Below are 573,879 nucleotides of genomic sequence, written 5' to 3'. Positions count from 1 at the left end.
TGAGTTCAATCCCTGGTACCAAAAAGAAAAAGGAAAAGAAAAATATTTTTAGCATGCACTGGTAAAGCACCTACTACATGCCAGGCAGCCTTGTTAAGTGCTTTAAACACTAACTCATTCAATCTTCCTATCTTCCTAGGACCCCCTGAAACAGGCACTCTGCCGCAGTCCGGCTGGCTGGGCAAAATAACTGGGGGGTGAGGAGCAACTTGTGTACATTGATACAGCAGGAATGGGAGCCATTTATTGCAGGACAGGAGCAGTATTTATACATTCCACACAGCTTATCTAATTATACAGCAGTCAACCAATCAGGAATCTCCACACTTAATGGCTCGCTTTTGTTACTTCTCAAACCACTCCCTCTGGCATTTTGCCAGGCACCATCCAGACTTGTTTACCAACTCTAACATTCCCCTGGCTAAATGCCAGGTGTTATTTTGACTTGTTTACAGACTCTAACAGCACTCCCCACTTATACAGATGAGGAAAGTGAGAATAGGGTCATTTGAACAAGGTTAACTGGAACCAGGATCCAAGCCTAGGCTAACTGGCTCCCAAGTCCATGCTCTCACCTATACTCCAACCTCCATTTTTTTTTTTTTTTTTTTTTTGCATTTTAGGTATTTGTTGACCCCAAAGGGTGGAAAAAAAGATTTTCAGAGATAAAGAAAAGGCCCTTTAGGAACTTCAAAAATCAAAACGTGAACTGGAGCTGGGGCTCAATGGTAAAGTGCTTACCTAGCATGTATGAGGCATTGGGTTCTATTCTCAGCATCACATATAAACAAATAAATAAAATAAAGGTCCATCAACAACTAAAAAATATATATATTTTAAAAAATCAAGGGGCTGGGGTTGTGGCTCAGCAGTAGAGCACTCACCTAGCACATGCAAGACCCTGGGTTTGATCCTCGGAACCACATAAAAATAAATAAATAAAATAAAGGTATTGTGTCCATGTACAACTAAAATTTAAAAAATAAATTAAAAATAAATAAATAAAAACGCATATGACAGGTTGTAGATAAATTATTATAATACCTACTGTTTGTAGAAGTTTAACATGTTGTGTTTATTATCTCAACCCTCCAACAATTCATATCATGTAGCTACTTATACAATTGTGTTCCACAGATGAGGAAACAGAGAGAAAGACTATGCACACAATCACAGCAGGAAGTGGAGGAGACACCAGGACTCAAACCCAGGCAGTTCAACGCCTAGTCTGCACACTAACCACAGCACCCCATTGCCTCCCTCTTCTGCAGCTGGGAAAATATGGAATTCAGTGTCAGAGAGGTGACTGGAAGGAGAGCAGCTCCAAAAGTTGCACCCAGAAACTCATGGGACTCCAGGGCTGCACAGCTGGAACTGCCCTCCCAGCAGGATGCCTGATAGGGGATGACTAGCCTGCAGGAAAAAGAGCAAGCAAGATAACTAGAATTATTTGGCAGGAGGCCAAGGGCATCTGTGCCACCAGCCCTGGGAAAAAACTAAGGAATATGCTTTATTTCCTTCACCAATCCCCTCTGCCTCCAGAAGGAATCTCTCATCTCCTTGAAACTATGATGAACTCTGGAAATTCTGTGCCTCACAGAGTATTTACCTTGGATTAAATTATCTCAGAGTTGTGTTTTTTGTGTTTTGTTTTGTTCTGCAGTACTGAGTATTGAAACTGGGCTACACACATGCTAGGCAATTCAATTACTCCACCACTGAACTACATCTCAGCCCTTATTATTTTGAGACAAGTTGCTGCTAAATTCCAGGCTGACCTGGAACTCATGATCCTCCTGCCTCTGCCTCCTGAGTACCTGGGATTACAGGTGTACCACCATGTTTGACTACCTCACTATTTTTCATGAACCTTGCAAATTCCTTGAGGATAAGTACATCTTTACATATTTCATACACCCACACACATGCAGGTAGCAATATGCTTTGCCCTTTGTAGTGTCCCTGAATGTCCTTGAGTATCAGAGCTGGGTGAGGCCTCAATAGTCCTCCACTGCAAGTGCCCATCTCCTGCCACTCCAGTTCACATTGGAAAGATGAGGAAAGTGAGGGGAACCATTCAAAAGAGCAGGAGATGAGCAAGAGACCAGATTTATCAGTAACAAGTCAGAGGCAATCCATGGGGAAGGGCCTCAAGGTTGGGACTTGCTATGTGAGAAGAGAGAGGCAGGTGCACAGAGATCCAGAGAGATAGTAGATGGGAGGCCATGCCTGCCCATAGGACCCTGAAGGCTGTGCAGACAGAAACAGAATTCCTGGGCAATTATGGGACCCTAGTCAGTGTCTATCACAGCATCTCAAATCTAAGAAGTTTAAAGCTTATCAAACCAAGATTTCTTAAATGTTGGTAAAAGGTAGGAATAAATCAGTGTATGTCACCCTCCACTGTTTTTTTTTTTTTTTCCGTTTTTAATCTTATCTCTTTTGAACACAAGACACAGACATGGGTCAGGACTGACTCCTGAGCTGAGGATTCTTAACAGTTTTCCAACCACAAGGGTATGGGTTAGGACAACTCAGAGAAGGATAACCAGAAGTCACAGCCATTACCCTCCACTGTCCCTCCAGAACAGAAATGCTTCCCTGAGCTTTCCTTCCCCATTTATTTTCCCCACTGAAAAATAACTTCCTTATCAAGTACTGAACATTCAGTGAAGGCCCAGATTTAGAATGAGTGGGGCGAGCCTCGTCTCCAAGGGATGGAAGAGGGGTGGTTGCTGTTCAGCCCTGGGACTCCCTGTGAAGACACCACATGTCTTTACTTGCAGAACCATCTTGCAAACTCATCACCAGATGTTCAGCTCTCCGCCTCTGAGGAGAGGATTTATGAGAGAGAGAGAGAGACAGAGAGAGACAGAGAAGCCAAACTGATGACTGGCTTCTAGGAAAAGGAGCTGTCCTTTCTGTCGGGTTGAAATGCCATCGAAAAGGAACAGAGTCAGAGCCTGTGCTGCCACAAAACCAAGAGGAGAGTTCTGGACAGAGCAGTGGCTTTCTCTAGGATGCCCCCGACAACACCCCCTCCCCCAACCTCAAAACCATTCATCATCAGGCTGGAGTGTTCTGCTCAGCTTTGGTACAAGCCCTTCTCTCTAAATTATGGAGATTGTTTGGTCTTTGAGAAAAGCTACAGGGTTTGCACCATAACCATCCGCCATGACCCTGTGTGCAAAGCCAAGAAGATGACCATGCTCAAAGCGTGGCAGTGTACAAACCTTCTTGTTCCTTCTACCTTCATGCACATTCAACTGTTTCCTTACTCTATATTTTCTTAGATTAAATTCTGAGTACAAAACAAGTACTTTGTTATTTGCACTAAATGTGTCTGGAGTTTAGTGACTGGCTAGCAGTTGGTAGTGTGTTAGTCCATGATCTCTGAGAAGCAGTTGCCAAGATAGGACTCGGAGGAAGGGTGTCAGGAGAATTGCCTGTGACAGGAAATGGGGAGGGGGAGCGCAGTGGCACTCTGAGTGAAAGAAGGTTGGGTGGGCGGAAGCATCTTAGACTGCAAGTGTTTTCTGAGGAAATTTCAGCAGTCTGTTGGGGAGTCCTTTTTTTTTTTTTTTTTAAACCAGAAATGTAGAGTTTTTTGTTTTTTTTTTAGAGAGAGAGAGAATTTTTAATATTTATTTTCTAGTTTTCGGCAGACACAACATCTTTGGTTTTTTTGTATGTGGTGCTGAGGATCGAACCCGGGCTGCACACGTGCCAGGTGAGCGCCCTACCGCTTGAGCCACATCCCGAGCCCCTGTTGGGGAGTCCTTGAGTCAAAGTCACCCTGTCTCCTTGGATCAGGACTGCCTGGGTATCCTGTTGTGGGGATGTTAAGTCATGGGCGAAGGCAGCCCATGGGCAGTGCAGTCTCTGGGGGGATTTCAGAGTGAAGTAGGTGGGGCCCTGGTCAACCAGCTTCTTGCTATATCAGATCAGAAGGCTGTATTCTCCTGGCCACCACAGTACACTTTATGTTTCTCATAAGAGTCTTTAGGTTAGCACTCAGTGAATACTGACTGACTAAGGAAAGCCATTGTAGGTAGATGTCAGATGATGGCAAGGTAACCAGATTTCCATAGGCCTATGAAAGATTTTGCCAGGGTGCAGCAGGAAAACTGATGGCCTTTATATTTCTGACTGCAGTGGAAGAAAATGGCCTATCTGAGCTGGCACTAGGAACAGGTTCAGGGTTGTTCAGCCTCAGAAATGTGGACAAGAAAGAACAACAAACAGAAATCCACGTGAGTTCCTTAAATTGTTAAATGAGTCCACAGGACTTAGCAAGTCCACTCTTAGCTATACACTCAAGATAAATTAAAACATGTCCACCCAAAAACTTATACATAAATGCACATGAATGTTTATGACAGTTTATTCACAACAGCTGGAAGATGGAAACAACCCAAATGTCCATTAACAGGTGAATTGACAAAATATAGGACATGTACACAGTGGAATGCTATTTGGTCATAAAAAGAAATGAAGTAGTGACATAGAGTACAGCATGACTTAGCCTCGAAAACATGCTGAGTGAAAGAAGCCAGGCACAGGGACCTCAATTTATATGACTACACTTATGTGAAATATTCAGAACAGGCAAATCTATAGCGACAGAAGGAAGATTAGCTTCTGGGGCTGGGAGGAGTGAGGTTATAAATAAGGTGCACACGATTTCTTTTTGAGGTCATAAAAATGTTCTCAAATTGACTGTGGTTAAGTTGTACACATCTGTGAAGATACTAAAAACAAATTGTACACTTTCAGTGAGTAAAGAGGCCTATAATCCAACTCTGGAAACTGACGCAGGAGGATCACAAGTTGCAACCAATCTCAGCAATTTAGTGAGACCCTGACTCACAGTAAAAATAAAAATAACTGGGACTATAGCTCAGTGGTAGAGAGTCCTGGCGTTCAATCTCCAGTTCCAAAAGCAAAGAGGAAAAAAAATGTGTATGATACATGGATTATATTTCAACAAACTTGGTTTCTTTAAATATTTATTTTTTAGTTGTAGTTGGACATAATACCTTTATTTATTTATTTTTACGTGGTGCTGAGAATTGAACCCAGGGCCTCGCACATGCTAGGTGAGCACTCCACTGCTGAGCCACAACCCCAGCCCCATCAACAAAGCTGTTTTCAAGAAGTTGTAAGTAATTATTAAGAAACAAAATCCACAAAATCCCTTGCTCCATGGGAGGAAGTGGGCAGGTGGCTCTGGGGAACCTAAAACGGTGGCCCTGCTGTGGGAAGACGGCAGTCAGGGTTCTCTGGTGCAGCTCAGGGATATTCTCAGGAGTGTGACTGGGCAAGAGCAGGAGGTTCTCACCTGAGTGTGGGGACACATAATAAAAATTTGAAAGGGCCAGGATGTAGCTCAGTTGTAGAGCATTTGCCTACATGTGTGAAGCCTGTGTCCAATCCCCAGATCCACACACAAAAAAAGTAAAAAATAAAAATAAAATAAACAGAAGACAACACAGGTTTCTGCTCACTGGGAGACATAAGGAGAGATAAAGGAAAGGCCTCAGAGAAGAAGGGGCAAAATGTGGCCATGAGGTCTGGCCAGGGGAGCCACACTACCCACAGATGCCTCACATCTCCCTTACAGGACAAGGGACTGGGAATCAGTCTTCGGAGTTCCATTTCTGATTTGATGTTCCTCTTCCCAGCCGCTAATTTCCCTGTGCTGGGAACTCCCTGGCCCCAGGAGGTTAGAGAGGTAACAAATGCAACCTCAGGGGCACACCCTGGGCCAGGCCAAAATTTTATAGCAGCCAGTCCAAAAACCTTCCTTCCATGAGCAAAGGATCCTTTGTTAAAGCAAAATAACTCCCAGAAGAGGGAATGTTTTGAGCTACCAGTTACCTGGCAGGGGGACAATTCCTACCAACAGAAAGACTGTTCTGTTGCCATGACAAGAAGTCACCTCCATGACCAGTTTTAAATAATTTAATGAGGACAACTTGTCTCCATGTGGCCCAACAAGGACAACTTGTCTCTGTGAACATGGTCTGAAAGCCAGCCCACTGGCCACAGTCACCCTGCTGTTGACCAGCCAGCCCCACCTCTCTTTCCTCCCAGGGCACCCCCCACTGAGTCTCGCACTTTCCACACCTTCTATGAGGTCACTTCTGTCGTGCACTCCTAAAGATGGGACCTGACTTGCACAGCTCCGCCTTCCTCAAGCAAGAAATACATTCACACCTTCAGCTCTTTTTTTTTGGTGGGGGGCAGGGGTAGGGTTGGTACTGGGAATTGAACTCAAGGGCACTCAGCCACTGAGCCTCATCCCCAGCTCTATTTTATATATTTTTTTAGAGACAGGGTCTCACTGAGTTGCTTAGTGTCTCACTTTTCCTGAGGCTGGCTTTGAACTCACAATCCTCCTGCCTCAGCCTCTTGAGCCACTGGGATTATAGGCATGTACCACTGTACCTGGCCGTCACCTTCAGCTTTTTATTTAAGGACTGCTGGCCTCCTGCAGCAATGGTGTGCCAGGCATTTTACGTGCATCACTTCATTTGAGCCTCATAACAGCAACCTATTTTCAGATGCAATGCTGTGGCACAGAAAGTTCAGCTGCCCACCCCAGCTCATACAGCCGGAATGTGGCTCCAAACCCAGGCTAAGTCCAAAGCCTGGACTTTAATATCACAAGCAGCTGCAACTGTGCTATGTGCGGCCTAATGTGCTGCTGGGGATGACAAAGGCCCTCTCCCTTTCCCAGAGCTTGAGCCCTAAGTTAAACACCCAGGCCATCTGCTGCTTCTTTGTCTTGGGCAACAGGCTGACCCTCAATTTCCCTTCTTCCTGCCCAGTTTTGTAACAGATTACAACCCCAATGACCTAAAAATAACCTTCCTGCCCCTCCAGGCCTCAGTGCTTTGGGTGTGGCAGCTTTGTTCCTTCCAAATGAACCTTGCAAACAGGTTTTAGAGCAGTTGCTATGGGGGGAGTTCCTGGCAAAAATTTGGATCAGTTAACTCCTGCCCCATCAGTCAACTCTGTGCCTTTGGAGGTGTTACTGAACCCCCCTGGAGCCATGTTTCTCCTGTGTGAAATGAGGACACCTCCCAAGTCCTCCTCAGATCATAGGTGAGAAGGTATTTTGCAATCCCTAAGAGTTTGGGGGGTAACATGAGTACATTACATTTATTACCTGCTCATTGCACACCAGGCAGTGTGCCCAGCACCTAACATACATTAGCTTATTTAGTTCTCACAAACCCTATGGGTAGGTGTTCTTATCATCTCCATTTTATATGTGGAAAACAGATTCAGAGAGTTAGGTGTCCCGCTGAAGGTCACACAGCCAGTGGTTACTTGAGTCCCAACCCAGAGGGACTAAATGCAGTATCTATCTTATGGCTAAGAATGGTATTTCCTAGGGGCTGGGGTTGTGGCTCAGCGGTAGAACGCTCACCTAGCACATGCAAAGCCCTGGGTTCAATCCTCAGCACCACATAAAAATAAATAAGTAAAATAAAGGTATTGTGTCCAACTACAACTAAAAAATAAAAAAATATTAAAAAAAAAGAATGGTATTTCCTAGCATTATGTAGCCCACGGACAGGGCTAATATTCCTAGGTTGAAGTCATCACTGGAATTCAGAGGTGGGAGTTTGTCCTTCACCATGGACATGAGCCCTGTGGTGGACATGAGCCCTGTGGGGTATTGGGAGAAAATATGCTCAGGATATCTGGATGCTTCTTGTCCCCCCTCTTCTGGTGCCATATGGTTCCTGGAGGAGGCTCTAAGCAGATACTTTCAAGACAGAGTCCCAGTAAGTGGCCTGTGGCTGGCCCCTCAAAGCCTACTCTATGCTGGTGATTCATCCAGACACTATATATAGATATCATGAAGGCTCATTTTGGAGGTAAGCAGATTTCCGTTGACCAGGAAAAGTGTGGGAAGGCTGAGCCTCAGAATCTCCCCATCGGATTTTGTAAAATCCCAATCTTCTCAACAGCGTTGCTTTCTTTCTATAGGGGTTTAGTCAAACAGGTTGTTTGAAGAGCTCCCTCTGATGGACAAGGTGCACCACTGCATCTTTTGCAAGGTCTCACTAGTAACTGTTCATATTTTGACATAGACACGTTTTCAAATTGAACCTTCACAGTAGCCCAGTGGATTTAGTATTATTATAACAGCTTAAAGAGCAAAAAATAGACGCTTACAGAGTTTAAGATGAACCCAACACTTTCTCTGCTTTTTCTTAGCAATTGTCCCCAAGGCTCTGGTGGCTAGCACTATCTTGCTTGCAATAGTTTCCACACTATGTGTCCCCTTCCTCCCTAAACCACCAGTTCCCTTTTATCAGTCCTACCACCCAGGTCTCAGCAGGGTCCCAGGAGTGGGGCCCGTGGTGGGGGTGGAGCTGTTTCCTGGGGCCAGAGGGACTGGGGCCCAAAGCTGGTGCTGACTTCTGTCTTCTCTGTACTGATGCTTTCTTACATTAACAGTGTTTAAGCTCCTTCTTCTCTGTGTGCACAAAATCCTTTCTATTTTCAGTCTGCCTAGATAGTGTAAGATTTATACAGACAAGAATACAAATTATAAGCTCACAGCTCAATGAATTATTTCTCAGTGAACATATCCACATAAACTCCAAAAGATGATGAAATAACCACACCTTTTATACCAACTCTGTTATTACCACCTCCTGATAATCTGTTGTTCTGACTCCTAATGAGATTAGTTATGTTTTTGAACTTTATCTAATGGAATCATGCAACATGCATTCTTTTGTGTCTGGAGCCTTTCATTCAAGCTAGACAATAGGTGCGGTTGCACATAGTAGTAGTTTGTTCTTTCTCATTGCATTTACTATGTAGAAGTTGATGTGTATGGTTGAATGCTATAGCAATTAATTATATATCGATAAACTATTAACAGTAAAATGGATAAAAATTTATTTTATTATTTCCAGTACTGGATTATTATGAATATCCTCTTCTTTCTCTAAGTAAGCATCTCTATTGGTGTATATACAGGAATTAATTGCTGGATTGTAGAGTAGGATTATGTTCAGTTTTAGTAGACACTACCACATAGTTTAACAAAGTGAGTGTATCAATTTTATACTCCCACTATATAGATAGCCAGTTGCTCCATATCCTTACCAACATTAGTATCACTAATCATTTTTTTTAAATTTTTATATTTATTTTTTTAGTTTTCGGCAGACACAACATCTTTGTTTGTATGTGGTGTTGAGGATCGAACCCGGGCCACACGCATGCCAGAGGAGCGCGCTACCGCTTGAGCCACATCCCCAGCCCTCACTAATCATTTTTTAATTCTTTTTTTTGGGGGGGAGTACTGGGGATTTTTTTTTAACTTTAAAAAAATTTTTTTGAGTTGTAGATAGACACAATACCTTTATTTTATTTACTTATTTTTTATATGGTGCTGAGGATCAAACCCAGAGCCTCACACATGCTAGGCAAGTGTTCTATCACTGAGCTACAGACCTAGCACTGGGTACTGGGGATTTAACCCAGAGGCACTCTACTACTGAGCCACATCCCCAGCCTTTTTAAAAAAAATATTTTGAGACAGGAAAAAAAAAAAAAAACAAAACCTAAGTTTCTTAGGGCCATGCTAAGTTGCTGAGGCTGGCTTTAGTTTATTGTGATCCTCCTGCCTGAGCCTCCCAAGTCTCTGGGCTTACAGGCATGCACCACTGCACCAGACTACAATCAATAATCAATTTAATTTTAGTCGTTCTGGTGGGTACGTAGTGTCATTTCATTGTAGTTTTAATTTTTAATTTGCAAAGCAAATCTAGAACACAACTGGCTGCTTTTTTTCCCTCTGCAGGCCAAACTCATGTTCACACTTTCAGGTTTGGACAGGTCTCAACTCTTTCGAAATCAGATTTTTTCTAAAGTAATGGAAATGTAGATTTTTTTTTTTTTTTTTTTTTTTTACCTTCAAAGGAATTCCAGTTTTATAAGGCTCCCTCCTAGGGCCAGGAGTCTCTTGGCGTGGCCCTGGAGTAAGAGACCAGAGAATTCCTAGCAACAGAACTTCTTTTCTAGCAACACCTCTACTCCGGGAGTTCCCCAGGCTCTGAAGGAAAGCGCAAACGTAAAACCGGATGTTGACTGTTTTGCCGTAGTAACGCATGCAATTCCGGAAGTAATGCCAGAGGAAGAGGAAGTGAGGCGCACCGAGCACCCACGTGGATTCTCTGCGTGTTTCTGCGTCTCTGAAACCCGGTTCCCTGGGCTTGCTGGGAACCACGGTTTAGTCAACATGGGTCGCTCGGGGAAGTTGCCCTCAGGTGTGTCAGCTAAGTTGAAACGCTGGAAGAAAGGCCACAGCAGTGACAGCAATCCCGCCATCTGTCGCCACCGCCAGGCTGCCCGCAGCCGCTTCTTCAGCCGCCCCTCAGGTAACCGGTCCCTGAGACCCGAGCAGGGCCGCCTCCTTGTTTTGAACTGGCCTGAATCTGGGCGGGTCCGGGTCCTCTCGAGGTCCGGGGCCCAGGTATTGGGACTTTCACGTCTTAGGTTGTCTGATCTGAAACTCACTGTGAAGGCAGCCCTTCCGTTTCACAGATGCGGAAACTGTCCACAGTGGAGAAATGACTTGCCCAGGGTACAGGACTGTAACTTAAACTTGGGGGCTGGGGCTGGGGCTCAGTGGTGGAGCGCTTGCCTCGTATGTGTGAGGCACTGGGTTCGATCCTCAGCACCACGTAAAAAAATAAGCAAAATATAAAGTTATTGTGTGCATCTACAGCTAAGTTTTTTTTTTTTTTTTTAAACTGGGGATCGAACCTAGGGCTTTGTGCATGCAAGGCACAACTAAGGATATTTTTAAAAAGTAAACTTAGATGGCTCTCTGTCCAGAGAGGCTTTCATCTTTATGTGTTCTCCGGGCCTCTGAATTTAACTCCCGGACGACTCCCATGGACGCTTATGCCATCAGTACAAGGGAACTGTCGGGGAGGGTTCCCTTTCGCATTGGCTTTCTAAGTTTTAGGCACACAGTGGGCCGACAAGGCAGATCGTGTTCAGAATTCAGCCTCGCCGGGTAGGGGATGGGGGACCGGACCTAGGCTGCTTTGTTTCACAGGGTTGTCTGTTTTGTCGCCAAAAGGAGGTTTGGGTAGAAGTGCGGGGCCTTACCTTGTGCCTCTGGTTCTCAGGCAAGAGCGACCTGACAGTTGATGCTGTGAAGCTGCATAATGAGCTGCAGTCAGGATCCCTGCGCTTGGGCAAAGGTGAAGCCCCCGAGACAGCCATGGACGAAGATGAGGAGCTGGCTCTTACCCAGAAGTCCTCCGGCACCTTTCTCAGTGGCCTCTCTGACTGCACAAATGTCACCTTCAGCAAAGTACAGCGCTTTTGGGAGTCCAACTCAGCGGCCCACAAGGAGGTAGGGAGGCTGAGAAGGGTGTGGGAGACGGAGGAGAGGCCAGGTTCATGCGTTTTATTTTCCTCCAGTCTTGGTGACAGCAGCTGGTTTCTGAATGATGTGTCATCTCTCCTACCCTTTGTGTCCTCTACATATTAATTCCTCCTAGGGCAGGTTTCACTTTCCACTTTTTGTAAGAGCATTTTCCCTGCTGAGGTATAAAATTCTGAGGAATATTTTCCAGACATTTATCTCCACACTATACCTAACCCAGGACATTGTACATAGAATATTTTCAAGAAACATTGAAAATATGTCAATTGTTGAATTAATTAATGCTGAGTAAGAGTGATTATAAAATGTCTTATTTAGCAAAATTAAATTTTATTTACCTTGATAATTCTATTTATACTTTAAAGTTATGTGTATCTGTAGTTTTCATTGTTTAAATGAAAAAATGTTGAAATTTAAGGTGATGTCAATAGAATAAAATGTGATAGTTATTCTCCCAATTTGACTCTTCCCCTGTGGCTACTGTATATGGGTAATAAATAAATGACCTAGCCAGGCATGGTGGCCCGTGCCTGTAATCCCAGTAGCTGGAGAGGCTGGGACAGGAGGGTCATGAGTTCAAAGCAAGTCTCAGCAAAAGCAAGTGCTAAGTAACTCAGTGAGATTCTGTCTCAAAATACAAAATAGGGCTGAGAATGTGGCTTAGTGGTTGAGTGGCCCTGACTTCAGTCCCCAGGACCAGTAAATAAATAGACAGCCCAGTGATGTAAAGGGAGCCACTTGTATAATTGAAAATTTTCTAGTTAGCTACATTAAAAAAAGAAACAGGTGGGCTGGGGATGTGGCTTAAGCGGTAGCGCGCCCGCCTGGCATGCGCGCGGCCCGGGTTCGATCCTCAGCACCACATACAAAAAAACAAACAAAAAAAGATGTTGTGTTGGCCGAAAACTAAAAAATAAATATTAAATATTCTCTCTCTGTCTCTCTTTAAAAAAAAAAAAAGAAAGAAACAGGTGAAATTAATCTGTTTTTTTTCCCCCTCAATTTTCAGTGAGTATTGAACTCAGGGATATTCCACCCCTGAGCTATATTCCTAGACCTTTTGTTTGTTTTTTATTTTGAGGCAGGATTTAAGTTGCCCAGGATGGCAATCCTCTTGCCTCAGTCTCCCAAGCAGCTGAGATAACAGATATGTACCACCATGCCTGGCAAATTTTAATATATTTTATTTAAATATATTTTATTTAGTTTATTATTATTATTTTAATATACAACCAATATTTTTTAAAATGAGCTTTTTCCACACAACCCCCCCCCCCCCCAAGAGAGGGTCTTGCTGTGTGGTCCAGGCTGTCCTGAAACTTCTAGGCTTAAGCAGTCCTTCTGCCTCACCTTCTGAGTAGCCAGGACTATGAGCATATGCCAATATACCCGCTTCAAAAAAAATGAAAGGTACATTATTTTTATGATATTAAAAGTGTGGGGCTGGAGATACAGCTCAGTTGATAAAGGGCTTGCCTCACATGCACAAGGCCCTGGGTTTCATCCCCTGTACCATACACACACACACATACATACACACACACAGTGTGTAACCAGGCATGGTGATACATGCCTGTAATCCCAGTTGTTTGGGAGACTGGGGCAGGAGAATCTAAATTCAAGACCAGCCTGGGCAACTTAGCAAGACCTTGTCTCAAATGTAAAATGAAAAATAGAAAGGGCAGTGGATATAGCTTAGTGGCAGAGCACTCCTGGATTCAATCTCAAAACAAACCAAAAACAAGTGTATAATTTACCTTTACTCCTGTATTTTCACATTTGCATATTAAATTTTTATTGGAGCTGGGCCTGGTGGCACATGTCTGTAATCCCAGTGGCTTGGGAGACTGAGGCAGGAGGACAACAAATTCAAAGCCAGCCTCAGCACCTTAGTGAGGCCCTTAGCAATTTAACAAGACCCTATCTCAAAATAAAAGATAAAAAGAGCTGGGGATGTAACTCAGTAGTAAAGCACCTTGGATTCAGTCCCCAGTACCAAAATAAAAAAAAAAAGGAGGGCAGTTTATTGGAAATACTTGATTTCTATTTAGAATTTAACATTTACAGTTGCAAAAGTAGAGTTACATACCAGATTGTTCTAAGTATGTGTTTCCCAATAACTGGATCAAGTGTTTGTTGTTTTTGCTGGTTTGATGTTGAGGATTAAATGCAGGACTTCACACATGCATGCCTGACAACTGAACTACATCCCTAGCCCAAGTATTAGTTTTTAAATTTAATTAGAATTAAAAAAATATTCTATTCTTGGGGCTGGAGTTTTAGCTCAGTGGTAGAGCTCTTGCCTCGCATGCATGAGGCCCTGGGTTTGGTTCTCAGCACCACATAAAACTAAATAAATTAAAATAAAGATATTGTGTCCATCTGCAACTAAAAAAAATCAAAAATAAAAAAAGGAAAAAGAAATATTCAGTTCTTTCGTCCCAGCAGCTACATTTCAAGTATTCAGTTCTTCTTGTCAACATTACTGTTCTAGGAGTTTTTTTGTGTATTTTTTACCATATTAGGTTATTTGGATTTACCAAAATATAATTGTTTTATGTCCATTGTTCTCCAACTTTTCCCCATTGAACAGTATAGAAAGTACACTGAAAGTACATATTTGTAACTCATTCTTTTCAATGACTGTACAGCATTTAAATTCGTCATTATCAAATAATAATAGTACATTATTAATTCACTGTTGATGACTGCTTGGGTGTTCCAGTTTGTTGTAGTGAACATACTTGTGCAAAAATCTTTACACCTTTATGTAGGTATTTCTATAAGAAATGGATTCTTTTTTTGAAAAAAATTCTAATTATACATGATAGTAGAATTTATTTTGACATATATACATGGAGTATAACTTCTCATTCTTCTGGTTGTACATGATGTAGAATTACATTGGTCGTATAATCATATATGTACATAAGATAGTAATGTCTGTTTCATTCTACTGTCTTTCCTATTCTCATTCCCTCTCCCTTTTCTTCATTAGAAATGGATTCTTTGAAGTGAAATTTTAGCATTCATGTTCTGAGTTTTTCAGTTTGCTAGACCTATGGGGTGTACCCCAGCTCTGAGTGCTTGTCCGTCTCTAGGCTTTAGGATTTTAGTTTGTGAAGAAAGGGAAGCCAACCCAGATCGGAGTAGCTTCCAGATATATCACAGGTGCCTTCTTCCTCTTGCAGATCTGTGCAGTTCTGGCTGCTGTCACCGAGGTGATTCGCTCCCAGGGAGGGAAGGAGACGGAAACTGAGTACTTTGCTGCTCTGGTGAGTGGGTGCACCTGGGGGTTCAATAGGTTAGTCAGACTACAGAGAGCAGACAGGTGTCCCTGGCCTATAGGGACAGAAAAGGATAACTTTGAACAGGTGAAAGTGCTTCCATTGTGCTCAGGCGACTTGGTAAGGCTGTAGGTATTTTTTCTTGTAACACAAAAGTCCACTCTTCTTCCCCCTGCTCTCTTTCCTCCCCCCCACCCACTAAGGATTGAATTCAGAGGTGCTTTAGCACTGAGTACATTCTCAGCCCTTTCTGTTTTTTATTTTGAAAGAGGACCTTACTAAATTGCAGAGGGTTTCACTGAGTCACTGAACTAGTCTCAAATTTTCCAACCTCCTGCCACAGCTTCCTGAGTCATTGGGATTACAGGCATGCACCACCATGCCTGGCTACTACTTTCTTCTTTCTTTACTGGTTCTATGGATTGAACCTGGGAGTGCTCTACCACTGAATTGCATCCCTACCCCCATCTCCTTTTTTTTTTTTTTTTTTTTTTTTAGGCAAGGTCTCATTAAGTTGCCTATGCTGGTCTCGAATTTGCAATCCTCCTGTCTTAGTCTCCTAAGTAGCTGGGCTTGTAGGTGTGTGCCACTTTGTCCAGTTGATTTTTACATTTTATAAATGATTATTAAGCATATACAAAAAAGAATATGCAACAAAGATCATATGTTAGCCTCTAATGTATAAAATATTTATTATTTGGAAATAACTTTTTTTGAGAGGGGGGAGTGCCAATCCCTTTTCCAGAAAAATGAAGTAAATAAGATGGCAGTATAGGGTTTATCATGTGCCAGGTAATATTCTTAGTGCTTTACATATGTTAATTCAATTGAACCTCACAACTTATAAGGCTTTGTAGCATTGTCATGTGTCACTTAACAACAAGGATACCTTCTGAAAACTGTTGCTGGTCAATTTCCTCATGTATGAACATCATAGAGTGTACTTACATAAACTAAGACAGCTCTAGTATCATTAGGTGATATGATCTTTTGGGACCGTTGTCCTATATGTGGTCTATCATTGACTGAAATGTCGTTTTGCAATTGATACTATTCTCATCTCTATTTTCCAAATGAATAACTGAGTCACAAATAGGTTAGAGTACTTGGCCAAAGTTATATAATGGCAGAGCTGGTATTTGAACTTCTGAAACCGTGGTTCTGGTTCATAACTATTTGGGGGGGGGGCATGTGGCTACTCCCTTTTGCTTTCCTGTTGAGAAGTGTGACACTTTATCCATTCACTCCCTCAATCTGGCTTTCAGATGACAACAATGGAAGCAGTGGAGTCCCCAGAGTCGCTGGCTGCTGTTGCTTACCTACTGAACCTTGTCCTGAAGCGGTGAGTCCCAATTCCTGCTTGAATGCTAGGTCTCTTTATGGAGGGGGTTGGGAATGAGGACAGGGGGAACAGAATTAGGGAATTATTCTTTAAATAAGGTACTTGATTTTCAAGATGAAAGTGTTTTGGAGATTGGTTGCACAATAATGAAAATGTACTTAAAACTACTAAACTGTATGCTCCAAAGTGTTTAAGATAAATTCTGTGTATGTGTATGTTAGCACAATTAGAAATTTAAAAATAAAATCAGAATTTAAAGAATATCTGGTAGCATTCTACAACATTGGGTTCTGGACTTGACTTGGGCTATCACACATTGGAATGAATGTTGGTGCCTGGGGAGGGGGTAACCCTGGAGCAATGAGCAGGGCAGGAGAAATGGACTGGAACGTTGGCATCAGGCTCTGTGGAGATGTGCAGCCAGAGAGGGGCTGAGAGGACTCAAGTGAGCTTATAGCGACCCATCTTGTGGGGGCTGGGGAAGGTGAGGGAACTGGGAACTCAGGTATTGTCGAAAGTGTGCCAAACTCAGGGTAAGGAAGTATGACTCTAGTCAACTCACTGAGTGGCTGGGCCAGCTGTGCCCTTTCCTGGGTCCAGCTTCCTCCTTTGTACCACCATAGCCTGCACCAGCTGTTCTTCAGATGCCTCTCTGGGGTGACCTTCTCTGTTGTTCCTACAGCGTGCCCAGCCCTGTACTCATTAAGAAGTTCTCTGATACCTCCAAGGCCTTCATGGACATCATGTCTGCCCAGGCCAGCAGCAGCTCCACCTCTGCCCTCCGATGGGTCAGTGTCTGTGTGTTCTAGAGCCCATTTGGTTTGGTTAAAGTGTAGCTGTCCCCTGGGAGGTGTTTAGACACTCTGTGGATCCTTAGACAGATCCCTTGGGCATTTTCTTTAGTTGGTGAGAATCCGGCCTCTTTTCCCTCCTGGATGAGGCTGGTGGAGCTGAGAAACTCTGACTTTCTTCTTCAAGGTCCTTTCCTGCCTGGCCACCCTTTTGCGGAAGCAAGACTTGGAAGCCTGGGGCTACCCTGTGACCCTTCAGGTGTACCATGGGCTGCTGAGCTTCACTGTGCATGCCAAGCCCAAGGTGAGACTGCTAGGTCCCCAGAGAATGGGGAGGGAAGCTAGCCTCTCTGAAGGGATTGGGGAGGAGCCCCTGAGGAACTTTTGTTCAAGGCTATATTTCTTGCCTCCAAGTCAACCGCATGAATCTGGAAGATGAGGGACAGCCTCTTCTCCAGCAGCAAGTTCACTGTCAGGCCCTTCCGAGTCTCTCTGGTACCTCTTCAGGCAGTGATGAGACTGAGTGACCTGTTGACACATCGGTCTCCCAACATGTTTCTTTACCTTGGCAGGGAGGATAGCACTGTAGAGGTTCTGGAGTCACCGCTGTGGTGTCACCTTGGACAAGTTAAATTAAAGTCTTTAAACCATGGCTTCATAATTATAAAATAGGGATAAGAATCCCAACCTTGCTGCAGGTTCATGGGCACTCTCCAGTGTTCATAGGCCTGGTGCTATTCCTGGCTTATAAGCAGGTATTTAGAAAGTGGTGATTCCTCTCTCTGTTTCCTCCAGAAATTTAAGGCAGGAGGTATATAATAATAATTATTGCCAGCATTCCCTACTGTGCTAAGCACTGTGAGCCCAGAGTCTCATGCCTCCTTACATATGTGTTCACATCTTTCCCTCACCAGATTTAGGTCTCTGAAATATCACTTCACTGGTTGATACTTTCCTGACCACCCTATAAAAAGTAGCAACCCTAGGGGCCGGGGTTGTGGCTCAGTGGTAGAGCGCTTGCCTAGCAAGTGTGAGGCACTAGGTTCGATCCCCGCCACCACATAAAAATAAATAAAATAAAGGTATTGTGTCCATCTACAACTAAAAACAACAACAACAAAGTAAGCAACCCTATTTTATTATCTTCAGACTACTTCTTCTGATGTATATTTGTTTTTTTTTTTCTTTTTTGCTTCTGTTGGTACAGTATAGTTGAACGTAATAATTGAGTTCATTTTAATATAATCATACATGCATGGAATTTAATTTCCTCTGTTTCAGTCCCTGGTGACCCCCCCTTTCTCTCTCCTCTCTCCTATTCCCCCTTTTTTTACTCACTGTCTCCCTTCCACTCAATTATATATTTTTAATTGGTGATTTATAGATACACATAATGGTGGAATTCACTGTGGTATATTTATACATGTGCATAGTGTAATGTTTTGTCTTTGTTGTGTTTTGTTTTGTGGTACCGGGAATGGAACCCAGGTCTTCATGTATTCTAGGTAATGGCTCTCCCACTGAACCATATCCCCAGCTGCTTTTGCTTTTTCTGTCTCAAGTAGAATGTGATTTGTCTGCCCTATTCACTGCTGGTTTGCTCACACCTAGAGCAGTGCCTGGCTGGGTGACACTCAGCATTTGCTGGATGATTGAATGAATAAATCTCTGTCTAAAAGGTGAAGACACACTCAGAGATGAAATAGTAGAGAGTTTAGTAGAGAGCTCAGGAGTCAACCACAAGAAAGCCCTAATTTAGCACTGGGTCCATAGTACATAGTCAAAGCTTGGTGTTGAGCCAGGCACAGTGGCACATACCTATAATTTCAGCTACTTGGGAAGCTGAGGCAGTAGGATCATAATTTGAGCCTAGCCCAGATAGCTTAGCAAGATCCTATCTCAAAGCAAATAGAGCTGGGGGTGTAGCTCAGTGTTGGAGTGCTTGCTTAACATGTACAGGGCCCTGGGTTCCATCCCCCATACTGCAAACAAAACAAAGCTTGGTTGTGATTTTGCCAACCACCCAAGATGTTGGCATAATGCCGATTGGCCTTGTCCCCCTTTTTCCTTGCTCCTCAGATCCGGAAGGCTGCCCAGCATGGAGTGTGCTCAATTCTTAAGGGCAGTGAATTCATGTTTGGTGAAAAAGCCCCTGCTCACCATCCTGCTGCCGTCTCCACTGCCAAGTTCTGCATCCAGGAGATTGAGAAGTCTGGAGGTGGGAAGCCAGCCTGAGGGCAGGTGGTTGGGAAGTGGAGGAGGATCAATAATAAAAATCCCCCTTGGTCTGCCAGGCTCCAAGGAGGCCACCACTACTCTGCACATGCTGACACTGCTGAAGGATGTGCTGCCTTGCTTCCCGGAAGGCCTAGTGAAGAACTGTAGTGAGACTCTCCTGCAGGTCATGACCTTGAGTCATGTGGTGAGCTCAGGCCACAGGAAGGAAGGGGGGCCCATGGTGGTAGTATTTGGGGAGCTCACTGATCGGGCAAAAAATGGATGTGATGGCATGTGCCTGTAGCCCAGCTACTAAGAAGATTGAGGCAGGAGGATCAACTGATCCTAGGAGTTTGAAGCTATCCTGGGCATACTGAGACCTTGTCCCCACAAAAAAGCAGGACCTGGGATCTCCTTGCCCTGACTCTACTACTCTTATGCTAAAACAAAGACACCTTATCAACCACAATGTTAGGACCCGCTGAGCCATCTGAGCCCTGGTACAGTTGAAAGCTCCTCTTAGAGATTGGGTCAGAATGAGGTTGGATTGGTGGTGGGACTTGTAAAGCATCAACTCCCCTCAAGCTCTTCTTCAGCCAGAGTCATAGTTATATCTGCTTTAGACCTTTTTTTGATTCTTGCTTATTTACTAGCGTGTCAGTATAGCAGCTTTAGACTTAGAAACAATCCCATTTCACCAGCCTGGCAGAGTTGTGTTGAAATTTGTATATTCTCTTGTAGTGTTCATATATGCATTTAAAAACTTTTTTAAAACAAATATTTATTTATTTATGTATCTTTAGTTTTAGGTAGTACATTAGTTTGTTTTTATGTGGTGCTGAGGATTGAACCCAATGCCTTATGCATGCTAGGCGAGCACTCTACCACTGAGCCACCACCCCAGCCCCTTAAAACTTTTTATTAATGACACGATCATTGTTTAGAGAGGAAAAAAATTACTTGAAATTATGTGGAGTAAAAAGTAAGCCTAGTATAGTGTGTACATCTATGATCCCAGCAACTTAGGAGGCTGAGGCAAGAGGATCACAAATTCTAAGCCAGCCTCAGCAATTTAGAAAGATCTTGTCTCAAAGTAAAATAATAATAAAGGCTGAGGATATAACTCAGTGGTAAAGTGCCCCAGGGTTCAATCCCCAAAACCTAAAAAAACAAATTATTTTTTTCTGGTATCAGGAATTGAACCCAGGGGCACTTAACTACTGAGCCACATCCCCTTGCTGAGGCCAGTTTTGAACTTGTGATCCTCCTGCCTCAGCCTCCTGAGTAGCCAGGATTACAGGTGTGCTTCACTGTGCCTTATCAAAAAAAAAAAAAAATATATATATATATATATATGATATATTTGGATATGTTCTCTTTGGTTAAACATATATTAGAAAATATTTAAATATAGTTATAATTATGGTATACCATTTGTAGTCTGCTTTAGTGTGTGTGTGTGTGTGTGTGTGTGTGTATGGTGCTGAATTCCAACCCAGGGCCTCACGCATGTTAGGCAAGTGCTGTGTCACTGAGCTATGCCCCAACCTGGCTTTTTTGGTTTTAATTGAAAACATTTGTCATTGTTTAAATTTTTTCAAGATTTGAATTGGTTTGGTTTTATTTTGTGTGGCATTGGGATCCACATGCAGGACCTTCTGCATGCTAGGTACCAGTGAGCTTCATCCCCAGTCCCTAAACTGTTTAAAATCTTTTCTAGTGGCTGCCACCCTGTCTTTCTAAAATGACAGAGCATCTGGGTATGGGGCCATGTTCAGGGTTTCAAGGGGCCTATGGCTTCCTCCTTAGCCCACTGGGTAGAATGGGAGGTCAAGGGATCTAGGACAGCCTTTGCAGTTTCCTCTAAGCCTGTGTGTCTCCTCCAGCTGGTGACAGCCTGTGCCATGCAGGCCTTCCACAGCCTGTTCCATGCCAAGCCCAGCCTGGGCACCCTGTCTGCAGAGCTCAATGCGCAAGTCATCACGGTGAGGCCTAAATGGAGATGGGGGTGATTGCTGGGTGAGCCCCTTAAGAGGCTGTGCTGAGGGTGCTGGCCCTGCTGCTTGCTTACAGAATGAGGGTGAAATGATCTGGGCTGCTCCAGTGGAGGAAGTCGGGAGACAGGCCTTTAGTCAGGAGTCTGGCCACCGAAGTTAGCATCAATATCCACAGGAATTGGGGCCCTGGCTCTTTCTTGTCTTTTTCTCTCTTTTTTTTGGAGGTGCTAGGGATCCAACCCAGGGCCTGTGCACACTAGGCAAGCACTCTACCTCTGAGTCACATCCCCAGCCCCTCCTGACTTTATTGACCTAATTAACCTCATGAACTCTAATCTGACCTGTTCACAGTTATCTGGAGCAGTGCTGGTAACTTGAGATCTGTGGGTGGGTTTGGGAAGGGGGCATAAATCCCTCAAAATTGTTGGCAAAATGTGTGTGTACTCATATGTGTTTCACCAGAGAAGGGCTCTGGTTTTTGTCAGACTCAAAGGGTGTGTGAGGCACCAAACTCCTGCTCCTAGAGGCTCTGCTTCCAGAGCATTGGAACCAGCAGGACTTGATGGAGCAGGAAAAGCCAAGGGGGCTTGAGTTCTGGCCAAGACATTCCTGGTGCCCTGAGGGTAGTAAGGGGTCATCATCACTGGGTCTGCTGACTGTTCTTGCTCAGTTTCTGGTTATTCTGTCTCCCCTTTCAGGCCTTGTATGACTACGTCCCAAGTGAGAATGACTTACAACCCCTGTTGGCCTGGCTTAAGGTCATGGAGAAAGCCCATATCAACCTGGTCAGGTAGGGATGAGGTGGAGGAGGTCTTGGGGCCTTCCTCCAGGCTGTCCGCTCTGTGACACAGCTGTTAGGGATGTGAACTAGAAGCTGGAGGGGCCACTCCGCTTCCTTCCTGGGGTCTGCTGGTTTTTCCTTGTCAAGTGTGCTGGAGACAAGTGCTTATTTTTTTTGAAGCACATGGTAGGGCAGCACACTGATAGCAGAGTTTGGTTCCTCTCCTGCAGTGGAGAGCACTGTGTTTAGGCTGAGATCCGTCCTGGTCCTTGTTGCTCCCTGGTTGTGCCATTCTGTGTGCTCAGTTTCTTTGTCAGGACCCTTTTCTGTGGTACCCCGCCCAGGTTAATATTTTCCTTCTCTGGGTTTTTTAGTCCTGCAAACCCAGTTTCTAGGTTCTGCTTTCTGTTTCTGCATTCATTCATGACCACTTGATAGTAATTCCATTTTTCTGGAATAAGGTTGGAAGAAAATGATGGCCTACATTGCTTTGCCTGGAGCGAGGGTCTTGTAAGTCCTATAGCTACACCATGCTGGTTCTGTCTTTCCCTCACATGAAGGATTCCCATACCTGCTCTGGCCCAGGCACATACTGAGTGCTTCACATCCTTTGGTTTTTTTTGTTTTTGTTTTTAATATTTATTTATTTTTTTTATTTTTTGGCGGACACAACATCTTTGTTTGTATGTGGTGCTGAGGATCGAACCCGGGCCGCACGCATGCCAGGCGAGCGTGCTACCGCTTGAGCCACATCCCCAGCCCCACATCCTTTGTTTTACCTCACTGATCAACCTTCCCTATGAGGCAGGTTTTAGCCCTGATTTTTAAACCAGAAGCTAAAGCCATGCGAGATAACTCCTCACACAGCTGCTAAGGAGCCTGGGAGGTCTCCAGCCCAGGTCAGCTAGGCCCAGGTTCTTTTTCCTACTCCAGACCACCTTTCATGTGGAAGGGCTGGAAATGGCAAAATCATCCCATTTGTTGCTTCTCAGGATTCTGCTGGAGCATGCCCACAGTGGTGTCCAGGATATGTCTCAGGATGTTTGTTGTAGTATTAGGTGTTGGCAAAAAAGCTAGTACTTAATGTCTCATAGGGGAGAGGTTAAATACAGACCTTGAAAACTATTCTGACATTAGAAATGTGCGTCTAATGAAAAAACTCTAAAATACATTGAGAAAGAGCAAGATGCAGAACAGTAAACATGGTCTGATTATTTGTATTTATATGTTCTGGACCCAGGTTGACGAGATATGAATCCTGACCTCATTACACCAACCTGTGTGGTCTTATGCAAGTTATTTGACTTAATGTTTCTCTGTGTCTCAGTTTCTTCGTCTGTAAAATGGGAATTATAACAGGACTAATTTCAGTAGTTTTTGCAAGGTTGAAGTGAATGAGTGTATGTTGTTATTTCAGTGGTTGGTAAATATTATGTACAGGTTAGCAATTGTTGTTTTGTGTGTTGCTATATGTGTGAAGACTTCTGGAAGAGTGTTTAATAAATTTAACTTTGATTTTCCCCTGGGAAGTGCTTTTGAGGGTCAGCCCAGAAGGGTATAAAGGAAGGCATGCCCTTCATTCTATACCCTGACAACCTCTTTGAGTTTTTTTTACCACATGTAATTATTACTTCAATGAGAGTACTTTTTTTAAATGGCCCATCAGAAGGGCCCTACAGAGTCCTGCATTCGGTGGTTCGTTTTGGATCTGGGCTGTGAGGGTTGAGTCTTGGTTGCTTAGTCTCTGAGGCTGAGGACCAGGCCCAATAAAAAAAAACTTTTGTCTTGCCAGGTTGCAGCGGGACCTGGGACTGGGCCACCTCCCTCGTTTTTTTGGAACTGCGATGACCTGTCTTCTTTCCCCTCACTCACAGGTGGTGACAGCTGCCACCCAGACTCTCAAGGTACTGCAGCATCCCCAACCCCAGCTGTAGCTAAGGAATCGGAGAGCAGAAGTGGTTCTGCCACCTCACCTCAGACCACCAGTTTAGTCTTGGTGGCGTTCTAACAGTGGAAGATAGGTTTCTCAGAACCTTCCAGAAGTAATCATCTAGCAGGGATGAGTGCTCCTGGGGCTGCCTGGGACTTAGACAGCCAGCTTGTGGTCTTTTTTTTTTTTTTTTTCCCCAGGAGCTACTAAAGGAATGTGTGGCTCCACACATGGCTAACATCGGTTCTGTGACCGTCTCAGCCTCAGGTCCTGCCCAGTATATTGCCAAGATGTTTAGGTGAGCATGTGGTGTCCATGTTAAGATTGCATGAGGAGCTGGACCTGGTTCCACACACCTGTGATCTCAGCTACTTTGGAGGCTGAGGCATGAGGATCACAAGTTCAATGCCAGCCTCAGCAAATAGCAAGAAATTGTCTCAAAATTAGAAAGAGCTGCAAATGTAGCTCAATGATAGAGTGTACCTGGGTTCTATCCCTAGTAACCTTCTCCCCTCCAAATAAAAAGAAGGCATGAGGGGTGCTGTAGTAGAATGTTCTGCATAGTGCTTCATTTACCACTTACTGTGAGCTTGGTGCCTGGCATCAGGCAGTCTGGGATTTCAGGGTACCTGTCTAACCTTTGCCAAAACAACTCCTGTTGTTGGAGCACTGCTTGTGTCAGAGTGCCTACACTGGGAGAGGCACCATAATATGAGGCATAAGAGTATGGATTCTGGATCCCTGCCCCTGGAGCTCCTACCATGAAGCTGGGATTGATTCGGTTCTTAACTGCGTAACTCTCTAAATCTCAGGGTCTTCGTCAGCCAAAGGGGAGTAGCAAGAAGGTGAAGACTGAATGAGGTAGCTCTAGGAAAGCTCTCAGAACAGTACCTGGCACATGGTTAAGCTTTCAGTAGCTGTAACTAGTAGTGATCCACGTGATGCTAGGAGATCTCTAATACCCCCATCTTATAGACAGGAAGTAGAGGTTAGCCAGCCAGTGGTAGGCTGACCTCAGAGACCTCTCTTTTGTCCATGTGTTGCACTGTTCTCCACGCTGTGAGAGGAGCCATTCACAGACACAGCCACCAGCCACCTTTGATTCCCAGCAGGACAGTGTGGAAGCTGAGTGCCAAGCCCCCTTGAGCAATTCCAATTAAGAGGCTAGGGGCCTGGGTGTTTCTTTTGGTTCTATTTAGTTTCATGATCTGGTGCTATGGTGACTCTTCCATGGTGGACAGAGGCCTGTTTCTTGTCCATCTGGGATAGGGTTTCAGGAAATTTCAAGAACTTCAACTACCCCACAGCCACATCCCTTTTCACACTGTCAGTTCTTCATGCTGAAACCTCCAGTGCATGGACATCATGGGGACATGGTGCAGATGAAGGTGTGCACAGCCTGGAAAGGGCTAGCGGCTTTCCCCTCTGCCCAGGCCACCTGTTCCTACCATACATTCTGCCTTAGGTCAGAGAAGGTATGGGATAATGACAGACAAGAGGCTGGGAAAGCCCAGTGTGGTAGGCCCAGTGTGCCTGTGAATGGCTCCTCTCACAGTGTGGAGGGCAGTGCACTGACAGAGTGACCCCTGGGCCTCAGATTTTTGATCTGAAAATGGAACAGATTACTTCCTCACAGATTTTTCTTGAAGCACTAAGAGTGTGTAAATTCAACTCAACACAGGGAACATTGTGGACGTTTTCCAAATATTAGTTGTCCCCTTTGCCTTTGCTGGGGCCAGCCAAAGGTTTGTAGCCATTGACTTTTCTTGGTTGGTGCATGGGTGAATGTGACCATGGCCCTAACTCTGCTTGTTCCCTGGCAGGGCGGTGGAAGAGGGCTTGACGTACAAATTCCATGCATCCTGGAGCTCCGTGTTGCAGCTGCTAAGTGTCTTCTTTGAGGCATGTGGGAGGCAGGCTCATCCTGTGATGAAGAAGGTGAGCTAGAGAGCTGCTGGGCCCCTTGAACTAAGTAAGGCTCCTAGAAGGGGAACGGGAATTTGCTCTCTGCATACCACTCCCCACTCCCACCCTGATAGTGCCCATGCAGGTACTGTGTCCCCAAGAAGGTAATTGGACCAGTCAGGGAGGAGCAGGAAGAGAGCTAAGAGGTACCTCGCCACACAAATGTCTGCTCACCCGTCTTTGCTGGAGTTGATGGTTTTGCAACTTAGGGAATCTCTATGATTCTTCCTTTCCTGCCCTTGCCTTTGATTTTTCAGTTCTCTAATTTTTGTTTAATGAGGGAGTATGGTGTTGGTTTTTTAAACAGCCTTAGGCTCTAGGGAGATTACTCAAGTCTAGAATAAATCATTTAATGATCCTGGATCACCCAGGGATCCTGAGCAGATCCCAGCTCCAGGAGCAGGTGGGAGCCCAGACTCCTGGTCAGTAGGTGGAATAGCTGCTGACCTCAGGGGCCTTCTTCACTGACTCCCCACACTGTTGGTTGACACAAGGTGTCACCCTGAGAAGGAGGGTCTTGAACAAATGGCTAACCTAATTGAGGTTAGCAAACTTGGCTTCCTCCACAAGACCAGCAAGGTCCATGAGAAGCCACACTGGGGAACTGGGAGCCAGATGGCATAGCTCTCTGTCTCCTCAGTGCCTGTTAATTCTCTGTGTTGCATGTGAGACTGCCTTTGCCAGACCTACCATTTTTCAAGGTAAATTGGAAATTTACATTTGCATGTGAAACCTCCTAGTTTTAACTGTTAATTGAAATGAATTTTAAAAAATTCTGGGCCTTGGGGGAGAGATCAGACACATCAGTAGATGTTATCACTGTGTGTGAGGCATTTACCCTGGGCCCAGAATCCCAAGCCCCATTCTTTTGGAGACTGTCTGGTCTGGGTCTCTGCTCACCACATTGATCTACAGTAAGGTCAGGTAAAAGAAAAAGGGAAATTTTTGCTGATTTAGTTATAGTCACCTTGTGAGCATTAAAAAACACCTGTACTTTATTATTTTTGGATTTTTTTGTAGTGTTAGGGATTGAACCCTGGGCATTGTCATGCTAAGCAAGTGCTCTACCATTGAGCTACACCCCCAGTTCAACACCCATTTATTTTGTGCATGTGTGCACACACTTGCACTTACTGACAATGGAGCCCAGGACTTCTCACGTGCTAGGTAGATAACCTACCACTGACCCATGCTCCAGCTTTGTGTGCACGTGTCACTGTGTAACCTCTCATCTTTTTGTTTCAGTGCCTCCAGTCCTTATGTGACCTGCGCCTCTCCCCTCACTTCCCCCACACAGCAGCCCTAGATCAGGCAGTGGGGACTGCAGTGACCAGCATGGGACCTGAGGTGGTGTTACAGTCTGTGCCTCTGGAAATTGATGGCTCTGAGTAAGTGTGGTCTTGTTTGGCTTTGTAGAAATGCCAGGAGTTGACATCTTGTTCTTCCCAGGGAAAGAATTCTGCCAGTCTGTGTAGAGAGGCCCTCAAGCAGTCGCCTCCTCACTGTGTCCTTCCCTCCCTTCCAGAGAGACTCTGGATTTCCCACGGAGCTGGCTGCTGCCCGTCATTCGGGACCATGTCCGGGAAACACGACTTGGTTTCTTCACTACCTATTTCTTGCCCCTGGCCAACACCCTGAAGAGCAAAGGTTTGGAACCCTTTCCTGTGTAAAGCCTGAGGTCTCATTATCCAGGAGCTCTAGTTGAAGGGGCCAGAAAAGGCTCTGAGTCCAGCATACCAGCTTTTGGAATGTTTGGCAGCATCTCTGTGCCAACACCTGGCCAGCCAGAACTTGAGTGCCCTCCCCAGCAGGGCTTATCCTCCTCTCCACTCTGAGGCATGTCCAGGCCTCTGTCCCTGGGACAGAACTTTGCTCTCTGCAGGCAGACATTGGCTTCCTTCCAGCTGAGCTGCCACCATTTAGGTCTTATTCTTCCCTTGTGGATCACAAGAAACAGTCTTGTCCTTTCTTCCTTGTGATAGCCCTTGAGATGAACTTTTCAAAATGTATACTATATTTGTTTATACATATACAGTTGGCCTTCTGTATTCCTTGCATTCTGCATCTGCAGATCCAACCAACCACAGATGAGAAATACTCAGGGAAAGAATTATGTCTCTACTGAACATGTACTAACTTCTTTTTCTTGTCATTATTTCCTAAACAATACAGTGTCACAACCCTACGTGCTATTATATTAGGTATTAAGTAATCTAGAGATAAAATTTTAAAGTATAAGGGAAGGATATGTGCAGGTTGTATGCAAATATTCTGCCACTTTATATAATGTAGAGACTTGTGCATCTGCCCATTGTAGTATCCACAGGGGTCCTAGAACCAATCCTTTGTGGATGCTGAAGGACAACTATTTGTACTTCTGTATACCAAGAGATGCACTTGCATATGTATTTTAAGTATTTGAAAATGATCATTACTTCCAGGGAGTGTCCTTCTGGCTGCATGTCCTCAGACTCTCTCCCTCTCTCTCTGGTACCAGGGATTGAACTCAGGAGCACTCAAGCACTGAGCCACATCCCCATCCCTATTTTATTTAGATACAGGGTCTCACTGAGTTGCTTAGTGCCTTGCTTATCTGAGGCTGGCTTTGAACTCACAATCTTCCTACCTCAGCCTCCCAAACTGCTGGGTCTCTCCCTTTCTTTTGGGACATGGTTTCTCGTCCCATCATTTTCTTGTTCTCTCTCTGTATACTACTCGTGTCCTATGGTACATAGACCCAGACCTATATGAGGGATAAGACTAGCACTAGATCACATTTCTTCACATTTCTTGACCTAGTGATGGCTGCAGGAGCTTTTGTTTTCATTGGATTTTGAGGGTCTATGGCAGCATTGGTAAACTATCCTGCCTGCTGCCCATTTTGTTAATAAAGTTTTATGAGAACACAGCTATGCCTGTTCTATTAAGGCTTTTTTGTGTGTGTTACTGGGGATTGAACCCAGGACCTTATGCAAATGAGGCAAGCACTCTACCAACTGAGCTATATCCCCAGCCCTCATACTGCTTTTTAATGGCAGACAAAGTCAAATAGTTGTAAGAGAAATGATAGGACCTACAAAGCTTAAAATGTGGGCCCTTTACGGAAAGTTTGCTGCCCTGGTCTGCGACAGTGGTTCTCAACAGCAGGATGGTTTTGCTGCCCACAGATCATTTGGCAATGCCTGGAGACATTTTTCATTGTCACAACTGGGAGAAAGGTCCGTTGGCATCTAGTGGGCATAGGACAAGGATACTGCTAACCATCCTAAAATGCACAGGACAGCCCCACAACACAGAATTATGTAGCCAAAAATGTCCATGGTGTCAAGGTTGAGAAACTCTTTTTTCTGATTTCAAACATTGTTTGAATATACAGAAAACATTTAAAGAGGAACATAAAAAAGCACTCAATTCCCCCAACCAGAAAGAATTAAAGAATTACTACTAAAAAATTAATGTATTAAAGAATTATTACTGTGGCTGGGGCTGGGGCTCAGTGGTAGAACGCCTGCCTTTCATGTGCGAGGAACTGGGTTCCATCCTCAACACCACATAAAAATAAATAAAATAAAGATATTGTATCTATCTACAACTAAAAAAATTACTAAAACATTAATGTATTTTTTCTTTCAAATTTTTCTTTTTTTCATATATGTAAAATATAAGGGACTATAGACACTGGCAGCAAGATTTTTTTGTGTGTGTATGCTGGGGGTTGAGCACATGCTCCATTACTAAGCTCCATCTGCATCTCCGGCCCTGACAGTGTTCTTTGTGTCTATATAAACTGGTGTGTAGCTATCTATTTCCTATCTATACTCCCTTTTATGTACATGCAAAGATGTTTCTAGCAGTGTGGTTTCTGTTAGCAAAGAATCTGACATAATCTGCATGTCCTTCAGTGGGTTCCACTTAAGTCAGCTCTGGTAAAGTCTTGCTTTGGAATGAAGGAGGGCTGGGGATGTGGCTCAGTAGTAGAGCACTGGTTGAGCATGTGTGAGGCCCTGACTTCAGTCCCCAGTACCACAAAAATAAAGCAGAACATACAAAGAAAGACAAACCAGTAGGTAGGGATAGATGGCCTAGAAGATTGTGGTTAAATAAACTAGATTTAAATTTCAACTTGGCTAAAGCACTGTGACTTTGGACAAGGTTATTTAGTTTATTTAGTTTGCCAGGGTCTGCACCTCATCTGTAAAATGGGCAGGATAATTACATTGTGAGGATTAAATGAAATAACCATATAAAATGTATAGTACAGTCCGGTTTGTGTCTTATGTTTAAAGAAGTATAAGAAAAGTCACAAGGAACAGAAGCCATCCCTGGGGGAGTAAGATTATAGAGAGACATTATTCTCCATGTTGTTGTTTATAATTACTCTGTATTATTGTTTTCCATGGGTCTAATATTTTAGAATGAATAAGTATTATGATATAATTTATGGAGAAGGGAGAATCACCCATATTCTTGTCTCCCTGAACCTTTGGTTTTGGTAAAATGAGGCCATGATGGTGCCCAGGTTCACACTGTGTCTTTTTCATATATTCCAGCAATGGAGCTGGCCCAGGCAGGCAGCACCGTGGAGTCCAGGATCTATGACACACTCCAGTGGCAGGTAAGGGTCAGTGAGGGGAGGCATGGGGAGGAGAGCACAGGGGCATGGGTTGTTAGTGTTATTCTCTCCTTTATTATCTCCTCCTCAGATCTGGACCCTATTGCCTGGGTTTTGCACAAGGCCCACGGACGTGGCTGCCTCCTTCAAAGGTTTGGCAAGAACACTAGGTACAGCCATCAGTGAGCGCCCGGACTTAAGAGTCACTGTGTGCCAGGCCCTGCGTACCCTCATCACTAAGGGCTGTGAGGCAGGTATGTGTGGGCTCCAGAGGTAGGGTGGGCACTGGTGAGAGGGTGGCAGGTGTCCCTGGCCCCATCTCCTGGCCTGCAGTGGCTCATTTGACAGACATAACTGCAGAAACTAACATTTTGTGCTAACTTCTGTGTTGCTGCTTTTGCTGCTGCTCTTGAGACGCACAGAGTTAGTAGGAGGCCCTTGCTCATTCACCTCTGCTCCCAGGGTGTGACACCTGCTGCAGAATCATGGTCAGCGTCACAGGCCCCTGTGTAGGAGCTACACAGGAACCCAGACCATTTCGGCACCTGCTCTCTTTGTCCTGGCCTTAGCCTATCCTGGCACAGAAAACTTCAAACCCACTGCTTCCAAATCCTGCCATAAGATCCCCTGAACAGATACCTCTGGGCTGCAACCCCAGTGGCCACTGAAGTAGGGTCAGCTCATGTTCCTTCACTGCAAACCTTGGTCCTTCTGCCAGAGGCTGACCGTGCTGAAGTGAGCCGCTTTGCCAAGAACTTTCTGCCAATCCTCTTTAACCTATATGGGCAGCCTACTGCAGCTGAGGACACTCCAGCCCCTCGCCGGGCCGTGCTGGAAACCATCAAAACCTACCTCACCATAACTGAGTCTCAGGTGTGCTGGTGGGGGAGTGGGAGAAATGCTCTCAGGTGAGCATCATTGGGTTGGACAAGTTGGGAAAGATGAGTCCCCACCTACCAGGGTCACATGGGTCTCTGCCATCTGGAAGATGGAACCACATACAGCTTTTATGTCTTGGGCTGTGACTGAGGCTCCTAAATGGTGGAGAAGTAGCTCTGGGACCTGCTGCTACTGCTCCTTTCTTTTTCTCTGGATCTGCTAGTTGGTGAATGGTTTCCTGGAGAAAGCCAGCGAGAAGGTGCTTGACCCTGCTAGCTCTGACTTCACCAGGTAATGTGTTCAGGTTTCCCCACTTGAACTGGGCAGCCCAGGGAGCTGGAGCGGCATATGGCAGAAACCTTATGGATTCACTGTGAAATTCTTTGGGGAAATCTTATGATGTTGAATGCCCCAGCTATACTGAGAGGTTGGACAGTTCCTTTTTCCTGAGAGGCCCTTTTGCTTGCAAGGGAGAAACAAGGACCCTGGAAACAACACTGCCTGCGTTCAATTCCCAGTTCTACCACTTAACGGGTTGTGTGGACTTGACAGATGATTTACCCACTCTTTGTTTCTGAGTTCTGATCTGTAATGTGGGCATGATAATAGTATCTGCTCTTGAATACTTTTTGAGGTTTCAAGGAGTTGGCATTTATAAAGCACCAGAGCTATAACTGGTATATTGTGAGTGCTTGATTAGGTGCTAGTGATGATTATTGCTCACAAGTTCCTTAAAGACCCCTGTCCTCACCCTGACTTCTCCCACGTTCTTGTAACAGTAGACATAAGAACACTGATAGCTTATCTCTTCTCCAGCTTCACTTAAATTATTTTTTTGTCTCCTATTTTGAGCAGATTGTCTGTTCTGGACCTGGTTGTGGCCTTGGCTCCTCATGCTGATGAAGCTGCCATCAGCAAGCTATACTCTACCATCCGGCCCTACCTAGAGGTAAGCCCCACACAAGCTCATCTGTGGGGAGATGGGGCTTCAGAAGGTGTTTCTGTCTTTATTCTTCAGCCTTTGCTCCTTGCCCAGATCAGTCTAGTCTGCTGTTTTCTACAGTGGCTTCGCCTTGTACTCTGTCCTGCCCATCTATCAGTTTAGGTGCCAAGGCAACTGAATTGCAACGTCTTCTGCTAAGGTGTCTCTTGTAGAACAGGCCGTGCTCCTTTGCCTGCTCACTCACTAGGCCCATCCTGGCCTGGGCTGACCTTTATCCCTTCCAGTTCTCCACACCCTCATCCCACTGCAGCCTCATGTGGCTGCTTTAAGAGTCCCAAATAGAGCAGGTGCCACATGCACCTTTGCATATGCTGGTTCCTTCACCCTATGACTGACAGCCATTCAGAACTCAGATCAACGGTGCTATTCTGAAAGCTGTCCCCATGCTGAAGTTTAATAGCAGTTAGGATGAAAAGTGTCTTGGGATGGAACATGAAGGTGGGCATAAAGATCCATGTCAGGGTTGCTCCCTGGTATCTCAGGAACAGTGGGAGTCAGTGGGACAAAGGAGAGCAGTGCTGCTCTAGCTATAAAAAGTAGCAGGCCACAGGCTGTGCTGCTAGAATGTGCGTCATTTAGAGGTGGTGAGTGGAATAACTTTGCCATCCACTGTCCCCATGCCCAGCATAGGAATTAGCCACTGGTGGAATATGGAACATGTCCATATTTCACCAGAGCTCTTGTCAGACTTCATGAGCTCCAGACTAGATGGGCAGGACTAGCTTCTTCTCTGAGTTCCCTCAAGTGCGAGCCACAGTGGACACTCTGGGAATGTCACTGTAAGGAGGGGTGGATACAAGTCTCCTTCCTCATCTGTCCCTGTCCTCCATGCACTGACTGCAGAGCAAGGCCCATGGGGTTCAGAAGAAGGCCTACCGTGTGCTGGAGGAGGTCTGTGCTAGCCCCCAGGGACCCGGGGCCCGTTTTGTGCAGACGCATCTGGATGAGCTGAAGAAGACCCTGTTGGACTCACTGCGGAGCACGTCCTCTCCTGCCAAGAGGGTGAGGGTGCCGGTCTGCCGGCTCTGCCAAGGGAGGACGGGTTATTTCCTGGGAGGACACTGGGAGAGGAGCCACTGGAGAGGTTTGCAGGCTGTGGGCTGGCACAGAGGGTCTCCTGACTGTTGTTCCATGCCCACAGCCTCGTTTGAAGTGCCTCATACATATTGTGAAGAAATTGTCATCTGAGCACGAGGAGTTCATCACCGCCCTTGTCCCAGAGGTGAGGTGTGGGAGGGGTGGGTATATGTGCATTTGGTGGGTTTCCTAAAGGATGGTCCCCAGTAGCCTGTCATAATATGGGCAGGGCAGTGAGTGTGGGCTCAGTTTGCCACCTGGGCACATGGGTGCCTTTATTTGCCCCTATACTCTGGGCAACCCACCCTAGGGTGGCTGACTCAGAGGATACGTGCTAATGGGACTGTCGTGACCAGGTGATTCTATGCACCAAGGAGGTGTCGGTGGGTGCTCGGAAGAATGCTTTCGCCCTACTGGTGGAGATGGGCCATGCTTTCCTGCGGTTCGGCTCTAACCAGGAAGGTGAGGCTTGGGTGATGCTAACCAAGGGGATTCTTTGCTTGTAGTAGGATGGGTAAGTTTCCCTCAGAACCGCTGTCAAAGGGAACTCGCGGAGTGAGCTCCCTGCCCTGCCCTGTCCCAGGCAGGCTGCTCCTCTCTTTGGGGGCCCTGTCCTCATGTGACTTATTCTAGTTTTTGCCCCCAGAGGCTCTACAGCGCTACCTCATCCTGATCTACCCTGGCCTGGTGGGCCCAGTGACTATGGTTAGCTGCAGCATCCTGGCCCTGACCCACCTTCTATTCGAGTTTAAAGGTAAATATTTACTTCCTTGAAGGCTTGGGAAGCCCTTAAGGTAGGAAGGTGTTCTGGGACAGGGTGGCTACGAGAATGGGGAAACATTCCAGAGAGCAGTAAGGAGGTACCTCCTGCCTCCCTGTCTCCTTTCTCACATAGCTCTGCTTTCTCTCCTGGTGGGTATGCTGAGGCTGCTTCCTCACACCTGCCCCAGCATGAAGCAGTGTGGCTCTGCTACTCTGCGTCCCCTGTCAGTTGTGAGTAGGGTAGAGTAGGCAAACTTCCAGTTTTTAGTTCTGCTCCTGGCTCCTGCCAGCCATGTAAAGTGTTGAAAAACTTTACTAACCTATTGGAACCTCCATCTTTTTTAAAAAAATAAATTTTTAGTTGTAGATGGACACAATACCTTTTATTTTATTTATTTATTTTTATGTGGTGCTGAGGATCAAGCCCAGGGTCTCACATGTGCTAGGTGAGCACTTTTTTACTGAGCTATGACCCCAGCCCTAGAATCTCCATTTTTTATCTTGAGTCACCCACCATGGGGTGACTAAAGGGTACAAGGGCACTCCATAGAATGTGATTAGAACTACCAGGCACACAAAAATCTCCAAATGTTTGCTTCTACTAAGTTTTGACCTGGCAAGGGCAGGTAGAGCTGTCCTTGGGCAGTCTTAGGTCCAGGTGGGGTCCTGGTATCTCATGACAGTGGTCCCTTCATCTCAGGGATGATGGGGACTAGCACAGTAGAGCAGCTGCTGGAGAATGTGTGCCTACTGCTGGCCTCCCGTACTCGTGATGTGGTCAAGTCTGCACTGGGCTTCATCAAGGTGGCCGTGGTGGTCATGGATGTGGTGCACCTGGCCAAGCATGTGCAGCTGGTGGTAAGGATCCCTTTCCCACAGAGGGTGGCAATGTCCTTCAGGGAGTCATGCTAGCCTTAAGGCTATCAAGTTAAAAACTTTCTCTTTAGCCCTAGCTTTGTGCAGAAGCAGGTAGTAAGCAGCCCTGGAAGGGACTTGGTATGGAAGTGCCAACTTGGTAAAGGCAAGGGAGGGGCACAATGCCCAGTTTGCCTTTTACCTTGTGTCCTCCATGGAAGCTACTGCTCTGCAGAGCAAAGACCAATGGGTAGAGCCAACCCCTCCTCAACAGATGAGGAAACAGGCCAGAGATTTCCAGGTTCACAATCTCAGGACTTTTTCCCAGCTCTTTTTATTTTTTGAGATAGGATCTTGCTAAGTTTCCAGTCTGGCCTCAAACTTGCAATCCTTTTGAAGATCCTCCCAAGTATTTGGGATTATAGGTGTGGGCCATCATGCCCAGCTCGATTCCCAGTTTGGAAAGGTTCCTTAGCACAACCCTGCTGGGGCACCTGCTAGGTTGCAGAAAGGTCCGAAGGACCCTTTGTTAGTGGGTAATTGACCTGTCCTGCCCAGAGGGAGCCTACCCAGGCTTGCAGCAAGCTGGGACAGAGCTCTAACCCATTGCACCCACTGCCCAGTTTCTCCCATCCAGCTGAGTCATTAGACTGCCAGGTCCCTCTTAGCTGTGTTTGGGTCTGGTTATGATGTTAGGCAAAGTGGGCTCCATGGGCTCTACGAGTAAGACTCCTGCCCCTGTGGCCACTCAGCAGCCATGTAACACTGTTCTTTGGTTTCCTCATCTATAAATTGGGAGTTATAACATCTGTCCCATTGTGTTGTAAAGAGTCAGAGAATGTATGTAGAGTGTAAGCACTGCTCAGAAAGGCTAGAGCCAGCCAGGCGTGGTGGTGCACACCTGTAATCAGGTGCTGAGAGACCGAGGCAGGAGGATTGTGAGTTTGAGGTCAGCCTGGGCAACTTAGTGAGACCCTTTTTCAAAAAAAGGACTTAAGCTGTCATCTTAGGAAGGGTGGTCAGGGATTGTGTTGTGAAGGGGGATTTATGGGAAAGATGGGGCTGCTCAGAGTTCTTGGAAGCACAATTGAACCAAGGGGTAATCCAGGAGAGCTACTTAAACCTTCCGCTTTTAGCTGGACCTGGTTGCTTTGTCTCTGGTGTGGACATCACTGAGAGGTGGGTGGGATGGAAGGCATAGCACCCTCCTGACACGCTGGTGCTCTGCCTGGTAGATGGAAGCCATTGGGAAACTTTCAGATGACATGCGCCGGCATTTCCGCATGAAGCTTCGGAACCTATTCACCAAGTTCATCCGCAAGTTTGGGTGTGTGCACTTGAATGGGGGTGGGGGTGGAGCAAGCCCGGAGTTGAGGATTTCTAGTCCCCCCAGGGACTGAACGGAAGAAGAGTCCATGATCCCTGAATACCTCTTACCTCTGAGGAGTGCTCTCTGGCCAGTGCCTCTCTTCAGCCCTTCTTTGCCATTCTCAGGTTTGAGTTGGTGAAGGGGCTACTGCCTGAGGAGTACCACAAAGTCCTGGTAAATATCCGGAAAGCTGAGACCCGTGCCAAGAGGCACCGTGCCTTGAGCCAGGCTGCTGAGGAGGAGGAAGAAGAGAAGGAGGAGCCTGCCCAGAGTAAAGGTGACAGGTAAGATCACGGTGGGGTCCTAGGGACCTGGTTTCCTCCAGCCCAGAGTGTCCAGGCATTGCCCAGTTGACCTCTGCATCTCCAGGGAGTGCTCTGACTTGGGGCTTCTCTATCCTTAGCATTGAGGAGATTTTGGCTGACTCAGAAGATGAGGAGGACAATGAGGAGGAAGAAAGAGGCCGGGGCAAGGAGCAGCGGAAGCTGGCACGACAGAGGAGCCGGGCATGGCTGAAGGAGGGAGGAGGGGATGAGCCTCTCAATTTCCTGGATCCCAAGGTGGCCCAGCGAGTCCTTGGTAAGAAAGAAGTGGCTGGCCCATGAGCTTAGTGGGCCCGTGCTGGGTTTGCCCTAGTGCTGCGTTCCTGGTGGGTGGGCAGGGGCTAGCTTCTGTGATAGGCTAGTGGATAGAAGCTGAGAGGCTTCCAGTTGGGAGCATAGACCTGGCGTGTTGGTTCTAAGGAGGGTGCCAGTGGGTTAGGACTGGGCTTCCTCCTCCTCATGCCAAATTCTGCCATACCAGCTACACAGCCTGGGCCTGGCCGGAGCAAGAAGAAGGACCATGGCTTCAAGGTGAGCGCTGATGGCCGGCTGATCATACGGGAGGAGGAAGGCGATGACAAGGTAGAAGAAGAGGACACCACTAAAGGTGGGGCCACATGCCCATCCTGGGAATACAGCTGCTTCTGGCCCAGGCCAGGGCTGCTCTTGTTAATTCGTTCAATCACTTGATGTTCATCTACCTTTCCATGCAGTGATCATTTGTTAAGGAAGCATTGGTAAACACAGGAGAGCCAGGCGTAGTGGTGCATGCCTGTTATCCCATCACCTTGGGAGACTGAGACTGAAGGATTTTAAGTTCAAGGCCAGCCTTGGTGACTTAGCAAGACCCTGTCCCCAAGAATAAAAAATAAAAATGGCTGGGCATGTAGCTCAATGGTAGAGCTCTTGTCAAGTGTGTGTGAGACCCAGGGTTTTATCCCCAGCACTGAAAAAATAAATTCTATCTTTGAGATGCTTTGGTTCCCATGGCTGAGCTGCAGGCTCTTGACTCACTTGCCCTACTAATTGGCACTCGCAGGGCTTCCCCTGCACCTCACTTGCCAGCTCTGTGTCTATAGACACTTATTTAACATCTCATCTTGTATGTCCTTACTCCAAATTGGCATGATGCCAATATCTACTTGACAGGGTTGTTGGGAAGATGAAGTTATAGAATATATACAGTGCGTGCGTGTTTCCGTAGCTGGTCTTCTGCTCCCCTCTCATTCCTTTACTCTCCTGTCCTCTTGGTCCCTGGCTATTTCTGATGCTAAGGAAGTCCCTTTCTGCCTTTCTACTTTTTCAAAGCCTCCCCACTCTTTAGGATTCAGCTCAGGTCCTCGCCCTGTCTTTAGCATCTAGTCACACGGTGTGTTTATTTTTTTGGTTATTTCTTGACTTTGCCTGAATCTCTTTCACCTCCAAATGGTTGGCTTCATACTTCTTTATGTGCCCACAGTGGAAAGAAAAGATTTTCAAGCTGGGAACAGTGGAGTATGCAGCTACCGGACAGGCTGACTGAAGGAGATTTTAAGTGGGAAACTAGTCTGGGCAACTTAGCAAGATCCTGTCTGAAAATTAAAAATAAAAAGGGGTAGGGGTATAACTCAGGAGTAGAGTGCCCCTGGGTTCAGTCCCCAGTACTAAAAAAAAAAAAAACAAAACAAAAAAACAGGCTCTCAGGTAGGAAAATGAAGCAGTCCTGTCAAAGTGGAGCATGTGTGGGTCTGGGCAGTCTCTCCAGGAAACCTAGGACTTTTCAGGAGCCATCATCCCTGTAGCCTAGGATGGGAAAAAGGGGGCAGTGTTCAGAGGTCTTATCTCCCTTAAAAGGACAGGTCTGGGGAAGGCAGTTTTCTGGGGTTGGAGTTGGTACCCCTCATCCTGGTGAGCCAGGAAGAAAGGGTGAGTTGGGAGTGCCCTGAGTGTTCACAGGGCTGTCTTCTTTTGATGCCAGGTGAGGATGAAGAGATGGCTGACCTGATGGAGGACGCGAACGTCAGAAGTGTGAGTAGTTGCTGTTGTCAGAGGGCCTCAGACCTCAGCTTGGGCCCCACAGCTTCACACCTGTCCCCTGGGGATATTGTGCCTGCTCTGCTCCTCAAATACTTAGTGGGTCCTCAAGGGTTGGATGCCTTGAAGCACCCCCATGTGACCTTCAGCATTGGCTAGTTGTCCTGTTGAAGAAAAAATGGCTCTGCATCTGTGAATGGCATGTGCTCTGCAGGCTGCAAGGGGAGTGGTGGCCTAAGCTCCAAGGGCAGACACCATTTCTGGAAACATGCTGGAGAGGTGTCTTCGTCTTTGTCCTTCCAGAGTATGTCCAGCTCATCCAGCCCCCCCTGGGCATCATTTTAGGCTGTAGCTGCCTAGTTGGGGGTGCAATAGTACTGGCGCTAAAGAGGAAGGCTCTGGGGTCACATCTTGGCCTCAGGCTAACCTTTCCAAGCCCCAGTTCCTGGCCTGTAAAATGGGATTCTAAGTAGACCACCTCATAGAATTACTGAGACATTGTGATCAAATTGAGCATGTAAAGTACATTTTTGACCTGTGGTAAACTTCCCCAGTTTCCCACATACTTTCCCAGTGCCCTCTGCCTGCCTCTTCCCAAGGAGCTACTAAGTGTTGAAACAGTGCAGATTGCTGTTTGGAAAACTGGGTGAAAACCAAGCAAAGAGACTCTGGTGTCAGAGAGTGACTAAGGATCTTAGAAGACTCTGATGTAAGAGGGCTTGATGACCTGTGATCCCGGGTACTCAGGAGACATAGGCAGGAGAATTACAAGTTTGAGGTCAACTTGGGCAACTTAGAACCTATTTCAAAATAAAAAGGGCTGGGGATATAGCTCAGTGGTAGACCCTTGCCTAGCATGTTCAATTCCCAGTGCTGGAAGGGGAAAAAAAGAAGAGAAAAAACGAAGGCCCCTCATGCAGGAAGCCCCTCTGGGTGCTCTGGAGCAGTAGTATATTGCTTCTGCTTAAAAACTCTCCCTGCCTCCTCCTGAGCCTGTTTCAGTGTGGCATATCTCCCTCACCTGGGAGTTCTTCCCTTCCCTGGTCCAAGATCTGGCCTTCCATGGCACCTTCAGCCACCATCTGGTTTTATTTTCCAGGCAGCAGTAGTAGCCTGCAAATGAGTATGTCCCTGACCCCAGACTGCCTGGGCTCAAATCCAGGTTTCTCTGTGATGTGCTTGGCATATGGTGAAGTTAAGTCAGTCACAGCTCTTCTTTATAATCATTACTCATTTTTCTTGGAAATCTTGATCTGTCAAGGCTTCCCTGATTCCTTCAGCATGTCCTGTAGTCCCTCAGCAGCCTACTCGTTCCTCGCCAAGGGAATGAGGATGGCCCATGAGCAGGGCAGGATTGGGGCATCTTGTCTTGAGATGACAAGATGACAGCTCCTGCACTGACAACCCAGTGGTTTTCTTATGCCATTGCTGAGTTCTCCTCCCTCCAAAGTTGTGGGAGCCTGATGTGCTGGGGTGCCAGTAGTGGCCTCAGTGGAAGGCCAGTAGGATGGGCTGGCTGGCCTTGTCTTTGTGTCAGCTGAACCACAAACCATTTCAGGCATCATCCTCCCCAGAGAAGCCTGAGTCACGCTTCCTTGGAACACTTTCCTTTCTCCACTAGGTATCCGCTGTGCTGGGCTACAGCCAGTGCAACTGGTGCCCTGTGCTCAGACACAGCCTGTGTGCTCCAACCTGTTCCTTCTGGTCCCTCTACCTGGCACCCCTGGCCTTGGAGCTTACATGCCTTTGGAGTCTGCAGTTTTGTCAGGCTTCCAGTGCGCAGCATAGCCCCAGACTGGCCTTCCTCCCTGCGCAGCCCTAATGCAGCCCTGGGCGGGTGTTCATCGCCTGCTATAGAGTATAATTGGATGGCTCCATGTGTCGTTGTTATTGGCTCATAACTGCTAGGACTCTAATGTTGAGGGACTGTAGCGACTAGCTTGGGCAGGGGTCTCCCACTGGAACTGGGTCCTGTTCCCCATGTCCCCGGGCCTGGCACTGAGTGAAGGATCAGTGCACTAGTAACCAGTGAGAAAGTTTGAGTGGAGTTTGTGAGAATTGAAGACCTGGTGAAGGCCTTCCCTCCAGAGAGGTCTAGGACCTAATTTCCCTGTTAGGAAATAAGGGGCTGGGCTGGCTTTAGGGTGCCAGATGGGTACCCGTGTTCCTAGGGTGGAGTTTAATGTGGAGAGGCAGGCCTGCGGTCAGGACAAGGACTAGAGCCTCACTGTGTAACCTGCCTTAGGGCCTTTGTTTCCTTATCTGTAAGTAGAGGATGGAGGGACACTCATGTTCAACGTAGGTTGCTGTTGCCAGTACTGATGTCATTAGTGAACATGTTATGTCCCTTTTTACTGACTTCCTGCTTGTTACCTTTTTTTTTTTTTTTTTTTTTTTAATAGAGGAAGAGGCGTAAGCAGCAGAAAGAGTCTGAGGAGGAGGAGCTGGAGATGCCCCCTCAGTACCAAGGTAAGGTTTCCACTTCTTTCTCTTGGGGCACTGATTCCTGTCATCTACACCAGGCAGAGGAGTGGCAGGGAGGGATGCAGAGCCCTGATTTTGTATAGCCAGTTTGTTACTCAGTTGGCACCAGCATACATTAGCTGACAGGACTGGGATGGGCAGGAATAGGGAGTCAAGGATGAGAAGGCTGTGCACGTGACCCCCACTCTTCCTGAGGCCAGTGCTGCCCACCCACCCAGGCCTTCCTTGACCAGCCCTGACTCAGGCCAGGTCCAGGTTGACAGGACTTGGGTAGATTAGTGTTGGGCCTGGCCCTTCCTGGGTTCCCTTCTATGTTTGTCTCTGAGGCCCAGGTTAACCCCCAGAGAAGCTACTAGAAATGCCAAGGTGATTTCTCAGCTTTCTTCCTTCCAAGGTGCCCCTGCAGGGCCCTGCCCCAAAGCCCTTGCACCAGAGCCCTTGCTGTACATGTAAAGGCCAGGGGCTCTTTGGGAAGACTTTTATTCTGAGAGTGGTCCCATAGCATCTGACCCTGGTGGAGAATCTTTTGACTCCTCTTCTATCCCCACAAGCTGAGGCGCAGCTTACCTATTGTGCACTGAGATGACGTGGTGGGGAGAGGAAGCAGTACCAGTCATTGGGGCAGGAGGATTCAGGTCAGCTGCTGCTTAGCTGTGTGACCTTGGTCCAGTCACACTACCTTTCTGTCTCATCTGTAAAAAAAGGATTCATGTTAATCTTCTCAGAGAGTCCTCTGGAGTTGGCATTGTAGAATTCCATCTCTGATTAAAGTCTAAGCTGAAAATGAGCTGACCTGAGACAAGACCTTGATTTCAAATCTCTGTTCAATGGGATTAATAGCTGCCTTTGTATCTCAGAGTACAGGTGTGAGCCCAAATGAGAAAAGAGTGGGGAATCTTTGTGGGGTTTTTTTTTTTGGGGGGGGGTGGTACTGGGAAGGGTACCAGTGATTGATCTCAGGGGCACTCGATCACTGAGCCACATCCCAGCCCTATTTTGTATTTTATTTAGAGATGGGGTCTCACTGAGTTGCTTAGGACCTCGCATTTGCTGAGGCTGGCTTTGAATTCACAATCCTGTCTTAGCCTCCCAAACCCCTGGAATTATAGGCATGCACCACTGCACCCAGCAAAAAGTGGGGAATCTTAAAATGAGCTGGGTGGCAGAGCTGAGGGTTGAACCTTGGTGCACTGACCACAAACCCCGTGTTCAGGAGGATGACTCTAATGAGGATGTAGCTCTGCAGTCAAGCACTCGCCTAGCATCCTAAAGCCCTGTGTTCAGTCCCCAATAGCACAAAAATAAATAAATAAATATCAAATTATTCTAAAATAATTGGAGCAGGTATAACTTTGGAGAATGTGGATCATTTTATGTTGGTTGGGAATACCAGAAATCATTAGTAGGCCTCTCGGGATTCTGGGTCAGTCTGAAGAGCCTAGTGGTCTGTCAAGTCTCTATGCAGATGCTCCCTTAAGGGAGGACTTCTCCCTTGCTTGGTAAAGATAGAGTTGAGTTCCTCACCTATGCTCATCTACTCTCCAGCAGCCCTCTGGAGAAGGGGTCCCTTGTCCCCCAGAAGGGTGCTACCCTTGCTGTGCCTGACTTGTAGTCTTTATTCTCCCCACAGCCGGAGGCTCTGGCATTCATCGCCCCGTGGGCAAGAAAGCCATTCCTGGGGCTGAATACAAGTCCAAGGTAATGGCTGCAGGTGGGGTCTCCTGGTAATGAATGGGTGCCAGGGAGGGCGAGAAGGAGCTATGCCCATCACTGTCCTCAAAAGGCACTTTCGTGGAACCAGACAGGCCAAGGAAGAAGGGGCACACCCATGTCTTGTTGGCCTCTGAACTTGGGGGCCTTGGTAAATGGCTTCCAGGGCCACAGGAGCTCTTTGGTGCCATCCAAAGCAGAGAATGAAGGAAAGGGAGGTCATAGGCCTATGAAGTCAGTATGGGGAACAATGGGAACCCCACACTCCCAGCTGACTCTGTTTCTCTGGATAAGCAGAAGGCAAAGGGTGATGTGAAGAAGAAGGGTCGGCTGGATCCCTATGCCTACATCCCCCTCAACAGAACCAAGCTCAACCGCAGGTATGGTGGTGTGGGGCAGGGCAGGGCATTCCATGTTCAGAGCGCGCTCTCTTCTCACTGAATTATCAACTCAGTTGTTCAGTTCTTCCAGAATTTTTTTTAGCATATACCTGCAAGTAGTTGGTACCTTCTTGTATGTGGCTTTTTTAAACATGATTTTGCAATTCAGAAATTTTCTTGTATATATGTACTTTATATGCTTGTCATTTCTGTAATAGCTCTGGGTAATTGCTTTTCTAATCCCCTTGTTGGGAAATGAGAATCATTTCCACTTTGGGTGTTAAATAGGGTTCTTTGAGTTAAGTGTGAGAGCCATACAAGATGCCATGTAGGAATACTTGGCAAATGCATGTTACTCGTAAACAGGGTTCTAAACTTCAGTATGCTGGCTTAAAGTCAACCTTTAGAAAGAAGGATGGGTGGATAGAGTGAACTTTGTCCTTTTCTGTCCATTTGAGGAACAGTGAGGGGAGGACTGTTCCAGGTGGGATTGTGCCAGAGTGGAACAGCCTGGGCAGGACACATGCCATGTAGAAACTGGGGTTGCACAGGGTTGCCCCAGTTTATGTGCTGCCCACCCTGACAGCCCCCTTCTTCCTGTCTCTGCTGGTGCTCGGGGTGGTCATCATTTGACATTAAGAGGAGATGAATCCACCTGTTAAGACCCTTCTCTTCCTTGTCCCTACAGGAAGAAGGTGAAGCTACAGGGACAATTTAAAGGTCTGGTGAAAGCTGCCCAGAGGGGGTCCCAGTTGGGACACAAACTCCGCAGAAAGGATCGCAGGCCCTGAAGCTCCAGAGCCCCTAGGCTGCTCTGTGGTCCATCCTGAGGCCCCTTTTCAGTTCCCACACTGCTTGACATCAGCTCCAAGTGCTCAGGATTGGCACAACCTGGACTCAGAATGACTTTTTGGAACCAGGGCTTGGCTCCCAGAAACACCCAGGATTTTGGAAGTTCCAAATGGAAACTGTTCTTTAGGGACATCCCCATTTCCTGAAGATGAGACTGTGACCTCAATACCTCTGAGTAGGCCCCACAAAGCAGTGCTTCCTGCCATAGTGACCATGAGCAGCTGAGCAGTGATCTTTTCCTCCAGTGGCTCATAGCCACATGACAGCCTCAGCCTGGCCATGATCTGCCTTTGTGAGATCTGCTGTGATTAGGCGCAGAATAAATGTGCATCACCGTGTTTTAGCCCTGACACTGTTGTATAACCTTCCCTACTCCAGGGGTAAGGACATATCTGGTTACTGGCTGCAGTGACTTGATCCCTTTCCTATGCAACTCCCAACATGTAGTCCAGGGCATAACTTTGCTCTGTCCATAGGTCAGGCCTTGCAACTTGTCCAGGAGTACCAGTGGCCAGAGGACTCCCTAGTTGCACTTTACAATCCCCATCAAAAAGTGATGTTTAGTGGGTAGGAGGGGAAGTGCATTCTTGTGGCTGGACCCTAGAACTGTGGTCGGGTACAAGGGATTGGAACAGAAGGGAGGTAGTAGTTGAGAGCTTTGGCTGCATCTGGGCACAAGGCTCTGCCAGCATTTTTGTCCATTGATTCAAGTGTTTTGTGCCCCTCCATGTGCCCAAAGCAGCTTGGTTTATCCATCTCCCTGTTCCCACACATCTGTTTTCCCAGATCCTGTTGTGGTGCTGTGTGATTCCCACTAGTCCAGCTTTTGTTGGTCTGATGCAGACCTTCTGTGCTTGAGGTCACTTATCGCATAGGCCCAGGGTCCTCATTTTTTTTTTGTTTGGGGATTGAAACCAGAAGTGCTTTACCACTGAGCTACATCCCCAATTCTTTCTATTTTTTTATTTTGGGCATTTTATCACTGAGTTACTGAGGGCCTCACTAAATTTCTGAGGCTGGCTTTGAATTTGTAATCCTTTTGCTTCAGCCTCACAAATTGCTGGGATTATAGGTGTGTGTCACTGTGCCTGGCAGCCCAGGGTCCCCTTGGGTATGCTTCGCAACATCAACCAGAAGTAAAGTACTATCGGGCTATTCCTACGCTCCAATAAGGAATATGCTTTGTCCCCTGACACATGATCTGTGAGTTTTTCTGGCTTTTTCTCCTTGTGAGATGAGACCATACACACATTCCTTGATAGTTTCCATTCTGATTTAATGCCTTTGGTTCCAGTAATGCTTCCAAGAGGTGCTAGGTATCTCTTAGTAGCATGTCCCTTGATGTATTTTATTCATTTTCCAAGATGTGAGTCTTAACTGGACCCAGTACCCCCAAAGACCTCCCAATGGTATTGGGCTGAAAATCAGAGGGATCGGGCTGGGGATGTGGCTCAAGCAGTAGCGCGCTTGCCTGGCATGCATGCGGCCCGGGCTCGATCCTCAGCACCACATACAAACAAAGATGTTGTGTCTGCCAAAAACTAAAAAATAAATATTAAAATTCTCTCTCTAAAAAAAGAAAGAAAAGAAAAGAAAATCAGAGGAATCACACTTCGCCCAGAGATGGCACTGTTCGCATGCTTTTATCATAGAATTCTGAGATTGGAGAGTAAGTAGGAAAAATGGTCAAAAGAGGTGAACATTGTGGGGCATGGTGGCACACACCTCTAATCTTGACTCAGGAGGCTGAGGCAGGAGGATTATGAGTTCATGGCCAGCCTCAAAGCAATTTAGTGAGTCCCTAAGTGGCTTAGTGAGACCCTGTCTCAAAAAATAAGCTGGGGACGTGGTCAGCAGTTTAGTGCCCCTGGGTTCAATCCCCTCTACCAAAAAGAAGTGACCACTAAGGATTTGCAAAGGTGATCTAACTATGACCGCTGTTAGTGTACCCTTATTCATAAGGTGTGTCAAATTAAGCCAGCCCCAGTTTTTTCCTATTCATGTCCTTTCTCAGGTAATGAAGCATACACTAGGAAGCCTCATGAAGTGGGGACAGATATGAGCCAATTGTCCAGTATTGACGTCATTAAGAAAGGAAGTTTGAAGCTGGCCTGCTTATTATAACATATTTCCCAAGAAGCATTGTTGTCTTTCAAAGGTGGGAGGGGCAGGTGACCTAGAAAGGTTGGTATTAGTGATGTGCCTGACTCCATATTCTTCTGGAAGTAGACTTTAAATATAAATTATTTTGCTGCAGAGGCAAAAATTAATCTGCCCCAGAAACTTCAAGTGCTCAAAACGTGTTGCAAAAGTCAATGCTGCTTTGGGGTCACCAGTAGGAGTGAAGGGGGATCTTAGGAGTGTTCATCAACACAAGAGTCATTTAGTTTCAGGGCAAAAAGAAAACTTGAGAGCTTCACTAAGATCCAGATTTACTGTTTTATGTTTTTTGTGATGTCAGACTGTTGAGGCTTTTCTGGGTCCTACCTATCCTTTGTTCATTCTCTGATAACAGGTTACATCTTGCCTGGTTACCAAAAAGGCCAAGGTGGTCAGGCACTAGGGATTGGCAAAGGCAGACTGAGTGTGCCCCTGTCATGACACTTCTGAACATGGGCAAGTCAGGTTAGGCCAGTCCTCACCATTCCCTGTTCCCTTGTGGTTGTGGCAGAGGTTTGGTGGTGGCTGTCCTGGAGGTTCACTATTACCAGTGGCCATCTTACTAGGTCCTCAGTCTTCTTGCAGTCCGATCAGCCAAGGGAGGATTTTTTTTTTTTTAAAGAGAGAATTTTTTAATATTTATTTTTTAGTTTTCGGTGGACACAACATCTTTATTTTATTTTTATGTGGTGCTGAGGATCGAACCCAGCACCCAGGTGAGCGCATTACCGCTTGAGCCACATTCCCAGCCCAGGGTGTTTTTTTCTGTATTATTTACAACACATGAGAAAATTATTTATGATGTTTCAATAGCCTTTGAAAACAGAGGCTATTGAAACATCCTCAGGGTCCTTTCCCAAAAGCTTCCCTTTTGGTTGCTTATGTTTCTTCAAAAGATAATCTAAAAAATTAAATGTCTTCTAATTTTGCTATAAAAGCAATAAATATTCACAGAATATTTAGAAAAGTCAGAAAAGTAAAAGGGGGCCTAGAATCTGTCCACCTTTTTTTTTTCTATATAGGGCCTATTTTTGAATACAAAAATATAGTTTTTAAAGTTTATTTTCTAAATTTGCACTTGACTATAACAGTTTTTACCCTACCTATGTAAACAGTTCATAAATATAATTTTCAATGGCCCAGTTTAAAGTGTCTGCCCAAGGGACATAGCTCAGTTTATTTATAAAAGATTCAAAAGTATGTCGCTCCTTGCTTACGCAGGAATTTAAAGCCATCACTAGATGCTAGATCATGGGCAAGCAATATTTAGAAAATGACATGATGAATACTCCTTGTTCTATTTTTGATATACATTATGATAAATAGAAAAATGACTGTACTCCAGAAAATAACCCTGATTTGGGACAACCTAAGTTGGTTTGCCATTTCCTGAAATCATGCTTAATGTAACTGCTTCCATTAGAAACAGTTACCATGTTGTTAAGAGAACAGCCGAGTCATCCAAGGCCAGGGCCACAGTGGCAGGTTTCCTCTTCCCATCCCAGGTTCCACTGACTGATCATAGAAACACTAGAACAGGATTTTGAGGCTGTGGCCAATCAGCAAATATGAAGATGTAGGCAGAGGGTTCAGTGGCTTGCCACCACATACTTACTGCAGAGCCCTGTGAGTCTAAAACCAGGATCAGGTTCAGAGGCAAATCCAGACCAAGGGGCCTACTCAAAATTGCAGTTTATTAATTTTTTTTTTAAGAGAGAATTTTTTTTTTATTTCTTAGTTTTCAGTGGACACAACATCTTTGTATGTGGTGCTGAGGATCGAACACTCGATGCCAGGCGAGCACGCTACTGCTTGAGCCACATCCCCAGCCCCCAGTTTATTAATTTGTAATGAGAAATATAACTGCCCAAGATACTCGGCGACTGTTCAGGAAATATTTTACCTTGCGTTGGAAATCAAAAACTATTGTAGTATAAAATGGGACAAAGGGAGTCCTACAAGTGATATATTAATAATGTCATTGAGAAGGGACAGTTTTATCTCCCTGGGGATTTCCTAGACATTGGGCCCATTCTCACCGCAGCCTATTGGGGCTACCCTCTGGTGGTTTGTGCTCCAGAGCAGGCAGATCCTTCCTCTCTGGTGTTTCATAGACTCTTTGCAGCCACTTTCCTGCTGCAGAGAAGCTTTTCTGAGATTTAATTAGGCCCCTGCTTCCTTCACATGCAGGCATGCCTGGATTGAATTTCCAAGCACAGCTCTTCCGGCTCTCACCAGGGAGACAGCATGTTCCCTCTGGAGCCTTGTACAGATAACTAATCCTGTCCATCATGTGTGCACTTGAAGGGTTTAACTTCCAGAGGGCAACATGATTTCCAAATTCCAGGGATGTCACCCTGAAGACCCATATGTACTAATTACAGAGCTGATCATTTAAAGTCACAATTTCAGAGAGGATCTGAAGCCCGGCTGGTGGGCAGATGGTTTTGTGAATGGTGCCAGGAATAGGCTATGCAGGCCTCGTGACTCCTCTGCAAGTTCTGCCAGCTCTTGAAGTCTTGCTTTTAACCAGAACTGTGTTTACAACATAGATATTGGACTTGAGGCCACAGAGCCTGAGTTATATACACAGTAGATAACCTGAGACCAACCCTTAGTTGTAAATATGCTCATAAAAATGACAAGGCACAGTGTAGCCCAAGCAGATTTTACACAGCATGTGTATCAATTGGATCATTGCCCCGTAATTCTTATCTAAAAACGTTTTCTTAATCATTCCAGCAGCAAGTCCAACTTGCTTACAGTAAGCAGGCAGACTACTAAGGCAAACAGTCATTCATAAAGTAGCAAAGGTGATATCCAGTATTTTAAAGATAGTTCTTCCCCACCCACATGAGGATTGTCAGATGGTCACATGCGTCCTCTTCCTCAGAACCTTGCACAGGGGCCTGGTGTCTGCTGTGATCGTGGGCAGTCACGCCTGATCTCACTGCCAGATCCCAGTCTCATGTGCAGATACAGTGGCAATTGCAGCCTAAGCTCCCACAGAGCTCTTTAGTTTGCCCAAGGCATTTGCACCCACTTTCTCTTTCAATATGACAGTAATATCTGATTGTGGTTATCATTAGGATTCCCAGGCAAAGACAGAGGATGAGTGGTTTGGGCAGAGTCATACAGGTGGCATAAAGTGGCACCCACGCCCCCAAAGTTCAAGTTTCCACTGTGCAATGCCCTGGGGAAAGCACAGTGTGATTAGGCATCACTGTGAATTTCCATATGCTGCATGAGGTTGGGACACCAGTGTCTGCTCTCCTTCCTGCTCATTACCTTGCAGGTGCTTTGCTCTGAAATCCCTACATCTCTGGGATGAAATCCAATTATACAGTTCTCTTTGTACAAGGTGAGAGGAGTGAGGAGTTGTGCCAGGGTTGACTTTTTGTTGTTGTTGATAAAACTTTATTTTCATTTATTTATACATGGTGCTAAGAATCGAACCCAGTGTCACACATGCTAGGCAAGCGCTCTACCACCGAGCCACAACCCCAGCCCCCAGGGTTGACTTTTGACATGAAGGGTGGGGCAGAGCTGTGCTGGGCTGTGAGTTCCTCTTCTGCCTTCAAGGAAGGGATACAGTTGGCCTGTAAGTTTCCTTTCTTTCCATCATTTTCTTCATCCACATTCCTTATTTTCTCTCCCTCTTTCATACACACACACATACATTTTTATTGTGAATTTATTCTGAGCAAAGGACTTCCAAAAAACATTTTGTGAGACATGGGAGATACTGTAATGAGCAATACAGAGAGGACACTTGCCTTGACAATATCTATAGCGGAGACACTCAAACAGTAAAACCTAACTAGAACAGTGCTACGAAAGTTTAGCACAGATGCCACTGGAGGACCTGAGCTGGACAAAGGGGCCGTGGAAGGAGGGCCTCCTGGCAAAGACCTGAAGGATGAGTAGGCTTTAGGGAGCCAAATAACCAAGGGTCCAAACTTCCCAAGTACTGGAGCCTAAAGGTAACTGGTTGGAAGATGGGCTTAGGTTGGGCCTATCTCAAGCCTCCATTGCACACCAGGCTCACTATTTTCCTTAAATTGTACAGTCATGTGTGTGTGGTTGCTGGTAGAGGGCTCCTCCACTTTGGAGCTTTGCTGTTGTAGGCAAATAAGGGGAGAAAGAATGTCTCAGACTAAAAAAGAATATGTATAAAGGCCCTGCAGCAGAAAACCACTAGCTTCTTCAAGTAAATACCGGGAGGCCAGGGTTGCCCAAACAGAGTAGCAAGGAAGAAAATGAAGTGGCCAGGGCTGGTTTTAGTTCTCACACTGTTTTGGATTATCCCAACTCAAATTGGAGGACGGGCTGGGTAAGAGACTGACCTAATTCAATTTGGGCATTTTTGTTTATTTTCTTTTAAATTTTTATTTATTTTTTTTTGGGGGGGGGTTGGGGGAGTACTGGGGATTGAACATGATACTCATATCTACAGATATTTTATTTTTTTTTAAATTTTGAGATAGCGTCTCAGTATGTTGCCCAGACTGGCCTTCAATTTGTAATAATCCTCCTGAGGTTGCTGAGATTACAGGTCTGCACCCCAAAACCTACCTTGCCTTGGGTTTTTAAAGAATGATTGAAGTCTGTGCAGAAAATAGGCTGTAGAAGGTCCAGGGCAGCAACAGTGAGACTAGTTAGAATTTTTTTTTTTTTTAGTTGTAGATGGACACAGTACTTTTATTTATTTTTATGTGGTACCAAAAATAAATAAAAGTTCAAACCCAGTGACACACATGGTAGGCAAGCACTCTACCACTGAGCCACAATCCCAGCCCCACTAGTTAGAATATTAATGTGTTATTCAAGCAAAAGATGATGGTAACTTGGACCAGGGGCTTTGTAGTAAGGTGCTGGGCAGCAGTTGGATTCTGGGTATGTCTTAAAGGGAAATTGGATGTGGGATGTGAAAGGAAAGAAAGGAATCGGGATGACGCTTGGCCTGAGTAATGGGAATCATGCAGAGAGCGTTCACCGACAGAGCTGGGGGAGACTTCAGGCAAGTCAAGCAAATAGAGTGGGATATCAACAGGTGGGTGATGTAGACAAAGAGAACAACTCTAAGGCCCAAGCCTGGGACACTCCAAGAATAAAGGCCAATAAAGGAGGAATAGCTACTAGGGTAGAAGAAATAAAATAAAACCAGGAGAATGTGGTACCCTGGAAGCTAGGTGAAAGCGACGTGTTAAGGAAAAGGGGTCATGAAATTCATGGAACCTGATGAGCAGTCAAGTAAGAAGTCAAGTATTGGTCTTAGGGACAAGGGAGTTTCGTGAACTTGGCAGTTCAGTCCAAACTTCTCTCTGAAGTTCATTTAAAGGGAAGTGGGATTATATATATTTAAAAAGACAGTGTTGGGGCATAGCTGTGCGGTAGAGGGCTTGCCTAGCATATGCAAGGCCCTGGGTGAAATCCCCAGCACTAAAAAATGAATAAATAAATAAAAGACAACACTTAAAAGCAACAAAGAGCTAATAGAAGGCAGGTAATGCACAGCTATTGGGGAGGCTGAGGCATGAGAGTTCAGCGCCAGCCTGGACAAATTAACAAGATCCTATCTCAAAATAAAAAGGTCTGGGTATGAAGCTCAGTAATAAATGGCTTGCAGAGCAAATGTGAGACCTTGAGTTCAATCCCTAGTAACCATAAAACAATAACAAACCTAGCAAAACAGTGAGGTATTGCCCAACTGAGACTAGAAAGGAGAGATGAGGCCCACAAGAGAGGGGCAGGCTTGATGGTATAGATCTGAAATCCTGGCTACTCAGGTGGCTGAGGCAGAAGAATTGCAAGTTCGAGGCCACTCTGGGCAATTTAGTGAGACCATGTCCTAAAGTTTAACACATAAAGGGTGGGGGTATATTGCTGAGTGGTAGAGCACTGGCCTGGCATGCCCAAGGCCCTGGGTTCAGTCCCCAGCGCCACCACTACTGCCACCACAACAGAGGAACTTTTGTCTAAGTGGTGGTGGTACAAATAATTTAGAGTCAGTTGTAAGACTGAAATGCACTTTTGGTGGCCTCAAGTGGCTAAGGGAATGAATGTTGAAGTTTGGGAACTACCAGGAGTGGAGACCCAAACATTTTAAACATACACACACCCTCCTTAGGTCAGGGCCCTCCCTAGTGTTCTACAATCTAGAAGTTAGGAGTAAGATGAGTGTTTTAGACTGTCTTGAGAACCATGATCATGTCATCTGGGGTGACCCAGGGAATCTTGAGGCTAGAACTCAGACAAAGTTGGTTCTGAACTGCTAGTATTCCCATGTGCCTAGCAGAGACAGACAGATCCTCTATGGAGGATGGCAACACCATTCTGGGTCCCTCATTATTTCTACAAATATGATATCTTGTCATCAAAGATAACTGGCCAGAGCCAGGCACAGTGACGCACACCTGTAATCCCAGGGACTTGAGAGGGTGAGTAGGAGGATCCCAAGTTCAAGGTCAGCCTCAGCAATTTAGCAAGACTCTTGCCTCATAATAAAAAATAAAAAGGACTGGAGATATAGCTCAGGGGTAAAGCCCCCCTGGGTTAATTTCCTAGTACTAAACAAATAAATAAACAGGCCTATTAAGGACAGTAAAACATGAGCAAGAAAAAACAAAAAAACCAAAGAACAGGCTCACACTATGTTATTGTTCATATCCCTTTTTCTTTTTGTGGTACTGGGGATTGAACCAGGGGTGCTCTGCCACTGAGCTATAACCCCAGCTCTTTATTTTTAAATTTTGAGACAGGGTCTCTGTAAGTGGCCCAGTCTGGCCTTGAAGTTGCCTAGGTTTGCTTGGAACTGGGGATCCTCCTGACTCAGCCTTGTGAGATGCTGGCATCACAGGCCAGTGCGTCTCCTTTTCAACAGTGATCATTTCTTGGCTGCTTCCCCAGCATCCATTCTGTACTTTTCCCTTCCCAGCACTCTCCACGCGGGGTGTAATGCAGCACTGGTGAGGCTGACCCTGCACTGGCTCTCGGAGGACTGCATGTGAGCTATCTATGGAGTCTAATGGCAAATCACAGCCCTTTTGAAAAAGATGCTGATACAGAGACTGCATGCTTTGAATTAGGAAGCGTGTTCCCAACGAACTGCTGCGTTGAGGTTAACTAGCTACAGGATAAAACCAACGCCGTGAAGAACTGAAAAGAACCCAGGTCTTTGGGGACATTTTTTGTTTTGGTAGTGGGAATTGAATCCAGGAGTGCTTTACCACTGAGCTACATCTCCAGGTCTTTATTTTATTTTTAAATTTTGAGACAGGGTCTTGCTAAGCTGCTGAGGGTCTCACTAAATTGCTGAGGCTGACCTCAAACTTATGATCCTCCTGCCTCAGCCTCCCAGGTTGCTGGGATTACAGGCATGCACCACTGCACCATACTTGATATTTCCTTTTCTTATTGGTCATTTTAAAATAATGGCTTTATTGAGATAGAACTCACACTCCTGCACACTAGCCAAGTGTTTTACCGCTGAGCTACACCCTCTAGTCCAAAACTCACTCTTTTAAGTGAACAATTTATTATTAATATATTCACAACGGTGCACAACAATCATCACTATCTGATCCAAGAACACTTCTATCACACATATGTATCCATTAGCCAGTAATTCCTCATCCTTTACTCTCCCTTCCCTCCAGCTCCTGGCAATTAGTTTCTGTTTCTATAGCTTTGTCCACTGTGGACTTTTCACATAAATAAAATCATACACGTGGTCTTTTGTACCTGGCTTTGTTCACTTAGCATAATATTTCAAGTTTGACACAAGCATAATCACTAATTCATCCCTTTTTACAGCTGAATAATATTCCATTTTATTACATACTCTTTTTTGTGAATCAATTCATCTGTAGATAGACCACTGAGTTGTTTCCACTTTTTGGCTATGGTGAGTAATGCTGCTATGAACACAGATGTACAATATGTTTTAAAATGGTTTTATTTGCAAAGAAACAAGAAAGGCCCTGGTAAGGATGCAGGCTTACAGGAGCGGAACCCACCTGCAGCGGGTGGGAGGGTGCTCCTTGCCCATTCACTTCTTTGGCCTCCTTTGCTCTTCCTATGCTGTGGGCTCTCCAGGCAGAGGGCTTACCAGCAGGCTTAGCAGCCACTGAAGCACTGGTCGGAGTCAGAAAAGTGGGTTCTGTCCTTCACCCTCCTGCTCCCAAGTCAACTCCCTTCCTCCAGAGAGCCAGGAAGTGCTTTGGAGAAGTAGATAATGCTTTCTCAATGCTATGCTTTTAATGTGTCTCCCCAAATTTCACGTATTGGAAATTTGCCCCCCAGTACACCAGTGTTAAGAGATGGGCTTTTGGGAGGTGACTGGGTCATGAGTGCTCTGATCAAGAGAGTGGCTTGCTCTGTCTGGCCATGGGATGGCCTCTGCCATGTTATGATGCAGCAGGAAGCCCCCCTCACCAGATGCTGAGCAGTTGCCAGAGCCATGCACTTGGACTTCCCAGCCTCCAGAATCAGGAGCTAAATTTATAAGTTATTGTTTATAAGTTACCTGTCTCGAGTGTTTTGTTTATAACACCAGAAAATGGACTCAGAAGTTGGGTGTGGTGGTGCACGCCTGTAATCCCAGCAGCTCGGGAGGCTGAGGCAGGAGGATGGTGAGTTCAAAGCCAGCCTCAGCAAAAGTGAGGCACTAAGCAACTCAGTGAGACCCTGTCTCAAATAAAATACAAAATAGGGCCGGGATGTGGCTCAGTGGTGGAGTGCTCCTGAGTTCAATCCAGGTATCAAACAAACAAACAAAAAACCTGTGGTGGGAACTAGGGGTATGTCTCTGTAGTTCAGGGAGTGAGTGTGTAGCAGGCACAAAGAAGCCCTATGTCTCCCTCCCCCAGCACTGCAAAATGACCAAACCAAAAAACTCAGTAGAAGAGAGAAGAGAATGAGCCCCAAATCGAGGTGGACAGGTTTTGAGAAGTGTGCCTCCAGAAGGCTTAGGCCATGGTTTCCTAGGGGCTGGGAGCCCACAGGCTCTTCCCCGCCTCAGAAGACCTCTGAGTTGAGTGTTTTTAACACACCCATTCAACAGAGGAGGAAACAGGGAGCACAGGGAAATGGCCCAGTTCTCCTGTCAGTTTTGAGGGGCTAGCTGTCCAAGGACCATGAGGAAGGGCTAGAAAGGATGGGCCTGGACTCCACAGCTGCCTCACCAACCCAGCATCCTAGAGCCAGAGAACCTTCAGGTATGAGTCTGAATTCGTTGCTGGGTGAACTCGCAAGAAACCCTGGGGCCCAGAGGGAAGCTGCTGCTCAACACCAGGTGCTGGAGAAATCAGGGCTAGAACCCAGGTTGCTGACTCAACCTGATGCTCACTTCCAAAGCTGGTCAGGATGACGCAGGAGAGGGCCACAGACAGCTCACCAGGCCTCGGGGCACAAAACGAACTTGATGCCTGTAAGGCTGAATTGCCAGATGGCCAGGTAGTTCTGGTGTGTGTGTGTGTGTGTGTGTGTGTGTATGTGTGTGTGTCCCCACACCCGCACACAGGGCACCTGCATGTGCCGGGTAGCGGGAGGAGTGTCATGTTTTCCCAGGTGAGGTTCTATGAGGTCTGTGGACGAGATTGCTGCTGTCTCCAAGGAGATCCCTGGGATCACCCACAAGAATCTGAAGTGGGAAAGAGAGGGCCTGAGTGTGATTGCGCGGTGGAGTCTGCAGATGGAATTGCCTGCCCCTTCTCCTTCCCTGTCCACCAGAAACGGGAAGCAAAGCCTCAAGGGGGCACCCTTAGGTGGCCTAATTGAAGCTACCCGCCTTCTTTAGGAGACACACCCTAAGATCCTGTGAAATGGAAGGCCTGTGGGACCTGGGAAACAGAAAGGGGAGACTGTCCCAAATGAAGCCAACATAACTCAACTGGGCTGGGGCTTGTCAGAACTGCAGGTGATCAGAGGCCACTGCCTTACCATCAGTCCCACCCTGACATCTGGCTTCCGTGTTCACTTCTTGGAGGTTAGTTTCCTCCTCCCCTGGAACTTCTGGGGGTACTGCTCTTTTAAAAATGCAAATAAGGTCTCCTTGGCCACCTACACCCCACCTGGCCCTGTGTGCGCCAGCCATATTGAATTTTTCCAAGGTGCTCGGGTGCGCTGCTCTCTTTCCACTCCTCTTTTCCCTGTTAACCTTCACTCTTCTGTATCAGTTGGGGTTATGCTAGAAGTTGTAGCAAACCTGCAAACTTCAGCACTTAACAAAATAAAGTTGTTTTCAAATTCTTGTAACAATCTCCAGTTGGCCTGCCACCACATCATGGGTTCTGTATTCTCAGATTCAACCAAGCTCAAATCAAAAACATTGGAAAAAAAAAACAATTGGGTTTTCACCAAGCAGATATTTTTTCTTGTTGTCATTATTGTTCCCCAAACCATAGGTATAGCAAAAAACAAATTTCTTTTTGGTACCAGGGATTGAACCCAGGGGCACTTAACCACTGAGCTATAATCCCCAGCCCATTTTTTATTTTTTATTTAGAGACAGGGTCTTGCTAAATTGCTTAGGACTTTGCTAATTTCTGAGACCGGCTTTGAACTTTCGATCCTCCTGCCTCGGTCTCCTGAGGCACTGTGATTACAGGCGTGTGCCATTGCACCTGGCAAGGATGATTTAAAGCATACGGGAGGATGTTCTTTCATAGGTTATAAGCAAATACTATGCCATTACATGTAAGAGACTTAAGCATCCATGAATTTTAGTATCCCTGGAAGGTCTTGAACTAGTCTCCATAGATGCGGAGGGACAACCATATATAGATTTTTCTAGTTGCTGTGTGGTGGCATTGCTATCTTCCACAAGTGGCTTCCAAGATTGCCCTCAGTATTGATATCCTGTTGGCACAATAGGAAAGAACGCTTCATGATCATGCAAAGGAAGTTCTTATGGTCAGTCCACCTCACCTTCTACTCACATTTCACTGGCTAGACCTTAAGTCACTTGGCCATTTTATCTGCAAAGGAGATGGGCAGCATGTTCTAACTGTGCTCCTGGAGAAGAGAAATAAGGGGTTTCGTGGATACTCTGCCACACTGCCCTTGAGGTGCCAGATGGGTCACTTTCTTTTTTTATTTTTGGATACCAGGGATTGAACTCAGGGCACTCAACTGCTGAGCCACATCCCCAGCCCTATTTTGTATTTCATTTAGAAACACGGTCTCACTGAGTTCTTAGTGCTTCATTTTTGCTGAGGCAGGCTTTGAACTCATGATCCTCCTGCCTCAGCCTCCTCAGCAACTGGGATTACAGGTGTGCACCATCGTGCCTGGCAGCTGGGTCACTTTCTCCAGAACTATTTCCTAACTCATTATGCATGGCATTTTATCCGCTTTTCCAGCCTGCATCTTTAGCACAAGGGAGAGAGGCGGGTGACCCAAAGAAAGCTTTGGGATGAGAAGGATTACTTAAGATCATCATCAGACCCACTGTGGTTCCCTGGCTGCCTCTGGACTGCCATTCACTTCTTTTTTTTTTTTTAATGTTTTATTGTTGGTCCATTCACTTCTTTGCTGAGGAAAAATGATGCCCCAGTTCACCTTGGTCAGGAAAAAAAAAAAAAAAAAAGAGTAACTGGAGACCAGAGTGAGAGAATCAGGCAGTGGAAACTTTTTTTTTTTTTTCAATTCTGGGGATTGAATTGAGGGGCACTTTATTACTGAGCTACATTCCCAGTCCTTTTTATATTATTTTGAGCAGGGTCTCGCTAAGTTGCTGAAGCTGGCCTTGATCTTGGATCGTATTACCTCAGCTTCCCTGGTTGCTGGGATTTCAGGTTTTGTACCAAAATGCCTGATTAATGTGTTATTTTTAATGTGACCTCAAAGTTGAAAAAGATCAGCCCTGCATTGGAAACATGGTGAAAATGTGATTATTTCATATCAGCAAATAAACTGTGGTTCTAATCACAAAGAATGGATCAAATAACAAATATGAGGGCTGGGGATATAGCTCAGTTGGTAGAGTGCTTGCCTTGCATGCACAAGACCCGGGATTCAATCCCTAGCACAAGAAAAAAAGAAAGAAAAAAAAAAAGGAAAAAAAATCATATAATTTTTTTCATTGAGGTAAAAGTTACATAATCTAAAACTAACCATGTTGGAGATGTAGTTTAGTGGTAGGTCACTTGTCTAGCATATGTGAGGCCCTGGGTTTGATCCCTATCTCTGGGGAAAAAAAATTAACCATTTTAAAAATGTTCAACTCAATGACATTTAGTGCACCACCAGCTCCATCAAGTTCCGAAAACTTTTCATCACCCCAAAAGCAAACCCCTCACCCAATTAGCAGTCACTCCCCTGCCTCAATACCTCCCCTGGCCCAGCCCTAAAAAACATCTGCTTTTTATCTTATTTATCTCAAGATATTTTGTGTAACTGGAATCCTACAATGTGACCTTTCATGTCTCTTTTCTTTCACTTAGCATAATGTTTTGGAGGAGAATGTTGTAATATGTGTCAGTACTTCTTCTTCTTCTTCTTCTTTTTTTTTTAGGTTAAATAAAATCCAACTGTATAACTATAACCACAATTTGTTTATCTACTCATCCACTAATGGACTAGAGCATAGAATTTGCCCCTTCTGAATTTAAACATGCCAAAAATTGTTTCTGTTCCCAAGAGTCTAACTCAACTCCAGCACCACCCACAAGGTCCACATGGTAAGTCTTCCAGAACACAGTATCTCCCATTTTACAGATTAGGAACCAGAGGAAAAGAAGGATGAAGTGACCACATTTAGACGGGATTTCAAGCCTACTGTCCATCCCATGTTACCCTTGCTGGTGTCTCAGATAATTTAAAACAAGGTCCTCATGGCAAACAACTCTCTGGGGGGGATTTCAGAGCAGTCTGCCTGAATGCAGGAACCCCTTGAATCCTGTGTTCTTCCCCAGTGTTTCTGAATGCTCTCAGTGTCTCTTTCCAGGCAGTCAGCCAGTGGGCCAGGCACACAAGCTCTCATTGCTTCCCCTTTGATACCTTCTCATTACTTTTAATTGCATTGGAGACTTTGGCATCTTATATTTTGCTTCTTAATCCAGGGCATTTCTTCACCTCCCACTGGTCCAGCATAGCACTTCCCTCTCAGAGCTCTCCAGAGGAGTGCCTCCAGAAAATGGAGCGGCCTCCTGTAATGCATTCATCTCTATAATGAACAGTGTAATATCCATATCTAGGCATATTTACATAGCAATCTGCACACAAAAGCAACATTACAAAGGGAAGGGTTTTTTTTTTTTAAGGAATGCCATTTCAAAGCTCCATTTCCTATAGTAGTAAGAACACTATTGGAATTATCCTGACAGGAAGACAAAACAACTTCCAGGGATGCTGGGTTAGAGACAATAGCTTCGCTAGACCCATTAATGTTTAAAGTCAATGGAGCATAAAACTGCTTTTCTCTACTTACAGTCAGGCATCACCTTACTGAGAGGAGGGGGAAAAATTGCCATTTTAACTCTGCTGAAATCCATAAGCCCTCCCCTAATTTCCATTCCCCTTGAAATTCTCCAATGAGTACCATCAGAATGAAAATGAAACGCTCTCTCTCTCTCTGGGGCAAATGACTTCCCACCCTCATCAGTAAAGTGTGTGAAGAACTCCAACAGAAGCGGAGGTGGGAGCTGCCTGCTGGGAAAGGTTTCATCACTGAAACCTGTAGAACTAGTTGTGGTGACACACCTTGGGAGCCCCTGGACTGCCTTCAGGAAGGCCCTAGACAATTCCAGCTCAGGGTAGACTGAGGCAGAATTTAAGGGACCCCACCAGTTCAAGGAAGAATGCCTCCAGGGTATACTTTACTTAGTGGACTGCTGGGGGGAATCTCATCATTAATATATTAGCTGTTTCCTTGGGGAAATCGCTGGAATGGAGCCAGGCCTCTGTTAGTAAACCACTGGACCTAATCCCTCAGTACATTTGTGTAATGCCTGACAAAGCCTGTTCCCATTATCTCATTTGATCCTGAAAACAATCCTCAGAGGGAGGCAGGGCAGGGATTATTTTTTCCATTTTACAAGTGAAAACACTTGTAAACTGATTTGCCAAGAGTCCCACACCCAGGATGTAGCAGGAATGAGACTTGATTCTAGGTCTTTGTGTAACCTGTTCTGGGTTCTTTTGACTCCACACAAGAGACTGGTCAACATATTCCCATCCCCACCCAGTCCTCACAACCACCAGTTTAACCAGCAACTGGGAACTAAAGGACAGGAGTGGCTGTGTACACTGTCCACACACCTCTGCCCTGGTTGGCAGGCTCTCTGGGAGGAAAAAAATTAATTTCATGTCATCTCTCTGCACTAAAGACCAAAATTAATCCCAGATGGATTTGGGGGAAAAAATCCAGGCATTAGAAAAATCTAAAGAAAATAGAACTGAATATTTAATAACTTTCTGAAGGCAAGGAGACTCTAAATTTAGCATCATGTTAGAAGTCTCAAAGGAAAGAATTTTATAGATCTGACTACATTAAAATGTTCTGTTTAACTGGTAAAAACAAATTGTAGAGAGTCAACAACAGCAACAACAAAAAAGCCCTGAAGAAATATTTGTAGTAAAAAGTGAAAGCAAAGGGTTAACCTCTGGTACACAGACATAGGAAAACTCTAGGAAAAACTTATTAGGAACGATTTACATTTTTTTTTTTTTAGAGGAGAGAGAAAATTTTAATATTTATTTTTTAGTTATCGGCGGATACAACATCTTTGTTTTGTATGTGGTGCTGAGGATCGAAACCCGGCCACACGCATGCCAGGCGAGCGCGCTACCGCTTGAGCCACATCCCCAGCCACAGGAACGATTTACAAAAAGGAAGTACAGTTGGTTAACAAACATTTAGAAAACTGCTCTAACTAAAATAAAAAATTGTAAACTGACAGAAGATACCAATTCCATCTATGAAATCAGCAAAAAAAAATTTCAGTAACAATTAAATGTTGGTGAAGGTACAATAAATAAAGTACACTAGCACAATGATAGGGGAGGACATTTACCCAAATCTCAGAAAGTTATTTCATGTATTTATCAAAACATTAAAATAATATCCATATCCTTTGACCTAAAATTCTACTGGAACACGCTACGCTCTAAGGAAAGAAATATAAATATGGAAAAGTTTGATGGACAAAAATGTTAAGTCACACTCATTTACAACAGGGAAATTAGGGAAACAGCAAACGTTAAAGGAATTTAAACAATGACATATATTTAGTGGAAATTTCCGTAATCACTAAAATGTTTTCAAAGTGCATGAATAACATGAAAAAAGGCTTCTGGTTGCAATACAAAGTTTAAAAAAAAGTATATAACATTGTACGCATGGTTGTTTGTAAAATATATCTTTATAGAAAAAAATCCTGAAGAAAAAAGAAACCTAAGGGAAAAAATTGTTCAACCATGATTTGAGTCCTATAATTGAGAAAATGTCCACAGTCCCTATATTTCTATTTGAATTGTTGTAGGGACAAACGAGGCAAGGCACTGAAGATAGCAGGAAACAGTCTTACTTGGCTGCAGCCAGGTTCAGAGGGCACAGCTTTTGCTGTAATCAATCAATCCCCTGAACCTGGAGTTCAGGGAATTTTATACCCAGCATGTAAGGGGAGGGGCTCAGAAGTTCACATAAAAGCAGCTTTTTCTTTCACTGTTCTGGGCAAGTTAACCCTTCAAGGACAGCACCTGAGAAGGGGAGAGCTTCTTCTCCCCTTTCTTTCCTCCCCCTGCCAGCTGTTACCATGGAGCCCAATTGGTACCTTCTCTTATCTTAGAAATGTAGACATCTCTGTGAAGCCCAGCTCAAGGCCAGAGGCCTGGTTTACACATTTCTACAAACTACTGTACTGGATACATGTTTGTGAGAAACTAGTAAGGGGGTGTCCAGCACCTGAAGTGCTGGTTTCTTCCTAGCCAGTGGCCAAGTAAAACAGGGCAACATGAAAATTGGAAGCTTATCTACATTGAACTCTTGTAGAGACTCTTTTGCTAACAGTCCTAAAATCAGCCATGGTGAAGATTTCTGGAGAAGCCCAGTTATGACTTTTCTGTGGAGAAAGGGGGTGCCATTTCAGAACCTTAAAAACAAAACAAAACAAAAAACACAAGCAACTCTCCAGGCAAGCAAGCGGTAGTCATTCCTTGTCTCGCTTTGTGCCTGGGAGGTTTCAATGATTGGGGATGGGGAAGTATCTGTGACCCCCACTTCCGACCTGAAAGCAGATCCATCACACTGGAAATAGAGGTTCAACCATGAGATTTATTGGAAGCAAGGAAATGGCTGCCCACCTGCTCGAGTGGGGACAGCAGCCGCACACCCATCAGCACTGGGTGAGGTAGGTCCGTTAGAGAACGGGCACAAGCTGATCAGGCCTGAGAATTCAAAGGGGCAACGCTTTTGGTGGGTGGAAGGCGGGGAGGGTGACATACTGTGTTGTCAATGGCCTGGTTGTCACTAGGCGGGAATGGGTGGTAGAGCGTGAAGGGGCAAGGCTTCTGCTGCGAAATGGAAACTCCCTCGTACCTAACATTCCTCCCTATTTTGCTTTAAATTGGGGATGGGGGCGCTGACTTAGTCTGGCTACTTCCTGCTGAGGTGGTAAGATGTGGGAAAAGAAGGGGAGGGATGTCTGAAAATGGACAGAGAAGAAGCATCATCGTGAAGACCCAGGCATCGAAGCCATAAATTTCCTCTGGGCTGAAATCCATGAAAGTTCCCTGAAGCCACAGATCATGGAGAGTCTCCATCCAATCCTCGTCACTGCAAATGGGGGAATCAGCCAGCTGTCCTGTCGGAGGGTCTCCACGAACTCCACAAACCAGGTGAGCCACATGATGAGCCTAAAGACATCGAAGACACCCGAAGGCAACGAGAAGGAGAAGAATGAGGAGACACAACATTAGCTTCTGGCAGGAGGTCCAGCAGAGGGATTGGCTGAGAAAAGGCCAGCGGTCAGGAGGAGGCACCCGAGGGCGAATGGGCCTAGAAATCCTGGGTGACAGGCTAATGAAGTTCCTCCAGTCGTGTTTCCATTTTGTAGCTCCATATTCAAAGTGATAAAGTTCCGTCAGCAGTTGGTGAGGCCTTCACATGAGGAATAGGTGTCTTCTGAGGCAGCAAGTAGCTGGTAATCCTGGAGAAGCTGGTTAAAGGTCTGATTAGATATTCTGCCTATTTGATTTTGTAGGAATTTTATGATACAGGATAGAAAGGCACAAAACAAACAAACAAAAAATCCCAATTAGAGGGCCAAGTAATGGGAGGACCCAACCGATAACAGAACCTGGAGACATATTCCATAGAGAGGACTGGGCCATCTGTTGTTTCCTTTTCTCTAATTGCTCTTGTAGTTTTTGATCTTATTTTTTACCACTCCTGACTGATTAACATAAAACAGCATTCTTCCTGAAATGATATAGGCAAAGTCCTCCCTTCTCCGCTGTAAGCAAGTCTAAGCTGCGGTGGTTTTGTAAGAACTTAGCTGACTTTGGAGAGTTAAGATAGATTTGGCTAGACAGCTGGTGGTAGTAGGTAAGGGACGTTGTTATCCCTGCTGTGCCTGTAGCCAGTCCTGCTGTTATTTCCAGAATAGCCAGTAAGGGGTTTATGTGAGCCATGAGGGGGATGGGAATATCCTTGTCTCCTGAGACAACATCTATGGATGGGAATAAAAGGGTTAGTGTGCATGTGCTGCTCCATCTTGGGGGCAAGCATGGTACACAGGTGTCCCGCATAAGAAGGATGCCTCAGGGGTCGGTGGACAAGAGGGCTTGGAAGATACTTTATGGGTAATTATTTGAGCACACTGTTCATCTTGTAAGTTCCTGACAGACGTGTTCCTGGAAGAGTTGAGACATGTGTCGGCAACCTGATAAAGGGGAACCCCTGAAAGTTTTTGGGAGATGTCAACTGTTGTGGAAGTAGTTTCATTGAGGATCAGTGAGCCGTTGACCAATGAGGAGTTTAGTTGTATTGGGCTGGCAACTAGTGAAAGAATCCTGCCTTGAGGCACAGCCAGCATCCCTGAGCCAATGTGGGGTTAGTCAGTGGGGTAACCAGTGCCTCAGATGATGAGTGGTGTTAATGATCTGGATTAGAAGGGTGTCCTTCGGTAAGGACTCCCATCTGACAGATTTAAGAGCTTTCTGGTGGGATGCAACATGGTGGCGGACCTTATCCTGAACCCCTCCCCCATCTGACACTCCAAATCATAGGTGGCTGCCACAGCTATGAGACAGGGAGGTCCATCCCCGGACGGTAGGGTCCAGTTGTTTGGATAGATAGGCTACTAGAGCAAATGTTGGTCCCTGCTGTTGGCCTAGCACCCCTAGGACATATAGAACAAAGAATCTATGCATGTCAGGTAAGTGAGCGTGGGGGCCTCGAGGAGGACCTACCAAAGTTTATGGAATGGAGCTGGGATGGCATTAGGAGTGGTCGCCAATGATTTTCCCCTTGCTGTATTGTACAGTGGGGCAGCTAAAAGGGAAAAATTGAGGATTCCAGGCTTGGAAGTATCCCGCCAGCCCCAGGAAAGAGAGAATATCTTCTTTGGTGAGTGGGATGGACAAATTTGGAATCAACTGTTTCTGGTCCAGGGTGATGGCCTTTTTTCCCTGAGACACCTGGACTCCTAAGTAGGTAATTGCTGATAGTGAGAGCTGGACCTTTTCAGGAGAGACCCCAGTAGCCCTTCTTGGAGAGGAATTTTTTTTAAGTTGTTGATGGACCTTTATTTTATTTATTTGTATATGATGCTGAGAATCGAACCCAGTGCCTCGTGCATGCTAGGCAAGCGTGTTACCACTGAGCCACAATCCCAGCCCCTGGTGAGGAAATTAATGAGGGAGACAGTGTCAATCTTGGAGATAGGTCGGAAAGGACTACAGAGAGTGAATCATCCACATACTGCAAAAGGGTGGAACGGGGAAGAGTAAGACCCCGAAGGTCTTGTGCCAGGGCTTGGCCAAAGATATGTGGACTATCTCTGGAGGTTTGAGGGAGGACCATCCAGGTAAGCTGCTGGGAATGATGTGTCTTAGGGTCGGTCCAGATGAAGGCAAAGATGTCCTGAGAATCCTGAACAAGGGGAACGGTGAAGAAAGCATCCTTCAGGTCAACTACTGAGAAATGGAAAGAGAAGCAAGGAATGGAAGAGAAGATAGTGTAGAGATTTGGCACCAGAGGGTAAATGAGTCTGACCTCCTCATTAATGATTCGCAGGTCTTGTACAAGGTGGTACCATCCATTAGGTTTCTTTACAGCCAAAATAGGAGTGTTGAAAGGGGAGTGGGTTGGTCTTATTAAGCCCTTGCGCCATAGGTCCTTAATAATGGGCTGTAGGCCCTGAAAACTGCTAGTTGGAAGAGGGTATTGAGGTTGACAAGAGAAATGCTGAGAGTCCTTAAGACGAATTCTGACAGGGACACATTGAGCCAGAGAGGGGGTGGAAGTGTCCTAAATTTGAGGGTTTAATCTCAGGAGAGGGAGAAGGAGGGGAGCCTGTGGACGTGTGGGTTGCTTCTGCAAGGGTGAGTACAAAGAAAAGCTGAGATGGAGTGTGAGGGAGGCATGGAATTTGGCTAAGATGTCCCTTCTCAATAGGGGAATGGGGCATTGGGGCATTACCAAAAATTGGTGAAAGAAAGGATGGTGGAACCTACAAGACAGTGTGGGGGTTTTGTGGGAAAGGATGGTTTGTTCACTTACCCCGACAATGGGGGAACAGCATGGAAGAGTGGGTCCCCACTCTGAATAAGTGGCCCCTGTGTCTAAAAGGAAGTTAACTGGGCATCCATCCACCTTAATAGTGACCCTGGGCTCCTGAGAGGTGATAGTGGTCATCGGGGAGGGAGTCCCAAGGCCCATTCAGTCATCTGTGGCCAGTCCTAAAAGATCCAGGCCTGGGCTTGAGGCAAACACAGCTCCCCTTTGGGGGCTGGCGCAGTCCATGGCCCAGTGACCCCCTAATTGGCATTTAGGGCATAGACACCTAAGACACCTGGGATTAGGGCACTCTCATGCCCAGTGTCCTTTTGTCCCGCACTTAAAGCAGGGCCCAAGAAGCATCTTTGGTGGTGGGCATTTGGCCAGAAACGAAGGGGTCCGTGGGGGTAGGTCCCCATAGAGCCTGTGCCAGCACCTGGGTTTTTGTTTCCTGGCCTTCTCATCCCAGTTATGGTATACCTTAAAGGCTGTGGCCAGGACTTCAGTCTGAGGGGTCAAGGAGTCTGATGGGTCCCCATTCCAGTTTTTTAAGTTTTGCCCTAATGTTGGGGTAACTCTGAGAGAAGAAGTAGGTCATTAGAAGCTGTCTCTCACAAAGGGTTTCAGGGTCTAAATTAGTATATTGCTGGAGAGCCTTACTCGGTCTATCTAGGAAGGTGGAAGGGTTCTCGTTTTTATCCTAAATGATTTCTTGAGTTTTTCAAAGTTTACCGCCTTTTGAGCTGCCTGTCTTGAGTCCTGTTGGTGGAAAATTGGTCCCTCAGGGCCAATCCTGCAGTGGTATTGTAGTCCCAATTAGGATCCTGGTCAGGAACTGCCTGGGCACCTAGCAGGTGGACCGAGGTGATTTGATGGATCTCATCAGCATTGTTATGGGCTTGTTCCCAGACCTGTCTGCATTCTTCTGGGAGAAGGATATTGGCCAGGATCATGTAAATGTCATGAAAAGTAGGCTTGATGTAAGTACTGAAACTCCTTTATGTATGAGGCAGAGTTGGAGGTGTAGGAACCCAAGTGTTTTTCAATCTGTGAAAGGTCTGCTATGGAGAAAGGGACGTGGACCCTAAGGATCCCTTTGGCCCCAGCAACCTCTCTAAAAGGAGCTATGGTTGAAGTAGGGTGTGACTGGACAGACTGTGCACGGGAATGGGGAGTGGAAGGACTGAAGGAGGAAGTGAGACAGGGCCCAGAGAAGAACGTGAAGGAGCCAAAGGGGCGGGGATGGTGTGAGCAAGGGAAGAGAAGGGGGATTTGGGTGCCGATATGGTGGTGGCTCATTGGCTGGATGGAAATCAGTTGGTGAGGAGGCAGAAAGAGGGGGGGGCGGCGGTTATAAGCCAAAAATACATGCTTTGGGTTGCAAGAGGTACAGAGAGATGGAGTCAAGTGAAGGAGAGAGAAAGCTTGAATACATGAAATCTCTACCCTTTTTCTCGATTGCTCCCAATAGTTGTAGAGATTCTACAAAATGGCAGGGGTCTAAGGACCCATAAGGGGGCCAATTGGCTTGGTTATCTAAGGGATAATTGGGCCAGTCCTGAGTTGAAAATTTTATCAAATTTTTGGGCTTGATATCTCAGGTCAGGCTGAGGGTGTCCAAATTGTTGAGAGGCATTTGAGAGGGGAGTCTGCCGGCAGGAAGGAGGCACCCCCCATGGTGCAATGAGGAGGGGTATGAAATGTTGACTGGAGAGGTGTCCCACTTGAGCCAAATATTAAAACAGGACCTCAGGCCAAGGATTCGGGAGTTATCGGTATCTGCCAGTGAGAGAACCCAGAGGGCGGTGGGAGCTATGGGTCACCTGGAGCCAGGCTTTTTGAAACTAGAGAAGGGAAGGAGGAGACCCAAGTTCGAGGAGGGGAGGGGGTTTACCAGTTCTCAAGGTGGCCGAGGCTGGTAAGGAAGGGGCATGACTCCAAGAGGACCACTGCAACTGTGAAGGTCTGGGTGGGGTGTATTCCTCCCCACAAAACAACACAAGGACTGCCTGACAATCTCCGGCCAGTTCCCTGTTACCGAGCCTCGCGGGTTTTAGGAGTCCGAAGAGGGAGACTCACCCATTTGTAGGCCGATTGTGGATGTGAAGAAGGTGCTCTCCGCTCAGGTGGTGACCTCCGGCGGGATGGGGGTCCCGCTTAAAGGCAGGGCAGCCCCATCTGAGTCAAGGCACAATGAAAGCAGATCCATCACACTGGAAACTGAGGTTCAACCAAGAGATTTATTGGAGATGGCTGCCGGCCCGCTCAAATGGGGACAGCAGCCATGCAACCATAGGTTCGTTCGAGGACTGGCACGAACTGATCAGGCCTCAGAATTCAAAGGGGCAACGCTCCCTTCGTGGGATCCTGCTATTGGCGGGAGTAAGGCGGGCAGGTTGACGTATTGCATTGTCAATGGCCTGGTTGTCGCTAGGCGGGAATGGGTGGTGAAGTGGAAAGGGGCAAGGCTTCTGCCAAGAAATGGAACTTAGATTAGTCAGAGGAAATGGAAACTCCCTCATACCAGATAGGACCCATTCCACCTTCCTTAAAAGTGTGCCTTCTTCACTCGCGATTTCCTCCTCCCTTCCCTGCCCCCACTTCCATATTGCAGGCTGGCCGGTGTGGCCTGACGTCCTCAGCGCAGGGGTGGGTGACTGCAGAGTGCTGGGCAGAACACAGGGCGGGCCCAAGCGGTGCTGACACGTGGGGAGGGAGCAGGCGCGGCGGAGGAGGGGTTGGGTGTGTGAGTGGGTGTGTCTGTGAGTGGGAGAAACCAACTGTGGCCGCCCGGAGTGCGTATCTTTTCATAGTGCTGGGGGGAGCCGCTCAGGACGAAAGTGGCTACCACGCCCAGGAGCCCCTCACAGACAGATAGCCATCACACACCTGAGAAGGCTCTGGCTGCGGCCCTGCCCTTCCCCGGAGTCCCGCGCTCTGGCGTCTCCTCGCGCATCACCCCCGGCTAGGCACAATGGTAGGGTCCGCATACGTCATCCATTGTTTACAAATCAACCCCAGCCGGCAGGATTCCGGCTCCCCGGCTGCTTGCGCAAGGCGCTACAACCCCGCCGACCCGGCTTCCGCATCCCCCCGTCCCCGGCATCAGCTTCAGCCTCCGCCCGGCGCCCCGCGCCTGCCGGTGCCGCGGCCCGCCAAACCCGCGGGCAGCCGAGCCACCGCGACGCCCGCAGAGCTTCGGGTGCCCGGGAGGGGGCCATGCCGTGCCGGAGGGAGGAGGAAGAGGAAGCCGGCGAGGAAGCGGAGGGGGAGGAGGAGGACGACGACAGCTTCCTCCTGCTGGAGCAGTCGGTGACTCTGGGCGGCTCGGGCGAGGTGGACCGACTGGTGGCCCAGATCGGCCAGACGCTGCAGCTGGACGCGACTCAAGACAGTCCGGCCTCCCCGTGCGTGTCCTCAGGGCCGCCGTTACAGCCCCCGGCGGCGCTGCCGGCGGATAAGGCCCGGTCCCCGGCCGTTCCTCTGCTGCTGCGGCCCGCGTCGGCCGAAGCTGGGGGGCCCGCGCCCCCGGGAGCCCTACGCTGTGCCCTCGGGGACCGCGGTCGCTTGCGGGGTCGCGCTGCGCCCTATTGCGTGGCGGAGCTCGCCTCAGGCCCCAGCGCACTACCCGGGCCGTGCAGGCGAGGATGGCTCCGTGGCGCCGGCGCCTCCCGGCGCATTCAACAGCGACGGTGGACCCAGGCCGGAGCACGCGCGGGCGATGACGACCCCCACCGCCTCCTGCAACAGCTCGTGCTGTCGGGAAACCTCATTAAAGAAGCAGTGAGGAGGCTCCAGCGAGCCGTCGCCGCGGTTGCGGCCACCAGCCCCACGGGTGCCTCTGGGCCCGGTGGCGGACGCAGCGGACCGGACCCTGTCGCCCTGCAGACCTCGAGCGCCTTGCTCTGACCCTGGCCCCCTGGAGAAGGAAGAGGACGCCGCTGCGTACTACTCTGCGTCCTGCTCCCATCAACCCTGATCTGAAGCCTCGGCCTCTACTCCTGGGAGCGACAGCTTAGGCTGCACTCAGGCGCTTGGAAAGATCTTAAACCCAGAAGTGGAACCAGCCCGGGCAGTACTGTCCGAGAACTTAAAGTATGGTGAAATGCACGGACCAAGGCACGTCCGTGTCGCGTGAGAATTTCCCCGGTCACCCTGGGCCAAGGACCTGGGATAAACTGGGGGACCTATGGCAGCTACTTGCATCCACTTGTACCTGACCTAGCCCTTGTGGGCATCGTGTGCTTGGATTGTTTTAAAGATAGGGCTGGAAAGGGGCGGGAATCGCGAGAGCTTTCTAACAATACTTGAAAACTAGTGATACGGATACATTTTCTCGTTATTTTCCGGTGGAGGAGCTTACTGAAAATGGTGCTATAATTGCTGTGCAGAGAAATTCTGGGTTGAAGAATATAAAATCTTGGCATTGGGTGGGTTGGCATCGCCTCCTTTCTTAAGCCACTTAATCCGTGGCTGGAGGAGGTGGGAGACTCCACTTATGGAATGGGAGGGAGGGGCATAATTTCGAAGTTGGGAGAGTTAAATTTGATTGTGGACTTTTAAATGACTTGACCTTGCCACCCGTGGTTGAAGGTCACGTTTATGCTCTAAGTGAGAGGCAGTGGGGTTCCTACAAGAGCTAACTCACCCTTGGTGTCTTTTTCTCTCCAAGAAGAGCTCTGTCTTGTGCTTTGCCACCGCTTGGAGTCTCCCGAGGACACACAGGCAGGGAGGGACGTGTGAGAAGAGTTAGTTGCTTTTTCTGTGCTTTCCTCTTTCCAGAACTCCTCCTCTTGCAAGGCTACTCTTGGCCATGTCATTAGCTTTCTCAGAAACTGTCATAAACAATCTCATGTCCTCCCAGCCGACCTTTCTTACTCTGCCCTTTCTGTGGGGTTGGATGAAGGCCCTGGACGCCTTTCTGCTCTGTTCTGGCCCTCTGGAGTGGTGGGCCTGAGCCTCTGTGGTTCCTCATGCACAGTTATTTTCCTCCTGCCTGCCAGCTCTTCTTTGTGAGTGACTGAAACTTTTAAAAATGTGACTCTCCTCTAGGAGAAACTGCTGGCTTTACCCTTGTGAAACTTGATGGCGCTTTAGTAAGGTGCCACCCCCAAACTTTAAGGTAGCTAAACCAGTTTTTTAAAGATTCAATGGCTTGTTCATCCTCCAGATGTAGCTATTGACTGTACACTTCGCAACGGAGTGTCTGAACTTGTGGTGGTCCTGATTTATAGGATTTCTTAATTAAAATGTCTGCTGAATAAATTTGATTTTTGTTTTGGAGCATGGTTTGGCTTTTTGTTGGAAGATGGGGGAGGGAAATAAAAGCCTATAGGGCATACCCTTATTAATGAAGAATGCACTTAGAGTAATTAGGGGGACCTAGGTAAGTGGCTGGGGCTCACCATTGTATCCTTGTAGAGTTGCAGCCCTTGAGTGCTCCTGGGTTAATGTTCTGCACAATCAGAAAATTGAGTCCAGGTTTTTAGGAGCTGCCAGGTAGGCTCTTACTCCTTTTGTGGAAAACATATTCCAGAAACATTTTCTGGACCGGAGGGCAAAGAAATACTTGGTCTAGAGGGAGATGGGTTTTCATTTTTTCTTTTTTGATGCTAGGGATTGAATCCAGGGGTGCTTTACCACTGAGATACATTCCCATCCCTTTTTATTTTCACTAGATTCTCACTAAGTTGTTTAGGGCTTCCCTAAATTGCTGGCTTTGAGCTTAGAATCTTCCCACCTCAGCCTCCTGAGTCACTGGGATTACAGACATGTACTGTGTGTGCCACACCACTGTGCCCAGCAGAAGATAGGTTTTCCTCAATTTTTTTGGGTGAAGAATAGCAAAGCCTGCCTATTTTCTCCTTTTAAGACTAACTCCTTGGAGCTGTAGCCTGGGGGAAGAAAAACAGTTTTAGCTGGACACAGTTGCTCACCTGAAATCCCAAAGACTTGGGAGGCTGAAGCTGGAGAATAGCAAGTTTGAGGCCAGCCTTAGCAAGTTAGCAAGACTCTGTCTTAGAAAATAAAGAAGGCTGGGGATGTAACTCAGTAGGAAAGCACCCCTGGGTTCAGTCCCCAGTGCCAAAAAAAAAAAAAAAGTTGGGGGGGCTGTATAGTGATTTATTTAGTAGTTGTAAAGATGGCTTGGTTTGAGCTGGCAAGGATTATATTTGACCTCATGAGGTGGTCCCCTCCTCCGCCCCTCAGCCCCGACTTCCCTGGGGCAAATAGCCTTTGCTGAGCCCCTTCCTACTTCCTGTCTGCCTTTCCAAGGAAAGCTTGGGGGCAGCCCCCGCTCTGCCTGTCAATCCCTTGCAGGACCTTTCCTGCCCTGCAACTCTTCCACACTGTGCCCTGCACACAGCTGGTTAGTGCTTAGTGACTGGGGCATGATTCAGTCCTGCTGCTTACCAGCTGTGTTTGATGAGCAAGTCACTGCCCTGAGCTTCCCTCTTTTCTCATTTATAAAATGGTAATGCTTAGTAAGGTAGTTGGGAGGGTTAAATGAGGACCTGAGGTGTCTGGGAGACTTAAGTGTTCAAAACATAACTGCTAGTTCTTTTTTTTTTTTTTTTTAATCTCTTTTTTAAATATTTATTTTTTAGTTTTAGGTGGACACAATATCTTTATTTTACATTTATGAGGATCAAACCCAGTGCCTCATGCATGCTAGGCGAGCGCTCTACCACTGAGCCACAACCCCAGCCCCCATAACTGTTGATTCTTGGCACTACCACATGGCTTTATGTGCCTTGAGATAAGCCCCAAATTTCCATTTTATAGATGACACTGAGACTTAGGAAATTAAGGGATTTGCTTGAAGTTACCACCTCTTAAGTGAGGAAGCTAGAATTTGAACTTGGATAATCTGACTGTAGCTTCTCCTGCTTTCCTCAGTTAGGTCTTTGGGTCTTATTGTACCACTTACAGGAAACTCTTTTTTTTTTCTTCCCAGGGGTTTTACCCCTGAGATACATCCCCAGTCCTTTTTTTTTTTTTTTTTGTGTGTGTGTGTGTGTGTATGGTGCTGGGGATTGAACCCAGGGCCTTGTGCATGCTAGGCAAGCACTCTACCAACTGAGCTTTATCTAGAGCCTCTAAAAGACTTTTGGACACCACTCTCACCCATGTTGGATTTCTTGGAGTTCTTTGGAACATCCCACAAACTTTGACCCACCAATACTTCAGCACAATAGCAAACTTTTCTTGTGCATCAGCCACATATCTGCACAGTATAGGCATCTGGAATGAGGCAGGGTTGAAACATCCTGATAGAACTCACAGCAGATTTAGACACACAGACCTTCATATGAGGAAATAGGCATTGCATAAGAGCGGCCCAGATAACAAACACCATATGGCTGTTTCCTTCAGAACTGAATCACAAGTCCTCTGTAAGATGAGGATTGGGCCAAGAGAGATCTCACTCAGGGCAGATACCCTGGAGGTTTGCAACCTGACTGGAACAGCACTCAGGAATATAATAGGAATGGGGACTGCAACTAAGGAGAAAAGATCTATAGAATCTGAGCAGCTAAGAGGAGAAGGGAACTGAGTAGGGAGGAGAAAACACTCTGGTGCACATCTTTATATGACTCTAGGACTTGGTGATAGGGCAGGAGTTGAACTCAGGCTCAGATTGAACCTCATTGACTCTCTTACCTCCTGTCTGAGCCTACTCATGTTTCTTTGCGGGGGGTGGCAAGGATGAAACATTTATTTATTTTTTAGTTGTAGATGGGCACAATATCTTTTATTTTATTCATTTTTTTTAATGAGGTGCTGAGGATAGAACCCAGTGCCTCACACATGCAAGGCAAGCGCTCAGCCACTGAGCTACAACCCCAGCCCAAGGATGAAACATTTTAATCTGATGGTAGCACAGGACACTGTACAGGAGCCCTCAAAGCTCAAAGATTTGCCCTCCAGATTCTAAGAAAGTTCTGGAAATAACTAGATTTGCTAGTCTGTCCTCCACCAGTGGCAGGTGGCAAAGTGAATGGGGAAAACATTGTGGTCTGCCCTCATGTCATTTATAGATCCAGTCCTAAGCACAGTTCTTCTAATTCACCAGTTCTTCAGGCTGAAAACAAGCCAGTCTTCTCTGTACTCTGCAGAATCACTGCCATGAATAATGTTCCTGTCAACTTGGATGTAAAAGCTGTCTTGGATGGTTCCAGGCTTGGAGTCTGTAGGGACTATGTCCCTGAACATCACTTAGCCAGTCTTCTCAACATCTAGCCTTTCCCAGACCATGGCAAACACTGGCACTGAACATGTATTTCACCAGGCCAAAGAAGAATGGATGGTACTTCAGGTCAGTGTAGTGTTCCTTAAGAAGGCCTTCAGAAGCCTACATGGATTTCAGACTAAGAAGGTGGAATCCCTTCTCAAAATGCTTGATGACCTCTCCCACAAGATCCTGCTGGACCCTGATGGCCTTGATGGTAATGAAAATGTGCTCATCGTTGGCCTTGGTCCTGTCCAGCTGTTTGGGCTTCAATCCACATTCCTTTTCTCACACCCCCTAATCCTTGCTACTGATCCAGCCGTTTGCAAAGGCTATAGAGTGACTAGCCCCAGTCCTAGGCCTGAAGAAGTGTGTCTGTCTAGGAGGGAAAGGCACTTCCCAGGTGTTGCATCAAGTGATAGCCCATTCCTAGTACTCATGACTTTGGCTTAGATATCCCTAGCTGGACATAGCTGAGAGGACTCCATCTTCTGACAGGGTCTGTTGCCTAAGTTCCCCTAATAACATTGCAAGTGTTAAGCCCAGAAGGATTGAAGCAATAGGGAAGTGGCAAGAAACTGGGTATGTGTGTGTAGGTAGGGAGGGCTGGTTCCGAGGTTCATGTGGGAAGTTACAAGGGCAGCAACCTGGTGTCTCATAAATAGTAGTTGGAGGGAGATCAGGGTGACAAAAATTTGGCAGTTAAAACTAAAAAGTGGATACAGGCTGGGAGATGCTGGCAGGTGGGCAGTGCTAGCTAATGTGCTTAGCACTTACCCTGCACCAGGCTCTGTCCTGAGCACTTTACCACTTTACCAGCTCATCAAGTCTCTATGTGAGGAAGAAAAGAATACCCAGAAGGAGCAGACAGAAAGTAAGAGTAGAACCAACGGAAGCTGTAGGCTGAACTGTGGGGGTTGGGGAGGTATGTCTACAGGTGTGCATGTGTGTCTACACACAGGTCCATCTATGTCATCACCATTTATATTCCCTGTGGTCAGGCTACAGGAGTCCAGGGCATGGTCCATCAGATCCTGCTCAGTGACTTACTTTCATTGTCTGTTTTTGAACACTGGAGTTAATTCAGCTTCCTTTTTAAAAAAAATCAACCCATTAAGTAGTGTATTTTGAACATCTGCATTAGTTCCTCCTGTCTTCAACCCAGCTGAAGAGAAGTACTATTTGGCATGCATCTGGAGAAAGGGCCTCTTTTTTTTTTTGGTATCCAGGATTGAACCCCAGGCACTTCACCACTGAGCCACATCCTCAGCCCGTGTTTATATTTTATTTAGAAACAGGGTATCGCTGAGTTTCTTAGGGCCTCCCTAAGTTGCTGAGGCTGATTTTTAAATTGCCATCCCCCTGCCTCGGCCTCCTGAGCCATTGAGATTACAGGTGTATGCCACCATGCCCAGCTGAAGAAACTGTCTTATGACACCAGTGGGGAAGATTTCACCAATATTGAGCTGTGGAATCTAATTTAGACAGGTAAGACACAAGCAGGCCAAAGGCAGGGCAAAGGTAACAAGATGATAACCAACTTGTGGTTTATTTTAACCCACCCAAATCAATAAGTCAAATAAACTGCCTGAACAGCCTACCAGTGGGGGGTTGTGAATTTTACCTCCTATGAGTCAGTTAACAATTGACAAAAGGAAGCAGTTAAACTCTGTGGTATCAGTTTTAGTTTTCATTCTATTGCTGTGTAGCCACAGAGGATTCATTCACACAAAACTCACAGAAACATGCAGCTGTCACAGGCATGAAAGGTTGCACAAAGTTGCTTCAACAGCCAATCTGTCAGGTCTGGGCCTTGCTGGGGTAGGAGAGTTTGTGACATAGGGTACTATCCTATGGGACATCCATACCTTCAGCCCCTCCCCTGAGCCCTGCTCTTTAAACATTCTCAGAGTGAGGACCCCTCTTCCAGATGGTTCTTTGGAGCATCTTTAATTTCTCCCTGTCTTCCGCTGCACTGGGTCAAGCACTGTGTCTCCTGTTAAGCAAATCCCTCCTTTGGCCCTGTTCCCCTTCTTTGTTTGTTTATTTTGCAGTGCTGGAGATAAAACCTAGGGCTTCTCTTAAAGTAGGCAAGTGCTCTACCACTGAGCTACCTCCCCACCTTCTGTTTTCCCTTTTGGGCATCTTCTTCAGACTTCTAGGCACCTCAGCTCATCATCTCTGTCCTGAGCACCCCACTCCCTTAGCCTCCAGCACTCTGTTGCAATTGCCCCATTTGTTTGCTCTGCAAATATTTATCAAATGCCAATATCCAGGCGTAGTTACTAAATGCAGCTATGTTTCAGGCAGTGGCCAAAGCATTTGTACTAGCATTACCTCAATTAATCCTCACAACAACCCAAGGAGGCAGGGACTTTTATTATTCCCAGCCTTATTAGGAGGACCTTGATGTTAGAAAGGTGAGGAGATCTGCCCAAGGTCACAGGAAGGAGCTTTAAAGAAAGGAGGCAGGAAGTCTGGTTCCAAAACCCATATTTTTATGGCTACCCGGTACTGGACTGAGGCCTTTGGGTTTTCTTTTCTTCTTCTTCTTTTTTTAATATAGTAGTATTCCTGCTCCGCCTGCCCCCCACACTGTGGGTTTTCTTTTCAAAATATCTCTCTTGTCTTTTCCTCCCCCTTCCCACCCAGACCTTTATCGCCTGGTGCCTGGATGTTGTAACAGCCAGTCACAAATCTGCCTGACCATAAAGGTTCCCCCTCAGCCCCAGTCCATTCTCCACACCATGTGGCCTGCCAATCTCCCTAAAACATCCTCTTCATCTTGTCATTCCTCTGCCATCAAAGAACATATAATCTCTTTGAGAAGAAGGCATGCACATATGAGCCCCTGAGATAACTCTATAATGGCTGTAAATAACAAGAACAGGGAGAACAAAAGGAACTCGAAGGTCACTTTCTGTGAATAAACTGCACAATTATAGACAGGAGTGGACAGGGCAGAAAACCTGAACTTCAGCTGAGCATTGAGCAGGACATGGAATTAGAACGGGAAAGTTTTCTAATAGAAAATGGGGGTCTTACAAGCTGGTCCCAGGCTGTCCTCTCTGCACATCCTACCCCCCTTTTTTAAAATGTATTTTTTTAGTTGTAGATGGACACAATACCTTTATTTTATTTATTTTTATGTGGTACTGAGGACCGAAACCAGTGCCTCACATGTGCTAGGCAAGCGCTCTACCACTGAGCTATGACCCCAGCCCACACCCTATCCTTTGAGATATTCCTACTACTCCTACTCCACAAGTTCCAATCCTAAACCAGGTATGGCTCTAAAGTGACCTCTGCCCTGTTCCCATTGAATCTCTTCTGGACTGAGTATTTTTCCCACTAGGCTTTCTTTAATGCTTACTTATGCAATTGGGGTGTGTGATCACGACCCTAATTTGACCTTCAGAAGAAAGAGATTTGTGCTTTTTCAGAAGCAGGTTAGCATCGTGGTTGGTAGTATACACCTACTCAGGAGGCTGAGGCAGGAGAATCCCAAGTTCAAGGCCAATCTTGGCAATTAGTGAGATACCATTTCAAAAATAAAAAGGGCTGGGGCTGGGGCTGGGGCTCACTTGCCTGGCATGTGTGAGGCACTGGGTTTAATTCTGAGCACCACATAAAAATAAATAAAGGTCTATCACCAACTAAAAATAAATAAATAACAAGGGCTGAGGATGCAGCTCAATGGTAGAGCACCTTGTACAGAATCCCCATTAGCGAAAATACAAAAACAAACCAGGTTAGGGTTTAGGGTGTAGTTTAGTGGAAGAGTTTTTGCTTAGCATTTGGGAGATCCTGGGTTTAATCTCCAGCACCAAAAACATAAAAAGAAAAGAAAAAGACCCCAACAACGACATCAACAAGGACAACAAGAAGAAAAACAGTGAGAGTCATTAAGAGGCAGGATTTGTGGGTAGTGGTGGTGCACACCTATAATTACAGTGACTCAAGAGTCTGAGGCAGGAGAATCAAGTTCAAGGCCTGTCTTAGCAACTGTTAGAGACCCTCAGCAATTTAAAGCAATCCTGTCTCAAAATAAAAAATAAAAAGGGCTAGGCACATAGCTCAGTGGTAAAGTGCCCTGGAGTTCAATCCTCAGAAAAACAAAAGAGGGGGAGGTTCTTATTTTCTTCTTTATTTTTCAGTACTGGAGATTTTACTCAGAGCTTCGCATATGCTAGGCAAGTGCTCTGCCACTGAGCAATATTCCCAACAAGAGGTACAGTTTTTCCACAAGACTTAAAGACTTCAAGTAATGGCCTTAATTCAATACCTTCTAGGATTGATGTTTTATTATTTGCTCTTTGTTTCCAATACAATATATAATTAAATCTTCACACAATTCTAAGGTTCTATGCTTTGTCCCATTTTGCAGATGAGTTTACTTATATTGAGTTTATGAATAAACTGAATCGCACAGCTAGTAATAGAGGGCTGCTTGTAGAACCCAGGCTCATCTATATCTTTTGGGAAATATTGTTATGGGCAGGTCATTTGCTCTCCCTCCAGTTATGGATGAAAACAACGCATGGGAGAGTTTTTCTCCTTTGCCTGCACCAGCTTGTACAGTGTTCAAATGGAGTGCACCTTCAAGTGGAAACCTCTCTGGGCTTCCATCTCTAAATGAGGCAGTAGCACCAGACTGCCAAACCCTGAGCTCTCCCGGGGCTGACGTTCTGTGATTACTGAGCATTGGTGAAAGAGGGGGGAGCTAATTGAGTGAGTTAGTAATTTGGTTGCCAAGGTAACTCTTTTCTGATTGGAAGGAAGGGATCACAGGGTTCAACGCAGACTTTGCTGGATAGGAAAGTGGTGTCTGATCTTCACTCCATGTTTCAGCTTCTGAGCTGGAAAAAGAAAGGGAAAGAGGAAAATAAAAAAGGATAAAAATTGAATCCAAATATAGTAGCATTTATTCCTAATTTAGAATGAAATCTTAGGATGGCAGACTTTGGAATCCTCTATAATTATAAGGTGTGGCTTTTTTCCCCCCTAAATTACTTGTTGTTTGTCAATTGACCCACATCAGCTTATTTTAAAAATGTTTTTCATTCGGTTTGTAGCTTTGGTCTTTCATCTCACCTTAGCCATTTTCTGTAGTTAGCTGTCTTCACAGGATACTGAATATTTTGTAAGAAAATGGATATGGAACACTTGGCATTTCCTAGCTCAGTCTAGGCACCTGGGGAAGAGTTTTCCAGGGTTCCAATGGAACTACCAATTTGGGCAACTGTAAGGGTGTCATTAATATTATACTGTATGTGCAGAATTGTGCAGTGAACAACGATGCTGAATCCTGTAAGATGGTGTCAAGTTATTGGAAAGAGGCTCAACTGTGAGCCCATAGACCTGAATTCCAGACTCAATTTGATCTCTGATTTCATAAATGACTTTAGTGAGTCACTCTGCCCCTCTGCCCTGCCCAATTCCCCAGACTAATTTTGCATCTATAAAATGGTCTAATATGACTGGGGCTATATCTCAATGGTGGAGCACCTGCTTAGATTCCTTGAGACCCTGAATCTAATCCCCAGCTTGTGTGTGTGCCTGTGCATGTGGCGCATGTATAAACATGCATGCACATACGCGCACACACACAAGCCTAATAGCTTTGAAAGATTATTTGTAAAAGTCCTGATTTTTATTCCAAAAAGGACTTTGGGGTGAATAGTAAAACTTGGCAGGAAGTTTTAGAGCTGAACAGTTACAGGATTCAGGATGTCAAGTGACTTATACAAAGTAGGTATTGGTTTTCTCCAGTTTTTCTTTTTCAAGGATAGGACTGTACTGTGTAAACCTTAGGTTAAGTTTGGCTTTAACATTCTAAAAGCCAGCATAGTTAGTGCAGTGACATGGAATCATGTACAGTTGGGGAGGGAAAGCAAGCCCTGGGACCTCTGAGATCCTTCTACAGCTAAGAATCTGAGCTAACTCAGGACCTCATGCTAGGGGTCCTGACTACTTTCTCTGCATGCTCAGTGCCCAGAGGTAGAAACCCACTGTATTGCTGGCAGCTCCTTTCTCAGTTTCTTTTAGAGCTTCCATAATCACTCTTCCCTTGTTGGGTAACATGAGACTGAGCACACCACAGCCCTTTCTGGGCATATAGTGGAAAATAGCTGTCTAGGTGTATTCTGGAGGTAGGTGTTCCTCAGAGACCATCAGCCCCACGTATTTGAGAATGGGACAAATAAAAATGAGTCAAAAAGGGAGATAGAAGCCAACCATTATAGTACTTGCCTGTAATCCCAGCTTGGTAGGCTGAGGGAGGAGGATCACAAGTTCAAGACCAGCCTCAGCAACTTAGTAAGACCCTAAGTCACTTAGTGAGATCCTGTCTCAAAAAAAAAAAAAAAAAAAGGGCAGGTGTGTGTGTGTGTGTTTGTTTGTAATAGACAATAAGAACACAACTCATAGAGTACTCTCTCTCTAGAAAACAGTTTTGGCATCTTGGCTTATACTGTTTTATGAATAACTGAGGATCCAGTTAGTTGGCCACAGAGGCTGAGCAACTTGCCCAAGATTCCCTCTCTGCTTAATAAGTGGACTGTAACACCAGGTACCCTGTCACTCAACCTAGCTCCTTCCTTGTATTAAAGCAACAGAAGGAGAGCGGTAGAAAGGGTTGCTGTGTCACTGAAGGGCCAGAATGGTAGTAAATGTGCCAAGACCAAAGAGGGAGGAGCCCTTTAATAAGCTCTCAGCCAGTTTTCCCACCACCAGTATTGCATCTTGAGCAGCCTCCTGACCAACAGTCCACTTAAATGACCACAGTCGAAGGAAAAAAGAAGTGATAAGCTGCTCCAGCTGCAGTGACTGGTGGATCTAACATCCTTTGCCAGCAAGCAGAAGCAGCTTCATAACACATTTGCCATCCCTAACTATTAATCCAAAAGCTGTGAGGTTTTGGTGAATGGGATTGGTCCAAAACCTGACCTCACTTTCATTTAATTTCATGCCAGCATTGATACACACCCAGCTGAGCAGACCTCAGTCTAACTAGTGAGCTGCTCAGACACAAAGGCGCTCTAATTACCATCCCCACGCCAAGCTGACAGGGATTTCAAGTGTTTTCATGTTTATGGAGATCGGAGAAGTGTGTTCTGTACAGCTTTCCCCACTGGTGGCAAGTACAAAATTAAACCAAACAAAAAAAACAACACATTTATTCAAAACAGGTCTTTCAGTTAAGTTAAAATCCTATAATCAGGATAGCCACGATTCCAGACACTCCGGTGCGAAGTGTAGATATGTCAACAACCACATCTGGATGCTGAACAAGCCAATGACTCTTTATAAAACTAAAACAACAAAACGGTCTCAGCGCCCTCAGAGGGAGTGAACAGTATGTTCCATGCACTTCACCATGATCACAATGGCAAAGCCTGCAGCTTCTCTATTTGGAGGGTCACATTTTCTACTCGGTTTCTTTCACTTACAAAGGCGAGCACGGCTGGGGGAGGGGCAGGGGGAGGAAATCAACTCTGTCTACCCAGGGAATTGCAGCTGTTATTGCAAATGGCCCTGGAGAGCCCATTATAAGATGCTGTGTGAGGCTGTGTCCCTTGAGTGCCTGTCACGTGGTGCATTGCTAGGCCCTCGACCTGGCCCCCAGAATAGCCTGCGCCACCCGCTTGAATAGGGGAACAGAGCCGAGGGGCTGAGGAGGGACCCTGGACCACATCTCAGGACATTTTCCGTGAAAGCACGGAGCCCGAGCAGGGGCGGTGGCCACCCACAGGAAGCACAGGCTCCCGGCACCTCTCTACTTCCCCACTCATGGTGGCGCGGCGCGCGTGTCCTCAGGAGACTCAAGCACTTGCAAAACACAGCGCTCTTCTCCGAGCACAGGCAGACCCGGTTACCCTCCCTGCAGGAGTCCCGCAACACAGTGCGTGCCCAGGAAAACAGTGACCTTGAACTCTAGGAAGGGCAGGCCGGGCAGCGAAAACACACATAAGAGAAGACGGGGTTCATTCCACGCCTCGCCTTACCCTTCCACCACCCAACACGCCCGCCGCCGCCTACCATACCCATCTGTGGCTACAGTCCTCACCCAGCACCCTGAAAACTGCAGTCAGTTGCAAAGAGAGAGCTGAGGAAAAAAAGGTTACTCCTATTCAACCCCAAGAGAGTGTTTTCGTAGTACCACATTTTCTATATTAAAACCAATACCCCCCAAAGTCACGAGATGATATTTTAAGTGTCGTAAAATTTCGAATCCGGTTGATTGGGGTAGATTCCTGAAATTATCGTCTACTCTTGTCCCCTTCTCTCGAAGTGGATCAGGAACCAGCCCTGAAAAGGTAAAGCAAGTAACTGGGACCATGCTCCCGTCGTTGTGAAGCTTGGCGATCCTGAGAAGTGTGGCCCGTGGCCACGTGGTCACCCGGCTGGCCCCAGAGGCTGCGCGGAACCGCACACTGCGCAATCGGGTCACGGGTCACGCCAAACAAGGAGTCCTACTGAGTGTGAGCTTGGGGTGCGCTCTGTAATATCTGCCTTAAATAGGGCTAATGAAATCCTGGATTGGGGCCCTCGACCTCAGTTCCCCAAGAAGACATTGGCGATTTTTTGGTTCCCAGTCTTCATTAACTTATTTTTTTTCTACTTCTGAAAGCGAGAGTTCTCCACTAGTCTGAACAGGGTCGCAGCCCTCGAGGGAATCCCTTGTCCCATAGTCAGAGGCTGGCGCTGTGACCACCTTGGCTGTTAGCTTCCAGGGACAAGAACGCCGTCTGTGGCTCTGAGTTGCGCCCTCCTCCCGGACGCACCAGGATCACTGCAGGCCGCTCTAGGGCTTCGGGGTGAAGGGGGCTCGTGCACTGGAGCCGACAGAGGACCCAGGAGCGGGTGTTGGGGAAGCTTTGCGTGTAACTGCAGACGTCGCGAATGAAGCCTCCTGACTGCCTCCTTGATGAGGTTTCCCGAGAGCACGAGCTGCTGCAGGAGTCGGTGCGGATCCTCGTCGCCAGTGCAGGTGTCGGGTTGGGACCCGCGTCGCTGCTGCAGTCGGCGGGACGCGGCAGCACTCCGTAGCCATCCTCGCCGGCACGGGCCGGACAGAGGCTGCGGGATGCCCTGTTTGCCAGCTCCGGGAGGCCCATCAAGGCCGGGCTGAGAGGACAGTGGGGACAGCGCGCTTGGGCCTGAGGAGAGCTCCGCCACGCAATAGGGCGCAGCGCGACCTCGCACGCGACCGCGGTCCCCGAGGGCGCAGCGTAGGGCTCCTGGGGGCGCTAGCCCCCCAGCCTCGGCGGACATGGGCCGCAACAGCAGCGGAACGGCCGGGGACAGGGCCTTGTCTGCCGACAGCGCCACCGGGGGCTGCAGCGGCGGCCCCGGGGGCACGCACCGGGAAGCCGGACTGTCGTGCGCCGCGTCCAGCTGCAGCGTTTGGCCGATCTGGGCCACCAGTCGGTCCACCTCGCCCGAGCCTTCCAGCGTCACCGACTGCTTCAGCAAGAGGAAGCTGTCGTCCTCCTCCTCCTCCTCCCCCTCCGCTTCCTCGCCGGCTTCCTCTTCCTCCTCCCTCCGGCACGGCATGGTCCCCTCCTGGGCACCCAAAGCTCTGCGGGCGTAGCTGGGGGCTCCTCTACCGGCGCGTTTGGCGGGCCGCGGCACAGGTGGGCCCGGGCCGAGGTTGAAGTCGGGGCCGGGGCCGGGGCCGGGGTCGGGGTGACGCGAAAGCCGGGACCGGCCAGGCTGTCGCGCCGCGCGCCTGCAGCCGGGGAGCCGGAATCCTGCCGGCTCGGGTTGATTTGTAAACAATGGATGACGTCCGCGGGCCCTACCACAGCGCCGAGCCGGGGGGCGGTGCGGTGCCCTTCGTGGGTAGGGTTCCTTTAGGGCTGGGGTCAAGAGTGAAGCCTTGCTGCCTCTGCGCGCTACAACTCTGCCTCTGTTTGTGCGCGTGCAATGGAGTGCTGATCGTGGCTCCCTCAGCTGGACGTGATTGGCATTCCAGAAGATAGACACCCTGGCGGACGCCGTTGGTTTCTTCCACACACAGGCACATACACTTCCACACACTTCCCTACACTCCTCCTCTCCGTACGTCAATTCGTCTGGTTTTAGCATTTGCGCTTTTGAGGTCAGGTTGCCGGCGTCAGGCGAGGGTGGCAAGGAGAGGGAGTCAGACTAGGAATCTGTGTGCCAATTATGGAAACGAGGCTGACAGACACGAAAGGAGGAAGGGGACCGTGTCCTGCGATGGGGGTGGTGGAGTTGGAAATGGCAAAGAAAGGCCACAGATGAATGTTTCTTGACTGGGAGCTTGGGAGTGTGGGGGCCTGGACTGGGATTGGCATTGCTGGAGAGGAGGAGATTGCCAGTCTTTGGAGGAACTGTGAGCTGTAAAGTTTTTAGAAGAACGCATTAATCCAGTGGGGAATCCCTGAGGGGTTAGCAAGAGAGGAAAATGAGGTGTTTGGATGAAAATGAAGCCACAGGCCATCTTAACCCTTCAAGATACAGTGGTTGATTTAATGGTTAACCGAGACTTCATTTCTTTTTCCTTTTCTTTTTCTTTTGTTCTGGTGATTGAATCCAGAGGTGTTTTACAAGTTAGTTACATTCTCAGTCCTTTTTATTTTTTATTTTTGAGACAGAGTGTAAATAAGTTGCTTAGGGTCTCGCCAAGCTGCTGAGGCTGGCCTGGAACTTGCAATCCTCCTGCCTCAACCTCCCGAATCTCTGGGTTTATAAACGTGCACCACAGTGTCTAAGATTTCCTTTTTTTTTTTTTTTAATGATAATTTTTAATTTATTGATTTTCAGTTCTAGAACAGAATCCAGGGCCTCAAGTATGGTATGAAAGTGCTAAGTGTTTTACCAGTGAGCCATACCCCTAGCCCAAGACTTCATGCTTCAAAAGGAAAAAGGACAGAAAATAATCCTTTAATGTCATGTTGTGTTGAAATCTTTAGACCTTTATTAAAAATCCCAAATTCCCCAGGCATACCTTTCAAACACTATGCTTTTAAGTAGACTTGGTGGGCCAGTGTAAGTAGGGGCCTAGCCAGTGAGTGTCATTATTATTACTGGACTTGCAACTACTCAGGGTACTGAACATTTAATAGCCAGCAGGCATTATAGCAAGATCCTGTATCTAAATAAATAAATAAATAAAAGTCAGCCAGGGGAGAGAAATTTATCAGGGTGATGAAAATATTCTTTTTTTAAAATTTGCCTGGTGCTGGGGATCAAACCCAGGGCTTCATGCATGCAAGGCAATTGCTGTACTAGTGAACTATAGCCCTACCCCAGAAATATTATAAATTTCCCATTTACCAAAAAAATTGAGTGAATAATTAAAATTAAAGAATTGTGTGTGTGTGTGTGTGTGTATATATATATATATGTAAATTGTACATCAATAAAGTTGTTTTAGCTGGTGTGGTGGTGTACCCCTGTGGTTCCAGTAACCTGGGAGGCTGAGGGAGGAGGATTGCAAGTTTAAGACCAGCCTGGACAATTTAGTGAAATCCTACTTCAAAATGATAAAAAGGGCTTGGGATTGCTGGGTATGGTGGCCCACACCTGTAATCCCAGTTGCTCTGGAGGCTGAGGGTGGAAGATCTCAAGTTCAAACCCAGTCTTAGCAATTTAGCAAGGTACTTATCAACTCAGGGAGACCCTATCTCCAAATAAAATATAAAAAAGGGCTGGGGATGTGGCTCAGTGGTTAAGCACCTCCCAGGTTCAATTTCCAGTACCCCCCCCCCCAAAAAAAAAAGGTTTGGGATGTAATTCATTGGCAAAATGCCCCCTCAGTTCAATCTCCAGTACTAAAGAAAAAAAAAATTAGCCCTAAGGCAGTCATACAGAGAAGCCAACTAGGAAAGTGTGGGCTATGTACAAGTTGTAAGGAGCTCTTTAAAATTTAAAGGGGCTCCTTTAAAAAAAGAGGAGAGTAACATGACATAGAAAAGGAAGTGTAATAGGGGATACAGGTAAGTCGAAAACAAACATCTTGGTGGACAGTTCAAGGATGAGAAGTACAGGAGCAAACTTTAGGAAGGGGTGAGATGGAGGAAAGTGGGGGGCTGGTTCAAAAAGAGCTGGTTTATTTTTGTCAAGAGGGAGGGAACAGGGCTGGGGTTGAGGCTCATTGGTAGAGCACTCATCTAGCACATGCAAGGCCCTGGGTTCGATCCTCAGCACCACATAAAAATAAATAAGTGAAAGAAAGGTATTGTGTCTAACTACAACTAAAAAATAAATGTTAAAAAAAAGTGTGGAGGGAAGAATGTGAAAACAGAGGAAAAGGGTTTTGAAGAAAGTCATTGAATTTCTTTTTTTTCTTTTTCTTTTTTTTTTTTTTGTGGTGCTGGGGATTGAACCCAGGGCCTTGTGCATGGGAGGCAAGCACTCTACCAACTGAGCTATATCCCCAGCCCAAAAATCATTGAATTTCTAAATCTAGGATATCTGGATTTTTTTGGGTTTTCATAAAAACCATCATCTCGTTTTAGTGGATTCCTTAAGATTTTCTATATAAGAGATCACATGGCATTCACAGATAGAAATAGTTTTGCTTCCTTTCTAGTCTGGATGCCTTTTATTTTTCTTAACTAATTGTCCTGGCTATAACCTCTAATAAAATTTGAATAGAAGTGGTAAGAGCAGACATCCTCATCTTGTTCCTGATCTTAGGGGACAGCATTGTCTTTCATATTAGGTATGTCGTTAGCTGAGGATTTTCCATAGATAGATGACCTTGAATCAGGTTGAGGACACTTACTTCCATTCCCAGTTTGCATTTCTTTTTCTCTTTTTGTCATGAAAAATTCATCGCTTCATCTTATTTATGAATTTGTTTATTTTTCCCCATCCTGACATGTTGTTCAAGAGTATGGTCAAGCAGCTGTTTACTGATTATGATATTCAGAACCTTCAGAACTTAATTATGTAAACTTTTGAAACGGGATGGGGAGGTGAAAAAAAAATAAAATTTTAAGATGAAAATAATTATTTATACCATTTGTGTTTTTATTCTCTGACTCAAAATTTGTCTCTTACATCATTATAGGCATGAAAAATGAAAAATAGCATAAACATTTGGAAAAAATATACAACTAAACATGAACCTACCCTGAACCATGATTCTACTCCTAAATATTTATCCATATTTGTACATGGGGTCTACATCAAGGCTTGTAGGCACGTGATCACAGCAACTTTATTGATAAAAGCCAAAAAACTGGAAACAAGTGTTCACCAATAGATAAGCAACCTAAGGAACATTCATACCTTGATGATGACAGAATACAATTTAGCAACAAAGAGTCCTGAATATTGCTATACTTAGAAATGTGGATGAAGCTCAAACCAGAATGCCGAGCAAAAGAAGCCAGAGGAAAAAAGAGCACATACCATATGATTCTGCTTATATGAAGTTCTAGAACAGGCAAAGTGATTTATAATGGGAAGAAAAGCAGAAGACTGTTTACATTTGGAGAGGGTAAGGCGGGTGAGATGGAAGAAGCATGAGGGAAATTAGGGGAGCTGATGGTGATATTCTATATCCAACTCTCTTGATTTGGATATAACACAGAGCCCTGTGTTAAAACTCATCACATGGTACATTTCAATACATTACAGATTTTACATGCAAAGTAAAAACTGCAAACAAATATTGAATTCTAGTTAATAGATATGCTGATGAGCTTAGAAATGAGATGATGCTTGCAATTTAGTCTGAAGTACATGAAAATGTGAAATAGATTAATACATGGATAGAAGGATGGTTAACAGGTAGTTTGGTGATAAAGCATGTATAGCAGATTATTAATATTGCAAAATGATCCATCAATTCCACTCCTAGGGATATCCCTAAAAGAACTGAAATCACACATTTACACAAAAATGTGTACACAAACATTGATAGCAGCGTCATTCATAATGGCCAAAAAGTGGTAACAACCCAAATGTTCATCAGTTGATGAATGGATGAATAGAATGTCATATATTCATAGAGTGGATTATTAGTGAGCACAAAAAGGCAGAGAGTGTTAATCCATGGCCCAACATGGATGAACGTGCTGAATAATAGAAGCCAGGCACAAAAGCCAACATATGATCTCATTTATATGAAATGTTCAGAATAGACAAATCCATAGAGACAGAAAGTAGATTAGTGGTTGCCAGGGGATGGGAGGAGAAGGGAATTAGGACTAACTGTTAATGGGTATGGGTTTTCTTTTTGCAGTGATGAAAATATTCTGGAATTAGTGAGGATGTTTGTATCACATAATGAATCTACTAAAAATCACTGAAGTGTGTACCTTAAAATGGTGAATTTTACGTTATGTGAGGTAAATCTCAACTTTTTACAAAATGTTAATGGTAGAATCTAGGTGCTCGTGGTGGGCAAGAGGGTGCTCACTGTCAAATTCTTTTAGTTTTGTTGACCATTAAGATTTTTGTAATCAAATGTTAGGATCAGCAAGCCTCAGAAGAGGGATTAATTGTGTGACACTCTTTAGGGGCATTGATACTGGCTGTTGGGAAGGGAAGAAGGAAGGAAGGGGGAGTGTCCACCTACTTCAAGGTTGGCAGATGCACACAGGGGACTTATGTAGGCTCACACTCCATGGGGGAGAGGATGTTGGTGTCTGCTATGGTTGACTAAATTCTGTGCTATGAAGGATTTCAATTTGTATTGGGAGGATAAGACACAAATGTTGGCAAAGCCAGCAGCAGCCCTGAGTCTAGGAAGGAGCACAGCAGGTGCAGGGTGCTTCTTGGCAAGGACCCTTTTGCCTATTAGTTACCTAGACCTGGAAGCTCTGGAGCCTGGCTGGCTGGGGAGCAGGGATTTATATGGAGAATTTAAGAGATTAGGGAATTCAAACTGAGATGCTAAGAGGTGTCAATGAGGTTTTAAACACCTCTCAGTAGAGCAGCCCAGGGAGCTGTGGAAGGCAGAAATTGAAATGTCCTGAAGCTGCTCACTGGGCAGGGAAGATAAGCAGCCACTGACTAAATAGGGTGCTAGAGCAGTTGGATCTAGAACCCAGTGGTTAAAATGTTGTGACTCCAATGCTGTAGTGTGGAGTATTTTGCCATATATGAAAGGAAAACGGACTCAAGTTTGGAGAGGTGGCTGGAGCATTGCAGCCCAGAGGTGGGAGACTTGTGCAGTGTTCTGTTGAATAATGTCCCCCAGGTTCCCATTACTCGAGAATCTGCAAATGTGACTTTTTTAGGAAAGAGGGTCTTTGCAGAGGTAATAAAATGAAGTTGAGGTCATATTGGGTAAGAGTGGGCCCTAATGCCTGAGTTGGCATGCTCATAATATGAGAACTATTTGGATATAGTGACACACCAGAAGAACACCATGTGGTGACAGAGGAAAAGATTGGATTTCTGTTGCCACCAACCAAGAACACCAAGGAAAAAGAAGCAAGGGATTATGTTTATTGTTGCAACTCAGACTGGCAGCTCCAGGACTGATAGTCTCTGTAATGGGTGTTAGGTCATGTGAGGCCCAGATCTACCCAGAGAACAGGAATCATCAGTGAAGAGATGGAAAGACAAGAGCTCAACAAATCCCTCAGGATACATGGATCATAGGGGGGAAAGGACCACATCACTACCACGTGAGGATGACCCACATAGGCTGAAGCAGTGAGTGCTCCCATTTCTGAGACTACGTTGCTTTTGCCAAATGGGTGCTGGTGGGACTGAAAAAACAGATGCTCAAATTCAAAGTGTGATTGGTTGTAGGTGTCAAGGAGAGATGGTCTGGAATCTGCAGACTTCATGACCATCTGGATGGCCTGTCACAGCTGTGCTATGGGCAAAGTTGTAAGCTAGGAAACACTCCTGGGTAACCTAATTCACTACATATTTTTTAATTCTGGCTTTACTTATTTGAATAGGAAATACAACTACATGGTTCAAAATCCAAAAGGCAAATAGAGCATCATCTGTTGTGTGTTCTTCTTGAGGTTATTTTATGCACTTTATTTATTTATTTTCTGCCTCCTCTTGTTAAATAAGTAGAAGCTATATGGGGGCTGCTGTTTGTCTCCCAATTACCATTCTTTCCCTTAATAATCCCAAGTTGTAGCTGCACCAGAGCCACAAGACATTTATCAACTTTTTTTTGCAAACAGATGTGGTCATGTGATTAAGTTCTGGCTAGTGAGAGAGATACAAGTAAAAATATTGTGTGATACTTTTGGAAAATCTCCCTATGAGGAGAGGGCAAGCCTCTCTCTCTTCTCTCTCTCTTTCTCTCTCTCTCTCTCTCTCTCTCTGGCACTGGAGATTGAACCTATGGGTGCTTTATCACTTACATCGCTAGCCCTTTTTTATTTTGAGACAGGATCTAACTAAATTGCTTAGAGTCTGGCTAGATTGCTAAGACTAGACTTAAACTTGCCACCCCCTTGCCTCAGCTTCCCAAGCTGCTGGATTATAAGCATGCATTACTGCACCTGATGCCTTTCTCTTTTGTATTCACCTTGTTGCCTGAATGTGGATGTGATAGAGTTCTAGTAACAATATCAGTCCATGAAGATCAGGGATGAAAGGTCAGTGAATATAAAGGGGTCTCAAAGATACAAATACAATCCTAGACTTCCTACCTTTGAATATCTTTTATGTTGGAAAGCAATAATCTTCTATATTGTTTAGGCCAACCACAACTTTTTTTGGTGGGGGAGGGATACTAGGGATTGAACTCAGGGGCACTCGGTCCCTGAACCACATCGCAGCCCTATTTCAGGGTCTCACTGAGTTGCTTAGTGCCTTGCCTTTGCTGAGACTGGCTTTGAACTTGTAATCCTCCTGCCTCAGCCTCCAGATTAACAGGCATGTGCCACTGTACCTGGCACAACCACAACCTTTTTAACGATAATACTAACATAATCAGAAAATCTGCAAAGACAGTTTGGTGAGTACTGCTAATCAGGCTTGTGAGCAGGGCTCCAAGCAAAATAGATAATAACAGTAACTACCAAATATTGATGATTATTATGTTTTTCTTATGGTACTGGGGATTGAATGCAGTGGTGCTCTATCACTGAAGTATGTCTTAAGCCCTTTTTTAAATTTTAAATTTTGAGACAGGGTCTCACTAACTTGCAAGACCATTCTGATTTTGTGATCCTCCAGCCTCAGCCTTCTGAGTTGCTGGGATTTCAAGCCACCATGCCAGGCAAATGTCAATTATCTTTAAAAGTTTAGTTGAAAAAAAGTTTTGATTAAGATATAATTGACTGGGCTGGGGCTGTAGCTCAGTGGCAGAGCGCTTGCCTAGTATGTGTGAGGCACTGGGGTTTGATCCTCAGTACCACATAAAAATAAACAAAATACAGCTACAAAATTTTTTTAAAAAATGATATAATGGACATATCATAAAATTCACCCATCTAAAGTGTACAGTTCAATAACTTTTAGATATTTGCAGAGTTGTGCAACCATTACCGTAATCTAATTTTAGAACTTTTGTATCACCCCAAAAAGGAAACTTTATACCCACTAGCTATATATTAGGTGTTTATTCTATTCCTAGAAACCTGAAGAGTGCTTTACAGAGATTATTTACTTCAGTCTTCCAGTAACCTCTGAGTTTGGTTTTATCCCCTTTTCATAAATAAGAAAAACCCTAAAGTAAACCTGCCCAAGATGACACAAACTCCTAGTGCCAGAGCCAGGATTCAACTCAGCTTTGTTTTGTTTTTTAAGAGACTGGATCTCACTACGTTGCCCAGGCTGGCCTGAACTCCTGCCTCAGGCTCCAAGTACCTGGGACTACAGGTGTGTACCACCTGGCCATACTAAACCCAGTTTTTATTGATGTCAAAGCCTGTCCTTCTCTAAGGACTCCCAGATTTCCTAGGCTTTGGAAGCTGGTCTTTTAAGCTCTGCCTTGTTCTTACTCCCCAAGGCCTGTGGATTATTTCTGTTAGTGTGTCGGGCAGCATCTGTGGTCCAATTGCTGATGCCCTTCCCTTTTCCTTGTCCAACCTCTGGGAGCCTGTGTCTGGGCCTCTGCCTCTTTCCTTTAGTCCACTCTCCTGACAGATACTTCATGGTGCCTAGCTGTGCTCAGGTTACCCCTACCCCTACTCGTAATAGGTCCACACTGCCTCCTGAGCGAAGTCCTCAGCTCCTCAGCTCCTCAACACAACATCCAGACGCTCAGAGGCCCTGCCCTGCTCCACTTATGCAACTTCATTTTGTCCTCTACCCTTGCCCAAGCCCACTGCTCCTGACACAACGGACCCTTGCCAGCTTCCAGGTGTATCTTCCATGTTCCTGATCTTCATGTAGAGAATCCCCTGCACCAGACTCCACCTGTCTAAATCTTACCCACTCCAGCTACAAATGACCTCCAATGACGCTGTCTCTGCTTTTGCCAACAGGCAGTGCTTCCTCCTCTCAGTCTCTGCATCCCACTCCATTTAGTTCCCCAAGCTGGGCTCTGACACATTCTTGCTTTCTGTAATAACTTGGGCTGGGCTGGACTGCAGGGCCCTTGATTGGAGATGCAGTTGCAATCAAGGTTGTCTGAGTGGCTGGGCCTGAGTGGCTTGCCCACCCTGTAGCCAATGTTGGGTCAGATCCACACAAAACACAGGCTAAGGGCAGGGAAACAGAGAGGCCCTAAAGAGATGCTGTTTGCATCAAGACAAAAACATGTCCAGGGGTTGTGGCTCAGAGGTAGAACACTTGCCTAGCATGTGTGAGGCACTGGGTTCGATCCTCAGCACCACACAACAATAAAATATGTGTCCTGGCTGGGTCGGATGTGGTGGTGCATACCTATAACTCCAGTGACTTGGGAGGCTGAGGCAGGAGGATCACAAGTTTGAGGACTGTCTCAGCAACTTAAACCCTGTATCAAAAACAAATAAATAAACAAACAAATAAGTAATAAATACATAGGTCTGGGGATACAGCTCAATAGTAAATCACCCCGGGTTTAAACCCTAATATCCCCTGCCCCCCAAAAGTAAACTGGGACACAAAGATAGAGCCCCCAGAAGGTTTCTATGTTTCCTAATCCAAACTATTGTGTGAAATTATGTTAACTAGGTGACAGGCTTTTATTTCACGACAAAAAATGGTCCTTTAAATTCAGATGTTCCAGAAGAGGTACTCTTGCACTTAATTCACACTAAAGTGTAAATGCAGGAGCAAGGCAGCTTTTATTTTTATTTTTGTAGTTGTAGATGGATAGCATGCCTTTATTTTGTTTATTTTTATGTGGTGCTGAGGATTGAACCCAGTGCCTCACATGTGCAAGGCAAGCACTCTACCACTGAGCTACAGCCCCAGCCCTTCTCAGTACTTTTTAATTTTTTATTTTCAGATGGTCTCACTGAGTTGCTATAAATGGCCTCAAACTTGTGATCCTCCTGCCTCAGCCTCCCCAGTCACTGGGATTACAGGTATATGCCACTGTGGCTTATTTATTTGATTTTTTTTGTGGTACTGGTTTGAAAACAGAGACTTTTTTTTTTTAATTAGAGCTTTATACTTATACATGATAGTTGGGTTCATCCTGACAAAATCATAAATGCATAGAATTTGATTTTAGTTTGTGGCTTCCCCCTTTTCTTTTCCATTCTCCTTCCCTCCCTTGTTCTCCTTCCTCTACTCTGCTAGTCTTCCTTTTGCTCATCATTTATTTATATTTGATTGCTGAAACCAGAGACTCTTGGTCACTAAGCTATATCCCCAACCATTTTAAAAAATATTTTTAAATTTGTTTTTGCTTTTGTGCTATGCTGGAGCAGTCCTGGAGGTCGGATCTAGGTCCTTGCACATAAGAGGCGAGTGCTCCACCCATGAGCTACACCCCTAGCCCAGATGTCTTTTATTTTGAGACAGGGTCTCACTAACTTGCTCAGGCTGGCCTTTTCTTGCCATCCTCCTGCCTTGGTCTCACTGAATCACTGGGATTGCAGGCATGTGCCACCATGCCCAGCTGAATCCGTCATTTTTAACTGTACAGAATTGGGTAACTTCCCTTTGCTCCCCTGAGTTCCCGTCCTCAATCAGTTCCTGTGGCCAGTCTTGGAGAGGATTTCACAGCGAGGCAGGAGACAGAGTTTTCTTTTCTTTTTTCTGCACATGGAATAATGTAGATATTAGCATCTCAAGTGTGCCTGAAAAAGAAGACCAGAATGAACAGGTGCCTGTGGATATCAAATGAGACCAAGTATCATAGGTTGGATCTGGAATGTTCCCCAAAGGCTCATGTGTTGAACGCTTGGTCCACAAGGCAGCAATGTTCAGAGGTGGGGATTTGGGGAAGTGATTGGATCCTGAGGGCTCTGACCTCATCAATGAGCTAATCAATCAATGGGTTTGTGGTTGAACGGACTCTTGGGAATGTAGTGGAAGCTGTAGGAGGTGGGGACTGGCTGGAGGAAGAGGGTCAATGGGGTGTGCCCTGGGGAGGTAGATCTTGTTTTAGACTCCTTCCTCTCCCTCTCTCTCTGCTTCCTGGTCACCATGAAGAGAGCAGCGTTGCTTTATCACACCCTTCCTGCCATGGTGTTCTGCCTCACCCCAAACCCACATCAATGGGGCCAAGGGACCGTGGACTGAAACCACTGAAGCTGTGAGCCCGAATCAATCTTTCCTCCTCCAAGTTGATTTTCACAGTGATGGCCTCAAACTTGTGATCCTCCTGCCTCAGCCTCCCCAGTCACTGGGATTACAGGCATGTGCCGCTGGGAAGGCATGTACACCTGGGAAGCAAAAGATTGGGAATGATTTACATCCTTCCAACAAATCTAGCTCCTGATTTTGTTAGGCAAAGCTAGTTTCCAGTGCTTGCAATCCTGACTGACAGAAACCTAAATGTTCAACCAAAGGGGATGATTTCAATAAAGGGGATACCCGTAACGTGAAACACTGTGCAGAAGTCAAAAGAATGTCAGATCCGTGCATACTGACCTGGAAAGGTCTTTGACAAATGCATGAGGACAGTGGTACAGTGCATTATCTTTATCTAAAACTTAAAACAAAATTATATAATTCTGGATGTCTGTGTGTGTTACCATAAGAATGAAATGCCATAGGAGAAGGACTTAGCCTTGCTCTTGATATATCTGCAGGTCTTGAACAATGCCTGGCACATAATAGACACTCACTAATATTTGTAGAGTGAATGTATTGTATAGAAAAAGCTCTGAAAGATACATTTCAAATAGAAAACAGTCATTTCTTAAAGGAGAGACCAGAATGCAGGAGTGGTAGATGAGAGAATTTTATTTCTATTATTTGAATTTTTTTTCTTAAGGAAAATATCTTACAATGTTATTTGTATTACTTGTATAGTTAAACAATATAAAAAGAGCTAAATATTGAGAGGTGATGGGAAAACTCCTAGAATGACATTTCAAAGACTGTATCATGATAAATACCAATTAAATGGCAAAGAAAGGGCAGGGGAATGGGTATTCCAGGTGGGTAAGTAATATTTTGGTTGGACTGCTGGCTATTTTGATTTTTTTAAAAATATATCTTAAAAATATCTTTGTTTTATTTATTTTTTATGTGGTGCTGAGGATTGAACCCAGTGCCTTACACATGAGAGGCAAGAGCTCTACCACTGAGCCACCACCCCAGCCCTGGCTACTTTGATTTTTGAGATAGAGTCTGACTTTGTTGCCCTGACCGGCCTCAAAGCCTGGGCTCAGGCCATCCTCCTGCTTCAACCTACTAAGTAACTGGCACTACAGGCATATACCATTGTATCTAGCTATTGTTGGCTATTTTTTTTTTTTTTTGGTACTGGGGATTAAACTCAGGGGCACACAACCATTGAGTCACATCCCAGACTATTTTGTATTTTATTTAGAGACAGGGTCTCACTGAGTTGCTTAGTGCCTTTCTTTTGCTGAGGCTGGCTTTGAACTTGTGATCCTCCTGCCTTAGCCTCTGGAGCTGTTGGGATTATAAGCATCTGGCTATTGTTGGCTATTTTGATAAAAGAACAACATCATAGTTTTTTTTTGGGGGGGTGGTACCAGGTATTGAACTCAGGCACCTGGCCACTGAACCACATCCCCAGCTCTATTTCGTATTTTATTTAGAGACAGGGTCTCACTGAATTGCTTAGTTTCTCTCTTTTGTTGAGGCTGGCTTTGAACTTGTGATCCTCCCGCCTCAGCCTCCTGAGCTGCTGGGATTATAGACGTGTGCCACCATGCCCAGCAGCATCACATTTTTAGTTTTTTTTTTTTTTTTTGTACTAGGGATTGAATCCAGAGGTGTTTTACCACTGAGATACAGCCCCAGCACACCCACCCCCCCTTTTTTTCTTTTTTCTTTTAAGACAGGTTCTCGCTAAGTTGTTGAGGCTGGCCTTGAAACTGGTAACCTCCTGCCTCAGTCTCCTGAGTTGCTAGGATTATAAGGCATGTGCCATAGACTTTTGGTTTTAAAAAATGCTTGTAGGGCTGTGCACGGTGGCGCACGCCTGTAATCCCAGAGTCTGGGGAGGCTGAGACAGGAGGATCGAAAGTTTAAAGCCAGCCTCAGCAAAAGTGAGACTCTAAGCAACTCAGTGAGACCCTATGTCTAAATAAAATACAAAATAGGGCTGGGGCTATGGCTCAGTGGTTGAGTGCCTCTGAGTTCAACCAGTACAAAAAAACAAAATTGTAGGGCTAGGGATATCGTTCAGTTGGTAGAGTACTTACCTCCCTTGCACAAGACCCTGGGTTCAATCCTCAGCACCACACAAACACACATACACACACACACAAAAAAAAAAAAGGAAAGAAATCATCCTACTACTCATCAGACTCAATACTGACACAAAGTTCAGAAACACACTTGATGCTTTTATATTGTGATAAGGGCATCAAAATGTCCTGCTTTAATTTAAGAGGGAACAAGAACAAAAATGGAGGTTGGAAGGATGCCTCCCAAGACTGAAGTCCTCTGCCTTGATTGAGGATGAAGTTAGAGCCTGGGTTCACAGGTTGAGCCCCTTGTCTTTCTTTCTTTCCATCTTGTTCCTTTTTTATAAAAACTTCCTTCCACGTTCCTCCTTTATTACCCTCAGCTGTCTTCCATTTCATGAGTTCATTTTGTCTCCCTGAGACTATTATAACTCCTTGAGGGCTGGGATCACTTCTCTGTGACCTTTTGTTCAGCTGGGCTGCCGGATGCCTTTACTGACTGTCTCGAATTCTGCTGGATTGCCACCTTATCACCAGGCTGACAATCGGTACCTGGATAGAGTAAAGATGACTCAGGGGAGTCTTGACACCTTCCGGAAACAAGGTGTGCAGGCGTGTCAGCTGAGCGCATATTTCCGCTGCACTCAGCAATAATATTTGCTTTGAATCAGAAGTCACAGTGCAACAGTTGGTTTTGAGGAGAAACACACCCCTCACAAAAGTAACTGATTAAACTGTAACTACCGTGTAATCTATGCTCCTTATCACACAGCAGGGGGAGAGGTGTGTTCTCCAGGAGGCTGTGTGGCATCAATATTCTCCATGTTATCTTGCACGTTTATCTAGTCTCACTACGTGCCAAGAAGCTGTGCTACTATGTGGCTTTTCAGAGATTTTCCCATTTAATTTTCAGAACTATCCTGTGAGAATTATTATTATCCTATTTTACAGAAGAGGAAATGCGATCAGAATATTGAGTAACCTGTCGGAGCTCATACAGCTACAGGTGATGGACCTGGGATTTGAACTTGGGCTCCTAACTCCAGAGTCCACCTTTAAATCATTTCCCCCCATATTGTACAAAACTGAGATTTTTCATCAAAGGAGATGAACCAGAAATATAGTCCCATGGTTTTCTTTCTAGTTGTGGTGGTAACACTTTAAAATTTTCAATGTTTCTTCTTTTGTGGAAATCATCCATTTAATCCAATCAATCATGTTCTGGGTCCTGGAACAAAACTTAAGATTTTTTGGGGAAGGGCAGAATTTGAAGTGTGTGTGTGTGTGTGTGTGTGTGTTACAGAGGACTGAATCCAGGAGCATTCTGCTTCTGAGTTACATCCCCGGTCCTTTTTATTTTATTTTGAAATAAGGTTTCACTAAGCTGCTGAAGCTGATCTTAACCTTGGAGTCTCCTACCTCAGCCTCCTGAGTTGCTGGGATTACAGGCATGTGCTGGACCTGGTTTAGGTTTGTTTATATCAGCCTTGACACACAGGCTGGATTTTCCAACACTGTCTGGGGTTTAATGAAAAGTTTTACCAACAGTGGTGTGCACCTGTAATCCCAGCCACCCGTGAGGTTGAGGCAGGAGGATTGAAAGTTTGAGGTCAGCCTGGGCAGCATAGAAGACTCCCAACTGAAAAACAAAAACAAAAACACCTCCCAAAAAGAAAAAAAAAAACAAAACAACAAAAAACAAAAGAAAAGAAAGAACAAAGTTCACCAAAGGCCAAATGACTGGTGGTATAGCTCAGTGGTGGAGGGCTTGCCCCTGGGTTTGAGTCCCAGCACCACCAAAAAAGGAGAGGGAGAAGGAGGAGAAGAAGAAAATGTCCTGGATGTATGTTGTATGTCTGTTGAATTTTATATATTTTTTAATGTTTTTTTTCTTTCTTTCTTTTTTTTTTTTTTTGGTAGTTGTAGATGGACATCATGCCTTAATTTTATTTGTTTATTTTTATGTAGTGCTAAGGATCAAACTCAGGGCCTCACATGTGCTAGGCAAGCCTTTGCCACTGAGCTACAAACTCAACCGCTTATGTTTCTTTTCATGTATTTACTCAATAAAGATGATTTGTTAATAGTAATACTAAATGTATTTTATTTGGATACATTTATCAAACTTTTTTTTTGTGTGTGTGGTACTGAGGATTGAATGCAAGGCCTTGTGTGTGCCAAGCGCTCTACCACTGAACTACACTCCAAGCCTTTTTTATTTTATTTTTAAAATTTTATTTATTTATTTATTTATTTGACATCAGGGAGCAGGGCTTTATTCTGCAATATGGAGCAAACATGCTTTGTCCACCTGCCCCAGACATGAATCGTTGCCACTCAGGAACTGGCCAGCAATGCCCCTTGTGGACCCCTTGCAGGGTTTTAAAGACAAATCAGAGCCTGAAAATTCTTTCTTCCCTTAAACACACCATATCATTATTTCTAAGCCTTTTTAAAATTTTATTTTAAAACAATCTCAATAAGTTGTTCAGGCTGGCCTTGAACTTGTGATCCTCCTGCCTTAGCCTTCTAGCTCTAAGATTACAGGTGTGCACCACTGTGCCCAGCTTCAAATTTTAATATAAAGTCATCAATGAAAAAATCTATTAGGACATGTGATTCAATTTTTTAATTTGGTTAATATAGTCTGATGATTTGTTTATATTTAGTTGGTAAGTACCTACCGAACAGCCGCCGTGTACCAGACACCATGGAAAGAAAACTAGATGTAGTTTCTGCCTAGTTGAGGCAGGAAGTCTGGCTGGGAAAGCTCACATGAAATTAATAATCACACAAACAAATACGTAAGTTGTGATAAGAGCTGTGAAGAAAGAAGAATTTATGAAAATTGAGAGTGGAAACTGATTTCCATATTGGGGCTATAGAAAGCCTCTGAACCAGTGACATTTACTCAGAGACCTGAAAGATGGTAAAGCGAAAAATGGGACAGTCAGATAAAAACAACACATGAAAAGGCCCTGAGGCAAGGTAGAATTTGTTGAAAAATTAAAAACTATTGGGGGTTGGGGCTGTAGCTCAGTGTTAGAGCACTTACCTAGCATGTGTGAGGCCCTGGGTTGGATCCTCCTCACCACATAAAAAATAAATAAATAAAATAAAGGTATTGTGTCCATCTACAACTAAAAAAACAAAAAAAAATTCTTAAAAAAAAATAAAACTAAGCCAGGTGTGGTGGCTTAGACCTGTAATCCCAGCAGCTCCGGAGGCTGAGGCAGGAGGATCACAAGTTCAAAGTCAATCTCAGCAATGGCAAGGCACTATGCAACTCAAGGACAACCGTCTCTAAATAAAATACAAAATAGGGTTGGGGATGTGGCTCAGTGGTAGAGTGCCCCAGAGTTCAACCCCTGTACCAAACCCAACAAACTAAACAAACAAAAATCCCTAAAATGTGTGGTGTCACCATGGGCAAAAGATGCGACTTATGCAGTTGAGGGGAAGAAATAAAGAATATCCATATGCTTCTGCCCTTTTCAATGCTTTATTCACCCAAATCACTCAATATAATTTTACCCTATAGGTTCTTAATCAAGAAAATGACAATCCTTAATGCTAGGCACTGCAATAGACATAATCAATTCACAGCAAACAATTCTAGATTAATTCTAAGCACTGCAAACACACTTAATCATGACAGGCTCATGACAGACATTCCCTCTGCATGCTAAGTTCAAGTGTCAGATCAAAAGTCTCAAGCCTTAGGCTCTAAGTCCAGCAGATGGACATTCACTCAGAACGCAGGCTTGGTCAGGAACCAAGGCAGGCTTCTCCTGGGGTGGAGCTGACAGCCAGTTGAGGTGGTAGGGAGTAGTCATGGCTCTCACCAGGGTCAAGATGTGGCTGTAGAGTTTGAGAGCGGTGAGGAAGATGTGAGGATCAGGCAAACGATGAGAAGAGTAGGGATGTGCATCCAGATCCTCCATCAGGCTCTCCAGCCTGAGGGCATCAGTGTTGGCTAGCCGAATGTCAATTAATTTGCTCCATCATTTATACTAAATTTTGGGGCTTCTGACCACCCTTTCAATCCCTATCAGCTGCAACTGGGTTTCTCAGTGATGTCATTTGCCCTGAGGTTAAAGCATCTGGTCTGTTTGGGTGGGGAGGAATGATTTGTTTGTGCCTGAGGGCCATGCTGGAAGGCTCCATAGGTGTGCCTGGGGAGACTGAAGGTTTCCAAACTGGTGTTTTAAAGTGGAGTTGCTTAGGCTAAGGCCTAAGGTCATCCTTGCATGTGGGTAGAGCTTTGTGGAAGAGAGAGAGGGTGCTGGGAGACTCTCATATGGAAGAACATCAGAAGAAACAATAGGGAGGGGAAATCTCTTAAAAGTCCATCATAGAAAACAAAATAGGAAAAAAAATGTTTTAAATTTACAGTGTTCTCACATCTGTTGCCTCGTTAATCCTTAACAGAAGCCAGTGACCCCACAGGTAAGCAAAATTAGGGTTGTATCTACCACTGAGCATTAAGGCTCAATTCAGGACAGTCAGGCAGCTCTTGGTTCCACAGTTCACACCAGGAAGGCAAACTCTGGGAAGTACAAGTGACCTACTGTTGTGCTGTGTAGGACAAAAGAGGGAAGGCTTTGGATCACATTGAAGAGTAAGAACAGTGGTCCCTGGGTATCCATGGGTTATTTTGGTCTCAGGATCCCAAACCATACCAAAACCCAAAGATGCTCAAAGCCCTTAGGTAGAACAGTATAGTATTTGCTTATAACCCAGTCAGATCCTATCTACTTTAAATCATCTCTGGATTACTTAAAATATCTAATGCTCCATAAGTAGTTGTTATACTGTAATGTTTAGGGAATGATGACAAGAAAAAAAGTCTGTATGCGTTCTGGTACAGACCCGGCCCTGGAAATATTTTTTGGATCTGCTGTTAGCTCTGGAAGGGAACTGGCAGATAAGAGACAGACTATACTTGGTTGCCATTACTGTGCCTCCTCTCTTCTAGGTAGCTCTCTCTCTGTATCAAGGTAGAAAACAATTCTTGCTCTTTAGAGAGTGGCTTTTTCCCCTGGGTACTGAGCCCAGGAATGCTACATCCCCAGCTCCCAGACCCCCTTCTTTTTTTTTTTTTCTGTACCAGGGATTGAACGCAGGGGTGGGGGGATGCTGGGGATTGAACCCAGGGCCTTGTGCATGCTAGCCAAGCACTCTACCAACTGAGCTATATCCCCAGCGACCCCAGCCCTTTTTAATATTTTATTAGAGACAGGGTCTTGCTGAGTTGCTAAATGCCTCGCTAAGTTGCTGAGGCTGGCTTTGAACTCGTGATCCTCCTGCCTCAGCCTCCCAAGCTGCTGGGGTTACAGATGTGCACCACGCGCCGGTTTAGGGTGACACTTAAGTGACTATCAAATTCAACAGTTCTGTAGTTCTACTTACATAGCAAGAAAAAAAAAATACGCATATGCTGGGGATTCCTGACAGGAACCTCAGAGTTCCTGAAATCCTTCGAGTTCATTAAAACCAGAGCTTTCCCGGGGCCTCCGGGCTGGGTCTCTCCCGCCCCGCGGTTCCGCCAGGGTGGGGGCCACCAATGACCGTTAGGTATTTGAATGGACCAATAATATGTAGCTAGTCCAACTGCGGAGGGGCGGACGAGTCATCCAATCGCACGCGAGATGGGGAAACACCTTAGCCAATCCAAAGCTCGGGGCGGGTCCTGAGACGGGGGGCGGTGGAAGTGATTGCTGACGAAGATGGCGACTGAGGCGCGGAGTGAAGGGGAGGTGCCAGCCCAGGACTCTGGCCGGAGGTGAGCCAAGTTCTTGGTCAAGCTGCCTAGGAAACGAGGCCCTGAGCTGGTCATACTGCCGCCCTTGCCTTGGGTCACAGTGACCCACGGGGCCGGACTTTCTTCCTTTCTCGCACGGCGTTTTACAGAGTCGCGCCTGCGAGGGCTGACCGCTCCTGCAGCTGCCCGCTGGAGGTCCGCGCGCGGCGTTGGGCAAACCGACCCGTAGTTGGTGGCAGCGCTGCCCTCCGGGACGCTGAGTTTTGCATGGCTAGCAAGCTGAAGCCTAGAGCTGTTTAGCGAATTCCCCAGCGTCACACAGCGTTCCCAATCTCCGAGAGTTCATGCGTTTGAGTCAGAGCAAGGATTTGAGTGTTAATTAGAAGTGGATTAGCTTTTAAACCTCCAGTTTCTTCATCTGTCCACGAACGTAATGATGTCTATTTCAGAAAACGTCAGGAATGGATAAAACAACTTAAAGCCCCCAGTTACTGAGCTTGGCAAATAACAATCACTAGATTCGTGGTAGATTTCCTTTTTCCCACTAGAAAAGCTGAAGAAAAGATCGGTCCGGGATATCATGACTTTATTTCTACAGCGCCTTCGTCTATCTCTGTCTGCCCATCTATTTCTCTATCTTATCTAGATAGAATTCAATAGAAAGAGCTTCTTTACGTTGCTTCAATGTACATCAGTAACATACTTTGGTTTGGCTTCTTTTGCACCCATTTGAAGGGTCCAGGAGTCTTGGTTGCTTCTGAGCCAGGATGAGTTCGGTTGGATGTATTATTCCATAACATTTTTTTTTTTTTACAAGAGAAAAGTTTTCTGCTCTGAGCTGCCCATAAGTGGTTGATCATTTTTGTTTGAAATCTATCTAGGGGATGAATAAATTGGATTAGGTCATCCCTCATCCAACTCGAAATCCTGAACTGAGATGAAAATCTGGGAACAAATAAAATACTCTTCTATAGCAAGAGTGGTTTAAATTCTTTTATAAGATATTGCCGGGGCTGGGGTTGTGGCTCAGAGGTAGAGTGCTGGCCTACCATGCATGAGGCACCGGGTCTGATCCTCAGCACCACATAAAAATAAAATAAAGATAAAGATAAATAAAATAAAATAAAATAAAGATATTGTGTCCACCTATAACTAAAAAATAAATATTAAAAAAAAGATAACACCAACGAAGTTTAAATTTTGAGAATGTTAGTTACATGGTCAGTAGGTTCTTAACCTGAAACTGTTTAATCAATATAATCAATTCCATAATTTAAAAGAGAAGTTCGGTTTTTAAATTTTTTTTCTTTTTTCTTTTTGCAGTACTGCAGTACTACAGCATTGAACCTGCATGTTAGGCAGGCACTCTACCACTGTGCTACATTCCCAGCCTTTTTTAGATTTTATTTTGAGACAAGGTTTTACTAAGTTGCCCATGCTGGCCTGGAACTCATGATCCTCCTGTCTCAGCCTCTGGAGTAGCTGGGTTTACAGGTGTAGGCCACACACCTGGCAGCTTGGTGTTTCTTTTTTCTTTTTTTTAAATTTTAATATTTATTTTTTAGTTTTTTCGGCGGACACAACATCTTTGTTTGTATGTGGTGCTGAGGATGGAACCCAGGCCTCACGCATGCCAGGCGAGTGCGCTACCGCTTGAGCCACATCCCCAGCCCAGCTTGGTGTTTCTATAAGGCTTTAAGATAACATGTTTTTATCTCAAATTCCCAGTCCTTAGCTTTGTACAGGTGATCAGTAATGCATTAGTAATAGTTTTTGCCATTTCTTTTTCTTTTTTTCTTAAATTTTTTTTTCAGTTGTAGTTGGACACAGTGCCTTTACTTATTTATTTTTATGTGGTGCTGAGGATCGAACCCAGTGCCTCACACGTGCTATACGTGTGCTCTACCGCTGAGCCACAACCTCAGCCCGTTTTTGCCATTTCTAAGACACAGATATTATCTTGTGATGAGATATCCCATACCAATTCTCTTTTGCCCTGCAGATACTAATCTAATATTCTCTTGGTTGTGGGGCCCCTTATGTTTCATGAAGAAAAGAGTTGTGATTTGCACAGATTAAGACATTTGAGGGGCTGGGGTTGTGGCTCCATGGTAGAGCACTTGCCTAGCATGCATAAGGCACTGGGTTCGATTCTCAGCACCACATACAAATAAATAAAATAAAGGTTCATCAACAACTGAAAGATATTTTTTAAAAAAGACATTTGAATTTTGAATGGAGAATCATCTATTTAGAAGTCTTGTTTTCTATTCCTTCATTAATATCTTCAACCTGCTCCTAATAATTAGGAGTGAGAGTTGGTGCAGTGTTGTACACTGTAATCCCAGATGACTTGGGAGGCTGAGGCAGGGGGAGCACAAGTTTGAGGCCAGCCTCAGCACCTTAGCAAGACCCTGTCTCAAAAAAAACAAACAGGGACTGGGGCTATAGCTCAGTGGCAGAGCTCCTGCCTAGCACATGTGAGCTCCTGCCTAGCACATGTGAGCTGGGTTCGAGCCTCAGCCCTACATAAAAATAAATAAAAACGAAGGTATTGGGTCCATCTACAACTAAAAAAAAATTAACAAAAAAGAACTGGGGGTGTAGCCCAGTGGTAAAGTACCCCTGAATTCAGTTCCCAATATCATTTTTTAAAAAAAGGTATGCCTTAATATTTAATTTTTCTAATTTTTTGAGACTTTTCATTATATTGCTCAGGCTAGCCTGAGCAATATTAAAAATGAAATTGGTTAAAAAATATTTAAAAAAATCTATGTTTGTAACCCCAATGTGTTCTATAAGAGAGTGCTTGTTTCTAACTTCCTGTTAGACATGTTCAAGTTATTTCAAATCCTGCTTTAGAAATCATTATGTAGTGGCACAGGATTGTCACTTTCTCTTTTATGACCTAATATAAGTCTCTAGATTTATTTCTTTTTCGATAGTGGAAAGAAAAGATTTTAATTGGAATCAGATGGCCCCTTCTGAATCTTCTTATATGAATGCATTACAATTCATATTACACATATAGAGCACAATTTTTCATATCTCTGATTGTAAACAAAGTAGAGTCACACCATCGTGTCTTCATACATGTACTTAGGGTAATGATGTCCATCTCATTCCACTGTCTTTCCTGTCCCCATGCCCTATCTAGAGATCATCTAATCCTCCCATGCCCTCCACCCACCAACATTATGAATTAGCATCCTTAAATCAGAGAAAACATTTAGCATTTAGTTTTTGGGGATTTTCTAATTTCATTTAGCATTATATTCTCCAGCTCCATCCATTTACCTGCAAATGCCATGATTTTATTCTCTTTTAATGCTGAGTAGTATTCCATTGTGTGTGTGTGTGTATATATATATATATATATATATATATATATATATATATATATTATATATCTCACATTTTCTTTATCCATTCATCTACTGAAGGGCATCTAGTTTGGTTCCACAGTTTAGCTGTTGTGAATTGTGCTGCTATAAACATTGACGTGGCTGTGTCCCTGTAGTATGCTGCTTTCCCTTCTGATGAACATTTAATATTTTTTTATCTAAAAATGTGACCTCTTCAAGATTTGACTTCCATCTTGTTTTCTCTATTTCTCCCTGTAAATGCACCATTGTGCTTAGTATGTGGGAGGTCCTGGATTCCATCCCCAGCACCAAAGCAAAACAATATAAAACAAAATAAAACTAAGAAACTTTAGAAAATTGGTATGGAAGGGTTAGGGTTAAGAAACATAGGAAATAAAGGAGCATTTTAAAAGGAAAATATAGAGAGGCTGACTTTCTAATGGGCGCTACCAAAGGCAGACCTTGTGGGACAGTTGTTGATAGTGAGCCCTTCAAGAAGTGATCCCGGAGAATAGAGGCTATCCTCAGATCAGGTAAGGAGGTAGGATTCCCAGAGTGGCAACTTTGTCTTGTGAAGGTGAAAATACAGAAGAGAGGGCTCAGTTACATATTATTGGCAAGTGGATTCCACATTTATATTTGTTAGTATTCTTTCAGTTATATGTGCCAGACACTTAAACTAGCTTAAATAAAATGAGACATTATTAACCAGCTCAAGAAATGGAAAAACTTGGGGTTAGGTCAAGTAAGGCTTAATCTGTACCAAAAATCTCAAATCTCAATATTTTTAGGTATCTGCCTCTTGCTTACTTATATTTGGTTTCCTCTGGTATTTGCTTCATAAGAAAGCAGGTTCTTCATAAAAGGTGGCGATAATGGACCACTAAAACATCTGTCTTACATCCCATCAGGTTAGCAGTTTTAGCATTTAGCAAGAATCTTGAAGGTGAGTCTTTTCCCAATTTGGCTTTGTGGGTCTTTGAATCAGTGAGGGGAATAGAGTGTTTCTGTTTAAGCTTGGATTATGTGCCCCTACCTAGTGCCTGCTGAATCATATGGATTGAAAGATGGGGAGAAATTATTGCCCAAAGGAAAATGGGGGTGCTGTTACCAGAGGAAGGGGGAAATAGTGGGCAAAACCAACAGAGGTTCATTATGCTGTCTTTGTACTGCTCCTGCATATATTCTTCACACATGCTAGGCATTATTTTTTTTATATGTGTATTTTAGTTATAGTTATATGCTTAAGGTTATGTTTTGAAAAGGCTTACCATTTAATGTGTGGAGAAAAACATTCATATTTCTTTGTTTAAAAAAGAATTTTTTTTAGTTGTAGATGGACACAATACTTTATTTTTTATGTGGTGCTGAGGATCAAACCCAGTGCCTTCCACATGCGAGGCGAGCACTGTACCACTGGGCTACAACCTCAGCCCTCATATTTCTTAAACAGCTAAAACTCAAAGAAATGCCTCTTATTTAAATGCTAGTTACCCCTCATCCATCCAAATCCTACTCATCTTTATGATCTGGCTCAAATGTGGATTCTTGTATAAGAACATTTTCTTCTGAATTCCTAGAGTCTTTCTTATCCATGGATTGGGCAGCTAATGATCTTGTATCTTTTTTTTTTTTTTTTTTTGGTGGTACTAGGAATTGAATTAGGAGTACTTTAGTGCACTGAGCCACATCCCCAATCCTTTTTATTTTTATTTTGAGATAGGTTCTTTCTAAGTTGTCAAGGCTGACCTTGAATTTATGATCTTCCTGTCTCAGTCTCCAGAGCAGCTGGGGTTATAGGTGTGTATCACTACACTCAGATTGTATCATCTTTTTGTGTTGTGGTCTTTAGCTACTATTTAAAATTTTATAATGCTTAGTGAAATTTAAGCTCTTTGGAGTTTAAAGACTTTTTTTCTTATCCCTATACCTTCCTATATCTTTTTTTTTTTTGGTGGAGGGAGGTGCAGGTTAGGGATGGAACTGACATCCTCACACATGCTAGGCAAGCACTGTACCACTGAGTCACATCCCAGCCCACTTTACAATATCTTAAAATTGTTGGATTGATTTTAAATGATCATATGAGTGATTTTTTTTTGTTGTTGTTGTTCAGTTTCTTTGTCTCAGAGAACCATTTACTTTTTTATGTTAGTTGATAAAGACTGGTGGTTAGTTATGTAGTATATGAGTCTCTCTGGCAGGCTAAAAGTATAGACAAAATCTTAAGAATTTTTAGTATGTGAATTTGTGTAGATAGGAACAAGTCATGTGCCTGAGCAAAAAGCATTAGCTGTCCACTGGGGAGAATGTATCTTTTGGGACTTTGGAACAAATGAATATAGAAATAGTCTTGTAGAACTGAATCTTATCATACATAGAAGTATTTCTAGTTTTAATTGCCTGAGACTCATGGTGTTTAAAGTATGTAGGGAAAAGAAGCTCACCAAGCTGTGACTCTATTTTTTTGAGGATAAACAGCTTTTAGATAAATGATAAGAGGGAAACTATACTGTCAGTGAAGTGACCTAGGAATTTTCTTCAATTAATCAGGGAACTTTGATGCTACTTTTCAAATACAGTTAACCTCTTTCCTATTGTATACCAACTTGGGAGAGAAGAATTAGGTGTCTTGTAACACCCAAAAGGATAAAAGTTACCAAGCAAATAAGTCAATAAATTGGCTTTTTAAAAAAATCTTTTATTTAGTTTTTTTAAATTATAGTTGGACACAATACCTTAAAAAAAAAAAAAAAAATATATATATATATATATATATATATATATATAATTTTAGTTATAGGTGGACATGATGTCTTTATTTTACCTTATGTGGTGCTGACGATCAAACCCAGTGCCTCATACATGCTAGGCAAACGTTCTACCTCTGAGACGCAACCCCAACCCCTTTAAAATTTATTTTTAAAATTTGAAATGAAGTCTCCGCATGTTGCCCAGGTTAGTCTCAAACTCCTTGGATTCAAGGAATCCTGTTTCAGCCTTGCAAGTAACTGGGACTCTATGTGTGCGTCATAGTGCCCAGCAATAAACAGCATTATTGATACTCTGAAAAGTATAATTAACCATCTTCACTGAGAACAAAACATTGTCATTCCACAGAACAAAGTCTTAGGTGTCCAAAAATGTTTAAGAAGGTAAGCAATCAAGAATTTTTTTTTTTTATTTCTAGATAGTTTGTCGGTTTAGTTTAGGTCAGGTTGCTCTAGTAGCTTGAAATTAATTTAAGTTGAATAGTATTGGGAGTCTAAATTAGAGATAGCAAGTTCACATTACAAAAGCTTGGACAGTGCCTCTTAAAGGCAGACCTGAGTGTGTAAATGTTTTAAAATTTTATCTAAGATATTAGATACTGTTTCCTGAAATCTTGTAGTACTTACTTATCAACCTTGAATTATTTCTGGTATTAACAAAAACCTGCCAGCTTGGGCACATGGGGCCTGTTTTGTCTTCTGTATATTCAACTTTCATGATACCTACTTAAATTTGATATTCAGAAAGCTATGCAGTCTTTTCATTGATACTTGTATGCATATTTTCCTCCCCAATAAAGTGGCATATTTAAAATCATGTTTCAGAGCCTGCTAGAATTGAAGAAGCAGTAAGAGAGTACATACTTCTCTCAGAGTGGTAAGTTGGGCTTAGACAACTTTAAATATAGCTCATATTTTGGTAGATGCTGCCAAGGTTGTGGTTCTTGGAGAACAAATCAAGTTAAGCAATTCACTGGGGAGGAAATATTTAGTTTTGTGGGTATGCAGTTTTGGTTGTAGTCAGCCAGAAAATACATTTGCAGAATGTAGGATTTTTTTTCACTGCCTTGAATTTTGCAAATTCATAGGTTCAACATGCCTAAAAAGCACTTGCATTTCATTTTTCTGTAATTGATTTTTCAGCTGTGGATTCTGTTTCCAGTCCTTTTATGAAGCATATCACCTTACATGCAGAGTACCATCTAGTGGTAGAAGCAGAAATTGTAGATTATAAGTAGGTTATCAAAATTTCTCTTTTTGTGGGGTCTTACCTCTATGATTCTTTAGGATATCTGGCTGGAGCCCTTGTTATCTCTGTATGCCTACAAACCTAGCTACAAATTCTCGTGGTTCTGACCATATCTATGCAAAACCTTTTTATAGGGGTGCCAGAAGTCAAAACACAGGGTTCTGCTGTGCCAGGTTAAGTGCTTTACCTTTGAGCCACATCCTCAGCCCTGCAAAAACTTCTATAATAAGGAAATTCACTTTTAATATATGCTTTGGTTTTCTATGATTTTTTAATTTTTACTTTTTTGGTGCTGGGGATCGAAGCCAGGGTCTTTCACATGGTAACACACGTTTTGTGAACTACACTGTACTTAGCACCTCTATGATATTTATATCAAGTTGTATGGAGATGTAGGCAAAAACTTCTTGATTTCTTTAAGAAAAATTATCATGAAATGTTGATCATACATACAAATATATAGAATAATATAACCAATACTCTTTTCCATCACCCAACTTCAGTAATATTTTTTTTTCTGGTACCAGGAATTGAACCCAGGCTGCTTAACCACTGAGCAGCATCCCCGACCCTTTTCACTTTTTATTTTGAGGCAGGGTCTTGCTCTATAAGGCCAACCTCGGCAACTTAGTGGGGCCCTAAGCAACTTAGCAAGACCCTGCCTCAGCCTCCCAAATTGCTGGGATTATAGATGTGTGTCATCATTCCCAGCACAATGGACATTCTTGTTTGTAGTTTTTGGTGGCACGTGTTAGGTATGGAATAGAATTGTTGGATCATAGATATACGCTTTGTTTAACTTTAGTAGAGAAGACCAGTTTTTCAAAACAACCACATCAATATGTAGCACTAGTATCAATATAAGACAGTTCCTGGACTGGAGTTGTAGCTCAGGGGTAGAGTGCTTGCCTAGCACATGTGAGGCACTCACTTTGATCCTCAGCACCACGTATAAATAAATAAATAAAATAAAGGTATTGTGTGTGTTTTTACACACACACACTTCTATATGTATGAGTTCTCATTGCTTTCTCCTAAACCTTGGTAGGGTCAACCTCTAATTGTGTGTGTGTGTGTGTGTTAGTAGGGATTGAACATGCTAGGCAGGTGCTACATCCACTGTGCTACATCCCCAGTCTTTATATTTTATTTTAGCTGGGATCTCACTAACTTGCTGAGGCTGGCCATGAACTTGGTGATCCTTCTACCTTAGCCTCTCAAGTAGCTGGGATGACAGATAAGTGTTACCACATCTGGCACAATCTCTTTAATTTTTGCCATTCTAGTGGGTAATAGTATATCATTGTTCTAATTTGCATTTTCCTGATGTCTAATATGATTGAGCTTTTTTCAAAGTTAACCATTTGGCTATCTTAAAAATCCTATCATCAGGTAGGATAATCCTTACCGTTCCTCCTTCTAGAGGGCAGATGGAACATGATGATTGGAGTTCATGGGATATTTGATTAGTGTTTCTGCATAATCACGACTTGCAACACCCTGATTAATTCTACCTATCTGATTCTTAAAAAAATAAATAAAAAAATAGATAAATAAAACCCCATGCGGGGGCTGGGATTGTGGCTCAGGAGTAGAGCACTCGCCTAGCACAGGCAGGACCCGGGTTTGATCCTCATCACCACATAAAAATAAAGGCATTGTGTTGTGTTCATCTACACCAAAAAATAAATATTTAAAAAGAAATCCCATGCCCATTTTTAAATTGGATTATTTATAAAAATTCTTATCAATCTGTGGAGATTCCTTTTTTTTTTTTGGGTAGTAGAGATTGAACCCAGGGGGTACATCCCAAGCCCTTTTAATTTCTTAATTTGAGACAGGGTCTTTCTAATTTGTTCAGGCTAACCTTGGATTTGCAATCCTCCTGCCTCAGCCTCCTGAATAGCTGGAGTTATAGGTTTGTGCCACTTTGCCTGGAGCCAATTCTTTTTTGTACTAAGGATTTTACCCAGGAGTGCTTTACCACTGAGCCACATCTCCAGCCCTTTTAATGTTTTATTTTGAGACAGGGTCTCACTAAATTTCTTAGGTCCTGCTAAATTTTGAGGCTGGCCTTAACCTTGGTGATCCTCCTGCCTCAGCCTTCTGAGTCGCTGGGATTACATGTATGGTCCACTGCACCTGGTTGCAAATTCTTTTTTTTTTTTCTTTAAATATTTATTCTTAAGTTTTTTTTTAGGTGGACACAGTATCTTTATTTTACATTTATGTGGTGCTGAGGATCGAACCCAGTGCCTCGCCTCGTGCATGCTAAGTGAGCACTGTACCACTGAGCCACAACCCCAGCCCTGCAAATTCTTGATATATTCAGGATTTGAGTTCCTTTTTGATTATTTATATTGCATATATATTTTCCCATCCTGTGTTTATTCGTGTCTTTTGATAAACACACTCTTATTTTAATGAAGTCAAGTATATTAATATTTTTCTTTTTAACTATTTTTTTAGGTCTTATTTAAAAATTATTTCCTCACTTTGAGTTTAAGTATATGTTCCTTTGAAGCAAATGTATGATATGTCAAGATCATTGTATTGTCTTGAACAACTAATAGAAAAAAGAAAAGAAAAAAAAAATTATGTAAAACTATGTATTTGCCAAAGTTTGAGTTTCTTATTTTCTTTCATAGTGAATTTCTCTATTATTTATAAAGATAATTATGCTTATAAAAAAAGAATATGTTCCTTTTTAAAAATATTTTTTAAGTTATACATGGACAGAATTTCTTTATTTTGTTGTTTGTTTATTTTTATGTGGTGCTAAGGCGAATGCTCTGCCACAGAGCCACAACCCCAGCCCAAGAGTATGTTTTTCTGTTTTCTTGTAAGATGCTATTGTTTTGTTGTTAGATCTACAGTTCACCTGGAACTGATTTTTGTGTATAGTGTGAGGTAGGAATTGATTTTCATTTTTTTCCCCTGTAGATATCCAAGCGTCCCAGTGAAAATGTCATACATTTCCAGTGATTTTCAGTGTCACCTTTGTCCTGAATTAAATAAAACAGAAGAAAGTAATAAAGAGCAGAAGCTAATGAAATGAACAAACAAATAGTAGAGAGGTTCTATAAAACCAAAAGTTGGAATCTTGACAAAGCTAATGAAATTGATGACCATTAATAATCATAACTTTAATAAAGAGAGAACACACATATTACCAGTATTAGGAATAAAGATTTGGAATTTATTGCTCTGGAACCTATATTCCTTAAAATGAAGAGGATACTATAAATAAGTTTATGCCAATAAAGTTTAAAATGTTATATGAAATAAGTTTTAAATTTTACTGTAGATAAATTTATCACCCTTTTTTTGTGGATTGTGCTTTTTACATCCTCTTTAAGAAACTCTTGGCTGGTGCTGTGGCACACACCTATAATCTCAGTGACTTGGGAAGCTAAAACAGGGAAATTGCCAAGTTCAAGGCCAGCCTCAGCAACTTAGCAAAACACTGTCTTAAAAAAAAAAAAAAAAAAAGGCTGGGTTGAGTGCTTCTGGGTTCAATTCCCAGTACAGCAAAAGACTGAAAAACAACACAACAACAAAGCTCTTCCTTTGCCTCATTAATTTTAGGGATAAGATCTTCTTAAATTGTACAGGCTGTGAAACATGAAATCCTCCTGAAGCTTCCTGAGTTGCTGGAATTGTAAGCATGTGCCATTGCACCTGGCTAATTTATTGTTAAATACTGTCTTTAGGGCTGGAGAGGTAGCTTAGTGGTAGAGCACTTGTCTAGCACTTCTGAGGCCCTGGATTTGAGCCTCAGCACTGCAAAAGAGCAAATAAATTACTGATCTAGAGTTTTAAAAGTTTGGCTTTTCATAGTTACATATTTATTCTGTTTGAAATTTATTTTTTGTGTATGATGTGAGGTATGGATCAACCCTCCCCATATATTGTAAAACTGTTCCTTCTGTGCTCTTACATTATGTAATTGTTTCATGTAATACAACTTTGAGTGGTGATGGGAGTCTCCTGTTAAGCTTTATGTGTGTGTTGGCAAATACAGTTAACTGGTCCAGTTTTTTATTCCTGTTTTGTTCCTACTTGCAAAAGAGTGCTCAGAGTCCTAATAAGTACTGCCTTTCAGGCCCCATAATGTGTCCTTGTGTTGTCTAGCATGTCTGGAATTTGTGTAGGCTGTACTGGGGCAGGGAAAGGAGAGTTCCTTTGTCACACAAACAAGGAGGAAGCTTTTTTCCTGTCTCTTCGATTTACCAATGCCTCATCAGAAGCTTTCAGCACTTATGTAAGAAATTTATTTTATTTTTCTTGAATTTGGAGCAAACTTGGAGTTTGTTTTAAAATATTTTAGAATAAGGAGTTGTTTTTGCTTAAATTTGCTTAAATATTGTATTTTCTGTAGTCATAGAAATCTCTGAAGTTCTTGAATGTGTTCCTTTATATTCTTGGCTTTTTGTGGCATTGCATATTGTTTGGAAAGGTATTAGTGGGCTTTGTCATATAGGTTAACTTTTTAAAAATAACCTCCATCTCTTATCTTCCTTTTTCCTTCTTTTAAAATTATTTCCATGTCTTAGGTACTGTCTTATACTACAATGAAAAAAATGAGAAAGAGGTAAAACAAACAAAAAACTAGCTTAATGAAAAATTTAAGTGTATCTGTAACAAATAGCAAGAGTAATAAACTTGGGAGGGCAGAAGGGAAAAGAAAGGAGATTGTTTATTTGTTCTTTATGTGTTAGGACTTCCAATGTGTCTTTTTCTTGTATTTCTTGCAGATAGCTAGGGGCAGCCTGGACTCTCTTTCTACCTGTTCAGGTTGTTCAGGAGGGAGTCTCGGGGTTGATGGCCAGGAGGAAGGACTCTGTTGAGAAACTATATAGCTACGGGCTTTGTGCCTCTAGCTCCTTTCTTTCTTGAGTACTTGATCCAATTTAGTGCTGGAAGAGTCAGCTCTGATAAAAGTTTTAAAGTCTTAACAGATCATGCTCTGGACATTAATAAAATTAATACAATTCTGTAGTTTTTATGTGTATATGTGCTTTTACTTCACGAATATAATGGATATTGTTCATAAATGGTTATATGTTAGAACTAATTTGATTTGAAATTAGTTATTCAGAATTAAAAGGTATTTTAATTCCTTTAAAATTTCATAAATGATTAGTTTAGGCTCTATAAATTATGTTTCTCTTTGGTACTTACACATTTCATGATTTTTTTGACTTCTCAGTAAGTGCTGATTTCTCATTGGCAGTGATTATAAATAATAGTTCTATATTGACTCTTGTTTCTTGCCTGAAATACTGACATTTAAAAAAAAAAAAAAAAGAAAGAAAGAAAGGCTCTTGTGCCAGGTGTGGTGGCACAACCTATAACCCCAGCAGTTTGGTTGGCTGAAGCATGAGGATCCTATGTTCAAAGCCAGCCTCAGAAACTTAAGAGAGGCCCTAAGCAACTTCTTAGTGAGACCCTGTCTCAAAATAAGAAAAATAAAAAGAGCTGGGAATGTAGCTTAAGTGGTTAAGTGCCTCTGGTTCAATCTCCAGTATATATATATATATATATATATATATATATATATATATATATATCACAAAAAAAGCAGCCTCCCCCTTCGCACTTTTATTGGCCAGGTGCTGAAGCACTCACCTGTAATCCCAGTAATCCCAGCTACTTGGGAGGCCAAGGCAAGAGAATCTCAAATTTGTGATTAGCTGTAGCAATTTAGTGAGAATCTGTCTTAAAAAATGGTTCCCTACTGCTAAATTTGACTAGCTTAAAATGCCTGTGGTAGAGCACTCCTGGGTTCAATCCCCAGTATCCACAAGACACACACACACACACACACACAAAGTCTCTAGTCAAAGGTTTAGGGTGGAAGTGCTTCTGATTCTGATTGGCTTATATTATATCATTGGCATCTTTAAGTTTATTTAGGAAAAATAACCTATGTTAGTGTGTAAAATGGTTGAAGGGATAAGCTTTCCAAATTCCTCTCTGAGTGACTTTTTGGCTTTGGAACACACATTCGTATTTCTACTTTTTTTTTTTTTGGGCCAGGGGCCCTTTACCACTGAACTACATCCCTATCCCTTTTTATTTTGAGACAGGGTTTTGCTAAATTGCCCTGTCTCAAAGGCTGGCCTGGCATTTGCAATCCTTCTGCCTTAGCCTAGTCATGAGTTGCTGGGATTATAGTGGGATGCTACCACACCTTGCCATTAAATTTTCATTCGATTTCTCAGGATACATTATAATTATAGAGCAAAGAAAGAATCTACTAGCCACCAACTGAAAATTTGGTCTGTTGATTAAAATGCTTTAAAACTGTTGGATGTGGTGGCTTATGCCTGTAACGCCAGCAGCTGGGAGGCTGAGGCAGGAGGATCATGAGTTCAAAGCCAGCTACAGCAAAAGTGAGGCACTAAGCAACTCAGTGAGACCCTGTCTCTAAATAAAAAACAAAATAGGGTTGGGGCTATGGCTCAGTGGTTGAGTGCCCCTGGGTTTAATCCCCAGTACCAAAAAAAAAAAAAAAAAAAAGTTTAATACTCTCAAGTAAGTAGAGGTGAACTTTGAAATTTACTCATGCCTTGGGCTGGGGATGTGGCTCAAGTGGTAACGTGCTCGCCTGGCATGCGCGGGGCACTGGGTTTGATCCTCAGCACCACATAAAATAAAATAATAAAGATGTGTCCACCGAAAAAACTGAAAAATAAATATTAAAAATTCTCTCTCTCTTTTGCTTTCTCTTTAAAAAAAAAAGAAATTTACTCATGCCTTGTTTTCATTATACTGTTATTAAAATTATCTGTGTAGTGTTGCTAAAGTGTATTATTGATTAGTTAAATTAATATTTAGTTAAATTAATATTTAGAGGTGTCATTTTTTTCTGTACCTATTTTTTAGTACCTATGATGTAGTGAACAACTTTTAAATTGTGATTGTTTTTATTGTGAAATGTTTATATGAGTCAGGTGAATTTAACTTTGCCTGAATGAGATGTGATAACTTGTTCTTTCTGGCTTGTGTTTTATCTATTCATTGGTTATATAATAGATGACTGTATAATGTATAATAAGGATTAGAACAAGCCATTAGAGTCAATTAATGATGGGAATAAACAATATTTCTGCTAATAGAGATGGAATAATAGAGTTCTTTTTTTCTTTTAGTGGTATTAGGGATTTAATTTTATCCCCAGTTCTTTTTAAGTTTGAAATTTTTAAAGTTTTTTTTTTATACTGAGAATTGAACTCACGGGTGCTTTACTACTGAGTTATATCCCCAGTCCTTTTAAATTTTTTATCTTGGGACAGGGTCTCACTAAATTGCCTTGGATGGCCTTGAACTTGTGGTCTTCTTGCCTCTGCTTCTTGATAGTTGGGATTATAAGAATGCATCACCACATCAGGTTAATAATACAGTTCTTAAATGCAACATATTAGAAGTAAAAAAGGATTCAATAGTTAGGCATTGGGAAACAAAGAACAGAGAAGAAAATATTTTTGAGAGTCAAAGGAGCTATGCCAGGAGTAGAGTCAAATGTGACGTGGGAGTAGAAAACCAGTATAGGGACCCTAGGGAGAAGAAACTTTCTGTGCAAAGGTAAGACTTAGGTGATGGATACGTCAAAGGCATCCAGAACCGAACAATTTTAAAATAAAACTGGGCTAAAGTTACAGCTGTGGTAGAGTGTATATCTAGCATGCTGAGGCCCTCGGTTCAATCCCCAGTGCTGCTAAATACATACATATGTGTGTAAGTTAAAAAAAAAAACACCTAATTTTGGATCTGAACAAAACTGAGTATCTATTTCATCTACCTGTAATTATGAAATTTATTTTTTTCTGACCTCTGAATTTATTTGTACAAACAGCACAGGAGAAAACCAGTCCCCTACAAACAGGGGCCCAGAGGCACACCAGTCCTTCTGTCCTCACATTTGAGGACAGAAGCTTTTACTATGGAGCCTTTGCAGGGGCCTGGGCATCCTTGGAGTCTGCAGATAACTCCCACCTTTGGGAGCAGGAGCAGGAGCTGGAGCAGGAGCAAATACTAGAGCTGGAGTTGCAGCCCTGGGTCTTAGTTTGGGCTTAGGTTTTGGCCTTTGGCTGGCAGATCCTGCAACCCTGAGCCCTGAGGGCATGATGAACATACTTCCTGAGCTTGGGGTGGGCAAAGAAGGCAAGGCAATCAGGCTCGTAGCTGGCACCCTTTCACATCTTGGGCTTAACCTCCTCAGGCTTCACAAGGACTTTGATAGCCTTGGCATGTGTGTTCATGGCCTTGTTTGCCTACATTGTTTTCAGGCCCTTGTTGTTGTGCTTCTTGGCAAACCACATATTTTTCAGGAACTTGGGGTCTACCCTTTTAAGAGAGTTATATCTTGGGAGTTCTTGATGCCATTTCTGTGCCATTTTAGGGACTGGTTGTGCATGATGTGGTTCTTGGACTTGGCCATGTCAGCACCATCAGCTGCTGCTCCTGGAGCAGTTATGACTGGAAGAGGGAGGACTATGAAAACTTGTTGTGAGGAACTGACTACAAGAGCAGTTGGCTCAATTAGAGAGGGCAGTTGGGAAACCTCAGCCTGTGTGTGGACTCAGGAACCAAATAGCCCCTCAGGTGGGGCATATAAAAAACATACAAAAATGATCTCCCCAAAAAGATTCCTCATTTTTTTCTTTTTTCAGTGATGCCATCTGTAATTTTATCATCTGCAATGATTCTTCCCTTCGAGGTCAGCCCATTATCTTCAATCCTGACTTTTTTGTGGAGAAACTGCGACATGAGAAACCTGAGGTGTTTACGGAGTTGGTGGTCAGCAATATCACAAGGCTTATTGATTTACCTGGAACGGAGTTGGCTCAGCTGATGGGGGAAGTGGACCTTAAGTTGCCTGGTGGGGCCGGCCCAGCATCAGGATTTTTCCGGTCTCTAATGTCTCTCAAGCGGAAGGGTAGGAGATGTGTCTGTGAAGGGTGGGCAGTTCTCATTGGCTCCTCAGGCTTTTCGCTTTTTTTTTTTTTTCCTTTGAGACAAGGTCTGTCTGTGTTGCCCAGGCACAACTTGAACTTCTGGAGTGATCCTCCTGAGTGCTGGGACTATAGGGTGTGCCCCACCATGCCCAGTCTTCTCTTGGCTTCACTTCTAACATCTGAATATTCACTGAGAAGTTGTAACTAACCCAAAAAATTGGTCATTTTTTCTCATTTTCATAAGTAGAGAATGTTAAGTACTAGTAATAAAAATGACAAAAACTAGGTAAAGAAATAATTAAAGAAAATATATTCAACCCTGTGAGATGACATGATTAGTTTAGGTAGTTATCAGGGTCATCTTAATTTTTAGGCTACGTTAATAGTGTACTAAAGTAATATTTAATTTTCCAGATTTTAAAAAAATTTTTGAAATGATATCTTGGCTGGCATCAAACTCCTGGGCTCAAGTAATCCTCCTGGTGTGCATAACTCCAGGGGTATAATTATTATATTAATAATTTTAGGTCTGGGGTTGTGGCTCAGCGGTAGAGTGCTTGCCTAGCGTGTGCGAGGCCCTGTGTTCCATCCTCAGCACACATAAAAATAAATTAAAGGTATTGTGCCCAACTACAACTAAAAAAATAAATATTAAAAACATTAAAATAATATTTTAAAAAACAACTAAAAACTTACATAGCTAAAGAGTAAAGAAAGCCTGTACATTTTTTTTAAATGTATATATTTTTAGTTGTAAGTGGACATAATACCTTTATTTATTTTTATGTGGTGCTGAGGATTAAACCCAGTGCCTCATGCATGGCAGGCGAGTGCTCTACCACTGGGCCACAACTCTAGCCTCAGCCTGGGCATTTTTTATTGCAGTATTTCTCAAATGTTTTCATTCTATGGAATGCTTTTATAAAGCAGGTACCTATAAATTACCCAAAAAGAGCCTTTCCCATAAATAAATAAATAAATAATAGAACATTTTTGTTTTTTAGTTGGACATAATACCTTTTTTTATTTATTTGTATGTGATGCTGAGGATTGAACCCAGTGCCTCACATGTGCTAGGCAAGTGCTCTGCCACTGAGCTACAACCCCAGCACAGCTTTTGATAACACATGAAAGAGGTGGCATTTTATTAAATAAAAGGAATCATTAAAGTAGAAAAATGCTTAAGCATTAATATATCCAATCCTGTAGCAACTCCAGTGGATAATCAATCATAGTTTAAGTTCTTTTTGGTTTGTTTTTAAATTAAATAGTAACGTGCTAGGTATTGTTATTTAAATATGAAAATAGTCTTTGCCTTCAAGGAACCTACAGTCTAATACTGAACTTGAGAGAAGTGGTTGAAAATTGATCTGATTGTGTTTTCTGGTACACGCACTTCCATTGCTAAACTTTTTTTTTTTGTTGACCCTTTGAAAACATTTGCTGAACTGTGAAATGTGCTGCTAGAGTAGTTTTAAGTATGATGGTTTTATACTATTTATGTGAAATATAGCCCTATCCTGCATACGGTTTTACAGAAAAAGGAGTGGTATTTGGATCCCCACTGACAGAGGAAGGCATTGCCCAGATATACCAACTGATTGAATATCTGCACAAAAGTAAGAGTACTTCAAGTTTTATTGTTCTTTGTTAAATGAGGACTTGTAAGTTTTTCATTGAGATCTAACTGCCTTGAGCTTTGTAGATGCCAGTTAACTCAAAAAAAAAAAAATCAGTAATAATTAATTTCAGGTGGCAGATTTTTAAGTATATTTCCTTTTAAACTTCATCTTATGTATTGATTTGCCATATATTCTCAGAGATGTATATTAATTGCATAGTGCCTATGAAATTACATTTCCCCTTTTACTCAGATATTTCTTTTTTAAAGAATTCATTGTCTCTAAAGAATCATTACATTTATTTAAGGGAGAATGGTATTTTTTCATCTTTCATTTTCAGAATTCCATGATTAATATTCTTCACTTAATTTCCCCTCTCCTCACTCCATTCCTTCCTTCCCTTCTTTCTTTGCAGTACTGGGGCTTGAACCCAGGGCCTCATGCTTGCTATGCAAGCACTCTACCACTAGGCTACATTCCCAGCCCTACATTTCATTTTTTAGGAGTCATACTGTTGATGTCATTGCTCTAAGTGCTTGGTACAGCTGAGAATGTGTGAAATATATGGCATTATATGATGTCTTGATAAATTCAACATGTCTTCTTAATCAACCCAAATGCTTATTTATAACTTATTCTGTGGTGGGACATTGTGCTAGGAGTTAGAACACAGGTTACAAACTAGCAGCTTGAGTTTAAGTCATCTATATTTACGTTTTACTTGTTGGCAAAGGATTAGATTAAAAATAAAATTAGTTATTGGTGTTTTAAAGTGGGGAGAATCCAGGTTTTCAATTTCTTTGGGTGGTAGGAACATATAGCATCCTTGGGCCCCATTGCCACGTGGACACAATCAGATGGAGCACAGAGATGTTCTCCAGTTTGTTATGGTCCTGTTTGGTCCTTTATCATTACCTCCCTGGCCCTGAAGTCATGTGAACTCCTGAATAAGGAGGTTATGTAAAAGTGAAAACGTGGACATCCTTCTTCCAGATCAAGCCAAAACTATATGTCTTCCCCCTACCCTTTTAATATCTCCTTAGATAAGCATAGAACCTAGTTAGAAGGGAAGAATAGTTTAGTTGAGATGACCCTAAGCTTCCGGGAATCTCCTAGACTGAAAGGTGATCTAATGTGTTAAGAGTTCTGGTTCCTGGACCAACCCAGAGTCTCTAAGTTTATTCTGGACTGGAGAAATCAGTTTAAGCAGCAACAAACCTCTACCGAGGAACTTAACCCCTCCAGAGTATGGGAAGAACCAGAGCGAAGGAGTTCTCAGGGAGATTTGGTTTTTCTTTCTTTTTATTTTCCAAGCTCATTCTGATCATTGACTTGGTTAAATCCGGAGTCTCTATAAAGTACTGTAGAAGGGTGAGTGGTTCTTAACAGGAACATTCAGTTTAGGTGATCTCCAGGTGCTCAGGGACATCCATATATGTCTCCTCAGAGGGGCCAGTGGGTTCCAAACGTCTCTAGAAAAAAAAAAAAAGGCAAAATCTCTTTTTTAAGAGCTTTATAAAGGGTCTTTTAAATGAAAAAAATTACTTAGGTTATATGAATTAATCAAAAATTCTCTTTTTGCTTTCTTTTTACCTGTTTGCTTCCATGCTAAACAGACTTGCGAGTAGAGGGATTGTTTAGAGTACCAGGCAATAGTGTCCGACAGCAGATTTTAAGGGATGCTCTCAATAATGGAACTGATATTGACTTGGAATCAGGGGAATTTCATTCAAATGATGTTGCCACTTTGCTGAAGATGTTTCTAGGAGAGTTACCAGAGCCCCTGTTGACCCATAAACATTTCCATGCACACCTCAAAATTGCTGGTGAGTATAGAAAATGAGAAGGAGATGTAAATACATTTCTTTGAATTTAGTAAAATTCTTTGGGGTTTTGTGACTTGTAACTCACTGTAGTATTTCTGCTGATATTGGTTAAAATTTTGTTATATCACTGGACTTCTTGGGGGGTACTCTTAAGTATTGACCAGTTAAGTTTGATTTAGTTAATTTTTTTCTTGATAATTAAGCTTCTGATTAAGATAAGACACTGACAATAAGGTAAGGTCTGGAAGCCTAGCATAGTGCTTTGAATGTTTTAGTTGCTCAAAAAATAAATGCTTTTCATTGTATTGTATTATATTGCATGAATTCATGGGGTTCACACAACTCATTTAGTTATAGATTTGGTATGTTTGCCTTGTTTTGGCTAATATGTCTATTCCTCAGTTGAGATTGTCTACACTTACAATTTGTGGTTTTTTTTTTTTTAATTTTTTTTTTAGTTGTAGATAGACACAATATCTTTATTTATTTATTTTTATGTGGTGCTGAAGATTGAACCCAGTGCCTCATATGTGGGAGGTGAGCACTCTACCACTAAGCTACAGCCCCAGCCCCACAAATTTGCTTTTTAAAAATAATTTCATTTGTTTTCTGAATAGGCAATATATTCACATAGTTCAAAATTTAAAATATTCAAAAAAATAAACAATTAAAAGCCTCTTTCCCACTCTTGTTCCCTAGCACCCAGTTCTTCCCAGAGACAACCAGTGCTGTTGATTTTTAATGTAGTCTTCCAGAGATATTTTGTACACTTACATACATTCCTCCCTTTTTATGGAATGGTAGGGTATTACACACATGGTTCAGTGGTTTGCTTTTTTTCACTTAATGTATCTTGGAGAATGTTCTATTTTTACCTCACAAATGGTTGCCTCATTCTTTATGATTTTGTGGTAGGGAATTCATTCTTTAATTGCACAGCTATTATGTTGCCATAGGCTCTGAGTATACATAGTATCAAAATCCATGGAGCATTTACTTAGTTTTCTGCCCTTGAGCATTTCTTTCTCTTCTTTTTTTTTGGTACTGGGATTGAAATCAGGGGTGCTTTACCACTGAGCTACATCCCCAGCCCTTTTTTATATTTTATTTAAAGACAGGTCTTGCTGAGTTGCTTAAGGCTCATTAAGTTGCTGAGGCTGGCTTTGAACTTGCAGTCTTCCTGTCTCAGTTTCCTGAGCTGCCGGGATTATAGACAGCTGCCACTGCACCCAGCTCAGGTTAGATCTTTTTAAAAGCACTTTTACTAGCAATCTAGATGATCGAGTGAGTAATTCTGCTAGAATGTTATGTGATTTTACCCTTAATATGGGGGGAAATAAACTTGTTAGAGCTTTGGAAAAGATTTAGAAGATACTAATAAATTCTTTTTTGTGTGTTAACATAAGGATGCTTATTTTCATTTGCTTTCCTGTTGAGTTCATTCATTTAGTGCAGTTTTTGAAATCCTTCACTTCACTGACCCATGATTCACTGTTCCTAGAAAATATTTTAAGGTGTGGCCCTGTTGCAGCATTTGATATGCCTTGCTGATACCTGGAAGAATTTTCGTTTTCAATTTCATATTAACTGGATGTATTTTCTATAAATATTGTCTGCCTTTCCTGAAATTATTATTTAGTTTAAACAATTTAACACACTGAAATAATTTTCTGGTCCATATAAGTTATACCTAATTGGTTGTTAGTATTCTTTGAAATTCTGATTATGCAGGGGATTGTTTTTATTGATAACCTATGTTGCAGCCAGGCTCAGTGATGCATCCTTGTAATCCCAGCGGCTAAGGCAGGAGGATTGCAAGTTTGAGCTACTTAGTGAGACCCTGTCTCAAAATAAAAAATTAAAAGGACTAGGGATGTAGCTTAGTGTAAAGCACCCCTAGGTTCTATCCCCAGTACCAAAAATAAGATAACCTGTGTAGCCTGTTAGAGAAGACACAATGGTTTTGACCCCATGAGGAGCTGCTTGGATCATCCTGTTATTCACTCTGATTTTTATTTTAACCATAAAATATTTGAGGAGGAAAAGGGGAGGAGTAGCATTATAAAGGCATGTGTGGACATGTTTTCATTTTTCCTTGGTATGTACCTAGGAATGGAATTGCTGGGATATATGATAGCTCTAGCTTTTTAAGGTACTGCCAAGATGTTTTCAAGAGTGGTTATACCATTTTACATTCTTACCAGCAATGTAGGAGGGTTTAATTTTCTCTTTGCCAACATTTGTTAATGTCAGTCTTTTTGATTATAGTCATTCTAGTGGATGTTGAGTGGTATCTCATTATGGTTTTGATTTATATTTATTGACTGTTAATGATACTGATCATGCAAATGCATGTATATTGTATATTATCATTATTTTGATGGAAATAATGATAATATACATTATCTCACACATTAGTGTTTTACTAATAAGGGGTCTCACACATTAGTGTTTTACCAATAAGATGTATCCCTAGCCCATTAATACATTAATATGTCCATGGTTGCACTGGAAGTACCTGGCAAAATCTATCCTCCCCCTCCCTCCAGGGCGGGAGTCAAGCCCAAGGCTTTGTACATACTAGGGTGCTATAATTTTAAAATTTTGTTTGTGCTTGATTCTTTTTTCTCCTTTGGGAATTGAAGGGAGGATAATAGTAATAGTATTGGTTTTTCTTGCTTTTATTTTCTCCCTCCTTTTTAATATTTACTTTTATTTTTAAGATTTGATGCAGTTTGATAATAAAGGAAACAAGACCAATATACCAGATAAAGAGCGGCAGATTGAGGCTCTTCAGTTGCTCTTCCTCATTCTTCCCCCACCCAATCGTAACTTACTGAAGTTATTGCTTGATCTCCTGTACCAGACAGCGAAGAAGCAAGACAAGAATAAGATGTCTGCCTATAACCTTGCCCTTATGTTTGCACCCCATGTCCTATGGCCAAAAAATGTGAGTTTTAAGGGGAAGAGTAAAGATTGCTTGGTGTTCTTGGGCTGGGCTTCATCCTGTGGCTGTACCTTGATGAGGCTGTCAAAGGTCCAAGGTCCAATCTTCAGCTTTATGAGGTTAGGAGCTTTATCATTTCACCCAAGAGTTATCAAACTTGTGGGGGGGGGGCAGTTCCTGTAGCTTATAAATCAATTTCTGATAAACCTGTGTGGGAACTTACTAGTGAAAATTCTGGAAAATTCTAGTTAATAAACTAGAATACTCAGAAAACTTCCTTGGGAAACCAGATTAATTTCTGTAAATTTAGAATAGAGCTGTGTGATCTTACTGGATAATGTCACCAAGCTTTATATAAAATGACACATAGAGCAATCATCTTGCCTTGTCCTTCTGTTTCCCACAGATATAGTATCCTTGGATACAGTTGAATGTGCTTCTTCTTACTGAGACCACAATATTCTCAGTGACTTAAATAAGAACTAAATTATCTGAAATCTTTTAAACAAATATTTCATCTGAAGGCACATAATTATATTTCTGCCCATTTGTAATATATGGTTTTTTTGTATGATGGGATTGTGGACCAGGATACCTCACTTGGAAGCTATAAACAACTAATGTTACCTGTATCATTTTCTATACTTAGGCCCCTTCTTTGTAAACAGGGCATGATAGTAGTTTTTCCACTTACCTTACAATGTTGCTGGGAAGACAACAGAAATAGATGTGTTATAACAAGTTATAAAAGATGTTTGAGATTATAGGAAATGATAAAAATAAAAGTAAGGGAAAGAGGTTGTTTTACCTGACAAGTAGCTAGTAACAAAATAAGAGAAAGTTTTGGGCCAGAAAGAACTTCTGGGTGGGTTGGGGAAGACAGGACATACCAACTCTTGTCCATATTAAAAGAGTTAGCCTCATAGTGAAGAATATTAGAACCAGGTAACCAAGACTGTGGGAAAGGAGAGAGTAAACTGTGGTTATCAAAATAAGTATGTAAGGGGTCCTGGGAAGAGCAAACAGATAAAATAACAAAGGTACATGTTGAGGATGAGGGATTTGGTATAGAAGAGGTGCTTTAGTACTTTAAAAAAAAAAAAAAAAAAGAGGAAGCAGAGACAGAATGGAAATCAATGACAATTTGACTATGTTTTTAAGGAAAAGATGTCATCTTTGGTATCTGTTAGTAATGAGAGTTCGCCTTTGTTTTTATTTTATTTTTTAATTTTTTTTATTATTAGTTGTTCAAAACATTACAGAGCTCTTGACATATCATATTTCATACATTTGATTCAAGCAGATTATGAACTCCCATTTTTACCCCGTATACATATTGCAGATTCACATCGGTTACACATCTACTTTTTACATACTGCCATACTAGTGTCTGTTGTATTCTGCTGCCTTTCCTATCCTCTACTATCCCTCCTCCCTTCCCCTTCCCTCCCCTCCCATTTTCGCCTTTGTTTTTAGAGAAACTCCAGTTTCTCTGAAGAGGCAGTGTCCTTGATGGTTGTTGTGGGTTGTGTTCTTCCTATCCATTTTGAATCCTAGGCTGGATTTTCTTTAATTTTGCTTACATGTCTAATTAGGAAATGAATATTGATTCTCATGAATTTACTGGTCACTGTAGGAAATATGATTGTTCTAGATTATATCCAGTGGAAAGCTACTGAACTAATAGAATTAAACATTGTATTTAGAGTTACTTTTATTAGGGATAGAAATGATCACACACATAAGTATGTAAGGGGTCCTTCTGCCTTAGCTTCCCAGATAAAATAACAAAGGTACATGTTAAGGATGTTATTGGGAAATGGTACTTCCCAGCTGTTAATACCCTTTGTTCTCTTTTCCTCTGAACAGGTCACTGCAAATGACCTTCAGGAAAATATCACGAAGTTAAACAATGGGATGGCTTTTATGATCAAACACTCCCAGAAACTTTTTAAGGTAGGTAAGGGATGGCATTTGGTTGGTAATAGGATAAGGAAGATGGAGCAAAGTTGAATCTTAGATAAAAAAGAAAAAGTGGGCTCCTGGAAGAGAAGAGTCCTGACTGGCACTGTAAGCCAGAGTGGACAATGGAAAACCCTCCCAGGTGGGAGGAATGGGAGGCCCAGAGGTTCCAGTCCTGGGGTAATTGGCTCCACCCTTGGAATCATCCTGCTTTTTTTTCCTGAAAGGCAGCACATGCTGGCAGCTGTGCAGTTTTATCCTGCCTGCTTCCTGCCAGTGGGATTTTGAGGGTCTGACAGCCCCCTTTCATTTTGTACTCTTTGTCCCTTTCAGTCCAAACAGGCAGTGTTTCTGCCAACATAATTTTCTCAAGAACTTTGTGGGTCTTCTGTGGATTGCAATGGGGTTCATTCTGTTAGACAAAAGCCACATATACAAATCTTTTGAAGATAAATCCTCTACCTTGGTCTCCTGCTGCTAAGGCCGAGGGACAATCCCTTTAAGCTTCCTAAAGGCCCTCTGGTTCATTGAGAGGGTCTGGGAGGCACACTCTTCCTCTCTTGAAAGAGCCCTTTGTGTGACTGAATACCCTGACCTTTTCATGTTTCTAAGGTTTTAGCAAAAGATTGCATAGTCACATGCTTGGTCTTTAGAATATACCTACTCGATAGTGAATCTCTTAATTTTTTGTATCTTTTGCCATCTGGAGAAGCCAAGAATTTCTAAGATCATCCGGTTCTGATTCCTTTTTTCTTATGGTAAAATACTTATCATCTTAACATTCTTCTTTTTATTATTATTTTTTGGTACTGGGGATTTAACTCAGGGGCATTTACCACTGAGCTACACATTTCCCAGTCCTTTTTATTTTTTGAGACAGGGTCTCACTAAGTTGCTTAGGGCCTTGCTAAGTTGCTGAGGCTGGCCTCAAACTTGTGATCCTTCTGCCTTAGCTTCCCAAATTTCTGGGATTACAGGAATGCACCAACATTTATTTATTTATTTTTGAGGTGGAGTCTCACTGTGTTGCTCAGGCTGGTCTTCTGTGTTGAAGCGTACTCCTGAGTAGCTAAGACTTTAGGCCTAGGCCACCACATCCAGCTCATTTTAACTGTTGTTAAGTGTACAGTTCTTTGGCATTACGTATATTCACATTGTTGTGCAACCATCATTTTGGAGAATATGTTTCCTCCTTTTTAAATGAATATCATTAGAGATTCAGCACTCTTTATCTTGCAAAATTGGAACTCAATACTCATTAAACAATAACTCCTCATTCTCCCTCCCCTTAGCCCTGTCAACCACCATTCTACTTTATCTCTGAATTTGACTTTTTAAAGTACTTTATGTAAGTGGAATCATACAATATTTGTCTGTGATTGTTTTATTTCAAGTAGCATAATGTTTTCAAAGTTTATTATGTTATAGCATGTGTCAGAATTTGCTTCTTATTGTTCTTGTTCTTTCTTCTTTTTCTTCTCTTCTTTTACAGAGCTATACCCCCAACCCTTTTTATACTTTATTTTAAGGCAGGGACAAGTTAAGCCTCTAACTTGGGCTTCTTCTGCCTCAGCCTGCTGAGGAGCTTGGATTATAGCTGTGTGCCACCACACTCAGCTTCTTTTTGTGTTTAATGCTAATTTTTAAAAATTGTGGTAAAATATATGTTGAGTATCCTTCATGTGAAATGCTTGGGACTAGAAGGGTTTTGGATTTTGGAATATTTGCAAATACAGAATGAGATATGTTGGAGATGGGACTAAAATTTAAATATGAAATTCATTTATATTTCATATATACCTTATACATATAATCTGGAGGTAATTTTATGCAATGTCTTTAAAGCACCTGTGTTTTGATTGAAATATAACACAAGGCCAAGTATAGAATTTCCCTTGTATTATCATGTCATTACTCAAAAAGTTTCAGATTTTTGTAGCATTTTGGATTTTGACTTTTCAGATTAAGATGCTCAACCTCTATACAAAACATAAAATTGATCGTCTTAAGGGTTTTTTTTTCTTTTAACTTTTTAAAAAAATATTTTTTAGTTGTAGTTGGCTACAATATTGTTAATTAATTAATTAATTTTTATGTGGTGCTGAGGATCGAATCCAGGGCCTTGCCCATGCTAGGTGAGCACTCTACTGCTGAGTCACAACCCCAATCCGTTCTTTTAACTTTTTTTTAAAAAATATTTTTAGTTGTAGCTGGACATGGTATTTTTATTTAATTTATTTATTTTTATTGATGGACCTTTATTTATTTATTTGTTTATATGTGGTGCTGAGAATCGAACCCAGTGCCTCACACATGCTAGGCAAGCGCTCTACCACTGAGCCACAGCCCCAGCTCTTTAATTAATTCATTTTTATGTGGTGCTGAGGATTAAACCCAGTGCCTCAGTCTGTGCTAGGTAAGTGCTCTAACACTGAGCTACAACCCTAGTCCTTAACTATTTTTGTCTTTTGCTTTTGGTACCAAGGATTGAACTCATGGGCACTTAACTACTGAGCCACATCTCCAGCATTTTTTTTTTTTTTTTTTAAATATTAGAGACAGGGTCTCACTGAGTTGCTTAGAGCCTCGTTTAGTTGCTGAGGCTGGCTTTGAATTTGTGATCCTCCTGCCTTAGCCTTACATTCTAACTTTGTCTTATTTTCTCAAAGTCACTTAACTTCTTCCTCTATTTTCAAATGTTTCCTATAAACTATAAGTTAGATCTAGAATCTTGATTAGATTCAAGTTGTAGGTGGTGTTTATATATATCATATTGCAGTACATTAGGAGACACATGATGTTAGATTGTCTCACTGTGATAATTTTGTTATCGGCCAGATCTCTTCATTATAAAGGGACATTTTCTCCTTCCCAAATAGTGAATAACTTATAAGGTAAATCTCTAATATATATTGGTTTTAGCATTTGTTGATAATCCTGCCTAGGATCTGTGATTACGTTAGGTATTACAAAAGATTGATTTTCTAATTCTGTTATTTAACCCATAATATATGACTTTATTTTTTGGAGAAGATGTTTTCTCCTTTTTAAATAACTGTCATTAGAGACTCATGGATTTTTATGTATTCATGGTGTTGGTCAGTTTCATTTATTCATTTTGATAATTTTCTTCCAAATTTGGGCATTGATGGCCTTTATAAGCAACCCAGTGCTTCACATATATGAGGCAAGCACTCTACTGCTGAGCTACAACCCCAGCCCCTCCTTATAGATTTAATTTCACTTTTTGAACCTGTAGTATATTTACATGGTTCAAAAGTCACAACTACCAAAAAAAACCCAAAAAGCAAAAAACAAAAAACGAGAAATTGCAGTCCTTTCTCTAACCATCTTCATTATTTTCTGGTTTATTTTCCTACTATTTTTGTTTTTTTTGTGGTACCAGCGATTGAACTCAGGGACACTCGACCGCTGAGACACATCCCCCAGTCCTATTTGTATTTTATTTAGAGACAGGGTCTCACTGAGTTACTGAGGGCCTTTATGTTGCTAAGGCTGGCTTTGAACTGGTGATCCCCCTACCTCAGCCTCCCTGGGATTTCAGGTGTGCACCATTGCACCCAGCCTTACTGTTTCTTTTTTTAAAAACAAAGTAAATGTACATACATGTTTATGTTCTTATTTCCCCTTCTTTCTTACACATATACTGTTCTGTGCCTTTTCTCATTCAGTAGATCCTGGAAATTCCTCCATATGCTTCATAAAGCCATTCAGCTTGTCTCCCTCCCTTTTTTCTCTTCCTTTTCTTTTCATTCTTCTCTCTCTTTTTCTATTTTCTCTGTCTCTTTTCTTATTTAATGACTGCATAGTAGCACATTATATGGATTTATGAAAGTTCACCAACTATTAATGAACATTTAGGTTGTATCTAATCTTTCTGTTGTTGTTGTTTCAGTTTTGGGGATTAAACTCAGGTCCTCACATATGCTAGGCAAGCAGCTACCAGTGAATGCATTCCTACCCTTTTTATTTTTTTTATTTTGAGACAGGGTCTCTCCTAAGTTGCTGAGGCTGGCCTGGAACTTTTGATCCTCCTGACTCAGCCACTACAATCTATGGGAGTCCAGGGGTGTGCTGCCAGACCCTACGTGTGTCCAATCATTCAGTTAGTCTTTTATTTTAATGTTTTATTTTTTAGTTGTATTTGGACACAATACTTTTATAATATTTATTTTTATGTGGTGCTTAGGATCGAACTCACAGCCTTGCACATGCTGGGCGAATGCTCTACCCCTGAGCCATGACCCCATTTCCCATTTGATTAATCTTTATGTTTCTGGAGTTACATCTTCAGGATAGATTCTCAGAAGTGAGATTCTGGGACAATGGGTAAATGCAAATGTAATTTTATTAGATATTGTAGTATTCTTCTCTATAGTGATTATATTAGTTTACATTTAATAAAATAGTGGTTGTAATAAAACACTTCTACCTGGAGTGTAAACAGGGTATTTGTTACAGAATTCTATTCTATAGTAATCCTGAATGGTATTTTCTATACATGATTCCAAAATGTGATCCAGAGACCACTTGCAATTTGTCAGGATTTGGGAGATTTTTTTTTTTTTTTGGTCAAATATAAGCATTTTTTATAAATGTTTATATGTTTGTTTCTGGCTCACTTGAGTGTATTCTTGCCATATTTGATTTTTAAAACAGCAACAACTACATCAGTGTCTTTTCATAGTTTCCCCATCAATTTTACTGAGGGGTCTCTTCAGTTGCAAGAGAAAGGAAGCTGCGGAATAAGGCATTTTGTGCCATCTTTGGCCTTTCCAAAGTCATCTAACAGATAATTTTGAGAACCATTGTCTTTTTGTGGACTTGAAAGAATTTTAGGTCCTACTAACCTCTTGGTCCTGGTATTCTTTTGTCTTCTTCCCAGGCTCCTGCTTACATTCGGGAATGTGCAAGATTACACTATTTGGGCTCCAGAACCCATGCATCAAAGGTAAGATAGGAAACTGCTCTTTAGAGTTAAGATTAGTGGAGTTGTTTTTTTTTTTTTTTTAAAGCATGAAATTAAAGTAAAGCTATGCAAAATAAAAATATTATTTTAATGTCATAGCTTAAAGTTATTTAGTCATTGGGCTGGGGATGTGGCTCAAGCGGTAGCGTGCTCGCCTGGCATGCGTGCGGCCCAGGTTCGATCCTCAGCACCACATACAAACAAGGATGTTGTGTCCGTCGAGAACTAAAAAATAAATATTAAAATTCTCTCTCTCTCTATCCCTCTCTCTCTCTCTCTCTTTAAAAAAAAAAAAGTTATTTAGTCATTTCATCACAAGGAGAATGATTGAGTGGAAAGTTACAAATTGAAATAGAAATGTCCCTATGGGCAGTGTTCTTGCCTGCTATCAGATGTCCTCCACTGGTGGATGAAAAGGTATCCTCTAAACAAGGGTGATGATGTAGACTGTATGTTTAAAGTTTTTTCATAAAACCAATATGCATTTTTATAGCACATGACATAAACAATCTGTAAATAACAAATGTATTAAATACTTTTTAGTAGCAATAGCACAGTTTTATGTAATTTGTTCTTTTATTTTTAAAATTTTTTTTTAGTTTTAAGTGGACACAATATCTTAATTTTATTTTTATGTTGTGCTGAGGATTGAACCCAGTGCCTCATGCATGCTAGGCGAGCACTCCACCACTGAGCCACAACCCCAGCCCTGTAATTTGTTCTTATTCAGGATCAATGGCATGATAAAACTCTATTCTATCAAATGGCTAAAAGACTTGATAGCACATGAATTTAGGGAAATGTGTGGTGCTTATTGATAGAAGATCACATATGATTATTTAGCTCTAATAGTGGAAAGTTAAAAAAAAAACTTCATAATCACTTTTTTTGAGTGTATATGTGTATGGTACTGGGAATTGAACCCAGGGGTGCTCTGCTACTGAGCTATATCCCCAGCCCTTTTTATTTTTTATTTTGAGAGAGAGTCTTGCTAAGTTATTGAGGCTGGTCTTGAACTTGTGATCCTCCTGCCTCAGTCTCCTGAGTTGCTGGGATTATAGATATGTGCCACTCTGGCCACAAGCACTTTTTAATGAATTTTAATTGGTCTTTCTTGGTTAAAAACTTAAAGATGTCATCATATGCTATTATTTTCTGCACTTGATTGTCCTATTCATCGAGCAAATATTGGCGTGACCAGGAAAACAGTATTTGATTTCAAGTAGTGTAATTGGTGTGTAGTTTTTCTTAAAGAGTTGTTTTCATTCCTTTACTGATGCCACACAGTTGTCACATTAAATTGTCACGTTTGGGAAAGAGCACCAGCCATGAAAGAATGCCCTTATGCTCCAGGGTGGGACTGTCACTTTAGTATCTGGATAACTTCACACTTATAGCTTAATCTATTTTTTCTAGTGAGAATGATGGTACTCTGCCTGCTTGCCTTATATGATAGCAGTAAGGATGACTTGAAATGAAAATATGCTTTGAAAATTGAACTTTTGATGGGCTTGGTGGCTTACATCTGTAATCCAAGTGGCTCTGGAGGCTCAGGCAGGAGGATCGAAAGATTGTGGCCAGCCTCAGCAACTAAGCAAGGCCCTAAGCAATTTACTGAGACAATATCTCAAAATAAAAAATAGAAAGAGCTTGAGATGTGAATCAGTGGTAATGTGCCTCTGGGTTCAATACCAAAACAGAAAAAAGAAAAAGAATAGGAAAAAAAATTGATAATTCTTGGTGGTAATATTCTAAATATATTAGGTTCTCTGACAGGTTATAGGAGGATGATTAATATAACCTTTATTAATAGGTCCCTTATCTGATAATTGTGTTAAGATTTTTCTTGTTCCCGAGTATAAAAATAGATGATATTTCCACTCTCCCTTTATTATGTTCTAGGTTTTTGTGGGAATCCAACAACAAAGCTGGAAGGATATATTAATTCACTTACCTTTTGAATTTCCTTTAGGATGACCTTGATCTGACAGCTTCATGCCATGCTAAGTCCTTTCAGCTGGCAAAATCTCAGAAACGGAACCGGGTAGATTGCAGCTCTCATCAGGAGGAGACCCAGCAGCGAACAGAAGAGGCGCTGAGAGAGCTCTTCCAGCACGTTCACAGTATGCCAGAATCTGCAAAGAAGAAACAGCTTATTAGACAGGTGCCCAAGGACAGGGGAATAGTGAGGGGTTTTAGGAACATGATCACATTTGTGGAATCACTAGGCAATATTGTTAAAGAATCTCATTTAAGTTTTGACTCTTTTTGAGACAAGCTTTGGCCCTACTAGAGAAAGAAATAAAGGCCCTTGGATTTCTGCAGTTAAATAGGAGGATTCAGAGTGTCTCTACTTTTGGTCATGTGCCAAGTTTTCTTAGAGCCAGCAATTAAAATATAATATTCCAAAGTTTAAACTCTTAACAAATTTTTCTGGCAAATTATTTGACTTTCTGAATCTTAGTTTTTTTTTGTTGTTGTTGTTTGTTTGTTTGTTTGCAAAATGGTAATAGTAATGTCCTTGTTTCATGGTTGTAAAGATTAGAGATAATGTACATAGAATGGCACAGTATAAATGGTAACTCTCAACAATAGAATTGTTTGTAGTTAGAAAAACACTATAAACCAAGGTCCTAGGCTGATTCTAGAAGGTAGGAATCTAGTGTTATCTTTGTTTATTTTGGAGCTATGGGAGCAAAATTAGGTCTTCCATTTGCTACTTTCAGCACTCAAAGCATAGTTTGAGTAAATCCTGACTACTTGGCTACTTTCTTTCTGAGGAAATGTGTTTGTCTCAGTCTCTCTTGAATTTTAACTGAACAGTTGGGGTCAGTTTGTTAGTTTGCTGTAATGTAGCAAATTCCTGACATATCAACTGACAGTTTTGGAGGTTTCAGCCTGTAACTAGTGGCCCTGTTGCTTTTGGGTCAGTGGTGAGGCAGGACATCATGGCAGGGCACATGTGGCAAAACTGTTTGCCCATGGAGGGGAAGCTAAATAAAGAGAAGGGGTCGTGGCTCCACAATTCCCTTGGAGGTCACACCCCCAGTGATCTAAGACTCCTACTAGGCCCTAACTCTTAAAGGTTTTACCACCTCCCAGTAGCACAACTGGCTGGGGACCAAGGCTTTAACACATGGACCTTTGGGGGATATTTCAAATCCAAGCTACAGGAGTCAGCCTCTTAACTTCTAGGACCTTGGAGGAAGAGTCAGTTTTTATATATTTATTTTATTCCTGATCTCAAGTATAGAGCCAGGTATAAACAAGTATTTAGAAAATGTTGAATGGAGCTATTATTAACAATTGATAAAGATCTTTTTGTTTTTTGGCACTGAGGCTTGAACCTAGGGGTGCTTACTAAGCCACATCTCCCTCCTTTTTTTTATATATTTATTTAGAGAAAGGGTCTTGATGAATTGCTAAATGCCTCGCTAAGTTGCTGAGACTTGCTTTGAACTCGCCATCCTCCTGCCTCGGCCTCCTGAGCTGCTGGGTTTACAGGCATGCACCACTTTGCCCAGCTTGATAAAGATATTTAAGTTTTTGGTCACTCTTTTTGAGATTTAGTAAATTGTCTATGACTGGATTTTTCAGGGTATTGGATGAGTATTGTTGCAGATTCAATGCCATCTAGTGACTTAATTTTCCATAGAAATTAAAATAGTAGTAGTTTCATATAGATGTAATAGATTCTCTCAAGAGTACTGACAGTTAAAGACAGTACATAGGAAAAGACATTATTTTTGCTGTTCTTAGAAAAATAGGAAGTTATAGAGAAGGGTAAAAAAAAAATCACTCATTCCACCAGTGTTTATATTTTGAACACTTCTTTTAGACTTTTTCCTATGGTATATTTTTATATAGTTATGATCATGTGATAAACTTTTTTTTTAATCTCTCTTTTTTTTCACCAAACTGAGCATAAGCACATTTTCATAGATGCTTGCAAACTCCTTCCATTCATTTTAGATACTCCCATACCTTTTTGAAAAAAAAATCATTTTACTATATATTTTTTCTTTATGATTATTAAAAATAATATGCTCACTGTAGAAACATCAAAACCTCTATAAGAATATAAAGGAAAAAATAAAAGGAACCTATCATATCCAGAGATAACCATTTTGGAGTATTTCTTTCTAGAGTTTTTCTTCCTGAATATATATTTTACATTTCTTTGTTACTTAATATATATTTAGTTTTATATTCTACCCTTTTCCTTTAACTTTATATCACAGACATTTTCTATGTCCATTGAAAGGTTATGAACATTTGAAGTTTTTGCATAATACATCGTATGTAACCTAATTTATGGACAGTTTGCCTACTATTGGACATATTGGGGAAATTAGATTGTTTTTTTAGTTTATAAATTTTTTTTTCATAAGTATTTCATTGTGTATCATTTCCTTGAAAAAGTATGACCAAAGGATGTGCAGCATTATTAGTTTTGACTGATATATGTCCCTTCCCTCTTTTTTCCCCCTGAAAAAAAATGTCAGTATTTGTTTGAATAAACTTTTAAATCTGAAATAATTTTAGATTTAGAGAAAAGTTACAAAGTTAATAGAGTGTCCACATACTTTTCACCCAGTTCCATATTATCAAACTAGGAAACTAACATTTAATGTACCACATTTTTGTTAACACTGTAGTCTTTTTTCAGATTTTATCAGTCTTTTTATTAATGCCCTTTTTCTGTTGTAAGGATCTAATCTAGGGTACCCCTTTGCATTAATACATGTTTACACATGCATACACATTCTCCATTTCTCTTTATTTGAATTTCATTTGTGGAAGAAACCAAATTGTTTATTCCCCAGAGTCTGGATTTTACTGATTGCATCCCTATGGTATTATATAATATATCCAACAGTCCTCTATATTTACTATAAAGTGGTAGTTAGATTTATTTCTGGGGGTTTGATCTGATTCCAATCCAGTTCTTTTCTGATAAGAACACCTTGTAAGTAGTACATACTTCATAATATGCATTTTTAAAAAATATTTATTTTTAATTGTAGTTGGACACAATACTTGTATTTTATTTATTTATTTATTTTTATGTGGTGCTGAGGATCGAACCCAGGGCCTTGCACATGATAGGCAAGCGTTCTACTGCTGAGCCACAACCCCAGCCCATAATATGCATGTTTTAAGAAATATGTATATTTTTTTAGTTGTAGATGTATCTTTATTTATTTATTTTTATATGGTGCTGAGGATTGAACCCAGTGCCTCACACTTGCAAGGCAAGTGTTCTACCACTGAGCTATAGCCCCAGACCCCATAATATGCATTTTTAAAAGGATCTGAATACTCCTTGCTAAAGAGCTTCCCAGAACATTTTATCAATTAATGCTTTTCACTGGTTGTACAATAATGATAACCATTTTATTGTACCTTTGCCAACATTTATCAGAAATGATGGGTTTTCATGGGTTCCAGTATTTTCAGGAAGAATCCTTACTAGATAACTAGAGGTAACTAAATTTTTGTTTTCTGAGATAATTAATTTTGAAAACTTCTTAGTACCCATATATAAAACAGTCACTTTTTAAACCTCCAGAATCTGAACTGATAAAAACATACAAGTTTACAATTGAGAATTGTAAAAAGTTTAGTTAGAAAGGGCAGAAGAGTAAATTCTTCAGTTAGGCACTATATTAAAACATTAAGACTATACAGTGTCTCATGTCTTCCCCTTTTCCACCTTAGATTCCTCCATACAAAGAACTCATGTTCATAGAATTGGAAGTTTGTGTTGTGATCTGTTATTCTTTGATGTTTAATAACTTAAAAAATTCAGTATGCAATTTATGTTAAATTGAGGACTGCTTTAGGTTGTGCCAATAACTATGTTAAAATGTTTTATGCAAAAAAAAAAATTGTTATTTATTAGCAGGAGCTCTTGGGAGAATTCCGTAAGCTCTCCAAGTCTCAATGTCCTTATCTGTAAAATAGGGGTAATAGGGGCTGGAGTTGTGGTAGAGCGCTTGCCTGGCATGTGTGAGGCCCTGGATTCGATCCTCAGCACCACATATGAATAAATAAAATAAAAGATCCATTGACAACTAAAAAAATATTTTAAAAAATATAGGGATTATAATTCCACATTCAAGGAATAGGAAAAATAGTACTACTCAGAGTAACTTAATATATTTTCATTTCTTTTTTTTTTAATATATTTTTTTTTTTAGGTGTAGATGGACATAATACAATGCCTTTATTTTTATGTGGTGCTGAGGATAGAACCCAGGTCCCGCCCATGCTAGGCGAGTGCTCTACCGCTGAGTCATAATCCCAGCCCTATATTTTTACTTCTTTTTGGAAATATTATTTCTGCTTTTGTTTTTTGTGTGCTGGGGATGGAACCCAGGGCCGTTCACATCTAGGGCCTTACCCATTCTATTTCTATTAATGCGCTGCATTCCGGGCCACCGTTTCTGCCTTTGTAATTTGCTGATGTATACATGCAGACTCATTTATTCCTGGAGTTTTGGGGTATTTACACTAGGAGAATATTAATAAAATGTTCTCTGTATTTTCTTTTAGTTTCAAAAGCAGTCTTTGACTCAGACACCAGGGCGAGAACCTTCCACTCCCCGGGTACAGAAGAGAGCCCGTTCCCGCTCCTTCAGTGGGCTTATTAAGGTAGGTATGCTGTGCTGTCTTTTTCAGTAATGATTGTGAGGAACTATAACAGTCTGACTTTTTCTTACGCATAAATAGGTTTCTTTAGTCCTTGGACTCCTTTAATGGATTAATTTATAAGGGGTAAAGGTAGGATTTGGAAAGGCTTTTATTTTTCAAAACATTTTGCTGTGTTTTAAATCAGAGATGGGGTTCTCTGGTGCAAAAGAAATAAAGGTTCTTCCTTCTCTTCTGGGGCTGAGGACAGAGTTCTCATTCCTGAGCAATGTGGATGGTCTCTTTTGCTTTCTGACCTGCTTTATAGTACACTTCTTTATTCAATTTGATAAACCCATGGAGACAGTGAGGAAGTTGAGAGATTGGGGACATTGTTAGAAAAAATGGATTTCTATTAGGCTAGTGAATTTTTATTACCTCAAATTTTGGTAAACTTATTTTTTTTTTTTTTTACTGTTGTTGTATTCTCTTTCCTTGTATCAAATTTACTAAAAATCTTACTTTTAGAATGAATGTAAAATATATTTCTGTGCTTTTGCTGCCATGACCTTATTTGCAGATTCAGTTGACAAGTCTTCACAGATGATCTGGACTTGTAGTTGAAAAATATTGCCATAAGGTGGCAGTAGATAACTTGGATATGGGGTTCAAATTTCCATGCATAAACTAAGGCAAGGTTCAGGTTAACTTGAGAGGTATTTTGTGTTCTGTCTTCTTTACTTCCTCCTTTCCAGGGGCTATCATCCCCAGTTCTTTTTGTTTTTTAACTTTTGAGACAGGATCTTTCTAAGTTGCTGAGGGTCTTGCCAAATTGCCCAGGCTGGCCTCAAACTTGAGATCTTCATCTCCTAAATCACTGGGATTATAGGTATGTGCCACCACACCAAGCCCTTTTTATATTTTTCATTTTGAGACAGGGTTGCTGAGGAGGGCCTCCAACTTGGAATCATCCAGCCTCAGCCTCCTGAGCCATTGGAATCATATCAGCGTGCCATCACTCCCAGCCTATTTTTCTTTTAAAAATTGTTTTAACATTATTAAGATATAAAAAATTCAGTAACATTAAGGAACCCTTTGATTATAACTTCAAGTTTATGTTTTAAAAAATGCATACCTTGGGGTCTGGGGATGTGGCTAAAGCGGTAATGTGCTCACCTGGCATGCACGGGGCGCTGGGTTCGATCCTCAGCACCACATAAAAAAATAAAATAAAGATGTTGTTCTACTGAAAACTGAAAAATAAATATTAAAAAAAATTCTCTCTCTTTAAAAAAAAAATGCATACTTCGGGCTCGGGTTGTGGCTCAGGGGTAGAGCATTTGCCTCAGATGTGTGAGGCAGTGGGCTCAATTCTCAGCACCACATATAAATAAATGAATAAAATAAAAGTCCATCAACAATTAAAAAATATATATTTTAAAAAATCCCTGTGGTGGGCATGATGGTGCATGCCTGTAATCTCAGCTACTTAGGCTGAGGCAAGAGGATTGAAAGTTCAAGGCCAGCCTGGGCAACTAAGGGAGATACTGTCTCAAGACAAAAAAATTTAAAAAAGGGCAGGGGATGTTTCCTGGTGGTAAACACCCCTGGGTTCAATCCTTAGTAACATCAAAAAACAACAAAACTTGTAATTTTTTCCCCCTTTAAGCTGCAGTGATTAGCAGTTACAGACTGATTTAACCCTAGTTTTTTGTTGTTGGGGGCAGTAGGGAGAGTGGTACTGGGGATTAAACTCAGGAGCACTCGACCACTGAGCCACATCCCCAGTCCTATTTTGTATTTTATTTGGAGACAGGATCTCACTGATTTGCTTAGTGCATCACCATTGCCAGGTCTGGTTTTGAACTCATGATCCTCCTGCTTCAGCCTCCAAAGCTGCTGGGATTGTAGGCATGTGCTACTGTGCCGGTTTTAACCCTAATTTTGATTCTTGTTACAATTTGTAAAAGTATAGAATTCACTTTTAATGCTGATCTGCTGGGGCCAGCAGCTTCTGGTATATTGGGCCTTCTTGATGTCAAAGTTTGCTTTCAGTAGAGTGTAAAGTTAACCCATGGAATGGGAGACAATATTTGCAAATTATATACCTGGTTAGGAGTTAATATCCCAAATATATAACAAACATCTATAACTCAACAGCAAAAACCAGCTTCATAGCCAGGTGCAATGATGAGTGCTTGTAATCCCAGCAGCTTGGAAGTCTGAGGCAGGAGGATCAAGAGTTTAAAGTCAGCCTTAGCAAAAGCAAGGTGCTAAGCAACTGAGTGAGACCCTGTCTCTAAATAAAATACATAATAGGGCTGGGGATGAGGGAATGTGTGTAGTCATTAATGATATAGAATTTCTGTTCAAGAGGATGAAAAAGTTGTGAATGGTGGGTTAATGGTTGGACAACACTGAATGTACTTCATACCACCATGTTTCTTTGACTGAAGTTAGATGCTATAGTTTTCTATCTTTGTGAGTTAGCTTTAGGTGCATTGCTAATTGTTGCTGGAAATGTAAATATAGTATTCTCTTAGCAGCTGCCCACTTCTTTACTATAATAGAATTTAGAACTTTATAAAGAGCTTATAATTCTATCAGGATAAAACATTTAAAACATAGTGTTAACAAATTTTTATAAATTAGAGAGCCAGAGTGTTTGTTATAAATGAAGAAATTTTTTTTTTTTTTCATATCCAGGATTTAACCCAGGGATTTTACCACTGAGCCACATCCCTTTTTAAAGTATTTTTATAGGGCACTGGGTTTGATCTTCAGCACCACATAAAAATAAAATAAAGATATTGTGTCCACCTAAAACTAAAAGATAAATTTTTTTAAAAAGTATTTTTATTTAGAGGCAGGGTCTCATTGAGTTGCTTAGGGCCTCACTAAGTTGCTGAGGCTGGTTTTGAACTAGAGATCCTCCTGCTTCAGCCTCTCCAGCTGCTGGGATTATAAGCATGTGCCACTGTTCCTGGATGTAGCTCAGTGCTATAGCACACCTGGGTTCAATTCCCAGTACACAAAAATAAGTTCCCAAAGACCTAGGTTCTTTTCAGTTCTTCACTTGGTTTTCCATGGCATTGGTTTTGTCCTGTAGGTAACTAATCTCAGTGCAGCAGTGTTTAGAGGACATGCTTCCTCATTCAAAGCATATAGTCTGTGTACCAGCATCTTTTTCAAAAGGGCTGCAGTTTGACTGGCTCTATCCTGTTTTCTTTAAAATTAAAAAATAAATTTAAACATTTCTCATCAGCTTAAGGTATAACTGACCCCTGCCGCCCCCCCAAAAAAAATCCTGCTCTGATCTTTCTTTTTGTAGAGGGTTTTTTTTTTGTTGTTGTTTGTTTGTTTGTTTTTGTGGTGCTAGGGATTGAACCCAGGCCTAGTGCACACAAGACAAGCACTCTACCAACTGAGCTATATCCCCAGCCCTGATCTTTCTTTTTGGCTAGGATATTTTTCCTCCAGAATGCCTCATGTAAATAATTTAAATAAATTATTACATCAGACTGTTTTGAATATTGCTGCTGATATTTATAATGTAAAATTTGATGTTTTAGTTTTGATGTATTCTTTTTTTTTTTAATGCAGATTTATTATCCAATGGGAAAAAAGAGGAAAGTTTTATCCAAAGATCATAGTATTGTCACCATTAGCTGTTACAGTAGGTTACATGAACTTCCAAGCTGTTCAGAGATGAAAGGGCTTTTAGCTGTGCTTTGAATATCAGTATAGTCATGTGATCTTCTTAAGAAGTACTGTACTCTCTTGTGGCTTTATTAGGAACTCTTAATAGAATTCCTCCAAAATTTCCAGTCCTGTGTGAGGAGATGACAAGGAAGCAAAATCCTATAGACCAGTCTCCATATCCTATTATGGGGAGGGGAGGGGACTCTTGACAGCTGCTAGAGATAACACATCTTTGGGGAGAAAACTATACTGGTATGTAACAGGCATTTCTTTTATGGTTTTAGAGGCACACTGCAGTTTGCTTGTGGTCTGTGATTTAAGTGAACTATAAAGTTTCTTCTAATGTCAGCCCTTTTAAATGTGGAGGAAAAGTGTTCACTTAAAGAAGAGCAATGATTTCAGGTGTTTTGATATGTTTTGGTTTCCCTTTTATGAGAGAGCCTGGGAGAATCTTTGAAGAAGTTAACAGAATAATGAGTTTTTTTTTTTTTTTAAATGATAGGAAATGTAGTTTAAAGGCCAAGATAGTACAATAAATGTTTGTAAATTAATTATTTTCTTTTCCTAAATCAGCGCAAAGTCCTGGGAAATCAGATGATGTCAGAAAAAAAAAACAAGTACTCTTCGCGAGAATCTGTGGCTGTGGATGAATTGAAGAGAGACAGCAAAGAGAACCTAAACTTAGTAAGATGCTATTTTGTGTACTTTCTCTCTGTATGTGCACATTTGTAGAGAGCTTGTGTTTTTTTTTTTTTTTTCTTCTTTTTCTTTGGTTGTTTGGATCTCACTATGTTGTTGAGGCTGGCCTTGAACTCATAATTGTTCTATTTCAGCCTCCTCAATAACTAGGGTTATAGGCACACACCAACCATGACAAACTTATGTTTGGAAAAAAATTGATATACAGTCATTTGTTTTACTGTGCTACTCTGGGCCATTCAGTTATGCTTTTTTTCAATTAATTCTTTCATATGCTGATATTGTCTTTCTATAGTTTTTAAGATCATTCAGCAAACATATTTTTTTAAAAATATTTTTTAGTTGTCAATGGATCTTTACTTTATTTACTTATTTTTTTGTGTGGTACTGAGGATTGAACCCAGTGCCTCACACATGCTAGACAAATACTCTACCACTGAGCTACAACCCCAGCTCTCAGTAAGCATATTTTAAGTTCAAGAAGACTATAACTATTCACAAGCAATAAGTGACCAATATGGTGCAGCAGTTCCGTAATCAAGTGTTGAGAGATTCCACAGGGCAGGTAACATTTGAGCCAGGCCTCCTTGGCTGTGCATTACCTGTGGGGTAGTCCTTCAGGGTGTCTCCAACCTGGCTGCTTCATTAAGCTACCAGTAAATCAGTTAAGATTAATGAGATGCAAATCATCAGTCTCAGTAAAACTCTTCACATTGAAATTGAATGTAAATAATTCCTCTGTTAGCTGGGAATGATGGCACATGCCTGTAATTCTAGTCACTCAGGAGGCTGAGGTAGGGGGCTTGCAAGTTCAAAGCCAGCCTCAGCAGCTCAGCAAGGCCCACACAACTTAATGAGACATATCTCAAAATAAAAAAAGGGCTGGGGCTGTGGCTCAGTGATAAATCCCCAGAACTGGGGGAAAAAATATTCTGTTAGTAAAGTATATCTGTAAGCACTGACACTAGAACATTCAAACCTTCATAAAATTTTCTTGTTTCAGGTATTTTCTGGCTCTCCAGCTATTATGATGACTCCAACAAAATTGAAATGGTCTGAGGGAAAGAACGAGGGGAAAAAAGGTACTAATTGTACTTATTGTCTGTTCTTGCTGAATGTACCTATTTAGTCAAATGGCAGTTTTTGAATTCCCAGGGGTGGTATATTTGGAGATGGTGAAATGTAAAAATGACAAGGCCAGGTCCTTGTGTTGAATTCTTTCATGAGATGGGTATGCTACTCAGTACTGCCCCAGATGCCAAGAGGTAGAGCTTCAAACAGATCTACCTCGTCCCTGCCTGCTTGGACTGACAGGACATATGTATAAGTTACCTTAAGAATATTTGTTAAGCAACTTTAAAAAAAAGTGTGAGTGATTCATGAGACCAACAACAAGTGCTTGGTGCATGCTGATGGAATGGTTATGTCCCTTTTCTGTGTAGTTGTCAGCCTTGATCAGCAAAACTTGTCCGATGTTATAGGACTCTGAAAATTGTATACCACATGTTTTTTGAGGCTGTTTAGTCCTGAAAGGATTGTTTAATGGTGAGACTGCTGATTGTTCTAGGTTCTTCTGGCAACTGCTGTGCTTTTCTCTGAAAGAGTTGGTAGTTCACTGGAAAGACTGTGATTTGTGTTGGTCCTTATTTGAGTCCTCATTCCTCTGACCAAGGAAAACCACTCATTCTCTCTGAACTACAATTTTCTCCTCTGAAAATGAGGATAATACAGGTGTAGCATCCTTAATTTAAATTTAGAAAGCTGAAGTCAGCCTTCAAAATCTGAAATTATCCCCAAGCAGTTTTTAAAATTTTTTTTTAGTTGTTGATGGATCTTTATTTTATTTATATGCGGTGCTGAGACTCAAAACCAGTTAGTTTTTCACACATGCTTACCCCTGAGCCATAACCCCAGCATTTTGACTTTTATTTTTATTTTGGTCCTGGAGCACACTGAAGCACATCCCCAGCCATTTTTTGTATTTTAGAGACAGGGTCTCACTGAGTTACTTAGGGCCTTGCTGAATTGCTGAGGCTGGCTTTGAACTTGCAATCCTCCTGCCTCAGCCTCCCAAGCTACTGGGATTACAGATGTGTGCCACCATGCCCAGTGTGCATTCTGACTTTTAGAGTTTTGGATTAGGGATATTCAACTGATAAAATCTGAAAATCCCCCAAGTCTGAAACTTCTGGTTCCAAGAATTTTGGATAAGGGATATTTATCCTATAGTTAGACCTACTTGACAGATTTATCATGAGACTCAATTGAAATAATATTTTTAGAAGTACATTATAATTATTAAGGCCTTATTATTACTAAGTTGTAATAGTTGTTACTGAGGAAAACCAGATGAGAGCTGGCTTGGTTATATATAGATGATCTCTAGCTTAACATGCTTGTTTTACTACTGAGACATGAGCATAGTTACTGTTTGAGACATCAGAAGTAGGAAGAGAACAAAAGCCCAATCCTTGTGGATTAATCTTCATTCTTATCTAGAAAATTAGATTTCACTATAGTCTTCTTATCTTTGAATGAATTATCTGAGCTCATGTTTCTTTCCTTCTTGCTTCTGACTTTGGGGCAAGGGCTGTCTGACTGAGGCAAGAACAGCGTTTGAGTTATTTATGTCTAAATATTTCTATCTGTATGTCCATGAGTCAAAACCAAGTATAAGTTATTTTTGAAGGATATGTTGTTTTGTATCTGTTACAACTTTAGTTGCTATCATTTTTGAAGATAAGCAGGAAATAATAAGTCTTTCTATCTTGAGAACTCTATTTTGGAAAGAAAGAAATGAATTTAACAAATCAGCCAGTTTACTATTTTCTTGAGGAGTTTTAGAGCAGGGGTTTTTGACCTGTTGTCTGTGGCCTTCCTAAGGGGTCTAATAAAGTCCCTGGCATTATTGTTGCACTCTTTTATGTGAGTTAATGTGTGCATTTTTCTTGGGGAGAGAACCTATAGTTTTTGTTAGATTCTCAAAAATGATAGTGGTTCAGAAAGATATAGATGCACAGAAAATGAATGACCTTCAGGCCAGGCATTATCACTCTGTCCTGTCTCTGGTCACTTCCTCTGTCCTTTCTTGCTATTATGGTGCTAGCTATTCTTGTTTTCCTCTTTGTTTCTTTAATTTTCTTTTGTCTGTAGTAGCTTACTGTCATCTTCCTAGCCCTCGTCTTCTTCTCTTGTTGTTTTAAAAAATCTGTCTTCTCTGCTCTTCTCTCCTCTTGTTTTTTTTTTCCTCCTCTTAGTAGCTTGGTTTGCTTCTCCAGCCCAGTTCTGTGCTCTGTTGACTATGCTCAAACCAGCATCTCCAGGTCTAAACTTTGTTTTAGTCTCCAAGTCTGCAGATCCAAGAGCTTGCAGTGTGTTTCTTTAACATAACAATGAACACAGTCCTAAGTTTGTTTGTTTTGGTACTGATGTTTATAAAAATAACAAATGTTCTTTGAAGAAGATAATGCAGTTTTATTAGCACCATCAATAACATAATCCCCAAAGACTTCTATTTAGCAAAGGGTTTCTCAGCCTTGGTACTATTGTCATTTTGGGTCACTTAATTTTTTGTTGTGGGGCTTCCCTGTGCATTGTATGATGTTCAACAGCATCTCTGGCTTCTATCCACTAGATACTAGTTATGACAACCAAAATGCCTTCAGACATTACTAAATGTCTCTTGAGGGGGAAAAGTCACCCCCAAATGGGAACAACTGATTTAGCCTGTATTTATTAATGGAATTAAAAAATAATGTTATTTTTCAGTAGTCACAATCTTACCTGTTATTTAAGGTTCAGCTTGAAACCCCAGATCCTCTTTGAAACCTTCTCTGTCTAACCCAGCCAGATAGAATTACTTTTTTCCTTTGAACTCTGATGCTACTAAACTGGAAACTGTGTGATTTGTGGTTATTCACTTTACATGTGTTGTCTTATTTCTATCTGGTTTCTTTTCTGGGAGACAAGGGTCAGACTTAAGTATTTGTGGCCTCTGTCTTCTGTTATTCTCTGTTTCGCAATGATGACAGTGCCTTGTTCTATTAAGTGTTCAGCACACACTCACTAATAAGAGGGGCAGAGGTGTGAGAGCTTGAGCTCTGTATTCATTTAATGCTTGGGTCCAGTCCCCTGCTTTGCTCCTTAATAGCTGTATGTCCTAGGTCAAATCACTGGTGTAGGTTGAAGATCTTTCATCTGTAAAATGGCAGGATCACTGTTTCATGTGCAGTTAGTTTTGAGGAGAAATGAGAAAAATGCACATAAAGAACTTAGAGCAGCACCCAGCACTAAATATGTACCTACTAAGTGGTACATGTGAGTGCCATTAAGATGACTTAATGAACTAGGATTAGGTCAAACAGACAGGTGATGTTTACTTGGTAGAGAATCAAGTTTTCAATTAAATTCTTTAACTTTCAGTTTGTATAACATGTTTAGTATAGATTCCCATAGCTTTTGGGTGGGATGTTTGTAAAATGAAATATTTATACATGTGTCTAATGCTGTTGTTTTCCTTCAACCTAGGATTCCTCTGAAGAATCTCCAGTCATCCACCCAGAATTTTCTCTTTAGTGGGCCAGTTTCTTTTTTGTTTTTTAATGCACACAATGAAGCTGGACTTGCAGCTAGCTTGCTGCATTTTGAATTGAGAAAGCCAACTAACACTGTGACCTGACTGACACTCTAATCCTACTCACTGGATGATGCTGGCAAGCTGTGCCTCCTGAGGGAGCAAGCTGTTCTCCCTTGCTTTCTCTTTTTAATATTATGGGGAAACCACTAACCAGCCACCTGGCTTATACAGTGTAGCAAATGAACAGAACCAGGTGGTGTGTTTAGGCAGGTTCTGTTTTAAAAAACCTGAAATTTGTGCTCGACTATCAGTGATTTTTTTTTTTTAATTCTAGAGGATTGATGTTATTTTAACTGGGGTTTTACTCTGTTTGACAGTGTTGGGGGATAGTTGTTTGTTATTTACTTATTTGTTGTTTGTTTATTTCTTTGCCTTAAAAGCCATTTTTTTTTTTTTTTGAGGGGAGGGGCATTTGTTACCTAAAAGGGCTCTTGATAACCTAAAAGCCTTTCGGTCTTTTTCAGCTTGAGCTTTGGGATAGCTCTTTAACTCAGGATGCTGTATTCCTCAGTATCTTATTTGTGTTCAAGGAATGTATAGCTTTTTTGGAAACTTCTTATTATTCTTGGGTCTAAGATTATAGGATGTTTGACCTGCAGTATTGTAAGCAGAATTCAGAACAACACTGTATTTTAACAGATTTCAATTTTAAACTGTTTTCCCTCCCCCACTCCCTCCCTTCTCTCTCTTTCCTTTCCTTCCCATGTCTTCAGTGATGCAAAAATAATTGTGTAGTTGCTGAGGTTGTCCCCTTCATTCAGCATCCTCTCACCTAAAACATCTCTGATGCCAATGGAATACTTCTGAACCAAATTCTTGTGACTCAAGAATAGTCACTGACAGCTTCCTAGAGGTGTGCTGAATCATTGTATGCAGTGGGAAGCTCTAGAGTGCGCCTAGGAGGGGCTGGCTGGCTGCAGGTGGAGTCCTGTTGACCTTCCCAGGGACCAGGTGTGCAGCTAGATTTTCCTGAGAGCAAGTTGGAATCAGAAGAAAGGAGTGAGCAGCAGTCTCTGTAGAGCCTATAGGATTTAAAGAAGAGACTGTTCTTATTTGGAAGCAGTTGTAGCTTTTCCCCAGTCCTCAAGAGCAGATGCTGCACTTCTCCTCTCCTTATCAAAGGGGCCATGGGGAGAAATTTGGAGATGGGGCTGGAACTTTTGCCTTTTGGGTTGTGTATGTTCACATATGTTTGAGGTGAGCAATGACATGACTTTAGTCTTGTATGAAATATTAACTGTGTGGCAAACAGCATGTGGCAGGTGAGAATGTTCAGGTGTGTGCCTGACTGTGTTAAGCTACATAACCATCCCCACCCTGTGTGCTGGACCCATGTCAGGCCACTGTAGGGAAGCAGATGCCCAGCAAAATATGGTTTGCTGACCTACTTTTACATGATTGAAAATGCTGCATTATTGCCGAAACAAAAGATGATTCTAGGCAGCAGAGTTTGGCTTTGTGTCTGACTCTTGGTCCTCTCTTCCATACTAAACTGTTTCTTTTGCTGTTGTAACAGCAATAGTGAAGAAAGTGTAAAATTCGGCCTTTAGGACTAATAGACTTAAGGACAGTAGATGCGTGGGAGTGTTAACCCCTTAAAAGCCCCTTTCTCTGGAGCAGTTTTAGGTCATTGTTAAAAATATTAGCAAATTCAACTGTATAGGTTTCTATTTGAATTCTTTTCTTAAAAGTTGCATTTATCTAAAATATTATTATCTGGTTACTTTACTTCTTTCTCTTATTAAGAAAAAACAGTTTCTTACCCCAGATACTCAGAGACTCCTTTTGGTATCACTAAATCAAAGTAGTGTTCTTTGTTAATTCTGTACTACCTTTCTTTATTCCTTTAAGTGTATTTCATCCTGGAGTAGGGTGGCAGTCTTAAACATAAGTCTGGCATCAGGTAGAGCAGAGCAGTGACCAGATACCTCCTTGTCACCTGTTAGTTCTGTGCTCAGTTTAAGAGAGGTGGTTGACTCTTAAGAGATGCTATTTGGATAAATGGAATCAGTAACCCAGGGTAGTGTTCTGGCGTGAGGATGGTGAGAGATGTTTACCACATGCACATGCTTTTATATAGCTAGTTCCCTGGAACAGTTTATGTGTATTTGGGTCTGTTTTTTGTTTATTTATTGATTATACTTTCACTTACTTTAAAGGTATTATAGCCATTTTTTTTAATAGAAGCTGTGATCCAGTTGGAAACCACATTTGAGGAGTAAGCAGTATAACCTTTTACCTTATAATATGTAACTATTCTGATCCTATGGAATCTTATAGAAAACAGAAAAAAACCCTTCCTCATTGCCATGGAAGGTTGCAATCTCCCTTCTGATGTGGTGGGCAGATATTTTTGAGCCAGTATTAGTTAATTTTTTAACCTATAAGATGTTTTTTAAATCGGTTTTGTTTGTGTTTATTTTTCCATGTTGGAACAGTCTCTTTGGATGTGTCTCTTCTTGTGGCTTTTAAAGTTTCTTTCTGTGGTCAGCTGCCATGGGTTTTACGTGATGTCAGTATGGGGTGGTGTATATGTGCCAAGGGTGTGCAAGCATGAAAACACAGACCGCTTCCTTGATTCAGTTCTGTGCTGGAGGAGCTCCACTGGCTGAATTAGCGGGAGCCACAGGCACTGAGTTTCCAGCCTTTTACAGTAATGGACTTTTGTACTGGGAATAGTGATTTGGTTTGAAAAACTCCACTGCAGCAGTTGAAGGAGAATCAGACCTCTTTCAGCTTGAGTGTCAACAAGAGGAGCAGGTAATGAATCATAAGTGAACCAGTTGACCTTCCACAAAGGAGAGCTCTTTACCTGAAATGGCCACCAAGAGATAAGAATGACCAGGGGACCCCTATGGGAAATGAGGCAGTACAGGGCTGTGAACTGTGGGGACCACTGGATGCTTCATAGGTGACTGTTTTGTTGACCTCCAGGGAGGCCAGTTGATCCTAGAGTCAGAACAGAGCCATTCTTCCCACCTGAGCAGGAGTTTTGGTCAGCTTCCCTCACAGGAGTCTGCGGTAGCACACGGTTTAAAATCCTGCTTTCTTGGGAAACTTGTGGTCATCGGGGCTGTGCCCCACAGTCTGGCCACGGGACCATGCCACATGGGAGGCATCTTTGGGATCCATGGTCTCTAGACTCTATCTGCTTCCTTGCTCCTTCCAGGGCCCCACACAGAGGGTGGAAACTGATGGCCCCCTTTCAGAGTTCTCACCTGCATAGAACTTCTTTCCCCAGCAGAGATCGTCCCTTTCCTCCTCTGCCCTGAAACTTTTGTACTGAAGGAGAGGACCTAGATCGAAAATTGGACACCAGCAGGACATTGCAAACTTTGGGGGCAGATTTGGGTTCCTATGGTGTACAAACTCTTGAACCAGTGGTAATTAGTCCCATGGCAAACTCAACTGTAGAAAGCTGGCCTTCCAGACAGCTAATGCTGAGATCTTGATGGAGGAGGGCTAGTGAGAAGGTGGAACACAAATAGCCCCAGTGCTTGGGTTACCATGGAAACCGGAGTGTGTGAGGCCACAGCCTGAGCCGAAGAGCCATTGAACATGCCCCTTACATATTTAGGGACCAGCAGAACCTGCTGGGAAAAACATTCCCTCACCCCAGGGTCCTGTCTTCCTAGCAAGGGTTGTCTATGCACTAAGAACCTGCTCAACAACCGAAGCAAGGTTTCTTAAGAGAGAAAGTTTCACCATTTTTTATTCATTCTTATTTACTATATATATATGTATGTGTAATTATAAAGAAACAATCATATGCATTGTCTTTTCTATTTATGTAATATTCTGAAATTAAATTTCTTTTGTTTCATATCCATAGACTTTGACTGGTCTCTTAGTTCACATCATTGGGTTATTTTGAAAAGAGAGGTTGCCTCTGAATCTATGGAACAGATTTAAGAAAGGCTCTTCTTGGGCTGAGGTTGTGGCTCAGTGGTAGAGCCCTGGGTTCAATCCTTAGCACCACTTTAAAAAAAAAAAATAATAAAGGTCCCATGTATAATGTGTCCAACTATAACTAAAAAATAAATATTAAAAAAAAAAGACTCCTCTGACCATTGTGGTGGCACATAGCCTACAATCCCAGTGACTCAGGAGACTGAGGCAGGAGGACTATAAATTTAGGGCAGCCTCAGCAACTTAGCGAGGCCCTAACTCAAAAAAAAAAAAAAAGTCCTGGGAGTGTAGCTCAGTGGTAGAACATCTTGGATCAATCCTCAGTGCTGATAGATAAATAAATAAATATATATTTCTTTTTGGCTTGTTTTTCAGCTGGGTGGGTAGATCAGGGGTAGTTGAACTTGGGAGCAGATAAGAAATGCAAGACACTGGGCTGCTGAACCTCCTGATGTCCTGTGACTGAGTGCTTTGCACAGATCACAGTTCCTCACATAGTATCTATTTCCTCGCTTAAAAATAAGGACTGAGAGTTACAGTAATAGTAAAAAACTAGATATTTAGACAAATCTTGTTGAATTGTTTCCGTCACATGAATTTTGGGGGAAACACAGATATGGTAACAATACCATAAACTGGGTTGCTTATGAATAACCCAAATTGCCAGGTATGGTGGCCTTTCTGGAGTTCCAGTTCCTTGGGAGGCTGAGGAAAGAGGCTTGCTTGAGCCCAGGAGTTTCAGACCAGCCTATGCAACATAGACCTTGCCTAAAAACAAAATCAAAACCCCAAAGGGGAAAAACAAAAACAAACAAAAAAACAAGCACAAATGTATTTCTCACATTCTGGAGGCTGGGAAGTCCAAGATCAGGATGCTGGTAGATCTGGTTCTGTTGAGCCCCTGCTTCCTGGTTCATAGCTGCCATCTTTTCCCTGTAACTCGCATGGCAGAAGGGACAAGGTTTTCTTTGGGGCTTTTATAAGAGCCTTGTCCCTATTCTTGAGGGCTTTACCCTCATTACCTAATCATATCTCAAACACCCCACCTCCAAATACCCTCACATTGGGGATTAGATTTCAACATGAATTTTTTGGGAAACACAGATATTCCGTTTATTGTAGCTATTGCTCATTGTGTGATTTCAGGTATGTTCCTGAACCCGCTGTCACCTCATCTGTGAGGTGGAGATCGTAGTATCCATGTCAACAGTACTACCATGCTTGTGAACAGATGGAAGGCTAGGGCTTTAATTTGGGATCTCTGGCTGGGCTTCAGGAGAGCATTTGCCCCTGTGATTGTATGTAAAATTTTGTCTATTTGCATTTTTCCAGGGGAGAGATTTCATAGCTTTCACAAGAGTCTCAGAGGAATCCTTGACCACTAAAATACTGAGAACTACTAGCCTTTAACAATGCTGGCAGATGGCAAGTATTCATTAAATGTTAATTCTCTCTCTGCCAAGGATTAATTTTATAATCAGCAGGATATTGGTGCTGATGTAGTTATTTTGATAACAAAGGAGCTACTTAAATTCCGAATAGAAATAAAATCTCTGCAGTTGTCTTGACTCTGTGAACTACCCATGTGTTCCTCTGTTGTCAGCTTAGATGCTGCTAAGAACTACCTGTCTTCTCCATCTCCCAAGACCCATGCGTATTATTTACAGAAAAGAAAGGAGTCAGGTCTGCTCCCTGAAGGTGAAGCAGGGAGAGGCTTAAATAAAACTGGTAATGCCAAAGAAAAGGAAATGGTCTGGAGAGGACAAGGGGTATTTTGAAAAATAGAAGGACGATCAAAATGCCTGAGAATGCTGAGCATATAGCAATCGATCATTGAGTCACGGAAAAAAATGAAGAGGTAAACATGCATTAAACAGTGGAAAGGGAAGAGAGGAAAACAGGAAATTGGGAAGAGTCATGCTGTGGTCTCCTCCTCTTCCTGGGCTATTTCATTTTCCTTCGCCTGCTGTGGTACATGGCCCACTTTTGCTTTACCAGTGTTCCTGAATCAGAGGCCTGCAGGGGACTGGAAAGTTGAAGGCTGAACCCCAGGCTAGTGGTTAAGGTATGGAGGACGTCATTTAGATGCTTCTCGGAGGCTAGCCTCTTGAACAAAAAATTGGATTGAGCAGTGGCTAAGCCTTGGTTCAGGTTGAATGTTAATATCTGAATCCCTTATCAGCGGCATCCAATGCCGAGATCCTGAGAGTCTTCTACTTGAAATCAGGATTAAGGTGAGTGGGAGGGCCCATCAGTGTCATTGCTACCTTCTCTTTATATTCCCAGAAATAAGTCGTTTTTGTTGTCAAGGCCTTGGTACAGAGGAATGCTTAATTCATTTGAACCGTATCAATGGGCAGAAGAAAAAGGAAAGACTCACAGTTTAGAAACTGAGCCTGAGGGCCAGAGAAGCCCAGGAGGTGGAGCCAGTGGGCTAGAAAAGAGTCAATCAAACTTAGGAGGTAAGTAAGCATCTTTTGGGGACTCTTGTACCAACCTGGGTCGGGGGATGTCAATTTTCCACATGGACATCACAGCTGGGTCTCTCTCCACTCAAGGCTGAGGCAAGTACAAATTTAAGATTGTGCTTAAGATTGCTGCATTTATCATATTTTCATGATCTGTGTCCACTGGCAATGACTCAGAAGGGAAAATAATAGCCCTCAGAGGAAAAATATTGATGTGATATACAGTCATGTGTTGCCTAATGATGAGGGTACGTTCTGAGAAATGCACCATTAGATGATTTTGCTGTTGTGTGAACATTGTAGAGTGGCACACGAACCTGCATGGTCTGGGTCAGTCTCTCCCCATGGCCTCTGGGATGTGGCCTCTGGAGACTTGGTAAACATGAGATGTGTGAAGCTGCTGCCAGGGCAGCGTGGCGTACCGCTTTACAGTGAGCTTCAGAGTGAAGGAGTTCCACATAAAATCCAGCATCTTGCACATGCTAGGCAAGCGCTCTACCACTGAACCCAGTACCTCTAAAACAACAATAAAAAAAGTATAGTAAATACACCAGCAACAGAAGTGTATCGTCTTATCAAGTATCAGGTAGTGTACATAATTGTTATACTTTTATATGATTGGAAGCAAAGGTTTGTACTAGCGTCACCACAAACGAATGTGTAAAGCATGCATTGCTGTATGTATGACAGTTACAATATCACCAGGTAATAACCTCATGGGATCACTGTTGTATATGCAGTCTGGAGCATCACTGTATAGCACATCAACGTATGTGGATATATTATAAATCATATGTCTAGCTTTAAAGAATGAATCATGCACGCCTGTAATCTCAATAACTTGCTGAGGTGAGAGGATTGCAAGTTTGAGGCCAGGCTCAACAATTAGTGAGACCCTCCTCAAAATAAAAAAATAAAAAGGACTGGGAATGTAGTTCAGTGGAAGAACACCCTGGTTCAAATACCAAAAAAAAAAAAAAAAAAAAAAAAAGAATTAGACGATTGATCTATAATTTGAACTTGATCACAAGTTCAAATGTCTTAAAATACTAAGTACTATATGTGTTTAAGGGTTAACCCTCAAGTGGGGAGCTTCTGCCCTATCAGATTGCATTGACAGCCAGAGCAGCAAGTCAGCATACTGTAAGCATGAGAAAAGCAGAGGCTCTTCCTTTGATGAAGATTCAATATTCTGTTCGCTTCTACAGCTGTGATTGTGTTATAGAAGATTCTATTTGTGGGACTGAAACTCCCTGGAACACACTGTCTTCTTTAGAAAGTAGTGTTCTTCTTTTTTATACTTTTATTTATTTATTTTGTGTGGTACTGATGATCGAACCCAGAACCTCGCACATGCTAGGCAAGCGCTCTACCACTGAGCCACAAACCCAGCCCCCTAGAAAGTAGCATTCTTTAGATGATGTTCCAACTTGATTGTCCCATCAGACCTGCACTGTGTTTGAGGAGCTGTCCAGCAATCACTGTGATAAGAATTTCAACCTGAAGGCAAATGACACAGTTTTGCAGAGTGTCATTGTGTTCTGTTTGCCCACAGCTCAATTTAAAAAGCTGTCCATGATGGGCTGGGGATGTGGCTCAAGCAGTAGTGTGCTCGCCTGGCATGCGTACCGCCCGGGTTCGATCCTCAGCACCACATACATACAAAAAAGATGTTGTGTCTGCCGAAAACTAAAAAATAAATATTAAAAAATTCTCTCTTTCTCCTCTCTCTCTCTCTCTCTCTCTTAAAAAAAAAGCTGTCCATGAATTCTTCACTGGTCTTTCTCTCTGTGATCATATTTCTTACTCTTAGACTAGAAGTTCCTAGAGATAAGAGCTTGTGGCCTCATTCAACCAAGTCCCATTGTTTATCTTGAAAAGCTGAACATGATAATTTAGACCCATCTGACATTCCCAGATGGTGGTGAAAATGGGTTTGATGGTTTGTTTCAGATGAAGGAAACCACACCAAGAAGCCATGGGTATTAGCTTCAGTTACTTTGTCTGAGTCTGTATGACTAGCTGAATTACTGAATCACACCAAGTCTCAGTTTACTTGTGTATGAAATACAGATAATCATCACTACTCTACTTCTCCATCTTGTGCTTTTGTGAAGTCCAGAAGAAATCATGAAGTGAAAAGAGCCTCAAAAAACTGTTAATCCCTGTGGAACAGGTACCTGTGGCCAATACCCCAAGCTCACCTCTTTACCCCATGTGGAGTAACTTGTTAATATCCCAGAGTTCACATCATCTCCAGCATGAATGAAAAGAATGTGCTTCATGTCATAAACCATAGAAAAATATGACTTGTATGTTATGTCTGATTTTTTAGCTTCTTTAGGACCAGAATAAAGTGTCTGTATTAGTGTCAAATTTCAAAATGTTGAGTAAGAAACAAAAGTGGCCTGAGCTGGGTGTGGTGACACATGCCTGCAATTCTAGCTACTTGGGAGGCTAAGGCAAAAAGATCACAAGTTTGAGGCCAATGGGACAACTTGGGGAGACCCTGCCTCAAAATAAAATATCAAAAGGGCTGGAGATATAGCTCAGTGTAAAGCACCCCTGGATTTAATTCCCAGTACCAACCCCAAAAACAAATGTGGTCAGCATATGTGACAGTATCATTGGAGGTTTGCTAGTGACATTTGGTGAGATAGAAACAGGCACAGGGGCACAGGGCACAGGGGAGATGGGAGTGTGGCTTTAGCCACAGGAGAGTCTCTCTACAATGGGATGGAGAGGGGTGAAAGGGAAGGAGGATCAGCACAGGAAGCTGGGAGCTGTGGAGTTGGCCAGGTGTAGGATTTTGTGGTAGTGGTTCCCAAACTTAAACATATTGGAACCCCCTGGAAGATTTTGTGAAACACTGCTGAGATGCACCTCTGAAGTTTCTGGTCCAGTAAGTCTGAGAAGAGAACAGCTATATTTCTAATGAGTTCCCAGATGATGCTGAAGATTCTGGTTCATGGACCACACTGAGAACTGCATATGTGGTGTGGCAGTGGGTGAGCATTTTGTGCCAGTCTTGGGCACAGAATAAAGAAGGCCCGTAGGGGCAGAGGTCTCCTCACTGTGGCATGTGGGGAGCTGGTGTGTGGACAGGCCAGAAAGGCAGGCCAAACTATGAGCTGGTATCTAGTTCTGTGCACATAGTTGGTGCTGATTGAGGGTCCCCAAGAGGGTTGCAATTAGGGAGACTGATTCCTTAGGGCACAACACCTACCACTTCAAGTTAAAGGGAGCAAAGGGAATGAAATCAGAACTCTGACAGGGTCTACTCTAATTTTACTGCCATTCAGATCAACTATGAGGGGAAAGATATCAACTTTTCCTGTGTCTCAGGGATTTTACATGCCTTACCACATTTGGTTCTCGAATCCCAAGCTGTTGGTACCACTGATCCATTTTAAGGATGAGGGAACTAACCTGAGAAGTGAAGGAATTTTCTCACTGTTATCTAGGTGGACCTAGGATGCAACCAACCCTGGGTTGACCTGTCTAATTAAATCTCCCCACTGCTTCCCCTACTGCCAATTTTTTTTATACTTTATTTATTTTTATGTGGTGCTGAGAATTGAACTTAGTTCCTCCCACATGCCAGGTGAGTGCTCCATCACTGAGCCACAACCCCAGCCCGCTTTCTGCCAATTTTATGATTAAAATGTAATCTAAAAAAATCAATATGTAATTAGTATATTCAGTAATTGCTAAGAAATGTTTTAAATATTTTTCAAAGTCTTTGAGATTCAATATGTATTTTACACCTACAGCATATCTTAATTCAGACAAATCACATTTCATATCAAGTGCTTAATAGATACATGTCACTACCCCATTGGACAGAGCTGTCTTCAGGGATAACACTCAGCCACGTGTGCCTGTAATCACCATTTCTGCCACTAGATGGCAAAGATGCTCTTTCTCACCTGAGTATTAGGGTTAAGAGATGGGTGGGGACTTCTCTTAAATATTCTTGTCTTTGATTTATTTGTTTAAATTTTAGCCAGAAGTGAGTCTGAAAGATTCCAAACCATTAAAAACTTACTTAGAAATAAACACATATAGCTGGGTCTTTGTGTGTTTGGGGCCAACCTGGGAATCCTACAAGTTAACACCCATGTAGAATAGACTTTATTAAAAGATAAATAATAAGCCGGGCGCAGTGACGCATGCCTGTGATCCCAATAGCTCAGGAGGCTGAGGCAGGAGGGTCGTGAGTTCAAAGCCAGCCTCTGCAACAGCGAGGCCCTCAGTAACTCAGTGAGACCCTGTCTCTAAATAAAATACAAAATAGACCTGGAATGTGGCTCAGTGATCGAGTGTTCCTAAATTCAATACCCAGTACCCCCCCCCCCAAAAAAAAGATAAATAATAAGAATGTGCAAATTTAAAGCTTATACATACATTATTAAAACTTAATAGTAAGTTAGGCATGATGGCATATGGGACAGGAGGATCACGAGTTTGAGGCCAGACTGGACAACTTAGTGAGACCCTGTCTCAAAATTTAAAAAAAAGAAAAAGTGCTGGAGATACAGCTCAGTGGTAGAGTGCTTGCCTAACATATGGAAGGCCCTGAGTTCAACCCCCAGTTCTGGGGAAAAAAAAAAAAAAAACCAAAAACCAAAAAAAACCAGAACAAAACAAACAAAAAAAACTCCAGTATCTGTAGCAATTGTTTAGAAATTAAGTAAACAAAAAGATTTTTTCTGGTGAGTATTTTCTTATATTGTTTAGAATTGAAGGTATATGGTGCCTATAAGAAGACCAACTATTAACTGATTATTTAAACAATTCTCTCTTGTTGACTGCACCTGAGGGGAAAGGAGCCCACCCCCTCCCCTTGGTCTACCTCTTGGTGCTGACACCCTGGAGTTTCCAGTCCATTTCAAGAATGGGGAAACAGCCTCAAGAGGCAAAAAGCCCCTTTCCTGTCACAGGGGTGCTATGCCATACCTGGAACTAGGATTCAGGTGTCCCAGACTGTCCAGTGCTGGACACTGGGTCATTGTTTGAGGAGTGGCAGTTGTTGCTGCCATCTCATAATTTTTCATGCCTCTGTAGAGACAGTGTCCTGGCCCGAGAGCCCAGTCCCTGCTGTGCCATTTATGGGGCTGAAGACTTATTTATCCAGAAGAGGCCCTCAGAAAATTAGAGAGCTAATGAGGAAAGGAAGGCAGGGAAATAACCTGCAGGCATTTTAGGAGTTTACCGTTCCTGGAGGTGGGGCTGTCAGCCAGCCATCTGGTGGCAGATTGATTACACTGGATCTCTTCCATCATGGAGAGGCCATTGGTTTTGTCTTCATTGGAACAGACACTTATTCTGGATATGGATTTGCCATCCCTTCTTGAAATATTTCTGCCAGCCCAACCCTCTGTGTGTTCGCGGAATAGTGGAGTACCTCAGTCATGGTCATGTACTCTGTGTGACATTGCTTCTTTCCAGAGAGCTCAGTTCAGAGCAAATGAAGTTCAGCAATGGATCTGCCCTCATGAAAAATCACTAGTTTAACCAATGCCCTGTAATCCAGAAGCTTCTGGCCTGATGGCTCTGTGGTATGGTCAGCTGAAGACTTGGTTATGGCCATTTGGCCTGGAAAGTTGGGGTTCTGTTTTGCAGGATGCAGAAATAGGCTTGGAATCTGAGATTGTTTTTTCCATCAAAATCAAGTGGCAGGGATGGGAGGGGGGTCCGCTCACTATTGGGGCATTCTTTCCTCCTGCTCCTGCAACTCTGAGCCCTGCTAGCTCCACAGCCTTCTTTCTGATGGAGGATGGTTGCTTCAGCCCATGTGACAAAGATTCTGTTGAATGGAGCCTGCTCTGGGCTGTATTGGGCTCCTCATGCCTCTGAACCAAAGAGAAATAGGGTTGCTGCTACAAATAGGGGGAGAAGAAATATGTCTCCAACTTTGAGGGCACCTCTTGGTATTTCCATGCTCATGCTAGAAGTTAGTGGAAAACTACAGCAACCAGCCAAAGGCGGGGCCACTAAGGATTCAGACCTTGCAGCAGTGAAGTTTGGGGTTACCCTGCAGGTAGAGAACCTGAGAAGCTCAAGTCTTGGTGGAGGATAGAGGGAGCCTAAGACACATGAAGGAAGAAGCAGACTATGAATATCAACTGTGGAGCTGTGGCCATTGACTGGGGACTCTGGCAGCTCTGCATGTTTGTCCCTTTTGCTCTGTGTGTGTGTGTGTGTGTGTGTGTGTGTGTTAGTGTATTAGTGAATTTCTGTTTTATTCTTGTTTTTATAATTATTGTTAGGTCAACATTACAAATTTATTTGGGTGAGTCTATGACTAAATTTGAGGAATAATTAAAACCTTTCAGAGATAGATGCTATGTACATTTTCTGAGGTTGGACATAATTAATCTTGGGGCTTTGTATGTTGCCTTCTGGTGGGAAAGCAAGAGCGATCATGTGCAAAAGTTGTGCCTTGGGTTGTGCTGTGTTGAATGGAAGCTTAATGATGGACATGATAATGTGTATGACACATAGGGTAGCATAGACAGCTGAGGTGGGCTGTGTTTCTATGTCTGATTTTGAAGAGTTAGTACAAAAAAGAATGTTAAATATCTCATTTATATTTTTGTTTGGATTACATGTAGAAATGATAAAATTTCAGATATATAATTTTTGTAAAAAATAAATTTTACCTGTTTCTTTTTACTTTTTTGTGGTTATCAGAAAAATTTAAATCACTTATGAAATTTTATTATGTACTTTATACATATGACATTAGATTTAAAAGGCTAAAAAGGATGTTTAGACCCACAAAATGAAAGAAAATATTGCAAATAATTTATCTGATAAGGGACTGGTAGAGATCACTCTTATAACTCAACAATTTTAAAAAATTAAAAATGGGCAAAGTAGCTGGGTAAGTTGTACACACCTGTAATCTCAGTAACTTGGGAGGCTGAGGCAGGAGGATCTCAAGTTTGAGGCCAGCCTTAGCAACTTAGTGAGGGCCTAAGGAGCTTAGTGAGAACTGTTTTAAAATAAAAATAAAGAGGGCTGGTAAGGGGCTGTGGCTGTGGCCCAGAGGTAGCGCACTTGTCTGGCATGTGTGAGGCACTGGGTTCAATTCTCAGCACCTCATATAAATATATAAAATAAAGGTCTATCTCCAACTAAAAAAATATTTTTTAAAAAAAGCTGGTAGAGTAGCTCAGTGGTTGTATTAGTCAGGGTTCCCTAGGGGAACAGAGTCAACAGGAAGTATAATTATAAAAAAGGGACTTATATTAGATTGGCTTACGCGACCAGAAGCTAGATAGTCCACAATGGCCATCTGCAGGCTGGAGAGCTGGGAGCACCAATAGCTGCACAGTCCAAGAGACTGAAGGGATCAATGGTGCTGTCTTAGTCTGAGACCTAAGCCTTCCGGGGAATCACTGTCAGAATCCACTTTGGAAGAGTGAAGAAGCCAGAGTCTGATGTCCTCAGATGATCGCAGCAGTAATCAAGAACCCGGTGAAGAAGAATCGAGTTTGCATCCACTGCTCCTTCTTTATTCTTCCAACTTTTATTCTATACAAGCCACCATCCTATTGGTCTGTGCTGTGCATGTTTCTGGGGAGGGTGTCTCCATTTCAGTTGGCCATCCCGCATGCAACCATTCCTAGACACATCCTCAATGACACACCTATAACCCTCTTAATCCTTGATATCTCTTAATCCAATCAAGTTGACAATTCAAATTGACCATTCCAGTGGTAAAGTGCCCCTGGGTCAATCCCTGTTACAAAGATAAATACATAAATAAAATTAAAAGGTGCAAAGGATCTGAATAAACATCACTTCAAAGAAGAACTGCTAATGGCCAATAAGCATATGAGAAGATGTTTTACAGCTTGAATCCAAAGAACTCTAATTCAAGTCTGACCCAGGAGATAAATTCAGAGTCATTCAAGACCTAGTTCAGGGTTGGGGATGTGACTCTGGCAAAGCACCTTGTCTATAATGCAGGAGGTCCTGGGACCAGTTCCCAGCACGGAAAACAAACAACAAAACAAAACGCACCACAAAAGAAACCTCTTCTAAGAAGGTTTCTCCCTCCCAGGCAGAGCCCTGACTCCACCTGCTGAACTCCCACCCCAGCTTGATACACCTCTCCTGGAGGACTGACCACATTGCACCACATCTGCAGGACCAACCTGTCCAGATGGGGAGCTCCTTCAGGGAAGGGACTGCATCTAATTCATCTTGGCATCTCCCAGGCAAAGCACAGTGCCTGGACCAGCAAGGCCTCAGCATGAGGATGGATAGCTTGGAAGGAGAGCTGCCTGTCTTTGGGTTGAGGGTAGGAAGCAGAACTAGGAAGTCAAAACCGACTAGAGAAACTAGGGTTCAGAGAGGACAGGGAGATGGGGCAGAGAGTTCTAGAGCTGGGGGTGTTTGCAGCTTACTACATAAAGTGAAATTGCTTTCTGAACCTGGAAATCCATCTATTTAGTTTATGTATTTTTAACATCTACTGCTACCTGTGCAGCATCCACAAAGGATTATCTAGTAGGGACAATGGGAGATGAAGGAAAACACAGAAAGAAAGAAGACACAGAGATATTTTAATGAAAAGTTGGGGCCAGGTGGGACACTGCACTCTGATGGAGGAACAGTGACCCAGAACTATGGGGTCTCATAATCAGAAAGTTAAACTATAGGGCATTGAAAATTGTTCAAGGCTTTTAAGTTGAGAGAGGCTTCTTTGTGCACTCTTATGGTTTAGATGTGAGGTGTCCCCTAAAAGCTCACATATGAGACAATGCAAGAAGGTTTGGAGGAGAAATGATTGGGTTACAGCTTTAACCTAATCAGTGAATAAATCCTTGATGGGATTTACTAGAGGGGTGGGGTGCGACTGGAGGAAGTGGTTCATTAGGGGTGTGGCTATGGGGTATATATTTTCTATCTGGATCATAGAGTTCCTCTCCCTCTGTTTCCTGATAACCGTGTGATTTGCTTGCCTCGGCCACACTCTTCCACCATGATGTTCAGCCTCATCTTGAGCCCTGAGGAATGGACCTGGCTGTCTATGGATGGAGACCTCTGAAACCATAAGCTTCCAAATAAACTTTTCCTCCTCTACAATTGTTCTGGTCAGATATTTTCATCACAGCAGCGAAAAAGCTGACTAAGGGGCTGGGATTGTGGCTCAGCGGTAGAGCGCTCGCCTATCATGTGCGAAGCCCTGGGTTCGATCCTGGGCACCACATAAAAATAAAGGCATTGTGTTGTGTCCATCTACACCTTTTTAAATTTTAATAAATAAATGTTAAAATTAAAAAATAAAATAAAGATATTGTGCCCAACAACAACTAAAAAATAATAATTTTTTTAAAAAAGAAAAAGCTGACTAAAACATGCACTGAAAAGTCACAGAACTAGAAACAGCTTTTACAGCTATCCTCCTGTTGCAGCGCTAAGAACATTCTGCAATTATCCTGCTGTACCCAGGACACCATTTTCCTGGGATGTCTGATAACTGTTAGTACCAGAGCTGAGAGTCAGGGCTGATAACATCCTCGCCTTTGGAAAGGGATGTTTCCCAGGCTTGGCTTTTTGATACACCAGGATCAACTGATGACCCGGGGTTGGGGGTCTCATCTGCGTCTCCACAAAATCCTGCTCTCCACAAAATGCCCAACTGAATGTGGGGCCAATGAGTCACTGTGGGAGGGGAATAGGCCTCAGGAGAGGCAAGACAGTGAGTCCCTAGGTTTCAGCTCAAATAGGGGAATCACAGGGGATGCTGCAGGGTGAGGCTACATGGGGGAGGCTGCATAGAGATGTTACATGGGAGATACGGGTGGGGGAGGCTGCAGGGAAGGCTGCATGGGGGATATGTTGGCAGGCAAACTTGATTGTGAGATCAAGTTTGGAAGGATCAGGAAGCACCTGATCCTTCTCTCTGTTTCTGTCAAGATTGTTTCTTGAATCTTCAGGTCCCAAGGAAGCCCTTTCTCACTTGCCTCACTGACCGAAGGCCACAGGGGCACAGGATGTGCTGGGGCTCCTGTGCTCCCTGGGCCCACACTGCACCTGCTGTAAGCCAGCAAGGGTTTGGGGGGCTCACCACATTTCTAGGTCCTTCCATTGCTGGCCATGGGGGCCCAACACATGAACCTGAGATCCGCTACGCATATGCTGTCCCAGCACAGGTGTCACACTTCCTGGTCCCCAAGGAGGCCTGTATTAAAGTTTCTGCAGAATGTGTTCTAACGTCTGCCTCCTTTCACCAAGTGAACCTGGAATTTAAGGTTCATCTCTTGGTGTTTAGGTTGAGCCACTTGTAGAAATCCATTTCCCAGTGCTGGCAAGGGCACAGGGAGCTGGGAACTTATATCAGCTCTTTTGAATGGTAGTTTGGTAATAAGTATCAAGCCTTTAAATTCCCTTTGCGTTGTCACTGTGTGTTTTTTTTTTTTTTCTTCTTCTTTTGGTTCTTTTTTTTTGGTATTGGGGATTAAACTCAGAGGCCCCTGACCACTGAGACACATCTCCAGCCCTTTTTTTGTATTTTATTTAGAGACAGGGGCTCACTGAGTTGCTAAGTGCCTCACTTTTGCTGAGGCTGGGTTTGAATACACAATCAGCCTCCCAAGCCACTGGGATTACTAGCGTATGCCACCACGCCTAGGTTTGTCATTGGTTTTTAAAGTTGGAATAATGTGATTATATTTTTAAAAGAGCCCTTATGTTCTAGAGATGTATATTAACATGATTATGGATGAAATATTGGGCATCAGAGATTTGCTTCAGAACAAAGTATTTGGGGTGAAGAGCATGACTGGGCATCGCTGGAACAAGCTTGGCTTTGAGCTGATCCTTGTTGGAGCTATGGGATTAGGGGTTCTGGGAGGTTTATTGTACTGTTCTCTCACAATTCATATATATATATATATATATAAATTGTGGCCCACCAAGAGAACTGTCCTGGGCCTGCAGCTTGTCCACTGTATATAAATGTATATATATAATGACAAGGGGGATTTGAACTGATGTCACCATGGTAGAAATCCCAGGTCAAAGTCATCTTTATTATTTAACTTCTGACTATGGAAAAGTTATATATATATATATATATATTCCCCCTTGTCATTTAACTGGGTTTCTCTGATTTCAGTCTTGTCCTTCTCAGTCCAGAGGGATCACACCCCATTTGTGTCCCTGCTCACAGTTTCAGGGTTCCCTGGGGCCTCAGACCTGGCTGAGAACACATGGTTGGAAACGGAAGACAGGGACAGATCACAAGGGGCCTATTGGCAATGTCAGGGCCTGGTTGGATGGTCCAGACCCCGGGAGCTTGAAGTGGGGAGGCAGCCCCTGTGGGAAGGCCTGGAGACCAGTGGGTCATGATTAGGGTCCTGAGGGCTTGAGAGGAGGGGAGGGGAGGTGGCAGTGCTGGGGACACAGAACAGAGAGAGTGCTGTGGCAGTGGTCCAACAGAAGCTCCTTGGCTCTTCTTCCCTGAAGAAGAGCACAGAGAGCCCCAGAGGGCCAGGTAGGGACCAAGTGTGTTCCACAGACACTCCTTGGATCAATAAGAGTTTTGCAAATGGTGCCTCCAGAGGCGGTCACCAGGAAGCTAAGATACAGTGTGGCCGCTTGGGATGGGGCAAGGCCCTGCTCCCTGTGGCTGGGGATCTGTGACTGATGATAACAGTCTGGCAAAGGTGACAGAAAGTCGCTTGTGAGGCAGTGAATCTCTCCCCTGCACTCCTTCATTGAGGGCTTGACTTGGAGCCAGGGAAGGGGCTGGAGGGACGCTGGAGCCTCAGCTGGTGTGTGTGGCCCACCAGGAGAACTGTCCTGGGCCTGCAGCTTGTCCACTGTCCCCACACATGTGTCACGCTTTCTCCCTACCCCTAGGAGACTCGCAGTTGGTTTCCAGGATGGAAGGGAGTGGGAAGTCGCTGTGGGGAGGCCAGATGGCTGGGAAGAGGCAGGAACCTGCAGGATGGCTGTCAGCAGCTAATGCTAACTCTGCACCACGCTTAGTGTTGGGCTCTTTAAATGTCACTCATTCACTCTGAGTGAGGTCTCCTTTCTCCCTTTCCAGAGCTCTGTGCTTATCCTTTGGCATGCTAATCATGGCTGCAAATGACTCTATGAAACAAACCTACGTCTATTTGTGTCACGTCTGTCTCCCTTGCTGGACCTCAGCTAGAAACTCTGTGAGGGCGGACTCTCTTTGTCCTCTGCTGTGGCTTGGATACCCGCCATGCTGCCTGGCACACAGCTGGTGTGCAATAAGTATGTGCTGAATAAACGAACCATCCCCAGGGCGGCCCAGCGAAGCAGGTGCTGTCAGTATCCTCGTGGAGCTGAGCAAACCGAGTGGTAGAGAGGTCAGATAACCCAGGCACTGAGGTCAGGGAGTGGAGGCCAGGATTAGCTCACGAGGTCAGTCAAGGAGAGGAATGTAACCCAAGCTCTGTCCATAAACCCAAGTGGTGGAAAGGGACATACCTGTCCTTTTGGGCTGTTGGCTATTGGGATCTGAGACCAGGGCTACTTACTGGTGGCCATGGTTCTATTGCCTCCATCAATAAACAGTTCTGAAGCCTTGCTGTTTGCCCCTCCCCACAGCCCTTTCCCTCCCCATCAGAACCAACTCCCACCCTGACTCTGAAGGGAATCACTTCCTCACATTTCTTTATAATTATCTCACCCAAGGGTACCTTTTTAAATTCTACAATTTAGTCTTGCACATTTACATATTTTAAAAGATAATTTCATTTTATAGTTGTCGTAAAAAAAACCCCATATAATATAAAATTCACTATTTTAACCATTTTAAGTGTATAGTTTTATAGTGTTAAGTATATTCACATTATTGTGTATCAGATCGTCAAACTTCTCACCTTGCAAATCTGGAGCTTCATACCCATTAAACAACCGCTTCCCCCGCCTGCTGCCCGTGGCCTTTGTAACCACCTGTCTACTTTCTGTATGTATGACATTTTTTTCTCCCCTATGATATTAGGAATTGAACCCAGGGGGACTTAACCACTGAGCCACCTCCCCAGCCTTAATTTATTTATTTTACTATTAAATTTTTTTGTGGTACTGGGGATTGAACCTATGGCCTTGTGCATGCGAGGCAAGCACTCTACCAACCGAGCTATATCCCCAGCCTTTATTTTTTACTTTGAAACGGGGTCTTGCTCATTTGCCGAGGGTCTTGCTAATTGCCCAAGCTGGTCTGGAACCTGCAATCCTCTGCCTCAGCCTCCTGAGTAGCTGGAATTATAGGCCTGTGCCACTGCAGCCAGCTATATCTATGAATTAGACTTTTTTTTTTTTTTTTTTTTTTAGACTTTTTTTTAAATAAAGAAGTCTATTTCTTCCATATAAATGGAAGCACTTGTGGCTGGCTAATGTCACTTGATGTAATGTCCTTAAGTTTCATTCATGTGATAGCATGTGTCAGAATGTCCTTCCTTTTTACAGCTGAATGATATTGCATTGTATGTCTACACCACATTTTGTTTATCCATTTATTTGTTGATGGGCACTTGGGGCCACTGTCCCCACATTCTTGGCTATTGTAAATAACAGCGCTATGAATAACAGTGGGTATATAATTACCCACTTTTTAGTTTGATATGTCTTTTAAGTCTCTTTTAATCCAGAGACTCTCCCTCTATTCTTTTCCCCAACTTCTATGTTAAAGAACCCAGGGCATTCTACTTGTAGAATTTTATGGATGGTATGGTTCATCATGCCTTTTCTCTGTCTTCCCAGCAAATTGGACAGTGGATCAAGAGGCTTGATCAAATTCACTTTTCTTTTTTTGCAACAATTGATGGTGGTGTATTCTTTCATCAAAAGGTATACATGATGCGTTATCATGATGTACATGTGGCTGGGGGCGGGTGATGTTAACAGCTGCTGATACTCAATACCTGCAACGCTAATTAATCGGTGGGTTCAAAGTGGTGTTGTTCTAATTTGATGATTCCTTTTTCATTCATTAGCAGCAAAAACTTTCTTAATACTTAGCTAGTGAAAAGAAACAATGTAACAACCCGTGTGAAGTGTGACATGGCTTTTGTGTGTTTTAGATATTTGTCTTTTCCGTGAGATAATTACTTGAAGAAGGGCTCTCTGCTGATAGAAATATATAAAATAGCAGAGATCTTCTGGATGATAATTGTTGATTGAATTCATCTCCTTTTACTCTTTCAAAGTCTTACGAAATTGACAGAAAAAAGACTTTTTTTAAAAAGGCAAGAGACCTGCAAGGATGGAAAAACAGAAGAGGGCAACCGAGCACAATTTTGGGTAAATTGCAAAGTATTTGTCATCCTCTCAGAACTTCTTGAGAGAGGCACTTGAGAAGCCAACACTTTGAGATCTTTAATATCTGAGAGTGTCTATTTCACCTTCACATTTGATTGACAGGTTGGTTGGATGTAGAATCTAAGTTGAAGAAGGGGCACAGGCATGTGTCAGATGTCCTGACAGGGTATGACAGCCTGGGTTTGATTCCTGAGTCCCTCACTTCATTAGGAGGGTGTTTGTAAGTCACACGACATCTCTGCCTGAGTTTTTAAATTTTAAAATGGGGAGGAGACCTGTCCTGGCCCAGCTCCCATGGATGTGGGACCCTGCCTGTGCCCCATCTTGAAGGGGCTGTGAAGAAATACTACCAGACCAGACTCTCAGAGCTGGTGACTGGTGAAGTGCCACTGCATTTGGGGCTGCTAGAGGCCCTGGGCATGTGGAGGGTTCCCTACTGTCCAGCATTTACTTCTCTTTCCCCTCCCCTCCCAGCTAGTGGAGAAAACCTGGCTTGTGTGTTAGTGGGAAATGGGTGAGTCAAACCCTCATCTCTCCAGCTGGGCCTCCTTCACTGGGCTGAGTTGACCCCCAGGCTCTTCAGGGGACTTCCTCCCAGTCAGTGTGGCTCACGCTGTCTTCCTGCTGCTTCCAGATCTGCTCTTCAAGAAGTCATTTCCTCCTGAGAATGGAACCTGGGCTTCAGGGAAGCTGCCCCCAGCTGCGTAGTGGGTTCCAGTCTTCCTCGGAGCCTGGCAAAGCCATGGAAGATAAAGGGGCACCTCGTCTCCGACAAAGAGATGAAGGTTGCTTGTTCTGAGAATGGTGTCAATCAGCGATTTTCTGTAGTTAGAAATGATAGTGTGTTCTCACACACACTGGAATGGCTTTGGGGCCACCAGGCGATGTAATCTTGCAGAACCATGTGATATAAACTATGACACCAATGCTGCCCACACTGTCCATCTCAAACAGGGTTTTACGTGGCACAGGTTCCTGTATGTATAGGAGGGAAAGCTAGGAGTTTTGTCTCAATGCTCAACTGGCTGGAGCGTGAGGTTAAGGTGGTTACGAAGCTGAGCTCAGAGAAAGGAGCATGTGATGAATTACTGCTGCCACAGGCAAGGACAAGTGGTAGCCTCGACCTTGGGGACATGAGAGAAATGATGCCTTCCTGCTTTTATTGAGGTATAAGCTCCATAAAGTGCACTCTTCTTAAGTGTACAATTTGATGTATATTTACACATATATAGTGTCGGTATATATATGTGCATACACATGCATATACACATCTACATATACACCAGCTGATTCACACACATACTACCACCACCTAGAACAAAATATAGACTATTTCCAGAAACACAAAATGCTCTCTTCTGACCCTACCAGTAACTAGTGTCTCAAAGACAAATATTATTTTGACTTCTATCACCACAGGTTGGTTTTGCTTGTGTTTAACTTCATTTAAATGGAATTAAGTACTCTGTACTTTCATTTCTGGCTTCTCTATTCAGTATAATGCCTGTGCAATTCATTCATATTGTCGAGTAGTTTGTTTTTGCTCACAAATCCATTATATGTTTGTGTTATGATTTGTTTATCCATTCTCCTGTTCATCAACATTTTATGTCATTTCCAAGCTTGAACTATTATGAATGAGGATGCTTTAAATATTCTTTTACCTATCTTTTGGTGGACATAACTATATATTCATGTTACCAAGCAGTTCATTGTCTAAATTTTTGCTATTTTCATGTTTCCCATTTTCTCCCTTCCCTTCCTCCCTCCCTCCCTCTCTCCTACCTTTCTTCCTCTCTCTCTGTACTGAGTTTTTAAACCCAGGGCCCAGGAAATGCCAGGCAAGTGCTCTACCACTGAGCTATACCCCCAGTTCCAGAACTTACTAATTTCAATTACTTAATTGGACTTTGGTTTCCTGTAGGCTTGAATAAATCTGTAATTCCCTCTAATTCTTTTTTGACTTTGCGGGTGTTTATCTAGACCTGTCTTGCCAGATGTTAAATCGTCTTCTGCTTTCTGTAGTTCTAGGATGGATCTAGTCTACACTGGCTAGGATAGGTTTGGGACACCTCCCTTGCCCACTGATCAGTTCTTCAAACCTGGAAATTGGTTTCTTCCAGCCTGAAGGGAATAGTTTCTACAAAACTGACTATTTTAGCCTGGACTTTTTACTTTTTTGAAATAGCTACTATGTGTGCACTGTGTTTTGAATACTTACATCTGCTCTCTAAGTACTTCTGGCTGTGGGAGACTCCAGACTTATACACTTGTTTCTGATTTTGACAAGGTTCACACTTCTTATTTCTGCAATGCAGGGCCTTATTCATGGTTGATGCACAGTAAATATTTATGAATAAACTTAACAAAAATCACTGAAGAAAATGTTACACAGACTGTAACCAGAGGCCAGGGAAAGTTCCTTCTAGCCTTTAGACTTTAAGGCAAAAAACTCACCCTGGCCTTAGGGAAGGACTGAGGTGGAGATAGGAGTGTTTAACTCTTATTTTCCGTGCAGAACGGAGCGAGGGCCCTGGGCAGACTTCCACCTGCTCTGCTCTCAATAATTGTTAATATTGATGATTTCTCTAGTCTGTCTTTCCTCAAAGTTCAAGGACCTGTGCTTTTCTGCTCCCATCCCTGTGCATTTCAATTTACAAACATTTTTTGAGCAAATGGTACTGGGATATGAACAGCACAAAAGCTGATATACAGGTGCCACATAGAGGTGAAAATTCAATATGCAAAGCATGGCAGGGAGAGGGTATTCTGCTCAGCCCAATTCCCTCTGTGGCCTCGGGTCAGTTACTTACCCTCTGTGGGCTCGATTTCCTTACCTGTGCAATGGGAATGGGGAGTTGTAGTGTTTCTCTCTGCTGGGCTATGAAAGGGATACAGCTGTCTGTGCCCAGGTACTGTATGCCTGTCCTCCCCAAGGAAAGCTGAGGAGGGTGGCTGGACAGCTGGGCTGTCCAGGGAAGAGCTGTGCTTCCCTGGGTGCAAGTCTGCACTTAGCCCCTCACAGATGGTGCTTGAACCTCCTCAGAAGGCCTGCGGGGGCATTTGTGCAGAGGCCTTGTTCTGATTGATCCAACCCAGGCACATTCCTGTCTGCCCTGAGCCCCTTTAGCAAACCCCCCCCCACCCCCGCGCAAGTTCCAGATGGTCCCACCTGCCTTCCAGCACCCTCCCTGCCCTGCCCCTGCTCTTCCTCCTCAGCAGCCGCCCCTTCATGTCCCAGCACTGCAGCTCTGGGGGAGTAGTGTCCTCCGACCCACCCAGGATCCTGGGTTCTGGCTGCTGCCCTGGGCCAGTAAATGTTCCCCGAAGAGGATGAGCCCCTCTAGGGACCCAGATGGACTTGGCAGAAGCCCAAAGCAGCCAAACAATCGATTTTAAAATTGTCCCTGCCTTTGGAAATCCTAATAAGCTTTCTGTCCCCTCCCCGGTTCCCTGACCCAGCTTGAATACTGTTGCGGTTATTTCAAACCTGCGGTCCGTCCTTTATCTTGTCTGGCTTTGCAGGCACCAGGCCTGGGTTGAAACATGGAGCTTTGCCACTGACCAGCTGCATCACTGACTGGCAGGCAGATGACACCCCCAAGTCTCAGATTTCTCCTCTGCAAACAGGGGTAATGGCACCTTCTTTGAAGTTACCTGCAGATTCTCATGTCACATATGATGTCTACAGCAGGCAATTTTGTCACTGGGGCGTGCAGTAAAGTGGTTCACTGCATGACATCTGGATTAAAATCCCCTGTCCCCATCATGGGGGAGGATGAACAAGTTATTTAACTCTCTGGGCAACCACGGCTTAATGCCCGTTTTTACTGCTGTTTACACCATTTATTGGGCCCATCCTGGGCAGTTCCTCCTCTTCACACGTGGGTTATGAATCTGTGAAGTGCTTCCAAGTGGGAACTGTTCTTCCCCACACATCACAGGAGGGGAAGGGACTGAGGCAGAGGACAAGTGAGAGGAAAGGGATCATATCTTACTCCTCGGATTAAACCCCCAATGGCTTCCGGTTCCTCTCAGGATTCAGCCTTTCAGGTTCATCTCCCCAGAATGCCATTGAAAAAGTGTGCACTCAGCATTCTCCCCTCACTCCACGAACTAGATAGGAGGGGACAAGATAGATGAGCACCTGTCCCCGTGGGGCTCTGGTCTAGAGGGAGGAGAGGCATCAGATAAACAGGTGATTACAAATGGCCTCGCCAAGTGCTCTGAATGGGAGGCCCCTGGAACCAGGAGATGACAGAACAGCTGGGGGGAGGGGGACTGACTCAATCCAGCACCGGGCAGGCTCCTCCCAGAATATGCTGCTTAAGCCCAGCCAGGCTGAGCGTGATGGCTAGGGTGCCTGGGCGCCAGCATTTGCAAAGCGCATGAGGTACTTCTTAAACCTAGGGAAGCCCCGCTCAGCTGAGGGTCCTTCCCCTCCGCCAGCTTCAAGTTGTCAGAGTCATGTAATTGTCCATTTGATTGTCTCTTTTCAGCACACACCAGCATTCTTCAGAGGACATAGAGTGTTATTAAAAATCTCTTACCAGCAGGGTGCAATGGCACATGCCTGTAATCCCAGCAACTCGGGAGGCTGAAGCAGGACTGCGGGTTAGAGGCCAGCCATAGCAACTTAGCAAGGCCCTGTTACAAAATAAATATAAAATAAAAAGGGCTGGGGATGTAGATCAGTGCTACATAAGGTGCCCCTGGGTTCAAACCTCTGTACGATTAAAAAAAAAATTCGTAGAAACTTCTGTTTCTGGTCAAGATGGTGTAATGGGCCAAGTTTACTCCTCCGCCTTAAACAACTAAAAAGCCAAGAAAAAAGTATAAAAGGACTATTTTCAGAGCTGAGAACGGATCAGTGCTTGCATGCATGTTATCTAAAGCTGGGTAAAGTCTCTCCCTCAAGGAGCAGGCAGAACGTCCTTGGAGCTCCTATAGAGTCAGGAATATTTGGTGTCCCCACTAGTCACAGCAGGAGGCTTCAGAAGGGTATTGCTTCAGGAATGGAGAAATCAGCCTTAGACCCAAGGTGACTCTGGTCCTGCCCATCAAAGCTTAAAAGCAAGCTGCAAAAGGATCAACTGCTTCTAAGTAGCTTGAGTCTGTTCTAGAGCAAAGATCAAGAATATTTTTTAAACTCTTTTTAAAAATAATGTTTTAGTTGTTGATGGACCTTTGTTTTATTTATTTATATGTGGTACTGAGAATTGAACCCAGTGCCTCACTAGGCAAGCACTTTATCACTGAGCTACAACTCCAGCCCCTCAAGAATATTTTTTAGGCTTATTCTTACAAATCAGTGGGTGTGTTGGTATGCACCCGTAATTCCAGCTACTCAGGAGGCTGAGATGGGAGGATCATTTGAGCTCAGAGATTAGAGATAAGCCTGGACAATATAGAGAGATCCTGTCTCAAATCAAACTAAAAATCTCTAGCACCCAACAAGGTAATCCACAATGTCTGGCATCTAATATACAATCACCAGGATTCAAGGTAGTAAGAAAATGTGGCTCATGATGAAGCAAAAAAGCAACCAATCAAAAATGGTTCAGGAATAATAGAATTAGTAGATTTTAACTCTTTTCCATATGTACAAGAAGGTGATGGGAAATGTAAACTTGGTAAGAAGAGACATAGAAGATACAAAAAAGACCCAAATAGATCTAGAGATGAAAACTACAATGTTCGAGATAAAAATTGTCCTAGATGGAATTAATAACAGAATATACACTGCAGAAGAAAAGATGGCATGAAACACAGCAGCAGCAACTCACCGAAAATAAAACAGGGAGAAACGACACAAGAAATAGTTAACATAGCATCCATGAGCGATGATCCCACTTGGAGTGGCCTAAATCTTGTGTGAGTGTGTAAGGAGGGGGAATAGAGATGGGGACAGAAAAAAAATGTGAAGAAACGATGGTTGAAAACTTTAAAAATTCTATAAAAGCTATGAACAAGGTCCAAGAAGCCTGGTGAACCCCAAGGAGAAATCTCTTGTCTTGTCTGCGCCTGGCTCATGGTTGGCACACTGTCCCTGTCTGATAAGTGAAGGGACTCATGGCTGCCTGCATGAGCCCTGCTCTCTTTCCCTTTCTTCTTCTCTTCTTTCTTCCCCTCACCTCTCTGCTTTTCTCTTGCTGTCAGTGCTTCTCATTTACCAGAGTTGTCCGGGACACACATGGTGGCATCTGGGCTGTACATTTGATCTTAAGTCCTGGAATCTGTCTCTGCTCCAGGTTTTGCCGCTGAGAGCCTCAAGCGGTCCAGCCTCTTCCGGGTCTGAGTATACCCAGGGTTTTTGAGATTTAAGCTAAAATATCCTGAGTCCTGCTGGCACAGATTTCCCCGGGGACTCCTGGTTTCTTAGTCTTTCTGCGGGAGGCAGGGTCAGGAGGTGTGCCCAGGATGGACTGGACACTGTGTTCCCAGGTACGTGGCCCAACAGAGCAAGGTTCAGACCCATCATGGCCCACCTCTGCAACTCCTTGCCATGAGAAGCTGGTCCCTTCCTCTCTCTGGGCCACTGTTGTATTTGGATTTGATGAATTCTTAATCCCCTCCAGCTCTGACCTCCTGTCTCCACCCCACTCCCCTTTGACTCTCTTTCTCTTTGATGTGCCTCATCCTTGCTAAATGGGTGTGTGGAGCTTGGAGAGGAAAAGGCAGGAGGCCTCGGACCCTTTGTCCCTGCCAGGCCCCTTTCTTCAGGGATCCCCTGGAGTTTTCAGGTCCAAGTTCAAACTCATTAACTCAGCACAAGGCCTCAATTCTTAGAGCACGGTCTCTGGAATCCTCCCCATTAGAATTGCACCCCCTCCCCCCTCCCCAGCTTGTAATAGTGAAGATTCCCATTAGGAAGGCCTGGGGTGGGTTCCTGGAATCAGCATGTATTCTAAGAACCCTGAGGGATTGACATCAGTGTATTGGTGGTGATGGGGAGTTAGGTCACACTACACAGGGCAATAACCCCAAACAGTAGAAAGGAAGCTGTGTTGAAACTGATCCCCGCCACCACCCAGGTCCCCTCCCTGGAAGCAGATTCCAGAGATACATAAACAAGCACATACATACACAGGCATGTGTTTGAGCACAGGGACAGGTCATGTAATTCTGAGAGCCAAGTAAAGCCAGAGAACAGCTGCACCAGGGTCTCTGGGATGTACTCCCATCACCCCTGTAGCCCTCACCCCCTGCTTGCCCTGCTCCCCACATGGACCCCTGCCATTGAAGGGCTGCTCCTGGCCTGTGCCCTTCCCTCCTGCAGTCCTGCTTGCTGAGAAACGCCCATCCTCCAGTTTTGCTGCCTGTCTCTCAAGATTCAAATGGCTCTTCCTGCAGAGAGCCTTCCAACCCCGTTCTGTGCCCTCACCTCGGGGTTCTCTGGGTTTCTGCATTCCCTGTCACCATACTTATCATGTCGACATGAAGAGACTGCTCACTGAAGGCTCCCTTCTCCATGTGATGAGCTCCTGAGTCACAGTGTGTGTGGCATGTGGATATTCAATAAGAAATGACCGTGTATATCTGGGGAGCAGGCATTTTGTCTGTTTTGCCCTCTGCAGTTTGGAAATCCACATCACGGTGCCCTCAGCCTCCCCAGCCTCTCTCCTTCCTGGTGCTCTGGCAGGGGCTGGTACAAAAAGCTGCAGGTGAGAGGGGGTCTCTCCTGGAGGAGCAGGTAGCCCTCAGCTGCAGAGTCCACAGACTGAGGGATCTCCAGCGGGGGCTTGCACCACTGAGAGGGGAAGAACCCAAGTTTTCCTCTGGGGCTTGCCCTGCTGGTGGCCAGTGGACAGAGCTGGTTTGGTGGAGCATTCCTGCCAGAAGCAATGTGCCAGGCCTGTTCCTCCCCACCCGTGCAGAGGGAGCAGGTGGCCTGGGCTGCAGGGAGGGGGTAGAGAGACCCCACAGAGGGAGGGGCATGGGAGAGGAAATTGAAAAAGCAAAGGGGGTGGAGTGGGGTGTGCGGCTGGCCGGGCAGTTGTTTAACGAGTAAATGTGCTGGGAACGCTAATGAGCTGTGTTCATTCATGGCGGGCTGCCTCCCGAATTGGGGAGCTGGCCAGGTTCTGGGGTGGAGGAACCATGGATGGGAGCCAAGTTGGGGAGCTGCCCGGCCGCTGGGGCAGGGACTCCCGTAATGGGTTGGCGGAGAAGTCTTTGTCCTGGGTCTGAGGGGGCCCTCCTTCCTTCCCTCCCTTCAAAGGAAAGGCCAGCCTTTGCCAGGCTGTGACAACTTGGCTGAGGGCCTGCTTGGGATTCACCGTCCAGACTAATCTGGAAGCTTCTAGGACAGAGGCTGGCTCTCAGGAGCCATAGTCAAGGCCGATTTGCACCCTCCCGCTGACTCTCACACCCCTTAACCCCGGCACTCTGAAGACCCCAGGGCATGTCTCCTGGCTAATCAACACTCTCCCCTTCCCCACATGGGTCCTGGCTTCTAGGGGCCCTCCGAGGTCATGGGGCCGGGGAGGCACTGCTGGAGCAGAAGGTGGGAGACCAGACATCTTCAACAGTGAGAGTGCGGCCTGTGACTGGCCTACTAAGTGCCAGGTACTGGGGTAAGCGCCAGTGAGGAAGTGAGGGGGTGGGGAGAGGTGGGGCCCCACCCTGCAGGGGTGTCATGGAAGGACAGCAAGTGCAAACAGAGCTCCAGCTAGGGTAGGGTCAACAAAGCAGCAGGCACTGGGAATGAGGACTTCAGAGTGCTGCCAGGGGCTGGGCAGGCCTGAGGAGAGCAGTTGTAGTTTGCTAGATGAGGGCAGAGGCAGGTGGGTCCTTAGGTCTAGCCAGACCTACCCCGAGTTACTGAATTGATGCTCCAGAGCCCAAATAACCCAAGATGGAGGCCATGCTCAGGGGAGTGCAAATACTTTCAAAAGAATGCTCAAAAGCCTGAAAAATCAGCCACGTTAGTTGTGACAGACTGGCCACAGTTCTACCTCTGCTATGACAGTAGATACTACAAAAAATTTCATGCAGGTGGAAAAGAAGAACCCTGTGTCTTGGGGTTCATCTTGGGCTCATCTTGTGGAGCCCACAAGTCTCTCACCACCTGGCAGATTGCATCCGTGCCTGACATCTGTGGGACCAGCCCTTTCTTTCTGGGAGACTCCACAGCAGCCCCGGTGGGGGGCAGGAACTTCACGAGTAGCTCCGACACTCCCTCTTGGGAGGCAGGCCATGTGCAGCCTCACACCAGGCCCCACCTGACAGACTGATGGACAGGGTTGGTCCTCCAGAGCCCCAGCAAGGCCCCCTACTGTCCTTGGTTTGGGGAGGTGTTTTGTCTTTTCTCTGGTTGCAGAGAATTCTCCCCACATGGATTTCCCATTCACATCCTTGCCCACATGTTTTAGTCAGCTCTGCACCTCCTCTCCCAGCCGCTGTGACTAAAAGACACAACCAGAACAACTGTCAGGGAGGAGAGGTTTATTTAGGGACTGGTGTTTCCGAGGTCTCAATCCAGAGACAGCTGGCTTTATTTCTCAGGTCTCCAGGTGAGGCAGAACAACACGGTGGAAGAGTATGTGGCAGAGGGAAGGGCTCTCACCCGGATCAGAAAGCAGAGAGGAGATTCCACTCTCCAGAAACAAAATACGTACCCGTAGCCATACCCCCAGTGAACCACTTCCCCCAGCTACACCCCACCTGCCTCCAGTTACCACTCAGTAAATCCCATCAGGGATTTATATTCACTGACTAGGTTAAGACTATAACCCAATCATTTCTCCTCCAAACCTTCCTGCATTGTCTCACACATGAGGTTTTGGGGGACACCTCACATCCAAACCATAACACTACACCTACCTTGGAGTAAGAAACATCCCTGCTCACCGGGGTATAAGGCTTGGGGTCCTGTATAGGTAGCCTGAGTTTCTCTCCCAAGCACAGCTGCGGGGACCTTTTCCAGCCCTCTCTGCTGCCCTTTGATGACAGACTAGGATATTCATTTCCATCTGTTTCCACCTGTCAGAAATGGAGGAGCACTGATATGAGTGGAGGAAGGTGTATGCTGGATTCCCAAGTCCCACTGACACTGTGCTCCCCAATAGGGAAGCCATCAAGCTGGCCTGGGTAGAGAAACAACCCCTGTGCAAATGCCCAGTGCAGGGCTATTCTCTTCCTGCTGTGCTGGCCTCAATTTCCCTGGAGAAGTGGGGTGCTGCCATCTTGGGAAGAAGGTGTATTGGAGAAAAGGAGACTGTATTTGGTCTAGGGCTTTTGTGTGAAGCACCCCCCCATCCCCCACCTCCCACCCGCCCTTTGCCGCCCTGCAGGGCTCAGTCTTCAAGATCTCAAGCTAAGTAAGGCAGGTGGCTTGGGGAAGCCACCTGGGGCCAGGGACTTCCTTTCACCAATAATTGACAAAGTCAGTCTGTGGAGGCCCGGGCCCCTTTAGCCTTGGGGAAAGCAAGTCTGTGGCCTTGGTGTTCAGGAACTAAAAAAGAACCCATTCCTCCTGTGGATCACCATCTGCGGCTAGGGATGCTTGGGTGTCTGCGTCTAAATGTGTGCATCCTTGCTGTGCGTGTGTGTGTGTGTGTGTGTGTGTGTGTGTGAGAGAGAGAGAGAGAGAGAGAGAGAGAGAGAGAGAGAGAGAGAGATGCGCGTGTTCGTGTGCGTAGAGCCCATCGGGCAGGTCGCCCTTGCCCCTCCTCCCGCAGCCCCCTGCCCACTGGCGGCGCCTCGGAGGTTCCACCTTTGAAACTGGACGCTGCCGCAGCCGCTGCCTGAGCGCTGGGGAGGAGGGGGCGGTGGTCGAGGCCGGGGGAGGGCGGGGAGGAGTCTGGCCCTGGTGTGTGCTTTTCGATTGATGGATGACTGCTGGGTGGGAGCGAGCGTGCGGGTGTGAGTGTGTGTGTGTGCGTGTGTGAGTGTGTGTGTGTGCGCGGGGTGCGTGCGCGCGCGGGGCCTGCCCATTTTCTTCCTTCGCAGCAGTCAGTTGGGAGCTGGAGGGAGGGAGAGGGAGACGCAGCGGCGAGAAACCCGAGCGGAGCCGAGCGCCCTCCGCCCCAGGCGCCCTCCCTCGGTCCGCGCCCAGGCGCCGTCGCTGGGAGTAGCGAGGTGCCTCCCAGCCCGCAAGGGCGCAGCGCACCAGCCCGCGGGCTCTTCTGGGCTTTGCGGGGCGCTGCACCTGGAGGCGGCCCCGGACGGGGATGCTCAGCGGCTGCCGCCGTCCGGCAGGCAAGCGGGACGCGCGGTGAGGGCACCATGGCGCTGACGCCCGGGCTGGGGTCCTCGGCGGGGCTGGTCCGGCCCGAGCTCTGGCTGCTGCTGTGGGCTGCCGCGTGGCGCCTGGGTACCACGGCTTGCCCCGCCCTCTGCACCTGCACCGGCACCACGGTGGACTGCCACGGCACGGGGCTGCAGGCCATTCCCAAGAACATCCCACGAAACACCGAGCGCCTGTGAGTATGGCCCCCACCCGCGGTCCGCAGGGAGCCCCGGGGTTGCCCTCCCATCCAGACGCCCCCGAGGGCTGCGGTGGGGGCAGGACTGTGGGCCCGAGCTCCGCAACCAACAGACGGGTCAGTGCCCGCCAGGGTCATTCCCCAGCCAGGAGCCAGGAGCACCGCTGTTTCCCTTTCCCCGGATTCAAAGGGCCCTCGGCGGGGCTGTCAGCCCATCCTCACACCTGCACCCTGTGCTCTGCACAGGCAGGCCCTTCCCACTGCGCCAGCACTTTATTCCTCCAGGGTGCCAGCGATTTGGTGCCAGCAAGCTTTCCTGGCACTCAAGAGGGAAGCTTCCCACACTCGCCAGGCACAATGTCTCCTTCTGGACACCTGGGTTTGGGGCTGTGTTCTGAGCAGTTGTGTGGGTTTGGGTGCTTTGGGCTTCCCGCCTGGTGATGGGCAGTCCGGTGTGGTGGACTTGGAAGTTTCTGATCTCCGGCTTCCTCTCCATTGTTTGCCCCAGAGCCTAGAGAATTCTTCCCGTGCAGGTGTCAGCTCTCCCGCCCCAAGCCATCCCCAACCCAGGCAGACAATGGGACCTGAGGGCTGTGGGTTTGGGGCTTGGTACACGTTAAGATCAACATCCAAAGAAGGGTAGGTGTGTCCCAGACTGGGAGCCCAATGAATAAGATCTAGAGAGCAGGAGCTTGGGGCAGATACACAAGGTTAATGATGTTGACCATGACAAGTCATAAAAAAGGTCATTTTGCTTCCACTTCTGAATTCTTGAGGAAATTGAACCCTTTCTAGACCCGCTGAGCCTTGTAGGGTGTTTTTGCTGTTCTCCTGCAGCATGTGTGTTCCTAGTGTCTGTGAGCACCTCAGTAGTGTAAGGCCATGAGATTCCATGTGCATGGCTGTGTGTGTAGGTTTTTGGTCATAGCCAGGGCCTTTGTACTGCTCGCAGGGGTGACTGCACGGGGAGGTTTTTGATTGAGACTTTGGAGAAGGCTGCTAGCTCCTTTGAAACCTGACAGGTCCTTTCCACACTCCAGGGCGACTGCTGAGGCTCTAAGGAAAGGTGTACATATTTTGATAACTTTTGAGCACATTTTCATGGCTCCCAGGTGCAGACAGCTGACCCTGGGGAGAATTGTCGCCTGGATCAAACTCTACCTAGGCCAGCAATTAATGATCACATTTGCCCCAGACTCTTCTTGCCTGAGTCTGAAACATTCCCGTGGAGGTTTCAGAGAAGTTGCAATCTACATGCAATCTAGATAGGAATCGATGCGTGTGCATGAGTGTGTGTTAGCACGTGTGTTGTGGGGCTGGGGAGAAATGGTGGGGTGGAGAGAAGTGGGACCAAACCCGGTTTTCTTGGGGCAGCCTGTGCATTATCCTGTGTGGACCTGGAGAGGAAATGAGCATCAGACATTATCCAGAGGATCCCTGAAGTCACCTGGTCACTCTCCATGTCTGTTCCCTCTGGACCTACTCCCAGTTCCTCTTGCCTTGTCTCCTGTACCTGTTACCCAGGTAGCAGCCTTGATCTGAGACACATGACCCCCCTCTGTGTGGTAGGATCTTGAATCTTGAAGTCCTCTCCACCTGAAGACTTCTTGAAGTTTTCTTAACACCTTTAGTGTTTAAGATAGAGTGTGTCTTGACTTTCATGAACTCTCTAGTTTTTTTTTCCAATCAGTGAGATGGAACGAAGTGCAATATCCTAGCAAAGAGCAAAGAGTTGGGGCTCTGGGAGTGTCAGTCCCTGGGTTGGAGCCTAACTCTGACAAATATTAGCTGTGTGACCTTGAGCAAGTTACTAAACTTCTCTGACCCTTAGTTGCTTTCTATCAGGAAAATGGGGCCAGATACATGTTGGTCTTTGGTTCTAGTAAGGATGGAAGGTAATGCATGGAAGAGCCTGTATGTTATAACACTCCCTTAAGTGAGATCTGATTATGATAGGACTAGCCTATTATGATAAAATAGGGCAAGAAGCCTCATTATTTTAATTCAGCAAATTTTCACTAAGCCAAAAATTGCCCTGGGTGCTGAGGCTGCAAAAGGAACGAGCCACCTTCCAGAGGCATGTGGTTGAGGATCAAGCAGGGAATTCCTAACTACAGGTGCGTGGGAGAGGGCCAAGCCAGCAGTCTAATGGGGGTACTAAGAACACTGGGGTGAGAAGCCCTTTTTGGGGTACAGGGGCTTCTCAAGGAATGGGCTGTTCCATTAGCCATTGGATTTTGGATTTTGCCAAGCAGAGAGGACATGCAATGGTGGCAGAAGGAACAGCATGAATCAAATCCTCAGGCGTGAGTGTGCCAGGCCTGCTAAGGACAAATGGACCAGCTTGTCCCAGGGGCCGAATCTTGCTGTGTCTAGTGGATGCCAGGGGACTGGAGGCTGGAGAGAGTTTGGGAAAGGGCAGGAAGGCCTTTCTCTATCTGGACTTTTCCTTTGGAGACTTCTAGGTGGAAATCCGGGGGCGAGTTATCTTGAGGGAGGGGGAGAGGTCTGATCTCTGCTCTGCACGCAGAGCCCCTGGGGTTGGAAAGGACATAGAAAGCCGAAGGAGCCTCCTGTTCATCAGGCAGGCCTCGGAAGAGCCATTTGAAGAGGCAGGGAGCATCCTGAACGAGGCCTTGGTGAGGGCCCAGGCGGACTCAGGATAACTAGCAAATGCTCTCTGTGATCAATATGGGCACAGCGCAGCACTGGAGCCCGCCAGAGCGTCTTCCTCTGAGGCTGTGAAATTTTTATGGACTGCAGCTGTGCATTTGCCTTTTGTCCTTTGGGCCGCTTCTGTGGCAGCCTGGGAGATCTGGCAACTTTATGATCCCGTATTCCATAACTTCTCCCCCAGTGAGAAGAAGTTGTCATTGGTTTGCTGCAGGGACTTCTGGGGAGAGGGTGAGCAGGCCCTAGAGCTGCTGAGGAAACCAGTTCAGCCAGGGGGGCTGAGGGCCGAGGGATGGTGGGCAGGGAAAGAACACTAAATACTTCACTGTAGTGGAGCAATCGAAATACAGAGCCGGTGGGAGAGGCGCTGGAGGGGGCCTGGAGGTGTCATCTCTTTGTAGAACCCAGGCTCAGAGGGACCCAGCAGAGCCACTGGTAACTTTTTTTCTTCCATTCAAGGACCTTGGTTTTTCAATTGGATTTAAAAAACAAAAGCAATGATACTAAAATAATAAATCCAAAGGGTACAGACTGGAGCATCCAGGACTGTGACAAGAGAAGGCAGTATGTGTGGACATTGCGTTGACCCTTCACCCGGGCACTTGTATTTTGGACGTGTGGACATTGCGTTGACCCTTCACCCGGGCACTTGTATTTTGGACGTGCCACAGATTCCCTTGTGGCTGCAGGGAAGGGAGAGGCATCTGTCTGGTCCTCCGGCAGATCATCTGAGGATGGAGAGGTGGGACAGGGCCCCTGGGAAGGTCGCCTGCTGGCTTCTGTTTGCCTCAGGCCCCGCACATTCTGCTGCTTGTCAGATCCTGGGGCCTGCTCCTTTCACCAGTCCGTTTGTCCACCTTGTCCTAGCTCCGTGCATGCTGCAGAGGTCTGTGCCTCCTCAGAGCTCAGCCTGGGATGTCCAATTCAGCAGGGCTGGGTAGTCACATCCAAGGAGGACAGCCCAGAGCACCCTGAGGCTGAGGGTCTGGGGGACGATTTTGGAATTCTAGATAAAGATTGGATGGGACTGTGGTGAGTGAGGTCAGGGTCCACGGAAGCACACTAGGGCCTGAGCAGCCCACGGTGGCCCCCTGCTGTAGAGACTGCTCTGTGCAGGGGAATTGCCTCCTGGTGGGGTGAGAGGCTCCTGCACCTCTAGGCTTTGGTATGGGTGGCTGTGCGCTGAGCTTATTGCTGCGCTCTTGAGGACTGAGCCCTAGGGCTACCCCTCCACCTGCTCTGAGACTCCATTTTCCCTGCATGTAAACGGGGACAGTGACAGCCTTGCAGGTTGATGGGAAGGAATGCGTGTAGAGGGCCTGGTGGGTGTTTAACCTTCCTTTGGCCTCTGGGGATGACTCCTACTAACTACTGTGTTTGTGAAAATGCTTTGTGATTCAAACATTAGGTGGCAAAATTGTTATTGTTTGAGAAGCCCAAGCTAAAGGCTTCTGAAGGTTCGAGTGGGCAGAAGGGAGCCTGGGAGGGATGGCGTGAGCGTGGGCTGTGCTGCAGGCTGCTCTGTAGACGCTGTCTGCTTGGAGTGTGTGGTCACTGGACCTGGGCATCTTTGCCCCTGTCCTCTGGAATTTAGAGACCAGGAACAGGGACTCTCTGCAAGGTGGATGGACATGATGGCATGGTTCTGGAGTTGACCTGCTGGGGTTTCAGCCTCATTCTGGTTCTCAGCAGCTGGGGCACTCTGGGCCAGCCACGGGGTTTAATTTACTCATTCAACAGATAGCCGCTGTCTACTGAAATCCGAATTGTGGCGATGAATAGGGCCACGCAGGAGGAAAAGCTGTCCTTCTGTCCCGGAGTTTGAATTCAGCAGGGGAGGTAGAGATGAACGACACAATCTGAGAATAAACACATAATTGCAAGCTGGGATAAGTGCTTGGGAGGACAGTGTGCTTCCCAGAACACCATTTTCTTGCCCATAAAGTGGGGATGATGATAGGAGCCACTCCAAAGGGTGGCTTGAGGATGAAATGTGGTGTCGTCCTGAGGACCATTGCACCGGGCCTGACAGACAGCAAATACCCAATAAATGGCCTCACTGTGATTGTTATTAAGGAGACACAGACTGCAGGGACAAGAAGGGAGCTTGGGTGCAACTCAGGCTGGATCCCAGCATGGCTGTCCTGTGTCCTTAGCAGGCAGCCACTGGGGACCCCGCAGCACACGGGGCAGGCTGCCCTTCCTTGATGCCTCTTCTCCAGGCTGTGCGCTGGCTGTCAGTGGCCCAGGCCACCGAGGCTGTCAGCAGGGGCGGCCATGCTCTTTTGGGGCCCAAACAGGGGCGGTGGGGACAGGCAGCTCCTGCATTATTGGGAGCAGACGGGGCGTTTGGCGGAGTTGCCGCCTCCAGTTCTGTGCCGGCATTAGCAGCTCGGCAGGGCTCTGGCTTAATGGGATTTTCTTCCCAAATGCTGTAATTATCGCCATACAAATACTTATTACCCAGAGCAGATGACGGCCGGGCCTTGGGCAGTAGCCAGGGAGCTGGGCTGTGCTAGGAGTGGAGAATTGGCTTCTTTTTTTGAGGGAGCTCATGACCCCCTCCTCTCCTTTCTGGAACCCAGCCTGTGGCGGACAAACAGCTGTTGGGCACCTGCCCTGTGCATAGCATCCAGAGAGTCCGGGGTGGACCCGCTCCTCTGGGAGCTTGCTGCCGGGCGGGGGAGAAAGACAAACATGTACGGACATCTGTAGGGACATGCAGCACAGTAGCTACCAGCACAGGCTTTGGTGTCAGAATGGACCAGTTTGAATCCCCGCTCCATTAGCTACCACCTAGGAGATCTTGGGCAGCTCACTAGTGACTCAGTTTCCTCGTCTGTGCAATAGGGCCACTGATAGCACTGACCTTGTTAGGTTGTGACATTCCAGTGAGCTCATCCATGTAAGGTGCATGTTGTCAGTGGCCCATGGGTGCAGAGATTAGGGTGATAAGCTCACCAGGTGGGAGTGACAGCTTGGAGGCAGGTTGGATTGCTGTAGTTTCTAGGGTTGGGGTAGGGTGGGGCTTCCTTCCTTCCCTCTCTCTTTCTTCTTTCTTTTGAGATGGGGTCTCGCTGTGTTGTCCAGGCTGGCCTCGAACTTGAGATCATCCTATCTCAACGTCCTGAGTAGCTGGGATTACGGGTGTGCGTCCCTGTGCCTGGCCCTGGAGATGGGATTTGAACATTGAAGGTTCACAAATAGAGAGATGAAAGGAGGCTAAGAGGATTTGGGGCACGCGGTGTGTGCCACATATTTGGGAAGGAGAGTGAGAAGCAGACTCACGGAGAAGTCAAAACTTGTGTGGGTGAGTTCTACAAGAAGCAATTAAAGCAAGGGGTGGGCATCAGGCCAGGAGGCTGGGAAACGTGGAGCTGCTAGAATACGGGCACGAGCACGCGCCTGTGTATGTGTGAGTGTATGTGTGTGTGTAGAACTTTTTATTAATTTTTGAAATCAATTCAGTGATTTTTAAAAATAAATTAACAGAATTGTGCAAACATGGCCACGACCCAATTTTAGAGTATTTTCATCACCCCAAAAGATCTCTTGTGCTCACTGTAACTTTGATTTTGTTATAATTTCACACTTAGAGACAAGTTGCAAAAGTTTGTGTCTTTCATTCAGATTCAGCCGTTTGTATTTTACTCCATTTGCTTTAACATATGTTACACACACAATCACATGTAATTTTTTGCTAAACCACTTAAGAATAGATTGGAGAACTGTAACATTTTCCTTAAAGCACTTTTGTATCTTTTAATTTATTTTTTGGTACTGGAGATTGAACCCAGGGGTGATTTACCACTGAGCCACATTATCAGCCCCCTTTTTTATTTTTTATTTTGAGACAGTCTCTCTAAGTTGTTGAAGGCCTTGCTAAGTTGACAAGGCTGCCCTTGAACTTGTGATCCTCCTGTCTCTGCCTCCCAAGTTACTGGGATCACAGATGTTCGTCACTGCATCTGGCTCTTGTGTATTTTATAAGAACAATAGGCTATCAAAATTAGAACATTCAACTTTGATACAATAATGACTTATTCATAGTTCATATTTAGATTTCATAAGTTGTCTCAATAATGTCTTTTGTGACTATTTTCTTCCAGAATCCTGTCCCCAGTCACACAGGACATTTAGTGGCCATGACTCTTTAGTCTCTTAATTTGGAATATTTTCTCTGCCTTTGTTTTTCTTGACCTTGACATTACTGAAGAGTACAGACCAGTTATTTTGTAGTCTGTCCCCCATTGGCTTCATCTGATCCTTCCTTGTGGCCGGTCCCATTCCAGTTATGCGTTTTTGTCAGGAAGTTAAACAAATATACACAAATGCACATGTGTGCCATGTCAGAAGGCACATGGTGTTGATTTTTCCAAATATTGGTGCTTTTAACTTTGGTCCCTTGCTAAGTTGGTATGTGCCTGACCTCTCTGCTGAGAAGTCCCTTTTTTTCTTCTATGCTATTACGAGGAATTTCTTTTTTTTTTTTAAAGGTTTTTTAAGTTGTTGATAGACCTTTATTTATTTATTTATTTTTATGTGGTGCTGAGATTCGAACCCAGTGCCTCACATCTGCCAGGCAAATGTGCTACCACTGAACCCCAGCCCCAGCCCCTGTTAGGAGGAATTTGTGGAGATATTTTGCAGCCATCTTCATACCTGTCCCTCATTTAACTTGTGTCACTAGTGACAGCCTCCATTGATGATTTCCTAACGTCCTCATTTCCTATCAGTTGGCAATCTGCTGCCAGAAAGAGCGTCCCTCCACTCCCTCTCATATGTCTGTTTATAACAGTGAAGATTATTATTTTATTCACTGGTTTATAATCTGCTGTCATCGTTTCTTTGATATTCCGGGGATCCTGGGTTTGGCCTTCAAGACCACCCTATGTCCTTTGGATGAGACCTTTTGAGTACCTGGCCCCAGGGATTTCAAGCAGAGAGTGACAGGTACTTAAGGAAATTCTGTTGCCTGGCTTTTGTGTAGAAAAGAAATAGGGTGGTGTGGGGGCCCAGCCGGGAGTGGGAAGCCCTGTTAATTGTGGTGAGTGTGATTTTTGGCTTTTCTGTGACAAGTTTTGCTGTCATTGCTGTATTTTTATTCTTAAAAAGTTGATTTCAAAATAATTTTAAGATATAGACTAGTCGCCAGAATCATCTAGAGAATTCCCACGTACACTTCCACCAGCTTCCCCCAACATTAGCATTGTGCGTAATTATAGTACAATTACCAAGCTGAGAAATTAGCGTGATTGCAGTTCTATTAACCAAGACCTTATTCTGCCTCTGCGAGGTTATTTATTTTTTATTTTTTGACAAATGTCCCTTTTCTGTTCCCGTATTCCGTCTAGGCTTCTGCTGTGCATTACCCTCCAGCTCTATCTAAGCTTCAGTCTCTGGGAGCTCCTCGGCCTCTCCTGGCTCTCCATCACCTTGACCCTTCTTGAAAGTGTTATTTTGTGGAATGTTTTTCAGTTTGGGTTTGTCTAGTGTGTTTTCAGGATTTCATTGAAACTAGACATTTTTGGAAGGAATGTCACAGAGATATTGTGCCCTTCTCAGTCCATCTATTTGGAGTAGATGTCAGCCATGTATCTTGTTGCTGGTGATGTTAACCTCCATATCCTGGTCAGGAGGGTGACTGCCAACGTCTCCATCCTAAGTGATAGATCTCTTCTTTTCTAAGTCATAAGCATTTGGGGGCAGATAATTTGAGACTATGTGATATCCTGTTTGTCCTCAAGTTCACACTTACTAGCTGGGTGGGGTGGTGCTGTTCTGTAATCCCAGCTTCTTGGGAGGCTGAGGCAGGAGAACTTCAGGTTCAAGGCCAGCCTCAGCAACTTAGTGAGATCCTGTTTCAAAAAATAAAACGGGCTCAGTGGTAGAGCACTCCTGGGTCAATCCCCAATATTACTCACACACAAAATTCTCACCTACTAATTTTAGCATCCCTTAATAAATCTTGCCTGTAATAATTATTGTCTAATTGAGGCTGGGGATAGAGCTCAGTTGGTGGAGTGCTTGCCTCACATGCACAAGGCCCTGGGTTCATTCCCCAGCACACACACACACACACAAAAAAAAAAGGTATAATTATTATCTAATTGAGATTTTCTTGGTCCCTGATTCTTTCTTTTATTAATTGGAATTCTGTAAGGAGAGAAGTTTACTCCTTTTTAATAAGGTGGTTTTCTGATGGGTACCTACGATTTTGACTTTCCTGAGGATAGGGACTGTATCTTGTGTATCTTTATATCCCTGTTGGTTTGTGCATAATTGGTGCTTAACATATATATATATATATATATATATATATATATATATGTTGAAGCTGGGCACAGTGGCATGTACTGTAGTCTCAATTACTCTCAAGACTTGAGCCCAGGCATTTGAGACCAGCAGCCTGGGCAACATAACATAGTAAGACCCCACCTCAAAAAAAAAAAAATCCAGCTGCAGTGATACATGCCTGTGCAGCCATTACAGCTCCTCAGGAGGCTGAGGCAGGAGGATCTCAAGTTTGAGGTCGGTCTTAGTATCTTAGTAAAACCTTCAATAATTTAGTGAGACCTTGTCTTAAAAATAAAAAGGACTGGGGATGTAGCTCAGTGGTATAGCACTCGTGGGTTCAGTCCCCAGCACCCGACCCCTAGGTGTTCAATGAGTTTTTTTAACTTTTGGTGAGGCATTTCATGGGTTCTGATCTTTGCTTTAGTAAATACGGCTCCGTGCCGGGGTCCCCGTGAAGACAGTACATCCTTCCAGGCTGCAGGAAGGACTCCCTTAGCCCCAGGAAGAGCTCAGGCACCAGGCAAGGTGGCAGAGAGGAGCTGGCTGTGGTGGCAGAGCTGCGGCCTGTCCTGTGCACGGGAGCATGGGCTGAATGTCTGCCCACGGAACCAGCAGTTACTGTGGCAGTCAGAGGCCTGTGGAGTGGGGAGGAGGATGAACCGTGCGGAGCAGACAGTCTGTCTGAGGAGGAGAGCTGCAGGGACAGGGGACCGGGTCACTGCACAGCTGGGCGGAGCAGTTTCCTGGGAGAAGTCGGAGGCGGGAGGCAGATGGTGGGGGGTGGGTGGTGGGGACATTTGCAGACAGGAGGACAAGCTTGGAGCTGGCAAGTTGCTTGCTTGGAGGGACAAGTGGGCAGTGGGCAGGTGGGAAAGAGGAAGGGGGAGGGATGAGACAGGTCAGAGAAGGATGGAGGCAGAGAGAAGTGAGAGGGCGTCCGTGTGTCTTTGGTCACCATTTAGAGGCCCTGCCTTGAGCAGGCTCAGTGAGGTGCTTCATCTGTGCCCTCAAAAGACTTGGGGGGAAGGTGGACTTAGCCCTGCCCTGCAGATGAAGAGAAGGTTCAGAGAGTGGGGCCACGTGCCTAGGGTCAAACAGCCAACTGCTAGGTCATTCATTCCCCGAGAGGCCGAGGCTTGAGGCTCTGAAATGTGTTTTCGTCACTCTCTGCCCGAGGAGAAGGCCCCGTTCCTTTCATTCATTTGCTTGTCTCTTACAAAGCACCTGTGAGTGCTTAGCACAGGGCCTAGAGGCAAATTTGCCACAACTGATTTCTGCATGAACATGTTTGGGGTGAGCCCGGGTTGCAGGCTGGCACAGGGAGTGTTGGGGTTCTGATGCAGAGGTGGAGGGCAGCGAGCCGAGTCGGGGAGATGTGGGGAGGTGGGGTTGCCAGTGGTCAGCATCAGGGACCTGGTGGGCGGGCAGCCTCTCCAGGGCTGGTTGGGCAGTGAGTGGGTGGCTGGGGGCTATGGTGGCTGTCTGTGGGGCCCTGACTGCAGGGTGGTGGTTTTGGGGTGAGGTCCAGACCAAGGAAGGGGATCGGCAAGAGCAACCTGGCCTCAGTAGTGAAGTGACTAGGGCACAGCTTGGCCCTCAGAACAGAATGCACCATGGAACTGGGGTTAAGAGTTGGCCCCTGATCACGTCACACCTGCTAGGATGGCCACTACCAGGAAAGAAGAAGAAAAATCCCCCAATAGAAAATAACAAACAGGATGAGCATGGGAAGAAGTCAGAACTCTGGCACTGACGCGGGAAGGCGAAAGGATGTCATTGCTGGGGAAATGAATGGCAAAAATTTAGGAGTAAAATTACCACCTACACCTAGCAATTCCATTTGGGGTTATATACTCCACAGAAATGAAAGCAGGGTCTCCAAGAGGTATTTGTACATATGTTCAACATATGTACCTGTGTTCAGAGCAGTGCTGTTCACAGTGGCTGAAAGGTAGAAGCAGCACCGTGTCCGTTGGTGGATGAATGGATAGGCAAAATGCACCAAATATAGACAGTGGAATATTTTTCAGCCTTGAAAAGGAAGAAAATGTGGACTTGTGCTACCACATGGGTGAAGCTAGAGGACATTGTGCTGAGGGAAATCAGCCAGTTGTAGAAGTACAAAGAGGGCATGATTCTGCTTGCATGGGGTACCAGGAGTCAAATGCATAGAGACAAGGCATAGTGGTTGCCAGTGGGGGATGAGAGCTGGTTGTAGGGACTCTAGGACAATAGAAAGTTTGGATTTGCAAGATGAAAAAGTTCTGGAGATCTGTTGCACAACAAGGTGAATATACTTAACAATGATGAACTGTACACTTAAAAATACTTCAGATGTTTTTATGTTATGTGTATTTTACCATAATTTCTTTTTTTCAGTACTGGGGATTGAACCCAGGGCCTTGCCCATGCTTGGCAAGTGCTATGTCAATGAGCTACCTCCCCAGCCCTTTTAAATTTTTATTTTAAGACAGAATCTCATTAAATTGCCCAAGCTGGCCTTGAACTTGAACTCCTCCTGCCTCCATCTCCCAGGTTGCTGGGATTGCAGGTGTGTGTACCACTGCACTTAGCTTTTTTTTTTTTTCATTTTAGCTCACACACACACACACACACGCATGCACACGCACACGCGCACACACACAGGGGGAAAAAAAAGCTTGGCCCTGGAGCCTGACATGCCATCAGCTGGGTAACCTTGAACTTGAATTCTGGAATCCTTTATGCTCCTTCATCTGTTGGTCAAGACTGATAAGGAACCTCAGAGCCAGGTACTAGTATGAGGCTTCGTAAACCAGCTGGCTTGGTCAGTGGAGCTACGATAACTAGGACTACTGCGGAAGCCAGAGAGATGAGATGGGTCTCCAGGAGCCTGGGGCACTGGAGCGGCAGGATTGGCAGCAAGTGTCGCTGGCAAGGGGCTCTGACTAGTCACCCCTGGGCTTCTCCACTCATCGCCTGGTGGGGAGTCCCAGCACTCGGGTTGATGTCAGGCCATGGACTCAGCTGAGTTGGGGGACTGTGAGATTGGGAGCAGGATTGTCACCCGCTGAGGCCCTTGGATCGTAGGGAAGGCCTAGCCCGCAGGTGGGAGTTCGTGCCTGGGCTTGGCCATGATGAGCCAGCAGCAGTGGGGGGACTGGCCTGTTTAGTGAACACCTACTATGTACCAGACACCCTTGTAGGTGCTGGGGATCTGGCAGTGGGAAGCTAGATGTGGCCTCTGCTTTTCCAAGCCTATGGGGGGGGGGCGGTGGCCTTTCTCCAAGGACCTCGTGTTGAACCCAGCTCTGAATGTCCTCTCAGATCTCCTGGAGCTAGGTGGACACCTACAAGGAGGCAGCTCGAGAGGAAGGGCTGTTTACACGGAGGCCTGCAGATGGCAGATGTGATCAGGTGCCTGTGTTGGTGGGCAGAGCGGGGAGGGAGGGCTGCTCCAGGCTGAGGGGGCAGCCTGGTCAGTTGAAGGGGGTGGAGGAGCCTAGTATTTTCCAAGGAAAGGGGCTGAGGAAAAGTCAGCCTTCCACTCCGAGGGCGAAGGCAGGCTGGTCAGTGGCCTCTGTTTTTTGGGAGGCACAACCGCTGCTTCCTGGGGGCAGTCTCTGGCTCACAGCCTTGTGGGCTCAGGTCTCCTGACTCCAGAGTCCCTTGACACCTGGCCAAGGCTCACAGCTGTGCCAGGGCTGCCCCCTCCTCCACCAGCCCTCACCCCTCTGAAATCCATGGCTGTGCCCTCTGGGCCCTTAGGACCCCCTGCCCCATCCACTGCTCCGAGATCCCCCTGTCTGCCCTCACCAAGCACCAGCCGGGCACTTTCATGGTACATAACATTGTTGTCCCCATTTTGTAGATGGTTAAGTGAGGCTGAGAGATTGAAGCATGTTTTAGCCCACTTTCTGTTGTGAACAGCACATTACCAGATGTATTGACATAACAAAGAAAAGAGATTCATTCTGGCTCATGGTTCTGGTCTAATGTCAAGGGGGCCACTTCTGGTGATAGCCTCCTTGCTAGCAGAATCCCAAGGTGACACAGGGCTTCATATGATAAGAAACCTGGTCTAACTGGCTTTATAGTAGACACGACTCTTTTTGTTTTTTGTACCTAGGATTGAACCCAGGGTACTTAACCACTGAACCACATGGGTCTCACTGAGTTGCTTAGGGCCTCACTAAGTTGCTGAGACTGACTTTGAATTTGAGATCTTCCTGCCTCAGCCTCCCTGGCTGCTGGGATTATAGGCATGTGCCACCACGCCTCGATCAGACCCACTTTTGAGATAATTCGTTAATTGTACGAATGGATTAGGCCATTCCTGAGTGCATAGTCCTAGTTACTTCTTAAAGGTCCCACCTCTTCCTTTCTCATAATGGGGATTAGGTTTCACCATGAGTTTTGGAGGGGACAAACCATGTCAGGTCATAGAAGAGTATTTTCTCAAGGTTATAGAATATCTAGGGTGGAGCTGGGCTCAAGTGCAGGCCTGAGACGCCACGGCCTGAGCTCTGCAGCTGAAGCACCGAGCTATCTCGGTTGGCTCCCCAGCACTGCTGCTTAAGGATAGCCTCGGTTTCTTCGTCTGTCGGGTGGCGTCAGTGACCCACCTCTGAGGCTGATGTGAGAATGACATGGAGCTAGTGATTCTGAGGCCGCCAGGACAGTGCCCGCCCCTGGAAGATGCTGGCCCACTCCACCTGTTCCCTGCTTCTCCTGAAGCCTGAGGAAGCCTCCGAGTGGGAGAAAGAGCCCCTTCCTTCCTCCTTGTCTGCTGAGGGGTCCTGAATGGCCTGGCTTTCTTGCTTGGCAGCTGGACTTAAGGGCACTGTTCTCTTGCACATATTGGGCTCACTTAGGAGGATGGAAGGACCTGGAAGCGAGGAGGGTATGGGTAGGAGGGCAGAATCTTCTGTCTATGAGGGTTTTTTTTTGTGTGTGTGTGGGGGAGAGCATTTAATAATTCATGTTTTTCTTTTTTTCTTTTTTCTTGGAGTCGGGGAACACGGAAACATGGAAGACCTACTCAATCCAATGTATTTGCAATATGTCAATTTAATGTAAATCCATTCCTGCCTTTATGAAATTCTTGACACATCTGTTGTGAGCTTGTGCTGTGTTAGGCCCCGAGGAGACAGTGAGAAAAAGCCAACACAGCCGTGTCCTCACGGAGTCTGATCTCTGCAGGGGCTGAGACATCAGACAAGAACTCCTCCAAACTCCTAAAAAACCACCAGCAATCTGTGCTCCTGAGCAGAGGAGTCGGGTGCTCCATCTACCGAGAGGATGGGAAGTTGGAGTGGCTTAGCCAAGGGAAGCAGGGGGCATTCCAGGCAGAGAAATGGCAGGCTCAAAGGCCCTGCCACAGGGGGTGGTCTCAGGAGGAAGGGTGGGGCCAGCTTGGGCCGGCTGGGTGGGCATAGGGCAGGCCACATGGAACTTGTAGCTCATGGTAAGGAGATTTGTCTTGATTCCAAGAGCAATGGGGATGCATTGAAGGGCTTAAGAGGGGAGGGAATGATCAGATTTGCAGCTTGTAAAGACCATTCCGGCTGTGGCTTGGAGAGCAGATTGGAGGGGAGCCAGGGCAAACATGGGGAGCCCATTTGGCGGCTCTGCAGGGCTGCTGGCGCAGGGTGGAGGTGTGGAGTGGGTGTCAGCGAGCTGGCTGGGCTTGCTTGCGGATGGGGTGCTGGGCCCTGTGGGCCCCAGGACTGCAGTCTGGGCAGAGCCTGGAGGGGAAATTCTGCCTCCCCTGAGCTCTCCTGCCTGACTGTGCAGACACTCAGCTCGTGGAGTTGGCCAGGGTCAGATTTCAAAGGAAAGAGCCGAGGTGTGCAGTTTCTCAGCCCAGGAGGCCTGTCTCATTCACAGAGCAGAGTGTTTGGTTTTGGTGACCTGGCAGGAGGAGTATAGTTTTCTCAGGGGGCTTGGGCCACGGTGGGAACGTTCTGGTCCTTGAGGGAACCAGCGAGGCAGGAGCTCCAGGGTGAGAAATGCTTGTGAAGAAAGCTCAGGCAGCTCCCAGGTCACCCTCGAGGGAAGGGCCTGAGGTGTTTGTTCCTGAGGAAATCCGAGAGTCCAATTGGTTTGTCACAAACACCCAGATGCTGGCCACCAAATTTTTGTTTCCTGAGAGGAGTTGAGAAATCCTCGTGAGCCTTTGTTTTTTTCCTTGGTAATTTGCTTCAGAGGATTTTTCTCCAAAATCTTTTGTCACTGAGGTTTTTCCTTTGAGGCCAGGGCCCCACTGGGACTGGTGGAGATCAGGGCCATTGGCCACCAGGGTGTATTTCCTCCTCGGGGAGAAGGGTGCCGTGGACTCGCCACGGGAAAAAGCCATTTTAGGGCGTCTGTCCTGGTCTTCAGCATCCTAGGGCCCGAGAAACTGATTCCTCCTGCTCAGCCAGTTTGTCACTAGCCTGCTGGACGTGGGGACAGCACCTCCTGGGGGACCTGTGGGTCCTTGAGGAAAATAACAACGATGGCAGTAGTCATAAAGTAATCACAGGTAATCCTGAAAGAGAGCGCTATTGGTGCGCCAGGCGTGGTGCTTGGTGTCTTAGAAATAGGGAGGCGTTTAAACCTTCCCACACCTCTGAGAGGCGGATGCTGTCATCACCCTCATTTTATAAACGGGGAAACTGAGGCACAGAGAGAAGTTAAGCTACGTGCCCAAGGCCACACAGGTAGTGGGAGGGGGGAGCAGAAGTTGCTCCAGAGCTCAAGATCTTAGCCACTAAGAACACACTTAGCTTGGCCCCACTGGGGACTTCCCTGGTATGCACAGGAAGGTCAGTGGCCTTGGGGCTCCAGAGCAAGTGCTTCACAACCAAAGCAGCCGCATGACTTCTCAGCTCCGTCCAAGGTACGGGGTGAGGGCACAGGGGGACGACTGGAGGAGAGTCCAGCCACAGGAGGGGTCATGGTGGAGGGAAAGCACCTGGAATCACGCTGGCCGCCTTCGACCCTGGCCTCACGGTTTATCCGACGCGTGGTGCTGGGTTAGTTTTTCACCAGTCTGTGCCACAGTTTCCTCATCAGCATGTCGGAGGGGACGGGACTCATCTCCTAGTGGCTGTGAGGATGCGGGAGATGAAGCGTGTTTGGAGCCAGGCTGGGCGCTCCTTCCTGGTGGCCACCCTGCTGGGGGTGGGGAGGACCCCGCAGAGGCCATGTTCTCAGCCTCAGTGGAAAAACGCTTCGGTATGCAGCAGCCCTCAGGCCCGGGGGCTTCGTGAGCTCTGCCTCTGTCCTGCCGCTGACTGCTGGGTAGGGGCAGTCCCCTGAGAGGGGACGCTTAGCTCTGGCATAGAGAGCAGGGCTGGTGTGGGGCAGGCGGGTGGGCCTTGGCCTCGGCAGACAGTCTTGTCTGGAACCACAGCAGGGCCTCTGGGGAGAGAGGCTGTGTTTGCTCTGCTGTCTGCCTCATTGTCCCCTCTCCCTGCCTGTCCAGTTCTTCCCTAGAGTGGGGCTGGAGTGACAGGTAAGGAATGGGAAGGAGGGCTTGGTCTTGGGCTAAGGAATGTGTCCCAGTGTCTGCACAGGGGCAGTGGCACAAAAGGGTGAGAAGAGAAGCTGGCAGGTGCCAGATGGCATTGGAAGTCCCCGTGAACCTATCCACCCCCACCTGCCCTAATGGGAATTCCATCCTCAGTGATGCCCCGTTTCATGTCTGACAGGTTGTCAGTCGTGTCTTGGCATTTGTCGTTGCCCCATTTTGCCATCTGTGAAATGGAAATATTATCATGGTCAACTGCCTTGTAAGCCAAGGTTGTCTTGAGAAGGAAGGAATGAATGAGTGGTTATAAAATTGGTCAGAGTCTCTGTGACCACTGACGGAGGGATTCCTTTCCTATGAGCGTTTTCCTCTGAAAGGCCCACTCAGCTTTATATGGTAATTTTTTTTGGTACCAGGGATTGAAGTCAAGGGCACTCAACCATTGAGCCACATCCCCAGCCCTATTTTGTATTTTATTTAGAGACAGGGTCTCACTGAGTTGCTTAGTGTCTCACTGTTGCTGAGGCTGGCCTTGAACTCACAATTCTCCTGTCTCAGCCTTCCAAGCCACTAGGATTATAGGCACGTGTCACCACGCCTGGCTTGCAGTATTGTTTTTAAGTGAAAAACATCAAAACAAAGTATCAAAACAATGGTCCAAGAGCTTGGGTCATCTTGTGGCTGGTCAGAACCTTAAGAGGACAAACAGGGAGTCAGCTGTGGAAGTGGGTGATACTTGTGTCCCATTTGTCCTCTCTAGAACCTTGCAGTAGATCTTCAGTAAATACTTGTTGAATTATCTCAACTCTATAAAGACTATATCCAAAGAAATCAGACTTGAGAGGGAAAGGTGCCAGAATGTTAATGGGAATTATTCTTAGAGATGGGCTCATGCAGGATTTTCTTTTTTTTCCCCTTTATTCAGAAAGTTGAAAAAATTTCAAGAATGTGCATATGTTACTCTTATTTTTAAATGCAATGATTTGGTTATTTCATTGGCGTATACAACATAGATCTTTGAAAAAAAATCGCAATGTGGAAAAGTATAAAAAGAAAGTCAAGCCACCTCGAGTCTCACCACACTTAGCAGTTAGCCATTAATCGATAGCACACAGGTCCCAGTTCACCTGTGCACTCACCTGTCTGTACAGGTGTGTGTGTGTGTGTGTGTGTGTGTAGGAGTTTGCATAAGGGGCTGTTAGTACACAGGTTGTCCTGTAACCCGTTTCTACATCTCGGGTTGGGGATGGCTTTCCTTGTCACTAGGGGCAGACCTGGGCCATTTCTGATGGCTGAGCTGCTTCTGCATACTTGGTGTCATGGAGGTGCTGAGCTCAACTAAGCGGTGGGTGTTCTGTTGATGTCCATTTAAGTTGTTTAGCAGGTTTGCCCTTCCAATCTACTGTCAACAGACTTTTATAATCAGGAGAATGAGACAATCAAAAGTGCCACGGTTTTGGGCTTGGGGGTGATGTTTCAGCAGGATCGCCCAAGGGAAGCCAGCTCGGTTGGGACGGGAGCCAGTTTTAAAGAGCTTATGATGATGTTCCCAAAGTCTGGGGAACATTGCAGAAGGAGCAGATTGGTGACGGTTCCGGGGAAGAATATTGAGTTCAATGTGAAAAGACCTTCCTGTTGGAAAGAGCTTGCATCACATGGAGAAAGTGTCCTTACAGAAGTTAGGGACAGGATGTGATTGGCTCGGGGAAGGCTGTGCGAATATGGAGGGCACGAAGCCCATCTCAGATCCCGGTAGACATAGATGAGGTTTCTCGGCTGTTCCTTGGGGTCAGGTCTTCAGTAAATACTTGTTGAATTATCTCAACTCTGTAAAAGTTATAGCCAAAGAAATCAGACTTGAGAAGGAGAAGGGCAGAGAGAGTGACAGATTGAAGGAATTATTGGCTTGTCTACTTGAACCGAAAGCCTGGGCCCTACGGTCAGAGGCTGTGGCTGTGGGTTCTGTCATCTACCAGCTGGGGACCTCAGGAAGGCACCTAGCTTCTTCATCTGTAAGATGGGCACGATGGCTACTTTCCAGTCCCGTGTAAGGATGTGTGTATCTGGAGCCCGTGGAAGTGAGTCAAGTGTGTCACCATCCTTGGTAGACCCTCTCCTCTACAGGCCACACCTCAGCACATGCGGGACAGGGAGCTTGCTATTTTCCTAGTAGCTTGGACTGGGGTTGAGATGGTGGCCGTACATGGAAATTTAAGCCAAAGTTTGTTGTGAGAAGATTGAGCTGTAGTGAACATGGTATATGTGTGTGTGTGTGTGTGTGTGTGTTGGGGTGTGGGTTCTTAGGTTGATGCAAAGCATGCAGGTGACTGTGACAGTGGTGAGAAAGGAGACAGAGTGGCTATGAGTGGGAGCAGCTGGGTGGGGGACAGCTTAGATGCTGAAGGGGACAGTTAGGGATGCAGCCAGGTCTGAGCATGTGTTGTGTGTGGCTCAGAGGAGGAGGTTTCTGGGACGTGCAGCCCCTCCCTGCTGCTGCGGCCTGCCTTGCTGAGGCCGAGCAGGCTTTGGGGGAAGAGGAGTGACCCCACAGAGGCCAAGGGAGCTGCTCTGCGAGGCCAGGTGGGAGGTGGGGCGGAGATGGCCTGAGTAAGGTCCATGTCCAAAGTGCCCAGGGGATGATCCAGGGGTCAAGGGAGGAGCAGATGTGTCCTTGGAAGGGAGGAAGGACCAGATGGCCAAGGGGCCCTCTGCAGTGGACACAGTTGTCATTCCTGTTTATAGGTGAGGGCACAGATGACTAGCGAGGATGTCGTCAGAATAGCCTGTCATGGGCTGGCCTCTGAATTCTTTCCTGCCTGAGTGTCCTGTCCCTCCATCCAGCCTGGGCTCCTTGGGGCGGGGACTGTGGTTTGGTTTCTGTAGCACTCTCAGCAATGTGCCCTGGCCTCGTCCTTCCTGCTGGTGGGACATCTGTTGAAAAGAGGCCCCAGCTTGTTGGGCCTGGGCACAGAGTTGGGGTCTGAGGCTGAGCCGGAAGCCCCCAGCCCCGTTGGCGAGGTGGTTGGTGGAGCCGGGAGCCCACCCTGGGCATCTTACCATTTCCTTTTCCCGTTTCTCCACCAGGGAACTCAACGGCAACAACATCACCCGGATCCACAAGAATGACTTTGCGGGGCTCAAGCAGCTTCGGGTGTTGTGAGTACAGGATGCCCCTCCCCCATGGCCTCCCTCCCACTCCCACCCTGGCAGTGGTCTTGGGGCCCCGGGCAGAGCCCTGGAGAGCGGTTGAAGTGCTGTCCACCAGCTTGGCTGTCCACTGTGGAGTCAATCTTGGGACCTCTGGGAGCAGGATGGGGTGAGGTTGAGTCTCAGCCCAGAGCGCCTATCACTCACCTCATGGCTGAAAAAACGGGGCACGGCGAAGGGCTTGTCCATTGGCTCCTCCCGAGTGGGGACCAGGGAAAGCCTGGCGGCCACGAAGACTTTTAGGTCTCTGTTAGTCAGCTTCAGCTCGTGGGGGCCTATGCAGGCTGCCTCACAGTTCTGGAGGCTGTGAGTCCCAGATCAAGGTGCTGGAGGGTGGGCATCTCTTCCCAGCTTGGAGATGGCCACGGGCTCACTGGGTCCTCACGTGGCTTTCTCTGTGTGAGAAGGTCTGTGGTGCCTCTTCCTTTTCTTGTAAGGTCACCAGTCCTCTGGTAAGGCCCATCCTTTGACCCCATTCACCTCACCCGCCTTCCTAGAGGCCCTATCTCCCATGGCTGCGCTGGGCTTTAGCACGTGGAGTGGTGTGGGTGGGTTGGGGCACAGTTCAGCCGGGAACAGTCTCCAGAGTTCTTATGAACCTGGGCATCAGACAATTACAAGGTCCCTCACCCCTGACTCCCAGGATAGTGCAAGGGTCCTAGGGTCTCGGTTCTTTTAGAACTGCTGGTTCTGCAGTTCTGAGGGTCTTTGAAGGAGCTGGGAACCTTATGGCCAATCCTCTCTGAGGTCAAAGGTGACAAGTTGTTAGGCAGGGGTGTCTGTTTCTACAGAACCCACTGACCTTGACCCCTTCCCTCTTCTGGGTCTGGGGGAGGTCCCCCTCTCTCCTGATATTTGTACCACCCCCACCTTGCCCCAAACCCTGTCCGCGGCCCATGCTAGGACACATAGTCACCTGAGAGAGGAAAGGGGAAAACACAGGAGAAAAACAAACTTTATTCCCTCAAAAATGATCACACAACAATCCCTATGTTGGTGGAAATTCTGCCTCACCAGCTGGACACCCTGGTCTCTGAGCCTGTTGGTGGTGACACCACGCAGAGTCCCACGGAGCCAGGTGGTTCAGTGGCTTGGGCACCCACTCTTTTCTTCAGCAGATGGGGCCAGGCGGGGTGGGGATGGGGGTGCCAGCGCTGCGGGGGGTTTGCTGCATACTGGGCTCTGCCCAGGGCACAGCTCCCCTCCCTCTACTGGGCAACACCCCCTGCTCCCTGCTCTCCCTCTCGGACATGTGCCCTCTGTGCTAAATAAGGGCACCTGCACCAGCAGCTCAGAGCCTCCCTGGGGCACATCTTGGGACCACTGAGGCAGGAGGCTTCAGAGAGGTCAGCCTGGGGCTCAGGCAGGATGCGCAGCTTGCTATCAGCCTGGGTGTGCTGAGGAGCCTGTGTTGGGGACTTGGCAAGGTTGTGTCCATCCAGGCTGGGACGTGGGTCTGTGTGAGGCCTGGGCACGGCTCCTGTTTTGCCCCTGTGCCAACGTCGCCTGGCAGAGTTCGCCTCAGCTCCTCCCTGGTGCCAGCTGTTTCCGGGAGTCCTGGTCTGACGCTGCAGCTGTCCTGTCTCTTTGTCTCCCCAGGCAGCTGATGGAGAACCAGGTTGTGGCGGTGGAACGAGGGGCTTTCGATGACATGAAGGAACTGGAGCGGCTGTGAGTACTGGCAGGGCGCAGGCTTGGGGGTGGGGGACACTGGGGAGGGTACAAAGTGGATCAGCAGTCAAGCTGCAGTTGCAACCAACGAGGGAGCCCCTGGGGGGCGGACCCCAGCCCCCAGCCAGCCTGCCTGTGCCTCACAGTGGAGCCTGCAGCGGGCGGAGCTGCAGCCAGGGGAGAGGTCGCAGGGCGTGGGGAGCTGGTGGCAGAGGAACCTGGCAGTGCACTTCCACCATCCCTAGTGCCACTCTCTATTGTCTGTCCCTGAAGATATGTGATGGCAAAACCTCCCCACAAGTCCCTCCTGCCATCTCGTCCCCAGGCATATGCCCTGTCCATTGATTTGTGTGGTTTTTGTTTTTTGGTGTGAGGGATCAAACCCAGGCCCCAGCGCTCTACCACCCAGCTGCACCCCCAGGCGGGTTTGTGTGTTCTTAGCAGAAGCCATTCATGTGCTGAGGGGACCGTCAGGATGGCTTAGGTACTCAGAGCAACAGCGGGGACATGGGAAGGTGGCAGCATGTTCTGATTTGCGTGGTTTGTTTCAGGTTTGGGTCTTGATCAGTTTTTGTATATTAGTGACAAGGGGAAAGAAAAGGCTTTTTGCGTGGGTGAGGTAGGCACTCAGTCATGGGGCCACCTGTCTGTCCCTCCTGCAAAGTAGTTTGGTTATAGGTGTCAAGAGTCCTCGAGTTCATGCTCTCTGAATCAGATAGTCTGTTTTATTTTAAGGAAACAATCAGAGAATCAGAGACATGGTTGAAAAATTTATACATAAGGATTTTCATTGTAATATTATTGAAATACAAAAAAAATTTTAAAAACAACCATTTTGATGGAGTAAGATATAGAATCACATTTTTTTTGAAGAACAGTTGAGACCATGGAAATGTGCCTATGTATATTAAGCGGGGAAGGTAGGAAGTGACATTTTTGTAAATAAAACCGCTTACTATGTGAGCAGATTATAAGAGAAAGAAAGCAATTATACTGAGTGGTGGGATAGCAGCGGGCACTTTTCATTTTATTCTCTGTGCTTTTCTCATGGATTTTCTTACAATGAGTTTTTAATAGCAATTATAGCTGCCACCGGGTGCCTTATTCTGTGCCAGGAACCAAGGTGAGCTCTTTGACCTGCACTCTCATTTAATCTCAAAAACAACACTGCTGCGAGTGTTATTTTACAGACGGGGAACAGAGGTGCACCGAGGTTAAGTCGCTTGCCCACAGTGGTGCCGACGAGGAGATTAGAACCTGGATCACTTCCCCTTCAGAGTCTGAGCTCCCAATGACTAGCACCTAATACTCCACCTTTCACTCTAATATCAAAGAGAGGAAGGCATTAAACACAGGGGGAAGAATGTGATCGTCTCGCTGCCTTCTTGCAGCCTGGAAGAAAATCAAGGCAATCTTCTTTTGTGTTCCTCCTCCAGGCCTGAAACTGAGCGATAAGGAGCTCACAGCTAGACCAGATGTGTAGTCCCGGGTCTGCCTCCTTTACAAGGCTTAGAACAAAATACATATTAATGACCTGGCAGTGAGGGGCTGGTTTGGACCTAGCCCCTTCTGGCTCCAGCTCTGTGCTGCTCCGCCCTGGAGGAGGATGAGAGGTGGGGGAAGGGTCTCCATGCAACCAGGGTGGTCCCCGACCTGCCTGCTGCTACCACCCCAGGCTGGCCAGGGTCTTCTTCTTGGAGTGGTGACTTGTCACTGTAGACTAAGTCCTTCTGTCCTTTTTCAGTTCCTTTCTTCCGGGTGGGTCACCAGCAGGACAGTTGTTCTGTCCCTGGAGGTGCCCATGACTTTTTGTGAATGGCCAGTTAGTGGCCACCCTGTCTGACCTATTGGATACCAGAGGGGATCAGTTTATCTTGGGAGCTGGTTGAAGTGGGGAGCGATGAGAAGCCACGTAGATTGTAAACATTTCATTTTCAGTTAAAACATGTCAATGTGCATTTATCGGCCCCTTTCCCCAGATTTATTTATTTACTTATTTATTGATAAGACTTTCTTTTTAGCATGAGACACTCGGATCCTATATTGCTTTCTTCTCCTAAACCACACTTACATACCTTGTTTAAGATTTTTGTTTGTTTGTTTGCTTTGCTTTCTTCAAGGTGAAGTAAGATTTTTTAAAAGCCCTTGGAAGCAATCTTGGTGGAGAATTAAGTCTTCTATTTAATTTAATAGCTCTTTAATTAGCAGCTTTCTGTTTTATTGAATCTTTTGAAAGCATTTAGCTTGGTTTTCATAGTGATGGTGCTTTCTTTTTCCACTTAGTTCATTTGTGAATGAAATTAATTGAATTCCATAAAGTACCTGTGTGATAAACGAGTTTGAGGACAGACATAGCTGGTTCCTGTTAAGTGTAGACATGGAAGTGTGTGGCTTTGCTGGCCGGGGAGGATGGTCTACACCTGCTGGCCTGCAGCTGGGAGGACACAGAGCATGCTCAGCTCCCCATGAGCTGGCTGAGTGGGGCTCAGCCGGGATGGGGAGCTACCCACAGGCAGGCTTCCGAATCCCACATCTACACCACTCAGCGTGACTTGGGCAACTCGCTCACCTCTTGGCATCACGATTCCCTCATCTTTCAAAGAGGGACATTCAGCAAGGCCAACAGACACCCTGGGCAGCTGTTAAGAGCCGAGCCCATGGCACTGCGATGGTGGTAGTGAGACCTTCCCCATGGGGTCGTTTTGAGGAGGAGGGTGTGGGCATGACCGGGAGGTGCTGTTGTCTTATCCAGGAGAGAGAAGTCCACCTTCTTACTCTGCTTTCCCTCCACTGATGGAGTAATGCCTATCGAACACCTCTCCCAGAGCCTGGCGCACAGCCAAGGCTGGAATGACAGTGGCACTGCTGCCTTTATTATTCGGAGTGTCCTATGGGTCCCTCGCCATGCCGGCTCCCTTCTTTGGTACCCTTTGATTTTCTAAATTTAAACTAGGTGTTGAATTCCTTTTTCCCCCTAAATGTTTTACAAAAATTGAAGTCAGAAAAATGAGAAAGGCTTGGGGAAAAAACAAAACAAACTCCAGCAATTTTCAGGCCATGGAAACACAGGATTAATTGATCGGACCAGCATTAAGGAACTTGGAGCCACCTGATGTCTCCTCGGGTGGCTGTGAGGATTATAGTGGTGGTCTCTTTCTTTCTCGAGGCAATGGTGTGTTTCCCTAGGAGGCTGCCCTTTAAAGTCAATTTCTTCCAGCTGGTCTCCTAAAGCTGCACATCTAATTGTCTGTACCGTGCTGGAAACATGACAGTCCCCGATGTGGTGACAGTGACAGTTCTCACCTATCAGATGAAAGATGACCTTCTAGGAGGTAACCACAGATGAGTTACTGCTGGCTGCGTAAAATGGAGTTTCTTTTTCTCTCCCTCTAGAAGAATATTTTTGCTGAGTTGGTTTATCATAGTGGTTCTGTCAAAGTGATAGTGTGTGTAACCCGGGCTGTGCTGTGGCCTTACTGGCAGGGGCTGTAACACACATCAGTGCTTCTGCAGCCTTCATGTGCGCACGAATCACAGGGGATCTTGTTGAAGTGCAGGCACTGATTAAGTAGGCCTTGGGGTAGTGCCAGAGGTGGTGCAGCTCCAGGCACCTCCCAGCTGGTACCCAGCAGGCTGTCCGTGGACCAGGGCTGTATATGTTATGAGTCTCAGGCCCCTTGCTGGGCTGAGGTTCTGTAGAGGCTAAACAATAATTATTAACTTTTAATATTGTCTATTATAGTTTTCCAAGATTTAGATTGTATCCTTTGCTATATCCTAGATTCTGGTATCAAAGAATTAGTTGCTTAAGGTGAGAGAGATAAGTTTGGTTAAATGCAGGACAAGTCTGGGTCCTTTCTGCATGATGTCTTCCCATCAGGCTGTATTCCAGAACCAGACTTCCTGCTCCTGCCTCTGTTTGTACTGCTGAAAACATCTCTGTCCAGCCTCCAGGGAATTAAAGTTATGGACATACTGTTCAGTCACAAAGGAGGACTGGGGGTGAAGCTCAGTGTGGAGCGCTTGCCTAGCATGCATGAAGGCTGGGTTAGATTCTCAGCACTGAGAGAAAGAAAAAAAAAAAAAAGGAAGTTTCTATTGTTTGGCCTGGAAAGCCACGCACAAACTGTTAAGTGAGAAAAATGCTTGTGGTTGAGCACTTTTCTCTTATGATTTTGGATTTTAAAAGCATGCCTTTTCATGAATAATTAAAAAGATCAAGTTATTTTTATTTTGAAAAAAGACCAAAGCAAACAATAGAAAACATTAAATCATTGCCTCGCCACAAGCAATTAGGAATGGGGGCTGCTTGGCCATCTTCCCCATGAGGGCGAATCTCACGTTTCTTGGCCAGTCAGTCCTTCCCTGTCACAGAGGTTCTTGCAGATGTGCAGGGTGATGGTGAAGGGCAGGGAGCAAAGCTGACTTGGTGAGTGGCTTTCTTGGAGGTCACTCTTGCCCTCCAAGTGCTGGATGGTGGGGTTCCCACTTCATAGATAGAACTGGCTCTGAAGACGATTCCCCTGGGCTCACACCCTGACCCTGCTAGGTCTTGAATCCGGACCCTTGTGTCTCAAGGGAATTCTAGAGCAGTCCTTTGGATTTCCTGGACACTTAGGTGACTTCCAACTCCTCTGTTCTCTTTTTTTCAGACGACTGAACCGGAACCAGCTGCACACGTTGCCAGAACTGCTGTTCCAGAATAACCAGGCCCTGTCCCGACTGTGAGTGATGCTTAGTGCCAGAATATTCTCCCCACCTGTGGTCAGTGGGGCCTGGACTTTCTCATGACCTCTCCTGCTGCTCCTCACCTGGCAGGAAGGGTTTGGGCCATCAAAGGCCAGGCCAGGTGCTGTGTGGGACGCTTCTCCATGACAAGCGCTTGGAAGAACCCCAGTTCATCCACCCCGTGCGCTGCCCCCAGCAGTGCAGGGGCAGGGGAGCTGGGGTGGCGCGCGGTGACTGACCTCCGCCAGCCCTTGCAGGGGTCCTTCTTATGCTCTGGATCTCGAGTGTTGGGTTGAATATTGATTCTTTCAGCTATAAGCCCTTCTCAGACTAATTTGTTTTCTGCTCCTTCCACCTTTAGTAGGCTTACCAACCAGGGTGGAAAGCCGTATTTTTATTTGTGGTCAATGTGCTGCTTTTGGGTTTAAAGGACGGTTGCTAATTCTGATCTGTGATTTCCCAGAGGTGTCTGGAATTGTTCTACCACACATTTCATTTTGTGGACTCTTGGGTTGGACAGGACCCTGAAGATTTACTAAGGAACCTCCTCTACAGCTCCTTAGCATATCGCCCGCAGCTTTTGCTTGGCTACCTTTAGAGATGGGGTGCTCACCACCTCCCTAGGCAATTAATTCCCTTATTGGAAAGATCTGCATATCAGAAAATTCCTTTTGGGCTGGGATAGAGCTCAGTGGTGGAGTGCTTGCCTAGTGTGTGTGAGGCTGTGGTTTTGATAATCACTGAAAAAAAAAAAAAAGAGTAACTCTTAACTTTGAGCCCTAAACCTGCTTTCTAATGACATGTTTTTCTTAACTTTGCTCTCTGTAATGACTTAGAACAGCCATATAAGCTTATGAATTTTTTCAGAGGACTGTTAAGTTTTTGAATTTTGAGTTAGGAGAGTTGGAGCCCCCTTTATTGTTGTCACTAGCAACCTTTGGAACCATTGTCTGGGGCCTTCTGCTTGCCCAACAGGGCACTGGGTGAGAGATGGGGGCTGCTGCTTCCTCCCTGAAGGAGCTCTGGGAGAGCACCCAGGTGGAGGAGAAGGCACCAGGTCATGCAGGTAAGCCTGATGCAGGTGGGGCTAGGTGGCAGGTGGCAGCCTGGGCCATCTGAGTGCTGGGGGCCTGACTGTGGATGTCTCTCATGTCCCTGATAACTGGAGTGAGTGAGTAGCCCTGTGGGGGATCGTGCTCCTGTGCACAGCCTGACGTGTGACCATGACGCAGGCAGTGTCTCCTGCTGCTGGGACAAGGTTGGAAAGGTATTGTGACTTCCTCAGAGTCCCTCTGAAGCCCCCTTTGGATTCCTAGCCCTATGCTCTTCATGGTTTCATGTCTCAAGGGAATTCTAGAGCAAAGGACTTCTATGCTTTAGCAACTGTTAAATAATCAGATTCTATAACCAAGGGCTGGCACAAGGAAATCTATTCGAGGGTTGAATGGCTTGAGGAGCCTTTGAAGAGGACAGGAGTCTGCGTGACACCTGCTGTTGGCGTTCTCCTGGGCTGGGAGCCAGATGGACCCGTGGCCTTTAGAGACGCTGGATGTTCTCACCTGGGCCCTTTGGGAATATGTGCAGGCTCTAGAGCCAGAACTTTCTCTCAGCACTTACTGCTTCTCCCTCCACACTGAACTCTTGGCAGGAGATCCTTCGAATGCAGGCATAGCTGGCCCAGGGCCACAGACTATTTAGCTCTCCTCTGTTTCTCTTTCTCTTTTTGGTGCTGGGGATTGAACCTAGGGGCTTCACACATGCTGAGCACACACTCTGCCCTGCCGAGCTACACCCCCAGCCCCTAGACATTTCCTGATCTCTGTAAGGGAGGTGTGCAAGCCAGGAGGACTCTGGGGAGGATTCCCTGCACCACACCCCGAGTGTCACCCAGGACTGGAGTTCATGCCTTTTATTAATCTGGTTCCGTGTTCCTGGCGTGTGGGCTCCTGAGATCTTCACCTTGGAGGTGGTCATAGGGGAGGGCAGAGGATCTAGTTTACCTCACCTCTACCCCTGTTCTCTGGACCTGAGCGTCTAACTTCTCTGCTAGGTTCCCACATTGGTCTGGCCAAGAAGCACTTGGGCTGGCTTGGTTCCAGAAACAGAAGCCCTGGCCGGCTGGTGTGGAAGCTGTGGGAGCACCGTGTAAGGGGGGCGCAGCGAGCAGGCAGGAATGGAGGTTCAGCTGGCCCTCGTGGCGCCTGAGATGTGAGGATGCTTCTAGTTTTTCAGAACATCCACCTTATTATTCCACTCTTCCCTGCAAAGCAGTGCCCTGGGTTTATTGGAGCATCTTAGTTCCTGCCACTTGGGTCGGCCACATTGCGGACTCCCCTCCTGCTTCCTGTGGCTGAGGCTTTTTGATCCCTGAAGTGTTTGGGATTTCAACTCTTGATTTCTGGAAGAATCTGATTGTTCCATCTTAGGTCAGGTGTTCTCCTGGCCAGTGAGCTGTACTGGGGCTAGTGGGACCTCTGAATCCCAGGCCTCCTTGGGAACTGGGGGTGAGAGGGATTCCTGAGAAGGCAGGGTAGGTCGGGAGGCAGTGCCTAGCGTTTCTGGTCTCTCACCTGTTGACCTTCTCTTTGCTTTGGAGGGGTCTGTTACTAATCCTTTGCATCTGGAGCAAATCAGGAACTTTCATGCCGAGGCTTTGCCAAATCAGCATGAAAATGGGCTGGAGCAAGACCACATGTGCTGAGAGGGACTCTTGGCCACAGAGTGCAAGGGTGGTGCAGTCCGCGGGTTCATTGCTTGGTCTGTGCGGGGCTGCTGTGAGGTTTGAAGGATGGTGCAGCCCTCTTTCAGGTGTGCATGCTGTGGCCTGTGGGAGGAGCTAGGAACATGTTAGGGAGCCCACCCTGGAATTGCTTGTGAGGGTGGCCAACCCAGCCCCCAGCCTGCAAGTGACCCCACACTTGAGCATTAATCCAGCGTCAGTGCAGGTGTCCCCCATCCCTGTGGAGATCAGCTTTCACCAGCATCTCACCCCCTAACTCAGAATCATCCCTCGCTTTGTGGGGACCTTCCCCCGGGGGGCTTTGGCTTCTTTTCATGGGAGGTGAAGGGCGCCCTGCAGAAGTACCCAGAGGAGGCCATGGAAGGAGGCTGGTCTGCCACCACGAGAAGGGCTCCATAGGCCATGGGCTAGAATTCAGTGTGGGACAGTCATTGTTGGCAAAGGGAATCTGCTTTTGTACTAGTTTGCTGAGTAGTGAAAGGAGAGGAGACATGGAACCAGGAGGTGATGTTGCCCCTGGGAACGTTTCTTGGTGCCCTGAAGTGACAGGTGAAGTCTGTGCTGCCTGAGGATGCTCCCATTGTGGGGGGCCACCCCCCTTTAGAAGAGGGCACCCACCTCCTCCTCGTCTAGAGTTGGCCACTGCAGAAGCGAGCCTGCCCATGACATCTTTTGTTGCCTCTATGTCCCAGGGTGGACAGGAAAAGTCTCAGGAACTGCAGTCCTTATAGTAATGACCAGGATGAGCGGAAGGTCATCCTGCGCCAGGCTCATCCTGAAAGACCTGGAAACAGGATCTGGATCTGTCAGCAGCATCTCTGTGAGAGCAGCATTTCCTCCATCTTATAGAGGAAATAAATGCAACTCAGAGGGTTTGTGACACGGCCAAGGGACGGAGCCAGATTTGAGTCTTGTCTGCTGTTGCTGAAGGTCATCCTTACATATCACCCACCTACTCCCCCCATGCATCCAACAACCCACCACCCAGGCACCTCCTACCCCGCCCACCCACCTACCCATCTCTCCACCCCTCCACTTAACTATTTATCTACTGACCACCTGGCCTCCCAACAGGCAACTCTGTCATCTGATTCCCTGCTACTTACCCATCCCTCATCCTCCATAACCTCCCACTCACCTGGGTTTGGGGTCTGCTCCGTCACCTTGCCAGCCAACAACCCCCAGAGGATGTGATGATGTTTCCACGGACCTGCACAGGGGTTAGGCTGGGGTTAGAGGGCCATGTTCGAGACCTGGCCGCTTCCTGAGAGCAGCAAACCCCAGTTTTCACTGAACCCTAGGTTCAGGGGGGGCACAGGTGAGCAGCTCTCTGTCCTTCCAGGTCCGGCTGCTCTGGCTGGTTGTGTCCCCCCCTGTCTTGTCCAGAAGCTGCATCTGGAAACAGTTCCCTTGGGCCGCCTTTTAGCCTTGAAACCAATATGAGTCCCGACAAGATCGACCTTTTTCGTCTCTGCTGGGCCTAGGGGAAGGAGGCGGGTGGGTGATTAAGGGCAGCCCAGGGCATTTATTTCCCCTTATTTATATCCCTGCTGTAAGGACCACGATAACTCATTAACAGGGCCCTGGTGGTTGGAGCTGCAGGGCTGTGAGATTCTGCCGAAGCCCTGTTGAAGAATGCCTGACCCCAGCGACCCTGTCTCAAGCTGGGTTTAATTAAACTGTCAGCACTGGTCAGAAGAACAAAGCTTCTCTTCCCGTCTGGCCCCCAGCCCCCATCGGAGGCAGGAGGGCATTTCTGCTGAAATGAAGAGCTGTTAAAAATGGATCCGTCTTGCCTCCAAGGAAAATTACCCGAAGCAGGAAGGTGACCTCGCTATTGTGACACGTCTAGGCCAGGCAGCAGGGCGGTGGAACGGAACCAGCCACTCTGACGATGGAGAGACAGTGGGTGAGGAATGGGGCCTCCGCTGGGCCAGGGCCTCCCTCCTGCCGGAACTGCCTCTGGACTCCTTAGGATGCCATCCATCACTCTTTAGGCTTCCCTTTTCTCAGAAAGCAATGTCATGAGCTTTGCCCGGTGAGATAGTAAATCTGGAGTCGTTCCTGTCAATTATGATAGAAGCTTCCTTGCTTAGACTGACAGGGGAAGTGCTGGGACAACAGGTCCTTCCTGGGGGACTTTTCACCTTTTGGTCATACTTGCATGCACAGTAAAGTCCCAGGGCTGATGCAGAGTGTTCCAACTCTCAACCTTCTCTGACTGGGAAACTTGACAAATTTACTTTTTCAGTGAACACCTTTGGGCCTAGTGTTAAGTGACTTGCCGAGGTCTTGATAAGAACACAGAGTTGAGATTTGAACCCAGGTCTGACCACCCCAAACCGACACACTTCCTTCAGACCCATCCATACCCAAAGTAGAGGGAAAGAGTTGTCTCAGGGGAGTTTATAAAAATGCAGATTCCCAGGGTCAAGGACATCAGAGATCCTCGGTCAGTGTGGGAGGATCCAAGAGTTGCAGGATCATCAAGCCCCTCTTTCTCTGGCTCATCTTTGGGAAGCCTTGCTCCCCAGCGTGCACAGTGAGCCTCTGCTTGCCCCTGGCCTGGTTCCTATGTGAGAGCCACACCAAGGAAGCAAGAAGCCGAGAGCAGACTCTTCACCTCCCGCAGCCACCCGGAGAACAATCTGGGGGATTATGAGTTGGCAATTATGGAGCACTCTGGACTCTCCAAGTGCTTCCCAATCATTAAATCCTTGCCTGCTGTCAAGGCTGGAGCAAAAAAGGCGAGTGTCCCACTGGGCGGCACGGGAGTTTCCTGGAAGGGGTCGGCCAGCCTGAGATTGACATCCCGTATGCCAGAGCGCCAGAGTGGCTGATGAGCCCAGCATGGATGAATGTCCTGCATGTAGCCCTGGCAATGTGCTGCAGCCTTTGAATCTACCTCTGTCTCTGGCTGGCGCAGAACCACACAGGCCTTCACAAATGTGGACAGTTAAGGGAGCCCAGGAGCCCTGGGGCCGGTGATCAGTCCATGGCCATGCTGGGAGAATGCCCACGCTGGCATGGTTACACAGGGCTCAAGACCCAACAGGCTACCCCACCCCTCCTGCAACCTCGCACGTGTTCCTATGAGGTTCCTATGGGATCATAATCACAGAGAGGAGTCCGGCGAGAGGCACACATGCAGGAGGGGCCTGGTGTGCATAACTTGGGGGAGGTGAGGATTTTTTAAAAGCTGTTTCCAAAACTATACAAACAATTTTGCTAAGATATTGATTGGAAAATAGAGAAAAGAAGAAGATGAGAGATTAAGGGGGTTTTGTTTTTCAAAAAAGGCATTTAAATAATGCTTGAGCTAACATACAAATATGTACTTTTAAAATATATTTTTTAGTTGTAAAAAATATATGTGACGTGAAATATGTCACAACCATCTCCACTATCTTTGCCCAAAATGTTGTCATCATCCCAAGAAAACCTTTGCTCCCATTAAATGACTTCTCCCCCAGCCACCATCCTGTGACCCCTGTTCTGTGTGCTGTCCCTAGGGCTTTGCCTACTCCTGGTACCTCGTTTGAATGGACCCACAGGGTATCCCGTCTGTGACTGGCATATTTCTGTGGTTCTGAGGTCTGCCCATGGTGTAGCATCTGTCACATGTCCTTCCTTTTCCTGGAGCAATACTACTGTCCTGCCGGGACATGCCACATTTTCTTTATCCATTCAGCTGGTGGTAGGCATTGGTCACCTCCATCCTCTGAGCCCTTTTAGCACTTGGAGGAAAGAGCCTCTGTGGTGTTCCTTATAACCCTTTGTCCCCACCTCCCCTACCAGGCTGAACTGGGACTCGGGGAACAGGACCTGCCCTTGTCCCTCCAGCCCAAGTGAGCTCAGCAGACAGGTGGGCTGTGCCTGGTGGGAGGGGATGTGTCGGACTCACCTGCTATTTCCTCTGGGTCCTGGGCTTGGGCTTCATGGTCTGCCTTGGCCCTTGGCTTCATGGATTTGACCGAATCCGTGCTTTCCAGCTGTCCCCTATTCTGCCTGACCTGGCTTTGACTTGTGGCCCAGAAACATGAAGCCAATTGTTCAGGGCTCAGTGCTGGCTTGTAGGCTAAAGATAACCAATGGTGACAGGTTAAATGGAGTGTCTGGAGAGGCGGCCAGGGCACCCCTCTGTGAGGGCAGTCATGGAGAGCCCAGAAAGTGCCTCCTGCTTCAGAAGGCTTGAGGCACTTGAGGTGGGGGTGGGGGAGGATCAGATCAAAGAGGGAGTGTGGACCCCTCGGTAGGGGGAGGTGGAGATGAGTTTCCTGAGGCTGACCTGGGGCTGTGCTGGTGGTGACTTATGCACGGTGGGCTCTGATTGGTTCAGTTTGGGGTTTTTTTTGGTACTGGAGATTGAACCAGGGGCACTTAACCACTGAGCCACATCCCCAGCCCTTTTTTGTATTTTATCTAGAGACAGGGTCTCACTGAGTCACTTAAGGCCTCACTAAGTTGCTGAGGCTGGCTTTGAACTAGCGGTCCTCCTGCCTCAGCCACCAGAGCCTCTAGGATTATAGGCATGCACCAGACAAGGTCTTGCTGAGTTGCTTAGGGCCTGACTAAATTGCTGAGGCTGGCTTTGAACTCATGATCCTCCTGCCTCAGCCTCTCAAGCTGCTGGGATGATAGGATGCACCACCGTGCCTGCCTGAGTTCAGTTTTTGGTGGGGATGGGCCAGGGCCTGGCATGTCCTGGGCGGGCCCTCCTTTAGCTGAGGTGCCAGGCAGTGTGTTTCCTGCTTGGGATCCCTGGCCAAGCACCAAGGGATTTGGAGGCTTGAAGAAGACAGGACGGAGGTTCCTCAGGCTCTTTGCAGTGTGTGTCATCAGGCTGATATGCTGTCCTCAAGTGTTGGCGGGACCCTGTAGTTTGGAATCAGTGGAGCAATGCTAGCTCTCTGACACTAGTGAGAAACCCTGCTGGCACTTGATAAATTGGCTCTTAATTAACAAAAATATGGGACGATACATTATTAACAAAGATATTTTAACAGCTCCAATCTTTCAAATGTTGCCCTGGGGGAGGCATCAAAAGGTTTCTTTCTGTGACATGGCTGGCCACTGTTGTCTTGTGTTTTAGACCTGTTCCTCTCCCCACCTGCTCCATCCCTGTGTCCAGAAGCTCCTGGGCTGCCCACCTCTGTGGTCAGTCTGGCCCCAGTGTTAATGAGGAACCTCTTGGCAGAAGCCTCATCTTTGTCCCAGGGAAACTTGGAGTGTCTTCAAGGCAGGGAGCCTTGGAGCAGAGGAGGGGTAAAGAGCTGATAAATGATAAACACGTCCCCACGTCTCTACCAAGTCTCTGCCTCTTCCCCCATGTTTCCTTCTGGTCCTCCTGCAAGCTGACCTTCCCTAAGGAGATGCAGCCCTCCATCTTGCCGGTTTGGGAGAAGCCCGAGGCTGGCATGAGTGGACCCTCGTGTGGATCCTGGGTGCACGAGTGGACTCTGGCCGGGCAGGGAGGGTTGGGCTCCTCAAATCTGAATTGGGCTTGACCGAACCTGTTGAGGTGGGCACTAGCTCGGGAGGAAGTGCTTGCTTCTAGGAAAAATGGGCAGCGGAAAAATAACACCGTGTGTCCTTAAACCACTGGACACTTTGGGAAAGCTTCTTGGCAAAACTCTCTGGGTCTAGTAGGAGGCATAGTTTTCCATCTTAGTGAGCAGCTTGTGGTCGGCTCATGTTCACCAGTTCACTGGAGCTGACCGTGAGCACGGAGCCCGTCTCTCCCTGGCGCCTTGTGCATGGCTCAGTGGACCTGGGGCCCTTTTTGCCTTCAAGGGTTTGACTCACTGAGTGTTCCTCCACCCACCTGGGATCCTGGGCCTTGGCTGTGGTCAGAGCTCCCGGCAGGGTTGCCTGAACTTGTCCCTGGCTGCCATGGCAAATACTGTAGATGACTGGAGCCTGGAAGTCCAAGATCAGGGTCCCAGAATGGGAAGGTTCTGATGAGGGCCCTCTTCCTGGCCTCCATTGAGCCAGCCACCCTCTTGCTGAGTCCTCCGTGTTGGTGGTGGTAGGGGGGACACATACACCTCGGGAGGCTGAGCTCTCTGTGTCTCTCCCATTGATCCCACCACGAAGACCCTACCCTCAACCTAACTACTTCCAAAGGCCCATCTCCAAATGCACTGGGGGTTGAGGCTTCACCATGTGAATCTGGCAGTGGGCATAGTTAAGTCCGTGGCTGCTGCCCTGGCCATCTGTATTGCTTCCTACAATACAAATGACCACCAGCTTGGTGGCTTAACATGACACAGATTTCTTACCTCATAGCTCTAGAGGTTCGAAGTCCAAATCGTGGAGCTAGAATTGGGGTGCTGGAAGGCTTGCCTTCCTCCTGGAGGCTCTCAGGGGAATCCTTTGCTCCCCCAGCTCCTAGAGGCCACCCTCATTCCTTGGCCTGCAACTGCATTGCTCTGACTTCGGCTCCACATCTTCTCCAACTCTGACTCTTCTGCCTGCTTCCTTCCCTGGGATCACACTGGACACGCCTGGGTAATCCAAGCTCACCTCTCCGTATCAGGATTCTTGCCTACGTCACGTCTGCAAAGTCCCAGTAAGGTCACATACCTCTGGGCTCCAGGGATTAGGCTGTGGGCATCTTTGGGGACGGCTTTGTTCTGTCTACCACACCGTCTTTTCCCTTTGGGGCATGAGGACCCTCAGTGGCTGGGAGTATGCCAGGCCCCTGTCCGCCTGGTACTATGCTGTTAAGTGTACACCATCCTAATTCCAGGTGCCCACCAAAGACAAGGGCCTCTGGACAGCTGTCCCTGCTCTTCCAGGTTGTAACCAGGCTCCTGGCATTGAATCCTCTCTTTACCTCTAGTGATCATGGGGCCGGGGCCAGTGACTTAACCTCTGTCCATTGGAGGGCTTGGACGGGAGTAGGGGTGGTGTCTGTGGAGCACCTGATACAGGTGCTATGATTATAATCAGTCCCCAATCCGTGGGAAGTGCTGGAGTGTTGTGGGAGGACAGGTTCCATCCAGTGTGTTACTTGGATGTAGAGTTTTCTGTCCTGGACGCCTTTGGCTGTTGGGCTTTTCAGCTCCCCTCTCATCACAGCCTCAGTGGGAAGTGACAGGTGGGCCGGGAGCTCCCTGCCTGCAGTTCCCTGTCTTTGCTGTGGGGGACAGAACCTATCTCTCCCCGAGCATCTTGCCTCTGCTCTGTGTCTGGCAGGTGGCTCTTTCTGCTCCCTGGGAGTTTCACTCATGCAGATTCTACGGCTTTGCTTTCATAGGCTGAAAAGGAGGTGGTGACGTCGTATGTATAAATGGAAGGTGAATTTCTGCAGCCTCTTTCCGTGAACGCATTCCCCAGGAACTGACTTCAACACAGAGCTCCTTGTTAGATGAACTTGACATGAATATTGGCACGAATTATAACTCACAACACTTCCATTCGTGATCCACGATAGTGGGAAGGTTGAAGGAAGTCAAGGCCAGGGTACACCTGGCACCTTACCTTTTTTATGAATTCTCAGCTGGTATCCATCTCTGCCTCACCTAATCTTCACTTTACCATTGAGCATGTTGGCATCAAAAGTCCTTCCGAGAGCGTGGACGTGGTTCTACTTAGAGACTTCAGGCCCTCCTGGCGTTGAAGTCTGTAGGGGAGCAGAGTTGTCACTGTAAACAGAGGGTCAGTTTGGATGTTTGGCCTCCACTGCTGTTGGTTCTGCTCTTGAAACCCAAGTCCTCACCTCTCCTTCCTTCCTGGTTCTAGGCTGTCTTGTTTCTCCTCAGCGGTGGCTTATTTGTTATTGTGATTAATACACATAATGTTGAGTTTAACAACTGTTTTTAAGGATGGGGTTCAATAGTGTTATGTATGTTCACCTGGTTGTGAAATTGATCTCCAGAACCGTTTCATCGTATGAGACTGAAACTCTCTGGGCATTCAACAGCTCCCATTCCACCCCTGCTGCAGCCCGGCAACCACCACTCTACTCTCTGTCTCTGTGAGTTTGACTCCTCTAGGGATTTCACATGAGTGGAATCTAACATTATTATTATTATTATTATTATTATTATTATTATTATCCCTTTGTGGTTGACCTGTTTCGTTTAGCATAATGTCCTCCAGGTTGGTCAATGTCAGAATTTCCTTCCTCTCTATGGCTGAATAATATTCTCTTGTCTGTATCTACCACATTGTGTTTATCTTTTTGTCCAGTGATGATGATTGAGTGGCTTTTGCCTTTTGGAAATTATAAATAATGCAGCTACAGACATGGCTGTATGAATATCTCTTCCAAAACTTGCTTTCAGTTATTTGGATATATATACTCAGAAATGGAATCACTGGATCATATGGTAATTCCGTTTTGAGTTCTTTTGAGAGATTCCCCATACGGTTTCCCACAGTGGCCGCCTAATTTCACAGTCCTACCAGCAGTGCACGAGAGTCTGCTTTCTCCCCACCTTCACTCACACTTATTTTTTTCCTCTCTCTCTGTCTTTATTGTGGCTGTCCTAATGGGTGTGAGGCCATATGTCAGTGGGGTTTTGACTTGCACTCTCTGGTGACTAGTGTCATTGGCCATCCAATCATATGCTTGTTGGCCATTTATATATCATCTTTGGAGAAATGTCTCTTCAGGTCCTTTATCCATTATTTGATTATTTTGTCATTGGGTTCTAGGAGTTCCTTATGTACTCTGGATATTAATACCTTACCATAGAGATGATTTGCAAATATTTTCTCCCATTCTATAGATTTTCTTTTTAATGCTGTTTTGTGATTTTGATTCCCCGTCCTCTTTTTTTTTTTTTTTTTCGTGCTTGGGATTAAGCCCAGGGGCGCTTTACCACTAAGTCTCACCCGTAATCCTTTCAATTTTTTTTTTTTTAATTTTGAGACAGAGTCTCACTAAGTTGCTGATGTTCTCATTAAATTGCTGAGGCTGACCCTGAATTTGCAATCTTCCTGCCACAGCCTCCTGAGTTGCTGGAATTACAGGTGTGCACTACCATGCTCGGCTTGTGTTTCTCATTTTTATTAAAGGACGACTGGATGAGCATATAGAAAGGATACACAGCAGATTTGCAGGTGGTGCAGAGCTGAAAAGGGATGTACTACGGATGAAAGAAGTAAGGTTAAAAAATGACTTCCATGATCTGGACTAGAATCAATGAAATGAAACCTAGATAGTGATAAATATGAAGTTGCCTGTAGAGGCCCTGGCGGGGGCAGAGCTTGGTTTTACTTATTGTAAAAGGGGCTTATGACTTCAAGCTAAGGATGAAGCAAGGGACAGTAAGTTGCCTGAAAGAACCAATGTACTCTTAAGCTGAATTAATAGAGGCAAGGTGTCCTCTCCAGGGGAGGGGATAGTCCTGTTCCAGTCTGGGCTGCTCCAGGCACATCCAGAGAACAATGTTCAGTCAGAATCTGCATTTTGTGGCGTGTGTTGTGGGGAGGCCACTGAACATTCTGGAAGGGGGGTGATGAATGTCAGGAGCTATCTGGAAACCATTTCATGTGAGATACAGTGAAGGGGCCTGGGGCAAAGAACATGTGGAGGAACCCTGAGAGTCATTTTCGAATCTATGTCATGAGGATGGAGATGTGATTTGTTCCAGAAGCTGAGCACCCGGGGCAGATGGTTTGGGGGAAGTGGTGTGTTCTCCGTGGGGCAGGCTTCCCGAGCACAAGGGTGGGCTGCTCTGCTCACCGCCTCCCCACTGGGGCTCAAGGAGCAGCTAACCCTGCTTGTGCCAGGCAGAGGGCAGTGGAGGTGCCACAGGGTTCCATAGCTTGGGCTCCCCAGCCTGAGTTCCATAGCCTGGGCCCCCCAGTCTAGGCTCCCCAGCCTGGGCTCCATGGCTTTGGGTGGCTCTTAGGTACAGAGCAAGGGGGCTGTTTGTGGGGGGGCGAGGCCCACCCCACAGTGTTTGGGATGGTTCATGCAGACACAGGAAACTGGCAGTCTGGAAGTCCCTTCGCCCAAGCCTGCGTGAACTGTGTAACAAAATATTTACGAGGCCCTGGATTCTGGCCCACGTTTTGAAGTCCAATTTGAAACAATAAAAATCAGCAAATTGCTTTGGGAATGGGGTCTGATTGGTGAAAAGACACAGACGGTCTGTCCTCGGGCGAACCACTCCTGGGACAGTCTGGTTGGAGGTACCCAGAGGAGCCCCCTCCCCACAGTGCCCCCCCAGCCCTCGCCAGTTGAGCAATGACTCATTTCCCGCTTTGAAGTCGATGCGCTTGTCCTCGGAGCCCTGGTGTTTGGACCCCTCTGCTCCTGCCACAAAGGCCCTTCTGTGGGCAGATCGCGGAGGCCAAGCAGGGAAGGGTTAGGAGAGGGAGGTATCGGCTGAATACCAATCAGGAGCGAAGCGTGTGTGTGGAGGGTGAGGGGCTCTGGGCTGCTGGGGGGGGGGCACTCGTGCTGTGCAAACAGAGCCAAGAATTCCCTTTGGCGGGTTTGTTTTACCAAAGAGTCGGGGGGGCCCCCCCGGGAACAGGGGAGAAGGAGGAAATATTTCACAATGCGAAGTTTAAGTTGCGCTGCTTGTTGGGGAGGGGCCGGCCTGAGAGCTGCAGGCTAACAAAGAGGCAGTGTGGGCTGGTGACAGTTAGGGGAAAACACAGGGCAGCTGATGGGGCCGTGATGGGTGGGGAGGTAACCTGGGAAAAGCTGGTACAAGGAGAGCGGGCACATAAATTCTGGTGGCGTGACATCCCCCTTGGCAGGGAGACAGGGACCACGCTCACCCTCCCACAGCCAAAGCCAGAGATGCTCCCGCTCCCAGGGATGTGGCCAGGGTGAGGACCGACTGAGAGGGAGACACCCTGCTGGGGTTCCCTGCCCTGCAGCACCCCTCCCCAAGCGGGGTGGGGGGGGGTGGGGGGAGAGGAGGGCCTCGGGAGAAACCCCAGAAACTAGCACGAAGAAGAGGGCCTCACCTTGGAGAAGCTTTGCTGATTTGGGGAGACCCCAGCTGGTCCGACAGGCAGGAGCAGAGGGCCCAGTGTCCTGCATGCACATGGAGATCCCAGGGCCCCTTGCAGGACTCAGAGACACCCGGCTGGCCTGGGCACTGAGCAACTGAAGCTCTGCATACTATTTCTAGGAGGGTCCATGACAGCACCCAGGGAACAGTATTTATTACCTGGGGCTTTCGGAGGAAGTCATTTAGCAGTTTGTATTTGGACTTTTATGGCTTCCGGGGGGGGGGTCTCCCGACAACCCAGGACATTCCTGAGCCCGAGTGCTGTGCTTGTGGGTGGATGTTTTGGTTCTCTGTCACATACCAGCCAGTTTTTTTTTTTTTTTTGGAGGTGGGTACCGGGGATTAAACTCTCAGATACTCAACCACTGAGCTACATCCCCAGCCCTGTTTTGTATTTTATTAGAGACAGGGTCTCACTGAGTTGCTTAGCATCTCGCTTTTGCTGAGGCTGGCTTTGAACTCGTGATCCTCCTGCCTCAGCCTCCCAAGCTGCTGGGATTACAGGTTTGCGCCACTGTGCCTGGTACCAACCAGTTTTGATCAAATTAATAATACTCATTTTCTTAGAAAACAAAATTTCCCTCCCATCCCCCCAAAACCACCTCAAAACAGGGAAGCCACATTTGATTTATTATTTGTGTGTGTGTGTGTGTGTGTGTGTGTGTGTGAACTGCTCTCCTCTTCAGAGCCTTTAGAAAACATTTAGGAAAGAAAACGGGGGCACCTTACCTGATGGGAACACATTGGGAGCTTCTCTAGGCTGTGAGCTGTGGGCTTGAATCTCTAATGTGGTATGATCCCTGGTTGATGTTTGCAAAGTAGCAGCTGGCCTTAGACTGCTGGACCTCCGGCTGCCTCTAGCTTGGCCAGGGGGTCCCAAGGCCTCACTCTTCTCTGGATGGGTGGATGAGTAGATGGATAGATAGATGGATTCGTTCACCCAACCAACTTATTACAAACCTGCCGCATGCAGCCATTTGTCTAGCGCAGGGGATATCATGATGAATTAGATATGGTCTTGAGTTTAGGCAGAGTGTTGATTGGCGGGGGTCGCCTGTTGTTGCTCATTTCTCAAATGGGTGGCGTTAAGCTGTGAGAATTTGATGGCAGGTTGCTTTTTCCTTCCCAGTGCCCGTGAAAGGAAAAAAAAATGGAATGTGAAAGAAAATGAATAGAAGTGGCAATCATATTTCACAGGGACAGACGCACATACATCAATTACGCAGCTGTCCCACTGTGACCCACAACCCCATTTATCTTTTTCTGTCTCAGACATATTGAATTTGGTCGCTACACCTGGGGATCTGAATGTCTTACTCCTCTAAAAGCAACTGGGGAAAACAAAGCCGTTTCCTACAAGTCACAGCTCCATTTATAAGAAACAAAGGACAATAAATCATTTTGGGCAGGTTCTTACAGTAAACTGTGTAAGCAAGAGCCGGAACTCACGTATCGATGATTCTTAATAGTGTCTTTCACAGTCAGCTAGACATGGCCTGTGACCTCAGTTGTCCCAAGGGGAAGGCTGTGGATAACTGGTCACTTGAACATTGACCAAAGAACACAGTGACTGTCCCCTGGGCTCCCACAGGAGGGCGTCCCTTGCTCATTAACGCCATCTGTTGATGGTGGAGGTGACTGCAGGGGTCAACTGGGCATTTCTAAAGGCACCTGTAATCTAAGGGTTTATGTGGGGAAGCCACTGTGCAGCTTCCGTTTGGTATTTGTGTGCGCTGATGCTGAGGAAACAACCTTCATTAGGAGTCAGGCAAAATGGGGACTTTCAAGGTTTGGACTCTGGAATCCAATAGCTCTGCTACTTCACTGGCTGGTGGCCTGGGATGAGTTGCTTGTTCTTGCCCAGACTCAGGCTTCTCATCTGGAAAAAAGGGCATAATAAGGACTAAGCTCAGATTAGCGATACAGATTATATGAGACCATAACAGCGATGGGACCACCAAGGGACGTCACGGCTTCTGTTTTTCTTGATAGTTAAATCGTTGAGTCCCTCTAACTAGGGAATGCAGAGAACTAAAGAAAATAATTACATGACCATTACCCATTAAAACAGCATCTTAGTCCTCATCCTACCCTTGAAAATGTTAGGGAAAAATTTTCCAAGAGTAGCTGTATATAATGATATATTATATCTTTATTTTGTTTATTTATTTTCATGTGGTGCTGAGGATCCAACGCAGTGCGTCACATGTGCGAGGCAAGTGCTCTGCCACTGAGCCACACCCACATCCCCAAGAGTAGTTTTTGATAATTTTTATTTTCTTAAACAAAGAGAATCAGGCAACCATATGTGGCCGAGATTCTGGAAATTTGGTCTGGCATTCAAACATGGTGGGGTTCTTTCCAGCAAGAGAGAAATGAGCCACAAAGACAATGTTCTTCTCCAGGTTGTTTCACTTAATACCTAATGTTTTTTGATTGTGGAGATTCTAGAAAGATTTTTCTTCAGGAGGAGGAGAGCATTTTTTTAAAATGTATTTAACTGACAGTCAACATTTTCAGGAGATAATACATAGGATGAACAGCGTGGTCAGCCTGGTCCCATGTCGCCATAGTTTGTTAGTTGTGTGTGTGTGTGTGTGTGTGTGTGTGTGTGTGCGTGTGCGCGTGCACGCTAGGGTTAGAACCCAGGCCCTGAGCATAGGAGGCAAGCTCTCTACCACTGAACTGCATCCCCAGCAGGAAAACATTTTTAAAGAAATAACCTGCATGAGTTTTTTCTGCTGACAGGGGGAATGGAGCTAACCCAGCAACGTTCCCTTTCTCTCTCACTGACCTTACTGCAGATCCACTGGCGGGAAGTCTGGGTTGGAAAGATGCTGGCGCCCAGTTCATTTGCCCCTGAGACCATTCATGTTTGTTGAGGGCGAGGCCTTGGCAGTTACCCATTTGACTCTAACAGGAGGACTTGTCCCTGTTCAATCTGTTTCAATTCCCCATCCCCATTGTTAATATCAGCTCACACCCTGAAGGGCCTGAGGTTGAGAAGCGTCCCTCAAGACTTAGCCACTGTCCCAGGCTTAGCTCATTGTGCCTTCAGGACATGATTTTTTTTTTCTGTTTTGGTACTGGGAATTGAACCCGGAGTGCTTTACCACTGAGCCCCATGCCAAGCCTTTTTTGTGTTTTATTTTGAGACAGGGTCTTGCTCAGTTGCTGAGGACCTTGCCAACTTGCTGAGGCTGGCCTTGAATTTGCTATCCTCCTGGCTCAGCCTCCTGAGCCGCAGGGATTACAGATGTGTGTCACTGCACCTGGCTGGTATCGCCTCTTATACAGCAAGGATTGCTTCCAAATCTTGCCAGCTCTGAAATTAGCTCTGGGAAGATCACTCATTTCTGCTCATTTCTCAGCTTTCACAGCTCTTCAGGGTGGGCCTGTCATACCCATCAGTACTCTGTATGATGCTTAGCAGAGATGGTTTGTGTTTTATTTTATTTAAGAAGGAGAGGAGGGTTTGTTTGGGGAGAGAGCCTGAAGCTTTTTGTTTTGTTTTACTTTTTGTTTGTTTGTTTTTCTTGTTTTCAATAGAGCGATTTCTAAAAGAAAGGGGAAAATATTATATGGCAAAAATTACAAAATTATAACACTGTAAGGGTTAACATTACACTGTGACATGTCACCCTGGAGAAGAGGCTGGTGCTTGAAATATGCACTTCCTTAACTTCACAGTAAATCCACTTTAAAAAAAAACGAACTTCATTTTTTAGAGCAATTTTAGATTCAAAGCAAAATCTAGTTAAAGGTACAGAGAATCCCCATTACCCTGATCATCCCCACCTGCCTCCATTAGAGTGACTCACTTCTCGGAATACATGAGCCTATACTGCCTTGTCACTGTCACCCAAAGTCATGGTTTACATGAGGGCTCGCTCTGGGTGTTGTACATGCCATGGGTTTGGATGCATTCATAGGGCTGTGTGACTTCCTGAGATGGTTTTGTTAGTGTGTCCCCATCTTTGTCACCAGTGCCAAATGCAGATGCTGACACCTCTGGCCAGCCCTAGACCCCTTCTCATCATTACCCCAGGGACCCCAGAGATTTGGGAGCCCACCAGGGGGTCTGGAGTACCTGAGCAGCTACCACCCTTCTTTGTTACCCTCCCCGCCCAGGTCATAGAGTTTTTCTTTCAGGCAGGGAAAATAGGATTTTCACTTCCCATGCCTAGGGGAGGGGCTTCCCCCCATCCTGCATGTGGCCTCAGCCATTGCTTTCAGGAGGCAGGACGCAGGTGTAGCTCCTTCTTCACTTGGCCCTGCAGCCTCTGGGGGAGAATCCAGGGCACAGTGTCCAGTGGGAGGTCCAGAGGACTGCGGGAGCTACTCAGCTTTGGGTGCTTACGCAGCTCACTCAGAGTCCCCTCTGCACAGGGCTCAGGTTTGGGGACTTCGATTTCCCAGGGCGTCACTGCTGCCTGGCGAGCAACTGTGCCACCCAATTGTCCTTGCTGTGGCTCAGCCTCCCGTTCCTGGGGCACCGATCTCACAGCCCCTCGCCCTGCCGATTCGAGTTTCTTGTGGGTGTTCTGCTTTGCCCTCTCCCTCCCGAGGAAAGCTGCATTTCGGCTCTGTGCTTTGGGGCTGTGTGTCCCGGCTCTGCTGTTTCTAGCCACCTGACTCCGGACCAAAAATGTCACCGCCAGTCTATTTCCTAACTAGTAAAATGGGGATGATCCACCCAAAGTGGGTAGCAGTTTCATGCTGGGCCTGGGTCTGCATCTGTGTCAGCTCTGCTACCTGCAGTGGCTCTAGTCCTGGGCCTGGCTCTGCAGGGGAGCTGTCAGCGTGAAGGTGCTTCCCTTCTCAGATGGAGAATGGACGTGTGGGCCCTTCCATCCTCTCAGGAGGAAGCCACTGGGGCACACTGTGAGTGAACCTTGGGCCTCAGTGTTCCAGAACCGTGTGTTCATGGCTGGCCTGTTACCACTGGGGACGGGAATCCCGGGCAGGTTACTTGGGCAGCGGCTCTGCTGGCGTGGAGGCTGCTTGCCAGGTGCAAGGCGCCATTCATGAGGTTCCTGCCGTGGAGCCTGCAGGCACAGGGATCTGCCTCAGGCTCTCCCTGGGTCAGATCTTTAATCTTTCATTTGTAACACACTCAGCAGATAGTTCTGTTTCTGCCTCATTTCAGTCTCTGGGGGGACCGCAGTGAGAAAAAAGGCCGAGGTCTCTGCTTTCCAGAGCTGATAGATAGGTGCTGTCAGGGACAGATGTCAACAAGAGCCCGAGAAGGGTTTCATTCAAAACTTCAGATGGCCAGTGGTGCAGGACTGTACTGAAATATCAAGGACAGAGACTGAAAGTGGCCACTCCCTGGATGATCCGTGAGAAGGCGGAGATGAGCACGGGGCAGGGTTGTGGGTGTCTGGAAGTGGGCAGCAGAAGCGCTGGAGCAGGAGGGCAGGGCGGGAGGGACCCGAGAGTCACTCAATGTTCTTCCACCCCCTGGTGTGTTCTGTCGCTGTGCCGGCCTGTCCAGCATTGCAAAGTCTGACCTGCAATGGCTGCTGTCTCGGACCCTCCTTCACCAGCACCTTGGACAGTCCAGAGCCCTCATGTCTTGCTGTCTTGCTGGCCTTGGCTTCTTCTGGCTGTGGTCTTTTTGCTGTTGATCTTCCCCTGTGTCAATGACTTTGAGTCATTTTTGGACCAGGTGCCCTCTGTCCCCTCTAACCCATGCTCCAGGCTCCTGACTACTTCAGGCACCCTCTGCAGCCAGGATGGGAGAACTGTGTATGCACGGCTGCCCCCTGGTCCCTCTGTAACCTTGACCTTGAGACTCCTCTGCACCAACGTTCCATCTGTGAAATAGAAGCCACATCCCTTCCTCCCTTCCTGTCCTGTTGGTGATGGGAAGTGACACAGAGTCCCAGGCTAGAGAAGAGAACATTACTCAGAAATTCAGTGAGTGAGTGAGTGAGTGTGGTAGAAATTGCCTTGTGAGTTTCAGTCAGAAGGAACTCTTAGGATGATCAAGACTTGGCTGAATAAAAATAAAGACAAGCCAGGCGTGGTAACATACTCCTGTAATCCCAGCAGCTCAGGAGGCTGAGGCAGGAAGATTGCAAGTCCAAAGCCAGCCTCAGGAACTTAGTGAGGCCCTGTTTCAAAATAGAAAATTAAAAGGCTGGGGATATAGCTCTGTAGTAAAACACTTGTGGATTCAGTCGCCAGTATGAAAAAAAATCCAGAAGGTAAGGAGGCCAGAGTGATTCCACCCACAGCGACTCTCTGACACTAGAATTCATTAGAGATTTTCTGGTTCTGAGGGGAAGTTTCGGAGAGCCTCCTCAGAGAGCCTTGGCACCTGGGGGGACCCTGGGGGCTGTGACTCTGCACCCATGAAGTTCAGCCTCCTGGAATCTGCCGTTTGGGGGGTGTGTGGTGAAGGGCACAGAAGCCTGGGGACTCCTTGGTCTCATCAAGTCAATGAGGTTCCCCACTTCTGCTGGGAGGGAGGTGTCACTTCAGATGCAGAGTGGTGTTGACAGCTTCTTGTTCCAGGTGCCCACTGTGCACATGGCTCCTGTCAATCCTCCCTGTACCCCCGGGGGGGTGGTTATCTCTGGGTGGTAAATGAGGGAGCTGTTTGGTGACTTGCTCAGCTGGGCACAGACAGTGGGTGAGTTTTCCAAAGCCTTCCTCTCTCTTCTTCCCCAGGACTGTTTCATCAGCTTCATCAAATTGGGAACCTGGCCCAGAAAATTAAGGGGGAAAGAGGATGTCACTTCTTTTACTTTTTTTTTTTTGGTACCGGGGACTGAACCCAGGATGATTTATCATCAAGCTGCATGACCAGCTCTTTTTATTTTTTATTTGGAGATAGGGTCTCACTAAGTTACTTAGGATCTCACTAAGTTGCACAGGTGGGCCTCAAACTTGTGATCCTCCTGCCTCAGCCTCCTGAGATGCTGTGATTACAGGTGTGCACCACCACCCTTGACAGAGAATGTCACTTCTGCGGGTAAAAGATGATGACAGAGTCCACCAGAAACACCTTTAATCATCTTCTTGGGGAGGAAATACAAATGGGGGACTGGGTGGGAGTTGCTGCCAGGGAGGAGAGGAGAAGGGAGTCAGGGGCTTTTGACCCATGAAGAGGCAGCTAAGGATGCCCCAGGTGGGAGGGTGGGGTTCCTGCAGCCTGGTTGGGGGCAGTGCCCTCAGCGGCCTGCATTCCCCTACAGACTCTGCCTGCAGAGGTAGAGCGCTCCCATCCTGCCCAGGGGCACGGAGAGAAAAGGCTGCCCTTTCCCAAACTGTGTGTGCTTTTCCCAGGGGCCATTGTTCGCCGTTGCCAGGAGACCGGGGCCTTCAGGTGTCACCCTGGAGACTGGGGCCTGGGTATTTGGGTTTAGGTCAGGCACAATAATGCCTGCAGAATGAGATGGTGTCCCCAGGACCTCCTCAGTCATTTGTCACACAACTGTGGTTCCCAACAACTATGGGGACACAGGGCCTCTGGGAGAAGGTGGGCGGGGGCAGAGTGGGCTGAAGGACATGAGATGGGGCAGGCTAATGATCGTCCCCCTAGAGCGGAGCAAACATACCTCTTTGGGGACAGGAAATGAGGCCGCCTCAGCTTCTCTGGGTGTCAGAAGGCCTGTAAGGGATCTGACCAAGCTCAGAGGCCCCCTGGGAGCTGGGGTTCACCCAGCTGCAGGCTCCAGGGTGCTCCAGGGAGCACTCAGCACCTTCATGGGATGGTCCAAGGGCACAGGTATGGCAAAGCGACTGTCCTAACGAAATATAGCAAGAACGATGTCAAATCAGTGACCAGGGACATCAAGCAGGGGGTGCAGGAAGCCTGGGACTGTGCTGGGGTCACTTCTTAGCAGACCCAGGACACATGCAGATAGATCCTTCCCCTGAACAGTCCAGCACGGCATTTCAGACATGTGATTCAGAGCTAGTAGAAGAAGGCAGGCAGATGTCTATAATCTGTTGGCAAAGTAGCCCTGTCCCCACTTCATTGTTTTTTAGAATCTTTAATCATGAAAAAATACACATAAAATTTGTCACCTTAACCATTTTGAAGCATCAGCCCTGCACCGTGCAGTACGTTCGCATTGCTGTGCAACTATATCCGGAACCTTTTCCTCTGAGAAAACCTAAACATGGCTCCTCCCCTGAGCCCCTACAACCTCCACTGGGACCCCAGGTGAGTGGGACCCTGCAGCCTTTGTCCTGTGGCTGGCCTAGCCCACTTCCCATGGTGCCTCCAGGTTTGTCCATGTTGTAATGTGTCAGCGTTTCCTTCCCCTCGAGTCTGAATAATACTCTGTTGTGTATATACACCAACCCCATTCATCAGTGGGTGGGCGCCTGGGTGGCTTCTGCCCTTTGACCCTTGGGACTGATGCAGCTCTGAGCACGCCAGCCTCACTCTCCAGGCTCGCTCTGACTGACTCTGTGACCCGGGACAGGAGCTGCAATGGCTTTCCTCCCTTCTCATCAGAACACTCTAGGGCCCCGCCCTGGGGGGAGACTGCCTGTAACTTGTTTCATGCCCACTAACAATGCTCATTCCTGCCCCTTCCTCCTGCATGACAGCTGGCTGCTGTCTTCCTGGTGAAGAAGGTCTTAATTGAGGCTGGGAAGTGGGTGGGCGAGGAGCCCGGGCACACTGGCTCAGCTGACGCTGGAGATTTGGGTGGGTGGATAGGAGCAGCATCCCAGAGGCACAGGAGTCTCCAGCACATTCTGGCAGATGGTGCTGGTGAGCCTAGTGGTCACTGGGCCTCCAGGAAGTGCAGGAATGCACCATGGGGCTGGGTGACCCTAGGTAATACAGCTAGGATGGCATTTGGCATTTTAGATTTTGTTGGGTCAAAATTCTGAGTTTAGATAGAGATGGTGAGACTGGGCTGGGTGGTGACTGGGTAAAGGCCAAAGTGGAGCTCAGCTCGACAATTTGGGTGCAAGGTCATGGTCATGGGACTGTGGCATAGACACTTGTAAGTGGTAGCTTCGGAGGCTGCCTGAGGCTCAGGGAACCAAGAGGACTCTCAGGGGAGGAGGGGGTCTGATACCGCTGGAGACCCTCAAGTCAGCTTTGTCTGGGAACTGGGATTACCTGAGTCTGCAGTGGCCAGGGGAGGGGGACGTGGCAGAGGAGCACAGTGACTAGAGCCTGAACTTCAAGGGCAGCATCGTGCAAGACTTTAGATACCCCAGGTCAGGATGGAGAGCCAGGTGAGCATGCAACACAGGGCTAACTAGGGCAATTGTCCTGGAGCCTCTTTGCCAGTTAAACAGGGTGGGGGCAGGGGGACGGACAGATGAGTGATTAAAAGCAAATTTTTTGAATATTTATTTTTTAGTTGTAGTTGGACACCATACCTTTATTTTATTTATTTATATGTGGTGCTGAGGATCAAACCCAGGGCCTCGCACATGCCCGGCGAGTGCTCTACCACTGAGCCACAATCCCAATCCCAGATTAAAAGCAATTTTACATGTTACATTTGTGTAGCAGTCAAAGGAGCGCGCTTGGGGTCTGGGCTGTGTTCCCATCCCAGCTCCTCCACTTGCAAAATGTTCAACCTTGGATACGTTGCCTGACCTCTCTTTGTCTTAGTGTTCTCATCTGCAGCTTGAGGATGCTAGTAGTCCCTGGGCTTGTTGGGAGAGGGGAGAGAGTTGGATTGTAAGGCAAGTGCAAGGAAGAGAGCCTAAAACAAGGCCCATTCTCAATGGATTTTAGTGGTTCTGATCCTGACTATTGGTAAAATAAAATCAAAACCAAATCAACAAACAAACAAACAAAAATGATGTGGTAAGGAGTAGAATGCAAGGTTGGTAGAATGTGTGAGTCCTCCAAGAAGTTCCGTTTTTTAAGGGACTTGGGTGAAGTCTCCAGGAGAGGACCCTCATCAGCTGCTCCCAGCGCCCGTCTCCTGCAGGACAGTGAAGGTGGTGACTGTGGCCTTAGCCACGCCCAGCCTGGCTGGCAGAGGTGTGGGCCCATGTGCTATGGTGCCCCTGGTCCAGCGCTGGGTGGGTGTAGCCTGAAGGAAGGTCTCATTTGCATTTTAATGTCCGCCAGAGGCAGGCAGTGCCCAGGAGGAATTTGTTTGCATTAGCTGCTTCAATGGGCCTGTGTGGGATGAGAGCGTGTGGGGAGATGTTGGCAGGGTTTGAAAGGGGCATTGGGAGGCGCCTCACAGCCCTGGAGGGACGGCTGTGCAGGAAGCAACAGTGCTCCTGGCCTGAGCAGCCCTTGGGGCAGGAGGACTGCCCTCCTTGGTGCTGGCCAACCAGTAAGAGAGGGTTACAATGCCCACTTTGCCCTCCTTTGGCCTCTTCATACCATCATCCATACCTGTCAGGGTGTCCTTGGGCCCCACAGGCTCCCTGCTGTGCCTCAGCCACCGGCATTTTGAAGCCCAAGACCGTGTGTCCCTGTGGCTGAGGTTGAACTCACTCAGGGGACTCTTGGGCTCCTTGGGGCTCAGATCACAGACCAAGTCCAGGTAAGAAGGAAAAGCCAGAAATATTTTAGACATTCAGATCCTAGTTCCTTGAACCTCATGATCTTCTAAATATCTGACATATTGGTGAGATGAATCTTCCCAATAACCCTACACTGTAGGGCAGCTTCTTATTTAACTTGTGGGGAAACCGAGGCACAGATAAGTTAAGCAGCTTGCCCGCTGTCACACAGCTGGAAGGGAGGTGGGTCTTGAACTCAGGCAGTATGGCTCTTTGCCACTGTCTTACGCCTCCTCTCGCCGTCTCGTTCGTCTTCTTAAACATCTGTCCAGTGGAGATCATCGCCTCCACCCTTCTAATGCCAGCTAAGCTGATCTCTGGGGCTGCTCAGCTGGGCGGGGGTGAACCAGCACGGGCTCTTTCTGCCCGACGTTCCGAGGCCCATCCTCACAGATCCCCGCCCACACCTGTAGCTGGTGCCCACAGTCCACAGCACCTGGGTCCCCTCTGCCTCCTTGTCTTCCTCAATAGAGGACAAGAATGCGTATTTCCGGACCCCAGCTCCTCTGGGGGACATGGGACTTAGGGGTTGGGCACTCTGGGAGCTTTATTGGTGATGTTTTCTGGAAGTTGTTGATCACTCAGCTTCTGGGATTTTCTGTGCTGCTCCCAACATCCTGGTACGTCCGCCTTTCCAAGGAGGGTGCTCTGTTTCCGTTCAGTGTGCAGCTAATGTGATGACGTTGAAAGAAAACCTTTGCTAGACTTTGTAGGTGTGTGTGTTAAAACCTACATAAAATTCACCATTCTAACTACTTTTAAATGTACAATTCAGTGGCTTTAAGTAAATTATTATATGGCCATACAGAAATTCTGTACCTAGTAATTCCTAGTAATTTCTCCCCAGCCCCTCCCCAGCAATGCCCACTCTATTTTCTGTTTCTGTGAATTTGACTCGGAACCTAATATACGTGAAATCATGCTATCTTGTTCTTTTGGGGGACTGGTTTATTTCTCTTTGCCTCGTATCCTCCAGTGTCATCCATGCTGTATCATGTATCGTCTTTTCCTTCATTTTTAAGGCTGAATAATATTCCAGTCTGCGTCTATTCCATGTTTTATTTACCCAGTCATACATGGATGGACACTGGGTTGTTTCCGTATTGGGGCTAGTGTGAATACTGCTGCTATGGGCGTGGGCATAGATATCTTTTTGAGTTTCTTCTTTCCTCTCCTTTGGGTCTATCCCCAGAAGTGGAATTTCTGATCATATGGCAATTCTATGTTTAATTTTTGAGGAGCTGCCAGACTGTGCCAGACATTTTTTTTCCTTCTTGTGCCAGACTTTTTATACAAATAAATCCACGCCTCAGAGCAGGTGCCTGATTTAGAAGTTTTCTCCGTCGGCCACTCAGGGCGCTGTCCAAAACACCTCCCTTTCCCCCAGTTCCTCCTTTTTCTGAGCCTGGCTCCTTTTCCTGGCTGCTGAGCGATGGCCCCGCCAGGGGAGCCTGTTTCCTTCTGTCTTCCCTCTTCTCTTTGCTTCATCTCCTTTAGGATCTAGGAGCCATGCCAGGGCCTGGAGAGCCAGGAGAGGAGGAGAACAGAGGCCGCCCTAGTCCTGGCAGAGGCTGTGGCTGGGGACAGCAGGGCTGGGTCTGCATCAGCTTTATGACTTCGTCAGTTATAAGCTGGGCTGGGAAGCAGGGCTTTGCCCATGTTGTTCTTGTCCCCTGCCCAGCGCCTGGTGTGATGCTGGTTGGTGGAGGGGCCCAGGACCTGTGTGCTGGGTGACGGAGGGAAGACAGCAGGCTCATGGCTGTGGCCACAGAGGCCCGGGGCCACTTTCCTGGGAGGTTGGTGAGAGGGAGAGCAGAGGAGATGTGCGGGTGGTGTGCGGAAGAGAGTCTCTTCCCTCACCCAGTTTGGTTCAGTCACAGAACAACTGGTTCAGAAAATGTTCATCTCAGATCCTTGACCCATGGATAAAGAGCTCACTAGAGAGCCCAGCCCCGGCCAGCAGTGCCTATCCAGTAAAAGTGGACTTTGGTGGGTCCTGGCAGAACTGGGCACTGTGCTAATTAAGTATCGTGCGTGGGTGGCTCCTTGATCCTCACATACCCTACGAGGAACCTATGTTAGCTCCTCTTACTTAAGTGCAAACTGAGGCACGCTTACCCCAAGGACCCAGCAGCCCAGAGGCCTGTACTGGATGGAGCTGGGCCGAGATCACACTTTGAACTTGAATTTGCTTCTCCACAGCAGTGCAGCTTGCAGAATAGAATGGCTAACTTTGCTCCTCTCTAGAATTTTTTAATTTTCAGGGCATATATTTAAGGAATAGGAAAGGAATGGGGCTTATAGCTCTTTCTGCTGCTAGAAGGCTGGAGAGACAGAGCTTCTCTGGGTAGAATCCCAAGGGAGATCTTTTCTCCCTCCGGCAGGATCTGGTTGAGGCCGAAATTCATCACAGCAAACACGTCCCCCCCCCTTTCCTCTTCATCTTGCTCTTGCACAAACAAGAAACCTCAGTCACGATCCAGCTGGGCATCCTCTGTCTCTTAGCAACCGCTGCCAGCCGCGGGCTCTGGACTCGGCTCCGGGCGCGTCTTTCTTTGCTGCGATACTTTCTGTGGATCCTGCACACAATGCAGGTTGTGGGGCTGAGGGAGGAGGGGTGGCAGCTCTGGGAGCTAGTGAGGTGAGTAGTGGGAGCTCCCCTGGCAGACACTTCCTCACAGCTCTTTGCTGAAGAAGAGTGGGATGGGGGTGCGGGGAGAGAGAGAGAGAGTGTGTGTGTGTGTGTGTGTGTGTGTGTGTGTGCCTGGGGCAGCATGCCAGGTGAGAGAGAGAGAGATGAACACTCCTGCTTACCCTGCTGGGCCCATCTTTATGATCACACACATTTGCTCAAAAGGTTTGTTTCTCAAATGCGATGAAGAGCCCCCTGGGACTCTCTGGCTCAGGCTTTGTGAGGGAGGGAGGGATGGGGCTCTGAGCCTGGGGAGGGGGCCGCAGGGACTGAGGATTGAGAAGGAGGGCCAGGCTGAGGCCCGCTTTACTTGTGAAAGCCGGGAAGAGCTCTCCTGAGTGAAGGGTGGGAAGGTGTCCCCTGGGGAGGTTGTGAGCCCGCGGTCCTCAGCAAAGGATCCTCCCCGACGCCGCTTAGTGGGTTCCGAGGGGCTTCTATATTGGCCTGTTCAGGAGGCCGGTATGGGAGCCGGGTCTGTCCTGAGCTTGTTTTGTCAATTCATCTTCCATTTCTACATCTTGCCCTGGAGGAGCAAAAGGTTTTATTTAGTGTCATATAAATTGGAAAGATCCTGAGAGAGGTTCTAACCCATGCCCTAACTTTGTAGGTAGGGACACTGAGGCCCACAGAGGTGGTGTGAGCTCTCTGTGGTCACTAGCTTGGGGGAACAGGGCTTAGAACCACATCTAGGCTGCTGACCTCTACCACTGTGCTCACTCACTGTGCTGGGGTCCTCCCTGCCCACTGATTGGCACTGGTAATGACCACGCACGCACACACACATGATCTACACAGTTCCAGCGTGTGGTCATGGGCTCTGTAAAGTGGACCTTGCACACGTTGAAGTAGCTGACCGAACCTGTTGGTCTCATCTCTGTATCCCGAGGACATGGTTTCTGATGAGGCTGCTTCTGCACATCCAAGATGTGACTTGGTTCAGAACAGACCTTGAGTCCACTTCCTAAGGAGACAGTGAGCTCTATGTCCCGGGCATCTTGTGAGTTGCCCTAATTTATGAAGAGCAGGTGATGGGAAGAGCCCTTTCCTTTCCTCCTCGTCTTCCTCCTGCCCTCTTCCTCCTCTGCCTTTTTTTTCTTTTTAACTCTAAGGCTGGGTTGATGGGTCTGGTTGATCTGGATGTTTACAAACACATCAGCTTGGAGACTGACGTAAGTAAGCTTAATGCCTGAGGAGGGTTTGACGGGCAGGGTGTTGGGCAGGAGGTTGGATCTGCAGCACCGTGGCTCCCGTATGTGCTCAGAGCGGAGAGCAGGCCAGGAAGCGCTAGGTGAAGGTCACAGGTCCTGGGTGTGAGTCTTGACTCTGTCCCTTCTTGTCATGAGCTATGAGCAGGTCACCCATATGCAGGTGGCCGAGGGGCTCCCTCTGGAGGTCCTTCCAGTCTGACCGTCTGTGAGCTCTTGGGTAGGTTGACCATTAGCTGCCACTCATTCACAAATGGGTCCACAAAGGGTGGAGGGGCAGATCATGTGTGTCAGGCTCCCAGCAAGGTGTCAGGGAAACAGGGGACAGACACCTGCACCAGCTGAAAGGTGGAGCTCATGGCAGGGTGTTGGCATCTGTCAATCACTAAGACAAAGCCCTCCCTCATCCCTTAGCTCTGCTCTTTGACAGCCAGTCTCTGACCTTGAACGGAGTTCATCAGGTGAAATGTATCTATGACAGTGTTCTTCCTGGGAAACAGATGGGTGGCTGCTCTTAAAGATTTCCCCACCCTGTCCTCCTTCTGAACCTCTCTGGTAAAAGTCCATTTGGACCCTGCCTTTTCAGTGACTCAAATGTGACACAAATAGTACTGTGCCTGTGCGTGGTCCTTTGCACTTACATCAATGGTGTCCAATTTTCATGCAGCTAGAATGCTTCCAGTGCAAATGAAACAAAACCCTATGCTGGAGAGGTATTGAACAGATATTCTTCCCTCCCCAGTCTCCCTCCTCCATCCCAAAGGCAAAAAGAGGCAAGACAGGAGGGAACGGCCTCTCCTGGCAGGGCCATCTCTCATTTTTTAATTGTTAATTTTTTAGCAAATTAAATGGGATAGAATCATAAAAAAAAGAGCAGAGTGTCTGGCCTACTCTGAATCTTGGGGTCCCCTTTTTGAGATAGGTACTGAAACGCTTCAAGTGGGGACTTCCAGAAGTGTTCGCCGCACATGAAAACCTATTCTCTCCCTCTCTGTGTCCCTCTTCAAAATGAGACTCCGTCTGTCCTTACCACCGTGGTGGAGTGGAGTGACCCTGCACCCCGACACCTCAGGGCTGTCTGTGCCTTTCTCAGCGCCACGGCTGTGATTGTGTGGCTTTCATGGGGGGAACTTGGGTTGCTCTTAGTCTTTCTGCTCTTCTGAACATCGCTCCAGAGACTGTGTGCTGTGGGGACAGAGCTCTCGGACCCCCTCCCGGAATGGAGTGCTAAGGGAAGGGGAGGGGCATCTTGTATTCTGGGGGCTGTTGCTGGTTTGCCACTCAGAAAGTCTGCACCAGATCCATGGCATCCGCGAAGCGGTTTCCCTGCCTTTATTCTAGCAATCTGAGCATTATTAGCGTTGTTCACTTTTGCCAACTTAATGGGCTAAAAGGAGATCTTCTTTTAACTTGTATTTCTTTAATTGTGCGTGTGGTTGGTTGGGTGTCCCTTTCTAGTTCTTCTGCCTGTTTGAATCTTTTACTCATGTTTCCCTATCCCATCTCCATTTATAGAGGAGTAGGTGGAAACTCAGGGAGGTTGGGCCAGCAGGTTGCGCAGCGGATGAGCAGCCCAGCGGGGATGTCTGGTGGGCGTCCTCCTTGTGTGCACCCTGCCTCCCTGTGTGCAGGCTGACTGGGCACATCCAGACTCCTGGCAGGGGAGGGGATCTTGTGCTGGGCATTCCTGGGAATACTAGAGGCCATGATGGAATGTGGGGTGCTTTCCAGACAGAGCTCAGCCCTCTCTGGCTGGAACTGGACTCTTAGGTGTTTCTAGGTCTTTTCTCTCCCTGGGAGGCTGGATGGGCACAGGAAAGAATGCTTACGCCTTGATGGTTAGAGATCCAGCCTCCTCCAAGGTACTCCGCCTGAGGATATCCAGCTGGCATTATTGTTTGTACCCGTGAATTATTGATAAGGCACGAAAGGGCCTCAGCCTCAAGGGCCTCAGCCTTAGAATCGCAGGGCCCAAGGGAGGGCAGCCATCAGCACAGCAGGAGCATGGGTGGAAAGCCCCCCACCCTGGGGCCCAACTTCCCAAGGCCAACAAGCCCTTTTGAATGTCAGAGCCTTCCGAGACCCCCTCTGCCCTGCCCTGCCAGCTCGTAATTGGACTTTGAACATGTATCATTTAAGGAAATCAGCAGGGACTAAAGCTACCATGAGTTTCACACGGTTTTTGTTTAGATTGCTTAAAAATTTATAAGGGTATATGTATTCATTATAAAAATTCAAATATCCCAGAACTGTAGTGTGTAGAAAGCAAGTCCCACGAGGTCCCCTTGCCCACTGCATACATGTGGCAGTCGCTACTGATTCAGGCGACATTGATGGGGGATCTGAGGGCTCCTTGGGGTGCGTCCTGTACTGAGGCAGGGTGAGGGCTGGGGACCCTCTGGTTGGGAACCAAGGCTCTGGTGTTGGTTTGACCCTTGACTCTTCCTGTGCTTCAGTTGCTAGCTGACAGCTCCTTGTGAATGGGCGCCCCCGCGCTAGATGTCTTCTCTGTCTCCAAATGTGCCTGATGAAGACTTGGTGCACAGTAGGTGCTTGTTCTGAATCGTCTAGGCGCAGCCCAGATACGCCTGAGAGGTCTACTTGTCAGTCCCCCAAGGTCCCACTCTTTGCCCCATGTAGGGAGGGTGTCCCTTTCCCTTTTGCTAGATGGCTCAGAGTTCTACATTCCCTGGAACTTTTGAAGGCATTTTTTTGAAGCATGGCGTGGTATGGACAGGCACTCTGCAGCTTCTTCATCCGTAAAATGGGAACAATAACAGCACTGGCTGTTGGTTGGGTTCCGTGAAGGGGTTTCAAGGCCCCTGAGCTGGGCTGGCCTCAGTGAGGAGGAGCCCATCCCCTCCCAGGATTAAATGGCTGCTGCATCTGTTGGCCAAGAACCAGGAGATGCAGGGGGGCGGGGGTTGACTCTTGAGGAAGAGGCGGGTGAAAGAGGACGAAGGGCTATCTGTGGGCGGGGCTGGCCCAGAAACCCTGAGGAACCAAAAACAAGGCAGTCCTAGGACTGGCTGCCAATAAACCAGGTGTGCAGGGACCACACAGACCACGCAGCCACCAGTCCACGGAATCCTGAGGTTAATGCTTAGTGAACCAGCAAACAGGTGACCCTGCAGCTGTCCAGGTGGCACCAGCTTCTCCAGGTTCCTCCAGGTTCCATCCTCCTGCCCGGCTCTGGGCTGTTCTGTCCTGGACACATGCCTGTGAGTGTGCAACACACACATGCACACACTGCTCGCCTGTGCTCTGGGTGGTTTCTGTCATGCTCTCTGGGCCTCAGCAAGCTGCGGTTTTCCCGTCCCTGAGTGGGTTGATCATGGAGACCTCACAGAGCTAGCAGAGGCTTAAATAAGGGGTGGTCTCAGTAGCTCCTGTCCATGACCTGGCACACAGTTGCTCAGTGACTGCTGGGGACCCAGCCTGCGCTCATGGGACTGCAGCTCCTCGGCCAGGGTGGACAGGCCTGCGCATCCTGGTGGGGCATCTTCCAAGTCTGGAGGGAGGCGGGGCTTGCCGAGTGCCTGCAGCCTGGCTTCACAGGGTGACACCACTTATGGTGTAATTATGGAACAGCGCGCAGGGAAGTGAAAATACGGGTCCAGATGGCGGGCCTTCCGTGCTGTCGAGAGGCAGAGCTAATGAACTTAACAAATCACTGATAATTAATTTTCAGAAGCCAAAGGAAACCAGGAGCAGTGACTGGGTCCACAGAAGGAGGGACAGCAAAGGAGCACCAACTGTCAGCAGGGAGGGCGGGCGGTGCTGGGCTCCCAGGCCTGCAGATGATCTGGGTGTGGAGGCCATGGGAGGCCCAGCCCCAGGTGTGTCGGTGCTGACCAGGCTCAGGAGAGCCCTGCCACGTGCCAGGAGCTGAGTTAAGCCATTTATTTGGGTCAGCGCTCATTTTACACAGACAGCCTCTCCTTTGGGGGTGGCGGGGACAGGCGTGTCTGGGGGCTGATGGGAGCCTTTATCTTAGTCTCACGGAACACTGGGGCAGAACAGTGGTAAGAATGTCCATTGACTGAGCACCCGCTCTGGGCCCAGGGCAGGGGACACTTCCAGAGGTGGTGTCCACTCACATCACAAGCACCCAGAGGAGCAAGAGTGGGGGCAACGGGGCCTGGGACCAGTGCCTGCCGGGAAAGACGGCTCCCGTCCATAGCTGACTGCCAGACGCAGTGTGAAACATGGAGGGTGAGGGACAGGGAACCTGGGTTTCAGCTCCAGGCTCCTGGGACACATGCTTCCCCACCTGGGTTTCATTTCTGTAACTATGAGATGTAACTCTGACTAAGGAGGAGTTGAGTCAGGAGGGCACGCAACAGGACTGTTTGTTCAAAAGAAGCCTCAGAGGGGAGGCTCAGACTGGAAAGCAGATATGGAGTGGGAGGGGCCCTCTCTGCTCACCCCCGGCCCCTGCCCCCAGGCCTGCCTCCTTTTCACTCCTGAACCATGTGCAACACACTCAGGTGGCCCACGGTGATCTCTAGGGCTTCCTCATCAGAGATGCTGAGACCCCACTCCTTCCCCACAGTCATGTTGAAGTAGTCCTAGGAAGGGGAAGAGGTGAGGTGTCATGGAGAGCCACAGGCATGCAATGGGGGTCCTGGCACATCATCCTCCGCCCAATCCTGAGTGGAATCTGGCTCTGCGCTTACCTGCTGTGCTATCCCCACCAACTGACTCAACCTGTCTGAGCCTAGTTGTGCTCCACTGTAAAACAGAGGAAACTGTCTTGGGTTGGCATAAGGAATGTGCGCACAGCCCTTAGCTCCAGGCTTGGTGCCTCGAAGGGCACAACCAAAAGGTGAGTGACTGACACATGTTTGGCTAAGGACTTGGAATATACGTCTAGGGATTACTTTGAAGGTATACATGTATTTTTTCCCCCAAACTTTCAAGACCAATTTGAAGCCATAGGAAGACAGTAACAGGCCAGCCTCCAGCCGGGTGAAACGCAAAGACAGGTCCTGCTGAAGGGGTTGGGATGTTCACGTCCCTTGTGTCCTTCACTGGCTGCCTCGGGGAGGATGAGCGAGACCAAGGCGCTAGTGCCCGGGGACACTCCCAGTGACCTCGTGCTTGCCTCCGCATGCCGCCTGCGCCCTGCCCACCAGCCAGCTTTCTCCCTGACTGCGCTGGGATCCGGCCATTGTCAATTCATGTTTCCAGATTAATTAGCGAGGCCCCATGTCAGATGCTAACTGAGACCCAGATGTCGGCTCGGCTCCCTCATCAAATCATTTTGTCCCTGTAATTGGAGAACACGGAGGCAGCAGCTAGGCCAGCCATGACGAGGAGGGCAGACGCGGGAAGGGCGTTTGCCAGCCATCCAGCCAGGCAGGTAACCCAGATGAGCCGACCTTGACCTCAGACCTTGACCTCAGACCCTGATCACAGCCCGGACCTCCAGGGAAGAGGTTCCTGGGAGGTGTCTCCCCTGGAAGGGGCCCTGGAGGTGCTCTTCTCTGGTTTTGACTTCAGCAGGACAGACAGCCTTTTCCCTGTCTAGAAGGCCTCCCCTCCAGAAGAATGCCTGTGAGCCTAGGGAAGTGCCCGAGGATGCTGGTCCTTGTAACATGGCTCCGGCTGGGTGGAACCTTCCTAGCTCTGGGCACGTGTTTGGGTGAGTTGGACAGGGCAGGGCAGGGATTCGTTTCCATTTCTCTTTAAACCATATGTTGTGAATGTGTTTGCAGACCTTTTTTTAAGCTTCCATTAATTGAGCGCTTATTGCATTCCAGTGATCTTTACGCATATTATCTGATTTAATCTTGACAGTGAGCAAGGACTTTTTTTTTTTTTTAAAAAGATGGACACAATATCTTTATTTATTTAATTTATTTTTATGTGGTGCTGAGGATCAAACTCAGTGCCTCACATGTGTGAGGCAAGTGCTCTACCACTGAGCTCTGACCCCAGCCCCAAGCAAGGACATTTTTTTAAAAAAATATTTTTTAGTTATAGATGGACACAATACCTTTATTTTATTTGTTTATTTTGTATGTGGTGTTGGGGATCGAACCCAGTGCCTCATGCATGCTAGGCAGGTGCTCTACCACTGAGCCACAACCCTGGCTCAAGGAAGAACATTTTTAATCCCCATTTTTCTGATGAGGAAACTGTGTGTAGCTCAGAGATGTTAAGTAACTTGCCCAAGGTCACTTTTTTTTTTAAGTTGTAGATAGACACAATACCTTTACTTATTTTTATGTGGTACTGAGGATCGAACCCAGTGCCTCACATGTGCTAGGCAAGTGCTCTACCACTGAGCTACAACCCCAGCCCTCAATGAACTTTAAAAATTTTTTTTTATTTTTGTTTTTTATGGATATATATATGCATATGTGTATGTATATATTATTTTTTTATTTGTAAAATAAAAAGTGTTAAAAAATAATAAAATAAAGCCCTTGCTGTGTACCTTAATTGAACTTTAATTGTGAAACATGTTCATAGAACTTCCATGAGTCGAGCTGGTAGTGACCTCAGAGGTCTTCTAGGCCTCTCCCTCATCACACAGAGAAAGAAACAAGGCATAATTTGCAACTCAGAAAAAGTGGCCCTCAAGGATGTCTTGAAATGCATCTTAGTTCACTGACTTTTCACAATAATTTGCTTGTAACAGGGATGACCTGCACGTGGGTCAACACCTCATGACCCTTTGTGGATTTGTCAACTGAGGAAATTTATTTTCATACATCTCAATTTTTATCCCTTCAATTCAGGTACACTGTCACCAGGTGGCAGCAGTGTGTTATAGAGTCTTCGGGGTGTTCCTGGAAATCTATAATCTTGAATAGATAAATCTTCTTTTCTTAATATGAATATAATCACCTTTATTAAGCTAGGTAAATAAAAACATCAAACAAATATTGAGTAGAAAGCATATTAAGGACAAAAATGTGAGCAAATAAATTATTAGCAACAAAAAGCTATTTTTCCTTGTTTATTTATTTATTTTTTTGTACCAGGGATTGATCTCAGGGGCGCTTATCCACTGAGCCACATCCCTAATCCTTTATATTTTTTTTTATTTTGAGAGAGGGTCTCACTAAGTTGCTTAGAGCTTCATGAACTTGCTGCGGCTGTCCTTGAACCTGAGATCTTCCTGCCTCAGCCTCCTGATTCGCTGTCCTTGAGATTTTTAGTAGATGGCTGTTGCTTGCCTGTCATCTCTGTGTTTGGTTCCTCTCCTCGCCTGATTTTCCCATCATGTGCTCTGCTCTCTGGTCTTTGCGGCAGGCTCCTCCCTTTCCTTTAGCTTCTTCTGTGCCACGGGCTTTTCTGTCTCTCGGGAAGCACAGAGATAAACTTGCTCTTCGTGTGTGTGTTTCTGATTCTGTCTTCTTTCTGTGATGCAAGGCGTCAGAGCATTCCTGCTTCCCACTCTAGGGACCGGGAGGTGGAGAGAGAAAACCAGCACGTCACTGGGTCCTGACTGGGATCACGTTCCAGGCCATGTGCTAGCATGTGACCTTGACCCAGGGCACGGCAGAGCATGTTGTCATTTACAGACAGGTAATAAGTGAGCAGAACCAGGCTGACTCCTAGAGTTTCCCATCCTGTCCCCACCACGGGCCCATCCTGGAGGGGATGTGGGCTGCAGTGCTCCCTCACCCTGCAGAGGAGCTCCGACACCCTAGGGCCAGGCCTGGTGGTAGGCCCCCACCCCCCCAGCCTGCACCAGAGGAGGAGAAACACCTGGGCCCCCTCCCCGGGGAGCCGCCTGCCAAGGCAGCTGCTGTGCTGGCACCCTCGAGAGTGTTAATTGGGCAGGGCGTCCAGCCCCCCATACTACCATCTCCAGAAAGGAGCCAGGCCAGGGACAGACACCTCCTTGCCCACCAGACTTCCTAAGAGGCCAGGCTCCTGGTCAGCGGCACTGGGGAGAGGGTCCCGGGGGGCAGGACAGACCCTGGGTCCTTTGGGGCGCTGGGGACAGGTGTTGACTCCAGGGCCTCAGGATGGTTGTGAGGGAGGAGGAGGCAACTGGGCCCTTCCAGCAGCTCAGGATGGCCGTCCTCCAGCTGGGGCAGGGGATGGGTGGGGGTGAATTGGTATTTCTCCTCCTCTTCCTCCTTCTCTTCTATCTTCTTCCTCCTCTTCACAACCCAGGCCGGTGAACGACTGTATACATGATCTCGTTGTAATCCCCTTGAGATGTGTTTTATATCAAAGCTCTGAGAGGCCAGGCAACTCATCCAAGGCACACAGCAAATGACTTGGCACATCTGAGACTAGCACAGGTTTGTTTCCAGAGCCCTTCTCTGTCCACTTGGCCCTGGGCATCCTGCGCTCTCCCTGCCAAGCCTCCCCTTACCCTAGTCCTCATGGGAGGAACATGTTTCCTTCATTTTCAAAATGTCCCTTGGAATCTGACCCAGGCTTCCTCTCTGAGCCTTGGAAGAGACAGGAGTGTTGCTCCATGAGGAGGTTGGGACGCTTCACAGGTGTGGACAGGGTGTCTAGAGAGGGACCCAGGGTGCCCAGGTGCCCAGTGATGGGCCCAGCTCCTCGGCCCCCTCAGGAACGACCTGAGTGATTTCCAGAAGACCCCCACGGTTGCAGAGGTAGCAGGTACTGGACTGGGCACTGGTGCCCTGGAGGGCCAGTGGGGAGCCTTGCCTGGATGCACTGCCCAGCTCCGCGTTCCTTGCTCCCAGAGAACATTTGCCAGACCCAAAATCCACCCCCGGACCTGGGAGGGGCCACACAGGACCTGGAGAGGTTTCAGCCCAGTGAGGGAGGCAGGGTGTCCCAGGGCTGCGGAGAGCGCAGAAGGGCTGTAGGTCCGCTGTCCTGGTGCCTTGGGGAACTGTGGGGCGGGCAGGCCAAGGCAGGCCACCCAGGTAGTGAGCTTGGACCCTGCAGGTCAGGCCCCTGGGAGGTCAGGAGTGCTGTGGATGGCGGCTGCAGACTCAGCCACGCACACTCCCTGGCCCTGGCCAGTGAGTGCCCCAAGGGTCGGAAGCTCTGAACTCCGGCCGCTGCTTCTTGCTGATCACTCCCTCTGTGCACAAGTGGCTGACAGCGTACAAGATAGACATGATGTCAGTCTTCATGTCCCCTGTCCCACATGGAACAGCAAGAGCCACCCAGCACAGGACCTGCGGCTCAGCTGTGCCTGTGAGCAGAGGACCAGACCTGCATGGTCCTACTTAATCCTCTCAGCAGCCTTGTGAGGTTACGATTGCTGTTAACTCCATGTTTCAGAGTGGCCAAGGATTTGCCTAACATCACACAGCGAGAGAAGTCTCAGATTTTTTCTTTGAGGCTGGGAAAATGAGCCGTCACAGGAGGTAGCAGGACATGGCACCCTTTCTTGGGCTAAGCTCAACTCAGGGACCCAGGTATTTTACTCCAGAGCCAGTTTCATCCTTCTGCTCTTATTGGAGGGATTTAAGCATGTGCACAGTAAGTCCCCTGATGTTTGCACCCCCTCAGGCTGGTGGGCCTCTCTTGGGCGGGCACAGCCCCTGTATTGGCCCTGAGGACCAGGTGAATGATTCTTCTCCCTTTGGTCCTTTGGCTTATAATGTTGCCACCATGGATGGAGAAGTGACCAGAAACCTGCAGGCGCTGCTCTTTGCTGGGTCCCTCATCTTCACCTGCTGCTTTTCAAGGGCAATCAATGTGGGTGGGTGGGTGAGTGTCTCCCTTCATGACCTTGCCTAGGGGTGTGGTGAGACTTCTTGTGGCCATGGGCACTCCTCTGGTACCAGGTCCAGTCACCCTTGGGACATCATAACATAAAGCCGACCTTAAAGTCCTAAAAGGAAAAATTTCAGAATTGCTTACTTTGATGGAAATTCCTTGGATATTACAAGGCTGTACAAGATCTAAGGTGGTGTCATGAATGCTTACATACTTTGAAAAAAAAAATGATCAGGGACTCAAAAATGACCACTAAAAGTTGGTGTAGCCTCCCAAGATGATTTTCAGGTCTAAAGTCCTTTGGTTTCCAGAATCTGATAGCATTTGATTATTTATTCAAAAAAGTAGTAACAACTAGGCACAAGTGTACATGCCTGTAATCCCAGGGACTCTGGAGGCTGAGGCAGGAGGATTGCAAGTTCAAAGCCAGCCTCAGCAACTTAGCAAGACCCTGTTTCAAAATAAAAAGGGTTGGAGATGGGGCTCAGTGATTAAGCACCCCTGGATTCAATCCCTGGTACAAAAAAGAAAAACAAACCCACAAACAATAACAACAACAAAACAGAAAGGTAATAATAGATCATGGGCCCTGAGTCCAACAGGCTTGGGTTACTGGCTGATTTTTGTTCCTGACACTGGATTTCCCTAAATCTTGGTTTCCTCATCTGTGAAATGGGATAGCAGCGCCTCACCGAGTGGTTTTGAGGATAAAACCAGATAACACTGTCCAGGTTTAGCACAGGCCTAGGGCCTGCCATTGGGTGTGGATCATCTGACCCAACCCAACATTGTTTATGTGACCCTGAGGCAGGAGCTCAGGGGACACCTGCATTCATGTATAGCAAGCTCTGAATTTATATCTTCTGAACTGGGGAACCAGAAGGAGGGTCCAGGGTCTGTGGGAGGGTAGAGAAGAAAAAGGAAGGATCCGTAAGAAGTACCCCGGGGCGTGGGGAGAGAGAGAGAGCTTGTTGTGAGTCTTGGCAAAGGTGCCCTGGCAGAGGCAGCATCACCGTGGGTTCTGGGGATCCAGCAGGCATCAACCAGACCAGGAGAGGTGGAGATGGGAAGGGCAGAGGGAGCAGCCTGCACACAGCCGGGTGGCAGGAGCCCTCGCCACGTTGGAGAATCTGCAAATAGCGGGGTGCGAGCCACGAGAGGGAAGGGGCAGGCTTAGGGATGCGACTCCTGCCCAGGGCTTTGGATTTAATTCTGAAGGCGATGGGGAGCCTCTGGCAGACTTTAGGCAGCAGAGGGGCACAAATTCCCTCACAAACAGCATCCTGTGGTCCCTGAGCGTCCTGGTCTTATTTTCACAATGTGTTCAATTGATGCCGATGGGCCATGGGGTGGGGGGCCATCTGGGCAGGGATGTGGGCGCAGACAGAAGTGTGTGTTCATGGAAATCAGCAAACGGTCCCAGGTGAGCCCCGCCTGCTTCCCGTGGAAAAAGCCCTGTTTGTCTGACGCCAGGCACTTCAGAGAATAGGCTTTATCAAAGCAAAACATTTGGTTATAAATATTTATAAATATGTGTTGGATTGAATTGCGCTTTGGTTCATTCACCATTTATGTCTATAAATATTTGAGAGGCTGCTTGGCTGCTCTGCAGGCGTGGACAGACGGGGTGTGATTGGTTTCTTGCTCAGCGGTAGGATCAGCTTGGTGACCCTGGCCTTGTCACTTCACCTCTCAGAGCTGCAGTTTCCATGGCGATGATGACCCTCATCTCGCTCGGTGGTTGTGAGAATTAGAATAATCTGTGTGAGGAGTCTGGCACGTGCCGATGGCGTGATGGGCACTCAGTAAATGCAGCTGTTGTTATTGTTCATTTGTCTCCGTGGCTTTTTAATAATCCAGACTCTCAGCTGGCTGGGCAGTTTGGTTTCAGCAGGCCTCAGAGTGCCAGCCCCATTTCAGATGCCCCCCCCCCCAGATGGTTGTCAGCCCTAAGAGAATTTGAAATGGGTCATGATGCACATGTTCGTGGCAAAGCAGGAACTCCAATGAGTATCAGTGGATTCACCACCAAAACTGCACAAAGAGCATGGCGATGTCACAGGAAGGCCACACTCCCTCTGTCACCAAGCCCTGGTCACAGCTCCAGAGGCTGCTATTTCTGGGCTTATAATTTGCTTCATTTTCTATGGAATATTCCTACATATATTAGTAGATGTGAGCTTTAGTTTAAGTTGTGCTTATTCTCTAACTTTTTAATAAAAGGAACCAAACTAGGTACGTTTCTCAAACACCCTTTTATGTATTTACTTTTTTTTCAAACTCGACACTGTGCTTCCAAGATTCACCCACCCTGATGTGGGCAGCGATGGTTCCTGCATGGTCACCATGCCATGGAGCTGCCATGGTCTGTGTGTTGTACTTGGATAGTTTCTAGGTTTTCGGGTGGCAAATGACACTGCTAGAATGTTCTTGCATGTGCTTCCTAGGTTGCAGTCAGCAGAGTTCCTAGGTGGACGCCTGATCGTGGAATGGCCGGGTCACGGTCAAGTGTGTCTTCAACTTCAGTGCATCTTCACAAATTGTTTTATAGGATCTCAAGGCTCTGAGGAGTGTCTGTTATGGTCACTGTTTCACCCGGGTACTGGCTGGTACCCTTGCATGTCATGGAATTGTCTCTGTGCTTCCCCCAACCTCCTGAGTGATTCCCTGACAGGCAGAGAATGAGCCAGTAACCTAACAGTAAAATCTAATTTCAGCGACCGTTGGACAGACAGTGGATCAGTGAATGAATGATTGGTACTGCTCTGTATTGTGTTGGGGGTGTCCGAGAAAGCAAAGGTGGTGCCATCCTGATTACTGTTTGTGTGGGGTGTGCTAGGAAACTGAACTGCCCTGTCCTGTCCCCCTGGGAGATTTGCAGGAGAGGAGGAGGCTAAAGCTCCCTCTGTCCCTGGGTGAGCAGGGGGGGACGGGCCTGTGCCTGCCCGGGGGCTCGGCTTGCAGGCGGTAACAGCTTGGCTGGGACAGGGAGGTTTGTCAGGGATGTTTCTTTTTTAATGTGCCGCTGGAGGAAAATGAGAGCGGACTGATCGGGCACAATAGCTGTGGGGATCGCACACACGCCGGCCCTGGGCTCCGCACATGCCAGTCGGGAGGCTCGCTGCGCTCTTCCAATATTTACTTTGAAATGTTAATTTCCCAACTCCATCCTTTCATCACTTCCCGTCTGTTTGACAAGCTAACGGGGAGAGGAGGGAAGAGGCAGAGTTACGGTAGGAGATGAAGAGAGCAGGGAGCCCGCAGCGACCAGCTTCTCGCTGGGCAGGCTTCCTGCCAGCATGTTTCCTTTCCAGAACCTTCTTCTGATGGGGCCTGAGTGGGAAGGCACCTCTCCTCCCCGAGCATCTCAGAGGCAGCCCCCTTTGTTCTTCCTTTAAGTGCTCCTTGAAGGAGTATGCACGACCACCGATGGCCTCTGCTCCCTGCGTCACTGCAGGTGACACCAGCGTCGTCATTGATACACACTGAGAGATACCAGGTTCTGGGCAGAGCTTTTTAGAAACAGCTTCTCCTTTATTCCTCACAGTACCCCTGAGAGGTCTTCATTTTTATCTCAGGTTTACGGATGAGGAAACCGAGGGTCAGAGAAGTAAAGCACCTGATCTGGGCTCCCGCTGGAGTTCAGGACCTCTGAGCTCAGGCGCGGTGCCTCGGCCCCTCCTGTGTGCCTGAGCCGTTTACATCCCTTATGATGACCCCATGTGGTGGTTCCTTCATTTTTGCCACCGGGGAGGTAGTTTTGTCCTGAGCTTGGGACATGCCTGGGATGACCCAGAGCCTGGTTCCTGGAGGAGCCTCGATTTGGTGGAGGAAAAGGACGAAAACAGGAAAACTCATGTTTATTGCACAGTCAGGCCCTGGGCCAGGCGGGTCCTGTGACTACTCAATGTAACCCTTTGTGCAATCAGCCTCCCCATTTTACAGATGAGAAAACTGAGGCGTGGGGGAGGCTTGGTTCAAGTGGCAGAGGAAGTGGCAGAGGCAGGAGAAAACGCAGGGGGCCCGCCCTCTTGCTTCACCTCCTGAACTCCTTACCTTCTGGAAAGTGTGTCGGGCAGGCGCCTACGGCATGTGGATGAAGCCCAGAAGGGCAGAGGGCAGGTCCACTCTGACTGTGCAGGGGTGGGAGGTGGGTGGGGACTTCCCTGGGGGGCATCCGGGGCAGTACAGGGAAAGGTCTGGGGCAGATGCCCTGAGGTGGGAAAGAGGCCCCCCAGCCAGAGCCTCACCCTGAGTCTCTTCACACGACCTGCCCCCCTGTTGGTGGCACCCAGAGGTCTCTCCCCTTCCAAGGGCTGAACGCTGGCTCCTGCTTGACTCCCGGGCCTGGAGAGTGAGATCCCTGAGAACAGGGCCTGGTCTGTGACCAGGTGGGTGCCAGCACTGAGGAGAACCGGCAGCCGTTTTGGGCTTGTTTGGTGCAGTTAGGATGAGAGGTGAGACCCAGGGGAGGGGGACATCCCCACCCGACCTGGAGAGAGACTGGGGTCCTCTGTTAAAGAAGGAGGCTGAGTCTTTACTGAGGGTAGAGTTCAAATAATGCCACCACCTCACCTTCTGCAGCCAGCCACTGTTGACAGCAGGGAGCTAAGTGCATCTGCAGGGGCCTCTGCAGCCACCATGGGGTGCGTTCCTTGTCTTTTGTTCCCCGCCCCCCACCTTCCTGATGGTGTCAGCATTTGGTGCTTTTGCACTTTGGGCCCCTGTCCTCTCTCAGGCCCTTTCTTGCATTTTAGCTGATGGCTCACAGTCGCTGCTGTGCAAAAAGTTTAGGTTTCTGACGTTCGCGTGCGGGTTTCCCGGGATGACTGTGTGCTGACATTTATCAGCGGCTCCGAGATGGTCCTGGAGCACATCCCAGCAGACATGGCATTTCCCTCCCAAAGAGCACCATGCCCATCAGCCCCCGGAGCGGATGTTCCTTCCGGGGTTCAGTTATCAAAGTGTGAACTCTGCTGGCCCTGCGGCCCTCTCCAGAGCGCTGGTGTATTCTCCTGGAGGGCAGAGTGGCATAGCACCGCTTGGCACAAGATCACAGCTTTGGGGGTGACCCTGGTTTCTAAATTGTGCCTCCACCCTGTCTACCTAGACCTGGGATCTGCCTGACCTGGGCAAGCTGACAAACCTCCGGAACCAGTTTTCTCATTTGCAAATGAAGATAAGGGGAAGTGGCCTTCCTCATGGGGTCACCGCAGGGAACACAGGCAGGTATGTTTGCCCAGAATGAACACTCAAGGCATGTTAGCCACCTTCCTTGAGAGCCAGTCAGACCTGAGTTTGAGTCACATGAGGACTGAGTAGGCCTCAAATGATACCAGGGCCCGGATTCATTCATTCACTCGTGCATTCATTCATTCATTCTTAATGTATCATCTTCTGAATGTAAGTCCCTCTGTTCCCTAGTCCCCTTCACTGACTTCTCCATTCATGTTCCAAGATGGCTGTAGCAGCTCTAGCCCGGATCTGGCCCGAGCTTCGAGGCCATCAGGAATGGCTGAGAGCCTCTGTTTTGAAATCCTCGGGGTATTCTCTTGGCTTTAGAGAGAGCCTGTGCCCATCTGGAGCCAGCAACTCTGGGTAAGGAAATGATAGGCCAGCCCTGGAGCTGGGAGGGGGTCCTCTCCACCAGACCACCAGACCAGAGCCGGGGTGGGTGATCCCCAAACAGAAATCAGGGTTATCACTAGGAAGTGGGGTGACAATACCACACCGAACCCAAACAAGAACCCGTGGATGTCTGCGACGGGTGCCACAAGGTTCTATTCTGTATCCTGATTTCTGCTCGCCCTTCCCCCGGCATCCTGTGGATGGGCTGGGATCTTGGCTTCGGGCAGCCACTGCCCTGGGTCTGTCCTGACCCAATGCTTGATGGGGGAGCCAGAGCCCGTAAGAGGCCTCAGGAGCTAGTTTGTGTGTCGGGCCCTGTTTTCACCTGAGCTGGTTAATGAAGACCCTCCCGAGATGCTCTGTGGCCTTGTGACTTGTGGGCCTCGGGTTGGGCAGTCATCTGGAAGATTCCGACCTGTTTGGTCTGCGTCTCTTCTGCGGGTTTCCGATGTTGTCTGTGGAGATGGGGGTGTTGATTTCCGCTCTCACCTTCACACACCTTCATGGCTGGAGGCCCCTGTGACGTGGCTCAAGTGCTCACTAGCATGGCCCCTGCAGAGGGGGTCCTTTCCATCTCCCCTTCCCCACAGCCAAGAGTGGGACCTGGCAGGTGGCCGTCCTGGGCCTCTTTTTGTGGCGTTAGGCCAGGGTTTGAATCTCCTCTGTATCGTGGCTCTTTTTATCTTGTCAAGAACTCCCCTGCCTTTGTGTTCAGATGGAGCTGAAGCCTTTGGGCTGCGCCGCTGGTGAGCAGAGGACTGAGCGACTCTGAGATTTATCTTTGTCCTTTGGAGTTCGGTGTGTTAAGGAAGGGACCGTCCCCACCCTGTCCACTTCGATCACACTGGTCCCCTGTGGAGCCTGGGGGCCAGCTCTGGCCCCTCAGGACTCTGTCCAGTGGATAGGGACAAACACCTGGGTGCTTACTTGGTTATTCAGCCATGTTTAATGGTGGCTGAGTCTGTGTCAAGGCCAAGCCCTGCTGGTGTGCCAGGGGGTCGCCATCTCATGGGTGGTGATGGGGACGGGAGGTGGGATCTGGAGGGGCTTGGCTACTAGTGGGGGGTGACTTTCCTGATGAGGGCAGCATTCATGGGTGAGGTGGCCTTTGGATGGGTGGCATTGGGTGGGGCTTAGGAGGTGCTAGAGAGAGCAAAGGAGAGGGAAATGCATAGGTTTAGGGAGGGCAGGCTGTCTTACAGTGGCGGGGGCAGAGGAGGTTGTTACAGAGGAGTTTGGATCCAAGACTGGAGGGTCTGGGAGACCTCAGTAGGGAGAGGGGCATTACTGAAGGGTTTCGGGAGGGAGTGTACATTCATGTGTGTGGTGTGACCAGATGGGGATGTATAACCCTTGCCGATGTTAATCAAACACTTACTATGTGCAAGGCACTGTTCCTAGGGCCTCAATGCACCGTTTTCCTTCTGTTCAGAACCCTCTGACTGCTTCCTGTTTCCTTCAAAGTGATATCCAAAGCTGTCTCCTTGACTGTTCCCCCTTTCTCTCTCCAGCCACCCAGGACTCCTTACTTTTTTGTGAATACAACGTCTACTCTTGCCTCAGGCCCTTTGCACTGGCTGTTTCCTCTGCCTAGACTACTTGCAGATACTTGCAGTGGGGCTCCCTTCCTTCCTGCAGGTACTCTTTGCTTAAAGGCCTTCCCTGACCGCCTAGAAAGAGCAATTCGCACTCTGCTCATCCCATTTTATTCTACTTTGCGATACTTCCAACCACACCCCCACTCCACAATCATGTAGCCGAGCTCTGCCTCCCCCACTAGAATGCAGGTGCCATTGGATTCCTTGCTGTGTCTCACCACCAAGGACAGAGCCTGGCACACAGTGAGTGCTCGGCAGGTGTTTGCTGAATGAACATCTGTACTCTGTTCTCCCCTTCAGAGTTGCCTGTTAGCATCATCATTTTGCAGATAATGAAACTAAGCTGAAGGTCAAGACATGGGGCAAGGTCACCAGCTACCCTCCCTGAGCTGTGTGACCAGTCCCCGCCCCATTGTGGTGTGACTGCGTGACACTTGCGGGCTGCGTGAGGTGTCTTCTGGCTGTGTTTTTAATGCATCTTTGTTAGAAGGAACTTTGTTCCCAGGGGGTTCGTTAATGGAGAGCGTTGCGCTTTGTGAAGAAATCGCTGTCGAACTTGGCTTGGAAATCACACCATGATTCAGATGTGCTAAAGTGAACGTTTAGAGTAGGAAAAAAAAAAAAAGAGTCTGATTGTTGTAAAAATTAGGCAGTTTGGAGAGTGAGCTGGAAGGCTGTGAACAGCATCACCCAGGGGCCTGGGAGGTGGTTACTAAGGAGACCGTGGCCGGTTCTCTCTGGTTACTGATGGCAGTCATTGGGAGTTGCTGGAAGCTGCTGCTGGGGACCCCAGGGGGTTGTGGCCTCCACTCTAGCCAGCATTCTCCTTACCTGTTCTGCCCATCCATCTTGGAGGAGGCTGTGCCCATACTTTGGAGCAACAGAATGAGGACAGAGCCGGCTCCCCGCCTACGGCGCAGCCCAGCTCCCTGACATAGCACTGAATGCTCACCTTCAGCTGCCCACGAGGCAGCGTCTCTCTCCTGGACAGCTTGAGCTGCTCGCTGGGGCATGCACGCTCTGGTCACCTGGCCCAGGTCTAGGACGTCTGGAGGAGCAGTCAGCACCTGTCCCCTAGGAGCACAGTCATGGCTGCTGTTCCTCTGAGCACCTATCAGGAGCTGGGTAGTGCTAGCTTCTTATATCCAGGCTCTCCTGGTGTCCTCATGTCACAGTGGAGATTGGAAATGTGTCCTTGAGACCAGAACAGACAAGGAGGTTCAGAGCTGGCAGTGAGGAGCGGGCGTGAGAGCCCCTTACCAGGCCCCTCAGGAGGTAGGCTTCCTAACTTGGTGGCTGCAGTGGCATCCCATGTGGAGCAAGCACAGAGCTGGCTGTCCTCTCCTGAGTTGTGGCGAGCTGGGCCAGGGCCCCTGCCTACTTCCCGCCTGCCTGGTCCCTGCACAGTGACTTGTGAAGGGGCACATTTGTGTCAAGCGTGTTTCTGATCAGGGTGTCTGTTCTGCTTCAACCCAGAGCCAGGAGGAAGGATCCCCGGTGCTGGAACACTTCCTGATTCCAACTGTGTGACATGATGTCACTTATTGTCAGTGGGGGAGATGCCTGGATTCAAATATTGTGTCTTTTAGGGTGATGGCAGTGAGGAAATTGGTTCTTTGGCCACACGCTAAGTGTATATTGTCAGAGGATTTTAAATACAGATAAGACATTTAATTATTAAATGGCTTTCCAACGTGAGGCTCAAATGGAGCTTTCTAATTAGCTGTCAGTGCTGTCAGAGGCCTGGCTGGGATGCCCCGGGCTGGCGTCTCCTGATTTTCATGTATAAATTCCACTTTGTGGCAACCAGATGCTGCAGGGCACCACGGGGTCTCCTGTTTCCCCCAGGCAAGAGGTTGCCAGAGCCTCACTCTCCTTCAGGGACCGTCCCTAGCCGGGGTCAGGGTAGTCACCCGAGGGCTATCAAAGTAGATTTGCTTCCAAAGGAAAAGTGAAGGAAAGAACAGGGAGCACCCTTCCCTGCTATCCCTAGCATGCGACACGCGCACGCACACACATACACATACACACACACGCACTCGCACACGCACGTGCAGAGAAAGAGGGCCACCTGGGCCACAGGCAAAGAAGAGATCAGGATGGGCCAGCAGCATCCAGAGATGGACAGACCCCCTCAGATGTGTAAGAGATCCAGGAACTTCTCCTGGCCGCTGCCTGGCCTCTGCCCACCGGAGAGGCTTATTTTGACTCAGCTGCTCAGTGGTGGCCCAGGCAGGGCAGCAGCCTGGTTGGGGACGTCTGAGACCCCTCCCCGAGGTCTCAGGCCCTCCCACCAATCAAGATCACAGAATGCTCACACCTCTGTTGATGGAGGTTTAGTCCCAGCGTCCCCCCAAACCAGACAGCTCTTGGAGCCCTATTCAGCCTCCTGTTTGTGTCATGATAGTTAGGGCAGTTAGTGATGGCCGAGGGACACGAGAGCCAGCTCTGGGCTGTCAGCTTGTCAGTGCGTGCAGACCCCACCTGGGGGAGTGAGCGTCACGCTGCTTCACTGCTAAGGGCACAGGGGAGTGTCTTGTTCAGGGTCACCCCACAAGGCCAGCTCCACAGCTCCTGCAGAGAGCCTCTTTGGTCCTCTCCTCCCAGTGTCCCCAGTCAACCGTGCTTTGGGACTGTTGTGGCTCCTCGGCGCCCCACCGCCCTTCCCCTCTTCCAGACGTCCTTACACTATCTTCCTGAGCCAGGTGTCCTCTTCCCAGCACATTGCCCCCATCTGTCCACACCACTTCTTAAAGACTCCTCCGTGGTCCGGTGGCTGTTGCTCAAGTCCCCTGGTGTGTGCTGGGGTTGGCACCCTGGGCACCGGCCGCCTGTCCCCTTCTGGCTTGTTTTGCTGCATACACCCTCTGGGCCCCGGCTCTGCCAGCTTCTGCCAGGACGCTCCGCCAGGCCTCTCCAGCCTGGGCTTTCTTCCCGCCAACTTCCACCAGCCCTCAGTTCACCTGAGGCTGTCCGTGTCCCTCGCCCACGGTTGGAGGTGGTGGGACCGAGGCACAGGGAGACGTGAACTCGGGAGTCAGCTTGTGAGTTGAAAAGCAAGCCCCTGCCTCCCTCCTGGCACAGTGGCTCTGTCAGAGCCACCCCTCTCTGCCCCTGCCCCGGCTCCCAGCTGGGAAGAGCAGCACAGGGCCTTTGTGAGGAGCTGTGACGTGGGTGGCACGCAGAGTCCAGGACTTGTGCTGTCAGGGCTGCCCCGTCTGTGTTCCGGGGGTTGCACTGTGAGCGCGTGAGCACAGGGCCGTGCCTGTGTCTGTTTGCTCCCCTGGCACCACCTGGCACCGTCTTCGATGTGGAGTGTGCTCGGGGAGTTGCTGGTCCAGCTGGGATGGTTCAAGGTGACCGGTTTTGCCAGCTGGTGGTGTGATCAGAGTTTGCAAATCTGACTATAAACTGGGCTCCTCCCTGCACTTGCGATGGCACTGTGGAAATGGTGACGTGAACCAAGTCATCCGGCTGGCGGTGGCAGCTGTGTGTGGAAGCTGAAGGCAGTGCTTTGAATAAGCCACACAGCTGTCACCCTTCTTCATGGGGAGTGGCGGAGAAGGACGAGAAGGACGGGGCCCGATGGCTGCCATGGGCTGTGCATGCCTGGGAAGGCTTTCCTCAAATGCTGGGGAGCGGGAGGAATTTCGCGTGTTGCGGGGGGTGCAGTGGGTTGCAGATCAGACCCTATGGCAAAGTGCTGCAGGATGTGGAGCCAAGGGACGGTCACTGTCGGGTGAATCAGGGATGGCTTTCTGGAGGGAGCTCCGTGAGGTAGCTGAGACTTTCTAAAAACATAAAAATAAAAAAAATAACCACCATAGAAAATTTTAGATTGCTTGCATTGGTGTTAGTGTCTGTTTAAGAAAGGTGAGATGTCTTTGGGGAGCAGAGGAAAAAGAAATCTAAACTGTGGGTGTCTTGTTTGTGCTTCTAGCGACAAATGCCTCCTCCCAACAGAAACATCTCTCTCACCCCTAAACCCACCCCCATCTTAATGATCTAACATGTTAGTGCATCAGGTTGGAAATGCTTTCTCTGTAAAAAATCATTGCTTCCGTGACCTGGAAGTAAATTATTTAGTGGTCTCTGAGACCTTCTCCAACTAGAGTTTCAAAATGAGCCAGATGCATTCCCATGACCTCTGACCTTGCTGAGCAGACATAAAACACGACCATGAATTTCTTTGGAGACAGCAAAGCATCAAGGGCTCCTTGCTGTCAAATCTCCTGGTTCTTAGGCCCAGCGGCTGGGTGTGGCCTGCAGGGAGAGGACCAGCCTGGGCTAGGCACGTGCTGGTGGGAGCCTGTCCGGGTCATGGGAGGCATAGGTCCACGCCCTGCCGAGTGCCAGGCACTGCACATTCTCATCTCGCCTCCCAGGATCCCTGGGAAAACTGGGGAAAATACTCGAAGATCCCTGGGAGCTTTGCATATTACCGAACTTCAGCCAGGAGCAGGCAGGCGGAGCGCAGCAGATGGGTGGTTGGGTGGTGAAAATTTGTCTAAAGGAGGATAAGCCCCCGCCCCCGGAGGGGCTAGTTGGTGGCTCTCATTCAATACAAAACTAAATGGGATTTAATTTTTCTGCCTGTATGAGTCTGTTCACATCCACGCATCTCCGAATCACACCACGCGCCCTGATTCTTGGGAGAGTAATGAGGTCGTTGCAAGGGAGCAAACGGTTGGCCCCCCGGGACCATGGCTAGGGGACCCCAGGCCCCCCGCATTGAAGGGTGGTGGCTGAGCTGAGTGTGGGCTTCTTGGAGAGGTGGCCATGCAGAGCCCCGACTCCTCATTTCCGCCCCTCCTGCTCCGGGCTCTGCTCTCAGAGCTTCTTTAGCTTGGCTGCTGGAAGCTTGGAGCTGATAATGACGAGGGAGTGGAAATGTCAGCGGGATCCCAGCTTCAATCAGAGCTGTAAAAATAAGTCTGGCAAGGCAGCTCGCAGAGGTGAGCGCAGAGAGCAGGAGGAGGGCAGGAGGAGTTGGGGACACTGCCGGTGACTGCGGGGGCTGGAGGAGGCGGCAGGAGGACGGCAAGGCTGGTTTCTGGCCAGGTGTGGAGGCGGGGAAGAGAGGTGGATGCGAAGGAAATATTTGTTTTTTTTTTCTCATTTTTCCACCTGTGATTCTCAAGTTTTGTTTGGAAAGGCGGAAGGCAGCTGGCCGGGTCCCTGAGCTCTGGCCACAGCTAGCTGTTTTGTCTGCTGGGCTGAAACTCTAATAGGAGCCTCCAACCATGGTGGCCAGCGTGCCAGGGCGGAGGCAGGGCGCGTGACCACCAGCCTTCCTCTTGGCGAGGAGTCTTTCCCTGCTTGGCCACTGGGTATGAGGCAAAGCACCAGGTGAGGTCAGGAGGGAGCTCAAAGGGCACTGTGTGGCCGGCAGCACCCCGGGGAACTGATCAGATAAAGCAGACCCTGGCCCCAGACCTGCCGCCGGGCAGAACTGGGGGTGAACAAGACCCCGAGGGGGAAATTGTGTCCCCCTTGTTGTTGGAGCAGCGCCTCTTTAGAGAGGAGAGTCGGGACCTCATTTTTGCAGATGGGGACACTGAGGCCCAGAGTGGCATTGGGACTCTCCCGAGGTCACAAAACCAGTGCAGGAAACAAGGGCCACTGAGTCAGGGTCTGGAATATTCTTCCCCATCAGCATGACATCCACCCGATGTAGGCTCAGAGTGTGATTGACACTTCTCTTTCTGCCATGGTTGGCGGCTCACGTGGCCCCAGAACTGGTGTCAGGAACCCCTGGGTGCTGGTGGGTGAACTTAGAGCTCCTCATTAAGGACCCACTGGCACCTGGTTTGGCCTTGCCTCTGTCTTCATGTGGGACCTGCTGCTGTCTCCTGTCCTGTTGCAGAGTTAGCATCTGAAGGTACAAGATGAAACAGGGGCCCGAAAAACAGGGGCCCGGGAGCCCCAGGAAGCCCCGCGAGAGGCACCTTCCACAGGAAATCATGGTCACTCCATAGGAACAGCATCAGCCACGTGGGGGCAGCGCTGGGCTCTAGCTGGAGAGAGGGCACGCTTCAGTTGGGGTCCTTTCTTGCTTTCCTTCTTGGCAGCTGGGGCTGGGGCAGGGAATTCTGGTTGGAATAATTTATTTATTGAGATGTGCTCATCTGCACTAATTTATTAAAAATAATGCCATAAATTGTAAAAGTTTTCCCTTCCCTCCAAGGAAAAGAGATAAACCAAGAAAATGACATGAACTAGCTTTAATTAATTGTAATAAAATTCAAAGATATTCATGTCCCCTTTCATTTAGTCATAGATTAATGCGTATCACAAATTCTGATTAGACTCTGATTTTTCCCTCGGCACTCCACGTGGTGCTTATCCCACCAGGCAATTTCCAGTTCTAATGCTGCTGTCACCTGCTCACACAGCTGCATTTGCCTTAAAAAATGCCATTTAACCCAGGTGCCCAATCTTGACATTGTATCCTTTTTGAGGGTGGAAATCCCTCCTGCTTTCTAATCAGGACTCACCTGGCCTCACATAAGGCCGGGGCAACCTCAGGAGCAGAGAATTCAGCCGGTTTGGGAGCTATGCCATGGATGCAGAGGTGGTATGTGGAACCGTGTAGCTCTGCAGGGTCACTGTGTACCGTGGTACAGGCTGTGCACTGCCCAAGGGTGTCACCTGTCAGGAACACCATTCATCCTGTAGATGTGGGTTTGCGTGTTTATTTTGAAATTTTCCAAATATCAGAAACAGAAGGATCTTGAGGAAGGGTTGCCTTTTTCTGGTCCCCACAAATGTCCCCTATGGGCTGGCACTTCTGGAGGTTTTGGTCCAACACTTGCCCCCGGGACTTGCTGCTTTGAACCATTCCCTCAGGCCAACGTGCTTTGGGGGCCATGGGCATTCTCCTAGCTGGGCTGGAGAGGTCCTCTGGCGGTGCTACTCTACTGCAGAGTGAAGGACTCTCTCCACGCTGGTGCAGCCTCACCCAGGAGGTTTCTGTCGCCCTCTGAAAAATCCCTGTGTTTGTGGTTGCCAGTGTCTTAGGCGTCCAGTGCATTTTAGCACCGCTTCTTGTTTGTGAGCGCCTGCCTGTCTTCGTCTCCTGCCCTAAGAGAGAGTCTGGGGTGCTATGGAGGCCTGACTCCCCATTTGCTTCTCTTCATGGGCTTGAGATGGCAACAAGACAGAAGAGCGTCCCCGCGTCCAGGAGTCACGGCCTTCTGTGGGAGAGTCCAGGCCGGGTGAGCTCCTCCGCCTCTGGCTCCTCTGCCGTTACCAGAAGCAGCACCTGCCTGGGTCACTGAGTCTGAGCCCAGCCCTCCCCCATGTACTCGGGGAGTTTTGAGCCCTTCTCGTGTCTGGCCAATGAGCTGCCTAGAGGCTGACTTTGTATTGCGCTGTCCCCACAGCCACATGCACTGCAGCCTCATCTGGGCGGGCATTGGGAGGAGAGCGTGGCTCATCGGCTTCTCCACCAGGGGCCTCTACAGATAGTTTCTCAAAGCAGGGTACCTCGCTGTTTTGGAGTACGATCCTTTTGAGACTCAGATGTGCCATGCACATAGGCAAAATTTTCATACCATACCTTGGGTGGCCCATTCTTGGGCCTCGGGGACCAGGAACTCTGGCCCAGAGCTTCACATGGTGCTCTCAGCAGTGATGTGGACCACAGACCCCTCAGTGGTCAGCAGGCTGGTAAAGGCACGCCTTTGCTTCGTGGGTTTCGGCTGGGCAGCTGCTCTTTCCTGCTGCCTGTGGGTGGCCTGGAGGGAGCCAGGACCAGAGATCAATGTGAACAGAGAAACGTGTCCTCCCCGGTGGGCGGTGGAGGGCCAGACGGCTCACCGCTCTTGGTCTTAGAGCTAATTCCCTCCCGTAAACTGCAGGCGTTTGCTCAGATCATTTCTAAGGCCGCTTTCAACCTGGGAACGCCTGCCAGTCTGACCTTGGCTTTGGCTTTGGACAGAGCAGGGTCCAAGTGCTGCCTGGATACCTGCCACTTCTGCTCCGTCCCCAGCTCCTCTGAGCCCCTGTGTCTCTTCTGCAGAATGAAGGCCCAAGTGCTGTCAAAGGGTAACTGTGAAGGTTAGAATTGTGGTTCTCAAACAAATATAAAGTGACTTTGTGCTAAAAGTTTATTTAGCTCATCATTGAGGGAGGGAACAGCTGGGGGGCAAAGGAGAATTGGAGGAGAATTGGAGAGCTTATCCTCAGGGAAAGGCAGAGAACATGGAAATGGTTTCACAGAGTTCTCCACAGTCTTTTCCTCCCTGGCTTCCGGAGCACCCCGCCTCCCCATCATGAACGACACAGGAACTATCTGAACCAGCAAGTTCATGACCAGCCGGCTACTTCAGAGGAAACGAACTGCCATTGATGTCCTTCACCCTGGGAAAGTGACAGTACCTAGGACAGAAACTCAGGAAAAATTAGCCCAAATGTACAAGACCCTACCAGATGTCATCTTTGGTCTGGATTCAGAACCCAGCTGGCTAGTGTTGGGCAGGGCATTTAGGAGGCTAGATGAACGTCAGTGGTAAGGATGGTGGTAATGAGCCAGTCGGGGACAGATCTGAATGCTTTATACATACAACAGCTAGATACTCTTATTCTTAATTATTCCCATGTCATGGAAGAAGAAAGTGAGGGACAGAGAGGTTAAATGACAAGTGCAAAATCACCCAGCTACAAAGAAGCAGAGCCGGGGTTCCAACCAAGACAGTCTGGCTCCAGAGTTTCTGCTCCTAACTTACATGCGAAACATTGGCTGGGTTTGTGGTGTGCAGGAGAGAACATGAACTAGACTCCCCAGTGTCCCCACCCCTACATCAGGACTGTCCCTATGGCCCTTGATCCTCTCAACTAGAGCCCCCCAAGCTGTCAGTTCCTCTCCAGCCTTGAGTGAGGACAGGACTCCCCCATCTCTTCATGGGGATTTGATTCTGGGAGGGCGCTGCAGAGGCCCCAACTCCATTCCCACCTCTGCCCAGAGAAGAGTCACAAAGAATGCAGGCAGGTCACCTGTGACTTCACACTCATCACCAGAGTCTGACACCTCTGGCCACAGGCCAATTATCTCCCTCTGCCCAGCAGGCCCAGAGCCCGGCCTGGGGCCAGCCAACCCTCACAGCCACACGCTGTGCTGTGTTCTTTTCATTTGCACCTTAGCTGGCTGTCAGTGCGCTGGGGACTCACTGGTCCGCTGCAGCAAAAGGCCAGGTGCTTGGGTCTCCTGCCTCACCCCAGCCTTGGAGGACTTGGCCTCTCCCTGTCTTTTGTCGGTTCTCTCTCTCTCTGTCTCTCTCTGCTTCTCTTCATTCTCTTCCTGCCTGTTTCTGTTCATGGGTCTCTTGGCTCAGCCTCTGTCCCCCTCTCTGTCCCCAGTTCCCTTGCTTTCTTACCAGATGGCTTTGCCACATGGTAGCCCCTGCACCTGCGAGTTGGCTGCTGCTCCCCACAGCTGCAGCCGGTGCCTTCCTGCAGTTCTTGCCCCCAGGGTGCAGCTGAGGGTGCCCCGGCAGGCTGCGGGGTGTGGCCTGGGGTTCCGGTTCAGTTCCTGGCTCCTCTGCTCATCGGGTGGACGTGGCCCCGGCCTTTCCATGTCTGTTGGAGCACCACAGTGGGAGGCCATGGGGTTGGGGAGAGCGTAACTGTGTGGAGACACTGATGATACCTGAATCACCACGAAGGCTTGGCAGATGGGGTGCTTCATTTCTTTCTCGGATGTGGTCACTTTGGGGTCCTGCCACCTACACAGTGGGGCAGCAAGTTTGAGAACTACTGCTTTATCTGCTTCTGCACAACCTGATTATGCACAGCAGACCCCTTACTAATGCAGGTTCTGACTCCGCAGGCCCGAGGCCAGCCCGGGACTCTGCATTTCTGTCAAGGCCTGCCTCGTACCTCTTCGTCCACTCCACACCGAGGAGCGAGGTTCCACTCTACCCTGCTGGCTCTGCAGCCTGGCTTTCTTCTCAAATTGTGACAGATGAAAAGAGGGAAATACCGGCTGGGCCCATTGACACACAGTCCCCCAGGGGATGAGCTTCGGCAGGGACCTTGGGGTCCCACGTCAGATCTGGGGATGGGCAGCCTCCTGGCTAGATGCATGGACAGGGACCTGGCAGCAGCAGCCACCAATCCCCAGAGGCGACGGGGGGCCTCCTGGCCTGTGCCCACTTGTAGGTGTGACTCAGAGACGGCCTGTCCATGCACCATAGTGTGCTTCCTCGGGGAGGAAGGCGGAGGCAGGTGCACCCTCCTGCACAGCTGTGCTGTCCTTATTATCACCAGGAGGCGAGAGACTCTCAGACATGTGAGGTGACAGGGGTAGCGAGACAGCTGTGGATATTGAGCGACCACAGAGGAGGGGTGAGGGGAGGCAGTGAGGTGGAACAGAAGTGGGGGGAGGCCCCAGGGAAGGCCAGCTTTTATCCAGGGGCTGTGGCCCTTCCTACCACGACTGTGTCACAGGGCAGTCTGGGCCCAGTTTATAGACATTTTCCACTTGCTGTAGAGCAAGGCCCTTGACCGACAGCTGTGAGGCTGCAGGGGGCCTGACGCCCCATCCAGTCCAGTCAGTCCCCCCCGGAGACCCATGGCTGCTTTTCTCTTGTTTGTTTAATAGCCTTAATTTTATTTTTTTTACAGCAATATTAGGTCCCCAGCAAAATTGACTGGAAGGTACAAAGTCCCTATTTACCCCGTCACCACCCACACATAGCCTCCCCATCCGTGATCTATGTCCTCCTCCAGAGTGGGCCATCTGCTGCAATCGATGAGTCTGGGTCGACATGCCATTGTCACCTTTGCTCTTGGTGTCGTCCAGTCTGCAAGTTTGGACAAATGTATAGTGACATGGCTCCAGCATCCCAGTGTCACACAGAAGAGTTTTGCTGCCCTAAAACCCTCTGGGCTCCACCTGCCCATCCGGGCTTTCTCCAGTCACCCTCTGGCAACCACTGATCTTTTCACCATCTCCACAATTTTGCCTTTTCCAGAATGCATACAGTTGGCATTATGAAGTGTGTTGCCATTCAGATGGGCTTTGTCCTCCGGGTAGTATGCATTTCTTTACTTCTATGTCTTTTTTTTTCCCCCTTGGGACCAGGGATTGAACCCAGGGATGCTTAACCACTGAGCTATATCCACAGCCCCCACTTTTTTATTTTGAGACAGGGCCTCACTAAGTTGCTAAGGCTGGTTTTGAATTTGCAATCCTCCTGCCTCAGCCCCCACCTCTGTGTCTTCTCATGACTCGACAGTGAATTTTAGCACTGAATCCATTGTTTGGCAGTGCCGCAGTTTATTTGTCCAGTCACCCACTGGAGGGCATCTTGATTGCTTCCAAGTAAGGGCAATTGTGAGTTAAGCTGCCGCCAACGTCCAGGCTTCTGTGTGGATAAGCATTCATAGCTCCTTCCAGTTAATACCAAGGAGCATGCCAGTTTTTTAAGGGACCACCAGATAGTCTTCCAGAGTGGCTGTACAGGAAAGTTCCTGTTGTTCCGTCTTCTCATCAGCATTTTGTATTGTCAGTCATCTATCTCAGTATATGAGTAATGGGAGACCTGTATTTTGTTGGTTTTTAATTTTTCTCTATGTTTCTAGGGAGCAAACCCAGGCCTCAAGCATGCTAGGCAAGTGCTGTACCACTGAACTACATCCCCAGACGATTTTAGTTTTTTGTTTTGCTTTATTTATTTTTTTTTTTGAAGCAGAGTCCTGCTAAGTTTCCCAGGTTGGCCTTGAACTTGTGATCCTCCTGCCTCAGGCTCCTGAGTGGCCGGGGGTACGTACAGGTGTGCACCACCGTGCCTGGCCTGGAGAGACCAGTTGTTTTTTCTTTTTGATACCGGGGATTGAACCCAGGATCACTCAACCACTGAGCCACACCCCCAGCCCTATTTTGTATTTTACTTAGAGACAGGGTCTCACTGAGTTGCTTAGCACCTCACCATGGTTGAGGTTGGCTTTGAACTCATGGTCCTCCTGTCTCAGCCTCCCTAACCACACAGGATTATAGGCATGCGCCACACACCAGGCCTGTTTTTTTTTTTTTTTAATGACAAAAATGTCACAGATCCCCTCCCAAATGCTACTTTTGACTTTCTGAGTAGCCAAATATAATCATCAAACGTTAGTTGATTTTCACCCTTTGCCAGTTGTGGCCCTTGCTGTCCTGGAGTATATATGATCTAATCCAGGCGATGAACATTAATTGAATAATTTCATGAATAATTGATTGATTAAAACTATGGTTAGTGCCAGGAAGGAAAGCGTGGGTGCAGTTGGTAAGTGACAGAGGAAATACTGCTTTTGAAGAAGATCTTCAGAACCCAGCGGGGCTCTTAATTGAGGATCTGTTTAGCTCACAGAGCACCTGAATCACGTGGGCCCTGAAAGGAGAAGAGCAACAGCAATAGCCGTCATTGATTGGACCCCAAGTTGCCAATCCACATATCCAGTCCTTACGACACCTCTCTGAGATAATGACTCTTACTGTCCCCATATTGCAGATATGAAAAGTCAGGCTCAGAGAGGTGAACTCGGGGTCATCCGTCCACACACAATACCAGGGGTGCATGAGGCACCCAGATATTACAACGACTGTATGGCCCTCTGCAGCCTCAGGTGGGGTCCCTGGGCTAGGGAGCGGAGAATAAGGTGGGACAACAGTGTGACTGGCAGCACTGGCCATTCCCAGGGGAGGGTCAGTCTGTTGGAGTGGCCTCTGGATATTGGAGAGTGTTTCTGTCCCTTCTAGGAAATCCAGAATGAGCCAACTTGGAGGCTAAGCTGAAGGCCCTGAGCCCTGGCAATTTCTGGTGTTCTCGTAGGTGGTCGGAGCGCCCACCCTCTGCCTGTCTCTCCCAGAAGCAGCCGCACCGGGAGGCTGGTGCTGTCTGTGCTCAGTTTTGCAGTTAGCCAGCGTGTCCCCAGCTAGGTGGGTGGAGCCTGGGACGGGAGTCCTTCCTGGTGTCACTCATTTCTGCTGGAGGCTCTTAGGTGGAGGCCCGGAGGGTGTGCCAGAGACTGTGAGAAGTCAGTGGCTGATGGCCTTGGACCCTCCCTGTATTGCTGTCACCGTGACTTCATTCTCAGTGGCCAAGGGACAGTGTGCCTGTAACTGACTTTGATTAAGGCCCTCGCTGCAAGACTCCAACGCTTACCTCTTTGTCTTCCAAGCCTACAGGGATTTGGAAGGAGTGACAGTTCCTGAGATACTCATAGGAACCAGGGTGACAAGAAGTCCCCAGATAAGGCTCATCCCAGTCAGAGACTAGCTTTTCCCATACCTCGGCTGTCAAGGAAATCATGTGAACCTTATATCACTTTTGATACGATTATGCCGAAAATTTATTATGTAATTACCCGAGTTCTAAAACAGAGAGTCCTGAACAGAATTTCACCTTTTCTTGGTGACTGGGTGTCAACATTATGATTGTTCATTATCATGCTTTTTAGGGTTTCACCTCCTCCTTCTAAGTTCATCTATCAAGTGTCACCATGACATGTGTGTGCTCCTAGGAACCTCCCCACCCACCTGCCCATCACTGTGCTGATTCTGATTTGCTGAGCCAGCGTAGCAGAGTGTGTAAGCTCTCTGAGTGGCTCAGCTGTCAGACAGCCTGGGACTGTTCCCATGCTTCAATTACATAATCTGGAAAATGGGCATAGTGAGAAAATATCTATTTTAGACTTTAGGGCCAGATGTAGTGACACATGCTTGCAATCCCAGCTACTCAAGAGACTCAGCCTGAGCAACTTAGTGAGATTCTGCCTTAGATTACAATAGAAAGGTCTGGGGATGTAGCTCAGTGGAAGTGAGTTTGCCCCAAGTTCAATCCCCATCACTACAAAGAAAAAAATCTAAGTAAAAATTTTTAAAATGGACTATTTTTAGAGTGGTTTAATGTTCTCAGCAGAATCAAGAGGCAAGTACAGTGTTCCCATGTACTCCCTGTCTGTCACTATTCCTTAGACTTGAGAGAGGATTTATCTTATAAGGAGTTTTAAGGATTAAATAAGATAATATGTATAAACATATAAAATATCTAGCACAGGGGCTGGGGTTGTGGCTCAGTGGTAGAGCACTTGTCTGTCATGTGAGGCACTGAGTTTGATCCTCAGCACCACAGAAAAATAAATAAATAAATAAATAAAGGTACTGTGTCCATCTACAACTAAACAAAATATCTTAAAAATATCTAGCACAGTGTCAGGCACATAAAAAATGCCCTATATATGTAGTTATCATTATCATCATCCCCACCACTAAAACAGTTGTGTTTTACACAAGAGTTGGTGACAGTCACTAAAGTCCTCAGGATTAAAATGAGCAGCTTTTGTGCAAAGATCTGGAGCGGTCCCCTGTGGCACGCCTAGGGGCCTTCTTGGCATCTCCCGGCTGGCATCTGTGGGCAGGTCTGGCTTCTGGAGAGGTGGTCCAGCATCAGGCCGCATCCCCTCGTAGAAGCAGCTCACGCGGGTGCTCCGCGCGTGCCTCTCCTCACGGAGTGCTCCCCTGGAATCCCTGTGGGCTCCAGGAAGAGAGAAGAGCTGCTGGTAGACAGGGGCTGCTGTGTGGGCAGATGAACATGAAGGTGGCTGGGCTCCAAGAGCATCTAACCCTGAGCAGAGGAAGAGCCGCCAGAGGAGGTTCAGGACCACGGACAGCTCCCAGGCAGCTGCTCCTCCAGACTCTGATGCTTCTAGTGATTCCTCAGGCTTCTGTTGTCCTGGCCTCTCGCAGATCACCCTCAACCACCTGGAAGCCTTACTTGTCTCTGCAGCGGACAGGGCTCTGTATTTCGGCTCTGGGAGGTAGCTGGGGTCTTGTTCCCTCCAGGCGTCCCGTGTGTCGGGGGAGAGGATGGGAGGGGCGCCATGTCCCAGCCAGACTGACCTCTTGCCATTCCAGTCCTTCAAGCTCCCCTTCACTCTGAGATCCCCCAAAGCTGGGACTCTGAAAGGCCATGGATTGCTTTACGGAATAAGGGCACGATGGGGCATGGTCTTTGGTAAAAGAAATGGGCCCCTTGTTTTCTTGGGGTGGCCAGGAAAGAGGGGAACAGAAATGCCCCCAGGGACTCAGTGATATTCTGCTACTTACCTTGGGGGGCTGGTCCTTCCACAAAATTCAAGGCAAGTGTCTGTCCTGGCATCATCTCTCCTGCGGCGTGGGCTAGGGCTCCAGCTCCTCTCTGGGGAAGCTCAGACGAGAAACCACCACAATTTGGTCACTTGCCCTGAGTGAAGCCCTGCCCCCAGCACAGCCTGGGTTCTCTGGGCCAAGCCCTGCTGCTCCTCTCCTTGGTTCTCTTTCTTCCCAAAGCACATTAAATCCTGCTCCCCCTCCCAAATCTGCCCTTATCAGGGAGAGCCCAAAGAACCCGCCCCTCAGAGTCTAGATGGGCTTAGCCTGGGACGAAGCCTGGCCTGCCTGCTGGGCCAGGTGTGCATTCTCCAGAATATTCTAAACTCTGCCCTGGCTGAAGCCAGCGCTGCAGAGAGCAGTGCTCGAGGTGGAGGGGGGTGGACCATCTGCAGAGTGACTTCTGCACTCCTGTGCCAGCCCTGAGCCCAGACAGGGAGTGTGGAAGTAATTGCCCTGTGAAAGCATCGCTGTGTCAGAAGCAGACCAATCCACCAAATGTCATTTTGCTAAAAGCCAATTTGCCAAAATGCAATTCACTGAATGGCCAATTTGTCAAATGACCGATTCATCAAATTGACTCTTCTTTTAACTATTTGGTGTGAGTCGACTGGTTTGCATTTTGTCTTTATTACAGCATTTTAAGGACTGTTCCATTTGTCTCTTCCCCTGGCCCCTGGTGTTTGGACTGCAGTGAACCTGCCCCCAGCCTCTCTCTGCAGCCGCAGGAAGCCAGGGCAGGGCAAGGCAGCTGTCCTTAAAAGACTCATGAAGATAAATGGGAAACCGCCCAGTTAAAACCAAATTGCTAAACAAAACAAAGAAATTCAGCAAATCGCTCCTTTTGAATTGGCTGATCTGCAACTTGCCTTCAGGGAGGTGACCCAGAAGGGGTGACCCACATCCTGGGGCCCCCTCAGTGGATGCTGGTGAAGGTGTCACTTTCCCTTCTCAGGCCACTTCTATATGGAGCGTGGGGAGAGGCCCCCTGGTTTTAAAACCAGGCAAGACAATGAGTTCTAGTTAGCTTTTTCTGCTGGGACCTAAAGATCTGACAAGAATGATTTTAGAGGAGGAAAAGTTTATTTGGTTCATGGTTGCAGAGGTCTCGGTCCATAGATGGCCAACTCCATTGCTCTATGCCTGAGGTGAGGCAGAACATCATGAAAGGGTATGGAGGAGGAAGGCAGCCCAGGACATGATCACCAGGAAGCAGACAGAGACACTGCAGACCAGGGACAAAATATATCCAAAGACACACCCCAATGACCTACCTCCTCCAGCCACACCCTACTTGCCTACAGAACTGCCCAGTTAATCCCTATCAGTGGATTAATGCACTGATCAGGTTAAGATGCTCATAACCCACTCATTTCCCCTCTAAACCCTCTTGAATTGTGTGACACACGAGATTTTAGACATATCTCTAAACCATAACACTGTGCATCTTCCAAGCTTTTTTTAGTCTACAGACTTGGTAAGCTCTACATTTTCTCTCAAGGTGGTGAGAAGACCAGGACACATTCATAGCAGAAGCAAAGGTTTCTGTAAGATGTGTTCCTCTCTCATCTGATATTTCTCCCAATGCCGGCTTCAGTCTTTTACTCTTCTTCTGAGTCCTGTTTTTTTTTTATTTTTTATTTTTTAGTTGTAGATGGAGACAATACCTTTATCTTATTCATTCATTTCATGTGGTGCTGAGGATCGAACCCAGTGCCTCACCATATGAGGCAAGCGCTCTGCCACTGAGCCCCAGCCTCAGCCCTGAGTCCCATTATCTCTTCTGTAATGGATCCTTGGAGTGTTATTTTATTGATTCCTGAAACAAAGCTGAAAAGACCTTCAGACCTACTCTGCAGGCTGTTTCATCTACCCTGTCGAGATCCTCACTCTCCAGTGCCAGTGTCTCTGCCCACCCAGCTTGACTTGGAGGTCTCGCCCCTCCTGGAGCTGGGTATGGGGCATGCGACCCACTCTTCAGGAAGACTTGGAATGCAAACATGCACTCAGGGTATCCAAGATCCTGGGAAGAACAGGTCTTCACCTGGAAGAGCCAAATGCTGCAGGGCACCGCATCCCACCTCTGCCTCTGTGTCTGGGGGAAGTTGGTCCACGTCCCTCATAGCTATAGGGTGGGGATTATTTCTTCCACACTGTCCTGGGCAACTGCCCCTCAGCCTGGGAATCTGCCCATGCCTTAAGATCCTGAGCTTGTCATCTTTGGGTGTATTTCTCTTTGGAAGATTTTTGTTGCATTTTCTCCTCCAGCCAGGATCCAGCGGGGTGGGGGGGAGGCACTGGCATTAACGAGTGAAACATCATAAGCACCCAGAAGCCCCCTCAAGCCTCCTTCCAGACTAACCCTCCCAGGTAACCCTGCTCCTGACTTCCAGCAGCATGGACCAGCTTTGCCTACTTTGGTCATTATATAAGTGGCACGTGTGGCAGTTAATCCTCACAACCCAGCAAGGAAGAGTGATTGACCTTTCCTTACACAGGAGGTACCAGACTCAGGGAGGTCAAGTAACTTGCCCAGGTCACACAGGCAGCAATGTTGGAGCTTGGAGTCCAACCCAGGGTTGTATGGCCAAAGCTCATGTTCTTTCCTCTGTGTCTCGATTCTTTCTCCTGCACCCCCTCCTCCACCCCCATCACGTGTGTCAGGGCTGGGAGCCTCTGAAGTCACTGGTCCTAAGCACTTGCAGATGTCTGGGACAGGAGCTTTGTCTCCCCCACGGCATCCCTGACCAGGACTCAGCAGAACCCCGGGGCTTCCTGGGGCTCGGCACGCGGGGCCTGGTGGGTGGGAGCAGGCAGGCCTTGCTCTAGTCCTCAGGTGAAGAGGGGCCTGCATCTACCCTGCTGTCCTCACCCATCCCTATTGCCCAGTACCGGGTTCCTACCATGGTGGCTGGGACCCCGTGCCTGTCACTTACTGTCAGCAGAATTAAAGGAGAGGGCAGTTCAGTTTCCTGTGTGTCCCCAAGCCACTCACGGCTGAGTGGGATCCCAGCATCTGGGCTACTTTTCCTTGGCAGGTCCAAACACTAGCATCCAAAGGAGGGCTGCCGGTGGAGGGGGCGCGCCTCCGATATCTCCATGGTGGGAATTGATGCTCGAAGCTGTGTGGCAGACAGCTCAGCTCAAGGAAATGTCACCCAGGGTGGTTTTATGGTGCGGCCATCCAGGACTGCTTAATGTCTCTTCCTAATGAGGTTTCTGCAACATTAACTTTGGCAGGCTGGGGGAGGAGAGCGTGTGGCTCCATGGCGGCCAGGAAGGGAGGCTTCTCTGCAGCTCACTGGGCTGGACATGCACTAGGTATTCAGGAGACAGAAGGGGGAGGAACAAGGGGCAGAGCTCAAACCTGCCACCACCCACGGTTTCACCTCCACAGCCACCTGCAGGAGTTTGGCTAGCAGGAGTTCCCTGGGACCATGTGCATTCTTCAACTGGTGTTTTAATCCCAAGACCTTACAGAGCTTGCTTGAGCTTTAATCTCTGTGAGTCTTGTAGCCTGGAAGAGGTGGCAAGGAGCAAGGACACCTCGGTGACAGAGCTGGACTGTTCAGCAACTGTCAGTGGTGGGTCAAAGCCTTCCCAACAATACAGTTGCCCCTACCATGTGCCTGTGTCCTCATCAGCTGATGTTACAGATGAGGAAACTGAGACCCAGGGAGGCAGCCAACTGGGGCTGATCTTGATTTTGGACATTGGTTGCCTGCCCCCCTCAGAGACCAGATCCTGCCCTCCCAGAGGAAGGGAGACCCCAGATATTTACTCCAGATGGGCTGACTGCTGGTCATCGGGGAGCAGAGGTCAGGAGGGCATGCAGGCTGGCCATGGGGGGCAGTGAGGATGGCAGCCAGGCCTGGGGAGGAGGACGTGAGCCTCAGGCATCTGTGTTCTGCCAAGCTGGGGCAAGGTCAAAGGAAACTGGGCTTGTGGTGGGTGGGACCAATTCTGCCTTCAGTCCATCAGCCTGTTCCTGTGTCACTACACCCTGGCCTCATTTGCACCTTTGCCGTTGCCCTTGCCCAAACTTGCCTTCTGGAGACGATGCAATAAACCCCTTCACACCGGGGGTCTGCAGCCGGTCTGCTCTTGGTCTGCCTCTCATGGGAGCACCTGAGATTTAGGAGTGGCAAAGCCCTGGTCACCGCACTGAGGTCAGAGCCCAGGCAGCGAGGCTTCAGGTCCATATCATGGAATGCTCTCAAGACCCCACCTTGGAGGTGAGTTAGACCCAGGCCCTGACCGGGAGGCAGGTACCCTGGTGCAGTATGCCGCCCCACAAGATAGATCTTAGCCACTTGAACACTGTCCCATGGGCTGGGAGAGCAGGCAGGAGAGGCCGTTGCAGAATTAATTCCCCTCATAGGTGGGAGGTGTAGGATCCAAGGGGAGGCCTGATGGACAGGCAGAGGCAAGGGGGGGATGGCCCAGCAGATCCTGGAGCATTTCACAGGAGGGACTGCGTCTCAGCATCCCACCTGTAGGCACTGCTCACCTCGCTCCAGAGAGGGTGTCCTGCTGTGCTACCTGGGGACAGACTATCCACTGGGGCTCTGTCTCCTGTTGCTGGTACCATAAAGTTGTGACTCCTAACCTTGCTCAGGCTGGGGAAGCTGAATCTCCCTCATGCTGTGAGTGCAGGCGCTGATTCCTCAGTGAGCACCAGAGCCTGCATCTCACAAATGCCCCCAGGTGACCTCTGCACTGAGCAGTGTCCCCTCCACGCCCAACCCCAGCAGGAATGCAAGGAGGACCTGGTCACTGGTCACTGCCTTGCCCCCCATGAGCATCTCCTCTGTTCCCCGTGAAGGTGCAGTGACATGCCCCAAATGAAAGGCCAGTAGCTGGTCTTCTCTCTCATCCCCTAGGGGTGACCGTGTCCAAGTCCCCTCCAAACAGCAGGCGTTGGCACCTCAGCCTGTTACTTTGAAGTGCTGGCCAGGTCCAAGAGCTACAAGTGGGTTTGCTCTAGCTCTTGCTGAGAACATTAAACATTTTTAATATTTCCTTCTGCCAGATGCAGCACTTAAATTTTAATATGCACATGGATCATCTGGGACCTTGCTAAATTGAGGTTCTGATTGAGTAGACAGGTCTGGAAAAATCATCATGCCCGACAAACTCCCAGGCAGTGCTGATGCTGCCAGCCCAGGTGCCGGGGGATTGCTTGCTGAATCATCTGTTCTGGATGTCACGAGAAACAGGGGTGACGGCTGCCCCAGGCAGGGCACGGCCACTCTGAGGCAGGCCGGGTGTGTGCTGTACCCCCCGGGAGGGCAGGGTTGCTGCAGGCTCTGGGAGCCCAGTGCACATCTTGCAGCAGGTTAGTGCAGAGCCCACCTGGAGCCGCCTCCTGATTCCCAGGTCCTGGCCCTCCTGCTCCTCCCACAGCCTGTGGGACAGGGATGAACACCTGAGCAAGCACAGCGGAGAGTACTGTGCAGCCTCCACTAAGCCGCATGAAAGTTCCTTCCACTTCACAAAGAGAAGGTTGAGACAGAGGGGTCAGAAAACTTGCGGGGGGGGCACTCACTGGGTATATGTGGCTGGCTTTGTCTGCTCCCGGGCCTGAGCCTCCATCCACCAGCCTCCTGACAAGGAAGCCTGAGATAAGGTGTCCTGGAGCCCTGGGGCTGGCCTGGCTCCTGCTGAGCCCTGTCCTGGGCAGGCTCGAGGCGCCCAATCAGGCTGCAGGGGGCGAGGGGGTGCCAGGCTTCCCAGAGCCCCTGGGTGGGCTTGAAGGGCCGATGGAGCAGCCCCATGCTCTGCAGCAGGGTGGCCAAGCAGGTGGCAGGAACCCAGAGTCTGGCCTTGGCTGGTGCCCAGCTGCCTGTAGCTGAGCCCCCTGATAATCCCCTTAGAGACTGGTCTGCCAGCAGTGGCCAATCAGGTTAGAGCGTGAAGGGGGATTAGCAGGGGGAACATGGGGTCCTGACCTCAGCTTCCCCAGCCCTGGCAGAGTGTGCAGGAGGCGGGGCAGCTAGAACAGGGCTCCGGGAGATGGTGCCCAAGTCAGGCAGTGGGCCTGGCTGTCCCTTCCCTTCTGGGAAGGAGGCTGGCTGGGGTCACTGGGATGCTCCCAGACCCGTGGGGGCTGCTGCTTGCCTGCTCAGAGCCTGGGCCTTGGGGGAGGAGCACAGGCCAGATGGGGGGATCCTTGTCTGCAGGACCCTTACCTCCAGCCCTCCAGAGTGGACTCCCAGGAGCTGCAGCCTTTCTCTTTCTTGGAGGGCCCAGGACAGCAGCTCACCTCCCTCAGTGGCCTCCAGCTCCCCATCCCCAGGCTGCTGGTGTCACCTTGGAACCATCCACGGAGGGTGTTATATTCTGTCAGGATGTGGGAAGGCAAGAGGGAGCGCCAGTGTAACAGGGCAACGCCGCTATTGAGCGCTGATCCGAGCTTCTCTCCCCGTCCACGACCCTTGTCCTGCCAGGTCTTCAGCTGGGTCAGGCAGAGCAGGTACAAGGAGTTCTCGTGCTCAGGAGGACATTGTCATCCACGATGCAGAGCCAGCCTCTGTGCCCCAAGCCCCTGCCTTTTCCTCTCAGCTGCATGACTAGTCCTAGCTCCTTGCTTTGGTCAGGAAAATGCAGAGGGATTGGAGCAGGAGAGGGTCCCTTTTAGTTTGGTTCAACTAAACATACTGAGGCCCTGCAATGCACCAGGACTGGGATACAATGGGAACAAAAGAGAGTCTGCCCTTAGGAGATTATGGCCTGCAAAGGGGTAGATGTCAGTAAACTACCAGCATCTCATTACATTCAGTATGCCTGTCCTGAATCGGACAGTGCTGAAAAGGAAAGGCAGGCCTGGTGCAGTGCACACACCTGTAATCCTAGCAGCTAGGGAGGCTGAGGCAGGAGGATTGCAAGTTCAAAGCCAGCTTCAGCAACAGCGAGGTGCTAAGCAAACTCAGTGAGACCCTGTCTCTAAGTAAAATACACAACAGGGCTGGGGATGTGACTCAGTGGATGAGTGCCCCTGAGTTCAATCCCTGGTACCCACCCCCCTCAAAAAAAAAAAAAAAAAAAAAAGCAGGTGGGTAGGAAGGAAGCAGTTAAGGGAGGTATCTCTAGACTGAGATGTGAAGGATGGAGGGGAATTTGCTGGGTGAAGTCAGGAAAGGATAGTGCAGGCAGAGGCAACAGCAGGTGCCCAGGAGCTTGGAGACAAGCAACTTTATTTCATTGGCTTGGGAAGGAGTAGGTGAGAGTTGACCAAGCAGGAAGTCAACTGGGGCAAAAAGCAAGACTAGCCTTGGGGTGTGCCAGGGGTTGCAGAGTCCCAGTCCAGGCATGGCCTCTGGCTCCCCCTAGTGGTGATTGTTGAAATAACCGTGACATCTTAGGAAAGGGACAAAACTAGTGTTTTGTATCTTGCTAAAGAAAGGTGCCAAGGATAGGTTAAACACATGAATGCACATCCTCTTCCAAAACTATGTCTCCGTGTGATCGGAATTTCTGTGCCCACTTTACGTATAGGGCACCCGGAGGTCTCAGGGTTCCCTGCACCCTTGGCTGGTGGATGGCAGGAGTTTCTGCATGTTTCTGGCTGCAACCTCGGGCTCTTTCCACCACCCTCTTTGCTACCAGCATTGCACCTATTCCTGTGTCTTGCAAGACTTGGCTGTCGTCCTCTGGTCTGGAGTGGCTGGCTCTCCTGAGGTCGTGCCTGGAGTCACACAGTGAGAGCTGCCTGCTGGTCTGGGCTGGCAGGGCTGGCCTGCACTCCTGGGTGGCTTCAGCCAGGACCTCCACTCACAGAATGGCTGTTGGTGTTCCATCCTGCCTGCTGCCTGCAGATTGCGTCTTTCCTCTGTGAGCTTCTGGGCCCCAGAGCAATGTCCCCAAGGCCACCAGGCTACAGCCCTCTCTGTGGTCTAGCCCTGCATGGTCCACATTCCCTGGACACCCTGGGCTCCGTCAGGCCTGCGTGACCTGCACAGATATCCTGAGCCTCCATCTGCCCCTGCCTTCCTTCCCTTCCCCACCTGGCTCCTGGTGTGTCCTTACAGAATGGCTCCCCTGGATTGTACTCTGATGCAGTGCTATTATAAGGAACAGACATTGGAAGCCCATTTATTATAAGGATCTCGTGTTATCGATCAGGACACACTCATTTTTCACAGGGACCCCTGGGAAAATTCTTGTCTCATGGGAGTGCCCAGCGGCTGTACCCTGGAGAAGCCGATCCTCTTCACTGTACATGCGTTGGGGACACTTGATGGACCGGTTCCCCTTTCACATTGGCTCTCAGAAAGTTCAGCGCCCCCGCTCTTCCCCAGCTGGCAGGCGCGTGGTCACGTGGTGCCTGGGCTCTGAGTGCCCGCCATTGATTTTTCTCCTCTCCCCCATTTTTCACTCCCACTCTCGCTGTTCTGTAAATCCCTACCAGCCGTCCGCAGAGCCCTTCTGGAACAAGGTTTGGTCTCGATCTATAAACCAATCAATACACAATAAAAACCCTTCCTCGTGGAGTTGTGGGGTGGATTAAATGGAATAATGGACATGAGTGCCGGCCTGGCTTGGCCCAAGGGGGCTGAGACGAGGGTCCCGCTGGAGGCCCTGCCTCCCCGGTACCCCACCCTCCTGACACTGGAGAGGCCTCCTGGGCACTGTCCCCACTTGCCCTCACCAGGCCCTCCCATGTCTCTGCGGGTAAAAGGTGCTGGCGGCTCTGTCCCTCTCCTTCCTCCCAGACCCCTAGACGCTGGCTGTCAGCAACCTTCCTCACCCCCTCCCTGAATTTCCGGCACCTCACTGGATGTGTGTCTTAGTCTGTTCAAGCTGCTGTAACAAAATACCAGACAGTGGCTGAGAAACATCAGGAATTTATCTCTGACAGTTGTGGGTGTGGAAGTCCATCATCAAAGTGCAAGAAGGTTCCGGGTGTGGTGGGGGCCTGCTGTGTGATTCTCAGATGTCGTCTTCCCACTGTGTCCTCCCAGAGTGACGGGGCAGGGCAGCGCTCAGGCTTCTTTTTAGAAGGACACTGATCCCAGTGCGGAGGCTCTGCTGTCCTGGCCTCAACCCCTCCCCAAGGCCCCGCCTCCTGACTCCAGCGCTGCAGGCCCAGGCTCCAACCTGGAACCTAGGGAGGACACAACATGGGACCCCAGCAGCGTGTCTTGCTGGGTAGTTGGCATGGGCGGGCCCGCGGGGCGGGGAAGGCTCAGAGCCTGTGTGGTCCGGCCTGTGCATTTGGCCAAGGTAGAGACCGAGACCCCAAAGAAGGAGTGACACAGCAGACCCCGTGCTGCTTCGGCTCACAGACACCCTGTCTCCGCACGCCCCTGCCTCCTCCAGGCTCTTGATGTCACTGCCCACAGTCATCCCCTGGGGACCCCGGACTGGTCATCAATTGCTGGGTATCAGTCACCTCAAAACGCAATGGCTTACAAGAACGGTCACTGTCTCCTCTGTTGGTGGCTGGGGTGCTGGCTTGGGGTTTTCATGAACTCCCAGGCAGGAGGCCGTGGGAGTGACCGTCTGGGCCCTCGAGTGAGGCAGGAGATGTGCTCCCAGGGTCACTCATGTGACTGACAAGCTGGTGTCCGCTACAGTGAGGAGGCCTTGACTCTTGTCCATGTGGCCTCTGCACAGGGTGGCCAGAGTGCCCTTGGAGTGTCCTGGAAGCTGGCCTCTCCTAGGAAGGGTGGCCCAAGACAGAGTGAGGGGCGGCCCTGGCTGCTGTGACCTGGTCTTGGCATTTTCCACTATTTGATTCTTCAGCAATGAGTTACTAACCCCTTCCCTCACTCAAGAGGAGAGGAATTAAGCTCCATCTTTTGGAAGGAAGAATGTCAACGAATTGTGAACATGTTTGAAAACCACCACAGCCTCCAATATGCACACATCAGCCACACCACACTGCGCGAGGGCCCCCGTCTGCCTATTCCTTCCTGCCTCCTGCCTTTGCACATGCTGTTCCCACTGCTTCGGGTGCTGTTCCCTCATTTCCAACTTATGTCTGCAAACTTCAACTTTCCAGGATCTGCTTCAGTGGAGTCACTTGCTCACATCTCTGGAAAAACTGCTCTTCCAGAGATTGTTGCAAGCAGCCGGGAAGCCTCCAGGAAAGCAGGTTTCAGGGAAGCCTCCAGGAAAGCAGGTTTCAGGGAAGCCTCCAGGAAAGCAGGTTTCAGGGGTGTCCCCAGAGGTCACCAGCTCTTGATACACATTTGCCTAGTGAAGGTACAGACCCGTCTCTGCCCTCTCCTGGGTGTGAGGGCTCAGGGCCCAGGATACCTCTGCGCCTGCAGGCCCAGCACTCTCACTGGTGCCATAGGTGGGCACCGTGCCAGGGTGGGTCTGTCCCGCGTCTGCCTTGGACCCCAGGAACGGAGGAACTCTCGCGGCCCCGAGACACCCACCCCGCATGCAGGCAGGGTCTTTGGCACCTTTGTGGCCTGCACTCCCTTGCTCCAAATCTAGCAATTTACCTGCCATGTCACTGGGCCCGGGCCAGCGTCTTTGAAGAAGATGGAAAGAACAGGTCACGGGCCGAGAGCCGAGAGCCACCTGGTGCCGACCAGCAGAAGGGCTGGGTGCGGCCAGGGCACTCTTTCTAGGAAAGGGAGGAATAGGTGACAAGAAGGAACAGGCGGGGACAGAGGGCCTGGTGGATTCCTGAGAATTCACCTTCACTGGGGGCTGCCCAACCTCGTGGAGTTCGGAGATCGTCTCCTCGACAGATGGCACAGGGGACCCAAGACACATGCAGAGGGCCAAGACAGAGCACCAGGTATGGGCTGTGGTGTCAGGAGAAGGACAGGACGGTGGAGACAGTCCTGGGGAGACAGGCTGGGAGACAGCGGCTGCTGAGTGAAGGGTCACACAGTCCCGGCTCAGGGCTGCGAGACTGTCCAGAAGTGGTGGCACAGTTTTAGGGAGAGACAGGCGTGTCCTCAAGGAGAGAGGGGACAGGACCCGGGTGCCGAAGGTGGTAAGATCTCACATGGCCAGGCCATTTTCTGAAGGCTCAGCTCTGGGGAGGAGATGGCCGGGCAACTGAGGGAGGGAGGGACAGGTGATGGTGCCGTCATCATGTGTGAGGTTGGGGTGGCCGTCACTTGCAGGGCTCTTACTTCCCCCTCGTGTATACAAGGAGGCTGGGGCTTGGGCAGAGGCGCAGCGGCTTGCAGATTCCTAGCAGACAGCTGGAGGGCCAACCAGAGGTCTGTCCTGCTGCCTCAGGACCCGGGAGGTCCCATAGCTCAGGGGGCAGCTTCTGGGATGGGGGCTGGAGGGGTGTTCTCACCTTCAGTGACCAGAAGGAAGGACTGGTCAAAGCCCAGGGTTAGATGTGCAGAATGACCAGCATTGGGTCCCACATCAGGACTCCAGCCTTTGGTCATCCACCTTAAGGACCAGGACGGTGTATCTGGGACAGTGGCCAACCTTGGGCAGGTTACTGATTGTCCTGGAACTCAGTTCCCTCCTCTGCCAAATGGGTGGGACAACAGTCCCTGCTCCCAGAGCAGCTGTGCAAGCCAAGCTCTGGGGCCTGAATGCCCGAGTTCAAATGCTGGGACCACCGCCTGCCAGCTGGGTTGCCTTGAAAAAACTGCTTAACTTCTCTGAGCATCCCTTTCCTCCTTTATAAAATGGGAATGGGGATTGTTTGTTCACACAGTTGGAGGGTCTGGTGAGGTGGCTCCTCTTGAGTGTGGAGGGGCACACTCGCTGGAAGGAAGGGCTGGCCTGGACTAGCCCGTTGTAAACGTCTGTGGGTGCCAGTGGACTGTGGGGAGAGGCGTGGAGAGGCGGGGGCTGGTGCCAGAGGCGGGGTCCTGCTAGGAAAGCTGGGGGAAGCCTCTGGAAGCTGCTCTGCAGCTCTAGGAGCGCTGTCCCCCCTCGCACAAGGACGCTGACAGGTGGGGAGTGAGGGCATCCTCAGCGAGCCCTGCTCTCCGACCTGGGGACAGCCCCTGGGCCAGTGGGAAGTGGGCAGTGGGACCTTAAGGCCATGTCCCTGTGTGTCCCTGTCCCCACTGGGCCCAGGCTCCCTTGGTACCCTGCTGCCTGCAGTCCCCAAGAGCGGGGGCTTTGGGGTTTGAGCCGGGGCGGGGCAGCACTGGTGGGCTACCCGTCTCCCTGGCTTCAGTTTCCTCCCAGTACAGCAAGCATAAGCCAGGGGGGTGCCCAGGGCGGGTCAGGTAATTAAAGGCTGTGTCCCTCCAGGGACAGGGGGCCTGGTGGAGTGCCACGGAGAAACCCCCTTTCTGGATCCTTTCCAGCCCTGGACCATGGGGTCTGACAGGGCCGATCACAGCTGCCCCGGGCTCCTCCATCTGCCCAGAGAAGGGAGGTAGCTGGGGACAGAGCTCCCTTCAGGACAGGGTGCCTCTCTCTGGCTCCATCATCCATTCAAAAAGTCCTTGCTGAGTGGCCACTGTGTGCCAGGCCCCGTCCCAGCCGGGTGTCTGGCCCCCGGCCTCCCTGGCTCACGGCGATGTTCTAGAAGACTCTCTTCCTGACCAGTGTTTTTCCCGCCTTGCTTCGTCCCCAGGGACCTGAGCGAGAACGCCCTCCAGGCCATCCCCAGGAAGGCTTTCCGCGGAGCTACAGACCTCAAGAATCTGTGAGTACAGACCTGGAGGGAGAAGGGCGCAGGGGCTGGGGCCACCCCACCCCCGGCAGTGTCCTGTGGTGATAGCCCTGGGCCCTGAGGTCCAGGGTATCGAGGAGCCAACCTGGGCTCTGAGATGGCTGGTGCCAGCATGGTCTTCTAGAACAGTCTGGGTTTGGTGGAAACAAGCAGCACCTGCCCCTCCCTCGGGTGATTCTCTGTGACAGCCAAGGGCACGTACAGAGGGGGACGTTGAGTGTTGCAGAGTCACGAACACTGGGTTACGAGGCCATGTTCTTGGTCTGGGCCCTCCAGTGTCCTCCTCATCCTCCGACTGGGAGAACTGGGCTGGAATCTCCAGTCACACGGCGTTTACTGCAGTCCTGTTAACTGCATGAGCCGCTGTATATTGTTCTGGAAATAAATGGGGATAATAAGCCTGACTCACAGGCATGTTCTGAGATTTAGATGAGATACAGAGATGCATACACTTTGTCAAGTGCTACTTAAATGTAACTGTTTATCATGCTCTTTAGTATTTTTGCAGTGCTGGAGGAGGACTCCAGGGGTGCTCTACCACTGAGCCACATCCATGGCCCTTTTTATTTTTTATTTTGAGACAGGGTCTTGCTAAGTCACTGAGGGTCTCACTAAGGATCTAGTCTAGCCTGGAACTCGTGAGCCTCCTGCCTCAGCCTCTTGAGTAGCTGGGATTACAGGCTTATTATTCAAATTATTCTGGTCCAGGCTAACCTCCTCCCCAAGGTGCTTGTCATGCTTGTCACAAGCACCCCTCCCATGCCTGTGGCAGACATTAATAATTGATCACTGCACTCATTCCCGCAGGGCTCAAAGTACTGCTCTGAAAGCAGCTCCCCAGGTAGCCACGGCTACTCAGTGTCCTTGGCTCCCGTGGAAATCTGCTGCCAGCTCTGGCTGCCCCCTGCTTCTGTGTTACTCTCTCTCATTTTTCAGCTGTCAGCACCCTCTAAGTGGTTTCCAAAATTTGAGGAAGGGCTGCAAGGTTGAGGAGAGGGATATAACTTTGATTTCTACTTGTTGTCCTAAGTGAAAATAAAAAGAAATCCAGCTTTTATTAATGTTTACAATTTGGATTGACATGTCTGTCAAATGTTGGGGTCCTGCCTCTTGGAGTGCTGGGTCGAAAGGTTGGGACACCCCTGTTCTAGGCCGTGTGCCCCCCCCCACAACCCTCCTTTGCTTCACAGACAGCTGGACAAGAACCACATCAGCTGCATCGAGGAAGGGGCCTTCCGGGCCCTGCGGGGGCTGGAGGTGCTGTAAGTACACCTGGGTGTGGAGCTGGGGGTGCAGGAGGCAGGAGACCCTCTCTCCTGGAACCCCCTGGCCCCAGGGTGGGAGGACACAGCCCCTGGGGCAAAGACCTGTAACTGCGGTGTCTCTGGAGTGTCCGCCAGGGACCTGGAATGCCTGCCCCTTTTCCCTCTGGGTCTCAACCTTGGCCCTTGCTTCCAACCAACCCCGTCTGGGACACATGAGTTCCAGACCCCCCCCCCCATCTGTCTCCCTGTCCTCCCAGAGCTGGACTGCATGGTGCATCCCCCAGTCACTGTCCCAGCTCAGGGGGTTCCCCCTGGAGGGTCCATGTCTTGTGCTCTCTGGTATAACCCTCTGGCCAGCCCAGTGCTGGTCCTCCATGAAGGTGGACCATGGGACCTGATGGGAGAGCCTCCCATTCATTAGCAGAAAGGCCCTGCCCCAGGTAATGGGCAGATGCCGAGTGACTCTGGTTTGTCTCTTTAGGACCCTGAACAACAACAACATCACCACCATTCCCGTGTCCAGCTTCAATCACATGCCCAAGCTGCGGACCTTGTGAGTTAGCCGGGGGCAGCCGGGTGTGCAGGGTCCCCGTGTGGGCCGACGTGCGGGGCAGGCTGTGGGGAGGAGGCCAGGGTGGCCCCAGCGGGTGGGCTGTTCTCTGCACCGAGGCCAGCCCAGGAGCTGCTCACGGGGGTCTCAGCAGGAGGAGGGGGTCTGAAGTTGCAGCTCCCAGCGTCATTTACAGTTGAGTTTTCCGGGAAAGTCAGTGACTAGTTATGTGTTGGAAAATGAGCTGGGTGATTGGGAGGCGGATCCCTGGGAGCTCAGGGACGTGAATCAGATTCGCTGGGCACACTCCAGCTTCAGGTGTGTCCAGAGCAGTTGGAGGGAAGGCGCGGGAGCCACCATGGACTTCCTGTGGCTGTGGGTGAGCTACAGGCTGGAGCTGAGCTGCCCGCGGGTGGAGACTGAGCAGCAAGGCCCAGCCGCCAGCGGGCTCAGCCTCCAGCAGGGCCCAGCCTCCTGCCTGGGGTCGGAGTTCCCACTGTTCCGTGGCGTTGGAGGTTGTGAGCCACCCTGTCCTCCCGCAGCCGCCTGCACTCCAACCACCTGTTCTGTGACTGCCACCTGGCCTGGCTCTCGCAGTGGCTGAGGCAGCGGCCGACCATCGGGCTCTTCACCCAGTGCTCGGGCCCCGCCAGCCTGCGTGGCCTCAACGTGGCCGAGGTCCAGAAGAGTGAGTTCAGCTGCTCAGGTGGGTGCGGGCCCTGCCCAGGCCCTCAGCTGCCCGTCACCTCCTGCCCCACCCACTGCCTCCTCCTGCAGCCACCTCAGTTCCCTCCCATTTATTAGCACCGGCCACCACGGCCTGCGGGCCTCAGTCACCACTGCTTGTCCCTGACGCTGCTTCCCCCGACCCACCTCCATTTTCTCCTGTGACCACCTGTGACCGTGCGTTGACGCTGCCCGTCCTCCACCCCTCACCCTCTGGACCACGCGTCCCCTGGGCCCCATCTCTTCCCTCCTGTCATCTCTCTTGTCTTCCCTCCTCCCTTCCTTCCCCGCCTTCCTCCTCCCCTCACTCCTCCCCTGTCCCAACCCTTACTTCCTGAGTCCACTCGCTGCTGTACCTCATCCCCTCCTGTCCCTCACCCACGCCCCTGCCCCCTACCCCCTCCTCCCCCACCTCCCCCTGCTGCCCTGGCAGGTCTTAAAATTCGCCCTGAGCCTTGGTGCCAGGCGAGGTGATCCCATGCCTGTGCCCCTCCTCTTCCTCTTGCCCCTCCCTCCCTGGCCACTTGGACTCCATGCTGCAGAAGGCCTGGAAGAGCCCGCAGCCTGGGCGGTCCCTGCTGTGTGTACTCATGGCCCTCCAGAGCTGCCCTCAGCCCGCAAGGCCCTGGTGGGGTCAGCCTCCCCTCCCTGGCCTCAGGCCCCCACTCACTGCCCCCAGCCCTGTGTCCGCCTCTCCCTTCTGCTGGGGCCTCCCGCCCCTGCCTTCTCGAGCTTCTCCCCTGTCGGCTGCACCCTTCCCTCCTGTGGCCTGCGGCCCCTCCTCACCCCACAGAGCCTGGGGAGCCTTCTCTGACCCCGGATGAGGTCCCCAGATAGATGGCAAACTCCGTGAGCTCGTGGAACAAACAGGGTGACGTGTTTCTGCCCGTGTCCTCACACTGGGAATGGAGTGAGGGGACTGTTTCTCCCACACCTGGGGGCTCTGGGCCGGCCCGCCTCCCGAGTGCTGAGGGAAAGCATCTGCTGGGCCTGGGGGAGCCTCAGGTGACACCTCCTCTGAGCACTGGAGACACCTAGGACCAGACTGTAACACTGCCGTGAGTGTGAGTGTGTGTGTGCAAGGGAGAGAGTGTGTGTAAAAGGAAGGGTATGTGTGCACAGGAGAGTGTGGGTGGGAGTGTGGGAGAGTGGGTGTGTGCTTGTGAGTGTGCACACAGGTGTGTGCTGGGTGAGAGGAGCCAGGCCGGAGACGCACCTCTGAGCAGCTGCCGTACTTTTGGCGACTGGGACTAGATAACGTGGGCAGCTTTATCTTGGAATGCAGCCTCTCTCTGTGTTGGAACACCTTGGCTCCTGCATTTCTTTGGACATGTTTCCTCCCCTGGAATCCGTGCACCCTGGCAGCCACGTTCCTGAGGAGAATACTGTCATAATTTGCCCTGGCTCCTTATAGCCTTGTCCCATTTGGTCCTGTGCCCACCCTGTGGGTTAGCCAGGAAAAGTATGAGGTGCTAAAAGGTTGCTCAGCCACCTGGCAGAACTGTGTAGCAGAATCCGTGAAAGTTCCACATGTGTCTACCCCACGGCCCTGCTACTCCACTGCTAGGGTTGTGCACTTGTTCTGCACAAAACACCAGAGAATATTCATGACAGCTTATTTTTGCAACAGCCCAAAGCTGAAGACAATGTAAATTTCCACCAACAGGACACTGCCTGGCTTAGCCTCCAGAAGACAGTGGGTTCACTAATTATGATATGCCCATATAACGGAGTACTACTCGGCAACAAAAAAGAATTATTGACACTCAACAACATTAAATCTCAAAGATTTTATGTTGGGTGAAAAAGCCATACACAAAAAAGAATCCACAGTAATATTTCATTGATGTGAAATTCACAGACAAGCAGAACAAAACCTGTGGTGACAGGCATCAGAATAGGAGTTGCTGTGGGGAAAGGGCAGGAGGGACCCTCCTGGGCGATGGACATGTTCCATGTCTGGGCGGTAGTTCTACCAGGTGCATGCTGAAGGTGGTGCACTTTATGTTAGTAATGACTGCACTTTTTTGAAGTGTGGGCTCTTTACATCAGACACTGGGCTTGGTCCTGGCTTCACTATCTATTAGTTCAGTTGAGTAAATGTCAACTAGTTGATGAATGCTGAGGACTCGGTTTCCTCACCTGTACAATGGCAACAACACGCTCCTCGCTCCTCGCAGGGCCGAGCAGGGCTGTGCAGGAAGGCTGTGTGGCCGCACTCACTGTAGCACACGGTGCAGCGTGAACGCTTGGTGCACGTGGTTGTCCCGCTCCTGTGTGGGCCGTGGGAACTCAGAGGTGTTAAGTGGTACAGATTAGAAACTGAAGCTTCAGCTGTCTGCGCCCAGATCTCCCAGGGGACGAGTCACACTCTGTGCAGCTCATTTTGGTTGAATTCAGCAAACATCTGACCAGTACCTGCTGGGTGACCAGCGCCCAGAGTCACATCCAAGTTGGGGATCTCTTACCTCCTGCGCCCTTGGCAACCTCTCCTGGTCCATCCTCATCCACAGAAACTGCCACTGCACACCCCTGTCCTACCCGCTGGTCTGGGTCTGGGGAGGGGACGCTGATGCAGGCCACCTGAGGTCACAGCCCCCTGTTTCTGCAGGCCAGGGGGAGGCGGGGCGCGTGCCCTCCTGCACCCTCTCCTCCGGCTCCTGCCCCGCCATGTGCGCCTGCAGCAATGGCATCGTGGACTGTCGTGGCAAAGGCCTCACGGCCATCCCCGCCAACCTGCCGGAGACCATGACCGAGATGTGAGTAAGGGACACCAGCAGGGGCCGGCCCAGGGCTTGCCCTGAGGCGCTGGAGTGGCAGATGGGGAGACACAGTGTGCCTCCGCAGGACTGAGCTCTCTGCCCAAGGCTGGGGGCCTCCAGAGGGTTGGGGAGGGGTGGTCCATCTGTCCAGCATCGCTGGCCGGTCTGCCAGAATGCGTTTAGTATTAGCATCACTGTGAGCCCCTTTCTGCCAGGGAAGCCTGGGGAGATGGACCACGGAAGGGTGCAGGGGGCTGAGGCAGAGGCTGGTGTGGCTGGGTGAGCCCAGCAGAGGGCAGCTGAGGCCCGGCGACCTGGGCCTCACCTTCCCTGTGCTCTTGCGTTCTCTGCAGCCGTCTGGAGCTCAATGGCATCAAGTCCATCCCCCCGGGAGCCTTCTCTCCCTACAGAAAGCTGCGCAGGATGTGAGTCCCCCGACCAGGGCAGGGCAAGAGTCTGTGGTCTGAGACACGGAGATGGCATGGCCCTCCTGCCTGGCAGGGTTGTCTGAGGCCTGAGTGGGTCGTCCCCCCATTTCAGCGTGGGCCCCGACAGGAGCAGTTAGGGATGAGACCTGGCCAGGACGTCGATGGCGTCGGTGGCTTCCCGGGAGGCAGTGCCCCCCTCGGGCGCAACACTCAGACTGCACAGAACAAGAGTGTCCCGGGGTTCGATGGGGGGGGGGGGGGATTGCCCTCCCAGGGAATCTGGGAGGCTGGTGGCGCGCAGGGGTCAGCTGCCCTCTCCGCTCGCCTTGCAGAGACCTGAGCAACAACCAGATCGCAGAGATCGCGCCCGACGCCTTCCAGGGCCTCCGCTCCTTGAACTCGCTGTGAGTAGCCCCAGAGGCGCCCTGGGTGGTCCAGCGTGTGGCCAGGGCCCCTCCTGTGCGCGCTGGGAGGAGCAGGGCCACGTGTCCCTCCCACAGCCCCGCCCACCCTGGCCCCAGCGGGGCTCCCTCTGGCTGCAAAGTCCAGGTTTGTAGAGCGGGAGGACCCTCCGCTGCGCAGGAGGAAGAGGCCACCCAGAGCTGAGGGCGTGGAAAGCCAGGGAGGCCGTTGCCCCTGACGACCGACCGGGATGCTCTGCCCGTTGGGGTGGATATCTCCCCAGATTTCTTTGTGGCAGTGAACTTGGTCCCTCCTCCCCTTAGAAGGCTGCTGAGCCTTCCCGTGTCCCTCACAGGAACAGTGACCACCAGGTCCAGTAGAGACACCTGCCACCCCTGGCTGTCTTTCATCCCAAAGGTCCTTGACCCCAAGATGTGGGTGAGGCCCCTCTAGGGCAAGTCAATCTACAAACGTCCTCCATCACTGACTTCCCAGGGAGGCTTGTTCCCACCCCGAGGGTCACCAGGTCCCTGACTCTCTGAGGCCCAAGGCACTTTGTCCATAGAGAGATCACACTACAGCCAGGGGAGCTCCCCATGGGGAGGAGCCATTTGTCACTTTTAGGACTGGGTGTTTCCACCTGCGCTCTGGACACATGGTGGCATAGATTAGAGGTCTGGTGAGTACAGCAGAATGGAGGCCCCCTGCCCCTTGGACAGTACAAAGAGGCTGCCAGCTCTTGGTCTGCTGTGCATGCCGCCCTCTTCCCTTGGAGCAGAGTCCAGGGTGTAGAGAGGCCAATTGTGAATGATGCCTCTGAGGTTGTGCAGTGTGTAACCTACACAGCTGGGCATGACAACCTGATGATAGATCACTGTCACGAAGATCAGATCCTGGAGGTGGCCTGCCACCACGTGGAGCTTTTCCTCTGAGAAATGAATACAATTCTCTTACATCAGATCATACAGTCTGAAAGGATAAAAGGTGACAGTAACCCACTTCAGTGGGTTTTGGTTGCTCATGGGTACCTGGCCACAGCTGCTTCCCTGCCATATGGGAGCTTGCGTGCTGAGATCATGCAGACAGATCCTATACTCATCTGTGCCACCTTGGCCAGGCCTGACCTTGTCACCTGCTTTCCCTCCACTCCACTCTCCACACAACAGCTCGAGGGATGTGTCTGAAATGAGAATCTGATCATGTCTCAGAGATTTTCCTGGTGCTGGCTGGGTGAAGTCCACGCTGCTGCCCATTTGTTTCCCCCCACTCAAGCCACACCGGCCTTTTCAGCTCTATGTGATCCATCCTGGATCCCACCACAGGGCCTTTGCTCCTGCTGTGCCCTCCCCCAGGAAGAGTCTTGAAGCCACATTCGAAGAGATAGCAAATAGTTTTTACTCTGAATGTGTAAAAACAGGGTGGCTTGTGGGGGTGACCAGGACATTGGGAATAAAACACCCCCAAAGTCCTTTGATGTTTTTTCCCTTGTCTTTCTCACTGTCTGCCAGAACATATCTTTGCCTACATTTTTTTTTAACGTTTGCTTTTGCCCGCCCTGATTATACATGGAATTCATTCATGCTCAGTTCAGAAAACTTTGCAAATACCAATACACACACACACACACACACACACACACTTGCAGTGCCCACCAGCTGGGTTTTGCACTGCATGTGCTGTCTGCATTCTATTTTTTCTCTCTGTAGTTCTCTGAAAATATGCTAATCAGTCCTGCCTGTGGGGCTTCCTCTTGTCCTACAGTCTCCTTTTGAATCCTGGACCAGGTTAATTTCCCACGAGTTTCCCCGGAAGGGCCCCTTTTGAAGGCTTCTGTGGGGCCCTGTATATGGGGGCAGGGGGACAGGGCTGCCCCTGGGGATCACAGCCCCTTCCAGCCCAGAGGGTACCTTTGAGCAAACTGGAAACAGGTGACGCTTTTGGAAGACACTTTACTGCCATCTGCTGGCAAGTTCCCATAGCAAATGTGCACTCTAGGCTGTGGGCACTGTGCCTGGTGAAGGTGGGCCCTGGGAGGCCTGCAGAGCTATGCCCTCTGCTCTAACCCTCCCTCTCTGCTGCCTCTCTCCAGGGTCCTCTATGGAAACAAGATCACAGACCTGCCCCGCGGCGTGTTTGGAGGCCTGTACACCCTACAGCTCCTGTAAGGACTTGGGTGGGGCCCAGGGAAAGCCCATGTTGCTCCGGCCCCCCAGACTGCTCTTTTTAGTCTCTTTGGGGCACTTGAAACAGGAGCTCAACTGACAGGTGGCCCAGGAGGGCTGAAAGGCTACAGGGCTCGGCAGAGGCCAGACAGGGATGGGACTTAGAGGCCTGTTCAGAACTGCTCACAGGACATCAGAGCCAGAGGCCTACAATCCTGGGGCACGCAGTGGCTGGGGACAGGGCTGTGTGCCCCCAAATGCCTTCGGGTTGGAGCCTTGTCCTGTGGTCTCCTGGAATCTCTCGAGGCACCTCTAGCAGGTCCTTGAACGGGAGAAGAGCCAAGGATGGCAGGGTCCCGGGTGTAAGAATGCAGTCAGACTTGTCGGCTCCCGGGCAGCAGGGGCCACTCCCCCAGATCACGCATGCCCAGGGCCAAGGAAGGTGCCAGGACGGTCCATCTCGGCCTCTCACTCACCCAGGCTCTGACTCTGCCTTCAGGCTCCTGAACGCCAACAAGATCAACTGCATCCGGCCGGACGCCTTCCAGGACCTGCAGAACCTCTCGCTGCTCTCCCTGTACGACAACAAGATCCAGAGCCTGGCCAAGGGCACCTTCACCTCCCTGCGGGCCATCCAGACACTGTGAGCACCCTCCCGCCCTCCTCCTTGTCTCCCTCCCTGCAGGCCTCTCAGCAAGAAGGCCCCAGCCCGGAGACGTGTGGGGGTTACAGCTTCCAGGTACAGATAGCTTCCTCCCCACCTGGGGTGGCCTCCAACAGAGGAAGGACCCAGGCTCCTGGTTAGACAGCTGCAGGTCCTAATCCCAGCTATTCCTCAGTGTGGCCCTGGGCAAGTGAATTAGCTTCTCTGTGCCTCAATTTTATTTCCCCATAAAATGAGGACATCAACTTCATAGAGTTGTTGTGAGATTCAAGATGTTTATAGGGAGCTCATGGTGAATGTTTGCTAAATGCCAGCTACAGTTAAATAACGATCAGGATAGTAATGTAGCCCCACGGATTCTAAGACCTGTTTCCACATTAATAGCTCTGGAGGTGGGTGCCTGTTACAGTGGATAGCATAGCATTTAATGGGCAGAATTTTGTTCTTTTTCGATAGTTCACAAAATAATAGTGCAGCTTACAATCGGAAATGTCAAACCAGATGAAATATAGTAAAAAACAGTGATGATTATGGATTAAAAATTAGAGAGCAACAAATCGAGCCGTTTGTTGTGATTCTTCGTTGTGGAAAATGACGAGCATATTAAAAGTAGCAGAGTGTTTTAGTTGGCTATTTCTCTGCTGTGACTAAAAGATCCTACCAGCACATTGGTAGAGAAAGAAAAGCTTATTTGAGGGCTCATGGTTTCAGAGCTCTTAGTCCATGGAAGGCCGGCTCCATTCCTCGAGGCTCTGGGTGAGGCTGAATATCATGGTGGAAGAGCGTGGCCGAGGGAAGCAGCTCATAGGAAACCAGGAAGCAGAGGGAGACTCCACTTGCCAGATACAAACATAGACCCCAAAGACATGTCCCAACGCCCACCTCCTCCAGCCACAACCCACCACTCAGGTACCACTCAGTTAATCCCTGTCCCAGGACTAATTCACTGATGGGGTTAAGACCCTCACAGCCCATTCATTTCTCCTCTGAACCTTCTTGCATTGTCTCGCACGTGAGCTTTCGTGGGACACCTCCCATCCAAACCCTAACACAGAGTGAACCCTCAGTGTTCATCACCCAGCTGTAATTCCTGGCCGGTCTTGTTTTAGCGGTGCCTCCCCACTTCCATGACACCCAAACTATTTTGAAGCAAATCCTACGTAAAGTTACTCTTTGAAGACTTCATCCCTATCACTGAAAGAGAGGGTTCTTCAAAAGTAACCCCAGGCCTGGGGCTGTCACTCAGCGGCAGAGTCCTTGCCTAGCATGCACCGGCCCCTGGTTCCCTCCCCAGCATCACACACACAGAATCAAAACAAAGCAAAGCAAAAGCCCAATATTAGTATCACATCGAAAAGCAATTTCTTAATATCATCAAATATCTAATTAGTGTTTGGACTTCCTGGGTCTCATTTATATTATACAACTTTTGGTAGTTCAATGGAATCCAGATTTAAATAAGACCTGTGCAACACAATCTGCTGTTACTGGTGGACATGTCCTTTAGGTCATTTTTTTTTTTGTCAATAGATATCCTCTTCATATCCCTCCCTCTCTCTCCCTCTCCGCCCCGCCCCCCTCAGAGGGTTCCTAGGGATTGAACCTCAGGGTGTTTAACTACTGAGCCACATCCATCCCTTTTTATGTTTTATTTAGAGAGGGAGTCTCCCTACGTTACTTACAGCTTCGCTAAGTTGCTGAGGCTGGATTTGAACTTGTCATCCTCCTGCCTCAGTCTCCTGAGCCACTGGGATTACAGGAGTGTGAACAGGCTGGGCTCATTCTCCTTTTTTCCTTGCAGTTTATTTGTTGAAGATACTGTGTGCTGGGTTCTGTCGAGTTCCCCAGTCTGGACTTGGCTGACCATATTGAGACAGAGTGGCCTATGTTCTGCCAGATGGAAGACCTATGTTTAGTCAAGTTCAGGTTTAGTCGATCAGTGATTGGTTTTCTGGCAAGAGGATTTCCTAGGAGGGATTGTGCACTCTGATCAGGAGGCACGAGATGCCTGTTGCTGAATCCAGTCTTAAAAATTAGGATCAGGTCCTCGTTCCCCCTGTGTTGAAGATTAACACCCAAGAAACACCGGGATAGAAGAGAGAGAGAGAGAGAGAGAGAGAGAGAGAGAGAGAGAGAGAGAGAGAGAGATTCCTCCAGCAAGGAGGGGGTCCAGAGCTGGTGCCTGAGGGAGTGGGGGTATCCTTCCCCTGTTATAGATTTTAGGTTTCTTCTCATGCCCCCCCTCCCATCTAAGTCCTTTTGAACTGGCCCCCATTTTCCCAACCTTGTCTGCCTCTCCTTTGTTCTTATCTCATGCTTCTTTCTGTAATATAAAAACAGTCATTGATCTCAATGCCCAATAATTCACCAGGGACCCTGAGAATGGCGTGATTGGATCCTCACGTTCCTTCTCCGTTTGGTGATGCTGTGTGGTTAGGCTTCAAGAAAGAGCCCTACACTTTTAGCTGGAATACTTCTGCATGGGGCAGCTTCTCGTCTGCTGCATGGTTAACCCAATACTTAAGGGTTCTCCTTCCTGCTGCCCCTTTGGTCCTGAGCCTCTGGCTGGCAGGGTGTGCTGAGCCTGAGCCACGTTGTGTGAGCATTTTGTGGGCACTGATTCTTAATGTCACCACGGCCTTCACTGTTGTCATCCCTGCTGGGTGGTGCACCCCATCAAATAACATCTGCATGGGCGCCGGGAGAGGTTCCAGATTGATTGAGGAGAGGGCACAGAGCCTCTTCCTGGGGACTCTGGACATCAATGGGATGTCAGCCACAGGGACAAACTCATGATAGCCCTCACACTCACCTGTAGCCTGAGTCCTGCTAATTCAGTTATAGCCAGAGAGAGGAATCTGGGGCCTCATGGGAGACCTTACCAGGTATGTGAAATTAAAGGTCACAGGGGGACACCAGCAAGGAGGGTTGTTTTGAGCAGATGGTGGAATGTCTGAGAGAAATGTGCTAAGGAGATTTAAAGACCACGAACCCACACACAGGAAAACTGCAGAGATAAGGGATGGGACAGAGGGACTCAAACAGGCAACTATAGCTCTTTGCATGTTATTTAGTTCAACACTTAAAACGACCCTTGTGAAGTAGGGTCTATTGCCCTTGATTTTACTTGTAAGAAAACTGAGGCAGGGAGAGATTATGTCAGTCACTAAGGTCCCAGAATAGCTCACAGAGATTTGGTCTCCAGCACCTCTTCATCATCACTCAGAAATCAGCCAGCTCCCTCGGTCACCCTTCCTCTGCAGCAACAGACCTCGTTGTTTAAGGCTGTGAAGCAAAACTGAACCTCATGAGGCCCTTTTATAAATTATCAACCGAAGTACAATTTGGAACAAGAATACAAGAAATACTAATCCAAGGAACAGACAGACATTCTCCTCAACCTTGGACTGCCCCCCAACTCCTTGACTTGAGTCTTGTTTTATCACACCTGAGCCTTAAATTCATCAAATCCTGCTAGATTTGTCCACAGCTCCAAGGTTTGTGACCAAGTACTTTGTGTCATGATATTGATATTAATTTTGCTACAGTTTTACTTGTCCCAAGAGATTTGTCAGCTTTTTAAAATATCCGCTGGGCGTCCCAGTGCACACCTGTAGTCCCAGCTACGGGGGAGGCTGAGGCGGATGGGTCTCTGGAGCCCAGGAGTCCCAGGCCAGCCTAGGCAGCTCAGTGAGACCCGCTTCTCAAACTCAAAACAAGACAAAACCAAACAACCCAGCCTTATTTATATGTAGCTTACACATAGAAAGCCCACCTGTTCTAGATGCACAGTTCAGCGACCTTTATAGTCAACCCCCAGAGTTATCCAATTTTAGAACATTTCCACGGCTCCTCCCTCAGTCCCTTGTACGCATTTGCAATTGATCCCCACTTCTAGCCCCGGCCCCAGGAGACCCCTCTTCTATGCTCCACTCTGTAGATTGCCCTTTCTGGCTGGTTCATCAAATAGAATCATGCACCCACCGTCGTCTGTGACTGGCATCTTTCCCTTGGTGTCGTGTTTCTGAGGTTCACCGATGTGTAGCGTGTCTCGTTACTGTGTCCTTTTTAATTGCCCCAATTTTTTTCCATTATATCTGATAGTCCACATTTTGTTTATCTACTCCAGCTGATAAACCCTTGGATCTTTTCTGCTTTGGGGCCAGGATGAATAATGCTTCTGTGAATATCTGCTTATAGATCTCTGGGTGGACAAGTGTTCTGGTTTCTTTGGGAGTTGCTGGCTCACAGGGTAAATTTATGTCTGACAAGGAAAGTTCAGGCGTTCCCACAGTGACTGCAGCATTTAACACCAGCGGTGTATCCCAAGGGACCGGGGTCTTCACGATTTCACCAGCATTATGTTGCTTGCCTTTAACAAAACAAAACAAAACAAAAAAGTCTCTTTTATTATAACCATCCCAATCTGTGGTATCTCATTGAGGTTCTTAATTTGCATTTTTTCAATGATTAATGATATACAGCATTTGCACCCAAAGATTTCTAGCTGTAGCTCCCTAAAGCCTATTCCAAGAAAGTCAGAGAACCTCTTCCCTTCCTTCCACCGTCAGAAATGTTCCCACAGTGGTGGCCACCTGGGTGGCAGATTTGGGGTTATCCTGTGCCAAGATTGTTCTTCTTCCTCCTGGGCCTTTGCTCTTCCCACCCTCTCTACTTGGTTGCTATTCAAATTTCTAATTTGTATCAAATGCTTAGGTTTATACAGCAGCCACTTGTCCCTGTGGGTGTGTGTGTTGGGGGGGTGAGTTTTATAGCTTGCTTTTGACCCAAATGCTCTTAAAAGGATGCGTCCTGTACCACACCCCTGGGCCGTTTGAATGTATGTGGAAACAACAGGATTGACTTGGTTTTCTGCCATTATTGTGACAAAGGGGAGCAGTTAGCTCAGCAGAGACTGGAGCGCTAAGCACAAACAGATGTGGTCGGGCAGCTGGGGAGGGTCCTAAGCTGTCCCCAAATGCTGGTACTAGCTACATACTCTACCCCGGAAGTCAGCAAACTCATCTTCTCTGCAAATTGGCAATTTCAAATAAGGAATAAAAGTTGAGCTGGATGCAGAAAAGATGGGAAGGCCCTGGCTCACCTGGTGGAACTGAGAGGAGCCAGATTTGGACAGGAAAATGAGAGAAGCCGGGGCTGGGGGAGGCCAACTTCCAAAGCAGGGGCCAGAAGGCAGAGCCTGGGAGGAGAGGGTCAGACAAGAGAGTGGCCAGCTTCTGAGCTGGGCTGGACACAGATGCTGGACCAGAGTTCTCCTTAACTTGGAGAGTTCTGCAGCAGCTGGCGGGGGCTGGGCTGAGGCCAACACGTGAGATGACCTGAAGGGTGCTCTGAGATGAAGGAGAAGTGGCCACAGCATGGCGAGTGCCTCAGAGCTGGCCCTGCCCTGTCACTCATGACCTCTCAGGTATGGTAGCCAGGACTGGTTTCCCTGTCTCCACTGGGACAGCCATGAGCAGGGTATGCCCGTGTGGTGGTGGCCCAGATGCAGGTGGGCAGAGCTGCTGCTGCACTGGTTCAGGTGTGGCTGGCCTGAGCCTGCTGGGGGCAATCAGGGCCCACAAATGGGAACACCATGTTGGTCACAGCCCATCATCTGTCAGCTGTTCCCCACATCACCATCTGCACCTGCTGGTAACACAGGCAGCCAGGCAAGGTGGCCCCAGAGATCCCCCAGAAAGCAGCTACTCGGTAATGTTTTCTGAGTTTTCCTTGTGTGGAGAAATAGCCTGTAAGCTTTCCAAGGAGAGGCCTTGACCCTGTGGCCTGGTTGGGGATAGTGACTCTGGGTGCAGCATGCGGGCTCCAGCAGGCCCAGCCTTGCCATCTCAGTCACGGCCCCCTCTTGGAGAATGGCTATGGAAGACGGACTGCTGCTGCCCAAGTCTGTAGGAGAAGGAACGGCCAGGGCCCGTGGCTGCTGGGGAGGTCCGAAGGCCATGGCCTGAGGTGGCATCGATGTTCCTGAGTTCCGTCACCTTTTCTAGGCCTCGTTTGTGAATGAACAAGGGTGTTCTGTCCAGTCTCTGAGTCCCTCCTCCCTCCACTCATGCTTGTGAAGTGTCCCAGGGCAGAGAGAGGGAAGGGTGGGCTGGAAGAGGAGGAACAGAGTGAGGCGTGGAGGGACGCAGGAAGCTCAGCAGCCCCTTCCTTCCTGTGATGCACCCAGAGGCCTTATCCATGGGTGGCAGGGTGCACCCTGGGGTCAACCCACTCTCACATACTCCAGGACCGGCCCTGGTCTTCTGGCCATGAGCAGCCACCTTGGCCCCAGCAGGCAGCCAGGCCCCATGCAGGTAGAGGTGGGCACAGGTTTGCAGTTCTGGTCTCTGATGGCCAATCTGATCCGCTTTGGACAGGCATCTGGCCCAGAACCCCTTCATCTGTGACTGTAACCTCAAGTGGCTGGCGGACTTCCTGCGCACGAATCCCATCGAGACGAGCGGAGCCCGTTGCGCCAGCCCCCGGCGCCTAGCCAACAAGCGCATTGGGCAGATCAAGAGCAAGAAGTTCCGGTGCTCAGGTAACTGCCTGCTGGTCTGTCTTCAGACTGCTCAGGGACCCCATGATGATTCCTGAGTGGCTCCAAAGAGGGTGTCCTTGGGCACTTTGGAGTCAGGCTAGAGGGCGCAGGCCCCACCCTGTGTCCTAGGTTCAATGTTGGTTCATCCCCTCTTCATTGTACTGAGCCCTAGGAGAAGTGGGGCTGGCAGAAGGCCCAGAGGGAGGCCCAGTCCCTCTACTCCCAGGCCAGCTCTTCTTCACACTGCACTCGATCCTTGAAAGATAGTCAGGAGGCCCGGGAGGTTTTGCAGTGAGCTAAGAGCCTCCTCAGACTTTGGGGCAGCTACAGCAAGGTCGGCGCAGTCCCCACTATTCATTGCAAGTGAGAGGTCTCATTGGATGTGCTCCTCAGCACTGACCTAGGCAAGGAACACGAGGGCTCTGGAGTAAGGCTTCTGCATCAGGGGCTGGGCAGGTGGACTCAGGCCCCCATACCAGGTACCAGCTGCATTCCTGGGGTACCTTCAGCCAGGTGGGACATGGGGCCAGGCCTGGCTGCTCCTCCATCATGACATTTCTCTGCTTCTCTCCCCAGCCAAAGAACAGTACTTCATTCCAGGTAGGAGTGGGGGCCAGCCTGGAGGGGCAGTGGCTGTGAGTGGGCCAAATGGGGGACTTGGAAGGCCCTGGGTTGGCCATGCTGCTTGGAGCCTGCCCTCTGCCCAGCTCTCCTTCTCGCCATAGGCACGGAGGATTACCAGCTGAACAGCGAGTGCAGCAGTGATGTCGCCTGTCCCCACAAGTGCCGCTGCGAGGCCAGTGTGGTGGAGTGCTCCAGCTTGAAGCTCTCCAAGATCCCAGAGCGCATCCCCCAGTCCACGGCTGAGCTGTGAGGGCCCCACCCTGCACCCCTCCCCCACCTGAGCGCCCGTTGACCCCCAGGCCCACTCCAGGCTTTCCCCTGTCCAGCTGTGTTTGGGGGACCACAGGAGACATGAACCACAGCCTTCACCCCAATTGCCCACTGCTTCTGCCTCACAACCCCCTCGAAGCAGTCTCTGACACCAGGGAGGGCCACCATCCTGAACTAGGGGTGGCTTTCTTCAGTGATGCTTTTGTCTACCTTCAGGGACATGATTCTGTGAGTTGAAGTCGGGGCTTAACATCCTTTATTATTTTTCTCTATCTAAAAACATGAATTTGTGTAGATAAGTATCACGTGCTTGGACGCCTGCGTGTCTCTGTCCTTTGTGTATGCAAATTTTCATGACATTTTTAATGTTAAAAATATGCCCGTTCACCTCTCCCCCAGTACCAGGCCCAGCCTTCCTTTGAGATGAGAACCATTGGCCTTGGCAGATACATTCATCAGGGAGTCCCCTTGGTCTGCGTCCCAGGGCAGAAGGTGCCTTAATACCCACCATTTATTTATTGGCATGTACCTGCCTCTTGCAGACGATTGAACAACAATGAGATTTCCATCCTGGAGGCCACTGGGATGTTTAAAAAACTTACTCATCTGAAGAAAATGTGAGTCGCTTGTTGGTGGGAAGGTGCCCATTAGGATGCTGGCCTGGGATGGGGAGGGAGAAGGCTGGGGAGGGGGGAGCTTCTCAGGGGGACATGGGGTGTTGAGTGCAGGAAGGGAGGGGCTCCTGGGTGCTGGTAATTTGAAATTCTCCTCTCATCCCCCGCCTCCTCTCCCAGCAACCTGAGCAACAACAAGGTGTCCGAAATTGAAGATGGGGCCTTCGAGGGCGCAGCCTCCGTGAGCGAGCTGCACCTAACCGCCAACCAGCTGGAGTCCATCCGCAGCGGCATGTTCCGGGGTCTGGATGGCTTGCGGACGCTGTGAGTGTGCACAGCAGGGCCACAAAGCCCAACCACGGGGTGGGCATGCACTAAAGGGAAAGCCCGAGAAGGCGGGAGATGGCCTTCCCCAGGCCCCGCTGCAGGACAGCTGAGGACCCTGCATGAGGGCAGGCAATCCCACTTGGGTGACTCGGTGGACAGGCCCATTCTCTTGATCCCTGGGGCAAGTGTGATGCCTGGTGAAGGGATGGAAAGAAGGGGCCCTCCTGAGGTCCCCCTGCATTGCTCTGGGGTCAGGCTACAGGAATACAGCACAACTACAGGCCAGAGGGACTGGACAGCTGTGAGGGGACCTTGCCAGGTGACTTGGTGGAGCTAGAAGGACAGGGTGGTGCACCGTCCCTGGGATTCTCAGAGCCAGCCAGAGCCCAGGAGCTCAGTGGCTCCAGGGTCATGAGCACTCTGTGAAGCTGCAGGGAGCCCCTTTCCAGCCAGTGACCGTGCTCTTCAGGTGACCCTGTGGATGTTTAGTGTCCAGCAGACAGGTTGCCTGCCCTGCCGGCCTTTCCACAGTGATGGGACTGTTCTGTGTCTACACTGTCCACTCTCCACATGGCTGTGGAGCCCTTATTTAATTTCAATTCATTTAAACTGAAATGACTACGTGTGCCTCGTGACCACAGTATTGGAAAACGCGGCTCTGGCAAGCCACCCGCTCGGGCTGAAATCCCAGCTCTGCAGCAGGGTGTGGATTTGTCTTCTGAGCGTGTATCATTGCACTGGTGGAAGGTAAATGAACGTGCGGCAGGACTCCCTGTGGATCTTCATTTGTTTGTTTTACAAAAAGGGGATTTGATTAGGCACTGTGTTTTGCAGCTTGATTCTTTCATTTGAGCGTACAGCCTGGCCATCTTTCCGGGCTGTTCCCGTCTGGCTGCCTCCTCCCTTCTTATATTTACCTACTGTTTTTTGAAAGAGGGTGCCCACAGCCAGGACCGAGGCTATAAAAATCACACGAGGGACAGTGCAGACATAGCAAAGAAGTGCCCATGACCTCACCACTGACCCTAAATGACTGCTGTTAATCATTGGTATTAACAACTATCCTTCTGGTCTTTTACGTGCCTGCACCCACATTCATATGCACATACGTACATACGTGGAAATATAGCTCATCTGTGGAACCATCTCCACAGTCTATGTCATAAACATATCAGTTCTCACCAAAAGTTTACCTCCACCATCTTCATCATTATTATCACTAGTATGATAAGAACACCTGAGATAAGATCTGCCCTCTTAGCCAATTTCCAAGTATATCTTGCAATATCATTTGCTATGGGCACATGCTGTTCTGTAATGATGAATTACATTTTGTGTAATTGAAATACACTTTTAAGGAAACCCTACAATAAATTTTATCTAATAATCTTTTCCTTTAACATAATGTGGGCACCTTTACCTATCATTAAATTTTCTTTTTCTTTTTTTTTTTTGAATTACTTATTTTTTTATTTTTATTTTTTTTCTTCATACATGTACTTGGGTTTTTTTTGCATTATAATTCTTATTACACATATATACCACAATTTTTCATGTCTCTGTTTGTATATAAAGTAGGTTGACACCCAATTCGTGTCTTCATACATGTACTTTGGATAATGATGTCCATCATATTCCACCATCCTTGCTAATCCCCTGCCTCCTCCCTTTCCCTCCCTCCCCTCTTCCCTATATAGAATTCATCTATTCATCCTATGTTCCCCCTGCTTACCCCAGTATGAGTCAGCCTCCTTATATCAGAGAAAACATTTGGCATTTGATTTTTTGGGATTGGCTAACTTCACTTAGCACTATTTTCTCCAACGCCATCCATTTACCTGTAAATGTCATGATTTTATTCTCTTCTATTGCTGAGTAATATTCCATTGTGTATATGTGCCACATTTATTTTTTATCCATTCATCCACTGAAGGTCACTTAGGTTGGCTCCACAGTTTAGCTATTGTGAATTGTGCTGCTATAAACGTTGATGTGGCTGTGTCCCTGTAGATGCTGTTTTTAAGTCCTTTGGGTATAGTCTGAGGAGAGGGATAGCTGGGTCAAATGGTGGTTCCAACCCAGATTTCCAAGATATCTCCATACAGCTTTCCATATTGGCTGCACCAATTTGCAGTCCCACAGCAATGTATGAGTGTGCCTTTTTCCCTACATCCTCACCAACACTTATTGTTATTTGTCTTCATAATAGCTGCCATTCTGACTGGAGTGAGATGAAATCTTAGAGTAGTTTTAATTTGCATTTCTCTGATTGCTAGAGATGATGAGCATTTTTTCATATATTTGTTGATTGATTGTATATCCTCGTCTGAGAAGTGTCTGTTCAGGTCCTTGGCCCATTTATTGATTGGATTATTGTTATTATTATTTTTTGGTGCTTAGCTTTTTGAGTTCTTTATATATCCTAGAGATTAGTGCTCTATCTGATGTGTGAGGGGTAAAGATTTGCTCCCAGGATGTAGTCTCTCTGTTCACCTCACAGATTGTTCCTTTTGCTGAGAAAAAAACTTTTTAGTTTGATTTCATCCATTTATTGATTCTTGGTTTTAATTCTTGCACTATAGGAGTCTTATTAAGGAAGTTGGGGCCTAATCCCACATGATGGAGATTAGGGCCTACTTTTTCTTCTATTAGACGCAGATAAATTTTCTTTTACAACATCAATTTGGATGACTATATATTGTATCATCGCTGGTGATTTAGGCTGTTTCTGACGTCTTTATTTCGAGCAAGGCTGTGATCAATGTCTTCAGCACACTGTCTGTGCCCACCGTGGTATTGAGGATTCCCTTTGGTGGAGTCCTCAGAGTGGACCAGCCAGTGGCAGGGGAGAGAGGCCTGTTGGAGACCTGTGCACTCACCACACATACCGGGGAGGTCCCCGGCCATTGTGTGCCGCTGTGTGTGATAGTGGCCTCTCACCCACACTCCCAGCAACTCTGGCATCATTATTATTATTATTACTGTGTTTTTGATAATTTTTCAATTTGGCAGGCAGAAATGGAATGTTTCTTAGGTGTTCTTGCTTACTCATAAGGTGAGCCTACTCCATGAGCATTACCCAGGCTGTTTTGGTTTCTCTCCTGACTGGCCTAGTCTGTTAAGGCTTGTTTTCGGCTGTTTTTATCTGGGCTGGGTTTCAGAGGGTGAACCTAGGCCATTCCCGATGCAGATGAGGAGGAAGGGCGTCCAGAAAGCCCTCCCGGTGGGGGTAGGCGTGGCCGTGCAATGGTCCACCATGCGACCAGCGCACTGGTTTCATTAATGAGGTTCTTGGCATAAAAGTTAGCTAGCGAGATCGAAATAAAACACACAGACTCAGTTACCTTTTTCTATGACCAGGTCCTAGACGGCTCCCCTCTCTGGTTCCCACCTCTAACCGCCCAGTAGGGCAGCAAGGATTACTCAGGGCTAGCAGGAGAGAGAGAGAGAGCACGCCAGGGAGTAGCCTTTTATTGGGGAACAAGAAATTCAGGGGAGAATTCCATCCAATGAAGGTTGAGGGGGGCCGCACTCCAAGGTCAGGGTCAGTGATTGGCCCCCAGGGTCAGTGGTCAGTCATACCCCCACACGGACGGGCTCTCTCATCAGGAGAGGGCCGGGAAAGCCCCGACACAGTTAGCCAGAACGCCTCAGACCCAAACCGGGAGTTGCCCAGTCACGTGTGAGAATGGCTTCCCACACAATGGAGCCATGTGAGGGGCCCTTGACCACCGTGGGGGCGAGCTACACCTGACCGCTGAGAAGATGGCCTGGGGCTGGGTGGACATAGTCTCCCAGATCACAGCAGAGTTTAAACTGTGGGCAATCTGAAGATCCCTAAGGAGTGTTAAACTGGAGAGGGACAAGATGCTGGCCACTGGGTGGAGCATGGCCTGGAGATGGGGAGGAGCACTGGCCATCCAGGGAGTGAGTGACCGTGGGCTGCAGGGGCCTCTATGATAGGGTAGACAGGCGCACAGTCCAGGCACCCTTGAGGCAAGGTGGTCTGGAGGTGGGCACAGTCGTGCAGAGCTCTCCCTCGCGTGGCCATGGCCATGGCCCCCGTTCCTGCTCTGCGGCTCAGAGCCTCTGGAGGAGCCTTGGGAACCACCTGGTGGTGGCCACCGCCGTGTGACCCAGGGGGACTGTGGCGGGCCACAGCCCAGGGCTCTTCCCTCCTCCGCAGGATGCTGAGGAACAACCGCATCAGCTGCATCCACAACGACAGCTTCACGGGCCTGCGCAACGTCCGGCTGCTCTCGCTCTATGACAACCAGATCACCACCATCTCCCCCGGAGCCTTCGACACCCTCCAGGCCCTTTCCACGCTGTGAGTCCCGGCCTCAGGGGACAGGCAGGATGGTGGCTCTGGGAGCAGCCATCCCTGGGGGCGATCTTGGGTGGGACCTCCTGGCTTGTTGGAACATGGCTTCCACCACTTTGGAATTCTGTCTCTCTCCCCCAAACTGACCCTCTGGGTAATGGTTGGTTGTGTGGGAAAGAGCCCTGGGTGCGCGGGGCCAGTAAGCGGCAAGTCCTACAGCAGTGGACGGAAAGGGGCCTTGCTAAGTCAAATGAAACTGGCGGGGTGTCTTGATGGCCCCATGTCCTGCCCCTTCCAGAAACCTCCTGGCCAACCCCTTCAACTGCAACTGCCAGCTGGCCTGGCTGGGCGACTGGCTGCGCAAGAGGAAGATCGTGACAGGGAACCCGCGATGCCAGAACCCAGACTTCCTTCGGCAGATCCCCCTGCAGGACGTGGCCTTCCCCGACTTCAGGTGTGAGGAAGGTAATACCCGGGCCCCGTGGGCAGGCGAGGGGGTGAGCGGAGCCAGCTAACTGGCAGGCTGGGTCAGGAAGATAGGGAGTGGCAGGCAGTGCTGTCACAGGCCCCAAGGGAGGAACACAGTGGGGAGGGGAGGCTGGCTGATGGGGAGGAACACGGAAATTCCCCCACTTGGAGGTGTCTTTGTGTGGTTAGAGGAGGAGTAATTGCTTATAGCAGAAAAATGGGAAAGTACAGTAGAAATAGATAAACATTACCTATGATCCCATCACTCAGAAAATCAAGTAACATCTTGGTGCATTTTCTTTATGTAAGTATGTTTAACCCACAGACCCGCCTCCTAGCTGCTCCTGAGACTTATGGGGTCACCCTCTGAGCTTGGCCCTGATTGCAGGAGCCTTAAAAAGTCCCATCCTCCTCGCTGACCAGGACTTCATCCCTTCCTCCCTAGGCCAAGAGGAGGGGGGCTGCCTGCCCCGCCCGCAGTGCCCCCAGGAGTGCGCCTGTCTGGACACTGTGGTCCGGTGCAGCAACAAGCACCTCCGGGCTCTGCCCAAGGGCATCCCCAAGAATGTCACAGAACTGTGAGTAGTTCAGGGCCTCGCAGCCTCCATGTTGATTCAGAGGAATACATTGCCTTTCTGGAGGAGGAGGAGGAGGAGGAGGTGCCCCAGTGCAGGGATCGGCTGACTGGGAGGAGGGTCAGGGCTTTGCAGAAAGCACCAGTTCCAACGGGACTTGGACCTTTTCTTGGATTCCCTCTCTGAGGTCACCTGATGACACAAGTCTCCAGATCGAGGGCTTCATCCCATTAAACTAAGCTCTCCTTTAACAGAGGGAGTAACATTACCTTTTCCACTTGACATTGTCTCATGAGTCTTCCCCTCTCTCATGAAAACTCTTACAAGTGTGATTTTTTCTTAACTAGAGACATAATATTCTTCACGTGAACCGATGATGGTCTAAATGTCAAGTCCCCTTTTGTTGGATATTTAATCGTTTCCATTTTGCTGTCATAAATAGCTCCAAGGTGAACACTCCTTCAGTGAAACCACTGCTTTGCCACTAGCCAATGTAACAGTGGCCTGCTCGCTCACCTGCCCTGCACCAACCCTGAGTATGGCAATGTGCCAGTCTTCGTTGATTTGGACTTGGTGTCTGAGCTCCTGTGGGGCTGTGGATGTAAATGCAAGCAATAAATGAGAACGGGCAAACTCATGCTTCTGTGTTCTCTCTCTAGCTATTTGGATGGGAACCAGTTCACACTGGTTCCGGGACAGCTGTCTACCTTCAAGTACCTGCAGCTCGTGTGAGTATTCAGGCTGCTTGAGGATCTCTGCCCTGCCTCAGAGGACATGCAGGCCATCGGCATCTAATTATCTTGGTTCCAGTTTTTCACGAAGTTCCTTCTGGACAGATCCTGATTCTAAATCCCCTCTTCCCAAGGGAAAACACCTGTGCCGAGAGCTGTTTGCCACCTAGTGGCCATGATTGGGAATTACACCCTTCCAGCATGGTTGGGTCAGACCTGCCTGCCTCTGTGTCCACATCTCCCCCATCCTCCTCAAGGGGGATCATTATTGTTAATGTGACAAATCCGTGCAAGGATCAGAGCTAGGACAGAAGTAAAGGGTGATGGGAAACCTCTTTTTCCAACCCAGAACCCTAAACCAAATAAGACACTGGGAGCTACAAATTTATAACTAAGTTCCTCTTAGACTAACATCTGCTTTTGTTATGTCCACCTTCTACCCTTTCCACCCCATGGAAACATACAAAATAATAAACCCCAGGATAATAAGGTTGATTCATTTAGTCTTCCAGCCTACTAAGTACCTTACTGCTATTGTCTGTCTCTGCTCATTGGCCAGATTCTGCCCCAAAGAAGACCAGAGACCATTCTATTTAGTGTACCTGCAGCATTGCTGCAGGAAGTGTGGCCCGGGGACCTGTGTCAGTCTGAATACAGTTGTGACAGATCTGTACGTAGATAAGGAGCCCGTCCCAGAGTGCAAATTGACATCTTCCTTCCTTCCTTGAGAAACTCTTGCTATGCAAACAACGTTAGCTAAACTAAATTGTGTGTTTAGATTACATTTTGGCACACGTTTTCTTGCTGTGGACTGGTAACAATTGGTTCAAAGACTGGCTAATTCCATTCTGTAGAATCTTGTATCTCCAAATACCTGTCTTTGCTTAATGACCTCAAGAGTGTGTTTTGAGCCGTCCAGTGGGGGTGGAGGTGGAAGAGCATGGTTGGTGGCTGGTGACAGAGAAAGAGAAAATACTGCAATTCCCCAGGCTTTCTGTGGACTACTCTGATGAAGCTCCAACTGTGGCTAGGATACCCTTGAAGAGGCCAGGAGGGGACAGAGTGATACTGTCAGTGTGCCAGCTGCTGCAGGGTCACCCAGGTTTAGACCAGGCTCTGCCTGTGCCCAGCTAGGTGGTCCCAGGTGAATTCATCACTCTGAGACTCCTGGTCTCCATCTGTAAAGTGGGGTTACTCTCTCCCTTGCAGTACTGCCAGGGGGGGCTTGTGCACTAGCACACACCAGAGAGAAAGAGAGGACCACTGGCAGGAGGGAGGGGGAGGGGGCAGTGCCCTCCCCAGGAGCATTTCCTTGGTGAAAAGGGGGATAGCCAGCTCTTCCTGGAAAGGGGAGGGGCAAAGAAGGAGAGGTGGCAGAGAGGGACACCAGGGAACTCAACAGCTGTGAGCCCAGTGCGCCTGCCTCTCCACCCTTGCCCCACCAGAGCAGTGGAGCTGTGGTCCTCCTGCATGGGGAAGGGCCAGAGCAGGTGGGGGAGGGCCCTGACCTGGGATTAAGTTCTCTCTTTGCAAATGATGATGCTCTTGTTTTTTCCAGGGACCTGAGTAATAACAAGATCAGTACCTTAAGCAATTCCTCCTTCACCAACATGAGCCAGCTGACCACTCTGTGAGTCCCAGCAGGGCCTGGGTGGGGGCGTAGGGGGCCTGGCTTCAGCCTTATTATTCTGGGCATTGCTCCCTGGTTACTCATAGGACCATGTGCAGACTCCCTCCCCTGCAGAGAGACTTTTAAAAAACATCTCTCATTGTGTCTCCTCAGCCTTTTGTCTAAGATCAAGTGTAAACATATCTTTCTTTGTGAAATACAACACATATGGAAAAGTGCAAAAATATAAATGGAACCGTTTAACAAATAATCATCAAGCTAGCACATGTGTAGACACCTAAGTCAGAAACAGAGCCATGTTAGCACTTCAAAAGCCCCATCCCTACCTGTCATTACTGCTCCCTCCGCCCACCCCACCCAACATAGCCCCCATCCTGACGTGATGATGATAACTTATTGATTTTCTCTGTAGTATTGTCATCTACATATGCATTTCTAAACATCACCATTTAATTCTACTACATTAAAATGTACAGAGCATTTTTTTAAAAATCTAAGCCAAATAGAAGCCCTTTTGCTCGACATTATTATGTCTGTGAGACCCATCCTGTTGTGTGCAGCTGCAATCTAGTCATTTTCATTGCTGTTACTTTTTTCATTGCCATACTTCCCTCATTCACTCTATTATCAATGGGTATTGGGTCATTTCCAACTTGGCTTGTTGTCAGCAGAGACTCTCTGAACATTTTTATGCACCTATCCTAAGAAATTTCATGTGATCTCTAATTATATTCCAAGTAATTTATCAGAAGGTATTAAGAAGCATCCCTATTATTTTCCTGGTGCTTAAGAGTGCATCTCTTTTGGGGCTGGATTGTGGCTCAGTGGTAGAGCGCTTGCTTAGCACGTGCGGAATGCTGGGTTCAGTCCTTACCACATAAATAAAAGTATTGTGTCCAACTACAACTAAAACAATTTTTTTTTTAAAAAAAGAGTGCATCTCATTTGCTTTCCCAGCACGTCATGTTCCTTACGATGCACCACAATCAGGGATTTTCCCAGGCTGCTGTCTAGGTCAAACGGTAGAGCCAGTTTCCGGAAAGGGAAGGGGGTCCGGACCCAGCCAGTCTTTAGAGGAGAAGGTGGGCTGAGGCCAGCAAGACCTGATCTGGTTCCTCTCCTGCACTTACCTGCCCCAGGACCTGCTAGTCAGCTGGTCCCCACTCCCCAGGCTTCCTGACACCTTGGCAATTTGCTCCTTCTTGGGGAGATTTAGCCTTGAAAAGGCCCTTTGTGAGCCAGTGTGTGTGGAAGCCACCTCTGTCTAGGGCTGTGTTCCCAAGCTATAGATCCTGCCCTCCAGGGACATTTGGCAATGTCTGGAAACGTGTGTAGTTGTCACAACTTGGAGGGAGGGTGCTGCTGACATCTAGTGGGCAAAGGCCAGGGAGGCTGCCAAACACCCCTCAGTGCACAGGATGGTCCCCAAGACCAAGAACTGTCAATACGCCCAGGCGGACAAGTCCTGGTCTGAGTGACCCTGCCAGCCACAAGGAGGACAGACCCTTTCCTGTGATATGTCTTTTTTTTTTTTTTTTAGGAGGAGGGGGGCAGGTACTGGGGATTGAACTCAGGGGCGCTGGACCACTGAGCCAAACCCCCAGCCCTACTTTGTATTTTATTTAGAGACAGGGGCTGACTGAGTTGCTTAGCACCTTGCTGTTGCTGAGGTTGGTTTTGAATTCGCGATCTTCCTGCCTCAGCATCTGGAATTACAGGTGTGAGCCACCACGCCTGGCCTTTCCTATAATATGGACAGCTCATTTATCTTGCTATTTTTTTTTTTTTGGTTTTTGCTTCCGGCATAAGAAAGGTCTTTGGTGATCTGTTTAATATCTTACTGTTTTTAAAAAGAGCTTCTATAATCCTGGAGACTCGGGAGGCAGAGGTGGGAGAATCACAAGTTCAAGCCAATCTGGGCATCTTAGTGAGACCCTCAGCAACTTAGCAAGATCCTATCTCAACATAAAAAAATAAAATAAAATGAGCTGGGGATGTGGTTCAGTGGTAGAGTGCCCCTGGGTCCAATCCTTAGTGCTCAAAAAAAAAAAAGTAATTTTACTAAAGTATAATTAACATACAACAAACTGCCTGCATTAAAATGTAGAACTTGATAAATTTTGACATATGCACACACCCAGGAAACTAACCACAATAAAAAGTGGACCCCTGATGTCCTTTTGCACTTCTCCCAACCCCCAGCCCCATTCTATAAGTGATCTGTTTTCTGTCATTATAATTAGTCTGCATTTTTTTAAAGTTTTATGTAACCATTTATAAAACAAGCTCTTTTTGGCTTGGCTTTTGTGGCTTAGCCTAATGATCCTGAGATTCATACACACCGGTGGTCCCTTCCTTCTCACTGCTCAGCAGTATTCCCGGGCATGAATGTGCCCAGTCTGTTCCTCCATTCATCAGTGGGTGGACGCAGGGGGATGTCCAGGGTGGGGCTGTTGCAGGTATCATCTCCCTTCTTCATCTGCTTGTCTTCCTTGAATGGAATCATTTCTCTGAAAGCATTTTGAGAGGTGGTTTAATGTGTGGACTGTGGAAACTGGGAATCTTTTTTTTAATATATATATTTTTTAGTTGTAGGTGGACACAATACCTTTATTTTTATGTGGTGCTGAGGATCGAATCCAGGGCCTCACGTGTGCTAGGCAAGCTCTCTACCTCTGAGCCACAACCCCAGCCCCCCCAAAACTGAGAATCTTAATGACAATCCCCCCAATAACTTAATAACATGGCCTTGAGGAAGTTCTTTTCACTACATGGAGCCTCGGTTTCCTCATCTATGAGATGAGTAGAAATGGTACCTTCCTCTCCGTCATCGACTGTCCCTCCCTCCCTCCCACAGGATCCTCAGCTACAATGCCCTCCAGTGCATCCCTCCTCTGGCCTTCCAGGGGCTCCGCTCCCTGCGCCTGCTGTAAGTCCCCTCAGAATTCATTCCTCCAGGAATCCACTCCCCTGGGGCCCTGCCGCCACCTGGTGGGCAGCAAAGCCCCTGTGTCTGGGGCCCAGGCAGGACTAATGCTGTGTTCAGGTGGGAGTCCAGAACACCTGCGTGCAAGCCCCTACAGAAGCGAAGTCCTGAATGGGAAAGGATGTGAGAAAGGGGGTTGCTGTCACCCCCCAGATGAATCTGGGGTGTGTGGGGGGAGGGGTGTCCCAAGATAGGGTAGCCCTTTACTGCATCTGAACAGCCTCCTATTCAGATTGAAAATGTTTGGCTTGCAAGAGATGTGGGCACCTTTTCCAGAAGTTCCTACTTAAGGTTTTGCCATGTGACCAAAGCCTTCTGTTGTGTCTATCATGACAGCCGCTGTCAGCCCCACCGGGGAGCAAGGTGACATTCCTCCAGCCCTGACCCATGGCTGGCCGCATGAACTTCTTTATCAACCTCTCAAGCTAAGAGAGGGAGGGCTTGCAGGCGCACCAGTCCAATCGGCGATGCAAACCTGCTGCTTGAATTATTTTTGATGACGAAAAGAGTCCTCCCGAAGGACTGGGGGACAGGGGGGTCCTCCAGGACTATTTAGGGCTCCCTCCTCCTTCACTGGGGCCAACAGGGCAGGGTCTCTGGGCTGAAGGCCACCTCCCTCCTTGCACTGACAGAGAGAGCTGGAGGACAGCTTGTCCCTTCTCAGGAGAGAACTGGGACTGCCCCTCCACTGGGGCTCCTGTCCCTGTCTCTGGACCAGGCACCAGCAGCTTCTTCTCTCCTCAGGTCCCTCCACGGCAATGATGTTTCCACCCTCCCAGAGGGCATCTTTGCAGACGTGACCTCCCTGTCTCATCTGTGAGTAGCAAAAGCCCCATTCTTGGGCCTCATTGGATTTTAACAAAACTTGGGTTCTGAGGGAGACCCCAGCTTCTCAGATTGCCACAATGTCCCTGTGCAGCCTCAGTCCCTCAGGCACTCAGTGGTCCACCGGTCACAGCACTGGTCAGAACAGTTCTTCACAAGCCAGGGCCAAGGTAGAGCTGGCCATTTTCTGATTGCTAAACATTTCACTTGGGTCAGCTGCTGCGACCCTCACACTAGTCCTATACGCAGGTACCGTTCCCCTGCACGTGAGGAAGCAGGCCCAGGGAGAGTGAGAAGCTAGCTTGCCCAAAGTTGTGCGGCTGGTGGGTGGTCAGGGTTCTGAGCCCAGTGCCCATGCTGTTAACTTCACACCATGAAAGATAAGTTCCAGACATTTTCTACCTCCCAAAGTGACATAATGGACATTGAATTGCTTCCCAAACCACTTAGCTGGCCGTGCCATGAGGATTCTTTAAAAGCAGTAGTAAAATGGAGAAAGGGGACCCTGGGGAGGGAGCAGGGGAGGAGGAAAGAAGGCGCTGGGCAATTAAATTGACCAAATTGTTATGTGTGTATACAAATATGCCACAAAGAGCGGACTATTATGTGCAATTATAGTGCACCACCAAATAAATAAATAAAATAAGGAGAGAGAGAGAGAGGTAGGCTTGACTGCTCTAAGAGCTAAACACAGAACCACCTACGACCCGGCAGGTCCACTCCCAGGTACGTACTCAAAAGAGCCAAAATCAGGATTTCGAACAAATGCTTCTATGCCGATGGCCGGAGTCCATTACAACATTGTTCACAGTAGAGCAAAGTGGAAATACCCCGAGTCCATCCACAGAGGAAGAGAGAAGCAGGACGTGGCAGAGACGTCCAACAGGGGAGAATCCCCCAAAACTAATAAGTTCTGATATGGCCACAGTGCGGGTGAACCCGAGAAACGCACCACTGAAATAAGCCAGACCCCAGGGACAAGTATAGATTATTCTACTGATGTGAGTGTCTCAGAACAGTCACATTCCTAGAGGCAGAAAGGAAAATGGTGGGGCCAGGGCTGGGGGCCAGGCTGGGTTCCAGTGTTTAATGAGCTCAATGTTCTGTTTAGGGTGAGGAAAATGTTTTGGAAATGGACGGTGGTGACTGTTGCCCAACACTCTGAATGGAATCCACATTCCTAACTGTACATTCAAAACGGTTGAAATACATATATGTGATATATATTTTAGCACATAAAAAGTGGAGAAGTAAAAAAGCGCTGTGCTGGGGCAGGGCCACCCCCTCTGGAGGCTGGGATGGGTCCAAGCAGACGTCTTTCCTGGCATTCCTTGGTGCCACTGGCTGGGGAGTATATATGGACCGTGGCTGGCACCCTGATTGGCAGACCTTTTGTCTCTCCACCCACACCCAGGGCCTAGGTGGGCAGGCATTTCTGATCAGAAGGGCTCTTAGAGTCACCAGCATCTCTCTAGAAGTTCATTCATTCAACCATCTAACTAGATTTCCCCATTCTGGGACTTACCTTTCCCAGATTTTAATCTCTGAAATCAAGTGTGTCTTGCCAGGCTCAGTGGCACATACCTGTAGTCCTAGCTACTCAGGAGGCTGAGGTAGGAGGATCCCAAGTTTGACACCAGCCTCAGGAACTTAGCAAAATAAAAAATAAAGGGACTGGAGGTGTAGCTCAGTGGTAGAGTGCTTGCCTGGCACGTGTGAGGCACTGGGTTCGATCCTCAGCACCACATAAAAATAAACAAATAAAATAAAGACTTTGTGTCCATCTACAACTAAAAAAGTATAATAAATAAATAAATAGGTCTGGGGGTGTAGCTCTCAGTAGTAGAGTGTCCCTGGGTTCAATCCCCAGTAACAGTGACAATAAAAAATCACAAAAATAATGAATACATAAATAAAATCAGAGTGTATCTTAAAGTTATGTGTATATTTAATATGGTAATGTTTCCCAACCCCTCCCAAAGCATGTTACATATGCGATGTATCTGACAATCTTAGACTTGAAGAAATAAAATAGGTGTCACTCTTTGAAAATCTGCTTGAGTCAAATACTATATTAAGTGCTCTACTGTGGTGTCTTGTTTACTCCATGACCAAAATGAGAAACAGGTTTTGTATTATGTGCCAGCTCTGTGTGATTGGCTGGAACCGCCCTGAACATTGCACTAAAAATTCCAGGGCTGGTCTGAACTTAGGGGGAAGAGTGCAGTGATTGATTAATGATGTCTACCATGGAAATGGGAGGGGTAAGGGGCCTTGTCCAAAGTGACAGGATCTATTATTTCCATTTTATGGTGGTAGGTTCTGAAAAGTTAAACAACTGTTCCAGGTCCTAAAGCTAGGAAATGACAGACAGGATTGGAACTTAGGTGTGTCTGATTCCAAAGCTCACTATTTTTTTATTGCCTCAATAAATATATTCTGGGAAAACAGAGTGAGTCAAGTGCTGAAGAATTTACTAACAAATTTCTGCCCTCTGTGATCATCTAGATATTATAAAGGAGTCTGAAGGAAAAAATGACTAAGGGGAAGTCTGAGGAGCTTCACAGAGGAGGTGCCATTTATGTTGTCATTGAAAAGGTATCAGGAGTGTGGTGGCTTTTCTGTTGCTGTAACAAAACACCTGAGAAAATCAATTTAAAGGAAGAAAGATATATTTTGGCTTATAGTTTCAGGTATTTCAGTCCATGGTCACTTGGCTTCCTCACTTTGGGTCTTTGGTGAGGCAGAACATCATGGCAGGGAGCACATGGTAGAGCACAGTTGCTCTTCTCATGTCAGCCAGGAAGCAAGGAGAAAGAGGAGGAATGGAGTGCTGGTACCCTCCTCAAAGTTGCACTCACAGTGGTCACTTCCTCCAACAAGGCCCCACCTCTTGAAGTTTTTACCACCTCCCAATAGCACCAGCAGCTGGGGACCAAACCTGTAATGCACCAGCCTTTGGGGAACATTCCAGATCCAAACTATAGCAGGAGTTTACCATTTGGAGAAGACTAGAAGGGCATCCAGGAAGAAGAATCAAGTGAAAAGGCTTCAGAAAGCAGATGGCATTTTCAGGGATGTTCCTGTCCAGCATAGAAGAAAGGGTTTGGGTTGGGGAAGAATGTAGGATGGGAAGAACTGAGTTTGGGAAGGGACATTGGAATTCTGTTGTGAAGGGCCTTTTGTACCATGCTAAGGAGTTTGGATTTCATCTTATAGATAGGATGGAATTGTGAGAGAATGAAGTCACTGGTGACATAGAGGCTGCAGGGGACCGGAAGAGGCAGGAGTGAGGTGGGTTAGAGATGCTGGCTGTGGACACAAGCCAGGAAGGGGCAGTGTTGTTTGTTGTTCCTGCTGATTTGAATTCACGAGGGCTTGTTTCCCATCTGTGATTGTTAATTTTTGAATGTGAGCTTATTTTGGGTTGACATTAATCTTTAGAAATTTCTCAGGACCTACATGGGAGACGCTGGTCTCCAGAGAGGACTTGTGCTTGTCTGTACTGGAGACGAGGAGCTGCTGCTGCTCTGGGACAGCTCAGCCTCCTTTGCATACTCATGAGCTGTGTGACGCGGCTTCTGCCACTGCTTCAGCCTCCCGCTTGCCAGGCCAGACCCTCAGGATCCAGTCCACCTCTCCCACCTTTGGCTTCCTTCTTAATGTAATTCTTCTGCTTGGTGTTTAAATCTGTAGTTGGTTACTTTTCCTCTTTCTTCATGAGAAGTGAATACCTCCCAAGTACTTTCTAATGTTGTCTCCAGCTCAAAATCTAGGGGCTTTGATTTCTAAATGGGAAATGAACAAACGACACATGTTCTGAACAAACAAAAAAAACCCTGAAGGTGGAAAAACTGAGTCTGAACCTTGTTCCTGCCTCCTGAAAGTGCTAACGTTCTAAGAAGCGCTCTCTTCCCCATGTGATGCTTGCCAGCCCTCTCCTCTGCACTGGTCGCAGAGGAGCGGGGTGTGGGGCAAGGGTGCAGTAAAGCACTGGTTCATCACATTCAAACCCCACGAACTAGAAATCTGGACTATGGAGTTGGGTCCTTCCAACAACTTGCAGTGGGATTTTTGACAGTTTGTTCTTTAGACCCCTCTCTCTCTCTCTCTCTCTCTCTCTCTCTCTCTCTCTCTCTCCCCTCCCCGCTTTGTCTCTCTTTGGTACCAGGGATTGAACTCAGGGGCACTTGACCACTGAGCCACATCCCCAGCCCTATTTTGTATTTTATTTAGAGACTGGGTCTCACTGAGTTGCTTATGCCTCACTGTTGCTGAGGCTGGTTTTGAACTCGCCATCTTCCTGCCTCAGCATTCCAGCATTCGGAGCCACTCTTCTTTCATCATTACAAACACTATTCCCAAGGCCCTTTGTGATTCAAACATACCATGAGTGCGAGTGCTCCTCGCTGTCCTGGGTTTCCGTCTCCTGCACATCTCATGGCTGCTGTCTACTTTTATCTTTACTTAGCAGTTAGCTCATTTTTCATCTGTTTTCTAACTATTCATCCACCTGTGTTAATCATCTTTCTGTGACCATCACAAAATAACTAAAATAATCATCTTTTTTTTTTTTTTGTCTTTTTTTTTTGGAACTGGGGGTCGAACCCAGGGCTTTGCGAATGCAAGGCAGACGCTTTGCCACTGAGCTACATCCCAGCCCCTAAAATAATCATCTTAAAGAGAGGGAAGGTTTATTTTGGTCCATGGTTTCAGAGGTTTCTATTCATGGTCAGTTGGCCATATTGCTTTTGTGCCTGTGGCAAGGCAGCACATGGTGGTGGGAGACTGTGGAAGAAGCTCACCTTATGGCATCTAGGAAGCAAAGAAAGAGGAAGTAGAGAGGTCAAGGTTCTAATATCCCCTGAGGGACATGCCCCCCATGACCTAACTTCCTTTATTAGGCCTCATCTCCTAAATGTACCACCACCTCCCAGTAGTGCCAAGGGCTGGGACCAGGCCTTCAGTACCTGGGCCCCTGGGCAATGCCAATTCTATGCTAAGTTTCCTTGTTGTCATTGTTCATTACTATAATCCTGCATTTTGCAGACTCTAATCTGTTATAGACAAGAAAGCTAGAATTCTAAATTCATTAAGAACTAGGTGTGAAAATCAATAAGGAATGACTAAGTAAGCTATGGCATGCCCATACAACAGAACAGCAACGAATTCATAATCATGATAATCGTCACACTAGTATTTATTATTTGATGTAATGAGGAATAAATGATTCAGTGTTCAAATATGTACACAGGAGTTGGAAGTATCCAGCCCTGCTGGGACTTAGTGGCTCCAGTCTTCAAGGGACTGCTTCTGTACTCTCCAGTCCAGAAAAAGGAGACTGTGCTACACACAAATAAATTGCCTAAGAGTAGGATGGGCAGAGAAGGTGTGGCTTGGGTGGAGGAGACTTTAGGAGCTTGCTAGCCCAGGCCAGGAGAAAGCCACTTCAGGCCAGGGACATTAATAGAGACTGGGTAGAATCTTGACATGAATAGCTTCTATTTCAGCTATGTCCAGGCTGTCCCAGAGATCAACAGCACAGGGTTATTTATACTTTTGCTGGGATGAGTACCTGAAGCCACAGTCCTTTTGGATTGACAAGTGTCCTGGCTGCTGGGCCCACAGCTCTGTCTCCATTAGGCCTGTGTCTCTCCACATCCCACTGAGTTCATAACAATTTTCTTTTATGATTTAACATGTATAAATTGTTCTTCACTGTAATTTTCATTGGGGAAAAAAAAACAGTTCCCAGCTGAAAGTGAATGACAAGTACCACTGGGGAGATGATAAGATGGTCCTTAGCTACAGAAATCCAGCTGTGGATAAATTAAAACTTGAATTGTTGAATCCAGGTGTGGATCAGAATCTGCTCAGTACAGAAACAAGAAAGACCATTTATGTATCAAGCCAGGATCAAAGCCTTTTTTTTTTTTAGTTGTAGATGGACACAATAACTTTATTTTGTTCATTTATTTTTTATGTGGTGCTGAGGATCCAACCCAGTACCTTGTACATGCAAGGCAAGCACTCTACCGCTGAGCCATAACCCCAGCCCAGGATCAATGCTTTTGAATAGGTTTTCTATGGCTCTCGTCCCATAATTTGTATTATTAAGAGTGGGGGAAGGACACTTATATTTGAGATCCAGCTTTGCTACTACTTAGGGGCAAACACCTGTACCCATCTGGGAATTTGTGAAGATCCTAGGAGACATCAAGGGGCCCCACATTCACAATGGCCTCAGACTCAATCTTCTTGACACTTTATCTAGTGAGCTACAGGACTGAAAGAAACAGCCATTCCTAATAAATTTTTAACTCCTGTCTCATTACAGGACTATGCTTCTTGTAATGCACTACCAATTCTGTATTTCTATCTTTTGAATTGAGTTATATTATACTTTTATTAATATAAAATTTTTCTAATGCATTTATTTAAAATATACCACAAGGCATGTATTCCTGTTATTTTTAGAAGCCATTTTTTAAAGAAATAATCTCCCTTTATTAAATAATATGATTATGTAAACTTCAACTTCTTTTCTCTCTCTCTTAGTATGTGAGGGAAACAGTATACCAATATTTTGTTCTGAGGATTTTTCTTATTGGTCCTTCTGAGTTATACATGATAGTAGAATCTCTTTTGATAAAATTATAAAAATTATAAAATTATATCTTATTCTAATTAGGTAAAAGCCTTTTTTTTTTAAACATGCTGTATAGCTTCAAAAATTCAGTGTCTAAGCTGGATGCAGTGGCGCACGCCTGTAATCCCAATAGCTCAGGAAGCTGAGGCAGGAGGATCGTGAGTTCAAAGCCAGTCTCGGTAACTTAGTGAGGCCTTAAGCAACTCAGTGAGACCCTGTCTCTAATAAAATATTTTTAAAAAGGGGGGCTGAGGATGTGATCAGTGGCTAAGCACCCCTGGATTCAATCCCTGGTACCAAAAAACAAAAACAAAACTCAGTGTCTGACCTCCCTCCACATCTGAGAGGCCCTGTTACTGCTCAGTGGAAAGAGGATGGTGTCTGTCCTGTCCCATTAGCCAGGATGGATGCTGTCAGCATATAAGGATAGAAAAAATTGAACATGTGTCTAGGTCGACCCTGCCTTTTTTCCAGGCTATGCGATTCCCTCAGCACCCATTTTAGGTTATATGTGCTTGTCTTTCCTTCCCTGCTCAGTCACAGGCTCTTTATTGAATCATAAAGTAAGCCCCAGAGATGTTGAATGAGCTGCTCAAGGTCACCCGGGCAGGGAGCAACTGCGGTGGGGCTGGAGTCCAGAGCTGGTTCAGCCTGTTTTATAAGATTGCACATCACCTGCTGTGCTATTTTGGGGAATTCCTGTTCAGAGCCGCTGTTATTTGTATCAGATTGTGCACATCTTAGGGGGGGTCCACTTCCTCTGTGTTGCCCAGAAACAGGTGGGAAACGGCAGTGCATCCATTGGGGACTTAATGAATTGCCCATTGTCATGGACATTATCCAACCTTATATTTTCAAAGTAACATGGGTGCTGCTGAACTTCAGGCACAAGGCCCTAATTTTAGTATTTGCTGAGTCAAAGAACTCGGGCCTCTTCTTTTCCCCACACCCATGTCTTGTCCATGTCTGTCTCTTGTGTGGCTTAGGGCAAAGATTCTGAGCTGGCTCACTGGATTGGTAGAAATGTTAGGAAGTGGCAGTGTACAGTGTGGGTGCCCATGCTAGGGTGTGCACAGGCCCGGCCTTAGCTGGGTGGCCAGAATAAGTGGATACAGCATGCCGGGGGCAGCTATTGACATCTGACATGGACTTCTGGAATTCGGCTTCCAAGCATCTGTTCTAGAGAAGTGCTCACACCTCACAGAGACAAATACAAGAGCGTTCACCGCTGTTGGAACTACCAGACGGTCCAGCAACAGGGAAACCACTCATTAGACCACGGGGTAGCCATTCTCTGGGATAGTAGGAAGCAGTTTGACAAAATGAGGTGGCTCCGCATACGCAGACCTGGAAGATTTCCAAGGCGTGCTGTTCAGCAACAGCTCAGAAGAGAGCGTGCGGGGAGGAACCACGTGCTTCAATGTGGGAAAGGACTGGGGGGCTGCATGCCCGCAAGTGGTGACTGTGAGTCCCTCTGTGGAGGGCAGTGACAGCAGGGGATGGGCTTTTCTGGGTAATGAGGATGTAACAGTTTATTTAATTGCTCACTTGCTGATGAGCAGTGGTTTCTGTCCATTTTCTGCTGCTTTAAAAGAATACCACCCACTGGGAAACTCCAAACAACAGAAGTTGATTTGGCTCATGGTTCTATAGGCTGGGAAGTCAGAGAGCGCGTGTGTCATGACGTGGTGGAAGCACAAGTGAGCGCCCGAGAAGCAGAGAGGAAATAAGCCCAAACTGATCCCTTCCATTGGGACCCCATGCCTGCCCCAGGAGAGTGAGCACAGAGCCTTCCTGTCTGCATCACCTCTTAAAGGGCCACAGTTGCACTGTCATTTCAATGACAATGCGGTCACACGGATGTCTTTGCGTGAGTGTGTGTGTGTGTGTGTGTGTGTGTGTGTGTCTGTGAAACTCCCAGAAACAGAATTGGGAGAAAAGCAACCACCTTGGTAATTTGAAATATCACAAATTTCTCCTCCTGGAAGCATACCATTTTGCACGCCCATCACTAACATAGGAATGTTTTTTTGACATAAATTGAGGTGAAATTTTACATAACATGAAATTTTACATAACATAAAATTAACCTTTTAAATGCGTATAGTTCAGTGGCACTTAATCCATTCACAGTGTTCTGTGGGGCAGAGACTTTTGTTTTGTCTACAGCATTTCAAAGGGGCTCAAGATGAGATGCATCCCTGTGTTTTTTTGTTTAACAAAAATTGAAAAGAAAAATAAAAGAGTATGGGCTTCCGAGGCAGAGAGCTCTGGGTCTGGATCCAGGGGCCACTCTTCACTAGTCATGTGACCCCAGGAAAATTACTAACTCCATGCAAGGCTCAGTTCCCACAGCTTGAAGAAAACTTGGGGTTAGTGAGAAGACTCTATGCTTTTTCTGTGTGAAAAGTAGCTGTCTCATCACAACAATGAATGTTGGTTGCTTTCTCTCCTGTGACCACGGGAGGTAAAGCATTCGTAGACTCTGGTCCCAGCAGCCCCTTTCTCTGTGAGATCTTGGGCTCGTTCCTCAACCTCTCAGAGCCCCAGTTTCTGCACAAGTCAAATGAGGATCATAGAGGGTGGTGAAGACTGAGATGATGCATACGAAGACTTTAAAATGGCACCAGCTATACACTCAATGCTTGTAAATTAGGGGCTGCTAAAATTTTTTTTTGCCAGCTCTTGGCACTGTGTTTGGGACCTTAGGGGCTCACTGGGTGAAAGACCCCCTGAAGCCGTAATGGCTCCTTCTCTCTGATCTTTCTCCCAGGGCCATTGGTGCCAACCCCCTGTACTGTGACTGCCACCTCCGTTGGCTGTCCAGCTGGGTGAAGACTGGCTACAAAGAACCAGGCATTGCCCGCTGCGCTGGGCCCTCAGACATGGAGGGCAAGCTGCTGCTCACCACGCCTGCCAAGAAGTTTGAATGCCAAGGTGAGTCCCGGAGCATGAGAGAAGGGTGGTGGGTGCCGTTACAACCCCACCTCCTGCTGCCAGGGACCCCAAGATTCGCCCAGTGTGGGGAGGCTTCCAGACACTCCTGTGTCCTTGTGGTGACCGCTGGGTGGGGTTCTGGTGACAGGAAAGAGGCACCTGCTGTTTGTTAGGATGGCTACCTTCCAGTCCTGACAGACAAGGAACAAGGCCACCAGGGCTTTAATCCTTTCGGTGTTTATGTAAGAAAGATAAAAATAGCAGCAGTGTTTCTGGAAGCGCCCAGCCTCAGCAGGGCCAGCGCTCGGCCTTCAGGGCTAGAAACTGCGCTTGCCAATTAGCTTAAACCTTGGTCCCGGTGGAGCTGAGGACCAGCTGCGGCTCTCTTGACATTTGCAGAAAACAGCCTGAGCGTGACTGGCGGCTCCTTCTGGCTTGGCTCTGGGGCCGCTCACCTCGCGCCCCTGTAAATACTTGCTCAGGGCTTGATTGACTGACTGGCCGATGGCGGAGCCCCCGAGGCCCTGCCCGGCATAGACAGGTGGCTGAGCCGCTGTTCCAGACCTAGCTTTGTGCGGAGGGGGGGCCAGTGGGGGAGGGCCCCAGGGATTTGGGGGCGCGGCCCTTGCTCTCAGAGGCCACGATCGGAAATGAAACTGACAGCCGTAGGTTAATGAGGAGGCCACGGACCACCCTGGGTGTAGGAGGCTGTTACAGCAGCAACAGTTCAGAGGGGCCGTCTCTGTGGCATGGCTCTTGGGAGCCAGCCAATTACACTACGTGTGCTCAGTATTTATTGAATGGGGTGGGGTTGGCACTGTTTTTAACTTTTTTTTTAGTTGTAGATGGACACAATCCCTTATTTTATTTATTTATTTTTATGTTGCACTGAGGATGGAACCCAGTGCCTCCCACGTGCTAGGCAAGTGCTCCACCACTGAGCCACAGCCACAGCCCTGTTTTTTAACTTTTTATTGAACTACCACCTGCATACAGAAAAGTACACTTGATCTGAAGAGCCCAGTGACTCTTCACTAACTTAACTGCCCAGGTAGCTGGCACCCAGGTCAGGGAACAAACCCCACCTGTGCTGTGGAAGTCCCCCTGGTGTCCCCTCAGCTTATGAAAAGGATTTTTCTGTTGGTGCTCCTGGCTCTTCAGCAGAACCAATACTCCACCCCTTCCAGAAGAAGCCTTATGGGCTAACCTGAGTTAACTGGCCTGTTTCTCCTGTTTATTCTATTGAGATCCTAATGCCCCTCATAGGTGACACCCAGTAGCACAGCCCCTGGCTTCTCCACCCACTTCTACAGCCAGTGAGACCTGAAGGGGCTAGAGAGGGGCCTGCTGTAGTCAGGGAGGTGACAGGAAGGGTCTTTCCTGCTTTAGGCTTGGAGAAGAACAACTTGAAGGCATATGGACCCTGATGTGGCCTCCCCACAGAGCCAAGCTCAGGCACCATGCTCGCTCTCTACTGAGGTGGCCACCTTTCATCAACCTGGTCAGGAGGCAGCAGGCATGAGGGTGTGAGGGGGCAGAGGGAATGTCAGCTGACTTCAGGAATAATGACCATGCCACTCACATACTGATGACCTGGCCCTAACTGTCATGTGTGTGGCTCATGTAGTCCTTCCAACCCAGTATTGACCCATGTTACAAAGGAGGGTCCACAGGCTGGACAAGTGGACGGTGCAGGGGGCAGGTATGAGCCTGAGAAAACACAGTGAGGGGCAAGAGTCTCCTTGGGGAGAAGACGTCCCACCATTCAACAAAGTTGGGCTTCTCAGGGCTTGGGGTTTCCGGGCCCAGACTTGTGCCGCTCCTTCCACTCTCTATGCTTATATCCTCCTAAATCCTCCACAGGTCCTCCTACTCTAGCTGTCCAAGCCAAGTGTGATCCCTGCTTGTCCATTCCATGCCAGAACCAGGGCACTTGCCACAATGATCCCCTGGAGGTGTACAGGTGTGCCTGCCCTAGTGGCTATAAGGTGAGTGGACGAAGCTGGGAGGGCGTACACTGTGGGGCACAGACAGGCAAGGTTGGGTCTGTCGTGTTTTCCAGGCTGTCCTCAGTACCCAGAGCAGTGCCTGGCTCAGAGCAGGCACTTGAGTGAGCCTGTCATCAGTGATCTAACGTATGGATGGATGGGTGGGTGGGTGAAAGAATGATAAGTAACTCCTGGGACAGGGGGGCTGAGCCACTGAGGGGCTAGCTGTCTCTACTCAACACACTAATCCCCAGGTCTCCCTGGAGTCCCTGTCACTGACCTTTCCCTCCAGGGCCGAGACTGTGAGGTATCCCTGGACAGCTGTTCCAGCAGCCCTTGTGGCAATGGAGGGACGTGCCATGCCCAGGAGGGCCAGGATGGTGGCTTCACGTGAGTGGCCTGGGGGCAGGAGCCTGGGTGGGGGGAATGTTTTGATGGGACCAGCAACTACACCTTGGTGTTATACTTCCCCCAAGGGGATGGCCCAGGCCTCCGTGTGTTCCAGGAGATGGGTGGGGGTAGAGGCTCAGGGGGAGCAGACAATGCTGTGAGACATAGCTGTGCCCAGGGGACAGCCAGAGTCACAAAGGAAGCGCTCATGGATGAGCTGGGGCTTGGGCCTGCTCTGCAGCTTCTTGCTCTAACAAGGTACTGGGCGCTGAAGGGTCTTTGCAGGATACTGGGACGCAGTGCCAGGAGCAGACTGGGAACAACTAAGATTCATTTATGTTCAACCACAAAACCTCTGCTCTGAGCCGGACAGTGTGCTGGCTGTGCAACTTGCCTGAAGTTGCCCCTCCTGTCCAGCTGCCACCCTGCACCCCCAGGAACAGCAGAGGCTGCCATTGGGTGGGTGAGGCCTGCCCAGAAGGGGTGCCAAGTCCCCATCATTCCCTCTGGGGTTCTCCCCAGATCTCATGACTCACATTGACCACCGCAGAGAGGGGACAGCCCTCTGGACCCACCATGAGCACTCATTTCCCTGTAGAGTGCAGAGTCCAACCTCAAGTTCTCTCTGAGGTCCTGCGGCTGCTGACGTCACCATCTAAGCCCCTCCCATCGATCTGTTCCGCCTCCTGCCCCCACCGACCCCCTCACCCTCCCAGGGTACAGAGTGTTTGGTTGCTGGAAAATAAATTGGCCGCTCAATAAATTGGCTCTTGAGAAAATGATGTTGAATCTACCGGCAGAAATGGCCAAACCTGCCTCTGCAAACCCAAATTACCAGACGTAAAACACGAAAGTCTAAGAGGCCTCTCCCGGCGTCGCCTTGGAAACGCGTCCTCCTCCTGCTCTCAGCCTGGGCCGCAGCCCCAGCAGCGTTCCCCTCCCGGCTCCGCTCCTCCGCGGGGACTGAGGCCCCTCGCGCTCAGCAGCCCTGCAGCCTGGGACGCCCGGGTGGGCCCTCCAGGTAGAAGGGGGTGCCTCCTTAAGTCACCCCTCCACCGGAGGCTTCTCCGGCCCCTGCCCACTCCCACTGCCCTATCCTTGGCTCCCGCCAGAGGGGCTTTTTGCAATGCCAAGTGACCCTGTTATCCCAGCTTAACATGCCCACCCACCCCCACCCACACGCCATTAAAATTAAACCCCAGAACATGCCCTGCAGCTGGGGTCTTCAGAGGGCTTTACCCGACCCCCACCCCCACCCCCAAATATAAACCCGTACCACCGTCCTTAGATTGACAGCTAAAATTTTTCATCAAAATAAAATTTAATTTTTCTTTGCAATGTAGATAAGGTCTTAGATAGTGTAATGTTATTAATATTTAAAGATGAAACGATCACTTAGTCACTCTTTCCTTATCCTCCAGTGGCAATGGGAAGAGCATTGCAATCTGACACCATTTTTAAATGCCCTGAATGCAGGGAAATGCTCCCCCCACCCCTTCCTTCTCCTGGAGCTAGTGTTCCCATCATGCTCCCCCCTCCCATTCTCTGTAGAGTGTATTAGGATTTGAAGCCCCACAGTCTTCTCTTCGGGAGCACCTGCTGGCTTCTCTGCCACCAACAAGGAGTCTAAGTGTTAACATGTAAAGTCTTCTTTTTGGTATTTCTCGTCAACATAAGTCTGATTAGCTTCTTTTGAGTTTTCATGACAATTGCCAATAACATACAATCATTCAAAACAAGAAAACCACATGATGAAATTTGGTAGTTATTATGCATGAAGGTAAATCTTACTAGACTGTGTCCCTTAATGAAACTTAAGGGTATGGACAGGGTACTTTTCTGGAGTTCTTTTCTTCTCTGAATGGGTTCACGTGTCCAGGGGTGATGGGACAGAGCAGGAGAAGGCTCAACAGCCCTGGTTGTTGGCTTTGTTTTTATAGATGTAAATGCTGGGAAAGTTTGTTCACATAAATACACCAACAGGATTAGGAGGAGTTTTATTATAGCCATGTCACTCAGTTCTTTGAAACTCTTCCCAGTTGATGTACCCAAACCCCCAGAGTGATCTATCACCAAAGGTATTTTTCATGCTCTGTCAGCTGAGAGTTCCGTGAGGCCTCCCATCACTTGCAACATGCGGAACCGGAAACCTCTTGACTTACAAAACCATTTGTTCTGCTTTCTACGCATCAGAGTCCCCAGTTGTTGTTTTACTTGGTGCCTCACACCTTGCACTTGGGAGTCCTGGACAGAGCAGCTTAGGGAGGAGCCTGTGTGGACATTTGAAGAGGGGGATGTCAATTTCTCAGACCTCTCTCTGACCCTCACACCACTTGGAAAACCTCAGGTGCCTCAGGGGAAGTTATCACCCTGGTTTGAGGGTCACTGATCTCCAGGACCCTCCACAACCCAGCTCCTGCCCCCCTCAGCCCCATTCTCCCTGAAGCCTGCGCTCCACATGCTGCCCCTGAACTGCGTAGATGAGCAGGGCCCTTCCTGGAGGATGTGCGTGGAAGTCAGGCTTTTGGACATTCCTCTGTCCCTGCTGCCTTCCCTCCCCTTCCTGCTCCTTCTGTCTGGGTCCTTGAATAGGTCAATTTGTCCCCTCCTCCAGGAAACCTGCCCTGGGCGACCCCACCAAGGAGGAGTTAGTTGTCCTCTGCCCCTGTCTGCCCACACCCTGGTTTCAGGCACGTCTATCACCCCACACTCCCCACCTCTGCTCTAGTCACCGGTCTTTTTCACTAGACTGTGATTGAGTCCCTTGAGGGCAGTGTCGGTCTTGTTCACCTGTAACTTACCTTAACAGCCCCTGCCAAGGGCCTGGCCCAGAGTAGAAACCCTGATTCTGTGGAATGATGATCGAGTGGGGACACAGGTTTCCATCTGTGCCTCTCCCTCTTACCATCCCCCACAGGTGCTCCTGTCCCATCGGCTTTGAAGGACCAACCTGTGAGGTGAACACGGATGACTGTGTGGAGCATGCCTGTGCCAATGGAGGCATCTGTGTGGATGGTGTGGGCAACTACACCTGCCGGTGCCCCCTGCAGTACACGGGTAAGCATGGTGGGGCCAGAGCACACGCCGGAGCCCTGTGCTGTGGGTGGCAGGTCTGGGGCCTTCTCAGTGTCTGAGGAGGTTCTGCTGGGCCTGGCTTCTCTCCTGCCTCTTGCTCCTTATTCCCCCAGGAAGGGCCTGTGAGCAGCTGGTGGACTTCTGCTCCCCGGATCTGAACCCATGTCAGCACGAGGCCCAGTGTGTGGGCACCCCAGATGGGCCCAGGTCAGTGGCACCCATTGCCAGGGATTTCAGTCTGGGCTCTGCCTTCTCCCCATCCCTCCTGTTCTCACCTGTCAGAGGGTTTGTTCTCAGCGATGCAGGGTGCAGAGGGTGGGTATGGGTACCACTCTGGCCAGAGAGACCTATCTGCATCATCACCCCGAATGAATCAGTTGGCTGCACTGTTTCAGATCTTCAGCTGTGTGGCAGCAGCTTCCTCCTGGGGTGGTTGCAATGATTAGGTGAGAAAGTATATGACAAGCACTTTCTTCTGTGTCCAGCATCCAAGTTCTCCACCCAGAGTCAATTGTTCCAGATCCACAGCTGTTTATCCCAATTACAAAATCCACGAAACTCTAAAGACCAAAAACTTCTTCCGAAGGCACAGTAGGCCCTCACCCGAACATATTTGTTAAGAAGGGCTGAGCTGGGCTGATATGAGGCCATTTCCACTTGTTGCTCATCTCATGGAGTGTGGATATGTACAGATTTTACTACCAAAATGTAAACTTTTCGGCTTATAGGGCTACCTCCGACCACCTCAGCAGGTTATATCATCCACTGTTTTATGGACTATTTTACCAATGCCAAGAAGTTCTGAATTCCAGAGCCCGTTCAGCCCCGTTCAGCTGTCCTATATTATTGTCATCGCTGGGTGGAATCCCCTAGGAAGCCTGCCATCTAGCAAGAGCTGCCTGATATCCATGGGCAGAAAGTTAGTGTCAGAAGATGACTGAGGCCTGGATACACCATCAGTGGGCTGCATCAAACCTCCATACAAATGATGGACAGATGCTACACTCCTGCAGTGGCAGGGCAGACCAGGGACACACTGGGTGGCAGGTATCCTCCTCAGAGATGCTGTGTCTCAGAGGGTGGAATGGAGCAGGATTTCAAACAGGCAATTAACCCGCTTTGGAACAGCTGGCATCATCCTTCATGCCACAGAGAACGAGTACTGTGCTTTGCCCTGGGCCCAGGCTGCAGCACAGGGTTATACAGTGCACATCTCTCAACTTCCTATCCTGGTGTGGTGGCAAGATGGAACTGACACTCAGCACTGTGCCTAGAAACCAGACAGTATTCAATACACAGTCACTGGGTGGGTGGATAGGTGGATGGATGGATGGATGGATGGATGGATGGATGGATGGAGTGGGTGGTGGTTCAGCTACTGTAACAGTTTTTCAAAATGCAACTCAAGACCCAATTTAAGTAGATAGTGATCAATTGGGTAAGTCGTTAACATTAAAAAAACAAAACGTCAGAGAGCAATGTACCATTTTATAAGGTAAGAATAAATATTGTTGCACCAAATTGATGTGTGTGTGTGTGTGTGTGTGTAGGCAGCGGGCTGAAAGATATTTCTTAGATCCTGAAAAACACTGAGTTCAGGAATGAGTAAAATAATCCAGGCAAGGGAACTGATCTGCTCATTGTGTGGTTGAACAGTGGAGTTCGGAGTTCAGAAGGGATTCAGAGAAGAGATTGCTCAGTGAGGGGTGGTGTTCACTAGAGGTGAGGTATTGGCTTGGCTGCACCATGCAGAGGGTGCTCCAGAATCAACAGTTGTATCTGGCAGGTGTGGGCTTGGTGGGGGGAGCGGATAGGCTGCTGGACAGGGAATGTCTTGCAAGGCCATTACTGGAAAGGGGAGAGAGAGTGTGCCCTTTATTTGATAGGCAAATGGTTGGCCAAGACAGATTTGGGGGGAGACAGTGATGTGGTGAGAGCTGGGAGGCTAGAGGGAGGCTGGCCTGGGGCCAAGGTTCCTATTGAGAGGCACATGCCCTGCTAAAGGATGGGCCCAACAGAGTTGGAGAGTCTGGGTAAGAGGGTGGCTGAGCCATGTGATGCAAGACCATGATGTGCCCGGGGTTGTGCAAGAGCACGGAGGGAGTAGCTGAGCAGCAGGGCAGGTTAGAAGAGGGTTGGCCTTGCATGTGGAGGCAGGTTCTCTGGGACAAAAGTCTCATTTCCTCCTGCTGCTGGGCCTCCACTGTTGGAGGCCGTGACCAAGTCAAGATGGCACCTGGCAGTTTGCCAGGAGGAGTGGCTGGTGAGGTCGCAGCCTCCAACACTCCACCCTCTCAATCCAGGTCCCCCCAACCCCACATAAACTCTCTTCTCACGCTGGAAAACACTCTCAGGATGGGCTGGGTCCCCTTTATATCCAGGACTCTTTTTGGCCTCCTGGTGGTCTCCACAGGGACTTGAGGTCCTCTGTCACATGAACACGCAGTATGGGCCCTGGCCACCTGGGCTCTGGGCTGTGTGGCTGACACCCCCACCCCCCACCCCCAGGTGTGAGTGTGCACCAGGTTACGCGGGTGACAACTGCAGTGAGAATCAGGACGACTGCAGGGATCATCGCTGCCAGAATGGGGCTCAGTGCGTGGACGAGGTCAACAGCTATGCCTGCCTCTGTGCCGAGGGCTACAGGTGAGCCCCCGGGATGCACCTGAGCCGCTGCTCTAGCTGTCCGTCTGGGCTGGCTGGGTCAGAGTGTGGTAGACGAATCCTGGATTTTTAACCATGGTTCTGCCAATCCTAGCTGTGCAACCTGGGAAAGTCATGTATGGCTCAGAACCTAGGCAGAGGGTCCCTAACCTGTTAGTGGGGGATGGGAGGCAGGTACAGATTACTGGGAAGTGTTCATGACTTACTCTTCGGGCTGAACTGTGGAAGTCATGTCCTGCCGTAAAGGTCATCTACCTTCTCCTGGGGGCTCCCCTGGGAAGCTGGAGGGGCTGCCTTCTGGCCACCCACCTCCCACGCTCTGCTTGTGTCTTCTTTTATACCCTCATGGTGCTGGTGATGGAATCCAGGGCCTCACTGATGCTAAACATGCCTCCACCACTGAGATACACCCCAGCTCCTTGTGTTGTTTTTTAAAAATACCTTTATCAACATATAATTCATATACCATAAGATTTGAAGTGTAAAATTCAATGGTCTTTCATATATCCTCAGAATTGTGCATCTATCACAATAATCGATTTAGAACATTTTCCTTATTCCAGAAGGAAACTCCATACCCATCATCTGTCACTTCCGGCCCACCCTCCAGCATTTTCTAATCTACTAATAAGTGTGTTTGTGAACATATTCTGGACATTCAATTTAATGGAATCATACAATGCATTGTCTGTTGTGTCTATTTCTTTCACTTAGCATGACATTTTCAAAGTTTGTTCATGTTGCGGTATGTATCAACACTTCAGTCCTGAGTGTAGTCCATTGTATGGATATACCACAATTTGATATCCACTCATCTGTTTACAGACATTTAGGTTGTTTCTACTCTTTGACTATTATGAATACTGATGCTATGAAGAGGGTTTTGTGTGGACATACATTTTCAATTGTCCTGGGTATATCCCTAGAAGGGGACTTGCTGCATCACATGGTCAGTGCCAAACTGTTTTCCAATGGCACCATCATTATATATTCCCCCCTGCAGTGTATGAGGGTTCCAATTCCTCTACACCCTCTACAACTGCTGTCTTTGGTTTCTAGCCTTCCTAGTGAGTGTGAAGTGATATCTCATTGTGGTTTTGATTTCCATGTTGTTAAAGGCTAATGAAGTTGAGCATCTTTGCATGTGCTTATTGGCATTTTTGATATCTTCTCTGGAGAAATGTCCAGTCAAGTCCTTTGCCTGTTTTTTCAATTGAGATTTTATCATTGAGTGTAAAGGCTCTTTATATATTGTAGGCAAGGCCCTTATCAGATAAATGATTTGCAAATATTTTCTTCCATTCTGTGGGTTGTCATATTTTTTAAATATTTTTTTAGTTATACATGGATGCAGTATCTTTATTTTTTTAATTTACTTTTGTGTTGTGCTGAGGATCAAACCCAGTGCCTCACATGTGGGAGGCAAGTGCTCTACTGCTGAGCCACACACCCACCAGTCTTTTGATAATATCCTTTGATGCACAGGTTTTAAATGTTGATGATTTCTAATTTATGAATTTTTTACTTTTTTTGCTTGTATGTTTGGTGTTATATCTGCTGCCTAATTCAAGATCATGAAGATTTATATCTATGTGGTCTTCTAAGAGTTTTATAGTTTTAGCTCTTAAGTTTAAAAGGTCATTGACCCATTTTTGATATTTTTATATATGGTGTAAAGAAGGTGTCCAACTTCATTCTTTTGTATGTGGATATCCACTTTATTTGTTGAAAAGACTATTTTCCCCTCCCATTTGTCGTGTTTGTGTGTGTATGTGTGTGTGTGTGTGTGTGTGTGTGTTTTAAACCAGTTGTCTATAAGTGTGAGGCTATTTCTAGACTCCCAATTTTTATTCCATTGACCTGTATGGTTTTCTTATGCCAGCCTCACATTGTTTTGATTACTGTAGTTTTGTAATACATTTTGAAATTGGGAAGCATAAGTCCTCCTATTTCATTATTTCTGGAGATTGTCTTGACTATTTTAGGTAGGTTCCTTGAATTTCCATAAAAATAGGATCCATCTGTCAATTTCTGCAAAGAAGTCAATCAGGAATTTGATAGGGATCATATTGGTCAATTTCAGGAACAATGCTAGTAAGTCTTCTGATGTCTTTCTATCTATTTAGACCTTCTTTAATTTCTTTCAATAATTGTTTTGTAATTATCAAAGAAAGTTTTGCACTTATTCTTAAAACTTGTTCCCGAGTATTTTATTCTGTTCAATGGTATGGTAAGTGGAATTGATTGTTTAATTTCATTTTTCCTTTGATTTTTGTGCGTCAACTGTATCCTGCAATCTTGCTGAATTCTTTAATTAGTTCTGAGTGCATTTTAGTGGGTTCTTTAGGATTTTCTTACATAGGATCATGTCATGTGAAAGTAGAGATAGTTTTCTTTTTTTCCAAAATCTGGATGCATTTTATTTCATTTTCTTGTCTAACTGATCTGGATAGAATCCCTAGTACAATATAGCGTAGAAGCTGTGAGAGCAGATGTCCTTGTCTTGGGGGATAATCCTTCAGTCTTTCATTATTAAATGTTATATGATTTTTGTGGGTGCCCTTCATTAAATTAACTTCCTAATTTGTTGAGTTAAAACAACCTTGGATTCCTGGGGTATATCCCAAATGATCATGGTATATAATGCTTTTTATGCTGGTTTTGATGTTTGTGTGTGTATGAGTGTGTGTATGAGTGTGTGTGTGTGTGTGTGTGTGTGTTCCAGGGTTGGGTAAGCCAGAGCCTTACACATGCTAGGCAAGTGCTCCATCATTCAACTATCTACCAGTCCTTAATATTTTGTTAAGGATTTTTGTGCCCATATTTATAAGAGATATCAGTCTGTGATTTTTGTTGTGAGGTCTTTGGCTTTGGTATCAGAGTTAGTTTTTTTTTTTTCTTTTCTTTATTTTTCTGAAGAGTCTGTGAAGAATTTATATTAATTCTTCTTTAAATATTTTGTGGGATTCACCAATGAAACCACCTAGGCCTGGGAAGTTCTGTGATTATTCAGTTTCTTTACTCCCATGTTACTGACACCAGCAGTGAGTGCTTCTCAATCATTATTATACACATGAACCACCTGAAACCTTTTTACAAGCAGATTCAGTAGGCTTTCCCCTTCTGACAGGTAACGTCCGTGCTGCTGAACCAGGGGCCAGCCAACCACACTTGTGCTCAGTACCCTTCCACAGGGGGGAAAAATGTGTTCACTAAGAACATCTTCTGTCACTTTAAGGCTCTGTTTCCCCAGGATGTTTAGTGAATTCCTCTCCAGGACTCTTCTTCCTTTGGCTGGGCCTTCTCTGACCTGTGTCCTTTCCCCTCAGCGGACAGCTCTGTGAGATCCCCCCACACCCACCTGCCCCCAGGAACCCCTGTGAGGGGACTGAGTGCCAGAATGGGGCCAACTGTGTGGACCAGGGCAGCCGGCCTGTGTGCCAGTGCCTCCCAGGCTTCGGTGGCCCTGAGTGTGAGAAGTTGCTCAGTGTCAACTTTGTGGATCGGGACACTTATCTGCAGTTCACTGACCTGCAGAACTGGCCACGGGCTAATATCACACTACAGGTGGGTACCCAGGGCGCCTGTTCCCAAGAGGGAGTCAGGGAACAGGGGACCATGGCCTCAGGTCAGAGCATCAGACCGTACCTCTGCCTAGGGGACCTAGAAGGGACATGTGTCAGTCAAAACTCCTCCTGGCTATTGGGGACTCAGCTTGAGCCGGTTTGGATAGTTGGGAAGGTAACTAAGCCACACATCAGGCAAGGTGGAGGCAGTCCGCGGGGAGGCTGGATTCAGAAAACCAAGCTCGTCAGGATCCTTCCCCACCGTCTTCTATCTCAACTACTCCTTGGCTTCTGCCTCCTGTGCTGCACACAGGCTGGTTTTATGTGGCCAGAGCTCTGGGCTTGGGTCTCTGACCAAAGGTCCCTGAGTTGCCCTTTTTATATCTTCTATTTTGTCTTAGAACGTGATCATGTTACAGATAAAAAGAAAGCAAGTTCCACTTCAACAACACAGAAATGTGCACATTTTGTATATCCATATTCTGCTAAATATTTCTTGGGAGAGTGGATTGTATTGCATATTACCCCAAAGAAAAGTTAGACTCCTCCTTAGTCATCTCTCTCCCCAAAATCCCATTCCTGATGGCAAATGCCACGTCTTTCTTCTCTCTTTCTTTTGTCCCCTTCTTTTTCTCAGAACCTTTCAGCCTCCCACACATGCTCATTCGGCTCTCCTCCCCACGTCACTTCTCCAAAATCCTGTCCACTCACATTATCCTCACAGCAGGACAAGAGCCAGCCTTAGCTGCTTAACAAAATGAAACTCACCCAAACCCTCATCCTTGGTCTAGTCCTCATAGCCCCAGAAAGTCCCATTACCAGACCCAAAGGGGCTCTTCCCTGCCAGCTCTAAACAGACAACAATCAGCAGTCTCAGGGGAGTTCTCTGATTGGCCCGGTCTCAGTCACATGCCCATCCCTGTACCAACCGCTGGATCCGAGGAGATGGGGTAGTATGATGGGTCCTGCCTGAACCGTGTGCCCACCTCCAGGGATCAGGGGCTCAGGGTCTTTATCAGAAGATAGTAGGGGAGAGACTCAAGGCAGAAGGAACAGATCATGGCCCCCAGAGCAACTGAGGGGACCTCCCTTCCAAACAAAAATCCTGCTCTTGCTTGTCTGTCACAACAGCTCCAGTGACAGACACTATCTCCTGAGAGGCTCTTTCCAGATTTGGACAATTCTGGCTGAGACAGCCCTCCTGCCCTTGTCCCCTCTCTAGTCCTCACCCTGTGTGGCTAGCTCCCACAAAGGCCCTCCCTTCACCTGGGAAGTGGGGGTCCCAGTCTGCCTCTCCCTCTCTGGGGCAGACTCCCCAAGATTCCTCTGTTCCTCTGGTACATCTTTTCTAGGTCTCAGCTGGCTTGTCTGTCCTTCTGCCTGGACCTGACCAGACTGGCAGTAGTTGGTATTTGAATCCTAGACTGCCAGCCTCTGTCAGTGCCTCCTAGAGAAGTGGCCCCTGGGGAGGTTGGCCAGGCAGGGAAGGATGCCTCTGCACACAGCCTGGCTTGTCCAGTTTCTGTGCCACCCACTGCTACTGTGAGGGGTGGGGTGGGAGAGAAAGTGCTTTGCCCATTAGGTCTCCACTGCAGAGGACAACGGGATTCTGCTGTACAATGGAGACAACGACCACATCGCAGTTGAGCTGTACCAGGGCCACGTGCGTGTCAGCTATGACCCAGGCAGCTACCCCAGTTCTGCTATCTACAGGTAGGGCTTCCTCGTGCTCCCCACCTACCCTCAGGGGCAGGGCGACTGCCAGGGAAGTATAGTTGTTGGGACCACTAGAAACTTGGGCCGCCCATCAGGTCCAACCCCAGCTTAGCGTGAGGCTCTCTAAGGTCTAAGGGGTGGCCTCTCCTTCCCCATCCCAACCCTAACCTCAGAGGAGGTTCTCCAATAGTGGGGGCCTCTGCCCCTAACTTCTCAGTTTCTCCCTAGGGCCCCAGAAAGGGGCCTGACAGATTTAGTCACTTTGGAAGTAGCTACTGGGCCAATGGCCAGAGGTGCTCCAAAATGACACCTACTCCTTTGGGTGGGGGCACCCCATCTCCTTCCAGTGCCGAGACGATCAATGACGGGCAGTTCCACACTGTTGAGCTGGTCACCTTTGACCAGATGGTGAATCTCTCCATCGATGGTGGCAGTCCCATGACCATGGACAACTTTGGCAAACACTACACGCTCAACAGCGAGGCCCCTCTTTACGTGGGAGGTGAGGAACTGGTGCTGGGGACGCTGCAGCTGTCTTTCTCCAGGATTCTCCATTGGACCATGATGTCAGTATCCCAAGGTGGGGGCCTCTGGCTCTCTGGCCTGAGTGGCCCAGGAGACCTGATACCCAGGGCACTGCACTGTGAGGGGAAATGCCAAGAGGTGGGTGTTGTCCTAGTGAAAGGCCAAGTTGCTGGTGGATTGTCCTCCCCTGCCTGGAGCCCAGGCTGCTCTTTGCCCAGTTCTGCTGACCAAGAAGGATGGGGGACAGGCCTAGGAGAGGGCCTGGGGCTTTCCCGGCTGTCTCCCTCACCGTGTTCACCTTTCTTCTCATCTTTGGGCCAGAAGGGGCTCCATTCCCAATCTTAGGCCCTCGGAGGTCAGAGCTACTGCTAGAGGCAGTCCACGCATCAGCTGTAAACACCCACTGGCCGTACAGGTGTTGCAGGCCAGGTGATCCCGTCCACCACCCACAGACATTTCTGGTTTGGTTGGAGCCAGGCTCTGGGTACAGTGGGAGAGGGCTGCTGATTCCTGGCCCCCTGGTTCTGGTGCCACCTCTGTCTCTGCTCTTCGAGCAACTTCAGGCAAGTCGCTGGTCATCTGTCAGGTAGATTTTGGAACCCCGATCTCAGAGGGTAGCTGGGAAGCAATGACCATCAGAACCAAGGGGGCCAGTGCTCAGGCCAAGTCCTTGGCTTTTATTGGGGTCTCGAGTGATAAAAGCTAGTGCTCTAGAGGGGAGAAAGGAGCCCTGGGTAGGGCAGCCTGGAACCTCACTTGCCAACTGCCATGCCGGGCTGAAAACCCAGCTGTCATCCCAGGGAAAGCAGCTTTTCCGTGGCTTCTGGGAAATGAATCTGGCCCTCCAGGTGGCAAAGCCTTAGGGTCACAGGGCCAGAAGGACAGAGACTGAGGGTAACAGGGGACACTAGAGCTGCCTAGCAGATCTCAGAGTTGGGTGCTACGCCCGGCCTGATTCAGCCTGGCTTTGCTCCCTGCCCACCCCAGGGATGCCCGTGGACGTGAACTCAGCTGCCTTCCGCCTGTGGCAGATCCTCAATGGCACCAGCTTCCACGGTTGTATCCGAAACCTGTACATCAACAATGAGCTGCAGGACTTCACCAAGACGCAGATGAAACCAGGCGTGGTGCCGGGCTGCGAACCCTGCCGCAAGCTCTACTGCCTGCGTGGCATCTGCCAGCCTAGTGCCAGCCCGGGGCCTGTGTGCCACTGTGAGGCTGGCTGGGGGGGCCTGCACTGCGACCAGCCAGCTGACGGCCCCTGCCATGGGCACAAGTGAGTATGGGGTGGGCTGAGGGAGGCCTTGCCCCTGCCCTTTCCCACATTCTACTTGTCCATGTGAGGGCCACCTCTCAAACTGTAGTTTGAAACCCCTAAATTGGAGCACGGAACCTAACACAGCTCCCCCACCCACCTCCATACTGGTTTTCCATGTTTATTAACAGGAAAAGGCTCATAAGGACAAACAGAATTGTTTTTTTTTCCCCTTGGTTTAAATCTTGTGACAAAATAACAGTCCTGTGAAGTCAAGGCTGGGAGGGGTGGGCCTTGGGTTGGCTGGTCCTCACGGTGACTTTTCTCTGTCTCCTCCAGGTGTGTCCATGGGGAATGTGTGCCCCTTGATGCCCTTTCCTACAGCTGCCAGTGCCAGGATGGGTACTCAGGGGCTCTGTGCAACCAGGTCGGGGCGGCTGCAGAGCCCTGTGGGGGCCTGCAGTGCCTGCATGGCCACTGCCAGGCCTCGGCCACCAAGGGGGCACACTGTGTTTGTGACCCTGGCTTTGTGGGCAAGCTGTGTGAGCAAGGTCAGGGGCCCCCCTCCTGATGTGCCCTCTGCAGGGTCTCTCCCCACAAAATGCATAGCAACTTGGTGTTTCCTTCCTCCCAACCTCAGCTACCCTCCCCACTCCTCTCCACTTGAGGCTACTCCTGGCCTTTTGGTGTCCCCCACCCTCTGTGCACTGAGCTCCACTCCCCACCTCCCCTGGGTCCAGCCCACCCCTCAGCTGCCCTTTTTGGCTGAGGTCTCTGGTTACAGAAGAGATCACCGAGGTAACAGCTCCTAGCCAGATCACCACATCTTGGTCCCATCCACTCTGGACCTGGGAGTGGCCGAAGTCTGAGGGTTTGGGACCCCTTCTCAAGCCCTCCCCAGACAGCTTGACCAGGATGCTGAGTCGGAATCTAGACTGCTGAGGCTGGGCAGGGGAAGCAGGGGAAACCCAGACCTGGGGCCCCTTTGGGCCATCACCTCCCCAGCAGGGATTTCTTTTATAATGTCATCATCCCCTCCAGGCTTCTGTAAAGGGAGGCATCTTACTCCGGCAGCTAGGAATTTCCTCCTTCCCCCTGGCCACACTGTGGGCCCCAGGAGGAAGCTATGCGAAGGTGCATGCTCAGAAGGTGGGAGGACGCTGGGGACAGAGGGGCGTGAGAGCATGCTGCCCGCTTCCTCCTCCTTCTCCTGGGGCAGCAGCTGGACCCTGAGTGTACCCTGAGGCTTTCTCTTGGTGTCTGTCCCATCCAGAGTCCGAATGCCGGGGGGACCCTGTGCGGGACTTTCACCGGGTCCAGAGGGGCTATGCCATCTGCCAGACCACGCGCCCACTGTCGTGGGTGGAGTGCCGGGGCACGTGCCCGGGCCAGGGCTGCTGCCGGGGCCTGCGGCTGAAGCGGAGGAAGCTCACCTTCGAGTGCAGCGATGGGACCTCTTTTGCTGAGGAGGTGGAGAAGCCCACCAAGTGCGGCTGTGCCCTCTGCGCGTAGTGGGCGCGGGCCGGCGGCGGGCGGCAGCTGGGCTGGGGGTGCGGGCCATCACCAGGACGGCGCCAGGCCCTGGGCAGCGCGGGTGGCCTCGACAGCCTTTCTAGCTTTGGCCGGGCGGAGGGGCGAGGCCAAGCTGCCGCCCTCTCCGGAAGTGCCTTGCACAAATAGGCGCTTAATAAATATTTGTTGAATGAATGTGTGCGTGAGGTCAGGCCACGAAGGCAGAGTGGTGGCACCCCTCCATGCCTGCTACCTGGTCTGAAGAAGGGGGCTGATCCTTTCTCAAGCTGGCCTTCCCCCTGGGGCCTCTGCGAGTAACGGCCTCACTCCTGCTGCCACAGCATCTTGCTGGCAGCAGGTCGCGGGCAGAGCGGAAGGGCCTCCTCTTGCCACAGGAAAGGGGCTGCCCCACCCGGTTGGCACTGCTTGGGAAGGATGCTGGGGCGGAGTTGGTTCTTAAGACCAGGCCTTGAATCCTGATGTGTAGGATGACCACTGTAGCTTCTATGAGGGGGTTCCCGGGGAAGGCAGACCCCACCAAAGAGGGCAGGAAGGTCTGGCTCCAGTTGAGTAAACATCACCTGCCTCCATCACTAGCCCAGCAAGGGACACTGCACCTGGGCTCCCCAGCCACCCACCCATTACAAGCTGTTGGTGAACTACTGGCAATGGGTCAGGTGTGAGGGTTTGGTGACCAGGCAGGGGTCTCCTTTGTGAAGTTCAGCTCAGGTCTCCTGGCACTGAAGGTCAGTAGGGAGCACTGGGGTCACAAAGGTCGTCATCATGGCCTTTGTCAGCTGTCATGCTGGGCAGACTTCTCTCCATCTGGACCTCAGGGTCCTCAGCTATAAAATGGGGAGGAACAAAAGGAACTGGGAAAGATTCTCCTGCTGTGGTCTCAGAAGGAAACCTGAGGAGTTAGAAGTCCCATTCTCATAAATCACAGCCACAAGTATTTATGTGCCTAACCTGGGACGGGATACTGTGGGCATCCAGCCCTAATGGGCGGGCATGAACCAATCCCTGTGCACTGCAGGAGTGACCAGGATGCCTGGGAAGAGTAGAGCCCAGTGGGGCTCTGGCCATTGACCCTTGTTGGGACTGCAGCTGCCCACCCTAGTGTTCGAGCTACTGGGTGTGGGATTCTCTGACACAGCTTATCTGGCATGCTGAATCAAGTAGGTGATTTCTGAATCTGAGAGTTAGCAAAGGGAGGAAAAGTTACTCTTCTTTCCAGATGTCTCCCGAAGAGCATGTAGCCCTGAGTATGCAAGGGGAAGCCCTTAGCGCTGACTGCAGAGATCATCAGCCTCTTGCAGCCACAGAAGCCTGGCACATTCCACCACACCTGCACTCATGCCTGCAAGTATGAGCTGGGACCCTGGGGTGGGAAAGAGGGCCCTGCTCTGCTCAAATGGGTAAGTGTCCTCAAGGCAGGATCTGACCCTCACCAGGGGGCCGGGCTCTTATTGTCTTGAGGCTCTGAGCAACACTAGCCTGCATAGGGCTGAAACACGCAAGAGCAGCCAGCTTGCCCCTTCCCTGAAAAAAAAGATGTTGGACTCACTAGCCCTGAGGAAGTTCACCTCCCTGGTGGTCCCCACAGAGCTGGAGAAGCCAGTTCCCAAGCTGAGGAACACTGACTGGCAGGAGGCCTCGTCACTCTGCACAAAGGGGCACCTACAGAAAGGTGATGCCACCCCTTCCCCAGGGCCATGGGTACAGCAGGTGAGAGGCCAGTGTGATGGTTCCCAGGCAGTACTGCATAAGCCTAAAGTTACCCACATCGGCCCTGCCATGCTAGTCCTTGGCTGAGTCTGAGGACTAGAATCTACTACAAGCCGAGGGCAGCAAGGGGCCAGGAGAGCCACGTGCCCCAAGATCAACTTATCCTCCAACTGCAAGCCACTAGGGACCCTGGTCATCATCTCCAGTGCCTGTTCACACTGGTGAAGTCCTGGAAGAAGGCTACTGGGAGACCACCTGCTGAGAAATCGCCTCTGCATCTTGTCCCCCTTTGGCAAATGTCTTCAGTTCCTTTGTGGTTGCCACTGGCTGCTTCCATTATGTGCACTGAAGACACCCAGCAGGGCAAAGCCTGAGAAGCTGTTCTCTGCAGCAACACTGGTGACAGCCATGGGTCTCTGGGACTGTTAGGAAATGGAAAAGGCCGACTTTCTCCTCTTTGCCTGCTGTTAGCCTAACCACGAAAGTATCTCTTTATACAGAATACTTACAGATTCTAATATATATTTGTATTTCATTTTGTTATAGTATTTTTATATGTTAAAGTCAACTCCAATGTCTTGTTTTGATTTGCAGATGCTATGTGGTCGTGACCTTTGGTGTGGGGTTTCTGTAGTCTTATTTGGATCGACTCTAAGAGACTGGTTTAGACAGCCCATGAGGGTGCCGCACCTGCCCTTCCCCTGAAGTACTGTTTTAGAATGCCAATATTGTCTTGTCTTTCATGTGAACATGACATTATTCACTTACATTCTGTTTGGTTGGTCTCTTTCTCCACCAAGGTGAGCCTATTCCTGTCTGCATTCACCCTCCCAGGGCTTAAGAGCCTGAGGGCTGATGCCATGCCCAACAGTATCCCCACATGCAGGATGTCTGCCCTGGAGCCCTGTTCCTGAAGTGGCAAAGGATGTCTGTCCATCCGGAAGGAAGAAGGGTTTGGGGGCCAGCAGTTAGAACTGGCTGGGGATATGAGCCAGAGAGGGTATAGCACACATGGTCTGGGGAAGCTGCACATCCTCACCTCTCACCAAATGCTTGCCTTTACTCTTAAGGTGTTTGTCTACAGAGCCACACCTACACTCAACCTGTCTCTGAGGGCTTCGAAGCATCAGGGCAACAGATTAGACAGCAGTGTGTCTTCTCAGATGTCCTGTAAGATTAACTGCCTGTCTCTACGCAGTGGTTCATAGGGATCAGTGGAGAAAGGAGGCAAACATACTTCTGTGGGGATTCTGTCACCTTCTCACACCAGAAAACTGCACTTGGGAGTCTGGGTGAGGCTGGGCCCTGGCAGACAAGCTTTATAAGGTTCCTGATGACACAGCACCTGGCTGGCCTTCTTCCCAATGACAGGACCACAGACTTATTTCCCACTGAAAATATAGGCAATGGTCACACAAGCAACACCTTACCAGCACAAGGGCCACCTTCAAAGTGCCCAGTGATGGTAACTTCAGTGTCTTGACAATTGGTAACTGAAAATTTTAGGAGGAAAGAAAATGGGATCAACTAGGGTAGTAGGCTCAAGTGTCTGTACTGACCAGGATATTACCTACCAAAGTCAAGTGAGTGACACCCTCTGAGCCTATCCTTTCTGTTGTCACTTCTGATACAGTAGTATATCAAAAGGTTTTCCTACTGTAAAGTGACAAATGGCAATTGAAACAGCTAGGGACTATGTGACCTGGAGAGCATTTTCCAATCTACTGAGCACTAGATGATGCATACCAATAAGTTAATTCTATCATATCTTCATCTTTTTTTAAATGATAAGCTAGAAATCTCAAAAAAAATTTTTTTTATTTGGTTCTGGGATCAAACCCAGGGCCTCAGGCATGCCAGGCAAAGTACTTTACCACTGAGTCAGACCCTCAATCTTAGAAATCTCACTTTTTTTTGTAGGGGGTGGTGTTGGTGGTGCTGGATAATCAACCCAGGGACTTGTGCATGTGAGGCAAGCACTCCATCAACTGAAATATATCCCCAGCCCACAAATCTCAATCTGATTGTTTAAAAAAAATCCTTAGTTCTTAAATATATATTTAAAAATTGGGCTAAAACCCCCCACATCTGTGGAGCAGCAGTAGCAGCCTCTGAATTAAAGTCAAGGATGGCCTTGCAGCTTGCTCGGTATTCTCACTGGATGCTGCTCTGCATGTTGATAGCAAGTGTTAGATAAACTTGCTAAGTTGATTCTCACCATCCTGCTGGGTCCTTAACCAGACCTGCCTTAAGCAGGGGTGAAAGAATACAATGCAAATGGAAAGACTTTCTACTACATTTCACTAGCGCCACAGAGAGCCTGGCAGTTGGACCTGGCTTGCCTGAGATAAGGAGCTTGAACTCCTTCACTCCTCACTCTCAGGATGAAACACTGGTAACTTTCCTACCCTGCCAAGGGAATCCCAAGGATTCACCCATTGTGTTTTCTCCTCCCTGAAGCTAGCTAGGCATAGCTTACAGAATGATTCATGATTTCAAGTAGCACATAATAATGTTTCTTTAAGGGCCAACACCATGGTTGAGACAGAGTATTCTTTTGGGGTTACTTCTAGCTACTTACCACTTGGTTTCAAGTTGAATGCCTGGCTTCAATGCACTCTGTACCCTCTCCAGTGATTACACAAACACACTTTAATATCAAAGAAGTTTAATACGCTGCAGTAAAATAAGCGCCTTAAAAAGCTCATGAAATAGGTGTCAATGTTAGAGAAATCCTCCCACACATCCTTTAGCTCCATACCCCTTCCCTCAAAACCAAACAAGAAAATCTGAAACAACACAGGAAATCCTTCCAAGCCTGGATTTCAGTGTGGGCCCCATCACCAATAACAAGAACACAGTGTCCTACATGATATAACAGGAAAGTAAAACACAGAAGCACAAAAAGCCTACAAGATTTCAATATTTAAGAGACTTGATACATATTCAAAGTTAAAATAACTCCCACTTTTATACCTATACATATTGTTTTAAAGCAACTTAATATATTTTAAAATTTCCATATATACACTCTCAAAGGTTCTTCAGGTGAGGTATGTAAACATTGTCTAATGAAAAATTTTCAATGTTTCAAACCAACAAATTCACAGCATACATTGAATTTTCATCCATTAAAGACACAGTATCTTCCTACACTCACTAACATAGTGGAAATCCAGGCCCAAGGGACGCACGCTTATCTTCCAGGTTACCATTTGCAGAATTTCTTATTTCACTGCTTTTGGAAGGACTATCTTCACACAGGCTGGGAGCACACACCTGGTACCAGGAAGGGGCTGGGCCCTCCAGAGGCCCTGACCTTGGGCATCTGGAACACTGGCTAAGACTCACAAGACACCAAAAAGGAGCATATCTGAACAACTACAAGATTGACCTCGGCAATGACATCACTGGGAGGAACCAGAAAGACCTTTAAAGGAACGGTAGAGATTAATTTTAGAGCTCCCTGAATCCACAGCCGGATCAGCAGCCCCTGCCCTCACACGTTCTGAAGGGTCATGGCCTAAAAATAAAAATCCACACGGCACCTGAGCTTCAGTTAAATTGTATGGGCCTCCTATGACCCCTTGGCCCTGCAAAGGCATTGATTTAGCCTCAGTTAGGACCCTGGGCTGTGCTTTTAATACAGGTTAGGGTTGAATTTCTTAATATCATAATGCATATGGGAAAATAATGCCATTGAGTTCACAAAGACGACCAATGCTCACGGGCACTGGCCATTGACCTTGGAGGAGCTCAATTTTGAAAACTACTTGTTCCCTGAGGGTAAACAGCAGGCTTCTATTGAGATTAAGTGAGGCTAATAAGGGGATTTTTATTACAAAGTATTAAAGACTTGGGGAGCCTTAGGCCAGAATTCTATTTTACCTCCACATAATCTACAACACCCTCCCCCACCCCCACCACCAAAAGTAGTCACCTTCCCAAAGATACAATATAGGTCAATTTCTTTCCTCTTTGCTTGCTTTCGAGCTCAGCAATGGAAAGGTTTATCCCAATGCACCCACTTCAATCTAAAAAAACACTAGTGAAAAATTCCAAACACCATCATAAATACAAAAGAGAAGACATATTCCAAAAGCCTAAAAAACTACATTACTTCTATTAAAGGTTACTTGGGTGTGGGGTATTTCTTTTTCACAAAGTCTAGGACGGTCACAAGGAGAGGTTGCTTTAACAGCTTTAGAAACCTGTTGAGCTGGACACGCTGAGAGAATTGGAGGAGTGACTGCCTCTTTCCACTGACCTAAGTTAGGGCTAGGCCCAGACACAAGGGCTGGAGATGTTTCAAGCCCTGGCAGAGGAGGATGGTAGGAAATAGGCTAGTTTCTTAAAGGTGGGTTGGAAACATTTAGTTATCCACTTACATTTCTCATGTGAAAAGTTCTTACATTCACTTTATAGCCAAATGAGCTTTGTTTGCCTCAACTACTTTCTGGAAACTTTTATCAATTCATGGAAAATTGCTAACTTCTGGATTTACATGCTCACTTTTGATGTGTCTGGTGCTGGCAGATTTCTCATCCATTGCTGGAGTTTTGTGACATGAGGGAGCGTGCAGACAAACAGAAGCAAAACTTCAAGTACAGCAACCTCTCCGGCAAAGGCAAGAGGGCATTGCAAGAGCTGTTCTACCCCCACCTGATCCTCTGAGACAAGGGCCAATGAGGACCCTAGAACACGTCATTACCTAGGGTCTTATTGCTTAAGGGCAACACATCAGAAAGAACACCTGGAAATCTGCTCTGCAGATTGGGTATTGACCACTGACCAATTTATCATACATTTGTATATATATATAACAGAATCACATGAGAAGAGGGGACAGTTAAAGCTTGGATTCGATGTTACATTTCAGACCAAATGCCCCAAACAGCTCTCAACCTGCTGGGTTTTGCTCTTTCTCCATGTGTGAACTGTGTTATGAAAGGGAGTCCAATGCTCAAAATATATTCTACAATACTACAATGCAAACCAACATCACTCAGAACATGAACCTGTATACAGCACATGTAATAAATATTTTTAGAAAACTATTTACAATATTACTTCTTGTGAACGTTTAGATGAGAGCAAAATCTATTTCTTCCTGCAAAGGTTAAAAAAGTCTTGACTATCAAGTTCAGTGCTAAATTCCCTGGCACCTAGTACCCATTCACATTTCATATTAAAAGCAGATTTGCTTACAAATAGTATCTTAGAAAAACATTCTCCAGCATTACTGTTCAAGTGTCCTAATTTGTTTAAAAAAGACAAAGGGAGGCCATAGGAAATATGCAAACTATGGTTCAAATGAATGACAAAAATCCCTGTAGCCCTAGTCTCAAGGCTCCCTGCAGTTCTCATGACAGACAGGAGTGCCCAGGAGTGGGGCACAGGGACAAGGAACATGACTGTGAATCATTGGTTCCACTATATTAGGGTGCTCTGAATTGCAGACCAGGACTCCTGAGAACTAAAGCTGAACACATCTTAGAACAGATGGTCTCATTCTGTAACCAATGGTCACAGGTGGGCCTGGCCCACATCTACAGATGCTTGCTGAGAGGGAGGAGGAGGAGGAGGACAGTGAAGGTGCCCACAAGTATTGTAGGGTACAGAAGGTAACGTGTGTCTCCCCCATGGGTCAGAGTGTGAAGAAATGTCTCTCACAAACCTGGAAGAGTGAGACTTAAAAAGCACACACACCTCAATGCTGTCTTCAGGCAACCAGTGGTTCCTGCTTGTCCCACAGGAGTGGGTTTGGAGTTCCTTGGGGCTACAACTAAGGCATATTTCCCTGCACAGGCTGTGGAAGTGAATAGTTGAACATGTCAATTTTGTATGGAAGAAGCAGGCTGCCTAAGGCAGGCTCTGATGCCATGCCTGGCAGGGCCATACCCACTGCGGAAGTCCTACTTTGTTCTGGGACAGGCAATAGTGGGGAAAAGTGCTCAGGTTCCAGTCCACATTGTATCTGCCCAAGTACAGTGAGGATTTCAAGGCCACATCCTTCAGCCTTCACTGTGTCGTCTGGGGTTCAACAGCTGAGCATAGTAGTTGTGGAGGATGAGTGGCAAGAATGAACAATTTCTGAAAAGCCCTTTTGACAGTTAATTATTTTTTTGTTAAAATAAATACTCTGTATAGAAGCATTTGAACAGGAAAATATCATTATTTACAGTGAAATAAATTCCACAGTGGTGTGTATAAATATGTATCATATATATTTGAAACCAGTCAATAAGTCTCCTAGACTATTTAGAATGCAGGAACCACTAGTGAAATCAATAATCTTAAAACAACAGTGGCTCTAAAAATAACTCCTACAGGTGGTATAAATATATAAAATTATGCAAGTCTTGTTTGTATATTATGTTTCCCACAAATTAGCTCCCAAACACTACAGCTTCAGCTACAAGGTAACACAAGGTGTGGATCACAAAAAAACGAGATGGAAAATAGGTTAAGTGAACGGTACTTGGACCTAACATCTAAATACTGGAAGAAGAAAAAATAGTTATTAAGAGAAAAAATGCTTTTTATGTGATATATGAGTTTAGTGAAGCACTTGGGGGAGGGGACTATCCCAGAGAAGATGCCACCCAGAAGGGAGTTGATGGCATAAGCAAGAGGGAAGAGGAAGGGCAAGTACCAAGGATGACCCCCCTAAGACTAGGAACTAATTCAGGCCTGACCAGGATCATGCTTCATGGGCCAGGAAGAGTGCCTAAACTTGGTTCAACTAAAGCTGCTGGTGTGCAACTGACATAATAGTATTTCAAGAAGTATGTGAGATCTGGATTTCAGGTTGGAATAGGCAAAGACCATTCATTCATATTCACAAGTAGTGACCGAAGCCTGGGGAGTAATAAACTTCCAATTGCCCTAGAAACAAGGAGCGGAGGGCTCTGGGGATAAAATTAACAGGCCCTGTGCTTTTGGGGAGAGGCACTATTCTAGGCTGTTAGTAAAGAGCTTGTGTTGAGCACTGCTATTAGTGGAATGTCTACCATAAAGTCAAGTTCTCTGGGATTCATAAAATTGAAGACGACTTTTAATTTAAAAAGTTTCTTCTTTTAGTTTTAAGTACAGACTCTAGTAGATATGATCATATGTATGTCCACAATGCATCAATAAATATTCAATCAGAAAAGGAGGTATTTTTCTTTTTTTCTTATGCACAGCATTCTTCAGGAATAATATGCAATAGTAGCTGAATACTGAGATGAACAGACAAGATATCTTAAAACTTAGGTAAAGAATTGTTGCAATGCTAAACTACATAAAATAAATTTGTGCCTCTCTATACAACCTGACCTTGAATGACTACCACGCAAGGATCAAAAAATGTGCTATAAAGGATCAGGTAGTAAATATTTTAGGCTGGGAGGGCCACAAATAGTTTGCTACTATTTTTTTTCCTATATAAACCCCTTTTTAAAAAGGTAAAATCTGGGGGCGGGGGCTGGGGCTGTAGCTCAGTTGGTAGAGTGCTTGCCTAGTACATGTGAGGCATTTGACCATAAATTTGATCCTCAGCACCACATAAAAATAAAATAAAGGTACTGTGTCCATCTACTATAAAAATATTTTTTAAAAAGGTAAAATTTATTAATTCCAACTTCCGGCACACTAATATGGACACTTGGCTGCTTTTTCTTTTTTTAAAGGGTCTTTGTATGTATGTATATGTATGTATGTATATATATATATATATATATATATATATATATATATATATATATATATATATATATATATACACACACACACACACACACACATATTTAGTTGTTGATGGACCTTTATTTTATTTCTTTATATGTGGTGCGGAAAATTGAACCCAGTGCCTCACATGTGCCAGGCAAAGGCACTACTACTGAGCTACAGCCCCAGCCCCACCTGGCTGCTTTTTCAGAATGTTTCAAGTGGCTTTTACACTGAACACCTTGTGTTAAATAGGAGGGTCTCATCAGGTAAGAAAGCTCCAGTGTCTGAGCTCATCAGGCTAACTTGACTGCAAAGCCACTAGTCTGAAGGATGGAGCAAAGGGTGTTGCCTGAGCCCTTAGCATAAAACACCAAGGCTCTGGGAAAAGGAAGATCAGATGGACAAGTGGTAATGGAAGGAACTTACCAGCTCTGGTTCAACTCCAATGGCTAAAGCTTGAGCAAGGACTTCCTCCACAAAGTGTCCAAGGTGGTTCCTTGGGGCTGCTCATCAACAGTGCAGCAGGGCACCGTCAAGCCTTAGCATCAGAGCTTTCTGGGTTTCTTTAAGAGGCAAAAGGACCTCAAGGTTCACAAACCACCCACTGTAAAAGGCCTCTTTTGATGTTTCAAGCTTAAATTAACATTGAAGGCAGTCTCAAAAGGGTTCCCCTAATACTGCTTGTTTTAAATACAACAATCTTTTTTGGGGGTGGGAGTTTCCTCACTTTCCCCCTACCCCCTTCAGGACTAGGACTGAACCAGGCCTCAGTCTTGCCAAGCCTAAGCACTCTGCTACTGAGCTAAATCCCCAGCCCCTAAATACAATTATCTATTGATTTTTTTTCCCCCTGAAAAGGATTTGGAAGCAACCATGGGGAAGAGTACTTATCCTGGATGTGAAGACCACCTTGCTGATGTGATATACAGATGTGATTCCATACTTTAAAAAAAATTTTTTTAGGAACTGGGGTTGTGGCTTAGTGGTAGAGTGCTTGCCTGGCATGTGTGAGGCACTGGGTTTGAGTCTTAGCCCCACGTATAAATAAATTAACAAAATAAAGGCCCACCAAAAAATTTTAAAAAAAGGACTGGGGTTGTGGCTCAGTGGCAGAGTACTTGCCTACCACGTGTGAGGCACTGGGTTCAATTCTCAGAACCACATATAAATAAATGAATAAAATAATAGTCCATCAACATCTAAAAAAATTAAAAATTTTTTATTTCAGTATTTCAATGAATATCAAGCTGTAATCAGACATAAAAGTAACAGCTAAGAATTAAAAAGAATTGGGGTGGGTTGTATATCAATGGTAGAGTACTTGCCTAGCATGTGCAAGGCCATGGGTTCCAACCCTTGCATTGCAAAGGGGGAAAAATTAAAATAATAAATGTTTCAAAACAACTGAGACCATCACTCCTTAGGGGCCACTGACAGAATTTTTTCACTGGCTGAGCATGAGTGGCACATGCCTATAATCCCAGAGGCTCAAAAGGCTGAGGCAGGAGGATTGCAAGTACTAGGCCAGCCTCAACAACTTAAAGGCCGTAAGGAGCTTAGTGAGACTCTGTCTCAAAACAAAAAGTTAAAAGTTGGGAATGTAGCTTAGTAGCAGAACAATCCTGGGTTCAATCCCCAGTACCACCCCCACATTAAAAATTTTTTTCTAACATGATTTTCCACTTCATTTGGAAGAAACTTACCCTTGAGTTTTGGGGGAAGGAGAGGACTACCACCTTGGAAGTGACTGGATTTGGTTTAAAGATATTATTCCCAAGCCTCTCAGTCACATTCAGTATGCAGTATGTTCCAATTTTTCATCATTTTTTTCAAAAGCACTTCAAAAGCCTCTAGTTTTATTTGTTGTCTTACTTTAATATAAAGTTAGTTTGAGAGTATTTGACTGAAAAGTTATTAGTGCCAATAATTTTTATTTTTCAAAACCAAAATCAAACTTAAAAGTAAACAGTGCTTTGGGTCTGTTGTGAGATTTTGTTTCTATTCTATGAAAAGGCTTTTCCTCACATCTAAACAGGATGTATGGAGGACTGAGGTCCAACTGAAGTACTCTCAACTAATTTTAACAGAACAAAGTCATGGCTTATCTTAATAAAAAAGAAGCGTGGCCACAGTCAGTTCTCTGATTACATACTATGTGAGTGAAATGGGAGGCTGGCTCACATACTTTTGGAACTCTTAATCCTAATTTGCTCATGGTTTTGGCCTCACTGTGGTTCTGTGATGGGTGATTAAAAGGAAGATTCAATGCTAAAGAGTTGTAGTAAAAAGGGATGGCAGCCCCTGTGCTGTATCAATAGAACAATGTCTCATTTGCTACAGGAAACAAAGAACTTTGTAAGAATGAAACTGATGGGGCTGGGTTGTAGCTCAGTGGTGGAGCGCTTACCTAGCATGTGTGAGGTGCTAAGTTCCATCCTCAGCACCACATAAAAATAAATAAAATAAAGGTATTATATCCAACTACAACTAAAAAAATATTTTTTAAAAAATGTCCTTTCCTACTAGACTCTCAGGCCTACTAATCAATAGAAATGCTGCCATAAATGAGTGACAGTTTCTACCCTTCAATTGAATCCATCACAAGGTGGGAAAAAGGCCAAATCTCAATTCAAAGAAGCTGTTTTGAAATGATGCCTTTCATTACTGACCTATCTGAACAGTGAGAAATTCACCTGAAGAGTATGTGATGTGCAGAGGATCCCATGAGAAAGCATGGTATATGTAAAGAGATGACTACAGATGTCTCTTCTCTCTGTAACATCATAAAAGGATGAGGCACAAAACCGTTTTAGGGAAGACTACATAGAACTCTTTAATAAGGAATCTCAGGGGCTAGCAACTGCTGATTATAGATGCAAGTTAACACTCACAGGTAGGAAGTCTCAGAAGTGCTAGGGGCAAGGCTCTGGACCCAACTGAGAATGTAGACTACACCCAGGGAGCCTCATGGGATAGAAAATGGTCTAGAGGAGGCCCAGCTTTGGGGAAGCTATGGTAGTTTTACGGGTGGTTTCTTAGGGATCTTCCAGTTCCCCCAGAAACTCAGAGGAAATATAATCCTCTGGTGTTCAACTTCAGCACTGGGACAGTCACTTCACTGAGGGTAGGCCCAGGAACAGAATTCCTCTCAGATTTGGGGTCTAGACAAGACTGCCTTTACATCTGGTGGCAAGCCAAAAATGGCTACGGGAAGGTCTCTGAAGAGGAAGGCAAACAAGGGGAGACTAGAATCAATACCAAACGTGGACTTGGAGATATCTGGGAGATAACTTTTCAAGAATCTGCTATAGGTACAAAGGGCCTTCCAGAGTTGGCCCTGGAGTTTTTGTTTTCTTTCTTTTATTAGCAAAACTAACTGAATCAACAAGAATCAGATTTAACAAATAGGAAAACAAGTCTAAACTTTTAAGTGTCCTAATTGTGTGGCATCTCAATCTGTTTAACTGTAGTTACTACTATGAAAGATGAGTTGATTCTAAAAATGATCCATTGCACTGCTAAGTGCATCACAAATACATCAACACTTCCTCAAATACAGCCTAGAATGAGAAAGTTATTACCTTAAAGTGAGCTTTAAAAATAAAAAAAGAACTTAGAAAAGTAATGGAATGAATTACAAACTTGGAACTGGAAAAATTCCATCAACTTACTACCTCACTTCTCTCCCTAACCTAATCCAAGCACCTTACAAGGTAGTCTATAAGCAGTCAAGGGGCACCTCTTATGTTCAGGAATCAGCACACCTGACAGTGGCAAACATCAGTTGTTTAAGTCACCACAAAAACAATATCCAGTGACAACTATATGAAAAGATATTTTTTAAACCTTAAAACCATTTTTAAGATTAAATGGATGTATTGAAAACATAGTAATGCTTTTGTGCAACTTAGTGCTGAGAAAGGGATGCCAGCAACACACTCCACAGTTTCATTAATACAGGTAGCTTTTGAAGGGCCAAGGTGGGGAGGGGTGGAGGCTTCATTAAAGACAGCAAGCTTCATTTTCTCTGAAATTCAACACAATTCCCTATTTCTCATAAATCACATGCTTTTCTCCAGTCCTATCCCATCATCAGAGTTTCCTATATACAGCAAATCTTTAACAGAATGGGCATATGACCTGTTTTATCATGATTTGAATGAACAAAAGTAAAAAAGTCAAAAAAGTCCATCTGAGTTAATCTAAAGAGATCTGGAAATTTTTTTTTTTAAAGTAATCACAGGGCAACATCTATCCACACAAGCCTATTCTGGTGACAAAATATGTTAAGGAAGTTGACTGAGGCTTAAACAACCCAGCCTGTTTGCTGGTGGCCCAATGGAAATGTCAAGTACACACTGTGTTATGAGAGAGCAATGTCACAGGCACTGAGTAAAGCCAATAGGCCTATCTGGGCTTCACTGGGGAGAGGTAAACAACATCAATTACAAATATTACAGCTCTCACTTCTGAGTCATGGGACAGAGAATGACATGGCATGGGGAAGAACAATACTATAAGCATTTAATCCCCAGGATGGTGCTAACATAAATGGATATCTACTCAAGAGCATCCCAGCTGAACCTCAGCTCTGGGGGCAGGGGTGTAGAACCACTAAGATGCTTGGGCAGCTGCTTCCAGATGCCAGGGTGCTCTGACCTCTACATAACTGTGCTATTCAACACCTCTCTCAGCCTGGTGCCACTGTGGTATGTCCATGGAAACCCTGGGTCATTAAAAAACCGTCTAGTTTGCGCTAATTATTCAGCTCATGTACACACTGCACAAAGAAGAATTTTACTGTAAAACCAGGATCAGGAGACATTTGCAGCTGATAACCACATGCAAATGCACCTGGATGCACATGCACACACACAAACATTCCTGTTATGGAAAATGATATTTTGGCTTTCTCTGAACAGGGAAGTACTGTGGATAAGAAAGGAAATAAGAATAGCTACTCTCATCCTAATTGTCAAATTACAGTTATGGTATTTAAAAAATTATTTTTCCTCCCAAAACAGAAGGAAAACCTTATTAGCATGCTAGTAAGCTTGCAAAGCCAAAAATGAAAAAGAGGATGCTAAGAATCAGTAATACAATTTGGGAATGCAAATAATTTTCAGAATTCAAAAACCAGAATTTACACTTGTGACACATCATTTGTCCCAAGGGCACATAATTTAGAGAACATGTCAAATGACCAATTAAAAAAAGAAAAAAAAAAAAAAAACCCAACCAACCAACCAACCAAACAAAAAAAAACCAAATAACTAAACAAACAAAAAACAAAGATGAAAGGAGTGATCAACAATGAATGTGATTTTTTAAAAAGAGGATAATAAAAAATTAATCTTTTATAATAATTATAAATCCTCTGCATTCTCCACATACCATAATAATGATTTGGTTTAGCTTTCAAACATCACTTAACAAAACAAAACAAAACAAAAAAACAAAACAGGGAAGTCACTGCTGTGGTTTGCAAAGAGAGCACCTACAGGGACAGCCGCTGTAGGTGGCTGCTGAAGCTCCTTTCGTGTGCATGATGGTGGTCTTCTCTGCTACAGTACAAGTGCTTGTGCATCAAGTATAAAATACAAGCCTTTAATCACATAGATCAGCTTTTTAGCTTTTGTAAATTTAAAAACAAAAAGGATAAATAAGGCACTGTACTTTTAAAACGAAAACTGCTTGGTTCCAAGTTTAAAACCCAAGGAACAACCAGAATAAAATATATAACTTCCCTTACTCAGCCTCAGAGAAGGACTCTGCAAGTTCTCTTCTCCACCTGAGACATATTTTCTGACATCTCAAATTGTGGTGTTCTCCACTATTCATAATTTGAAAGGTTTGACAAGCTTATAAAAGCAGATTTAGTTAATGCAAAATTAAAGGTTACTCCTAAAGAACAGTCTCCCCCTTGGCTGCCATTCTTCCATCACTTTGCCTCTAGCCTCCTCCGTTTGCCGTGGGAAGAGTCCAGCTTCGCCTTGAGCTTTCTCTTTCTCTGAGTTGCACTGTTCTCTGGACTTTTCAAGGGTCTGGCCCGAGTCTTCCCACTGCTTGGTTTCCTGTTTGCAGCTTTCTGAGGCCTAGAAGAGGACTCACCTGTCCCCTTTTGCTTTGTAGATTTTGCCACTGCTTCTGAGGCAATGGACTGGGCAGGTCTTTTGTTGGTATTCTCCTTTTCTTTCCTGGAGGTAGGGCAGCTCTTCCCAGAGGATTTTTTAGGGATCTTCATTTTGTTCTCTTTCAAAGACATCTTTTTAGGCAGTTGGTTGGTTTTGTCTCTTGCAGCTGGCTTCTTGGCAGGAGTTTTGGTGGGTCCTTCAACATGTTTTTCTTTGCTGGCCCTTATTGCTGGCCCCTTGTCCTTACTGTCCTGAGAGCTGCAGCCTTCTGCTCTCTTGCGTTTATTCTGAACTTCAGCTTTAAGCAAGACCTCAGACGCCTGCTTCCCTTTCCTTCCCTTCATTCCTTCTGTACTCTTGGGCTTAAGGGGAAACCCGTCTGCATGCACCTGGAGGGCGAGCTTGGGGGACATCAGAGGGTTAATGCACACACTCTTCCGACTCTGTTTACTTTCCACAGCCACACCTAGTGGACTTTCCATTTTCTCATTTTTGATCAGTCGATGCTGGGCTCTGAGTTTTCCTCGAATATTAGAATACTTTCTAAGGATCCGGGTACTGGCTGGAGTAGGTAGATTAGTGGGAGGATGGCTACTTCTATCTTCCTTGACTTCCTCTGTGACATCTTCAGAATTAGGACTGAGGCTGATATCACTGCCATCTTCTGTCTCCACTTGGTCCAGATTCTCTCGAAATTTAGCCCAGAGCTTCTGTGTTTTCCAATTATTCCTAGCAGGAGTAGTTCCAGGAAATTTCTTTAAGTGTTTTTTCAAGCGTTCAGCCTGCAGTGAACTAGGATACAGGCCAGAAGGAGAGTACTTCTGAAGAGGATGCTTGACAGGGGGGATGTCTCCTGGAAGACGAGTATTGAGTTTCTTTACAATTACCAGGGACCGGGTTTCAGTTGTTTCTAAGAACCACTTACAAACATTGGATAATTTAAAGTTTGTCATAAAGAGCATCTGAACAGGAGAAAACTTCTGAACCTCTAAGGAACCCCTACATTTTCGGGATCTTTTTTTGCTTTTCCAGATCTCCTTCAGTTTATCTGACTTGTTCCTGGCTCTGGGTGTTGGCTGTGCTTCTTTCTCTAACTGGATCCAACCCTTCTGCACTTTCATGTACTGGGTGTTGAAGTTGGCAATGAGCTCCTGATTCTCCTCCTCAGCACACCATTCCACAAACTTGGGCTGTTCGTCTACCACTGTGTCCACATCCTCCTCCTCAAAGGGGTCTGTGCTCTCGGAAGCTTCGTTATCCTTTGGTGTTGGCTTTATTTGTGCAGCTTCCTTGTCTGAAGTAACTTTCATAGTATCCAAGGAGTCCAGAGAATGAGCATGTCTCAGATTGTACGCTGAAGAGGTCAATCTCTTAGGCCTTGGTTCCCTTTGTGGCCCAGCATCATTACCACCTCGACCACCTGATGTCCCAACTGGGGTAGCTGGGGCATGGCTAGCATCTTCTTTATGCTGAGTGTCCTCATTCTCTACCTCACTCTTACCCTCTTCCACATTCTGGGTGGGAGTGTGTCCTGGCCTCTCTTTTGATTGCTCTAGGTTCTCCCTACAAGGAATATTTTCAGAGGGAACAAGAGCATTTTTCTCACCCACCTTAGACTGCACATAGATTTCCAGTCTCTCTCCAGACAGTGGCTGGCTGACTGTGGTTATGGGATCACTGCTGGGGAAAATCTCCCCTTCTTCCTTCTTGATGTCTTTTGCCAGCATGTTTTTAAAAGTTTGCCTTGTGACAATCCCACCTCCTTCACTCTCCTGCTCAGCATCGTTCTCAGAGGGACAATCACTGACATTCAGGTTTTCGGTATCCTCCAGAGCTTCTGTATGGAAACTATCAGATGGAAAGCCCTCGGGTGTTATCCTACCAGTGTACCCTTCTCTTTCAGAACACTTTACACCAGGATTTTTAGAAACCTTGGTCTCAGGACAAGTGAGGGAAGAGTCTGAACTTTGATTTCTTAGGTACCTATCTGCAGAGGAAGAATCTGAAAGCTGACTTCTTAGGCATCTATCAGAGGCCTCAGGAAATTTTTTAACTTTTTTCTTCTTGTCCAGATTCTCTTCTGGTGAGTCAATGTTTAGATCACACACATCTTTTTCTGAAGAGCATTTTATATCACTGTCTTCTCCTTCTTGCCTTGTAACACATGCTGCCTCTCCTTCCTCAGTCTCACCACAGCTTTCATCAGTATCAGTGCCACCTGCTTCCTGGGGTGAGTTGGTATCTAGTTCCCTAGTGTCTCCAGTCCTGACCTCAGTACTGTGCTTGTGCTCAGTCTGTGTCAGACTCAGGGGAAGCTCCACCTCCACAGCGGGACTTTGATCTTCTAAGCACAGAGGACTTTCTTCTCTACTGATCACTTCAGGAGAAGACAGAGGCTTACAAAGAACTTCTTCACTACTTTGCCCAGAAATGCTTTCAGTTGTGGGACCCAGGTGGCAGTCCTGGATTACGCTCAGCTCCTCTGCATCCAGCAGGGCAACTGGCTGTTGGTCTTGTTCAGGGGAAGACACCACACTTGTAGTGGGAGCTGAGACTGCAGCACTGTCTTCTGGCGCATCCTCTTCAGGGAGGTGAGCAGGCCCAGGACACACCGGATTGGATGCTGTCATCTCCTCTGGCCTAGAGGAACTGCTGGGATTCAGTTCATTCATCATGGAACAAACCTCAGGCTCTTGAGACTCTTTCACTGATGAAGTGTCTCCACCTCCCTCCTTGAAAGAGGTTATTTCTTTACTAGGTCCTTCAGTGTGGTCTTCTCTGGGAAGCTGCAAATCTACTGTGTGTCTAGGGGCTGAAACTGTAAGAGTCTGCTTGGGCATCACAACTGCCTCTGATGCCAGTGGTGAGCAGCTCGCTTTTTCCTGGATGTGTAAATTTCTGGCCAATGTGCGAACAGTTGGCAGCTCACAACAATCACCATTGAAAAAGTATCCTCGAGTACTCTTTCTGGCTGTTTTACGAGATGATAATATGGACCTTTGATTCTCAAAGTGGCATTCTGTTATTGGTTGACTGATATAAACAACATCACACTGGTTATCATAATCATTTATCCTCAACCCTGAGGCCCTTTTACTCTTCCGAGCTGTCTTGATGGAGGCTGATATCATCTTGGTTCGTGAATGTCCATTAGGTGCTTTGTGTATAGCTGGCACAGGGCTGGAGGCTAACCAACCATCTTTGGAATGATCAAACTGGCCCTTGTCACTGGGATGTGAATGGTAACCCATTTTACTTCTTCCTAGTGAGTGAAGATGGTTCTCTTGCTTTGGCCTTGCATCTTGTTCATCTGCCTCTAAATCCTGGCGCAAAGGTGTTTTTGAGCCACACTGTAGAGCATTCTCTTTGTCGGCAGTTCTAGATGAGTTCTCCATAAACCCTGAGTCCCATTTCTCTTCTGATAAAGCTTTGAATGAATTTCTTTGAGAAACAACATAGCTATTGCCCTCCTCGCTATTCTCAGCTGCCACTTTTACTCCAAGGAGACTTTCCACTAAAGCTGAACTCTGCATATGGTCTTTACTGTCCTCACATGTTTTCATATTTGTGTCTTGCTCCTTTCCAGTGGTTTGCCCCTCCAAGCTTTTAGAGATGTGGTGGAAGTTCTGTGAGGAAGAATTAGACACAGTGAGGTATCCCAGAGTGGAACTATCTGTTGAACTGCTAGAATTAGGTTGAGTGGCTGGAAGTTCGGAGGAATCTTTCTGGACAACAGTCAAGGCATTCTCTCTTCCATCTACAGAGTTTGTCTCAGGAGGAGGTTCCTTCAGGGTCTGTTCTGTGATATGCACAGAGCTGTGAGAGCCGGATGAGTCTACAAACAAATCTACAGAAGTAGGAGACTTCCTATCATGACACATAGCATCCTTTTCCCTATGGCTGCTGCTTAGCTGGGCACAGCCAGCGTTGCAAATGGATGCATCCATTGCTCCAGAATCCAAAGGTGGTAGGTCCTCGATGCCTGGCTGAGATTCAGTGTACAGGTCACTCAGAACACGAATGAATTGCTTCTGATGATGAGTACACAGTTTGACCATAAACTTCTCCAGTGGGGACTTCGACTGATTGTTAGAATCTACTGCTAGAGTTTCTGTTGAATTCTCACTAGATGAACAAAGAGAAAGAATTAATTAGTAAGGTCATTTTCCAAAGCATCATTTTACATTATGAATCTCACCAGATGTTACTCAAATTGTAAAGAGAGTACAAAGAGAAGCCAAAATGGCTTCAAAGTCCACCATTTATTTTTGTATGATTCCATAAAGAATATTTACCTAATGATAAGGTCAGCCTGTTATAGTCTCAATCTTTAAGGAACAACATATTTCATAATTTTATGTGACCATACAGATTTTTTAATCATGAGAAGAAATACTGAAAAAAAGTTCTTTTCTTTAAAAAATATAATTTTGATCACACTATAATTTCTCTTGGTCAACATATTCAGGTTGCACATCCCTAATCCAAAAATTGTAAACACTTTAAAATATGAAACTTTTTGAATGCTGCATGGCAGCACAAGTAGAAAATTCTACACCATGAATCTATATTTTATGTACAAAATTATTAAGAATGTTGTATAAGATTATCATCAGGCTATGTATATAAGGTATACATACATGAAACAAATGATTCTGTGTTTAGACTTGGGTCCCACTCCCAATACATCTCACATACATGCAAGTTTCCAAAATCTAAAAATATTCAAAATCCAAAACATTTCTGGTCCCAAGCATTTCAAATAAAGGATACTCATGTGGTAATTTTACTGGAGGCTATGTATTCCTGTTATGCAATCGTTAAATCTACAATACTGACAAAAATTTAGATATACTATATTAAAAATCTTAGTTTAGAAGTTGAGAACTTAATAGTTTTAAAATTATCTCTTAGCAAAACGGATTGGGTGGATAATTATTAAGTGATGGTGGAAACCTTTAATCCCTTTCCTGGGTCATGGATGAACAGGAAACCAATAATTTTATATTTCAGATATGTTAAATGGTGGAATGACAAGCAAGTACTGATTTCTAGCCTTCAAGTGAGAAAACAGATGTAAAACCACACCGAGTTATAAAGCTCTGTCAATGCAAAGTAGTAGGACTGTCTTCATACACTCCTAGCTAACACATCTCTTAGTACTTTGCTAAACATTTTTACAGTCACCTACAAGAAGTCACTCTACATTAAAGAATCCCTTTCAAACATTTTCCTCCTAAGTCATCTAGAATGAACTCTCAGAGCTTATCCCACATAGTAGGGATGTTGGGAAAGGAAGATACTGGACTTGAGACACTCCAGGCAGTGCTGCACAGACAGCCAAGGGTTTCACTAGCTGCTCTGTGTTTCTAGATATCTAGGTTTTACTGAGCCTGTGCAGAGAGAGAGCTCCAATGATCTGGAGTTTGACAGAGCAACTCTTAGAAGACTCACTTCTACCTTTAGTAAGTGTGTATTTCTACTTACTTGCTGAGAAACCATATCCCAAGTGCTAGAAAGTACCTAAAGTAAAAATAAATATCTCTGAATGAGGGCTTTAGGAATAGTTTTATTATAGGTACACAGATTTTCGAAACTCCTTTCTCTTTTTTTGGATTGTGATTCCGCATAAGACTATCACTTGACTATATATGAACTATGGCAGAGAACTGAGGGCATTTTATAAAAAGATGTTTGATGATATCTCCTGGAGAGGGGGAGAAAGAAATGATTCTTCTTTGTTCAAGAAACACATTCATAACCCAAGTCTTTGCAAAAATCTTCTGGATTATGCTTCATGCCTGTGCTTATGTTCTGGAAATAAGTTTTGGTATTTGAGTTTAACATGCCTAAAGATGAATGAAATCAAGGCATGTACCCAATGAAAGGACAAAGCACTTCCTGAAGGAAAGTAGTAAGGAGGTGTTTTCCTCTAAAATGATGCTCATATAGAATAAAAAACTGTATAACAACAAATCCACAGGTGACATCCAACTCCTTTATGGTTGAGACTGGATCTGCTGCTGTCCCATATTTCAATAATTTAACCTTGTATTTTTATTACCCTTAACTAAGGTTTTCTAAAGGGTCATGCAACCAGGTGATGACTATAGCAATATGACTCAAGTTAATCCCCAACAGACAACTAAAGATGTATGTATTTCATAGCCTCATGGCCCAACTGTGTCTTCTTCACTAAGATACACAGAAACACTAAGACCCACTGAACTCTAACCAAGAACAACACAGTACAGTCTTCAGGTATTGAAAAACAGCATCAGAGAGGCTGACACATTCTATCCATGTCAACCTTAAGTGCCATTTAGAGCAGTGGTCTGCAGAAGCCTAGGAGATGAAAACTGAAATGGCAACACTGACAGGCAATGATAATAAGAGTTCTTTGCATGTTTTCCTGCTAAGAAGGATTGGAAAAATACAGTGGTGAACCACAAGTCATCAGAGCAAGTAGTAGGCTGCTCTTACCAGATCATTACTGGTCGGCTCAAAACTATTCCACTTGGACTGATTATATCCTTTCCTGAAATCCTGAGTCACAATGTTCTATAAAGTTCACTGGCAATTATATGGGGTCTTGTGTATTTATCCCGCAATTTTTATTTTTTTACTGACTTAATTTGTCTTAGCTTCCCAAGCAGACATGAACCACTTGAGTGTAGGTAAGGACCACATTTTAGGACAAAGCACTTCCTGATATGAAATCACACTGTGATTTATAAAGCTCTGGCAATGCAAACTAATAGGACTGTCTTCCCTAGCAAGAAGGAAGAAGAGAAAAGGGGTATCATGGTTGCTTCCGGCATTTTCTTCCTGGGCAGCAGCATTTACTGAGCCAGGAACATAAGTGACACAGCTGGTAACTGGTGGTCATTAGATGTGCACATGTCTGATGAGTTCTGTTCAAACTGAGTTGTGATGTTCTTAAAGTTCTGAATCTGAGATGTCTGGTGGGCCATCTGGACACATAGGCACTAGCCCAATGGGAGCTGAGCTTAATTGCTGAGAGCCTTCACATTAATTCTAACCTTTGTCCAGATGTCATTAAAGGGCCCTGTTGTAACAGCTAACTTTATAACTATAGTAATAAAACCACTTTTGGCTGTGCTTCTAAACTATCCGGCTTTCTACTTTTTTTCTAAAATTTTTCTCAATAGGACCTAGGCTTAGATGGATTTTAATTTCTTATCTTTAGAAAATTTAATCTTTAAAGTTAGAAGTTTAATTCTATTTTTCCATGGTTTAGAAAAATGGGTAGTAGCCAGTTCTACCTAAGTTTCAAACAGCTGGTCTTTACCTCTGCTTTTAAATTATTCACTTTTCCTTAGGTCTTTAGTGAAGCCTAAGGGTAGCACTCACATTAATTTAGTTTACTCTCTGGAACTAGCAGGGAGTCCAGAGAGGTGATTTTCTGTCCTGTAGACCATTTCCTCACCACCACCTAAGGAGAAGCACAATGTTTGAGTTCAGCGATTATAGTTTGTATTGTATTGTGTCCTTCATGTCTGACTAAATAGATCTTTACAAGAACAAAAATTCATCACAGATGTAATCACTTGTGAGAGTTCACATTTCTTCTGCTCAACAAGAGAACTCTGTAATAGCTAAGTGAATTATTTATCAAGCGAAATACTTGAACACCACCATTAAAGTGTACTCAGATCAGAGGTATTGGTAAATTGGAGGAAGGGCTATAAAAGAGGGGGAATCTGACTTCCAACTACCTGAATTAGTTTTGAGTTTATCTCCTTGGTGAGAAATGGCTTGCATGACCTTGCCCATCCTGTCTTTCTATCTTCAGCTTAATGCCTAATTCCGAAGGGTGTGGTAAAAGGATAAGATAATATTCATAAAAACTTTAAAAGGCACAGTTCAAGAGTGATGTGTTGTTTCACAACCATATCTTTAATGATTTACTCAATGATGTTTTTCTAGATCAGAGGTTAGACAGAGTTGAACTCGCCTACTTGGTCAATATTGCAATACTTAAATTCCTGAAGGAAAGCATTCCTGTGGTTAATATAAATGTTGGAAGGTCCATACTTATATTAGGTAAAAGACAGATTAAATAGAGAAGATATATGGCAGAGAGCTGAACTGACAAGTTTAAGAATCTAGAACTTGAGAGTGATGAATTCAGGTACTTTTTAAAATACCTACTGGTAACCTGCCAGTAAAACTGCTTGATGCGCAAATCAGCATCACTGGGGACCTAAATATATTCTTGACGGAACAAGACCAACATCAATAGTGAAGGACACTGAAGGGGAGACAAAGTTTAGACAGACTATAGTTAAAAGTGCTAAATTAAGCTGGGTGCAGTGATGCATGCCTGAAATCCCAGCTACTTAGAAGGCCCAGGCAGAAGGATAATCAATTTGAACCCAGCCTGGGCAATTTAGAGAGACTCTTAAAAAAAAAAAGAAGGGTGGGGCTATAGCTCAGGGGTAGAACTTTTGTGAGCATGGCCATGAGTTCACTCCCCAGATGCCTATGCCACAAACTAGTAAATGAATTTGGCTTAACTCTTTAAAGGAAACCTAAAACATATCCCCAGTCCCTGCTTCAAGACATACAAGCTGTATTTTTTGCCAGACATTAAGCTAAATGATGCTTTCTACTTTTTCCCTACTGGTGTTCTAAGTCTACCCTTGGGCGAGGTGAGTGTTCTGACAAGTTCTTGCTCTAACCTGGGAAGTACATCTGCATATTTTCCATATAAGGACACAGGATAGTCCAGGGACTATAGCAGAACTGGGTATATATAGTAGAGAAGGTGGGCATGGATGTGGAAATGTTTTTTTTTACTCTCTACGAAACCATGTAGAGTTGTATTTCTAAACCACTGACCAAGTCTTCTTTGCATGGTTAGGAGAAAACAGTAAAAGTGTGGGCAAGAGTGACACAGAAAAGCTAGAAACAAAGCTTATAAGGCCACAGAACAGAAAGGGATCTCTTAAGTTACGTCCAGTGATACATGCCTATAATCTAAGCTACTCAGGTCTTTAAAACCTGCTTTCCAGGTGGTTAAAATCTAAATAATCTAAATTTGTATTTAGATAGACTAGACAGATTTAGTTAGAAAAAAACAATTCTCAGATTAGAATTGAAGAGAATTAGCCCTTACTAAGATTTGGGGATGTGATTTGTGTATAGGGGTCAATCTCGGTTGTTTAATAACCCTGGAGTGCCACTCCAGGAAGACAAGGCAGCATGGTGTCTTTTGCAGGTGTGGGGGAAGTGAATAACAGCGGACAACTACTGATCTGAAACAAAAGGTATACAATCCTTTATAGCTTTCTAAGGTTACTTTATTCTTAACCAAGTTCACTGAAAGCAGGGCAGAACAAAGTTCAACAATTACAAATTAATATTCTTAACTGGGGGGAAAAAGGAGAGGTGAGGGTGCTTACAGGGCATAAAGTCATAGTTTGCTAGCTTTTCTGCATCTCAGGGTAAGTATCCCTGTAAGAAGTTCTTATTCAGAATAATCTCCTAAATAAGATAGAAGCAGTTTAAGGCTTATATATTTTACCTCCTATTTATCTTTATTTCAACCAGAATATGAAATTTACTAAATTACAAAAAAAACATAACTATCAAGATTATCATGATCACTCTTCAGGCAAATGTATCAGAAGCCAAAATACCAGAGAGTTACTTTGAGAGTAATAAGTCAAGCAAGGAGCCGTTAAGCTCAATGCCTCAGTTTCTCTCCAAGAATGTAATGGTCTCAACAAAACAGACAATTCTGACAAACTGTTTACTTGTGGAAGTTCTTTTGTTTTAATCAGACTGCTTTTGTTTATAATTCTATTATCAGTCAGACTATAGTGAAATCAGATTTGAGAGAAGTCTAGATGTTAAAGATAAAATTCACATTTTAGGTATTATATGAGAGTTCATAATGTCAACTAGAATTTTTGTTGTTGTTTATTATTCACTTTTTAAGTCTCTCAGAGGAGAATTAAATCTGTTGTTCTTTAGGAAAATTGTCCTTTAGTGCCCAGTTTAAATAACCAGGGCAATAATGGCACCAGAAAAATACTACTGTTTAAGCAGAATACAAAGGAACTCATTCCCCAAACGAAAAAATGTGCATCATATGCTATGATGCTCCTTAAAAAGTGTAAGTGGTTAAGTAACACCAGCTGAAGGGCCAAGAGGCAGCCAGTACTGGAAGCCTTTCCCACATTGTGTAGTCTCCCCAGAGTGAGAAAGTGAGAGGCAAGTGTCAGGACCAGTTCCCACTACAACGGCTATTACTTCTTTTGTGAGCACAATCATAATCTGCAATGAAAATCCACACTACTACTTTGCAGGACTGTGTATGTACAGTGGGATCTCAATCTAGAGGAGATATGGAGAAGTAACCGAAACAAAAACAAAAGGATATTTAATAATTCTCATATAAAACTCAGTAACAGTGTTTTTTCCTCAAGAAATAAATTTTTATGTGTCTGACAAATAATTTCTTTTGAGGTGAAAGGAAGACTAGAAGATCCTATATCTAACCAAGCAGATACTTATGAGTAACATGAATTTTTCATGATTTTTATTTTTTTATATTCTAACTTTTCTCATGTTATCTTGAGATTCTTAAGTCTCTATTCAGGAAATCTCTAATTTTAGAACCATATCTACCTGTGGTGTCCTAAAACTACAGGCTTTTGCTGTACAGGAAGGACATCACTTAAAACTGACACAATGATAGCACTCTTAAGTAACTAATCATCATTATTTACAGGACTTAAACTACTATGTAAAATGTTAAACATTAAAAAAAAAACTCCTAGGATACCTTATATAAGATTTAGTAATTTTTCTCAACTGTTCATCTAGGTGAGGTAGAGAGTAAGTATGTATTTTTTAAAATTTTAAACATAAGGATAAGCAGAATATTTCATTTTACTTTTAAAAAGATAGGGTCTCATTATTGCCACTCAGGATGGTCTCCAACTCCTCGCTTCAAGCAATTCTGCCTTAGTCTGTCTCCTTAGTTGCTGGGACTACAAGTGTGTGCTACTATACCCAGTCTGCAAAGCGCTTTTTGGTCTATCACTCTTTGGAGTGCTCGAGGAATAGTTCTTTATAACCATCCCACACCCCACCCCTCTCTGGAAATACTCAAAGACTGCTAAAATATGGGGGACAGTGGTGAACTAAGTAAATTCACCTGCATATTGATGTTTTTACTCAGCAATATAGGAAGACAAAATTAACTATACACAGAGAGACATAAAACTTGTAAGGACATATATATTTGATGTAGATATTCTACTTCAATTTAGATATTTATTTTCTCTCAATCCTTATCACTATTCTATCACTTCCCTTGCTTCCAACAAATTATCCAATTCAATCACATGGGTTGACTTTCCTTGGAAAATACAATATTAAAAGCTCCCTGCCACCAATTTCTCATTTTAGAGTTTGTTTCACACTATTGAAAACTGCCATCTTCCCAAAGCCCAAATCTGATCTTGTTACTTCTTCTTCTTCTTTTTTTTTTGCATAAAACTTGTATCAACTCCCCACTACTTATACTCTATCTTTTTCTGTAAGAGCAATACACAGTTCTTTACTCTCATAGTTTGTTTCCATCCTATATTAAAAAGCACTTCCAATGCATGCTAACAGCTTTAATAAATCTCCTCTAGTTCAAGGACTCTATCCTTTTTAACTAAGTAGCTTTGGTGTTTAATATTTAGAATTCAGTTTATTCAGAGATTAAGGAATGAACTAAGTAAGTTACCATAAGTAAGTTAGTGAGAGTAATTTTCCTAATGCATTTCTCAAAAACAAGTTGAACCAGGCAGAGGAAACGTGTGTCATTCAATAAGAAGAAAAAATATTTAAGTTTTCAATGAAAATGTGTTCAGATTGACAAGGCAAGGTAAGAGGAAATTTTAGTTACTGTTAAAAGAAACAAGTTCTGATGTTCTACTGCACAATAGGGTGACTATCATAATGTATCACATTTCAAAAAAGCTAGAATTCTGAATGTTTTCAAAGAAAAGATGAGGAAACGTGTTTATCCTTATTTGAACATTACACAATGTATACATGTACCAAAACATTACATGGTACACCATAAGTATGTACAATCTTTATGTTTCAATTTACAAAAGGAAAAAAAAAAAGGGGGGGGGATTTTGAAGCTCAGAAGGGCATATATAAATGTCTAAGCACATAGTGGTTTAAAATATTTCCTCCAAGACATAAGGACCATAGGGATAAAAAGATACAGTTTACATTATGGCTTTCAAAAGCTGTATTACAAGGTTCCCCCCAACCACCATTCTTGCAGTACTAGGAACTGAATCTAGGGCCTTGCACATGCGGCACTCTACCACAGAGTTACATCCCCAGCCCCATTACAATGTTTTGCTTACAACCCGGAAAAAAAAAAATTACACAAAATGACCTGGTACATGTCCCATTTTAATGGGGTTCTGTAAAATGACATACTAATTCAATGAAACAGCATTGATTCTTACTATATGCTACATCTTCTGATTCTATTCCCTTCCCACCCCTATTTTTTAAAATGCTTGTTAGGACCCACTAAATTGATTTTACAACAGATAAATGTGTTGCAATGGGTTGATCCAGTTTGGAAAATTCTTGGTTTATAAATAGATCTACCAATCCTTAGCATTTCATAAGAATCTGCTATCCTGGTTACTTTTATCTTAATTCACTTGTATTTAGCCAAAGGTTTTACCAGATCTTCCTGGTAAAAATGTCTTATGACAACTTAACAGATGTGGGGATGAACACCTCTAAAGTGTATTGGCCACGATTATATCTGTTGGTTTTAAATGCACAGAAGCCCCACCTGACAAGAATTCACTAAAATCTAATTAAATAGGCAGAAGAATCCTCAAACTCTTTTATTGGAAAACCATAAAGTTTTTATGATTAAATACACTCCAACACACTCCTACATATAGCTTTTATATTGTTGCTCAAATTCTACTACCTATGTTTTAAAAAAATCAAGATTCAAAGCATGTGAAATTTCAACCTTAAAAAAAGTATGAAAAAACTCATGCAATGGAAATGTAGTTAAATTGCATTTAACTTTATAATTTAAGCATCTTCTACTTTCAAATGACATCTACTGTTTTATTCTTTGAAACAAAGAACGGTATTTTTATTATATTCTAAAACAGCACAATATGCAAAAAAGCAATATTCCTTTCAAATTTTCTCACTGTTCCAACATTTTGGAAGGGAACAAGATTGGCAGTCCTATGTCATAGTCTAACATATAAACACATATGTCTCACCTTCAGAGTTCTAACCAATATACTCTCCTCCACAGCTTTTGATCTGATTTTCTTGCTCTCCCATCCCTCACACACTGAATTATAACACTTGTCAGGAGACTTCACTCCTGCTCTCATTTAACATTTGCAAAGAATCTGACTCAGTGCTAAGTATGTTATACATAAGATTTCATTTAAGCCTCATATTAAATCAATGAACAGGTAGTACAGGACTCTTTTAAGGCAGGAAAAAAGAGGGTTTGAAAAGTTCTGTAATTTGTTCAATATCTCACAGTAAGAGAGTATGAGGACTGGGATTTTAAGCCATGCCCATCAAATTCTGCCTTGCAAACTTGGGTTATCATCTGTCTCTCTGCTTTACCTACTTGGGCAACTAATTGTGTGAAGAGGGATATGTTCCTTAAACTCTCTAAGTTCCATGTTTTCCATCTTAAAAATTGAAGATCAGAATGGATTCTAGTGGGTTAACCAACATTTGAAGCTGTGCAATAATGTGAATATACTAAATATTACTAAACACTATTCTTGAAAGTGGTTAAGATGGTAAACTTTGTTTCTTTAACCACAATTTAAAAACTCAAACCGAAAAGCCTCCTGTACACCGTCTTAAAAATATATAACATACTTAACTCTCATTTCTAAAAATGAATTCATTGGCTTCAGATGTAGGACCCAGGGATGTGTATTCCTTAAAAGGTGATTCTGACTGAAATGAATTATATCTCATGACTCCCCCAGGACCATTTGCACTCTCACATTCAAGGTAGAACTAGCCCAACAGAAAAAAGAAACTGGGTACAACGGAGTAGAATAAAAGTGTTTGGGCTAATTTTTGAAAAAGTATCATTACCTTCATATACAATTCAAGATAAAAATGAAAGAGTTGTTTTAAATAAAAAGAGATATGAAGATCTTTTTTTTTTTTAAGTTTAGAAAAGACTGTAATGCAAAGGTATAGCCTTATTATTTAATGAAGGGTTGCCATTGTATTTCCCAATGGTAGAACAGATTTGTGATTTGTCTCACACTTTAAAAACTACATTTTTAATAGATTCAGTGTTCAAATGAGGCCGAAAAGCCCATTCAGCTGAACACACTTTAAACAAGTGATACCAAGTTGAAAGATAAATACAATTAATATTTTACAACTACTAGGAAATAAGAAGTTAAGTGTTCTTACATGCCTACAAAATTCCAAACTTGGAATATAAAACTTATGAGGGTTTTTGTTTTTTGGTAATGCTAGGGATCAAACCCAAGTGCTCTACCACTGGACCACATCCGTAGCCCCAGTACTTATGAATTTTGATAGCTCTGTTTACTTTCCAAATTCTAGTTAAACTCTAACCAAATCAGGGCTTTAACTGTTATATGCTCATCAACCCTTAAATCTTTTTTTAAAATAAAGCTTTGTTTTAAAAACATTTATTTTCCACTAACCCCTAAAAGCAAACCTGTCTACTTCAGCTGTAAATGCAACCTGACTCTCATACTACAATATCCCCGTCACACACAAAAAAACTACTAAAAGTCCCAGAACCTGCAAGCTGAATATGATAAATAAAATTCTTGTGTTAAAATCCTTACCTTCTGGAAGCAAAAAATAACAAGGACACTGAATATAATAACTATCAAACCCTTACCTAATTATTCACTCATTTCAGCAATAAAACCCAACATTATAGAACCTATGCATGTTTTTACATTTGAACACAAATGTCTGGAAGAAGAAATTCAATACCTGAAGGAAAAAAGTAAGAAATCTACATCTCGGAATCTGGCACAGTCCCTCCATTTCTACTTTTTCCATTCCATTTCCCTTTTGCAATTTCATTTCTATCACATGAAATTTCCCTAATTCCTACACTTGTTGAGACACAGGGATCCCTGAGTTAATTTCAAAATATCAGCTGAATCAAGAAAAGAAAGTTCTAGTAGAAAAGAAAGAAGGGCTTTCTTTAAGTAGGATCATAACATTAAAGAGCCAAGTATCAATTTGAAAATAGGAGCACTAAAATAAAACAAATTCATTTATCATATTCTAGACTATAATCTTACTATCACCAATCTGGTTTAGAAAAGATAACAGCAAGAAATGATAAGAAACAAGTTGCGATAGCTTTGAAATTTACAAAAGAATAATAATTTGGTTTTCAGAAATATAGTCTATAAACACATGGCATAAGTGAATAAGGGAAATAAATGAAGCCAATGTACACACTTGTGGTACCAACAAAAATTTTGATTTTTATAAACATCACACCAAGACAGATATATCTAGCTAGTCTCAGACAAAAAAAATTAACTAAAAAGTAAGCTAGACCAACTATCCACAATACCTTCATCTATTGTAATTACATACTGAGCTTTAAAAGGCAGCTTTCCTGAAATATTTTACTCTTATTTCTAATCTTTAAGAACCATAATTCAGTTCTTTTAATCATTTTACAAAAACCTCTTTATAATACAGAGCTTGTTTATACATCTCATTTTAAAACACCACAATATAAATGTTGATCAGCATCCTCCCAAGAAACAGAATAATTGTAACTGATTGACAGTGCTTTTGTAGTCAAGTCTCAAGAAAACAGTCAACAAATCAGCAAACTGGTATTCTTTTTTGACAACCAATCCCAGCAGGAAGTTTCACTCTAAACAATTATGAAAAACTAAGTCTACTCTAAGATAGCATCATAGAAATATTGATATATTTTGTTCAGCCAACAGAATTTTTTAAAGTGAGAAATCCAATGAAAACTGAGGGAGTTTAAGGAAAGTATCAAATTAGTAAAGACACTGAGTTACAAGGCAGTATTGCACTTGAATTCTGAACCACAATTTTATAGTGGCAACTTCTAATAATCTGAGCAATTTCATCTGGAAAGAATTTACCAAGAAAGATTACAACATTGATTATCATGTGCATTTTACAGTACACTTTCCTTAGCCCATTAAAAAAAAAAAAAACAAAACTAAAAATGTAAGAAGTAGAAACCAAGCTTTAAAAACAGTTTTTCACAACAAAATTTATTAGAAGAATAGTGGTTTTGAAAGTCTAGCATCCAGTGAGAACTACCATACACAACATTACAGCTGGGAATGTTTCTCCAAAATGTCATGGTCAAATAATACAATGGAACCATTAAATCTTACACATGCACGAAAGAACTAGCGCTTTTGACATACAACGAAAAAAAAAGAAAGAAAATGGGGTGGGGGGACCACATGGATTAAAATTTTAAGTACTCATCACATACATTAAGACACAGCTTATTTTAGTCCAGTCAAAAAATCAGAACTGCATTAAAAAATTTAATGTAGTGCAATCAAACCAAAAATCTTAATTTGTGATCATAAGTGCTCTACTACATAAACATTAATCATAGCAAGGAACAAAAAGTTCAAATCACACAGTACAAAAAAATCTGTAAATAAATATAAACTACAGTACAAGAGAAATATTAAATTATACAATTCCGTCAAACTGTAAACAGTATATTGAAATGAGGTCCATAAGAGTTAAGGGGGTTCCTGTTCTGTTTCATGACACTTGAACTTCTAGAAATCTGAAAGATGCAATTTTCCATATCTTTGAAGGCTATGGGTATTATATATGGAGAGAATTTCTTTTAGATGTAAGATATCAAATATCAAGCAGAGGGATAACCTATTTTGTTAACCACAGATAGTACTGTAGAAAACAAGAGTTATGAGACAAGTCTTAACATCAGAGATGTAAAGGACTAAAACACTGGAATTAGAACTTCACATCAGAAGAAACTTGTCACTGAGGTCTTCAAGGCTATAAAATACACTGACAAAATTGTCTGCTAATAGGCAAACCTAGATCTCTGCTAATTTTTTGACATTTTACATACTCATGTTAAAACACCAACTTTGGCAGAATCACTACTGATAAACTCAAAGCACTCCTGGCCCAATGGTTCCATCACAGTGGCCAGTGCACAGATTCTCTAAAGACATTGCATAAACTAGAATGTAGAGGTCAGACACCCAAGGACCAGTGCTTGAATTTAGTAGTAGTTATGGTGAAGAAGCAAGAGCCACATCAAGGAGGAACTGCATCTGTTATAGTTTACAGAGGCAGCTAGGAATGTCTTTTAATTGTGCTGGCTATTAGTGGCATTTAAAAATATATACTTTCACCGTTTGTGTGTGTGTGTGTGTGTGTGTGTGAGAGAGAGAGAGAGAGAGAGAGAGAGAGAGAGAGAGAGGGAGGGAGGGAGGGAGGGAGGGAGAGACAGAGACAGAGAGTGATGTGCTGGCTATACATTTATGCACATTTTTAAAAAATACACTGTTAACAGGAACCCCCGCATTATCTGCTCAGTAGTAATAACTGAATATATAGAATGCCACTATAAGAGTGTGAGGCACCGTGTGCTGGAGAGTTATATGCAGCTTTAAAATCTGTTTGGCTGAGTTATACCTGGATACCTGAACTGAGTTTTTAAGTTGACATTCATCAAAGATGTGCTACCAGCACGTTGAAATAAAAGCAAAACAGAAAAATACAAGTCACTGTTAGGTTTAAGAATAGCATCAAAGTACCTGAATTGAGTGAGAAGAGTGTGTAAACTGTCCCTGAGGGTTTTTAAACAGTGTGTATAAGTTGGATTTCTAAGAACATTAGTTTTATTTAACAGTGTGGACTGATAAAATACCAACGTCTGACAGTTTAAAGTGGAGGTTAGAAAGAATTATACGCAAACGCTCCAAATGTATAGTCTATGCTTTTTTTTTTTTTTTTTAACGAAGCAGCAACAAGCTGCTGTAAAGTATACATCCCATCAGAACAAGCAACATGTAGGAGTCAGATAAAGGTTTCTTAGTCTGGTTTTCTGACAGCACAGCATATCAATATCCAATGACTATATCTTTCCTAGATCAGAATGTAACTAATTTCGACTAGCAATATAGAATTAGACTTTTAATCAAACACTTTGCTATTACATACTAAAATTCCTTAAACTTACTAATGCTGGTAATACTAACCTAGTTAATCATCCCCCCTCATTTTAGAAATATACCCTTCCACAACTTAAAAACATTAAGATCCATTTCAGTCCTCTGATGTAAAAAGCATGTAAGTGAATTAATATTAAAAATTTACACAGTAAAAAGGCTTGAATTTCAGCCAAAGATTCTAAATACTGTTCATTCCCTGAAGACTTAAAGGGGGAGAGAATCCCTACCCATTTTCCTAGTGGTTTATTTTTCTAAGATGGTCTGATATAATTTTTTCATTTTGGGGTATTTCCCCCTAACCTTCTCTCAAATTCCAAATTCTTAAGCCTGAAAAGCTTAACGAAATGGGGAAAATGAGGCAATCACTTACAATTGCTAGAAAGGTACAAAATGTTATTGTCTTTAGTTAAAATAAGATTTATATAAATGTGATCTGACCCCATATTATGTAGTATGTTTCATATTTTTAAATAATCGTCCTAAAACTTACAGTACCTAAGACTCTGAAGATAAATTAAGACTTTAGTGTTGTAACAGAAAAAGTGCTGAATTATCCCTTTTCTAGTACTTTTAAACATTTTGGACAAGTGCTTTCCTAGTGACAGTAAAGTTCACTATATACCCTTCCACCAAGCAGGAAAGTCACCTTGGTGAAAGACTTTTAGGAGTGTAGCACCGGGTATTTACCAAATAGTAGGAGTTGTTTCACTCATTCTGAGGGGGTAAAAATATCCTAGACTGAAATTCTATTTGGCTATTGACTGTTAAAAATCCCTGCTCTACTGTGTCCGTGTCCTGTGTCTAACTATCCCTGGCCCCCCACCCACAGTCCCCTTACACACTATCCACTGAGAATCTAATCTCCAAAGAGATCATTTTAAAATTTATGTTTTCAGGACATACCTGAGAAAGGGTGCAATTATGCAGAACAAGGAATCCAAGACTGCACTAATACTGGTTATAGGTTCATACATTTTTTTCCCCAAGACAAATCTAAGTTTAAGAGGTATGGATCTTCAAATATGTCTTACTGCTTTAGATTTTTTTTTTTTTGGTATGTGTGTAGGGTCATTTCCAGTGTTGAAAAGATCATCTTGCACCTATTCAAGAACAGTTCAAGATGAAGTAAATAGTTCATTTCCACATTCAAACAATAAAGATTAAATATTATGAGTATAATATTTGCTACATCCAATAAATCTATGGTTAACTAAAAGTGCTTGCTTTTCAGCATTTATGGAAACAGTTCTAAATGAACTGGAAACCTTAAAATTACTCTCCCCCGCCCCCCCCAAAGAGTTTCAGAGTTTCTCATGTTTGTTGGTCAAATCAACATTAACTAGCCTTGATTCTCATTTTCAAACAATGTAAAGATTTTTCTAACAAATGAAGATGGCCCAACTTTACCACACTGTCTGTCCTGTGACTCATTTTTAGTGTAACAGGGCAGAATCTGTGTCTATGTACTTGCCCATCCTACCACCCCTTTCCTCCAATCTCCTTCATAACACTTAGTATACACAGCTACAGAGCTATGCTACAGGGCTACTGTCAGCTTTTGAAAAAAATGACTGCAAGATTATCTGGAATATAGGAGGATACAAAAAGAATTCCTCCATTTCCCTTTCAGTCAGCATGTTTACAAATCCTACTCAAGTCTCAAGGACAGAATGAATCCAAAATAATTAATAAAGAAAGTGTCCGGAGGTCTGTATTCCTTGTACCATAATTATACTTTTTTCCTTTTCAGTAGTTTTTGAAAGAAATTACTTAAAAAAAAAAAAATCCCTATGTAGCCTAACAGTCTCCTAAATGGACTGTTTGGCTAAAGCTGTCAAGTTTTTAATAATACTGGCCTGACCATAGTATTAATGAAGACCTAATTCTACAGCAACAGTGACAAGGAAACAATCTTCGATATTTTCATATAGGCCAAAATTTAACCTATGACTGTCAGTATCTCCTATACAACATTAAGTAGGGCAATTTGATCTATTACCATATTCTATCACCAATGACAGCAACCTGAATATATAGAAAAGAGAATTCCACAGGAAAACTATCTCTGCATTTGGTAAATTATAAAACAAAAAAATGCAGTTTCAAAATGAAATCTACAAGGGTAACAGCTGTTTGAGAAAATGACACCAACTTGCCATACATCTGCCGTTAATAATTCAAAATAATTTCAGGTTTTGACATTGAGCTGACTTAATCTGTTTTATTAGCCACATAAAACCAAGCTTCACTATTATGTGTCAATGAAATATAAGAGAATCTACAAAGGATTAGAACCAGGCCTGGCACCATGTGCTTACTTGGGGATGGGGGAGAACACACAGCTCACTAGCAGCTCAAAGGTTGCTATGTACTGCCTAATGACAGAAGGTAGTTAGGATATGGGCCTTAACAGGTAGTCATTTTTAGTCTAATTTAGTGTTCTCTCCAGAAAATTGGGAACTAAACATCTCATTGTGCCTTCTTTTGTTTTATTATCTGATCCCATATAGCTCATATTATAGCTAAGGTAAAACATTGGGGAATAAAAATGCCAATTGTTTGAGGTAATGATTTATATAAGATAACCAGAGTTCTAAAGCACTTCAATATTGTAAAGTAAAAGTGTACCAAATAAAGCTAATACACACTTCACACTTGTTGAGCTTGCGCACCAGAATTGAACAGTAATTAACTTCACATAAGGACCCTACTATCACACAAAGCCTTACTCATATTCATGATCTGCTGCAGCAAAGGTTTATATCAAGCAACATCTAAACTTCAGAATAACAAACTTAATATTAAAAAGTATTATACACAAATATAAATTATTTTTCCTGAAAGAGAGATCTTGTCCTTCATGGTATTTGAGGAGCAGAATAAAGTGTATAGCTCATCACAAATATAATTCAGTCACTTGTAAGCCTATCAAAAAAGTAATATAATATACTATATTACTATCAGTTGATTTCTGTGCTGTCTCAGGATGAGAATGCTAATGATAAAATACCAACTAGATAGCTGTCCACAGAATTAGTGTTTTTGATTTTATAGTGCCATAGCTTATCTATAATATCAATGTTCTCATTAGAAATGCAAGAATTTATTTTTAAATACATTATTTCCTATCATTAGTTCAAATAATGTTATATAATTTGAGTAATGTCATCATCCACCTACCAAAAATGTGAGGAAAAAAGGCTTTTGTGACAAAGACAGTCATGAACTACACTTTCCCATACCATAAAAATGGTCACCTGTTGTTTTGAGCCATGCAAAACTCTGATAAGCAGAATTTAAGTATCCGAGTAGACCAATTTCTATTACACATTTATGAGGATGTCCCTAAATTAGAATATCTACACCAAAAGTGCCAATACAGCATAGTGGCAAATCAAGAGAGAAATTAAATATTAAGGGATCACTGCGGCATGAAGACTGACCGCCAGCCATGTGATGATGATGAGCCACCTCCAGGAAATACATGGTATAATGGAACTCTGAACACAAAATTTAACATTAAAAGTGCACCTGAATATTACAAACTAACTTTACAAAACCTACAATAAGGTAAAATATATATCTTTTGAAATATTCAGCAGCTTTTTGTTTTGTCTTTTTTTTAAAGGTTTTTTTCTTTTTTCTGAGAGGCTCATGAAATTTAAAAAGGGACCACTATCTAATTTCAACCATGCTTCACGAAACAATAATGGCTATTTTATATTGCAGTTACCAATGTAATGCAATTAGTGCTTTAAAATAATCTACACTCAAAAAAACAAACAAGAGGGGGCGAGGAAGAGAGACCGACCTTTGGAGAAAATATGCTTATTCAAAAGCTTCTTGGAAAAGAAAATTTACCTGAATATCAAGTCATGACTGATCTCAAGTGTAATGTTTAAAAGCTTCACAGACATGAATATTACAATCTTCAGGTCTCAGGACTTTTAATCTGAGAAAGTTCAGAGTTTGGTTTGTTTTTAAATTCACTTTCTAACCAAAACAAATAATAGAAGTACTCAAATTTGCACTATTTACAACTCTCAGCCTACAATCTGAAATGACACAATACAAGTTCTCTTATTTAAACTGCAGCATTAAAGGGTAGGCACACCATTCTTCTGCTGCTCGATTGTCATCCACTGAAACACACATAGAAAATATTTATGTTAGTAAAATGATCACTCCATGTACACTACAATGACAAAATTTACATAACTCAACTCATACATCACTTATATAGACTACCACATAGGATTAAACCTCTCTGAACAGTAAAACTCTACAAAAGTTCAATTTTTAGGGCCAGATTTTTAAATGGGCCTTTAGTGATGTCTTTCTGAGAGGGGATAAAAAAGCAAGCACAAATTAATTTCTCAAAGGACCTTTTTGCAGCAATTTTTGGCTACTGAATACCCCAAACATTGTGCAAAAAGGTACCATGGCTGCAATTAATTGTGTGCTGAAAAACTGAATGTGAAACAAAGGAGGTGTTCCTTCATAAGCTTAGCCTTTTGCTTTCAGCAAACTTTCTACCAAACTTCCTTCAACTGCAGATGAAAACCATACATTTCATAATGTATTTTTATTGCAACTTCCAGCTAGGCTAGAAATATTGCAGTTATATATTGTTACTTAACCCAAACTACCTTTTCCGTTGAGATTAGAAACCAAGAGGAAACATGTTCAGTCACCCACTGATTAAATTGTTAAACAAAATAACCAAATCAAAAGAGAAACCCACGCCCAGGCTATGTCAAGAATGAGCAGTATTTTAATAACAGCAATGGTGTGCCTAACCTTTGAACACAAAGGTTGCTGAGGGAAAATTATTCTTAACCTAATTTAATTATCTGCTCCAAAAAAGTTTCCAGGCAAGAATTTATGCCTTGAGAATACCTGGACCTACCACTCATCCTTGAACTGTTAGCATTCTACCTGAAACTGACAATCTTAATCTAATCAACACTTCATGTTTGATTTTTTTTTAACACAAAAACTCATGATTTTTGGTTTTGGTTAAGCATTCAGAAGGGCCTGACCAACTAACTTAACAGCAGATTCAAACATAGGGCATATGTGGTATGGATTTGATTTGCAGGAATAGTAATTTTAATTTAATCACAATAAGACTAAATTCCACAGGCTTTACTTATCAGCTATTCTTGCAAAAACTGCAGAAATATAAAACTTTCCAAACTTAATCAATTTTATAAGCCCATCTCAAAAAAGCTTAGATGTTCTTCAAGGAGTGCTTCTATAAACATGGTCTGAAAAGTCCTGAAATGTGTGCTAAACAACCATGAAAATCAACTAAATATCAGAAGTTAAGAAGGGGATATTAATGTAGGATGCCAAGAAAGGGAGAGGTGAGGATTAGACCAACAAAATTAACTGTAACCTAAAAAAAAAACCCAACTTCTCCCAATCTGGTACTATTATTTGAGAAACTAAAATGAGCTTAACTCCTGATTGAATTAGTTAGAACTGATAAGCAACCAAAATTATATTAGAATTGGGATTGTATTTTCTTTCTTACCATAAACTTAGATCCCCTTCATCAATGTAGATTTTGGACAGACAAGTGATGTTGTTTAAGTATCATTCTTTAAATATCAGTTATACACATTTCTTTTCCCTATTTCTCCCACCCCCAATAAACAGACCTTGAATTAAACTAGGCGCTGCAACAATATTCAGTTGTTAGTTAGCACATGATCAATTCTGTAAAAGGGCTGAAAAATACAAAGAAACCTAGCTAAAATGAGGCATCCTCCATTGTTTTATGTAATGTACCCTGACTGCTCCTGAGTAAGAAGGGAGCTCGTCCTCCATGAGATAAGGCTATATCCTCACTTGTTGGTGAGATCAAATTCTACCCTTAGAAAATCTCAAATAAAATTACAACAAAGGTAGTGTTCAAAGTAATTAACTGAAGCATTTCTGAAGGTAGTGTGTGCACATTTCCCACCTCCTTCCCCTCTGGGTGAGCACTAAGTAGATTGCAAATTCGAAGTAAATTAAGTGTAATTATATAAATGACCCAAATACATATTTATCATTGAATAACCAAAATTTTCAAATTCAAAGGTTCATTGTTCTTCTTAGTTTTTTCTTTAGTTTAATCCTTCAATTAGTTGAATTGTAGAAGAAAAAATGTGAACATTTTATAAGATGGCTTTCCAATTTGCAATGATAAAGCTCCCAATATAACTGAGGTGATTTCTAAAAGGGGGCTTTTTTCCTCTTCTTTTTCTTTTTTCTTTCTTTTTTTTTTTTAAAGTAAAGGCAAACATAATTTAAGGGGAAAAAGAAAGAAAAGCATGCAGGCTCTACAGGCAAGGAGTCCACGTCCATGAATCTGTTCTCTGTGAGGTAACTCAATTCTCTTTTGTAGAGAAACATGCAAAAGGCCAAACAATATTCCGAGCCATACTGCACATGGAAATTTAAAAATATGCAACATTCGAAATGCACCCTTCACCTCTGTATACACGAGTCAATGCAAAATTTGCAAAGAAACAGTGTCACAGGAATGAAGTTAGGTGCAAACAATGACAGCTGAACAATGATGCAGTAGTGCTCACCCAGTTTGTACAGTAATTGGCACTCTACAGTATTCCTACTCGTTTTTTGATTCATTTGCACTTTGTGCTGCCTCTCCCTGGGGATCTAATTCAATCTTTACAGAAACATCTGGCCCCTCCGACCTCATTAATTTCATCTTTTTCTTTGGAGGGTTTTTCAAAGTGCCCAGCCTCTCCTTTACTTTGTACTCCAGTGTACTGTGGGGAATCCCATAAATACTCTGAGCTTTGGAAACACTCATTTTTCCACTCATAACCACTGAGATTGCTTCCTCCAGTATCTCACTGTTGTACTGTCTGTAACGCCCTCTTTTCTTCCGAGGCTGCTTGGAGCCAGGGTCTCCTTCTTGATCCGATGTGGGATATGGCTGTCCAGAGGTAGACTGCTCAGCATCTGAGCCCCAAGAATCAGGTCCAGCATCTAACATGCTTTTTCTATTTTGTTTTGGAAGAATAGCCCTTAATTTTTTACTAAGCGCGCTCTCCGTTTGTGAACCCATTACCAAAGAGCTATAGCTGTACTGATCACCAGTGCGAGACTCCCAAGAAAGATCCATTCCTCGAACTTGTGGTATCTTTAAATCTACAGGAGATGAATGGCTCACATCCTTTTTTCCATCTTGTTTTGCTTGAAGTGCCATTTTTGGAAAGGCAGAATTTTCTGCAAGAAAAGGAAGGTCACTGATGTTGCTGAGTGCACCATTTCCCCTGAACTTCATACGGCTGAGGTTGAATTCATAATGTGGTTTTGCCCAAGAGGCTTCCCTGGATAATATTAAGTGTTGTCCATGATTCTGTAATCCAGATGGCCCAAGGCTGGCAGCTGTGGACAATTGGTTTCTGCTCAGTAGTTCTTCACTAATCTGCAGGGATCGAGCCAGTGGAACTTTGAGTGATGTGGAGTGTCCAAAACCTTCCCTGGTTCCATCCTGTAAGCTTCTTGGAGGTACCCCATCACCACTCCGAAGTCCGTCTGGGCGGTACTGGCTGGGTCTCCCAGGTCGCCTAATTGGATGGAAGGAAACTGATGTGAGCAGGACTTGCACAGGTAGGGAGGGATGGGTGAGGGGACCACTCCTTTATTAGAAGGCCTTGCTTGGGTAACATCACTTTGTGTTATTTATTTATTTTTCTCTAAAATTAAAAAAAAAAAATAGTCTCGGCAGTTAGTTTTAAAACTTGTTCACAAAAAGAAAAAGGAGAAAGGAAAAAAAAAACAGGAGCTTTTTGGGCAAAGAAAAATTAAACCTGTTGGCTGGTCTCTGGTTGGGTTCACAAATTTTCGGAGAAAAAGTTTCGCGCAACTGTCTGAAAATAGGACCTTAATTATTAATTACAGTGTAATCATCAGTCTCCAAAGATCTACACAGAATTGTGTTACCAATGTGACGTTACCACTAAACAAGTACAGTAATAAAAGAGTAAGCCAAATTACTTTAATGCAATCTATTCAACATTCATGATCACTAACTATAAAACTGGAACCATTTACACTGGTGGAACCCCCAGCTGATTGCTTATTTACTCCACAAACAAGCTAATGTTCATCATCAAAAATTAAACAATTCCAAATAACATTTCTTATTTTGCTTGGGAAAAAAATATAAATGGAAACCAGCCCCAAGGGGGAGGGAGGGAGTCAAAACTAAAAGAAACCAAAAGAGCGACTTCTGCATTTAAACTTACCACACTTCTTCAATGTAAAACACTATATGGTAGCAGATACATGAGTATCAGGATTCTCTACTTATATCTTTTAAGCTTATGTAACTGCAAAGAAAATTATTCCTTACTTTCCCCAAAACTTTTCTCGTAAGTTCTATTCGAAGAAATTACTATCAGGTTTATAAACAATCTTCTAGCAGTTTTCTTTGGTTAAGAAAAAACTCCTCTTCCTGAAATATCAATTGCCTATTTTGAAATTTCAAGTGGATAAGCTTTGAAATCATATTTGAAATGTTAACTATTTATACAAAGTTAATTTACAAGGTTTTGATATTCATAATACAAAAAGGTCATCAATCTTTTAAAATTGGCAACTGGCAAAGCAAGCCTAAAGGGGAATAATATTAAGTGTTATACATTAATGAGATCTAAAAATGAAACTCTGCAATAATGATAAATCAGATATGTTCTCCAAAACTCTACAGGGACCAATATCATTATTATCATAATAAGAATACCACTGAACACTCAACTACAATATGGGCAATACCGCTTGTGCATTTGTCTTCCATAAAACAAAACCAAAGAGAAAACACTTCCCATTCAGAGGGATAAGCAAAGCAACTTCAACCATATAATACATGGATCTGGTAGCAAAGTTTAAGATGAATCTTAAGGGATTCATTTACGCCAACTGCACTTGGGCTTCTACTATACACATCCTTAATTATGTAACTCACATGTTTTTGATGTATAAATGGAACCCAGTAATTTGGGACCTTGCTGACTTATATTTACAGTAATCTAAAAAAATGAATTAAGTTAACATTTTTAGACTGAAGAAAAGAAGGGAGAAAAGTAAATAATAAAAAAGGTGAAATGATAAAAGACGAGAACATTTCAGAAGTCAGTAAACAAATCCTTCAGTTTGAAGATAAATAAAAACTAGTTACAAAAGGTTAGTCCATTTTTGTAAAAATCTAAACAATTTCTCCATGTAAATAGTCTAAAAGTTAAATATGCCTACATATAAACTGATTTATAAACTTATCAAAGGTATTTTGCATATCTAGGTAAAGTTGGTTTTTGGTTACAACAGTTTTCTAATATGATGCCTAAATACTTCATTAATACCTGACTTTTCTAAATGATTACTAGATACACAGAGTAACAATTACATATTATAGTATAATTCTTACACTACAAAATTAAATGATAAGAGAATTCGCTTTAGTCCCGTATGAGTTATAAAACTGAGCATGTAATAATGTCTTGGCAACATAAGATGGTTATCCATCAACATCCACAACCAGCCTTATCTATTAAAAAATCTAAAATGTATACAATCACATTTTTTGAACTGCTACAGAATTAAAATTGCAGTTCAAATCAACAACCAAAACCAAACCCAAGTCAAAACAAAAATGAACACACACACATACACACGAGGACTCAATCCCCATTAGAGATATCAAGTGAAACCTAGAGCTCAATTTTCATTCAACAACTATAGCACACACAACACTGCCTTTAGGTCTAAATTCCAGAATTATTTAGCTTGAGTTTCACACTTCACAACACTAAACAACAAAAAGCCCAAAGACATATATTCTTACTACATTCACGACTACTTACTACTTGTACTAAACTGACAAAATTGATCTATACTAGACAATTCTACATTGCACCGATATACTCTTATTTGATTGACAGCCTAAAGGTTATTTTATAAAAGGTCCACCTGTTACTCTGAAGGATTAAATTTTAAAGTACACAGGGGATACTGGCAAATCAATCTCTGGTGAATTATCTAGATAAAATTGTGGAAGGCTACAAATATTTTCCCTTACCCATTCCCTTGAGTACTGGAGCAGCCTGCAGAATGGCTCAGGGAAGTGCTGCCAGCACACGGACTTTTCTTAGTAGACAGGTCAAGTACACCGTCTGCAGAGACACAAACACCTGAGGATATTAAAAAGTGAAGCAAATGTAGAATGAAAATACTAAACATGAAATGGCAGCAGGTTTAGTCAATCAGGCAAACACAACAGTCACATATTTGAGTTATTCAATATAAAAATCATATTTGATTTTTCTCCTGAAATAACATAAATTAAGAAAAGTATGTTACATCAAATGTATCTAAGGATTCAATATTTTATTAATAGTGCAAAAGAAAAGGCAAAGCATATTATAGACAATGTTTAGATATGGTGAAATATTAGAAATAGCAGTTCACACAGCATGATGTTCTGCACCAGACTTATACTTCATTTTCTAAATTGACCTTGATTCAAATGTAAGTTTTAATGTCCCATTAAAAAAACTGTCTTAGAAACTATAAAACCAAATTCCTCAAGATCTAAATCTACCTGAAACTTAGATCCAAACTAATTTAAAATTAGATAACAGACAAATTTAAATATAACAAAAATTATTTTAAAACATGAGTTTATATAATTAAATTACATGTACACACTAAACAAGATAAATGTATGTTTAGATTCAATCCTTTGAGAATATACAGAAATTAAAAATTCAATTGCTGAAATTTATAAAGAGAAAGGATTTTAATAAGATACTAAAAACTGGTGGTTTCTAGTTTAAGAAAGAATGAAACAATCTTGATACTAATTAGAGCCTAAGTGTAACCAAGAAGCTAGACCAGATCACATAATTCACACTGCTAATAAATAAAATCAGGACACTTTCTTTTCCCACAAAGATACGTTCCTTCTTACAGACTTATCTAGATACAGATCTCATAGACGGGACAACTTTTTAAGCAGCCATTCTGTCCAAATAAATAGAGCAAGATAATACCCAATGCCTCTGATTTTTAGATGGCCAGTAGAAAGATCCTGCTAACTCATTATGTTAGAATTCACTCCACAATAGAACTTATCCAACTGGTGTCTAAGGACATTCTAATTCCCTATTACGGTTGTCAGAAATAAATATGCAATTAAATGTATAAATAAGAAAGTCAATATCAAGAGAAAACATTGTCCTTTAGAGACATTACCACTTCAAAAAATATAACTATAATCTAACAGAATCAAGTACTTTATTAGATATTTCATTTAATTAGATATCTAAAAAACAAATGCACTGCTATTTCCAACCAAAGACAGAATAATTTAGATTTCTAAATCAAACATGCAATTTATCTAACCCAATGAGAAAACATATTTAAAGTCTGCCACAAAATTATGTAATTAAAATTGAAAACACTAAAATTTAATGCAATAAAAATTTTTTAAAAAACAGTTTGCTTCACTTGAAGTCCATACACTATAATGTTATCGTGTAGTTCAAATTCTCTTAAGAGTGTGTTACCAATACAACATACCTTTTAAGGGCAACACTACCTATGAGATGTTATGTTAAATCAGACTAGTAGAATCATTTTATGTTAACCTTCATTACTAGTATTTTAAATTTACCTCTATGCTGTTATTTTCCTATTATAAACCTGAAGCTTTGATGCAATATTTAGAGCAAAGTGATTCTTATTAAAAACTACCAATTCGTGGTAAAGAAAATGATCCTTAACAAAACAGAAAAGACACAACTTTGGTAACCAAAGCCACACCGATTGATGTGAACACAGAGTAATTTGGAATCCTGTCTGTCAATCTCTTGGAATTTAGATACTTTACTTTGTTATTTACTATATCCCAAGAGTAAAAAAAAAAGAAAAAGAAAAACTACTCAAAAAAATATATTCTTCAATAAGCAACTGAAGCCAGACCATCAAATGTAAAACCTTTATAAATTCTTATAATAAGCAAAGGAAAGTCCTTTCAAAGATGTTCTTTTAAGATTTAAATTTATTTTCTTTCAAAATAAACTTATTTCTCACCAATGTATTCACGGACCTTATAACCTTTCTGTATACTCTTAGAGGAGACTTCTAAAACAATAAAATCATTACTGTAGACATCACTAAGTTACAATTATTTATAATGGAAATGGCCAATTCATCTTTTGAGAAATTAAAAGGTCAAATGAGATTATAAAGCAAGAGGAATATTTATTCTACTTACTTTCTGAGACTCAAACATTTTCTAAACAAAACAAATATACTCTTAACCTCTTTACTAATTTGGGTCCTCACTTACAAATTCCCCTTCAGAAATACTTTAAAGTTAGTTCACAATACATTGTATATAAATATGTATATATTTCTGTATTTATAAAACACTGAATACACTTAACTAAAGTGTGTTCTATTGTCTTCTTTTATTTCTAACCCTGGTAATTTCTTTTTTAAAATTGCAAATAAAAACATTTTTTCCTTATGATCTCATTTGCAGAACAGAACAAGTAAAGGTGTATTTTTCAGGTACTAATTCTAAAACATTAAGGAAAAAATAGAAACTTAACTTTTCATAGGAGTTTTTAGAAAATGGACAGGACAACACTTTGGAAAGTGCAAAATGCTTGTTTTAGTATCAAATAACTTAAAAATCAGTTACAACTATAAACCACTTGACACACCTGGGTGGTACATCAATCACAACTATGAATTACTGACAGGTAAGGTTTTAAGAATTTTATCTGTACATATCTATCACTGTATAGTAAGGAATAATTTAAGATTCACATTATTGTTTTGTTTTTTAAAGAGACAAATTCTTGCTATGGTTCCCAATGTGGCCTTGAATCCCTAGGCTCAAATGATCCTCTTGCTCCAGCCTCCCAATAGTTGGACTATGGTATGGGCTACCACCCACCTAGAATCACACTATATTTTATTCTATTATTAACTACTGGTCCCCTCATTGCCAATAATTTTTTTCTCCCCCGAATCAGTTTTCTGATTGGACAGAGGAGACCATGATTATCAAACCATACCTTGTTCACTAGGTTCTGACTGAGACTTTCTGACAGTAAGGTCCAGAGGTGAGTCTTGGTCAGCCATGAGAAGTTTGCTGAGCACAGGGTTCTGAGTAGTTGCAGCCGTGGGAGAGGTGGTGACTGGAGATGCTTTCGGCAGGCTTTGGTTCTTTGTGCTATTGGGCTGGCTGGGGTCCTGAGTAGAGCTATTTTTTGAGGTATATTCAGCAGCAAATTGTTGGATCATTCGCTGCATGATCTCACGGGCCACTAGGGGAATATTGGGGTCGAAGACCCAGGGACTGTCTGTAAACAAAGATTTATTCACTTTTAAAGTGGAAAATTGTACTTTAAAAAAAAAAAAAAAACCCAACCAACAAAAAAGACAGTTTTCACAAAAACATATTCATATTTTTCTTAAAATGCAAAGTCTTAAAAATAGTACTCCCTTTGATTTATATTTTTAATCTCTAAGCTTTTGAGTTGCAGGTTTTTAAAAAAATAAAATTTTCATAAAAATATTTCTAAACATTCCCCCCCAAGGATTATGAAATTAAAGGGTTACAAATACTATCTTTTATAGGCTAAAATCACTTACCTGATATAGAAATCCCCAAACCTTTCTCTTAAGAGTTATTCCCCAGTTAACATCTACAGAGAATACATTGTTTCCCCTAGAGTTTTTTGTCATCAACTGTCCTCTCCTAAATTTCCAAAATTTGGACTACTGAATTCACGAGTGCTTAATTCATTTCTTGTTAAAGACTGATGGCATAACAAGATCATAAAATCAGATACTTAATTTTAAGTATTCAGTCATGATAGGCTAGAGCAATAGTCTTCCCATTTTAATGTTCATTGAAATCATTTTGAAATCTTTTGACTGCTGGATCCTATCCCCAGAGTTTCTGATTCAGCAGTTCTAGGGCTCAAGAACTGGCGTTTCTAACAAGCTGCTTGTGTGAGGACAACAATTTTAGAAACTGTGGGTTGGAAGTTTAAATGTCAATTCTCAAAAGTTGGAAGACAGACCACATATTTTCCATGAATAATCTTTTATATTTTCCATTAAGAATCTTTAAGTATACTCTTCCAGATATTAACAGAACAGTTACAAAAGTAATGAAAAACACTTAAGTTATCCATGTCTAGTCAATTTTAAAATAAAAACCATATGAACTCATTAATTTTTGAACCAGAAGGGACCTTCAAGTTCAAATTTGGGTAAGATGAAAGGTGAAATCTATATATTCGTGTGTATGTGTGTGTGCACACGCACACACACGTGTATATATATACATAAAAATAAAAGATTCTCACATCTCTATAATTACAACACTAGCCTATCAAGGAAAAGAAGCTTCTTGGGGGCAGAGATTAAATGTATGTATATATACCTAAATCTTGCCTGGTGTAAAGTGTGCATTCAATTTAGCTGAGTAATGAATGGAAGGAATCAATTTATACCAATTTTCTTTTAATAAATGTGGAAAAAGTGATAAAAAAGTAGCCTCTACAAATTAGTACAGATGATTTCTGATAAAACTCAATCAAAACTCTTTCCCAGATCTTAAATGTCTACCTGTACCTTTGACTCCCCACCACACTTCTAATGCATTTATAAGATGGTTTTCAGAAAATCTGTTTCCTTGGTCTTTTAAAGATTAGCTATATAAGGCAAATACCCACAGTATCTTAGAGCTGTGAGGAATTTGTGAGATTGATTTATAAAGTACAAAGGCACAAGGAAAACTGACTTTATTACTAAAATCTCCACAAAAAACAAACAAAACGCTCAAACTTCATAGAACTCATAATAATAACAACACATATTTTCCCAAAAGGAGAACATTCAATACCTGAATATGCTCATGCAGTCACAATATTTATTTAATTTTCTGAAGTTTAATGAGGCTTGCTCTGTCAATATCATTTTTGTCTCACTAAGGAGTATTTATAATCCTTAATTTCTTCTCTATAAATATAGACTATTAGTATTCCAGATAGTTTATGAAAAAAGATATTTAATTAGGTGAGGTTCAGAAGTTCCTATATTCACTGACAATGCTTCTTCAAAAGTTTTACTAAACATTTTAGTCATATATTGCTTTTCAAATATCTTTACTGGATTTTCTCATTAGTTATTTAACTTTCCAGTTAAGATCCATTTCCCCCTATATAGCATAAATCTCTGTATGAAAGACTATAAAATTTTAATATATTAGTGGTACCTTTCTCCCCATAGAAAACTGGAGAATATGTAATTAAATTTTCCAAATAGGAAGCAAATGAAATATTTAAGAATTATCTCTGTGTTTAACTAGTATTAGTAAATAAATATCCTTAAACAGCTTTGTGATTTGTCAAAGATTTTAGGATAAAGATCATAAACTGCTCCTTACGCTTAAAATGCCTACAGTATACTTTTGTCTTTTTAATGAATGGATGACTAATACAATCATGAGACAAAATATTCTCAATGTTTATGAATGAAACTCTGCCATTTAAATTTCAGTATCTTTTTTTGAAAGTTTCATGAAAGCATTCATTTTCTGACTTATAACACAAGTTCTATATACATTTTCATGCCTAGGGAAATAGACACAATTGAGTCAAATAAAAGCAACAACTCAGATGAAAATAAAACTACACAAAAACATGTAAAAATTAAATCACAGCCACTGGTACATTTAAAATGGAAATCTAACTTCTAGAAAGGTATCACATTTTTTTTTTTTAAAACATAAGTGACAAAGCAAATTAAAAAGGAAATGTGATTAATAGAATTTTATAAGGATAATATTGTTCTAAAGTTAAAACTGGTTACAATAGAGTCCATTATCATAAAAGTCTACTTTCATTGCATCTGTATTTCTATTTAGCTATACAAAACCTTTGCACGCCTGGTTGTTTAAAATATATAATTTGTATTGCTTGGATACAAAGGGCTAAATCCAAGCATCTGAAATAAAGGCTGAGCATTCTTCATCTGGTAAAGTGTACGTAAATATTCGAAAATCTGAATTGAAATCAAACCCACTTCTGGTCCAAAGCATTTGGGATAAAAAATATTAAACTGATGTTTATGAAAACAAGGGATACTCAACCTATATTAATTTGAAGAGTACAAATGTTCATCTTTAAGATATATCAAAGAGGGTTTTAAAAATATCTAAAAATAATAACACTGGTATATAACATAAGGGGAAGTAACTGGAATTCTTCCAATTCCAAATCATTCTTTTCTGAGTATTTTGTGCCAGTATAAAAACAAACATAAAAACTTAAGTTACATATATACAGTTTCAGAGGATTCTCATAGCTCTTGAAATGTATCTTAAGATCTAAGGTCAGAATCCCTCTAAACAAAACTGATAAAAATTTTAATTTAAGTCATTCCTCTATGACAAAGGGATGAGACTACTAGAAGTAGGACAGAATAACTTCTTATTGTCCCTAAACAAAGAGTGGATGAAAATGGGTTCCTCCATACAAATTAAGTACAAAAGCTTCTCTATCCAGATAATAAAGTTTGCTATCAGACCTTTGCCCTGCATACATTCTAAAGAAGAGGAAATGTAAAGATATTTTATTTGGCTAATACACTCATAGAACTGGTTATTGTTTAAACCTTAAATATGAATTACTTTAATAAAAAAATCAAAAACATCCATAAAACTAAGAAAATGACTATTTTTAATATAATGTTGGAATTCAGGGCACTTTATGCAATGATGAGGTGAGCCTGGGAGGTTGAGAGATTTTTAGGTCAGAGGCTACCAGCAGGTATTAAAAGAGAATGGAGGGTATACCAAAATTTTTGAATTTACAATGGATCTTACTGAAAAAAATGGGGGAAAATGTGCCCGCCCAATAATCTCTACATTCCTTAACTTTATTATGATATTTAATCTTATACTATTATTTAAACATATTGATCACATTAAGAAAAAAGAAGCCCAGCTGATATTCAACTATACCCAACCCATTAGAACAAATACTCACCAGAGAGTATACAGTCAAAACTGTACACCCTTTAGAAGGGAAGAAGAAAATTTCCAGAGGAATGAAAGGTGTAAACCACAATACGTAAAGACATTAAAGAAAAGGGAATCACTAAGTGTCCAAGATTACATAGGACATTCAAGATTACCAGGAATTTGTAGGAAACCCGTTTTAGAACCTATCATAGTAACCTCCAACTTGGAACTAGAGTAAAAGGGTAATTAAAATAAGCATACAAAATCATTCAGAAAGAATTTCTTGAAAGACTCTTGACTACAATGGTTGGTGAAGGAAAGTTTCATGAAGGTCTTGACTAATGGCAATTATGCTTTGCAGACAGAGAAAAACAAAAAACCTCGAAGGTCTTCATGAAGAATTTATAAACCCCAAGCCGCTATTACGATTAGACAATACATTCTCTGAATTTTAAAAGAAATGTAAAACAAGCCTATCAAGTTTCAAGAAGAATCCAGCATGGCGGTTCATGACTGTAATCTCTGACTGGGGAGGCTGAGATAGGAAAATTGCAAATTCAAGGTCAGCCCCTGCAATTTAAAGAGACCCTGTTTCAAAATAAAAAATTAAAAGGGCTGGGGATGTGGTTCAACGGTAAAGCGCCCTTGGCTTCAACCTCACACCCTACTACCAAAAAAATCCAAAAAACAAAAAACAAGAAACCAAGTTTCAATGAGAAAAACAAACTGAAAAATCCAAGAGACAGAGCTATTAAATGACACCTCAAATGTAGGAAAAAATTTTATTATGAGTTTTATCACCCTAATTTTAATAATCTAAAAAACTTTAGTGAAATAAGACTATACCAAGGGGAAAATGTTTACAAATCTAATTGGTAAAAAAAAAGAAAAAAACATCTAATTGGTAAAGATATAGCTACATTTTCTTTCCCAATAAAATTTCAGGTTGGAATTACTAAAATATTATATAGTAGGTTTTATAGTTACTGATAATTAAAACAGTAACTGCTTATATTTTAAAAATTGCTCAACAAAAACCTAACTACTGAGACCTTAAAATTTTCAGAGTTTCATAATAATGGATTTAAGTATTTGACTAAAATCATCACTTCAGAGATAAGGGGGTGGCAGGATAGGGATTGCGTTAACTCTGTTCCAAATTTACCTTGATCAAAGGAATACAGAAAAAAAGTGCATCATTAGCAAAGAAAAAATTACTTTTAAGAGTAACTTTAAAAATAACATTGAAACTAAGAAGACTAATGTAAGACAAGCAGATGCTAAATGTCATTCTTCACTGAAACCAACCTTTTCTATAAAAGACTGCATTGAGGAACTCTTCTGCTTGTCTCTCGAATCGAATGATTTTTGCTTGCTCTTGTTTAAGCAGAGCTTCCTGCCCAGCTCCCGAAGCTGGTTCATCCAGACGGACTAAGTGTCCCTGCAAAAATATTTGGTGAAATATTTGTACAAAAAATTTTCCCCATTCAAAATAAAAAACAGATGTATAATTATAAACAAATACTAACAGCATATTAAACAAATTTGTTAATATTATTAAAGTATTTTAGAACTTCAATTCAGGATAAAAATTATCTCCACAAAACTATAATAATAGTAAAATGAGTATAAACATACCGCTTGGGTGAATTTTATTCACATTTTTCAATTATGAGTTTTCCCCCACAATTTACCATAAACTAATTAAACAATAATTACTAAAGGGAAAATTTCTTTGAGCATTAAAATATATTGGTTCTCTTAAAGCAAGTGTTCACAGATAAATCCATTCAGATGGTATGCTTTTATACATTTTAAAAAAATCTTTAAATTTCAGATCTCATTTAAGGATCATGTTTGTCCTCCTACTATGGGATATTTTCTCCAGACACAAAACGTTTTTAAAGGGAGTGAAATTGACCAAATTACCTTTTGAAATATATATGAAAATGGCACAATGAAACACGTTTTTCTATATAATCAATATATACCAATTTTTTTTAAGCATTCAGGAAGGAAAATTCAAGAAGAGTTTATCAAATTTTATAATTCTGTTCCTAGATTACTTAACAAACTATGGCTCTCAAACTTTTACTGAGTAGGAAAAGAGTGTACTTCATATTCTAAATATAAACACTGCAGCAACTTTAGTTACAATATATATGTGTGTCTAAACATGCTTACAATATAAAATATGGATCAAAACGTTTGTCTAAATGAAAAGTTCCAAAATGCTGTACTGAATTCAACTTCGAGATGTATAGCATCTGCTTCCAGACTTCAAGAACAATGGAGTAAACTGACAATGTTTTGCACATATTTAAGTCTCAGTGCATATAACTTACTTTATTTCACTGTAATATATCAATACATGCATTTACTTTAATCATGGAATCATCAAAAGTGCTCCAAATAAGAAAACAGAACATACACTGGTATAATGTAATTAAACAAGAATTAAAGGCATATTATAATCCACAAAATATTTCCTCAAGGCTTTTAAATATATCTACTGTTATCTGTAAAAACTTGCTATGATTTCTCCATTACCTGAATTGTGCCACACAGCACAACCAAGATACAGACACACATACATCTTACTGACACATTTAGAACTGATTATATATTGCATACAAATAGTTTAACAAAAAGAACTCACTTGCCTTATTCAAATTACAACAATGATTTAACATTTCTAAATAAACAGTAAATTTGTTATATAATTTGTTTAAAGAATTTTCAATTAAGTATTCTAAGTGTTATAAACCATGAAAACTTTTTAACTATTAATGTTATTTGTCAACATTCTTTTCTAAATATATAAGTAATTTTGAAACACAAATCATAAATAATTATGATATAGATTAAACATCTAAAACATATTAAGAACAGGCATCAGTTGAAATGCCATCAAACTCTTCAACTGTATTATACTTTAGTGTCATTTCATTAAGTGATTTTTTAAAATATAAATTATACCTGTATGTTCTACATTCAATCAGTTGAAGTTAGATACTGAATGATGTATCTGTATAGTACTTAAAGTTTATTTAATGTAGTATTCAGACTCCTATCATATGTAATGGAACACAACAGAGCAACTAGCCTAGTACTCATCAGGCAGATGCTATGTGTCCTTTCTTAAACAATAATCAATCCCCATTCCCACACCAACACTAGGAAACCAATATACTAACTACACTATGTTTTGTCTTTATAGATGTGCCTGTTCTGGACATCATTTCATCTAAATAAACATACACACATACACTCTTTTTTTAATGTGTGTGGTTTTTTTTCCCCCTGTGGTGCTGGGGAGTGAACCCAGGGCCTTGTACTGAGTTATATCCCCAGCCCAGTGATCGCCTTTTTTACTCCTAGAATACTGTTTTGTTTTTTTTTTTTAAATCTCAGCTCCACCTGAGACTGAAATGAGCTCTTCCTCTGGGTTTTCAGTCTCTCTTTTCTTTCTTTCTTTTTTTTTTTTTTTTTTTTTGAGAGAGAATTTTAATATTTATTTTTTTTTTTTTTTAGTTTTCAGCGGACACAACATCCCCATTTGGATGTGGTGCTGAGGATTGAACCCGGGCTGCACGCATGCCAAGCGAGCGCGCCACCTCCTGAGCCACATCCCCAGCCTCCTAGAATAATGTTTTCAAGGTTTGTCCACACTGTAGCATGTGTAAGTAGTTAATGTCATTTATTGCAAAATGAATACTTCATTGTATGGATACATCACTTTTTATTTATCTTTTCTTCAGTCGATGAGTATTTGAATTGCTTTCACTTTTGGGGTATTATAATAATAATAATACTGCTATTAACTTGTGTACAGGTTTTCATGTGGATGTATATATTCATTTTTCTTGAATATGTATTTAGAAATGGAACATCTGGATAATATTTTAACTATGTTTAACATTTTGAGGAAGCGTCAAACTATTTTCCAAAGCAGGTATATCACTTTATATCCCCAACAGCAGTTTATGAGACGCATACTCATCAATACTTATCATTTTGATTATACTCATCTTTAGTAGATGAGAAGCAGTATCTTGTTCATATTTTCTTTCTTTCCCTTCCTTCCCTGGTACTGGGCACTGAACCCAGGGCCTCATAAATTCAAGGCAAATATCCTTACCACTGAGGTACATCCCCAGCTCTAGATTTATATTTTCTAAAAGACTAGTGATGTTCAATTTCTTTTCAGGTGCTCACAGGCCATTTGAAATGTCTACTCAGATCCTTTGCTCAGTTTTTTTAATTGGACAATTTTTTAAATTGTTGAATTATAAGAATTCTTGACATATTCTGACTTAATTCTATTATTAGATTCACGAACTGCAAATATTTTCTTCTTTTGTGTTTCCTCAGTGATGGTACTGTTAGCAGCACAAGTTTTGAATTTTAATGAATTCTAATTTAAAAGTTATCTTTTGTCCCTTCTGTTTTTGATGTCATAACTAAAAAAATTTGTTTAATTCAAGATCATAAAGATTTATTCCTGTTTCCTTCTGAGTCTTACAGTATTAAAGCTTACTTTTATGTCTATGACTTATATTAAGTTAATTTTTGTGTATGGTAAATGTGTACGAAAGGAGTTTAACTTCATTCTCTTGCATGTGGAGAATCAGTTGTTCTAGTACCTTTTGTTAAATAAATAATTCTTTCCTCCAAAGGATTGTTTTGGGATACTTATCAAAAATCAATGGTCATAACTTTTACTTAGGGACACTTTAATTCTATTCCCATTAACTATGTAGCAAGTTTTAAAATTAATAAGTATGAATTCTCTCAATTTGTTCTTTTACAGATTATTTTGGCTTCTTGAGGTCTCTAAATTTTCTTGAGAATTTCAGAATCAGTTTGTCCATCTCTTAAAAAAGAAATCACCTGGGATTTTGATGGAGAACGCAATTATCAACTTGGGGAGTGATGTCATCTTAAAAATATTGACTTTTCTGATCAAATGTGGGGTATCACTTTATTTTCAATGTTTTGTAATTCACAGTGTATAAGCATTACACTTTTGATATTTTTATTTCAAAGTGTTTTACTTTTTGATGCTACTATAAATGGAATTTTCTTAATCGTAGTATTTCTCATCACTAAATGAAAACAGATATTCTAAAAATGATGTTATATTCTGAACCTTGCTGAATATATCTATAAACTATCAGTTTTATAAATTCCTAAGACTTTTTATATTCATCATCAAGTCATCTGTGAACAGAGATAGTTTTACCTCCTTCTTTCAATGTGGATGACTTTGGTTTCTTTTTATAGCTTAAATGCCCTGATTAGAAGCTCCCTGACAATGTTGAATAGAAATAGGAATCCATATCTTAGGAGGAAGCTGTTCAGTCTGTTATTAAATATGATGGTGTTTTTGTAGCTCAGGTTGTGGAAATTCCCTTCTATTCCTAGTCTATTAGGTGTGTTTGTATTTATATATATATTTAGTTGTAGATGGACAGAATGCCTTTATTTTATTTGTTTATTTTTATGTGGTACTGAGGATAGAACCTAGTGCCTCATGGATGATAGGCAAGTGGTCTGTCACTGAGCAATAGCCCCAGCCCAAGTGTTTTGTGGGTTTTTGTTGTAGTTGTTGTTGTTTTTGTTTTTTTAAATCAGCAAGTGGTATCTGGTCGGGCCATATTGCTTCTGGAGAGCATCTATGGACATGATCATATGGTTTCTCATCATTTATTATATTAACACACATTACATTAATTGATTTGGGGGCATTAAATCAACCTTGGGATCCTGGGATAAATCCTACCAGGTCATGGTGTATACTTTTTATATACTAGCAGATCTGATGTTGAGGGTTTTTTGTATTGATATTCATAAGTGATAATGATCAATATTTTTTGTGATGTCTTTGTCTGGTTTTGGTATCCATAATACTGGCCTCATGGAACAAAGAAGTCTTCCCTCCTATAATCTGAAAAAGTTAGTGAAGAATTGGTAGTAATTCATTAAATATCTGATAGAAATCACCAGTGAGGATATCTGGCCATGGAGTTTTTCTTTAATATAAGTCTAAAAATTATTAACCCAATCTCATTATGGTTTGAATATGAGATGTACCCCCACAAAACTCGTGTTAAACAATGCAGGGTTGTTCAATTGTGAGAGCTGTAAATTTATCAGTGAATTAACCTAAATAGACTACTGGTGTAAACTGTAAGCAGACAGAGCAAGGCTTAGACCTCTTAAATAAAATTTTCCTTCTCTTTAGTTGTTCTTGTCAGGTATTTTGGTCATAGTGACAAAAAACTTAACACACTTGTTCTAGTCTAGTTTAGTTTTGTAGGGCTGCTATAACATATTACCATAAACTAAGTAGCTTAATACTGTGATTTATTCTCACAGCTCTGGATTCTAGAAGTCTAAAATCAAGGTGCCAGTAGGATCATTCTTTCTGAATGATCTTAAGAGTTCTTCCACACCTTTGCAAGCTTCTGGTGGCTGCAGACAAGCCGCGGCATTCCTTGGTTTAAAACAGTACAACTCCAATCTCTGTCGCCATCTTTACATGGTCTTCTCTCTGTATGCCTGCATCTCAAAACCTCCCTTATCCTTAGAAAGACCTCAGGGACTAGATTTAAAGCTCCTAACCCAATGTGACTTCATTTTAACTTCTTTACATCCATCAAGACCTTATTGCCAAATGAGGTCTCATTCATAATTACCAGGGATTATCTTATTTTTTTCATTACATCTTTTTTTGCAGACACAATCCCACAACATAGCTCTATTCAGGTTTTCAACTTCTTGCTACCTGTTTTGGTGTGTATGTCTTTTAGGAATCTGCCTATTTCATTAACTATCCAAATTGACAGCACAGAAACTGTTCACAATACTCCCCATGAAGTCCTTTTATTTCTGTAAGATTGGAGGGGGTTTCCCTTTTATCATTAATGATTAACAATCTGAGTTTTCTTTTTTCTTTATCAGCACTAAAGTTTATCAATTTTATTGATGTTTTCAAAGAAAAAAACTTTGGTTTTGTTGATTCCCTGTGTTTTTTAATGCTATTTTATTTATATTTGCTCTAATCTTTATTATTTCCCTCTGCTTACTTTGGGTTTTGTCTACTCTTCTTTTTCTAGTTTCTTCGGATGAATGGTTTAGGATACTGATTTGAGATCATCTTTTTTTAATATAAGCATTTGCAGCTATAGATTACCTGATAAGGACTGTTAGGTAATACCCCATACGTTTCTGTTATGTTTTACATTTTAATTCATATCAAACTGTTTTCAAATTTCCTGTTTTTTTCTTTAACCCACTGATTACTTAAGAAGTGCACTGCTTAATTTTCACGTATCTGTAAATTCCTTACATTTCCTATTAACTGATTTCTAATTTCATTCCATTGAAGTTGGAAAACATACTTTATATGAGTGAAGTCCTTTAAAATATAGTATTTTAGTGGACTGGGGTGTAGCCCAGTGGTATAGTGCTTGTCAGAAGGCCATGGACTTGATCCCTAGCACCATAGACATACTATAGATTGTTTTATGGCGTAGCATTTAGCCTATCTTAGAGGATATTACACATATATGTGATCAGAATGAGTATTCTGTTCTTTGGATTATGTTCTACAGATGTCTGTCAGTCTAGTTGATTATTAATGTTCAAATCTTCTACATCTTTGATGATATTCTCTCCAGATGTTCTTGGGGGCAGTACCAGGGATAGAACTCAGAGGCACTTGACCACTGAGCCACCTGCCGAGCCCCATTTTGTATTTACACAGAGTCTTACTGAGTTGCTTAGTGCCACACTAAATTGGTGAGGCTGGCTTTAAACTTGAGATCCTCCTGACTCAGCCTATTGAGCCACTGGGATTACAGGCGTGCACCACAGTGCCCAGCTAGATGTTCTACTCATTACTGAAAGTGAGGTATTGACATGTCTAGCTACTACCATGAATTATCTATTTGCACGCTCAGTTCAAATTTTGCTCCATGCCTTTTGGCAAGCCCTTTGCTACATAATAATACTACGTTAAATAATATTATCTTCTAGATTTGACCTTTTATCGTTAGGAAATGTCCCCCTTTATCTCTAGTTCATTCAAGTTTATCTCCCCTGAGATATTTAGCTTTAGATGTCTATATTTGACCATGCAGTGTCCCTGTTCAATAGGGTTTTTGAACATTTTCTTTCTCTGTTCCTCTCAACTCTAAGCTGATCTGTCTATAATGATGTCTCACATCCACCTTTTTAACCTCCACTAATTGTTAGTTGATTTATGTGCTGAGGGCATAAAGTGCTCCATTGTTTCTCCAAATAAAAGTGGAGCCCCTTCACAAAGATAAGGTGTCGCCAGTGTTTGAGGCTTGCTCTAACTCCAGGAGGGTTCTTCTTAGCTCTTTTTTCGATTCTCTCTCTGTTAAACTTCTAGCTTTAGATGTCTATATTTCAACTCTGGCCTAGTGCTCTTAGCATGCTGTGCCTAGAGAATCCCAATCTGAGTAAAAGGTTACGTGGGAGGAAGGGAGCCCCAGTTCTCTTAAACTCACGTGCCTGGAAGAGAGTATCTATAACAGGATGCAAGAAGGTATGGTAGATGCTCACTACCTGTCCCCCTGTTCAGAGTGGAAGTTCCTTTAAGCTAAGCCAAGGGAGGTGTGTGAGTGGGTCACAAGGCTCAACTGTCAAAGATTCTTGCTGCTCTTACTGAAATCTGAATTTTTTAAAGACATGTTTCTCCATTTGCTGTATGGCCTTAAGAGAATTATTTCTAGAGTTTAAATGGTTATATTAAAAGTTTTTATCAGTTAAATGTTTGCTTCACTTATTCATCTAGAACAACAAACAGCAGAAAACCATATACTTTTTCCAACTGCCCCTGTTCATCATGTTAAAAATTTATAGCAACAATGTAGAAATAGAAATTATCTTATCTTTCTTCACTGTACATACATATGCCAAACTGCAAAGAACAAAAAATTTACATGACATACAACATAGAACTAATTGAAGATGGAGGGCAAAAATAAAACCAATTCATGTCATCTCTCCATTTCTAAATTCAATGTACTATGTTTGATATGGCAAAGAGTAACAAAAATGTGAAATATTCTTCTATAACTCAAAAACCATTGTTTTTCTTTGCATTTATTATCTCTACCTATTAAGAAGCTGTTGTCCCAGAACTAAATAGGAATAAAACTGGAATCTGAAGTAGAATTTATGTTTCTTAGAAGATGCTTCCTTCGGCAAGAATTTGTCCATCTACTGGTTGGTTCATACAGGTGGTTCTGTCATATCAGAATTTTCTATAAGCTTCTTAATAGCACTTTTAGAAGTCAATCCTACACTTGATTCTATAGTTCTTGAGTAGGGACTAGTCATTGTGTTTTAAAAAATCAATTTCCATATTAAACAACCAAAGAAAAATGGTAGAGTGAGTAGAAGCACTTAAAGCACTGGTAAAACTTCGTTAGAGGGCTAGCATATTAACCCAAAGATTTTCTGCAAATCTCTTTCATATATCTACACAGTTTGCCTAATGGAATTCTGACTTAAATTCTGTGATATAAAAATAGTAAATATTCACTTAGAAAATGAATTTAAAGATTATGAAGGGGCTGAGATGTAGCTCAGTGACAAAGCCTCTGCCTTGTACTTGCAAACCCTGGTCTGAATCCCAGTTCCAAAGGAAAAAAAGAACCCCACCAAAAATAAATAAGATAAAAAATTTTAAAAAGATTATAAAGTTTATTATTACCCTATTTTAATCTGTCTTAATTTGGACTCTCTTTAAGATCACTTTATTATTTCTTTTCTTTGAATAAGACTTGTCAAAGCTGTAATAATTTGACAAGTTGGCCACCAGTTTTTTTTCCCCTAAGAAAACATTTAGTGACAAAACATGTTAAATGCAAAAAACTACAAACCGCAAGAAATTAGACCTGTAAATTGTTTAGTCAGAAGTCTTTTGAAAATGAATTATCTCATCAACTATCTTAAGTGAAAACAATCAACCCTGAAAAATCCAGGTGTGCCTTTTTAATTTGTTCTTTCAATCTATTAAATCTTTCCACCTCAAAATTGAAACCAACTCCATATTACAGTAAACTTTATGTTAACTACACCAGGGACAAGTAACTCTTTTACCTAGCATTCCTGTACACAAATAAAGGTCCCAAAATTTACCAACAAAAATTTAAAAGATACAATCATCCTTATTTTCATTTTTCTTAAACAAAAATATTTCACAGAAATCTTATTTAATAAATAATGCTTACTTTCCTCACTTAATAGAAAACCTTGAGAAAAAACTTAACCTGTACTGAAAGGTACAAAGCAAATGAGTAAAAAAAAAAACTTACAGTACAACTAAACAGATAAAAATCTCCAATAATTTGATATTTTCTCTTTAAGCCTTAAAAAATTCAAACGTGAAATTTCAAAAAATTAAAATCAAATTTATACATACTACTGGGACATTTTCATCCCTTTCCCAATATTAAATTATGAGCACTGTAGAAATCAATATATAGTCTTCAAAAACAACTGTCTTCATAAATGTACAAATATTTTTAGCATAATTTGAATTTATGCTACTTTTTTGTCACTATACGCTATGTTTTAATGAATTTGCTCCCAATAGTCATTATTTCCTCAGGATAGATTACCAGAAGAGAAAGCATGAATCAGAAAGAAACAATTTTTCTTCCCTGAAACACAGTCCCCCCCAACTTCATTTCACAAAGATTTTAATTTATATTCCCACTATCAGCGTTATTCTTGAAAACACTGGATTTTATCAGTGAAAAACTTTTTCATTGTTTGAATTCACACTTCTTTGATTATTGGTAATGATCAATATATTTTCAGGGTTTACTGTTATACAGGTTGGGCAAACCTCATCTGAATATATGAAATCCCAAATGCTGCAAAATCCAGAATTTTTAATTGCAACTATAACTGTTCACATAGGTGGATGATAACAGCTTTATTTCCTGATGGTTCAATGCACAAACTTCTCTTGTGCATAAAAGTACTTAAAATATCATGTAAAGTTAGAATAATTATATTAGGCATATATGAAACATAAACATAAATGAATTTTGTGTTAAGATTTGGTTCCCATGGGCAAGATACCCCATTAAGCATAAGTGTATACCACAAAATCTGAAACACTTCTCAAGAATTTTGGATATGGTAAACCAGCATGGTTTTTTTTTTTTTTTTTTTTGAAATATGCTGTGAATTACTAGATATAATGGTTAACCAAGAATTCTAGCACCATTTACCAAATAATCCTTAAATTTTCAATCAATATTTGACAGTATTTTTTAAAAATCACATGTTCATATTCTATGGACAGTACTTTTTTTTTCATTTTTATGGGTCTTTCTGAACTCCACCATTATTATCATACTTTAAGAATTACTATGTATCTACAATATATACTACTATTTGGGAGGCAAATTCCCACTTATTATTTATATTTTTCAAATTGTCATGGCCATTCTAGCTTTAGTCCTCCATTCTCCAACACATTCAAAATCACTTAGCTCCCTCCAGCACCACCAGCTCCCCAAAGCAGATATGCTTTTGATCAGAATAGTGTCATTACACCTGGAAAATAATTAAGTAGTAGCATCCCTGAAGTATTCAGTTTTCTCTTTCAGTGACTGCTTTACATTTATTTATGTGAGTTTGCTTTAATGGTAATGAGTTTGCTTTAAAGGTAGAACTATTGTGAGCATGGATCTGGGAAAGAAATTGACTATAAAGGGACCCAAAGAACTATTTTTCGGGTGAGTAAACTATCTTTTATCTTTCACTATGCTGGTGGCTAAATAACTATATATTTTTACTAAAATTTATTAAACTGTACTCTTTGGATGAATTTTACTGTATGTAAATATTACCTCAATTAAAAAAAACATTAAAAACAGGTTCAGAATATTTACTCCAAATTTCATTGACTTTCAACTCTTGAATTAGTAACTTGAAATCAAAGACGATTTTTATTTGTATTTTCAGTGTCACAAGAAATGTGATATTTTCAAAACCTCAGGTGAATTATCTTTTCCCTAATTAACAAGCATACTTTTAATAAAAACCATAGCAATGGCAGCAGCAACTTTTTATTTACTATCCACTTCTTTGCACAGTATTCTAAAAAGATACACTGTAAGTGGCCATGAACTAATGGCACATCGCAATTTAAGAGGCTACTATGGTTTGGATGTGGTTTGATCTTGCTAAAACTCATGTTGAAATTGTAATCCCCATTGTAAGGTATTAAGAGATGGGACCACATGAGACTTTTGAGGTGAGTAGGTAATGAGGGCTTTGCCCTTATGAATCAATTAGTCCATTCTTGGATTACTGGTTTATCTTGGGAATGGGTCTGTTTTAAAAACAAGTTTGGCTTTGTCTCTTGGATATGCCCTTCTATCTAGGTGATACCCTGTGCCACCTTAGGACGATGCAGTCTCTACCAGTAAATGGTCCCTAACCTTCCAGCCTCCAGAACTATGAGCCAAATAAACCCTTATTTTTTCTTATAAATTACCTAGTCTGTGGTTCTCAGTTACAGCAATAGAAAACAGACTTAAGACCGAGGCTGACCATTGTCCACTGGCTGATCTTTGTAGAATCAAGTTAAAACAGATTGGCAAAATATTCCTTGGCAAAGGATCCATATTCTTAAAAAAAATGAATCCTAATGTACCAGGGAAAGGATAAGATAAACTTACTACATCTTGAATCACAAAGTAAGAAAGTGTTTATTAAAAGATGGCCACATGTCAAAATAAAATATGGAAGTGGCTTGAAGGGGCTCCCACTGACCAAATCTGGACTATGAGCTGATGATTCATTGAACAAAATAAGAATCCTGAGTCCAGGACTAGGGTGCAGTTCAGTGGAGGTATATACTAAACTAGCTTGGGAAAGGTCTTGGGTTCCATCCCAACCGCACTCCCATCCCACAAAGAAATTCTGACTCCAAACTAAGAGGAAAGGGGAAAACTCTTCTTCATAATATGAAGCCAACTAAAAAATGCAGGAAAAATAATGAAAAAAATCATTATAGAAAACATCCAATTTAGACAATTAATTATCATTAATACTAAAACCAAAATGGATGAAACTCTTGAGGAGCACAAGATATTGACATGGTCTCAAAGCATCTTCCTACAAATTTGTAATAAGTAATTACTTATTACAAGGAGGAAAACAATAATTACAGTGGAGAAACCCAGCAGACATGTACCTCACCAAATTATCACAGTTAAAAGCACCCATTAAAATGACATTGTGTGCTTCATAATGTGATGTACTAAGGACACACATCATTACTTATTTAGTATTCCTGCAAACAACATCACTTGAATTTAATCTTTAAGAAACACTGAAAGAATCTAAATTGAGAGACAGTCCATAAAACAAATGGTCCCTACTCTTAAAAATGTCATCATCACTAAAAAATGAGTAAATAAAAGCTAAGGAACCACTCTGGATTAACGGAGACTGAAAAGTAGTAAAACTCAAACTCAATGAGTGATCCTGAATTGAACTTTAAATTAAGGAGGAGAAATATATAAGATCATTGAGACAGGTGGTAAAATCCGAGTAAAGTTCACAGAAGAGATAATGTTATATCATAAAGAAGTCAACATTCCTGATTTTGGCAATTGTGTTGAGTGGTTAAGTAAGTGGATTTCCTTATTATTAGGAAACAGGGAAATACACACCAAAACATTTAGGAGTAAAGTGGGTAGGATGTCTGCAACTTAATCTCAAGTGGTTCAAGGAAACATGTATGTTGTTTGTAGTGACTATAAAAGAGAAAGATCAAGAAATGAATAATAAAGCAAATGTTGCAAATGGTTAACTGGTGAATCAAGATTAAGGGTATACAGAAATTTTATTTTTGTACTATTCTTACAAATTTTCTCTAAGTGTAAAATTATTTCAAAATAAAGTTTAGACAGCTGAGAGTTGTGGCACATTACTATAATCCCAGCTATTTGGGAGGCCGAGGCAGGAGGATTGAAAGTTTGAGGCCTACTTGGTTAAAAGACCCAGTCACAAAATAAAATTTTAAAAATGGCTGGAGTGCAGCTCGGTGGTAAAGTGCTTACCTAGCATATACAAAGACCTAGGTTCAATACCAATTAGTCCAAGGGTGATTTGGAGGGTAGACTATTCTCTGGTGTCATTTCTCTTCTCCACTCTTCTACATAATCTCAGTTGTCTTGCCATTAAATTCTATTTGTGTTAAAAGCATGAAGAATATAAGTAGAAAATAAAAATTAACAACTTTAAGGCTTCTCTGAGTACTTCAGTGATCTGGTGAAGATACTAAAATCAGAGTAAGAGGACTATGTTTGTAGTTCAGTGGTAGAGTGCTGGCCTAGCAAGCACAAAACCCTGAATTCAATCCCCAATATGGGAGGTAAAGACAGATAAAGAAATTCTGTGTCAAGGGCCAGGCAGTGTTTTAGATCTTGCAGGCCATGCTCAAGTCTCTGTTGCACACATGCTCACAATCTCTCTCTGAATAAGTGTTTAATTTCAGGATATTAAAAAAATAAGCTGTGGGCTAGATTTAATGACAGGCCATAGTCTGATAAAACCCAATAACATAGCTCCACTAGTCCCTAAAATAGCAAAGACACTGAGTAAACAAAGCAACAAATTACATCTGCATGGAAGTTAATCCTCAGGACAATAAAAAATTAAAATTTAACCAATTAAGATGAATATTTTTAATGTTTCTTTTGTAGTTTTAATATTTGTCACTCTATGTGTTTAGGGCAGTTAAGTTGGAGGAGGGTGCTTATAGTTGCTTATTTTCTGAAAGAAGGCAAAAAAAGGAAATGGAAGACTGAATGACAAGTTTCATATGGGAAGCGTAATGAAAGAGTAGGGAAGACTGTGATTCCCTCATCAAGTTTTCCGGCTGACCAGAAGCTGCTTTCCAAGAACTGTTTCCACCAATGACCAGGTTCAAGAGCTACTGACTTCTCTCCCAAGTATTCCCACAACCTCCACAAGCATAACAGGCCTGCACTTGGCCAATATGACCTTTCTGGTGGCAGTAGTGAGCACCTCTGCCAGCCAAACCCAACGTACATGCAAAGATGCAGTGTCAAGTGCAAACCTGGGTGCCAATAGCAAAGATGTGCAGAAAACCTGAGATCTGCTGCAAGAGCTGACTAAGTCTGAGAAACCCCTGCCCCTTTTGAGTGTGTGGGATAGGGTGTCAATTTAAGCTTTGCTCCTTGCATCCTCAGCAAGCACTTCAGAACCTACTCCATGCAGTTTCTCTTGTTTTTGAGCACAAGACCCAGCAAAGCCTCATTTGAATGGTACTGCTTGCCTCTTAATGATTTCTGTCTTAAATTGACCAAAAGAACCCTCAGATGAGCTGGTATTATCACAATGAGCTATACTTAGCCTATATGTGATTTCTATCCCAAACTGACAAAAGAACCTCATGCTGATTTGTACCATCATGATGGCCTAGATTCTTAAGTATAATAAAACTGAAAGGATGACATTTTAAAGCCACTTCTGTATAAATGCCTACTGTGTCTAGATTCTCCGAACTTTATTGTTTTAAATTTATTCCATAGGGCAGAGAAAGTCCAAGAATTAAAAGCATGTGTACACATGCAAGCTTTATAATAACTATATTAGAAAAGCCTTCCCAAGTCATAAGCCTATAGCTACTGTCATGATGGCTACCCGTGGCTTACTGACATTTCAAGCAATGAGCTAAAAAGAGCTGAAAAGATGCAACTCATTGATTTAAATGCCATTTTCCTACATCTTATTATTTGAAATGCCAGCAAGTCTTAGAGAAAACGGTTCCACAATTTCACATGTCCATCCACTTTAAGGTCAATTATCTAACAAGATATCTTACACGTCCCTTAAATTATTGCTCTTTATATAAACAAAGTGCTTAATGTAATTTTTACTGTATACCAACATTACCTTCAATTTTGCCAAGCAGATTATCAAGTTAATGAATGGGAAAACAAGTAAGTTTTAAGGCTAAAACACACCAAGAGTTAAGAGTTCTGTGGTTTTCAAAATATATAACAAATCTACCAAGAATAACTTTTATCAGCGTATGTATAATTGTTACTGTTATTCTTAGAAATTAAGCCTAATGATAAACAGTAAATGAGTATTATTACTTGCTAACCACCAGCTTCTATAAATCAGCATTTGCTGTTATAGTTTTCTTCCATTATATATATATATATATATAAGGTTTTAAAAACATTAAAAGACAAATAAGACATCCCCACAGGGTTTCTTTTTTACTCTTTTCTTTCTTTTTTCTTTTTTTTTTTAATTGGCAGAAGAGGAAAAGTTTATTTGGGTTCATGCTTTCAGAGGTTCAGTCCATGGTTGGCTAGTTCCACTGCTCTGGGCCCGAGGAAAGGCAGAAAACATCATGGCAAAAGGGCATGGTAGAGAAAAGGTCGCTGGGAAGAATGGGGATTGGGGAGAGAGAGGTAGGGGGAGAGAGAAAAGCTAGGGACAAAATATAATCTGCAAGTACATACCCCAGTGACCTACTTCCTTCAGCAACACCCTACCAGCCAGTTTACCACCCAGTGGTCCATTCAAATTATTAATCCATCAAATGGATGTATTGAGTCCATGATGAATTAATATAGTTCTCATGATCTAATCATTTCACCTCCAAACATTCCTGCATTTTCTATCATTTGAATTTATGGGGTTGGGGAGATGAGGGGGAAATCTCATATCCAAACTATAATGGACCTTTTAGAAGTGATTAGGCTCTGCTTTCACAAACAGGTTAATGGGTTTTCTTGAGGTTAAAAGTCAGTTGGAGGAGGTCTCAAACACCCTTGTCTCTGCTGTCATGCCTGTGTCACCTCAAGATGCTGCCAGCCAGCTGCCATAACCAAATGTGGCTCCCCAATATTGAACTAGAACTGTGAGTCAAAATAAGCCAATTTTCTTTCTAACTTACCCAGTCTGTGTTATTAGTAGAAAATGGACATAGACCAATGACCTATGCTGAGATTTTAACAATGAAGAATATTTTTATATGACAAGCCTCACCTGACCCTATCATAGCTTCAACTCGTTCATCCAGTCTCTTTGTCAAATGTTCAGACTGTGATCTCTTTTTCCTTCTTCTTTCTTGCTTATCTATAGCACTGATCAGGGTACAAAACTTTTGTTGATTCTTTGACATCCCCACAGAGTTTCTTATGTTTCTACTTGTTGGAAATTCAAAGTAAATACTATCCCTTAATTTTCATCCATAGGCTCAACTTTATCAGAAGGCTTCCTGAACGACTTCTATCTGCTCTCCACAATGACTGTCATATCAGTCATTAAAATTCAAGGACATCTAACTGCATATTTTAGGCAAAAGCATTATAAAGTTTGGCTAAGGGGAATTTTGACTTTTTAAAAACTCCTACAGCACTTCACACATCCATAGTTTTATAACTTGATTTATCTATTTCTTATTTCTTATAGACTATGAATTCCTTTAAAAATAACATCTTTGGTTACCACTTCTTTGTATCACTCAGCACTTGTGTATTTCCTATATCACCAGAGGCTTTTGATAAATTACAAGTATGTAGTTACTGATTTTTAACTACAGAAATAAGGAGCTTAAGAAATTTTATTCAAAAGAAATAGTCAAAGACTTAATATTTAGATGTTATTATCCAAACCAATCTATAAATTTAATGTCATCCCTATAGAAATTTCAATGACGGGCTGGGGTTGTAGCTCAGTGCCAGAGCACTTGCCTGGTATGTGTGAGTGACTGGGTTCGATTCTCAGCACCACATATAATTAAAATAAGATACCCTGACAACTAAAAAATATTTAAAATTTTTTTAATGACCTTTTTTTTGCACAATAAAAAACTGGATCCTAAAATTCAATGGAATCTCAAGGGACCCCCTGAATAGGCAAAATAATCTTCCTGAGAACAAAGTTCTTAATTTCAAAATTATTACAAACTTACAGTAATACCCTTCCTAAAAGGCAGTATGGGCCGGGTGTGGTAGCACATGCCTATAATCCTAGCTGATCATGAGGCTGAGGCAGGAGGATTCTGAGTTGAAAGCCAGCCTCAGCAATTTAGCAAGGCCCTAAGCAACTCAGTGAGACCCTGTCTCTAAGTAAATACAAAAAGGGCTGGGGATGTGGTTCAGTGGTTAAGTGCCTCTGGGTTCAGTCCCAAGTACCCCTACCCCACCCACCACCAAAAAAAGGGCAATATTGTCATAAAGACAAAACAACCTAGACCAACAGAACAGAAACAGCTCAGAAATAAACCCTCATATGCATGGTGTTATAATTTGGATATGAGGTATCCCCTCAAAAGCTCATGTGTACGGACGGCAATTCAAAACTTCTCAAAGGTGAAATGACTAAAATAAGTTTTAGCATCATTAGTGGGTTAATCCACTGATATGGATTAACTGGGTGTTAACTGAAGGCAGGCAGGGTGTAGCTGGAAGGAATAAGTCATTGGGAGGATGCCTTTAGGTATATTTTGTTCCTGGTGAGCAGAGCTCTCTCTTGCATTGTCTTGGGCCATTCTCCTCCTCTATACCCCTCAACCATGATGTTCTACCTCACCTCAGGCCCAGAACAAGGGAGTCAGCTGTCTATCAACTGATATCTCTGAAACTCTTAAGTGCCACATAAACTTTTCCTTCTCTAAAATTGTTCTTGTCAGATCTTTTGGTCACAGCAATGAAAAAGCTGACTAAAACACATAGATATTTTCAACAAGGTGACAAGATTATTAGATTGGGGTAAAGACACACTTTTCAACTGATGATGCTGGGAAAAGTGAATATTCACATGCACAAGAACAAAACTGAGCCCTTATGTACCCTATATATAAAAATTAATCTATAATTAATCAAAACTCTGAATTTAACAGCTAAAATTATAGAATTCTTAAAAGAAAACAGGTTAAAGCTTTATGATATTGCATTTGACAAAGGTTTCTTGAATATGGCACACCAAAAGCATAGGAAAGAAGAAAAAATGCAATTTGTATTTTATCAAAATGAAAACATTCTGTGCATCAAAAGATACTCTTAAAATGAAAATCAATGTATGAAATGAGAGAAAATATTTGCAAATCAAATGTTCACCATAAACTACAATTCAACAAGAACAAACAACCAACTAGATTCAAAAATGGGGAAAGGACTTGAATAGACATTTCTCCAGGGACAATATACAAATGGCTAACAAGAATAGGGAATGAAGGAAGAGAAGCCAAATACATGTAAGTTCTCATAATAGAGAGGAGACAACAAAGAGAAAGCACAAAGGGCAAACAGCAGTTCATGAAGGGGAAAAAAAGTGAGACCTACACTCACAGGCAGGCAGGAATGACAGACTGACTCCATATAAGACACTGAAATGAAACAGAGGAACAATATAATAACTCTCTAAGCTGGGGTACAGTGTCTCAGTGTGTGACGCACTGTGTTTGACCCTTAACACCACATAAAAATAAATTGAAGTATTGTGTCCATCTACAACTAAAAAATATTTTTTAAAATTACAGTAACTCTAATTCAATTTTTGTGTATGACTTGGGATATTCTAAATTTATTCATGGCACTGATTAATTATAAGAATCTCCAAGTAAGATATCAAAAAATATATATTTTTTTAGAGAATCAGAGAATTTTAGAGTTGAAAGGTACCTTAATGTCTATCCAATTTTCTGATTTTTTACACTGACATAATGCAACACTGTTAAGAAACAAGATCTTGTTTATTATCTAACTTTAGTAATTTTCTCCTGCTTAAAAATGCTTTGCTAAACCAGGCACTCTTAGTACTTTTCTTGAAACTACCTTTTTTTGTTTCTGGTATAAACTGAAGTTTCTGAACAACAAATCCATGCAAGATTTATTATGACAGTCTATTTTCCCCTTATTATGTTTTTAAACAAAATTCATTATATAAAAGTTTCTCATTATTCTCTGCTCTCACTATGAATGTGTCAGTCCATGAGGGTTCTTATACTGAGGCATTCTTGCCTTGTTTACTAATTCCTGACAATTTTAAGATCCCCAGTTACACTGACTATATTCTAATTTTAACATTAATCTTCTATTACTGTTCAGTAACTAATTTCTTGTTGGTTTTCTTACAATTCTGCCTCCTTCAACAGTTCCTTCTTAATAGCTTTAATTTCTTCCTCTCCTCTGGCTTCTTCCAAGAGTATAAATATTATTTAAGCTCCCTGTGCCTCCTAAATCCTTTTCTTATTCTTTCTATGTTCCTGTTTTCATCACTTCTTTCTCTAACAACTTTTCAAACTATTAGTGTATATCCTATTAACTGCCACAACTCCTACTTTATGTCAGACTTATTGTCTGGCTCCCACAATCAGTAGTCTTGAGAAACTATGCTTTCAAAATATTTTTTAGGGTACTTGCTCAATTCATGTAAGGTTCATTCTATGAAATGGTACAGCAAACATTACAATACACCCCCCTAGTCATTTCACAGCATGGCTCCTGAAAGATATCTGATGCAAAACAAGTATCTTATTTATTCTATAATTCTATTTTCTTTCCAATCTGATTCTTCTTCTTCCTACTTCCAAAAATGAAGTTCTTCTGTGAGTCTAGGTGTTTTGTATTTTACCCCTCAAAAATTTCACTTCCTTAGATATTCTCATTATTATATGTATTTGAACTTCTGCAAATAAGTATTCATTCTAGACCTTGTATATGTACTCAATTTACACAACCCTGTCTTACTCTATAAAATTGGCGACCTCACCTTCTCCCTTTCTCATAAGCCATCTTGGATTCAAAGCCTAGAGTCAGTAACAATTGTCATTTTCTAATCTCTTATTTATACAATCATGCAATCATTAAGTACAGGCAATATTTTATTCCAGATTCACTACATACATCTCTGCCTGTGCATAATAATCACTGTCACCATTGTAGTCCAGGCTCATTTTCAGGATTATTATAAGAGCTTCCAATAAATTCTCACTATAAATTGCCTCCTACATTCTACAAACAATGAGCAAATCAATCACTCTAGACTATTTTATTTTATTAATACCTGGTGTTGAACCCATGAGCATTTGACCACTGAGCTATATCCGCAGCCCTTTTGAGATAGGGTCTCATTAAGTTGCTGAAGCTAGCCTTCAACTTGCCATCCTTTTGCCCTGGCCTCCAAAGCTGCTGTGATTACAGGTTTGTGCCACTGTGCCCAGCCAGATCTCCTTTTAAGGACAAGTTGTGTTTCACCTCCTGACTAAGCAACTCGGTCAGTATCATCTATTGCACCTCTTAACTGCTGTAACATTTATATTTTCTTGTATTATCCAGTATCTTCTAAAATATTATATATAAAAATGAAGAAGATTCCATTCTCAAAGTTTCCTACGTACATGAGAGTTTTGCTGAGTGAATAATAAGGATGAGTTGAATCTCTTGATGGACTATAGGTTTAGCTGCTTCAATCATCCATGGTCTCCTCAACATTCCACAAACAAAGGCAGATCTGGTCTTTGACTTCTGTTAACCTCTACGGCCAATTACAGAACCAAATAGTTAATAAATTGCTAATTACTCAGTTAATTAACTCTAATCATATAAAACTGAACAAAGTAGAGTTAATTACCATTTAATGGTTTCTCTAACTCTATTTGCTCTGTAGAATGGAAGAAGGAAACCCTCTTGATATTTAAGAAAGGAGCTTTTGGGCTAGGCATTAATTCACTTTGTCAAAAAAAATTTTTAAAAATAATATATATTAAAGTTCTAGAAATTGAAGAAGATGAGGTCCCAATTTAGATATGTACAATTAACTGAGCAACTCATTAATCATGTACTCATTTGTACAATATGTTGTTACTATTTTGGGTTTGGCAGTGCTGGGGACTGAACCCAGGTTCCCGAGGATGATAGGCAAGTGCTCTTTACCACTGAGCTGTACCCTTAGCCAAGTAGTATCTGTTTAACTCTGTATCAACTTAAATCTCATATATAAATATTACTTAACTGTCTAATATTTGTTTCTTCTTTCTCATAGTAGAAAGGAACTACACGGATTCTTCCACGGTTCCCTGCATACAATAGGTACCGTGAATACATACTGATTTTTGGTACTCCGGGACAATATAAAAGGCAAGCCACACCAAGCAGGATGGAATACGCCCCAAGTAATATATTCAATACAATGAGAAAATAGCTAGATTTAGTAACTGCTACTATAAACATTTGTGTGTGTGTGTGTGTGTGTGTGTACACTAGTGCTTTAGACTAGAACCCTAGCTTCTCTCATGCTAAAAAAATCACTCTGCCACTGAACTATAACCCCATTCTCTTTCTTACCTGCCCCCTACCCTATGTGGACTAAACCTAGGGGTTCTCTCCTACTAAACTACATCCCCAGTTTTAAGTCACTCCCTATCTATCTATCCATCCATCTATCTACCTACCAACCAACCAAATGACCAACAGGTTTTCCAAGTTGCCAATGTTGTCTTTGAACTTGTGATCCTCCTGTCTCAGCTTCCCAAGCTACTGAACTGTAAGTATGTGCCATCATGCCCAGCATCTTACTATAAACTTTCACTGTACTAAAAAAGCAGTAAACATTTAGATATTAAAATGATATTTTAATTAAAGCATGTTCATGAATCAGAAGAACTATGAAATGTTCAGTACAAACATGCACAACATGATGAAATAATAACAAACATGAAAAGGATCTAGTTACATGACTGATGAGTTAGCTGGGCACTGAAGGATATGTATAATCTGGCTCCAACCATGTCACTGGTTACTTTTTTTTTTTTTTCAAGGAGAGAGAGAGAATTTTTTTTAATATTTGTTTTTCAGTTTTTGGCAGTCACAACATCTTTGTTTGTATGTGGTCACTGGTTACTTTTTAAAAATAAATGCTCTGCTCTATCCACAATGTAGCCATTCTCCTCTCTGCTTATCCAGAACTATGCATTCTTCAAAAACACAGCTCAAGTTCCTAACTTCTTATTTTGATATGCCAATCAAAACACTAAACCTACTAAAGCCTTATAATAAACTAATTTTATGTTTTGGTATAATATCTTACTCTCCCATCATCCTTAGGGAATCATCCATGTACCACTAAAATAGCTACCTCTTCTCTGTTTTAGCCATACACAAGAATAGGTTATTCACTTGGAGTTGAGTCCATTTTTAGGAACATTAAATACTAAAAGAAATTTCTTATCTTTTCTATCTTTCCAGCATACTTTCATTACTATGGTTATCAGCTCATCATACCCACTTCAACACAATCTGCAATCAGTAACCGTTTCATGAAATGGTTTTTAATAGTCAGACACCGAAAATACAGATGCAGTGTATTTCAGTAACATACATCCGGAGTACTCATGATGCCAACACCTTACATTTTTATGCAATTCTTCAATTAAAAGGAAGTAGGCTCCTTGGAGAAACCCAGGGCTGGGACAGTGAAGGCATAGATAACTCCGGGGCATCTTTTGGTACTAACAGTGTATAAGTGCTGGGGTTGTGGGGAGGAAAGAAAAAAAAAAAAGAGAGAGAAACAGGTTAAAAAAAAAAAAAAGTGCATGAAAGGACTTTTTTTTCCCTTTTAAAATATTTTTTAGTTGAAGATGAACATAATACCTTTATTTTATTTATTTATGTTTATGTGGTGCTGAGGATCAAATCCAGTGCTTTATGTACTAGGTAAGTGCTCTACCACTGAGCTACAATACAACTCCAGCCTATGAAAGGGCTCTTAATGGCCTGCAATAATTTGAACTGCAAAATACACAAAGATGGTACTGAATTATAATTTTTAGTATAAAATAAGAATCCACAGTTCATACTGAAAGATTAAAAAACAAATACACAAATGGGAGGAAAAAGCAAAGTTCTTCTTTCCAGTAGAATGACAACTAATAAAAACTGAGGAAATAAGGTTAAAAAAAATCATGATTTTGTCACATATCACAGTAATATTTTATAAGGTTAATATTTATCAATGGATGCTAAAATTACTGTATGATGAAAAACTAGTATTCTAAAAGAATATTTACAAAATTTCATGGTATTTCTCCATAAATATATTAAGTAAAAAGGGAAAATAAATATCTTTTAGTACAGAAACTGACAGATAACACCTTCACCAAGTGATCATAGTAAACATGCTCACATGCTTTCTGACATGGTGTACTAAGGATAACACAATATCAGTATTATGGAATTCCTGCTGGAAATGTACAGCTGAATTTCAGTCATGAGGACTCTTGGGTACAACCAAACAGAGAGGTAAAATCTACATACCAACTTGCCGGTATTCATCATAAATATCAACATTAAGAAAGGCAAAGTAAAACTGAGAATTATAGCAGGCTAAAGAAGATATGACAACAAAATATAAAATGTGATTCTAGATTGGCTCCTGGACCAGAAAAGGGATATTGCTGGAGTAACTGGTTAATTTTTAAAGATGTGCAGAACATATAATAGTGCTGAATTAATATTAATTTCCTGATTTTTATAATTATACGGAGGTTACATAAAAACATTTGGATATCTGGCTAAAGGGTACATAGGAATTTATTGTATGATTTTTGCAACTTCTTTAGAAGCCTACTACTATTTTTAAAAGAAGCCAAAAAAGTTTAAAACCCTGATGACTAGGTAATAAAAAAAGAGAACTGTGAACATATACTTGGCATGTGGAAGCACTCAAAACAGCTATTAACATTATACTTTGCCAAGTTTATGAAGCTTTCCAACTTCTTAGTCCCTCACCTATTATATTCTATCGGGTATCTACATTTTACCCAATTAGAAGGAAAGATGCAACCAAACAAGTCAGGCAGTCAGTCAGTGAAGCAAACACAGATTTCTAACACAGCTAAGACTGGACCTTTTAATATGGTCAAGTTCAGTTACTTTCATATTCTCTCCCTCTGTCCACCTAAGTAATGCCAAATCCTGTTTTACCTTGCTTTCCACTTCCCCCAATCCTGTCCCTTCTGTTGCTATTAAACTGTATGAACTCTTAAAAACAAATAAAATCCCAGCTATGTGATTCTACCTATAACAATCTCACTTCCTGACCTTTCCCATTTTTTTTTAATTTTTTTTTTTAGTTGTAGATGGACACAATGCCTTTATTTATTTTTATGTGGTGCTGAGGATCAAACCCAGTGCCTGACACATGCAAGGCACACGCTCTACCACTGAGCCACAACCCCAGCCCTACACTTCTTTATTTATAAAACTGGGATACCTTTAACCACTTCATTATAAGTTGTTTTGAAGATTAAATGGTAACACATAAAGGTAACTGGCACAAAATAGATGTTCATGAAATGTTAGCTGCTTTCCCCTTACAAATTATATCTCTAACCTTTGTAGGATCTTAAAGTATGCCACAACTGTTTTACTGCACAATGTGTTGTGTGTGTATACACACATTAACTGTCACATAATCACAGTAATATTTTATAAGGCAATATTTATCAATAGATGCTAAAATTACTGTATGATGAAAAACTAGTATTATAAAAACAACATTTACAATTATTTACTGTGATAGTTAATATATATATATATTAACTCAGAACAACATCGTGCAATTTCTGGATGCTTTCAAACCAAATTAAATTTCAAAACTTCCTCATCAATTCAATGAAAATACACTATCTATATAGATATATCTACATATATATGGTTTAATACTAATATATCTAGATATATATTAATGGTTTCAGGCATCTAATGGGGAGGAGTTCTTGGAATGCACACCCCCCAAATAAGGGAGACTACTCTAATCTTTAGACAATCTCTGCAGACTATTTTGTATCTTTCACCTACATGTTTTATGAAGAAAACACATGTATTTATTTTACTCATTCTAACAGCCTCAGTATTCACTGAAAATCCAATTAACTAAAAAATACACAAAACTTCCATCTCCTACTCAAATATCAGACCATTATTTCTAACTGCTTTTCCAAACACTACCTAAATTATGTCATCATGCCAACCTGAAACTCAGGATTCCAATATCATGCTCAATACTGCCATCTATTGGTTATTACCACACTTTCCAGATATTTCACTTTCCACCCCACCCCCACATCTGCTTTTTATTTTTATTTTGTGGTACTGGGAATTGAAACCAGGGCCTCATGCTGTACCACTGAGCTATGTTCCCCAACCCTTTTTAAACTTTATTTTAGACAGAGTCTCACTAAGTGGACTTCAATGGCCTCAAACTTGGCAGTCTCCTATCTCACAATCCCAATTAGCCAGGATTACGAGGTTGTTCCACTTGTGCTCAGCCTGATATTTTCTTCTTCTCCAAGGTTTTTTTTACTTTCTTTTCAAGTTTAACCTTTATCCCAATGGATACACTTAATTTCCAGATTCTGATCCTTCTTAGTTGAGATGCTCTGATTTGTACAAAGAATCCCACAACAAAAAGATATATACATGACAATTCACACAATATAGGGTCTTTCCTACTCTCCATTATAGCTGTATGGGTCTCTGTGAAAACAATAAATGACAAAGAAAAATAGTATATATCTAATGAAGAAAAATAGTTTTCTGGAACTAGCTCTTGAGTTGTCAATTGGAAATATACTTTCTACTCAGAAAAGTAGTTAAAAACTGTAAAACTTCAAACAGTTATAAAAGGGGGGGGGTTAAATGTTGTAATGTTCCATAAATTTCTATTTCAGCATTTTCTCCTAATATTCATATAATATTTTAGCCTCATGCAGCAATAGAAAACTCTTAAATCATATTACAAGAAATACTGTACTCAACTGCCAAACAGAATGGCTGTCTTCTCAATCCTAACCTGTTAAAGACAATCGCTCTTTCTTCTACTCTACCAAAATTCATATTAAATGATTTACTCATTAAAAGCCAAGATGCGCATAATACACACACAGTTTACAATGATGATTTTCAACTTCATTGGTAGTTTAACTCAGAACAACATCGTTCATTTTCTGGTTGCTTTCAAAAGAAATTAAACTTCAAAACTTCCTCATCAATTCAATGAAAACACACCATTTCAGAGAGTCACAACTTTTTCATTCGGGGGGTGGGGGTGGGGGACAAGAAAAAGATGCCACAAAAGAATAATATTAAGAAACTGTTGTGGCTTTAGATTTTAAGCAACTTGCCAACAATCAAGCAGTGTTAACTACACTAAGGGGAACAAAGAAGCATATGGCATGGTCCAGACTTCAGCAGTTGACAAATGTAACCAGGAACAACACAAAATTCAAACATAGAAAAGGATGAACAGAATAAGGCAGAATATTAAATGTCAAATAATTAGTTGTATAAAATTTATAACAACGGCATGAAAGCCAGGCACATTGGTGCACACCTACAATCCAGCTACTCGGGAGATTGAGATAAAAGGATTGAGGCAAGTTTGGAGGCTGGTCTGGGCAACTTAATAGACCCTGCCTCAAAACAAAATTTTTAAAAAGGTTGGGCATTTAGATCAACTGTTTGAGACTGGATCCTCAGTAGTGAAACAAAACAAAACATCCCATCAAAAACAAAACAGCTAGGTGTGATGGCACACATTTGTAATCCCAGCTGCTTAGGAGGCTGAGGCAGGAGGATTGCAAGTTCGTTCAAAGCCAGCCTCAGCAACTTAGTGAGGCACTTAGCAACTCAGCGAGACCCTGTCTCTAAATAAAATATAAAAAGGGGGCTAGGGATTGTGGCTCAGTGGCTGAGTACCCCTGAGTTCAATCCTCAGTACCAAGACCAACCAAAACAAACAACAAAACCAGAGTAAAAGATTAAACAGCATTAGAGCATAGATATACTACATATGGGGCGGGGGAGGGCTTAGAGTAAAAGCAAGAGACTTTCAAGATAGAGAGAACAAGTATTCAATGGTACAGTCCAAAGACTAGTAAAAACATGTTGTTTAATACAAATGATCAGACTAAATTTCTCAGATTTTTAGTTTAGTTCAAAGGAAATTATATAGAATACTAGAAAGAAAATCAGACTGAATTGTGCTAGGTACTGAGTCACACTAAGAATTGGGTGGTGGATCCAGAAGACAATGAGAAAGTGACTGAAAACTGAGTACAGGGTAATACTTCCACACTATTTGAGGGGTGATGGTTGGGGGTAAGGAGTTTAACTTAATAGTAGTATTTAAAAGCCTGAAGAAAACTGAGAAGGACCAGTCATGTTATTTCAGTGGTCCAGAAATAGTGACTGGTGTCTGAACTATGGTTATTACCGTTTCACAGTAATTTCACTGTAGAAATGAAAAAGAAGGAAATTCATTAGAGAGAGAAACTGAGAGAACCTGGTCAAGGATTTAAATTCAGTGTACACAGAAGGAGGAAGACTCAAAATGTTTCCTTGGCTTTAAAATAGGAAACACAGGGCTGGGGTTGTAGCTCAGTGACAGAGTGTTTGCCTAGCACATATGAGGCACTGGGTTCAATCCTTAGCACCGAATAAAAATAAACAAATAAAGGCATGCTGTTCATCTATAACTACAAAAAAATTTAAAAGGGGGGGTAAGTAGTATGAAAAAAACTACAAGACAGTAAATCATTATCAACAGTTTCAATAACTGAAATATTTCCAAACCAAAAGCCTGTCTGACACAAAGCAATACAATGATAAAAACACAAAAGTTCAGCTAATTTCTACAACTGAATACAAACAGCATTCATGACCCAAAAAGAATCTTACTTTAAGGTATAAACCACAGTATATAATAAATATATGAATTATTAAATACTTGATCAAGATCTATGTTACTGGTTTTTTGGTACTAAAAGTGAATCCCATTTCTTGAATTGTCATATAACTTCATATCAGGATAAACTTAATTATTCTGCCTAATGAACTATATAAATAAATGCATCCTGGGATACAGATTTCTCAGAAGGATAACCAACAGACAAGAAACAGTTTAAAATGCAAAGTTACTATCAAAAACCCTTTAAACACTTTCTCTTTCCTATAAATCCTCTAACAAAGTGATAAGTTTGTTTTTTTTTGTTTTTTTTTTTTTTTAAGAAACTTTAAAATATTTTACACAAGTTTCACAAACTTCTTGGTTACCTTTACTTTATCTCTTCTCAAGCAACAGAACAGACAATTTTCATCAAAAGTCCAATCAGAAATGCCTTCAGGTTCACACTCTAAAAATAAAATGAATGACAAATTAATAATCATAAAGTTGAATTTTTAAGAAAATAAATTAATTTCAAAAACACTGTTTAACAAAATCTTCACTAAGAGTAGACATGCTTCTTATGTCTTCAAATTCTTTTATCTTAAATTTTTAAACCCAGAGCCTTCTATATACATCTAAGAATGTTCTCTACCACTGAAAACTGGGTACAGGGTAATGAACTATACCAACAGCTAAGTCTTAAAATTCTTAACTCAAAATTCTTCACCTAACTGCTCACTGGTATGTGCTAATCATGCATATATTAACAATATCAACTAAACACACGCCCCCACCCCCCCACACACAAAGCTTACATGAAGATAGCTTTAACCCTCATAAAACTGCAAATAAAAATGATGAGACATAAAGCTTAAATTACCAAGGTACCATATTTGTCACCAGGAATAATCTGAAATACCAAAAATATTTTGAATACCTTTAAATAAACTGAGATCTTTTAATAATGCAGGTCCAAACAGCCCTTCAAGAATACTTTCAAACCCTAAAAAGGATTTAAAAAAAAAAAAAAGAATCCATCATCACAATAATATAATATCCACTATGGTAATACTGATTGGTTACAAGAAAAATGATGATGTTTTCTCCAGTTCTCAAGGATCCCAGATTATTATTATTGAAGGGATGCTAAAGAAAAAGTGTCAATGACAAATGTAGAAGGAGCATTTGCATTTGTTAATGATTAATAATCAACAAAAATTCAGGGCACAATCAAGAAAGAAAAAAGACACCAGAAATAATTAATGGAAGAATGGAAACTGAGTTTCTCTTGCTTGTTCTACAAAATTTTTACATTAACTCTCAAGCTCCATTTTAAAGGGCAACTTTCTCACTGAAGAGTAAAAGTATTTGAGAACTTCCACAATGTTCTAGAATACCCTAGAACATTATTATTTTTCTGAATACCAATTGAGATCATAGACTTTTTCAAGTTAATAGTTTCTTAAATGAAAATCCTCACTGAGAACAACTTTCTCTCTTTCTCATATGCACACACAATCTTTTAGAAAAAAGAACTCCAAATTTCATATTGCCAACAAGGTGAAACTATTTTTTAGTTCCTTTACAAAGATAAAAATCACTAATTATATATACAAAAAAGAGGAGAAAAAAATTCAAATATACCTGTACACAAATATTTAAAACTCTCATATCCTTCTACATCATGAATAAAATAGAAAATTAAAAAATAAGCAGTTTTTCTAACTTTATTACACAAATTTTGCTGGTCTATTTAATGAAAACATCTTGCTAATTTTTCTGGATTGTTAAAGAAAGAATGAAGAGACTAAATGGAAGGGAATTAGATTATAGCTTTATACAATATACCAGGAATAAAGCTCTAAGCACTGGTTCCCAAACTATGTGTCAAAGACCTCACTGTGGGCTCAAATACTTATTACATGAATCCATATGCACACTAACCATGACCTTTAAAGAGAATTAGTATGTCTTGCACATTTGGTGTACATAATACTTTTGAAATACACAGATATTCTATTGTAATTAATATAAAAAGAGTTAAATTAATTCCTAGTATTTTCAGGAATGGTGTATTTTGTCAGATAATCCATTATCATCTGAAGCCTTGTAATTTTTTAAAATTGTTAAAGAGCACTTTTATATTTAGGATAAAGGAATCACTAATAATATATAGGCTACTGGACATTTTTGAGGCTCAAACATATAAGCCATTTCTTTACCACAAACACAACATATTAAATATAAAACAATAAAGTACTTGAAAGATTAAGGGGGTAGACAAGATGATCCCTAGAAACAGTATCTTGTTCATCTGGCTATAAAAATAACATTGTAAGCCATCATTTTCAACAGAGTAACCTCCAGAGTTTGTGTCATCTACATTGTAATTAGAGAATTGTTTTTTCTGCACTATTTTAAAACTGTAGATTTTTTCACTTACTATTAGGGGAGCAAATGATTTTCAATTCTCCTTACTTCTTGCTATCCGAAGACATTAGCAAACTACCCACTCCAACAAATGAGAGGTACTTATGCCTGCTTATTATTTACCTACTATAATTAAAATGTTTTCCATTAAATTACTATGGTCCTTTGCTCTTCCCCACATTAGGGAGGAGAAAGTGTTGGGGTCAGAGGTTGTGCAGGCAGAGGGCTGGTGGTGAAATAATGAAAAGGAATTGCTAGATGCTATCTATCCTCTTAGCCCTGGAACCAGATATTCTCAGCAATTACTCCAAAATAAGTCTTACAGCTTGTCTCCAACTCTTAAGCATTCCTGCTTTACGTCCCTGCAAAAAGGAATTCTGATTTCACAAATATAAAGTGTTTAAATATCTAGAAATCATTGAACACACACTGAAAATATAGCTAAGCAATTACTGGCAGCTCTTATCCTAAAGAGCAAGTCTATATTCTTTTACCTGTGTTTATTATAACAAATTCCAAATATGCATTCTAAGCATAAATTCTAGAAAAGGAAAAATGTAAATATAGCAAGAAATAATACTACGAAGGAAATGTGCAGAAGATGACTATGGAAGAACAAAAATTTTAAATTATAAAGAATGGAATACGAAAAAAGATTGAGAAACATCATAGATTAACACAGACACTTTAAAAAAAAACCTAATCATAGATCAAAAAACAGTGAAAAAGAAAGACCAAAAGGAAGCAAATAAAAACCAAAAGTCTGGTCATAAACTCAAAATATTTAACCACAACTAATTCTGCTCAAAATATTAACTATAAACAAGCCACTCCTCTTTTGCTCATATTTATAATACATCAAACCTTACAAATATTATTGGATCTGTAAAGCTATATTTTGCTACCCTCTGTTCACTGGATGTTAATACCACTCAGTTTTATTAATAATAAATATTGAATTTAGCAGTTGCATAGCAACAGGAAATGTCTTATACGCTATGCTTGACATTAATAAAAGGCAAATAAAGGTAGAATAAATACATTCAAAATTTATACCATGATCTCATAGAAAAGCCACAAAGATAACAAAATGCCATGGAAAACCAAATACTGAAAAAGACAAGTCATATCATTATGCTCAATAAGTAGAGTTCAAAAAGTACCTCTACATAACGTAGTACATATTAAAATATTTTATTTTTTCCAAAGAATTTCTAGCCAACATAACAACTGGTCTCAAAGCTGCTCTCCAGTCTCTTCCTTACTATAACCTACAGTATCATTGAGACTATTTCTTGCCAGGCACAGTTGCCCATTCCTGTAATCCCAGCGGCTCATGAGGCACAGGCAGGAGGATCTTGACTTCAAAGCCAGTCTCGGCAATTTAGCCAGGTGCTAAGCAACTCAGTGAGACCCTGTCTCTAATAAAATACAAAATAGGGTCAGGGATGCGGCTCAGTGGTTGAGTGCCCCTGAGTTCAATCCCTGCTCCCCACCCCCCCAAAAAAAAACCATTCCTTTTGTTGTTGTTGTTTTGTTTTTTTAAAGAGGTGGGTAAGTTTATTTGGAGCTCATAGTTTCAAAGGCCTCAATGCATAGATGACTGACTCTTGTTTGGGTCCAAGATGAGGCAGCACATCAATATAGGAAGGACCCAGCAGAGGAAAATTGCACAGCTCATGGAGGGGCCAGGAAGCAGAGAGAGCTCATCATACTCCTCCTAAAACACTGCTTAAACAATGCCAGAATTTCTTCAAAATATACACTGCTTAAAGAACAAACTTCAAATTCTCAAGTCTGGCAATCAAAGATGCTTTTAATTTGATCCCAATCTCCCTTCAGCAAGCTTTTTTCTCAGATCTTCCAGCTCATTCCCACAGATCTGGTCAGGTAGGCTTTCTACTGTGTTCAACAATCATTTCTATCTCCTAATATTTTCTCAAGTCTTTGGATCTCACTTTTGCCCAAATCAAGTATCTATCTCTTTTCAATTTGTTTAATAAAGATATTCACTTATTTAACTTATATTAACTGAGAACCTGCCAGAGACAGAGGTGACACTGAATAGGCAATGGTGAAGACTTGGTGCCTGTTCTCATACAACTATGGTTTATAGTTTTCTCACTGTCAGAATTCTCAGATTCCAGACCCCTTTAAATAAAACTTAATTGCCTAAGGTCTTATCTCCTTTCTGCCATGTGCAAAGCATTGAGTATTTACAAAATAAAAATTGTCATAGGTTACCCAAACCGTGTGGGTTTTTTTTTTTCTTTTTATGTTTATATTTTTTCTCCTTAAGGAGACTTACAGCTCCAGGAAGGCCAAGAAGGTCTTCCCATTTCCTATTTCTCTTATACTAGGACTTTGTAAGTCTGATTTTTAACTTCTGATATAATCAGGAAAACAGAAGATAGAAGATTAACATTTCTCACAAATGTCCTCCTTCAATCTAAATTACAATCTCTACTATTTTTATTTCTAACCAAAGGATGGAGAGCAGGTTATGAATAGTAGCAACAAGACAGGAACTTCAAATAAACAGCCAAGTAAGGTTAACAATATAGCCTGTTACTTTTGAGATGAAGAAATACAGTATGAAGAGAATGAAAACATGGTTCATAAGTCTTGAGAATCTCTCCTCTGAGATTAACTTGTCTAGAGACTCACAGTATGAGAGGGCTGAGGAGAAATATAAATACTTCTTTATTTTCTGTTTTTATAATAAGATCGTAAGACTGAGTAGTTTTTAAAGAAAAGAGGTATATTTTGGGGGCTGGGATTGTGGCTCAGTGGTAGAGCGCTCACCTAGCATGCATGGGGCACTGGGTTCGATCCTCAGCACAACATAAATGTAAAATAAAGATACTGTGTCCACCTAAAACTAAGAAATAAATATATATTAAAAAAAAGAGGTACATTTTGGCTTATAATTTGAGGCTCGGAAACCCAAGTGCACTGTACTGATACTTGCTGAGCTTCTGGTGAAGACCTAGTACTGCTTTACCTCATAGTAGAAAGCAGAAGGGCAAGTGAGCAAGAACAAAAGAGGGAAGGATGGATATGCTTTATAACAAATCGCTCTCATAATAACTAACACAATCCCTTGAGGGGGGAACTCAAGAGTAAAATAAAGGCATTATCCATTCATGGGAGCTCTGTCCCTATAATCCAAACACTTCCCCTAGATCTTGCCTCCTAACCTTGCTACTTGAGGAATTAAAGTTCCAATACATGAACATTTGTGGTCACCTCAGCCACAGCACAGTATACCAGAAAATTTTAGCAATTTTTACATCAAGTCTCCCTAGACTCTGTACTCAAGTTTATACAAAGTTTGGTGCTCAGTATTAAAAAACCTCCATCTCTAATAAAGTATTATTTTTGTAAAGTATCATTTCAAAGGTACTTGCTGGTTACAATAATCAATTAATATATTAATAAACAAAGAGCAAACTGACAGCATCTGTAGTTCTTTCCTTAAAATTCAAGAGTCTATGGCTTGCTGACACCAGACTGAACTTAATACAAGTGAGCCACAAAATTAAAGCAAATTAAAGGCACTAGATTATAATCTTTTATATGTTAACCAAAATAATATAAGGTAATTAATCCCTTTTAATTGATATTCTAGCTATCTCAGTATGTCATTCAACCAAAAAAGTCTTGATGAACTTCTTTGGTAATGAACAATGTTCAACCACTCTTTCCCTCATTGCTCTTAGCAGTTCATCCCACTGCTGAATAACTATATTCGTTAACAATTTTTCCAGGGCTGGAGATACAGTTCAGTTGGTAGAGTGCTTGTCTCACACGCAAAAGGCCATGGGGTTCAATGCTAAGCACCACAAAAGAAAAAAAGTTTTTCCTCTTTCCCTAAACTTCTGCTTCCAGCCCAAGCCCTCTGATTGCCCCTATCTGCTGGTCCAGTAGTCACTTTTAGAATTACCCAGCATAAGAATGATAACAAAACTTGACCAATATACTGGAAGGGAATAACTTAATCACAACTAATAACTCAAACTGAAAACAGAACTAATGAAGAAAAAAGTACTAAATTATAAATAGCATTTCTATTGAGACCAGGGAGCTTTAAAAAAAAAAAATTAGTTCCCCGCCCCCCCCTTAAAGAGAACAAATGTCTTGGGAAGAGGAAAAAAAATAAATTTGTCAAATACAGTTGTGTACCACCAAACATTTCAGTCAACAACACATTGCTTATGTGACAGTGGTCTAGTAAGAATATAATGAGACAAAAAATTCCTGTTGCCTAATGATATCATGGCTATTAACACAAAACACTGTGTGTGTAGTTATTTCACTGGTTTCTATTTCCTATATAGTCAGCCCTTGATAATTGGGGGTTAGGAGCACTGCCCTCAAAGCCCTGTGGAGAAAATAACTTTTGACTCCTCCAAAACTTATATATGAATAACTTACATAACTTATCAGTAGCCTACAGTTACCTTCCTGGTAATATACTGTGAAACATGTGTGAAACCCATGAGATCACTTTTTATAGAAATAAAATTTATCAGAGCACTGAAGTACTCTCCTGGAGATTATTAGTATCATATGGCACATAAAGAATCCTTGTAACTCTGGAGCTCACCACAATAGCAAAACTACTATAGTAGTACAGTATGTACAACAGTTAACTTTATAAAGTTATGATTTAATACTGCATCAAATACTTATTTACATCTCTAAAAAAATGAGATATAAACTGCAAATAGCACAATATATGGTATCTGTAGGCATAAGTATTGATCATTATTAAATTTCTGTAATAGACTCCTGTATATTTTATGGTAGTAAATGATAAAATAGAGTACTTTCTACATGAATTTAAGCATTCATGATGCTACACTTTTCTTTAACATTTATTTCCAAGCCATGTAGTTTGACTTGAGTGTTTTTTAAGTGTCATAAATCTCCAAAAATTAAATATATAAATAAAACTGACATATAAGTAGACCCATGTAAGTTCAAACGTGAGTTGTTAGAAAATCATTTGTACTACATTTTTTATTGTTATTTTAGAGTGTACTCCTACTTAGAAAAGCTTAGTGTAAAACAGTATTTTGTGTTTTATCAGCAGCAGCTTCCCATATGTTGTGCTTACTACTTCTCAACTGCACCAACAGGCCACGGCAAGTAACTCGTCTACACTATTTTTGTTAATACTCTCTATGACGCCATAGGCTAAGCAACATGAGACTGTAAAGGTAATTAAATGGAAAAAATACACAACAGAGAAAAGCAGCTTAAGAAATGCCTTCACATAATGTGTAATAAAAAGTCAGAGATCAGTGATGCACAGGTGGCCAGAATATTCTATACCTGTGAAGTATGATTTACTATAGAAGAACAAAGGGAAAGAATGAAAAGTTTAAAAACTTAAATCAAAATAAATTTTTAAGGGAAGAAAAAAGAAAATAAGACAAAGATTTCCTATTGAATGATAACTGACTTGAATCTTCGTATCTAAGGAACTCCATAAAGTGTGAGACATAATACTGCGAGTGGGGTGTACACATTTAACTCTCCTGAGAAAATGCCTGAATTAAATACCTGAAAATAAAAGTATAAAAGCTCAAAATGAGGGAAAATTTTAATTAAAATAAGAGGAAAGAGATTTAAAATTGCAGTCATTTAACTAGTAGATATAAATGCTAAAAGCCCAACGAACTGTTTTACAAAATTCTGAGGGGACAAGTGTTTTATGTAGCCAATCTATTATTATCTGTGCATACTGGCAAATGGACATTTCTAGATATGCTCTAATTTGGAAAGTGAAACTACCATTCATTCTGGGGGTGAGGGTTACTCAAAGTAGTTGGGATAAATAAGAAATTTTTCAGATTAAAGACCTGACAGCACTGTTTACGTGTTAAAGAAATACAGGTCAGACTGCTTATTTTTAAAATCTTTTCTTTATCTGCAGTCTTCATTTTTGTAGTATTTTTATTCGTTCCTTTTCATCTTGATCAATGTTACCAGATTTCTCTTCTTCTTCTAATACCCACTCTTTACCTTTTTAAATCCTTTCTATTGTTTGTTCTTTATTTCAATAAATGTTGCTATAGTTTTTTACCTTTTTTCATTATCTCTTTTCTTTGGAAAGAATGAAATATATCATATGGCACATGAAGAACCCTTGTAACTGTTGTATTTTTTTAAACTTATGATAAAATTTTTTTTTTCACTTATTCTCAGGCTTTCTTTAAAAAATAAGTATGGAGATGACTTAAGAGAACCAGAATTTTATTCTGTATAAAGAAGTAGTCTAGGATACACAAAAAGTGGTATAATCCATATAATGGTATAAAATTACAATATGGATGAATAAATCTTTAAAACATTTTACTAAATGTAAAAGTCCAGACATAAAAGACCATAGTTATGAGTCCATTCAGGCAAAATGTACAGAGACATTGCTGGTTTAGGAGTGAAAAATGCAAATAACTGCAAATGGGCACCACAATTCTTTTTGTAGTAATGGCAACATTCTAAAAATCAAATTGCAATGATGGTTGCAAAATTCTGTGAATGTAATAAAAATCAGTGACCTATATACATAAAATGGGAAAATGTAAAGGATACAAATTATATCTAAATAAAGCTGTCAACAAAATAATAAGTACTTTTATATATTTCTGGTAAAAATTTATCATGTTTTAAGAAAATCTGGCCTATGAAAGCCAATCTTATGACTGACTCTAAGATGTATGCATGAACAGCTGACTTACTTGTGATTTTATGCTGAAATGTTTGCATACTGTATTAAACACTTACAAAATTCAATAATCACATAATTTTAAATTATTACAGTTACAAGATTTATTTAAGTTTGTAGAAGTTTTAAGTCAATATCTAACAATAAATAAACTTTTCTAGTTTTGTTTTATGAAATTATCAAGTTTGTTAAAATTTGCTATAGAGTACAATGTACATTTATGAAGAATTGTTTTATATTTACAAATTTAAATAATTGTGAACATAAATTAAAAAAATCAAACACGCTATGTGTTATCTCCTCTATATACAAAGTCACCCCATAAAAGAGATTACTTATAAAACCTCATATTTAATAAGGACCAATAAAATGTTTACACAGAGCCCAGCAGTGTGAGAATACAGGAGATGTTTTTAAAAATATGTCCTGCTATAAAGATATTTAAAATTCTAGTCAAGAAGTAAAAATTAGTACACATTTCTACTATTATGCAGAATAATCTCTTTATCTCTTGCACCAGAGCATATTTCTAATAGCCTACTTCATATTAGCCCCAGATATCCCAAATACACCTCAAAAAGCAAATCAATATCATTTTATTTCTTTTCCTTCAACTCAACCACTGGTTCCTGAACTTCTTTCCAGGAAAATGACATCATCAATCCCTCATCCATTCCAAGTCATTCAGGTTAGAAATCTCTATCAGTTAATGATTCTGTTAAGTCAGGGAGTCTTCCGGTCCTGTTCGTTCTACTTCAGAAAGATCCCTCCAAATCTGTTCTTTTCTACCCCTTAACTTAGTCCAAGATAGGAGCATCCTTCATTAGAATGAAGTTATATTATTGATAAACTTTATTTATTTATTTATTTATTTATTTAGCATTTAATCCACTAGATTTAGAGCAAATATCTGAAGCTTATTCATATTTTAACATCAACCTGTTCCGTAATACTACAGTCCTCGAGGATGTATGTACTCAATAAATGTTGGATAAATATAAACACTTTTTCTATTTCCTATATCCTCATATTTACTGAGTGGTAGAAATTTTTCTGAGGACTCCATTTTGTATGTATAGTATGTTGAAGGCTTAAAGAAATACAATAAATAAAAGAGAAGGATAACTGATATTTGATGGGAAAAGGATGGCTTTCTGTTTCAGCTCAACTAAGTTCCCTGTAACTGTGAACTAAACCGGTAAACCCAGAATATAAGTAAGGGCTTTCTTTGTTCTTTTTCCAAGAACAGAGAGAAAGGCAAACTTCTTTTGCACAAAGCTATAATCACAGCAAAAATAGAAATGGGGCTGGGGTTGTGGTTCAGCGGTAGAGGGCTCACCTAGCATGTGCAAGGCCCTAGGTTCAATCCTCAGCACCACATAAAAATAAATAAAATAAAGGTATGGTGTCCAACTACAACTAAAAACTAAATATAAAAAAAATATGAATAAACTGGAAACGATACGGTACTAAGAAAAATAGTATTAATATGGAAAAGAATACATATTCAGTCGATAGAATATTTCCAAAATAATTCCACTTATTCATATATATACACATATTGCCATAAGTGGCATTCCAAGATGCTAAGTAACCAAAATCACAAAGATAGTAAGTAGCTAGGTCAGTTGGAAACCTAAGGGCAGTTTTGACTCTTTTTTTTTGTTGTTGTTGTTATATCAAACTATCTTAGGTGAAGTAATTATGCTTAGAAAGAAGTCATTTAAATGCAAATCTGAAGCTGATTAAGAATGAGTTAATTATATCAGCAGTTCACAATCTCTAGGCTACAATCCCTTAGAGGACCTCAGTCATTACAAGGTCAGTAAATCCATATGAGCACTGCTTATAAATTAAATAAAAATGTGCTTGCATACATAGCCACTACTTTTTGGAACACATCTTGCTGTTAACAACAAGATACATATTTACTTAAAAAGCATTACTTGGGCTGAGGATGTGGCTCAAGTGGTAGCGCGCTCATGCGTGCGGCCCGGGTTCGATCCTCAACACCACATACAAAACGAAGATGTTGTGTCCGCTGAAAACCAAAAAATAAATATTAAAATTCTCTCTCTCTCTTAAAAAAAAAAAAAAAAAAAGCATTAGGTGGGGATATAGCTCAATGGCAGTTAGTCTAGCAAGCCCAAGGCCCAACAGGGTTCCATCTCTAGCATGGAAGGGAGAGAGGGAGGAAAAAAGCATTACTGAATTCACAATAGCCTTCTTTCATCACATATCTTCTCAACAATAACAAATGCACAGGTACAATGTGTGATAGGTAAGCAGTTTCTTTTGGTTTTCTGCCCTTTAAATGGAAATTTGAAAGGAGACCTCATACTCAATGGAAGTCATGGAGTTAACAAAACTACAAGCTCAATGATTTCCCTCACTCTAGGTAAAATGGGAATTTCTTAAAAACGAACATTTTAAGGTTCTTGGGGGGAAGGAGTGTTCCTTTTCTCCCTCTCCCATCCTCTATTCCTTTTCCATTTATTTCCTTCTTTCCAGAATTAGTCCCAGCCCTAGATCTAGCATGCTTGTGGAAGCTTTATGCTGTTATGAGATTCACTTGTTTTCAGTATGTGGATCTCAATGTCTCTACACTATTTTAAAATTACTCATATTTCCCATTTCCTCACAAAGTCTATTTAAGACAAGCATTTCAGTTTAATACTTTTTAAATTTTTTTTTTAGTTGATAGACCTTTATTTTATTTATTTATATGCAGTACTGAGAATCGAACCCAGAGCCTCACACATGCCGGCAAGTGCACTACCACTGAGTCACAGCCACAGCCAGTTTAATACATTTTTGAACAACAAAAAGAATGTAACATTAGGTATGCCTGAACAACATTCCTTTCATCTCTCACACTCCCTAAGTATCAGAAATACCATTAACATCCAAATGAGTGCTATTGCACATAACAGTCACCTTATGATAGGTCACAATAAAATGATATTGCTGAGGGTAATCATACTGTAGTCTACCTTCCTGCCCACTGCCACCCGCCTCACATACAATAAAAGAATACTAAAACAATGCTACAGTTTGAATGTAGTTAGTGTTCCCCCAATGTCCATGTATTTAAGGCTTGGTCCCCAAAGTAGAACCTTTAGGAGGTAGGGCCTAGTGGGAGATTCCCTATATCATAGAGGTATGCCCCTGAAAGTGTGGGATCTCACTAGTCCTCTTTTGCTCTGCTCCCTGGCTCACAAGATTAGTCATGTATTCTGCCATATGCTCCTGACATGAGATACTGCCCTCACCAAAGACTTAGAGCAAGAGGGCCATTGGATCTTGGACTGGAAATCTCCAGAACCATGGGCCTAACCCTTTTTACTTTGTAAGTTAATTGCCACACACAGTTCATTGCAGTGATGGAAGGCTAGTACATAGTTTCAGGAAAAATTAGCTTAAATAAAGTAAAAAGCTTTTCCTGTTTCTGAGTCTCTTTTTTCCTGGGGTATTTAGACATTTTCTGAGTTTCTATTATAAGTCAGGCACTCGAGGTGCAGCTACAAACAAAAAATATGAAGCCCTTATCTTGGAAGGGGGAACAAATGACATAAATGTTGATGATGAGGAGGAAGATGGTGGTAATAGTGACAAATGTGTAGCTTAGAGTAAATAGAAGTAAAAGTAGGAAAGCATAATAAAGTCAGACGATAATTAAACCCTGGTAAACCTTTACAGATAACAATGAGAAATGTTGAGGAAGTGCTGAGTGAGGAAGAAAGTATTTAAAATGGTCATGGTTTTGATATAGTTTGAGTGTGCCCAATGCCCCCAAAGGGTTCATGTTCTGGAAGCTTGATCCCCAGTTATGAGGATGTTGAGATAGTGAAATCTTCAAGAGGTGGGACCGAGTGGGAAGTTATTAGGTCTTTGAAAGGAAGTAATGCTTTTCTCATGGGAGTGTATTCTCCTACGACATCAGAGTGTTGAAGGCAAGCTTGGCATCTCCCCTGAACAACTCTATTCCATGCTTGCAGACATGCTTCTTCTGCATGCAGCTGTTTTCCATTCCATTTCTCTACCATGGTGTATGTAATAGGCCCTGGCCAAGGTGCAGGTACCATGCTGTTCTGACTCTCAGTCACCAAAATGTTAGAAAAATAAGCCACTTTGTTTCCACATTACCCAGCTCAGGTATTTTGTTATTGCAACATGAAACAGACTAAGATCGGAAAGAAGAACATTTCTGAGAATTGAATGAAGTGAGGAAACACACCACATTCAAAACAGAAAGTTCTAGGCAAAGGAAACAACCCTGAAGCAATCAATATATGGTCTAAAGTATAATATATGTGAGTGGAAAAGTGGGAGATGAGGTCAGAGATCTAGAGGCCAGATCATATAGGCCATGGTAAAGGGACTGGATTTTATTTATTAGAAATCCACTAGAGTTTTATATTTGGGTAATAGTGGAGGTAACATGAATAGATTGATACTAAGATTACCGAGTGGCTACACAGAGAATAAAGGTAAAGCATTATAAGGAGAGTGTTACTACTTGGAAAGAGATACGTGGATTCAACTGTACCAGTAGCAAAGGCAGTAGAGAGTAACTGTACATAGGATGTATTTTGAAGATAAAATCAACTTGTCTTGATGATGCACTGTTGTAGAATGCAAAGAAAAGGCATTTTAAAATGACACTTAAGCTTTGGCCTGTGGAATAGGTGAATGGTAGCGGAGTTTCTAAAATGAAGAAGACTGGAAGAAACACAGGTTTGGCAGACAGCGAGTTCCATGTGAGACAAGTCTCTTAGAAATCAAAGTGGGTACATGTAGAGGCATTAGGATATGGAAGTTTGAAGTTAAAGGGAGAAACTGGGCTATAGATATAAAACTGGGGATCAGCACACTATTGACAGAACTTAAAGCCTTGCATCTAGATGAGGTCCTATTAAATAAATGAGGACAGATAAAAAAGAAAAGGAAGGAAAAAAACTAAATATTGGAGCATCCCATTCTTAAGAATTCATCCCAAAATCTAAAAATTAGGACAAAAGAAAGTGAAAATTAAAATCAAGGCTTATTTATGGGTTTATCCATGTAAGCGAACAACTTAGTTTTAAAGTACTCAAAAAATACTAGCTGATCTGAATGAATAAATACACATCTCACTGAAGAGTGTGTATTTTACCCCATCCTCATTCCACATCTAAGAGATGATTTTGAAAGCAAATACATTCCTTTTAATATAATCAACCACATTTTAAAATAATAAAATACATTTAAATGTATGTAACTTATTTATATATTAAAAACCATTACTTTATACCACACTTCCAAAATAATATGTGGCCATACAAAAGATAAAATCTCAATATAGACCCTGTTGCAATAAGCTTCGGAATGTTTTAGAAAATTTTAAATTGTACCAAGATTTAATTATCTCTGACATATACTTACCTATATAAACTTTTCAACACACTCTAAACTCCCAAGTACATTCAATCCAAGTCTGTCTCTCCTATATACCTTGCTTTTCTTTGTTCTGATCCCTCTCTTCACTCTTTTGCTTCTGCCTAAAATATTCTCTGAAATCTCGATAATCTTGACGCTGTTGTCAAGGTCATAGTTTAAAAGTCCCTACCAACTGTTCTTTCCTCTCAACTGATTTCCAACACAATATCTTTCACTGTATTCCTCCTTCATTTTCAACATGAATGAACATGTTTTATGTATTCAAGTGAATTTTTATAATCAATGCTGTACTATAATAGAAGGAGCGCTATTACTTCAGGAAGTAAGAGATATAGTGGTTAAGAACATGAACTCTAGAGCCACATGACTTGAGCTGAAAATTTTGACTCTCCCTTTTAAAAGGTTTTTAAGCTTTGAACATTTATTAATTATTTTAATGCCTTACCTTACTTGGCTATAAAATTTCTAAAAGGATTAAACAAATATTTGCTAATTGCTTAGAATAGCATCTGAAAATACATTAGAAACACTGTATTAATGAAGAATTGAAGGAAAAAAACATAGCAGAGAGGTTGAATTTGTTTCATAACTCCTCTTTTGTTCCCTATATGATTAAAAACATGCACTACATGTGCATACAACAATAACTGCAAATCTACATTGGTGAGTAAACAATGTATAAAGATTTACGAAAGATGGGGCTGGGGCTCAGTGGTAGAGTGCTTGCCTTGTGTGGGTTAGGCACTGGGTTCAATCCTCACACCACATAAAAATAAATAAATAAAAAGATATTGCCATTAACTAAAAAAAAAAAAAGAAGAAGAAGAAAGAAAGAAAGAAAGGAAAAAAAAAAGATTTAAGGGGGAGAACTACATAGGACCAAAGTATTTTGCATACTATCGAAACCTAATTGTTATTCATTCAAAATAGACTGTTACGAATTAAGATGTCAATTACAATGCTCAAGGAAAATAAGTTAAAATACATAGTGAAAGAAATGAGGAGGGAATTAAAATGGTAACTAAAATATATCTATATGACACCCCCCCCAAAAAAAAGTAGTCATGGAGGGCTGGAACAAAATCCATTAAAGACACGCAGGGGAGGGGAGTAAAATGGCATAGGCACTTCTTTTACCAACAATTCCATTAAGTGTAAATGGAGCAAACTCCATTTAAAAGGCATGACGGGGCAGAGTAGATTTAAAAACATGATCAAACTTTATGCTTTCTATTAGAGACCTGCTTTAGAGCCAGAGACACAAAACAAGTTGAAAGTGAAAGAAAAAAGCCTATGCACACTATAACCAGAAGAATGGAGTGACTATATATTAACCCCCTTTTCAACAAAGGACTAATTCCAAGTCTTCTAACAAAGGCCTGAGTCTACAAATTATTACTGAGTCCTATGTATACAATGCTTTTTCCTACACATACAAACTTATAATTAAATTCAATCTATGAATTAGGCACAGTAAGAGACTAACAAAAACTAATAAAAAAAGAACTACAAAAGTGTACTGTAATAAAGTTATATGAATGATCCCTCTTAGTCCAAACCTATTCTTGAATCTGTATAATCATTCCTCATTTGCAATAAATGGCTTAAGTGCCATTCATTTCAGTGTCACTCATAATTTGCTGAAGTCTTCATACAGGCTCAATACTTTCTGGCACAACACTTTACCGTTAAATGAAAATCATTTTCTGTTCATGCTTTCCACCCACAAATTTAATGCCTTTTCCATTTTAACTAAGCATTATCAATGTGCACTGTGGCTATAACTTTTACAGTTCTTAGTGGTGATGGCAAAACCAGCACCAGTTTCTTGTTACTGCTTCACAATTTCACATATATATCTGTTGTTTTTATTGCAGATCCTAGCAACCTTGGCATATATATATTTTTTCTTTCTTATTAGTCAAGAAATTTCACCTTTTCACCTAAAGGAAGCACTCCATAGTTTCTCTTTGGCATGCTAGAATTGCCAGAATCACTACCCTTGTGTTTGGGGGCCATTATTAAGTAAAAATAAAGTTAACTTGAACACAAGCACTATGAAACTATGATAATTTATGTGATAACTGAGATGGCTCCCAGGCATCAGACAGGGAGTGTATACAGCATGGACATGCTAGACAAAGAGATAATTCATGACCCACCAGATGGTGAGAAATGTCATAACACTACTCAGAAGTGCACATAATTTAAAACTTACGAATTGTTAATTCTAAAATTTTCTATTTTATATTTTTGGATTATAGTTGGCTTCAGAGAACTGAAATTGTGGCAAGCAAAGCCTTGCAGAGGGAAGGAAGGCTACTGTATTAATATCAGATGAGGGCTAGGATATAGCTCAGTGGTAGAGCACTTGCCTGGCATGTGTAAGATCATGGGTTCTATTCCTAACACCACAGGGGAAAAAAGGTGTTAAAAAAAAAAAATCAGATGAAACAGATGTTGCTATGGTCTGAATGCTTGTGTGCCTCCTGCCTAACCCTTATATTGAAATCCTATCCCACCAAGTATTAGGAAGCAGAGCCTTTGGAAAGTGATTATATCAAGAGGATAGACTCCTCATGAATGGGATTAGCAATCTAATGAGAGACCATCATGAATCAGAAAGTGAGCCCTCACTAAACACCAACTCTACTTCCCAGTCTCCAAACAAAAACTGTGGGAAATAAATTTCTACTGTTTATAAGCCATCCATCCAGTCTGTGGTATTTTGTTATAGCAGACTGAACAGACTAAGACTATCAATTGGCAGGAGTAGGTAATACTATAACAAATGCCTAAAAATATGGGAGCTGCCTGCCCACTCAGTATTGTGGGTGGCTCTCTACCACTAAGATTATATCCCCAACCCTCTTCATTTTTTGTTTTGGGACAGGTTCTAAGTTGCCTAGGCTGTCCTCAAACTTGCTATTTTCCTGCTTCAACTTTCCAAGTTGCTGGGATTTACAAATATGTGCCACTTCACCCAGCATGGCAGCTGTTTTGGGAGTGGATGGTGGATAGAGACTGGAAGAGTCTTGAGATGCATACTTTACAGAGTTCTGTTGCCAAGAACAAGTTGTTATATGTGATTCTGGTGAGGACTTACGAGGAGAACAGAGCTAAGAGAATGCCTCAATCTTCTTAGAGAATACCTTCTGAGCAGAAATGAACAAAATTTTGCTAGAAATATAGACAGTAAAGGCCTTTCTTAATGCAATCCCAGATGGAAACAAGGAACATGTTACTGAACAATATAATTGTTAGTCCCCTTGTTATAAAGTTATTATGGTTTAGATATGAGGCGTCTCCCAAAAGCTTATATGTAAGACAATGCAAGAACATTCAGAGGTAAAATGATTGGGTTATGAGAGCCTTAACCCAATCAGTGCATTAATTCCCTGATGGGGATTGACTGAGTAGTAAGTGAAGACAGGTAGGGTGGGGCTAGAGGAGGTAAACTTTGGGGGGCTTGCCTTTTTTATTTTTTTTATTTTGTGTATCTCTGCTTCCTGAGATGATGTTCTGAGCTGCTTCCCTCTACCACACTCTTCTGCCATGATGTTCAGCCTCACCTCAAGCCCAAGGAATGGAGTCAGCCATCTATGAACTGAGATTTCTGAAACCATGAGCCCCCCAAAAGCTTTTCCCTCTTTAAAATTGTTCTTGTTAGGTCCTTTGGTCACAGCAACGAAAAAGCTAACTAAAACAAAAGTGGAAAAGAACTTAGCTAAACTGTATTCATGTCCTAGTGTTTTGCAACAAATCAAACATGTGAACAATGAAAATGAATGTTAAGCTGAGGAACTATCTAATGAAAGTGTTGAAGGGAGGGAGGCCTGGTTCTTCCTGACTACTTAGATTTATCAAAAGGAGAAAACAGACGAAAAATTAGGTAAATTTTCAGTTCATCCATATATTCAGTGTATGGAATGAGAAACATGTTTCATAGAGAATGCCAAGGATGTGGCCAAATAACCATCTGATAAAGACATATATAGTCAGCTAGTACCTACCATTCAAAAAATTAAATTGTGAAGGCTCTTCAGAAAACCCAAGCTACCCTTTCTCACAAGATCAGGATGAAAAGGCCCTAGCTAACACAGGACTACCACAAAGAGCTCTCAATAGGACCTGTAAAGTCATCCACTCACACACAATTCCATCCTTGAATACCAATGGGTATGTGACTCATGTACAGACCCGAGAAGATGTTGGCCTGTGGGGGGATGGGAGAGAACACAACAACCACCCTATTAGGTCCAAAAGATGGTACCCTCCCTACCATCTTCAGTGAATGTGGAAGGTTTTATATTGTCTGCCCTACTAGGTTTTAGATTTGCTTGGGGCCTATTTCCTCTTTCTTTGTTCCTATTTCTCCTTTTTGAAATGGGAATATCTATCCCACCAATATACTTTGGAAGTATATAAGATGTTTGATATCATATCAAATGTTTTTAGAGGAGGGGCAAGCATGTGTGCTGTGGTCTGGAATTTCTGTCCTCCCCGAATTCCTATGTTGAACTCCAAATCCCCAAAGTGATAGGATTAGGACATGTGGCCTTTAGGAGACAAAAGTTTATGAGAGCTACTAAAACATCTGAGTAATGCCTCAATAAAAGACTCCCAAGAAAGATCCTTCACCTTTCAACCACATGACAACACAGTGGAAAAAAACGCACTAGGAAGCATGCTCTCCCCAGATCCCAAACCTGTCACAACCTTGATGTGGCATTACCAGCCAAAAGAACTGCGGAAACAAGTTTATTTTATTTATAAGTACCTGGTCTATGGTATTTTGTTACAGAAGTCCAAACAGGCTAAGATAGACATTAAAACAAAATCTGTTAAGAATTCTTGACAAAGAACAGTATGTCATGATAACACAGTCAATCCATCAAAATTTAATATTTAAAAAACATTTGACCCTAATGACATATTTCCAAAATAGATTAAGTAAAAACTGAAAAAACTGAGGAAAACACGGCTCAACAATAATTATCTAGAGACTTAAACATACCACATGAATGATACAGGGCTGGGGTTGTGGCTCAGTGGTAGAGTGCTTTGCCTGGCATATGTGAAGTATGGGTTCAATTCTCAGCATTGCATATAAATAAATGAATAAAATAAAGGTCCATCAACATCTAAAAATATATTTAAAAAATGAATGATACAGCTAAGAGAGAGAGAAACAGAAGGCTTGAACAACACTATTAATCAACTAGACCTAAAAGTATTACACAGAATATGCCAACCAACATCAGAATACACATTCTCAAATACATAGCAACATCCTCAAAGTACGTTTAAGTTACAAAAAAGTTTCAGTAAACTTTAAAAAGACAAACCATGTGGGCTGGGGCTGTGGCTCATTCTATGAGGCTAGTATTATTCTAATACCAAAAACAGACAATGACATCACAAGAAACTATAAACCAACATTCCTCACAAATACAGATACAAGTATCTTCAAATAAATACTAGCAAACCAAATTCAGCAGCATATCAAATGGACTGCCCATTGCAGTTTTAGCCTGGGAAGCCAAGAGTGGTTCAACACAAATATCAGCTGGGGGTTGGGGAAATCTGTCACCATATTAATAGAACAAATAGGGAGAAACCAGAAATGGATCATCTCAATTGAAACAAAAAAAGTAAACAATTTAGGAGCTTTCACAACCCAATAAGAGAACCTATGAAAAACTCACAGATAACATACTTAATAGTGAAAGATTGAAAGCTTCTCCAATCAGGTACAACACAAGGACGTCTGCTCTTACCACTTCCTTTTAACATTGTCTAGACATTCTAGCCATAGAATTGAGAAAAAGAAATGGCATCCAAAATGAAAAAAAAGTAAAACTACCTCTTTTCACAGATGACATGATTTTTAAATTTCAGTAGTGGGGACTGTACTCAGGGACTTGCACATGTTAGAAAAGCACTCTACCTCTGAACCATATCCCTAGACCTTTTTAAAAACACATTTTTGGGACAAGATCTCCCTCAGTTACCCACTTTGGCCAGGAACTTGTGATTCTTCTGCCTCAGAAGTTGCGGAATTACAGGTATGCACCACCATACCCAGCAACATGATCTTATATATAGAAAATCCTTTAAAAAATCCCACCCAAAAATCTATTAGATCTAATAAACAAATTCAGCAAGGCTGGAGCATATAAGACCAACATCAGTTAAGGTAAAAAAAAAAAAAAAAAAAAACCGGAGAATCACAATTCCTAATCTCAAGCCCATTACAAAGCTATGACAACACAAGTGTGGTGACTGCACAAGGATACATACAAGGACCAACAGAACAGAACTACAGGCCAGAAATAAGCCATATGGCCAATTCACTTTCTTTTTTGGGGGGGTGGGGGAGTGTTACTGGGAATTGAACCCAGGGGCACTTTATCACTGAACTATATCCCCAGTCCTTTTAATCTTTTATTTTGATATCCTCCTGCCTCAGTCTCCCTTATCATGAGATTACAGGTATGTGCCATCAGGCCTGGCTTGGCTAATTCATTTTCAACAAGGATTCCAAGGCAATCCAGTGGAAGAAAAATTGTCTTTTCCACAGAATGTGCAAAAGAAAGAAGGTAGAACGATGCCTCACACTGAACACAAAGATTAACTCAAACTTTATGGAGTGAATACTATAAAACACTTAGGAGAATATATATGTGTAAATATTTATGACTTTGGACCTAGCAATGGATTTTGAGACATGACACCAAAAGCACAAACATCAAAAGAAGAAGGAAAATATGAATTCATAAATATTTAAAAACTTCTACAAATCTGAAAATGTTATAAAAAAAGACAACCAACCCATAAAATAGAAAATTTTTACAAATCATATATCTGATAAGAGTCTAGATTCCTGAATAAAGAACTCTTACAATTCATTAAAAAGGATAACTCAAATAGAAGTGAGCAAAGGGTTTGAACAGATTTTCTCTGAAGATTTATAAATGGCCAATGCATGTGAAAAAGATGCTTAATAGCACCAATATGGAAATGCAACTGTTATGGTTTAGATGTGAGGTGTCCCCCAAAAGCTCATGTGTGAGACAAAGCAAGAGGATTTAGAGAAACAAATGGGTTATGAGAGCCTAAGCCTAATCAGGGCATTAATCCAGATAGGAATTAACTGGGTGGTACACCCACCACTTCACACCCACTAGCATTGCTTTAGAGCAAGCAGGGATGGGGAGATGACCATCTTTATTTAAAATCATTAAGGAGAACATATATCAAGAAATATTAGAAAAGGACATCCCTTTTAACAAAGACACAGAATAAATTTTAAAGTATCCAAATGTTAAAACTTTAAGCAGAGCCTAATCAACACAAATTCACCCCCGCAAAAGAATCAAAATAATGTATTTTTGAACTAACATTCTAATACTAAGAGAAACAAATGACAAGTCAACAAACTATTAAGAATGCCATTTTAAAGAGATTTGATTTACTAAGCTCAAAACACAGTGAGTCCAATTCTTAAAGCTTTATATTACTATGCAGATATTCAAATGAGTTGTGATATTCTAAGTAACTGTAAAGCATGTGTTTCTTTAATTACTGAAACCGGGTGTGTAGGGCACACCTGTAATCCCAGAGGCTTGAGAGGTTGAGGCAGGAAGATTTGAGTTCAAAGCCAGTCTCAGCAACTTAGCAAGGCCCTAAGCAACTCAGCAATACCCTGTCTCTAATAAAATATTAAAAAGGGTTGGGGATGTGCCTCAGTTTTTAATCACTCTGGGTTCAATTCCGGGTACCCCCCCCCAAAAATCAAAATAATGTAATATGATTTCAGGTTGTTTTCCCACAAAGTCTATAAAGATTTACAGAAAATTTCCTGTTGAACAGTGACAGATTTCTAGGTGGGACCAAACTATTCAGGTTACATATGCCAAAATAACTTAAAAGTTCTGAAACTACAAAAATATCTGGATATATTGGATAAAAACTATATATGCACACATATCACCCCCAAATACACATATTCAATGCATTGCTAAGCTCAAAAGGTAGGTGGAAAATTCCTCAAGTAAAAGAAATGAAGAAGAATCTGGAAGGCACAGCTCAGTGTGCTGATACACTGAGATTATATATGGATAAGCTCAGGGTATAACACTCATGCAGAGATACAAGAGGTGCCTTAGGAAGCTGAAACAGACTCTTAGAAAAGTCAGGATCCTAGAACAATGTTACCTAAAAGTGTGCCATGTTAGCAACTGGCAGCTTGGTTTCCTAGAAATGCAAACTCCTGGACCCATACTCAGACCTACTGAGTCAGTATTTCTGGAAATGGGCTCAGCAATCTTAAAGAAGCTATCTGGGTGATTCATATACTTACTTACTCAAGTTTGAAAAGTGTTGTCCCAGAAACACAGCTCCCTTAGGTGAAGAAAGGATTGAATGTAGGTGGAAAACTGCTATCCACTGACAAAACAGATTATTTTGTTGCTTCTCCTAAGAAGAGAAAAATGAAGTTTTCCTGAAGAAACTGAAGCCCTTTGCTTGTGCCTTATGTAAGTTTCAGAATCCAAATACATACTACTTCAGCAGCTTTCAAAATGTTTTGGTTCCAAGATTTCTTAAAACTCTCCAAAATTATTGAGGCCCCTAAAGAGTTTTTGTTTATGTGAGTATTATCTCCTGCTATTTGCTGTGTTTGGAATTTAAAAAGAAAAACTTAAAACCCCCAAAACACAAGAGTCACAATACATGACCCCCAAATACACATTCAATGTGCTACACTTTGAGAATCACTCCACTATCTGAACTATCTAAGAACTCCTAACTCTAAACATAACATAAAGTTGGCCCTTTATGTTACCAAAGATATGGAGGGTGGCTAATAAGACATAAGCTCTTAGAATCTGCTCACATAGTATTTCTATGGGGGTTGAAGGGAGAGACATTCGGTAAAACACAACCCTCCCACAATTAAAAAACAAAAACTAAAATTTACAGAGAACAATTCGTCATAGCGATAGAAAACAACAAACAGAAGTACCAAGAACTTAATGTTATAATTCTATAAATTTATAATTATTATTAAAATATTATATATTTAATAGTATGGCATATTAATATGTTTTGAAATCATGCGTTATATGGGTATGCTTTCTTTTTGAGGTGATGAGGATCAAACCCAAGGCCTGAGAGTGCTAGGCAAGGGCTCTACCACTGACCTACATCCCCAGCCTAGATTCCACATTTTTTAATATATTTTTTTTAAATTGTAGTTGGACACAATACCTTTATTTTATTTATTTATTTATTTTTATGTGGTGTTGAGGATCGAACCCAGTGCCTCATGCATGCTAGGCAAGCTCTATGCCACTAAGCTACAGCCCCAGACCTCCACATTTCTTAACCTTTAAGAAACTCTTCTATAGATTCAGCCATTCTGCAAGGTACACATATATCAAAACATGTTGTATGCCACAAATACATGCAATTTTCATAAACTATAATATGTAATAATTAATTTAAAAATAAACTACCACTTCAGAGAATGAGAAGACAAAGCATAAAGTGGGAGACTATCCTGCAGAAGATACCTGATAATGGACTGTTATCCAAAATAATACATTAAAATTAAAAAAAAACAAAAAAACAATCCAATGCAAATGGGCAAAAGACTTTTAACAGACACCTAAAAAAAGAAAACATACGGATGGCAAATAAGTATATGAAGAGTTCAACATCACATATCAGTAAGGAATTACAAATCTTAAAAAATGAGATTCTACCACACACTTTTTAGAATGGGCAGAATATAGACATCAAATGTTGGTGAGGATATAGGGCAATAAGAACTCTAATTCATTATTGCTGGAAATGATAAATAGTAGTCACCATGGAGGACAGTTCAGCAGTTCCTTATAAAATTAAACATACTCTTATCATACAATCCAGCATCACACTTTTGGTATTTACCCAAATGAATTAAAAACATACCCACATAAAAACCTGCAAATGCATTTTTATAGCAGCTTTACTCATAACTGTAAAAACCTAGAAGCAACCAAGATGTCCTTCAGGAAGTGAAAAAACAAACTGTGGTATATACAAACAATAAAATATTATTTACTGCTAAAAAGAAATGAGCTCTTGTGTCATGAAAAGGCACAGAGGAAATTTAAATGAATATTACTAACTAAAAGAAATCAATCTGAAAAGACTACATACTGTGTTTCTAACTGCATAAAACTCTGGAGACAGTAAAAGATCAATGGTTGTCAAGAGTAGTGGGAGGGAGATGAACTGGCAGAGCACAGAGGATTATTTTAGAGCACTAAAATACTTGAATGATGATATATGTATGATACACACACACACACACACTCACAGAATGCATTCACAGAGTGAACCCTAATGTAAATAATAGACTTTGGATAAGAGTGATGTGTCAGTGTATGTTCATCAACTGAAAAATGTACCACTGATATGGGGTATTCAAAGAGTGGAAGCTGCACTTGTGTGGGGACGGTGGCATATAGGAATGCTATACTTTCTGCTCAATTTTGCTATGTACCTAAAATCATTCTCAAAAAAAAAATAATTTTTTAAAAACTTGTAAAGTATTATACTCAAAGAAAAATATCAACAATTTTCTGAAAAATTGTTAAAATATTCCTCTCTCTCTCAACATTTCTGAATTATGCTGGATTTTCTTCACATACTTCAAACAAAAAAATATATGGAAGAGCTGAATGAAAAAACAGATATATAAGGATCCAGTTATCTTCTATTAACTTAGACATTAAACAAATTTGCAAAAATGTAAAAAAAACAGTGGCCCTTTTATAAATTCTTTTTTGTTTTGGGAAACAATGATTTTCATGGAAATGCTGTTTAAGTGTAATGAGTTAATTGTTATTTTCAAATAAATTGTTAGTCAAATAATTCCTCAAAGTGCTCACTAATTTTTAAAGGGTCCTCAGACCAAAAAAGACTGAGAACTACTTCTCTAGGACTCAAAACTCAAACCAAGGCTGGGTGCACATATTCGTAATTTCAGTGACAGGAGCCTGAAGCAGGAAGATTAAGTTTGATGCCAATCACAGGAACTTAGCAAGACCCTGTCTCAAAATAAAAAATAAAAAGGGCTGAGATGTAGCTCAGTGATAGAGTGCTCCTGGATTCAATCCTCAGTGTGTGGGATAAGGGGTAAATAAAACTCAAACCAACAGCAATAGCAGGAGGCTAGAAGACAGAAATCAGCACAAAGACAATAATTAAATCATGCTATTCATAGAAATTACCAAATACTGAAAATGGTTTTTTAAAAAAAGGAAAATGTCAGATAATAGTTTTTAAAAGATTCATTTCTATCATAAGAACCTATAAAATATCACAGTACTGGTTAATATTCTCAACCGAAATACCATTGCTTTGTATCTGCTATATACTATATTCATAAAGAAATATCATTTTATATTCCATACTAAATATACAATAGTTGCTAAGATTCATTAAACTGTTTTTTAAAACTTGACACTATTTTATCTAATTTTTCCAACAAGATAGGTACTAAAACTATCTCCTATTTAACAGTTCAATGAGGTCATGCAGCAAAAAGAGATTTTGAGATTCAAATCTGAGTGCCTTCCCCTGAATAAACCTTTTCCATAAAAGACCAGATAGTATTTCAGATGTTGCCAGCCACATACAATCTGTCTCTTCTTTTTTTAAACAGCTCTTTATTTATTTATTTATTTTTTAAATCATCCTTAGCTCTTGAAGCTCCCAAAAAGAGATGACTGCCCAAATCAGCTTTTCTTAATCAGGTTGCCAGAGAGAATTAAGCTCAAATATCTGCAGGCATTTGCTGTATACAAAGAATTTACTTTTCTCCTATACATTCTAAATTGTATTACTTATGTGATCGCTGGAAGAATTGATATTCAAATAATCTGTGTTGACTTGCATTCAATATAAGAAGTAAACACAAACTACAGTATCTTGACTACAATAAAAAAGGGGTTTGTTTTGGTTCCGATTTAACTGTATTGATGACTAACTAATGCCTACAACAAGAAACACAAACCATACAGTGTTGCTCTGAGCTTACATGGTCCCTGTTAAGAATATTAGATGCTGGGGCTGGGGATGTGGCTCAAGTGGTAGCGCGCTCGCCTGGCATGCGTGCGGCCCGGGTTCGATCCTCAGCACCACATACAAACAAAGATGTTGTGTCTGCCAAATACTAAAAAAAATAAATAAATATTAAAAAATTCTCTCTCTCTCTACCTCTATCTCTCTCACTCTCTCTTTTTTAAAAAAAAAAAAGAATATTAGATGCTAAAAAAGATGGCCTTAAAATATTTGCTGAATGCTACAAAACCACTGATATTGTTACCTTTTAAAGTCTGACTATGCCCTCCAGGAAAAAACAAATGATAGAAACACTTTGCAAAGTTGTAGCATTTCAAACCCACAACTCTAAAGGTCACTGAGATTATTAAAGAGAAATGTGAACTAAAAAGCTACACTCCCTTTGGGGTAAGGTCAGTTTAAGCCAAACAGAGCAAAACCAATACCTGAATGCAAAAAGGCCACTAGCTTCCTAAGGATTTTCAATATTAACAGTGAAGCAACTAAAGCAACATTAAAAAGGAGAAGATAATCACATGCTGTGAAAAGATGTTTCAGTCAATGTCAGACCTCATATATAATGGTGGTTCTATAAGATAATATCACTTATGATGTTACAGCCATTTTAGTTTCTGTAAGAACACAATGATGTTCACACAATGATGAAATTTCTAACAATGCATTTTTCAGAAGATATCCCCATTGTAGAACAACATACAACTTTACACAGAGTGCAGAGAACATCATCAAGTTCACAAATCCCAAACCAATGCTTTCTGCAACATGCCAGACACGTAAACAGAATCATAAGGATATATTACTAGTAGTTACTTTCCAACTTAGATAACCAGAAGATCTCATACAAAACCCTTTCCAGGGCTGGGAGTATGGTTCAGGGGTATAGCATTCACCAGCAATGGGTTTGATTTCCCAGTTTTGAGGGAGGGGGGTGATCCTGCCTAGGTTAAAAGCACCTCCAGATACAATTTCCACAGCTTTCATATCAGCAATAGCAGTCATACTGTTCATTTTTATATTGTGAAAATAACACTTATTTTCTTAAAGTTATGGAAATACACATGAGTTACAACCTCTCTGTGAGTAAATGACATGGAAATAAGTTTCTGATGTTATTCTCCATTCATGACCACAATAAAGTCACAGGGAATTAAAAAAAGGAAAAGCACTATTGCATAGTAGTTTAGAACACAAACTCTGGAACCAAGCTGTTACAGATTTGACTCGTAATTTGTAAGTTTGACTCTTAATTCTACCTTTCCTAGATGTATGACCTTAATTCCTCTGCTTCATCTGTAACACAGGTGTGGGAAGAATAAACTTACTTTAATAAGGTTTTTATGAGAATTAAATACATTGATATTTGGAAAATTAGGTAAAACAACACCTGGCACAGAGTGAGTGCTCTGTACACACATAAATGGGAAACTAAAACCAAAACAATACAAAACTTCCACAAATAGAACAGAAATAACATCAAGCTGATGAAGTGAGAACTCACGTGGTTACTGAACAAGAGACTGACGATGAAAGGTCCCCTCCTGCCATTTTTCTCATATCCTTGGTTTATAATATCAGTGCTATTTCACAGTGAGTATCTACTAAATTCTTTACCTTCTCCTTCAAACCTGTTCCACCCAAAGTCTCCCCCTTTTTGGTTAAGGGCAACTAAATTTTCAGTTGCTTGAATCAAAATCGTGAGTTCTCCTCATTTGCTTACTCTCATTCCCAATAGGAAAATTCTGTTGCATCTACTAATCCTCTACCAATCTAATACATTCATAGTGTTAACCACTTCTCCCTTCTCTACTAGCACATAGATGGAGCAACCTTCATGTCTCACTTGCATGGATGTAACAAAAACTTCCAATTTATTATCTATGCTAATACTCTTGGTTTCTCTACACCTACCACAACTCCTGGCCTATTTTTAATAGAGCTGCTGGTTAGGTTGCTAAAACTAAACCAGATCATTCTGTGTCATTCTCCTGTTGAAAAGCCTACAATACATATGATTTTATTCATAGAAAAAGCGAAAGTACTCACAAGGGGCTGTACAGGTTGAACATCCCTAATGTGAAAACCAAAATCCAAAACTTTTGAGCACCAACACCATGCTCAAAAAGTTTTAGATATGGGGGCATTTCAGATTTTGGATTTTCAGATTAAGAATATTCAACAACTGTCTATATAAATGTTCAAAATTGAAAAAACTCAGAAATATGAAACACTGCTGGTCTCAAGCATTTTGGATAAAAATACTTTACATGATCTACTCTCTGTTACTAATTTTTTTTTCTTGGTACTAGGGATTGAATCCAGGGGCAGTTAACTATTGAGCCACATCCCCAGCCCTTTGTTTTATATATATATATATATATATATATATATTTTTTTTTTTTTAATTGTGTATTTATTATTTTTTAAATATGGAACAAAATCAGAGATCTGTAGCAGAGACATAGAGACTATAGATGATAAGGTAACAACATAAGGCAACAAATTATAGTTTTTTTGAAACCAATTTTATATACTAAAGAAGAACTGGGGTGGAGACAATTAAACAAGCAAAAAAGATAAAAAATAATGATTGTCGATTATGCACACAGGCACAGGAACATACATACACTATTTTGGAGTGATTACGACTCCAAAAGTTAGGGAGATGATCTCACTAAGTTGCTTTAGGGCCTCACTAAGTTACAAATCACCACACCTGGTTCCTGGATTTTTGATACTTCCAATTCAGCCAGCACAACACTCAAAATATTTTACCTTGCAGATTAAATTATTAAGTATGTTTATATGTTTATTAATCCCTTACACTTCTTTGTGAACTGCCTATTCATTCCCTTCTCCCTATTTCTTGCCTCTTGTCTGTGGGCCATGTTTTCAACTATATGGTTTGAGGAAGGCAGTGGTGGTGATGAAGAATTATAAAACCTGTTTCTTCTGCTCTTAAACTGGACAACTCAGTCCTACTGAACTACTCGCTGCAGGAAAAGGGGCCATACAGGATGAAATTGAGGGAACTCTGTGTTCCGCTTGTGTGAGACATCACACATTTTAATGTCATACAAAACAATCAGTACATGTTGCTCTATGTTTATGCAGTGCCCTGACATCTCACAACAATTTTAAGAGATGAGGGTTTGGGGTACAGAATGTGAGTATAGGAATTCAGCTTCTAAGAAGTGATTGAATGGAGTCTCAAAAAACAAGTATTAAATAAAAAACTGATGAAGAATACTCAAGTAATGGAATAGAGAATGTACAAGAGGTATAAAGTGAAATTACATGGTCTGTTTGCTGAATTACAAGCAATTATTATGACTGTTTAGGTCAGTGCCTGGCCTATGAAGTACTATATGAATACTCTAGCTATTTTTATGCTGATATTGGGACGTGGAGATAAACTAGGTAAAATTAAGCAGTAAGCTAAAATATGCCTGAAAAGCCATGTTAAAGTCTGAATTGTGTCCTGAATATTGTGGGGAGCTGATGAAAGATTTCTGAAAGAATAATGGCCTAATATCTTAAAAAAGTGACAATGACAATTTGAATCAAAGACTAGATGAAATACACATAGGTGAGAATTGCAAAGAATCTTTAAAAATCGTGTACATAGAATAAAAACTTTCATAAAATAGAGGAAATCTGCAAACATCCTGCAAGAACCCTTAGCATACTGATCTCTACTAAAAGGCATTAAGTTTAACATGTAGTTATTAGTTATTAACTAATATAATTATTAACGCTTTCCATTTTAGTAAAGACCCACAATCAGTGAAGTAAGTAATTTTCAACAAGTCTCCCAGGGTCACAAAATGCCCCATGTCCTCTTTTCCACAAGCAAGAGAAGTTGGTGAAAGCGTATGAATGTTCCTTGAGCAACCAGAAGGATATTTTCTAATGTCTCCATGATGCTATTTATCCTCCTCCCATCCTTTAATCTTAGAAGAATATTTCAGTCATTATTCATTGAAGAATTAACACCAAAACAACTTATCTAGCATTGCGTGCATTTAAATACAGAATCAATTTTATACAACTGTGAAAATTCGGATTAAAACCAGAATATAAGTAGATGCTAACACACAAAAAGAGGGAAGGGGAAGAAGAGAAGTTCAGTCGATTAGATAAAAGGGAATGGAGGGAAGAATAGAAATAGGAAAGACAGTGGAATGAATCTAACATAACTTTCCTATGTACATATATGAATACACCACAGTGAACCTCACCATCATGTACACCCACAAGACTGGGATCCTAATTAGGATAAGACATACTCCATTTTTTTTTCATTTATTTGCCAATTATTTTTCTATATTCCATGTCTGTATGAATATGTCAAAACAGACTACTGTCATATATAGCTAAAAAGAACAAATAAAGAAAAAAGAAAAATCAGAATATGAATTTCATAAACCTGGATAGCATAAAACAAAAACAAACTTGGCAATTCAGGGGAGCGATGCTTTCTAAAGTATGCTAAAGGGTCTGGGGCTATGGCTCAGTGGTATAGCACTTGCCTTGCACCTGTGAGGCACTGAGTTCGATCCTCAGCATCACATAAAAATAAATGAATTAAATAACAGTAATGTGTCCATCTACAATTAAAAAACGAAAAAGAATGTTAGAGGGCTGGGGTTGTAGTTCATTTGGTAGAGTGCTTGCATAGCACGTGTGAGGCACTGGGTTTGATCCTCAGCACTACAAAAATACAATAAAGGTATTGTGTCCACCTACTATTAAAAAAATATTTTAAAAAAGAAGAATGTTAGAATGCTAACTTCTTCACCTTTCAAAGAACAACCATTTTCATAAATTAGAGGAAATCTAAAATTGAAAGTTTAAGCTGAGCACAGTGGCACAATACCTACAGTCCCAGTGGAGGCTGAGGCAGGAGGATCCCAAGTTCAAGGCCAACCTCAGCCACTGAGCAAGGTCCTGCAACTTAGCAAGACTCTGTCTCAAAATGAAAAATAGAAAGGGCTGAGGATGTGGCTCAGTGATGAAGCACCTCTAGGGTCAATCATCAATACCAAAATAAATAAACAAAATAAAATGAAAAGTTTAAAAAAATGAAAATAACGTAGCTTTTTCCCAAATAGTTTTTCTCCATAAACTTAGAGAAAGCTTTCAGAAAATGACTATAGAATTTCTTATTGTAAATTGATTTTTATCTCAAGGTAGAGATGGCTTCAATTTCCCTTTCGGCTAAATTCAAACAGAAATAGGGTTTATTAAAAAAAAACAAATAGCATATATAATGTGATTCCTTTTGCGCGGGTGGGGAAGGGCAGTACCAGGGATTGAACTCAGGGCACTCAACCACTGAGTCATATCCCCAGCTCCATTTTGTATTTTATTTAGAGACAGGGACTCACTGAGTTATTTAGGGCCTTGATAAGTTGCTCAGACTGGCTTTGAACTTGCGATCCTCCTGCCTCAGCCTCCTGAGCCGCTGAGATTACAGGTGCACACTACTGGGCCTCCTTTTGAATTCCTAGTTTTCTAACTATCCATCCCTTTACCTGTTACCCTTCTGCTCATCCTTTTATGTCTCTATATACTGAGAATTGTTTAGAATGTTAACAATGGTAGTTATTTTTGCATAGAGAATTTGGGATGATTCTGCTTTCATCTAATACTATCCTACAGCACTTGGTTTTTTAAAATGCACTGTTTTGGGCTGGGGATGTGGCTCAAGCGGTAGGTAGCGCGCTTGCCTGGCATGGGTGCGGCCCAGGTCCGATCCTCAGCACCATATACAAACAAAAGATGTTGTGTCCGCCGAAAACTAAAAAATAAAGATTTTAAAAAAATGCACTGTAAAAATGCACTGTTTTAGTAAAAACAACCTCTTTTTAAAAATATCATCTGAAATACCAAAAATAAGAGCCCATTCAAAAAACAGTTATACAAAAAGAACATCTTTCCTGTGATTCAGAAATTCCAAGGTTATTACTGGTATAAAGAAGAATTCACTGGTACTCACTGAATTAATTCACTGGTAATTCACTGGTATTGACAAATCACTGTAATTTGTCAATAATGTTTTTTTGTTAATTAGTTTTGTCTTTAGAGGCAGTGGTGTGTTTTATTTACAAACATCAATGCCTTTGTACCACTGTTGTTAAAAACCCTCACTCAGAGCTGGGCATAGTGGCACACATCTGTAATCCCAGAAGCTTGGGAGGCTGAGACAGGTGAATCTCAAGTTCAAAGCCAGCCTCAGCAACAGCGAGGCACTAAGCAACTCAGTGAGACCCAGTCTCTAAATAAAATACAAAATAGGACTAGGGATGTGGCTCAGTAGTCAAGTGCCCCAGAGTTCAATCCCTGGTATCCAAAACCAAAACCAAACAAAAAACCCTCACTCAGTTCAAGGTCACTTTAATTCTTTGGACATTCTTTTAAAAATCTCATAGTAACAAAGGCTAAAACTAAAGCTGCTGATACTAAGGTTACCCTGGACAGACCTCTCTGAAATTTCCACAGGTGCAGCAATATGTTTTACTGACACTGCAGCAACAGTGTGAAACACATGTGCCCTAACAACAGAATTCATATCTAATGCCAGGTATTTGGACTATAAGACATAGCTGCCTATGAAAGCACAGGTGCACGTAAGTTAGCTACAGACTGTGGAACAACTTCTGGAGGAAAGCTACAGGGCTAGTTTAGGGGCAGTTCTCATCTCAAGTTTCTTATGGGGTACAGGGTCTATTTCCATGTGGCATGAACTATTTGGGCCCATGTAGGACTCAACCAGAAGTTAATAAACTTAATGGGGAGATGAGCTGAAGACCATGATTCTGTCCTGACCTTTGTGGAGTGAAGGCATTATGACTTTGGAAGTGTACCAAATTGTTTTATTTGTTGTTGTTTTATAAGATACAGTCCTAAAAGCTGTTCTTTCCTGCCTATAGTATCACTTCATACTTCAATAATGAATCAAATACTATAGTAATGTCCTTAGGAAATGTCCAAATTAAAAAAAAAAATCCTATTCTGATCCTTTAAAAAAAAATTTGAGACTTAAAAAAAACGACATTACAGTGATTCCTCCATAGAAAACTATTTCTACCTTTACATTCGTTGAAGAACAAATGTCTTGATGCCTTGAATACAACTGACAAACTTTTTTTTTAAAATAACTTTTACAGGAGTTAAAATCTTTGGCCAAGTGCCTATTCAAAGACATGTTATCTCAGACCTTGTGTCTTTCTGTAATATCTCTGATGGCAAGGTGTAAGATACACATGTATCTATCTGATGATTCTGGGCTACAGTGTACAACAACTCAGTGCAAGCACAAGAAGTTTTTTGAAAGATCCTAGAAATAAAATAAAATTTGCATTTGAATATATAAAATTTTGTTTTAGATTCTTTAAAAATGTTTTGGTCAGGCAGAGTGGTGGTAATCCCAGCAGCTCAGGAGGCTGAGGAGGGAGGATCACGAGTTCACAGCCAGCCTCAGCAAAAGTGAGGGACTAAGCAAATCAGTGAGACCATGTCTTTAAATAAAATACAAAACAGGACTAGGGATGTGGCTCAATGATCGAGTGCCCCTGAGTTCAATCCCTGGTACCAAAAAAAAAAAAAAAAAAATTTTTTTAATTAAAATTTTAAAGTATTTTGAGTTCTCAGCTATGGCACAAAAATGGCAGTCAAGAAACATAAAACCATAACTTATAAGACCTTCCCTGCATCTATGCCCAGGAATATGATGCCTCAGTTTGAAAAGCATGGTGATACCACTTGCCTCAAGGCAAATGCAGCAGTTTCTCATTTGGTTCATGGTCCACATCTGCTCAATGTCATGTACTTCACAGACTCAGTACAGCCTAAGGAAACCAATTACTACTATCAGTGGCAAAGATTTGTCTTCCAATCTAAGATTCTTCAGTCATTCACAGAAGTTCTAATATGAAGGTAAATCAAGATAAACCACTGGCAATCCCTATGGTGAATCTCTAGCCCAGTTTTTCACTGCTGTAATTCTTAAACTCATGAGCATCTTTGGCTTTAAAACAGAATGACTACAGGAGACTATAGAAGGGGAAAGGGAGGACAAAGCAATAGGAGATTCATTTTAGGGGACACAAAACATGATGGGGGGGAATAATTTTACCTTAACAGAAGAAAACTGGAAATAAGTTTTTGAGCCCAGGCTTAATATCTATGGAAGACATAACAATTTCAAATAGCACTTATTTTTCAAAACATTAAAAAAAACTTGAAATTAGTCTTTGGGATCTGAATAATCTATAAGAACTAGAACATATGAACATTTTTCATATTTTGTCAGTGAGTAGACAATATGAAAAATTTACTCTGGTATGGCAAAGTTGTAATATGTCAGTGCATTCTGGGAGAAGACTTTGTTTTTATTATGGCTATAATTTAGGTTTGGTTTTCTTTCCACTTCTAATTGTTCCTTCTTAAGGTAGAAGTCAAAACTCATGGTTAGGAACCCAGGCAATGAAGTCAGATCCTACACAGATTTAAATATGGGCCTCATCATTCACTAGCTGAGGCTTACTGATGAACAGTGCAGATAAGTCTATGTCCTCCTGAAGCATACAGTTCAATGTCACCTGAATATCTGCTTAAAAAGAATTGAGACACTAATTTCTATTCACTCAAAAATTAATTCATCTATGCAATAAGCAGTAATGGAATACCCACTAAACGCCAGACCCTAATGATATAATGTTGAACAAGACAGAAATCAGTCTTTACTAACAAGAGCCTTAATACTTCATGGAGATACACAATAAGATGGTCAAAAGCACATAATTAAAAAACATGAGCCTGAGGGTATAGCTCCTGAGTAGAGAGTGCATTTATTGTGTTCAGGCCATGGGTTCAATCTCAAGCATTCAAAAACAGAACAAAGTGAAAAAACACTTTGAAAGAAGGTTATACTCACAGAAGAACCTGATCTAATATGATGGGCCAGTCTAGGTTCTGTGTCAGAGTTATAGAAAATTATACCTTAATTTTGATCTTATGTTTAGAATTTGTTTGGTTCTCTGACAGTTATCTAAAATTATTCTCCTTCCTTCCTACTTATCTGTTTAGTCAGTCAGGGTCTCACTATGTTGCCCAAGCTGACCTCAAACTTGTGATCCTCCTGCCTCAGCTTCCTGAGCACCCAGGACTATAGCTGTGCATCCCCAGTCCAATAACTATTTTATTTTTTAAAAAAAGCATGGTAGAAAGTTCAGCATAATTAAGATAGATACCCAGGCTCACTAAACTGTAGTGTAGACTTAAGGTATAATCTTTACTAAAATTCCAACAAACTATTTTGAAAAAAGACAGAGTGATTCTAAAATTTATGTGTAGAAGTCACTAGGGTGTAGATAACTGTCCTAACTTAAGAAGTGCTTTTAATTATATCTCAATTTAAAATAAGGTTTAAAAAATCACTTCTGTTTGATCTTGAAATAAATGAGAGTAAGAATAACAAAGTACCCACTAAAGAAAACCTTCATATCTCAAATGAATATGTATCTATGTATTTATAGAAATATCCAGTGCCTAAGTATAACTGTCATTTCTTTCTGCAATGTTTTAACAGTATACTCATTCAATGCTCCCCCTCGATATTTCTTATGTCAGTTTTTGTTTTTTTTAAGTTAACAAATATGCTACAATTTTTTAAAAAATGAACCTTTATAAAGCATGTTTAGGTACATCAAGTAGTCAGAGGGCAATATAAATATTTATATAACTCAGGATTTATATAACTTAGAATCCTGAGAAACCAAGGTCTATTTTGTTTTCCCCCCTGCAAACACATGTTAAGCCTCCTGTCTAGAAAAAAAAAAAAATCCTTTCTATCCACTACTTTTTCCCTCCTCCTTTCCCTGGTTAGCAAATTCCAACTAATCTATCTATAGATTAGAATTTTTTTCTCATAAATTCTGAATGTGTTACACCAACCCCCACCCTCCCAAACAAACACATACAGAGAGAGAGAGAGAAACAATGTCTCCTTTTAGAACTCTCATCTGGTTCCTCATGTAATTAACATCCATATTTCTCCCATCCATGCAAGCCACAACAGAATCTGTTCTGCATAACACTATATCCCTGCATGGTTCCTGATAGCTAGTATAAATGTTCACAGAACATTGACTCAAAGAATAAATTAAAAATGCAATCCAGTCAGGCCTAATAGTGCACATCTATAATCTCAGTTACCTGGGAGGCTGAGGTCAAGGCCAGCCTCAGCAACTTAGTAATACCTTAAAAAATAAATGAAAGAGCTGGGGATGTAGCTCAGTGGTAGAGTGCCTAGGTTCAATCCCCAATACTACAACAAATTCAAAAATAAATTTAGTCTAAATGTTTTTAATAATGTAATAAAACTAAGTCATCTAAACCAAGATTGTTCCCAAACCAAACAAGTGTTTTTCCTTGTTTGACAATCCATTATAAGTGAGTACATCTTTATTTGAGAAAGAGCATTTTGAATTAGTATCTATGAGTCATTATCTACTTCCTTGTCAACCTGGCTCTCAGAATATAGGACTGACCTCTAGGTCATTAGTTTCTACACTTATTCTTCAGCTCTGCAGATCCCTTCTTAATTGACACTTTCATTCTTATTACCTTTAATCTCTGCTGTGTATTTTATTAACTGATTCTCCTTTAATTTCTAAGATGTCAAATATAAAGATTTTTTTAAAATAATGTTCATAAACCACTACACTAAGGCAATATTTAATGCTATTATTAGCTGTAGAAACATAACTGCTCAGGGACAGGGGGTTTCAGATCAGAATATAAAAATATGACTACCAGGGCTGGGGATATAGCTCAGTTGGTAAAGTGCATGCCTTGCACACACAAGGCCCTGGGTTCTAATCCCCAGCGCCAAAAATAATATAAATATATATAAATAAATATATATATATATATATATACACACACACACACACATATATATATATATACACACACACACACACACACACACACACACATATATATATACACATGACTACCAAAATTCCAGAACAAATCTTCCCAACCTTCAGGAAACAAAATACTGACACATAAAGAATCAAGTGCCAAAAAGAACAGACACAATAGGCAGGTCAGAGACAAAAAAAGCACCATGAAAGAAGGCATTTAGTATTTTACAGAACACACTGAACTGTGCTATTTAGGAGTCAAACATTGAGAAATGATGACATCAACTAGGAACATGGCTCCAACTCAACTGTGGCTAAAAACAACAGAAATGTATTATCCTGCAATTCTTGAGGCTAGAATGCAGTAATCAAGGTGCTGGCAGGGCCATGCTCCCTTCCAAGGCTCTACTTAGGAAAGAATCCTTTACCTCTGTCTAGCTTATAGTGATTGCCAGCAATCTTTGGCTTATAGCAATCTGACTCAACTCTAATCTCTGCCTCTCTTCCTTCTGTATTTGTATCCAGATTTCCTTCTTTATATAAGGACTGTTGGATGAGGGTCTGCCCTACTTACTTTGACCTCAACTTAAATGAATTGCATCTATGAGCACCCTCTACCCAGAAAGGGTTGCATTTCCAGGTACTAGAAGTTAGAACAACATATTTTGGGGGGATACAATTCCACTCATAACATGGTCCAAATCAGTTAATTTCTTCAAAAAGTAGACCTAGATTCCTACATGTAATATCTATAGGTTTTTGCTTTACCTTTACCCACTTCTCTTAAGTGAATAGCATTCAATTTCCATTTGAAGAAAAAATTGTTTGAAACAGGTTCCTGTTAAGTTCCTCAGGATGGTCTCAAACTTGTGGGCTCAAATAATCCTCCCACCTTAGCCTCCAAGCATCTGGGAATACAGGCATGTGCCCTCATGGCCAGCTTTAAGAATTAATTCTTTGCCCCTTCATGCCATAAAAGCTGGCTGATCTTAAGCCCCTTTTCAAAAGCAGATATCTTTCCCTGGTAAAATCATAGAATCATACTTTACTGGCCAGAAAAGGTCATATGACCCAAGTCTGACCAATAAATCCTCCCATCCTTCCAATTTGGCTGTTGTAATAGAGAATGAGACACATCTCTTTCCAGGATTTTGGACTTTAAGGATGATATAGTAAGTTTATAACTGCCACTGACCATCCTTACCATTCATTATACTTGCCAAAGAAAGAATCCCAAAGAAGAAAGAAATGCTTAGAGATGGAGAAAGGAGACATTCTAGATGACACCAAAATCCTGGATACAATCGTGTCAGAACACAGCTTTACTCTCTGACCTTCCTAGTTCATACACCAACAAAATCTTTCTGACTTAAACCAATCTAAGTTGGATCTCTGCCACTTATAAAAGATACATATAGGCAAAATTCTACAAAGTGTCATATGGTTAAAAATAGGCCTCAATTTTTTTCCAGTTATTTTCTCAAACTTGGCAACAGATAGGAATAGCCAGTGAATGAAGAAAGAAGTTTGTAACTGTGTCCATGTCCATTTCCTATCCCCTAGGTCATCTCCTATTCAACATTCTAGAATGTAAAAATTACAAATTCATTTATGCTTATTACATTATAGATCTATGAGTTCCTGGCAGCAAAATATAAACAATAAAAGAAATTTTCAGTTATAAAAACCTAAGCATACATACCTAAAAAGGCTTCAAATGTTTTCCCTCAATGATACATCATTATAATCATCCTCAAAAGCACTGACATGCTAATCACTAAAATATTGGCTACAGTGAGGACAAAATCATACTGAAATATCTTTCTCACAATTATCACCACTGTAAGGAAATTCATTGTCTCATGCTTTATTATGCATGCCTATCACTGTTTATGATTCATTTGATTCTATCTCTAGCACACTACATCACACTCATAACATGACAGAAAGTATCTCTGGACATCTAAAAGCAGCATCAACATACTCACAAGACCATCTAAAGGTTCTTGTCCTGGGGATGTAACAGTGCTTGCTTGCCTACCACACGTAAGGGTCTGGGTTATATTTCCAACACCCTCGACAAAAAATAAATAAATAAATAAAACCAAGAAATACCTCCTACTTCTTCAGGGGCTGCCCACCTCCAACTTTAATAATTGGACTCTAGAAAATCTCTATCCCTTTCCTTTTTCCATTTGCTGGTACTTCAGAAACCTCCAAATATAACAGTCCCCTCTTAGCCAATGGATGCTTGAAACTAAGGGGTAAAATTAAACCTATACACAAGAATTGCAATTCTGTAACCGTTGGTCAGATAACCAAGCTACCTATTAAGTGATTAAAGAGCAGATATTTTATACAGCGTGAATATACTGCGGAAAGAGATCATTCGTGTCCCAGGCAGGACAGAGTAGAATAATGGGAGACTTCATTATTACTCAAAAAGGTGTACAACTTAAACTTACAAGTTATTTCTTTAATTTTTTATTTACTACTTGTGGGTAACTGAAATGGTGGAAAGTTAAACTGTAGAAAAAGGGGACTATTATGCTGGGCATGGTGGTACAGGCCTGTAATCCCATGGCTCGGGAGGCTGAGTCAGGAGGATAATAAGTTCAAAGCCAGCATCAGCAAAAGTAAGGCTCTAAGCAACTCAGTGAGACTCTGTCTCTAAATAAAATACAAAATAGGGCTGGGAATGTGGCTCAGTGGTTAAGTGCCCCTGAGTTCAATGCCTGTACCCCACTTTTGGTACCAGGGATTGAACCCAAGGGCACTTAACCACTGAGCCACATCCCCAGTCCTTTTTATTTTGAGACAGGGTCTCAGTAGGTTGCTTGGAGGTGGTTAGGTTGCTGAGGCTGGCTTCAAACCTGCAAACCTCCTGCTTTAGTCTTCCAAGCTTCTGGGATTACAGAGTGTAACACCACACCTGCTACTGTCTTTCCTCTTTTCCTCTTCCCGGGCACCTACTCTCACCGCTCCCCTCCCCCCCACTGGGGGTGGGTGTGTACTAGAATTGAAACTAAGGACACTTATCACTGAGCACATCCCCAGGCCTTTTTTTTTTTTTTTTCTTTCCCAGACAAGATGCCAGGTTGCTTAGGGTTTTGCTAAATTGCTAAGACTGGCTTTGAATGTATGATCCTCTTGCCTCAGCCTCTTGAGTTGTTAGGATTACAGGCATGGGCCACCATGTTCAAATATAATGCACATATAATGAACAAAGAAGGAAGATTACATTTTTAATCCCCAGTACCTCATAATAATAATAATAAGGTTTCCATGTCCCAGCCAAGATTTAGAGAAGGATCTGGTATTTGAAATTTTATAAATATCTCAATGGTTTTGTTCAAGTGCCCAGTGCTTTCAAACACTGCTTTAGCAAGAACTGGTACTTTTCTACTAAAAAGTTTTCTAAGTAGTCCTGGGGTAAAAGGGAAAATATTGTGGAGTACTCACTTTCAACAGCCTGAATTTTCATTTTTTTGTAGACGGCAAGATAATCAGCTAAGAAAGAAGCTGAAGTTCATGGGAATTAAAGAACCACCATGATAAACTACAGGGACTGATCAAAAATACATAAAAGAATTCCCAGTGCTGAAGGCCCAGCTAACACTGAACACTGAATTTGTAGTAGCATCATTCCACACAGCTAGTTAGCCATTTACAAAATTAACAGTCTCATGCTAAGATTATTATAAAGATTGGATTACATGTAATAAGGCTGGGGATGTAGCTCAGTGGCAGAGTGCCTGCCAAACCCCAACACCACAAAAAGAAACAAATAAATTGCATGTATGTAATAACAAATATAAATAAAATGTGAGATAATGGCATACTGGAATTTAAAACTTCAATAGTAATAAAAAGGTACAGGGGATGCTTTGGAAATAAACATGTATTCTACTGTATTTAAAAAATATTCTATTTAAGCTCTACATTTACCTAAATCATGTTTGTTAACATGATATCATAATCAACAGAACACTGGTTCACTGGTTCTTTGTTTAATAAAATGTCTTGAGACAGAAATAACCAAAATTAAAATGAACACCCACATATGCAATGTGTGTGTATATATTTTTAATATCATTTGGTACTCAGAGGTACCTGAATTATTCACTAAAAAAGAAAATAATGGGCTGAGGTTGTAGCTCAGTGGTGGAGTACTTGCCTAGCATATGTGAGGCCCTAGGTTCAATCCTCAGCATCACATAAAAATAAATATATAAAATAAAATTATTGTGTCCGTCCAACTAAAAATGAATGAAAAGAAAGAAAAGGAAGAGAATGCCTGGTAGTATAGTGGTGAGATTATATTTTTTAGTTACTAAATCGAGTAGCTCCTTCTCCTATGCTGTATCCTAAGTAGGCTCCTTTCTGATATAGTACTATTCCAAGTGAACTATCCTTTCCCATTCCCCAAAGGCCAGAAAATTTGTTTTTCACACTGTCTGCCTAAAATAAGCTATTCAATTTTTGTTCATTTTACAGAGGTACAAATTCTCTAGAAAAACACAATATTAAAAACATCAATAGGCCAAGTACAGTGGCACATGCTAGTAATACTAGCTACTTAGGAGGCTGAGGCAGGAGAATCACAAGTTCCAAGGCCAGCCTGGGAACTAAAAAGACCCTGTCTCAAAATAAAAAATAAAAAGAGCCAGCTCAAGTGGTCCCCAGTACCATGAAAAAACAAACAAGCAAACAAAACACTAATAGTCAAAACTTTTGATTTCAAGAGATAAAACTCAACATCATTTGGGCTTGAGCAAAAAAGGCATAGTTATTTGCTCAAGTAGTTTTTTTAAGAGCTCCCTTCATGCTCCACTGGATCCAAGTCCCCATCCATCATTCCCCATGTCTCATACAATAGCACAGAGCTTCCCTCAGAGAGGGGCTCTCCCCACATGGTGGCTACTTCCCACTTACAATTAGCTAGCCTGGAGAACAGAGATCCCTTTTCTAAGAACTCCATCAACCAAATTCTCAGGGCTGGTCCCTGAACCACTGTGTTCAATGAATGGCTATCAGTCCCAGGAGTACATCTGTCTCATGTAAATGATGGAACTAAAGGTGGCAGAAAAGATGGCTCTCTAAAGAACATCAAAAAGCTGCTACCACAAGAGAAAAAGATCTTTAGAGAGCAAAACAAGATATTCAGTATAAAAGACAACAAAAAACAAAAAATTTTCCCACAAATAAGAAACACCTTGGAGGAAAATTAAAAAAAAAAAAAAAAATTTACATGATTACAAGTTGTGAAAGAATCTAAACTCTGAAGTCAGAAAAGCCTAGATTCAAAATCACCAGTTCTGTCACATCTGTGTTATTAATCCTTCTAGATTCCTTCCTAAGTAAATAAAAAGGATACCATACTCTTTCCAGGCTTACTATACAAAGTAAATGACAAAATATGTTCCTAAACACATACCTGGCAAATATCTTCTATGAATATAAATAAAAGCTAATGTTTTCTGAAATAAATTGTAAATGGTCCCAGTTCTCCATCCCTAGTACCCTCCCACTAGGACTGGGGGCTCAATAGCGAGACTTGCTTTAGGTCAATGAGATATTAGCAGATATCATACAAGCAGAAGCTTAAAAAAGTGCTTCCTTATTTCTGTTTGTTTTGTGTACTTCCACCATGCTTTAGCAGGCCCAAGCTATCTTATCTTACTAAAGATTGAGAAGCATGATTTGGGCCTAGTTGCTCCAATCACCCCAATTTAAGTGAACTTACATCAACTGGAGCAATGTCAAGATCAACAGAACTGACTAGTAAACACGCAGCTAACTACACGAGCAAGCCCAGCCCAGATCAGCTGAACTACCTAGACTTGTGAGGTCAATAAATACTTCGACTTATATGTCACTCAAGTCTTGTGATTATTTAACATGTAATGTTATTGTGGCAACAAATAACTGAAACACCATCTTATAGAAAAGTCAAAAGAGAAAACTGTATACTTTTTTATGATATTAACAATATTAACAAAATAAAGTTTATTCCTATTATCATAAATGTACTGGGGTTGTGGCTCAGTGGTAGAGCACTGGCCTAGCACATGTGAGGCACCGGGTTTCATCCTCAGTGACACATGAAAATAAGAATATTACATCCATCTAAAACTTAAAAAAAAATTAATAAATAAATGTACTACCCACACATATTTTTAAACTGTTAGAAATAGACAAGTAATTCTGACCTATAGGAAAGTCTGTATGGCTTAATTTTTTTTTTAAAGTCATGGACAACAAAGACCAAAAGAGACAAAATGGTTTCCATTATATCAAAATATAATTATATTCGAAATAAAATTCTTATGGAAGCAATGCAAATAATGGTGCAAAGAGAGCCAAAAATAGTTATTAAAAAAACACCTGAGCTGGGCCTAATGGTACACGCATGCAATCCCAGTGGCTTGGGAGGCTGAGGCAGGAGGATTGCAAGTTCAAAGCCAGCCTCAAAAAAGGTGAGGCACTAAGCAACTCAGTGGACCATGTCTCTAAATAAAATACAAAACAGGGCTGGGGATGTAACTCAGTGGTTGAATGCCCAGAGTTCAAGCCTGGTACTTAAAAAAAAAAAAACTTGACTGGATGGTGAATATCACATAATCTTGTGTAGTTCACTTTATTCTCTTTAACTATCACCACCAATTTTTTAAAATTTTTTTAGTTGTCAATGGACCATTTATTTTTATGCGACGCTGAGATTCAAACCTGGTGCCTCACATAAGCTAGGCAAGTGCTCTACCACTGAACTACAACCCTAACCCCACCACCAGTTTTTTACTTTCAAAGTCATTTTGATCTCCATGAGCTTCTAAAGAAGTCTGTTTCCCCAGAATAAAACATATACACATTTATTTTCAAAAATACACATACACACTTAAAAGAAAACTCAGTTTCTTAATTTCATGTAGATCCCAAAATAAAACAACTTATTTTACATGGATGAAAAGAAAAAAGAAAAGAGATATATGAAGTCGGAAAGAAAGATGAATGAAAAGCTATATCATGCAAAAGCTAATTATTCTTGAAAGAACATTCCTGATAGAAACCTACGCAGCATTTTTGGACCAAATATCTGAAGATCCTATATATGCTGCCATCTAAGAACATATTTTCAACATCCAGTTTTAAAATATGCTGTTTATTTTATAATTCAACCAAATATAATAGCAACAGTATCCTTAGTATCTTCGCTTATACTTCTGCTTTTTGTTTGTTTGTTTTGTTTTGTTTAACCCAGGGGCTCCTTATCACTGAGCAACATCCCCAGATGTTTTATTTTGAGATAGTCTCACTAAATTGCTTAGGGCCTCAGTGAATTGTTGAGGCTGTTGCAATCCTCCAGCCCCAACTGAGTTGCTGGGATTACAGGCATGTTCCACTGTGTCCTGCTATCCTTCTGCTTGAGTCAAGGAAACCAGAGATTGGCCACAGCATGATTGAACAACACAGTCTTCCTGTTTTTAAATATCATCTCTATATTACCTTCTTTTCTATTTATAACTGGCCTCAGAGTATTCTTATTTCTCAATGTAGTTGATTTCACTTGGATCATCTCTTAAAAGAATATCTTGACAGAATATGGGCTGGCTTACTTACTTATAGCTAAAGGTATTTTTACCCAAACATCTTCATATAGTTTTAGAAAATAGTATCTATGGAATAACATCTAAGAGGCAACAATAAAATTAATCATTAAATAAGAAAAAAAATCTTCCATTTTTCCTAAAGTTAAGTTCAAACCCTTAGGAAAAGGGAAAAAAAATTGCAAAAAAGGTCCTCAATATATCTGGTCCCTTATCTATTCCATAATGTTAATTTATATATTTTATTTTATACTTCAGTATAACCATATTAAAACACTCCATTAATTTACATTCTCCTTTTTTAAAACAATCAAAATCTTGCTGGAATATAGCTCAGCTGGTAGAGTGCTTGCCCTGCATGCACAAGGCCCTGGGTTCAATCCCCAGCACCAAAAGAAAAAATAAATAAATAAAATTCTCGCCAGGTGTAGTGTCACATGCTTATAATCCCAGCAACTCAGCAGGCTAAGGCAGGAGGATTGCAAATTAGAGGCCAGCCTCAGCAATTTACGGAGTCCCTAAGCAACTTAGTGAGACCTTGTCTCAAAATAAAATTTTAAAAAAGAGCTGGAGATGTAACTCAGTGGTAAAGCCCCTGTGGGTTAAATCCCTGGTACCAAAAAATAAAAACCTATGGATAACTCAATCTTAATAGTTTTTAAAAAATATTTTTAAAAATCGTCACTGGACCTTTATTTATTTGTTTTATGTATTTATATTTTTATGTATGGTGCTGAGAATCAAACCCAGTGCCTCACACATACTTGGCAAGTACTCTACCACTGAGCTACAACCCTAGCCCATCTTCTTAATAGTTTTAACAATCTTTTTAAATTTTTTTTTTAGTTGTTGATGGACCTTTGTTTTATTCATTTATATATGGTGCTGAGAATCGAACCCAATGCCTCACGAATGTGAGGCAAGCGCTCTACCATGGAGCCACAATCTCAGCCCAGGTTTTAACAGTCTTGACCAAAACAATTCATTCAGGTTGTACCATCACCTATGCAGCCTACTTTCTTAGAAAAATTAAGTTCCCCATAGATTTACAGCTCCTGTTGATTTCTACCTTAAGTCTTCTTGCCAAATGTGAAAAATTCTAGTTTCTCTTAGCTTTACCCCACTTACATGTTATCTTTGTTTCTCCAATAAAATGTACTAGCCTCTGGTATGGACACATATAAAATTAGGAGGAAGTTCCTGGCCTAAGGAGACAGGGACCAAAGAGAATGTTATCTTTAACATAAGATTATATATTTGTAACCTAAGCCATAGGTCTTTTTGAAACTGCTTTCAGCGGTTATGTGGCCTTCTGGTTCTCATATAAACCTATTTCAATAAACATACAATGAAAGGCTATACATAGGAAGTATACACACTCATAAAACCTGGTCACACACGTCTCACAAAGAAAACAGCTTTATCGCTAAATGCTGTTTTTCTTTTAAGAAATTATTACAGTAAAATTTTAAAAACTCTCAAAAAATTTTTGGAAATTCATGTTATTTTATCCTTATATACTGTCTTTCCAAAAGAGAAACCAGATCTAGACAATTTAACATTAAGTACAATAAAAATATTATTGCCAAAAATAACCATAAAGTTTCCAATAGGTAGATAAAATTTTAGTACACTGACCACCATTTTCATACCATTCGTCTTATGCATGTACTTAGGGTAATGATGTCTAAGTCATTCCACCATCATTCCACCCCTGGGCCCCCTCCTTTCCCCTCCCTCCCCTTTGCCCTATCTAAAGTTCCTCCATTCCTCCCATGCTCCCCTCCCCTGCATCACCATTATGAGTCAGCATCCTCCAATCAAACAAACCATTTGGCTTTTGGGTTTTTTGGGATTGCCTTGCTTCACTTAGCATTATATCCTCCAATTTCATCCATTTATCGCAAATGTTATGATTTTATTCTCTTTTAATGCTGAGTAATGTTGCACTGTGTATATATACCAAAGTTTCCCTATCCATTCATCTACTGAAAGGCCTCCAGGTTGGTTCCATAATTTACCTATTGTGAATTGTGCTGCTATAAACATTGATGTGGCAGTATATCTGTAGTATGTTTTTAAGTCCTTTGGGTATAAACCAAGGAGTGAGATAGCTGGGTCAAATGGTGGTTCCATTCCAAGTTTTCCAAGGAATTTCCATGCTGCTTTCCAGATTGGCTGTACCAATTTGCAGTCCCACGAGCAATGTATGAGTGTGTCTTTTTCCCCCAACATCCTCGCCAACACTTATTGTTGTTTGTATTCTTGATAGCTGCCATTCTGACTAGAGTGAGATGAAATCTTAGAGTAGTTTTGAACATAATCATTTTTAAAAGATAATTAGTTCCATTAAACACTCACAGAAAAATAAACATTTGAAAGGTTTTTGTTTCCAGTAACTGTTACCAAAGACTTAAGAACTTCTTAATATCCATCCATGATTAAATTATCATTTTATTGTGATTTATAAATTAAACTTTGCCAAGCTTCCTTACTAGACAATTTGAATCTCACACATATGATAAGATTAGTATTTATTTCATTAATCATATAATTTAAAAGCCACATATCAGTATAGGAAAACATATTTATATCTCATTTTTTATTCTTAGTAAAAGCAAGGAGATTCCCATTTATTAATTTATTTATTTATTCCTGGCCCTTTTTCAATTTACAGACAGTGTCTTGCTGAGTTGCTTAGGGAATGGCAAAATTACTGAAACTGGCTTTGAACTTGCAATCCTCCTGCCTCAGGATCCTAAATCACTGGGATTACAGGCGTGAGCCACCACGCCTGGCTCTCCCATTTAATTTTGATGGGAATTTCTCCCTATCACCTTTGTCACATTTTCCTGTGCCTTCTAATAAGGCATTATCTCATCTAAGAGCAGTGATCCACGAAATTCCCAAAACAACATATCATTTTCAAAAATTTGCCAAATCTCATGCCAAGCATAGTGGCAGAATGTTTTGTAATCCCAGTGGCTTGGGAGTATGAGGCAGAAGAATACCCAATTTAAAGCCAGCCTCAGTAACTTAGCGAGGCCCTAAACAACTTAGGAAGACCCTGCCTCAAAATCTAAAAAAAATTAAAAAGGGTTGGGGATGTGGCTCCGTCATTAACCAATCCACAATATAAATAAATAAATAAATAAATCCAAATCTCTTCCTAACCCTTCTCAGCAACTTGTCTTTATATCAGATACTTTAAAATATTTTTTGCCAAATGCACCAAATGTAAATTGCCATTAGGAAGTTTAGAAGTAAGAAGGCATTTGGCTAAGATCCAGAAATTCTGAATCCTATTCTCAATCTGCTTGATCCCATTTGCAATACCTTCACCCTTGAGGTTTCTGGTAAAAACATGACTAGAGGAAAAGGCCAAGTACCTAACCACACTGTTAGGACATTCATTGCCTTTTTTACAAACTCCGAAGTGCTCTGTCAACTAGGCTGGTCCACACAGAAGACTTGCCAAACTGAAGGCCTAGAAACAGTATCACTTGGCTATCTTTTGCTGTTCTTTCCTCTCCTAAGCCTAAGCCAAAGAACCTCAGCTAATGAGGAAGAATGGGTAGTCTAGCAATACATGAAGAAAAATTAAACCAGTAGAAATATTCAGCCCAGAAATCCATGTAGTTCTGAATACCATTAACTAAAAAAAATAAAAAAATAAAAGTCCATTGACAACTTAAAAAAAATTTTTTTAAATGAGAAGCTGGTAAAACATTCCATTCTAAGCCAGAGAACAGAAAACGTAATAATGTTATTATTTATAGTAAAATTATAGATAGAGAAACCAGAATTCCTCATGTAATATAAAGCAGGTAAGTGACCAGTAACTGGAATCAAAGGGCAACTTGACAGCACCAAATATGAAATGTTAAAAGAAAGGGATGCCAAGTGCTGTGGCACACTCCTGTAATCTCAGAAACCTGAGATGCTGAGGCAACATCACAAGTTCAACTCTGGGCAACTAGGCAACTCAGTGAGATACCCTCTCAAAAATAAAAAAGGCTCAGGAGGCTGAGGCAGGAGGACAGCAAGTTCAAAGTCAGCCTCAGCAATTTAGCAAGATCTCCTCAAAATAAAAAAATAAGAAAGGCTGGGAATGTGGCTCAGTAGTTACATTCCCCTGGGTTCAATCCCTGGTACCAAAAATAAACAAAACAAAAAATTTTAAAAGACTGGGGGTATAACTAAGTACCAAAACAAACCCCCCCCCCCCAAAAAAAAGAAGGAGTATGCATAAAGCTTTGAAAAGCACAGAAATTTGAATTCCAATCCCAGGTCTAAAATTTTTTGGCTGAATAACCATTAATGAAATCTTTAATCTAACCCTGTTTCTCCACCTTTATAATAAGGTATTCACATCAAAGGGCTCTTACATGGCGCACAGTAAATGCTTAGCATATGCTAGGGTTTTGTTTTTTTGGTGGAACTGGGGATCAAACCCAGGGCTTGGAGCATGTTGGATAAATACTTTGCCACTCAATTACATCTCCAGTCCTTTTTCATTTTACTTTGAGATAGTAAGTGCCCAGGGTAACCTCCAACTTGCCAACTTTCTGCCTCAATATCCCAAGTAGCTGGGATGACAGTGTGTACCACCACCCCCAGCTATGCTAGCTCTTTAGAAACATTACTAGAGAAGAAAAGCAATTTTCCATATTTAGATGTCTCATGTATTTCTTCAAATTTGAAAACCACTTGGGATATGAAATTGGAAAGAGATGGTACCAAACAAAAAGAGATTCAATATTAAACAGTGTCTAGGATTTGCTTCAAAATAATGCAGTGGGGATGAACAAGAACAGCCACTGGTGGATGTAGCTGGGTGTTTATAGTACTATTCTTTCTACTTTCATGTTATGTCTGAACTTTTCCAAAATGAGATTCCTTTTAAATTCCTTTCCCTTTAATTGATATGATTAAGAAAAAGTTCTAGCATCCTTCCAGTTTTGATAAACAATAAATTAAAAATGTGGGAAAAAAGGGTAAAAGAAAATAGAAGAATCAGTGGGTAGAAATAAAGGTAAATACCTAGAAAACAATCTGTACTAACTGGAAGAAGAGAGAGTATCTAGGTCAAAGTTCACAAAATCCAGTGGCTAACAGGTGCCTTAATCTCATGCCTTAATCCCAGCAACTCCAGAGACCAAGGCAGGAGCACAGCAAACTCAATGCCAGCCTCAGCAATTTAGACAGGCCGAAGCAACTTGGTAATAACCTGTCTCAAAAATAAAAATTAAAAAGGTTGGAGATATACCTCAGTGGTACAAAGCACTCTCAAGTATCCAAAAAAAAAAAAAAAAAAAACCCACAAATTCCCATACATTAGGAAGAATTTTTTTTTTTTAATGTGAAAAATAAAGCATCATCCAACTGCATGTTTAAACAAAGTCAACAATTCCTTCCCGTGGGCTAAGAATATAGCTCAGTGGTAGAGTACTCTCCTAGTATGCACAAAGCTCTAAATTCAATCCCCAGCAACACAAAAATAAATAAATAAAATAAAGCTTTTTAAATAACCCACTCATTCTACATGTACCAGTGGAGCCGGTTACTTAAATCTAATATGAATTCTGCTGTCAAATGAAACCCATTTCTTTGTGGTAAAATCACATTTTTACAAGTGAGATTTTACTAAATAAGATACAACCTTACACAGAATCTTTTTTTTTTTTAATTTGTACATTATAATCACACAAATATTACTGATTGATTGATTTTGCAGTATTGGGGACTGAACCCAGGGGTACTCTTATATCCCTGACCCTTTTTATTTTAAGACACAGTCTTTATAAGTTGCCAAAAAGATCCTTTTAATATTAATTTCTCTTTCCCTTTCTATTGTAAATTTAGAAGAGGTAAAGGATACTTTTACTCTCTGCAAACCTCTAAAAAATTAACTACCAAAAAAAATGTATGTGATAACCATTTATTGATAATGATAAAATGATTCAGATTTTATCAAAAATAAGCTTATCATAAGGTTGTCTTGCTCTTACAATTTAAAAATGCACATTAGATAAAACTAGATCCTTCAATTATTCTGAGTTATAATAATATCATTGCAATAAGGGCCTTAAAACAAATACCAGTTTTACACCTGTAGTTTCATCGGCTTACATGATAATGAATTCAGAAAAAAAAAAATGCTTAATTTATATATTAAACTAATTCTTTAACAAAAAATAGATTTTAAAATGTAAAACTTGGGCTGGGATTGTGGCTCAGGGGTAGAGCACTCACCTAGCATGCGTGAGGCACTGGGTTCGATCCTCAGCACCACATAAATATAAAATAAAGACATTGTGTCCACCTATAACTAAAAAATAAATATTTAAAAAAATGTAAAACGAAGTGAATATAAAAAGATAAAAATCATTACAAGCTGCCCATCATTACTGAATAACTTCCCTAACTTGCCCTTTATAATCCATTAAGCAAAGGATTTGTATTCTCAAACAGATTTTGCTACGTACTTCACCATAAAGCTTAATTTCATCCTTAAGACATCATTCTCAAACAGATTTTGCTACATACTTCACCATAAAGCTTAATTTCATCCTTAAGACATCATTACACCTGATACTCTATGAGAGATCAAATCTAACCAATTCAAAAATCAGAGAAACCAAAATAAAAACAAAATTCAAAACACCCCTTTGAAACAGTATAGGTTAGCAGAAAACAAAATCATACAGTTAATTTGCCATTAACTATATAACTTGCCAGATTTCTGGATTAATGAAATGCAAATAAGGGCTTAGGGAGGTAACTCAGTTAGTATAGCACTTGCCTAGCATACACAAAGCCCTAGGTTCAATCCTCAAAACCACCTAAATAAATATGTAAGCAAAATATAATCTTAGATTCTAAAAAATACTGTTACAGTGTAGAATTTTCTCACTACTAGAATTCTTACTATTTGAACTCAGAAATGAAATAGATTCAAATGTTTGTGATACAGCAATGTAAAGGTATCCTTCTCCAAGCAAACCCTTGTTATTTACTATCCAAAACTCAGGCATAAAACAGATTTGAACAATGTGGTACACACTACATTATCTGTGATATTTAAACTCTATATCTGTGACATACAATGGTAGGAATTTAGATTTGGATAGAAAGATGTGTCTGTATTATTACACAACTCTATCAAATAACTAATTAATAATACATAGAACAGATATTTAAACAATCCTTTCTTGAATAATTATGTTACTCTCATCACTCCATTACTATATCCATTATTCCCTTCGCAAGATATACTGCAGTTTAGCTTTCATTACAGTCTATCTGCTTACATATTGATTTGTAATATTTTGCAAACTGGGGTATGAAGAGAAAAAATGTTTGTAAAACAATATACTGATGAAGAGTCTAGTATTCCGAAAATAAAGAATTCTTACCACTCAGTAATAAAAATATATAAATAAGTCAACTGAAAACCTGGCAAGAAATCTGAACAGACAACATTTCCCCAAAGATGATATACAAATGGCCAACAAATACAAACATGCTTAATATCACCAGTCATTAGGGAAATACAAGTCAAAATCACAATGAGGTAGCACTTCATACTCATCAGCATAGCTATAATAAGAAAGAAAAAGAGGGGTAATATAAAGTGTTAGAGAGGACATGGAGAAATGAGGACCCTCAGAAAATGCTGATAGGAATCTACAGTACTGCAACACTTTGGGAAATGATTTAGCAGTCCCTCAAAAAGTTAAAAACATGGCTAGGAATATAGCTAAGTGATTGAGCAGTTGCCCAGCATGTATGAGGCCCTAAATTTAATCCTAACACTGCCAAAAAAAAAAGCTAAAACATAAAATTACCATATGACACAGCAATATTATCCTAAGTATAAACACAGAGAACTAAAAATAAATGCCCACATAAAAACTTACACAGGTGTTCATAGCTTACACAGGTGTTCATAGAAGCATTATCGTAACAGTCAATAGTGAAGAGTCTCCAAAAACTGGAAACAACCAATGTTCACTGACCAATGAATGGCTACACAAACAATAGTATGTCCATACAATGCAGCATTAATTTGTCATAAAGGGAATAAAACTGCTGATAATTGTTACAATTTTGGATGAACCTTAAAAACAGTATGCTATGAGTAGGAAGTCAGACATTAAGGGCCACATAATGATTTCATTTACATAAAATACCAGACTAAGGCTGGGGATGTGGCTCAAAGGGTGACCATGCACGGGGCACTGGGTTCGATTCTCAGCACCACATAAAAATAAAGATGTTGTGTCCACCGAAAACTAGAAAATACATATTAAAAGAAGTTCTCTCCCTCTCTCTCTCAAAAAAAAAAAAAAAACCAGACTAGAAAAATCCACAGAAACAAAGTAGATTAGTGGCTATCAAGACCTGGGTCATAAAAGTATTGGGAAATGACTGCCTTTAGGTAAGAAAAGTTCTGAATTAGTCATGATACATACACAACTTTGTCAATACAACTAAAAATCACTGAATCACATACTTCAAAAAGGTGAATTTTACAGTATGTGAATTATATCTCGATTATAAGAAGAAAAAATTCAAGATATAGACATCTTATAATGGAATTATCCCCAAAGCAATATGCAAATGCATGGAATAGTAAAAATAATTTTTAAATATCTGCAGATAGATTAAAAGATACTTTGTACAGTAGCGACATTAAGTTTTTAACTTGAAACCACAAAAAGTAGTTTTTCCCATCTCAAGATCCCACACAGCAGATGGATAGACATCAAAAAAAGGTAAGAATCAAAAGAGAGATTCAGAGGTACATCAAAATACATCAAACCCATTTGCTGAGCTTTCAGAGCCAGTTTGCAAGCCAAGCAAGAAAACCAATCTCATTATTTAATATATACCTTTATCTGCCATACTATGCAGCAGATACTTTTTGACTGTTTCCAAATAATCAATTCAACCTATAAGGATGAAAATCTGCCAAGACTAAGGATATTCAAAGAATGAATATGCCATTGATTTTAAGCAATTCTAAAAGAATAAATGCAACAGTACCTAGGGAATAACCTCCAAATGAGCTTACTTCAAATATAGTACTATTGTGGATAATTTTGTCCCTATCAAGATGGCTTCAAAACAACCTGTTCATTGTAGAATTCCACAATGGAATTATAAAAGAAAGCAATGTGATAAAAACTGCAAGTTGCCTAACAAGGTCTCCCCTTTTTAACCTGCATTTGAAAAATTTATAACCTAACTTTACAAACCTGTAGCATCTCCATGCCCTGTACACTAATCACTGCAGCTTAAACCGACAACTCATTGCTATTCTTTTCCACTTTTGCTCATGCTACTTCTCATGAATGGAATTCTTTTAACATATTCATCAAAAGTAAGCAAAAATTTGTCACCTTCCTCAAGAAGCCTGCCTTCATCATCTCAAGACATTTCTCTCACTTCTCAATATGCCAGCGCTTGCCTGTACTATCATATAGCACATTTTTGCTTTGTACAATAACTGAATACATTACATTTCCTCTAAGGCCTACAAGTTCCTGAAAGTTAGTGCAATTTCCCCAATATCTTTGCCCACAATGCCTGGTAAAAGATGGATGTTTAACAAATACTTAAATGAACTAAGCACTTATAAAACTGCCTTTCATTCCTAAAAACATTAATTCAAGTAGCTAAATACTAGGCAGGTGCTCAGAAGTGGCAAGTTTCCAAAGACAGCAAATAACCAATTTTCACTTCATAAGAAATTTCTGGCCATACTGTGTAGCCCTAGCCCCATTAAGGCTAAAAACTGGCATTCAAATGTTTCCTAGAATTGCCCCAATTATAAATTTGAGGGAATCAGAATAATTTGAAATACCTTTATATAAGTCAAAAAGACTGACCCTGTTATTGTTTTTTTAGCCAATCTAAAGCTAAACTAAAATCACAACTTTCCCCACACTGGGAAAAGCTTGAGAATAAGGGTGAGGAGCAGCCAAGCAATAGATTACATCACATCAGAGAAAGCCTAGATCTTCCTAGAATCTTGTAGGTAATATTAAGTCCCATAGGATTCCTCAATAATCACCTTATAACCAAATACCCATCTTGATCATAATCACTGTGTGAACCCACTTAGCATTTCTAATAAAAAATGCTCAAAAAGTATTGGAGTATTTCAGATTTCCTGAGTAGGGATGCTCAACCAGTAAAATCTATTCAAACATTCCAAAATCTGAAAAACTCTGAAATCTGAAACACTTCTGACCCCAAGCACTTCAGATAAGGGATACTCATATTCAACCTGCACTAATTCCAGTTCAACTAAACAATCTGGAATCAGCAACTAATCCTCCACTACCACATACCCCCAAAAAGAAGTAGAAAGGAAAATTAGATTTTGGAAATAATTAAGAATTCCTTTTTAGCTGGGAGCAGCGGTACACTCCTGTAATTCTAGAAACTCAGGAAGGCTGAGGTAGGAGGATTGCAAGTTCAAAGCCAGCCTCAGCAACTCAGTGAGGCCCTACACAATTTAGCAAGACCCTATCTCAAAAAAAAAAAAAAAAAAAAAGAGGGGACTGGTGATGTGGCTCAATGGTTAAGTGCATCTGGATTCAATCCAGAGTACACCCCCCAAAAAATTCATTTTTAATCCAAAGAGTGCTATAAATTAACTCATTTAGGAACTAAAAAATCCCAAAGTATTTAAAATAACCAGCCAAGACAATCAGAAGATTAACTATTTCAAATCCGATCCCATTAAAATAAAAAAGGAATCATTACATTTGATAGTAAACAGCACGCCTTTTGGACTACAAAAGGATCACTGCCACCCCTTTTAAATATAAACTTAATACAACTAATTTACTTAGAATGCTTCTCTCAAAAAACTAAATTTCATATAAAAGGAGAAAATGTGCGGTGAAATTGATTTTAGTTAAGAGACTATCAATATATGTTTAAGACTAAAATACCACTCTGCACTCTGGACTCCAAAACGTCCTCAACTCTACCTGGAAAGTGGAAATTTGGGAGTTAAAAGTATACTTTAAGAAAACTGATCACCAGATTGAACCTAATTTTGCTATTTAATTGCGATATTTACAGAGGGATTTTATAAGTCACCAAACAAAACAAAACACTATCAAGCAATAGTAACTGACCACTAATGCTAGCAATGACATACTTTTTTAAAAAGTGGGGGGAGAGGGTGCCTGAGGCAGAAGGATTTAAAGCAAACAGAATTAGAATAAAATAAACAACTCATTATAACCATCTATACTAAAGCAACGATAAGAAATCTTTAGGATTACAGTGTTCAAATTTCATAAACTTTTAAAAAACTAAAAGACCCTATTACACAAAACCACTTACAAAAGTGAAACACTACAAAACTAAATGTTCTTCAAAATAATTTTTAACATCTTATACTAATCCACAACGTGGAAAATGCACCAATTTTGTGTTTCTCAAAAATCTATATACTTCTTATATGATGGTGACAAACGACACATAAATCATAAGTGCGTAAACCAATTTAACATTTTAGCAAATATATATGACGGGTTTGAAAGAATTAAACAAGCAGAGACAGCACAGTAAAAATGAGAACTGATAGCCAAAAGGCTGTGTATTTCCTGGAGGGCAGAGATAGGCTTGAATTGGCAGGAGAGGAATTTTTAACATATGTTCACAAGACAAATCATACCAAAAAAAGCTGTTCATGCCTTTCTTATTTACACAGGCATGAATTTTAAAATGTACTTTTAACCTTTGGACAACCAAAGTGATATCAGATACCTTACAGCATTGTTGCCTATATGAATTTTGATGTTACAGACTAAATCATTAACAAAATTCACCTTATACATTTCCATAAAGAAACACTGCAGAAATGTAGTAAAGTCTTATATTCTCTAAGTAAAGGATACCTTATTTTTCACTTGTTTAAAGTTTCAGTTTTGCTTTTTAATCTATTATAGAAAAACATCCCTTGTGGGACATTGTAAAGGGCAGACCCTCCTGTCAAGCCAGAAGGCTCAAACACAAAGACTGAGCTAACCAAGTGCTGTAATTCTTCCAAACTGAGCCTCTCCACACCCCCTCCACCCTTCCCCCCAACAGATATGTCTATTAAATCAGTGTCTGTTCTCCCCCTCGCACAACAAAGAGAACTTCTCACCGCATGAAATTGCCGCTGAATGGACACCAGAAAGCAGGATTTGCATAATTCCTTCCAACGAAACCCCGTCGGGAAGGAGGGTAAGAGGGGCCCAAGCGAATGGACAGAATCGCCCAGATTCTGTTGGGGAAGAACTGGTTCCCAAGAATACTCTTCACAGGGTGGGGGTGCTGAAATTCTGGGCCTCCCCGAGGGCTGGGCGTGGGGGACAGAGGACGAAAAGAGGGCATTTCCCCACACATCAGCAGCACCGAGGCAAGACGAGGAAATAACAATGCTGAGGACAGGAGAGTCAGACACAAGGATGGACTGGGGCTAGGGGCGGCGGGCGGAGCGGAGACACCACACCGGCCACTTACTTTTTGGAGGGGGGTTAAATATATGAGTTAAGCCCTTATGGTCCCGCCGGCCGCCGCACAGAGGGAAACGGGACCTTGGAAGAGAAAAACAGACAAAACACACAGTGTGAGAGGCGCAGCTCGGCCGCCCGGCCCCTCCCGGGGCGCCCCCGTCCACATTCCCTCCGGCCCGCGGGAAAAAGCCACCCGGGGGGCGTCAAGGACCGGGAGGCTGGGGGTAGGGGCGGACTAGGCATTCCGCGAGGCGGCGGCTCCGGCCAGTCCCGACGGGACAGAAGCGACCCCCGCCCGGCTCCTCGGGCGGGCTCGGTCCCACCCCCTCCTCCCCGCCGCGCACACGCCAAACACAAATACGCACACACCGACCCGTGCGTCCAGGACTAACTCCCCGGCCGCCGCCGCCGCCGCCCGCGGAGGAAGTGCAGCCGCTGCCCCCCGCGGCCATGACACCCCACTTGGCTTGGTCAGGCAGACCCCGGGCCTGTGACAGCTCCGGCTCCCTCCGCCCCCATCTCCACCTCACGCCTCGCACACGCCGAACGCCGGGCGCGCGCCCGCCCGCCGCCCGCCGCGCGTGCCCGCGGGAACGGGGGCGCGCCACCACGCGTGGGGGAGGGGTGGGGGCAGGAGAAAGGGGGCGGGGGCCGAGTACCCGGAGACCCCCGCCCTCAGCCACCCCCGAGCAGGGGCGAGGCGGGGGGCGCAGACTCCACAATAAACTGGCAGCGGTGCCGGGCGGGGAGGCGGAGGGGCGCGCGCGCCGAGAACCCGCCCCGGGAGGCGCGCGAGGGGAGGGGCCGGCGCGCGCCCGGGCCGAGGAGGAGAGCCCGCCTGGAGGTCGCGCGCGCTCGCACTCCGGGGGGTGGGGGAGGGGGCGCCCGAGCCCAAGAGGGCGGGCGGGCCGGAGCAGCGCCGCCTCTGCCCCGGCTCCCTCCCTCGCCCGGGGCTGCCAGTAGCGGGGAGGCTCGAGGGCCAGAGGCGGCCGGAGGAGGGTCTCACCTACACAGTGAATAAGCTTGTGGCGCCACGAGTCCAGTTCTTGCCGAAAGCCGCGTCTCTCAACGGAGCATTGCTGCCGCCTACACACCCTCGCCATCTTCTGCCGCCAGCCCGGCCCTGCCTCCGCCGCGGCCCCGCGCACGCCCAGCCGCGTCGCCCGGGGCCGCGCACGCACCCGCGGCCTGGGCGTCGCGCCTCCCGCCGGGGGCGGCGCGGGGGCAGTGACGGCCTCACCTTCTCTTGGCCCCGGGGCGGCCTGCGCCCGCGCACCCTCCCCGCCGCGTCCCCACCCGTCCGGCTGCGAATTGCAGTCCGCCACTGCGTCCGCCGCTGCCTCCGGCCGCCTGGAAAGCCTCCTTCCCACGGCCAGAATTCGGCCCCGCACCGCCCTCGCTCTGTCCCCCAAGGCCACGGCTGCTCCTTCCTTCCCTGGGGCTTTTTGTTTTTAAACCTGCCCCATTTATCACTTCCAACCTTCCTATCGCCCGACACCAACTGTTGCAAGTTCCATACAACTGCTTCTCTGAACTTCTCGGTCGAAACTCCTTCTCCCAGGAGCCTGTTTAAGCTGTAGAAATAGGAATAAATGCCCGGATGCCAGTGGAGGCATTCAGTCCTAAGGTTTTCAAAGGTTAACTAGGTACATGATATTATATCATTCAAAGACTTAGCCAATATTCTTGAATACAGTAAAAACTGGAAATCAAACTTATTTTTAAGTTAAAAAACCCAAGAGGTTCCTACTAGCAGGACTGATCCTATGTAAGATTCTCAAGAAAGTGTAGGAAACTGCTGAAGTAAAGATGAATCTCAAAAGTAGACTCCAGTGTACCTATAGCAGACTTTTGGAAAATGTCCTAATTTCTGATTTCATAAAAAGACTCAGAAATATTTTCGATCAGGAAGAATTTCCAGGTGCCTTCTAAAATAAGCAAATCACCCTGCACAGGACACTATCTGTTCTATTTAAACATAATGCTTGTCTTAATTACTCATTTGAGAGAGAAAAGAAAGATAGGAGAACTAACGGGGAAAGAAAAAAAAAACAGAACGATATCTCTATACCAACTGCCGTAGTATCTTAGGACTCAGACCTCTTCCCCAACTTTACACTCCTGCTTTTAGATATTTGAATTTGAAGACGTAATTACTGTGGAGGATACAGCAAAGTCGTTAGATACTTGATATTAAGGATCCCACTGATGTATTGATTTACCTCTTTTCTAAGTTAGTGGTTTTGATTCTCTGAACCAGGCATTTGAGGAACGGTTTCTCTATCCATAATATATGGATATTATGGGCCGATGTTGAGTAGGAGGGGTTTGAGCTGTATGAATAGAGGGCGCCTTTGTCCCCCTCCCCCATCTTAAAAACAACGATCTTTGACTAATTCTCTAAAGTCCACAATGTTTCATGGGTTTTAAGACTATTGCTAAATGGAGAAGCTATTAAGTCAGGAAGTTTCTGTGTACTTAATATCATCATCAGTGATGAGAGGACAAAAAGAACATGATATAAAAGATTGCTATGAATACCCATCTTTTACTTGTGACGGCAGGGCATCTTGTATCACCAACCTGAAACTTCCTATATTCACCGGTAGGTGGTGGGTTTGAGTCTTGTGTAGCTTTCAAGCAAGTTTCTGCGGTAGTTGGAGGAAGTATGTTTCAGAAAGTTTTAAGTAAATAAACAACATGTAACTGTTTAAAGAGAATTACTGATGAATGTATACCTTCCACTCAACCCAACTAATTTTCTTAAAAACAATCAAACCAAGGGTAATAATTCATAATCTCAAATGTAACAAATTCAGAGAATTCTAAAGGCTTCAAAGATCAATTCTAAATCGAAGTTTGATGCCCCCATTGGAGGCATGGAATTGGAAGCCCTGACAATTAAGGTGACTTGACCAAGGTTAAATAGTTGCTAGATACAGAGAGGGCAACAAAAGTCAGGAGACAAGTTCTGATGCCCAACTTAATGCTATTACCACTATTCTACTTTGAATCTCAATTTCTGCTTCATTAATTTTAAGTTGGGAACCAACATATAGTTATCTCCTCACAAAGGCTTATTTGGAAGACAGGATGGCAGGTGGCAATAATAATAACTATCATTTATTGAGTAGCTACCATATGTTTAGCATTGCAGCATTATTTCATTCCATCTAAATAGCAGTGCTATGAAGTAGGTAATGTTTTACCACATTTTCCAGTAAAAGGATTCAAGACTCAAAGGAGGCATTAAAGACATCTGTCTGGGGCTGGGTTGGGGTGGGGAGTAGATCAGCAGTAGAGTGCTTCCCTAGCACATGTGACGCACTGGGTTTGATCCTCAGCACTGTATAAAAATAAATAAATAAAATAAAGGTATTTTGTCCATCTACAACTAAAAAAAAAAAAAGACATCTTGCCGGGCATGGTGATGCACACCTGTAATCCTACTGGCTTGGGAGGCTGAGACAGGAGGATCATGAGTTCAAAGCCAGCCTCAGCAAAAGTGAGGTGCTAAGCAACTCAGTGAGACCCTGTCTCTAAATAAAATACAAAATTGGGCTGGGGATGTGGATCAGTGGTTGAGTGCCCCTGGTACCAAAAAAATAAATAAAAATAAAGACATCTGTCCAAGGTCATATAGCTACCAAAAGGCAGGACCAGAATTCTAAAAGATCTCTGACTGCAACTCTCTAATTGTCTTGCTAGTAAGTAGAAGAAGGACTCTACAAGTTATATGATTCATTTAATTCCTTACCAGATGATCCATAAATGGTTGAACAGTTGAACAAACATTCTAAATTTTTATCAAATGTCAGGTAGTGTCCTAGGCATCGAGAGTACCCAGATAGATAGTAAGACATGATTTCTGATCTCTATTTGTTTTGGCTTCCCTGGAAGAGGGCCTGGTCTGTAAACTCTTTACTATTCTTGGAAGGGTCAAGCAATAAAACACAGCAGTAAAGAAAATAGGATCTGAAGACAGAGCTTGATTGGAATCCTGGCTGTATCTGTTCATGGCTGTGTGGCCTTGACAAATTAACTTTTCTGGTCATCAATTTTCTCAAGTGGAAAAGAGACTAATAAAAGTCTACAAGATACAGTTTGTTCGAAGGCGAAATGAAACAATCCATGTAGAGTCACTGACATATTGTTAGCATGAAAAGAGCATCAGGTCCCATGATTAGGCCTTGCTAAGCTCCTATATGCTTTTCCAGTCTGCAGGACGACAGCAATCAAGGTGCTTGTGCAGTTTGGACTCAGTCTGTGAGAATATAAAGGAATGACAGCAGTGACCTGAGCCATGTTCTGTAGTTCTCACACTGGGCTCCAGGTGATAAGAAGAAATGGAACATAGAAAAAGAATATCTCAGAGACAGAAAGTAGATTCTTTCATTCCATGGGACTGATTAGTTGGAAATGTCATGTAGTAGGGCAATGGCCAACGATAAATGGGAGAATGAAATAGATTGAAGTCTTCTAAGAAGAAAACACATCTCAGAAGTTTTTTTTAAAAAGTAGTCAATTTCTAATAAATTCCAATAAGTAACAGATACTTTTGAAAATTTCATGGATTGTGTCATTTATTCTTGACAATAACTCCATCAATTATCCCCATTTTATAACAAAACACAGAGAGGTGATATAATTTGCCCAAGGTCACACAGATTGTGGGAGATTGCATTCATATTCAGGCAATGGAGGTATAGAGCCATCACACTTCTTTGTCTCCAGTGCTGGTAGGGGAAGTGAGACATAAAATGAGAAAAAGAGGGAAGCCATGTCAGTTGGTGGTTTGGCCTTTTTGGGGAACTACTCATGTAGGGTCTCTTTTTGCTTAGTAAAAGCACAGTTCCTCTCAGTCTGTCTGGGTGCCACTGCCTAAAAGATGTCATGGCTTTGAGCTGGGGTTGTAGCTCACAGGTAAAGCGCTTGCCTAGCCTGTGTGAGGCACTGGGTTCAATTCTCAGCACTGCATATAAATAAATAAATAAAAGTCCACCAACAACTAAAAAAAAAAAACAACTTATTTTTACAGTTTTATTGGGATATATTTCACAAACCATAATATTCACCCATTTGTTCACTTCAGTGATTTTTAGTATACTCACAGTTGTGCAATCATCACCACAATCACTTGTAGAGAATTTTCTTCACTCCAAAAAGAAACCCCATATCTCTTTTCAGCCACTCACCCTTCCCTAGCTACAACTATCTCACTACCTTCTATCTCTTATGAATTTTTTATTCTGAATATTTCAATTAAATGGAGTCAAACAATATGCTGTCTTTTATAATAAGCAACTTTCACTTTGCATAATGTTTTCAAGATTCATTTTGTTGTAGAACGTGTCAGTGTTTACTTTTCATTGCCAAATAATATTTCAATGTATGAATATATGACATTTCATTTATACATTTGAGTTAATGGCTATTAGTTACAATGAATAATGCTGCTATGAATATTTATGTACAATTTTCATATAGACTTGTTTTTGTATTTATTTTGAAAATGAATATTAATATTTCATATTTATCTTTAAATAATTTCAAATAACAGAAAAGTTACAAGAACTCTCATGTCTCCTTCACTCAGATTCTCTAGTTTTGAGTATTTTATATCTGCTTTCTCTCTCCCTATCTGTGTCTATATGGTTTTGTTGTTCTAATCTCAAATTCTTTTAAACAATCTGATAGAAAGCTACAGACTGTATGCCCCATCACCCTAAATATTCAGCATATATACCAACAAAACAGACACCCTCCAGTATAACCATTATACAACCCTCCAAATGCAGAAATCAGCATTGATACAACATTAACATTTCACTCAACTATGTCCCAACTAATCCTAAGTCCTCTCCAGGTACTTACGGTGAATTTTGTTGTCATGTATTTCCAAATCTCCTTCAAACTGGAAAAGTTTCAGGGATGGAGACACAGCTCAGAGGTAAAGAACTTGCCTAGCACATGGTTCAATTCCTACGAATGCAAAAACAAAAGAACAAACAAAACTGGAACTGGAAAAGTTCCTTGGTCTTTCATGACTTAATAGTTTTTAAACAGTTCAGGTCTTGCATTCTACAGAATGATCTTCAACTGGATCCATTAAGTGTTTGCTTATGACTAGACTTAGACATACATTTTGGCAGGAAAACCACAGAAAAGAGGCTGGGTTCTTGTCAGGAGGTGCATGGTGTCAATTTTTGGCACCACTGTGATGAGAATTCTGCTGATCTGATCAAGTGGTTTTCTTACCATAAGAATCACCATTTTTTTCTTTTGTACTCTTGTGTATACACATACCTATATCTACATATATCTTTGAACATTAAAAACTGTGAGTTCACACTGACACATTGAATTCCAACCCAGCACTTCCAGATATTTGCAAACTTTTCTCACTCCATATTTTTAAATCCACTTCTGACACTGAGAAACCAAGCTTTCAAATATAAACATATGTTTATATTTACTTCAATATACTTATTAGCTTGATCCCCATATATGTAGCAATCTCCTAGCCTCACATAGCCCACTCCTATAGCTCCTTCCTCAGTGTGTCATCTATTTGGCCACCATCCAAATGTCACTTTTGTGGCACACTACTCCTTAGTGGAAGATAATTCTGCCCACACTGAATGATAATGCATTCTGTGCCATTCCAACCAAAATTCCAAAAAGAACTCAACAAACCCAAAATTTTGAAGAAAAGAAAAGGTCTATGAAGAATTGTGTCAATTTTTTAAAAGAAGAGCAAAGATAGGTATATTAGACACAGAAATGTGCAGCAAAGATCCTCTTTCAAGGAAGAACTTGCCACCTACCTGCAGGGAATGGGGCCAATACATGCCACCAGCGATCAACTGCTTCAGTATCAGCCTCAGCTGCTGAGAACACTCTTGCCCAAGGAAGTCCTTCTAGAGCTTTCAGGATGTGGTGACTGAGAATGGGTATGGCCATTGAGTCTAATGCAGAATACTCTAATGGTTAATACCTGCTCTAAAATGCTTCACTATGTTGACTAAGTCTTTGTCAACCTGCATCTTAGTCCAGCTACTTTCTCTGCCCAAATCTGCTTCCAACTTTCTCTTTCATGTCCCTAAGAACACTTTTGTATCCTGTGATGGTTAATTTTATGTGTCCACTTGACTGTGTAATGGGATGCCCAGATATTTGGTTAAACCTCGTATCAAAGAATGTTTCTGAAAGTGATTAGCATTTGAATGGTAAACTGAGTAAAGTACATGTCTTTCCCAATGTGGGTGGGCATCATGCAATCTATTGAGGGCTTGAATAAAACAAAAATGTGGAGGAGAGTTAAATTCATTGTCTTCCTGACCTCTTAAGCTGGAAAATTGATCCCCTGCCCTCAGCACTCTTGGTTCTCAGGCTTTTCAGACTCAAACTGTAATGTACACCATTGGCTCCGGCCTTCCAGCCGCACCACTGGCTTTTCTTGGGGCTCCAGCTTGCAGATGCCAGATTGTGTGTCTTTTCACCTTCCATAATCACATGAGCCAATTCCTTATAATAAATCTCATTCTGGATCTTTATAGCCTGTTGGTTCTGTTTCTCTGGAGAACCTGTCTAATATGCATCCCAAAGTCCAACCCCAACTTCTGCTTCCAGACAAGGAGGAATTCATTCTACTGGATGTTATGATAGAAAGCCATAGCAATAAAGTTATCATGGTACTAACATAGGAAGAGGGAGATATGGAAAATAATATCTTTGTTATTGTGGGAACATTGTAAACTAGACCATATATATGTATAAAAGAATTTTATTGCATTAAAGTTAATGGTCTATAGAGGACATTATAGATTCAATTTAACAGATGCTTGAGAGGAAGGGAGAAAATATTTTCAACATCTAACCAGCAAGGAATTGATAGCCAAAATATGCAAGCAAATATTTCAAATCAAGAAAAATATGGGGGCTGGGGATGTGGCTCAAGCGGTAGCGCGCTCGCCTGGAGTGCGCAGGGCGCTGGGTTCGATCCTCAGCACCACATACAAATAAAGATGTTGTGTCCGCCGAAAACTAAACAATAAATACTTAAAAATTCTCTCTCCCTCTCTCTCTCTCTCTCTCTCTCTCTCTCTCTCTCTTTAAAAAAATTAAAAAAAAAAATATGGGCAACCCAACAAGAAAATGGAAAAGATCATAATCAGGAAATATAAGAATGAGAAAATGATATGGCCCACAGTGTATGAAGAAATGCTTAGTTTCACTAGAAATCAAAGAAAACAAAATAAAATTACAAAATGAATCCAAGTTGGCAAGGCCACTTAGAAGCAGAAATCCTTATGTGAGAATATAAATGGTGCTGCTACCATGGGAACAATTATCTGTTCAGGTCTCTGTAGCTTCCATGATCCAGAGTCTTAGATCCAGAGACAAGACTATAAATGACAGTAGTCTCTTAGGGCTATGATCCCAGGAAACCTCAATAGGGAGTGAGGAAGTGAGATGAGGAAGAGAAAGAAGTCAATTAGGGGTGAATTATTAAGCAAATTACTAATGTGGGCACTAGAGTTTATCTCTCTAGGTAACTATAGGACAGTGTAGAATATGTGCTTCAGATGAACTCACTAAAGGCTGAGCGAGCTGGGGTATTTATAGAGATCCCCTTAGTCGTTGGGTGAGAGCTACTCTGAGTCCAAGGAAAGGATTAATTTCCCAGCACTTGTGCAAGTCTTGTTCATAGAACAGTTCCAGAGATGCAGATGCTCGTAGATGGAAACCTTGGCCAGCTCTACAGCAAAACGGTGAGGTCCAAGGGCCTGAGTTGCTACATGTATTACACCAGTAATCCCACTTCATGTATATAATCCTAGTGGCATACTGGTCCATAAAAGGATGTTAGTCAGGTATGAAGGTGCCAATTATAGCTGTGTTTGTACTGGTTGGGACCAAAGGCAACCTAGGTTGGGTAGAAGCTGCTATATTCACCGAATCCTGTTTTCTTCTCTTGGCACACTGGTGGACTACAGGAGTTACATGGAGATCTATGACCAAATTCTGGCCAATGGAGTGCCGGTATGAGTAAGGTATGCCATTCCATGCCTGGTCCCAAACAAACAAACATTTCACACAATTCTTTTTGGTCTCTTTTTTTCCATTCACTAGTCAAGGTGAGGGGAACAGGGCCTGGAAGATGGTAAAGCCATACAATAAAAGAATAAAAGTCTACATGAAGAAAAATTCCTTCCCCAATTCTCTACCATTCTACCTTGGACTGTCACCTGAGCATGAAACAAATTTCCATTGTTTTCAGCCACTGAAACGTAAGGTTTTTTTAATAGGTTTTTTCAGTTTTTTTAATAAGGTTTTTTCAGTAGTCACCCTGACTACTAAGCTAAGGAAATGAATAATTTAAAATGTGATATATTATGGTTTAGGTATTAGGTATCCCCCAAAAGTTCAAATGGGAGAAAATATAAGAAAGTTTAGAGGTGAAATGATTGAGTCATGAGAGGTTTAACCTAATCAGTGCATTAATCCCCTTATAGGGAGTAACCGGATATTAACATAGGCAAATGGGGTGTGTCTGGAGGAGGTGGGTCACTAGGGCTTGCCTTTGGAGTTTATATGTCCCTGGTGAGAGAACTCTTTCTCTGCTTCCTCATGTGATGTCCTGAGCTGATTTCCTCCTCCATGCCCTTCTTCATGATGTTCTGCCTCACCTAGGGCCCCGAAGAATCGAGCCAGCCATCTGTGGAATGAGACCTTGCTGGGAGCCATTAGCCAAGTAGGTATGACAATTTCCTTGCCAGCATATCCCATGTTGCTTAGTGGAAGGACTCATGGAAATACGACATTTTGCAGTGACATTGCATGTAGGTGACCTTGCTCAAGGACCAGGGCGGATCCGGGTTTAGGGTGTTCCCGGTTTAGGTCCCAGGTTTAAGGTTTAAGGTTATTCCTGCTGGGAATAGAGCATATCCTGCTGCCTGAGTTCCCCTTGAGTTCTCAGGGATTCAGGCAGTATTTTTTTGGGAGACAGAAACCCAGTGGGGGTGGATTTGGGCAGAGAACGTGGATTTCCCCAGAACGTGATTGTAGACGGCTGGTGTGAGTTCGGGAATAAAGAGTTGCTGTTTGAATCTACAAGCTGTGTGGTGGCTCGTGATTGTGTGCCCAGCCAGACTGCGGCATTTGTGCCCAGCCAGACTGCGGCAAGACCTCTGAAACTGTGAGCCCCAAAATAAACTTTTCCTCCTCTAAAATTGTAAGGTCTTTTGGTCATAGAGTGGAAAATCTGCCTAAAACATGTGGAAGTGTCTTACAGAATATACTATGTAACACTTAGAAGAAATGAACTAAATGTACATATGCGAATGTGAATAATTTTTTTTTTGATTTTTGAGTAGAAACATTAAAAAAAAGAACTCTGTTTTGTAGTATAAACATATCCAAGAACATGTATTAAGCACACTGGACTGGTAGTCTATGTTTGGAGGAGGGGTTAGAGAAGAAAAGTGGTGACGAGAAGAAAAAGGGAGAGGGGGTTAAAATAAGAAAGAAAACAGGAAAAAAAAAGATCCATTTTATACAGCAATAATAATAGTATGTCATGAATTGAGTAATACAATTAATTATATGTCTGAGTTTTTGTTGTTGTTATTGTTGTTTTGTTGTTGGTGGTGGTGTTACTTTTGGTACTGGGAATTGAACCCCAGAGGTGCTTTATCACTGAGCCAGTGGGGCTATTCCTGCAGCCCACTGAGCCTTTACCACTAAGTTGCATAGTGCCTTGTTAAGTTGCTGAGACTGGCCTCAGACTTGCCATTCTCCTTCCTCTACCTCCCAAGTCACTGGAATTACAGGAATGCACCACTGCACCCGACTCTACCCGAGATTTTTAAAAACATACTATATTCAGCTAATAATAACAAATCTTTTCATTCAGACTCCTCTCATTACTTCACAAGTAATATGATAAATCATCTCTATTTGCTTGAAAATAAGTATTTCCCTTCTTCTGTTCCCATAATGCCTCTGTTTTATCACGAAGCACTCCAAACAAGAGGCAGGAATATATTCACAATTTATAAGGTACTTCTTATTCTCCACTCATAAAGTTTCACTAATCTGTGTTGGGTTTTCTCCTTAGAGTCTAATTCCCACATCTGGCTTTGGGAACTTATGACTCCTCAAATGTGGAGAAACAAAAACCAGAGAATACCAACAGTCTGGAGCCAGCTCAAATCGTTGGGCAGTGAGACTCATAGGTGAAGATAAGAAAACAAAGCGCAGCTGGAGAGCCAGGAGGTAGGAAGTCACACAAGAATAGGACAGTTACTCTCTCTGGTTCCGTGTCTATCTGGTTCCTGAAAGGGCCACAGAAATGGCAATCAGGAAAGGTCAACAATAGGCAAAGTAAAGCACTCCTAATCTAGATCCTCAGGGCTGGGCATCTAGAGGGATGTCCTCCTTGTACACAGATTCTGCTGTCCCTTGTAGGAGTGGGAAGCAGCCTTGAAGGGGTGGAGTTGCTCTGGATATGAATCTAACTATCTTTTACTCCACTCCTCCAATAAAATTCACTATATGCACAATTTATTCAAAAATCTCCTGCTGACATGTGATACATCACCTCTGGTAGTCTTGAGCTTTTGTTAAAATTGTGTACCTAGCTCATCAAATTCCATTTCTTTGTTCTTTCAAAGTAGAATAGAGGCTATTAAAGTCAGATGTGTCCAGACTGGCATGGTTCCTTTCGATAGCTGAAGCCATACCAAGAGAAGAGACTTTTGATGGATTGCAAAAGTGTGAGAAATAATTCTGGAAGGCATACTCTGCAACTCAGTTGCATGACTTTTCTTTCTGTCTCCCAGCTTCCTACTCATCCTCCATCATACTCCTACGTTAACCCACAGGTTCGCCACCTTAGCTCTTCTTCCACCTTATGGGCTTGAACCCCAGGTTTCATATTTTCTTGACCTCTCTGAACTTCAGTTTGCTCATCAGAAAAATGGGGCAAATAATAATACCTACCTCACAGGGTTGTCGTGAGGATTAAATGAGATACTCCATGTATGCGCCTATCTGACACACAAGGCCAGGGACTGTTGATATTGTTATTTCAGTAATTCATTCATGTCAGATTGATTTCTCCCACACAAAGATACTAAAACTGTTCCTAAAAACCATGCCAGTGTGACTATTCCTGCAGCCTATATCACCTATTGACTTGATTGGGTCTTATGGTAAAAATCTTAATATTTTATCTGAGTATAAAACATAGCCAGGCACAGTGGTGCACGCCTGTAATCCTAGAAGCTTGGGAAGCTGAGACAGGAAGATTGCAAGTTCAAAGTCAGCCTCAGCATCTTAGTGAGACCCTAAGCAACTCAGCAAGATCCTGTCTCTAACTGAAATGTAAAAAAGGGTTGGGGATGCAGCTCAGTGGTTAAGTGCTCCTGGGTAAATAAATAAAATAAAATACATATACCCTCTTCCTTAGAACTGTCACTTCTAAGAATTTAACAAGGACATAAAGATAAATGTACAAAGAAAATTTTAAGTGGAAAAAATGAAAGCAAATAAGCCACCATGTGTGCTCATTCAATAAAATACTAATTAGCTGCTAAAAAGAATGAAATAGATCAGTATATAGATGCAATACCGATCTACAATATATTTTTAATTTTTTCAGTTGTAGATGCACACAACACTTTAATTTTATTATTTATTTATTTTTTAATGTGGTGCTGAGAATGGAACCCATTGCCTCACGTGTGCTAGCCAAGCACTCTACCACAGAACTACAACCCCAGCCGGACAATACATTTTTAAATGGCAAAAGAAAGCCATTTATGCATAGTAGGACTGGAGATGTAACTCCATAGTAGAATGCTTGCCTAGTATGCATGAGGCATTGGGTTTAATCCCCAGCATTGCCAAATTAAAAAAAAAAAGGAAAAGGAAAAGTACACATAGTATAATATGATTTGATTAAAAAATTTAAACACACACACACAGAGAGAGTTATGTTATGTTCTAAACATTTGTGCTCCTCCAAAATTCATTGTGGTAGTATTAACAGGTAGGGCTTTTAAGAGGTGATTAAATCAGGAGGGCTCTGTCCTCATGAATGGGGCCAGTATTTCTTCTATAAAAGAGGTTAAAGGGATGGCACACATCTGGAATCTCAGGTACTTGGAAGACTGAGACAGGAGAATTGCAAGTTTACAGCCAACCTGGGCGACTTAGCAAGACCCTGTCTTAAAAATGAAATAAAAAAGGCTGGGGATATGGCTCAGTGATAAAGTGCCTCTAGGTTCAATTCCCAGTTCCAAGGAAATAAAAGAAAGAAATGACAGTGCCTGACTTTTTGAAGAGGTGTTTCACTGAAGAATCACAAATAAAGAAAATATCAATAAGAATTTACTTTTGGAAAAAAATATAGATTGGTTAACAGAATTACTAAATATATTCTAATGCTTTATCATCTTTGAAGAATAATGGTTGTATTGCCGGGTGTGTTGGTGCATGTCTGTAATTCCAGTGGCTCGGTAGGCTAAGGCAGGGAGATTGCAAGTTTGAGGACAGTGTGGGAAATTTAGCAAGACTCTGTCTCCAAATTTAAAACAATAAAAAGGGCCAGGGATGTGACTCAGTGGTTAAGTGCCCTTGGGTTCAATCCCTGGTGCCTAATAATAATATAATAACATGATTGTATAAATCATGTAGAGTATCAAAGACTTGGTGGTTAAGCATTTGTTAAATGCCAATAGCAATGAGTTTAATTTGTATAGACTAAAGGGAAGTTCAAAGCTATCTTTTAGTTACATTCTGAGCCACATTAGCATTACCTTGACTCATGAGGCACTATAGTGAAAAAAAAAATGAAAACCAAAGTATTGGCATCTCTCAAGTTTAAATTCTTCCACCTACCTGCTATGTGACCTTGAATAAGGTATTTAAAATCTGTGTACATTATTTTTCACATGTCTCTAAAACAAGATTTGAAAAATAGTACACACCTTGTAGAATTGTTTTAAGTATTAAATGAAATAAGGCAGGTAAAAAAGTGCTCAGCTCATGATTTGAGTTAAATAATAGCTCTTATCGTTCTGCGAATTCATATCAGTTACTCTGATTTTTTTCCTGATAGATACTTATATGTCTATATTTTCTCCTTTCAAGGAACCTAATGAAGATTGCCCACAATTGTGAAACTTCCTGAGGTCAAAGTTGACAGATCATTGCATAAGGAAGGAGCAGATGTGAATTCTATGCCCAGATCTCTCTTCTCTGCTCCCCCGCTTGAAGTTGCTCTAAATCTCTGTTGGACTCTGCACCTTGCCTGTTCACACCTGGGAAAATCAGATGGGGATCTGCTACCCAGACAATTGGGTAGCTGGCACATAGCAGGCCCTGAATATCCCATCTTTTAAAAAATTAAACAAAAGCAATTTAAAGCTGTTGCTCAGTGAGGAGGAGTTGATTTTGTAAGATGGGGAGATTATCAGAAATTTTGAAACATGCATTTTGCTAAAGCTCTGTGAGGACATTTTAAGTACTTTCTGCAATTTCTACCATACTTTCTTACTTAAAATAAACATTTCTATAAGGACTTCTTTTGGTTTAGACACTTCCATTTTGCTTAACTCAGATGCATTTTATAACTTTTCAGGCAGAAAAATTATAATGGAAATTTTCCATGGAAACAGCTTTTGATTGCTTCCTAGCTATAAATAACTCCTTCCTATATTCCTTTAAAAATTACTCCTTTTGGTCACCTAACATAGACTATAGCAAGCTGTTTATCATTTTTTTCTGAAAACTAGAAAAAAATCACATGTTCAGGTAAACAGAGATCTGGATAAATTATGATTCTGAAGACTATGGAAAAGACACTTGTTCACTTCTTTGAAAAACTAAAAGATCTACTCCACTTTTCTGTTTTTTTTTTGAAGCCGATTATGAACATTTGTATTTTCCCAACAAAACTAACCATTTCCACACAATGCAAAAATGTATGGATGTAGAAGAGTAATGTCAGTGAGAATGGCCTCAGAGGTAGCCCCTCCACGGACACATCAAGAAATCAAGCAGAAACATTTATAACTAATCTTGTCTGAATTCTGAAAAATAGTCAAAGATTTACAACTGCTAGGCAAATTCTGAATCGAGTAAAAAGCAACCAAAACATAGTAGTAAAACTTTTTGCCATTTTTTCCCTTGACTTTGTTCTATACAAATGTTCATAATTGGCTTAAAGAAAGACAGAAAACTGGAATAGACCAATCAACAAAAGAGATTGGGGAAAAAAACCCATCAGCTGAGTGTGGTGTAATTTTAGTGACTTGGGAGGCTGAGGCAGGAGGATTGCCAGCCTTGGCATCTTGGTGAGATCCTGTCTCAAAATTAAAAAAATTTTTTTTAAAAAAGCTGGATTTGTAGCACAGTGGTAAAGCTTCTAGGTTCAATCCTCAGTACGAAAAAAAAAATCATGCTGAAGATACATGGATGGAACCAGAGGACGATATATTAAGCAAAATAAGCTAAACACAGAAAGGCAAATACTGCATGTTGTCACTCCATGTGTAGAAACCAAAAAAGTTGATTTCATAAGAGTGGATAGTGTTCACTAGAGGTTAGGAAAGGGAGAGGAGAGGGGTACAGAACAGGATCAGATAAAAGATACCAAAATAGAGTTAGATGGGAGGGGTGTGCACTAGTGTTCTCTAGCACAGCCACTCTAGTTTACAACAGTTTCTTACCTGTTTTGTAAAGAGCTAGAAGAAAGAAAATGGAAGATTCCCAACACAAAGAAATGATAAATGTTTAAGGAGATGGAAAAGCTAATTGCCCCGATTTGATTGTTACATCTGTGTACATGTCTCAAATTATCACACTGTACCCCATAGATATGTTCACTTAAACATTATAAGTAAATAATGATGTAATAAGTAAATTATAATAATGATATATATGTCTTCCTCCTACATCCCCCCCCCCTTTTTATTTTTATTTTTTTGCCATTGGGGATTGAACTCAGAGGCACTAAACCACTGAGCCACATCCCCAACCTTTTTTTTGTATTTTATTTAGAGACAGGGTCTCACTGAGTTGTTTAGCACCTCACTTTTGCTGAGGCTGGCTTTGAACTCCTTATCCTCCTGCTTCAGCCTCCAGAGTCGCTGGTATTTTAGGCATGTGCCACTGGGCCCAACGCTCCTACATCTTCTCAAAGCAGCTTATATCTTAACTAGTCAATTCATTCTATTGTTATTTGGGAAAATAACTCATAAATTTAAAGTTCCACTTATATAACTTTGCATACAGTTTTATTCTTAAAATGTCTTTACAGTGCTGTAGTCAATATGAGTGTGCTGTGGGGCTCTTATTTTTTATTTTTGGTTAAGCTTACATTAAATGTAAATCATCAGATTTCATGGGCTTATCATTCTAACTGGCTAGGTCATTGCTCTATTATATTGATTTAATATAATCTCTGAATAGCTAAGATTAAGGACAAATTAAATTTACTCAAGTTCAAATTTAAGGTTTCCAGATTTTAATGTGAACCAGTCCAGTTTTTCACTACTTTTTTTCTAAGTTATAGTATAATTTGGCATTTGGGGATATTACTAATATTTTATGAGAAAAATTTTTTTAAATACTTAAATCAGAGCTTTTCAGTTATGTCCTTGCAGTATCTCTATTTTTATCTAGAGATCATCTCTTTCCTGATTATAGAAATAATATGTAACTGGAAAACTTCAAATCAGAGTGAACCATATAAAGTAAAAAAGGTAAGTACCCCATAATTTAAGCCACAGAAAGTTAACACATTTTATCAGTTTGGAGATTATGTCTTTATACATTTTCCAGGTACACATACAGACATGCACCTCATTTATTTAACAATAATTTTGTTACTATTTGTTACTAGCGTCTATTACATGCTAGGGGCAGTTAAGAGGCTGTTGTAACTCGGGCAGGAGCTCATGGTGGCTTGAAGTAGGCAACAGTGGTGGGGAGAAGTGGCTGGATGCAGGCTGTGTCTTAAAGATACTGCTGACAGGACTTGTTCTTCAACACCATTTGAGAAAGAAAGCAATCCAGGGTGGCTCTCAGGTTTTGAGTCTGTAGAACTGGGGAGATTTTTCACAATGGAGACCACTGGTGACTTTGACTGTCGTGAGCCAGCCATGGGCTGTGTGTGTGAGCTATGCACATTTGAGCATATGAGGGAACTGGGCTGGCGTGGCTGCCTGATTGGGCTGTGCCATATATCTGTCCTTTTGGCTCCCTCTGCCTTTGATCCCACACAACATCCGAGGTGGGTGTGGCTTTCCAAGATATCAGTCAATCTGCTGACCGCAAGACATCACCAAGCAACCCCCTGAAACCGAATCCCTTGCCTTATTTGGGTTGAACTTTCTCCAATATCTTTTCCCCCAATAAATAAATAGGGTTTCAGGCGTGCCCTCTGTCTCTGTTTTGTCTGCCTCTCTTCCCACCCTAGTGGGGGCTGGGACAGAGGAGCCGCCACTGAACCTCAAGAAAAAGGTATTTTCTCTGTCTCTGTGAGGTTATTTAGTGCCAGCCCAATTCACCTGAAGTGACCTTGACTGATTTAGTTGTGAGTCGTGGCATTTGGCAAAGGTGATTTCAGTGAAATAGTAGGGTGGCTTGATGGGAGAGTAAAGGAGTAGAGACGAGAAAAATAAACGATTCTTTTGAAGAGCTTTGCTATAAGGCAAAGCAGTGACATGCAGTGGTAGCTACAGATGGATGCAAGTTCGAGAGCGATGTTGAAGATATATGTATAAAACTAATAAAGATTATTAAAGAGTAATCTATCACATTTTGAAATATACAATACCTTTGACCCAGCAATTTGATTTCTAGGAGATAATACAGTGTGTGTGTGTGTATGTGTGTGTGTCTATGTGTGTGTGTGTGTGTGCAGTAAAGATTTATTGTTCACAGTGCTGGGCGTGGTGGCATATACCTATAATCCCAGCTGCTTGGGAGGTGGGGGCAAGAGGATGTCAAGTTCAAAGCCAACCTGGGCAACTTAGTGAGGCCCTAAGCAACTTAGCAGGATCCATACTCAAAATAAAAAATAAAAAATAAATACAAGTGGCTGGGGATGTGGCTCAGTGGCTAAGCACTGCTGGGTTCATTCTCTCGTACCAAAAATAAATAAATAAATAAATAAATAGATAAATAAATAGATAAATAAATAAACAAATAAAGATTGATTTATTTCTCACAGTTTTACATGCTGGGAATGTGCAAGATCAAGGCCCACACAGACTTGGACTTTGATGAGCTTCCTACTCTCTGCTTCAAAAATGGTGCTTTCTCCTTGTATCTTGACATTGGTAGAAGGAGCAAAAGGATCTCCTCAACCTCTTTTAAAATTTTTGTTATGGGGTCTCGCTAAGATGGTTAGGGCCTCACTAAGTTGCTGAGGCTGGACTCAAATTTATTATCCTCCAGCCTCAGCCTCCTGAACCACTGGGGTTGCAGACTTATGCCACCCAAATCAGTAACTACAATAGGAACATCAAAAGAAAACCCAAAACAACCATGACACTAGAGTGAAACTAGAAAAACTATCCCATTCATAACTAGCAAAATCAATTTCAAAACAAAGTAATTATTAAATCAATCTCATTTGTCAGGTTAGCAAGTGTCATACAACCAAAATAGAGAAGCAGGATCTTACCAAGTACTTGTGATGGCAGAAATTTGAGCCCACATAAAAACTTATAGAAAGAAATGAGCAAATGAAAGCATTTTAATTATTTGATTATAAATAAAAGTGAAAAATAGAACCAAATTAATGTTCAACACAAGGGAATTAGTTAGAGATAAGATCTCCTTTAATAGCTTATCATATAGCTACTAGAAGTATGTTCTAGAAGAATTTTAACTTGTCATTAAGAATATTATGCTTGGAAAAACTAGGGATAGTGGGGACACACTTCAACATTGTAAAATGTTGCTAAACCCAAGACCAACATCATTCTAAGTGGAGAAAAACTAAAAGCATTCCCTCTAAAAACTGGAACAAGATAGGAATGTCCTCTTAAGCCACTCCTATTCAACACAGTCCTCGAAACCATAGCCAGGGCAATTAGGTAAAAGAAAGACATTAAAGGGATATGAATAGGAAAAGAAGAGCTTAAACTATTTCCTGACAACATAATTCCTTATTTAGAAGACCCAAAACCTTCACCAGAAAGCTTCTAGAACTCATAAACAAATTCAGCAAAGTAGCAGCATATAAAATTAACACCCATTAATCAATCAATCATGTTCCTATACTTCAGTGATGAATCAACTGAAAGTGAAACTAGAAAAACTATCCCATTCATAATAGCCTCAAAAACAAAACAAACAAGCAAACAAAAACACTTGGGAATCAATTTAACAAAAGAAGTGAACGACCTCTACAATGAAAACTAAAGAACATTAAAGAAATTGAAGAAGATCTTAGAAGATAGAAAGATCTCCCATGTTCTTGAATAGGCAGAGTTAATATTGTCAAAATGGCCATACCTAAAGATCCTACCAAAAGAGCTACACAGATTGAATGCAATTCCTATTAAAATTCCAATGACATTCTGCATAGAAATAAAAAAAGCTGCCAAGAAATTCACTTGGAAAAATAAGAGGCCTAGGATAGCCAAAGCAATCCTTAGCAAGAAAAGTGATGCAGGAGGCACCACAATACCAGACCTTAAACTATACTACAGAGCAATAGTAACAAAAGCAGCATGGTATTGCCACAACAACAGATGTGAAGACCAATAGAACAGAAGAGAAGACACAGGCACACCCATGTAAATAGTTATCTCATACTAGACAAAGGCACCATAAACATACATTGGAAAAAAGCCTATTCAATAATGGTGCTGGGAAAACTGGAAATCCATATGTATAGTAGAATAAAATTGAATCCCTGTGGGAGGCCAACCTTACCGGTGACTGAGTTACACTCCCCAGCTGGGTGCTGAGGCGCTCAGTCACAGAAATGGGTGTGTCTTGCTACAGCCCCATGGGTGAAGCTATGCTCACCTGTTCCTTTGTAATATAACCCCTTGCCCTGTTTAGGATAGAATCTTCCATGGAAGTGCCTTGTGTGTGTCCCCTCCTCTTACTGTGCCCTTGGGTGTGGCCTACCCAGGTGTCAGTCAACCTGCTGACAGTGGACATCATGAAGATAGACTCAGCCCCCTGAAACCTGACCCCTTGCCTCATTTGAATAGCTTCTCCTCAATAAAAGGGGCCAGCACGTGCTCTCTTTCTCTCTCTCTCTCTTTCTGCGGACCCTTAAGGTCAGAGGAGCCGTCACAGCAACCCCAAAGAAAAAGGTATTTGTGTCTCTTGTGTGGTTATTTCATGCAGCCCAGTTAGCCCAGTTTAACTAGAGTGCCCCCTGAGCCTTTTAGTCGCGAGAACAGAAACCCAGCAAATCCCTACCTCTCACCCTGCACAAAACTCAATTTAAAGTGGATCGAGGACCTAGGCATTAGACCAGAGACAATGCACTTTTTTAAAATTTTTTTGTATTGGTTGTTCAAAACATTACAAAGCTCTTGACATATCATATTTCATACATTAGATTCAAGTTGGTTATGAACTCCCAATTTTACCCCAAATACAGATTGCAGAATCACATCAGTTACACATCCACATTTTTACATAATGCCCTATTAGTGACTGTTGTATTCTGCTACCCTTCCTATCCTCTACTATCCCCCCTCCCCTCCCCTCCCATCTTCTCTCTCTACCCCATCTACTGTAATTCATTTCTCTCCTTGTTTATTTTCCCATTCCCCTCACAACCTCTTATATGTAATTTTGTATAACAATGAGGGTCTCCCTCCATTACCATGCAATTTCCCTTTTCTCTCCCTTTCCCTCCCACCTCATGTATCTGTTTAATGTTAATCTTTTCTTCCTGCTCTTCCTCCCTGCTCTGTTCTTAGTTGCTCTCATTATATCAAAGAAGACATTTGGTATTTGTTTTTTAGGGATTGGCTAGCTTCACTAAGCATAATCTGCTCTAGTGCCATCCATTTCCCTGCAAATTCCATGATTTTGTCATTTTTTAGTGCTGCGTAATATTCCATGGTGTATAAATGCCACATTTTTTTTATCCATTCATCTATTGAAAGGCATCTGGGTTGGTTCCACAGTCTAGCAATTGTGAATTGTGCTGCTATGAACATCGATGTAGCAGTATCCCTGTAGTACGCTCTTTTAAGGTCTTCAGGGAATAGTCCGAGAAGGGCAATAGCTGGGTCAAATGGTGGTTCCATTCCCAGCTTTCCCAGGAATCTCCATACTGCTTTCCAAATTGGCCGCACCAGTTTGCAGTCCCACCAGCAATGTACAAGAGTACCCTTTTCCCCACATCCTCTCCAGCACTTGTTGTTGTTTGACTTCATAATGGCTGCCAATCTTACTGGAGTGAGATGGTATCTTAGAGCCCTAATATCCAGAGTATACAAAGAACTCAAAAAATTAAACAATAAGAAAACAAATAACCCAATCAACAAATGGGCCAAAGACCTGAACAGACACTTCTCAGAGGAGGACATACAATCAATCAACAAATACATGAAAAAATGCTCACCATCTCTAGCAGTCAGAGAAATGCAAATCAAAACCACCCTAAGAGACAACGCACTTAATAGAAGAAAAAGTAAAACCACATCTTTATCATGTTGGCTTAGGAACCAACTTCCTCAACAAGACTCCTAAAGCACAGGAAGTAAAATCAAGAATCAATAAATGGGATGGTATCTAACTAAAAAGCTTCTTAACAAGAAAGGAAACAATCAAGAATGTGAAGAAAGATCCTACAGAATGGGAGAAAATCTTTGCCACCTGCACCTCAGACAGAGCATTAATCTCCAGGATGTACAAAGAACTCAAAAAACAACATCAGGGCTGGGGTTGTGGCTCAGAGGTGGAGCGCTCACCTAGCATGTGTAAGATACTGGATTTATCTTCAGCACCACATAAATATAAAATAAAGATATTCTGTCCAGCTATAACTAAAACTAAATATTAAAAAAGCAACACCAAAATAAGTAAATAAATAAATAAATAGCCCAATCAATAAATGGGCAAAGAAACTGAACAGGCTCTTCACAGAAGAAGAAATCCAAATAGTCAACAAATATATGGAAAAATGTTCAACATCTCTAACAATTAGAGAAATGTAAATTTAAACTACACTGAGATTTCTTCTCACTCTAGTCAAAATGGCAAGTATCAAGAACACAAGTAAAAATAAGTGTTGGTGAGGATGTCAGGGGGAAAAGATACACTCAGACATTGCTTTGGGGACTGCAAATTGCTTCAACCACTCAGAAAAGAATATGGAGATTCCTTAGAAAACTTGGAATGGAACCATCATTTGACCTAGTTATCCCACACCTCAATATACCCAAAGGACTTAAAATCAGCATACCTTGGGGCTGGGGATGTGGCTCAAGTGGTAGCGCGCTCGCCTGACATGTGTGCAGCCCAGGTTCGATCCTCAGCACCACATACAAACAAATACGTTGTGTCCGCCGAAAACTAAAAAATAAATATTAAAAATTCTCTCTCTCTCTCTCTCTCTCTCAAAAAAAAAAAAAATCAGCATACCTCAGTGATGCAGCCACGTTAATGTTTATAGCAGCTCAATTCATAATAGCTAAGCTATGGAATCAACCTAGGTGCCCTTCAACAGATGAATGGATAACGAAAATGTGATACACACACACACACATACACACACACACAATGGAATATTACTCAGCCATAAAGAAGAATGAAATTATAGCATTTGCCAGTAAATGGATGGAACTGGAGACCGTCATGCTAAGTGAAAAAAGCCAATCCCAAAAACCAAAGCATGAATGTTTTCTCTGCTATGTGGATAATACACAATAAGGAATGGGGGGGGGGGGAAAGAACAGAAGTTCTTTGGATTAGACAAAGGGCAATGAAGGGAAGGGAGGAGAGATGAAAAAGGAAAGACCGTAGAATGAATGGACATAACTTTCCTGTGTTCGTATATGAATACATCACCAGTGAAACTCCACATCATGTACAGCCACAAAAATGGGATCCTAATTAATAAGTTACACTCCATATATGTAGAATATGTCAAAATACACTCTACTGTCACTTGTATCTAAAAAGAACAACAACAAAAAATAATATTATGCTTAAAGCTCTAGTAGTGCAATTGGTTAGCACATGGGGGGCTGGGGTGTAGCTTAGTGGTAGAAAGCCTGCCTAGCATGCAGAAGGCCCTGGGTTCAATTCCCAGCACTGCAAAAATTAAAAAGAATATTGTTTACCACACATTTCTTGTTCTCTCCATTTCTCGCATGGTGGCAAGACTTCCTGGTCCCCATGTGGTTGGGTAGAAATGCATGTTTGTTGAAGTCAATGAACTAACTGAGAGCAGAAGTGATACATAGGACTCCCAAGCTGGGTCACTCAAGTGTCAACCCGGGCCCTCTTTTCTCTATTATGGCAACCAGAAATATTCAAAGTGGCAGCTACTCTGTCAGCTTGGATCCTTGAGTGAACCTAATGACCTGAGCCATTTTGTTTATACACGGTGTAAGCAAGTGTTGTTCTTAAAAGATTGAAATTCTGAGATTATCTGTTACCTCAATATCAGTGCATGGTTTGTTTGATTTTTTTGCAAACTGAACCAACACCTAGGTCAAGCTTGGGCTTAGTCACTACATACTCTTTCCCGCAGGGAAATTACTGCCCTGACTCTAACACCATGGATTAGTTTTACTTGTTCTTTGACTTTAAAAATTAATCATAGAGAAGTATTATTTTTTTTCTGGCTTATCTAATTCAATAGTGTGCTTGTAAGATTTACCTATGTTGTTACTTGATTTTATGGTCTATTCATTCTCATTGATAAAATTTACTCATTGAGTAATACACCCATTTTTATCTCTTTTTACTGTTAGTGGGCATTTAGGTAGTTTCCAGTATACAAACAATGTTCCAGTGAATATTCTGGCACATATATATATCTTACGTATATACCTTAACAGATGGGAACTGCTGTGTGGTAGAATATGCACATGTTCAGCTTAAGCAGACAGTTCCAAGAAGTTTTCCAAAAATATTTGTACCAATTCACACTTTCACCATCGGTGTAGGAATATTCTGGAAGCTCCAACATTTGTGTGTTTATATTTGTTTTGTTTTTGCCAGTCTGGAGATAACTAGTGAAGGTAAACATCTTTTTACATAATTTTTAGCCATTTGGGGTACATTTTTTTAAAGATGCGTGTTCCTATTTTGCCCATCTTCTTATTTAGTTGTTTTTTTTTTTATTTCACTGTACATTCCTTACTCATAAAGTTGTTCTTTGCATTCTTAGGATTGATCTTTCACATATGGTATGAAGTAGAAATCAAGATAAACTATTTTTCATGTTGTTACCCAATTGCCTATATACTATTTACTGAAATATTATCTTTTGCCACCCTAAGTCAGGTGACCAGATATGTGTGTATCCATTTCTGGCCTTTCAATTATGTTTGGTCAATTTATCTTTCTCTGCATCAATACACACTTGTCTTAATCTTTCTTTCTCTCTTCTTGTGTGTGTGGTTCTGGGGATTGAACTCAGGGTCTCTCAAATGCCCCGCAAGTGCTCTACCACTGAGTTACACTTCAGCCTTTTTATATTTTATTTTGAGACAGGGTCTCTTAAATTGCCCAGGCTGGCTTGAACTTGTGATCCTCCTGCCTTAGTCTCTCACAAAGCTGGATGACAGGCTGTGGGATTATTGTGCTTGGCAACACTGTCTTAATCTCTATACCTTCAAAATAGGTCTTAATATCAGGTAATGTAAATCCTCTGATGTTTTTCTTCAAGATTTCCTTAGTGCTGGGGAGAGTGGCACACACCTGTAATCTCAACTACTCAAGAGGCTGAGGAAAGAGGATCACCAGTTCAAGGTCAGTCTGGGCAATACAGAGAGGCCATCTCAAAACAAAAAGAGGGCTGGGATTATAAATCAATGGTAGATTGTTTGCCTAGCAAGTACAAGTCCCTGGATTCAATCCCCAATATGAGAAAAAGAGAAGAAGGCGGGGAGGGGAAGAAAAAGAAAAAGATTCCCTTGGCTATTCTCCTCCCTATTCTGCATAGAAAAGGAACTCAACAAATAGGCAAAGGGATTCCCTCTAGCTGAATACTAAACTGCATGTACACAGGAAAATGTCTACAAGGACTGGAAGAAAATAGCTACTGGCAATTTAAGAACAGAGACTACTGAAGTTGCTGACAGACATTAGAGTTCTTACCAAAAAATTAGAGACCTTGATGTGTACCCTGGACTTGACTTTGGATCCCCAAACTTCCACTTTCATGCCTTAGAACAGGGCTACTTTAGTTGTACAATATGAAATCTAGATCAGACCTAAAAAAAAAAAAAAAAAAAAAGAAAACAATAATAAACCCAACATTTTTTACAAGAAAATGATACTCTACAGTATAGCATCTGCAATGTAGAACAATCAATAAAAATTACTAGATATGAAGAAGAGGAGAATGTGGTAAATAACCAGGGAGGTTAGACAGCAAATAGAAACAAAGATTCTCAGATGATCTCAAAATAGCTTATAAATGTGTGAGCTCCTTGAGCTTGAGGGCCCAAAGCATGCCTTTCCCTAAGAAGGATTCAGAGTTCAGGCTCTGGTATTAACTATATGCCTGGGTCAGGTCTTCCATTTATTAATTAGGTAAAACTTGGAAAATTATGTCAATTGTCTGAGCTCTGGCTTACTTAATCTAAAATGGGGAAAATAATATCTGCCTCACAAAGTTGTTCTAGGATTAAGAGGGATAAATTACAAGGAATGCCCAACAACAAGAGATCTGTAAATATTATCTGCTCTTACTCATATGACCTAGTAAACCCTGGCTTGTTCTAGGTGTTCAACACTTTGAATGAGAAAAGCAGTGAATGACTCTAGGGGCTGTTGTCAAGCCCAGTAGAGCTCACATCTGTCTGAACACAGGATGCCAGTCAGGGGTTGGAATAGTGAACATTGTGTTGTCAAACCTGCTCAAGGTATCAATCAAGCAAGTGACCAAATAAAGAAAAAGAGAATTAGTTGTGGTCTAGCCCCTTGGAATGAGAAGAGAGCCAACACAAAACAGGTAAGCTGAGTGTTCATGTTTCAGGTCCTCTTTAGAGAGAACAGAGGGCCATAGAGCATCCTGCTCTGTTACCAATTAACTGAGCATCCTTCTGGCCACATCATTCTTTCAAACATAATTAAATTTTTAATAGAATTATTTTAGGGAGTACTGTACAAAGTATGAGTATCTGGTCTGTGGTGGGAATTACCAGGTTATAGGCAGCAGTGATAACTGGGAACAGACACACTTTCTACCTGTTTACTTTGAAGAATCTGAATTCTTCTCTGGAGTGGAAAAACACAGGGGACCTTCTGAGCTGGGCATAGGGATCTCTCTAAAATTCTAGGCATGGAATCAAAACCTGATCAGATAGAATCCAAGGCTTCTGAATTACAAACTCAGGGCCTCATGGGACCTCTCTCAGCCATGCCCAGGGAATGTCTGAAACTTAGAAGCTGTAGAGTTCTGGGAGAACTAGAGAGGCAGGAAGAGTCCTCAGCTTTAATTTGGGCTTTACTATTAGTGCCCTGAGTGATTTGGGGCACTGTTCCTGATCTTCCAGGCCTCTGAGGTAGATCAACTACGTCAACATTCTCAAAGTGTCTCTGGGGTTTTTAACAGGTCTAATGGAAATGAAGTTCTGCTAACCAACACCTCCCAAACTGTCACATGTAAACTTCTATTGTTAGGTGAGATTATATATATATATATATATATATATATATATATATATATATATATATATATATATATATATTCATTCTAATTAATTTTGCAAATGATCCTAATTTTTCATTTATAGTAATGACATGAAATGTCCTTTAGACTGTGCCTTTTAAAAGACGGGTAAATTTAAAGAGAAAACATTAAGTCACTAACAGTTCAGATTGTCCACAGATATGGCAAAAGGCACAAAAGTATTACACAAATGACTGCAATTTGAGAAAGGTTTTCTTAAACCAAATTAAACTGGCTTATTTGTTGCAAGACCTCCCAGGGTTCTTTTTTTTTTTTTCCCTTGTTTGATAGGCATTTTGCCTTTTTAAGAAGGGATTTGGCATTTAGCATTTAAAAAAATGCATGGGGCTATAGAAGTCCTCTTTTTGTTAAAATAACAGAGCAGTATCTTGTTAAACTAGTTCTGGAGATTGTACTTCAGGACATGCTGATAAGAAAAGCCAAGGTGGCTTTCAGAACCGGCCTTGTTAGGATCTCGGTTTCCATCTCTGTGTTTGATGGAAAATCTTTGAAGGAAGTTATAAGGGTGGAGCTGAAAATGGGCATGTAAGCAGGCTTTCTAATGGTTAAAAGCACATTAGCCCCTAAATGTAATGTGATATCTCACTTTAAATCCTAGAACACAACAAGGACATTAGTGGTGATGGTGGGGGGACCTTGTGAAATATAACCTGGAGTTTAGTTACTACTAGTTAAAACTTGTGGCATTTTGTCTGGAATTCAGTTAATAGCAATGTACCAGTTAATAGCAATGGTGGATTCCTATTTTTGACAGTGTACCAGGGCGATGTAAGTTGTTAACAACAGGAGAAACTAGGTGAGGGGTGATACCTGCAACTTTCTGGAACTCTAAGGCTATTGAAGGGTGAAAATGTTTATATTAAGAAAAAGCACATTAGACCAAAGTTTCGTTCTCCGATTTTGCCATTTATTAGGTAAATGACTTTAGCAAGGGACTTAACTTCCCTAGTTTTCAATTTTCACATCCTGGAAATGTGAATTTATCTGTTTTCTATTAAAAGCTTGATGTAGGGATTAAATGATATAAAAATAATATACTTGCTGTGGAATAAAACCTCAGTCCATGTAAGGTGGTCAAGGGTGACTTGGGACAAGCATTTTGGGGAAACTTGCAACTTCTTGGCAAACTCCACGGGCCGGGGTCAGCACTGTGTGGGCAAACAGTAGATGGAGCTATGGGGCCAGTAGGCAAGTCCACATCCACAAAGCCTCAAGACACCATCCCCTACCCACTCCTTTGTTGGGTCTCCTGTGCTCTGCATGAAAGAACAAGGCTAAGCCAACCTGGAATGGGAGAGCCAGAGGAATCCCATTCGTTCATTCCACGAATCTTGCTGAAAACTTCCCAGGGACTTTTGCTGTTTTCAAATGTATCCCAGAAGGAAGGTGTTGGGGAGGAGGGGGATATTTTCCACCCTCTTCTCCTCAGTTCTGTTCTGGTCACCCAGCCCTCCCAATCACAGGCCAGCCCCCCCAACATTCTTCAACTTCACATCAGGTTCGGAGCTAGAGATGGGGAAACTCTCTAGACCCAGGACTGGAGAGTGCTCACCCACCAGACAGCAGAGAGATGAGAGCAGTCGCTCTGTGCCCATCAAGTCCTCAGCGGGTCGTGGTGGGCAATTCAGATGGACTGAGAGAAGGACTCTGACTGAGAGGTGCTGTGGTTTTGTAAGTCTGCAAAGCCGAGTCTGTGCCTAAGTAATAAATAGGCAGAGAAAAGAGAGAAGTAGTCACTTATTTCCATGTGTGGACAGACATTGGCATTTATTGGAGGCTTATCACAAAACCCTGCAAGTTATTATATTCTAAAACAAACAATTATTGGAAGGATGTAAGGAAAGTGCGACCTAAATGAAATTGAAAGGAAGATGAATAACATAACATCGATAACAAAAGGACGTTTTATGAAGGGCCTCTCCTACCCTTTCTTCTCTGAGAATCCTTGTCCACCCAAGGTGTTAACAGAGAACCTTCAAGGTAAAATATATTATGATCACTGTTAACTAAAAATGAATGAATGTAATGCATGAAATTGTCCTTGGGGTGGTGTCAATGTAGGCTAAAGGAGATGGCAGGAAGGAAAGGAGAAGGACAATCAGAAGACCTGGTTTGAACATTGTACTTGACTAAGAGATGAAGGGCAATTGTATTCAGAACCAGATGTGGCCAAAATTTCTTTCTTTTCCAACGAGTTACTGAAATGCCACTGCTTCTTTGTATATTAATGCCTCTAGCTAGTTTACTAAACCCATTTATTAACTTCAATACTTCAACCAATTCTTTTTCTAGTACTGAACATCATCTATAAAAAGATTTATTTCTTCCTTTTTGACATTCATTCCTCTTCTATTTTCTATCTTACTGCATCGAAAAGAATTTTCAAAATAGTAAATAATAATAAATAATGGACATCATTATTTTGAAAGGAGTGCCTCTCATGTTTGTCCTTTAACTTGGTTTAGATTAACTACTTTTGCTACATCATATCATTTTTCCCACATAAGTGATTCATCTCTTTCCCTCACTGCCAAATGAACTATTTATTCTACAAAGATCGTCTGAAATCTTAGCTTTCTCATGAAATGTGTGTATATAAAGCACATTTACCTATAAAATGAACACCAGCCAATCTTTCTATAATTCCATACACTTTGCAGAGGACTTTTATATACAGAGTCTCATTTGATGCTCTTTTTTTTTTTTTTAATTTATTTATTTATTTTTTAGTTTTCGGCAGACACAATATCTTTCTTTATATGTGGTGCTGAGGCTCGAACCCGGGCCGCACGCATGCTAGGCGAGCGCGCTACCGCTTGAGCCACATCCCCAGCCCATCATTTGATGCTCTTGACAGCCTGTGAATTCGATATTGTTAAGACTTCCTTTTTTTAAATATTTATTTTTTAGTTGTAGTTGGACACAATACCTTTATTTTATTTACTTATTTTTATGTGGTACTGAGGATCGAACCCAGGACTTCGCGCGTGCTAGACGAGCACTCTACCTGAGCCCCAGCCCCAAGACTTCCTTTTTACATGTAAGAAAACTCAGTCTTTGTGCAGTTAAGCAATTAGCCCAAAGCCATACAATTAAACTGACCACAGTTTTACACTATAGGAAAAGGTTTTTGTAAGCCAACGAATTGTAAGAGGGAAGAAAAAATGACACAACTGACTTGTAAAATAAGATATTCAAAAGTATCTTTCAGGCTCAGCAACATCTATGGGCTCAGCCCCCAAATTCTGCAATCACCCATTAACATTAGCAGCAGAAAGTCCATTTCTTCTCAGTTATGCTGCTCACAGTGCTGCCCATGCATCCTTGTTCTGAAATGTAAAGATCTGTAAAAAGAATCTCACCTACTATTTGCAGAGGCTGTGCATTGGAGACTTCTCCATGCGTTATTGATCTTGGGCTAGACTCCTTACCTCCCAAATGGAGTTGACACTGAGTAAGACCCTCAATACCCCCATGGGACTATAATTGAGCCTAAAATAAGAAAGTGTCAAAAACTATCCTTGCAAATTGTAAAGGGCTGGAAAGTATTATTTTAACATTCTAACACACGCTTCATCTTCCAGTTAGATTATAAACCCTTTGAGTTTGCATATCTGTGTTGTTTCCCCACCTACCTACCTGGCCAATTACCTATCACATAGGTAGATAACTGTCTTAGTATATGTTTCTACATAATTTTTATGATGGAGATATATATATATATATATATTAAATGTATCATTTTAACTTGCTTTTTTTTCCCCCTGTGCAGTGTGGGAATCTAACCTAGGGCCTTGTGAATGCTAGGCACGCACTCTACCATTGAATTACCTCCCCAGCCATTTTAACTATTTTTAAGTGTACAGTCCAGTGGCACTAAGTATGTTCACACTGTTCCAACATCACCACTATCCCATCTCCAGAACTTTTTTCGTCATCTCAAACTAAAACTTTTTCCCCTTTAAACTCTGCTGCCCAGCCCTCCCCCAACTCCTCCCAGCCCCTGGAAACCTTTGTTTACTTCTGTCTCTAAGAATTTGATACTCCAGACACTGCATATAAATGGGATCGCATATATGGTATTTGTTCTTTTGGGTCTGGCATATGTTACACAACATAATGTCTTCAACTTTCATTCATGGTGTATATTTTTTAGTTTACTTTTTCTTATTCCATACCTTTAGTCTGCATCAGAACTTCAGACTAAAATGAAATTTCCAAGGAGGAAGGCCAAAAGCTTTAGAGGTTTTAGGGAAGAAGAGCAGAGACAGAAACGAGAGCAGGTGCTGTTCGGACCAGGGAAGCCTGAATCATAGGTATGAACTGGGGTGGGCAGTGGTAGGTGGATGGAGAGGAAGACAACAGTCCAACCAGAGGAAAGAGTGTGGCCTCTGCCTCTCACCGGGAAAGCTCTCTGGATCCACTTCCAAATCTTTAGTTGCAACCTAGATAGGGGATTCTCAGTGTGGAATCTGCAAGAATCTGGAAGGCCCATGCAAGGACTCTGGGGTTATGAGTGAATTCTCCAAGATCATATATATTATTTTGAGCATGGGTGCATGGCAGGCAAGGTGGACAAGATTCATAGCTTTAATCATACTCTCTCAGAGATCAGCCTAGGCAGCACTTCCTTTGGAAAGTCTTCCTGAATCTTATCTACAGAATTCTTAAGCACATAGTACTTCCTCTGTCTGAGCAACAATTGCACTGTATTAAATGGCCTGATACATCAGTCTTCCTCACATCACAGGAGGGCAAAAACACACTTGTCTTCATTAGTGCCATGTCCTCAGTTTGATGTCAGGTCCATAATAGGCACACAACATATATTTGTTGAATGAAAGAACTTCTTAGGGAAAAAAGAACTGAGGAATTCCAAAGCTCTAAGTTTTTCTTTCAGAGCCATCAGACAGCAGATGATCAGATAAATGAGTTCTGTGAATTTTCCTTGGTCTCTGGTAATGAGATCAGGTGACAAAGATTAGAGTCAAAGATGTGTGGAATTTCTTAACTGGCTCAACCCAATCAGACTTCAGCCTCCAAATGACCTGAGAAAATGGATCTTCACCTCATTTATACATGCAGCCTGTTCTATAACTGGCATAAAGCTTGTTATCCTCCTCTCAATCATTAGATTAACCTGTGCAGCAATAATCATCAACTGTAGATCCCTCAGGTGCCTCTGATATTTCTCTATTTGCTTTTTACCATTGCAGGCAGTCATTGAGTCTAGTACTTAGGTCCTGGATGTTGCTTACCATGCTTTCTAATTATTTCAGCGTTTTCCTCAAATACCTGTACATGTGTATTAGTCAGCTTTGCATCACTGTGACAAACTACCTGAGAAAATCAACTTAAAGGAGGAAAGTTTTATTTTGGCTCACGGTTTCCAAGGTTTCAGTCCATGGTCATTTGGTTCCATTGCTTTTTTTTCCCCCCCTTTGTTTTATTTATTTATATGTGGTGCTGACAATCAAACCCTGTGCCTCACACATATCAGGCAAGTGCTCTACCACTGAGCCCCAGCCCCAGCCCCAGCTCCATTGTTTCTGGGCCTGTGGTGAGAGGGAACATTATGATGGAGAACATGTGGTAGAACAAAGCTACTTATCTCATAGTGACCTGGAAACAAAGACAGAGAGAGAAGGGGACAAGGACAAATATACCTTTTTTTTTTTGATGAGCAAACTGGTTGAATCTTTATTTTCCTGAAGGTATTTCTAAGATACAGTTTCATAATGCCCTGTAAACATCACATGTATATGTAGTTTGATACATGTTTTTGCATTTGTCAAATACACCTCTTAAGGGCCTGCCCCCAATGACCTACATCCTCCAACTAGGCCTCACATCCTAAAGTTTTCCACCACCTCCCAGGAGCCCTCTAAGCTATCCACAAGCTCCCAGCCCTCAGGAGCCTGTCACCTCCCAAAGGCCTCCACTCTAAGCACCGCTGCGTTAGGGACCAAGCCTTCAACACGTGACCTTTGGGGGACATTTCACACCAAACCTGCTCTTTCTGCATCAGAACTTCAGACAAGAATGAAATTTCATTATTAACAGTGTGTAAATATTTATCAGATGATAAGGACCAGGTTTGGATTGGTGAATATGACAGACTGATAAGGAGTTGGACAAACTACAAGATTTCCTATCAACCAATGAGTTTCACCCCAGGTTGCTCATTAGAGTCAAAGGGGATACAGTGCTAATACATAGGATCGCCTCAGACAGATAAGTCAGAAACTTTGGAGGTGAACCTGGGCATTGTGGGTTCTGTTGTTGTTGTTGGTTTGTTTAAGCCCTCCAAGGAGGGTGATCAAGAGCCCAAGTCCTACCAGGGTTAAGGTGTTTAGGTGTTTCCCTGACTTTTAGGTGCTAAAAGCAGGAAGACCCAGGACATTCAAGTTGGTCACCTTATCAGGTGATTCTAATGTGCAGTTACCTGAGGACCACTGAGATTAATTTTGTTGGTGGTGATGGGCAAGGTGTATTGTTAAAGTGTTCTATGGTTTTTTCCACTCAAGAGCAATGAACAAAGATTTTGATTTGAGTCCTAGATTAGTCACTTATTAAGTGACCTTTGACAAATAACTAAATCTCTCTGAGGCAGAATTTCTTCATCTGAAAATGGGAGTAATAAAACCACCTAAACCGAACTAGTCATGGGTCTGGATTGCTAACCACAGAAATGGCTACTTCCCTTGAACAAGAAAAGGAATGTATTAGAGGAGACTGGATAGTCCACACATTCAGTGGGAAGTTTAGAGAAGCTGGCTTTGATTAGTCAGGATCGAAGACAGAAAAGACACAGCTGAGATTCCTATTTCCTCCCCATTGCACACACAACACATACAAAAGTCTGCTTAGGATGTCATCAAATTTAATGAATAATTTCTAACTAGCCCTGAGACTTTGAGTTCCTTCCTTTAAAGTTCCAGGCTGAACCTCTCATTGGCTGCACTAGGTCTCATACTGCACTCTTTGCTTGAAATTGAGGGAGAAGAGTCATTTAAAACACTTTTTAAAAAGGCAAGTGAAAGGGTAAGAAAAGTTTTAAAAAATTAAAGGGGCTTGGCATGTAGCTCAGTGGTAGAGCACCCCCTAGTTTCAATCCCCAGTACTGTTAAAAAAAAAACACCAAAAAACAAAAAAACAACCTTTTCCTTAAGCCCCCAGTCAGGTGACCACCACCTGTCCCAGTTTGCCAAGGGCTAAGGTATTATCTTGGTTCTTAAGTGCTAAAACCAGGAGATCTCCATTCTGGCTGCTCAGTAGGATTGCTTGGGGGACCTTTAAAAGATCAAAATTTCAGGGTTGGGAGAAGGAAGCTTCATTTGAATACAGTAGGTGATCCTTAAAGTCCCTATGGTTTGAGAACTAGGTGCCTGAGGAACACCTTCTCCTCTTTGTTGAAAAGGGTTGTAGGTGGAGAAATCCTTTGTCTTCTAATTTTGCTGAGGGTGGGGTGGGGGGGTCAGGGTGTTCTGAAAACAAAATTTCACTATGCAAAAAATGCATAAAAACAATGGATTGCTTAAGGATGGGAATTGATTCTGAGAGGTGTTAGGCTATTTCCTCCTGTGCTGACATCACAGTGTACTTAACCCAAACCTAGATAGTATAGCCTAGCACACACCTAGGCTTTGTGAAGCAGCCAATGTTCCTAGGATACAAACTACATGTGTAGCGGTTACTGTACTGCATCCGCTGGCAACTGTAGAACTGTGATATTTGTGAATCTCAACATAGAAAAGGTACAGTTAAAAAAAACACCAGGCAATAGGAATTTTTCAGCTCCGTGCATATTTTTTAAGACCACTGTTGCATATACAGTCTATCACTGACTACAACATCATTATGGGGCACATGACTGCTTTAATGATAAAAGAGATTATACGTGCACGAGACTTACCACTTCAGTGGATGTGATTACATGAGACCTAATCATGATGCATACACAGAATGAGAACAAGAGGAACTAGGTATTCTTTTAGAAGTACATCTTATAAAATATAATATGGTGGGGCTAGAGATGTAGCCCAATGGAAGAATGCATGCCTTGCATGTAAGAGGCCCTGGGTTCAATCGCCAGTTTCTGGAAAAAAACAAAAAAACAAGTAGAATATAGTATGGTAAACAAAGGAGCTGTCCTTTTCTACTCGAAAAAAAAAATATTTCTACTGAAGTATTAGGAATGAGTCATCTCAAATTGTAAATTCTTTCCTCTGAGAACTACTGAGAAAATACTTGCAGATTATTTCTGTGTAGCTCTTTTTGCTCCCCATTTCATGCAGACCAAAATCTACTTTTACCAATCTCAACGATACATTAAATGTTACGTTCAGATTATTTCAACTGTTAGGTACAATTGCAAAAGATTTTGCAAAGGAAAAGAAAAAGAAAAAAGGATCACTTAATATCCTGTCTCGTGGCTATCTCCAAGAACTGATAGCAATGCAAATGACTCCGGTTCATAGATATGCAAATAGTTTCTGTTGGGTGGAGGGACAAATGGTGTCAAAATCCCCAAGTGAATAAAGCCAGTTTTGTATCTATTTGTAAATTCATTAAAGTATTCCTGCTAGACCTATTCTTGGGGGATTCTCTTTTAAGCTGGTTATCATATCTTACAGGTTCCCTCATTAACTGATGAGTTAAATTAAAATCTTGATGGGTATTCATTTTATATTCATGGGAGTCAAGATTTTTACCTTTAAAAAGTAGTATCATTTAACATGACGAATATGTCCTAAACATTTCTCCTTTAAAAATTATCCATGAAAAAAATTATCCATGAATATACATGTTAATGACTTTCTGACATTCTATTATGTGAATAACAATCCATCCTCTGGTGTTCAAATGTTCTACTACTGTTCACCATGCATTCAGTATTTAGATTGCTTGTATTTTTCCCTTTTATGAAAAAAAATAATAATAATGAAGATCTTTGTCCATAAATCCTTGTCCACATTTTCCCCCCAATAGAACTACAAAGCTGAAGGCTTTAATATTTTTAAATCTCTCCAAAGACACTGTCAAGCTGCTTTCTGGAAAGAAAGTTGTCAAACTACTTTTCTCATTACACTTTCAGCAATGTTTTCATTTAAAAGCTTTGGGAAGTAAATAGACAGATGGTATCTTGTTTTAGTTTTTAAAAATTATGGTTAAAAACAAAAAACATAAAAGTTATCATCTTAACCATTGTTAAGCGAACAGTTCAGTGGTGTTATGTACATGCATGTTGCTGTGCAACAGATCTCTAGAATCTTTCCATTTTGCAAAACTGAAACTCTCCACCCATTAAACAACTCTCCACTTCCCTCTCCTCCCAACCCCTGGTAACCAACATGCTAATTTCTGTTTCTGTGAATTTGACTACTTTAGATACCTTATATAAGTATTTTTTTTGTGTATGACTAGCATAATGTCCTCAAGATTCATCCATGTTGCAGCATGTGACAAGATTTTCTTGCTTCTTAAGGTTGAATAATATTCCATTATATGCATATACCACAGTTATGTATCTGTTTATTCATTGATGGACATTGGGTTGATTTCACTTCTAGCATATTGGGAATAATATTGCTAGGCACATGGCGTGCAAATACTTCTTCAAGACTATTAACCAGTTTTTCTTTACTGTAACAAAATACCTTAAGAAAACAACTTAAAGGAGGAAAGTTTTTTTTTTTTGGCTCAGTTTCAGAGGTTTCAGATGTAATACCAGATTCTTGGGACCCCAGTAGACCTCCAGGAGCCAAATCTGATGCAATCACGTAAGAGTCTTTATTGCAAGCTCGAGCCTGGACTCACAACCATTTCTGACGCAGCAGTCTCAGGGAGTGAGTCCTGGTCCTTTTTTCCATGAGATTTTATAGGTTTTGGGGGGATACTCTATGCGTCACAACATCACACAGCAAATCATTCCACACCAAGGGAAAGTCAACAACTCTTAACATTGATTAGCACATTCACTGGCGGGAACAAGTTGGGTAGGGGTGATTGGTTAGTACAAGAGGGGGATTCCTTTGAACTGATTGGTATAGGCCACGAGGGGTGTACATGCTAAACTGTATGGTTTCCCAATATGTTATCAACCACCATAAACTACTTGGGGGTCATCTGGCATTCCAGGTATTTTGCCTGTCTCATGCTGATTGGTGGTTGCTAGGGAGTTGCCGGGTATTCACCTAGCCTAACTGAGTTAGGGACACCTGGCGCTGCAGATCTCTCCTGTTATTTGCAGATAAACAACTCAGCAGGGTGGGTATGTGCCTAGGAATGCTCTGTGGGTTTTTCCAAGGACAAGGGTCACGCCCCCTTCCTCTGGACAGGCCTTGAGGTAGAAGCTGTTTTAAAAAATGGAGTCACATCAGTTTCTCACAGTCTATGGTAGACTGGCTGCATTACTATGGGCCTGTGATGAGGCAGAGCATCGTGGTGAACAGGGTGTCACAAGTAGAGCTGTTCACCTCATAGTGGTGGGAAGCAGAGAGAACGGTGGGGAGTGGGCTGGGCACTTGATATACTTTTCAAGAAGAACATATCTCCAGTTCCCTACCTCCTCCAACTAGAACCTACCTAATAGCCCATTCAGCCATGAACTCATCAATGGGCTAGTCCATCAGTGAGGTTATTGTCCTCATGATCCAATAATTTCCCCCACAGTTCTACCTCTGAATGTTGTTGCATTGACAACCAAGCTTTCAATACAGGAAACTTTGGAGAGCATCCCATATCCAAACCATAACATTTCATCCTGCCCCCAGGCTCATGCCCATTTCACAATGCAAAATGTATTCTGAAAGAATTCCCCACGCAAAGACACTTCACCGGGAGAATTCCAATTTTATTGCAAAAAGCTGTGTGCTTATATAGAACTAAGGGGGAGATGGTAGGGCTTAGATAAATGGCAGGCAACCTGTTTATTGGCAAGTTCTTTCAGATATCAGCTCCGGAGCCCAGGAATTAGTTCTCATTGGGGCTAAGGTTCCCCGCCAGCGAGATTTGAAATTGGCGCCGGCGGGAGAGTTCACATGGGCGGGAACTTTTTGCGTCACTGCAGAAAAGAAGAAGGTAGGAAGAAGAGGTGCTTAGGCGCCATGTTGGGGTTTTTTCTCTGGGGTATGGCTGCCGTTTATACTTTTCCCAACATATTCCACTCATCTCCAAGAGTCCCTGTAATCTTAACAGTTTCAGCATTGCTCAACAGCCCTCTGATACTCAAAGCAACTCTTAGCTGTTAGCCCTTGTAAAAATAAAAAAGCAACTTACACACTTTAATACACAGTGGTGGGAAAGGCACAGGATTAATACTCCACACCTCAAAAGGGATGAAGAAGGGCTGAAGGGAGAGTTGAGACCAAAGCAAGACCAAAGCCCAGCAGGGAGAACATTAAATTCTATAGCCCCATGTCCTGCATGTGGGGCATGTATGGTAAGATGTGAGTTCTAAAGATCCCACTCCTATGACCTTGCCAGCTGCGGGCCAGGTGAACTCCCTCCTGCACTGACTTGCTGCCTGTAGCTGTCCTCAGCAGATAGTCCATGTTTCTTGCATCTTGACTTCCTGGGGTTTCCATTGCAGCTTCAGCTTCACTCTTACAACCTCATGCATCTCTCTCTCAGGGGCTGCCCCACCCCATATTGCCTGATCTCCCAGGCCTTCTTTTGAAATTTCAGTGGAAGCCTCCATGACCCTACAACTTTTGCATTTTGTGTTTCTGCAAAACCAACACCATGTGGACTGCACTAAGGTCTGCTTCCAGCTTGAGCAGTAGCCCAGCCCACTTGGACCACCGAAGAGTGCCTGGATGGCTGAGCACAGTCAACTGAATCCTGGGAAAACAACTTCCTAGGAGGCTCTGTGGGAGCAGGGTGCTGACACTTTTCACAGTCTTTCAAATGAGTTTATACCCTCACACCCTGGAGTCTGCAGTGGGTGGGATCTGGCCAACTCCTGAGATGCTCTCAAGGATATAGATATATCATAACAGTACAAAGTACTTGGCTTCTTTTTAATGATGCTAATCTCTTCAGCAACTTTACCTTACTTGGCTCCAATTTTATAGAGTTTTCTATACAAACTATAAGATTTCCAAATCTTTCCATTCTGCTTCTTTCCCCCAGTTCTCACTGTTAATCTGGCTTACATCCACCAGCAATACAGATGCGATCATCAGAATGTTGTGTTGCCTTGAAATTTCCTCTACCAGATTAATTAGTTCATCACCTTTAAACTCAGCTTCACACAAACTCTCAGGGCATGGAAAATGTAGACAAGTTCTTTGCCAGAATGTAACAAGAATGACCTCTACTCCTATTCCCAATAGAATCCTATTTGCATCTGACACCGCTCGCACAGTCTTTTAGCGGGTATGGTACTTCGGATTGAACCCAGGGACACTCTACCATTGAGTTATATCCCCAGCCTTTTGTAATTTTATTTCAAGACAGGGTGTTGTTAAGTTGCAGAGGCTGGCCTTGCATTTGAGATCTTCTTTCCCCAGCGTTCTGAGTTACTGGGATTACAGGTGTGCACCACCATCTCCAGCCCATGAGCATAGTCTTCATTGGGTATATTCCTATGAGCATTCTGGTCTTCTGAGCTCACACCAGAATCATCCATTAAGTGTCACTTACAATATTCTAGGGCTTTTCTAGCTTCATCTCAAAGCCTTCCCAAACTCTTCCCACAAACCTATTTTGAAGGTTTCTGAACCACATTGTCAAGTATAGTCCTATCAACAACCACATACATGCTTCTTCGAACCCATTTTCTGTGTTAGTCAGATTTTTGTCACTGTGACAAAATACATGAGCAAACAACTTAAAGGAGAGCAGATATATTTGGCTCACAGTTTTAGAGGTTTCAGTCCACAGTTGGCTGGCTCCATTGCTATGGGGCTCTGCTGAGGGGCATGGCATCCAGGAGCAGATCACCTCCTGGCAGCAGGGAAGGAAAGAGGTATAGAGAGAGTGGGGAGGGGAAACACATGAAACGTATGGGGACAAGATATACCCTTCAAGATCATGCCCCCAGTTCCCTACCTCCTCCAACATGCTGCACCTCCTTAATAGCCCATTCAGTGATGGACTTATCCATGGATGAATCCATTGATGAACTCTTTTTTTTTTAATATTGTTTAGTTGTTGGTGGACCTTTATTTTACTTATTTGTATGTGGTGCTGAGAATCGAACCCAGTGCCTCACGCATGCTAGGCAAGCACCCTACCACTGAGCCACAACCCCAGCCCCTCCATTGATGAACTTGGTGTCTTCTTGATCCTATCCTTTTCCCAAAGCCCCACCTCTGAACATTTCTGTGTTGAGGACTATTATGGTTTGGATAGGATGTGTCCCCCCAAATCGCCTGTGTTTCTGTAGGGATATTCAGACTTGAAATGATTGAATTGTGAGATCTGTAACCTAATCAACCCATTCTACTTTTAATGCATTGAGTGGGAACTAGGCAGATGGGGCATAGCTGGGGGAGGTGTTGCATCCCCAGAAACAGTGCATCTTCCCTACTTCCCTTCCCCCTTCTCTCTCTTCCTGATCCTGCTAGTAGCCGAGCAGCTTTCCTCTGCTGGGCCTTTCCGCCATGATGTGCTGCCTCACCTTGGGCGAGGAGCCGAGGAGGTAGCTATCTATGAACTGTGACCTCTAAAACTGTGAGACCCCAATAAACTTTTCCTCCTCTCAGTGGTTCTTGTCAGATATTTTGGTCACAGCAAGGCAAAAACTGACTCAAACAGGGACCAAGCCTTCAATACATGAGGCTTGGAATAGTCCAGATCCAAATCATAACAAAAACCCACTTTTAGTTCTTTCAGAAATCGTGTACCCAGAAGTAGCATTACTGGATCATATGGGAATTCTCATTTAAATTTTCTGAGAGCCCGCCACACTCTTTCCCATAGCAGCGGCACCTTTTTACAATCTCATGGTGCTCATAGATTCCCATTTCTCTTTATCCTCAGCAGCATTTGTTATTTTAGTCATCCTAATAGGGATGGGGTGACATCCTGTAGGTCTGATTTGCATTTCTCTAATGATTAGTGATGTTGAGCATCCTTTCATGTGCTTGTTATCTGTTTATACATCCTCTTTGGAGAAATGTCCATTCGAGTCCTTTGCTCATTTTTCAGTTGGTTTTTCAAGTTGCTATTTTGAGTAGAGGAGCTCAGTTGTTGAGGAGCTCTTTTTTATTCTGAATAGTGACCCCTCATCTGACATATAGTTGGCAATTACTTCTCAATTGCTACACTTGGATTTCCTTTTCACTGCTGATTTGCCCTTTTCTATACAGAAAAATTTCAATATCGGTGGAGTCCCAATTAGACAAATGGGACTTATTATGTTCCTATTTGTTTTTCAGTACTGGGGCTTGAAACCACAGGCGCTTTACCACTGAGCTAGATCCCTAGTCCTTTTATTTATTTTTTTTTATTTTGAGACCGGGCTTCACTAAGTTGCTGAGGCGGGCTTTGAATTTGTAATCCTCCTTCCTCAGCCTCCTAAGCCACTGGGATTACAGGTGTGTGCCAACACCTCAGGCTGATGCTCCTAACTCTCAATAAGCATTGATAACTGTAGATAAAAAATTAACTCTGCAGTTTGTTCCTTTGAGCTAGTCATCCCAACCCATTTAATTTAATTTATATTTTTGTGGTGCTGGGAGTGGTAGGCAAGCACTCTACCACTGAGCTACACCCCTGTCAACTCTCCCAACTGTTTTTATAAGACCATCCAGACTGTGGTCTTCATTGCCTGTGACATACACTTGTGCAGAATAAGAGTTGAATCCACCTTCCTCTCTTTTTCCTTGAGCATTCACAACTGAATTTGCATAAATCACACTTAATGATTTGAACCTACTGAAGTAGCTACTTCTAAATCTAAATCTAGAAATAGAATACTTACAGTTTTTGACCATTTGGGACATCTAATTTTTTTGCCAGTCCGTGCAAGCTTCATATATCATACACTCTAACCACTGGAGAGACTGATTGTATATAACAATAGGACTTCCTCCCTCTGCAGCTACCAGTGCAAGCAGCCAAACCACCCCTTTGCAGCAATCCACCCAGCCTAGTAAGGACTTGCTCAGTGACGCCCTGCTTCCCCATTTTACTCTCTCTTCCCAGCTTTCAACTCAAAACCAACCAGAAAAGGCTGAAGACACTCCCCAAACAAATCACCTAAGATGCCTAGCTTCTCTTGCCTAGCTTGCCTCTAGCTTCCTCAAGCCTAAAAATTCAGTCAGAGCACACCTGAAATCTCCTTTTTTTTTAAAAAAAATATTTTTACTGTTATTAAGCTTTCTTACCCTTACTCAAATCTCTGCCAAAGGCAAGAGAGGGTGGTTGACTCCTTCACTGTAGAAAGCTGGGGTTCTCATTTAGGGAGGTCTTTATTTCCACACTGTATGGATTACAAATCCTTTTCACATGCCTTGGTCTTTAATTCTTAATGATTTTCAAAATGCTATGATGCTATGCTTTTTATGATGCTTTTAACATACATGATGTAAATGTTTGTGTGATCACATCTATTCAACTCTGTCGTGTGGTCAGACTACATTACTTTTTGACATGGCATAGCCTTCTGTCCAGGTTGTGGGTTGAAGTCAGACATTAGCCTCTGCTCTAACGTATGAAAATGAGGGTATAAATCCACCAGGAAAGGGCCAAGAGAATGGGTGGGCCCTCTTTTCCTTCCCCTGCTCCTTTCTAGAATGGTGTCACCCAAGACTGTGTTTTTAAGGCAGGAGATTGTAAATGTCTTCCCTGAATAGTGATGATAAGAATAGCTAGCGCTTATTTAATGCTTACTGTGTGCCCGACAGTGTTTTATAAAAACAAATTTGTTTAATTCTCACATCAAGCATATAAGATAGGCATTGTCATCACCCCCATTTTGCAAATAAAGAAACAGGCTCAAGCAGGTAATCACAGTTACTCAGGAGGCTGAGGCAGGATCTTGAATTCAAAGTCAGCCTGAGTAACATACAGACCCTGTCTCAGAGAGAGGGAGAGACAGGGGCAGAAAGAAAGAAAGGGAGAAAGGAATTGCAGTCCAGAAAGGTCAGGTAAATTGACCAAGATTACTCAGCAAATGAGTGGTAGACCTCAAATTTGTCCCTGACTCTATACCTAACAACTGCCTGTTGTTTCTTCTTTAGGGAAGATCTAAAGATACTGACATCCAGCTGTGCACAGCAGCTCAGGAGGTTGAGAAAGGAGGATTTCAAATTCAAAGCCAGCCTCAGCCCCAGCAATGGTGAGGTGCTCAGCAACTCAGTGAGACCCTGTCTCTAGATAAAATACAAAATATGCTGGGGATGGGGCTCAGTGGTTGAGTGCCCCTGAGTTCAGTCCCCAGTACCAAAAAAAAAAAAAAAAAAAAAGAAAGAAAGAAAGAAAGAAAAAAAAAAAAGAAAAAGAAAAAGAAAAAAAAGACATGCAGTGTTTCCCACAAAGTATTCCATCCTGATCACTATACAGTGAACCTCTAGTTGAAAGGCCCCCCTCATAACCAGAACTTCCTATCAGACTATTGCTGGACTCTTAGATATGAGAAGACTGAAGACTGAAGGCATTTGAGGAACTGTTTTGCCTTTTTTGTTTTAATCCACTCTGATGTACAATTTGTGCAGAATAAAATATACCTATATTAAGTGTACAGTTTGATGAGTTTTGGTAAACATGTGTACCGGTGTAATCACCAATACAATCAATATGTGAAACACTGTCTACCCAGGAAATTCCATTGTGCCCCTTTTGCAGTCAATTTCCATACCAACCCCCTCCCCAGAGTACCACTAACCTAATTTCTTTCACTTTAGTTAGTTTTGCCTGTTGTGAACTTCATACAAATGGAATTATGCAGTATATTCCCTGCCATTTGGGCAGCAGCACACATCGACTTGTTTCTTGGATTAGAGGTTTGCTCCTAGCATTGATGTACACCTGTAATCCCAGTGATGTGGAGGCTGAGGCAGGAGGATAGCAAGTTGAAGGCCAGCTTGGGCAATTTAGCAAGACTCTGTCTCAAAAAGTAAAGAGGGCTGGGGATGTGGCTCAGTGCTAGAGCACCCCTGGGCTCAATCCCTGGTACTCTAAATAGTAATGATGATGATGATGATGATGATGATGATAATAATAATAATAATGTTTGTTCCTTTTCATTGTGAAATATATATATGATGAAATATTGTGTGTATTTATCTACTCCCCTGTTGATGGGTATTTGGGATGTTCTAGTTTTTTTTTCACCCAAGAAAAATATTTAATATAAATAATCTTAAAATATTAATATAAAAGTCACTGTCAAATGGATTAATCTGTGGTTATTGAGTTATTTCCATAAAGCATTTAACTCATTATCAACTATTTTATTTGGGATATTTGTCTAGTCCTAAGTCCAGTGGTAAATATATAAGAACTATATAACTGCAGAGTTGGGAGTGGGGACAGTGTCCTGCTTCTCCCAGAATGACAGCTGTGCTTTGTGGGCAGGGCACTGGGTAGAGAAGACACCTCTGGAATGTCTTCTTGGTTTCTTCTAGAACCTGAACCCTACTGTTGGACTGGATTCTGGGCTTGCTGCCCTGAGGTACAGCCACCATATGAGTGGAGCTGGGGGTAAAAAGGAAACCTCCAGCCTCGTGTCCATGCTCACCTGGAATTTAGCTTCTTCATCCACAGCTGGGAAGAATAACAGATGCCCAGGACCTGTTCTTGGGGAGATACTCCAGTGCTTGACCGGGAGCTGGGGGGAGAAGGAACCACACACCCAGCTCGAGTGGCTTCCATCAGGCAGAAACTGGCACGGCCAGGGAGAGGTAGGGGCTCATGTGCTGTGGACTCCAGCTGATCTTACCAACACTTAGTACATGTTTCCCAATTCCTCGTATGTCCTTAGGACGCTTTTCAGAACATTTAATTTTTTTTAACTAATTGTGACCAATTATGGCTTTTTCACTGGGAAGCGAGTCTATAGAACTCTAGAATCTCTCAACAAATACTCTTTTGCACTTCGGGTTTTTTTTTTTAATTTAATGTATTAATATATCAAGGACATTACTTCATATCATCAGTTTATAGAGATCATCCTCATTCTTTCAACAGAAGCAGAGTACTTCACTGTGTGGTTGTATCAAAATTTATTCATCCACTGACTTACGTAGGGAATTTACTTTTTTTTCTCAATATTTTACTATTAGAAAAACTACTGCAGTGATTTGCCCTGTCTGCGTGTAGTATTGCCTGAGTGAAGGCCTATACTCAGGTTAAACACCTAGAGTGACATTGCTGGAACAAAAGGTAAGTGCGTGTTTGTCAGATATTGCTAAATTCTTCTCTAAAAGGGTGGTGCCAATTTTGATTTCCAGTGGCAATATATGAAAGTACCTGTTTCCTTTGTAACCTTACCAACAGAATGTACTGTCATCTGATAGGTGAGATATGATATCTCAGAGTAGTTTCAATTTTTATTTATATAATTGTTAAGTGAGGTCAAATATCTACATATCTTAAAGATAATTTTTATATATTTCTGTGAATTTTTAAGATAATTTTTCTCTCCTATTTTTTCTTCTTTTGTTTTACTTAAATTTGAGACAGGGTCTTGCAGAATTGTTGAAGCTAGCCTTGAACTTGCAATACTCCTGCCTCAGCCTCCCATATTGCTGGGATTACTGGCTTGAACCACTGGGCACAGCTCTCCCCGTTTTTGCCATTAAAGTTTTGATCTTTTATTTCTCAATTTTTAGGAGTTGTTTTTTAAATATTGTTGATTATTACCATTTGTCTGTACTATATGTACTATTTTCTTCTAGGTCATCAGCTTTTTTTTTTTTTTGCTTTGTTTATGCATTTCTTTTCTCATTCAAAAGTTTATTTTGGGGCTGAGGGTATGTCTTAGAGGTAGAGCACTTGCCTAGCATGCTCAGGGCCCTGTGTTTAATGCCCAGCACTGAAAAATAAGTTTATGTGGTCAAATTTATGTCTTTTCTTTTACTGCTCCCTCACTTGAACATATATTTTTTTAAATATTTATTTTTTAGTTGTAGTTGGACACATACCTTTATTTTATTTTTTATTTTTATATTGTGATAAGGATCGAACCCAGGGCCTCGCACATGATAGGCAAGCACTCTACCGCTGAGCCACAACCCCAGCCCATCTTGAAGATATTTTGAAAGCCTTTCCCTAAGCTGAGTTAAATTTACCGGTGTTTTCTTCTAATACTTACATGGTCTTATATTTTCCCATTAAGATATCTGATGAGTTTAAAATTTATTTATTCTTAGGCATGGTGTAAGTTATGGACATAATCTTACCTTTCTACTACTACTACTGGGGCTACTCAGATGCCCCAGTAAAATTTATTTACCCCAGTGATTTAAGATGTCACTCTTATCATATACAGATTTTTCTATATCTACTAGGGTCTATTACTGGAATTTCTATTTAATTCCACTGGTCAGCTACTCTATGCATCAGTACAAACTACTTCAGTTATGCAGGATTTATAGCATGTTTTAATATTTGGTAAGGTTTCTGTTTCTTTTTCTGTGGTTGCAGGGGGTATTTGTTTTGTTCTATGAATTTTAGTATACACTTGTATTTTTATTGGGATTTATTAGCTTTACTGATGAACTTTTGGAGAATTGATATCTTTATAAAGAATCATACGTATATGTATATACATAGATAAACACACACACACACACACACACACACACATATATATATATATATATATATCTGAAAGATAGAAAAATAGACTTGATCAAATGAAAAGACATGCCTTATTTTTAGATAGGGATTTTTCATAAAGATATGTATATATTTATTTATTTTTATGTGGTGCTAAGGCTTGAACCTAGTGCGTCACACGTGCTAGGCAAGCGCTCTACCGCTGAGCTACAGCCCCAGCCACTCAACTTGTTCCTATTTGTTGTTATTATCAGGGGATTTTTTTTTTTTTACCACTATATCCTCTAACTGGTTACATTTCACTCTAACTTGTTCACATTTCATGCATATGAAAACAATTTGTTCCTCTGTTAATTTTATATGAAGCTTTCTTTCAGAATTCTTTTAGTCTTTTAGTTTATCACTGATTCTCTAAGGTTTTCCAGCTGTACTATCACATCATCTGCATATATAGATTTTTTTACTTTCTTTTCTTTTTTTGTACTAGGGATTGAACCCAGGTGCACTTTACATTTGAGCTTACATCTCCAGCCCTTTTTATGTTTGATTTTGAGACAGGGTCTCACTAAGTTGCTGAGGCTGGCCTTGAACTTACAATCCTTCTGCTTCAGCCTCCCAAGCTGCTAGGATTACAGGTGTGTGCCCCTGTGCCACTCTAGATATTCTTACATTTATAAAAACTTATTTTTTTTTTACCAATTTTTAGGTTTCCAATTTTTTTCTTGTCTTATCATATTGGCAAAGACCTCCAATATGAAGATGTATTTGTAGTAATTAGAGATAGCAGGCATCTTTGCCTTGATAGAAATCTTAGTGGAAATGATGTTAGATGCTGACTTTAGGACTATTAGAAGTTATTTATTAGTTCCTACTTGTTGCCTTTTTGTCAGGAGTAGGTGTTGAAATTTGTCAAAGTCTCTTTCAGCATCTACAAATATAATCATACATCTTCCCCCCTTATATCTATTATTATGACATATCATATTTAATGGATTTATTAATATTGAACTAAACTTTCACTCCAGGAAAAACATTCTCATTTGGTCATGGTGCATTATTTTCTTAAAGCTGTACTGGATTCTGTTTCCTAATTTAACACTTTTATTTTTGATAAGTAATACTGGTCTTGAGTTTTCTTTCCTATTTTTTATATATTTTCAGTATCAGGTTTAAGTATATGGGTTTTACTTGTGTCACAAAAAGGAATAGCAGATTTTTCTTCATTTTCAGTGCTTGGAAAAAAAATTTACAGAACATCAGGGCTGTTAGGGTTAGGGGTTTATGAGGTTTCCTCAATACTAGTTTGTTTCTTCTATGGAAATTAATCCCTTTAAATTTTATAACTCTATAGGGTCAATTTGTGTTTACCTAAAAAATTACACATTTAACCTAGGTTCTCAAATGTGTTTGCATATAGGGTTTTGCAAATTAGTCACTTGTAATTTTGGTGGGGCAGAGAAATGAGGATTGAGCCCAGGGACACTTTACCACTAAACTACATCCGCAGCCCCTTTAATTTTTTTATTTTGAGACAGGGCCTTACTAAATTGCCCAGGTTGGCCTTGAACTTATGATCCTCCTGCCTCAGACTCCTGAGTCATCAGGATTACATGTGTACACCACCTCACGCAGCAATCACTTACGATTCCTCTTTCTTTTTTTTTTTTTAATATTTATTTTTTAGTTATTGGCGGACACAACATCTTTGTATGTGGTGCTGAGGATCGAACCTGGGCCGCACGCATGCCAGGTAAGCGCGCTACTGCTTGAGCCACATCCCAGCCCCACGATTCCTCTTTCAAGGGTTATGATTTCTTTGCCATTTTTTATTTTGAATTTATGTTTTCTAACTTGCTTCTTGATCAAGTTAGTGGTTTGGCTACTTTTGTGACTTTATTCAAAAAACCAGAATTTTGAGTGATTAATTAGATCTTCTGCTTTTCTATTCTATGCTTAAGTAATTTCTACCACTATGAAGTTCTTTTTGATCATTGTTTTAATGCAGCCCAGAGTCTGTGTAGAAACTCCAGTCCCTCTTTCAGTCAGTGCTTCCTCCCATCAAAGGAACCACTCCCCTGGCTGCTCTCACTAGTTTTGTCCTTTTTTGGTATTCCTACCTGTGAAGTCAGAGAGTATGTAATGTTTTATGTCTGGCTTTTTTCACTCAATGTCATGTATATGAGGGTCAATGTATATACCAGTAGTTCCTTGCTGATGATAATTTATTTTATAAATTTATTTATCTGTCAGCACATTATTACTGATAATGAATATTCTCTGAGCAACCTACTGTGTGTTGGGCTTTGCAATAACACCAATCTTTTTTTTTTTTTAGAGAGAGAGAGAGAGAGAATTTTTTTTTTAATATTTATTTTTTAGTTTTCGGCAGACACAACATCTTTGTATGTGGTGCTGAGGATCAAACCCGGGTCGCATGCTTGCCAGGCGAGTGCGCCACCGCTTGAGCCACCTCCCCAGCCCATAACACCAATCTTAACCAAGGGCTGTGATTAATCCTATGCCCAGCATGCCTGACATGATATACACTGCAAAATACAAAAACAGAACGATAAGAGTACATTTCATCATCACTGCTGCAGCTTTGCTGAGGTTAGAGAAATAGCCACTAGGATGATGCTTAAGACCACGGTGAGAAGGCCTTCAACTATTCATCTTGAAAGGAGTGGTTCTCAACCTTCTGCATGAGAACTACCAGAAAGGCTTGATGAAACACAGTTTGTGGGGAGCTTCAGCCCCCAGAGTTTCATATTCAGTAGGTCTTGGGTGGGACCTGACAAGACAGTTCTAACAAGCCTCCAGGGGATGCTGCTGTGCTGGTCTAGGGATCACACCTTGGAAAGCACTACTTCAGGGTGCCAGGATAACAGAACTTGATGTGGTTCTTTCACCATCATCAGAGGCAGCTCAGGGTTCCTGCGTCTCTTCTGTAACCCGAATTATCAGTGCCGCAGTCTGGCTGGGCACAAAATCACGAGCCACCACACAGCTTGTAGATTCAAACAGCAACTCTTTATTCCCGAACTCACACCAGCCGTCTACAATCACGTTCTGGGGAAATCCACGTTCTCTGCCCAAATCCACCCCCACTGGGCTTCTGTCTCCCCAAAAATACTGTCTGAATCCCGTGAGAACTCAAGGGGAACTCAGGCAGCAGGATATGCCCTATTCCCAGCAGGAATAACCTTAAACCTGGATCCACCCTAAACCCGGATAGTCCTAAACCGGGAACGCCCTAAACCCGGATTATCCTAAACCGGGAACACCCTAAACCCGGATCTGCCCTGGTCCTTGAGCAAGGTCACCTTAGATGCAATGTGACTGCAAAATGTCCTATTTCCACGAGTCCTTCCACTAAGCAACATGGGGTATGCTGGCAAGGAAATTGTCATACCTACTTGGCTAATGGCTCCCAGCAATCAGGAGTTACTTGAGCCGAGAACTGGTGCTAGAGGGCTCTCAGACACTTAGGCTTGGAATGAATCATCAGGGGTCTCTCTCTAGGTACTGAACTGGTATGGAGGAAGCTAGGCTCAGCAGTGCTGTCACCTGTGATGCTTTTTTTGTATCAATGAGGAGGGGGCAAAAGTCATCTAGTACAGATATATGATCAGTAGGATAGGGAAGATGGGGACTGGTTTTATTTTTTTTCAGTATATAAACTATTTATTAACAGAAAAGACCTACAGACTCATTTCTTTTTCTTTTTTTTAAATTTTTTATTGTTAGTTGTTCAAAACATTACATAGTTCTTGACATATCATATTTCACACTCTGATTCAAGTGGGTTATGAACTCCCATTTTTACCCCATATACAGATTGCAGAATCACATCAGTTACACATCCATTGATTTACATATTGCCATACTAGTGTCTGTTGTGTTCTGCTGCCTTTCCTATCCTCTACTATCCCCCCTCCCCTCCCCTCCCCTCCCCTCTTCTCTCTCTACCCCCTCTACTGTCATTCATTTCTCCCCCTTGTATTATTTTTCCCTTTCCCCTCACTTCCTCTTGTATGTACTTTTGTATAACCCTGAGGGTCTCCTTCCATTTCCATGCAATTTCCCTTCTCTCTCCCTTTCCCTCCCACCTCTCATCCCTGTTTAATGTTAATCTTCTTCTCCTGCTCTTCGTCCCTACTCTGTTCTTAGTTACTCTCCTTATATCAAAGAAGACATTTGGCATTTGTTTTTTAGGGATTGGCTAGCTTCACTTAGCATAATCTGCTCTAATGCCATCCACTTCCCTGCAAGTTCTATGATTTTGTCATTTTTTAATGCAGAGTAATACTCCATTGTGTATAAATGCCACATTTTTTTTTATCCATTCGTCTATTGAAGGGCATCTAGGTTGGTTCCACAGTCTTACTATTGTGAATTGAGCTGCTATGAACATCGATGTAGCAGTGTCCCTGTAGCATGCTCTTTTTAGGTCTTTAGGGAATAGACCGAGAAGGGGAATAGCTGGGTCAAATGGTGGTTCCATTCCCAGCTTTCCAAGAAATCTCCATACTGCTTTCCAAATTGGCTGCACCAATTTGCAGTCCCACCAGCAATGTACAAGTGTACCCTTTTCCCCACATCCTCGCCAGCACTTGTTGTTGTTTGACTTCATAATGGCTGCCAATCTTACTGGAGTGAGATGGTATCTTAGGGTGGTTTTGATTTGCATTTCTCTGACTGCTAGAGATGGTGAGCATTTTTTCATGTACTTGTTGACTGACTGTATGTCCTCCTCTGAGAAGTGTCTGTTCAGGTCCTTGGCCCATTTGTTGATTGGGTTGTTTGTTATCTTATTGTCTAATTTTTTGAGTTCTTTGTATACTCTGGATATTAGGGCTCTATCTGAAGTGTGAGGAGTAAAGATTTGTTCCCAGGATGTAGGCTCCCTATTTACCTCTCTTATTGTTTCTTTTGCTGAGAAAAAACTTTTTAGTTTGAGTAAGTCCCATTTGTTGATTCTAGTTATTAACTTTTGTGCTATGGGTGTCCTATTGAGGAATTTGGAGCCCGACCCCACAGTATGTAGATCGTAGCCAACTTTTTCTTCTATTAGACGGCGTGCTACAGACTCATTTCTTCTTAGATACACCCACAGTGCGGCCGCGGCGCCCAGTGGTCTTAGTGTGCTGGCCTCGGACACGAAGGCCCCAGAAGTGGCGCAGTCCCCTGTGGGCCCTAATCTTCTTCAGTCGTTCTAGGTCCTCCCGGAGTTTATTGTCTAGACCATTGGCCAGAACCTTGTCAGGGGTAGAAGGAAGTTCTCCTTCAAAGAATAGCCTGACACTTACAAGAAACAACCCCCTGGGAGACATCCTGCCTGGGAGACATCCTGCAGCCATCTATCTCCCTGAGACATCCTGCGGCCACCTGTCTTCCTGAAACATCCTGAGGTTATCTCACCTTATGAAGACATCCAGCAACTGCCCATAAGAGAGCTTCCCCATCCCCAGCATATAAATACCCCTGTGTGAACAATAAAAGTTTGCAGCTTGATCAGAACTCCTGTCTTGCTGTCATCTCTCGTGTTTCTTGTCCCTTCATTCCTCCCCACCTAGGTTCGCCACCCATGTTGATGTGTCCTGCCGGCCGGGACATTTGGCGCCCAATGTGTGCCTTAGCCTTTGACTGAGGGGGAATGCCGTCCTCCGGGAAGACTTGGCCAAGCGGAGCTCGCGATCGCCTCGGCAGACACCACCGAGAGACAGATCCAGGAGGAGAGTGGGGACGACGCACGGTGAGTGATCCACCATGGGACAAGCAGTTTCGTCACATGATTTGTTTTTGTCAGGCCTCAAGGAGGCCCTCAAGACACAGGGGGCATGTGTTAAGAAAAAGGACTTAAAATTATTCTTTTCATACATAGGAGAATTGTGTCCATGGTTTCCCCTTGAAGGGACCATTGATGGTAAAAGATGGCTTAGAGTAGGAGACTGTTTAAAAGATTATTATGAATCCTTTGGCCCAGAAAAGGTGCCTGTTCCCACCTTTTCTTACTGGAACTTAATTAATGAAATTCTTAAAAGTTCACCCTTTGACAATGGTACCTTAAAACTTGTCAGGATTGGGGAAGAGGCTATGCAAAAGACCTCTCGTCCCCCCTCGGCATGCCCTTCAGTTAGTATAGACATAGACCCTTCTCAGTCTCCCCAGGACCCTGGGAACCTTCCTGGTCCCCCTCAAAATCCCACCCTAATGAATAAGGCTCCAACGGTTACCAACCGCCTTTATCCAGTTTTAAATCCCGGAGACACTTTGACCCCTGGGGAGGAGGCTACCTTGGAGAAGGAAGCAGCTCTCTACCATTCAGAAGACCCGCCACCTCTCAGGACCCCGCCACAGCCTATAGGACTTACACATCCACCTCCCTCCTATATCCCTCCTGCCTTTTGTGCTCCAGCTCTTCAGGGGCCAACTGCCCCCTCAGATATTTTTTCCCCACTTCCCTTGCCTAACCTGGCTCCCTTGCGAGAGTCTCTCCAACATAGACGGGAACAGATCCAACTTTTAAAAGAATTAAGATCCCTTGACTCTGAGCTCCGCTCATTAGCCTTAGGCACGGAGTCAACACTAGCTGGCCCAAGGCGGTCTAATACAAAGGCTAAGCCTTCCCAGTCACCCGCAGTCAGATAGATAAGCCCGCCCAGGCTGAGGACAGACTTAGACAAGGATCAAGAGGAGGAAGGGGGGGGGGGATGGCAAGAGGAAGATCAGGATGAGGAGGATGAGGAGTTCACCCCTAGGCAGGAAGGAACCCAGAGTGTCTACAAAAAATTAAGCCTGCGTTTTCTTGAAAAACTTAAAAAGGCTTGTGCTCACTATGGCCCCACTGCGCCTTATACATTGGCTTTATTAGAAAGCCACAGCGCACAATGGCTTACTCCCAATGATTGGAAATTTTTAGCCTGAGTTACCCTCAATGCCGGAGACTTCCTGTTATGGAATGCAGATTTCAAAGAGCACTGTCGGGAAACTGCTCAAAAAAATTTAACTAAGGCCTCCTCTAAATCCTGGACTTATGTTAAGCTAGTGGGCAATGCGCCCTTTGACACTAACCCTAAACAGGCGCGTTTCCCTGCTGGACTTTTGGAGCAGATTCAGACGGCTGGCTTACATGCTTGGAGACGCCTCCCTCAAAAGGGCTCGGCTACCACTTCCCTGGCAAAAATCCGACAAGGGCCCGATGAGCCTTATAGCGACTTTGCTGCCCAGCTTAACCTAGCTGCGGAACGCTTGGTCCAAGCAAAAGCGAAAGCACCTTTGTAAAACATCTTGCCTTTGAAAACGCCAACCCGGCATGTCAGGATGTTCTTTGACCACATAAGGATAAAGGGGAACTTTCTGACTTTATGAGACTCTGTGCCAGGGTGGGTGTGGCCCATGCCATGGGTCTCGCCATAGGTGCCGCCTTTACCAAGGCCTTTCACAATCCTGGCTCACGTACTTGCTTTACTTGTAAACAACCTGGCCATTTTGCATGCGAGTGAACGACAGGCAAACAAAGCCTAGGGATAGCGTCTCAAACCGGGGCTAAACCGCCCCCAGCCACCCTTTGCCCTAGTTGTGGTAAAGGTCGTCACTGGGCCAATGAGTGTAGATCTAAGACAAATGCCCTTGGACAGCCTATTTCTTCCTGCTTCTCAGGGGAAACTCCCTGCAGGGCCAGCCCCTGGCCCCGACCTCCCCCAGGACAAACCCAGGGGCAATAAGGTTTGTTCCCTCCCAAACTCCCAACCTACCTCAAAATCCTTCTCCACAATTGCCTCCCTCCAACGAGCCACCCCAGGCAGCACAGGATTGGAGCTCTGTGCTGCCACCGATACAATATTAGACTCAATGCAAGGGCCCCAGATAATACCCACTGGAATTATGGGTCCCCCTCCATCTCATACGTGTGCCCTTATTCTTGGAAGAGCCTCTACTACCTTACAAGGTGTTCAGGTCTTCCCTGACATTATTGATAATGATTTCACTGGAGAAATAAAAATACTGGCCACAGCTATTAATGGAGTTGCGGCCATCCCAGCAGGAACAAGACTTGCACAATTAATACTCCTTCCCTTAGATTCAGGAGGCACTTCCACCACCCAAACCCTACCGCGGGGGACTGCCTCCTTGGGCTCCTCTGATGTGTATTGGGTTCAGCCCATTTCTCACAATAGACCCACCCTTACCTTACTTATTGAAGGAAAGGAATTCCAAGGAATTCTAGATACTGGAGCTGATGCCACAATTATTTCTCAAAAATACTGGCCATCAGGTTGGCCCCTCACCCCATCCTTGACTGACCTTAAAGGGATAGGACAGTCAAAAAATCCTCTGGTCAGCTCTAGGGCTCTTAGCTGGACTGATAAAGAGGGTAATAAGGGAACTGTCACTCCTTTCGTTGTTCCTGACCTCCCTGTTAACCTATGGGGCCGAGATATTTTGAGTCAAATGGAAGTTATTCTTGCCAGTCCCAATTCCATGGTGACTCATCAAATGCTTCATATGAATTTTGTCCCTGGTACAGGCCTTGGGAGACTGAGACAAGGACTGGTTGAGCCTATACAACCCATACAAAAAACAAATACATATGGACTTGGGTATTCGGATTTTTAGTGTCGGTCCCTGACCCTCCTGTACCCCATGCAGATAAAATTATTTGGGAGACTCAGACTCCTGTGTGGGTGGATCAGTGGCCCCTTACCCAAGAAAAATTGGAGGCTGCCTCCATGTTAGTGCAGGAACAGCTGGCAGCCGGCCATGTAGAGCCCTCAACCTCACCATGGAATACTCCTATTTTTGTTATCAAGAAAAAATCAGGCAAGTGGCGCCTTTTACAAGATTTGCGCGCCATTAATAAAGTTTTGCGCCCGATGGGAGCACTACAGCCAGGCATTCCCACACCAGTGGCTATTCCCAAAAACTATTGTAAAATGGTTATTGACTTAAAAGATTGCCTTTTTACCATTCCTTTACATCCTGAGGATAGACCCTATTTTGCCTTTAGTCTCCCTCGCATTAATTTTCAGGGCCCTGTGCAGAGATTTCAATGGAAGGTTCTTCCCCAAGGTATGGCCAACAGCCCTAGTCTTTGCCAAAAATACGTTGCTCAAGCAGTAGACCCTGTGAGAGAGTGGTGGCCACAAATTTATATTTTACATTATATGAATGATTTGTTAATTGCTGCACCTAATACCCATGACCTTAATAATTGTTACTTGGACCTTTACAAAACCCTCACTACCTTGGGACTACAGATAGCTCCTGATAAGGTTCAAACACAGGACCCTTATACCTATTTGGGCCTTAAACTTCAAGATAATCAGATCCAAATTCCTAAAATACAACTACGTGTGGACCATCTTCACACCCTTAATGATTTTCAAAAATTACTGGGGGATATTCAATGGCTAATACCATATTTAAAATTACCCACTTGTGTACTTTTGCCCCTTAATGATATTTTGAGAAGTGATTCCCACCCCTCCTCCCCTCAAAAGCTTACTCCCAAGGCACGACAGGCATTAAACCAAGTCACAGAAGCCATTGCCCAACAGTTTGTTACACAAATTTCTTATAACCTTCCTCTGGTTCTGGTTATTTTACACACTCTTCATACACCCACAGGAATATTTTGGCAGCGAGATCCACATTTTAAAAATAAAGGCTGCCCCTTGCTTTGGGTCCATTTACCCACCACATCCTCCAAGGTTATTACTGTTTATCCTGCTCAGGTAGCTTCTATTATTATTAAAGGTCGCTTGCTTTCTCGACAACATTTTGGCAAAGACCCTGATAATATTTTAATTCCGTATACTAAGGACCAAACCCAATTTTTACTACAGACAGGGGATGAATGGGGTATTGCCCTATCAGGCTTTTTGGGAACAATTGATAACCACCTCCCCAATGACCCCCTTTTACATTTTGCCCAATTACATCCATTTATTTTTCCCAAAATTACTCAAAAGGCTCCCATTCCTCAAGCCCTTACTGTCTTTACAGACGGTTCCAGTAATGGCCGTGCGGCCTTTGTTGTCAATAACCAGCCTACCACCTTTGATACTGTCTATCAGTCAGCACAGCTTGTGGAATTGTTTGTCATAACACAAGTTTTTATAACATTTTTTGATAAGCCTGTTAATATTTATACAGACAGTGCCTACATTGCTCATTCTGTGCCCCTGCTGGAGATTTCACCCGCCATTAAGGCTTCTTCGAATGCGGCCTTTCTGTTTCACCAGCTTCAGCAGCTAATTCAGGCCAGACAACACCCATTTTTCTTAGGACACATCAGGGCACACTCAGATCTTCCCGGCCCTCTAACACAAGGTAATGCCTAAGCTGATGCAGCAACTTGTTCCATCTTTCCAATTTTTGTTGGCTCCGTTCAAAAGGCCACAGAGTTACACAATCTTCACCATCTAAATTCCCAGAGCCTTCGATTACTTTGTAAAATTACCAGGCAACAGGCACGAGAAATACTAAAAGCATGCCCTGCTTGCGCTGTCTCTCTCCCCATTCAACACTTGGGAGTTAACCCCCGAAGATTACTGCCCAATCAGGTTTGGCAAATGGATGTTACTCATTTTCCTGAATTTGGAAAAACCAAATATATACACGTTTCTATAGATACCTTCAGCGGCTTTATTTTTGCATCACCACATTCTGGAGAGGCTACCAAAGATGTCCTTTCTCATCTTGTTTCAGCTGTTGGGAAAAGTATAAATGGCAGCCATACCCCAGAGAAAAAATCCCAACATGGCCCCTAAGGACCTCTTCTTCCTACCTTCTTCTTTTCTGCAGTGGCGCGAAAAGTTCCCGCCCATGTGAACTCTCCCGCCAGCACCAATTTCAAATCTCGCTGGCGGGGAACCTTAGCCCCAATGAGAACTAATTCCTGGGCTCCGGAGCTGATATCTGGAAGAACTTGCCAATAAACGGGTTGCCTGCCATTTAGCTAAGCCCTACCATCTCCCCCTTAGTTCTATATAAGCACACTGCTTTTTGCAATAAAATTGGAATTCTCCCGGCGAAGTGTCTTTGCGTGGGGAATTCTTTCATCAGCCTTTTCCGTAATGGGTAAACCAATACATATTAAAACAGATAATGGTCCTGCATATACCAGTGCCAAGTTTAAACAGTTTTGTGCTACCTTACAAATTTGTCATACTACTGGAATTCCATACAACCCTCAGCATTGTGGAACGTGCCCACCTTACCTTAAAAACTTGGCTAACCCGCCTAAAGGCTTCCGCCCTTGTATTTACCACTCCCAGGGATCGCCTTAACCATGCATTATTTGCCCTTAATTTTCTTACCCTAGACAGTGAAGGCCATTCGGCCGCAGACAGACACTGGCATCCCTCGTCCAATTCTGTTCGCCCACCTGTTATGTGGCGCGATCCCCTTACAAATAAATGGAAAGGCCCAGATCCTGTCCTCATCTGGGGACGAGGCTCAGCTTGTGTTTTGGACCAAGAGCAAGCAGCCCCAAGATGGTTACCAGAACGCCTGGTTAAACAGGTTAATGACTTACCTCAACCCAGGGACGGAGAATGAAAGAATTCCCCACGCAAAGACACTTCACCGGGAGAATTCCAATTTTATTGCAAAAAGCTGTGTGCTTATATAGAACTAAGGGGGAGATGGTAGGGCTTAGATAAATGGCAGGCAACCTGTTTATTGGCAAGTTCTTTCAGATATCAGCTCCGGAGCCCAGGAATTAGTTCTCATTGGGGCTAAGGTTCCCCGCCAGCGAGATTTGAAATTGGCGCCGGCGGGAGAGTTCACATGGGCGGGAACTTTTTGCGCCACTGCAGAAAAGAAGAAGGTAGGAAGAAGTCATTAGGTTCCATGTTGGGGTTTTTCTCTGGGGTATGGCTGCCGTTTATACTTTTCCCAACAGAGACCCTCCCCCTAAGGACAAATTTTCCTCTTTTGCAGATGCAGCCAACAATCTGTGTGAGGATCCTGCTTAAGGCACTTCTGCTGAACAGGTTTGTACACGGAGGCCTTGACTCTCCACCTTCCAACATCATGGAGTACCTTTTTGGCCCCCCCTGCGAATGCAAGGGAGGATCTTGGACTCAGGCTCCCACTAGTTGGACCCAGACTGCTGACTGCGTGACTAAGGTGGCTTACTTCCGTGCCGAGGTTGACCATAAACTCAGAGGAGTTCATCAGCCTAAATGGGTATGTGTTAACAAGCCAAAGATTATTCCCCCTAGTACAAGTAAAGCTCTCCAAAATTGTTCTGCAACTTGTACGCATACCCAGGCAATGCATGTCTCTTGTTATGCGTCGGCCTCAATTTGTGTTAACAAGCAGGGAGAACAATTTTTTGAAGCCACCCTAACTAAAACTCATTCAGCAGGGGGGACCACTATTCATTATACCCCCGTTCTCTTTGACCGGGGAGGAGAAGGCAAATACACCAAGCTATAGTCAGCTGGGTGCCAAGGCACTGTCGGTAAACCCTTCTGCTGGCCCATTAAGGCCCCTACAGGGGTCTCTGATGGTGGAGGACCCACTGATGCTGTCAAGCATCTTCAGATAATCAAACTTTTGAAACCCCAAATCCCTGAGCTCACATATCATCCCTTAATGCTGCCTAAATCCCAGCTCCCAGATTTAGATACCAATACATTAGATATTTTGGAAACTACCTTCTCCTTGCTTAATAATTCCAACCCCACCCTTGCTGGTGATTGCTGGCTCTGCATGACAGCAGGGGCAATCATGCCTATGGCACTTCCTATTAATTCTATCATAGACAATGATAATACATGCCAACCCAGATTTCCTTTTAAAGTACAGCCTTTAGGCACTTTTACATTATGTCTTTTAGGCGCGATGCAGAATAATACCTATGATATTGATGTTGGAGTTACTTACTTTGGAAATTGCTCAACAGTACAAAATTATTCCTCACCCACCCCACCTCTTTGTCCCCCCAATGGCACAGTTTTTATGTGTGGAGGAAACTCGGCCTTCCCCTGGCTTCCAGCAAATTGGACCGGTGGTTGTGTTCTTGCCTTATTACTCCCTGATATAACTATTGTCCCAGGAGACGAACCTGTACCCATTCCTAGCCTAGACACCTTAGTCAAAAGACACAGGCGGGCAATACAGGCCTTACCACTCCTTGCCAGCCTTGGAATAACAGCTGCTGTGGGCACAGGTACAGCTGGCTTAGGCACGGCTATACACTCTTACCGTCGCCTGTCTCAACAACTTATAAATGATGTACAAACTCTATCAGGAACCATTAAAGATTTGCAGGACCAAATAGACTCCCTGGCAGAAGTGGTCCTTCAAACAGACGAGGCTTAGATTTGCTGACAGCTAACAAGGGAGGTATTTGCTTGGCCTTAGGGGAACGATGCTGCTTTTATGCCAATAAATCAGGCATAGTACGCACTAAAATTAAGCAGCTTCAAGAAGATCTAGAAAAGAGACGAAGGGAACTATTTGAAAATCCCCTCTGGACTGGGCTTAATGGATTTCTACCCTACCTTCTTCCCCTATTAAGTCCTTTGTTGGGTTTACTTTTAATGGTGTCCATAGGACCCTGCATTATAAACAGGCTGGTACAATTTATTAAAGAACAGATTAATATTTTGGCCTCTAAGCCCATATAGGTACACTATCATCGTCTGGAGATGGAAGACCACGCTGCCAACATTTAAAAGGATGTTCTACCCTTCTCACAGGCTTATTTCTTAAGTTTACATCCCCACAGATCTCTCTTTCTTATATAAAAGTATAAGTAACAGCTCTGACCAACCATCTTCTGCCCTTGCCATAAGGGTTCGCTCCTCCATGGGCCCCTCCGCTTGGGGGAGGACGCACCCATGGAGTGAGGACGTTAGGCCATAATAACGGAGGGTGCAGGAAGGACTGCAGGAGGATAGATCCACGGATCCCAAAACCCAAGACCTCTGAGTGACATGCTCTGGTGCATGGCGGTTGTCATGCTTCCCCCTCAAACCTGTCTCCTCCAAAAACATGCCAAGGCCACGAAATCTCCTAGTGAAGATGCTCACTCAGATCAGGAGATATTCTAAGGCCTTCTAGAGGAACAGAGCCTCTATCACCCCCTAAAAACATGGCCAATAAGGTATGGTCAAATATTTTATATAAGAAAGGGGGAAATGTCAGGGGCTAGAAGGAAGTTCTCCTTCAAAGAATAGCCTGACACTTACAAGAAACAGCCCCCTGGGAGACATACTGCCTGGGAGACATCCTGCAGCCATCTATCTCCCTGAGACATCCTGCGGCCATCTGTCTTCGTGAAACATCCTGAGGTTATCTCACCTTGTGAAGACATCCAGCAACTGCCGATAAGAGAGCTTCCCCATCCCCAGCATATAAATACCCCTGTGTGAACAATAAAAGTTTGCAGCTTGATCAGAACTCCTGTCTTGCTGTCATCTCTCATGTCTCTTGTCCCTTCATTCCTCCCCACCTAGGTTCGCCGCCCACGTTGATGTGTCCTGCTGGCCGGGACAGAACCTGGCTGTATTTTCCATCCTTGATATCCTTCTGTCTGTTCAAGAACCAGTCTGGGATCTTGTACTGTTGTGGATTCTGCATAATGGTGATCACACGTTCAACCTCATCTTCAGTGAGTTCTCCAGCCCTCTTGGTGAGGTCAATGTCTGCTTTCCTCAACACCACATGAGCATACCTTTGCCCCACACCCTTAATGGCAGTGATGGCAAAGGCTATTTTCCGCTGTCCATCGATGTTTGTGTTGAGTACTCGCAAAAAGTGCTGGAACTTTTCAGGAATCACTAGAGACATGGCAGCAGCAGAGCGTGTAGGCCTCCTGTGTAAGCGGGGACTGGTTTTAAAGGAAAGGAAATAAAATGCTAATAACTTCAGGACACCTCCCCCTCCTCCAACCTGTTGCCAGGGTTACCTGCCTCCATGGAACTGTTCTTCCCAACAAAGATTTGTTAATGAATGACCCCTGGACTGCTCATCTGAACCCCTGGAAGGGTCCTTGTCCACCTTTTGATCAAGGTAAGATAAGGGGAGAGAGGGTATGAGAACAAAGGAAATCTAAAAATCTATCAAAGGAGCAGGACACCCCTACTCCCTTGGGCACCAACTTCCAACTCAGATCCCTTCCTCTACCTCTGAGGATCTCTCTCTCTCTCTCTCTCTCTCTCTCTCTCTCTCTCTTCTCTTCTCTTCTCTTCTCTTCTCTTCTCTTCTCTTCTAAATAAAACTTTTTGCTCTTGCCTCCGTGTTTCTTAGGTGTTCAAACTTTGGCACCAGGGAAACGGGACTTGGATTCTCCACACCTGCATCATCGTCATCCACATAGTCATCTTCAATACTGCTAAGGACGGACATTTGGGTTCAGGTCAACCTCTAGCTTCCGGAAGCCCTTGGAGACCACACCTGGCTGGATGTCCAAGATACCCTGAGGGAGGCTGGGCCCCTGCTGTTAGCAGTAAAGCATGGCAGAACCTTACAGTGGCTTCACTTTCTGGAAATAGACAAGTTGAACAATAGGCTGCTGAAGCACATACCAGAAAATCCAGCAATTTTAGAAAGTGTGGGCGGGTATGCCAGGGGATAGGGTATTCTCAGTGGCATCACAGTGCAGCTGGCCCTTCCTTACCAGGTCTAAGATCATCCTCTCCTGCTCCTGCCCAGAAGATCTCTTCAGCAAATAGATAATTCTCCTTTTGAAAAGATCCCACAGTGGTTTCCCTGCAGGGGGCCCAGCCGTGCCTAGGAATCCATGCTTCTTATTCTATCTTTGTTTCCAGGTGGGAAGAGGCTTTCAGGACCAACCGTCATTGATACATGATGGATGAGAAAGAACATTGCCAATGCCACTCAGCAATGGGAGTTGGAAGGGAGGTGAAGATGTTGATCATTTGAGCATGAGGGGATTACAGCTGAGGAAGGAATGCCCAGACCCTAGGGTGTTCAGGATGAAGGGGTTGACGAGGACCTTGGCATGTGGCTTATTTCTTTCTCCTGATCTCACAGATACACCTCCAGAGGGTCACGTCTTGGAATTCTGCTTCCTCAGTGGCAGTGCTCTGTTCTGGTGCCGAGTTGTTCAAGAGGAACAGTTTCAGAGAGGGATGAGGTGTTTGGCATGATCTGTCTGGAGATTGACTTTTTTCCTTGGGTCTCAGGAAGCATTTGCATGCACACTGCATCCTAGATACTGGCCCTCTGACTGTGTAGCTCTTAACTTGCTTGCTGTGGGATATCTTGAAAAGCACCCCCCCCCCCCCCAGGCTGGATACATTTTATACTAACAAAATTAGGAATGGACAAATTCCAGAAAAAAGAAAGCTCTTCAGCCCACAAACACAAATTCTTTGATTCTTTGCAAATATGAAATTGTTCTTCAAATGGATTGATGTCTCAGGTATCTGAGGAGAATTAGGATTTAGCCAGCCTGGAGGTACCTGTCCTTAGAAGATGAATGAAGCCCTTCACCAGGGCCAGAACTAGCCCAGCAGTGCACAGTGCCACCTAGTGGTGAGCCTGCACAGGAGGGTTTTCCCTCTAAAAACCCTCTGCACAAAACTGGCTGAACCACAAGAGGGTAAAGCATCCCTTTCAGCCATAAAGATCCAACAGCAACTACCACACTTTTTTTTACATCTCTCTGATTTATGAGGTCTTGCCTCTCTTAACTTACAGTTTCCTCTTCTGTACAATAAGGTCAACCTGGTGAACCTGAACTTCCCTTTCTGAACTGGTTTCTTTATGTAGATCAAAATCCCCTTTTATTTCTTCCCCTGATACTTCCTCTTTCTCTACTTGGAAATAAAGAAAAAAAAAGAAGAAAGTTTTTATTATGTAATGGTAATCTTGTTCTTAGTTAATTTACATTGTTGGAGCAGGCTTAGCCCGCGATGTGTCTGGCAGGCAGAAGTGTAAGTTGCCTATGGATTGCATAATGCAGTTCTAAAACAGGCAGCCTGCTTAAGAAATGATATGAGAATGTGACCCTTTTTTTTTTTCCAAATTGTGAAAGCTACATTACAGTATATTGAGAACTGGAAAGAATACGGACTTCACTTCCATCACCCAGTAGTATCACAGCAGGATTCCAGATGTTACAGTTTGAGATTCTTGTTATTTCACACTTCATTCAGGTGCTATCTTCTGCAGCTGGGAATTAAATTTCATTTGCTCTGAAATACAGTCAATCAAACAAGAAAGTATGGTATGGCAGGACAACTGACTAACTGGTTATTCAGAACGGTCCCTTTGTGAGAGTGATTAGATGTGTTCATTCTCCAACAGCACCGGCTATTAGCACCTTTTTCCATTTTGCCCATTTCACAGCAATAAGGATAACCATTTCGGTGTGCATTTCTTGATTTACCTCTGAGGACGAACATTTCACAGTCTTCGTGACTGTTTATATTTTTCTCTGAATTTTTTATTCCTCTCCTTTGCTTATTTTTATTACCTTGTTTATAGATTTCTTTCTTATTAATTTGAAGGAGTTATTTACATACTAGCAACATTTACAATTTGTCTTAGTTTGCAAATATTCTCTCCCAGTCTATTCATCTTTTGGATTTGTTTTTCATATTTTAAATGGTTACAGGGTAGAACCTTAGTTTTTCTCTATGGCTTTCAAGTTTTCAGTGTTTCATAAAGGCACAGCCAGCACCCTAATGTTAAATAAATTTTTAAAATTTTCTATTATAATAGTTCTGTTTTTTTTTTGTATTTGTGTCTTTAAACTCCAAGGAGTTTATTGTTGTTTAAAGTGTGAGTAGTAAAAAGCAAAGTTCTAACTTTGTTTTTGTCCAAAGTTAGAACCACCCTCCACCCCACCCTTTTCAGAGAGAGTATAAAATGCCACAGTCTTTGGGGGACAACAATTTGGCCACAACTATTTGATTAAGGTGCACATACCATTTGATCCAGCAATCCTACCTCTAGAAATGTCTTTTACAGAAATAAAAAGCATCAGCATATAACATTTCACATGTAAGGTGCTACATCATGTCATTTCTTTTAATATAGCTCCAAAATCTAGAATTACCATGAATGTACAGGAAGAATGTTGTAATAAATTAAAGCAGATCGATTCTATGAAATATTATGAGCTATTTAAAATAAATTAGTAGCTCCCAACATATATTGACTTAGAAAAGTGATCATGTTAAGTGGGGAAAGAAAAGTTACATGACATTAAAAAATACTTTATGTCTGAATATGAATAGGAAAAAAAACATAAATCCTGGGCACAGGGGCACACACCTGTAATCCCAGCTACTCAGGAGGCTAATCAAGAGTATCACTTGAGTGCAGGCATTGGATCAGTCTGAGCATGGTAGGATCCCATCTCAAAAATAAAATAAAATGAACCCATCATGAAATTATCATTGATTTTTCTTTTTTTTTAAATTTGTTTTTAGATATACACGACAGAAGAGTATATTTTGACATATTATACATACATGGAATATAACTTATTCTAATTAAGATCCCATTCTTGCAGTTACACATGATGTGGAATTTCACTGGTCCTATGTTCATATATGAACATAGGAAAGTTACATCTTTATCATTGGTTTTCTTTTTTTTTTTTTTTTAAATATTTATTTATTTATTTTTCGGTGGACACAACATCTTTGTTTGTATGTGGTGCTGAGGATCGAACCCGGGCCGCACGCATGCCAGGCGAGCGCGCTACCACTTGAGCCACATCCCCAGCCCCTATCATTGGTTTTCTTAAGGAGAAGGAATTGGAAGGTCATTGGACTATAAAGAGCAGAGATTATTAATTTTTAAAAAAATATCTTTTTAATTGTAGATAAATACACAGTATCTTTATTTATTTTTATGTGGTGCTGAGGATCGAACCCAGTGCCTCACACACACAGGCGGTGCTTTGCCACTGAGCTTCAGCCCCAGACCCAAGATTATTAATTTTTATTTTGTAGACTTTTTTAATATTTATTTTTTGGCTTTAGGTGGACACAATTTCTTTATTTTATTTCTATATGGATCGAACCCAGTGCCCCATACATGCTAGGTGAGCACTCTACCACTGAGATACAACCCCAGCCGCTAGACTTTTTTTTTTTTTAATACAACAAATCAAGAAAGAAATCTTGTCACTAACTGGTTAATTCTCATAAAAGAGAACTTGTTTAACCTATGGGAGAAAGAAGGATCAATGCTCACATTTTGCCTTCTAAAAGGGCAAAGGGAGACGAGACAAGTGTTTCATGCATGGGAAGGTAGGTAAGTTTCAGAAGGAATAAGCTCCTATGTTGTCAGGGTAGAATGAGAAGCGGCAGACAGGCATCTCAGGAAGACTGATTTTAGCACATGAAGTAAAGTTCTAATCACTAGAAGTGTCCAAAAACTGAAGCATCTGTCACACTGAGTTTGAGTTTTCCATTGCTAGAAATATCAAGCTGAGGCTAGGTGACCATCTGTCATGTGTGCTGTGGAATAAATTTCTAAATTTAACTGGAGGTTGGACTAGATAATTCTACCAATTTTCAGTGCTAAAGTTTGAGTGATTTTTAAAAATATTTTTATCAGTTATTGATGGATCTTTATTTATTTATTTATGTGTAGTGCTGAGAATCAAACCCAGTGCCTCACACATGCTAGGTAAGGGCTCTACCACTGAGCCATAACCCCAGCCCCAAGTTTGATGATTTTAACATCTGAAAAACTTCATTAAAATATAATATTCAAAAGTATGTGGCACACTCCAGTAATCCCTGTTATTCTGGAGGCTGAGGCCAGAGGATCTTGAGTTCAAAACCAGCCTGGGCAACTTAGAGAGGCCCTAGTCTCAAAATAAAATTTAAAAATGTACTGGAGGAGCAGTTCAGTGGTAGAGCATTTGCCTAACATGTGTGAGGCCCTGGGATTAATTCCCAGTATAAAACACACACACACAAAAACCAATCAATCAATCTATCTATCTATCTCTATATAACATTGTAAATTTACAATGTTATATAGAGATAACTTAGAAATCATCCTCACCTGCATATAAAGTTCCAATATTCATAGAGGGAACCATTATATTATAGATGGGGTATTTGATTAGAAACTTATATCATTTGTGTTCCTAAACTGTTTAAATTTCTATCATTAATGTATTAATTTTGCAATAAAACTCACTAAAATATAAATATCCATCCTCAGCAGATTTACAGTAAAGAGTTGTATATTTAACTGCTTGACAGCGTGGACACAGTGCACTAAATATAGATCATAGTTTTTCTTTCTTTCTCTGATGGTGTTTTATTTTTCTTTTTTAATATTGCCAGTTGCTTTCATCCCAAAAGTAAATGCAAGGCCCTTCCATTATGGAAGCATTAAGGCTCCGTGAAAAGCATATTTGGAGATAAAATAAATTAATAAATACATAAACACTTCTACTTTAAGAAGCATGAGAGTTTTTTTGTTAAAGAATCTTTCAAAAATGAAGACAAAGCAGCTCAGGAACCTGAAGCAGGAGGATCACAAGTTCAAAGCCACCCTCAGCAACTTAGCAAGATCCTGTCTATAAATAAAACATTAAAAAGGGCTTGGGATATGGTTCAGTGGTAAGAACCCCTAGGTTCAATCCTGGGGGGGGGGAAAAGACAAAATATTTTTTCAGACATAAAAAACTAAAAGACTTTGTGACTAGCAGATTCACAGTACAAGAGATGAATAAGGAAATCCTTTAGGTAAAAGGAAAGTATGGATCTACATATACAAAAAACATCTTGAAAAAGAAAACAAATCATTCTAACAGGAGTGAGATGGAATCTCAGTATAGTTTTAATTTGCATTTCTCTAATTGCTAGAGATGTTGACCATTTTTTATATATTTGTTGACCATTCATATTTCTTCTTTTAGAAGGGTCTGTTCCATTTCTTTGCCCATTTATTGATTGGGTTATTATTATTTTTTTTTTGGTGTTAAGCTTTTTGAGTTCTTTGTATATCCTGAAAATTAATGCTCTATCTGATTGGAGGTGGCAAAGATTTTCTCCCATTCTGCAGGCTCTTTCTCCATGTTCTTGACTGTTTCTTTTGCTGTGAAGAAGCTTGTAGTATGGAGATTCCTCAAAAAACTAGGAATGGAACCACCATTTGACCCAGTTATCCCACTTCTTGGCATATATTCAAAGAACTTAAAATCAGCATACTACAATGACATGGCCACATCAATGTTTATAGCAGCACAATTCACAATAGCTAAGCTATGCAGCCAACCTAGGTGTACATCAACAGAGGAATGGATAAAGAAACTGCGGTATATATACACAGAGGAATATTACTCAGTCATAAAGAAGAATGACTTATGACATTTGCAGTAAATGGATGGGTCTCGAGAATATCATAATAAGTGAAATAAGCTAACCTCCCCCCAAACCTAAGGTCAAATGCTTTCAGATATGTGAAAGCTAAACCACAAAAAAGGTGGGGGTGGGGTGGGGATAAGAGAATTCCAGTAGATTAGACAAAGAGGAATAAAAGGAAGGAAGGGAGAATAGGAATAGGAAAGGCAGTAAAATAAATCCAACATAATTTTCCTGTGTATTCATATGAAAAATCTAAGTGAATCCCACCATCATGTCTACACACAAGAATGGGGTCCTAATTAGAATAAGATATATTCCATGCTTGAATAATTTTTTCCATAGCTTTATTGAGGTAAATTTGAAGTATAATAAAATACACATATTTGAAGTATGCAATTTAATCAGTTTTGACATATATGTAACCTATACAATTAATATAAAAAGCATTTCAATTACTTTTTTTTTTTTTTTTTGGTACTGGGATTGAACTCAGGGGCACTCAACCACTGAGCCACATCCCCAGCCTTATTTTATATTTTATTTAGACACAGGATCTCACTGAATTGCTTAGTGCCTCGTTGAGTTGCTGAGGCTGGCTTTGAACTCACAATCCTGCCTCAGCCTCCCAAGCCACTGGGGATTACAGGCATGTACCACCATGCCCAACTTCCATTACTTTTTTTAAAATTTGAAATCATGCAGACTGTGTTTCCTGCATGATTTATTACATTAGAAATCAATTACCTTAAGATATATAGAACCACACCCCCACATCAACTATTTCAAAATTAAATGGCGCACTTATAGAGATCTCTGAGGTCAAGGAAAAAAGCACAAGAAAAGTAAATAAAAATTCTTTGCATTAAATGGTAACAAAAGCTGAAAGTATCAGGATCTCTGAGATCAAACAGTATTCAGATGAACATTTATAACTTAAAGTACTTGTATCAGAAAGCAGCTAGAATAACAAATTACTTTAAAATTAAGTAGTAGGATTACTTCAAAATAAGAGTAGGAGCAGAAATATATGAAATAGAGAATAAATAATACAGCTAAAATTTGATAAAAATCAAGTAAGTCTAATCAGGAAAAAAAGCAAGAACACAAAAATTAATATTGAAGGAAAGAGAACTATCAAAATAACCCTACAGATGCTAAAAATATATTAAGGTAATATTAAAATTATACACCAACATATGTGATAGCTTATATAACATGGTCTATATTAGAGAAGAATTCATGTGCTGCTGAGAAGAAAGTGTATTCAGTCATTGATGGATGAAATATTCTACATGTCTGTTAAGTCTAAATTATTGATTGTATTATTGAGATCTATAGTTTCTTTCTTTTTTTTATATATATATAGTTTCTTTATTTAGTTTTTGTTTGGAAGATCTAGCCAGTGGTGAGAGAGGTGTGTTAAAATCACCCAGTATTATTGTATTGTGGTCTGATTTCTGAAGTTGAGAAGGATTTGTTTTATGTACGTAGATGCTCCATTGTTTGGGGCATAAATATTTATAATTGTTATGTCTTGTTGATGTATAATTCCTTTAAGCAGTATGGAATTTCCTTCTTTGTCCCTTCTGATTAACTTTGGCTTGAAGCCCACTTTATCTCACGTAAGCATAGAAATACCTGCTTGTTTACAGGATCTGTGTGATTGATGTTTTTTCTATCATTTCACCTTCAGTCTGGGGATGTTTTTGCCCATGAAGCAAATCTCTTGGAAATTCATATTTCCAAGCATATTGTTGGGTCTTGTTTTTACATCCAATCTGCCAGTCTATGTCTTTTGATTGATGAGTTCAAGGTTATTATTGAGATATGATTTGTGTTCCTGTTAATTTTACTTTATTTCTAGTTTTCAATTTGAATTAGTTTCTTCTTTGATTGACTGTTCCTTTAGTGTAGTTCCTCCCTTCACTGGTTTTCTTTTTTTTTTTTTCATTTCATCTTCATAGAATATTTTGTAGAGAATATTCAGAAGTGTAGGCTTTCTGCTTGCAAATTTTTTGACTTTTATTTATCATAAAAGGTTTTCATTTCATCTTCAAAGCTGAAGCTTAATTTTGCTGGATATAGGATTCTTGGTTGGCATCCATTTTCTTTCAGAGCTTGGTATACATTATTCCAGGACGTCCTAGCTTTGAGGGTCTGGGTTGAGAAATCAGCTGAGATTTGTATTGATTTCCCCCTATACATAATCTGATATTTTTCTCCTGCAGCCTTTAAAATTCTATCCTTTTTCTGTAAACTAGGCATTTTCATTATAATGTGCTTTGACGTATGTCTGTTGTAATTTTGCACATTTGGGGTCTTGTAAGCCTCTTGTATTTGATTTTCCATTTCATTCTTTAGATTTGGAAAATTTTCTGATATTATTTCATTGAAAATATCATGCCTTCCTTTGGTTTGTATCTCTATGCCTTCATCTATCCTGATAAATCTTAAATTTGGTCTTATGTTATCCCATAATTCTTGGAATTTCTATTCATAGTTTCCTTAAATCTTTTCTCCATGGGCCATTTTATTTTCAAGATTACATATTTTGTCTTCATTGTCTAAAGTTCTGTCTTCCAAGTGGTCTAGTCTTTTTGCGATGCTTTTTATTGAATTTTAAAAAAATATTTAGCTTTTATAGGTGAACACAATATCTTTATTTTTTATTTTTATGTGGTGCTGGGAATCGAACCCAGTGCCCCACACATGGTAGGTGAATGCTCTGCCTGTGAGCCACAACTCCAGCCCTTCTATTGAATTTTTAATTTGGTTTATTGTTTTTTTCATTTCAAGGACTTCTGTTTGTTTTGTTTTTGTTTTTTTCAGAACCTCTCTTACTGAGTGAGCTTTTGCTACCTGTATTTGCTCTCTTATATCATCCTTTACTTTACGGGTCAGTTTAACTATGTATGTTGTAACCTCCTTCTCTGGCATTTCTTCCACTGTGGTGTTGATGGGTTCTGTTACTGGAGTATCTTGGTTTGTTTAGGGCAAATTGTTCCATTGCTTTTTCATGTTGTTTGTGTGACTCCCCATCTAACAGTATAGCTCTGAGGCAGTAGAGTTTCTACCCTGTGAACTTATTGGGCCCCTGAAGGTTTCCAGTACCTCACTTGCTGAGAAGCTGCCTGTCTGTTTTCTTGGTTTCACTCTGCGGAGCAGCCAGGAATGTGAACTTCTCTATTCCACCATCTTCTTAATCTCTTTCTTTCTTTCTTCTTCTCCTTTTTTTTTTTTTTAATACTGGGGATTGAACCCAGGAGCACTGAACCACTGAGCCACGTCCACAGCCCTTGTGTATATTTTCTTTAGAGACAGGGTCTTGTTGAGTTGCATGCTTGAATAATTTTATCAAAATGAATTCTACTGTCATGTACAACTAAGAAGAACCAATAAAACCAACCAACCAACAAATAAATAAAATAAAACAAATCAGAAATGATAACTATGTGGGTAAATAAGATTTTTTATTAAATAAGAAAACATTGGCCTGCCACAGTGGTGCACACCTGTAATCCCAGAGGCTTGGGAGGATGAGGCAGGAGGATTCAAATACAGCTTCAGCAACTTAGCAAGGCCATAAGCAACTCAATGAGACCCTGTCCCTAAATGAAATACAAAAAAAAAAAAAAAAAAAGGGCTGGGGATGGGGCTCTGTGGTTAAGTGCCCCTGGGTTCAATCCCCAGTACTCAAAACAAAACAAAACAAAAACAAACAAACAACAAAAAAAAACTGTAAAAGCAAAATGTATGGCAATAGTAGCATAAATGTTGGGAGGGGAAATGAAAACACACTTTTATAGGATTTTATACCATACATAAAATCGTATATCATTTTAAGATAAAGTATGGTATGTAAAAGATATATACAATAAAACCTAAAGCAACTATTAAAATGAAAAACAGCTATAGCAAGTAAACAAGTAAACAAAGGATATAAATTGGAACCATAACAAATATTTAATTTCAGATAGGCAGGCAAAAAGCAGAAAAGGGAAATAAAAGATAGAAGAAAGAAAACCCAAACAAGTAGCCAGATGACAGATTTAAACATAATCACATCAATTCTAGTGAATACAAATAATTTAAATTAGAAGTCAGAAAGCTATGTCCTGAGACCAATAAATGGCTATTGCCTGTTTCTATAGTGCCCGTGAACTAATAATGGATTTTACAGTTTTAAATGGTTACATTTAAAATTTATATACAACCATTTACATAATAATTTTTATTTTGCCTCTTGGCCCATGAAGGATAAAATATTTACCCTCGGTCTTTAAGAAAAGTTTACCCATCTATGTTATAAATACACCAATTAAAAGGCAGAAAGTGTACAGATTAGATGGACATTTTATTGTCTTTGTCCATTCCTGGTGCTATAACAAAAAACTTTAGATGGGTAGTTTATAAATAATAGAAGTTGATTGCTCACAATTCTGGAGGTTGGGAAGCCCAAGATCAATAGATGTGATATCTGGGGAGGGTTCACTCTCTGCTTCCAAGGTTGCCTCTTGTTGCTGTGTCCTCACATGGCAGAAGGCAAAAAGGTGGCTCTCTTAAAAAAAAAAAAAAAAAAAAATTTTTTTTTTTTTTTGGTACCAAGGATTGAACCCAGGAGGGTATAGCTACTGAGCTACATTCCCAACCCTTTTAAAAATATTTTATTTAAAGACAGGGTCTTGCTAAGTTGCTTAGGACCTTGCTAAATTGCTGAGGCTGGCTTTGAACTTGCCATTCTCCTTCTTCAGCCTCTGGAGCTGCTGGGATTATAGGAGTGTGCCACCAGGCCCAGTTTCAAATTCTTTTATAAAGACATTAATCTCATTCAGGAGAGCAGAACCTGCCCACATGAGTTAATCACTCCCCCAAGGCCCTACTTCTTAAAATCACTTTGAGAATTAAATTTCAACATATAAAGTTTGGAGTTATATAAACATTTAGACCATTTTATGGCAATTAATAATGTTGCCAGTGGTGTCATGCTTGCCCAGCCTGTGTGAGGCTCTGAGTTTAATCCCTGGCGCTACCAAAAAAAAAAAAAAAAAAAAAAGCTGCTATTAACAATCATATCAGATTTCTATGTGAACATATGTTTTCAGTTCTCTTGGATCTATATCTAAGAGTCAGATTGCTGAGTCAGACAGAAACTCTATATTACATATGGAGAAACTGCCAGGCTTTTCTAAAGTGGCTATACCATTTTACTTTCCCTCAAGCAATGTTAAGAAAGCTTCCAATTTCTCCACATTCTCACCAACCCTTTGTTATCTGTCTTATAAAATTATATCCATCCTATCAGGTGTGAAGTAGGATTTCACTGTGATTTTGATTTGTGTTTACCCGATCGCCAAGGATAATGATATCATTTTTATTTTTATTTTTTTATTGGCATTTGTATATCTTCTTTGAAGAAATGTGTGTTCAGATCCTTTGACCATTTTAAAGTTGATTTTTCATTTTGTTGTCAGGTCATAGAATTCTTTATGTATTCTGGCTACCAAACCCTTATCAGGTATATGACTTTTAAATAATTTCTATGAGATTTTTTTATTTTTACTTTCATGATTATTTTCTTTGAAGCACATTTTTAATTTTGATGATATTCAATTTTTTTTCATGGTGCTGAGGATCAAACCCAGGACCTCACACATGCTGCTAAGCAATTTCATCTATATTTTCTTTAATTGCTTGGGCATTTGGTACCATAGCTAAGAAATCATTTCCAACCCAAAGTCATAAAAAGTTACACTTACATTTTCTTCTGATTATTTTATAATTATATATTTAGATCTTTGAACCATCTTGAGTTAATTTTTTAAATTTATATATGACAACAGAATGCATTACAATTCTTATTACACATATAGAGCACAATTTTTCATATCTCTGGTTGTATACATTGTATATTCACACCAATTCATGTCTTCATACATGTATTTTGGTTAATAATGATCATCACATTTCACAATCATTAATAACCCCATGCCCCCTCCCTTCGAGTTAATTTTTATTTATTGTTTGAGCTATGGATCCAGTTTCATTTTTTTGCAATTATCTCAGTCTGATTTGTTGAGAAGATTCTTCTTCAGTCTTGTTGAAAATCAATTGCCTTCAGATGTGATGGTCCTTTTTCTGGACTCCCAATTTTATTCCTTCAATCTATATGCCTATCCTTTGGTTTTTTTTTTTTTTTTTTTGGTGTGTGTGTGTGTGTGTGTGTGTTTGTTCTTTTTTTGGTACTGGGAATTGACCCCATGGGCACTTAACCACTGAGTTACATCCCTAGCCCATTTGCTGGCTTTGAACTTTCGATCCTCCTGCCTCAGCCTCCCAAATCATTGGGATTACAGGCATGTGCCACAGCATCCGGCCTGCCTATCCTTATAGTAGTACTTCATCAGCTTCTTGATTATCTTAGTTTGATAGTAAAGTTTGAAAATCAGGAAGTGTGAATACTCCTGATTTCTTCCTTTTTTTTTTAAGATTAAACAAAAAGGATCTCTTGAAATTTCATATGAATTTTAGTATGTGCTTGTTAATTTCTGCAAAGAAAACAGCTTGGGATGTGAATAGAGATTGCTTTGGATCTGCAGACCAATTTGGGGAGTGCCCCCATCTTTGTAATATTGTGTCCCATCCATGAACATGAGATGTCTTTCTCTTTATCTAGTCTCTAATTTTAATACTGTTTTACAGTTTTCAGAGAATAAAGTTTATACTCCCTTTATTAAATTTGTACCTAAGTATTTATTCTTTTTAGTTTGTTTTTCTATTTGAGTTTTTAATTTAAATAGTCATGAATGTTTTTATGAGTATTTTGGATTTTCTGTTTCTTTAAGACAATCTCTACTTTAATTCCAGGTTATATAAGTAGTCTCCTAAATTTTCTTCTAATAGTCTTTCTTTCTTTCTGCCTTTCTTTCTTTCTTTCTTTAAATCTTTGCATCTTTTTTTTTTTTTTTGAGAGAGAGAGAGAGAGAGAGAGAGAAAGAGAGAGGGGGAATTTCTTAATATTTATTTATTTTTTTTTTAGTTTTTTCGGCAGACACAAAATCTTTATTTGTACGTGGTGCTGAGGATTGAACCCAGCACTGCTGGCATTCCAGGAGAGCACGCTACCACTTGAGCCACATCCCCAGCCCAAATCTTTGCATCTTTGGTCATTTGGAATTCTTGGAATTTTTTTTTTTGGCACTTTAAGAAAAACAAACAAAAAACCAACCAAACAAAAACCCCATTCCTAGTCCTTTTTATTTTGAGAAAGGGTCTCCCTAAGTTGTTTAAGTTCTCGCTAAATTGCTGTCTGGTCTCCAAATTTCAATCTTCTTGCTTCAGCTTTCTGAGTCACTGGGATAACTCACAGACTCACCACCATGCTCAGATGGGATTCATTTTTGCACAGAGCATGAAGTGAGGAGTCTGGCTTTGCTTTCTTTCAGATAAAGAGCCAACTATGCCAGCTATGTAAGTCATAGTTTTTCTGTTTTTTTTTTTTTTAACTGAAAGAAAATATTAACTTTGTCATATAAGTTTAAAATATATGCTTAGATTTACTTCTCACATTGCTATCCTATTCATTCTCTAATTTGGTAAGAGATATACTAGGGGAACTAGAATGGATTATGTAAGTCTATACTGAAGAAACAAAGTCTGAGATATCAGAGAAAGTCCAAGAAATTCATGGAAAAAAAAAGTGCTGTGAATAGACATAAACTAAAAGATAGACATCTCTATAAAGTTGTTCTAATCACAACAGTGTGGGCAGGCTCAGTGCTTCACACCTGTACTCCCAGTGACTCTGGAGGCTGAAACAGGAGGATCCCAAGTTCAAAGCCAGCTTCTGCCACTTAGGTAGGCCCTAAGCAACTTAGTGAGACCCTGTCTTGAAATAAAAACTAAAAAAGAACTGAGGGTGTGGCTCAGTGGTTAAGCAGCCCTGGTTTGAATCCCAGCACCAAAAACAAACAAACAAACAAACAAACAAACAAAAAACCAGTGTGATATTCTCTCAGGAGTGAATGAATACATAAGTAAATACAAATTAAATCTGAAAACTTTCTTCAGTCATATTCCATTCATCTAATGTAATAGCTATTTTCACTTCTATATTATGTCTCCAGTTTACCTGTAGAACACAAAGGTATGCTTCCTGGAAATGCAAATTTCACCAGTTTCCTGGGCATACTTCCCTTTCCCTACTCTCTCTACCCACCTGCTGTACTTCTGCCTTGAGATTATTCATAGAACATTCTAGTGGGTCCTTTCTTCTAACACTCTCCATTTCCCACCCTTTTGTCCATCTCTCTGATTTGACTGCTCACCTCCACCAGTGTCTCCCCATTCCTGCCACCCCTCCCTGTTGCACTTGCTCCAGGAAATTAAAAAATTTTCTTTCTTTAGGAGAGTAACACTGGGTCACATATCTCATTCTAATACAGGCTAATCCCAGATTGCTACAACCTATGAGAGTATTAAAGTATTTGGTAAAACAAAGACAGTTTATTAAAGAAACAACTTTTGCTCCCTACTCCCTGTGCATAGCCCTCACATAATTATATATTTAGGTCTTTGAACCATCTTGAGTTAATTTTTTTTTATTTATACATGACAGCAGAATGCATTACAATTCTTATTACACATATAGAGCACAATTTTTCATATCTCTGGTTGTATACACAGTATATTCACACCAATTCATGTCTTCATACCTGTACTTTGGATAATGATCATCACATTCCACCATCATTAATAACCCCATGCCCCCTGCATTATATTGTTAAAATGTATACATGTACATAGAATTTGTCTTCCAGTTTGATGTTACTTCCACAAATATATAAATATTTAATTTTTTTGAGTGTGTGTGTGATGTGGGGGTTTAAACCCATGGCCTTGTGCATGTGAGACAAGCACTATACCAACTGAGCTATATCCCCAACCCTGAACATTTAAATTTTTGTTTTACTTTTGTTCACTTAAAGTTGTTTCATAAGTAGTTTTCTTATCACAAGTCCTACCTTTTAAAACTGTAATCCCTTCATGTAGAGAGGGCATAATTGGCTTAATCATTTCTCTAGTGTTGAACATTAAAAAAATTGCCTTTTTGTGGGGAGGGCTGGGGAAATTGTTAGAAATATTTTAAATAAAGACCTCTTTCTTTCAAATTATTTATCTGAAAACAAACTTCTGATAATGTGTATGATGGGGGAAAAGGAGTTTACAGTTTATATTGTTAAAATGTATACAATATGATTCTAGTAACATTGCCTGATTTCAAGACTTATTAAAAGTTATAGGAGCTGGGGTTGTGGCTTAGTGGTAGAGCACTTGCCTAGCATGTGTGAGGCACTGGGTTCAATTCTCAGCACTGCATGTAAATAAATGAACAAAATAAAGGCTCATCAAAGTCTAAAAAATATTAAAAAAAAAAAACTTATAGTAATCAAGACAATATGGAACTGGTGCAAAGATGAACAAATAGATTAATGGAACTGAATAGGAGTTCAGCAATAAACCTCCACATATATGGACAATTGTTTTTTTACAAAGCTGCAAAGACAATACACTAGAGAAAGAATATTTTTTTCAATAAAATGATGCTAAGACAACCTGGAATTTACATTAAAAATGAATTTCAATTCACATTTTATGCATTCTACAAAACTTAAAATGTAAAACCTTTAGCTATGAAACTTCTAGAAGTGAGCATAGGAGAAATAGTTCAAATCTTAGAGCTAGGCAAAGATTTCTCAGAAATAATACCAAAGCATAAGCCATAAAAGAACAAATAAATGGGACATTATCAGAATATCAAATCTCAGCTCTTAGTAAAAGATAGTTAAGATAATGAACAAAGTGCTTGCCTTTGAGATACTGAGTTCAATCCTTAGCACCCCATTAAAAATAAATAAATAAAGGTATTGTGTTCATAAGAAAAAAAATATAATGAAAACATAAGCCGCAGATTTGGGAAAAATTCCTTTAAATCAAATATCTGATAAAGAGCATATGCTCAAAATATGGAAAGAACTTGCAAAAATTCAATAATGAAAAATAATAAAAAAACAAAGTAAAAGATACTATACCAAAAAGATATACAGATGGTAAATAAATATGCAAAAGCATTGGCAATGTCATTAGGGAAGTACAAATTTAAATTCCAATGAGATAACACTGCATTCTTATTAAAATGGCCAAAATGAAAAAGACTGACCAGAGTCAGTGTGGAGGGCCGTTCCCCATGTTAGCAGTAGTATTACCAAACTTCAGTCCTTGTCTCCATTGCCAATCCAATAACAAGGACAGGGTTTTGAGAAAAAGGAAAATGAAGTTTATTGCTTTGCTAGTGAAGAAGAAACACAGAGGCCGTGATTCTGCCCATCAGGGGGAACAGGGGGCTTATAAAGAGGTGATTCAAAGGCTACATTCCACATGTTCTGAGTTGTAATTCATTTGTTAATTTGGGAGACAGACATTTCTGAGATGTTCTGGTGCCATCCCTAAAGTCTGAATTACTTCTTTCCTGTAGTGGGTGTGAGTTTAAGGACAGATAACTCTGCCTAGAATGAGCGGGGCGGGGGTGGGGGGTGGGGTGGGCAATCTTGTTTCCCCTGAGATCAGGGAGGTGGGAGAGCAGGGAGAGAAGAGAAAGAAACATGTCCATTTAAAAAATAAATCACAGGGGCAGAGCAGCAAGGTCTATATTCAAAGTATAAAGTGGATTTCTGTTACAGTAGTTCTCAGACTGTGCCTACCCTGAGTCACTTTATTTCATAAAGCAATAGTTTGCCAGTTACTCCATTTGGAGGTAGAATGACTCTACACCTTGTTTATACAAGTAAACAATTACTATCTGCCTAGCATAAATGTAAGACATAAGTGATAAAAATTATGCTATAAAAATGACCATCTATTGCTGGGAGCCATTAGCCAAGTAGGTATGACAATTTCCTTGCCAGCGTACCCCATGTTGCAGTGACATTGAATGTAGGTGACCTTGCTCAAGGACCAGGGCGGATTAGGGTGTTCCCGGTTTAGGATAATCGGGTTTAGGGCGTTCCAGTTTTAAGATTATTTCTGCTGGGAATAGGGCGTATCCTGCTGCCTGAGTTCCCCTTGAGTTCTCAGTGGAGGTGGATTTGGGCAGAGAATGTGGATTTCCCCAGAACGTGATTGTAGACGGCTGGTGTGAGTTTGGGAATAAAGAGTTGCTGTTTGAATCTACAAGCTGTGTGGTGGCTCGTGATTGTGTGCCCAGCCAGACTGTGGCATTTGGCGTCCCGTGCGGGGAACTTCTGAAGCTTAGAGGTAAGTGAAATTTCTCACCCTTGAGGAAGAGCGAAAGAATGGGTGACCAATTCAAAAAACAATATGCTCTTGTTTTGATTTATTTTGTTTTTATTTCAAGTTGCCTGTTCCTAGAACTTTCTCAGGCAAACCAGGGAAAATGGTTGACTCAAGGTTTGAAGTTATTCGCCTCCGAGCAAGAGAAATTGTTAGAGGAAGGAGGCACCCCAGTGAGACCAAGAACAATTAGGGCATATGTTGATACAATACAAAAATGTAGCCCATGGCTTTTTAAAGACGAGTTATTAAGTATATCAATGGGACCATCATGGTATCCTGTAGAAAGATTTTTCTTCAACAAGAAAGAGATGGCTAGTTCTGTTTACTACATTTGTCTAAGATCTTGGTTTTTACAGACATCTGATTAATTTACAAAGCTGAAGTGTTAAAATATCAACCACTAAATATAAAATCAAGTACTCTTTACTTATTAAGTTCCATAAGGTAATATATTTAAACATTATGTGTGCTTTCATAAATTGGTAAATGGAAAAATGTTTAATATTGCTTTGTGTCTGTGTCTTTGCTAAAACAAGGTTACTAAGTGTTAAGATTCTATCATGTGTAATTTATATACAAAGAGTAGAAAAATTTTCAGTTGGGTTTCAATTATAGTATTATAGTATCATAAAAAACATGAAAGTCTTTCATCTTATTAAAGTGGAGTAATTTGTCTAAATCAGAAATTTTATAAGAGTTGTTTCAAAATGTGAATTTATAAAAAGGGTTAACGGTTAAAAAAGAGAGAAAAAGATTCAAGATGTGGAAATATATTAATATAAAAGGTTAAAGGAAAAAGAAATGTTTCTAGATGAGATAATCTCTGTGTGGTAAAGTAAAAAGTTGTAAAATGCCATTTAAAAAGATTTTGAGGAAACTAGACTTACTTTAAAAGCTTGAGAAAGGAAGAAAGAAGAAAAAGGTATTTGAACATGGCAGATTGAGACAAAGCTTCTCAATGGAGTTAAAAAAAAAGCCTTTGGTTGAAGGGCAGCCATATAAACTAACATTAAAGCGATTTAATCAGAATCTAAGCCTCATTTAAAAGAGTGAAGTTGTAGGTGGTGAAAAAGTACATTTAAAAGTACAGTATAGATGATAATTAAAAGGCTTTAAAAGGTTAAATTGAAGGTGGTCGAGATACCTTCATGGCGGAAAAAAGATTGCTTTATTGCATCATTCGAAGCCTAGTTAATCTTAAAGGCATTACTTAAAAAAAATGGGAAGATAATAGGATAAAAGATATTTAGATAAAGAAGATTAAAAATTTAAAGTGAAAAACTTTAAAGACAAAAGTACAGAAAGGTAAAAAAAGAGAGAAGATGTAGAAAGATAAAAAAAGATATAGGAAGATAGAAAAGATGTAGGAAGACAATAATTTTAAACCCACAAAATAGGAAACAAGAAAACTAAGAGGAAAAAAAAAGCAACTAAGGGTGAATGTACAAACCTTAGGGGGGAAAAAAACTAGAAGATAGAAATAAGATAAAAAATGGTTGAAAATGTCAAGTAAGGTATTTCAGATAGAAAAATGCAAAAAGCTTGACAACTATTAGATACAGACATGTACTTATTAAAGCAAAAAGAGGGAATTGGAAAGGGGTATATATCCCCCAAAGATAAACTTAAAATAACCCTTTTTACTCTAAACTTTTAAAATTTGGATTCATCAGGACTTAGTGCTGCGGAAAGACATATGTATCCAAAAAATGTACATAAGCCTAACGTACTTTGGAAAGATATTCTAACAGGACAATGGAAAGGTCCTGACCCAGTGATTGTCTGGAGTCGGGGTTTTGTTTGTGTGTTTCCACAGGGAGAACAGCAGCCGATTTGGATTTCAGAGAGATTAACTAAAACAATTTCTACAGATGGAAAAGAAGATGATTTGACTCAAATCCATAACAGCTGATATCCAGAACTCCAGCTTGGCCATTCTTACATCTGCGACAGTGATTAACCAGGATGCTTTTTTCAATAGCTATTTTATTATTGCTTTTCCCCATAACATGAAGTTCTATTTTTATTTTTTGAGCTCATACAAACCTAGGTTAATGTTTTTCTGATCAGTTTTATTTTTTGACTGTGGAGTTTTTAAACATTGCAATGGAGATTTCACCTAGGTAAAGCTACAAGGCCTTTACTATTTTTCTTATGTGTTGTACATTTGTGTACACTCTTGTGTTTTGTGTTGTATGTCTGTATGTGCGTATGTCCATATTTCTTATGAGGAGCACTAATGAAAAAATGGATCCGAATTATTATTATTTTTTTTATTCACGTGATTTAAATGGTTTAATTTAAATTAGGTAAACAGCTGTTAAGGATTGTTTTTAAAGTAGGTTAACAGATCTGTTTGTTTACTTTCACCTTTCCTTTTCATTATATTCAATAATTCTTTTCAGGATAATGTCTCTTTAGCATCATTGCCAGAATTTCTATCTCCATCCCAGTGCAGGTGAAGACAAAGATAAAACCAGACTACAGCTTCTATGATAGCTATCACAGTAAACTGTATAAACTGATGCATCAATGAATATAACTCAACAAGTAATACTCAATCAAGGACTCAATTTACTTTGGGAGGAAATGGACATATTGATAGATTCCTCCACTTTGAACTGCTTGCAGAACTTGCCTGGACTATGTAACTATCTTTTGGTGCAGTGAATTGTGGTAATGCTGGCATATCTTTGCTGATGGTGTCACCAGTGATGCAATTTTTCCCAAGGAGCCGTCAATTGGCTTGGTGTCGTGGCATTTCTGTATCCTCCTCCCTTCTGCTAGTGATGGTCTAAAATTTGGGGGCCAATGGCTATATGCTGGACTGGTAGTCAGTGACGGGTATGATCCAATTGCAGTGGTATCAACCTAAGACAGGAGGCTGACGCCTAAAGGTCAGTTTTCCGATGACAGGTAAGAACCATATGTTGAATTGGACAACCTACCAGGCACGGTCCTTAAGCCACATTGCTTGTTGTTTAATTAATCAGAAGGGGGGAGATGCTGGGAGCCATTAGCCAAGTAGGTATGACAATTTCCTTGCCAGCGTACCCCATGTTGCAGTGACATTGAATGTAGGTGACCTTGCTCAAGGACCAGGGCGGATTAGGGTGTTCCCGGTTTAGGATAATCGGGTTTAGGGCGTTCCAGGTTTAAGATTATTCCTGCTGGGAATAGGGCGTATCCTGCTGCCTGAGTTCCCCTTGAGTTTTCAGTGGAGGTGGATTTGGGCAGAGAATGTGGATTTCCCCAGAACGTGATTGTAGACGGCTGGTGTGAGTTTGGGAATAAAGAGTTGCTGTTTGAATCTACAAGCTGTGTGGTGGCTCGTGATTGTGTGCCCAGCCAGACTGTGGCAATCTATGAACATAGTAAATGAATCAGAAGCACATGAATGCATGGGAGTATCACTCACATAGAAAAAACCAGACCCGTGAACTTAAGAGTGCACCAGACCATCAAATGAAGCAATCCTTCACCGAAGTCCAGGAAAGGGAGAGCACCCCAAGACTAGACACAGGGGCACACTGACCCTGTCACCTGGTCACTTGGTACCAGCCTGGCCCATGAAAATCATCAGGGTGCAGTTTGTCCTAACCATGAAAACACACATAGCCCCCTACAAGCTTGTATCTGGCCAGGAGTAAGCTCCTGTGTTTGTTTACGGAACAAGTTATTCAGCTGGGGCTGGTTGTAATCCTATCCAACCATCTATAACAACTCTCTTTTGCACTTGTATCTGCTTTCTGCCTTGCTCCCAGTTCAGGCTCTTGAACCATATGGCTGCCTTAACCCTTTCTTAGACTTTCTGTAATTTATATATATATATATTATATATAAATTATTATATAATATATAATATATAAATATATGTATTTATGTAAAGTATGATGTATGATTTGAATGTTTAAGGTATTAGTAATTGAGATTGGATTAAAAGAATCTGTGATTTCCTAATTTATGACTATCAGATGATCCACAAGTATTTGGGGAATTGCCAAATAATGAAAGTGGTCTACCCTGTGAATTTATTGTTATTCAATAACTTCTGACATTGTAGAAAGACATGTGTGATTGTCTGTGTAAATGCTGTAGATCACTCATGATGAGGATGCAGAACAACTAGAACTCTCTTTTACTGTTGGTAGGAACAGAAAATGGTATAAGTACTTTAAAAAACAGATCGGCAATTTGCAATTTCTTTTCTCCTTTCTTCCTTCCTCCCTCCCTCCATCCCTCCTTCTCTTCCTTTCTTTCTTCCTTCCTATCTTCTTGTGGTGCTGGAGATTGAACCTAGGGCCTTGTGCATGTGAGGCAAGCACTCTACCAACTGAGCTATATCCCCAGCCTAAGACTTGGCAATTTTTTAAAGTTAAAATATATCAAGTAGGGGCTGGGGATGTGGCTCAAGCGGTAGCGTGCTCGCCCGGCATGCGTGCGGCCCGGGTTCGATCCTCAGCACCACATACCAACAAAGATGTTGTGTCCGCCTAGAATTGAAAAATAAATATAAAAAAAAAAAAAAAAAAAAAAAATAAAATATATCAAGTATATAACATTCCCCTCCTAGGTATTTCCCCAAGAGAATGAAAACATATATCCATACAAAGACTCAGATGTGATTTTTTATATAGCATTATTTGAAATAGCTCAGATTTGGAAATAATTTAAATGTCTGTTAATAGATAAATAGATTCAGAAACTGTTAGCATATGCATGCAATGGAATACTACTCAGCAATAGAGGAAAGAATTATGAACGCATATTATAACATCTATGAATCTCAAAATAATTATGCTGAGAGAAAGAATTGTGAGAAATAGAAAGTTTGGAGGTTCAATTTCAGAATACAGCATGTAGTCTTAATTGGGGTATAAGATCCAATCATAGCCATTTTGGGCTTCCCATCCTGTATCTAATCATAGCCATTTTAGCTATAACCCTTCCTTTTGCCTACCCACAATTTAAAAATTAGCCTGTTGTGCAGATTGTAACCCCGAGCTCCTTCTATCAGAACAAGGGGCATTGCTGTCTGTGTTAGGGATAAAAATAGGTAGACTGGGGCTGGGGTGGTGGCTCAGTGGTAGAGAGCTTGCCTAGTATGCTGCACTCCCAGTACCACATTAAAACAAACAAACAAATTAACTAAATAAACAAAATAACAGTTAAAAAAATAGACTGTTTTGTACTCTCCTGTAAAAGTGAAGTTTGTCAAGTAACTTTTGAGAATTTACATACCTGATTTCTGCCAGTTCCTGATATTTCTAACAATCCAGACCAAAAAAAAAAAAAAAAAAAAACCCCACAATATTATGTGATTTTGTTGATATGAAATTTAAAATTTTAGGAAATGCTAACTAATGCATAGTGACAGCAGACTGATAATGGGGTGGGACATGCTTAGAGGGACACTTCTATACAAGTGGCATAGAAACATTTAGGGGAGACAAGCATGTTCATTATTTCAATTATAATGACTTCAGTGGTGTATCCTTATATTTAGACTTCCAAATTGTGGGGCTTAGAGTGTAGCCCAGGCCCTGGGTTCATTCCAGCACCCCCTCAAACCTCAAAATACTGTAACAGTGGTCCTTTTTATACATGAATGTAGTAGCCCTTGCTGCTCCGCCACTTCGACTTATTTTTAAAATTTGGACAGGTTTCTTTTTCTTCCTCTCTCCCTCCTCCCTAATCTCTCCTCCTTCCCAATCTCAGGGGAAACAGGATTACCTTTCTTTCCCATCCTGAGCAGTTACTCCAGACTCAGTCTGAGGCACAGTTAGATTCAACCAAATCTATTTTATTAATGCTCATCACTCTTCAGACACACATCCTAATTCTAAGTCCCGAGTCTGCACCCAAGGGTCCCAGATGCTCACCTGTGACATGTCTTAAATCCAGGTTGCTGGGACTCCATCCCAGCCGGGGGAGTTGTGTGTGTGTTGGGTGGTGGGGGAGGGACAACAGTGATGGAGGTCTCGGTCTCTCTATCTGGGTCCTGTTAGTTCTGTCAACCCCCCCTGAAGGCTGGGTTTTTAAGTCCTAGTTCAGTTGTGCTTGCAGCTAATAACTGGGTGCACTCTGGGGTCTATGCCCGGGTGCAGACTCTTACATCACTGTCTTAAGTCTGTCTAAGTTCTGCAGTTTATCTAAGTTTTGCAGTTTACATTACATCATGTACATAATGCTTACAATAACACACACACTAATTAATATGCTCCACAGTCAAAAATCCTATAACATTTTCTGGTACTCATATCACCTAGGCAGAGTTATCTGTCCTCGAGCACACATCTACCACTGGAACAAAGTAATTCAGACTTTGGGGTTGGCACCAGAAGATCTCAGAAATGACTATCTCCCAAATTAACAAATGAATTACAACTCCACACAGAACACGTGGAATGTAGCCTTTGAATCACCTCTTTAAAAAGCTCCTGTTCAGCCTGGCGTGGTAGTGCACCACCATAATCCCAGCAGCTGGGGAAGCACTTGCTAAGTCAGTCAGTGAGACTTCGTCTTCAAATAAAATATAAAATACGGCTGGGGTGTGGCTCAGTGGTCAAGTGCCCTGGAGTTCAATCACTGGTAACCCCCCTGCCCCCACCAAAAAAAAAAAAAAAAAAAACCCTGTTCCTGCTAACTGGCAGAATCACTTTGGGACAGGAGTCCCCTGTGTTTCTCCTTTGCTAGCAAAGCAATAAAACTTCTATTTCCCGTTTCTCAAAATCCTGTCCTCGTTACCAGATTGGCATTGGGGACCAGGGACTGAGATTTCAGTAACAGAACCTCATTCAAGACCTGTCAAATCAGAAACTGATTGGGGGCTCATTACTGTGTGTGTGTGTATAATATATATATTAATTAGTTATACATGGACACAATATCTTTATTTTTTTCTTATTTATTTATTTTATATGGTGCTGAGTATCGAACCCAAGGTCTCACACGTTCGAGGTGAGTGCTCTACCGCTGAGCCACAACCCCAGCCCTCATTACTGTTTTTTTTTAATTGTTTTTAGTTGTTGATCGACCTTTATTTAGTTACTTCTATGTGGTGCTGAGAATCGAACCCAGTGCCTCATACATGCTAGGTAAGCACTCTACCAACTGAGCCACAACCCTAGCCCTCTGTTTTAATGATCCTTCTGAGTGATTTTGATGCAGGCTAAAGAACCACTGATATAATAAATGCTGTTAAATCCTACATATCTACTGTCAATCAACCAGTTATAATCAAATTAAGTAGCTTTTAACATTTAATGGATGACCCTTTCTGGAAACATTTCCAGAAACATTTCCTAGTTCTGAAAGAAAAAGTTCTATCTATTGAGTGGGTTGTATGTGGCATGGAATTTTTCCACTGGACTATGCACACATTTGGGGAGTTACTTTGACTTTTGGTATAATGGAGTGCCAGTTTGACAATCAAAGTGGTTATTTACATGATAGTATCCTATTCTTAGTAACTTGAAGGATTCAAAAAAATCCTCTAGAGTCAACTTCCTTGTATTTAAGAAAGAATTGTACATTGTGAGACTGGTTTATGTTTTACAAATTTGCACAATAAGCTTGGAGTAGAAAGTGGCCATTGTGTTAAGACAAATAAGATAATCTTCATGTGAATTAAAGCTAAGAAACAATTTTCAAGTTCAAAAGTGCCTTTTCACCCGTTTTCTATTACCTGGGGCATCATTTGTTCATTTATCCAAGAGAGTAAGCCAGATCAAGAGCCCAGCTCCCATCTGGAGTGGGGGGTGTTCTGATCTAGAAATAGGTAAATTATACAGTGGTCATGTGACTGCCTGGGGCCTGGAAGTTGAACACCCCAGCTTTGGAAACCATGGAAACTTTAGCTGAGAAGGGAAGGTTGGAGCAATGAAAGTAGCCCCTAATTGAATAGACCCTAGTTGTCTGGACTAAGCCCTGGCACTCTAAGGGAGAGTCTTTGGCCTAGGGCCTTGTGGGCATCCTGGGAGAAGGGTCTGAGGAGTTCCCACAGGAGAGGGGGAACTGATCTCAGGACCAGCAGGACAGAAATACAGGCATACAGGACGGAAAAGAGTTTCAGTGTGAGACAGAGAAAGGCATAGACAGCGGTTTATTTAGGAAGGTAGATACCCATTCAAGGGAGAATGGGGGCTGTCTCAAGAGTGAGAAGCCCTGATTTGGGGTGAGGGTCCAATATTTATAGAAGGGCTGTGTCAGGGGCTGGACTGGAGGTGGATCCAGGGTGGAACTGCACAATTTCATGCCAGTTTTCCCTGCGCTTGCATATTTCCCTCATTTCACAAGGCATGGGCCAAGATTTACAACCATGATTTCTGTATCTCTGTGGCTCGTGGGCATTTCCTTTAAGATTTTCAGTATTTCTTTCTTTATCCTAAATCCCTATCTCAATTATAGAAGCCTCCCAAAATGATGGAGGGTGAATTTCTATCAATTTTTTTAGTAATCAAGGAAATTAATCAGATTGAATTTAATTTAGAAAAAACAAAGAAACATGATATTCCTTGTACCCTAGTGTTACAGAGCAAATCCAAACAGGCTTCTATGAATCTGTTTATATATACAATTCAAATGTTTATATTAAACATTCTCCCTTAATTTCTCTCTCTCTCTCTCTCTCTCTCTCTCTCTCTCTCTCTCTCTCTCTCTCTCTCTCCCTTCTCCTCCTGCAAAACTTGGGAAACAATATATTTGAAATAATGATTGTTTACAAATTACAAACCTGTTCAGTTTCCACATCTGTGACAGATATGTCAGTTTTCATGGGAACCACTTTTCTCTTCATCTTTTTCTTTGCTGTGTGATTTTTTTTTTAAACAGTGAGGTATACATTGAAATGGAAACATATTAACAACAAAACAGGGGAGAAAGGCGGCATTGGAAGGAATTGAGTTGTTTTCCTTTTCCATCTGCTACTCCCTGTGTTTCTGGAACTTGAGCACTGAAGGCTGGAGAGTGGGCTGGTCATTAAGTGGGAACTCATGATGAATTCAATGGAATCCTCTAGATTCATTCACTATTACGACAGGTGTATTTGGTCTACTTCCTTTGAAAATTTCCAAAGTAAACCAAACCATATGCAGATATGACTCATGATGTCTTGTGATGATTCAATTTACAGTTGTTCAATGGTTCAAGTGTTCAACAATGGTGCAGAAGTAATACACATTCGAGTAGAAACTGTACTTCAGATTTTGGATTTTGCTCTTTCCCTAGGCTAGCAATATGCTGTATGATCTGCTCTGGTGATGCCAGGCAGTGGCAGTAAGCCACAGCTCTCAGCCATATGATCTTGAGGGGACACAACTGACATTCTACAGTATGCCCTGTCACTAGCATTAATATGTGGTTTTGTGTTTCCGTGTTTACAGAACATCCATCTGTGGAGTACAGGAGAGATTCAACACTTCATTATAAAATAGGCTTTGTGTAGGATGATTTCACCAACTGTAGGCTAATGCAAATGTTGGGAACACATTTAAGGTAGGTGAGGGTAAGCTGTGATGCTTGGTAGTTGGGTAAATTAAACTTTTTTTGTACCAAGGATTGAACCCAGGGGCGCTTAACCTGAGCCACATCCCCAGCCCTTTTTTCTGTATTTTATTTAGAGACAGGGTCTCACTAAATTGCTTAGGGCTTTCTAAGTTGTGCTGAGACTGGCTTCAAACACAATCCCCCTGCCTCAGCCTCCCATGTTGCTAGGATTATGGCATGCACCACCATGACGAGCTTAAATGTGTTTTTGACTTACAACATTTTAAATTTACAATGGGGTTATGGACACAAACCCCACCATAAATCTCAGAACCCCTCAATAACTTCCTACTTAGAATAAAATCCAAAGTCCTTTCCATGGTATGGTAGTTATAATAAGCTCCCAAAGAGGTATACTTCTTGCTATTGTGGCCCAATATACAGATTACAAAACTGATCATTTTAATCATTTTTTTTAGTGCACAGGTCCATAGTATACGTACCTTCACACTGTTGTGTCACTGTTGCCACCATCAGTCTCCAGAACATCTCATCTCACAGTGAAACTCCACGTCCCCATGCTTCCCTCCTACCCACCGCCCCCCCCCCATTCTACTTCTGGCTCTTTAACTATCCTAGGTTTCTCATGTAAGTGGGATCACACAGTATTTGACCTTTGTGACTGTCCTCTTTCACTTAGCATAATGTCTTTAAGTTTCATCCATGATGTAGAATGTATCAGAATTTCCTTCCTTTTTAAGATTGAATAATATCTATTGTATGCATATAACACATTTTGTTTTTCCACTCATCAATTAATTGATGGACATTTATGTTGCTTCCACCTTTTGGCTATTTGATTAGTGTTGCTATGAAATAGGGGTACAAATATCTATCCAAGGCCTGCTCTTGGGTTCCTGTGTGTGTGTGTGTATCCAGAATTGGAATTGCTGGATCATATAATGATTCTGTTTAATTTTTTGAAGAGCCACCATACTGATTTCCACAGCAGTTGTACCATTTTTACATTCACACAAGTAATGGGCTAGGGTTTCAATTTCTCCACTTCGTCACCAACACTTTATTTTCTGTGATTTTGATATAGCCATCCAAATGCATATGAATGGTGTCTCGTTTTCATTGTTATCATGCCTTTGGGATGTAAATCTTCCATTGTTTATAGTTTAGTGTTCAGACACGATTGTGAGTCTTTTGTATCTTCAGCGTATTAAGCATGGGTAATGGAATAACTGAATGTGATAGCTCCATTATCTGGATCCCCTGTGGGTCTGTTTGTATGTCAGGTTTTTCTTTTGGTTTTTATTCATGTTGTCAGCCAGGTGGTTTTTATTTTTTATTGAATACTGCGCCTTATACCTGAAACACATACTCTCTCTCTCTCTCTCTCTCTCTCTCTCTCTCTCTCTCTCTCTCACACACACACACACACACACACACACACACACATACACACAAACCACCGAGCCATATTCCTAGCCCGTTTTACTTCTTATTTAAGATAGGTCTTGTAAGTGGCTTAGGACCTCGCTAAGTTTGCTGAGGCTGGCTTTGAATTTATAATCCGTAGGATTACAGATGAGCGCCACCATGCCCAGCTAATACAGCAATATTCTGAAGCTTAAGATGATGATACCTTCCTCAGAGCAGTAGGGCTAGGGGCATTAGCAGTCCAAACTTGCCCCAATCCAGTTTCAGTGACTGAAATGATCCAAAGCTGGGCTCCTATTTCTGCAGGGATGCATCTGGTTCTCATTCATCCTTCTCCAAGGATAACATTTTTGGGTCTCAAATTTAAAACAAGATTGGAGGAGTGACCAGGTGTCCCAACCTGTTGCATCCCTTAGACTATATTTTTTATCCCCCTACTTCTAAATATTGTCCAGAAGCACAGTTCCATTTCTTAGCTTCTTAAGACATCACTCTTATAGTTCTCTACAGACAGAAACTAGCCCAAACTCTGGGTATTCTTCACTGGATTTCCATCTTCTCCCAGATCTTGGCCTCATAACTCTATTTCCTTGTTATGCCTCTCATAACTTGTAGTATTTACCCAAATTTTTGGCTCACCCTTGGTGGATATGTAGTCCAAATTAGCTAGTAACCATTTCCTCCAATTTCTTCTTTTTCATAGATTTAGATGTAGCTATTCTGAATTTTTACCATATCCAAGACATTCATCTTTTCCCTTACTATTGTCAATTTACCTTAGAGGCTAATAGAAGATAGTTAAAAAGAGTGTATAGATCCAAATACCACCATTCCTTTCCTGTCTTGTCACTTTTCTCTGGTTACAGGATAAAGGATTAACATCCACCATCTCTGATATTGGTGAATAAGAGCATTAAGAAGGGCTGGGGTTGTAGCTCAGTGATGGAGTGCTTGCCTAGCATGTGTGAGGCACTTGGTTTGATTCTCAGTACCACATAAAAATAAATAGATAAAAATAAAGATATTGTGCCCTTCTAAAACTTGAAAAAAATAGAAAATATTTTTTAAAAAAGCATTAAGAAGCACCTTACAATCAAAGGCATAGATGATATACAGAAGACAAAGTAAAAATTGTAAACAAGTAATGAGCTTTACAATTGAATTGTAATCTTAGACATGAAAATGGGAATAATAACAAGGTATGTTTTTGCATCTGTAAATTTGAACACTTTTTTTTTGAAAATACAAAGTTCAATGCACATGACGTCATGAGAAAGATTAGTTGTTAATGGCATTGTAAGTTGGTAGAACTGAATACAATTTAACAATATGCATCAAGGGTGATAGAAATGTAAACAACTCTTCCCCTATTCCACATAGTCCTATGGGTGAATTTTGGGAAAAATAATTTGATAGAAAGAGAACATTAGTTCATTAGAGGTATTTTATAATAAAATTTATCCAGAAAAAAAATGTGTATGCCTTAAATGTTCAACTTCAGAGAGCTGATCAAGTCAACAATGCCTGCATGATGGCATTACACAATCTTTGAAGATAAAACATCAGAAGAAAAGAACTTATGGAGGAACACTAAATTAAAAAGAGAAGACAAATTATATTTTTTTATGTGTTTGTTGAAAAAAAATCAAATTAAAGTAGGATACAAATCTGAGAGTCCATCATCTGTGATTACAGCCACCTGAGAATGGTGCATATGGACCTGGGAGCGAAAGTTGTTTCTTGCAGAAGCTGGAGAGAGATGTCCTCAGAGAATGAGCCATTTGGAGGCTGGGGCTATAGCTCAGTGGCGTGCACAAGGCCATGGGTTCGATCCCTAGCACCACAAGAAAAAAAAATCACAATAGAAAGTGAGCCAATTTTGCTTTGCCAATACTTTCTAGACCCTCATGGTTGTAGCAATCCAGAGCATGGGGCTAGCCTGGCTTAGGGCCAAGGACAAGTAATTCAACATTGCTCTCCAAAAGAAAGACAGACAGACACATTTTTAATTTCCTGGAGCAAGCAAAGGTAGGAACAGGCTGGGAGAGGAAGGGTGAGATCAGAAGGAAAGGTAGGCAGAAGCATGGGAGGCGCACGGCGGGGGTGGTGGTTCAAGAAAAGAAATGACCTACGAGAATGTTCTAAGAACAACCATGAAGCAGAAATTCAGGTGGAAGTTGGGGTTGTGGGGGAAATGTGCCCAGAAAATCAGCAAATTTGGAACAACCAAGAGGCTGACCTTTGGGTTATAGCTAAAGATTAGAAGATAAAAAGAAGAACAGAAAATAGCTACTTTGTTAAAGTCATAAAATATAACTGAAAGTTTAAAGTTTAATTTGTATTTTTTTTTTAGGGACAAAACCATTCTCTTGCTTAGAAAGGCTTTAGAGAAACTTTAGCAACCGGAAGTGTCAAGTGTTCACTCAAAATTCTTTTCTTCCATGAAGTTCTTTGCCTTTCTCTGACTTTTCAGCCTTTGGTTTTTCCTTACGTATCTTTCAATGCTTTTATCTCGTTCTCTCTAGCACACACCATCCACTCAAATCAGCAAACAAGTGTACAGAAAGCTCAGAAATAAAACCTAAGTATCTATTCTACACTTAAATGACAATGTTTTTATTTCAGAGGAGGAAGTGTGATTTACATGGTGGCATAATTGACTCTTCATGTGGAAGAAAACAAAGCCAGACTCTACTTCATGTTCTGGTCAAAAAATAAATTCAAAAGGGATCAAAGATGCAAACATTGAAGGAAAAAAAAAGCTTTTTAAAGATAATGGTGGAGATTATTTGTAAAACGTTAAGAGTGAAGGTGGAGATCATCTGAATCAAGGTAGGAAATTCAAAACCATAACAATGGATTATATGGAAAAATAAACTACAGACAAGAGTCACCAGGTGGTGATGGACAAGAGAAAAGCATTTTTGCACATGTTAGAAACAAAGGATTGACAGTCTTAGTTTGACAAGTCCTCTCAAATTGATAAGGAAAAGACCTACAATGTATGAAAGCTATTGGGAGGAAAAACCCCACCCTCATACCACTCCTCAAGAGTTCTCTGAGAACCATAGCTGAGTGTCCTGTAATCCAGTTGAGTCTGAACACCATCTACCTGGAGTTAAGAGTCAGACATACGGGTTCAGGGCTCAGTCCTATGGAATGTGACTCCACCTTCAGATGGAGATTGCAAGCCCCAGGCTGTGACCTGTGTTTCTGACTGACAACTCTAAGTTGGGAGGTCCCACTAACCTATCCTTGGTTTGATTACGTTTGCTAGGATGTCCTGCAGAGCTCTGGGGAAACTTACCTGTGATTGGAATTTGTTCCCTCGCCCCCATAAAAAAGCAAGTGCTGGAAACTTCTCAAAGCTTTGGGAGGTGGGGCCTAATGAGAGGTGATTAGGCCATGAGGGTGGAGGGAAAAGATTAATGCTACTTTAAAAGAAATGAGTTCTTTCTCTCTTGTTCTCTCTTCCCCACTCCTCCTTTTCCCTCTCTGTCTCTCCGTCTGCCCTTCTGTCATGGGATGAAGTGGCAAAAAGACTCTTGACAGCTGCCAGCCTCTTGATCTTGGACTTCCTAGCCTCCAGGTCTGTGAGTCCACATATTTCTGTTCATTATAAATAATCTAGTTTAACTGGCTCTGGAGGTGCACACCTGTGATCCCAGTTCCTAGGGAGGCTGAGGTGGGAAGCTCAAAAATTCAAAGCCAGCTTCAGCAACTTAGTCACAGTCTCAAAATTAAAAAAAGAAAAAGAAGGTCTGGGAATGCAGCTCAGTGGTGGAGTGCCCATGGATTAATCCCCAGTACTTCAAAAACGAAAATTAAATTTAAAAAATACCCAGTTTGTGGTATTGTTATAGCAGTACAAAACTGGTGAAGGTATTCATGTTTTCTTAGGCCAAATATAAATAATATTACAAAGGATTCAGAGGCGGGCTGGGGATATGGCTCAGAGGAAGGGCACTTGCATGAGGTCCTGGGTTCAATGCCCGGTACTACCAACCAATCAACAAACAGAAACAGATGAACAGCTAGATGAAGAGATGTCTTAGGGCAAAGACATCCCTTTGCGGGAAGGTTCTGCCATCCACCAGACACCTCCATGCCTTCAGCAAACTGGAAGCTCTCTGTAGGAACCCTGTCTTTTGAGGGTTTTATAGAGGCTTCCTTATGTAGGTGTGATTGATTATATCTTTGGCCATTAGTGGTCAACTCAATTTTCAGCCCCTCTCCCCTCCCTGGAGGTAGAAGTGAGGCTAAAAGTTCTCTTTACTCACAAGGATGGTTCCCCTGGTGACTGGTCCCTATCCTGAGGGTATCTAGGAGCCCACCAAGAGCCACCTCCTTAGTACAGAAGATGCTCTATCTCCCAGGAAATTAGAAAAGTCTTAGGAACTCTTTGCCAGGAATTAGCGTCAAAGATCAATATTAGAACTAAAAGATTCTCCTAGCTACAAAGGTTTTAGGAGCTGTCTGAGGACCCAGGGGCAGAGAACAAATATACTTTCCTCCTTATACCATGATATCACACGCACACCCAATAGAAAAATGGGCAAGGGATGCAATGCTCTGTTTGTTCCCCTGATCTAGTCCTCCTTTTCCTGCATCTGTGCTTTTGCAAACTGCAGCACCTGGATCCCTAAGGGCTGGCTTCCCCATTAGTTTGGCCAACGGGGGAACCAGCAGGAAATCAGAGGGCTGAGGACAGACAAGCCAGGATTTTTCCTTGTCTGGTGATGTGCTTCCAGAAGAAGCTAAGTGCATCCACCTCAAGGGCTCCTAAGGGACAGCTTTTCCTCACAGTTCCAGTACTCCTGCACTTGGTGGAAAACACCAGGACTCCACTCCATATTGCCCCCCGCAGCCCTGGGAACCCTGCCCACAGCTCTGTAAATAGTTCCTTCATTTGAATAATCTGGGGGTGAATTCTGATTTCTGCTGGGATCCTAACAGATGGGGAAATTCAAACCATCAAAAATATAAACATAACTTTGACCTTATTTGCACCCAGAGGAATTCAGATTTAAGTAACAAGGGTAGAACTTCTCATCTCTCATTTGGGCCAAAAGTCAGAGAATTAATGAGAATATGAGGAAATGAGGATTCTTACTTATTCACTGCTGGTAGATGTATGACTTATTATATGTAGACTTTTGGGGAAGTAATTTGCCAATATCTACAAAATTAAAGAATGCACAGATTCTCTGACTCATTTGGAGTCAATTTATCCTACAGAAAACAAAAGATCTAGGAAATAAGGCGCAATGAACTGCATGATTGTTGAAGAAACTTTATGGGCTCAAAAAAATGGACTTAACCTGAAGTAGACTAATGCAGGGATTGTTGACTATATTATGATATAGCCATGCAATCCAATATTAGGCAGCTACTAAACCAAAATGGCTTGTATTTATTGACTTGGAGGGACATTATGAAATCAGTAAATTGCAGAGCATTGAGTAAAGTCTACATGGTAGAGATTGCTCAATGTCCCAAGATCCATTCTTTTTCTTTCCCTTTGGTAATAGAATCTCCAAATAGAGCCAATCAGATACATGACTAACTATTTCCAAGAAACCCTTGCAGTTAATTGTGTACATGATTTGAAATTGTAGCCAAAGGGAAGTGATTACAGGTGATCTATTAGAGGAAGGAATGTCCTCCCCCTCCCTCCTCCCCTCCCTCTCTCCTTCTCCTCTCTCCCTTCTCCCCTCTCCCCTCCTCCCTCTCCTCACTCTTCCCTCTTCCTGTTGACTGGAACACATACATGGTGTGAACTACCCTGGGAAACATGGATGGAGCAACCCTCAAGGATGGTAAAAGTGCAAGATGGAAGGAGCTGGGGTTCTAAGATGACCTCAGAGAATGAAATCCCCTTGCCAGTTTGGGTCACCCACCTTGGGACTATTATGTAAAAGAGAAGTAAATTTCCATCTCATTTAAGCCACAAATATGTTGGTCTATTTCAGGAGGAAAATCTGAATCCCAATGTGAATGATTTATTTTTAGAAAGAGAAATAGTAAAACCCTTGCATACATTTGCATACGGAACTTAAAGATGTGGAAAAACACATCCAGCCGGTTCACTTTGGTTCCTGGTGAGGGGCTTGGAATGAAGTTGGGGATAATGAACTTTTTCTACATTGGAGGACATAATACCCTTTCATCTGTGTCCTAGGAAGGCTTTTTTACTTTTTTTTAAACTTGGAATTGAACCCAGGGGCACTTTAACCACTGAACCACATCCCCAGCCCCTTTTTGTATTTTATTAGAGACAGGGTCTCACTGAGTTGTTTAGGGCCTCACTAAGTTGCTGAGGCTGGCTTTGAACTTTAGATCTTCCTGCCTCGGCCGCTCAAGTCACTGGGATTGTAGATGTGCGCCACTGTGCCTGCTCTAGGCAGACTTTTTAATGTTGCAAGGAGAGACTCACTCAAGTCAAATAAAAAGGAGTTTACTGTAAGGACACAGAGAAGTCACACAGACTCCAAAATCAGGACCATCTTCTTAGCACATCTGCTGCTTGCCCACAATTCAGAAATAGTCATCCTTGGCAATGTCCATGTCAGTGGTTCTCAAAGTGTGGATCCCCACCCCCAGCAGCGGAATAATCTGGGAGGTTAGAAATGAGAATTCTTGGGTTCCACCCCCTGTCCAGCAGTCTTTACTTAACAAACCCTTCATGTGATTCTCATGAATACTAATGTTAGAGGAAACACTAGTGTAGAGATATTCAGCTCCAATGCTTACACTTAATTGGCAATAGGAATTCTTGCATCAAAGAGAGAAAGATTCCTAATAGGCTCTGTTTGTTTGTTTCGTTTTAGCCAGGTCATACAAATTAGAGGTCATTCATCCCTAGACGGATTAAAGCAAGGATCCATCCTTAATTGCATTCAGTCTTTGCAAGGAAGCAGGATCACAACTTTCAGAGAATGCAATTTTTGTGTGTGTGTGGTTGCTATTATACCCACACATTCATAGATTTAAAAAGAATGCAAGTACGGATGGCCCTTGTATAATTTTCCACTTTGATTAGTGATATAAAATTTTAAACTGGGCACAGTTGGGCACCCATGTAATCCCAGCAGTTAGGGAGGCTGAGACAGGAGGATCACGAGCTCAAAGCCAGCCTCAGCAATGGCAAGGCACTAAGCAACTCAGTGAGACCCTGTCTCTAAATAAAATACAAAATTAGGCTGGGGATGTGCCTCAGTGGTCGAGTGTCCTGAGTTCAATACCTGGTACTCCCCCCAAAATAAAAAAAATTAAAAAAGATTACATACCAGCACACTATCATTATATATTGTACTTAAATTATTATGGTTTTTAAGCTAATTCAATAACATCCTTTTTAAACCAAAACAATACCTTTTTTTTAAATAAAGGGAGAGTATGTAGCAAGAATCAGACAAGCTGGTTAAAGGGTTAGTACTGGGGAGGCACTATGTTGTGATAGGAAAGTTGTGGGGTACGGAGAGGACAGAGAAAGTGTTTGAGGAGCCATATTGAGCGGGGCAATGGCAAGGTTTTTGGGAAAAGACCAAGGCCATTGTCAGGAGCCAGGGAAAAATAACAAGGGTTGGGGCTGTCTCTTCCATAGGAGTCACTTAAAAGGTCTGCTAGAAGGTATCTGAAGGAACCATGAGACCTCTGATAACCCATGGGTTAAATTCACACACACACACACACACACACACAGGCTTTAGGACTTATATAACTTACTTACTTCAAAAGGAGAAGAGGAGGAAGAAGAGGAGGAATCAGAAGTAGTATGTTTTTACAGATTTAATTAAATTTTTTTCCCCAGAAAAATTATGGGACATAATTTTTGGGGGGTTGGGGAGGGAGGATGGAGACTTAATGGGAGATCATTTTGCACAAACTGGGAGCTTATTGTATTCAAGCATTAATGGAGCACTGTGAAAATGAGAAGGGGAGTCAGGTTTATTTGCTGGGGCAGGTTCAGGACCCAAGGCAACTCTACTAGGTTAGCACAGTAGAACCAGTGCTCCGAATGGGGTTGCTTTGATTTGCATTTCTTTGATTACTTGCAATTCTGATCCTTCTTATATATTTCTGTTTACTATTAATTCTCCTAATGCAAATTGTCTGTTTTCTTTATCCATTTATTCATTGTCCCCACCCCACTCCCACTTATTTATTTATTTTGTGTGGTGCTAGGGATTGAACCCAGGGCCTCACATAGGCTAGGAAAATGCTATACCACTGAGTTATACCCCTCTCTCTCCTCATCTTCTTCTTCCTCCTCCTCTTCCTTCATAATTAAACTTTTCTATTAACCCCTTATCATATCTGTGATAAATATTTTATTTAATAGCTTTCTAAGTTTTAATTGTTAAGATGTTAAAATGAAGGTTTTTACATATTTTAATGCCTGCTTTGGAATAATTTTCTATTGCTTTTAGAGTTGAGAAACTTATCAGTCCTTCACAGATCTGATAAATACATCATTCTTATTTCATGTCAATTTTATGTAATGTGATTTTTATATTTAACACTTCAATCCATCTGGAGTTTCATTTTGCAGTATGTTGTTGATAAGGATCTGATTTAATTTCCTCTCCAATTACTAATTATTCCAACACCTTTCAAAGAAAAGTGTCCTCACCCTAGAGTTTTATAAAGCTCACAGTATCATATAATGAGTTTATTTAACTGAGTCTATTTCTGGATTCTCCATTTTGTTCAGTGTTGTACGTTGTTTACCCTTTTTCCTTTCCTCTTGCCTAATCTATATTATATTCCTTCCCATTTTTGTTAGAGAACTAGCCTATTTGTAATAGTAATTATCCAGAGACCTTAGGGGAGAGTAGTTATAGTAGTTTGGATGTTTTAGAGGCAAAACTTTAATAGATAATAAATCCATATTATCCAATATGTACATTTAATAGACAAAATTACTGATTTTTGATTAATATAAATGTTATGCATCTCCTTGTAAAGTTTTTGTTAACAGTTTCATTGAGATACATTTTCCCTAGCATAAGATTGACCCACTTTATATTTAAACTCAATGACTTTTATTATATTCATAGATATGTACAACTATGGCCATGGTTAATTCTAGAACATTTCTTTTTTTAAAAATTATTTTTAGTTATAACAATATCTTTATTTATTTTTTATTTTTATATGGTTCTGAGGATTGAACCCAGTGCCTCATGAATGGTAGGCCAGCACTCTACCTCTGAGCCACAACCCCAGGCCCTCTAGAACATTTCATTACCCCCCAAAATAAACATGACCCTAAGGCATTGCCCACCCTTACTCTCTAAATCCCCCATTTACTCAGTCCTTGGCAACCACCAGCTTTCCTCTGTCTGTTTATTTCTGGACATTTTATATAAATGCATTCATGGACTTTGTGGTCCTTTGTGGCTAGCTTCTTAGTAGCATACTGTTTTCAAGGATCATCTGTGTCAGCACAGATGTATCAGCACATCATTTTTTCTAACTGCCGAATAAATTTTCATTCTGTAGATATACCACATGTTATTTATTCATTCATCACTTGAACATTTTTTTCCTACTCTTTTTCTATCATGAATCTCCTGTGAACATTTGTGTAAAAGTTTTCCTATGGATACATTTTCTTTAATTATACACCTAGAAGTAGAATTGCTGGATCATATTATAAAGTTCAAAAAATACAGAATTGTACCAGTTGCATTGGTGCACAACCATAATCCCATGTACTTGAGAAGCAGAGGCAGGAGGATCGTAAATTGGAGGTTAGCCCGGGAAACACACAAGACCTTGTATAAAAACAAACAGAACAAAAACAAAAAAACCCAAATCCAGAATTGTATAAGGGAATAGTAACTTATAACATCCTCCAACACCTCCTGCCACCAAATGACCCAAATATTTTAATATTGTAGATCATATTCTTTTTTCTAAGCATACACATCATATACCTGTTTTCTTCTTTGTTTTACTATTATTTTTCCTTCCTTTAAAAATATTCTTCTTCCTCCTTCCCCTCCCCTCCACTCTTCCTTCTTCTTTGCTCCTCTTTCCTGTCTCTCTTTTCTTCAATAAGATACAGGAAGGGATCCTACAGAGGAAAGACCACAGTCCAGGGGCACGGGCTCCTCTGCAGACCATCCATTCTTGTAGTCTAGTTTCTGTCTGCTGAGAGCAGAAGCCCTTGGAACAGAGAAGAAGAGTGTAAAAGGGACAATGTGGACATTGCCCTCCCTCACCACCTCACCCTGTACCTCTGTGGGTATTGACCACCACATCAGGCAAAATCATTACATGTAACAGAAGAGAGATTTATTCATGGATATCTCCAAACCCCCCTCCCTATCCCTGCCAAGAGCAGGTTAGGGTGAGGAGTGAGGCTTGCCAAGTTACCAAGAGAAATAGAACTGTTGCATGTTTATCATGGTCAATCAGGTCTTTACATTTATTCTATAGTGATCTTTCTTACTAATCCTAATGGCTTTTAATCGACTCTCTTGAGCTTTCTAATAATACCTTTAGACAAACAACACCTACTCTTCCTTTCCTATATTTTACCTCAGTTACTTTGCTTTGCGAGAACGATTCTCAATTTCATCAGATTTATAACATTTATGTAACGGCACCTCTACTAATCTAAAATGAAATTCATACGTAATATAAACCACCTAATCTCATGATTTTCAAATCATCGGTATTGTGCCATAATGTAATATGAACTTAAGGAGGACTTAAGGAAGAAGTATTCAATGATAAGCTAGTATTATTTCAATATGTAAGTACTTCATATACAACCACACTAATAGCTGTAATGAGGCTTCCCAATACTTTTGTCTATGTACAGTGCCACTGGGACTGTGACAACACAAATTTAGGTTGATGCAAGAGTGATGTATAGCTGGGAATGGTGATACTTAGCAATTTAGTGAGACCCAGTCTCAAAATAAAAAAAATACAAAGAGCTGGGGGTGTGGCTCAGTAGTAAAGCACTCTGGGTTCAATCCCTAGTTACAAAAAAAAAAAAAAGTGATGTATTCAGGCGTTCTTAAATATGTATAGTGATTGTGACAAGGTTTTTCTAACTGGTTAACAACTCTAAAAAATGTTTGGAAAAAACAGTGTAATATCTTCTCAAATTATGTCCCAATATTCGTTCTTATGAAAATTTCAGTGTTGCTGGGCTTGGTGGCGCACACCTGTAATCCCAGCCGCTCAGGAGTCTGAGGCAGGAGGATCATGAGTTCAAAGCCAGCATCAGCAATTTAGCGAGGCACTGAACAACTCAGCGAGACCCTGGCTCTAGATAAAATATTTTAAAAGGGTTGGGTATGTGGCTCAGTGGTTAAGTGCCCCTGGGTTCAATCCCCAGTACCAGAGAGAGAGAGAGAGAGAGAGAGAAATTTCAGTGTACATTAAATTCTTGCAAAACATGCCTTATGTTTGCATGCAAAACAGAGCATGACTTAGAAATTATATGGAATGTGAACAGTTTCTCAACTTGTAGAAATGTCTCTTGCACTGCAGATAGCTAGCTTCTTTGACTCCTATTTCGATGAATGCCTTTACCATATTCCTTAGCATCATGATAAGCAAATATGCTTGTCCAATACATTTGTTCACATGTGTGCATCCCCTAGGATGTATGTGTGTATTTCTGAGACCCAGTGGTGACTCCAGAATGATCCTCCACTATAAATGATGTTGAGTAATACATGTTACCAGGCACTGTATTGAAATGCTGAGTTTACCACATATAATGTTCTTTCTTGGTTTCTAATGAATAATATCAATTGGGTTAAGGAAGTTTTCTACTATTAGTTTCTATTCATTTTTTGTTTTGTTTTCAAAAGGTGAGCTTTAATTTTTTTAATACCTGTCTAACACTGACTGAGATAGTGTTGAAGTTATTATACTCCTTGATTAATAG

At 43.3% G+C, this 573,879-nt stretch overlaps 7 protein-coding genes, 1 long non-coding RNA gene, 1 other non-coding gene and 1 pseudogene across 41 annotated transcripts; 6 read left to right on the top strand and 4 right to left on the bottom strand.

Moving 5' to 3' along the window:
- The first annotated feature begins 10,163 nt into the window (after positions 1 to 10,163).
- Rrp12 (ribosomal RNA processing 12 homolog) lies at positions 10,164 to 44,416 on the top strand. The gene is made up of 34 exons (XM_046449928.2): positions 10,164 to 10,415; positions 11,175 to 11,404; positions 14,629 to 14,712; positions 15,990 to 16,066; positions 16,749 to 16,854; positions 17,045 to 17,161; positions 18,937 to 19,075; positions 19,152 to 19,279; positions 20,961 to 21,059; positions 21,770 to 21,861; positions 23,645 to 23,756; positions 23,983 to 24,080; positions 25,606 to 25,720; positions 26,993 to 27,135; positions 27,273 to 27,394; positions 30,298 to 30,362; positions 30,451 to 30,613; positions 31,078 to 31,232; positions 31,462 to 31,529; positions 32,094 to 32,187; positions 33,085 to 33,243; positions 33,383 to 33,463; positions 33,675 to 33,780; positions 33,965 to 34,072; positions 34,781 to 34,938; positions 36,171 to 36,262; positions 36,430 to 36,588; positions 36,708 to 36,883; positions 37,109 to 37,234; positions 38,585 to 38,634; positions 41,043 to 41,109; positions 42,755 to 42,822; positions 43,132 to 43,214; positions 43,903 to 44,416. The coding sequence occupies exons 1-34, from the start codon at positions 10,277 to 10,279 to the stop codon at positions 44,003 to 44,005; spliced, it is 3,882 nt and encodes a 1,293-aa protein (XP_046305884.1). The 5' UTR covers positions 10,164 to 10,276; the 3' UTR covers positions 44,006 to 44,416.
- Positions 44,417 to 68,964: 24,548 nt separating this feature from the next.
- Frat2 (FRAT regulator of WNT signaling pathway 2) lies at positions 68,965 to 71,232 on the top strand. The gene has a single exon (XM_046449927.1). It carries the CDS (start codon positions 69,169 to 69,171, stop codon positions 69,856 to 69,858), a length of 690 nt encoding a protein of 229 aa, XP_046305883.1. The 5' UTR covers positions 68,965 to 69,168; the 3' UTR covers positions 69,859 to 71,232.
- A 2,749-nt stretch (positions 71,233 to 73,981) lies between these two features.
- LOC124096353 (nucleoside diphosphate kinase A-like) lies at positions 73,982 to 75,238 on the bottom strand (annotated as a pseudogene).
- A 6,106-nt stretch (positions 75,239 to 81,344) lies between these two features.
- Positions 81,345 to 83,940, bottom strand: Frat1 (FRAT regulator of WNT signaling pathway 1). The gene has a single exon (XM_046450472.2). It carries the CDS (start codon positions 83,738 to 83,740, stop codon positions 82,907 to 82,909), a length of 834 nt encoding a protein of 277 aa, XP_046306428.1. The 5' UTR covers positions 83,741 to 83,940; the 3' UTR covers positions 81,345 to 82,906.
- An 18,613-nt stretch (positions 83,941 to 102,553) lies between these two features.
- Arhgap19 (Rho GTPase activating protein 19) lies at positions 102,554 to 151,815 on the top strand. 3 transcript variants are annotated; one of them, XM_046450454.2, is made up of 13 exons: positions 102,566 to 102,640; positions 109,581 to 109,632; positions 118,683 to 118,948; positions 120,506 to 120,586; positions 122,206 to 122,415; positions 125,139 to 125,365; positions 127,232 to 127,318; positions 132,231 to 132,296; positions 134,287 to 134,478; positions 138,873 to 138,971; positions 143,223 to 143,333; positions 144,352 to 144,430; positions 147,876 to 151,815. In XM_046450454.2, the coding sequence occupies exons 3-13, from the start codon at positions 118,864 to 118,866 to the stop codon at positions 147,884 to 147,886; spliced, it is 1,248 nt and encodes a 415-aa protein (XP_046306410.1). In that variant the 5' UTR covers positions 102,566 to 102,640; positions 109,581 to 109,632; positions 118,683 to 118,863; the 3' UTR covers positions 147,887 to 151,815. The 3 variants fall into 3 exon arrangements, with proteins under 3 accessions (XP_046306406.1, XP_046306410.1, XP_046306407.1); XM_046450450.2 differs by lacking the exon at positions 109,581 to 109,632 and having other exon boundaries at positions 102,554 to 102,640; XM_046450451.2 differs by lacking the exons at positions 102,566 to 102,640; positions 109,581 to 109,632 and adding an exon at positions 114,131 to 114,268.
- LOC124096606 (U8 small nucleolar RNA) lies at positions 111,390 to 111,527 on the top strand. Its single transcript, XR_006852911.1, has one exon. It is a non-coding gene; the product is annotated as a U8 small nucleolar RNA (small nucleolar RNA).
- A 27,720-nt stretch (positions 151,816 to 179,535) lies between the features above and the next one.
- Slit1 (slit guidance ligand 1) lies at positions 179,536 to 336,693 on the top strand. The gene is made up of 37 exons (XM_058581181.1): positions 179,536 to 180,106; positions 199,659 to 199,730; positions 201,381 to 201,452; positions 206,105 to 206,176; positions 278,878 to 278,949; positions 280,167 to 280,238; positions 280,723 to 280,794; positions 281,334 to 281,497; positions 284,129 to 284,276; positions 284,633 to 284,704; positions 285,040 to 285,111; positions 287,199 to 287,270; positions 287,771 to 287,914; positions 294,316 to 294,479; positions 295,056 to 295,079; positions 295,205 to 295,349; positions 295,916 to 295,990; positions 296,168 to 296,311; positions 300,501 to 300,644; positions 300,937 to 301,103; positions 301,552 to 301,684; positions 302,341 to 302,409; positions 303,971 to 304,042; positions 306,900 to 306,971; positions 307,773 to 307,844; positions 317,276 to 317,439; positions 319,303 to 319,427; positions 319,720 to 319,817; positions 322,735 to 322,874; positions 323,006 to 323,099; positions 325,401 to 325,538; positions 328,886 to 329,123; positions 330,705 to 330,835; positions 331,186 to 331,340; positions 332,351 to 332,639; positions 332,958 to 333,169; positions 333,892 to 336,693. Exons 1-37 carry the CDS (start codon positions 179,910 to 179,912, stop codon positions 334,128 to 334,130), a joined length of 4,605 nt encoding a protein of 1,534 aa, XP_058437164.1. The 5' UTR covers positions 179,536 to 179,909; the 3' UTR covers positions 334,131 to 336,693.
- Positions 336,694 to 338,509: 1,816 nt separating this feature from the next.
- Lcor (ligand dependent nuclear receptor corepressor) lies at positions 338,510 to 472,820 on the bottom strand. 30 transcript variants are annotated; one of them, XM_058581168.1, is made up of 9 exons: positions 472,684 to 472,820; positions 471,685 to 471,758; positions 424,976 to 425,070; positions 414,250 to 414,329; positions 408,546 to 408,661; positions 386,387 to 386,519; positions 381,117 to 381,404; positions 378,107 to 378,218; positions 338,510 to 353,830 (listed from the first exon to the last, which is right to left on the bottom strand). In XM_058581168.1, the coding sequence occupies exons 5-9, from the start codon at positions 408,633 to 408,635 to the stop codon at positions 349,513 to 349,515; spliced, it is 4,941 nt and encodes a 1,646-aa protein (XP_058437151.1). In that variant the 5' UTR covers positions 408,636 to 408,661; positions 414,250 to 414,329; positions 424,976 to 425,070; positions 471,685 to 471,758; positions 472,684 to 472,820; the 3' UTR covers positions 338,510 to 349,512. The 30 variants fall into 30 exon arrangements, with proteins under 30 accessions (XP_058437151.1, XP_058437148.1, XP_058437149.1 ...); XM_058581165.1 differs by lacking the exon at positions 424,976 to 425,070 and adding an exon at positions 414,801 to 414,866; XM_058581166.1 differs by lacking the exon at positions 424,976 to 425,070 and adding an exon at positions 414,801 to 414,866 and having other exon boundaries at positions 472,688 to 472,812.
- Positions 472,821 to 514,800: 41,980 nt separating this feature from the next.
- On the top strand, positions 514,801 to 534,555 carry LOC131424391 (uncharacterized). Of its 2 annotated transcripts, XR_009227296.1 has the most exons (7): positions 516,187 to 516,235; positions 516,313 to 516,464; positions 520,028 to 520,093; positions 523,920 to 524,098; positions 530,293 to 530,345; positions 532,821 to 533,376; positions 533,614 to 534,555. It is a non-coding gene; the product is annotated as an uncharacterized LOC131424391 (long non-coding RNA). The 2 variants fall into 2 exon arrangements; XR_009227297.1 differs by lacking the exons at positions 516,187 to 516,235; positions 516,313 to 516,464 and adding an exon at positions 514,801 to 514,900.
- On the bottom strand, positions 523,432 to 533,163 carry LOC124096155 (small ribosomal subunit protein uS13-like). The gene is made up of 2 exons (XM_046449710.2): positions 532,864 to 533,163; positions 523,432 to 523,601 (listed from the first exon to the last, which is right to left on the bottom strand). The coding sequence occupies exons 1-2, from the start codon at positions 533,152 to 533,154 to the stop codon at positions 523,434 to 523,436; spliced, it is 459 nt and encodes a 152-aa protein (XP_046305666.1). The 5' UTR covers positions 533,155 to 533,163; the 3' UTR covers positions 523,432 to 523,433.
- Positions 534,556 to 573,879: the final 39,324 nt, after the last annotated feature.

This window comes from Marmota monax, unplaced genomic scaffold (genome assembly GCF_021218885.2).
Source record: "Marmota monax isolate L192 unplaced genomic scaffold, Marmota_monax_Labrador192_F-V1.1 WCK01_AAM20220418_F8-fsc00004, whole genome shotgun sequence".
Classification (NCBI taxonomy): Eukaryota; Metazoa; Chordata; class Mammalia; order Rodentia; family Sciuridae; genus Marmota; species Marmota monax.
Note: the sequence above shows the minus strand (reverse complement) of the source record. Positions and strands in the feature narration are given on the sequence as shown.

Excerpts from the sequence above, each read along its gene's own strand:
- Slit1 (XM_058581181.1), top strand. The coding sequence starts at position 179,910 with ATGGCGCTGACGCCCGGGCTGGGGTCCTCGGCGGGGCTGGTCCGGCCC. Across the intron at positions 295,080-295,204 it reads AGAACAGTACTTCATTCCAG|GCACGGAGGATTACCAGCTG; the intron begins GTAGGAGTGGGG and ends TTCTCGCCATAG. Across the intron at positions 300,645-300,936 it reads CTCCAGGCCCTTTCCACGCT|AAACCTCCTGGCCAACCCCT; the intron begins GTGAGTCCCGGC and ends TGCCCCTTCCAG.
- Frat1 (XM_046450472.2), bottom strand. The coding sequence starts at position 83,740 with ATGCCGTGCCGGAGGGAGGAGGAAGAGGAAGCCGGCGAGGAAGCGGAG.
- Rrp12 (XM_046449928.2), top strand. The coding sequence starts at position 10,277 with ATGGGTCGCTCGGGGAAGTTGCCCTCAGGTGTGTCAGCTAAGTTGAAA. Across the intron at positions 11,405-14,628 it reads ACTCAGCGGCCCACAAGGAG|ATCTGTGCAGTTCTGGCTGC; the intron begins GTAGGGAGGCTG and ends TTCCTCTTGCAG. Across the intron at positions 38,635-41,042 it reads AGGACGCGAACGTCAGAAGT|AGGAAGAGGCGTAAGCAGCA; the intron begins GTGAGTAGTTGC and ends TTTTTTTAATAG.
- LOC124096155 (XM_046449710.2), bottom strand. The coding sequence starts at position 533,154 with ATGTCTCTAGTGATTCCTGAAAAGTTCCAGCACTTTTTGCGAGTACTC. Across the intron at positions 523,602-532,863 it reads AGGATGGAAAATACAGCCAG|GTTCTGGCCAATGGTCTAGA; the intron begins GTTCTGTCCCGG and ends ACCCCTGACAAG.
- Arhgap19 (XM_046450450.2), top strand. The coding sequence starts at position 102,585 with ATGGCGACTGAGGCGCGGAGTGAAGGGGAGGTGCCAGCCCAGGACTCT. Across the intron at positions 138,972-143,222 it reads CCTTCAGTGGGCTTATTAAG|CGCAAAGTCCTGGGAAATCA; the intron begins GTAGGTATGCTG and ends TTCCTAAATCAG. Across the intron at positions 143,334-144,351 it reads GCAAAGAGAACCTAAACTTA|GTATTTTCTGGCTCTCCAGC; the intron begins GTAAGATGCTAT and ends TTCTTGTTTCAG.
- Lcor (XM_046449788.2), bottom strand. The coding sequence starts at position 472,780 with ATGGCGAGGGTGTGTAGGCGGCAGCAATGCTCCGTTGAGAGACGCGGC. Across the intron at positions 414,330-472,683 it reads CAAGCTTATTCACTGTGTAG|AGTGTGAACCTGAAGGCATT; the intron begins GTGAGACCCTCC and ends TTTTATTTTTAG. Across the intron at positions 353,831-378,106 it reads TCCAGTACTCAAGGGAATGG|TGAGAATTCAACAGAAACTC; the intron begins GTAAGGGAAAAT and ends TTGTTCATCTAG.
- Frat2 (XM_046449927.1), top strand. The coding sequence starts at position 69,169 with ATGCCGTGCCGGAGGGAGGAGGAAGAGGAAGCCGGCGAGGAAGCGGAG.